The sequence below is a fragment of the Acomys minous genome (genome assembly GCF_964271855.1).
Source record: "Acomys minous genome assembly, chromosome: 2".
Taxonomy (NCBI): domain Eukaryota; kingdom Metazoa; phylum Chordata; class Mammalia; order Rodentia; family Muridae; genus Acomys; species Acomys minous.
Genome location: NC_140484.1, coordinates 26,447,793 through 27,006,590, shown reverse-complemented (window position 1 = coordinate 27,006,590; position 558,798 = coordinate 26,447,793). Strand labels below are relative to the sequence as shown.

The following is a 558,798-nucleotide window of genomic DNA, read 5'->3' as shown; positions in this document are numbered from 1 at the left end:
TGGAGAGCACTTCTGTGCAGAAATGTGGCTGCCTTGAGTTTGTGTAGATGCTGGGCAGGTAACCACAGCTGCTGTGAGATCAGGAGTGCAGTAGTCATGTCATGTCCAAAAGGCAGAATTCGACAACGTTCGTTCCCATCTTCTGGCTCTTACCTCCAGCTTCCTCCTCCTCTTCAAAGTTCCCTGAACCTTAGTGGGTGGGAAGGGGAGGAAATTGATAAAGCTGTCTTACTTAGGGATTAAAAACTTACAGACTATTATTCTCAGCACGTGGGCCAGTTATGTGTCTGTGCACTGACTGCCGCCCATTGGCTAAAAAAAGCTTCTCCAACGAAGGCTGAAAGCAGCCCAGGTATTTGGGTATAAACAGAAATGTTTAGAACGCAATTTGGAGGTGTGACCACTGAGCAAAATAACAACAGCAGGTTCTACACTGGAGTCTCTGACCTGCTTAGCCATGGCTTTGACCAGGATTTCAGTAGCAGGCGTAAAACTCCTTACTGTGGGACAGCCCTCATCTCAAATCAGAACAACCCCACAGAAAAGCCTCTGTGGCACATCTCGCTCTGCAGGTCAGCACTATAGCAGGCAGTATCCAGAGCTGGGTAGATATGACTATTGTTTTTTTTTTTTCTCCCCCAGGAGCTTGCATAGTGCCTTCCCGCAGTCAGCAGGGCAAAAGTTTCCTGGTTGCCTTGTGATTGATTTCCCTACATCCTGCAGCCAGAGTAGGTAGTGTCATCAGCAGTAAGTCTTACCGTGCTGTTATGGTGAATAACCAAGAGCCGTGGCAAAACCCTGGGTCGTTTTGGAGCACTCTTGGGCCTCGCTGACAGTAACTCAGAGGGAGGCATCCCATATCGGCACTGTGATTTTCACCTAATAACCCATTTGGACCCCGGTGTTGCTTATTCATCTTTCATGTCATATTTATTCTCCCATCTCTCTAATTGTATTTTGTAAGTGAGTTACAATAGGGCAGGTTTCCGTACACCTTGTTCACACACCCTTCCTTTCAGTTGGCTTTCTGTTATAGCAGAAGCAGCCAAGGCATTTTCCCATCGCCTTGACTTTTGGGGTCACCTCTGAACCTCAGGAAGATGCCACTTGAGCTGCTCTGTGGGCACCAGGCAGTGGGTTGCTTCCTGTGCCACCTCTTTTGGGGGTGACTCTCTTGCCACTCTGTCCATTCCCACCTGCCACCTGCCTGGAAGCTCTTTGTAGTACACAGAGACAGAGAAAGCCTTCAGGTTCTCACCGCGGCCAGTCACAAGAGAATCTGTCTTTGAGATTCTCTGGAGAGGTTTTGCTGGAGAGCCTCTGAAGTGACATGACAGGCAGGAAGTGACAGAGCAGTGTCACTCCAGGGCAGCTCCCAGCTCCCTGTGTTTCTCCACTCTCACAGCTGCTGTCTTTCCTCTCCGAGTGGATGAGGACATGACAATGATTAACGACTTTGCTCGTACTTCAGTGTCCTCTCCTTTTAGGTCTGGGTTGGGACAAAATAGGCACTTGAATGTGAGAGGGCTAGATTTTAACAGGATTTCTCGGGTGCTGCTCTCTGTCTACCCTTGCTGATGAAGTGCACGCCAGCAATTTGACAGGTTGTGAGAGAGGCTGTCTGGTGTAAAGGGGCGAGAGTTATCTGTGGTGTCATTTGTTTCCCCACTTCAGGAAGCGGTGAAGAAAGGGATAGAGAGGAGAAGACATGATGAGAGGCCTCTGGCTCTGTTAAGAGAGTGTCATGAGTCTTTTTGTCTGAACCCCAGCCCAGCCTGGGTTAGCTTCTACCTTTCTACAGTCAGTTTCCTCATTCTTTTTAAAAAATATATTTTATTAATTTATTCATATTACCTCTCAATTGTTATCCCATCCCTTGTATCCTCCCATTCCTCCCTCCCATTTCCCCTTACTCCCCTCCCCTATGACTGTGACTGAGGGGGACCTCCTCCCCCTGTATATGCTCATAGGTATCAAGTCTCTTTTTGGTAGCCTGCTATCCTTCCTCTGAGTGCCACCAGGCCTCCCCATCCAGGGGATGTGGTCAAATATGGGGCACCAGAGTTCATGTGAAAGTCAGACCCCACTCTCCACTCAACTGTGAAGAATGTCCTGTCCATTGGCTAGATCTGGGTAGGGGTTCAAAGTTTACTGTTTGTATTGTCCTTGGCTGGTGCCATAGTTTGAGCAGGACCCCTGGGCCTGTCATAATGTTCTTCTTGTAGGTTTCTAGGACCCTCTGGATCCTTCTGTTTCCCCATTCTCCCATGCTTCTCTCACCTAGAGTGCCAACAGGATGTCCTCCCCTCTGTCCCACTTTCCTGGTAAGTGAGGACTTTCATGGGACATGCCCCTTGGACTAGTGTCAAGATATAAGTGAATATATACCATTTGGCTCTTTCTGCTTCTGGGTTAACTCACTCATTATGATCATTTCTAGTTCAATCCATTTGTCCACAAATTTTGGGAATTCCTTGTTTTTAATAGCTGAGTAGTATTCCATAGTGTAAATGTACCACAGTTTCTTTATCTGTTCTTCTACTGAGGGACACTTAGGCTGTTTCCATGTTCTGGCTATTATGAATAAGGCTGCTATGAACATGGTTGAGCAAATGTTCTTGTTGTGTGCTGGAGCTTCTTCTGGGTATATTCCAAGGAGTGGAATAGCTGGGTCTTGAGGAAGCCTTATTCCCAGTTTTCTGAGATAGCGCCAAAGTGGCTGTGCTAGTTTGCATTCCCACCAGCAATGAAGGAGTGTTCCTCTCTCTCCACATCCTCGCCAGCATGTGGTGTCACTTGAATTTTTGATCTTAGCCATTCTGATGGGTGTAAGATGGAATCTCAGAGTTGTTTTGATTTGCATTTCCCTGATGACTAAGGAGGTTGAGCATTTCTTTAAGTGTTTCTCAGCCATTCAATATTCCTCTGTTGAGAATTCCCTGTTTAGTTCTGAGCTCCATTTCTCAGGGGGGTTATTTGGTTTGGTAGTTTCCTCATTCTTAAAAGGGAGGGCATTCCTTTCCCAAGGTTGTTTCTACAAGGAGGGAAAGCATCCCTCCCACAGTTGGGGTTCAGCAATACAAGCCTCCTCTTTTCTTCTCAGAATCCCTGCACCAAAGCAATAGAGTTATTACAACAACCTATTCCCCTTTGTCCACTCAATGAAGAGTCCCGGGGCTGTGAACTACAGAAGACGAACAGACTCGTTTGGAGCAGCTGAAAATCTTTATGAATCAGTGAGTGAAAAATTTGGGCACAGTGTTTACAAGGGAGGTTTTCTAGCTCTGGACAGGATGAGTTGAAAGTTCTTTGGCCTGCCTTCCAGTGTATAGATTCAGCCATGTGGTAGACTTGGTCTTATGTCATAGTCACAGCATCCCTATTATTGATAGGAAACTTCTGTGAATGAAAAGAAGTGCTATTCCATATTCAGGGGGAGGAGGTCCCCCACAGCCACCGTCATAGGGAAGGGGGATTGGGGTGAAAGTGGGAGGGAGGGAGGAATGGGAGGATGCATGGGATGGGATAGAAAATGAGATGTAATAGGAATTATTTTTAATTTTCAATAAAAATGTGTTATTATTAAAAATTAAAAATAAAAAAAAAAAAAAGAAAAGAAGTGCTATTAAAACCATACCTGGCACCAGCTATGGCAGCATCGGCCTGCAATCCCAGCACTCCACAGTCCGAAACAGGAGAATTAGGAGTTCAAAGCCTCCTGTGGTTTCAGAACAAGTTTAAGGCCAGTTTGGGTTTACCTGAGACTCTATCTCAAAACCCCAACATAAAGCAAACAAACAGACCCTAGCACCTGGCAGCAGAAGTAGGTTAGGATTGTCCCAGGGAAACTGGCTGTATTTTTACCCTGATCTCAATACACATATTTGACCAAAAGCTCTGCACAGCTTCTCAGGCTTTCTAAGTGCCCAGCTTCCTTGCTCTTTGAATTAGGTCAGTTCTTCTTACCTTCTTTGGTTAATAGTTTTTGTCCTGTGCAAGGGCCGTTTGGAAGGAAGGTTAAGATGTATAGCACACAGAACATGTGAGCATCCTGAAAGCCAGAGAGTGAGCCAATGTAGGACCCAGATCATCCTGCTGCATCCTATCCCGGTACACTCTATGCTCTCTCCACAGCTCTGCAGCCCCCCCCCCCCCCCCCCCCGTACCAGCTGTGCAGGGAAGAAACGGCCTGGGAAGAGGCCAAACAGATGCAATTCCCGGGAAACTCAGCCCAATTTTGACATCTGCTCCTGGTCTCAGTGGCTGGCTCTGATGTGCTAGACTTGTGAAGGTGGAGATTAAACGGACAACTTTCATGGCTGCTGTCTTTAGGAACCAAGGGAGCACTCCAGTTTTTTGTTTTTGTTTTTGTTTTTTTTTTTTCTGAAAGCTGGGATGCTACAGCTGGTAGCTTCGGCTTCACAAAGATGCTGCCCTAATAAGTGACAGACACCCAGGGACCTCTCAGAAGCACAAGCTATTATGTTTGAAAGGGCCCTCAGAGAAGCATTAGGCTGCTTCTGTCTCTCTGTCTTGCTCTGTGTCTCTGTGTCTATTGCATGTATGTATGTGCACATGTACATGCCTGGTGCCCGAGGGGGCTAGAAGAGGAGTTGGGTCCCCTGGAACTGTAGGTACAGACAGTTGTGAGCTGTTATGTGGTGCTGGGAACAAACCTAGGTCTTCTGCAAAAGCAGCAAGTATCCTTAACTGCTGAGTCGTCTTTTCAGCCGCACTCTTGCCTTCTAATCAATATACCAGGGCTTCCCTTTCAGTGGAGAAACAACAGCATCCTCACTTGGAAATTATAGATAGCCAGTGGTCCACAGAGAGGAAGTACTGGGGAGATGACGTGAGGGTGGACTTGATGTAGCTCATAAGCCCTGTGCAAATGCAAGGAAGCACCACTATTGGCAATTTTTCAGTTCCAACTCTAAATTTGAATATGGGAGCCCAGAGGAAGTCAGGCAGCCAGCTCAGGGTGCTTGAGTCGCTTTGGATGCCAATGTCCTGTGATTATGGGTACCTCTGGGTACCTTGGTCTGAACATTTTTATCTGGAGACTCCAGGCTAGTACTGATTACTCTGTTCATCCATCATTTTCTCCCTTGAAATGCTCCTTTGATTCCATTGTGGACTGCATGCTTATAACCTGGCAGCTGGAGATGCCAGGAGGCAGGAGGCAGGGAGCCAGGAGTCAGGAGTCAGGAGGCAGGGGACAGGAGGCAGGGGACAGGGGACAGGAGGCAAGAAGAGTAGTTCAAGGCTAGCCTGAACTACAAAGGGAGGAGTTCCATGTCATCTGGGATCTTGTGAGACCATTTCCAACAAAACAAAAGAAAACAAAGCAAAACAAAACAAAGCTCTTTTGGGCTGCCTAGCCTGATCTGTCACTGGCACAGGCAGTGTGGACGTGGCAAAATTGTAGCAAGGTTTGAGAATACCTATCTTAGGAAGAAGATATAGGCAGATCCAGGAATTGCACAGGATTGAGCCAGCTTTGGGAAGCATACCAGTGTGCTGTTATCAGCTCTGCATCTTGGCCCAGTAATTGAAGCTCTCTGCAGCCCAGTTTCTCATGAGTGGGCCTCATACAGTGTGAAGTTGAAACAGGCTAGTTGCATTCCTGTTGCTTAGAAAGGTGCTTGTGTTCAATGTGCCTCATTCTCAGCTGTGAGTCTGTAGCCGATACCACGGCTAAAGAAGCTGGGAGTTTGACCATTCTCCAATGAGTATACAGGCAAAACATACTGGATTTGGTCTTTTTTGAGGGGAGGGGGATGGAGCAAGGATGAGAAGGTGCACCTGGGAAAAATGGGAATGGAATGTAATCAGGGTTCACGGTATGGAATTTCCAAATAATTAATAAAAATATTATGTTGGGCTGGGGAGAAAGGTGCTTGTCACACATTCAACACAGTTGACTTGTTTATTAAATAAAAGCAAGTAGATGGATGAGTGAGAGGAAGTGGAAGCAGAAAAGGACATGAGTCTTGTCACTAGACATGGTTGCTTTGAACTTCTCAGCACTTTTCTATCAATATTTGTGCTTTTCTAATTATAAAAGTCACATATACTTACAGCAGAAAATAAGGAACATCAGCAGGATGTTTATAGTGATTCGGACTCTACCATGTAGAGATGGTTGCTTAGTCTGAACACCTCTTACAGTTTCTGTTCTTGACTTTCAGGAGCTCCGTGTTTCAGGGACCCAACATGCCAAGCATTTAGATAGAAATCCATCGCTTCCTCTCTACAATTACTTGGCTGCTCATAGTATTGTCCACTGCCAAGTGTGGCCACTGAATGACAGGTAGACAGATATCAGTGCCTGGTGTGGACCATCCTAGTGCTAGGTCTGTGGGTTTCTGTTGGATGCTTCAGGCTGTTGGTGGGGAGCAGGGTCTAAGTAATAGGAGAAGTCTACTGGGCGATAACTTGGCAGCTCAAGGAAAGCTATAAATGAAGCTGTCAGAAGGGAACTTTGTGGCCTTGTGTGTGAACAAACACAAGGTGTGAGGTGACCAGAACTTGGACTCAGCTCGCTTTCTCTCTTACTTGGTGGTTTCCTCCTGTTGGTTTTTCCACGAAGTGGTTAGATGTGCTAACTATCACCCAAACAGAATATGGATGGCTTTGGAATTGGGATGTAGTGACGGCCAACAGTCATAAAAGAGAGGGCTGCAAATGCACATATCTAAAAGCCACAATGTCTAGTAGGCTTGGAGAAGTGTTGACAACATAAATAAATTGATTTCTGGTCACAGTCCCCAACCAATGGCACAAAGCTAGCTTGTCTCTTTAGGAACTTTGTTGAGAATATCTCCATTTGCCCTTTTTCTCTCTGCTTTCAACTTCAGGGGAAGAGATGGACTGTAACATAAAGCCAGGCTGGGCCAGGTGGTGTTGGTGCTCATCTTTAATCTCAGCACTCAGGAGGCAGAGACAAGTGGATATCTGTGAGTTCAAGGCCAGCCTGGTTTACAGAATGATTTCCGGATAGCCAGGACTACATAGAGAAACCCTGTCCGTGCCATGCCATTCATGTAACAGACATTGAAGGCACAGTTGCTCTTTTCTTCCACATTGTGGATAAAACAGATGTGAGTTTGTGCAGTCAATTCAATTATATAAATTTATTTTTTCTATTTTCTTGTTAGTGAATTCCATAGCAATTTACATCGATGACAATGCTAAAAGCCCGGTTTTTTGCTTCTACTAAATGTCACGATAACAGAGCCAAGTGTCAGCTTTAATCAGAATGTCCATTCTGACTTGCTTCAGCCCATCACAGCTATGGCTCTTCCTCTAAGCAATAAATATTCTCTAAAATCCCATTTCATTAAAAAAAAAAAGTCCCAGTTAAAAGTAGAAGTTATACACGGGTCCAAAACAGAGCAAAAGCAGGGAGAATCACTTGAGCATGCAAGCCTACATTGCTCAGAAAAATGTGTAGTATCTCTTAAAGAACCTTGTCATGTGGGTTGTGGTTGGATCCTTTTCATGGCTTCAGCAATATGCTTTCCCATCTTGGGATTACTACCCTTTAAGGCATTGTTTTCCAAACTCCTTTCAGCAGCAGAATTTATTTTTGGAGACGAAGAGTCATACAGGTGATGGTGTTTAAAGCAGATGAGGTGGTGCTTCTCCTAGTTGAAATGGAGGTAGAGAGTTTAGGACCTTACACGGTTGGCCTTTCGTTTCTTTCCTAATGTCGTGGCCAAAGTCTACGGCACCATCATAGGGAAGCACTGTCACTTTATGTGCCAGGTGTATGTGTCTTCTAGCAAAGTTAAGTCATGAGTCGATAATAACAGGACTCAAAAGTGTTGGCCAGGCCTCAGCCTGCATGCTATGTTAGGCTACTCCTAAGGTCTTACTTTTATTTTTGACAATTTCCTATGTGTATGCAATGTGTTATGACCCTCATCATCCTGTTACACTTTCTTTCCCCCTCCCACTTCTGCTGACCCCATCCTGTTCCTAGTGTGTCTCTCTCTTTGATGTGTGTGTGTGTGTGTGTGTGTGTGTGTGCGTGCTCTGTGTGTTCACGATTCCAGTGAATGCGTCATTTCCAGAAGATGGTAACCCACAGTGCTCCTCTCCTTCCTCTGGCCCTTACAGTGTTCCCATTCCTTCTTCCATGGGCCTTGAGAACGGTGATAGAGATGTCCATTTTACAGTTTTGGGGCTCAAAATTCACTTATTCTCATCACCTTGGCCAGTGTGCATTAACCTTTGCCCTCTGCAAAAAGAAGCTTCTCTGGCCCATGCTGAGAACAGAACTGCTCTAGGTGTATAAACATAAATATTAGAAAGTAGTTTGCAGCTTTGCGCAGTGGCAGTATCATAGCCAATGAGGTTTATCTGAGGCGTGATTATTGCTAATAGAAAGTAGTTTGACTGTGTGTCCATTTAGTAGAGTATCCATAGTAAATTTTTCTCTGGAGCTAGAGACCTCTTTTTATTTATTTATTTATTTATTTATTTATTTATTTATTTATTTATTTATTATACAGTGCTCTGCCTGCATGTACACCCGCAGGCTGGAAGAGGGCATCAGATTACATTACAGCCGGTTGTGAGCCTCCATGTGGTTGCTGGTAATTGAACTCAGGACCTCTGGAGGAGCAGACAGTGCTCTTAACTTCTGAGCCATCCAAGACCTCTTTTGTTATAGGCTTTGACTATGTCTTAATTCTTGAAACCAGTGGGAATCTTCTTGCTTGCTTTGACTTCTCCATATAGCATGACTGAAGCATGATCATCCTAGGACTGAGGTTTTACCAGCCATTGGTCCACTGGACCAGTGGTTTTCAACTTGTTGGTCATGGCCCATTTGGTGGTGTCAAACGACCCCTTCACAGGTGTTGCATATCATATATTCTGCATATCGTATCTTTACATTATGATTCCTAGCAGCAGCAAAATAACTTTGATGAAGTAGCAATGAAAATAATTTTCTGGTTGGGTTCCCATACTATGAGGAGCTGTATTAAAGTTCACAGCATTAGGAAGGTTGAGAACCCCTGCTTCTGGAAATTCTCTCATCTCACTGGTTTTCTTTCTGGGCCAGTATTAGCCTAATCCTGGCCTTCTGACTGTGGTTTGAACTGCATCATTACCTCAAGTCTTGAGTAGACTATCCTGGGTCTCCTTTGTTGCCAAATTTCTTCAATTCCTAAGTCTTCCAAAATGTCCTCACTCAATGTACACACAAATCTGTGCACCGAGAGAGCCCATTCATGCCATCTTCCCCAGTGTCATCACTTGAGACCTGGCATCCGGATTTGGTCTTTCCTCAGGAACAGACACCTTTCAACCCCAGCTGACTCACCAGTCTGCGGACCCCCATCAGTTCTTGGTTCTGAGGATCAGTTGTTTTTCTTGGTACGAATCCAAAACTTTGAGGCTAGAATTGAGTATTAAGATGGATTCTCTAGGACACAGTTAAGGAGCTTTGATCACTGAGACAGCAGAGGATATTGTCACAATACAGCAGTTTCATTCAAAATGACCCTGCACCCAGCCCACTGTGGCTGCCACAACGTCCATCTGGAGTGCCTTGAGGTAGGGGGAGGTTCAACAAGAGTGAGTGTCTTTGCCAATTTGTTTGCTTACTTTCAAATGTTTGAAATGGAATGGGATTTTCTTGGCAGCTAATTTGACATACTAGTAATGACTTGTAGAGGTGTAGACATATTTAAACAAAGGTTTTCTTCAGTCAACTATTTCTTGCTTGGGACATTTGTGAACAAGCCGTTTACGCTTTGAATAAAGTAAACACTCATATACACTGCACACTGTATAAGAAAAGCTGGCTTGAGTTTTTATTTTTTATTTTTATTTTTAAAAAAAATATTTTATGGCTTGAGTTTTTAGAGGAGGATATTCTTTATGCATTTAAGAAACAAATTTTTGTTACACAGTTCCCAAGACTTTAACTGACAGACTCGTATAAGAGGGAGGAATCAATAAATATTTGAACTTAAACCAAAGATAGTGTTTCTTGGCCTTGGTGTTAATGGCATTGAATCCAACTACTATTTGCTACCGTGGGCTCTCCTGTGTGTCCTTACGTTTAACAGTCTCTGCTTTGTACACAGCTGATGCCAGTAACATCCTGTCACCATCATATTATTAAGCATCTTTTGATGGAAAAAGTCATGCCTGGTTGAGAATCTCAGTTGTAGAAGACAGAACATCTGTGGGAGGAAGATCTGGAGACAGGAGAGGCTAAAGAAGCATAGTGACATTAGCTCCTGTGACAATGAGGATTAAGCCTGTTTGCTGAATGAGACCTTCTCCCTTACGAACCCTGAATCTCTCCTAAGTTTCATCTTTTACACTTAATCTATATTTATTCTATCACTATGCTGTGCAGGCTAGTCTTGAACTTGCAGGCCTTCTGCCTCAGCTGCCCAATGCTGCGATTATAAGCTTAAACAACCGCACTTGACTCTAAAAAAAATGCATTAAAGAACCCTTTACCTTAAGAATTAGCCATATACAAAGATATACAGTGTTCTTAAATGCTGAGTAACTGATGTAAATTTTTTTTCCGTTAAAGTAAATAATTCCAGAATGTGCTCATACCACTGACTTATCTTTTGCTATTTAACAAACCAACCCAAAGCTTGGTGGCTACAGACAAAGTGTCACTGCTCAAATATTGTGTTGGTTGTGGGTCAGCTGACCTAGACTGGGCTGGCTGAGCAGCTCTACCGTCAAATGTAGGTCTCGAGCTAACTGGGGCTACAGTGGCTAACTGGGTTCTATTATGAGTTCTATTATGTCGCCGTCTATGGGACTAGTGGGCAACTCAGGTTGTGCTTGTCTTGTGGTGATGGCAGAAACGCAGCCACACTCTGAAACTGGGACTCTGAGCTAGCAGCAATGGCTTTTGAACTATCCAACTGGCCAAAGCGAGTCACATGATGGATGTTAACAGGAGACAGGTAGGTGTGCGTGTAATTCCTTAGTGGGAAGTACCACACCAGTGGTCTTCGTGACTTCTTTGGCAAAAGCCTATCTCAAATATTTACATTACAATTCATAGCAGTAGCAAAATTACAGTTATGAAGTAGCAATGAAGATAATTTTATGGTTGGGGGTCACCACAACATGAGGAACTGTATTAAAGGGTCATCGCGTTAGGAAGGTTGCAAACCACTGCTCTATACTGTCTAGTGACAGGTGATTTAACCGGGAAAGGGTAAGTAATTATACTCAGGGGCATGACCTGGGAAAACCTTTCCCTTTGCAGCATATTTTGCTTCCATATAATTAAACATTGGAGCTCCTTAATTTTTCTGGAGGCCTTAATAGTGAGGGCATATACTCACAGTGTCATTTCAAAAACAGAATCATCTGGAAAGGCAAAATGGACTGAGCAAATAAATCCCTGAAAAATATATCTTAACTCCAGTGAGCTCAGTCTTGTCAGAAGTAAACAGCATTATATGTCTGTGTTTTTACAAAATGGAGAAAGCTAGGTGTGTCTGCCAGGAAGGCAGAGAAAAACAGCATTTTCCTAAGGTGTTTGTGAGATTAAGATGTGAAAATACTGATATTAAAGGACCGTCAGGTTGCAGATATGTTGGCCAGAGGAATGTTGAATGAAAATCTCTGGTGTGTTGGAGCAAACTTTTTTCTGCATCCTTTGAAAAGGTCTCTTTATAAGGCCAGTCCGCCTGGTCCAGGTAGAGAGGCTTGGCACGAGTGATAAGTGGAAGGGTTCTCTGGAGCTGTGTTCAGCTTTAGCCAGACCAAACCCTGTTAATATGTAACTCGGAGTCTGACCACTTCTTGTACGCTTACCTTGGTTTCAGTATTATTTTTTAACTGCTGAAAGAGCAGTTCTAAGTACCCTGCTCCCAACTTGGCACTTACCGTAACTAGCCGAGTGATAACCAGTCATATTGTGGGGATTTGTACAGGGTAAAATTTAAAAACATCTCGAAGACAGGTAAAGTGGAGTGTATAAGGACAAAGCATCAGATCAGAAATCACCATTATTTATGCAGAGGCTCTGGGTTTAGAGGACAATGCTCGCCGTGTTGGCTACAATCCATCAAAAGTGGGTGTATGTCACAGGCCTATTAGAAGAACTCAAAAAACCAATGAAACAAAGCAAAACCAGAATGGGACAATGCCAAGTGCTGGGACGAGATCTTTCAGATACCATCAAGCCAGTTTGCCAAACAGTTTCTTCTTAAACATTGTGTGTGAGTGTGTGTGTGTGTGTGTGTGTGTGTGTGTGTGTGTGTGTCTGTTTTGTTGTGCATATGGTATACGCACTTATTTGTGTGGACGTGTGCACTTGTATGACTGGGTACGAGTGCATGTGTGTGCACATAAGTGTAGAGACTGGCTGACGATGAGTGTCTGTCCTCAAATCTGTCTACCCCCCCATTCCCCACTTTTTTCTTTTCTTTTGTTTTCTTTCTTTCTTTCTTTCTTTTCTTTTTTTTTTTAGACAAGCTCCTTGAACTTGAAGCACACTAACTGGCAGGCTGACTGGCCAATGAGCTTCAAATGCCAGCAGTCTCCCCTCCCCTCCCCTGCCCTAGTGCCGAGGTTACAAGCATGAGCTGCTTGGCTTTTTAGATGGGTGCTGGGCATTCGAGGTCTCTATGCTGGTGCTTCAGGCACTTTACTTGCTGAATCCCGACCCCCCTAGGCCCACACAACAGTTTCTTATTAAGTTCAGCATATGTTTACTATGAGACCCAGGGATCCGAGTTTTTGGTAGTATCTAAGAGAAATGAAGACTATAGTCACATACAAATATCTGTGTGAATGTTCATAGTGTCTAGGTCACAATGACCAAGTGCCCTTTCCTCTATGGGTAGATAAACTCCTGAATTTTCTGCAGAGTGGAAAGGTACTTCGCAACAGAAGAGGATGAAGGTAAATGAAAATATGACCCAACTTTAAATATTAAGTGAAAGAAGTCAGATTCAGGAAACTGTAAACTGTATGCTTCCACTTGTTCCATATTCTGAAGAAAGAAGAACCTATAGAGAAAAAGCTTGCCAGAGAGTGTGCGTGCAGCAGCTGGCCTATGAAGGGGAAATACAGGAATGCGTGTGTAGGGATTTCCTGTGTCTTAATTGTGGTAGTAGTCTTATATGACTGTATGGCACTATATGGTCAAAAACTCATACAGGTGTGCACACAGAGGGCAAACTTAAACCCAGATAATCCTAGCTTAAAAATATTTAGACGTTTTAGTGTTCCTCAGAATCTCCCATCTTCACATCTGTAAGCATAAAGTTTGGCCACCAACTTATACCCGTGTCCTCAGAGATGGTTCCTTGTTTCCCTAGCTCCTGTTGAAAGCCCAAGCTCAGCTTCTGCCCTTTCTGGCTGGTTCTTTATCCAGATCTTACTTGTTAGGGATCATTAAACACATTGACTTGAGACTCTTTCCTCCTCTCCACACCCATCTCTTCCCTTCCCCTCCCCTCTCCTCTCTTCCTTGCCCCTCCCCTCTCCTCCCCTCTCCTTTTCTCCCCTCCCCTCCCCTTCTCCCTCCTTTTCTTCCTCCTCCCCCTTCCCTCCCTCCCTTTTCTTTACCAGTGTCTCAAGTATCTTCAGCCTTGAATATGGTATATAGCTGAGGATGACCTTGAAGTTTTGATCATCCTGCCTCCACTTCCTGAAGGACCGATTGCCTGTGCCACCATGCACAGCTTGGTAAGCACTTACTAGAGCCTTAGCATGGAAATTAACCCTTAAGTTACTCTTCTGAGAGTCTGCTCTTAGGGATATTGAAAGCACACCCCAAAGGAGGTTGTAAAGATCTTGGCCTAAAGCTGTGTTTTTCTTGGCCTGCAGGATTGTTTAAAGAAATTCAATTACTTTCCAAGATTAAAAAAATGAGAAATTTCATATAAAAATCCAGATTTACAGCTTCTCTTTAAGAAACAGCAGGATCTGGACCTGAGGAGGTAAAATGGGCCAGAATTCTACATGGGGCAGGAGGCAGACACTCTGCCCTGGCTGCAGGCCTGTGCTTTCCACCCTTGGGCTGCTGCAGTTTTGCACAAAGGCCTGTGGTGTCCTGCTGGGCTCTTTGGGCTCTGCTGGGCACTACCCTTATAGTCGTGATAAAGGAATAAGAGCTTTCTTATTCTCTCTCTCTCTTTCTCTCTCTCTCTCTTTCTCACTCTCTCTCTTTCTCTCTTTCTCTCTTTCTCACTAGCTCATTTCTATAAAAACTGGGGATGCGTTGGGGTGGACCATACGTGCTGCATACTTTTTGTCAGCTGGACCCAAGCTAGAGTCATTTAGGAAGAGGAAACCACAGTTGAGAAAATGCTTTTATTAGACTGGACTGTAGGCAAGTCTTGGTTGATCATTGGTGTGGGAGGGCCCAGCCTACTGTAGGTGGCGTCACTCCTGGGCAGGTGGTCTGGAGTGGTAGATGAAATCAGACTATTGAGCAAACCATGGGGAGTGAGCCGATTAAGCAGTACTCCCCTGTTGCTTCTGCTTCGGTTCCTGCCTCCAGGTTCCTACTTGAGTTCCTGCCCCGACTTCCCACCGCGATGGCTGTAAGCTATAGGATGAAAATAAACTCTCTCTTCCTCTAGTTGCTTTTGTCCTGGTGTTTATTACATCAGCGGAAAGCGAGCCAGGACAGCATGTGATTTGAAATACTGCTTGAGGAAAGGAGTGAGTCGGCTGGTGGTGTGGGGGTGCTTGTGGCAGGTGTGTGTGTGTGTGTGTGTGTGTGCTGAAAAGATGCATATTCAGACTGCTTCCTGAAACAAATGCTTGCTCCACACTTAGCCAGGGCTTGTGTGAGCATATGTATGTGCTCAGCCCTCCCAGCCAAAAGGATTTTTGAATAATGGAGGGCTCAGTTTGCACAAGAAAGAGAGAGAGAGAGAGAGAGAGAGAGAGAGAGAGAGAGAGAGAGAGAGAGAGAGATAGAGAGAGAGAGAGAGAGAGAGAGAGAGAGAGAGAGAGAGAGAGAGAGAGAGAGTATGGTGGCCTGTGTCCACGTGTGAACTGTGTTACTAGAGAGCAGAAACTATAAACCTTACAGAGAGTGTGCATGAGAGAGAGAGGGAGGGAAGGAGGGAGGGAGGGGACACACACACACACACACACACACACACACACACACACACACACACACACACACAGAGAGAGAGGGGGGGAGGGAGGGAGGGAGAGGGAGAGAGAAGGGTACAGATGTTGAGAGTACAAGTGGACCTTTCCAAGTCATGGATAGCATTGCTTGTAATGGATGTAGGAATTGAGCATATACTCCCCAGTCAGTGATTTTAAAACTCTTGGGGTGGTGTAAAGGTAGGTATCCATCTCATTCACGGGGTCCTGGATACGCCCTCAGTGTTCCTGGGTCACTTGAACACATTTTGAGTGACAAGCCTGATCCACACCTTCTCCGAAGAACTGGATGAGGTTTTCCCAGCCCTATTTTAGCTTTTAAATGATCTGTTCTGTGAGGCAGAGTGTCTCAGTGAACCACGAGTTTTGGATCTCTCACCAACGAATGTCACCCTTGCTGGACCAGGGGATACTTAGGAGGTGACAGGGTTGGTACTTTGAGAAGAAAGTATAATTGTGTGTGTGTGTGTGTGTGTGTGTGTGTGTGTGTGTGTGTGTGTGACTGATTGGTATTTTCCCAGGATCATCTATGACAGGTCCTTCTTGCCTGTCTCTGTAGCCCTAGGCCGCTCGCCAAGGTTTCTTGCCTTTCTCACTGGCCAAGTGGAGGTGAATTCTTGGCCTTGCAGGCTATTGTGAAAGATTTAATTAGAACCCGTGAAAGCTGCAAGATCTACGCAGGAAAGTTTCTTCCAAAGCACCAGGTGATTTACAGGCTCTCTCATCGTTTCATCCTGAGTTCAGCTGACATGCCAGGCGACACATCTAAAAGTCAGTCTCCATAATCCACGACTCCCTCACGGTTGAAAAGTACCACGAGGGACATCAGAGCTCTCCGCGGAAGAAGATAAATTGTGCTTTTTTGTACAGCTTTTGGTATTTCTCCGGGTACTTACCACTTCTGCTTTTAGAATGGTAATTTCTGCACCTAAGGAAGAAAGTTTTTTCTTTAATTGTCCTTTCTGGATACAGATTGCTAAAGTGTCTGTTTAAAAATTAGTTGCCTCTGGTTGGAAAGGGATTTGCCGCAACAGTGGCTAATGCTCCTAATTGTGGAATCATCTCTTCAGCTCCTCCATACTCACACTTAAATTTTTCTCATAGCCCTAGTTTACAAAAACAAACAAACAAACAAACAAAAAAACCACCACCAACAACAACAAAAAAAAACTCGGAGGCTGGAGAGATGGCTCAGAGGTTAAGAGCACCATCTGCTCTTCCAGAGGTCCTGAGTTCAATTCCCAGCAACCACATGATGGCTCACAACCATCTATACTGTGATCTGGTGCCCTCTTCTGGCCTGCAGGTATGCGTGCAGACAGAGCACTGTATACATAATAAATAAATAAATATTAAAAAAAACAAAACAAACAAAAAACCACCCCCAAAAACCAAAACCAAAAAACCAAAAAAAAAAAAAAAATTCATTTCAACCAGCACTGGAGAGATGGTTCAACAAATAAGAGCATTGGCTGCTGTTCTAGAGGACCGGGCTTCAATTCCCAGCTCTCACACAGTAGCTCACAGCCATCTATAACTCCAGTTCCAGGACATGTGACATCTTTCCTGATCCCCATGGGCACTGCATGCATGTGCTGCACATACATGCATACAGGCCAAACACCCGCAGACATAAAGTAAAAATAAAATGAAAACAGTGAATTTCAGTTATGTATTTTCTTCTAGGTATTTCTAAAATACCCTTTTTGACATAATTGATGTTAGAATTACTTAATGAGATATTTTGCCTTTCTTGTTACTGTCTTTAAAATTTAGGGACTCTTAACAATTACAATGTGTTCCAAATTTTCACTAGGAAATATGTAGCCTGTCTTTGGTTGCAAAATTTACAGCTTTTACATATTTTCAATTTGGCCCAAATTTTCTTAAATTTTCTTTAAGCTGAATGATCAGTTTTTAAATTTAAATGTCAATTAGAGAATAAAACAACATTTAAGCATCTTTTCCTTGGCCACCTTGTAATTTTAGGCCCTGTGCCTATATTGTGATAGATAGGGCAGGGCTAGACCTAGGTGAAGGCTGCTGAGCTGTGGGATTTGCACATCCTATTCCCACACTCACCATTGGTAGCTTATGTGTATTCCCTGTTGAGGGAGTCCCAGCAGGAAGACAAAGCCTATGAATACGATGGAAGGCCCTTCTTCAATCAGCACACAGGATTTTCCTTTTACTCTCCAGGGTACTTCTTTATATAGTCCTCTGCCCCTCAGAACTGCTCATATTGTCTAGGAGGAACATGCACATATCCAATTGGGAGCCACTAGCCTGAAACAGCATCTATCCACCCATGACACCATGTATCCATTTGACAAATAGGTACAAAACAAGTTTCTATTACCAGCTTTGCTAAACTCTAGGGACTATTTATTTAGTCCCAGGGTTACTGTATACATGAAAGTCGATGTCTAGAAGGGGGGGGGCAGATATTAAATATAATTTTACGGGCGATGAATGACTAGCAGCATGCTAACCATAAAGTGCGGACCTTCCTGAGACCACGTGGTTAGGGTCTGAATTCTGTCTGGAGGTTTAGTGAGTCCTCTTTAAATATGTGAAATTTTTCTTGGGAACTGAAGGGTTTGGGGAGTGAGAAGTGGCAGAGATGGTTTTTTTTTTTTATCAGGGTTATGAGTATAATCAGGAGTCACTTGACTAGGGTGTGGTCAGCCAGGAGGGATAGAGAAGGATGGCAGGATGCAGGGCCCTTCAGTGCTTCCGGGAGGAATTCAGTCTTCAGCCCTACAGACCGGGAGGTCACCGAGAGCTTTTGAGAAACCATCCCGATTCCTGCTTTGGTTTTATGAGATGGCATGAGGCTGCAGATCTTCTGTGTGACTGCCACATTAGGTCCAGCCCCAGTGGAAAAGGACTGTTGGAAGCAAAATAATACCTTTGTTTTTATTGCTTATTCACCAGAAAGGCTCCAAAAAGTCATGAGAAAGAAGCAGTTCACCAGGACAGCAAGGACAGAAGCTGTCTCCAAGAGCTCAGAAGGAATGGGTCACAAGGCACAGAAATAACATCTGGATGGCCCAGCTCAAATTTTAATCAGGTCTGCAGGAACTACTGCTCATCGTTCTTACGTTGTCATTAGTGGTACTTGCTACGGCTTGGATGTCTCTACCGTAGCTCCTGTTGAAATTTAATCCCCGCTGTGCATTATTAAGAGGCTGGAAACTTAATCTAACTGTAGAACTTGGAGGTGGGGCCTTTGGGAGGTAATTAGAATTAGATGAGGTCATGGGCATGGGACCTCCATAGTTGCATTAGTGGTTGAATAAGAAAGGAGAGAGGCCCAAGCCAAGCAAGCTTGCTGTGTCCCAGTGTGTGATTTCCCTCTGCTGCAGTGTCCCCACCAACAAGAAGGGCCTCACAAGATGCAGCCCCTTCCTGGACTGTAGACCTTCAGAACTATGAGCTGAATAAACCTTTGCTCTCTGTAAATTACCTAGTCTGTGGTATTCACTTATAGCAGCAGAAACTGACGAAGATGGTGCTACCAGGAAGAATAGAGTACCACAGCTACTGTTGATCCAGGAACCATTGCTTTCTAACTATATATATAGACACATCTGTGTGATTAATTCACAGAAAACTGTGCCCAAAATGTAGATATTATTCCCATTTAAATATATATATATATATATATATATATATATATATATATATATATATATATAGAGAGAGAGAGAGAGAGAGAGAGAGAGAGAGAGAAAGAGAAAGAGAGAGACTGAGGTTAGATGCCTTGTCTGCAGCTGAGCAGCTAATATTGGAACACAGGTCTGTTTGATTTTAAATCACCATGTGTTCTTGCCATCATTAATACATGGTAAAGGGAGGCCCAATGAGTCGGGGCTTGACATTGGTAAAACAGTTTGGGTGGATGTAGATAAGAATAAATTCAGCACGCCTGTGGGAGAAGCTGAGAGTTGGTTTTGGGTAGGTGATACTTAGCTGAAACACCAGACAGCTTCATCCTCCATGTTCCCTTCATTGTGTGTTTTTCCCCCAAAGCCATGTGCATAATTCCACTTTTTTCTGGGTCCCCTTTCCCCCCTTTAGGTCGATAGCCTTTCTTTCTGCTTTACAGGCCCATTGGCGTCTCTGTTGGGATTGAGTTGGACTGGATCCCTTTCCGTAGACAACAGTGTAGTGGCCTCTGTAGCTGGGCACAGCCTCTGTTATCCATGAGGGACGTGATGTGCAAGTGGCTTCTCCTGGCCCAAGGAATATACATGTTCTGAGCAAGAAGACATCCTGGCTAAATGGAGCCTTTATCTTAGTAAGATGGACAGACAACTACCAAAGTAAAACTTAAAATTCACAGTGTGCTTAATGACAGCACAAAGTAAAGAGGAAAATAGAGAGTGGTTGAGGAAATCAGGATGGTGGCATCAGAGCTGCAGCCCCACAGGAAGTAGGGGAGAAAGTGGGGGAATTGAGGCCAGAGCATACTAAGCATCACAAGTAGTAAAAGCAGAGGACCTGAGGCAGGATTGTGGCCAGAGCATAAGACTAAGAGCAAATTGGTGTGGCTGGTACTGCGCACAGTTGGAGGTGGGGTAGGGGATATAACTGGGGCTTGCAGGACCCTGCAGCCACTGGGAGACCTTTGGCTTTCCTATGAGTGAAGTTTCACAGTACAGGGACAGCAATTTTTACATATGGATATAGGTGCAAATGCGGGCATACAGGCAGAAAAAAGAGTGAGCACACCCTGCAGTCCTGTGTGGGAGCAGTGATAAAAGACAGACATAGAAGATCAGGGCAAATGTCCCCTTGATGGGGAGGCCCTATGGCACTCAGAGGAAGGATAGCAGACTACCAAGAAGAGACTTGATACCCTAGCATCATATTCAGGGGGAGGAGGCCCCCCTCAGTCACAGTCATAGGGAAGGGGAATGGGGTGAAAGCTGGAGGGAGGGAGGAATGGGAGGACGCACGGGATGGGATAGCAAATGAGATGTAATATGAATTATTTTATTTTTCCATAAAAATAATTAAAAAAAAAAAAGAAGATCAGGGCAAGGTGTGAGAAGTAGCGGGATTCTCTCTGTAGATTCACGTGATACAAGGTCTCAGGAAGGCTAAGCTGGCCTAGAACTCACTGTGTAGCTGAGGTTGTCCCTGGATTTCTGATCCTTTCACCTCTACCTCCCAACTGCTGGAATCACAAGGATGGGTGGCCCAATGGCCAGCTGACTCTACAGACGTTCTGAGGAATAGAGAGTGTTTGAGGCTTGCTGATGGGCTAACAAAATTAGGTTATTTGGAGTAAATTTATTTTCCAGAAGTCATTTTAGCTATCCTGCTGGCACACGTAACAAGCCAACTCAGTCATTCATTGTCCTGGGTACTTCCTGTCTTCTTTTAAATGATATTTTAATTTTTCAAACTGTACAAGTAAGCCATTATGTAGCCCTATTGTACAATATCATGCAGAACAAAACGAAAACGCCTATTTGTGCCTCTGTAGTTCTTGTCCAATAGCGAGTTCCTCCATACTATGTTTTGATTTCTTTCTGTGCATTTACATAGCATTCAGATAGTCTAAAGCTGAAGGATTTGGATTTTTATATGAAAATGAAGGCATGCTCTCACACCAATTTTTTTTTTGTAATCCAATGTCTTGAAGATCTTTCCATATTGGAACACTGAGACCCACTTCCGTCTGCTAAATTCCCCAGGGAATCCTTCAAAAATGTATCTGACTCATTTCACTTCTCTCTCCTAATCACTCCCCGAACTAGGGAATCGAAGACAGACACCCACGCACATGCCCTAGGCAGAGCCTCTTTTTCCAGAGAACATCCACAGGGTGACATTTAAGGGTTCAGAGGATGAGCTTAGCATGTGCACTCATCTTCCTGAAGTGGTTTTTCTGTTCTGGTGGGGTCACGGCTTCCTTGATCATTTTTGCTTGAAAATGCCTCTGCTGTGTTATGCGCATGTCTCCCGTATCCCTATGCCCCACTAGCAAAAGTTAAAGAGCTCAGTGCATCAGGATGGCCTGGCCTTGCATGAGCACATTGACCAAACTGAAAGGGAGGCAGCTGCAGCAAGGAGAACAAGTGATGGGAATAGAACAGGGGTCACTCGGCATGCATCTCTCCCCCTGCTTATTAGATCACTGCATTATTTGTTGTAACTTCATATAAACAGGACATGCAATGACAGAGATCAGTTACGTAATATGGATTGTGTATTATATATTACGCAATTAACTCTTTTTGCATTATGTAATGCATTAACTTCTTTTCCTATTATTAGGTACAAAAAGAGTTAGCTGGTAGTCCCCAGAAAGCCCCCACCTCCAAGCACTGTTCTGGCGGTTCCAAGAGGGTTCAAGGTGTCTACAGAATGTCTATCTAGTTTACCCTGTCCCGAAGGTACAACCTGCTAACATTTACACGATTGCCATAGGGCAAGCTACTAACTTTGCTCACTTGCCTCCCCTCTCTTTCCGGAGTATACTACACCATAGGCAGGAGGAAGCAACAGACACAGCCTATTGGAAAACCACCCACAGGTTTGTGCTTTCCAGTGCCGGGGTTCCTGCTTGCAGGGAGTGCTGTTGCATTCTAGAGAACTCTAGTGAATGGAGGATATTTTCAGGCACTTTAGACAAGGCTTGGAATTTCCCAGCTTCAGTTTATGAGGTCTTACTGCACTCACTCGTGATGATTGTTCACCTACGGTCAGTGGAAGACAGGTAGCATGTCCCTCACTGGCCAGCGGACAGTGACTCAAAAGAGGGAGAGCAGTCTTCTCAGTTGGGTCCGTGTATTGGAGACACAGCTAACGTGTAGGCGGAACTGGACTGCATGCAGGCTAGAACTCAGATCTTCCCAGCAGAGCCATGCGTGGCGCTTGTCTTGGTACCTCATATGGCCCTCCCCGCACCTAGGGTTTGGTGTCATAGACACAGACCTGGAGGACAGGGGGAAGCCTTGTTGCATATTGTACCCACAGGGCAATGTGTGAGATGCTTTTTGCTGCTGTAGCCTTTGTTGAAGGAAAAAAAAAAAAAAGAAAACAGAAAAGAAAGACAATATTAGACTTAATATTGCTTTTGAGGTGGCAAAGAAGCCTGTTTCGGCCATTATGATCAGTAATATTTACAAATCATAATAATGCTATGAGATGGGAGATGGAAGAAATATTAGGCCAAGTACTTACCTTCCAGACAGAACCTATAATCCAGCAGCAAGGACAGACTGTGCAAGAAAACAAGCAGCAAGTGGTGTCTGCTGCATGAACATGAGGTAGTGTGTCACTCAAAAGGAGATAAAGTTAAAGGAAACCCAGAAAAGAGGAATAGAGGAAAAGGAGATGAGAGCGCCCGAGAGGTAGAGGGAGGGATGAAGGAAGGATGTTCTGAAGGAAGAAGAGAAAAACAAGAGGAAAGAGGAGGCAGCAGACACGGCTTACATGTGAAGATAGTTTTTGTGTGTGTGTGTGTGTGTGTGCGTGCGTGTGTGTGTGTGTGTGTGTGTGTGTGTGTGTGTGTGCGCATGCGTGGTGGTGGTGAAAGAGATGGCAATGGACTTAGTAGACATTTGTGGACGTGTTTGCGGACTCGCTAAATTGAAGACCAGGAGCACAGATGGGTTTGCCTAGTCTGAGGGCAGCTGAGGCCCGAGTAATGTATCTAAAGTCACTTGCAGGCCCATGAAGACAATGGGGCTGACTGAGCTCCTCAAAGAAACCGTAGTCTGACTGTGGCTCACACTCACATCCAGAAGCAGTTGGAGGAATTAGACGGCTGGCTTGTGTGGCCTTGGTTGGCTGAAAACAGAGACGTTTCACACAATGGAGTACTGTCTCTTTCAAGCCTGCCTCGGCAAAGCTAAGAATGAATAGGGAGAAGAGGCCACGGGGCACGGCAGCTGGAAGGGGCAACTAGAACACAGTTCAAGCGGCTGGGAGGAGGTAGCTGAGGAGAGTATAGGACCGAAGACTAGTAAAACATCACCGTGCATTCTAACCAGTTGTGGGGATTACACACACACACACACACACACACACACACACACACACACACACACACACACACACACACTCCTAGGTTCCCTATCATAAAGAAGAAGGAGGAGAAGGAAAGGGGGAAAAAGGAGGAGGAGGAGGAGGAAGAGGAGGAAGAGGAGGAAGAGGGGGAAGAGGAGGAAGAGGGGGAAGAGGGGGAAGAGGCAGTGATGAAGAAGATAAAGGGCACTGAAGTCAACTCAGGTATATGGAATAGCAGACGGCTGTCAGCCTGGCCAGGCACACAAAGAAGACCACCAGAGAGAGGCCAAGGTGGCAGGAGGCGGAGACTAAAGTGAGAATTTAAGAAAGGGAAGCCAGTCACACATCCTTCAACCAACTGTTCCCAGATGACGAACTGGGAGCTCTTTAAAACTGGGCCCAGGGCAAGAGAGATGGCTCAGTGGTTGAGAGTGCTACCTGCATGCAATTCCAGTTCCAGGAGACCTGACTCTCTTCTGGCCTCTGTAGACACTGAGTACCCGCCCCCCCACACCCTACATCTTTAAATTGCATTCTATTCACTTCAGAACCTTTCCGGTTCCTCCTTAGGATATTGTTGAGTAAGTCACCTCGCGTTGTCATCATTGCAGCCACCTGGGAACCTAAGTTATGAAAGTTTGGAATGATGACATGACACAAGTCGTGTGGTTTACACATGAGCTTATCTTTTGAAAGTGACTATTTCATAGTTTCCGCTGGGATGCACTCTGCCTGAGTCTTCAGAAGGCTGGGGTGAAGAGGAAGGAGTTTCAGCACCCTGAAAGTCATGCTGATAGTGGAGGGGGCCACCCCGGGGCCTGGGTGTTCCAACCACATGATACAGCAGGAAGTGCCAGGTCACAAATCACTCTTCACACTTCTCAACAACCACTTGTCTGGGTTCTGTCTGAGTTCTGGTCTGAAATCTCCTCCCTCTCCCTTCTGCCTGTAATCTGGGGACTGCACTGTCCTTTTGACATTGGCAGATTATCTGTGCATCTTGTGTGTTCTTGTAAGAGTAGCTATCTCAGTGGTCCAGGCCAAGGAGTTAACAGATGCTCCCTCTGAACTTTGTACTATGTGAAATATTTTATCTAATGTCTTTCTGTGGAATGTTCCTTTGTCAAATTTCTACTGAACCATCCCTTAAGTAATATGTTCTTGCTCTGAGACAATAAAAGCATCATTACTACTAATAGTGGACATTATGTGCTGGGCACTGTTATAAATATTTCACATATCTTATATACTTCAACCTTAGAACGACTCAATGATATAGTCATTATGATCCAATTTATCATCTCCCCTGTTCTGCTCCCATTTGAAACCTCCACTGTATGGGTCCTCGAAATCCTCTAAGAGCTGCCATGATCTCATAGAGTGTATTAGTCAGCTCTAGATGTCTGTGTCCCAGAGTCTGAGGTACAAGAAGACCATTCATCACTCATTAATCGGTCAGCTCAAATGTTGCATTCCTCTGTAGTCATGCCTGTGGTGTGTGTGTGTGTGTGTGTGTGTGTGTGTGTGTGTGTTGAAACCAGAGATGTGGGAGAACACAGTTCTAGGAGGGGACATTCCCAAGTAGATAAAGGGGAACATTTGGGGTGATCCACTCATGGCAGACAGCGTTTAAGAGGTGGTGCACCCTAACTCGGTGAGTTGGACAGGACATTACTACCTTTTAGCTAAGATTTATTCTGGGCTATAGGGTAGACGCCATAACTTCCAGACTCAGGGCAGGAGGAAGGAAAAGTTTCTGGTGCTAGGCCACAGGCACTGATGAGTACACTTCTACTTTTGTCAAGGAGAAACCTGTGCCAAGGGTGTGTCTCCAATGGCCGCCTAGCAAGACCCCCTTTCTTTCTTCCTGAGCAGGTGTAGAATGAAGTCCTGACAGACGAGCAGGCTGACCTTGGCTGGAGCCTCTCTCCCAACTTGTGACAGATTGAGCTGTGGACAGAGGTGACTTTAGGCAAGATACTTACTACTCTGTCTCTCAACTTCCTTGGTTTATAACGCTGGGAAGAAGAATATCTACTTAAATCGGATTCTTGGGATTATGAGCAAGTCATTTACTTCCAGCAAATGGTGGGGAGGTGCTGATGGGTGAGGCTTGGTCAGGGCCAGGGGCCACTGTCACATGAATGGTTTTCAGCTGGCAAGTGATCTTGAGTCCCCACTGGGAACACTGGGCAATATCTGGAGACACTTTTAGTTGTCAGTATTTGAAGAATTTACAGGCAGCATTGCATTGGGTAGAGGCCAGTGATGTTGCTGAACGTCCCACAACACACACTCATGCCCTCTACAACAAAGAATCATCTGACCCACTGCCCTTAAGTCTGCATTGTGACTTTTGTTTTATTAGTATATAAATGCAAAACCCCTTATGAAAACCTTCTGAGCTATTTACCTGTCACTGTTGACCTCTTTTAAGGCAGGGGATGCTAGAAATTAAACGACTTACAAGTTCACCCACTGAGGCACGGGTATGAGAAAACTCTGGGATCTGACCTCTGGCTGCTCTGCTAGGGCTCGTGTTTAATGCACGAGTCTGGGCGGACTTCTGTGGTTGAGAGTCAGTAGACAGTGCATGTGGAATATATTAAGAAGTCTGCCTCCCTTTGCCAGTGATTCGTAAAGTCCAGGCATCAGTATGACTCAAACAGAGAATTAGGCATGCAGCTTCCAGGACCCACTCCTAGTCTTTCTAGGGCACTATGATGGGAGCCAGGCTCTTCACCAGCCCTTGGGAAAGTATCTGTGCCTAGTTATAGTGTGATGCCACAATACAGTCTTCCAGATAACTTTCCGCATGTCAGATTTTCAACATGATAGGCTGCCAAAGAGGTCAGTGGTGCTGTTTCAGGTATAGAATTCTGACACACAAGCTTCTGAGGCTGGGCTCATTGCTCCCTGGACCCCCATGTCTGTTGGTTTGTTTGTAGACTCTCAGCTCTATGGGAAGAGGACGGGCACACCTGGTTACCAGCTTGGTAACTTCAAGGGCCAATACTGGACTAGTGGTACTTTGCTTTCCATATCTCATCCTTTCAGATAAAATGTGTGTGTGTGTGTTTTTTAATGAGATACTGAGAGAATAAAGAATGCTGTAAAATCTGAGTTCGTTGGTCAGCACACTGCTCAATGTACAGTATGGCTTAGGCACAGTTCTAGCACAACCACACAAAGAACCTATCAGGTCCCTCTAGTAGTCAGCGGTCTCCAATTCCTTGACCATCACAGCTTGTTTTCCTGGCCCGCCTACATGTTTCTCTGCTCGGTTCCTTGTGTAGAGCTCCCAATGTCCATTACGTTCTCTGAAGCTTTGTTAGGCTTTACTCAAAGCCTCTGGTGTCTTTCAACCACACATCTAACTTGATGTATTTATTTATTTATTTATTTATTTAATGTATGAGTGCTCTATGCGTATGTATACCTACATGCCAGAAGTGTGCATTAGATCATATTGTAGATGGTTGTGAGCCACAATGTGGTTGCTGGGAATTGAACTCAGGACCTCTGGAAGAGAAGACAGTGCTCTTAACCACTGAGCCATCTCTCCAGCCCATACCTAACTCTTCTTATTCCTTCTCTAAAACCCAGTCCAAATTTCATTTCCTCAGTGATTGCCTCCACAAACTCTCTGATCTAGAATGGCGTCTCCTGCCGTGTAGTCGTTGTTGTTGTTTTTCGAAGCAGGGTTTTCCTGTTACACAGAGCCCTGGCTGTCCTGGACTCTCTTTGTAGACCAGGCTGTTATCAAACTCATGGAGAGCTCCACTTGCCTCTGCCTCCCTAGTGCTGGGATTAAAGGCATGTACCATCACACCCAGTTCTGTCCTGTGGTCTTACAGTATCTAATGTCACTGCTATTTGTGCAGTTCTGGTTTACCATTACACATGGATTCATCTTTGTACATGTCTGGTGGAAGAATAGAAGTTGCAATCTTTGTGTGTGTGTGTGTGTGTGTGCACGCGCCCGCATGGGATACCTTTCCTGGGTAGGTGTGCTACACCCCTCATCAAAATTTCTCTTTGCAGCAAAGGAAGATCATCACAGGATCACAAAGATCCTGGGGACCCAGGTCCCTATGAATACATCTACATTATAGCCTCTGCATCTAGGGCTCAGGGGATATCATGGGAGAGCAGATAGAAAGACTGTAAAAGCCAGAGTACTAGGAAATCATTCTTGAAACAGTATCTTCTAGAAATGGTTGCATAAACAGGATGTGAACAATAGCAATATCAGTGGCACCATATAAATGTGAAAGGGTGAACATTTCCTGGGGTCCTACCCCTAGACAAAGAACCAGTGACTTCTAGAAGAGTGAGAATTAGCCTTTTCCAGAGATGAGCACCTTAATGGTTGTCCAGTGCAAACTAGTCAGTTCTGAAACCATATACACACAAATATCAAAAGCAGACTCAGGCAGATTGTATATATTTGTGTAAACACATACAGACACACAAACATATACACACATGTATGCATGGGACACTTATAATCAAAGTGAAAGAGGCTATCAACTTGAGAGTTGGGGCAAGCATGAGGACAGTTGGAAGACTGGTACCTGGGAGGGTCTGGAGAGAGCAGAGGGAGAGGAGGGTAAGTGATGAAATTCTATTTCAATTAAAAAGACAAATAAAAGCATGTCGTCACTCTGAGAGGCACGGTAGACACAGACAGGAAGCAGGCATCCCTCTGCTGGCTGTAGCTTTCAGTCCCTGTGCTCGGCCTCAGAGCCCAAACCCAGGCTTTGTGCCTGGCTTACCCACTTGGACCAAGTGTGGCTTCTCAGAATAGGCAGAACCCACAGAGGCTTTGCTTACTCTTTGTTTGGCAATAGTTCCAAGAATTTTTGAGTTTGGCCTTCAGTTATTCTTCCCAGAGTCCCGTCTGCTGGAGAGAAAGAGGAGGAGTGACAACAGCAAGGGCTTGCCGAGCGCCTCTGTGAGTTGAAATGTCTAAGTGTTGTTGCCCTTACATTTTGTCTAGCGCACATATGTCTATACCCACATATGGGCTGAAATGTGGCAGTAGGTCCGTTTGACGTGAAGAAATGGGGGCTGAGAGAAATTGATAACTTGTCCAAATTCCGTGTTCAGGGCAACCAGGGCTGCATGTTTCGACTACTCTTAACTTTGGATCCTTCTGTGCAAGGCTTGGTTATAAAAAAAATATGAAGGGTGGGATGGGAAAATGATTCCGTAAGTAAAATGCCGGCGGTGCAACGGCAAGAATCTGAATTAGAATCTCAGACAGAACCCATGTAAAGCTGGGCATGGTAGCACATGACTGTCATCCTAGTGCTCCTGTGCTAAGATAAGAGGCAGGAGAGTTCCCAGAAGTGCATGGGCCAACTATACTGCTATGCACAGTGGTCACCAAAGAGGAGACCCTGTCATAAACAAGATAGAAGGTGAGCTTGTTTTCTGACCCCCACATGCACACCATGCCATGCTTGTATCCACATTCATGCACACAATCTTATTTAAACACTTAAATCTGAAGGACAGTGAAGTCTTTCTGATATTCAAATGACCCCTGGTATTGATGTTTGCCATATGAAAAATTTTCAATTAAAGCGAGGATGGTTTTAGAAACCGCGTGGTTCCAACTGGGAAGATATTTAGCCATATTCAGATTTTAAAGATTTAAAATAAGGGCTCTTTGGTCCTAATAGTGTTCAGTCCTACAGGCCAGCTCAGGGCTGTTGATCAGAGGGGATGTGGAAGGCATGTTTGGGACAGCATTTTCTAGGAATTCTGGAATTCCTCTGAGAAATTTCACAGAGGCAATAAATAATCCTGTCAGCTGAGTTCCAAGGCAGATAATAAAATCTTTTCTTCTTGGAACACTATCTCTCCCCTGCGTTTGTCACTTTCACTTATTCAAAAGGTCTGATGTTGAGACTGTTTGCCATGTCTACTCCCAGGTCGGTCACGAGTGGTGAGGACCAGCCTCTTACAAGCAATGCCCACGTGATGCGGGGAGATGGAGTGTGTCCTTGGCTAGCGGTCCAGGCTGTCATGGTTTTAAAATGTGTCTGTTTGAAGAGCCAACATAGTAGGGTCAGTGTAGCTTTAAAACCTACCTTCTTCTCTTTTCATAGAAATTGAGACGTTGAGAAGCATGACCTGAGGTGTAGTGAGCCAACATTTTTTGGTCACAAAAAGAAACGCAAGCAAACCCCTACATGGCTTGGTGATTCCTAAAATTGCGTCTTTTCTTTGGAGGCAGTTGTAATTTTTTATATGTCAGTTCTCATTGAAATAAAAATAGACACATTGGTAATGAAGCTTTGTTAAAGGTGGATGACTGCCCATGGGAGAAAATGGGTGCTTCCGTGGAACTGAAGGACCGATTCTGTGTCTAAAGCCTCCTGGCTCTCGCGATGCAGATCTAGGAGGAGGGCGCTCCCCACTCAAAGCCTTTGCTAGTAACGCGAAAGATCAAGTCACTTCCAGTCTTTTCACTTGAGCTCCTCATGCCTTCGCAGCTATGATTCTTAGAATTATATTGGGGAAGTGTAATTTTGGTTACATTTTCTTGAGAATTTGCCAATGTTAAAAATGAACTAAAAAGAGATATCAGACTTTATGATAAATTGAGCTGTTCTTCAGTTCCTCAGAAGATTAACGCAGTAAAAGGATGTTATCCTCCCTAGTTTCGGTGTTACATAGTATTCCCTTTTCATTTTGTTTATCTTTTAGTTCAAAGACAATGTTGTGGATCATGTGATGTAAATTCTGCTTCAATGAAGAATTAAGTTGACTGGTTTATTCATGGTCTAAGATGGTCGCTGCAGCTCCATTTGTATTTTGAGTTCTGTTTAGGACAGAAAAACAACCTGGTGAAAGACCTATTACTAACCTCTTTTATCTCAATGCCTGTTGCTACCTGATACAAGATGTAATATAATGTTGTGCACAGCACAATGTAATAATTGTTTGAAACTTGGTATATTGCCGAAGACTTTTTTTTTCATGACTTTAAAAAATTAAAAAAAAAATTTATCAGATTACATCATGATTGTAATCCCCTCACTTGTATCTTCCCGTTCCCTCCTCCCTCCCTCTTTCACTCTATTCCTCTCCCCTAGACCTGGGACAGAAGGGGACCTCCCCCACCACCATATGATCACAGATTATCAGGTCTCATCTGGATAGTCTGCTTCCCCCCAAGACTCTTCTGATAGGAAATAAAGAAAGACAAGATTGGCAGCAACAGTCTTGGTCAGAAGGTGTGTGTTTTGGACTGACTAGCCTAGAATATGACGAAGAAACAAAGTAACCTTTAACCCCAAACATACTGTGTGTGTGTGTGTGTGTGTGTGTGTGTGTGTGTGTGTGAGAGAGAGAGAGAGAGAGAGAGAGAGAGAGAGAGAGAGAGAGAGAGAGGGAGAGAACCATTATGTACAAGAATTTGCAGAGGTCAGAAGAGAGCGTCAGATCCTCTGGAACAGGAGTTAAATGCTTGTGAATTGCCATATGTGTGCTGGGAACTGAACCCAGGCCTTCTGCAAGAGCAGCAAGCACTTTCAACTGTAGAGCCACCCCAAACCCCACCCCCCAACCCCTGTCACACACACACCACCATAACCTTCCTTGCTCATATGATGAAGCTTTCTTACAATGATGACCACTTCCTTTGACAATTCCAGCTCAGCCTGTGGCTTTGGGGACACTAATATGAGAGGGGATACCCAGAGAGGTTCCTAGGACATTTCCCTGCCCAGGTTGGCAGTAGCCTACAGTATTTCAAACGTACACCCTTCCCAACTGCCGCTGTCTAGGAGGCATAGTCTTGTGTAAAGGGAGGACCACATGGTGATGAGTTGAATTTCCAAAGTAGGGCAATTGGATTCAATACAATGATGCAATACGTTACAAATAACAGGGCCGGGTGCTGGAGGAGCCAACTTTAAGAATGGGCCCAGGGCAAGAGAGATGGCGGGCTCAGTATTTAAGAATGCTTCCAGTAATTCCACCTCCAGGACAACTGACACCCTCTTCTGACCTCTGTGGACACTGAATGTACATGTGCTTGCATGAGCAGGGAGGTGTGAGTGAAAACACATACACATATGGGGCGAGAGAGAAAAAGAGACAGAGAGAAACAGAGACACAGAGAAAGACAGACAGAGAGACAGACAGATAGACACACACACACACACACACACACACACACACACACAGAGAGAGAGAGAGAGAGAGAGAGAGAGAGAGAGAGAGAGAGAGAGAGAGAGAAAGATGAGTATTGCTGGGCAAAAAGGGATCTCTGATTTGCAATGGCCTCAGCAGTTTCTCCTCATGAAGTCTGCTCCTCCTGCCTCCAAAAATGCTTGTACATCATAATATGACACTACCTCCAAACCCAACAATAACAAAACAAACAAAAAACCGTATGTGTCTTAGAAAAATGAATTATGGCCAATTTTCAGATTATATCTTCCTTAGTCCCGTTATAAATTATGTGACTCCATTCTGGCAAAGTCTGCAGTCAAAGCTGGTTTTCCATCTTCCTCCTTAGTTAAGAAAATGAGTGGCACTCACTGAAGTTTGTGTCTGCAGATGAATTTGCCATCTAAAGGAGACAGCTAAATTCATAGGGGTGGGGGGTGGGGAAATCTCAATATTTCAACTAGTTCCAGGCATCTGAGCCGCAGCAAGGCATGAAAGATTTGATTTGTATTTATTTATTTTCCTGTCACTAAAACTGGGGCAGACCTTCACTTATGGCATTTGTAAGATTTATGGCCCTAGAGGAAACCATAACGGTTACCTTCATTGCATTAGGTTTCCCAATTTTCACTTAGCATAGCCCTTATGGCTTGGAAACAGCACTGTGGACCACATTCTGGCCGTAGATGATTGAAGAGGCCGTGGGAAAACATAACTGGAGATCCAGAAGCCTGGGTTCTCAGCCAAGGATGGCCCTGCTTTGCAGGGCTGTCTCGGACTGGCCCTTGGAGTCTCTGGCTCTCAAGCTCTCTCCTATAATCAAGGATTTTGGCCTATGTGGCTTGCTGAGAGCTGGGCACCATGTCCCAGCTCAAGCATCTGCTCCACAGACTTGCTGGACCCTTGGAAGGGTTCACTGAAATTGAGTCAGGCTCAGGTCAGATCTTCTCAATACTGTCTTTCCAGATCTTTCAGAAAATCTCTCTGAAAGTAGGTGAAGAAATACGAGAGGAGGGCATGGTTCTGCCTTCACGTGGGTGAATGCAATGGAATGAAATCAACTAAAGCTGGTGAATTTTGAGCCTTGTCCCAAGTGCCTGAAAATATCCTCCAGTCACTAGAGTTCTCTATGGCCTGATCAGCATTGTCTTTTTTTCTACCTAAACATTTTACCAAACATAGATTTACTTTAGCCATTTAAGGACATTTATTTAATTTTATTTTAACAACCTCTAAAAATATTTCAGGCTTTTCTTTGATACAAGTCAAGGAAGTAGTAAAGTGTGGGATTTTCTGGTTCCAATAATTCACCATCACACCCTAGTGTTTGGGTAATAGACTCCAGACTTGAGCGTTACCAGGGGCCCTTGTGTTTCCATGGACTCTGGCTGGACCCCTCTCTGCTCCTGTTGATTATGATTTTGGTAGTGAAGCCAGGCAGGCTTTCCTGCTGCTTCCCAAAGCTGTTTCTTTTAGAAGCAGATTTTGTCAGTTAGGAATCTAAATTTGGGATTTTTCATATGTATTCATCTATTGGGTATATACTATCTACTGGGAGCTCTTAATAAAGTTACTAATACAGACTGTATTTATTTTTATAACTTTATTAGTATTAAATACAAGATAATATATAATTTTACACATACAAAACAATGAGTTTTATTATTTTTATGTATGTATGTCATTACACTTGGCCCTAATTAGTCCCCTTTTTCTCTGCCCTCCCCTGTGCCTACTGCCTGCATCTGATTGGTTCCCTTTTGCCCCCTACACCCTAACCATCTTCTGCTTTCATGTCACTTGTATTTTATCATCTAGTCTCTTAGGATCCATTTCTCCCATCTCATGAAATTCTCTCTCCTCTCTCTCTATTTCCCTCATTTTCCTCTCTCTCTCACACACACTTCCTCTCACATACACTCTACCCCCTCCCATATATAATTTTAAGTCTAGTCTGTGCATATTAAAGAAAATATGTAGAATTTGTCTTTCCAAATCAGGCTTATTTTGCTTAACATAATGATTTCCAGAACCGTCCATTTCCTTGCATGTCATAATTTAATTTTTTAATGACTTAATATGGCTGTGGGATGTGGACTGTATGTATATATATATATACATACAGTGAGGAGTGGCGGAGCTTCAACACACGTTACTAAAGCTGGGCTGAAAGAGGCCTTCCACGTTAGAGCAGGAAATGGCAAATTAATTTCTTTAAGGTTGATTCCATAAAGTATAATCCCACCTGAGTGATTTGGTTTGGGGGAGACTCTGCTCCAACTTTCACTTAAGTTTTTACATTTAAACGTTAACATACATCACATCTAAAGCATAAACCTTAGCATTTAAAAGTATGTACTTCAATGAGTTTAATCTACTTGTTAGGCCCAAAACAACAGCCTAAAATGGCAGTGCTAGTGACAACATCCTAAGCAGAAGGACTTTGGCCTAGTAAACAGAGGGATTATTATTGGGTAAACACGTCTGGAGGTGGGTTTCTGTTTGCCTGGAGCCTCCCTTAAGCTACCAGGAACCTCCCTTAATCCTCCCAAAGGTCAACTACCGAGGGCAAGGACATCTAGCTCCTAGTCAAGCTTCAGAGCTTGTACCAGCTCAAAGACCCTACCCTGCTGACTGTCGTATACAAAATCTTCTCGCTTTTCTGCCATTTGCTCTTCTCTCTGCCCCTGCCCCACTCTAAGAATATAGTCTTGGCAATTTGGTCCCCCCAAAATACCATTCTTTCTATCCATGGGGAGGTCTGATTTACTGTACACTCAACTTACACTACTAAGTTCGTGTAATCATAACCATTTTCCAATTACAAAACATTTTGACCATCTCAGAAAGGATCTGAGGTGTAGCCAATAGATCCGTTCCAGTCATGTAGGTAAAGACGGGAACTCTAACCTACTTGCTGTGAGTTCGTAAGTTTGCCTATTCTGGGTACTTCATATAATGGTGTCCTTGATATTTTTAGAATTTCCCTCTTCTCATTGCTCAATACTATCCTACCACATGGATATATCATTTTGTCTATCTTTTCACCAGGTGACAGACATTTGGATTGCTCCCATCCCTTGTCTATTATGAACAATGTTGCTATGAACACTTATGTACAACTTTTTGTTTGCACGTATATTTTCAATTTTCAGGTAGATACCTAGGAGCTCAGTGGCTGAAATATGTGAGAATTCTATATTTGAGCTTTTTGAGCTGCCACAGTTCTTCCAAAGTACTTTACCATTTTTATAATTCCCCAAGAATATCTGCAACCTCAGAAAAACATTTTCACCACGTTAAGGCTTAGGTTAGTGGCTTTCCTAGCTTTTAGATGGAATGCTAAACTGATGAACAAGAAATGCTTTCCTAGGGCTGGCCAGGGCTGGGACCCTGGTTTGTTGATTGACACAGCGACGAAGGGTACGTATCTTTTGTGAAGCACAGAATCTTCAGGCCACTTTTACAATCTTTAATAATGGGACGTGGAATGCTACATGGGTGACTTGGCAAAGGTGGAGTCCGCCCAGAATGAAAGCCTGGACAGATCCAAACACCTCTCAGTGCTGGCTGAATCTTAGATGCCGATCCTTAAACTAGAACCGTCTCCTTGTCTTCAGCAACCAGCCATCGATTCAAGTTTTATTTTCTTACTGGGAAAAAAAAATGTGTGAATCTCCAGCATTTCCTGTCTCTGGAACAAACGATTTTCTAGGAAACCATCTAACCCCAGGAGTCTGGACATGTGTTTATAATGTACGCTGTGAGAGAAAAGCGTCCTAGGACTTTGTGTCATTCTTGGTCTGTGCTGGAGCCATCATGTCTATGTGGCTGTGTCTCCCTGACCACAGTCCTTTAAGGTGGGCCAGGCAAGCTCACGCCATCTCTACTTCATGCATGAGAGCTAATCCTCTGAGACATGGTCCCGCCAGCTCCAGGTCACACGAGTGAGTCAGAAGGGACTTTGCTCAAGCCAGTCATTCCCACGTGCTATTCACTGGTTTCACTGGGGCCAGCGTGGGACAATTTTCACTCCTATTCTCTCAGCTTTTGACTTTGGTTTCTGCACTGAATTAGTGTGCTCTGTGATCACTAAGCAGCAAGGTGACGTGGAGTGCTCAACATTTAACGTTTTCAATCAAGGAGTTGCCTATACCATCTAGGACGATTTTAAAAACAGGATTCAAAAGGAAACAAACTCATGACTCTGTCAACTTGAATTTTTATTTTATTTTTGTACACTGGATTTTAGTGTTTTCTTTCATATACAGATTATTTTTGAACAATTTCACTCATCGCATGCATGCTACTAGTTATTTAATAGGCCTGGATATGTGCGTCTATGCTCTTACAATTGTTTGTAGGTGCTTACATGACAAAAGTTGGTGTAGAACCCTCTTAGGAAAGAGTGAGAACAGCATCCAGGCAACAATTAGCATAATGTCACATCACTTACTGGACCATGTTCCCAACTGTGATTTTTACCAGTTTTATGTCATTGTAAATGATCCTGAAGAGCAACTAAAAAGTGCTTATAGCTACTAACCACAGAGACACAACTAGAATGTGTTACACACATGTACACTATACACACATACCACATATTATACCCACATCACACATGTACACACACACCATACATGTATACATACACACACTACACACTACATACTATACACACCACATAGCACACACATACTACAACCCACACCCCACACACACACCACACATACACACATACCACACACATGCTACACATATACATACACACCCCACACGCCACACACATACCATATAACACACACCACACACACACATCAGACACACCATACACTTCATATCACACACATACACTTGTGTTTCTCTCACACACACACTGCACACACACCACATATCACACACACACCACTCATAAACACACACACCACATACACATACACACCACACACACACACACCTCACACACACACCATGTCACATACACACACACACACACACACACACACACACATCACAAATACATCCATACCCCATAGGCTACACACATACCATATAACACCTACACCACACACACCACCATCACATACCACACACATACACACACACACATACACATACATACCTCACATGCCACATAACACATACACCACACACACACCCCTCACATACCACACACATACACATGTAACACACAAACCACATACTACATCCATGCCACTCCTATAACACACACACACACACACACACACACACACACACACACACACACACACAGCCTAAGGGCAGTTATGTATTGTACAGTGTATTGTGGTCTTCTTTTATTTGTATACTTTGCCATCTTTTATGCCTTGTTTTCATATTCAGAGTCACAGCATGGATGCTGGCACTCTAGGTTAAGTATCTGATTTCTAGCTAAGAAGCAGACAGATGCCCCCTATCTGTGCTCACTCTCACTGTCTTTACCCCTTAAAGACACTCCTTGGAAGTCTTTGTCAAAGTAGATTCTTAGCTACTTTTTCCCCTCTAAACACACCACAACAATTCTCAGCTCACCAAATGTGTGTGAATAAAAGCTGCAAACTCTAAAGTGCTATGCGAGTTCAAGAGTTTGAACCGCACTCGTGGTCCCATGTAGGCTGACTAGCTGAAATATTTTCTATTTCTGCATTCTTGCTGCAGGAAAACAAACAAACAAACAAAAAAAGAACTCACTACAATCACCTTCTTTCCTCACCCCAATGCATATTAAGGAAGGAAAGAAAACAGAAGCAGATTTAATTTTGTTAATGACACAGGGAAACGGGGAAGTTTGAAACTTCTATTCCTCATATGGGAATAGAAATGATCCACTGGACTCCAGACTCACGCCTCTGGTGCCTGGGAGAGTCTGAGAATGAGCTTAGAGGCTGCCCACACCTAAGCACAGAGGCAGAGAACCCCTGTCACAGCTTGTTCCCCGAGAACCTCAGGCCTCTTTCCAAGTAGGCAAACTTTCTTATAGGCAGAGTAATAAATCTCCCCTGTAGGTCTTAGTAATAAAAATTAAGCTACTTGAGGCAAAGACCCTACCCCCTCGTTCCTGCAGTCTAAACCTTGACATATAGAAGGCCTTCTGGGAAAATCTACTTAATACTAACTCTGGCCCTACCCTGAGAGTCAGCCTTGCCTGTCACTCAAGCTGTCAAGACACTCAACACACCATTGTTGACTGAAGCTAAGGGCAAGTGCTTTGGAATGATGTATGTATTGAAATAGAATAAAAATATTTATAATAATAGTAGGGGTAGGCTATCAATCATTTCCTACGTGCGTCTTCCACATTTTAACCCATGTAATCCTTTGGATTACTTTTCAGCAGGTATTTACTATACTTATTCTACAGCAGGAAAAGCAGGAGCTCAGAGAGAGAGAGCAGATGATTTGTCCAAAGTCATGAAGCTAAGAAAAGGAGAACGTAGCTCTCAGTTACTAAATCTGCACTGTGTTTTCTCAGGACAAGCCACTGTTACATTCCTCCCAAGCACTGAAGTAGCATTCAGTTGTAACCATCATCCCATCTAACTTAGTCACAAATTTGAAAAGATTTATTATTATTATTATTTTTATGAGTGTGTTATCTCTACATACATTAATCACACTGTGTGGGTACAGTGTCCTCAGAGGCCAGATAGGGCATCCAATCCCCAAAACTGGAGTTATGGAGAATTGTAAGATGCCAGGGGTGGCAGGAAACACTAGTAACCACGGAGCTATCTCTTTAGCCTCGTAAAAATTTGCTTTAAGTGGCATCCAGTGGCCTTCATTTCATCTATAATTCTTATAAAAGATTTAAGGCAAATATTTTTAGCGTTTTTAAGCTTGTACTTTCTAATTTGAAAAATGAGAGAGCAAAGCTCCCTACTATGCACTGTTCCCTGAGGACAGATGACATGAGGCACTCACAGTGCTTGGCCTACAAGCTTGCTGTTCAGTATATTTTAATTTTCGATTGTTAATTTGATAAGTGGTCCAGGCTGGCCTGGCACTCACTATGTATCTGAGGCCAGCCTTGAACTCACAACAACCATGCTCCCTCAGTCTCCCAAGTGCTGGGGTGTCAGACCTGCAGCACAATACATGGCCTTGAGGTTCACAGTGATGTGCGTTGGAATCTTCAGTGGGAACTTTTCAAAGTACTGAGATCTGGGTCCCCTGTGGGATAATTTGAAAAAGTTCCCCGAGTGATTCAGTTTCCCAGTGGCTGATGCCAACTGTGACACACATCCACTAAGGACATGCTTGCTCAACACATTGGACTGTGCACTATGAATAATGAAGTAAATGTCACACACAGTCAGATGGGAGGCTGTTCTTCCTGCTGGCTGATGGCCAGGGAGCTTCACTGAGGTGACCATAGCTGGACAGGGCTTGGAGGCTCCTCAGGACCACCTTTCTTAAAATGGTAGTAGAATAAACAGTGAAGGCAGGAAGCCTAGAACTGCAGAGAAGACCAGTGGGGATACTTTTGCTCGCAAAAGACTCTGTAGAGAGCAGTGAGAGAGAGGAAGTCCAAGGGAGCAGAGAGAGGAGGTCTAAGGGCAGGTTGGAGTCAGAGAAGGCTGGCCTTGGATTCCCAACCTTGTAGGCTTTTTTTTTCCCCTATTATAATAAGTATGGAGAATCATGACAAGACACTGAGACTTCTTGAGGCAGAATGAATTGGAAACTGCTTTTTCTCCGGGTGTGGTGGCACACGCCTTTAATCGCAGCACTCGGGAGGCAGAGGCGGGCAGATCGCTGTGAGTTCGAGGCCAGCCTGGTCTACAAAGTGAGTCCAGGACAGCCAAGGCTACACAGAGAAACCCTGTCTTGGAAAAACAACAACAATAACAACAACAACAGCAACAACAACAACAACAACAACAACAACAAAATCTCTGCTTTTTCAGCTGGTAAATCTTGTGCTCTGATGAGTTAGAAGAGGAAGAATGCAAAGGCAAGGCACAGCGACAAACTACAGCAGGCCAGGCCTCAGAATGAATAACAGCTTGGGCCAAGCAGGACACTGCCAGGTGCCAGGGCAAAGGGACGGTTATGTAAAACTGACTAGATATTGGGGGAGGGGCGGAGAGAGGAAGAAGAAGTGAAGATGACGTTGAGCCTGGCTGAGGGGAAGGACTGTGTTGCACAGAGAAGGGGAAGTTGGAGTGTGAGCTGGCTGGAGGGGGGGAAAGACGGGGGTGTCCTCGAGTGGGAGATGCTGGGGCTGGGTCCCCATATCCCAGGGCCATGTGGAGAGAGGTAGGCTACACACCTAAGCTACAGTATGAGCCATTGGCATTGAGGGGAGTTGCTTGGAGCTCTGGCTCTGGGTTGTGGGGCACACTAAGCAGATTACTATGTACTTTAAGAAGTCTATAGCCTCCTCAGATTATTTACCCTAAATAGAGTCACCTGTATAGAAGTGATGGCAATCTTGGAACAGCAGATAGGCACTGGTCAATGTGTTCCTCACTTCCACAGCTCAGGCTATGGATACCATGGGCTCGACTGTTGATAATATTTTACTCCATACAAAAATAATGAACATCAGGTTGGCCAAACACCTGAATGTGAGAGCTAAAATTAGGAACGCTTGAAAAAAACAACATAAACAATGTAAATCTTTGTATCAGCATCCTCTAAATTGAGTAATATTAGATACAGTACTTAAAGTAAAAACAACCAAAATATAAACTAAATTTCATCAAAACTTAAACTTTGTATCTCAGGGACTGTCAAGAAAGTACAAAGACAACTCACAGCATGGTAGAAAATATCTGCCCATCTCATTATCTAATGAAAATTTAGTACTCAGAATAAGCAAAGAAGCTTACAGCACAATACTGAAGGACAACGGTCCAATTCAAAATGGACAAACCATTACAGTAAATATTTCTGCAGATAAAAATGTACAAATGAAGCTCAGTATGGTGGCACAAGCCTATAATCCCAGCAGTCTGAGGAGGCTGAGGCAGGGGGACTACTGTGATTTCAAGAATATCCTGTGCAACATCATGAGACTCTGACTCAATCCCCTCACATGTATACACACAAAGAGCCAATGCTCAGTAGCTCAGTTAGGCTATCAGAGAAATGCAAGTCAAAGGCACAATGAGGTACCACTTCACATCCACAAGGGAGGCAATCATCACCCTGATCATTGTCAACCATCATGAGATCAGAGGCAAGTGGAGTGGTTCAAATAAAAGTGGCTCCCATAGGCACCTGGGGAATGACACTATTAGGGAGCGTGTCCTGGTTGGAGTAGGTGTCACCTTGTTCAAGGAAGTGTGTCACTAAGGGCTGCTTTGAGGGTTCAGATGCTGAAGCCAGGCCCAGTGTGTCTAATCCAGATATAGAACTCTCACCTGCCTCTCCAGCACCATGTCTGCCTGCATGCCGCCATGCTACCCACCATGATGACAGTGGGCTAAGCCTCTGAACTGTAAGCCAGCTACAATTAAATGCTTTCCTTTATAAGAGTTGGCGTGATCATGGTGTCTCATTACAGCAATAGAAACTCTAACTAAGGCAGTAAGAATAAAGAGAAATTGTATTCATTCTACATTCATGTGGGGACTGTAAATTAGGATAGCCACTTCTGAAGATCAGTTCCCTCTAAGCCCCCAAATCAAGTATACAGTTAATGCCCGACCCAACAATTCTTCTCTTAGGTGTATATCTGGAGAATTGAAAACCTACACTCACACAGATATTTATAAATAGAAATAACCACAATGTTGGTCAACTGATGAATGAGTAATTCAATGTGGATTAGCTGTGCAGTATAGGTATGCATACAGTCCCGTAAAGAGGAATAGAGTACCGGCACTTACTGTAACACACATGAACTTTGAAAACGTTATGTATGTCAAACAAACCAGCCGTGAAGGGGAGCGTATTGTATAATTCCTTTTAAATGAAGCATCAAGAGTAGACAAACCTATAGAAATGAAGAAAAGATTAGCCACCAATTGACAGATGAGGGCATAAAAAGGGCTAAGAATGACGACTTTGGAATGTCTTGTTCACCCCTGAGCTCATAAACATTTTCTGGAATGTAACAAGGGTAGTGGCCACCCAGTGCTGTGGATATGAATTCATGGTAGGGGAAAATGTAGTCAACACAATTTTGATTGTGTCATCTTAGCTTCTAAATGTCTTCCGGTGATATGGAAAGTCTATTACCCAAGAAAGACAATAAAAAAAGCCACAGAGATGGGAGGGTAAGGACAGACTCAGTCAGTGGCACATTTTCTTGAAACAGATGTAGCAAGAGGGAATCAGGAGATAAGGCTGGAGAGAGATGTTGGCTCTAGAACTTTCAGTCAGCCCGTGGGGCACTGAGTGAGTTTCTCATATCATGTAGGGCCAATGCTTTTCCGGGTGCTTGAACAAAGAGATGGGCTTGGCAGTATAAGGGCAAGTGACATTAAACAAATATTTACTTCAAATTCAGTTAGGCAATTATCTGACAGGAAGAGATTGAATTTCAGAGTACCGTGGAAATGACAGATACTCCTCGGTGTGAGGAGCATTTGGCGGAATGTGCAGGTATTTGGGGTACACTTACAGAAGTCATGCTTGAGGAGATGCGGCAAGAGCAATGTCATAGGAAGCCGTGAGTGGGCCTCAAAGACCCCCCCATGCAAGGTGCTGGCAGACCAAGGAAGAAACAAGGCTTCTCTCCATGGGGACAGCTGTGGGGTGAATTCCGAGGGCTCTCCTTCATGCTTCAACCTTCCAGATGCCGTTGGAGAAATGACACTCATGACCTTTCAGTAGGAGACGATGGAGTGGCCCAGCAGGTCTTGCCTCCCTCCATCACCAGAAGCAAGTATCCAAGGTCCTTCCTGCCTCTTTTCTCTCTGCTTAGAGAAGCGTTTGCTAAAGTCATCACCGAGTTCCTTGGGTTAGCGTCACTTCTTTGCCAGTGGGAGTTGTCAAAGTGGACTCGATCCTTGCAGAATTTGGATGGAGGGTGGATGCAGATGGGGAAGGACAGAGCACAGACAGCAATATCATTGAACACCACCCCTCACAGTGAACATTATATCCTTCATGGGAGGTGTATATTTGCCTTATGAATGGATTTAATGCTATTTTTAATATCCCTCTCCTTTCCCCGTATTTCTTCACTATTCACCCTTGCCCGGCCTGCAGCATAGTCCTGAAACTCTAGTCACAGCACGGCTAATGCGAGATGCTAACAAAAACATCAGAACAGCTTCTCTGACCCTGCGCTTTACTGAGTGTTCTTACTGCGCCCTAGCTGTAGAGACCAGCTCAGAGCAAGATTCAAGCTCTACTTCTGCTGAGCAAAGCTGTTGAAAAGGTTGCTGATCATGAGCCACAGCGCAGCTTTTCTCTTTCTTTCTTTCTTTGTTTCTTTGTTTCTTTGTTTCTTTCTTTCTTTTTTTGGAGACTGGGTTTCTCTGTGTAACCTTGGCTGTCCTGGTCTTTCTTTGTAGACCAGGCTGGCCTCGAACTCACAGAGATCTGCCTGCCTCTGCATCGCCGAGTGCTGGGATTACAGGAGCCCAGGGTTCTTAACCTTTCCATAGAGACAGATCTCTTCAAGCTCAGGTGTCAGAATCTGCCAAGGTTCCACCCACCGTTGGCTTCCTGTGAGCCGGTGTGCATGGAACTTTGGAACCTGTGTTTTGAAATTTGTAACTTGAGGCCCTCAGAGGCGACAGGCACAGTCTAGGAAAGGGGGAGGGTTTTGAGGCAAAAGGGATTACGTTTCTGAATTCGACCTCGTGAAAGGAAAGAACTTTAATGCAGGTCTTTAATGCAGTGTCTTTAATGCAGGATGAATGTGTGGGTGCTTGCCTAGGAAGAGGCAGCCCAGCGATCTCTCATTCATCCCTTTCTCATTGGCTTTCTCCCTGCACACACTGGACTCTGAGCTCCATGGCTGGGCTTCCTGTTTCCTGGTCAAACTTCAGTTCACTAAGCACTGAGGGCTGGCCAGATGCCAGGCTCAGTGGCTGGGATGCAGTAGGAGGTGGAGGGCATCAGGTGTGGATGACACTTGGGTCTGAGTTCAGGAAGTTCCCCTTTTCGTGAGCAACAAAGGACCAGACATGACTCTAATCTCTGTTTAGGATTTGAGTATTCAGGAGAACAGGTTAGTTCCAGCAAATGGAAAAGAGCTGGGGCAAGGATGCTCAAGGCCAACAAGAGCTTCAAATGCCTTGTAGATCAGGTATGACCGTTCCCCCTCTCACTGCAGGCTTCAAATGCCTTGTAGATCAGGTATGACCGTTCCCCCTCTCACTGCAGGAAGTGCTCCCAAAGTCTCAGTGCTCTGTGCGACACTGATAAACCTATCAGATGCACTGAGTGGTTCTGCCACCCTTGGCTTCTAATCCTGGGCAACCCCCTCCTTTTTAATCACACATTGTAGGCTGTGCTAGGCAGAAACAGTTCTTGCCTCTATTTAATGATGCTTAAATATAATAAGTGTAGTTCCTGTAAGACAGTCTTGGCCAAAATAGAAAATCTTGTTTTTCTTTTACTCCACTTCACACTCTCCCAGCCCCTACCTTCACAACACACCACCCTACAATTTTTTTTTTTTTGTTTGTTTGTTTTTTAAGTACTTAAAGCTATTGCTTCCTGGGTAAATGTGCTCCTTGAAGAGTTGGCATTTGGCCTGTGGTCTGGGCAACTACCCCGGATTGCCTAGCTGGAGAGGAGGGTGACCAGGGCAATCGGGCTGAGCACAGCCTTTACAGATGGGGGACGTGAGGGGCGGAGGGGTGAAGCGCCAGGGCCCCAGCTACATCTTCCGTCTGGGCTGCTCTATTGCGCTGTTTGCCATTGGTGCCTTTCCTTTCATTAAAGTACAGTGGTTGTTTGCAAAAGAAGCTTTTGTTCAGAGGGAAACAATGCTTCAAAGTTCCAACAGGAAAAGCGTCAGCAGTGGGAGGAGAAAGGGGGGTGGGTACCTCCCCACAGAGCCCTCTGGTGGACATTTTCAGTAAGCACAGCTTCTGCTTCTTGGAGGAATAGCTTCTTCCACATCCTGAAGACACTCTCCTGACCTTGCACCTGACGAAATCCAGCTGCTATATTTGAGGTACTTCAATTTTTGGACACTTCCAAATAGTCGACATAAAAGCATTGGATCCTCAACTGAAAGCCAGGCCTCACCAGCTGGAACACCCTTGGTCAATGTTCTTTACCACGGGCACATTTAAGGTCATCTGCACCCCTCCGTAGGCAGCAACTGTCTCTTGTGTTGACGGTAACAGTTCACAGGCAGTCAGAGGCCAAGATTCCATTTGGTCAGCTTTTATAGAGAGAGTCCCTCAGATTCCAGAGGCACCAGTCAAGTGCTAGCCAGGTATGGTCTGCGTCTGGTTCTGGGTTTGGCCAAATGTGTGTGTGTGTGTGTGTGTGTGTGTGTGTGTGTGTGTGTGTGTGTACATATGGGCACATACATGCATGCACACAAAAGTCTTCTTTCTTGTTGACAATTGGAGAGAAGAACTCGAACCATCAAGGCAGTAAGTACATCAGCAGTTCACTAAATTCTTCAACAGTTTTTTTTTAAATTTTAATAATCCTGACTTTTAACTCTTGCTTGCACCCCCCCCCCCTTTGTTGTTTTAGGCCATGTTGACTCATACCTGCAACCCAGTCTGTTCCTTGAGTTCCACCAACACAAGCCATAAAACCCAAAGCTGCTGCCTTTCTTTGTCTTCTATTTTTCTCCTCCCATCCTAGTTGGTTCCCCCTGTGCATCCTTTTCTGTTATTAGTTATCTAAAGCCATTCAACCCTCCCACGCTTCTCTGCCCACAATTATCTAAGGGGCATTTGCATATCCAAAGTCATCAAGGCTTTCAGCAAATCTGAGTTTCTTAAGAGTGACTCCCTTTAGAAGGCAATTATGGTTTACACAGAATTCCCTTTTTGACAAAGAAAGGCCAGTGGGATCCTGCAGTCCCCCAACCTTCTAAAAGCCACCCTGAAATAACAGAGCTGGGGGGTGCTGTGCATGCTCTCCTCAAAGCCTATAGACTGGCTCTCCTCCACAGAGCAGTTGAAAGCTCCAAAAGCCTGTCTGCCCTTCTGCTGGGGATGGCTTTCCATCTTGGGTGAATGAGAGGTTTTCCTGAAGTTCTCTCAATGTGGAACTTATGGAGAAAAAGAAAGAAAAAAGAAAAAGGCAAAGGACTCATTGCTACACCATTGGTACTGGCAAAGGTACAACCAACTGTGTTGGCTGACAGAAGATTGATCATGGCTGGAGTTGGTTCTGAAGCAGACTGTACAGTGGACAGAGGCCAGCCGCAAGGATATGAGAGTCAGAGGACCTGTGTGGGGAAAGGTGACCCTAGACCTAGGGCACTGACTCCAGATATTTGCAGAAAAATGTATCATTCCTTCCTCCCCCCTCCTCCCCCTTTCCACTTTAACTTGGGCAGTGTGGTGAGAGCCCCTGGGCTCCCAATGTTTCAGGAACAGGCTCACACATCAGATGCCTCCCATCCCCCCCGGCACTTTGAATCAAGGAAAAATGAGTCAATTGCTCCTCTTTTTCAGTTCTTGAACTTTAAAAATTTGACTGCGGTTCAGTGTTTGAGGTGGTGTGTGCGTTCAGTTGAGGGGGAGGAAGTTGACAGGCAGGATTCGGAAGGTGGTGATTAGGTTCTAAGATGTCTGGGGGTGGAGGAAGAGTAAGGAAGGAGGCAGGCTCTTCTGCAGAGGTGGAATAAGAAATGTAAATGGGTCAACTTGATTGGCTCTGGCCCTCCCAGATGGCAGTGAAATTACTTAGAAGTCAAGGCTTTCTCTGGCAGAATAACTGCTCTGTACTCAGGGATCAGGGGGAATAAAGGTTACATAGGATTGTTTGTGCCGGAGAATCTGCTTTAACCAATTTAATTTAGCTTGATGAGGAATTCTCAAGCAGCCATTATGTGCCTGTCACAAGGTCAGATGTATTATGGAAAGAAGAAGAAAGCCTTGACAACATCGATGTCCCCACACTCTGACAATCTCATAAGGGGATCACATGCATGGGACAGGTGAAAACTGAGATCAAACGACTTCAGTGTCTCAAGTCACGACACTGATGGTTCACATTCTAGGAACAAGGAAAGGGGTCAAGGAGGGGTTGTGAGGAAGTGGCCCCTGAAGTGAAGTGAAAGCTGCTTTGTCCTCCCCAGAGCCACCTTAACCCCAAGTCAACGCTAGACTGACACTTCTCCAGAGATGGAAGGGAGCTACTGGGCAAAAACCAGAGGTAATCTACAAGTTTGTAGCACTGTGAGCAAGGTAGAGAGAGTACAGGGTCAGTTTGAGAGGGCATCTGGGGTCGGAAGGCTGGAGAGGAAGAGTTTGTGTTTTCTCTGGCTGTAAAGAACACCATAGGAAAAGCAAGGCAGTGGGAGGCAGAAAGGTGTCACAGCCGATTTCTCTCTCTTGCAGCATAAGAGTTTCCTTGAAGGAAGGTATTTGCCATGGTGTAGATACTTGATGCGCCTCCAAACTTATGTGTTTAAAGGTCTGGCCTATGGCTGATACTACTAGGCAGTAAGGGACATTTAGAAGTTGGGGCCTTTAAGCCAAGAGACATATGCCCGGCGGGAGGCCCTACCCACCTTTCTGATCTTTGCTACTCTGGCTGAGAGCAAGTTGTGCAATATTGTGGGCTTCCACCATATTGAGTTGCTCCCACTCACACCAGAGGCGTAAAGGCAATGGGGTCTATTGAATCATGCCTGGAGGTGCTAAAGTTGTGAGCCAAAATGAGCCTCTGATCTGCGTCAGTTAACTGTGTCCTGTATTCAGCACAGTCCTGGAGACCTGATTAGCACAGCCGTATTTGGGTGTGACTGTCGTGTGGTTTAGAAGCAGCTTGAGATATTGGGTTAGAGGTTAGCTGGGCAAGGTGGGGTAGAAATGGGGCCCTGGAATCAGATGAAATGGTTTTGACTATCATATGGACCAGTTGTATGGCCGCAGACATGCGGTTGGAGCCCGGTAACCAACCCATCCAGTTTGCAAGGGGCTTTCCCAATGTTGGCACTAACAGTCTCATGCCCCGGGGAGTTTCCAAGTCCCAGGAAAACTGGGGCAGCTTGCCTGGGACTGTTCTGATTTTAAAACTTCCAGGTCCCAGTCCCGGGAACCACTTCAGTAGTGAGCAAACCGGGACAATTGGGGGAACCCATTTGGCCAGCTTTGACCTTGGTTCCCTCAGGTAAAAAGTAGGGATACTAATAGTCTCTTCCTCAGAGTCTTATGTGGATTAAATAAGACAGCACACAGAAAGCCTGCAGCACACAGCTTGTCATCAGGAAGTCTTAACACCAACACGAACTGGAAAGATGAGTGAGAAGAATCCAGGAAACAGAGATGGGGTGAGGGGGAACTGTGCCCTGGGACTCTACCTGTGCTTATAAAAGACGATTTGCCAGGAAAGTTAATGATGGTAACAAGGAAAATGCTGGCCACCAAAGAGGACAGGCTGCAGCAGCAGCACTGTTTCCTTTTAATAATGTCTGCTGATGTAATGGGTCTCCACCAGAGGATTCCCGGGATGGATGCCTCTGCTCTCTCATTCAGCAGATACTGTGGACACCTGGGCTCAAGTGAAATAAAGGGATGTTTTGTTTCCACATTCATCCATTTGTTGGTTGAGGCTTTTATAAGATTTTTGTTGTTGTTAGGCACAGTGCTAGCCTCTGGGAGGCTACCAAGAAAGAACACATAGTAGTCTGTATGCTCGGAAATTTTATGATAAAATGTTTTTTTTTTTAAATTCTGGGTCTTCTTACTAATTTATTTACATGTGAACCACCCTTTCTCTCTCCTTAGCTGAGCCTCCTGATAACTGCACATTAAACTGGACTCTACCTTCAGACCTGACAGAAACGAGAAGCAAGGAAATCAGGAAGTACATGTTGAGATGGGCTGGGATCAGGGCAGACAGACTAGACAAATGGAAGGAAAGGGGACAGAGAATACAGGGGATAGAGAGAAAGGGGCAGGGAAGAGAGAGGATGTCATAGTTTGTTTTCCATCACTGTGATAAAGATGCCCCAAGCAAAAGCAACTTGGCAGGAAAAGGTTTGCTTAGTTCCTAGATCCCTAATCCAGTGCGTCATTGAGGAAAGTCTGGGTAGGAACTCAGAAGTAAAGGCAGGAGCTATGGAAAACAGCTGTTTGCTGACTTGCTCCCCATCGCTCTCTCTTATACAACTCAGGATCACTTGCCCAGGGGTGACATCACCCCCAGTGAACATGCCCCTCTCTCATCAACCGCTAATCAGGAAAATGACCCACAGTCCTCTCTACAGGCCAATCTGATGGATTTTCTCCCTCTTCCCAGATGACCCTGGCTTGTGTCAAGTTGATAAAAACCTAGCCAGCACAGGGGAGCAGGGAGGTGGGGGAACAGGGAGGAAGAGGGAAGTAGGGAGGAGGAAGAGAGCAAGGAGGAAGTGAGGAAGAAAGGAAGTAGGGGAGGGGGCAGGGACCAGGGAGGAGAAGAGAAAGGAGGAAGGGGGGGGGGGAAGGGAGCAAGGATGAAGAAAGCAGGGACAAGGAGGGGAGCAGAGAGGGTGTGGTCCATGGAAGGAAGCGGGGAAAGTGGGCATCTGAATGAACGGGTCTGAGAGGCATGGGTGGCGAGAGAGCTGACGGAGGACAAAACCAGAAAAGAGGACAAGCAAGGGGGCAGGGAGGAGCTTGAGGCGGGGAGCAAAGCTCAGGCAGCCCCTGGTGGAGGCCCTTGTCTAATGGTGATGCTTTCTCTTTAACCACAGCTAAGAGGAAATGGGGTAGAGACCAGAGTATGAAGAGGAAGACGAGATTCAACTTTGGCTCTCCCTCCATTTTGCCTGGGGTTTTTCTCTTGGGCTCCAGACTGTGGCCCTAGATTCTTCCTCACATCAAAAATGTCTGCTGTAGAGGGCTGTTCATCTGAGGCCAACTGAAGTGAATATTTGACATGGGGTGGGGGGAAGGGGAGGAGGGCACCTCCCCCAGGAGCTGGCTACTCCACTGAACATTGCAGGCCACTGCTTCCTCAAATCGTTTCCTCCCCAGAGCCACTCTGGCGCAACCATGAACACACCCTTCCTTCTCCATCACCTGAGAGCGGGCCAGGGTCAGGGAGAACACAGTTTCCTCCTCTTTCATTTCATGTTTCTTCCACACCCATTCCTACCTTTCTGAGGCTTTGAAGTAAGAGATAGTCAATGAAAGCACCCAACACACTCTAGAACTAGAACTCAAGAGCCAAAGAAGGGAAAGTCTGTGTGAATAATCAGTTTTCTTTGTCTTGAAGAATGGCCAGCCTGGAGAGGCCTTCAGGGAACATACTATTTAGGGGGGTCATCAGGAGGATAAGTTCTATGACGTGATCCAAGTGGTCAGATCTCTGTCTGTCCCCGTGAGCTGAAGCCTCAGGTTAGGCAAGGCTAGCTCACGGTGGATTCCATTAGGGTACCATTCTTCATTAGGGTACCGTTCTTCAGCCCCAGATGGGTATCTCGTCTTGTCTCAGTCTGTTTTCTGTTGGTGCAGTGCAGTGGTTCTCAACCTTCCTATCGCTGACTATCCTGCCTCATGCTGTGGTGACCCCCCTAGCCACAAAATTATTTTTGTTGCTATTTCATAACTGTAATTTTGCTACTGTTATGAGTCGTCGTGTAAGCATTTGTATTTTCCGGTGGTCTTAAGCGACCCCTATCAAAGGGTCATTCAACCCACAGAAGGGTCTCGGCCCGCAGGTTGAAAGCCACTGCTTTAGCAGAATAGCTGAACTGGGGTAATTTATAAAGAAAAGATGTTCATTTTCTGGAAGCCCTTTGGCTTCGCTTGGCGTCTGATAAAGACCTTAGGTGGGAGGGATGGGCAATTAGCCCCATGCCAAAGAGATCACACAGTGAAAGGGACTAGGGAGCGCCTGGGCACGCAGAATACACTATGTAACTCACACTCCTAGTCTCTATGCCACTCTGTGGGAGCTACATTCATCTGTTCAAGAGGGCAGAGGCCCCGTGACACCAACCATCTCTTTAAGGCCTCACCATTGCTCGGCACTGTTACTTTGGCATTTAATCTCAGCATGGGTTTTTGCAGAGACAAACCATATTCAAGCCACAGTACTTAGGCTTACTTGAATAAGGACAAAACCATTATAGATCTTAGGCCAAAGGGAGCCAGGGCTGTTGAATGTCCATTAGATTAAAAAAAAAAAAATACAGCCAGTCTATTTGAAGGATGCTAAGCCAATGAGTAGCGTCACTCAGGCAGTTCCTTCAGAGAGATTGCCCTGACGCTGGCCTCACAGCCTCTTCAATCTGTGTTTCTATGCTTCTGGCTTGTTTTTCCTTGGTAGGCTCTAAGGCTGGTCTTCGGTTTTAATCCATTACCCAGATTATCAACTCCTGTCAACGGCTCTGTCTAGCATCTCCAGACGCTTGAGTGAGTTGGAGGATAATCACATTAGATTACATTGAGTATCATATAACAGTTTGCAAACATTTGCCGAGTACAGCAGCACCCTGAAGCCTTAGGCAGTTCTCAGACAGCTGGTCATCTCCAGTTTGTGGACAAGGAAGCATGAGGCCCAGAGATATGAACTGAGTAGCTCAGGAGGCAGATCCGTATTTCCTGACTTAAAGTGTATGCTTTCCTGAAAACCTGTTGCCTGGCCATGACATAAAATAACAACAATTACCTAATATAAATCATTCAAACAATACTTGCATTAATGTTCATTATCCCATTTAATTCTCTCACCAGGCACAGGAATAACTGCTATTTCCCTCATATTACAGACAAGAAAACTGAAGCCGAAGAGACAAAGGAACTAGCTGGCCATCACATAGAGAAGGAGGAAGCAAAGTCTAGCTAGTTTTACCCCAGAACAGGGGTTCTGAACTTTTGATCACTCTCCCAACAGGCTACAGGTGGGGGCATCCAAGCCAAATTGGCCCCTGGCTTTAAAATTGTTCATTGAATTTGGTGCTATAAAAGGGAGAATGGGAAAAATGAAGAGAGATGCTTTAACTAGGGAGCGGGAGAAAGGGTGAGACAGAGATAAAGGAAGAGAAGAGGGATAAATGACACCAGCGATATTTGAAAAGCCATAGGCAATCATTTGTCTTATGTTTACCTAAAACCACATACAGAGACACACAGAGAGACACAGACAGAGAATACGCCTGGGCGTGATCTATTGAAACGTCAAAGCCCACACCTCTAGTGGCACACTTCCTCCAACAAGGCCAAATCTACTCCCAAAATGCCACAACTCCTAATCCTTCTAAGACTTCCAAACAGTTCCACTCCCTGATGACTGAGCATTCAAACATATGAGCCTATGGGGGCCATCCACAAAGTACTATAACATACAGAACACACACACACACACACACACACACACACACACACACACACACACATAAATACAATGTACTGGCTGGTTGTGTGTCAACTTGACACAGGCTGGAATCATAAGAGAGGACATGACTTTGCAGGGGACCAAGCCACTGGGTTCCCAAGCCACAGAGGAGCTGAAATCTACTTTGCACAGTGCCATACATGGAGCTTTCCTAGTTAAATTGTTCATAATAATTGATCAGACTTGTGCCATTCTGTCAGCTCTGGCAAAACAAATTCTCCCATGTTTTGATATTAGAACTAAATATATGTTTGCCACCAGCCGAGGAGCCATAAAAGCGAGGTCACACTGCTCATAATGGAGTCTGCTCTCCACCCGCCAGCCCTGATCGTCCCACGTGCAGCAAATGAGCCGCAGCTAATGGGGGCCTGGAGACTCCTTCTCGTTCTCCTTCTCTAATTCATCACGTGGGGGTAGGAGGGCAAAGGAGAGGCTCCCAGGTCACCTTGATATGGTCCCCTGGATACCTCTGTCACCTGGGCTCTTCCCAGGTATCGGGCACGACTCTCTGGGCCAGCCTTGGCCTGTGGGGGCTTCGCAGCCTCGTGTTTACAGTGGTTATTTTCCAGGTGTCTTCTCTGAAACAGTCGTGGTGATGTTTGGCTGGGCTGGGTGAGCGGCTCTGTTCTTGAACATGCACACTGGTGTCCTTTCTGCACTTAACCTCTACGTGGCAGTGATGTGTGGAGGTGCGTGGCCTCTAAAAGGACCTCTAATTCCTGTTCAAACAGCCTTTGTCTCCAGCTCCCTAACCCTATCTTCTGAGTCTGACTCCTTGAGTGTTCACCACAGGCCCGCCTGCACGAAAATCCCGTCTCTGAGAAGGATCTGGCAGGCTGCAGTCTCAGAACACTGATGGACTTTGTATCTCTGGCCAAAGGGAACAAAGCATCTCCCTGGGCAGTGTGTGGAAGGGCCAATGGTGGGAAGATGGCTCCCTTTTTTTCTGTGTGTCCCAAGGAGCTCTGAACTATAAAGCAGACTTTGAGGTTTTTATGATGGAGGCTCAGACACGTATTGCTCGGTAGTTGGTAAGCTTGACTAGAAGCTATGTGACAAGGACTCTTTACTCTCCCCTATGACAATGTAAGCATGGACAGAGGGGGCCCAGAGCTGTATGTGATGGAATGAGTAGGCACTGGGTTTCTTTACCCATTCCCAAGATGGCGGCTGCATGGGCCCTCTTACCGAAGAAGTGGGGAGCCCAAGAACTCGGGTTCCCCATTTGGATTTGTGGTCGAGTGATGGGGTCTGTGAGAGACTTCCTTTCAGGACCTAGACTTTCCAGCATCAAAGAGAGGGAAGCAGGTGGGTAGCACTCCCCAGCCCTTTGCTCGACCGCTTGCTCTGTAAGAGGACTTGCGAGAAAGGTTTCATGGTTGATAGAGTTCTGGAAAGCAAATGGTTTCTTCCTTGAGAGTCATAATCTGTTTTTGCGCGGTAAAACCTCATAGAGTTTAAAAGGGGGATTCATCTGAATGCCTAGCTTCATACGCCAAAGCATATGGAGTGCATACTGTGTGTGCTAGGGACCATGCTGTGCACCTTATGGAATTTGGTCTGAGTGAGGAATAAAAAGTTCTGCCGCATGATTCTGGGACCACAGTTCATGGTTATCCCCAGTACACCCACCCCCTCATGTTGCACGGGCATTGTTCTCCAGGCCAAGGCAAAGGACTGCCACTGAGCACGGAGCTTGCTGGTCCCAGCTAGGCCAGCTCACCTGCTTGTTCTGGGGGATTTCCTGTCTCTGCCTCCTGACTGTTGGACTACAGGCGAATACCCTGCCGACCCAGTTTTTCTGTGGGTTTTTAGGATCCAAATTCCAGGCCTCACATGTGCGTGGCAAGTGCTTTATCCACTGAACCATCTCTCTAGCCATGGCCCATTATTTCTTTAGTCCCTTATAGTCACTAAGGTGTTTTTCCTGTACATTTTGCCTTTAATGTTTATTACCATAAACTGAAAGTGACATTAATGTTTTATATTTATTATAAATAAATTATTTTACACAATAAGCACTTTTATAAACAACAACAACAACAAAAACCATTTAAAAACAATGTGAAATATCCATTGCCAGTAAGTACATTGTCTACGTTAAAGGATGTTCCATGCCATTAGTCATGAGGAAATAAAATGAAAACTATACTACCGTTTATGCTGACGAGGTTGTAATAATTAAAGGGCCATGACAATAGTGTTAGCAAGTATGCCGAGGAATTAGATGCTCACACACTATTGGAGAAAGCGCAGACCTGCAGTTGCTGAGTTAAATAGAGTTCCTGTATGACCCACCACTTACACACCTAGGTTTAAATGCAGGATACATAACAACATTATGCCCATACAAAATTTATATATGAATATTGAAAACATCGTTGTTCATGAATAATACATGGGTAAGCAAAACATGATGTATGCATTCACTGGAATATTATTCAGTCAAAAGCAAGAATGAAGTACTGATGCATGATGGGTAAATCTTGATAATGTGCTGAGTGAAAGTAAGATACAAATGATCATGATAGATGATTTCCTCTAGAAAAAAGGTCCAGAATAAATAATCATGTAGAGGCATAAGACAGAGCAGTTGTTGCTTAAGGAGAGCAGATATGGGGTGAATGTTGGGGACAAAAACTAAAGGCTGAGGAGTGTCTTTTTGTGGCAATGAAAGTGCTCAGGAACTGATTGTGTCCACCATTTTCCAACTCTGCATAAAAGAAAGGCCTTTACACTTTAAAAGAATGACCTCGGTGGTTTGTGAATTCTTTGTATAAAGCTGTCATTCCTTCATTCATGCTTCAAACTCTCCACAGTAGTTACAACAAACTCAACAAAGAGATCAACCTTAATGCCACAGGCTTTCCTGCTTCTCCTTCCTTCTGGTCTCTGGTCATTTGTGCTGTAGAGAAGTGTAGTGACACTGTCACTCACTCACAGTGGAGAGGGGGGCCTATAGCAAGGATGTGCATTCAGAGGCATTCAATCAGTCATCTGTCAATCACGCTGTTAGCTCTTCATCGAGCCAATGCATATCCCTGGGCCCTGCACATGCCAGGCTCTATGCAAAGCTTTGGGACAAAGCAGTTAGAAAAGTGTACAAGATCTCCATTGAAAAGACCTGCACAGTCCTTTTGGGACAACTGAAAAGTGCACAAGCTCTTGTAATGCAACATGGGATGCTCTGCTGTGGAGTCTGGTGGGAAAGAATAGGGAAGCATCTAGAAGAAGTGATGTCTCAGTTTACTGCTGAAGGTGACATGGCGAGCCAACGTTTAAGATCACTAAACAGTGTGACCAAGGCAATTAGAGAATGTGGTGAGTGCCAGTAATGTCCAACCCAGGGAAAGAAAGGCCTAGTGACCTCCTTATGGACTCTGGGGCAAAAGGATGTTCCTGAAAAAATTTGTAGGCAGAGGAACTTTTGTCACTGAAACAGGCATTCCATTTTTGTTCTCCCAAACTGCACTTAAATTAATTTTTTTTTGCTTTCACATTTCATAAATATGGTTGTACACTTCATTACATAGATAGCTTTTCTACATTGTATTTTTAAAATTAAAATTGTTTTTATTTATTTGACAATGCCAACCCTGTGTATCATGTACTTTGATCATATTCACCCCAAATTACCCTTTTGTATTCCTTGAGAGCTTGTTTGGAGGTTCTAGCAGGAGAGCATAACTACTCATATACCCTTGACCAAAGACAGGCCTGCCTTTATTGGGCAAGGTTGTCCTCTTCTACCAAGCATGTGGCTCTGTGAGCAAGGAAGGAAGGGGACACTAGCCTAGCCAGCCAGGTCAATGGAATCAAACCTGGTGATGAGTGAGGTGTCAGGTGTCGCTGCCGTTTCACCCTCACATTCTAGTGCGCTGTATCTTTATTGTCAAACATGGAGGCTGCTATGTAGACTTTGTGCCTCCAATTCCTTGGCCTGCTTTAGTCAGCAGGATGATAGCTGTCTTCATTTTCTCATGTGCAGGTTCCCTGCTCCCCTCTTTGTCCACCATTGCAATGTGCCTTATGTGTGCGTTGTGCTTCAAAAGGTTTATCTAGGGTAGAGGGATTTTTAATCCAGCAACATGGCCGTTCTGGCAAGGGATCACATCTAAAGACCTCCTAGGTCTAGGTAACACAGCTGGAATTCAGACACACTCTGGATTACAGTATGAGCTGGCTGAAATACAGACACGCCTTTAGTAAGTATCTTTAATCACGATCAACGAAGGTGAAGCTAATTTACAGAATGAGGCAGCCATGTTTGAAAGTGTTGTCTAATTGAGGGACAGACAAGTGATGAATCAGAGAAATATCCGAATGAATGAGTAAGAGATGGGATATTCCCAATTCTCAGGAGAACAGGAAAGCAAAGAGGCTACTTAAGAACAGTGCAGGGAGAGAGAGAGGATTTCTCTTTACCGAGACAGTTTACAGAAGAGAAAAAGCTATCTACAGGTGAAGACAGAAGGATATAGAACACTAAAGCATATGGCCAGAGTTAGTTTGGGGCCAGGCAGAGCAATTCAGTCAGAAGCTGAGAGAAGCCAGTTTGAATCAGTCATCTTGGTAAGGAAGTTTGGGGGCAGAACAGCTGAGTTCAACCAGCCAGTGAGAGTTCAGAAAGAGCTAGAAAGGCCTGGGAATTGCCCCCATCTCATCCCCTCATCTGAGGAAGTAAAAATATTTACAATCTAGGAGTAAACATTAAAGAGACAGAAACTCTTTTGGCCTTAACCTGTTTCCTATCATGTTTTCTAGACAATTCTCTTTCCCAACACTAAGTAACATTTATCGCTATAAAGTAACTAGCATTTAGTTCTCAATTCTGTCTTTTCCTGTCTTAGGTAAAACCACCATTTCTTGAACATACTATTTGTCTAAATCCATTTCCTCACCTGTCTAGTGGCTGAACTGCTCATTATATTTTCAGCATATCCTAAAGAAAGGAAACCACATGGAAACTCAAGAGGCAGCTTTGGGATAGGAAGGCCTTGGAGCATGAACTACAGCAAAAGCAAGCTTAAATCACCGTGTTGGTAAGACAGCTTTGCCAAGCTTTCCTACCCTGTGCTGTCATGTCAGAATTTAACATTTTTACCGTGAAAGCTATAGCTGTGGGCTTGTTGTTATTGTTATTGTTTTTTGTGTTTTGTTAGGTGTGTGTGTGTGTGTGTGTGTGTGTGTGTGTGTGTGTGTGAGAGAGAGAGAGAGAGAGAGAGAGAGAGAGAGAGAGAGAGAGAGAGAGAGAGAGAGACACGGATAGACAGACAGACAGACAGACAGAGACAAAGAGAGACAGAGAGAGATAGAGATAGAGACAGAGACAGAGAGACAGAAGAGAGAGAGAGACCTTGGCATCATTTGACCCATTAAGAGACTCCAGTATGGAAAAGCACTGGCTTTTGGTTCATAGTAAAAATCCAAGCACAATGTGGCATTAATGCTCTGCTCTGAAATATTGCCAAAATCAACATGAAATTTAAACATCCTTGCCACCGTTGCATATTAAAGAAAGTGACCTCCCATTCTGTGCAGCCCTACAAGTAATACTACATATTTAGGACGCTGCATCACTTAGTGGAGCTAAGTTTGTGTTCATGCTTAGCATGAGAGTTGACACTAGGGAGATTTCAGCTGGAGAGACTGTCTTGCCCAAAGATAAATAATGAGATGGCATATAATATGCTATACTGGATTCAGTGCGATTGACTTAACACTTGAGTGTTGAAATCCAACATTTCTTTTTAAAGATTTCCTGGCAGGAATATTAAGGCACAGGAAACTTTAAGAGAATAGAAAGTCTTGTGAAGAAAGCCAAGAGAGTCATCAATTAGCTTCTAAACTTTGTTTCTAAATATTTCACTGTATGCTCTAAGGCTTTGGGAAAATAATGCTTTGAGTTTTGGGGGTAAATTCCGCATGAGTTGACTGATAGGAAAGTGACACTAGAAGGCATGATGTATGGACAGAAAAGGGCAAAGGGCATTCATTCTTCTTGAGTCACTAAAACATGTCACCAATGCCCAGGGCCACCAATGCCTGGCAAGCACACTCAAAAAGTGGACGTTTTCTCAATGGCCATGGATGGTAAGATCTCATGTGTTGCAGTGGAGCATGCCCAGTGTGGCTGCCAGACATTGATCTCTGACTCCACCCTGTCCTCTCTGACCTTTAATGACTGATGCTTAGCTTCCAAGTAAGTTGGTTGGTGTCTTGGTCCTTGAAAATTCTCTTCAGTCTGGGCTTTCAGTGGTTCTTTGATTTCTTCCTAAGGGAGTCTCTGCACTCTGTCTTGCGTGGTCTCTAATGAAGCAACTCCCAGAATATCATCACAAGCAATCACCTGTTGATTTGGCAGGGGATCCTTTGTGATGTTATATCACCCTCAAGTCATGGCTTATATTATCTTGGGTTGGCAATGAGAAAGCCGCTCATAAATTAGAAAGAAAAAGACAGTGTTCACATCCTTTTAGGCGTAGGATGTGGATGATGTAATGACTGAAGGAGAACTGGGGATAATTATGTAGTTGTCGAATGGGCCTTCTTGTTAAATAAACCACTATGGACAGGTTATTCAAGGACTGGGAACTTTGACTGAGTGACAGTTGCAGGTGGTCCTGGTGAAAAACCTATTTATCTCTGTGGTTAAGAGGCCATTTGGGCTGATTCTTAGTGAGAGACTTCATGAGATAGATGACAGGTAGTGCCTCCTTTTTGACAGGATACAAGAGATTTTGTATTGTGTGAGTATCTGCGGCTTTTCACACTCTATGCCTGGCATTCGTTAAGATGCTTTGTCTCAGAGGGCGTTTCTACCTTATGCGTGTTGTCATTCTCTCGGAGCAACAGGCTGCTCCTGGTTCCTGAACCGGTGCACAGCTAGGTGCTTTTTGCTTGCTGGTTGCACCGTTGAGTCAGTATAAGGAGAACTTTCCCCCTCACGCACTGATGCCATACAGCTTTCTTCTAAAGAGCACACCAGATCATATATGATGTCAATCAACTGTCTTCTCTCTTGCTATGACACTGGGACCGAAGACCAGAGATTCCACACAATAGAACCTGGGTGGTACTTGTTAAATTACGAAGTGATTGCCACTGTCATATGTAAGATCTTTAGATAGGGTTACAGTTTGGATCTTAAATGTCTCTCAGGGTCTATGTGCTCATGGCTTGCTCAGGAGGGGATGGAACCTTCTGGAAGCGGGTCCTAGAGGAAATTAGGTCCTTAAGGGGGAACTTGGAAGGGAATATTGGAACCCCGGCTTCTCTCTTTCTTTCTGCTTCTCCTTGCTTCCTGGCTGCAGTGAGGCGAGCATCTCTGCACTGCTTCGCATTTCTCTATTGTCTCACCATTCCATGTGTCCAAATGCAATACAGCCAAGGGACCATGGATTAAATCTCTGAAACCATGAGCCAAATAACACCTCTTACCTGGAGCCACTGCAACAGAAATAACACAGAAGCCTCCCCACATTATCCGTAAACAATACATATTAAACTTCTTAAAATGGCACAGAAGGCAGAGTTGGTTTCCTTCGTGGCTAAGTCTGTTTTCCCCTGCAGCTTCCTTGCCTGCCTCTTAGCCCGGCCCTTCTGATTTGCAAAAACGTGCATTCGACCTGTATTAGAGCCATCCTTTACTACCTGTGGGTTCACAAAAACTGTGACGTTTGATGCCTATGACTGTATTTACCTGAGTCTGCGTGTCATTTCTGGAGTCTCTTCCCTGTTGATGCCAGCAGGTCCTAAATTCAGACTGCTCAAGGCTGACTTTCTCCATGTGGTCTCTCTGATCCCCGTGAGTGAGAGTAGATCTTTTCTGCATCTACTACACTTCTGTGATCTCGGGTGTGCTCACTAATCCCCAGAGAGTGGAGAGCTTGAGGCAAGGGACCATGCATCATTTTGAACGCACCTTCAATGTCCAACCCATTTTAGGGATTCAGAAAAATAATGCCTGGTCATTAACAAAAGACCTTGATTTTTCCTCTGCAATGATGCTTCAAAGAGGCTTTCAAGTTATCCTCATTCCTATAAATCAGCAACACAAGTGTGTGTGTGTGTGTGTGTGTGTGTGTGTGTGTGTGTGTGTGTGTGTGAGCATGCTCATACTCATGTGCCCCATCCTTGTGTGTTATGGGCAGGGGTGAAGGGTCTTAGATAAGGTCTAAGTCCAGCTAAGAAATAAGACTCTTAGACTCTCATCTACCTCCTTTGAGACCCTTATTTTAGCACTCCCCAGAACAGAGCAGTGATTCTAACTTATCGTGAAAATGTAAAAAGACAAAACCCAAGCCAATATAACTCTGAAACTCCGTGACCTAGCTAAGAACTAAGAAGAAGTCAGATGAAAGATACTGATAGAAATAAAAGGTACAGTTTTTATTTCTTAATTTATTATTTAAAAAAAAAAAACCACCCATGAAAGACAGAGGAGGTTGTGAAGAGAGTTGAGGGAAGCGTAAGATGAGACAGGGAAGCCAGTTAGCACTATGGACAGTGGTGTCTGATCTCACTGGGGACCCCTGAGAGGAGGCCAGAATGCACCCCAGGCTTTTCTCTGAGAGGCCCCCGAGCTGGGTTATTATTGTCTCTCTGGTCTACTTCTGAGGGATACACTGCTTTGTGCTCATACTCACTGTACTTTTATGCCAGAGAGATGTAGATGCTTCTGGAAGTGCCCGTCAGTATATTTAGATGAACGCTGAAGGGGTACGGGGGCATGCAGTGAGAGAATATGTGATACCAATTAAGAATCCTCAAGTGCTTTCCTTGCATGTAACTCACAGGTCTCCAACTCTGGATTTACAAAAATATCTGCACAACTCAAACCTACAGGATTAAGTTAGGTAGCTGGTTCTCAGCTGGGTGTAATTTAGTCCCCGCCCCCCTCTCTGGGAATAGTTGCTTATGTCTGAAATTGGTTTTAGCTGTCACAAGTGGGAAGGTGAGAGTTCTACTGGCATCTAGTGGGCAGGGACCCAACTACCCCTAAACTAATAACCTAGTCTCCAATTTCAATAGCACTGAGGTTTTGAGTCTCTGGGCTGAGTTTATTAAAAATTTCAGCTAACACAGAGGTTTAGAGAAGTTGAGTAACTTCCTTAGACTTATAAAGCCAGTGCATGACCAGGATTGAACTAGACTTCATCCATTTCCAAAGCCTGTGCCGTCTAGAGACCAAGAAAGAACCTGAATCCTAGACAAACAGAACAACTCAAAGCAAACAAACAAATAAACACCCCCAGACCTGAACTGGCCATGCCTCCTGGCCCAGAGCTTCAAAGTCTCCTGGAACTAGCTGGAGCTGGCTGGAGCTGGCTGGAGCTGGCTGGAGCTGGCTGGAGCTGGAAGGAGGTGGGGAAGGAGAACCTTCTCCATCTTTCCCTGGCCTCATTCTCTCCTGGGCAAGTTGGGGCAGGTTCCCTGGGCGCAAATCCCAGAGTTGCATACCAGGGCTGGCCAGGTGCCCTTAGCTGGAAGCCCCAACTCCTTTGCAACGTACAAGGTTGCCCTTCTTCAGCCAAGGTTGGCTGGCAGTTCTTTGTGGCATGGCAGCTCCTCACACTCCCCCAGGCTTGGGGCGGCCTCTGGCAAGCAGGTGGAGTGAAGAGTTACAGGTGGTGCAGACACGGTTTGGAAGGAATCCCAGCTGGGGCAATACCAGGAGCCTTCTGATCACTAACCAGATAACTGTGTGGCTGCTTAAGAATCCCAGGAACCTTCCCTATGCCAGGAAACTAGCTTCAAGGGCGCCGAGGGCTTCTGAGAAGCTAGAATAAGCTCAGAAGTGGAAACTGCTCCGTCATTTTTGCCTTCTCAGCTTATAAATATTTTTGTAAAAGCAGAAGCACTCAGTTCTCCATTGCCACATCCCTTAAGATGGGGTGTCGGTCTAGCAATGAACAGAGAACTGGGCCTCGTGGTACAAAGAACAGACACAAATGGAAGACTTATTGCAAATACCGATGGGCCTCTGATCTTAGCACTTTGTTTTTTAGGGGGGTGAGGGACACCTTGTTTTTCTTTGGGCAGAAGCAAGGCATGGGCTCCTTTAGAGAGCTCTGTAGTGTCACGTCTTCTGGTTTCCAGACTCACATCTTGCCTCGGGGAAACTGACAGCCATTCCACATGCTGTCCCTGCTCTGTTTAATCAAACTTTCATTTGATGTTGGTTGGAATTTCACATGTGGACCAAATACAGAGAAATTAAGTGATTCCAGCAGCTGGAATCTAAGGGAAGCGTTAACCTTTGATATCAAATAATCCACTTCAAGGGGCACTGAGTAGAAGCTAGTTCATTTGTTCATTCATTACTTCATTTTTTTTTCACTAGTTCAGTGAGCAATTACTAAGCATTTACCTTACTGAAAGGTAAGGTGTTGTGAGGCTTATTAAGGGAAGTGTGGTGAAGCTTAAAATCCAATGAAGGAAAGAAATGAGGAGCTAGCCCACATTGCAGGGTATAAATATGACAACAGAAATTGGCAAACTGCAGAAACTCTTTCCCACTTCTGGACTATGAAATGGTTCTGGCATAGGGAAGAGGAAGCAAATATGTGATATATTTCTAAGAAATTGAACTACGGTAGAGGAAGAGAAAAATAGTATATTATCAAGGGTAGGTATGGGAAAGCGGATTAAGAGTAGTCTTGCTTCTTAAACAGTTTGCTCCTTTATAATCGTCTTGTCCTGTTTTTTTCCTGTCATCCCTGTTAGAAGAGCTAACTTTTTGTACTATATAATTTCAAGACCCAGCTTGTGGAACACTGAACTCCCGTAAACGGCGACTATTGCATATGTACAGAAACGATGGTGTATTTACTAACAAAGTGACTTGATAGTTTTTTCTTGACTTGTAATTATGAAAATGTGGGACCTTGATCTGTGTGTTGTTCCATCATTTTGTCCCCTTCCCCCTCTTTCTCTGTTTCTTTCATCACCCCCTTTTTTTCTCTACTGAGGCCCGAACCTGGGGTTTCAAGCATGTTAGGGAAGTGCTTTTCCTTTGAGCTACATTCCCAGCTAATAATTTCATTCTTTCCAATAGTTTATATTTACTCTTTCACAAAACCATCCTTCTGTGATACAAAGAGAGTGAGGTAATGCGATGTTTTTCTACCTACAGGTATTCTGAGAACATTTTGTGAAACCTTGCTGACCTTGCTTTCCACCATCATATAAGCTATGTTGGGGTAAAACTACTTTGGTCCTCATATCTCAGTCTCAAACCCATGAGTGAGTGACATCATTGTTTGCTGTAGTAGACTGAAACATAGAAAGAACTTAGGCCAACTATCGCTGAATATTTTTCAACTCTTGGGAGCTCATTTACAGTTCTCAACTTGAATTAGCACTTCGTCTCATACAGTCATTAACAAGAAAAGCAGTCCCGGATCTGCCTGTCCTAGAGAGTCTTCTATGGTGGGGGCCTCAGGCTCAACGTTCTGTGAATTTGTTGAAACCATATACCCATATTCTTTCTCTCTCATCCAACCAGATTTTGTATATGTGGACTCTTATAGTTTTAAATTTTTTTTCTAAAATTCACAAATAACTGTTATCCATACTGTAGTTTTAATAAGCCCATTGTTGCATGAACTATTTAGTTATTATTCATTCTTTCTTTGTCTACTTAGTCTTTAAATACTTAAGTGTCTGTGTTGATGTTGCCCTAGGTACCAGGGATGCAAAGATAAGATACGAGTTAGAAGCATAGTAGGACGGCTGGGGAGATGGCTCAGCGGTTATGAACATCGCTTGTTCTAGCAGAGAACCAGAGAACCCGAGTTCGATTCCCAGTGTCTGCATGGCTCCTCACAAGGATCTGTAACCCCGCTTTCAGTCGAGGCAATCTTTTAGAAAGCCAGGAAAAAAATACCAATGTACAGAAAAGGAACAACAACAACAACAACAACAATGAAACAAACAAACAAACAAAAAAACCACACACACACAAAAAAAGCCCTCACACAAAAAAAACTTTAAAGCTGGGCAATGGTGGTGCACACCTTTAATCCCAGCACTTGAGAGGCAGAGGCAGGTGGATCTCCATGAGTTCGAGGACAGCCTGGACTACAGAGCGAGTTACAGGACAGCCAGAGCGGTTACACAGAGAAACTCTGTAAAAAAAAAAAAAAAAAAAAAAAGAAAAAAAAGATACCTAGCAGGAGAGTTAGAAACATGAGAACATGAGTAGAAAAACATAGTAAGAAGTTACAGGAACTACACTGGATATTTGTTTTGGAAATATAAATACACGGAGACTTGGGATTTGAAGCCATTAGCTTCATGTCAGAGGCCAAAGAGTGTTCATAAAAGAGATCCTTTTAAAATTCAGGTGTACATATGAGAGGGGTTCTGTCCAGAAATGTTGCTGGCAGATACCACTCAGAGGACATGCATGACATCGTGGCTGAGAGTACGTCCCACCATCATCATCCTCATCATCATTTTAACCACAGTTGTTATGGTTACATTAACCTTTCATCATTGTGGCCAAATCACTCAGTGGGGAAAAATTTATCTCAGCTCTCAATTCCAGAGAGCTCGGGCCATGGTGGCTTACCTCCGTGTGTTTCGGAAGAACATCTTAGTGTAGGAACACAGGGTGAAGGAGCTTCTCATGATGGGCAGGATGCAGGACCCATGAAACAAAAGGGATAGGAAAAGTAGGCTCCATCCCTAGGGGGAAATTCTTCCAACTAGGTCTTACCTGTTAAAGTTTCTAGAAGCAACTAAAATGGTACCATCAGTTGGGCACCAAGCCCTCAAACACATAAGCCTGAGAGGAGAATATTTTTATTGAAATAATAACAGTGATCATCCTACCACCCTCATTACCACTCCTCATTATAAACATCATTGTCACCTCTGTCACCACTGTCATTATCATCGCCACCATTGCCACTTATGACCATCTTACTGCCAATGCCAGTAACACTCTTGTTGGCTGCCATGTGTCCATTACATGCTTTGTATAGGCATAATACTGAGGGCAAACTGCTTTGCATGACATCATGTAATCTTTTGAATCTATAAAAGCAGTCTCTCGTAGGGTTCTCAGCTTAAAAGTCAAGAAATAGAGGCACAGGGGCAAGAATAATTTGCCCTATTAATACCTTTGGGTAGTGACAGGATTCCACCTCAAGTCTGCTTAGCTCAAAAAGCAAACATTTTGTTGGGTCTCTCAAGAGTCTTAAACACAAGGCCAGATGTTTAGCTTTATCGCTGTACTAAGTATTTCACTGCCTAGAATTTCTTTCTGTTCTTGGCAAACACTAAAAAAAATTTTGGTTCCTAAGTTATTTATTAAAACGCTAAACAAGATTTGTCTTGGCTAGTTTTATGTCAACTTGACACAAGCTAGAGTCCTTTTAGAAGAGGGAACCTCAGCTGAGAAAAATGTCCCCACCAGACTGTCCTGTGGGCAAGCCTGTGGTGCCTGTGGGAGCCCAGAAAACTGTGGGTAGATGGTCCTGGGGATGTATAAGAAAGTAGGTTGAGCAAACCACGAGGAACATGAGGTACTTCTCCATAGCATCTGCGTTGGTCCCTGACTTCAGGTCCCTGCTCAGCTTGAGTTTCTTCCCTGACCTCCTTGATGATGGATGGTGTGATGGTCCCCGTAGGCTCATATATTCGAATGGCAAGACACCAGGGACTGGCACTATTTGAAAGGATTAAATAGTGTGGCCTTGTTGGAAGAAGTGTGTCACTGGGAGTGGGCTTTGAGGTTTCATAAGCCCTTGCCAGGCCCAGGCGCTCTTTGTCTCTGTCTCTCCCTCTCTTGTGGATCAGGATGCAACTCTTAGCTCCTGCTCCAGAGCCAACCGTGCTGCATGCTCCATGATGACAATGCATTGACCCTCTGAATTATAAGCCAGGCCCCAATTAAATGCTTTCTTCTATTAGAGTTGCCATGGTCATGGTGCCTCTTCAATCGAACAATGACTAAGGCAGACGATCATGTGGAACTATTAGCTGATATATAAACCCTTTCCTCTGTGAGGTGCTTTTGATCATGGTGTTTTATCACAGCAATAGAAACCCTCACCGAGGCAATATTATTTATTCAAGGACAGATCCCAAGATAACCCAGAGTAAGGAAATGAATTTTGACACAATGAAATGTATGGTTAGGTTTGCTGTTCAGGAACAACAGCAACTTCCAGGTTCTGTGATGACTCCAAACATGTCTTCATGTTTTTTTAGTGTGAAAAACTAAGCTACTCCTAAGGTTGCTAAAACTATTAAATATGATCATATTTGGAAAATGCTTAACATAGGGGATAGTCATAGATTCAGGGCCATACAAATGTTAGCTATTTTACTATTATTAATCTCTGTCTTGATCTACCTCATGAGCTCCTCTATTGGAACAGCTAATGAGCCTGCACTTGTCACCTGTACGCTCGTGGCTGCTTTCATGGAAAGCTGCCTAGTTGCTGACAAGGCATTTTCTTTTTTGCCCACTAAAGTGCTACCACTGTCTCCATGCAAACCATAGTCACACTGGCAGAACCAGGGCCTCACCCAATTGGCTGCCATGAGCCTGGCTCCCAGTGGCTGCTGCTCCTGATGCCAGTGGGCTTCCCTTTTGTTTGGACGAAAGATTCTGCTAAGTTTGTAAGGAACTCTGCCACTTGGCTGAGCAGGGCTCAGGTCCTTCTGGAAAGCTAGAAAGGAGAAGGAAAAGGAAAAAACACCTTCTCTGTTCTCTTTCCCCAGACTGGTCTTTACTTCATAGGCTTGAACACAGTCCCACTTAGTGGCCATGCTGGTTTAATGGCTCACCCAGCTGTTAGCTGGGGCATCTGTCCTGGTTACTCCTTACTTCTTTGCTGTAGGTCAAAGTGGCTAGACATTCTGGTTTTGCAAGGACTGTCCCCAGTGACATGGCTCCAAGCCTTTCTTTTGAGCCACCATGTGGTGTAATGTGAAGCTTCAGTTCTTCCTCAGCTTCACACAGACTGGAGGCATGAAGTCACGGCTCTTGAACATGCTGATCAGGGTTAAACATCCTCCCTCTCCCTCTCTCCCCTTCCCTTTTTTTTTGAATAGAGACTACAGTTAAAATGAAGAAGGTACACGGTAGCTGTCAGTTGTAATCCTAAATCTCAGGAGATTCTGAAAAACCAAGCTGTGACATAATTTCAATTGAAGGAGATCAGAATGGGTTGGAAAGGCCAGAGAGCCACTTATTTGAGCAAGCTGGGAATAGGGAATCCAGGAAGAGCCAGCTTAGGTCAGTGTGGGAAAAGAGTCAAGCAGGCAAAAGTACTGGGCCATGAACGAAGTATGAAATAGAAAGTTCCAGCTCTGACCTGCAACAAAGAATGTTGAGCAAATGCCAGAACAGACCTCTGTGATTATCTTCTATTGAACTTTCTATGTTTCGAAGTCTTGTGAATCAATGGAATGCTAGTACAGAATTCCTGGGTTAGAAAGGACTATCTATGTAAGCCACTTGGTTTGATCATTGCCAGATAAGAGTATTTTGGGGCCTGAGTGCAGGGGAGGGGCTCTGTCTCATTCTAGTCACTATAATGATATTCTTGAGGCTACAATGAAAACTATTCTAACTCTTTCTGGATTAAGTGTCTTTTCCACTATGATGGGTAGTTGTCAATGTCAATCCGATTGAATCTGGAATCAATTAAGAATCATGTCTCTGGGCATATCTGTGAGGGAATTTTCTGGAAGGATTGTCTGAGTGGGGGAGGAGCTTTCTTTAAAGTGGCAGCACTTCCTAACAGTGACTCACACATCAAGAGATCTGAAGGGAAAGCAGTGCTGCTTTGCCTGCCTGCCTTAGTTCCTTGTTGGTAGGTGCATCTGCGAATGTCACTGATGCTGCCACTGTTTGCTGACACCAGCTTTCTTTGGCCTACCAATGTGGTGTAAAGCTCTCCAGGAACCTTCTAGGCCTTCTGTGCCAGGTTATGACTGCTGAGAGAGCTAGCCTCTCCAGTGTCCTAAGAGCCATTGCTGAATGACTCAGCCCATACTGTGCAAGTCAATCTAGTAAATTCCCTTTGTGATACATATTCAGTCCATCAGTTGTTTCTCCAGAGCCCTTATTAACACATCAGCATGGCTTCATATAATTAGAATAAAATTAACTGGGGTGGGGAAGAAGTATTTGACTATTACCATTAAGTGATTTATCTACCTTTGAGATGGTATAGTTGAAATGGTTTAGTTGTAGGCAAAGTAAACAGCTAGCAATTTGGTGTATTTTTGTTTGTCTGTTTCTCTCTTTGTCTCTGTCTCCCTGTCTCTTTGTCTCTGTCTGTCTGTCTGTCGCTGTTTGTGATGGGGTGGGGTGGGGACATTGGCTTATCCCAGATATATATGATCATCCGATGCTAATAAAGTGTTGATTTAAGTGGTAAACATTCTATAACTTCTGATACCTTCTCTTGAGTTGGATTCCTTGCTTCCCATCTCACAAGGCAGAAAGAATCACAGCCTAATTATGATAGCAGTAACATGTTCATATCGAAGCTAATTGCATGAGTGAATTCTACATGGCAGATTAAGTCTCTTTGTTTTTTTCTCTCACAGTGTGTGTATATGTGTGAATACATTTATTTTATCCAACAGTTTTTAATGTTTAAATTCATAACATTCTTTGAAATTGAAATTATTATCTTTATTTTATAAATGAAGAAAGAAATTCATGGCAGTGCTGAATGACTTAGCTAGAGTTGTACAATCCCAAGTTAGTTTGGATTATATGTTTAAAACATTCAGACTTCAGTTCATCAGTAGATAAAGTGGGACTGCAAGAAGGCAGGACAGCTTTCTCCTGGCAGTGCTGAGACTGAGGTACATGTGTCAACTGTTTGTGTTGGATGGGAGTTAGAATGTGCGACATAAGTGTTTTTAGATGTATGTGTGTATGTGTTCATTTTGTGTTTGTGTATGTTCATGTGTGAGTGGCATGTACACGGAGGCCAGAGGTTGCTGCTTGATTCTTCAGTCTGTCTCTACATTAGTTTCTGAGATAGGGCCGCTCACCAGTTTGTTAGACTAACTAGCCAGTGAACACCAGGGATCTTGCTGTCCTTGCCTTTTCAGTGCTAGGATTACAGGGCGTGTTGCCACACCGGTATTTTTACCTTTGTGTACTCTGAACCGCAATCCTCATGCATGTGCAGCAAGCACTTTACAACTAGACCATCTCCCAGACCCCAGGGGGGAGATATCTATTCTCTGCGGGCCTCCTTTATTTGTGTAAGTCATGTAAACATAGACTTTAGGTGTTGTCTTAAATCTATTTAAATTCTATTTTTCAAGGAGGAAAGTCCTTTAAAACAGGAAGAAACTAAAACAGGCCATGAAGGATGGCTGCTTACTGCCTTGCTCTCTGGTTTGCTCAGTTTGCTTTCTTATATACCCCAGGACTACCTTCCCTAGGGGTGGCATAACCAACAATAGACCGGGCCCTCCCATGTCACTCTTTAATTAAGAAAATGCCCTACAATCTGCATGGAGCCATTTTTCAAATGTGGTTCCTCTTCCGTGATAACTCTAGGCTTGCATAAAGTTGATGAAAAAAGCAACCAGCACCACTGAGAACTATTCAATAGGTTGTTTTTGGTGCTTTATAGACATCTGTTTGTAGGAATCTTGACAACATCTGTCAGAGATTTCAAAGGCATTGTTTTTTGAGTTTTAAAAATTTATAACTTTCCATCCAATTAACTGACCGTCCTCCAACATCATGGATCATCAAACATATGCTACTTCTTTGATGATAATTTCTTTGTCTCAATTACTTCTTAAGGGCTTTGTCTTCACTTAAAAGTCTATGAAGTGATTGATTATTTTTGTTGTATATTGATGGCCCTGTTTCCATGACTACTCTGAAGGATCTTTTAAGTTAGGATGTTGCCTTTCAGTGTTGTTACTCTAATTGCCAGTAAAGATACCTAACTCATACTGTTTGCTGATTGTTGATTGATTCAATTAGTTTATGCTATTTCAGACTCATAGTCAAAGATGACCTTGAATTTCTGATTCCTTTGCCTTCACCTTCCAAGTGCTGAGATCACAAGCACACTTGGTTTGTGTCCTGTTGGGAACTTAACTCAAGGCCTTGTATATGGTAGACAAGCATTCTTGCAGTCGAGCCACAGCACCAACCCTCTTTCTACTCTCTGAGGGCTTGTGGACTGTGGGAGAATCTAAGCCTTTGGCCTACACCCACTCTGCACTGCGATGAACTTTCTGTTAGAGACGAACCATCTCCTTGCCCCAAGAAGAGCTGGATTTGACTTCCTGTTTTGACACCTATTACTACCACTTCCTGTAGAGAGTTAGTAAAAGAGTTGGTGCTGACAAGAGGGCACTCTTTAAATTTTCCCCAAAGCTCATTCAGCTGGTGTTTAGAGATGGACATTGTTAAGGCCTCGTCTCTGGTCTCTAGAAAGCTTAGAAAAAACTCATACATATTTGGGCTCCAAAGACTGAATTATCTTCCTGAGTGGAGCCTTAGGGACACTGTACAGTAGGGAGATTCCTTTTATTTTTAGGGTCAGAAACCTGTTAGCTTGAAGTGGTTAGGTAAGTGTTTGTGATTATTCACTGTGATGAACCAGAAGATCACGTGACATGGGCTCTCCTTTTCCCACTAAGTTCCCTAGAGACTAAATGAAATATACAAACTACAGAAAGATTCAATGTATCACCACAAAACATGGTATTATTTATTTATTTATTTTTTTATATAAACAGAGTCTTCTTTTATCTGTCCTTTCTTAAAGTAAGAAAATCCCCTCCATGTGTACTTTTTTAAAAGGAAACACACACCAATCAAAACAAACAGGCAAAAGCCTAATTTTATGAATGTATGCTGACTAACGAATCTTATCTCGATGAGATAATATAACTTAAAAACCTCTGAATAGGACAGGTAAAATTAATTTTCCAACATTAATCAAATGTTGAATTCTTAGACTAAACCCAACTTTATTGATATCTATTCTCCTTTCTATGTGTTTGCTGATAAACTGTGCATTCTTTCTTGAATCTTTATCCATCTGTTTCTCTAATGTCTGGGCCCAGCTTCTGCCTCCTCTGTATACAGTATTCATTTAGGCACCCTCTACGTCTTCTACTGACTCTCTGGTCAGGAACTGCCTTAGTTTATGCTTCCCTCGAAATGTCCTTACATCTCTGTCAACTTTAAAAGATAACTTTGCTGGGTATATCAGAGTCTTGGCTGGCAGTTATTTACTTACCTGCTTCAGGTTTATCCAGCTTTCTGGGTTGTGGATGAGGGATCCAGTGTTTTTCTGATGTGTTTGCCTCTGTGAATTAGTGTTTTCCCTTGACAACTTTATATGGTTTTTTTGCTTTGTATTTTTGGTATTTTGAGTATGTATTTGGAGAGGTTTTTATCTGGTCATGTGTATTTGGGGTCCTGGGCAGTTTTTTCTTTTGCTAACTTGTCACAAACGAGAGACACTGGGGAAGAGAAAACCTCAGTTGAGCAATTTCCATCATAAGATTGGTGGGCATATCTGTAGGGCATTTTCTTGATTGATAATTGGTAAAGGAGGGTCTGATCTACTGTGGGTGATGCCGCCCCTGGATGAGTGGTCCTGGGTTGTACACGAAAGGCAGCCATGTGTGATTCTATAAGCAAGCCAGTAAGAAATATCCCTCCACGGTCTCTGCTTTAGCTCCTTTATGCCTCTAGGTTGCTGCTGCCTTGAGCTCCCATCCTGGTTTCCCTTGATGGTGGACTGTAAAGCATAAGATAAAATAAACCTCCCCAAGTTGGTTTTGGTTAGTGTTTCATCACAGTAACAGAAAGCAAAGAAATAGGATAGAAATTGATATCAGCAACACAGGATATTACTGTGGTGGATCAGACCATGTTGTTTAATAGCTGGAACAGGCTGCATGTGCTCAGAGAAAGATGAGCTGCTGGGGGTGACTTGGACAGCAATGCTGAGAGCAATGTAGACATGGAAGGCCTTGCAAAATTTAGGAAGCTTGAGAAACCCCTCAAAGATTCTGTTGGGCCTGTTCCTGTGATGTGTTTTAGTTAAGAGATTTTGGAAGTGATATATCTACTTTATTGGGACTGAGAATTCAGCTGGGATTAAACAACAGACCAGCATCGTTGGGGTGAAATTGGGTGGGGGTTGGGGCCAAAAACAAGAGGGAAGAGACAAAGGGAAAGAGAAAGGGAGGGAGAGAGGAAGAGGAGGCAAGAATGTAAAGAGGTCTTCAACTTTCCTAACACTGTGAACCTTTTAATACAGTTCCTCATGTTGTGATGACCCCCTCCCCCCAACTGTAAAAGTATTCTCATTGCTACTTCATAACTGTAATTTTGCTATGCACAGGCTGAGAACTGCTGACGTAGAGGGAGGTAAGAGCCCCATGGCTGGGACATGTAAACATCCACCTTGCTGATGGCAGTGAGGAATTAAACAGGACAATAACTGTTATGGTGTATTTAAATTATTTAACAGAATAAATGTTTGTCAAAGTTGGTTTTTTCGTTTGTTTGTTTGTTTTTTGTTTTTTTTTTCAAAACAAAGGGCCTGGAGCTCTTACCAATTTACCTTGACTGATCCTACCTGAACTTTTGTTCACTTGCGACAGGCTTTTGCCTGTCCCTTACTTGTTATTTCTCCCTGTCACCCCCTTATTGACTTTTGCCATTCGTTCCATAAGCAGCTTGGGAATTACTGATGCCCTCTTGATCCTCAGAGGTTCTGTATAGAATACTCGATGGAGAAGATTTTTTTTTAAAGGTGACAAGCCCATTGAAACTCTTCCTTTGGTCACAAGGGCGGGTAGAGTGTGGCAAGTCAGTTCATGTGCATTGACTCCAGTGTGGCTAATGGAGGGGACCATCTCTTAATAGTGTGAAACTCGAGCTGGCTTTACCAGACGCTCACTTCATGGAGTGGGTGTGTCCAACGCTCAGCCTCCCTAGTTGAGTGGAATCCTGGTGGATGTGCAGCAGCAACCTTTGAGGACTCAGTAGAATATAATTTGTTGCAGTTTTACCCCCCAACTCCCTCTTTCTTTCCAGGTCATTTACGGAGAAGACCACATTGGTCTAATTTGCTAAGTTAAGAGAAGATGGAAATTTAACCAAATCAAACGCACATATGAAACCCAGTGGCTAAAGTGGTGCATGGATCTGAGAACTGGTCCTGAGGCTGAGGGGCGCCAGTGTGTGTCCACTGAACTGTGAGCAGGCTGGGTTTCTCAGAGTAAAACTTTTTTTCGTGTGAATGTCCTATTGTGTCAAGCTTTACTTGCACAGTCCACATTGTAAAAGTATTTCATTTGTAATGCAACAAGACTGTTCCCCACTCTGCCACTTACTGCTCCCTATTCCAAGTTTTAATCCTGAAAACCGTAATTCCGACCTCCCTACTCAGGACACAGAATCTACAGCGAATCATAACTAAGAATCTCAAGACATTTGCACAGAGAGGCCAGCACCAGGCTTTGTGGTTTTTCAGAACGGTTTGGTATTTCTTTAAAAATACAGTGTGCACCGGGTGGCTCAGACTTGCCAGCTCTTAGGGTCCTTGGTGGAGAGAGTAGTTCAGAGTAGGCTCCTTTTGGCCTAATTGCTCTTACACATTGAAGAGGCTTGAACAGGGTTCTCGTGTCACCCTGGCCACCCTTCGGGTCAGAAATGGAGCCCAACAGCTGGAACATGAGGCCCTGACTCTGCCGACTCAGGTTTCAATGTTGCTGCCTCTTACACCCTCCGCTCGGTGTCATAACAGTTTCAAAACAGCATTTTCAGCCTCGTTGCCACGTTTCCCCCTCTTCTCAGGACCACTAAATGCTGAAAAGTGGATACATGCCGAAATAAAGGCAATTCGTTGTGTTCCAAAAACAAGACAAAAATATAGTGCACATGAGGTGACTCAAGTGTCTTGAACAGACATTTTGAATTATCACATTGACAGGGTTTTTCTTAAGTGGGGCCTATGACATTCAAAGCTATTAGGAATACAGTTATATTTTTAAAAGTATTTATCTCCACCCTATAGCTCTGGGGGCGAGGGTAACCTGCTAATTTTTAGTGGCCCAAGAAAGAGATTATTGGAAAAAAGACTTTTTTTTCCTACCCAAGTTGAAGATGAAGCCAGACCCAGAATTCTTTGTTAGAATTCTTCAGTGCCTAATATAGTGTTGGGTATGTAGGTGGTAATTAGAAAATATGTTTAGAACATGAATTGAAAATGTCGATGTATCAGAGCTCTCAGGGTTTGTCTCACTGCCCCGAGGGAAAGTGGCTGAGGCAGCAGAGGCAGAGATGAGAGAGATCAGAAGAGCCTATGGCTGGCCAAGCCCTATGTTTGCCTTTTATTGAACCTTAGTAGACATTCTTAACCCCCATGCCCCAGTGTATCACTGTAAGGAGGAAATAAATCCCCTTTATTACTCACAAGAATTTATTAACACCACACGCAAAGTGGCCGTTACTTACCTCTTATGAAGTGGGAGCCTCTGTTATTATTGGATAACATTGGAATGACACTGTTAATTTCAGGACAGTTATTTGGGAAAAGTTGCCCTGAGCTAACTTCCCTTTAAATCCTTTTAGCAAGGTCTGGCTTTACCCCAAGTTTTTTGACAGTGCAGCCTGAGCTTATCCCTCTTCTGAAGTCCCCAAAGACCCCAAGTTCTGCTGACCCCAAAATGCCTTAGTCATAGGGGAATTAATGGGACTTTTGGCAAAAAAAGAAAAAAAAAAAAAAAAAAAAAAAGAAAGAAAGAAAGAAAGAAAGATCTTCCAAGGACAGAACATTCTGAAGCCCACAGTGTTTTGTATCTTGTTCTCACAGAGGCTGGGGGCAAATCCAAGCCAGAGGGCAAGTTGTCTAAGGATACCTAGACTCAAAGATATTTAAGAGCTTTAAAAAAACTTGTGTTTAATATAATACACGTTGGCATCAAATTCAGATTTCTTTTGGCAAACAGGCCAACCTTGCTAGCAATATAGTTAATTTGGGGGGATGAGAAGGAACAAATTCAGCAAGTTAAACTAGCCAAGCTTTTGAAATTTCACTTTAACGATTTTAGTATTTTTGTTATTATTATTATTTTTTTAATTATTAGGTATGGCTCCAGAGAGAATTGTTGTATCTTTTAAAGTTTGAAAGCTGTTCTTGTGAGCACAGTCATTGAAATACTGAGGGTCAAATACTGAGGGTAAAAACATTTTCTATTGAATTCCTTGGGGATGGGGTGGAATGCTTTCCTGAATTATTTTGGTTAGAGGGCAAGCCATCTATTTAATCCATCCTTGGATCAGCAGAACTTATTTAGCATAGTGTCTGATGAGACCAAAGGGATGAGTGACCGTCTCCTGAATAAAAACAGGAACAAAGCAACGGAGTGCAGATGAAGTTGAGGGACTCCCCATGCAAAGTCAGAAGTCCTCCTATTTGGCCTCAATCCTGTCACTAATTTGCTGTTTCACCTAGACAATCACTTAGCTGTTGAAGCAAGGTCCTGTCAGGGTGAGGCAGACAGTTTGGTAGACTCCCCTTATGGGGCTGGTCTGATTGCTTCAAAAGACATATATATGTGGAGCAAATGAGACAAGGAAGGTGTTTTACGTGTACACAGATGTTACGTGTACGTGTTTTACATGACACAGATGTTAAACACGGAGAACTCTTCATGGCTCTGTACATGTTTAGCTAGGGTATGTACTGATTTCTGAGAAGCCAGCCAGGCTGGAAGTAGTAAAGAACCCAATTGCCTTCTCTCTTATGCTGTACTGTGTGCTGACATAAATCATTCTGATAATAGCTATCATTTAACTGCGCAATTATTGTTAGCCAGCTTGTATGCAGACAGGTTACATTATTATCAGCATTATTATTTTTCTCGTAGTCCTATGGATTGAAATCAGTGCATTCACTGCTCACACACTACCACTCAGCTGCATTCCCAGTCTATCATAATGTACTAAATCTCCACAGAAACCATGTTAACAGGAAACCACCACCACCACCATCACTACTCTCATCATCAGCACCAGCACCAGCATCATCACCAGCATCACAACCACTACTACCGTCATTACCACTGTCACCACCAGCATCAGCACCAGCAACACCGCCATCACCACCACCACCACATCCATCACCACCACTGTCATCACCACCAACATCGGCACCACCAAAGTTACCCCCACCACCAGTACCACTGTTACCAACAGCACCAGCACCAGCATCACCACTGTCACCACTACCTCCAGCACCAGCACCTCTATCATCACCACCACCACCCACCATCACTACCACTGTCACCACCACCACCGTTACCACCATGACCACCACCATCATTCAACTGCACTTTTATTTGTTTGTCTTTCTAGGTGTGTGTGCATGCCTGTGTCTTTGTGTGGTGGGGGTGGTGGTGGTGGGCTGGGTGAGGATACGTGTTTCAGAGTACCCATGCACAGGTCAAAGGACAGCTTGCCAATTTGTGGGGAGTCAGTTCTTTCCTTCCACCAGGGGTAGGACTTAGGTTTGAGGCTTCGTGGCAAAAGCCTTTGTCTGCCGTGCCACTTTGCTAGCCCATAGTCTTTAGGGAAGACAAGGCAGAGGCGTGGCCATCACTGGACAGTATGGCTCTAGAGTTTACTGCCTTTCATTGCCAGACGGCCCTTCATAAAAAGTTTTTACAAGTTCTTCATTCCCACGGGATACAAGTTTCTTTTACCCAGAGTGTATTGAATCTTCATCACAACTGAATGAGGCAAAGCGTTATGAGTATGGCCTATTTTATAAGTGCCAAAACTGAGGTACAGAGAGGCTAGGCAAGTACGCCTGCCTGACTGGAAAGCATGGGTGTGCTCACCTAAGCCACTGCTGGAGTTGGTGGCAGTGATGTAAAACAGGGAAACAATGGGCAGAATGTGCAACACATTCCTCCCGTGGACGATGGCATTTTCTTTGCAGAAAGAAGTTAAGAAACAGCAAAGTCAGTCAGATGCTAGGGCCAACTTTTCTGTTAAGACAAGAGGAGGGGCTGAAGTGAATTCACACCACGTTTCATGAATAATGTTTGCCCTTGCTTTTCTGTCTGGAGAGTGTCTGTGTTATGAATCCCCTAACCCTGCCACAGAGCTGAAACCCAAACGTTCCTGCAGGGGTAGGAGGTGGGCATAGGACCCGCCCAGGCCCCTGAGGATCACACTTTCTGAGTGCCCAGTCATGTCTCCACAAGAAACCCCAGAACAAATGGGTTTTGTATAGAATGCCTTCCCTCTGTGCCTTTTTTCTCTTCCCCTTTCTTTCTGTTTTCTATGAGATGGGCCTTACCAGGTAGTCTAGGCTGGCCTATAACTTGCTTTATAAGCTGAGCCTAGCTCAGCTTCCTTTGTGTTGGGTCACAAGACTGTTCTATACTTCTGGTTTCCCTGGGGAGCTGTCATCTTTTTTTTTCCCCAGTGTCTGTATAAGTGGCCAAAGTGGGGCAAAGGTTGCTTTTGGGCAGACCCTGCTATGGGAAATCTAGTTCAGAGTCTGCCAGGCAGTACTGGTGCCGTGTGAATTTACTGATTTTGGTCCAGAACGTTGCTACCAGAGCCTTACCTTACTCTACCCATCACCCGGAAACTCCTGTGGACTAACTAGTATCTCATCTGAAAATAAAACTAAAAACATCCCCTCTTGATAAGTAAGAACAGACTGAAAGCCAGGTGTGATACTGCGAGCCTGCAATCCCAGCAGTCAGGAAGCTGAGGTTGGAGGATTACCAAATGTTTGAGGCCAGCCTAGGTTGCGTCGTAGTGAGACTATTATCTCGAAACATGAAAAAAAAATTAAAAGAAAAAAATAACATATAAGAAAGAAAAACCAACCTTCTGTCAAACTAGCCACCTCCTGTATCCTGTAAATAATCCAGTGCCTGTCTCAGGTTCCTGAAACTCAGGCCAGAGGAAGTCTCAATCACTCCAGAGTATTATCACCCACTGTGCAGCCTACGAGAGACTTTGGGTGACCCCTCTACCATCTCTTAGATACCATAATATGGGAAACCCAAGTTCTGTATTTCCCAGGGGGCTTCTAATGTCCCCTGAGGTAGTAGCTTTTGATTGTTAAATTTTTAGGAATTTTACAAGCCCACTAACATTGTTAGTATTTTAAAAATCAACTGTCCTGGCAATATTTATGTCCTAGAAATGAGTGAGCGCTAAGCATCAGGACTTGCCTCCCAGCTCATCGCTAAACGCATCTCCACATTCCTATCCCGACATGGTCTTATTCAGTGTGTTTTGCTTCACTCTCTGGTAGCGAAGCAGCAGAAAAGGACCTCAGTTTCTGCTGCTGTAAATGCCAGTGGCTTTGTGGCCTCAGTGACAGTGTTAAAGAGAAGGGTTGGGGGTTAGAAGCATAGAGAGAAAGTCAAAGTGGTGGCCAGCGTTAATTGTCAACTTGACATGACATAGGATCACCGTGGAGATGGGCCTCTGGGCATGCCTGTATGGGATTTTCTTGATGACATTCCGTGCTGTGGGGAGAGCTATCTTATTCCAGGGCGGTAGCATTTCCCAGCTGGGATCCTTCTGTGTAAGAACGCACCAGCCTGCTTTCCCCATTCTCTACTTTCTGATGTGAATGTGGCGTGAGCAGCTGCTTTAAGTTCCTGCCTGCCTTGATGCCTCTGCCCTGAGGACCTGTCCTCTTGAACTGTGAGCTGGAATCAACCCTCCCTGCCTTAAGTTGCTTCTGTCGTGGAATTTCATCATAGCAACAGGAAAAGTAACCAAGATAGCTATGGGATATCAAAGAGACCCTCCCTTCTAGGAAAACTGTTCACATCCACTGAAAGAGAGAGATGTCTTGGGATATTAGGGTGGGGAAATAGGAGACGGAGACGAGAGTTAGAGAGGAGGAGCCTCACTCACCATGTCTAATTGCTGGCTGCATGTGTAGCAAAGGTCTTGTGGGATGGGCTTCCTCAGCGGAGTCCCTAAACATACCTGCTTTTACCTGGGCTGACTGCTGTTGTGTCATGGGCAACCTGCTTATCATCCATGACCCCACCCAGGTCACTGTCTCTTCTTCCTCTATTCCACACTCACTGAGTGGATAGTCAGGACTTTGGAAGCCATTATGGTGATTGGCGATGCAGCCTCTTGTTGAACCTCTGAGAGTTGGGGGTGGGGTAGAAAGGAAGGGGTTGAGAAAACTTCCTGTGACTGTCTCAAAGAAACCACAGTCTTTACCAGTGTGACTGGCTTACTTCTCCATCTGGTTACAGCCTCGGGGACAGGCCACATGTCGGCTTTGAAGGTCTGCATCCATCTTCCATTGCTTCTTCTTCCTTCCCCCCCCCCCCCCCCAGTAAATGACTAGGATCACAGATGATGAAGTTATGCCTGAGCCCTACGATGGGTGTGCATCATGTGTGTAGTGCTGAGACGGGCTTGCTCATCACTCACTCTTTTCTTTGTTTGGGTACAGGCCTGAGGCAATGTAGAAAGCTTTTGAGAAGATTCCCTAACCCCAAACGCCCTAGCCTCCAGTGAAGCATGCCAAGCACCAGTGAAGTTCTGGCCAACTTAGGAAAAGTCCTTCCTTATGTTCACTTCTGGAAGGTTCTCTTGGAAATACTGTTTGCTCCCAGTAGTCATACCGAGATTGAAGCTCAGGATGGACACAAGCTGTATGGACTCATGTTCTGTTGTTTAGGCTAAGTAATAGCTACCGCACAGTTCCACAGAGGCCTTGCCTTGCCTGGAGGACTTGATCCCTACTTTTAAAACATGAGTTTCTGCTCTAGGCAGACTGACAGTGACATGGAATGCTTAGCAACCCTCAATTTACTTCTGTCGGATTATCTGGGTCAGAATTCATGGATGGGTTGTGATCTTAGCTCCTTCTATATCTTCCATGCACATGTTTCCTCCCGTTTAATTAGAGTGGGAGGAAGTCCTAGCCATGAGTGTATAAAAGGAATCTCTGGAGATGATCTGTGTGTACATGTGCATGTTATATAGTGTGTGTATGTGTGTGTGAGCATGTGAGGGAGGCCAGATGACATTCCTTCAGATGCATTGTCCCCCCGGGGCTTATCCATCTTGTTTTTCACAGAATCTCTTTTTGCCAGCCTCAAGCTCACTGATTCACTCAGCCTGGCCAGCCACCAAACCCCAGGGATTTGCCTCTCTCTCCCTCGCCAACACTTCAGTTAAAATAGAGCGTTGTGCTTAGGTGTGTGTGTGTGTGTGTGTGTGTGTGTGTGTGTGTGTGTGTGTGTGTGTTGGGGGGGGCTCAGGAGGGAGGGAGTTCTGGATATTGCACTCAGGGTTTCATGGTTGTACAGCAAGCAATTTCCCCACTAAGCCATCTCTCTGGCCCACAACTGTGGGTTTTGAAGAGAACCGTGGGTAACTACACAGGATGGATCTTTCTTTTAGGTCTCAGCACTTACCAGATCGGCCTGCAGCGTCTCTTCTCCTCCTCACCTACAGGGAGATGCCAGAGACACTGTCCACAGTACTATTTCACTCTCTGCAGCCTCTTGTGTCAAAGCACAGCTCCCTCCTCTGTCCTTTACTGATGGTGCCATTTCCCACCAACTTGACAATATTCTTTTCTTTCCTACATCTTACCATTCCTGCTTTGATGCCAGCTGGCCAGTATCCCTCACATATCTGGTTAGTTCCTCCACACAAGAGATGAAGTTATCCTTACTGGAAGACTTGTCTGTTTCACTGGGATCTTGAAAATTATTATTATCATGACCACCACCATGATGTTTCACTAGGACTTTGAAAGTTACCATATCGTCACCAGGACTGTTATCTCTTTAAGCACATTCTTTGTGTGAGGGGCTCTGCAAAGAGCTTCTTCTGAATCACTCCATTTCATTAACATTCGCTGTAACCTACAAAACAGATAGTCTTGTCCCCACTTTCCAGATGACAAGACTGAGGCTTAACAGATAAAATCACTTGTCAATGCCAAAAGAAGTCTTAGCTTTAGATTTGTCTGGTATCAAAACCAGAACTCTTAATCACCATCATATACAGTCTCCCTAATTCAAATCCCTAGTGCGTATCTTTCTCCACCCCCCCCCAACATAATGTTTTTATTATTTGGGAATTTCATGCAATGCACACCAATGACACTTGCTTCTCAATCCTCCCAGGTCTAGCCGCCTACCCTTGTGCTTCCCCCCCCCAAAAGAAAAAAAAAACTAAACCAAATCCAAATTGTGTTGCTCATGTACTCATTGGAGCATGGTTGGATTCCCAGTAGCCAGCCACTTAGAATAAATGGAGCCCCACCCCCACCCCCAGAAGCTATCAACTGTGAAGAGCTGCACCTCAGCATCTCTATCACAATTTTAAAAAACTCTCTTCAATGGCTTCCTGTCTAGAGTGTTTCCTTTTTTTTTTTTTTTTACAGTGGGGGGTTGGGAGGATGGGGGATTGGGGGGGGGTAGGGGGAAAGGAGATACAGAAGCCTTCAGTTGTCTCTTATTCTCAGTTTTGAGTCTGCAGTCACCAATACCATGGCAAAAGCAGCTTCCTTGCCCATAACAGCCAGTGGCACCGTGAGTCATGGACTTCCACAGGATTTCTGGTGGCAGCACAAATCACAGATAACAACATGGCCTCCAGCAGCAGCAACATGGCCTTCTGTGGCAGCACAGACCAGGGACAACAACAGGCAGCAGCATATTGTTTTTAATTCTGTATGGGGATGGGCTTGGGACCCATGGGTTTGTCACCCCTGGGGATTCTGAATTATCAAAGACTAGATAGGATTTTTAAACACATTATTATTATTAATATTATTAAATATTGAGGAAACTAAAGTCTAGAAAGACAATGAAATTTGTCTCGATTCCGAAGCGAGCCAGCAGACCCCGGTCGCAAGCACAGTTCATTGTGGATTTTAGTAAGCATTCATCTACTTCAAATTTCTAAATTTTGCCTTCTTAATTATAGTATTAGTTCTTTAAGGATTGAAGTCATCTATTTAAACACTGTTTCCAGTACAACGTAAGAAGCAGCAGCGACTAAGAGTTAGTAAGCAAGTTAGTAAGCCTATGTCGTGGAAGGGATGCAGTTGTTTGCGTGTTGGATAGTGACCGAGAAGTACAGGAGGTGCCAGGAGTCAATCACGGGACTAAGTGCGTGGACGACATGGTGTCTGGATCAGTAGAGTTGAGTATGAACTGGACGGTATTTACAAGAACACAGATGAAGTTTTGCAACACATGAAAAAGGCTCAGCTTTGGCTGCCACAGATGGGCTGTAATGACAACACGCGGCCCAGTTCTGCCAGTGGCTAGCGGGAGGCAGCTCTCAGTGGCCTCCTAGTTTGGCATCACTTACCTAAGGGCTCAGAGAGCTCGAGTCATCACTGCGGGTGAAGCTCCAGGTGCTTTGGATGTGCTGATGCACAATACTAGCTAGATCCGTGCTTTTCAAACTTTAATGAGCTTACGAATCACTCCAGAGTCTTGCTAAAAGGCTACTTCTAATTTCACAGATGCTGGGCGGAGCCTAAGGGTTCGTGCTTCTAATACATCCCCCAGGTGCTGCTGAGGCCCTAAGAAAGGGCACTGTGAGTTTAAGGTTCGACTGTGTCCATAGGAAAGTGCTAGAGAGTGCAACAGGGAGCTGTGTGCTTTGTTTTCGAGCTGCTATACCACAGGATAGCTTTCCAAAGATGGACTAAGGGTCATCAAGATATGATGAAAAAAAAAACATGTCAGGAAGCACAAAACCTCACCATTTCTAGTGATTTGTCTCTAAAACCCAACAGGGACTGATTTGCTCCTGAGTCACTTGGGGATTCATATTGGTTCCTAGGACCTAACACATCCCCAAATGACATATGAGTGAAAAGGATATGACAGGAGATGTGATCAAAGAATGTATGTGTAGACCACATCTCATTCAAATGCCTTTCACTTTCAGAATTAAGAACAAAGATGAGGAAGAAACCATGAAAATAAAAAAGATGTGGTGAAGAGCAAACAGTGGCTTTGAAGCATACTGCTCGTCTAGGGAATTCTAAGTCTTCTCAGAGCCTATTTGTGTTTCTCAATTTTTTACATAAAAGAGTAGAATAGTTTATTATCAATATAAATAGAGCAATGTGATACCTCACCTTTTGTAAGATTTTATAGTCTGCAATGCACTTTAAAAATAGTTTTATTGAGCCATAATTCACATATCATAAAATTCACCCTTTTAAAGTGTTATTTGTACTTGTTTTATAACCCACTCTACAAACCTTGGCTCCTATAGTAGGCGAGAAAAGGTCAGTTAAAGGGGCTTGGAGGGAACAAAAGACAGATTGGTAGTCAGGGGCAAGATGACACCCACAGTAAGTGAAGAGACAAAAACGAGAATAGAGGCACAGAGAGCAGCCAGAAGCTGTTCATTACACAGAAGGTTTTGATTTACTGGCAATCCTTTTCTAAGATGCTCCAGAACATCTCAGGAAGATGACCATTCACAACCCAGTACAATACCATCCAGGAGGATGCCCTTGAGTTTTCAGGGAGAGGCTGCGGTGCTCAAGGCTCTCTGATTTAAAAGGCAGGGATGCCTGTGGTCGATCCATTAACACAAGTTCTGCTCAGTGACAGCAGTAGTTTAAAAAAATTCTAGGTACTTTAAGGAGTGTGTCTTCAGCTCTCTCTCCACAGTCAGAGTCCAGGGAACTCCAGAACATCTATGTTTTATGGGGTGGGCTGTGACCCCCGGGGACAAGATGCTGTGACCCCGGGGACAGGATGTACACTTGGCTCTGGCATGAGTGAAGGTGTCCAGGCTTCTGGACCACGTCTGTCTCCTATGAACAGTGCCCACTTCTTATATTTTTAGACCTCTCTCAACCATAAAACCTGAATCTTTCTGGAAGGCACTCAGAGTGGTTCTGCCTCTGGGATACAAAACAAACACTGGAAGATTTTTTTTCCTTTGGGAGAAAACAAAAAAACAAAAACAAAACCCCTCTGAAACTCATTTGTTCCTCTGATCTCCATTTCTGATGGGGTGTAAACAAATGGACTCGGTTTACTGTTCGAAACTTTTGGGTTTGGATGGATAAAATATTTCCTGTTTCTTTTCTCTTCTTTTGAGACGAGGCCTCCCTGTGTAGCCCAGACTGACGTCACTCTGAGTTGTGGCTGTCCCCCCCTTAGTGTCTGGGGCAGGGATTGCAGGTACGCATGCCTACTATGCTTGGCGATACCTCTTCAGGTCTCAGTCTGGGAGGGGCTGCCCTCTCAGTGTTAGGCTGACTTCGTGCTTAGTTTCACTGTCCTCGCCTTAAGTTGGCACTTGGAAGTTACAACTTTGATGATCTCTATCTCACAGAGGATGAAGCTGCAATGCAGAGACATAACTAGGCAAGGATGGCTACGAGTAAGAGTTGGAGAAGGTGGAATCCGGAAGGAATAAAATGAGATGATACTTACAAAAGAACGTTGCAAGGCACACATCTCTAAAGACCTTTAAAATATATAACACAATGAGCAAATTCCATTGTAAAAATAGAATCTATTTCTAGGGTTTTTTTTTTTTTACAGGTCTACATTAGAGTCCACTTCTTACCTTCATCCCCCAGATCCAGTCAACCTGTTGTGTCCCCTTGTCAGGCCCTCGTTATCACCTGGGCAGACTCTTCCATTGCTTTCCCAACTAGGCTGGACCATGGGCAGTTCTGAACACAGGCTCCTGGAGACGGCATGCTGGACTTGTTTGTGAAAGCATTCATGACTTGCTTGATCATTTGTGCTGATCTGGACCTTCACCAGGGAAAATTCCTTCTCTTTTAATGTTTGGTTAAGGCGGGATACAATCACCCTCCCCACCCTCAAAATGCTGCTTTTCTGTTTGTGACATCAAAAACTATGCAAGTGACACCCCCTAGATTTTTAATGGCTGCTACTTCCCTGTCCCTGATTAATACACCTCTTTTCTGATCACCACCTCGGATTGACAACTGCGCCCTGCACAGGACACATGGCTCCAGCTCTGACCTGCCACGCTGGAAGCAACCGTGCTGATGCGGTCCTTTAAAAAAAATGGCTTGACTAGTTTCAGGATTTATGAATAATATATTTTATTGCCACATGGTCTCTTTAATGACTGTTTCTATTGGTCTGTTTACATAAGGGAAATAAAAATAAAAAGCTGAGGTTTCTCCTGGCTACTTCCTGCTTCCTCCTAATGGTTGGTTCTGGTTATCCTTGCCCCGCTTGCTTCTTGACTCAGTGTCAGAATGTCTCTGTGTTATCCAAGTTTATCCAGCTTGTAAACAGAGATGACTTTTTCCCTCACTGTATTTCCCACAGCAACCCAGACTCCCAGCATGGCTTTCTGTGCACTTTCTGAGCCAAAGCGTCTGTAGTCTGAGGCGAGCTTTCATGTCTTCTTTTACTCCTTCTTGACTTCCACCCATTAAAACTCTCTATATTAGCCCTTCACCAGCCACCACCCATAGATGCCTCTGCCTTGACAGATTGCTGTCTGACCACCATGGCCAATTTCTGAGGCAACACCATCTTGAAAGGATTCCACCAGCTCTCTAGTCTTTCAGTTTCCCTTCCACACACCCACTGGCTGCAAGCTCAGTCCTTTCCTTCCTTGGGTTACATTTGTTTTTCAGACAAAAACTAGAAAGGAGTAGTGATAAGCACACAGCTGGAACTGAGGAAGAAAACAAGATATCCAGGGCGATAGCATTTCATTCTCTCTAATCAATAATTCATTTTTAACCAGTGTTTGAGGAAATTGAGACTTGGCCTTAAATAGCTTCTTTGCAAGAAAAGAAAATGAGCAGAATTCTAAAGCAAAACACAACTTGGGATACAGGCCAAACAAAATGAAAGCATCTTACTGAGTGAAGACTGTGTCGACTTACTTGGGGATTCTGTGCAATTGCTTTTGCAAGAGGCAAGGCATGGCACATGTTTTGTTTTGAAATGTATCTACATTATATAAACATAGTCGCCGTGGCTTTTGACTTGCCTTTGCATGAATGGAAGTAAGCTAAAATTTTACATCATTTGGATGCTGTGGCTTAATGGAATGTAATGACTGAAAAGCCGTACGGCTCTTCTATCACAGCGAGTGAATCGCCAGCAACCAGCCACTAGTCCTCCCCCGACCCCCAGATGTCTCATGTTCCTGTGCAGAGGTTTGCAATAACCAGAATCTCTAACATACTTACCACTTTACATGTCCAAGGTACCCATAGGTGAGACTGACATGCTCGGCTCCACCCTTCAAACGCACCTTTTTCTGTCAAGGTTTTTTTTTTCCTTTTTCTTTTTCTTTTTCCCAATCCCCATTTTACTCTCATCCTGCCCAAAGGATGAGACATCATCCAAATTCTTCTTGCTTAAACCTTTTTCTTCTGGCCCCCCCAAACTTACCTTCTGGATCCTCAAACTTACCTTGCTCATTTTGCTTATGGAAACTAATTCCCTTCACTTAATACACACACACACACACACACACACACACACACATGCATGCACACACACATACACATGCACGCGTGCGCGCGCGCACACACACACACACACACACATACACACACACACATGCATGCACACACACATACACATGCACGCGTGCACACACACACACACACACACACACACACACACACACACGCAACTACATTCACATGTTAAGCATCCCTATCTGAAATCTGAAATACTTCCAAACCCCAAATTTCTTGAACATGAACATGGAGGCCCAAGTGGAAAATTGGGTACTTAACCTTGTGTCATGGACCCTAATAAAAACCCCCACACATTAAAATATTGTATATAGTCTCTGGAGACTGTGTGTGTGGGGGTGTGCACGCGCGCGCGTGCAAATGCATGCGTGGATACATCAATGAATTAAATTTGAACTCCAACTCTTAAGATATTTCATTTGGAATTTGAATATTCCAAATGCAAGAAAATATGACTCTTAAACACTTCAGGCCACAAGCATTTCAGATAAGGCACATTTAACTGACACATTTAATTTCATAAGGTTTTTTGCCAGATTCTGGTAGATTTACTGTGTTCTCTCTCTTTGGCCTTCTGTCTGTCTCCTTTTGTGCCTGATGATCCAGGAATCACACATGCACCTCATCTTAAACAAAACATCTGTTATGACTAGCCTTGTCACTTCACAGGAAATGAATTTTTTCTCCCTTGTGAATATACTGAGAAACCAGAGTTTGAAGTTCAAGTAACACCTAGAAAAGGATGTAATCCAAACGGGGACCTGAGGGAGGAGACACAGCTTAGACTTAGCTGTACCTTTCTTCCCAGAGTGCTACCTGTCAAGAACTGTTACTCCACCCTATAGTTTGGAAGGAGCAGATGCCCCGCCCCTCTGCTCAGAGCATGCGCCATTCCTCTTGTTCCCAGGAGCATTAAAAGTCTTCTTGAAAAAGCAAATGCAGATTAAATTTCATGGTAGGGAGAAGATTAATTAATCATGCTTCAGTTGACATTTCTGCCTTTGAGGATAAAGATTTCTTTAATTATGTCTTCTTCAGGAAGTATTTACTAAGCCTGGCTCCTATTTATGCAATAGAAGGTTTGGAGACCACAAAGACCAGTAATCTCCTTTGGTGACCATAAGAACAGCAAGAGAAGGGAAAAGTCAAGTTCGAGAGTAGAGACGTATGTCGCCATAGCCTGTTGATTGTTCTTCCCTGTCATACGTGTGCCACATGTAACCCATCAAAGTGGTTTACACACTTGCTTGCATGTAAACACTCAAGTGTCCCCCCCCCCCCATTTGTTGTCACAGCACTCATTAGCCTTGGTTTGCCTGTAGCATCTCTAGTTTAGAATTTCTTTTGAGGAAAGGAATTTCTCATATGGAGAAAGTATCTTATGTCACAAAGTTACAGGTTTTGAGTTTCAAGTAGTCTTTGCTATGGAGGACACATTTCTGATACGATGGATGACTTACCTTTTTCAAGGCTGATATAAAAGTATTTTAGGTCGCATCCACCACACATATTTCTATGCCTAGAAATAGGTTTGACACAAAGAAAGGTATTTTGTCATTTCAAGGGCACCCCCTCTTTCCTCTCTTGAGCAATTGAGAAAATTGGATCATCTCACATACAGGTGTTGTCCCTTCAGCTGCATCGTTTCTATATGTCTTGATTTAGCTATTTGCTCTGCAGATCTTTAAAAAATGACATCAATGTTTACCAAATTTATTTATTGTCTTTTAAGAATCCGCTAAGAATATGGGCCATTCACAGCAAAAGCTGAATACAAGAGTGTATGTATGCTTAGGTAGCATTTAATTCCCGACCTATTCGCTCCATATAAAGATATAACTGAGACTCTATAGCTCATTCCAGTTAACATATGTCTTTTAAAATCACAGTTTGATAAAGAAATATATATTTGAAATATAAAACCAACTGAAAACATTAAATCAACACCCCATATTTTCGTGTACAGTCATTTGGCGCTGATAGACAGAAACTGTTGAAGCTGTTTGATTTATTTCCTAAGATTTCTCATCCGTCATCACTGATTTTCTGTTTTGGTTTTATTTGGCATCATTCTATAGTCCATCAAAGAAAAGTAGATATACATGTACATATCTACACACACACACACACACACACACACACACACACACACACACACACACAGGATAGTAAAAGGATACTGTGAGTGGGAGAGAAGTCTAATAGAATGGGGTGACCTGAAAGTAATACAAAATATGCAGAATTTATGCTTAAATAAATATGTTTGGGTATGTACTTATACATGCGTGTGTGTGTGTGTGTGTGTGTGTGTGTGTGTGTGTGTGTGTGTACACGCACGTGTGTGTAGCAAGCAGAAAAGGGATTATTTTGCTGAAGAAATGAACCTACAAAATCTGAAAAAGCAGGATTGGGGAAGGCAGGAGTACAGTGATTTATACATATGAAAACCACATATTGAAACCGATTATTTTTATGTGAACTATTTTTTTTAAATAAAATTTTGTGATAAAAATGAATGATAATACAAAATGACTTTGGAATAATAAGAAATCAATAAAATAAAAATAAACAAAGGCGTGGTCCTACATGCCATCTGATTGCACAGGAATGTTCTTGAGTGTCGTTCTTAATTTCTCTGGAGAGATTCAGGGTATAGGACTTGGGGTCACAACCATAGAAAACACAAGCATAGTTGTTTAGTATGTCACCAATTCAGGTCGAGGGGATGAGCATGTATTTCAGAATTACCCATCTGTGAACCATTATATTGTCTTTAGATTATCTGTATTATCTGTATTACCCGTAGGCCTCTGCTAGCAACCAATTAAGACACAGGACACTTATTATATTTTAAAATATCCTTAGTTAACCTGGGGCAGGGCAGATATCAATCCTCTAAACTACTTTCCATAGTAGGGCCTCAGGCATGGGATCCCTGCCTCAATCCCATGCCATCTGCTTCTAATAACTTCTATCAAGCTACCTCCCATCCATAATCCCATATGCTTGCTCACGTTCTTTATCTGGGCCAGATTCTCTATCCATGCCGCCATGTGCTTCTCCTCCAGCTAACCCATGGCAGCCTTCCTCTCTTCGCTTCAGGTCTCTCTTCTTTCTCCTCGTGGTGGTCTCTCTTTTCTTCTTCCCTTGAGGGGCTCTCTCCTTTTCTGCTCCCCAGAATTCCTCTCTCTCCTAGGCCCACCTATCTCCTTTGCCTTGCCCCAGTGGGATGGCTTTTTATTAAGCAAAAGGTGGGACAGCAAGCAGTAATTAGCATAAAAATACATCAGACTACCCCCCCAACACCATTACTCCTTCAAGATGAATAAAAGCTTCCAAGGCCAAAGATATTTGTGACATAAATTCTTCAACACATTAGCAAATACTGTTTCAGGTTCTTCCTTCCCTTTACCAGATGTCTTAGTTACTGCTTTATGGCTGTGAGGAGACACCCTGATGATGACCCAGGTATAAAACATTTAACTGGGGACTTGCTTATAGTTTCAGAGGCTTGGTCCCATTGCCATCATGGTAGGAAGCTAAGAGGCATGGCACTGGAATAGTAGCTGAGAGCTTTATATCCTAATCCACAGGTAGCAGTGGGAAAGGTGGGGAGGGGGAGTGTCTCTAGGCATAGCATTTGAAACCTTAAAGCTCACCCCCAGCAACACATGTCCTCCAAAATGGCCACACCTCCTCCAAAAAGGCCACAGTCGCCAATCCTTCCTAAATAGTTCCACTAACAGGGGAGTATGCTTTCAAACGTATGAGCCTCTGGGGCCCATTCACACTCAAAGCAGAACTCTAGGGATACCAAAAAGCATGCCCTTTAAGAGTCCTGTTGCGATGGATTTGATCTTCTGTGAGATCTCCAGTAGCTTCCTAAGGATACCCGTGGCCTCATTCTGTTTTTGGAGAGCTGGAAGAAAACATTTTCTTGGAATTTCAGTCTGTTCTGCTCTGTCTTGACTGGAACTGAAGGCTCAGAGTTCCTTTCTGTGCTACAAAAGAGCTGCTTCCCACAGTCCACCAACTCAGATGCACTATCATCAGATGTCAAGGAGCATAGGCTTTCAGGTACCACTTGGGCTGGGATTCATTTTTCTTTTCTTTCATTTTTTTTGTTTTGGTTTTTTGTTTTATTAAAATATGATCCCAAATAATGGTCAACTTGATTTCAAATATATTATTTAAAGAGAGAGAGAGAGAGAGAGAGAGAGAGAGAGAGAGAGCACAGCAGCAACAGAAGGACCTACAATTTCACCACTCAAGGCAAACAACTCTGGCAGCTATCCTTTTCCAGAGTCTATCTCTTCTGTCACTGAGGGTAAAAGCCTATTTATCTTTCTTCATCTTTCTTGCTTAAAAAAGTACTCTATTGTATTTTAAAATTACACATATATGTGTATATCTGAAGGTGGGGATGTGTAGGCAAATGAAGGCGCCTAAGGAGGCCAGAGGAGGTCATCTGGTTATCAAGATAAAGCAGTTGTACCCACCACCTGATGTAGTAGGTGCTGGGTACTGAACTCAGATTTAGGTTTTGTTTTTGAGACAGGGTTTCTCTGTGTAGCCTTGGATATACTGGACTCACTTGTAGACCAGGCTGGTCTGGAACTCACAGAGCTTCACCTGCCTCTGGCTCCCGACTGCAGGGATTAAAAGTGTTTACCACCACTCTCAGCCCTGAACTCAGTTTCTTTGTAGAGTAGCATCCTAACTGCAGAACAATCTCTTTGATTCCTGATCTTTCTATGTTGAGGAAGAACCACCAATCCCAGGACTCCCAGCTCCTCATCCTTCTTTGGCTTGACTACTGTGTAGAAGGTTTCTAGACTGGCAAGTTTGGGTACAGAAGCAGATATGAGCTGCTCTTTGTTTCTTGGCATGTGCCTTTCCCCAAGACATCTGTCCCACCTGGCCTCTGTCACTCAGAAAGCTTGATGTTGGGTCGATGGGAGGTTGTGGAGTGGTGAGAAAGTTAAATATGGCGGAACAGGAGCTGAAGGGCTGAAAATGCACTTCCTCGTACATGGAAACCGTAGTACACCAGAGTTAGTTGTTGATCGGCCTTGTCAGTGATGAATATGGCAGTTCGAGTCTTGAATTTTCTCTGTCTTACTTCTAAAAGAAAAGAATATTATGTCCTCTTGGAACTTGTGTGTGTGTGTTCACATGAGTGTGAGTGTTCAGGTGTGCATGTCTGTGGGCACATATATAGAGGCCAGAAGTCCCTCACTGAGTCCTTTCTGCTAAGCTTGCTGGTCAGCCAGCGAGCTCTGGCGTTCTACCTGTTTCTGCTCGCCAATGCTGAACTTACTGGCAAGCACAGCCACGCTTGGGTTATTACATGGGTGGGGAATATTTGATCTCATCTCCGTAAGGCTTGCAGTGCTCTCACCCACTGAGCCAGCTCCTTAAATGCTCTTCCTACTGTACTCTTACAAGTCTCTTTCTCTAACTTCCTTTCTTACTGTCTGGTAATTTTGATGAGTGACGCCAAAGGGACCAAAGAGAAGGTTAGTGCTGAGAACATGCTTCAGTCTCTACTTTGCTTGGAAATGTCACATGTTTGCAGCAGAGAGAGAGAGGACTCTAGACTGATGGGGAGATCAGGAAAGCTGGTGTGAATAGCAGTGTGTCATCTCTGCCCAAGCTTTATACTGAATTTCAACTTTCACATAGAGCTGCCCAAGTAGGGTCGCCTGTCTCTGGGTGGAGCAGAGTTGCTTTGGGGCCCAGGGACACAGTGTGGCGCAGAACTTGAAAGGGAGACATTTTCCAACCTCAGAACCAAAGCCAGTGGTATTTTTGGCTCTCCAAGAGTTGCAAGTGAGTCACTGGCACAGGTGAGTGGGTTTTGACTATGAACAGCTGTGAGCCTGGCATTTCAGTTAGAGGATGTGCATAGGTGGTGTGTGACAAGAAGAACCAAGGTGTTGACCGCTGCAGGACTATCAAAGGCACATCTTGGAAACTTCCTAAAGGCTGGCTACTGGGAGAGGGAGAAGGCCCTGGCAACTCGACCAAACTGCAGTGGAAGGCCACACACCCAAACTGTACCCCAGGGTCTTAAAACCAGCTGGGTGCAGAATGAGATGGAGATGGATGTGGGGAGATGGGGTTGAGGAGGGATGGGTATGTATAAAATTCTCAAGGAACTAACTTGAAAAACAAAAATAATATCAAGACAAGCAAAGGGGTTAAGTTTTTATTAAAGAGCTTTAGCAGGGAAGCTAAGAAGAATGTGATGATGATTATTATTATGGTTATTATCTTATATTATCTTGGACACCTGTATAAATTTCTTTGTTTTATATATATATGGATCATATGCCTATAAATGTAGCATACATAGGATGTATACACATAGTGTTTTGATGTAAATATGTTACAAATTAATATGTCATCACATTTTTGTAGTTAAATATCATCCTTGAACAACATTTTAATATTTTTGTAATATCCTCTCAGGGATTTTTTCTTGTTGTTTTGGGATAAGGTCTCATTGTGTATCCCATGCTAGCCTTGAAAAGAACTGAATATGATCTTGCCTCAGCCTCCCAAGCATGTGGAGACTATAATATTCTGTCAGACAGCCACATCCTCCCTTCTATAAGTCACCTCTTATGTTGGACATTTGCTGTGGTATATTATAAACTATGATGTTTCCTTTCAGGGACCTGACTCTAGCCCATCCTTCATGGTCTCCCTGAGATTTTTGTTCTGGGTTTGTTTGTTTGTTTCCAGACAGGGTTTCTCTATGTAGCCCTGGAATCACTCTGTAGACCAGACCAGGCTGGCCTTGAACTCATGGAGATCTGCCTGCCTCTGCCTCCTGAGTGCTGGGATCAAAGGCATTGGCCACCACTGCCCAGCAGAGATTTTTTTTCTGTATCCCTGAAAGCTGATATGCTTGAGCTCAGGAACTCCTTCCTCATTTGTTGCTGCCTCAGCTTTAGCAACCTTTGTGTGCATTGGGCAGCACTGCAGTGTGCCACCCCAATGGCTCCAGCCTGGCTTCCATTGCTGGTGCTGACGAGGTTCTACATGGGTCAGAGTTATGTCGTCTACTGTCAAAATGAAACCAGTTCTTTCCTTCATATGGCTGGTCTTCTTGTAAGGGGTTCCCAGACTGTTGTAGAGTTCCCGAGACAAATTAGTTTCCCTGCCCATCTCTCCCTCTTCCTTATTCATTTCCCTGGGGTCGGGTTCTGACCGTTTCCAGATAATCAATCACCTTTGTTCTGCCCCCCAGCATCCTTCTACCTGCTCAAGGCTAACCTTGACATGCCTGGCCTCTCGGGACACCTTTGGTCCTCAGCCTGCTTCTCTCACAGCACTGACACAGACATGGTCATCTCTACCACCTTATCAGTTCCGCGCATACCCTACTCATTTTAGACCTCAGTTTTGAAAACAGCATAAGTTGTCTTGCAGCTGACGTCACTGCTGAAAATACCTCTGATCTTCCTGAATCCCTTGCAATCAATGTCACACGTCAACATGATGTCCAGGCTATGATGAACTGTCTAGTATTTTTTTTTGTTGTTTGCTTGTTTGTTTGTTTTGTTTTTTCAAGACAGAGTTTCCCTGTGTAGCCTTGGCTGCCCTGGACTCACTTTGTAAACCAGGCTGGCCTTGAACTCACAACGATTCACCGACCTTTGCGTCGTTGAGTGCTGGGATGAAAGGTGTGTGCCACCATACTCAGTTGAACTGCCTCATATTTTATTTATGTTATATATGTATGTATACGTAACCAGGCCATTTTTTTTTTGGTTTTTCGAGACAGGGTCTCTCTGTGTTAGCCTTGCCTGTCCTGGACTCACTTTGTAGACCAGGCTGGCCTCGAACTCACAGCGATCCGCCCACCTCTGCACCAGGCCATTCTTTTAAGATATAATCTCTTAAAATAAACATCTATGTTTAAAAGACATGCACATTCGTGATGGTTTTGATACAACATGGTCATGGCTGCAATGAGACACAGAAGTAGACTGGGTGGTCATTAACATCAACGGACAGACAGTAGAGGTCTGGATTGCTTCCGAGCTGAAGTGTTCTAGAGCACAGGAATTGTTGTGGGCCTCAAGACCAGCAGCAGCTCAACTCCTCTCTTCCTGTGTACTCTTTGGGGGAAGTTAACACTCCTGCTTCAGTTCTCTCTCATCTGTGAAACCCAGTGCGGACCTTCCCTGCCCACTTCACAGAAAGGTCGCAGGGATCAACTGTGCTGTTGCGTAAGAGCGTACTTTGAATGGGCCAAGAACCTGGTTAGCACCACGAGCTTTTTTATCATCACCGGGCAGCTGTGCTTTAGTGACACGCGCACGGGTATGAGTTACTCATTTCTCAGCAACACATTCAGCTGGGGATATTCACACATGCACACAATGCCCCCCATTGTGTCTCAGGCAGACTTTGAGAGGGGTGAGGGCAGGACTTGTGGGTAACAGAAGTGGAGCAGGGCCAGGGGCTGCTAGCACGCCATCCTGGCAGTGTAATTAAATACTAATAAAATTCTGGCATTGACAGGCACCCCCTCCCCGCCCCTACCATTTGTGGATCTTCCCCAGGCTGTGTCACGGAGAGAAGGTGCATTTGGTAAAGACTGACTGAAGACTGCTTCTATTCTGACAGCTGTGGAGCAGGTTTTCTCAAAGAGCAGTCAGGAGGTGGGCCAGGAAGAGTTGAGAAGATGGGTTGCCTCTTCTTTCTTTCTTTCTTTCTTTCTTTCTTTCTTTCTTTCTTTCTTTCTCTCTTTTCTTTCTTTCCTTCCTTCCTTCTTTCCTCCCTCCCTCCCTCTTTCCCTTCCTTCCCTCTTTTCTTCTTTCCTTCCTTTCCTCCCTATTTTGTAAGAGCCTAGTTTAGTGAAATGGAGCTTAGTGGCATGGTTTTAAATGAGACATTCTATGAAACATAAAACATGATGGATGATGTCTGTTGCTTGTTTCTGCTTCCCTTATTTGCCTCAGTCAAGCTGACTATGAGAGAGGGAGGGGAAAGCTGGGAGAGAGAGAGAGAGAGAGAGAGAGAGAGAGAGAGAGAGGGGAATAGAATGGAAAGTGCTGTAGGCACTACAGAGGGCCCATTATCTCAAAATAATTATTCCCTTTTAGAAAGTCCCTGCAGCGAGGCTGGGGACAGAGAACAGATGTGGCTCTTAGTCAAGAATACTTAGAACCCCAACCAAAAATTCAGCTATGGGAATAGCTGTCAGCCAGGACGAAAGGCCATGTTGACATGGTTGGTACTGAGCAACAGTGTCTAGCCCCTCGAAATGCAAATGCTGTTGTTTGCAGTACAAAGGCCCTGGTTTTCCCTTCAACAGAGCGTGTACTATTAAAATAGCACGTCCTGTGTGGAGTTGCTGCACATTCTTTCCATTTTTTTCCCTCTTGTGTGAGTCAGAGTGCAGATTCTCGACAAGGCCGAAAAGAAAGCCATCTAATTTACATGGGCACAGAGGACCCACATCTGGATGGAGTTAGAGCAAGTGGGGATTACTTGCAACATTTAAATATAGGCATGCAGAGCTTCCTTGTTTTGACCATATGAGGCATTCATGTATAATTCCATGAAAGCAAAACCTGAAACTCTACTTCTTATTAAAAGGAGCCATTGCTCCTTCTACCATTACAGGAAGTAACCCAAACCTAGAGACCGGCTGTGAGCGATAAGAGAGCATCAGACTTTTGTCATTCCCCCACCGGCCGGACTGAGACAGCACCATCAAAGGAACACTTCAGTCTGCCATGTTTGTGCCAAGATGCTGGTGGGATCTGCGATCTGTCCCATCTGGAAATCCCAAGAGTGGCAGTGAGCTGCAGATGCCGGGAAAGCTGCATGGAAACCACTGATAGTGTCAAGTCCACGCCAAATAGATCCTGCAGGCTCTAATGCTAGCACTGGTACACCTGTCCAATTTAAGTCAATGTAGGGAGATAACGTACGGATAGCAGATAGCAGCCATTGGGAAGGATAATACAGACAGCTGATGTACAGGAATGAAAAGACAAGGGGAAGGAGATGGCTGCCTTTTGAGGCTGGGGTTCATCAATACCCACTGCTGACATCTAAAATGAAACTGCACGGATCATCTAGCTGAGCAGATACCATCGCTGATGTGTGGATCAGGGCAACGTTATTACAGAGCTTAGTGTGGAGACTGGTAGACAAATACAGATGATGCTCTTAAAGGCTAAGAAGACAGAAAAAGTTACTTTGTGAGTCATTTACAAAGTGTCAGGACAGCATTCAGCTCTGGGCCTCTGTGGAGTTCTACCTTTTCCATGTCGTTTCTGCCAAGTGACATTTACTATGACTTTAGGTATTTGGCCTCAACTTCTGGGTCCTTCTCTGGGCTTCTGGACCGTGTTCTAAAGTAATATGATAACTTTATCTTTGCCATTGGCTCCATGAGGATTCCTTTGAGGGTGGGTATCTGTCTTTACTTAGGAGCCCCCTTGAGCATGGGCCAACAGGCAGGAGAGGGCAAACCTGCCTCACATTGAATGTAGGCTATGAGGGGATGGTGTGTGAGGGAGAAGAAAACAAGGTGGAGAGGGAAAGCTTGGGACAGATCTAGGAAAGGCCTCCAGAATGTGAGTGCTTGGACAGGGAAAGGCTCCCAGTAACACGTGTCCACTATTGAGTCTGAACTATCTCTCATGGCTGCAATGGGAATCTTGTCTCCCCACGGTCGTGGCTCCAGTAAAGTCCTTCGGTAGAGATGTGGACTTCCTTGGCTGAATGGGTTTATTGGGTCCTAGGAAATGATGGAGTTTCACTTTGGGTTTGAGGAAATTGTGACCCGGGAGATTGTGTATTAGCTAAAGGAATAGGAATTTTAACAGAAGATTGTTAATTGCCAACCATTAATTCTTTCCCACCCACAAAAGAAATGTTCAGTTCAACTCTTTATGGGAACATTTCCGTTCAGGTACGTGTGAACATGGGAGTTCAGATTACCCAAGGCATCGTAAAACATGACACCCTATTATTTTTGGATTGCCCCTTTAAGGTGCAGGAACGCGTATTTCCCTGCCAGTCTTCCCGTTTTCACTGGGCAGTAAATAGTGCAAATGATGGACTTAAACATGAACTTCTCATGCCGAGGAAGATAGAGCCTCCTTAACAGGTCTGGCTTGCCAACATTGTGACTATTAAAAGAGAGAAAAACAAAATTTAAGACACTACAAGTTTCAAAATCACATTTCTTGTAACCTCAGGAAGACAGACATACATAACTAATTACTGACGCAGCCCAGAAATGCCACTGATTATAAGACACACCCTCATCTCACAGTTGTCTAAAAAATGAAAGATCCGTGCCCTAAAATCAAGAAAATGTGACACATTGCCTTTTTTTTCTTTTTTAAAATTGAAAATAGATTTTTTCCCACACAATATATTCTGTTTACAGTTCCCGCTCCTCCAACTCCTCCCAGTCGCCCCTCCCCCATCCAGATCCGCATTCTCCCTGTTTCTTGTTAGAAAACAAAAAGGCATGTAAGGATTTTTTTTTTCCCATACAGGGTTTCTATGTGTAGCCTTGGCTGTCCTCCACTCACTTTGTAGACCAGACTGGCCTTGAACTCACAGCGATCTGCCTGCCTCTGCCTCCCAAGTGCTGGGATTAAAGGCGTCTTGGCTTGGAATTTGTCTTTTTAAAGAGACTGTTTATTGGGTTTTGTGCATATCTGTGTGCGTGTGCGTGTGCGTGTGCGTGTGCGTGTGTGTGTGTGTGTGTGTGTGTGTGAATGTATACATGTAGGCACTCAAATGCAGAGTCCAGAAGAGAGCATCAACTGTCTTCTTTTATCATTCACTGCCTACCACTTTGATGCCCTAAACCCCAGGCCCGTGTTCCCTTGGCTAGGATGATAGACAGCAAGCTCCACAGATCCTCCTGTCTTTGCCCAGCTTGGAGCTGGGCCACAGGTCTATGTCGAATGTCCAGTTTGATAACATGGTTGCTGGGTTCCAAACTCCAAATTCACGAGTGTTGTTTGGTTTTCTGTCAGTTTGACCCAAACTTGAGTTAATCTAGGAAGAGAACACTCAACTGAGAAAATGTCTTCACCATATCACTGCAGTCAAGTCTGTAGGGAATTTTCTGGCTTAATGATTGATGTGGGAGGGCCCAGCCCACTGTTCCTGGGGACACCCTTGGGCATGTATGTGGTCCTAGGTGGTATAAGAATGCAGGCTGACAAGGACAACACAGGCCGTAAACTTCAAACCCCTACCCAGATCTAGCCAATGGACAGGACATTCTCCACAGTTGAGTGGAGAGTCGGGTATGACTTTCACACTAACTCTGGTGCCTCATATTTGACCATGTCCCCTGGATGGGGAGACCTGGTGGCACTCAGAGGAAGGACAGCAGGTTACCAAGAAGAGACTTGACACCCTATGAACATATACAGGGGGAGGAGGTCCCCCTCACGCACAGTCATAGGGGAGGGGAGTAAGGGGAAAATGGGAGGGATGGAAGAATGGGAGGATACAAGGGACAGGATAACCATTGAGATGTAACAAGAATAAATTAATTTTTAAAAATGTGAAAAAAAAAAAAAAAGAATGCAGGCTGAGCAAGTCATGGAAAGCAAACCAGTAAGCAGCATCCCTCGGCTTCAGTTCCTGCTTGCAGGTCCCTGTACTGACTTCCTGCCCTGAGTTCTCTGCATGAACTCTGTAGGTTCTCGGTAAGCTATAAGATGAAATAAGGCCTTGTCTCCCTAAGTTGTCTTGCTCATGGTATTTATCACAGTAATGGACATTTAACCAAGACAGTTGTGAAGCAAGCACTCTTAATTGCTAAGCCTTTTCTCCAGACACATAAATTTATCTTGTTTAAGCCATTGCTCTTTGAGTCTTGTCATCACAGTAGCTGATGGTATTTCCTGATTAACAGAATATTCTTTAGGAATGGGGTCACACCACAATGAAATGCAAAATAAAATGGCATAGATGATTGCTTTTTATATTTATTTTTTTGAGACAGGGTTTCTCTGTGTAGCCCCGGCTTTACTGGACTTGCTTGGTAGACGTGGCTGACCTCAGACTCACAGAGTGTCCACCTGCCTCTGCTTCCCTGAGTGCTGGGATTAAAGGTGTGAGCCACGACACCTGGCTTGATTGGGTCTTAAGAAACATAGATGGATGTGGTGGGATAGGAAGCTCTGTTTTGCAAAGTAATCAGGAAAAAAAATGTTATTTATTAAAAATTTGAAAGATATGACACTGGATCTAGAAACTTTAGTGAAACTGCCTGGGAAAATTTAGAAGATTAATGTATCCTAAGTACTTCCTGCTACTCTTAGCTAGATGACCTTCAGCGTTTGTGAAAGGTTTATTCTGAAGTGTGTATGTATGTATGTATGTATGTATGTATGTATGTATGTATGTATGAAGTGTCTATGGTAGTGTAATAGCCCCAAGACCTCCCCATCACTTCTCCCAACGCCTGTGAGTTGAAATAATGAGAGCTGAACCAGGAGCTAAGATTAGATTAGGGATGTAACCGCTTCATACAAGCTTGCTGTTTCAGAAGGCACAAAGGATGTTGGCAATGATGATAAAGAAAAAGGAGAAGGAGGAGGATTGTGTGTGTGTGTGTGTGTGTGTGTGTGTGTGTGTGTGTGTGTGTGTGACCAACTAGGAAACAACTTTGGGCAATGGAGAGCTATGTTGGTGGTTAAGAGTACTTTCCACTCTTTCAGAAGACTTGAATTCTGTTCCTAGCACTCACCTTGGAAACTCACAACTGTTTACCACTTCAGCTTAGAGGATACCACGCCCTCTTCTGGCTCCTGAAGGCATCTGCACTCATGTGTACATACACACCTACACACATAAAAATAAAGGTTTAAGAAAAGACAAGATCAGGCACGTTCTGAGAGGTGTGGCTGTAGACAAAATGCAACTCTGGTCATGTGAGTTCTTTAGCTACGCTGTGTGTGCACAGATGGAAACAACTGGGACTCAATAGTTAAAAGCCAAAAAAAATTTTTTTTGAGAAATTTAATTGCCAATGAAACCACAATTCTTCTTCCTAAAAGCCTGTAATTCTTCCGCATCTAAAAATACCCCAACTCCCAAATGTGCCCCAAGCAGGAAGAAAGTTACAAAAGCCATGGCAGTTCCAGGAGGACATGTAAAGGGAAAGGAAGATCTTAGAGGGACTCAAGTCAAGGGGACTTGCCACTTCATAGCAGGGACCTTTGGTGACTGGTATGGACATGTTATTGCTATGCTTTTCCATTTTCCTTCCCCACCATGAGGCTTGTTTACTTAATTCCTCAAGTTGGCATTGAAAAGTAATAGGTTTTGTCAGGACATTTTCTTACATGTCTGCCATTATCTGTGTCCTTAACCATCCCATTCCTTCCTTCCTTCCTCTTTGTCTCTCTTTGGTTGCTGGTCCTTTTCTCAAAATGTTCCCCTTCAGCTGCCACTTATGTGGATCCCATTGTCCTCTTTTTCCTCTTCTCCTCATCTCTTAACCCTGCCCCCCACCAGTCTACAAAGAAACACACATTAATTTAAGTCTATATTTTGCATATGAGAAAAAAATGCAGTATTTGTTAGCCCAAATATAGTCTACTTCATTTACATGTAATGGTCATTGGTTATACCCACATTCTTGCAAATGTCATGATTTCATTCTTCTTTAGGGATTCCATTGGTGTAAATGTTACATATTTCTGTCTTGTCTTCTCCATTCATTTATCTGTTGATGGACATCTAGGCTGGTTCCATTTCATAGCCACTGTGACTACTTCAACAATAACCATGGATGTGCAAATGCTTCTGGGTTTTGTTGACTTTCCTATTTTGTGGAACAATTTGATACACATTTTAGCTCCTTTTTAAAGGTTTGTTGGAACTCAATGTGAAGAGAATGTAACCTTGCCTTAGTCTGGGCCCAAGGTGAAAATAATCTTGGGATGCTTGACCCCACTGAAGCTTTGTCTCTACAAACTGATAAACATCTTATATAGACTGGGAGGAGGAAGTATCAGCCCAAGACAAAAATGACTATGGATTGGGAGGAGGGAACTGGAGGAGAGAGATGGGAGTTTCAGGATTTGAGGGGGCTCCAGTCTCCGGGGATACCTCCAAGTTTGGTTCACGGATGGTGCGGCTTCTTCTGTGGGATAAATGATCTGCTAGACTCCTGAGAATTGTGCCAGGGAAATTGCCCCACAGAACTGACATCCAGAAGGTTTCATTCTTGTTCTCCTTAGTCTCCTTTCCCTTCTATTTAGGGTAGTCGGGTTGTAAGGGAGGAATATGCCTTTAATAAATCCCTAATAAAATAGAATCATTAAGGAATCAGAACCAACAACTCAACAGTGAGTATGTCTAATATTGAGACTTTCTTCATTGAAAGATTAAATTTTTTTGTTTTGTTTTGTTATTTGTGAATTGCATATAATGTATTTTGATCATATTCACCTTTCCCCTTCTCCCTCAGCTGTTTCTAGATCTATATCCTCCCCATTCACCCAACTTTCTACCTTTCTTAAACCTATCAAAAGCAATTTGTGACACCCAAATATTGTTGGTTATGTGGCCATCTACTTACCAGGGAGCATGACCCACCCATCAAGGGCTATACTTCTAGAGAAAACTGACTTTCCTTCATGAAGTAGCTATCAGTAGATTATCACTAGGGCCTATGATCTATGAAGCCATAAGTTCTTGGCCCAATAATGGTCCCAGATATGGCTTTCATCTTGTAGAGGAGGACTTACATCCAACCAGAAAGTGGTTCCATGAAAGTTCCATTTTTCTTCTTGCCAGGCCAGTCATTATTGTAGCTTTCAGGCTTCATAGTTGGGTAAAACTTGGGAAGATTTTTATTAAACCATTGGTTATTAAACCATTTAAATTATATCTTCTTGAAAGGATCATATATTTATAGGCAATTATTTATTTCTTCTCAATTTTCCTTTTTTTTTTTAAACATAAAGTTTCAAACTATCTCCCAGTGACTCTGTGTATTTTCTTAGAATATGATATAACATCCTTTTTTGGTCTTTATTAATTTTAGTCTTCTCTCTCTCTTTTTTGATTAGTTTGTCTGGGGATATGTGTCAATCTTATTTATTTTTCAAAGAACTTACTCTTGTTTGATTGATTGTACATATTGTTCTTTTAGTCTCACTTTCATTAATTTATACCCCAATATTTATTATTTCTTGCATTCCACTACCTTTGGTTTAGCTTGCAGTTGTTTTTCTAAGATTTGAGTTGCATTGTTAGATGATTTGAAATTTGGCTTTTTTTCTTTTTAGCATAAGTATTCATTATCATTTCCTCTTAGCAATGCTTTATTTGTATCCTAAAGGTTCTGATAAGTTGTGCTTTACTTTCATTTTATTCTTGGAATTTAAAAATTTCTTCAGACTTGTCATTTAAGAGTGTACTGTTAAACCTCTGTGTATTTGTATATTTTTCACAATGATCTCGTAAGACACAATAATTATTTTGATACTTTTATACTTTTAAAGAATTTTTTTGTAGTCTAAAATGTTTTAGGTTTTACAGAAAGTACAATGAACTGTTAAGAAGAAGGAGCATTCCATATTCTTGAATGGAATATTCTGTAGGAATCTCTTGAGGCCATTTGATCTAGGCTGTGGTTTTACTGTAACGTTTCTTTCTTATTTTTTACTTTTAGTTTGAATGACCTATCTAAAGACAAGAGTAGGATATTGAAGCTACCCATTGTTAACAGGAACTATGTGAACTTTTACAACCATTAGCTATATGGCCATAGTAATTGTCCATATATTTGGAGTCTCATGAACCATTCTTTCTGGAGCTTGGGGCTGGGAGGAAAAACCACTCATAGTATGCAATGGCTTTCTTTATCTTTTAATTCTGTTTTAGAGCCTGTCAACCTGTTTCTAGCTTCTATGTTTTGATAGACTGACTACTAGTCTATGACTCTGTCTGTGGTTATCTCCATCAGTGAGGTGTGTCTCTTAGAGACAATATATAGTTGGACCTTATTAGCTAATTTAATTAGCTGATCTGAATTTCTTTGTTGGTAAGTTGAGGCCACTTACATGTGAGATTATTATTGAAAGATGCTATTGAGTTCTTTTAAACTTGATAATTGTTATTTTTGGTTAGTTGGATTATTGTTTGTTCCTTCCTCCCTTTTCCATTAGCTTTGGAGAATTTGCTGATTTATTGTGATGGACACAATGAGTTCCTTCCTAGCTCTGTTCATGATTATGAATATCTTTCTTTCTCCCATACAGATAGCATTTCAGTATCTTCTGCAATGCTGACTTGGTGATCACAAACAGATGTAGTTTATGCTTGTTTTGATGTCCTTATATTCCCATCAAATTTAAAAGATAGTTTTGCTATGTATAACAATATTGGCTGGTAGTTATTTAGTTTCAGACTTAAAATATGCCTTTTTGGGCATGTAGAGATGGCTCAGCAGTTAAAAGCATTTGTTGGTCTTCCAAAAGACCCAGGTCTGGTTCCCAGCACCGTATGGAGACATAACTGCCTGAAACCCCAGTTCCAGGTCTCCAACACCTCATCTTCGTTCAGCCTCCAGAGGTGGGCACTAGGCATATACTTGGTGTATACATACATGTAGACAAAAGACACACATATATATATAAAATAAATACATTTGAAAGAATATATAAGTGTATATATGTATATATATGTGTGTGTATGTATACACACACACACACACACACACACACACACACACACACACACACACACATATATATATGTACAATTTTCATGGGTTTTAGGACTCTTGATTTTCTGAAATCTTTACCCTTGTAGATTAATTGGTGTTTTTCCTGATAGCTTTTAGCAATGTTCCTTTGTATACTTGATTTCTTGTCTCTGTTTTGTTATATGAAGCACCTTTTATGGTTGTTTCTATTTGAAACATTAAGTGTTTCTTGTGTTTGTATGTCCATTTCTTCCTTTGGAAAATGTCTGCTATATTCCAATGGCCATTTTTTCTATGCTCTTAGTCTTTCTTTAATCTCTTTTTTCTATCTCGTGGGTACTTATGTCTGGTCTTTTGATTGTACTCCAGGATCCTTGAATGTGGTACTCTTGTTTGTATATGTTTCTTTTATCATTTTATTATTAATTTATTTTTTATTTTTGGAGATTAAATGAAGTATTTCTTCAACTCTTTCTCCTATTTTTTTCTCCTGATTTATTGAGCTTATTAGCAATGATTTCCAGTGTGTTTTTCTACTTGATTTACTTGAGTTTTTAATTTCTAATGTTTTTCTGTTGTTATTGTTGTCTTATTTTATTTCATTTTGAAATCTCAATTTCTTTGCTTTATTTTTCTTCCACATTATTGACTCTGACTCTATTTTAAATCCATGTTGCTTTTATTCTCATACATTTTGCTGACATTTTTATGTTGTGGCCTTCTTCTCCAGGCCCTAGATTAAATTCTTCTGCTTGTTTCTACCTCTTTGAAGCCATTGATCATTTTCATTAGTAAACTTTTGAAACCTTCACCCAGCATTTCATGAATTTCAGCCTCTGAATTCAGTAGCTGAGGAGTTTCAACCTTTTGAAGGAGTCATGTTGCCTTTCTCTTTCTCTTCTCTTCTCTCCTCTCCTCTCCTTTCTTCTTCTTCTTCTTCTTCTTCTTCTTCTTCTTCTTCTTCTTCTTCTTCTTCTTCTTCTTCTTCTTCTTCTTCTTCTTCTTCTTCTTCTTCTTCTTCTTCTTCTTCTTCTTCTTCTTCCTCTCTCTCTGTATGTATGTACTATGACGTGTGTACCTGTTGACTGTGATATCTCTTCTGGTTTTATTTGTGGGTCTTCTCAGTGAGCTGCTCACTCAACCCCTCATTCCTCTTGGGCAAAGCAAACACCTTTTGGGTGAAGCTTTTGTTTCCCAACTCCCTACCAGGGGCTGCATAGCTGGAGCTGTGTTCATTCAGTTTGCTTTTAGATTCATGCCTGTGTTTTCTTCTCTGCTTGTTTTCCTTCTATCAGCACTGTTGTGAATATTCAAAGTTCTCTCTCCTGTCTTTGAAATTGTGCACATTCTTTGTCGTACTGACTCCTCTCCTTATCTGGGTCACAGAAGTGCAAGTTTTTCTCTGCCATCTCCCCAGAACTCCCAGTTTTCTCAATAGAAGTTTCAAACTGATTCCTCCTCTAGCATTATAGATCATGTGTATCCGCATGTGCTCCTGTGAGTCTGTGTATAGAAGTGGCAGATAACTCCGTGATAGATCATGAGGACTCACACTTGGGCTCTGGGAAGAGACAGTTTCTCTTGGGGACCTGGAGTCTGGATCGAGATGATACAGTAAGTACATGAGATGCTGTGCTGAATCCCCCAGGGACGAGGCGCATGCGCTTCGTTAGTCCCAAGTGTGTGAACGGATATTTGTGTGCCTAGAGCGGCGATCTGTGATGGAGGCTGTCGGATGTCCTTCAGCTGCCTTTTTCTCTCCCCTTTGATCAAAGAATTTCCTTTGAGGTTGGACTCACAGCAGCTGGGGGTGGGGGGGTGGGGGAGAGTCTGTCCTATTCCCAGCTTCTTTCACAGCTAGTTGTGCAGGGCAAGACTTTCTACGAGTAGGAGTACGGTCAGCAATGGTGATTGCCACATCTACGCTGTGACTCCACGGCACACGTGCTTCGCATCTTCTTTCTTCCTTCCTGCTGTCTGGAAGACAGATGTCATGGTAGGCAGTAGATCAGTCAGCTAGAAAACTCCGGCATGAAAGCTGTGTTGGGAGGAGTCGCCCCCACCTTCCTTGTTCTGGGAACCACAGAGAAAGACTGATCTGCCATCTTGTCCGAGCCATTTTATTTCAGCAGTTTATTACTGGAGCCTAGGAAATACGAGCGCTAACCTAAAGCATGCGCAGTCTGGGGGTTCACAGGAAACTTCAGGTAGGCTTCGGAATGAGAGACCAAAGCCAAACATTACATCTCGGGGAGCAGACGAGGAGATAAGATCTACATCTCCCAGGGGTTTTTCTGTTTCCCAGAAACCCAGACAGGAAGTGGAGATGCTAATATTGCCATAGCAGCTGTTGCCCTGAAAGCAGTCCAAAAAGCAATGGGAATCCCACTGTCCAAAAATGTGGATAGTTCTTCTATGTCAAAAGTCACAGGGCTCCTTTCTGACACTATTGCCTACAAGCTGATACCTTAGTGCTGCTAGCGAATGCCAACAGAGACCCAAAGACCTCTCACTCCCGAACAGAAAAATTCACCTAGTAGTTCTTAAATAAAAAGAGATGCAGAAACACAGCCTCTTGATATCTACACCATTGTTATGCCTATTTCTTTCTTTAGAACTTCTACTGAACCGTGCCAGGGTGGAGACACACATTCTCTAGGGTCCCCATGGGGAGTTCAGGCTGGAGCTTTACAGTGCCCACTGTTCTGCTACAGACAGATGCTTCACTCTTGAGGAGATTTATAGATTTATAGTGATCAACTACTAACCACATACTATTCACAGGCGTTGAGGATATATAAATAGATGAAAACAACTCTGCCTTTCTGTGATTTATATACAGGGAACATAATAGGTAATCTGCATTAAAATATAAGTTAAAATGCAATAGACAAATAGACAAGGGAGATGTGGTGTGCTTTAAATTGGCTGATGCAGGTGAGCTTCACTGAGAAGCTCTTATTATGCCCAAGTCCTGACTAAAGTAAGAAAATAGACCATGTGGATATTTTTGTGAAAGGGCATGTGACCTGCTCCAGGGCGGTGCAAGGCCCCAGAAGAGACTTGTCCCAGTCCCTCTCTCTTCCTTTTCCCCTGTCAGCCTGTCTTGGTCTCTCTCCCTCCCCTCCCCCCTCTCATAAAACTGTGTTATTGTCCGTCTTCCACAGTTCTTACAATTACGCTAGCCTTGTTCTATTACAAGCAGTGTCATGCCGTTTCCACAACACAGTCCAAGGACTCCATCTTGCAGTCCTCTCAACAGTTCTGCTATCTCCTTTTACAAGGAATTTAATGCCACCAATAGTCACAGAGATAGCAAGGGTGAGAGATAGACTTAGTACCTGAGGATTTTGCATTCCGGGACTTTGGTAGAGAACCCTACTGTTACACCACGGTGTTCTCAGGTGCTCCAGCAATCTGCACAGACAGGATGCAGCCTATAGTCTAGTCTCTGTGGCTTGAACTCTGTGCTGTGACTTGGAAGATACGTTTGGTAACTGGTCTTGAGAGTCATCTCCAGGGTGGAGGTGGATCTTCCATAAACAGTTGCTGAAGAGGGGAACCATTCCTTGTTTTCTTTAGAACAAAACATCCAAGTTACATGGGAATGCGCCACATGCTTTTTGTGAATTGAAGTCAATTTGGCACCAACAGAAATGACCTTAGGAACAAAGTTTGTATACAGCGCGTTCTTACGGAAACAGCAGTTAGAACACAGAGTAAACTGTCGAAGATAGCCTCTTCTGGAGTCCTGTGAGCTGCCTTTGGGTGGAGACAAGCAAATTGTTTCGTTTATAAGCTTTGGACATCAAAAGCTAGATCTGCTTACACTTTAAACCCAAAAGGAGGAGAAAGACTTATTTTTAGCTATGTGAAATTTAAACCAAGCCTAACACAGACATGTGGATGCTTCAGGCCACCCCATGTCAGAGACTTTCTCAGACATGACATTAAGCAATGGTATGGAAGAATCTTCTGCTATAATGTGGCTTAATAACAGGACACTGGACTTAAGAGAATGGATTTTTAGGCAGCACGGAAGACAGGCTGGGCGGGATTGGGTTGCTCATAGGAACTGGGCTCCATTCCATGATAATGAGTATGGCGCTGAGGACAGAAAAGGCATTTTTGGTGCTTACATTGGATCAGATGACCAAAGGATTGCCTGATGCATTCAATTTGCAAAAAGAAAGCTAATTGGAAATGTGTGTATATATTTTGTAAAATAAGAAATTTTAAATATGTGTGATGTAGATGCTATTCATACTCATTTTAGTTAAATTCAAAAATATTTGTTAATCTAAAAGTACTCACCAGAAGTTTCTTAACACAGAAATAACCACTAAACATTTTTGAGTAGACATTTGCAGTTAAATAGAAATGTGCATGTTAAATAATTGTAGACACAGATGTGCATATATAGATATAGAGCTTGTTCATTATTGAAAATGTGATGAAAACAAATATATTTGGGAGCCTACTTTTTGTTTTAAAAATTTTCAAAGTCATACATATAAATACACACACACACACACATTTTTTTTTTTGAGAAAATGTCTTGTTGTGGAGTGTAGGCTGGTCTCACTCAAGCTTGCAATCCTCAGCCTCCTGTCAATGTGATATTTTACTTAGCATTTTCCATGCTAGTCAATATTTTTAACATCATCACCAAAGCCCATTTACCCCCATGCAAATTCTGTGTCTAACTGATATCCCTCTGAGGTAGCCTTCCGGAGATGAGCATGTCCTAATCCCAGGACTCTGTAGATACACTAAATGATGACAGAGGATGGACTTACGGTCAGCAGCCTTCATTTCAGATTATTGGCAGGACCAACACCATCGTGTGGATGAGGTTGTGATAGGAGGACGAGTTAGCTGGCAGGGCAGAGAGATGTCACACAGCAAGGACCAGCCTCACTCTTGCAAACTTCACAGAGGGAGATGGGGGAAGCGTGAGAGATTCTAAAAGCTGGCAAAAGTCCACAGCTGAAAACCACCAAGAAAACAACGAATACATATCGTTGATTATCTATGTCATCAACATCCTTGTGACTATTTTTGGGTGTACATTTAATCATTTCTTAGGATAGGTTCAGTTAAGGTTTTCAACGTGAAAAAAAAAAGATAAATTTATGGAATTTATGACTGTGAATGGGACAAGAAGGCGGTGGGAGCCTGCTTTTCCTTCTAGCTGTTTGGTTGCCATGGTGTATGTCCTCTTCTCAGCTGTTCATAGGAGCCACTGTGTTTTCTCCGTAGACAGATTTAATTGATGCATTAGTGGAATAATAACCAAACCAAGAGCTGGCTGAGCATCTCTCTGTCATGCCACTGCTCCCTAAAGTTTGGAGCATAAGTCAAAGCACATCAGATCCAGCTTCAGACTGAAATGGGATTTACCTAGCTTCTCAAACACCAATTGTACTGGCATCAGGGAAATGGGGGGTGGGTCTCCATCATTGTGCACACAACAGGAAACATGTTTATTTTATGGGGTTTTTCTCCATGTATATCAGTCAGAGTTAGTGAGAGGCTAGCTGCCTTTTTTAAAAAAATGAACCTCAAGGGTCACTGTATACAAATACACTCAACCACATCAGAACGCAGAACTGTTGGCCCTGAGCTAATGGGAATGAGAGGGTTAGAAAAAAGGTATCATACCAGGTGGCCGGATATACAGAGCTATAGTCTCAGCTCTGAACCAACTCTCATCTCTCATGTTTAGAATAGTTTAAGTTTAAAACAACATGAGGTTTCAGATAACATATTCAACATTTGGGCTGTTTACTCTGTTCTAGAGCCCCGTCCAGAGTGCATGAGGATTAGGTTTTAAAACAACACAGCTGTGTCCCTAGTTGAAATTATGACTGATTAACTCAGAAAGTGGTCACATTAAAAAGTTGTTCATGAGTTGGGTGTGGTGACGCACGCCTGTAATCCCAGCACTTGGGGAGGCAGAGGCAGGTGGATCTCTGTGAGTTTGAGGCCAGCCTGGTCTACAAAGTGAGATCAGCACAGCCAAGGCTACACAGAGAAACTTTGTCTTAAAAATTAAAAAAAAAAGTTGCTCATGTTACAAAAAGATTCATTGCAGTATTTTTTAAGTGTTGGAAGTCTGGGGGATTTGACATCACATTTAATTTACAAAAATCAGAATTACACATAAGTAGTATGCAGTAAAGCTTGTCTGTCTCTGATTTTACCTATTATCTCACAATTACACACACACACACACACACACACACACACACACACACACAGACAGAAAGACAGAGAGACACACAGAGAGAGACACAGAGCGAGACAGAGAGAAAGAGAGAGACAGAGAGAAAGAGAGAGAGACAGAGAGAGAGAGCAACAGAGAGAGAGAGAAAGAGAGAGACAGAGAGAAAGAGAGAGAGACACAGACACACACACACACACACACACACACACACACACACACACACACACAGAGAGAGAGAGAGAGAGAGAGAGAGAGAGAGAGAGAGAGAGAGAGAGAGAGAGACCATTTTGCTAGAGCCTGCCTGGATATGTTCTGCTTGGTCCCCCACAGATGCTTTCTGCTTGTGCTCAGGGCCTTTGCACTGCCCGGACATTCTCTTTTCCTCTCTACCCAATAGTCAAACTATGGTACCAGCCAAGGACAATACATGCAGTAAACTTCGAACCCTAACTAATGGACAGGACATTCTCCACAGTTGAGTGGAGAGTGGGGTCTGACTTTCACACGAACTCTGGTGCCCCATTTTTGACCACGTCCCCTGGATGGGGAGACCCGGTGGCACTCAGAGGAAGGATAGCAGGCTACCAAGAAGAGACTTGATACCCTATGAGCATATACAGGGGGAGGAAGTCCCCCTCAGTCACAGTCATAGGGGAGGGGAATAAGGGGAAACTGGGAGGGAGAGAAGAATGGGAGGATACAAGGGACGGGATAACAATTGATATGTAATATGAATAAATTAATAAAATATATTTAAAAAGACAAAACAAAAAATAAAAAAGAAAGCTCTCTTTCCTTGAAGCCCTCATTCAAGTTCTGGCTCCTTGATGATGCCTAGCTCAACTCCCTTGGGTTGCTCACTCTGAGCACCTGTGGGCAATTCATGCAGATGTCTGCAAGTTATTTTATCTCCTCAAGCATGCTTTCTGTGTTCCCATTCCTCCAGGATCTTGTGTGTTCCTTGGTAATGGGTCCTTAGTGAGGAGATAGTAGAACTGGATAATCAGTATGCATCTTTTTTTTAAAAGGCTGATTTGAAGGAAAGTTCATTTCCTTTCTCTCTCACCCTTTCCTCTTTTTCCTTGCTTTCCCTTTCTAACTCTTTCCTCTCTTCCCCATTGTCCCTCTTTCATCTCTCCTTTTCCTTTCAAGTGGGAAATGTTCCTTTCCTTTTCTTTCACATCTTCATTTCCTTTAAAAATAATATTTTTATTTATTATTTGATAACCTCATATACTTTATTTGATCACAATCGCCCGCCTTCTCCACTTTCCCCACATCCTCCCTTTCTCTTTTCCTCCCTCCCTCTCTCCCTCTCTCCCTCTCTCCCCTCTTTCCTAATCATCTTTATGACTGCCTCCATCATAAAGCAGCACAAAACAAACCCTATGGAGTCCAGCTTGTTTTCGTCAACTGCTCTTGGGTATGGCGTCTGCCCTGGAATGTGGTCAATATACTAGGTGTCACTCTGTTGAAGAATATTTACTTTCCCTCACTTAACAATAATCAAATTCCAATAGTTCTCCAGTTAGGGGTGGGACTTCTTGCCCGACCTCCCTCCTCCATACTGGAATTTTGCCTAGTTTGAGCTCGTGCATGTTGTGACCGTCTCTATGAGTTCATATGTCCATCTGCCCTGCTGTGTTTCCTTGATGTCATGTACTACCATGGCTCTTGCCATCTTTCTGCTTCTTCCTCTGTGTAGATAACTGAGCCTAAAGTGTCAAATCTTTTCATATATTTACTAGAACTACTATTATGTATATGGCCTTGGTTTCCTGAGATAAGATAGCTCTGTGTGTGTGTGTATTGTATGTGTATGTGGGTTTTGTGTGTGTGTGTGTGTGTGTGTGTGTGTGTGTGTGTGTGTGTGTGTGTGTGTGGTGTTTAGAGTGTTATTTCAAGCTAATATAGTGGGAACCAAGTTTATCTCTAAAGCTTGATACTCTGGGATTCTTGGTTGCATCCATAATCTTCTCTGGGAAGTATTCTTTTGTGGTCCCGAGGTTTTCTGGGTCTAAAGTGATTGAGCACCTTCTTGGAGACTGAGGCATAGCTGCTCAGGATCCATGAAGAAAGGGCTAGAGTATTTTCAGCCATCCCATATTCCTAAAGCACTTGTCCTTTGCTTGTGTGTGTTTTTAAGGCAATGGAATAAAGGAGAAACTAGAGTTCAAATATCCCCTGATTAGCACCAGCTAATCAGATGTGTTGTTGCCCTACACCAAGACAAATTGTCATGTTTTGCCTAATTATGACACAAAAACCCAACACTGGAAAGTAAGATCTCAAAGCATTGTTTTTCTTTTGTCACTCACAGAGCCAATTTCAGTAAGGAATCACCTGTCTGTCATTTCACTATCAGGTTAGTCAGCTCCACCTCATTGCTCATCAAGGTTTGGTCACTTTAACTAGCACAGCTGAGATCACGTGTGACTGCTGCCCCAGGTTTGTCACTGTTCACTTAACACCTCCTGGACACCTCCCCATGGTCTTTGCCTCTTCATAGTAAGACCTCCAATGCACTAGTCATAGCTCCTTTGATCAACTGTGACCTAAGGCTTTTCTGTAAATTGAGTATTTTTAAAAAATCTGGTGGACATATTCTGTGACAAATCTCTATGGATCAACCAAATGTTTTGTTGTTAAAGTTATCGTAGATATCTCAAGACCTGTTATATCATGAGGCATTGAGAGAGAGAGAGAGAGAGAGAGAGAGAGAGAGAGAGAGAGAGAGAGAGAGAGAGAGAGAGGGCAAGTGTTAGTAAATGGAAAAGATAAAATACAGTGTTACTGAATCATTGACCTACAAAACCAATACAATTTCAATCAACATCTTTAAATAAAACTTTGCTAAGCACACTGACAAATATTTCACTGATCTTGGTTTGCCCAAGGAATTTTAGTGGAGATATAATTTCTTACCAATGGTCTGTTAATATTTCCAGGAAAGTGGTCTCTTCTGCTTTGGAAAGTATTACTGAACTGCATCTTGAAAGAAGCCCAGAGATCATTGGTGATGACCAGAGGAGACAAGGTAAATCAATAAGTAAGATTAAATCTGCTGTTAAAAAAATGGAGAACAATTTTCAATTTGACCAGCAAACATAAGCTGAAAATTTAAACGACTCAAACCAAACCATCACTTTCTAATAGAGGTACACAGACTAGAAATTAAGGAATGGAGCCCGAGTGATAAAAGGGAATATTAAATGAGTCTTTATTTTTATGATGAAAATTATTATTGGTCATTAATTGTACACATTGGTAGACTTCATTGTGACATTTGTAATACACACAGATGTCATGCTTTATCACATGTATGGTCCCTACCACTCTCTTTTACCCATCTCTCGACATCCTTTACCCTTCTCTAGTAGTCCTCTATTAAGAAGATCCATTGATTGATTATCAGAACAGTCAGGGCGAGATGCACATGTGCAACTTTGTTTTAGACATGTCTTGACTCATGTATCCCAGGCTGGCCCCTGTGATGGTTAATTTATCAGTATAGCCTAGTAATGTTTCTTATTAGCCTTATAATTATTATTACGGCAGTCTTTTCTAACCTGCTAGCAATCAATCAGGACACAGACACCTGCTATATTTTAAAATATCTTTGGTTAACCTGGGGCAGGGCAGATATTAATCCCTTAAACTACCTCCCATATCCCATACCCTCCTCCAAGCTCAGGCCATCTGCTTCTAATAATTTTTATCAAGCTACCTGCCCCATCCATAATCCCAAATATTTGTTAATGCTCTTCATCTGGGCCGAACCCTCCATCCACACTGGGCCATGTGCTTCTTCCTTTCTCTAACCCATGGTGTGACCTCCTCCTTCCTCTCTTCCCCTGCAGTCTGCCTCTTTCCCAAGATTCTCTCTGTCTCCCAAAGCCTGGGAACCTTAGCCACGCCCATCCCATTTGCCCTGCCCAGGTGTGATGGCCTTTTATTGATCAAATAGGAAGTTCCTTAGGCAAGGTTAAGTAGCAACCTTGGGGTACAGAGACAGAAAGCACCAATTAGCCTTGAAATATATCAGACCAACCTCCAACAGGCATTGAACTGGCTCTTTGGCAAGGGGACATTGAAGAGCTGGTCATCCTGCCCACAACTTGTGAGTTAAATGGGTGTAAGAATTAAAGTGTTAGAATTAAAGGTGTGTAAGACCACAATTGATTTGTGAGGTGCTGGAGATTGAATCCGGGGTTTCACGCATGCAAAGCCAGCATTCTACCAAGTGAGCTACGTTCTCAGTCCTACTTACACCTTTTTAAAAGCCATGAGAATGGAGTTAGCGTCCCCTACAAGTGATGGATCACGTAAATGCATCTCCAAACACTCACACCCACTGTTCAATACACATACTCCTACCTGGCTTTACTTCAAGAAAATGATTTCACATATGCCATCTTTGTTCATTTCTTCCATCTTTGTGGGGTGCAATCAAGGTTACTACATGAAAGTGCTTAGGAGATGCGAAAAACAAACAAACAAACAAACAAACAAACAAGCAAACAAAGCCAACAACGCGGAAACCTATCCGGGGCCCTGTGCACCAGTTTACACTGCTGCTGGAAGGACACTGTAACTGCTTGCATGTTTAAGTGATATATCAATGCTAAATGGCAACACATGTAACACTTCCTGTTTAGAATGTGCTTTTGGCTAACCCTTTTGAGATGTTATATAGAGAGTTCTGAGAGAGAGAGAGAGAGAGAGAGAGAGAGAGAGAGAGAGACAGAGACAGAGACAGAGACAGAGACAGAGACAGACAGATAGAGACAGAGACAGAGAGAGAGACAGACAGACAGACACAGACACACACAGAGAGAGACACAGAGAGAAACAGAGACAGAGACAGAGGCAGAGACTGACACACACACACACACACACACACACACACACACACAGACAGAGAGAGGGGGAGGGAGAGAGATTAAACAAAAAAGATCTAAAGCCCAGAATATTCCACCCCCACCCCTCGTCTTTCTGAGAATAGTAGGGGCTCCAGCAGCTTTACTTTACGGAAGCTGTTAAGAACGAAAGCAGCATTACACATTCCATGTGTTCTTTCTAGAGAGAATCATCAAATTAATGTAAGCACACCCATGTCCTAAAATAGAACGCAGTGACACAAAGCAAACTCTGTGTGGGAAAGAACAAAACTCCTTTGACCACACTGAGCACTCAAAACTGGTGGCTGCATAACCAGGTCCTCCCGGGGCTAAAAAAAAAAATGTGTCCACACAGAGCCAGGTCCTTCAGCAGGAGAAACACTGGTGTGTGCTCTTTATGGGGGCAAATCACCCCACAAATGGCCACAAGGCTCCAGAATCTTTTGTTGTGGGAAGGAACATTTATGTGGGAGTTGGAGTCTTGCCTAATAGAAGGAGCCTGGAGAAAGCTGCCTGAGAGTGACCAGGTCTAACATGGCGCTTCTGCCGTTGCTGATGATGGTAGATGCTCTAGCTTGGGAAAAGACAGATGATCCTGAGGTGGTTCCCGCAGCTCTGGCCGGCAGATGGCCAGCAGGATGAAACACTTAGGAGCCGGAGGAACACCCTGCTTTCTCTGAATTAAAGCACTGAGAATAAAGGCTGTTTTAACTACCAAAGTAACCTTGCTAACTTAGGCCAACACAAGCTGGGTTGAGATGACATTTTTCGTTTTGAGTGGCTCTGAGCAGTTCTGAGAGATCTTTTTTCCCAAAAGAAATTATTTTTCAGTTTCTCACTCTTAGACCCAGGATCAAGACTGCAGACTCTCAGCCAATTCTGCCACATGGCCATGGTGACATTTGTACAATAATGCATATTTTGTATTTATGGATGTTTAGGATTAAATGTACATAAAATCAAAGTTGTTTGCTTGCAATACTGGCCATTATGTGACATGCTATGTTCTTTACTCAAAAAAATCTTTGGGAAAGAATATGCTCGAAGTATTCTATACATGTGCATGAAAATGGCTTCAAGTAGCACTGTATTAAAAAGAAAGTAAAAATCAGGAAAACATTTCAGCTATATCTTAAAGTCTATAGAATTTCATTTCAATTTACTGAGAATTCAGTGGAACTCATTCTTTTTCATGTACACACACACACACACACACACACACACACACACACACACACACCTTCTTGATAGCAGGATACCAAGAAGAGACTTGATACCCTATGAGCATATACAGGGAGAGGAAGTCCCCCTCAGGAATAGTCATAGGGGAGGGGAATAAGGGGAAAATGGGAAGGAGGGAAGAATGGGAGGATACAAGGGATGGGATAGCCATTGAGATGTAACAAGAATAAATTAATAAAAATTAAAAAAAAAAGAGAGAATACCCTTTCTCATTATGATAGTGCTAGAGGTTTCCTTCTTTCCTAAGTTGTTAGCATTGCATTTCTGATATTAAATGTGTTATGTTATTACAGCAGTCATTTTGGAAAATGAGGGTTTCCACATGGACAGTTATATCACAGTGAAACAGAGACCATGGTTCTATAGCTCGCCCTTGCACTGGGCTCCAAGAACACTACACTGAGGGAGAGCCCTGTGTAAATGGTTCAGACAAAGCACCTGTGGGTGACATCACACACACTTCACCTAAATACTAATGGAGTGCCTTTGGGGGCTTATTGCAAAGTAAATTCTTTAACTTTATGAAAAGCCAGTTCCCACTTTCAGCAAAGGCACAATAGGCACCATGACTTTCGGGAGAGCAGAGTATTTTACCACCATCTGACCTTTATTTAAAACATCTGCACTTGTAGTCTTTCCTTAAGAATTCTTTGAAGGTTCTTTAGTTTTGTAGGTTCCAGGGTCTCATTTTTAATTTAGAGTAGGGTTTTAAAATGGTGTCCATGCAGCATTCCTTTTGGTGGCTCACAGATGTAAGGCCTAGCCCCTAATGTGATTGATTATGGCTGGATGTGTATCTGAATGACAATTTTCTTATAGAGCATGGATTTAGCTTGCTTTCTATTACTATGATAAAGACACCATGACCACCAGGCAGTGGTTGCACACACCTTTAATCCCAGCATCCAGGGAGGCACAGGCAGGTGAATTGCTTGTTATAAACTCGAGGCCAGCCTGGTGTACAAAGAGCCTCCAGGACAGCCAAGCCTATATAGAGAAGCCCTGTCTCAACACAACACAGCACAACACAACACAACACAACACAACACAACAAAACACCCCACAGGTTTGCTTACAGGCCAATCTAATGGGAGCATTTTCTCAGTTGAGGTTTCTTCTTCTTGGATGACTCTTAGTTTGTATTATGTTTATAAAAGAGTAACCAACACAAGCGTATAAAATTCTAACATCTTAAACTTTGCTGGCATTAATATACATTCTGTAGACATCAATGGATACGTGTATGTTTATGGATAAATATATGAAATATATATATTAATACATAATGCTATAGAGCTTAAGGGAAGTTAGCACTTGAATACCATTTTCATAAGTCAGTCATCTTACAACTATTGAGATTTCTCCTTGTAAATTTTGAAGCTTCCTTAGCTTGCTCTTTCATTGTACATGTTCTTTCCTTCATGTTGCACAAGGAAGAAGAGTAATGTTGTGGTCTGTACTGGGATGTAGCCGAACTTTGCTATATAGGAAACAGATGACACTGCCTGACGTTGCACCTCCTGGGACATTAATGGTCAGAATATTCTTTGGCTCATTCTCTGGACCCTTCAGCTTTCCCTGTCAAGGGTGATAGAAATATCTAAATATTGACTGTACCTCCACAGTACTCCTTTTCAAAACCTTGAAGCCCAAATCTGTTTTCTTTTGGGAGCTGGAGCCTACTGGATGAGAATGGGAAGCTCGGCTATTGTTGCAGAAACATTTGTATTTTCTGTTAAACGAAGCTGTCTCTTTAGAGGGAAGGGAGGGGCTTGTAAGATGCAAGAAGCAAACATTATACACAGGAACACATACGGATGTGAACAGAGATAAAGAAATAAAAGTAAATGAAATTTATAAGGCACAGGAAGTTATTGAAACAGCCAAGATTTAGAAGTGACACGCCTCCCTGCCCCCCTCACTGGTTATACAAGCAATAACAGTTGCTGGGAGAAGAGACCCAGCTGCCTGCAAGTCCTGCACAGAGCTCTAGGAATGTGGTGTGTAGTAGTTGTCATCCAAGCTGGGGTGGGCTTTCAGATGATGCACCTGCCCTTGGGTCATTCATGCTTCTATAAGTAACTCCTAATCCATATAGTGACCACAATAAGCTTAACTGGTTCCCAAAGATAGACTTGAGTAGAATTATTTCTTTGGTCAGTCACCGATGCCCTATCTGGGCTGAATAAATGCATCCTCGCATCTTCCAAGGAAAACTCACACAGCAAGCATAAGTAAATGAGGGCTAAGAGGCAAACATCCCTGCCCTGGCATTGGCCCTGTGTTTGGGGCTCCTGCTGTGCGGTTCTTTCTTTCTTCAGCTTCTCTGCTTTGTTGGAGTCTGAATCTGTCTCATCTTCCTCACACAACCCTATGGGACTCATATAGTCCTTGCTTTTCCAGGCTTTTGCCCCCTGTTTGCTCTGACTTAAAGGACCTGCTTTCATTCTTTCGACATCCCAGACCTGGACTTTTCACTCTTTTCTCTATTTTGCTGTTGGCAGCCCACCTGAGATCCTGAGTCACATCTGAACTTCTGGCTGTGGTCTTCTGGTGTACACCTTGGCCTGGCTCAAATTGCTTATATCCTGTTTGGAACACAAGTTAAGCACAGACAGAGCCAGCAGAATGGCTCAGTGCGTAAAGGTGTTTGCGGCCGAGCCTGATGACCAGACTCTGACACATGGAACCAACAAGATGGAGGAGAGTGGTCCTCTCACTTCTTTGTACCTGCACAGTGGCACCCGTGCATCATTACCTCCCCGCACCCCCCACAACCCCAAAGCAGATAGATAGGCAAAGAAACAGGCCAGAACATTCAAGAACATGACACATAAAGCAGAGTTCCATGTGAATTTAAAGAGGTTGGGGAGGGTTTCCTAATGGAAGAGGTGGGACTCGGATGTTTATTAACTCTATGTTCCCCTTTAGAATTCATCAAAAAAAAAAAAAATGGTTTGAGCCTACATGTAGCAAGGTAGAATTTCTTTAGCATGCTGTAATATTGAGGCTCGTTGTATTTTCTACACTACCCTTCTTAATCTCAGTGCTTTAGGAGCATCCTGTTTCCCTTGCTTTAAGCACGTCACTACTTCCTTGACCTGGTTGGGCGAATGATCCTTTCTGTGTTCCCCTCTGTCTTGTTTGCTCATGCATATCTGTATTTGCTTATTTTCCATCTCCTTAGATCACGGTTCATGATCTAGAAAGCTTAGCTCTTAGCTGAGTTTCCTTTTGGGGAGAAACAAGGTAGCTGTGTCTGCCATGTTGTGTGCAGCTGTGCAGAGTACATAGTAACCAGGAGCCTGGGAGCCATCAGGTCCATGGCTGGGGTGGACCAGGCTGGAGGAAAGTTCTCTGGGCCCCAGTGGCAGACCTGCTCCTTTCTGCCTGGCCTGATCCAGGGCTTGGAGGAGGACATACAAGACTGTGTCAGGAGCTTTCTCTAAGGTCTCCCTGTTCTTAGACCTAGCATGCCTGGTTCAGTGACAGTGACATGTGTGGGGGCAGGATTTGTGCTACTTTCCCAGGGACTTTGGCAGCTTCCGCAGCTGTGGGGTGGCTCCTTAGGCTTCCCTCCTACACGAACCTTCAAAGGGTGCTCATCTCTACCTCCCAGCAGCTTAGCAGCTCTGTTCTTCTGAAGAGCACGGTCTAGTGTGCATCTTCCTGGCGTGGCAAGCAGCAGCATTTTGGAGAAATTAAAGACTTAGAGTTTGTGCTTTGTTCTCTGCCTCCTCCTCCTCCTTTTCTTCTTTTCTTCTTCTCTTCTTCTTCTTCTTCTTCTTCTTCTTCTTCTTCTTCTTCTTCTTCCAAATACCTTCATTTACTTTGAATTATTTGGCAAATAAAAATTGGCTATATCTATCATGTAACAAACCATATTGGATTCACATGTAGATTAAGGATTGTTTAAGTAATGAAAATTAACTTAGAATTCAATAGAATGAAATGTACTTTGCTCCTTGAGGAAGTGACTGGCCTGAGGAAATGGCTCAGTGTTTAGAGCATTTGCTGCCCTAGACAGAGCTCAGGAGTTTGGTTCCCAGCACCCACATTATGTGGCTTACAACGTCTGTAATTCCATTTCCAGGGGGGGATTTGATGCCCTCTTCTGTCTTCCCAAGATACCCCCTGTGTTCGTTCTCTCTCTCTCTCTCTCTCTCTCTCTCTCTCTCTCTCTCTCTCTCTCTCTCTCTCTCTCTCAATAGATTTTTTTTTAAAGTATTAAATCTAACTTAAGAAAGCCAAATGCAGGGGTTGAAAAGTCAAGATGTCAGACAGCTGGGTGGAGCTTTCAGGGCCACTGGTGTCAATGAAGAGTGACTTTTGGTTGCCTCTCTTTCAGGGTAAGACAGTGTAAGTTGTTCAGCCTTCAGGATGAGCAATGATAGGGTCAGCAGTACACAGACATCTATATCAGGAAGAGAAAGGGGAGCCAGATACCTCTATGAGCTGTTAGGAAGACTTTCTTCTCAGAACCAATTTTCTCACTAGTGTGTAAAGTGAGAGACACGGCCATGCTAAATCCCCCTTAAGGCTCCAGGTCTTCACTGTGTCTGTAATACACATCAAGAGTACATGATGACTCTTGATAATATGTTCTGTTTTGGCAGTGTGTGTTGTGGCACGCTCAGCCCAGCATCCTCCTCTTCTTTTTTAATTTATTTTTCATTTTTTATTTATTTTTATTTTTATTTTTTTAAAATCATCCTCTTCTTACCTTTGCCTCCAGACCATTCTAACAAAAAAGATTTTATTGGAACAACAGCATGGAAATAAATGTCAGTGGGGATGCCTACAATAATCACAAGCAGATTAAGGGATTTTCCAAACAAAGCCTGGCTCCTGCCAGGTTCCCTCCCTAGACAGCCCATCTGGGGACTGTGTTTTCTATAGCATGCTCTAGATATCAGTTGCAAAACACACACTGTGAAACTTCACTGACAGAATGACATCGGCAGTCCTGTCGTGAATCTGTTTCTTTCATCTGTGAAATAGAGACGATAAGGATTGCAAGTTTGAGTGCAGCCTGGGTTGCATAGTAAGACACTGTTTCAAAAATAACATATACACACAGTAATATCTCCTTCACAGGTATGTTATGAGACTCAGGTGAATTAAAGTATGTTTCTGAAGTATTGAGGCTAGCCCCTGGCTCACAGGATGTGCTTGTAAAACATCTAAGTACAAGTTGGAACTTGAGAGGTGGCTCAGGAGGTAACATATGCTCTGTGAATGCACACAGATCCCCAGTGCCCAAGCAAGAGCCAGTGTGGTGGGGCATCTGTCACCCAGCAGTGAGGGCCAGATCCGAGAGGACCACTGGCTAGCCAGTCTAGCTGAGACTCTAAGCTCCAGATTCAATGACAAGTCCTGCTTCTAAAAGTAAGTTGGAAAGCCATAGAAAAAGAATCCCTGTGTGACCTCTGGACTGTCTACACACATGCATGGGTGAGTGTATCTACATACACAATGCACATGTGCATGGTAACTGGGTGCTAATGAAATGTTTGTAGGTAACCCAGACCCAGACCCAGAAAGACACTCATGGTATATACCCACTCCTAAGGAGACATTAGCTGCATAATAGAGGATAAACACACTACAATACAGAGACTGAATCACCAACCAAGGACCATGTATGATGTGAACTTAGACCCTCTGCTCAGATGTAGTAGATAGGTAACAGAGTCTCCTTGTGGGTTCCATAATATGGGGAGTAGGGACTACTTCTGACATGGACTCTGGTGCCCCAACATTGATCACTTCTCCCTGGCAGGGCAGTCGGGTCAAGCCACAGAAGAAGAGGACACAGGTAGTACAGATGAGACTTGATGAGCTGAGGTCAGAAATTAGGGGAGGAGGGGTCCCCTTTCTGAGGGCTAGGGGAGGGAGGGAGAGGGGATAAGAGAGGGAGGGTGTGATCAGGAGGTGATGAGGGAGGGGGCTACAATCGGGATTCAAACTGCAGAACAAGCAGGTAGTTTATACTCCTAATCCCACTACATAGGAATAGCTCTGAGACTGGCTGAGACATGGACAATGCTTCTTATTGGTTACAGAATCTCTGTGATTTAGGACTAGATGCCATTCTTTGTATGGCATGAAGGAAGATTTACAGATGTCTTTCTTCTGCTCATGTAAAGAGCAGAAAGCTAGCCTTACTTGTTATGTGCACCCTGCATACCTCATACACTTATAATTTTAGGACTGTATAATGCTTGTGAGAAATTATATGTTTTCAGAACAAAAGAACCAGACTTTCAAGCTGGATCAGACCCGACAGGATTCATTCCTCTCAGCATGCTGGATGCTGACATCCTGCATCCTTCATGTTCCAGCTCCAAGTGCTTCTGTTGCTGTTCTCCATCAGAATAGGAGAGCTCCCAGGACAACTTAGGAGAAAGCTTCCGTTTCCAATTGGACCAGCATTTCAGACTGTCACACACAGGACTTCTATTAAGTCTGGTATTTCTCAACATGTAGAAACTGGACCACAAATGCTATTCCTAGCTTGTTTAACCACTTCCCCCAATTTTATTTGGGCCCCTACGAAGGTATTAATCCTTCCAAATCAGCCAGAAGAAACCCTAAGAGAATGATGCCCCATCTCCCTTAATGAGTGTTGGGTAGGTTTCTTAATGGGGGTTGGTTGCTTTCTTGAGCTATAGATGTTTATTTTCATTGGGAGTTAGCTATAAATTAGTATTGGTCTTATCCAGAAAGAAAATGAGGTTGGACTCAGGGATGTCTCTCTTTTCCTTTATCTTTCTTTCTTAGGTTTGGAGATAGGGGCTGAAAAGAAAGAAGGGGGAATATAGAAGTATATAGGGCTGATAGGACAAAGAGTAAATTATTGAGTTGATTCCTTAACACAAGGCCTTAATTATGCTCACATGATTATTTTTAATTCATTGGTATAGAAATTTGTATATTGATGTAAAAAAGTTTAATTTCAATGCACCAGTATAGAATTCAAACTTAAGATTATTCCTCACATACATAATATATATTTCTACTCTAATATGAATTATTGTACCCATACCATTTAAGTAGAATACAAGATTTACCTCCAATGCCTTGAAAGTGCTATTGCAAGCTGTTTACGATAAATAAGTTAGACAAGTTAATTGTCAGTTGGTCAAATCATGGTCATGCCAATTACTAGTCTATTTATATCACAAGAATATACATCCTAGGTGTAACAGATAAATATGATTCTATAGACAGATAAGGTAAACTAGTTAGATAAGGTTTTCAAAAACCTCGGAGTCCTACAGAAGATGGCTTTTAAAGATGTTTTTATTTTTTAAAGGATTCTTTGACAATAAGACAGGTTAACTTCTGGCAACCCCCAGCCTACCTCAAAGAAGATGATCAACATCAAAGAACCTCTTTATAGAGATGGCTTCAAATGTGACAAACAAGCCACTGGACAAAATGTCCTCATTTTGGCTGCTGACAGAATTCTGCTTAAAAATAGGCAAGCTTGGATGCAGGTAGAGTCAATGGCCAAACTCTGCCAAAACAGGGTAAGAAGGTCTTCAGTAGTTCCCGCCTCACAAATATGTTATGTCAGATATATTGGGCCAGAAGGCTGAAGATGATGCTCCAATGTTATAGAGAGTTATGGGTGACTGTTCAGGCTCCAAACTGTTTCTATCATTTTTTCTATTTAGAAGCTGGTAACCTATACTTCCAGTTTACTCAGGTAATTAGTTTTATTCCTTCTCAAGTCTCTGATGAGGTTAAAGATCAAATAGTTTAGTTTTACAATTAAGCTTAGTTGTTTAGGGGTTAAGATGTTTTTAGGTCTAGATAGATGTTTTAAGTTAATAGAGATGAGACATGATAGATATTGATTTACATTCAGAATTTTAGACACACCAAGATAGGAAAGACGTTTTCTTCAAGGTTGCCAAATACAAATAGCCAAAACACTATAAATATAACATTTATATAATTCCTGATTGCTTCATGGTTCTTCTTGCTCTATTTAGCTTATTTTATATATGTATAATAATATTAAATGTATATGTAAAAATATTATTAAAAAGAAAATTTAAGGTGATATTCTACATGAGTATGTTGAGACTTGATGTCATTGAATCTTTATTGCAGTTTTCCAAGCTTATCTGATTGTAGAGTTTGTGTTAGTGAAACACTATGTCACCTCAGGGAACTCAAGTGAATCTCACAGTTGGGGGAGTGTGGCTTTGGAATCTTGCGCTTAGCCTCTCCAACCTTCAACAAAGACTTCTTTTGCCAAGTCATTTCCTAAGATGTCCTTATTCAAAGAAATATCTGCTAACTTTCCTACTGTTTGGCCCTTTCATATTTATATGAAAATCACCCTTTCTATTTATACATTTACTTGAGCCGTTACTTGCTAATTTTGTAGACAGAGGGAATCTTGCTAGAATTAGCAGCCCGGCAGTCTTGACTGCCATGGAGTTAGCATAAATGCTTACATCTCAGCATGTACAGCCAGTGTTCCTTTCTAATCCTGACCTGGTGACACAGTACATTTTCTGAGAAGATGGAGAGGGGGTTTGCATCTGGACTTAATGGCTCTGTGGTGCCTAGGATAGGTTGACGATGTCTTTGTATAAAGTAGAAATATTCCCCACACACTTGGCATGAATTGCCAATAACCCCATACTCTTCCTGGTCATCATTCAGCAGGCCTGCTAAAGAGGCGAGCCTGCCTTGGCAACCTGGAAACTGAGGGCATGGGAAAGGCAAAGCTAGACCTCCTGGGCAAGTATGAATGTTCACTCCTCATTGAGTCTATGGAAGAACTATTTAGATGTGTAGGGAGTACATTAGGAGTTAGGGCCTCCTGAGACCGAGGACTTAGGTGGTACCTATTTACCTAGTTCCATCTGCAGATAGTTAAAACAAAAACACCATCCTAGACATGGTACCCATATACTCAGTCATCCTGTTCTCTTCTCTACATAGCAATGAAATCTTCCCTACTCTTCACTGTAGAGATGATCATCACACACACATTGTTTTGTTTTGTTTTTCCTTTGAGTCTTTGCTCACATAGCCGTGTATTGATACCATACTAGTTTTTAAAGACCAAACTAAAAATGGTCACATGCACTGCCTTTGTCTGACCTTCTTCCCATTCCAGCCAGTCTTTCTCCCTCAAGGGATGCAGGGCTGTGTTTAAAGTAATCTCAACTGCTCTACTTTGGCTTCATCTCTTTTCACATCATGACCCTTGGGGTGGACGTGGTCTCTTCCAGGGAGACTAATCTTTTGAAGGCAGGGTCCACCCTGACTTAATCTTCTCAGCTACATATAAATAAATCTTCCCTAGAATAAACTTTTGTTAAAATGGATTCAACACATCGATCCACTGTGGTGGATCACTATGGTTTCTTAAGTGTCAAAATTGAAGCTGCAAACATCTAGTCTGGCTATTTGCTTTGCACCAGTCCTAAGCAGTCTCCTCTGGGATACATGCTTTATGTGAGCATGGGTGATGTTCTTTCCATAAGCTTTGCAAATAAATATAGAATAGTGTAAACACGTCTGCGAATGGCACCGGAGATCCTTCATCCTCAGAACTCATTGTATCTTTAGGGCATGTGGAGATGCTCAGAGACTGCCTGACTTCCCTTTGAAGTGCAGCAGGATCGATAGAAGGATTTCTCAGTCTCTTCATGCGTCACGCTGTATGCTGGGGAGTTCTTTGTTGTAGAGGCCTTTCCTGTGCATGGAAGCACGTGCAGGAGCACCTGCCATCTAGCTACCAGAGATAGCAGCACTCTTCCCCACTGTCCAACCACCGAGGCAGGGTGAGAACTCAAATGTCTGCAGACATTGTGAAACACAGATAGCCCAGCCACTCCTGGCTTAGAAGCACTAGTCTAGAGGTCTCTAGTGTATTTTTTTTTAAAGTGAATGCAGTAGCTCCAATGACTTTTTACTAACGTAGAAGCTGTCTGTTATTTAGGACCCACAGTAAAGGAAGGTCACAGGAAATGCTTCCTGAAAAGGAGGAGTAGTTAGTGGACTTCATTTACAGTACTGTTGGAAATAAACCATGGGGCATGTAACTTGAAGGGGCAACCAAAGGCTATTGGAGAGGTGATATTCAGTCACATGGGAGGTGGACTAAACATGGATATGGCTAGGCTACTCTTAAAGGGCACTCACTGTAGAGCCTGAGGACACTGCATTAGGCAGGAGAGCTTAATTATGCAAAGACGTTTATTGTCATATACCCATATAACCAGATGCTGTACTAACAAGCATAGAAAGGAATCAGGCCTTACTGTCATAAAATTACTGGACTTTAGCTTTTCTTTCTTTCTTTCTTTCTTTCTTTCTTTCTTTCTTTCTTTCTTAAACTAAAGGTTAACACAGTCCATATGTTCGTAGTGGGAAAATATCCCCAAAGAATGAGAGGTTGATCAGGCAGACTTGAGTAAGTCTTTAGGGCCTGCTGCTTATGAAACCCAGCCTCTCCTCTGTGCAATGTGGGCACAAGGATCACCCTTTCTTGTAGTATGCAAGGTGTGCGCTTGCTTGCTTTCCTGACTCGGGAGAAGATGTTTTTGAGACTTAAAAGGAAGACTAGAGAGGAGAGCAAGCTATGATAAAGCACCCTTTGGCAAAAGAATAAAGTGCGATGTAATTGCTTCTAAATTAGTTATCTGATTTAAGTCTGTGTTTTATAAGCAAAGCCCCAAAACGCTTAACTCCCAACTTTCCAGTTGTAGTGAGACTAAAAACCATAAGAGTTCTGAAGCCACCAGTGGTTGGCCAGTATTTTCTGTGGAGAGAATGCAATTTCTTTCTTTTCTATCTTCCATCACTTAGCAACAGTATAGAATGCACTTGCTGATAGAAATGGCTTGCAACCCAGACTGAGAAGAGATATGAATATAGGCCTATGCACCATGGCACATGAAAGATTTTCTTATTGCTTAAGGAAGTGGGAATAGGAAGGTACCCAGATGCTGCAAAGACCCCTGGAAAGAGTTTATTCCTTTCCTTCTTAGGAATTGCAGAAGTTGGCACAATGGAGCCTGTCTGAATAAGGAAAAACTGAAATGATACCAAGGGGATCACCACTGTGTACCCTCAATTAAAAAAACAAAGGACGAAGAGGGAGATGACAGGGATGAGCATAGGACGGCAGGCAGGCAAAGTATTGTTATTTGCAGACAATGTGCTTCTATATGTAAGAAATCCGGAGATCTCCAATCTCAAAGACACTTTACCAATGTGGCAGAATATAAAGTTAACATATGAAAAACCCATAGCCTTCTTATAAACAATAACAAATGTGCTGAGGAAGAAATCAGGGGAATAGTCCTAGTCATGACTGTCTAACAGAAGAAAACAAGACCTTGGAATAAACCTAACCAAGGAAGTGCTAAAACCTCTGCAATTGAAACTTTAAAACACTACACTAGAAGATAAAATGGAAAAAGAAGAAGAAGAAGAAGAAGAAGAAGAAGAAGAAGAAGAAGAAGAAGAAGAAGAAGAAGAAAAAGAAGAAGAAAAAGGTAAAATGACCTCCCATGTACATGGATCAGAAGAATTAAAAACTGTGAAAATGGCTATATTAACAAAAGCAATTTGCAGAGTTGTGGAAGTTTCCATCAAGACACTTCATCAAAATAGAAAAAAAAATCTTAAAATTCAGAAGGAAGCACAAAAGACCCTGATTAGCCAAAGCAACCCTGTGCAAAAAGGATAATGCTGGAGGCATCACAGAACCTAACTTCAAGTTACACTACGATTGTGATATAAAACAGCATGAAACTTGCATAAAACAGATACTATATTAGTGTAATAGATGAGAGGAAATAGATATAAACCCACACAGACAATGTTTGACAAAGAAGCCAAAAATATATACTGGGTAAAGATAATGTCCCCAACAACGGGTCCTGGCAACTGGTATCTACAGGTAGAAGAATGAAATCAGGGCTCTCTGTCTCTTAACTCTGTATACAGATCAAGTCCAAGTGGATCAGAGAGCTTAGCATAAGACCTGGCACTCTCATATAGAAAAAAATAAATAGGAAAAACCACATGATAACCGGCACAGGGCAAGGACTTTCTGAATAGGATTCCAGTTGGGAGGAAGGAAGGCCAATAATCGACATATGGCACTTCATAAAATTAAAAAGTTTCTGCGCAGCAAAGAAGCAATTATGAGAGTGAAGAGATGGTCTATAGGGTAGGAGAAAAACTCTGCTAGCCATCCATCTCATAGAGAATTAGTATTTAGAAGATACAAAGAACTAAAAAGACTAAACAAGAAATCAAACAACTCAACAAGGCTAGTAAAAAAAAGAGATAGTCCTCAAAAGATGAAATAGGAATGACCAATAAACATGTGGAAAAAAGTTCAACCTCACTAGCCATCAAAGAAATGTAAACTAAAACTGCATTGAGATTCCATCCCATCCTAGTTAGAGTGGTAGTCATGAAGAAAACAAATGATACCCAATGATTATGGGGATGTGGAATGACAGGAGTCAGTATTCACTGCTGGTGTGAAGGTAAACTATTCCTGTTACTATAAAGATCAGTTTAGTGGTCTCCCACCAAAAAAGTTCAAACCTGCCATGAGACCTATCTATGAGACTCTTGGACATTTACCCAAAAGACTACAAATTAACATATCACAGAGGAACCCGCAATTCAGTGTTGTATGCAACACAGTTCACAATGGTGAAGTTATGGAACTAATCTTGGTGCCTGTCAATGAAGGAAAAAAGTGTGTGTGTGCACGTGTGCATGTGTGTGTGTATGTGTGTGCGTGTGTGTTTGTGTGAAACCTTTTCAGCTCTAAAGATGAATGAGATTATGTCATTTGCAGAAAAATAGGTACACTGGAAATAATCATATTTTAAACAAATTAGGTCAGTCTCAGAAAGTCAAATACTATGTTTTATGTCATTTGTGGTCCTATATATATGACACAAATGCAGAAGTGAAACTCTTTAGGGGAACAAGGGGGACTGACAGGGAGGAGAGGGAAGGGCGGTGACAAAGAGAAGTAGGGGTAATGCTCAAAGTAATTATAGACTTGAATGAAAATGTGCTTATATAACCTAATTTAATAACGTAAAAATTAAAAGAAATTAAGTTTATACCTCTCCAATAAAAACAACTCCTCCATCACAATGGCTGAGCCAACAACCCAAGGAGAAGTAAATATAGCTATAGCCAGGGAATTCATGCCTCTGGAGGCCTCCTCCTGGCTTCCTGCAATAAAGTCCGGCCTCAGTGCTTTCTGATTTATGTTTCTAGAGACTTTCATTTCTGCTTGTTTAGGACATTCATTCCTATTGGGCAAGCAGTAAGGCTGGTGTCTTTGTTTATAAATCAGATGTGTAGATCAAATACCAAATATGGACGACTATGAGACACAAATGCAGAGGACACAGTTTGTAGAGACTTGCCAAATGCTGCTTGTGTAGATGGTTGAACTTTTGAGACCGAGGGAATCTCTTTATAGCCAGGCTTGCCTAATATTTTGGCATCCTACAATTTTGTATACTTTTTAAGGAAAAGGAAGGGGAAAGTGGGAGGGTGGGAGGGTTTGTCTTTCATTATCTCAGTTGGAAAATGAGAAAGTGTGGTGTTTTATTCCTAGACAAAGTCCTCCGTAGCAAATCTTTTGACAGTTAGTGGGATTTTATAGACTCTTTCTCCCCACTCCACCCGCTTTATGTAACCAGACTTCCAGGAGAAAATGTCTTTGGTAGACAGAATTATTGGCTTCAGTTTTTCAGTAGTTCCCTCATCCACACCCTTTCCATGCGCTAGTAGAGTCCTCAACAAACCAAAACAACACAGAACAACCCAGACTTCACTCCCTAGGGCCTTATGACTTGGTTTGGCCAACAGAGTGTGGGTAGCAGTGGCCACTTTCACTTTTTTGCACTCTGATCTTATTCTCCAGGTAGTTGTTTCCCCTTGCCAGAGCCCTAGATGACTCTGTAAGGAGCTCAGAGCCCCCAGATGTATAGCTGTAGACAGAGACACTCAGTTGCGCCCAGCTGTGATGAACTAATACCCAACTTACTTGTAGATTCATGAGAAAGAACAGATGTCTGTTGTTTTAACTCATCAAATTTTAGAGCTAATTGTTTGTTATGCAGTAATAGCTAGCTGACACAATGTCCTCACTTTTGTTGTCTCACTAATTTTATAGTAATTGTCAGCCTACAGTGTTTAGAGGGAAGTGGATGGTGGTTTTTTTTTTTTTTTAGCCCCCTAAGAATGCCAGGAAAGCCAACTCTGGACATCACTCTCCATAAAGCCTGTTGCTATGGAGGCCAGCTCTTCTTTCTAGCTAATGATGACTCTGGGGAATGGACACACACTCCAGTCTCTATGTTTACAGCACCAAACTTGTATGTGAGATGGAAGTTGGGATACAACTTAAAACTAAGTCAAGCTTCTGTCAACCATTGCGTAGCCTTGTCCAGACCATCTCATTTCTCAAAATCTCTATTCTCTCATATATTCATGTTGTTGGGAGAGCATTATTAGAGACTATACCAAAGACAATGAGCAGCCATGTTCACTGGCACTATTCACAATAGCTAGGAGAGTGAAACAACCTAAATGTCTTTCAACTGATGAGTGGATAAAGAAAATGTGTTGCACATACATACTGCAGTACTGCTCTTGGTAAAGAAAAAAATAAAATTACAAAACTTGTAAGTAAATGGATAAAACTAGAAAAGGCCATATCGAGTGGGGGTATTCCAGACCTAGGAAGAGAAATGTCACAAGTTCTCTCTGATCTGAGGTTCCTAGCTCTAAATCTTTAGATGGGGATATATAGCCTGGTGTAATTGCAGAAACCAGGACAGCAAAAGGCCAAAGATTTCTACCATATGAAGAGAAACCACCAGGACAGTGAAAAGAGACCATGGGGTGTGGGAGGAGGCACTAAAGAGCAGAGTAGCAGGGTACAACCAACTTGAAGAAGGAAATGGGAAAATGGAGGGCTGCGGTTAATTAGAGGGGGGTGTGTGTGAGATAAATACAGAAGGAGGAAGAAAAAAATAACAGTAAGAGTGTCTGGAAAAGTCATAAGAAAATCATATTTTAAGCCTGCTTACCTAAAATTACATATAATTCATACGAATCTGTTGGAGTAGGGTCTGGTTCTTTGTATTTACTAATTGCTTGCCCCCTGAGATTCTTCCTGCAGACTGTCAGGTACCCCAGGTACTGCCATTTAACTTAGCCTCCCTGTTTGACTAATAAAGAAAGTCGATACCTGGGCAGGGCTGGGGGAAGGTAGGCATGGGAAAGGTTCATGGGCTTTTGGGATAGACAACATCTTGGGAAGAGGAAGCAGTTGGGACCAGAGGAGGAAGAAAGGGAATTGCCATGTGGGCCCAGAGGAAGAACTCTAAAGTTCCACATAAAATCAACCGCCCAGATGAACAACTTTAGTAAGTATTTTGGGATTATGGATGGGAGGGAGCCCAGATAGAAATTGTTAGAACAGATGGCATGGAATAGAGGATGAGGGATATTGGAATTTAGTTTAGGGGGTTAGTATCTGCCCAGCCGCAGGTAAAATAAAGCTTATTCTAAAATACAACAGGTGTCTGTGTCTTTTTAATTATGATAGTGCATTAGATATTACTGCCATATAAGTATAGGACTAGTAATAAACATTTATTTGTCCATACATTAAATTAACAGCAATATAAGTCTGCATATAGATATACATATGCACACATAGTTTAAATGAAAATTTCCCGTATGAGCTATAGATTATCTAACAAAAATGTTACTACTAGGCAAGAGAGGCCTTCTTTTGAAACGTCGGTCAGTGTTGTCCAGCAGACTCTCCAAACATTCAAAGCTATTGTTGTTGCCCTTGGTAGTCTCCCAGAGGCTGAAGGCAAATCCCTCTTGCTGAAGACAGCATGCCCTTCAGACACAGGACCCAAAAATCAAAGTTGTATCTACCCTAAAGCTTTCATTGCTGAGCACTGTCATGGTAGGAGAAGGGGCTATGCAAGCTTCCAAGGGAGAGAATCAACCAGTTGTGCCATTCAGCTATGATGCCTATGAAACACAACAATGTCTAGCACGGCACTATATCCCTAAGGGTGCAGTAGTGGTGTGCATAGCTTGGTGGTAACCAACAGTTCTCTAATAGAACTTAAGACCGGTCCAACAAGAGGGAAATGATGCTTGGCATTGGAAATCTAGCCAACTAGCCAAGACTATTGAAGTCATGGATCTTGGAGAAGAACCTACAACTGTCACTTTACTAAGGCTGGGTACTGCCCAACGGCATTCTAAAATTTTGTCCTCATGCTCACAAATATGCATAGGTCTCACCTCTCATCAATATTTTCCTCTTTGCCACAGGTGGAGATCATTACAGAAAACCACAAAAGATCAAATCACAGAGCCGATGTGACCATGTGGTGCTCAGTCCCAAATGGCAGACATAGCTTCTGTACCTAAGGTTCAAGGATCATAGAGGAAGAGCAGGTGGAAAATTTGAAGGTAGAAAAACAGGAAATTTTCTGTGAGACTGTGTCTCCTAGAAATTTTAGGGAAGGTACACTTATGAAGTCTCTTTAACAAGACCAAATAAGACCTGAACAAAAATGACAGCAACAGGCACGCTAATACAGAGGGGGAAATATCATGAGGCCTCAACCCCAGACAAGAAACTATAGGTAATTAAGGAATACTGAGAGCAGGAGAAATAGTCTTTCCTGGGAGAGAGGCTCCCAACTGATGATTAATTCCTAAGTGGTCAGCTCTGAAATAATTTGGATAAGAATAAAATTACATGGGTTGAACTGTTAGTATTTATATTTAGGAATATACATACACATATGCACACACATTGTATCAACAACTAAAGAACCAGAGGACATAAATTTGAGAGAGCAACGTGGGAGAGAGGAAAGGGAGGGGGAAATGATGTAATTATTTTATAACATTAGGAAAAAAATTTAAAAAGAAAGTGTCCTACCCATACTAAGTCTTAAGTCAATGGGAGCTCTTCCTGCTATTTCCTGCAGTATAGGTGACCTGGTTTCCTTCACATGGTCATCTCTTCCTTACAGCCTAACATGGGGACTTTCTGGGGTCTGGCTGTATGGATCTGATACTGTGTTATTCTCCTATAGTTCTGTAGACTCAATTTTCTTAACCAATATATTTTATTATATCTTATTAACTGAGCGTGTGCCACTTATAACCCGACTAACCAAAACAATAGTAAAAGAGGATTAAGGAACACAATAACAAAACCGTAAGGATATCAGTTCCAAGGAACAATTCTCCTGGTGTAATCAGCAGGATTTCTTCTGCTGGAACCTGGTATAACCAGAACCCAGAACCTCAGCAGGAGCCAGAGCCCCAAGCAGTTCTCTCTAGGAGCGTCTCAAAGTGCAGCAATGAACAGCCAAAACTATCCAAAGTCTCCCAAAATAACTTTGCCTCCAGTTCTGGGCTCATTTATATATCTCCTCCCAGGGTCTGTTCACAGGATCTTTTCAGCTGGCAACAATCAAGCTCCTGCACGAGATGTTTGGTCTTCTAGTGGATTAACCTCACCTGTTCTCTCACAAGACCGTTCCGATCCCACACTTGTGATCCTAAAAAACTGGTTTATCTCTCCTTCATAGTTCAGTAAACTTCTTTCCCTTGGTAGATGTCAATCAATTAGCTGGCCTTCTTGGATAGATGATTCTTTGTACTCAAAACTAGCAGTGACCACAGTGATTAAGATAATCATATTTAATCACAGAGCGCTTTCTTGGTTCAAATACTTTATACGGGTGATCTCATTTGCAATTCATGACAAGGTCTTAACCCTTGATGTGATTTTATTTTGAGATACGGGCTTTAGGAGATAAGTAAGGAGGTTAAATTAATTCTTAAGTGTGTGGTCTGGTCCTAATTCATTGTGATTGATGGCCTTTCAGGGAGATTCTCTCTCTCTCTCTCTCTCTCTCTCTCTCTCTCTCTCTCTCTCTCTCTCTCTCACTCTCACTCTCTCTCTCCCTCCCTCTACTCCTCCCTCCCTCTCTCTCTCCCTCCTTCTCTTCCTCCTCCCTTCCTTCCTTTACCTGCCTGTCTCCTTGAGATTGCCCAGAGGAAAATCCTCCAATTAAGGGTACAATGAGGGGCTGGCCTTCAAGAAGTCAAGGAAGGAATGTCATCACCAGAAAGCTATCCTGTTAGCACCTTGATCATGGGTGCCTAAGCTCCAGACTGATGGGAAAATAAACTTCTGTTGTTTAAAGCATCAAGTCTGATGTTGTGTTAAGGCAACCCAAGTAACCAAATCATGCTATCTGGTTGATAAGATCACTAAGCCCATTTTACAGGGCAGGAAACTGAAGCTCAGAGAGACGAGATAACTAGCTGGTGTGCTACTTCCAGCAGATGATGATCATCTGAGCCTGTATTCTACTGGGGGTCACTCTTCTGTGGATGATCCTCATTGATTGAAGGCAGCTTTTAAGCCCAGAGCAGTCCACACCACCTCCACCCTATGGATGGCCTGAAGCTGAGAAAACACTCCTAGGAACAACAAATTAGCGCAGGAATAAGGCTTCTTCAGAGAGCGGCCCAACAACACAAGATATGCCACCTGGACAAAAAGAACCCAAACAATATACGGGTTATTCATTTTATCTTTGTGACAGTAATAAATTCTTTATAGTGCAAGTAGTTCCATTTGGTGCATATTTTATCACGCCCGACATAAGGAAAATGGCTAGTTATATAATAATTTTAATATTAATAAAAGCATTTCTGAAACATTTCTCAGTTTACCTTCCCTTGGTAATGCCATGCTTTGGGCAAATGGCACCTCTGCAAAGAGTAGGAAGAAATGATGTCTGGGAAAACTCTGACATAAAGGAAAGGCTGGGAAGGCCCGGTGTTTCTGTCCCAGTAAAGAGAGAGGCAGAGAGACAGGGATACTATGTCCTTGTTTGCCCTTTTCTCCAGTCTCAGGGATAGAACCGCAGTTATCAGGAGAAGGATGTAGTCTTGCATGCTAGAAACACTTCAGAGGCTTTAGGAAGATGGAGACTCTTGAGTCTTGTGGGTGGTATGCCTCCCTCAGGGTGGGCGTGATGAGCTTGTGGGCTCACAGCATCAGAATTTTTTTCAAGCCCAGTGCTATTGTAATATCCAGTACTCCTAAGCATCACTTTGCCCTGTAAGATGTTAAGTCATGCCTCTGGCTGAAAATATCTCCCTACTGTGACAATAAAAAAATGCCTCAGATGGTTCACTATCTCCTAGAAGCAAAGCTGTGCACTCTTCCTTCACGTAGTAATCAGTGTCTGGAGAGATCGTGAGCATTTGGCCCAGTGCTTGGAACTACAGTGAAGGGCGGTGACTGGGAGGGAGGACTCCTAGCTCCTTAGGGTCTTTCACTTGGCAAACAGAAAATGACAAAATTCCAGTATGTCCTGATGATGGAGAGCAGAGGTGCTGAGTGGAGGCAGAGAGCCGAAAGCCATGGCACTGCAGAGTCTGAAGCAGGCGTTTTGAGTCACAGATGTGGGGGAAGTCACTGTCAGGCCAGGAAGGCATAACCTGCTCCAGAGTTAAGAAGGACCCTGAGGAAGACACGGGGCATCCTGGCTCTTTACTTATACCTCACTTCCCTTCTGGTTAGAAACAGAGGGGGAATACAGATGACCCAAACAAGATGGAGTGACTCCCCAGAAACATTCAAGACAAGAACACATCATTTGGTCTATTTAAAATTCTTGCTTTCCCAGCCCCCAGTGTAGTAATAGACTCCTGAAGACTGTTATACCAATACTGGGCAAAGTAAAAGACGATATTTCGTTTGCACATTCAAAGAAAAATGTGAGTCCCTGTGTCCCATAATAGTAATAAGAGTGGCAGCTAGCTGGAATCAGATGCTTACTGGATGCTAAGAACTAGGCCAGGATCATGGCATTTAACCCTTCAGACAACAGCCCCACAGGGCAAATGTTTCCAGCTGTGGGCTGTTCCTCACCTACAAGAATCATTTTATGGGTCCAAGGGATGACCCTTGTGTACAAACCCAGGCAGAATGACTCCTGTCCCCACATCTCTCGTGCCTCTGCCACACTGCCTTCTTACAATGGGGTGCTTTGTGTCTGTACCCCAAACCTATTCACTTATCCCTTTCGTGGTCCTTGTAGGACAAATCGTGCCATTCCACTTCTTGTCTGCCTCAGTGTTTAAAGAGCCTTTCCAGCATTTAATTCCTACTGAGCACCGATTTCTTTTCTCTGGGGAGCTGAAACGCTCTCAACAACAGGGAAAGAACTAAAGGGAGCATTTGTTGTAGTAAATTATTCATGGTAAAGAATTCGCTACACTCGGGGCAACAAAGATGTGTTTGTGTGTGGACTACAAGGGTGGCATCTGGGTCATGGTGGATACCATAAGCAGATCACTGAACAAGGAACTTATCTCTCAGCCTCCCCAAGAGGCTGATGGAACAATGCTTTGTAGATTGAGTTACTGATCACTCAGCCTTCCCAGTACCACTGTCTTCTGAAACAGGAAGGACTGGGCATTTGCAGAGATAAAAATCAATTACATTAAAATGAGTCTTTTTTTTTTTTTTAATTTTTGTTCTCCTGCCATGCCCTTCTATTTGAAAACAGCTTTTGTTCTCTCCACAGTGTCCTCATATCCCTGACCAGCCTTAGGAATTCACTTCTGGTCTGAGTACATGAAACACAAGTTAGATATCTCAAGTGTTGTTGATGTTAGGTGGCCGAATCCTCAGACTTTCAGGGGCAACAACAACAACCACCCAGTTTTAAAGACATCACTGGTTCCATCCATTTGTTCAAAATTTTTGGGATTTCCTTGTTTTTAAAAGCTGAATAGTATTCCATAGTGTAAATGTACCAGAGTTTCTCTATCCATTCGGCTGGAACAAGAAATGATCATGATGAGTGAGTTAACCCAGAAGCAGAAAGATTCACATGGTATATACTCACTTATAATTGGGCACTAGCCCAAAAGGCATGCCCCATGAAAGTCTTCACTTACCAGGAGATTGGGATAGATGTGAGGACATCCTACTGGGACTCTAGGTAAGAGTAATATAGGAGATGGGGAAATCAAAGGACCCAGACGGTCCTAGAAACCTACAAGGAGAACATTGTGATGGGTGGATTGGGGCCCAGGGGAGTCTGCTCAAACTATTGCACTAACCAAGGACAATACAAGTAGTAAACATCGAATCCCTACTCTGATCTAGCCAATGGACAAGATATTCTCCTCAGTTCTGTAGACAGCGGGGACTGACTTTGACATGAACTCTGGTGCTCCATATTTGTCCACCTCCCCTTGGTGGGGAGGCCTGATGACACTCAAGGAAAAAATAAGCAGGCTACCAAGATGAGACTTGATAGCCTATGACCATCCAGTGGGGAAGGAGGTCCCCCTCGGGCTTAGACCTAGGGGAGGGGAATAGAGTGAAAGCAGGAGGGAGGGAGAAATGGGAGGATACAAGTGATAGGATAACAGTTTAGTTGTAATCTGAATAAATTAATTAAATAAAAAAAGACGTCACTGGTATTGATAGATTTAAGGAATTGGGAGAAAAGTTAATTTTCATCTTCTATAGGAAGTGTAGTTATATCGGCTTAAAAGTGGCTATGGAATTCTGACACTCCTTCTCCAAAGCAGTGGGCTTCCAGTTCTTCTGAATCTGGGTTGGCCTGTGATAGTCTGACCAAAAGAATACACAGTGAAAACGATGCTGTGCCAGCTATGAGTGGGCAAGGAGGAGCAGCTTCTTTCTATCTTGACCCAGCTGGACACTGACTTCCATGTTAGAAGCCCGAATACCTTGGCTGTGCTGTGAGGAAAAGGATCTATACCAGGGGTTGTATGACTGAGTGTGTGTGTGTGTGTGTGTGTGTGTGTGTGTGTGTGTGTGTGTGTGTGTGTAAGGGAGAGACAATGGGTAAGGGGAAAGAGCTATCCTCCAGTCTCAGAAGTAGATCCTCCAGACAGAGCTGTTGAACTGACACCTAAAAGACGTGGAGCTAAATCACCCAGCTAAGTCCTTTGAAAATTCTTGACCTACATTGTGAGCACAACAGGAGTGTTGTCTGTAGGTCTGGCTGTTGTAGAACACGATGTTGGGTGCTTTCCCCAACTGCTCTTCATCTTAACTTCTTGAGACAGGGTCTCCCACTGAACCTGGAGCTCATCAGCTTGGCTGCCTATACAGTGAGCATTAGGGATCTTCCTGTCTCCTGCTCCCCAATAGTGGGATTACATGTGCGTGCTGCACCCAGATTTCACATGAGTCCAGGGGTCCAAGTCACATCCTTACACGGCAAGAACTTGATAAACTAAGACAACAACTTAGCCTCGATCTTCACATTTTTAAAATGTGTGTTTTTATTTATTCTTTGAAAATTTCATACATATGTACAATATATAACTTGGTCATAGTCAGTCCTTACTACCTCTTCCCAACTGTCCCTAGGAGGCCACACCCATCTTTCTCACAACTTCGTGTCCTAGTTCTATATTTATTTGTTTGTTTGTTTAATAAGCGCTGCCTGCTCTCTCTTTGGCATGGGGAATGTAATGGTGGCTCCATCCCCAAAGAAGAGTGCCTCCCCTAGAAGCTCTCAACTGTCAGTAGTTCCTCAGGTAAGCGTGGGTTCTCAGGAGCTCTTCCCTAATCCATTCTAGAAAATCTAACTGGCTTCGTCTTACACAGATCTTGCGTCACCAACCTTAGCTGCTGTGAGTTCATATGTACAACAGCCATATACTGTGTAGAGGACAGAGTTTCACATTTCTCCCCGTCTTCTGGTTCTTACATTTCTTCTGTCCCTCTTCTGTGATGTCCCTTGTGCCTTGCAGGGGGCGGGGGGGCTGATGTAGATATCCATCTATGGATGAACACCTATCCCTGTTTATTCTCAGCGCTTTGAACAGTTATGTGTCTCTGCATTAGTAACTATTCACTGTAACAAAAAGCTTCTCTGACCAGGGTCAGAGGTGGCATAGATCTACAGATATAAACATATTTAGAATGGAGTTTAACAGTTGTGAACATTTAGAGGAACACCAATAGGTTTCCTTTTAGGGCTCATGACTTCCCTAGCCATAGATTTTGGCCCCGTTTATAGCACAAGCATAAATAAAACACAAAGGCCTCCAATCCAATCAAGAGAGGGGTTGGTTACCTCTTATAAACAGTCTAGTACCAGTGGACCACATCTTGCCTGGCAAGTCAGTATCATACCTTATAGGGTCTAGTGCTGGATAAAATCATTGATATTTCCCCCTCCTCAAAAGCAACCTGAATAACACCTTCCAGCACATGAAAGCTACACAACAAGCAGAGTTTCCTGGTCAGTTTAAAGCTTTTTTCTCTTTGTTTGCATCCAAGGAATTTGGTGTCATCAGCACTAGGGTCTTACTATTCAGTTATGATAGACAACAAAGAGTCTGTGCAATTTGAGTGTCTGGGGCCCCTCTGATGTTTTTCAAATTTATATGAAGATCTTTGTCACCTCTACTAAGTTCTCAGTGTGTGCCTCCATTCTCTCTGATTGCCTTCTCCTGAAGCTGCACTCCATGCAGGGTTCCTTCCCCCAGGACTCAGCTAGGGCCCAGAGTCCTTCCTTTGTCTTCCTGCTACCTTAACTACAGGCAGAATTTAGTCAGTGCCAAATGTGGAGAGAGGCCACGAAGGACATGGTGATTCTTGCCGTCAAGTCTCTTTCCTTCAGAATAGGTGCCTGGAATGTTCTACCAGGAGACAAGAAAGGGTGTAGCCCAAGAAAGCAAGATCAACTTGGGGCAGGCTCTTTATTACCTGGCTCATCACTGGGCATCTCTGGTCCTCTGCTTCACCTCACACCTGCACACAGCTGTACACAGCAGCCCTGGGCTCCTTGGCACATAAAGCTATGTTTCTGTGGACATGTGCTCTGTGCAGAACTTTTGACTTAACAGAATAAACTAAATTGCAGGACAGTTCAGCTCCATTCCTTCTTAGCGTAATTGGCTCGGATGAGGAAAACCTCAGGATGCAAGCTCCCTAGTTGAGCAACACGATAAAGTCATTCCCGACGCACCTGTCCCAATCCTATTCAAGAAAAAGCCCGTCACCACCCACAGACCATTCTCCCAAAATGGGGGGTGGGGGGGGGCGATGAAAATGATCCATCTGCATAAATGATGGCAACTTTACACATAGTGAGAAAATTGGTGAAAAGAGTTAAACGTTATCCCAAATGAATAGAAGGACAGGGGGGGAAGCTAGTGAATTTTAAATTCTAAACCCTTGACTGAAAACATGTGGGGAGGCCCAGAAGCCAGTGTTAAAGTAAGGGCCCAGGAGGCCTGTCCTGGACCTACCTCACAGAGCTGTCAGGTGAAAACGGGAAGCTTGAGAGGCTCCCACATGCCTCTTGTGCTCACTAACATCTGAGGATGACTGTTTTAGACTTATCTTACAAATACACTTCGTGAAGCATTTTTTGAGACATCAATACAAATATCAGCTCTGACTTACTGCCTTCTTACAGACAGACAGACAGACAGACAGACAGACACACACACACACACACACACACACACACACACACACACACACACACACACACACACCCTGCACCAAGTGCAGAGAGAGAAGAAAGAGTGGGGGAAGGGAGTTTTGTGAGCTTCTAATGGGGATGGGGGAAGGCTATGAAAAGGCTAATTTAAGTCTTTATGTGTGGTTTTTAGACCTCAAGAAAGCACCCCACACCCACTTCCCTGTCTTACCTTCTTCCTTTAAAATGTCTGTTCTGCATGACTCGTTCCTGCTTTCTCGCTTTGGGCTTTTGGGCCACAAGGGAAATTCCCAGGTGCAAGAACATTTGGTCTTCTGCCTCAGGAAAGACTCTGATGTGGATCTTTGAAGAGGGAGGAACTTAAATATTAAAGGATTCAGCAGGTGCCAATAGAGTTGAGCCAGCAGTCCCAAAGGGGAGTTGGTTTTCAACATAAATACTGATAATGCACTGATTGTGAGGCAAGCATCTCCAGTATGTCCAGGGTTCTGATCAGCTCCCGGGGGGGGAATCTCAGGTTGGGTGAGTCAATATGGGAAATATGGGAAAGCAGTGGGGAGGAGAGTTCATGCTGAGCCACAGGCCTCTGCCTCCACCCTGACAAGTGTTTGGTTTGGGGCCTCATTTCCATTTAACTCTTAGCTTCAGGGGGCTTCTGCGTTGGAGCTAAGACTTAGAACTGACTCGAAACCTGGAAAGGCATGAAATACAACGGCCTCAAATAAAACTGCCTGCTTTTATTCCTTAGATCCCCAGTAGCTTATGCTGCCCCAATGCTCTCTATTCTTTTTTTTTTTTTTTTTAGTATTTACTTTATGAGTAGGAGTATTTCGCCTGCATGTGTGCACGCACAGCCACATGTGTTGCTGGTACCTTCCAAGATCAGAAGAGGATGCTGAAGCCCCTGGGACTGGGGTTCTAGATGGCTGTGAACCACTAATCAGGCTCTGTGAACTGAACCTGGGTCCTCTTGAAAGAGCAGCAAGTGCTCTTAACCGTTGAGCCATCTCTTCAGTCCCGTTCTTCCCGTTCTTCAAGACTCAGCTCAAATGCCAGGTCTTCCATGAAACACATGCCATATTACAGTTATTAAAGTATACTAAATATAGTTAATATTACAATTACATAAACTATAGGAATGTACAGTTAAATACTAGTTTTAATACCCTAGTGGCTTACATTTTAGGACCCATGATAATATTATTATCTAGATAAAGCAACCCCAGATAGACCACAAGAGCAGCCACAATAATACCAGCCACCTCTTACTGAACACTTACAAGGGATTCTGTTTGGCCTCCCAAAAGTGTTATTTAGGGTTCACTTCCATCAGTAAGGCATATGCTTTCTATTGACTTATGAGGAAGTGAAGTCTCACCACACCAGTACATGGAAAGACAGTTGAACCCATTTTCCCCAATCAGCATGTCACTTCTCCTTATATGCTGGGGTACAGAACTTTGGCAAGAACAATTAATTATGCGTTCTGCCTTTTTAAAAAAAGTCATTTGCATATATAATGTGTATGCACACATGTTGGCACATGTGTGTGTATGGGTGTTGAAGCCAGATATTGACATCAGGTGTCTTCTTCAGTCAGTCTTTACTTCATTTCCTGAAGCAAGGTCTCTCATTGGACCCAGAGTTTGCCAATTTGGCTAGCCTCTTGCCATGGAGATCGCTTCTCCCTCCTGAGAGCTGGGATTACAGGTGGGCTGGTAGTCCCACAGGGCTTTTATGCGGCTGCTGGAGATCCTTTTCTCATGCTTGCATGGGAAATGCTACATCTACTAAGCCAGCCTCCCAGTGTTCTGCTTTTAAACAGAGAAGGAAGAAAACAACAAAAGAAGCAAGCATACAAACCTACAAAAACATCAGTGAGTGATGGGTTGCTGGCTCCTGGAGTTCAGGCTGGGGCTATTGCTAAAAGCCTTAGGACACAGATCCTTGTTTCTTGGACACAGAGACAAATGTCATTTCCAAGTTCATATAAATCAGAAAAGCTACCTCACTACTGACAGTGACAGACGTGTTCTCCACACTCTTCTCTGTGCAGGAGACAGGCTGCTGCTTTCCTATGAGAGTAAATGATAATTCCTGGGGTTTTCCTGCTTCTTTTATCTGCTAAGGAGCAAGACAGTGCCTGGACATTTTCAAAGCATTAAACAGTTTTCAGGTGCATTTCAATACAATGGTAGGTAATGAGAGTAAAGACTACTGAGTGCCCATCATGGGCCAAGCACTGCACCAAGGGCTCCCCCCTCCCCCGACAGGGGAGATCTTCTAACCCCTGTCATACCTGTGTGAAGGTATCTTCTATGTACTTGTTCAAATTCAAAGATTTGCCCAAAGCCACCCAGCTAGTGAGTAACAGGATTTGGATTTGAAATCTAGTTAGACTCCATCTGTGCTCTCCATGATTTTACTATATTTTGACAAATCAAGTTGATTTGTTTTTCTCTCTCCTTCTTCTGTCTTCCTTTACAAAAACATTTGTTTAGCGCTTGTCCTATCCTCGACGTGTGGCAGGTGAATCATGGACAAGTGAGGCGTGCTTGTTTTCTGGACTATTTGAAAGCCAGAAAGGAAATTAGGAAGTAATACAATGTAGCATCGGATACTCAGATGGAATAATAGGCTGGAAGGATAAATGAAGAAGAATTCAGGCTCCTGGGTACTCGTGAGAGCTGTAAGTACGGGTGAGCTCTCACAGCGATCCACTGAGCGGCATGCAGGGGCACATGCTGAGTTCTAGAGAAGATAAGATTTGCTAAAGGCATCCAGATGACAGGCGGTGGGTCTTTTGCTCAACCCTTGTGCATAAAACCCAAGGCTTGTGCTTTCCTTATTAAACCAAGTGATCCTGGGCTAACAGAGTGTAAACTAAAACGGAGCGGCTGATCTTCTCTGAGGAGGGCAGTATTTTAACTACCAAGTAAAGTGGGATTTATTTTCTTCTTTCATCTATCTATGTATCTATCTATCTATCATCTATCTATAGCATATCTATCTATCTATCCATCTATCTGCCAAACTATCATGTATCCACACACTTCAGAAACAAATAAGATCCCTAGTTCTGATATGCAAAGAGTCTCTGTGTGCCTTTACAGAGGACCACTCTGGAGCATGTAGTTTCAAGGGTGCACTCAGATCTCAGCTGTTCTACTGATGGAAGTTTGGAGCAGTTGGGTCTTGCCAATTCCCTGAACGAGTCCCCACTCCCCCTTTAAAACAGACAATGAATATGACAGCCTGCGGTGGCCTCACAGGAGGATGAGCAGTCCTTCTGCTTCGGTGATGCCACATACATTCTGGAAGAGGAGATTAAGGAGGTTCCGAAGTAGTATTCATTTAGGAAAGGAAGTAGAAAGCTTCCTTCCTACTTACAGGAGGTCAGAGTAGCTTTTGAAGCAGTGTCGCACCGTTAGCGGGTGAAGGAGTCTACAGCTAACTTCATACTCCAGGACGGAAACTGACCTCCCAGCTGTAGTGGAGGAGAAGCGAACGTGTTTTCAGTGTTCTGAGCTTGAGAAGGTCAGAGCCTGCTGTGTTTCTGAAGGTCAACTCTGCAAGGATCAGCCAAGATTTCCCCACTGTTGCTAATGAAGTCAGATCCTTCCTTGCCTGGGAAATGCATGCTGATCTTCCGTCTCTGCAGAACCCTCTAGACACAACATGCATTCCCAGTAGTGCTTTGAACTCAATTGGGGTTGGATTATATTTTTTAAAAGCGTTCCTATGAACAGCAGTTGAAGACAAGGCAGCTAATTTCTTGTGTCATGTCAGCGGCGCTCACAACATACATACTCTGTTTGTTGACTAACAAGAATGTTCTTTAAATTTGCCCAGGGCCAAAATTTTATCTTTAAATGTATAAAATGGTATTAACAGACAAATATTCACTCAGTGGTTGTTTTTGAAACTCTCTTTTTAAATTGGGGGATTAGCTTGAAGAAACCATAAGGAAAGTTCTGTCTGTATAACCTTGGGGTACACAAAGATTTCTCAAATGGAGCATGATCTAAAAGGGTAAGCTCTGTTTCAGCAAAATTACATTTACACACTGCATGTATTATATGATTTATATTTTATAAGGCATTCCTTTATCATGCTGAGGGCTGGACTCACGGCCTTGAATGTGCTAGCCACGCACTCTCCCACTGAACATAGTCCCCAGGTAAAATGTATTTTTTGCAAATATCGCTGAAAAAATGAAAAGGCAAATCGTAGATTGGGGCGGGGTATCTAAAAATCCATGTGTCTGACAAACATATTTTATATATTGTGTTAAGGACTGTCAAAGCAGTTATAGAGGCTGGGATACAGCTCGGTAAAGTGCTTGCTGTGCAAACATGAGGACCTGAGTGTAGGTCTCCACTTTATAAATTCTGGGTCTGGTGGCACACATCTGTAACCCCGTCACTGCAGGGAGGGAGCATTGGAGACAACGAGATTTTACGGGCTTGCTGGACAGACATTCTGGCTAAATCAGTGAGCTCCAGGCTCAATGAAAGAGAGAGAGAGACCTGTCACAAAAGATAAGGTGGAAAGTGACAGAGGGAGACACTTTACTGACATAGACATTTGACCTCTACAGGAACATACATACATGTGCACATGTGCCTGCACACAGATGTGCATGCGTGTATACTGCACAATACAGTCCTCAGTAATAAAAATAAACAACCCAATAAAGAGAGCAGAATATTTAAGTATTCTTGACTTATGAAGATATGCAAATGCATAGAGACATACAACTGAATTGGTCTCGAAGAACTGTGCGTTAAACACATCACTGAGGAACCATTACTCCACGATTCGAATGGTTGAGATTCCTAATGCTGCCCATCCCAAGTGTTACCAAGTCCATCAAACAAACAGAGCCCCTGTGTGCTGGCTCTGAGAAGGCAAAGTGGCACACAATTTTGGCACAGTCTGTCAATTTTCCAAAAAACTCTACACACAGCTAATGCACAATGCAACCACACCATTCATAGGTGTTTATTCAAGAGAGACTGAGCATATATCCAAAGACATTGCGGCCAGATTTTACAGCAGCAACATTAGTAGCCCCAAACTAGAAACAATACAAATGCCCTGTGCCTGATGTTAGATATACAAACCGTAGTGCATATATATGAGAGAGTGAGTAATCCTTGGCTATAAGAAAGGAATGAACTATTGGCCCACATAATCACACGACGAGTTTAAGAGTGGGAAAGATGGTTATATGAAGGAACATGAGGAAAGCTTTGGGAATGATAGATATATTTATTAACCTCATTCATAGTGCTGGCCAGTCACTATTTGTGTCTATCAAGTATACATTAAAATGTGTGTAATTTATTGAATGCCAATTATATCTCAATAAAGCTATTAAAATAGATCACATCCAATATTGGGGGAGGGGTTGTTTTTCCACTGTTGTTGTGAAAACAAATACACAGATATAAGTTCATTTTCTTGCAAGTTAGTAACAAACTGGCTCTGTGAGGCCACTGGTCTCTTTAGACTAGATATCTCCCTTCTGGTAACTGTTGTCTTCAACTAACTTCTTCATTAGTCAAGGCTACCTCCTTAACCCTTACAGGCATTTGACAAATATTTCAGTCTTCATGTGTTCTCCTTGCTTGCTAGAATAAGTTATCTTTAGGTAATTTTTCTAAGCTTAACTCTGGTATCAATGATCACCAGAGAAAGGCAGTTTGGGACCTTCATGGGGAAAATATTTCTTTTGGCTCCCAACTAGCAATCTGAGACAGCTGTTCTCCTGGCCTCTTTGGGAAGCCAATTTCAACCCTTCAGTTCAGCATAACCGGTCAGCATTAGTCAAAGGAATACTTTATAAGAGAAAAAAAATTAATGAAGTTTATAGAATTTCCCATGGCTGAAGATCATAGGGCTCAAAACTTAAGCAGCTCACTCTCCACATGACTTGCAGTTCTGACGGGAGGTTTTCTTTATGCTGGGACCTCCATTTGGCAGGATGTTGACCCACAGCCCACTGTTACTAATTTTAGAATACTTTTTTTTTAAGTCAGAGCCTTTGAAAAGTCTCCTTTAATTCTCTAGAGATTGGTAAAAGAAGTCCATGAATTTGAGGCTGATTTGGGAAACCCTTCAGCTAGCTACCCTGGGCAACTCTCATCTTTGCCTTCCATTTAGAAATGGTTGCCTAAAAAGACATGGAGGCTTGTTGTGGAGAGGGCCCTGTTGTCTTCTCTGGCTGTCATCGCCCATCCTTTAAGGATTAGGAATTGGCTTTTACCACTAGCAGCGTACCTAGTGATTCAAACCCCTACCACTCAGGTACCCTTCTGTACTAGCTGCCTTTCTGTAGCTGGGGTAACATATCCTGACTGGGACAAGACCAGCAAGTTCACCCTGGATTATCATTTCAAGGGGGGGGGGCTGGTTCATGGTCAGCTGTCTGTGCCCTTGAGTATGGCATCATGGCAGAAGTGGCATCCTGTGGCAGAGGAGAGCAGCTCACATTGTAACAGGAAATGGCCAGAGATAATATAGCTTCAAGGACTCACCTTACGGAATTACTTCCTCCTGTGTAAGTCTAGCTCCAAAAGTTTCCAGAGCCTCTGACAATAGGACAAAGTATTTAAACTGAGAGCCAATGGGAGACATTGCATATTCAAGCCAGGATAGCCTCCCACAACAGTGTGGGAGAATTCTTTCATCTTTTCTCAGAAGACACAGATTTTTAACTCACTCTTGTTTTCTCCTTCTGCAATGACCTCTGCAGTCTTGTGGCCCCTGCCTTTAAGTCCATATTACCTAGCTTTCCTTCCTTCTGAGTATCAGACAGGCAAGCACCCTGCCACTGAGCTCCAGCCGTAATCCTAAACTTATATTTTTAAGAGCTGGCTTTACAATGTTGGGTACAGGGAAAGTTCCCACCATTTTCAACATGAAAGCTGTGTAGCAATGTCAGTGTTCTCCAAGAAGACACCATCATCTACAATCTGCCTCCTTTGACGGCATGGTTTCACCTGAGATTGGAGAATGCCCTGCATTTTCGTTTGCTTCAAAATAAATGCTTTCTATAATTTTTTTTTATATTTCTGCAAATGCCCAAATAGAAATGGAAAGGGATAATTGAGCCTGACTCCTTTCTAGACAGAACACATTTAGAGAAAGACTATTTTCATTATTGTTGTTGTTAAGACTAAGTTCTTTGAGTCCCCTTGAGGTGAATGTCAGTTGGCAAGCATGGGGGAACCCTCCGTTCATGGTGGGACAAAAGAGTGATTTAACTAAAGTCTCAGAAGTCGTGAGATTTACACACAACATCAGATATGGTGAATTTAAATGCATCTTAATAATAGCTGAGCCACATTTTCCAACAAAGCTGCCAAGTGATGTTGCCTGAAACAAACATATCCAATCTCTCTCTCTCCTTCCCCCCTTCCTCCTTCATTCCCTTCCTCACTTTCCCCCTCCTCCCTCCCCCTCTCTTATTTTCTCTTTACTTTGGCTAGTTTTCATAAATTAGACCTGAATTATTTTTTAATGTCTTCCAACATGGAAATAAATCTTTGTTCTAGAATTTGATTTTGGATCAAGATGGGCTCCAAATCCGTGATGACTGGTGTCCTTCCAAAGAGAGAGAAGCCACAAAGATAGAGCTGTCTTCTGAAGATGCCAGGTGATGCTGAATGCACTTTCCTGGTGCATCTGCTGGCCAAGGAGCACCAGAGACTTCTGAAAGGAGGTAGGGAAAGTAGGAAAAGATTGTGTGTGTGTGTGTGTGTGTGTGTGTGTGTGTGTGTGTGTGTGTGAGAGAGAGAGAGAGGGGGGGGGGAGAGAGAGAGAGAGAGAGAGAGAGAGAGAGAGAGAGAGAGAGAGAGAGAGAGAGAACAAAGGCAGAGACACAGCTGCTTGCCCAAAATTTCTGTGACTATCTTAACAAGACCAATTTTATTCTGTAAATCAAAAATAAATGTAAATGACACTACTAATATATGATGATTATCTTTGGTGGCAAATACCTCTCAGGCTGCCATTCTCTCTCTCTCTCTCTCTCTCTCTCTCTCTCTCTCTCTCTCTCTCTCTGGGTGTGTGTGTGTGTGTGTGTGTGTGTGTGTGTGTGTGTGTGTTTCTTGCTTCAGGAGATTATAAAAACCAACTTGGAGAATAAATAAGAAAGTTGCCTGGTCATGCCGCTGTAATGTAATTTTTATGCTTGTTTCCCTCTTCCACATTGCTTCTCAGTGTCTGAAGGCAGCTTGAGCAATCCACATATCTCTGAACTAATTGTACCATGCCCCAGGGCCATGGACTTGCAGAACAGCTCTCTTGGACAGTAAGTTCTGGTATTTTTGTTTAAAAATTCCCTGTCATTACTTACAGCCACACCTTGTCTATAGTACACTGAACTCTTAGCCTGTTTAACATGTCATCCCTTCCCTGGGAACGGTTGGGGCTTCTTTTTCGTCTTGCAGGGAGTTGAAAAAACTACTTAGTAAGTAACCAGTATCAAGACAGCACAATCGGTTCCTAAGAACTATGACCTCCCCCACCGCCCCCCCACCCCCCACCCCTAGGGCTCCAAAGACAAAGAAGAGCTTCAGTTGTGCAATTTTCCACTCTTCTAATAACATTGGGTCGAGTTAGTCCTAGTTCAATGCTATAATCCAAACAATATTTCACTTTATGTGTGCGAAGCTTAGGAATCACCCAGGCCACTGTGTTTGCAGACAAGTCATGGTAACTCTGACTGTTTTGACCTTCGTTCCCAACATTTGTTTCCTGTCCTTCCTGTGCCTCGTGGCACATGGTGACAGAAGAATAGTAGCAATATTATGTTTTCCCTTTTCTTCTTGAGTCTTCTTAAGGAGGACCAGTTCAGCGTTCCAGGATAGGCCCACCCAAAGCCAGCTTGTTTGACACTGGCTCTGAGGCTCAAGTTGAGTTGAACCAAGCATGAAAGTGTCCGTCTCCTGTATTCAGCTGGGAATTGACATTATTTTCTGTTTCCAAATCAAAGCAATGTGGCCTATCTCATGCGGAAAGAGTTATTATCAAACTCTGTATGGAATTCTGCTTTTTTTTTTCATGAGTGAGACTCTGAGGGAACACAACAATGCTTGTTTCTGATGACCAAATTTGAATTTAACTTTTTTTTTTTACCCTCAGGAATTACTATAATATTTAATGTAAACACTACAAAGTATTTCTTATTTGTGTACTGTAGAATTCATGTATCCTTTAAAAAATATTTTTGGATATATATGTATATATCCATCATAAACATGTCTGGTGCCCATGGAAGCCGGAAGAGGGCACTGAATTCCCTGGAGCCGGAGACACAGGTGCCATATAGGTGCCACAAACCAAATCTGGGTCCTCTGCAAGAGCAGCAAGTACTCAACCATCTCAACACTGCTGTTCATGCTCCCTTAAAATAACAACAACAACAACAACAACAACAATAACAATACCCTGTGAACTTAGCTTTTTTATTTTGTACTTCCTCTAGATTCCCTTTAATATAAAATCAATTATATTTGTTCTTTTTTGAATATGTTTTATTATCTTATTTCATCATATTTTGTACTCAGGACAGTTTTATCATTAAATGCTTTCAAAGTAAAATTATAAAACTTTGGCTTATCAGTCCAAGTCTTCCACAGTTCTATTTCTTCCTATCTTATTGGTCCATCCATTTGTCCACCCTCCCACCTATTCATCCCATCCATTCATCCATCCAAATTGCATTCAATATCTAGCTGGTGCCAGGCACTATACTTTGTGCTAAGGAACTACTGTGGTCCAGACACGCCTAGTTTTTCTCCTCACAGAGTTTGCTGCTTGGTGATTGGTGGTCACATAGAGACCTCGTCACTATGACCTTGGAATAAGAAGTGCCCAGGTGAAAGGTTTCTTGGTGAGTGAGGTGACAGGTGAGTAAAGTGCTGGGGACAGATAGCATGCACCCTAGATTAGGAAAAGGTGACTATCTGGAGGGCAGAGAGAGGTAGGGATGGGGCAGGGAATGTGAGGAATAGAGGAAGAAACAGAGCCTAGTCCACTAGTGAGTTAGGGCTGCCAGTGAAATACCACAGTAGGGTTTTAAACAAGGTGTGTGTGTGTGGGGGGGGGAACTAAAAAGATTTGTATTAAAAACAAAAAAACATTGCTCTTGCTGTCTTAAGGGCAGTGATTAAAAGAGCGAAGGAAGCTAAAAATCCAGTGAGTTCTAATTTTACAAGAGATGGTGGCCCAGACCAGGACCATGGCAGAAGAGACACAAGCTCTAGACAGATTAGAGGGATTTAGAGGCCATCTGGGCCCTAATATGTCATATAACTTATTTTATTTGCAACCCCTATAACCCTGCTCAGCAAACGCAGCCCCTATTCATGGGTTGAAATTCTTCCTATGTTGATGTCAGCTCTACAGGAAGCCTTCTTTGACCCTCAGCCCCAAGAACCTGTCTGAACCCTTGCTTGCTCTGTGCCCTTTGTTTTGCCGAGAGAACTGATTTCCGACTGTCTTTGTTTTTGTGTCTACTTACCTTCATCACTGTCTGGTGAGTGAAATGAACAACTGAGTACTTCCCACCTTAGGTGTGGAACAAACTTTTAGAAATTTGTCCTATTTATGATCAACTGTGACCTTGGTGATCTTGTCTTGGTTTTGAAAAGTCTCCAGTTTTTGTTTGTTTGTTTTTGTTTTTGTTTGTTTATTTGGTTGGTTGGTTTTTGTTTATTTGTTTGCTTTGCCCCAGGTCTCATCTCACATTTTACAACCATTTAGCCACTTCGAGGATCCATTCCTTTCATTTGCTTATGCTTTTATTCATTTAGTCAATATATTTATGCAAAGCCTTCCATTTTATAGGCTTGATTTTTTTTTTTAAACTGGCTTTCCCATATCATTGTGGATCTCATGCTTTTCCACACGATAACTCAGAGTATCAGAAGGGGTTTTGTTGTTGTTGTTGTTTGTTTTGTTTTGTTTTTTCCTGGTATAAACACATGGTACTCAATCGAGTCACCCCAAGGCACAAGACGCCGCCAAGGGACAGAACAATTCCTCTGGCTCTCTGGCTGGAATGCGAGCCTTTGATAGTTGGCACATGCCTTGCACAAAAGACCTGAGTTTGGGTATTTGAGCGTCGGCTGGATCGTTTATCCTGTCCTGTGTTTTTAAGCAGTTCCTGCTGTTTACACAGTAGAAGCAGAACTAAACAGTACCAGATCCTCCAAAGGCACGCCTCAGAAAAACGAGAGACACACTAAAGAGCTCTTAACGTAAAGAAACACTTTGGCTTTGCCCTGTCATCTCCCTAGCTCTCAGCCTGCCATCACCCGAGACCCCACCCTGCTGGAACGGGCCCTGCACTAACCCTGCCTGGCAGGGATGCTTTTGAGTTTCAGGAGTCTTCTAAACTGTGCTTGCTGTAAATGATTTTTACGCTAACATTGCATTGAAGTCCTTTTTTTGGCAAATGCATCGCCATATAAGATTAAAAATAATTCGGAGGGCAGGATTTCTACCAGGAATTGATCAAACAATGAACTGGCGTGAGCTGGTTCCAAATTCCTAATGCATCTGCTTTGTACAGCCCCCGCTTTATAGAGCTACAATCCCCCGTTTGTCCGAGTTCAGTCTGCTTGTGTGCTGGAAGAATCACACCCCTTTATTTCTGGCCCTGAGGGCTTCTTTCCAAGTTTGGGGGAAAAAAATCTCTCAAAATAAGAAATCACAGAAGCTTTAAATAATACGCTTGTTGCAAGCATCCTTGTTGAACATTTAGCAAGCTACCCCGGTGCCTTTCTTGATCAAGGCAGATGTAAGACAGCCGCCTCCATGTTCCTGCCAGAGCAGCCATCTTGAGTTCAGACGCTTTTCTGAGTTTCTCTTGAAACTCCCCAATTGAATACATATGGTTCCCAGCAGAAACCGGATGTCTTGTTTGTTTGTTTAATTATTTTTATCTGAAGTTGCATCGTGGTCCAGTGGGTCATTTTGTAGAGATTTTTAGGCTCATCGGGATGCTGTGCTTGGTCTTTACGATTCTAGGTCTTTCTTTCTTTCTTTCTTTCTTTCTTTCTTTCTTTCTTTCTTTCTTTTTTCTGGATTGTCTCTGGCTAGTTTAAAGTTTGGTGTTTCTTTGTTTTGTTTATTTTTGATACTAGATTTTTATATTATTAGATCACTTTAATTTACAAGGAGCAAAATCTTAAGCAGAACTTGCTTAAAGAAAAGTGGGATTCCTTGGCTTTCACAAATTGAAAAGTAGAGGGGAGCACTGCTGAGCTCAAAATTGAAAGGGATTACTGGGGCTCGGTTTATCCAGACTCAGTTCCTGTTTCTTGGCCCCATTTCCTGGTGTTGGTAGCTTGGTCTCATACATCACACACAATAATGGTAGTATGGCCCTCTTTGTTTCAGGTCCTGGCAGCACAAAAACTCTGAGTCTTTTCCCCAAGATATTCAGTATGAAGTTGAACATCACCATCACTGGTTGGAATATTTTCACATCGCCTGTTTCTTAAGTGATCACTGTGGCTGCCTTGTGGAATCGAGGGCAACGAGTGCTAAGTACAACAAATGGAAACACACACCCGTCTCAGTCATCTTTTACTACACATCAACTGGGCAATTGTAATTCCCCTTACTCCTTCATTCACCCACACATCGTCAGACCCAGGCTTGGGTCGAAGGGAGATCTCACTTGTAAGGTCATTTAAACAGTTATCAGGGTCTAAATGAACAAATATCACAAAAATAGATGTGTGTAATATTTTTACACTAGTTGGTGCTATTTTTTTCTGTTTAGCTATATGATATTTGTTCTGCTCATTTGACATTTAAAAAAAATTTTTATGACATGAGTGTTTTGCCTGTGTGTATACCTTGCATCATGTACATGCCAGGTACCTGCTGAGGCCAAAAGAGGACACTGCATCTGATGGTTGTGATTCGCCACGTGGGTGCTGGGAAGTGAACGGCCGGTGCTCTTAACTTCTGAGCACTCTCTCCAGCCCTTCTCTTCAATTTTATTCTTTGCCTTTAATGTTGTTGTAAGGTTTTCCCACTTTATGCCATATGCAGCTCAGCAAACAAACAAGAAGCTAAATGTCTGGCATGCTTTCCTCAGGAACTCAAGGACTCTGTCATGAAGTATGTCTAGCTCCAGGGTACTGTGCTCCTGTTCATCCACTGCCATGGGGAAGCACCCGAGAGGATGACAGTACCAGAGCTACAATGCCAACATTGAGGGTTCCCAAGAAGGCTCCTGGGAATAATATAGCAGTGTGATCTGGAGGCTGCAGTACTTAGGATGAGAGGATGTGTGCTTTTCAAAAATCACTGGGGGTTGTTACGAAGTAAGACATTCAGAACACTTTCAAGGCCAGTGTTGTATTACGCTCTGCGGGCTGTCCCTCTCAAGATGTAATATTGAGAGCTAGCACATACTGCTACCAGAGCCTGGGAAATAAGAAGAAAGCAACAAACAACCTTAAACTATAATGGGCAGGCCAGAACAGACAGGAATGGTACAGGTGACACCGATGTCATTCAGGTCCTCCAGAAGGGCAGGGGTGGACACATGCTGCAGACATCACCCTTTTTATTAGGTAGACAAAAATATTGACAGTTTGTTTGTTTGTTTGTTTGTTCATGATTTTAAACTAAAAACAAAGACAGAAGCCAACAAACAAAAACAAACCCAAAACATCTTAGCTTCCCAGTGGTCAGAAGCAATCCTCTCCAAGGATTGAGTGTTATTCGAAACAAAAGGGCAAGAAAGCTTTGGTTCAGAGCAGGGACTCTCAGGGGCAGCTACCAGCTAGCAGGATAAATTAAGGCTCCTTAGCAAAGCCAGCCTCAGCTCAAAGGAGAAATGTGAGTTGTGAGTACAGTCTGGGAGTAGAATTCTCACAGAGCAAGCAAGAATTCATTGTAGCTTGTCTAAACTCAGAGAAGTAGCTCAGTCCAACACAAGCAAAATGCTTGTTGCCTTCAAATAAAGGAAGAAAAGAAAGGAGGGAGGAAAGGGGGGGGGGGAGAGGGGTTAGAGAATAAGCAGGGGGGAGATATAAAGAGATATAAAGACGCTCCGTTTTCTGGTTTCCAGCTGTGTGATTAGTGACTCAGAGCCGGACTCTGGCTCTGAGGGATGGGATCTGGAACTGTGCCCTGCCCAGCTATGGCAACCCAGCTTTAGCACACACTGGAGGCAGTCAGCCTTAGCCCAAGCAACCAGCCCTACGTCTGTCAAAATTTAAGCTAAGTATGGCATATGGGATTAGAGAGGGATCAGAGAACTTCAGACATTTCCAAGAAAAATGAATAATATAAGGTTAGGCCCTAGAAGGTCTGTATCTCATTAATCCCCTTTCCACAATGGTGGGCGGGTGGCTTGGGCTGTGGCCTGCAGATGCGAAGCACACTTTGCTGGGGTTTTGTTCTATTCTCCAGGCTCCTCTTAGGCACCATTTTCTGGCATGAGCAGGGATTTGGAGCTCTGGTATCCAATTTGCTCTTTTGATGGCTTGAACAGCTGGCTGAGCCCTTGACGAGTTGGAAGCAGCAAGGGAAACCTGCTATTACGATGGATTCTGGGGTGGTGGTGGTGGGGGGGAGAGCTTAGCTCCCCAGTGTTACATCTTTAGTTTTGCTTTTCTGGTAGAGCCACCCAGCTGACTTCTTCCTCAGTTCTCCTGTCTTCAACTGACCTGACGTGGTAGGCAGACACGGCTTCTCAAGTCCCCATTAAAATGGATGATCTCTGCCTCAGAGGCCAGGAAGATTTCCGCACTTTGTGGCCACTGAGCCTCCGAGCCTCCGAATACTTTCATCCTGATAGGCTGTGATACATCCCATTTCCATTGTGCAAACAGTGTCCCCATGCCTACCCCCAAATCCTTGCCATCTCAGTGTCCCCTGGCCTGGAATGTTGCTTTTGCACTACTTTCCATCCAACTGTCCTATCCAGGCATTTCCAGTTGTGGGATTTCTGTAACAGATTGCTCATCTCACATAAGTGTTCTGAACTCCTTGGGCAATTAGTTGTGTCATGTTCCTAACACATGTTTTTAATGCTTGCATTGATAAGGCTGTCGATTTCTTCCTTCCTTCCTCGTGTGTCTCAGAGGGATGCACACATAGTGGGTATTTAATAATTATTCATCGACTAAATGGTATTGAGTGGCACTGAGGCACAGGTTAGAAAATACCAGCCTATTTTCATCCTTGCTCGTTCCAAATCTGAATCTGATTTATGAGTAGGTCAGTGTGCCCTCGATACCACTTACTCTAAGCTGTGCTGATAAAAGACGCTAGAACCAGCTTACAGTGACAGGATTTTTCAAGTGCCCACCCTCTGCTTAGAAGTAGACAATGCCTTCCTCCTGGCCACATGTAACTTACATGTGGCCCCTTTTGTTTCTCTGGTCTTATGACTCTGCTCTCATCAGCTCCCACCAGAGCTGTACCTACCTGATTCCTGCCTCCCACTTCTTCATTCCTGCCTCATTCACGAGCAGGACCCAGCCACCTCTGCTCACCGGACTGCTTTCCCTGTTTTGTGGGCGTAGTGCCGGACTTCTGAGGAGTTTATGCCATGTAAAAGTGCCTCTCATAAAACGTCTCCTTTTGCGGCACCCCCATAAGGGGAAAACCAGAAATCTGACTTGCCGTTCAGTGCCTGTGACTTGTTGAGGTTAAATAAATAAATAAATAAACAAAAGCAAGCATATTTAAACCACTGGCGGCACATCAATTACTTCCAGCTTGTGCTATTTCCTCTTGAACTTTCATCCTATGACTGTTGGTGTCTCTGTTCTGGCTCTGAGGCCTGAGCCCACCCTTTAAGAAAGCCTCTTTGGGGTAAGAGAAAGCCAGGAAACATTGTGCCGCTCACTGAGCTGAATTAGCACCTTGACTCCCTTCTCCCGCTTCCTGCAAGCTGGGGGTCCTAGGAGTTGAAAGATGATGGGGAATTCTGACTCTTGTGGGAGACATAGCAAACTCCCTCTAGTTGGAAGACTGTGATGTGCAGTTGAGAGGTTGAAATCCCAGGCTAGAGCTTGTGGCACCATTCTCATGCACATGTTGGGAGAATTCTCTGGTTTCACTTCACTCTTGGGTCCCTCTTGTTAAAAGGAGCAGAGTGCTACGGTATTTCTGGGTGGGCAGGGTGAAGAGGTAGGGTGTGATTTGGCCCGGAAGCTGCAGAGGGTAAAGGCAGCAGCCTATGAGCATCCCTCTGTGTTAACGGCACATGTGGATAGCAGTTATGTGGGTGCCTCGGCTGTGGGAAATGCAGATGTCAAAAGAACATTAGCATTAGATGAGGTGGGAAAGACTAGTTTTCTTTAGATGAAAAAACAGAGGACTAATAAAGATGTGCTTCTTGTATTTTCTTATTTATGCATCCATCCAGTTGGTAAATATTTAACTGTTACTGTCCAAGTTCCCAGAATATTTATTTGTAAGAGAGCTGGGACCAGATGTCAGAGTTTCTCATTCATGGTCCAGTATTGTTTCCCCTGTGACATTTATTGAGCTAGCGTATTCATTGTGCATGGCCTATAGCCATTTCTTGAGTACCTACTAATAGCTGACTAAGACCAATGCATGCATGCCTCACATCAAGTTGCTTCTTGTACCATCCTGAAAGATGAATGTCATTGTCTCTTCTTTCTGATGAGACGCTGAGACCCAGAGAGGTCTAGGGAAAGCTCTCTGCTGGCATCCTGCAGTTAACAAGTGGCAGAGTTAGGATTCAGCTGAAGGTCTACAATGGGCAAAGTCCAGGCTCTTTGTTCTGGCTATTTGCTTCTAAATTCCTCCCAAGACTCCATAGGCCCCTTTGGCCAGCAAGCCTTAGAGTGTGCAATCCCAACCTGGAGTGCCTTTCTTCCTGCCTACTTCTGTTTTCCCGCTTGCCCTTCATGGCTCATCTGGCTTAGCTCACGCTTCAAGGATGAAGTGTGAGGAAGGATGCTGTCATCTGGCCATGGCTGTCCAATTTAGCTGAGCTTGCGGTTTTGAGAGCCATCATCCCTGTGGATGCCTTTTATTGTGTTTGCTTTTCACTGAGAGGCCCAGGTGAGACTCACAAACAGGACCACGACCAAAACCGTGTCCCTGGCCCAGCACAAATAGAATTTAGCCCTTGACCTGTATTCTTCTCTCTGGTCTTGAGTAAATTGCTGCTTGTCTGGGGTTGGGGGAGGGGGGTGGCTAGCTACTCTTATCTAGTCCAGTCCCGGAATACGTCCTCTGTAGAATCAGATACTCCAAGGAGCAAAGCTACATTACACGGATCAGTGCTTTTCAAGGAATTAGAATGAAATACATTTAACACAGACACAGTACTAAGCATAATGCAATTTTCCTGCTGGCATGTGCTGCTGGGTTTGTGAACAGTAATTATCACTTAACAGGAGCCAAGGCATTAAGGAAACAGAGATGGAAAGCAATGGTTCTGCCGCTCACCTGTCAGGTGATTTCAAGCACATAGCTGTCCACTTTGGAGTATTTTTTTCTTCTTCTTCTATAAAACAAATATGACGTGTCAGATTTGTCCCAGTATACATGGTATGTAAATGTCCCCCTCCCCAATGGCTGGGCCTGCGTCAGTCATCACTAATTAGTGTGGCACATTTTTCTTTGATCCATACCAATTTCAGGACTCCCCTTCAACTCAATGTTTCTGTGACTACCCCCTCGATGGATTGGAATAGCCATGTGAAATGCGACCCATTTTCTGTCACTGCACCGTGGTCTTGGGTTTTGTGGACTGCCAGTATTGGATGCATGCCAGGTAGAAAGCTAAGTGGTGGAGAGTTTGGGGGGTATTATCAAGTACTAAGTGCCTCACCACCACATGGAGATTTACCTCCCTTCTCCAAATTGACCGACACGATGGCTGGAGACAATGCAGGGGACTATATCTGAATCCTGACCGGAGTTCCAAGTGGATGGTGCCAAGGGAGGTCTGGCAAGTTCAGCTTTGTGTCTAAGGTTTACGCCACCCCATTAACTTCTCTTTCATGCTGATCTAATAGAAATTGTAAAAAGATAACCAAGCTTGCCCTCTAGTTTTCTCAGCTAGGCAATGGCTCAGGGCAGGGGTAGGGGCTGGAGGTTGGGGGTAGGGGACGAAAGGTGAAGGGCTGGGAGTGGAGACGAGCCAGAAAACTCCTGGTGGATATGGACTTCTTGGTGTCAAGCACAGGGCTATAGTGGTCTTTTAGGTCCACACCCCAACTCCATGCCTAAGAGGCTACTTAACCTCTGACACATCCAACTATGTTATTGATATAAATGCTTTAGTGATCACCTGGGATACTGTTGTTATTCTGATTATTGTAAAATCACTGTGTAGCACAATGTCTGATGGGCAATAGATACTAATATGTATTGGATTGGTTCTGTCTATTTTTGATTCATGGTTTATTTATTTATTTTTTAATATATTTATTTACTTTATGTATATATGAGAGCTCTATGAGCATGTACACCTGCAGGCCAGAAGAAGGTACCAGGTCACATCATAGATGGTTGTGAATCACCATGTGGTTGCTGGGAATTGAACTCGGGACCTCTGGAAGAGCAGACAGTGCTCTTAAACCCTGAGCCATCTCTCCAGCCTTCATGGTTTATTTTGATCCAAGGAATTGAACCCATGCTACTTAGGTTCTGCACCGCTCAGCTACACCTCAGCCCTGAATGATTTCAGTTACCAAGTGACTATTGGATATGAGTACTGTCTTTGGAGGGACTGATTCAGTGAACGGAGAGATAGGCACAGCAAGATCTGTCCACAAGGCTGTCAGGGATGAACAGGGCAGAGTTAGTACAAAGGCTCTGCAGCCACTCACCGCTCAAGCTGGAGTCACATGATTCAAGAGGAAGTGCTCCTCAGTTGGGTTAGAAGGGACCCTTCCACCCACCCATCCAAGGTTGAGTGTCTCTGTACCCCTGGCTGTCTTGGAACTTACTCTGTAGACCAGGCTGGGCTTGTACTCAGAGATCTGCCTGCCTATGCCAACCACCCACTCCACTCCTGACCAAGTGCTGAGGTTAAAGGCTTGTGCCACCACATGTGACTTTTGTTTGTATTTTTAAGATACTTATTTTTGTTTGTTTGTTTTGAGACAGGATCTCATCCTGCTCTACTCCAGCTGCCCTGGCATTTGTCATGTAGCTCAAGCTGGCCGTGGACTTCCGGCAATTTTCCTGCTTCAGTTTCCTGAGTGCTACAATAATAAGTGTGGGCTACCATGTCTGGACTCCTTAGCACAAACTAAAAAGAAAAACAAAAAGCAGCTTATAGTAAATTATTATAATTGTTCTACTAGTCTTAATTTCTTATTTTATCTAACATATAAATGAAATATTTTCACCTAAATATATATGCATAGGAAACATTATATATGTATATCTAACTAGATTTAGGTGCCATCTATAATTTCAGTCATCCATGGAGCATCTTGGGACAGTCCCCTTGAACATATGATTACTAGTAGAGGAAGGAGCTAGGATGAAAATAACCAACTTCATCTTTTCAAATTCCACACGTGATAGCAAGGTATATTTTCCTTAGGGTTAGTGACATTTTAATTTAGCTATGTGGCATGCAACTCTTTGTCAAAGATGGAGGTAACTCAGTACCTCCTGTCAGGCTGGACAATGTCTGGAGCAGATTTTTTTCTCTCCTTATATTATTAGTATACATACATATATATAATATATTAATTAGTATACAAAAAACTATACAAAATAATGAGTTTCATCATGGCTTACACAATGTACTTCAGTCACATTTATCATCATCCTCTATTACCTTCTCTTGTCCTCCTTCCATTCCCACTGACTCTCTTCCTTTTCCCCAACCTTTTTCAGCGCTTTCTCTCTCTCTCTCTCTCTCTCTCTCTCTCTCTCTCTCTCTCTCTCTCTCTCTCCCTCTCTCTCCCTCTCTCCCTCTCTCTCCCTCTCTCTCTCTCTCTGTCTCTCTCTCTCTTTCTCTCTCTCTCTCTGCGTGTGTGTGTGTGTGTGTGTGTGTGTGTGTGTGTGTGTGTGTGACTGAGTTTAATAAGGGTTGATATTCACTGGGGAAAACGTCTCTCCATGCCACATCATCCGATAAGTGCTCAAGGAGGGGTAGAGCATCATGAGTCCAACCTTGCTCTATGACATGACGCTGTTTGGCTCCATATTTGCAGATAATCACAGCTGTTGTAAGTTCAACAGTACATTGGCTGTGTCATGAAATTCAGTGCTCTACACTACTTTCCTCATTTTTCTCTGGCTTTCATGGTCTTTCCCCATTTCAGAGGTGTTTCCTGAGCCTCAAGGGAGGTTATATAGATGTCCCCTCTTCCCTGTGTCTTATTTAGTGCCGAGCACTTAACACTCACTTTCTTTGTCCTTTGACAAGTTATGTGTCTCTGCAGTAAATGCCACTCTCTCCACAAGGAAACTGTCTAAAGCTGACAGCAACACTAATCTATGGGTATGAACATAGATATTTAGAGGGCAGCTTGGTGGCCATAAGGAGTCCATTGAGGAAAACAATACAAGTGTCTTAAAGGGAACTTTACAGTTTCTCACTTTCTGAAGCATCTTCTCAAATCAGGAAAATATTTTTGTGTAAGTACTTCTTTTCTTCCTTCCTTCCTTCCTTCCTTCTTTCCTTCCTTCCTTCCATCCTTCCTTCCCTCCCCCTCTCCTTCCTTTCTTTATTCTGTCCATCCATCCTTCTTTCCCTCCCTCTCTTCCTCTCCTTCCTTCCTTCCTTCCTTCCTCCCCCCTCCCTCCTTCCCATTTTTTCTTTCTTTCTGGTAGAGTAACTATATAACCCTGACTATCCTAGAACTCACAGAGATCAACTTGCCTCTGCCTTCCTAGTACTGGGATCAAAGGTGTGAGCCTGGATAGAGGCACATTTTTTAAGCCACTGTGTCCAGATAGAGGCATATTTTATTTCATTGTTTCTTCAAACACTGTTAGCTCAAGCTTAATGTACTATCACCCTGGTGACCTAAGGGACACTGTTGGAGGTTGGTCTGTTGTATTTTGATGTTAATTACTGCTTGCTGTCTCTGTGGCCCACCTTGCCTAAAAGCCTAACCTGTTTGACCAATAAAAGGCCATCACACCTGGGCAGGGCAAATGGGATAGGCGTGGCTAAAGTTCCCAGGTTTGGGGAGACAGGGAGAGTCTTGGGAAGAGGAGAGACTGGAGGAGAAGAGGCAGAAGGAGGCCATCATGGGTTATGTAGAGAAACACATAGCTGGTGTGGATGGAGACTTGCCCCAGATGATGATAATTAGCAAGTATTTGGGATTATAGTTGGGAGGTAGCTTAATAGAAATTATTAGAACGGATGGCATGGGATTGGGGAAGGGTGTGTGATACCTTCCTCACTATGAGAAATAGTTTAGGGGATTAATATCTGCCCTGCCCCAGGTTAACTAAAGCTATTTTAAAATATAACTGGTGTCTGTGTCTTGATTGATTGCTAGCGGGTTAGAAAATACTGCTGTAATAATAATTATAGGCCTAATAATAAACATTAGGTCATACTGGTAAATTAATTGCAACAGGACACAGCTTGTGGGGACAGAGCTTGAACCAGACTTCTGGTTCACAGTGTCTCCTGCCTCTTCTCCTCTCCTTACACTGGTTCAAACTTCAGACTTTCCAGCAGTTTCTTTCTGAACAACATCAAGAAAAAGCAGTTTTACCACCTCAATAAGTTGTTAAGGAACTTTTATCTTCCACATATCCTCACACCCTATGTCAAAGATGTGACTTGTTCTGTGGCCACAAGAAAAAAAATGTGGAAATGAGAGCAAGAATATCTATTCCCACAAATGCTATCTGGGACGCATGTGGGGTGTGACTGTTGAGAGAGATGGAGGAGCAGCCTGAGATGCTTAGTAAAACACACAGGACAGAACTGGGCTTTTAGTTGAAGCACGATCTTCAATTTGCTGCCAACTAAAATAAACAAGACTGAAACAGGCCAAACCACTGTTAGACACGCTTCCCCCATGACTCGAACATAAAGTGAAATCAGGAATTTAGATATTGCTCTTAAAAAGCACATGTACAGGAAGATGTACCTTCCATGAGGATATGTCATTCAGTTTTCCTTTCTGAAATGAGGATAGTTTTGTGAGGGACCGTTATCAAATATTGTTGCAGTTCTCCTGGAGACTAGGGTATATGATAGACTTGTTTTCATGTCTGTATCCCACCAGGAGCATCTATTTCAGCATCATTGGCTGCCATATCTACATGTTTGAAAGCCCATGGCTTCTGTGGAAGTCTTGGCTTCTCTTTCTTAGTCAGAGAGAGCTACCTACACAGGAAAAAGTGTCTCCTGTTTGATGAGAGGTAGCATTTTAACAGAAGAGTAAAAACAACATCCCACCTGATATAGTTTCACATCTCAATTGAATAGTGTTTTTAAGATTTTAAGTTCATCAGCCTTTGCCATCACATACACACCACACCACACTACACACACACACACAGACACACACACAGACACACACACACACACACACACACACACACATACACACACACATGCTTGATGACAGATTTTCACATGGAAGGAAATGGTTTTCATCAACAGCTTTGTCCGTTGGCTTGGCATTAGCTGCTAGAAAACTGAGCTAATTTTATTGTCTATTTTAGCCTCACAATTTAGGAAAGCAATTCCATGAATAAAAGCATCCATTTTTATCTCTTTTTAACATGTCATTAAAATAATAACTGAAAACATTGATTGAGCAGTTACTTTGTGCCAAAAACCTAAGCTGGTATATTACAAGCATCATCTCCATCGAGCTCCCAGTGACTCCCATGAGATCAGACATAGCATTATCTTCATTTATAGAGTTAGAGGCCCTCCTGTTGGTAAAGATAAAGGACACCAAGGTCACCCAGAAGGTATCCTTTTGGAAACACCAATGGCTAAATTGCCCTTGATTTGCTCCTTTTTGAAAAAGGCACTGTGTGGGGTGGAGGGAAGTGCTCAGTGGATAAAAGACCTGGCCGAGTAAATGTGATGATTGGAGCTCATATCCCTCGAACCTGTGCACATACTGGGTGGGTAGAGAAACCTGCCTGTGATCCCAGCATTAGGAACAAAGAAACAACAGATCCTTGGAAGAAGCTTGGCTAGTCATGCAAGCTAGAATTTGTGACCTTCGGGTTCCGTGAGAGACCCTGCCTCAATAAATAAAGGACAGTTGAGAAAGTTTCCTGAAGTCAACTTTGGCCTACATGTGTGCGTGTGTGCACCCCTCCCAACCCCCCTCACCCCTTCCCCACCCCAACCGATTACCATGTGACCAAGATATTAATGGAATGATAAACATGAGAATATGTGGGTTTCATTGGTATTCCTGTCATTACTGTAGTTTCTGTACCCACCAGGGAGGAATGGCACCTCCTGCCTTCTTACTTCTCGGGTATACATCAACCCAACAAAAGACAAAACCCTGAGCTTTGTTTTCACATTGTAGAACCTTGGAAGTCTACAATTCTCACATACTCGCAGGAATCTGTAGAGATGAAATCTGGGTTGTTACTCCCTGGTTAGCTGGTGAATAGAAGAAAGAACAGTTTCAGCAATATTGCTCCCTATGCAATTTCTTACTCAACAGTAGAGTTGCGCTTTAAAACCACTATCTAGGGCTTCTACACTGCGCAATTTTACTACATAACTATTTGACTAAATAGAATGAGATGTAGTCATTTAACATAAACATGGAGAAGTTATATCAGACCTAAGGGCGGTCCTTTAAAACTAAACGCTTATACTGTTGTCCTGGTTTTTCATCTCAGTAAGACTTGGTGAGGCTTTGTCATGAAATACATTTTGTGACCCTTCGCTTTTGGAAGGTTTTTGTATAAGCCTACAAGTAAAGAGACAGAAACTTTGCTATATTTAAAAATGTGGGGGCGGGGAAGTGGCTCAGCGGTAAAGTGCTTGCTGTGCATCATGACGGCCTGAGTTTGGATCCTTAGCTCCCACCCAAAAGGCAAGTGTAATGTTGAAGATCTGTAACCCAGCAAAGGGATGGGGGCAGGGAAGGCAATGGCAGAGATAGGTGGACTCTGGGCAAACCTGCCTAGATAATCTGTAAGCCCAAGTTCAGTAAGAGATCCTGGCTCAAAAAGTAAGGTGAAGACCGGATGTTGGCTGCTGATCTCCATACATACATACATACACACACGGACACAGATACACACACACAGACATGCACACACACACACACGCACACATGTACACACACATACATGCACACACATACACGCATGTACATTGTTGAACCAAATTGTGTATAGTTTTTCTAACTTAAAAAAAATCTTACTTTCTCTCTCTCTCTCTCTCTCTCTCTCTCTCTCTCTCTCTCTCTCTCTCTGAGTGTGTGTATACCATGTAAGTACAGGAACCCACAGAGGTCAAAAGAGACATTGCATCTCCTGGATCTGGCATTGTAGGTTTGTACTTCTGGGTTCTAGGAGCCAAATCTAGGTTCTCTGCAAGAACAGTAAGTGCTCTTAACTGCTCAGCCGTCTCTTCAGCTCAATTTTCCTAACTTTTAAACTGTGAAGTTTCACTTTGAGACTTGCTTAGGGGCATAAAAATTGGGAACATTCACTCGTTGCAGACATCACTATCTAAGACATTTGTGCAACTCAATGCCAAGGACATCCAAGTAGACAATTTTAGCTCATTATCTACTTCTGGTTCATGAAAAATATGGTTATAAAATGTTAGCTTCAATCTTCAGTAAGTAATGAGACTTGGAGCTGTTAACCCTTGGAACTGATGCCTATCCCAACTCGTCACATGCAGTTGGAGAATTTCAGCTATCTAAGACTCAGGAAGTCTCCTCTCCAGCTGGGGCTTCAAGTCATGTTTTCAGAACACAAAGAACATTTGATAAAGATGGAGAGAAATATTTGTTCAAAAATATGTCACCAGACAGCTTGGGAACAATTTAACAGAGCCATCCTACAGGGTATGAATTTAACCTTTGGTCTCTGAGATGAAGGTCAGCAAATTTGTTTTTACTTGATGTATCTTATAATCAATTTGATGTCCTGGTGAATGAGTTTCTAAAGAAGAGGCTGTGTTTGCAGATAAGTGACACTCCCGCCCTGCAAGTTTTAGCCATTTAACCCTCTCATCACTGAATAAAAGTCCATTGCTCTTTTTAACTTTCTTTTTCTTTTGTGTGTGTCAGGGAAGAGGCATCTAACTTAAAACACATCATTTTAGGAAGAGAAAATACTGAACTAGCGTCTGAAGGATAAAACAAAAACAAAAACTGATGTTTTAGTTATTTTTCATTCTAAAAGACAAATATGCAAAAAGATGTTATTTATTAAATTTTAATTAAAAAAATTTTTTTAATCTGTCAGTATTCCTGAAGTCTTTCTGGTAGTCAACAATACTTAAGCCATGATTAGCAAAGAATAGACCATAAACTAAACAAAAACCATTGATTATATTTGTAAATAAAACTTTATTGGCACACAACTATGTACATCTTTTCAGGTATTATCCCTGACTGCTAGCTGCTAACTAGTTGCAACAGAATGTCCATTCTACAAAGCATAGCAATTACTCTTTGGCTCTTTACAGAAAATGCCCACTTAAGGTCTTAACCAAAGCAAAGAGCTTGAAGAGGTTTTGAAAATAAAGCCTTACCTATTATGCTGCAATGGCTTAGGGGTAAAGGAATGTATAGACTGATTTTAACCTAAATATTCACTTGTAAGGAAGAGCCTAGGAGTGGCATCAAGAGGATGAAAAGAATAATTATTTGGGAGGCATTGTAGGGATATAAATAACTACATTCATTCCTTGGATTTTGTAACAGCCAATCTAATAAAAATGTGCCCCAGTGAAGATGGACCCCAAACTCTCAGCTAATGTCAGCCATTGGTAATACAAGCTCCTTCTCTGCAACAGATATGTGGTTTGAAGTTCATCAGGAGTGGACCACAGAGACAGCATGGCACTCCTTGTCCTGTTGGGGGATCTACACTAGCCTATCAAGGACTTAGCAAGCTGTGGGAAGGAGAAGAGGGTTCGGACAGAAGAAAAGACTCATTTTACCCATTTCTGGGTAAGGGTCTACTTCGTAAGTAATGATTCTGTTTGAGAAATGTCTAGAAAATTTAAACCAGAAAAGTCAAATGCAGTTTGGATCAGTCTTTGCCAGTCATCCAAGATGGATAGCTGCCAGCAAGCCGACCTGCAAAGATGATCGTTACCAGTGTCTTTAATTTACACACAGATGCTCAACAACCCTTGGAACGTCCCCACATAAGGAACTCCAAGTTCTTCCCTTTCCTCATCTTAGGAATGAAATGCTTGCTCTGATGACGGCATACTCCCTCAGCCTCCCTCTCCAATTCAGATTTTTTAGCTTTCTTCCTAGATTTTTATTTCTCCCTTAAAGGAAGAAAAGCAGAGGGTTTTTTTGTTTGTTTGTTTGTTTTTTGTTTGTTTGTTTGTTTGTTTTGCCATGTATTCTACTTTCTGTGGAATGTTGCTTTATTGGGCCAGGGAGACAATTCAGTTGGTAAAGTGCTTGGTGTGCAAGCCTGAGGGCCTGTGTTCAACTCCCAACACTGACACAAAAAGCTGGTGTGGTGATGAGCGCTTGGGGTGCCAGTGTTGGGGAGGTAGAGGCAGCCATATCTTCAGGCTTGTTGACCGGCCAGTTTAGCCTAATGGGAGCCTCAGATCCTAATGAGAGCCCTTGTCTCAAGATCCAGGTGGTTGGCTTTTGAGAAATGACACTTGAGGCTGGCCTCTAGCCACCACACACATGTGCACATACAACTTACAAAAATACTATTATTGCCTTACAGATTTTCTTCCATACTGGCTCTTTCCATTTTGTAAAATCAACTGTAAAACTGAAGAAATATTCTTTCCTCTACTCTGCTACTATCTTTTGCCATGTTCCTAGCTTTAATGTTTATTAACAAGGATAAGACTAAGTTATGTTGTGTGGTAGTAAATGATTTTCAAATCTAGTGTTTGCCAAGGGTTCATTTGTTTCGCAGGCGATGATCGCAGGCCTAGTGACCCTCCTTGAGAGTAGTCATCTGTTCCGTGACTTGCCAATTGATTGTTTTTCAATCTTGGGGTTTTCTCATCTATACACAGGCTCTCTTTCTGGACCACTGTGGGGGGGGGGTATAAATAAGGAGGAGGAGAAGAGAAGTGGGGACAGGAAAAGAGGGCGGACAACAGGAGTCCAGAGGAAGGAGAAAGGGAGAGAAAGAAGAGATTAATGAGCCAAGCAAAGGCTTTTCACTGCTTTGGTCCAGTAAACTTCAAATTTACTACAGAACTGCAGTGTAGCCCCACCCCCTCAAAAGGCAAAAGCATCTGCCTCTTAAATAGAGGAATGCAGAACTAGCATAGGCGGATGGAGCCTTGCTTTCTTCAACTACCCAACTTTGAGCCATTTGCCACCACCCGTCCTCCCTTCAAGTCATGTGTTATAAAAAAAAAAAAAGATCACTTGTCACCACCATTCCACTGAAACTACCTTTGCCTTCCCTTTTGTCTTTTATCACAGTGTCCTGTTGGTTGGTTATCTAGCCATAGTTTCTCTGCTACTTCCCTTTTGGTTCCTTTGCAAAACCTGACACAGATGTTATCACTGTTGTCTCTGGTCGCCTTCTTGGTCTGTGCTGTGTTGACTAAGTATTACCTCAAGGTCTACGCATCAATGGCTTGGTAGCCAGCCTTTGCGCTATGAGAAGGTGGGGAAACCCGGTGGAGGTGGGTTGTAAGTGGAAGGCTTCAGGTCATTAAGGGGCATGCCCTCAGAAGGGCTCTCTTTTCCTGTTTGTGTTTTCTCTTTCTGGCCACGGGGTTAGTGGTTTTACTCCACTGTGACATAGTCGGCATGCTGTGGGATGGGGATGGACAGAGTCAACGGATCACACAGCCTGGCACCTCCTAAACCACGAGCCAAAGTAAACCATTCCGCCGAAAAGTGGGTCATCTCAGGTGCTTGTTACAGTGAGACGCTGACCAAAGCAACTTGAATGGCTACAAAGCTTTGTAAGTCTCCTTCCGTCCCTCAATGCTTCCCTTTCTTAACATTCTTCACTAGCTTCTCTTGCCCTTCTTCCTGCTAATATAGACACCCCGGTAAGCCCAGGCTGTTCTCTCACTCTGTCACAAGCTCTCCCTTTAGCCTCACCCTTCAGTTCTGAGTTTGTAACACGCCAGTGCTCAGCCAACTCACCCATCCACCGCTTTTCCCCAGATCTAGGATGAAACTTTCTCTTCCCGAGTTTATACTCGGGCTTTTAAAATTAAAATAAATTCATACTCTCAGAGAAGCAGACCTTCTTTTGACCTAGCAATTTCAGTTAATGGAACTGTGTGAGAACACTCTGGACAAAAGTGGAGAGTACTCCAGCTTAAGTGGACTGAAAACATAAATTCATTGCGTCTAGTGGTGAGAAGTGTGCATCAGTGCATCAGTTCTGTTCAGAAACGCATCTCTTTCAGCCCTGAGTTCACCTTTCTAGTTGTAGGAACCCTGCCCCTTCTTAGAGCACCAGCTGGTATGCACTCCGCCGTGCCTGTGTGTCAGCACCATTCTGATGCCCACTGGGGTTATTTCAAAAGCTCCTCATCAGAAATAAATGATAGCCTGGTGTTATTAGTAAAGGCTGAGACTCCTCTATCCAAAACAGTTAGGACTGGAAATGATTTGGACTCCATTTTTAAAAGCTGGCACTATGTGCACATATATGCAAATATCTTAGCTATAAATTTTATATCTACATATGAGGTATTTGGGGGATGAGATATAATTCTAAACAACAACAACAAAAAAAATCTCATGACCCTTGTCAGCTTTCTGTCCTGTGAAAATATTTGAGACAATACCCGTAAGGGAGGAAAGCTTTATTATGACTCCTAGTTCCAAAGATTTCCTTGGTTCTACTGTTTTTGGGTGTGTGGTATAACATCATGCTAAGGAGTAAGTGGTAAAGCCACTGGCTTCTCAGTAGCCAAGGAAGGAGAGAGAGAGAAAAGAAGAGGGAGAGAGAGAGAGAAAGAGGGATGAACATGGGGAGGACTGAGGAGGGAGGGAGGAAGATAAGGAAAAGGGGGAAGGAGAGATGGGGCACACCTTCTGACATTCACTCCCAGTAATTTACTTCATTCAAGGCACACCCTACATCTTTGTCACCTTGCAATAGCCCACTTAGCTCTGACTCCACCAATGGCTTAATTCACTGGTGTAAGTAGAGCCCTCCAGAGCCATCACCAAGAAAGGCTTGACCCCTGAAAATTGCCTTGGGGCCCACATTTCAACATAGAAGCTTTTTGGGGCAGGCTTTCCAGATCCAAACCATAACAAATGAGAACATATAGTCTGAAGGGAGCTTAATACAATATTATTTTTGTGTGACTGTTCTGACGGCAATGCGTCAAAATAAAATCAGGTGTTAAATTTTCCGCTGCGGCACCACGCCAGTACCCAAAGAGTTTCCAGATTTTGGATTTTAAGATTGGAGCTGCTCAACCTGTGCTTCTGATGAGCAGACTGAGGCAGCAGGGGGTTAGAGTTAGGAGGAGGTAAAGCCAGTGTTTCTGGTCCTGACAATCTGACTGGCTTCCAGAAGCCTTTTCTTTTGTTTTTGTCTTTTGTTTGTTTGTTTCTGGGTTTTGTTTTGTTTTTTTTTGGGGGGGGGGCGGGGGGAGGGATGTTGGTTTTTGGTTTTTGTTTCTCTGTGTAGCCTTGGCTGTGCTGGACTCACTTTGTAGACCAGGCTGGCCTTGCACTCTCAGAGATCCGCCTGCTTCTAACAGTGTACTACTGTACCAGCTTTGGAAGCCTTTTCTGATTCCTCCTACCTGATCCCATTCTCTTCCATAACCTTCAACCCCATCACACTGCAGCCGGCTGTGGTTTTGAAAACTACTGATACTTTTCACTGTTGGCTGTAGGGTCTTACAATCATTCTCTTCCTCAATTGTCCATTCTGGGTCACATACTAGGTGATAAACATGCATCTTCTGTTTCTTATCTCCCCGGGTACCACCCATCAGCTGTGGAGGAGCTGGTTAGCAGAATGGTTCCTGAGTGTCTGTTGGGATGAGGAACTTGAAAGCATGAATTAGAAAGAAAATTGGACTCGGAAGCCAGAGAGGCCTGAGCAGGAATTCCAGCTTCTTTGTGTGCCCACCTGAGTCAGCTGAGGGGCCTTACTTAACCTAGACAGTCATAAACTTTTCCCACTCATAATCTCTTTCCAGTTGAAGAAAATTTTATAGCATTTAGTATATAGGTATATAAAAGAAACACAAAATCAAGCATTTATTATGATAAGTCATAAAGAAATTTGTTTTAAAATAATTCCTTGGATACATGTAGCTTTATTATTTATTAAAGATGAAAACAAATTTGCATGCTAATGAGATAGGTTTGTTTATTTTTACATGAAAATTTAATCTTGGCTGACTAGTTGGTACTTTGGGATACAGAGGATCTACGGTGTGTTTTGGAATTGTTTGATATATTGATTTTGTAATTGACAGTGCTGAGAATATCACTTTGCATAAACACATAGCACAAAACAGCAGCAGTATATTCAGGGCCATGTTAGAAATTCTTGGAAATCCGGTCCTAGTCCAAAGCCAAATTTCATTTAAGGTGTGTGTGTGTGTGTGTGTGTGTGTGTGTGTGTGTGTGTGTAGCAAGCTATTAGCTCAAATTGCATTTTTCAAAACCAAACATTCTAATACAATACAAAGATACACTAATATGATGCTTACATCGTGAGGAAGGATGTTAAATATTAAAGAATTTTAAAAATATTCCTTATTTTAAATAATATTGAAAATAAATGAGAATGAGAACATTAAAAGTCTTTCCCTTTCTATACATCATGTTGCAGTAAGAACACACAGATTTGTAAGCACAGTACAAAACTCAGCAATTCATAAATGTGTATCAGTCTTGACACACTTGAGCCGAGGTGTGTCAGGCACCATTCCCTGTTGCTGTGTGGTGTCAGCATGCACAGTGAAAGAATTCACATCTGAGTCTGCCATGAAGTCACGTGATATATAGCATGAGTGAGCAATGCCAGGGATACCTCGGATTCATTATGCATTTGATTTTGAAATTTTAGTTGTTACTGGTTCAGAAAACTTTTTACTGTTCAGTTATGAGACCCCATACAGGGCCCACAATCCACAGTTTAAGATGCTGAAACTGGACCCATCCACAATGGGCTGAACTGTGTCCCCTCGAATTTCAGATGCAGAAGTCCTAGCAACCAGCAAGCACTTAACAACATGACTCTGTTTGGACATAAGGCCATAGAGGGAATTGGGTTTAAATGAGATCGCTAGGGCATGCACCTAATACTGCAGCTTAGCTCCTCCAAGAAAGTATGTGTGGGGGAAAGGCTGTGTGAAGGCCCCGTCCGCAAGGCAGGCAGATGGGATGCAGAAGATCCACTCCCACTAACAACGTAAGCTCCGATTTCCACCTTCAGAGACGTGAGAAAACAAAGTTCCTCTGCTTATAACATCCAGCCTATGGTATATTGTTATGGCAGCCTTCAGGAACGGAGCCCTGGTTCCCTCATCTGTGTAATGGGTGTGTTTAGTGATCTCACGGAGTAAACTTCTTCACAGAGTGGCAGGTACTTCCTAGTACAGTAATCATCAAGGAAGTATCCTCTTTCTATTTTCCCTAAGGAGACACACTAGGACAGCAGTGCCACCCTTGATAACAGCTTAATGCTAACACCTCCAACCACTGGTAAATGAGCAAGCCGAGACGAGCTTACAATGACAGAAGCTACAAGTGGCATATTCTAAGATCAAGGCGCTGGCCAGACACACCAAGTGACTGAGAGCCAGGGAGACATGTTGCACTGATCTGCAAATAGCAGGCCTGTGCAAACAACGAAGCTGAGGCTGGGATGCATGTGACCTGCCACCTGGCAGTGTTGGGACAGAAAGATGTTTTCTTCAAGGCTGTCAGATACAAATAGCCAAAACATTAAGAATGTAACAATTATATAATTCCTGATTGTGTATATTTGCGTATTTTTGTATATTTTATATATTTGTGTATATATATATTGTGTGTATTGTAATAATATAAATGTATATGTAAATAATAAACAAATTTTAATTTAAAAAAATCTAAAAAAAAAAAAGTAAAAATAAGCTCAAGGGACTTCAAACGACCTTACTTTGCCAGGTGTTTGAGCTCCTTTCACTATAATTCTGCTTTCGAATAGATTCATGTTTGTGTTTATAAGTTGCCTATAATGACTCCAAGACTTCCTCTTCCTTGCTCAGGTCAGGAGGGTTAAGTTCATAGTTTTCAATTTTTTTATTTTTTATTTTATTTTTATTTATGTATTTATTTTTAATCCCCTGAGTGAGGCCTGAAACTAGCTCTCCTGGGGTTTATCTCTGCTGATGTCACTTGTTCACATCTACAGCCATTTCTTCTCAGAGAGTCTGGTGATCTGATTGGCTTAGGCCTGGATCACTTGAGTGTCTACCAAATCTGAACCCGGAGAGGAAGTTTGAGGGAGAGGACCAGAGTGACTGCTTACAAGGATGATGTCCTAGTTAGCTTAAAACATTAACTTGACACAGCCTAGGGGTTGCTGAAAAGGGAATCTCAATTGAAGGATTTTCCAGATTAGATTGACAGGTGGTTTTGTCTCCAGGGGATCGTCTTGATTGTTAATTGGTGATGGCCCCTAATCCACTGTGGGCAGCACCATTCCCTTGAAAGGCAGTCCTGAGTTGTATAAGAAAGCTGGCTAAGTGTGAGCCTTTCTGAGCCAGCAAGCAGTGTTCCTACATAGTTTCTGCTTAGGATTCCTGCTTTATGCCCTTGCTCTGGCTTCCCTCAGTGATAGAGTGAAACCTGTAAGCTGAAACAAACTCTTTCCTTCCTGAGATTGCCTTTTGTCAGTACATTTTATCACAGCAGCAGAGATAAAATTAGAAAGGGTGGTGTAGATAGCAGGTCCACATAGATGGCCACCGCACCAATGTTGACACGCAGGCCATTATAGACAGGAACCCAAGAAGTCTTTCCTCCGATCTCTCTCCTTTTTACTATCTCTCTCTTCCTTTCACTGCTTCTTAATGTAGTCTTTGAGTTTTGGGGGGACCTTATTCAACTCTACTTAGTGATCTGTTCATTTGCTATAGAAGAAATTATCTTCAAAGTAGCTGAACTGGATAAAGGGCAGGATTCTTTTTTTTTTTTTAAGGACAGGATTCTTGAGGGAAAGATGGAGTCATTTTTCAACCAAGGGATCCCTACCTGGTGTGCATGGACTTAGTACCATCATAGAACCGAAGTTCCTACATGTGGTGGTTTGAATAAGATTGGCCCCCATAGGCTCATATACTTGAATGCTTGGTCATCAGGGAGCGGTGATAGTTGAGAGATTAGGGGGTGTGGCCTTGTTGTTGGAGTAGGTGTGGCTTTGTTGGAAGGAGGTGTGGCCTTATAGGAGGAAGTATGTCATTGGGGGTGGGCTTTCAGATTCCAGAAGGCCAAGCTAGGCCCAGTGTCTGTTTTTTCCTGATGCCTATGGATCTGGACATAGAACTTTCAGCTACTTCTCAAGCACCGTGTCTGCCTGCATGCTGCCATGCTCCCCACCGTGCCCCAGTTAAATGCTTGTCGTGGTCACGGTGTCTCTTCACAGCAATAGAAAAGTGACTAAGACATTGCAATTCCAAGTCACAGGCACAGAGAGACTCCAGGTGTGGAGTACTAAACACAGTAATAACACTGATTACTATAGGAAAGGGGTGACAATTATAGGTCAAGACATCTCCCACTCTCCAGATACTCTGCCCAGCTCACAAACATCCTCATTTTAGTGATGCAAATGCTGAGGGCCATTACACAACTTACCTAATGCTTCCTGGGCAGGAAGTGGCAGAGGCGGAAATCCAAACCGGTGCTTCAAGACCACTCGCTCTCTGCAGTTGGCAGGCCACACTGGAGGATGGCAGTCTACAAGCAGTTACCAGAAGCCTCTCTCTAGGGAATCGGAGAGACAATTCAGTGTGTCAAAGAGAGGGGAAAGCCATCCTGACAGGGCAAGTCTCTGCTGCAGCTGCTCCAGGGGCACAGTTTGCCACAGGCTGCAGAGGGCAGGAAAGGAACAGAACGGTCACCAGTGCTCATTCTCCAGTTGTTTTCCTATAGCACTGAGCTCACACTGCAGGGAAGATGTTGGTTTGAGGGAAAGGTCTTCTGAAACCACTCAGCCAGGGCTTCCAAGTGAGCACTGTCTGTTGGTGGAAATCTGTTCCTGATCTGCTTTCCCCTGGTGAAATAAAAGATCAGGGAAGCCTGGTTATGGCTTTATAAACTGTTAATGCTTTAGTGTAAGTATATCCCACACCACGTGTGGGACACACTTATGCTCTATGCTTTTCATTGCTTACCTGCAACTCAGATTCTACTGGGCATCGTGCGTGCATTTTTTGTTTTCCTGCCTGGCCTCTGAGAAGCCAATCAATTCCCTTCTTTCAGAATCACCGGCTGTACTATTACCATAACGAAGAGCAGAATTTGCATGTTCTACAAGCTATTCACTCTACCTTGTTCCTTTAAGAAATATTTTTTAAAGGTCATGGGCTTTGTACATAATAATAGCAGGGATAAAATAATGATGCTTTCAGGAGGATTTGGGAAATGTCTTGAGGGTTTGAGGGGAATCGGCTTTCCACTGAAATTCCTGGAAACTCATCAGTACAATTTGTATTCAATAAAAAAGCATCCAAGACTTGCTCCTGTGATATCCTTCGAGAGGTCCCGCAGAGGAAAGTGGGAGGCAGCAAGGAGGCTGCTCCATGGGGGCTAGGACAGAATTTCAACCTCTGTAGCTCCAATTACACTGGGGGGGGGGCAGGGGTTGGGTGCAGGGGAAGAGGCTGAAGAGGAACTGGGAAGGGAGGAAGAGGAGGAGGAGGCTTCAGTTCCTCATCACAGCCCCACGGCTTCCCTCTCATCGGTGTGTCGGAAAGTGCATTTGGCACGGAAACTCACCTACTTGCCCCTGTTTCTTCTCTTGGTCCCTGGCACAATAAATCTGGCCATTTGCTGAAGAGAATGATGGGTCTTTCTGGGCAGTGCCTGTATAAGCAGCAGCAGGCCAGTTGCCAGAGAAGCCTCCTCAAAATGAAGTCATTAAGTAGCTGCAATGTTTACAAGTGTCAAGTGTATGTCCGTGGGCCTGCAGGGCGGTGAATACAAGGACTTATTGTGTTATGGACCCTGAAGCTGGCCGAAGGCCTGGTAGCTAGGGAGGGTCAGGATTCCATTCACTGCAACTAAACACACTTCTAATGTCTGTATGTGCACATCTTTGTGTGTGTACAGGTGTAACTATGGGGGTGTATTTGCATGTGGGTGTACACCATCTACCCTTTAAAGCTTAAGACAGGGGCTCTCGCTGGCATAGAGCTTAAGGAGCCCACCTAATTTTACCTCCCAAACCTTGGGAGTCTAAGTACACATCACCACCTGGTTTATAGAGACTGAACTGAGGCCCCCATGCTTGCAAAGCAGGTGCCTTGCTGACTAAGCTAGCTCCTCAGTCTTCAACCTGTTCTTGTTGAGTTTGCTGGTTCGACACTCCCTTCTCCTGTCATCGAAGGACTTAAAATCTAACAGGATCAAGACAAACAGAGAGTAAAACAACAGGCAGGGCAGAACAGGTGACCTAGGGATGAGTAAACACTACAAGGTTTTAAGGTGCTTAAGACTGAGGTCAAACTGGCTCGAAGGGAAGTCAGTTAAGGAGCCAGGTGTGGTGGTGCAAACCTATAGCCCCAGCACGTAGCAGGCAGAGGCAATGTCAGCAGTTCACGGCCATCCTCTGCTATGTGGCTAGCCTGGGTTACATGAGAATCTAAAAAGAAAAAGAAACAGTTCAATTATATCATAGATGGCTGTATCAGGCGGGGCCTTCTAGAAACAAAATAGAATTGGTGACACGAATATTATTCCAAGAGCAGACTTATTAGATCGCAATATAGTGAGTAGTCCAATGACTGTCTGCATGCTGGAGAGAGTGGGGACCCTGTAGTTTCTCAGTCTTCGTTGAGGGGTGCCTCAGCAGTCCCAACATGCTGCTGAAGACCTGGAAGATTCCCGAAGATAACCCTGGTCTTTAGTCCACATTGGAAGGCCCAGGAAGCTGGGTCCTGATGGCTGGCACAGCAGCTACAGGACTGATGCATTTACCAGCAAGAGGGGAAGGCAAGGCACAAGAAACACTGCTATGTCTGCGGACCTCATTTAGACCTCAGTCACTGCTAGAAGGTGCTGCTCCCTCAGTGGGAGTTTCTTCCCTCTCAGTTAATTCTTCTAGAAGCACACCACCCTCTCTCGAGGGGTCTCTTAGTGGATTTCAGATTCAACCAAGTGAACAATCAAAATAAGCCATCGTAGAGACATTGAAAATGAACCGTGCAGTGTGAGCGACATTTCCCTAGGGTGGACATAGAACAAAAACATATTTGACAATTGTGCTTTACTGTAGCTCACATAAAATAAACTCAGCCTTCAAAGGCATCTAAAGTGAATTCCATGGTTGATAAGCAGATACACATGACCAGCTTCTGTCCCGAGTGATACCAGTACCTAACAGGGAAAGTAACGCCGAACACTAAAGCCATGTGCCAGACACAGGACTGTGTAATTTTCTCAATATGACTGAGTGTGAATTTTCTGAATTATATTATCATCTCTGCACTAGGAAGGCGGTCAGGACAGCTAGTATATGACCCCATCCCCCAACCCCACCAGACACAAGATTGCTTCTGTTTGTGTCATGGAGCCATCGGCACACTGCAACAACCTCTCCAGCTAGTCTCTGGGAGGCACTGTTTTTGTTATCACAAAGTATGACGGTTAGCTTGATTGTCAACTTGATTGGAGCTGGAGTTGTCTCTCAAATATACATCTGGGCAGGTCTGTGAGGGCATTTCCTTGGAGGACTGACTGTAGGAAGAGCCAGCTCTGGGTCCAGAAATGAAGATGTCTGAGGAAAAGGTGGTGCTGCGTTTCCCTTTTGCTTCTCCCTGGCTAGGGAGTCTTTATTGTCATGGTTGCTGTCATCCTTTGCTGGTAGCAGAGCCCGTCGGACTTTTATCCCTGCTTCTTCTGCCTTCCAGCGTGGACTGAAGACCAAGATCATCCAAGAACCATGTAGTGGAAGTTTTTTTGTTTTTGTTTTAAATCTCAGTTATGTTTTTGTTTTAGGCTGCTTTAGTTTGTCCACAGCAGATGATTGGCTTGTGAGGGGTGTGGTCTATGCCAGCTGTTAAAGCCTCTCGAGGCTTGGAGAGGGGCGTGGTCTTTGCCAGCTGGAGTTAGTGAAATTCTAAGGACTCTGGGAGAGTATAAATACCAAAGCTCAGAGAGAGGCGTAGGGGCTTCGAGGAGACTGGATGGAGAAAGGAGGCTGCTGGTTCTGCTGGACTGCTAGGTATTCTGACGACTGAGATTGGTGTTTTCCCAAAGAACCCGACCACCCTCGACCGCTGGAATTAAGTCTAACAAGGTCTACATCCTTTGTCCCTTCTAACCTTCTTTCTCTCTTACCTAGGGTTGGGATGGGGAGTAGGGAGGTGTGGGGGGGAGGGAGGGGTTGGTAGGGAGGCAGAGGCATTAAAAAACCAAAATAAAACAGAGTTAAAAAAAATAGTGCCTACAGAATCCTCTAGACCTTCAGCACCAGAGACGCACTGCTGAAGTACACAGCCTTAGTGACTGACTAGCTATAGGCACTCAGTCTCTCTGTCATGTGGATGGCCATTGTTGGACTACCCAGCTAGCATCTTGTAAGCCAACCTAGTAAATCCCATCTCCCTTTATCTACAGTTTTAGGCCTGTGTGCACTAACCCCTGTGTGGAGGGGGAGCAGCTAGTGAGGAGCCTTTCTCTCCATCTAAAAGGTGGAAGCCTGTTGGAGGTTGGTCTGATGTATTTTGATGCTAATTACTGGTTGCTATCTTTTAATATTGCCCCAAATATTGCTATGTGACCTTGCCTAAAAACTTATTCCTGTTTGACCAATAAAAAAGCTCATACACCTGGGCAGGCAAATAGGATAGGCACGGCTAAGGTTCACAGGCCTTTGGGACAGAGAGGTTCTTGGGAAAGGAAACAGTCGGAGACCAGAAGAGGATCATGGGAAATGAAGGAGACATGAGGGAAGAGAAGAAGAAAGGAGGCCGCCATGGGTTAGGTGGAGAAGAAGCACATGGCCAGCATGGATGGAGGATTAGGCCCAGATGATAAACATTAGCAAATATTTGGGATTATGGATGGGAGGTAGCTTGATAGAAATTATTAGAAGCAGATGGCATGGGATTGGGGCAGGGAATGGGATACCTGTGCCAATATGAGAGGTAGTTTAGTGAACCAAGGCTTTTAAAAAATATAACAGGTGTCTTGTGTTTTTATTGGTTCATAGCGGGTTATAAAATACTGCCCTAGTAATTATAGCCTAATAATAAACATTTATTAGGCCATACTTCTAAATTAACCAGAACAGGTGCCAAGGCTTAAAGTCAAATGGTCAGGTTTGGTGACAACACCATTACTCACCGACTCATCTCACTACCCCATAAATCCTCATTTTTAACATTTATTCATTCTATTGTTTCTGTTTGCCTACAGAACCCTAGCATATGAGGGTTGAGTGATATGGGCCAGTATGAACTAATTGTGACTAATTATTCCTTTCCTCTATTCCTATGGTTAAGTTTGCTTTTTCAAAAATAATTTATAAACAATGAAAGCCTATCATTGTAGATTGCACCATTATTCAGATTTTGGATCTGAGAGCTATGTGCCTTTGGGCATCTTGTTCTAACCACTGACTGATGTATATAGTCCAGGGTAACATCTACTCTACTGAAAAACCATTCATAACAGGATTTTCCCCTTTGGTGCTGTCTGATCATGTCTACCACGTCTTTGGGAAGTTTTGGTCTTTAGAACATTTAGGTGTTGGTTGATGATAAACATCTATATTGTGTTAAGTCCTTAATATATGGCACAAATTCGCCAATGCTCTGATTATTTGGAGTGTGTCACTGTTTGATAACGTATTTAATTGTGCCTTCAGGTTCTGGAGGGAAAAAGACTCTAGCTCCTTTAAGAAAGAGGTAGAGGTTTTGGCAGCCTGACTAAGTTCTCACAGAAAGGACTTCCCAAGCTGAGGAAGTCTTGATAAAGGGGGAGGGGATAGCTTCTGGAGGGGCCTAAGCGACTATTTCCTGATTCAGCAAAAAGGTTACAGGGAAACACTAGCCTCAGTGGCTTGGTTTTTTTTTTTTTTTTTTTCAGCTAATCCTCAAGGGATGGAAAATGTTTTCTTTAACCCACCAGTGAAAGAACAGCTGTGCTGCAGACACACTGAGGAGGCAGGCCACAGAACACACATATTAGTCAGGAGTGGCAGTTTCAGGTCTGAGCCTGAGTGTGCACTCACTCACACAGAACCTTCATCTCTTCTTGCTTCGGTTTCCTCATACCCTGCAAAATGAAATCCTGCTATTCATTCACAAGGCTGCTGTCGCTCACTTGCTTAGCAATTACCCTGTGCCAGCCTCGGTGCAGATACAATAGACAGGCCTGTGCTGCGATGGTTCAATACCACAGTGAGTCAATGCTTGCTGGGCCCCATGCCACTGGCCCAAGTGCAGTTGCTTGTGCACTAGTCCTTGGAGGAGCTGTGCCACTGAAGCACTATTGAGTAGCGAGCTACCTACAAGCTCTAACATTTAGAAAGGCCAAACTTCTTTAGGCTTGGAAGTGAGATGGAACTAGGCAAAGTGGTCATTGACAGTCAGTCACAAAGTCTTATAAAAGATGCTCAAATTATATTTGCTTCTTTGTTGTGCATAGACTTTATTGACGTTTGTCCCATGCCTGTGTTTGTAGTTAGCAAGTAGTTAAATCATGTATTTAGATATTTTAACAGATTTTTAAACTTTTTAGATTTTCCTCCCTCCCTCTCTCCTCCCCACAATTAGATGGGGGGGGGCCTAAAGCATGGCTAATAATAGATTCTATATACAGTCTTCCTCTATGTGTCCAGACCTAAATAAAGTGTTTTGTAAATTAAATACAATATGAAATTAATAATAACTAATAATAAAATAGGATAATTGTAGCAATATTTAGTAATGAAGTATTTGAATTCTTCTCTTCAAGGAGTTAGACCAAATATTAGTATTTTTAGATGGAAGAAATAGCTATACCAGCATCTACCACAGAAGTGGCCATCCCCAAGGTTGGCATCCACTATAGAAATGACAAAGTCCAAATCAATGAATCTACTACTGGAAACAGCCACACCCAAGGCCCCACATCTACTAGAGAAATGGCTTTTCTGTGGCCTACTGGGAATTAGCCAACATCTGTCAAGCAACAGAAAATGTCAGAGCAGCATTGCAGTAAGCGTAGCAGCAGCCTGTGTTACTTCTTCGCTGCAAAGAGCACACCATCATCTTGTAAATACTGAGGTCCACACTGCTTTCAAAGCAATTCTAAAACAATGACTGTTTCAAAGAATGTAGCCTTATTTAAAAAAAAAACAAAAACAAAAACAAAACGCAGAGTGATGCGTTTTTGTATTGCAAATGTAACCGACATGTGGTAAAAGACAGATTGTACTTTCAGTATTTGCCAATGAATAAATCAATTCGCCAACAGTCATTTAGTACCTGCTTTGTGCAAGAATGTGTGTTGGGACAAGGAGGCACCGCCTTCTTTTAAATGTAGGTTAATGAACAAAATAGCTTTCTCCTGGAGGGGCATGCATTTGGAGACAGGAGAAGGATGATGGGAGGGTTGGGGAGACGGCTTAGTCAGTAAAGTGCTTGTCCTCAAGTACAGGGACCTGAGTTCCATTCCCAGAAGCCACATGAAAATGGAGGGCCGAATAGCCCCAAGGTTGACCATCCCTAACGTGTGCACACATGTGTATTCCCACACAAGAAAATCTACAGATACTCAAACTGGCACACACAGGTGCACACACAATTGTTAGAAAACAAAAGAAAACAGAGTTGATGGGCAATTTTGACCCAAATGACATTTGCTTCCCTGAAAATAACAGGAGAATTTAACTTTGTGAGGAGAGTTGCCATTAGAATATAGGTGTGGAGTGAGTAGTTCATTTTCCAAAGCTTGTATGAGGGCAGGCAGGGACATCTTCCTAGCAAATCAGCTGTCCTGTGCTCCCAACCAGACTGTTTTTCTCATATTTATCAGCTAATGAATTCAACAGTCTACAAGCATTCCTTGAGGATCTGCACTGTCCATGAGCCATGCTGGATTTAAAAGTTATTTTATTTTTATTTTTGGAACTTAATACAATTCAGAACATATGTGTTGAGTATCTGAGGACAGATTTGCAGTCTCCCTTCAGGCTTTGGGAGAAGCTGAGACCATTTCTTAGGAGCCAGCCTCTTCCTCCTGACTGTCCTGAGCTTCAGTTAGGGTTTCGATTCCTCCCTCAGCACAGAGAAGCAATTGTTCTAATCTAGGGGTGGGGAGGGTGGAAGGGCGATGGCATTCCATTGAACCCTCCTCCGATCACTCATTTCACATCCGAGGATGGGGGATTGTTGAAGCCAGGATGTGGATACATTTTGCAAAGCTGCTTCCTTAAAGGCAGGTAGAGCTCCCATGGCAGCTGGTAGTATCAATCTGGTTTAGAAGATCAGTTCTCAACCTGTGGGTCTGAGACCCATTGCGAGGGTTGGGGTAGGACGGGGTGTTGAACAACCCTTACATAGGGATGACATCAGACATCCTGCATATCAGATACTTACATCACAGTTCATCACAGTAGCAATAGCACAGTTATGAAACAGCAATGAAAAGAGCTTCATGGTTGGGGATCACCACAGCACGGAGACCTGTTTTAAACGGTCACAACATTAGGAAGGGGTGAGAGGCACAGGTTCAAAAGGACTTCATTGCAATCACCTGCCAACCCCCCAGTGTGCCAAATGAACTTACTCCGCGTTCACTTCCAAGTTGTGAAATCAATAAAGACTTTTGGTTCCTTTAAGAAGGATTATGGGGTGTGCTTCAGAGCTACCCAGTTTTACAAGGCTGGAAGTGAGTTGTACGAAGTACCACATGGGGAGAAAAGAAGACAGTTGGAAATACTTTTTCTGGTTATGACCCTGAGATTGCAAGGGTTTTCTTGGTTCTATGGAAATTCTCCATCTGACCAGGCATTGCTGGGTTTTTAAGAAGCCTTAGGTGACTGTGAACCTAACACACAGGCTAAGGCAGCGCGCCCCCCCCCCCCCCCCCGCCGCCAGTTGTGTCATGGGAGGTCCTTTTAGAAGATTCTTTAACATCAGGCATCGTTTCTTGAACTAGGGACTCTGAAGCTGGGTCAGTGGCTCTCATCCTCATCTTCCTGTTGCTGGGTTGAAGTTCGGCATCCGCAAATAAATATCAACGAATGGCTTAATGGTTTTCATAAGGCTCCATATTTTCCAGGCAAGAGGCTCTCCTGAAATGTTTGATCTGCTTTGTATGAATCTGCTCTCCAAATGGCCAGCACATGCCGAGGCCTGCTGTCCTCTGGGTTACAGGGGCATGCCTTTGATGGGCTAACCGCAGAGGAACTGAACTCTTTTCAAGTGCCTTTCAAATGTTCCTTTGTCCTGGTGTGGATCTTGCTACTTGGATTGGATCAGCAAGAGATTGCTCCTGGCAGAGGGCTCTAGTATATTCCCCCCTCTGATCTGAGTTTGGCCTCTGGGTAATGCCATCTGACATCTGGTGTCCCCACAATTCTGAGGTATAAGCACCAGGCAGCTATGAAGTAGTTGCCCCAAACAAACTCTAGCTGAGCCATTTAGATTTTTTCCAGTACTCTCTTCACAGTTCCTTAAAGCCAAGTGACATCATAGTTTTCAGACTGGGGAAGGCTGGTCTTGTTACTAACAGAGCATCTCAAGGATGGATGCTGCCATCAGTGAATGCTTTGTTTTTTGTTTATATGCTATTCTGTGCTAGAGATTTGAGACAAGGTTGCTGCAGGCACATTTCGAGTAGTACTCCTCACTATATAATCATGGCGCGTTACTGAGCACTGACTACTATGTAGTCATGGTGAGTTACAGGGGACTAACCACGGTGCAGTCACGGTGAGTTATCAGGAGGCTTGTGCCGCACATGGAGCACAGAGCCTTATGCACGCTAGATCCTTCCCCACTACTCAGCACTGAGCAACACCCCCAGCACTTAAAAAAACATATTTTGAGACAGGGTATCAGTAAATTAACCAAACTGACCTTGACCTTGCATTTCTCTTGCTTCAGCTTCCCAAGGTGTTGGGATCACTTCAACTCCTATGTCAACACTTAAGTTTCAATGCAAAAATCGTAACAGCTGTCCAAAAATACATAAGAAATGTATTAAGGAATAGGATTTAAGAACATAAAATTATCTTTCCTTAATTTTCTGCTTTAAATATTAAAATATGTTTTTATCACTAATGATATTGTTATTGGGCACACATAAGCATAGATTTTTTTTTTTTTATTCTATATGGTACTTTAAGATACTTTTTCCCTTACCTCTGTGATCTGGACATGTCGAGCTCTCATCCCCTTACTGATTTGTTCAGTAAGTTGCCAATAGCTCTGGGCTAGTTCAGCAAACATTTATCAAGTGGTGACTCTGCCAGACAAGGGTTTAAAAGCCCATTTTGCTACCTGCTGCTGCTTTGAATCCCAGGGAAGGCAAAGCTGTATGTATGTACGTATGTATGTATGTATGTATGTATGTATGTATGTATGTATGTATGTGTGTATATGTATGTATGCATGTGTGTATGTATTATTTATTCTCTAGGTTACTGATGCTCAATTCCCCTCAACAGTTATTATGCTCCCCTGTAGGTGCCTTGCTAAGTTCAGACAAGTCTTTACACTGTGTTTCCTATTTTGTTTTATTGAATTAGCTAGCAGCCATCCAGCCACCTCATCCAGAAAGCTGCGCGTCCTGAGTCCTAATAGACTCCTTTCTCTTCATTACCATCTTCCTCCATCCAATCAACCTCGAGTCTCCCCTGATGATCCCTGCTCGCCCTCTACCATGGCCTTTCTCTGCTCGCCCTCCACCCGGTGCTCATACCTGGGATTGCCACAGTGATTTTTTTTTTCCAAATCACTCTCTTTGTTTCACTCATCCCTCTAATAACCTTGTCACCTCCCTTTTATAGACATCTTAAGTTTTAAAGTCTAAATTAAAATTTAGCAATTAATAAATTATAAGAACTGTGAATCACACCAGCTGGCAAAGTTTTTCGTTTCTTTATCTTTTTATTCGAAAGTTGGGGTAGAATTTTACCGACCGTTTCCATTATCTACGCAATATGTCACATAGTTGATTATTTATTTATTTTTAGTGCTGATCCATCCTCACATGCCACATAAAATTTATTGTATGATATTTTATGCATACTTTGGATTGCTTACTAATATTTAGTATTTTTGTATGTATGTTCATGTACAAGGGTGAATCTTACTCTATCCTTACCTGACTTTGACCACAGGACTATAATGGGTTTTCATATATTTGTAAAATATTCTTCCTGTAGTGGAAAACGCTATTCTCTCCTCTTTCAATTTTCAGAAAGAAAATTATCTGAGAAATCTCTGGATTTAATATTCCCTTTTAGCCTATTTCTGACTTTTGATTAGTTAACCCCGTCCTCCCCTCCTCCTTTTGATTAGTGTCCCCTTACAAGTTATGTGTTCCTGCAGGGTCATGTTCTTTTTTTAGTTATTTTCCATAATTTCTGCTTTCTAAAATCTGGAGAGTGGGACGGGGCATGGGTGGAGCACACTGTAATCCCAGAGGTCGGGAGGCTGAAGGGGGAGGAGGCTGAGAGAAGCCTGGGCTACATAGCAAGACACTGCCTCAAAATACAACAGCCGCACATTACACAGGGTAGCTAAGGTTCCAACTATATTGGCCTAAAGTTGTTGCCATGACTCTGTTATGGCTTTCAAATATTTACTTTATCTGTTTCAATGTCCCCTTTCATATCTAACGCTGTTTGTTTCTGCTTCATAACAAATCAGTCACACCAAGAATTTGTCTATTTGATTGTTTTTTTTTGGGGGGGGGGAGGAGAAACAACTAGCTTTTCACTTTCTTCATCAGATGACCAACCATTCATTCCTCACACCACCATGGCTGCCATCTTCAGAATCTCAACTTTAACCACCCACTGCTGGTCTCGTGTCCCATCCAAGCTTCCATGGGACTACAACCAGTCTCTTGCTCCGAGCTCAGTCCTTTCTGCTCTGCCCACAACATTGCCACCTTCCTCCCCAGCCCCCAAATGTCAGGTGATAGACCCTACGGGCCTTTGTGTAGATTTCCCTTTTTTTTTCCTTCCGTTTTCCACTCAATCCTGATGTTCTAGCTCAAGTTTTCCTTTTCTGTGGAAGTTTTCCTGGCCCTTTCCTCCTGCCTCTGTCTGTGGCAATTACTTCCTTCGCTGCACGTGTTTTTGTCTTGTGCATCCTTATGTTTTCCGTTGTTCATCATGTTTTGATTGTGGTGGCTCCCTCCCCCACACCCTCCCCAGTCCTGAGGGCCAGTGCAATCCATTTCTGTTAATTTCTGTATCCCTGGGACTTTAATCTTATTTCATCTACCTATCCCTTGTAACTTCTGTTTTTTTGAGAAAGCAATACACAAACTCGAGTGAAGGTTACACTATGCCTCTTTCTTCTATTTTAAGAAATGTTGGCAACTAACCCTAGCTAAGACACTTCCTTGTGTCTATCTTGTCAAGATGAACTTGAACCAGCACTGAATCAGGACTGTATGGTCCTATCTTTAACTTTAAAAAATTTCAAGCCCATATTCTTCTTATATGATCCAGATTATAGGCTGGGCTTGATGGAGCACACCTATAATACTAGTACATAATAATCCTAGCCAAGCCAGGAATATTATGAATTCTAGACCAAACTATGCTACATAGTGAATTCAAAGCCAGCACAGGCTGTAATGGGACTCTGTCTCAAACAGCATATTATTTTATGTCTAGACATTTCAGTGAACTTTATGTAACAGACCAGATTTAAGGGTTTACTTATAAACTTACACACTACTCAGAGGAAATAACAATGTGTTGGGACCAACACAAATACATTTTAAACCTTCATTTGTCTGAATGTTGTAGGTAAATGATTTAAAGAAACCACTGTCATAGATTATAGGTTTTCTCAACTGGGAATTTAAGTCGTAATAACATTGACCTACATATGAGGACATAACACAAGCCACTGTTTAAAGGAGGCAGTGTGTGGTTGTGAAACCTCCAACAGAATTGGGAAGAAAAAAAAAAAAGGTTTGAATTTCATCTCTAAAGGAGCCTCCAATAAGGCTTTAATCTGTGTAAGTCTCAGCGCAAAATAATGAGGCTAGCCAGTCTTCCAGGTTCTAGTAAGAACTGAATCACGTGCTGTGTGGAAAACTTCCTGGATTAATGTTAGAAATAGAACAAATACTTAGAAACAATGTGCATGATCGGAAGACACAAATACACCACCGATTTGGCAAATGATAAAGTCACATTTGCAAGACTCTTACTGAGGCCTCTGATGTTGACCTGATTAAAGGCAATCTCATTTTCCTCAAAGCTCTGCTTGCTAGCTGAGCTTTCCAGCCCAGCACAATACCTTCTACTAATCCATCCTAATTTCTTTCTTTTAGACAAAGGACAACAAGTCCCCTGCTGGGCTCCAGGAGTCTTGAGAAATGATTTGAACATACTCCATTCAGTGACCTTGAGTGACCAATGAAATATTCTTGGTGAGTTTATTTTACGCTTTCTCAAAGTTAAAACCTTAGACCAGAATGCCGTCCTGTCTGCTCAGTATTAATTCGACAATGCTTGTTACCTAAGGTCAGCGCGTTGATGTTTTAATTCATAAGAAAAATCTGATTTTCTTTAATATCTTTGTCCCTCTGTGAACTGTGGGAGAAAGGGAAATTGTGACACCTGTGTTCAACCCAAAGCATTTCCTAAAATCCTTCCACGGGGCCGGTAGCACTCTCTCGTCTTGCTTCACTGTTGGGGGGGAGAAACTATTTCCTGTGCTTTCTGCTTCCATCTGAAGTGTCCAGTAATTAAAAATCGTTTCATTACCCCTGTTATGCTCGGCAGCTACATGCATGTCACCCAGCTATTCAGCTATCTAAATCAGAGGTTGGGAAAAGTCCTCAAGGGAAGTGTGCCGAGCCAGCATCTGCATTTGGCCCAGGCAGCTGAACTTCAGCCTGAAGCTTGGCCCAAGCCCAGACTGATAAAGCCTTAGCTTAGCTCTAGATTTCTACAGAATTAGTGTGCAGTATGTAAAGATTGGCTCCATCTGCTGTGCTTGTCTCTAAGGGCTGTCGGCAGGGGTGGGGAGGTTGGGGGGGGTGGGGAGAGGGGCTGAGCTTGCTTTGGGCAAGAAGACAGCAGAGTGGGCTAGATCCCGGGGTCCTCTGCTTCTGGCCGGCTCAACCTAAGCCATCAAAACACTGACCTATATTCCAGTGACACATATCTGATCCGAGCAGGACAAACTGCCCAGGGTGTCACTCCCCCTCCCATTTAGTCAAGAGGGCAGCCACATCTGTGCTCAGAGTTCCTTCTTGTCAGGAATCATAATGTGATGGTGGGGCTTAAGGAGGCAAGCCCACTGCAGCATGAAGAACAACGCATTCTCTCTAGGAAAGCTGGAGTAACCAATGGGGTGAAAAAAAAAAAAGACAGGTTTTTGGATCTCCATCCCCCATCCCCTACCCCCACCCCTAGCTATTGTTTTTCAAATGCTTTCCTGTGTTTCTGTAGAGTGGGCAGATGGCAGGTTCCGGGAAGTGTAAAACAGCTACAAGAAACGAGATGATTCAGACAGAGGGAGTGTGTGTAAATCCCGGCTGGTCATCGCAATATTAATCAAGACTTCCCCACCCCCACCCCACCCCTGTAAGAGATTTAAAGCTTTAAAATTAAATAAGAGTTGTTTATTTAGTACCTTTGTGTACTTGTGTGTCTGTGTGTCTCTCTGTCAATGTCTGTCCGCCCGCCTGCCTGTCTCTCTCTGTTTCTCTCTCTGTCTCTGTCTGTCTGTCTCTCTCTCTCTCTGTCTCTCTGTCTCTCTCTGTGTGTGTGCATGCACCTCCCTCTATTGCTGTTCAGTTTATACCTTTGAAATAAGATGTCTCACTGAGCTTGGTGCTGGTTGGTTTTGTCTAGGCTGTCGACCAACAAGCTACAGAGATCCGCTCCCCTGTCTCTGCCTCTGCTGACCCAGTCTGGGAGTTCTAGGCCCGCTTGGCCAAATTCAGCTTTGTATGTATGTGTGCTGGGATCTGAACTCAGGTCCTCATGTTCATGACGTAAGTGCTCTTACCCAGCAAGCCATCTCCTCAGCCTATCTTTAACTTTTTGTGCACGGTTTCATTTTTAGAAGGATGCCATGTGCTAACAGAGCTCTTTTTTTGAGGCTTCGGACAGGAAAATTGCTGCCATTTTTGCACTTGACTTCTTTTGTGACCTGGCCCGGTTCGAAGACTTTGGGGTGAGACCACTCATGGTCAGTAGAGGAAGAAAGAGAAAATGGAACGCTTATGGAGGAAGCCAGAGCTGAGAGCCAGGGCCACAACAGAGCCAGAGATGGTGCCCTCCGTAGCACAGGAACCATGCCTAAGAGAGAGATTCTCAAGTGGGCTTGTGGTTTAACCACAGTGCCCTCGTGATCAGTACAGTGGTCAGCTGTCAGGCATAACTGAAAGTCAGTTCATTTTCCCACAGTAGAGAGAGAGAAGGAAAAAGAAGAAAAGTCTTGCTCATATGAAGCAAATGCTTTTCCATTTTAGCCCTGGGCTGGTGCAGGCTTGAAAATGTAGCAGCAGCCATGTGACTTTCCTGAAGAAGGCTGGAGAAGCAGCAACAGTGTTGCTTCTTTTAAAATTTCAAGACAGGGTTTCTCCATGTCTCCCTGGCTGTAGTGGAACTCACTGCACAGAGCAAGGCTGGCCTTGAACTCACAGAGATCCAGCTGTCTCTGACGGGATTAAAAATTTGCCCCACCCCGACCCCACACTTTTGATTAGCAGAACATTTTAACCCCCATCATTTTCTCCAAATTGTCTTTCACAGCGTGAGTGCTCAGCCTCACTGTTTGCTCAGTTCAGCAGACTGGGGGTGGGGTGGGGGGGGAGGAGGGGAGGGGACAAGCTTAGAGGCTTCTTGTTTCTCTGGGGCTGGTAGGGAGAAGGGATGGAGACCAGATCTCAGTCTTAGCTTCAGGATCATGGCTATCTACTCAGTGTCCCCAAAGTTTCCCAACTCAGCCTGCGATGCAGATTGTATAACCATCTCTTCATGCTCTGTGTGTATAGCAGGAACTCTGGGATCCAAAGAGTTAAATTGTCATCTGCAATGGACTAAATAGTTTAACCGCAAATTCATCTTGTGCTCAGTCTGCTTATGTGTTACTCTGTGTGTATGCAATTTTCCCCTTTCAGATATTATTGTCTTTTATGATATCATATCTTAAAATGGCTTCCTCTGTCATTTAGGAATAAGGTCTCCTTGGTTCACCACCAGAAATGGAACAGAGTGCTTTCTTTAGTCACATATGTCACGAAAGTCCTGGGAATACGAGGTGACAATGTAGAGCAGTGAAGCACTCACTGCCTGGAAGACAGGAAGCTGCACACTCCAGGCAGCCCCACATCCCACCTCAGATGCCTTTTCTTTTCATCCTAGTCCTTCTGATCCTTCAGAAAAATCAAGCATCCCAACCTGATCTATCCATCTCCCGGAGCAGGAAGCATGGTGAGTATCCAGTGTGAAATTCCCTGCTGACTTTGTTTTGGCTGGGATTGCTTAGCTACATGTGGGAGAATTCAGCTCAAACAGCACTAAGCTAATAGCATGCCTCCGTGCAGTCAAATGCAGATCAGTAGAAAAGGATGACATCATGGATATCCCAGGGACTTCAGGTCTGCTGTGCAAAGCGGCTTCGCTACACATAAGTCAGAACCTGGATTTGAGACAAAAACCAACTGTCCCTTCTCATAAATAGCTGCTCTGGGGCTTGAAATTATCTTAAATGGACCGGCTCAGAAATGGTCCCTTTCCCTTGGAGATCCATCTGATTTCTTAAATCCGATCACAACTTCTTAATAGCGTGGCAGAACCTCTCAGCTCATTTTTTTTTTCCAAAGCTCACCAGCTAGCCAGCGTTTAGCTTGTGAAGTGTCACCCGATGAAGGGCTGCATCATAAATAAGCATGCACAAGACACGCTAAAATCCACCCTTCGCTGCTCCTGGACTTTTCTCCAGGAGTCCTACTACCCTGCCAGGGCTGGGCGATTTACTGTGCTAGCTCTGAATAGAGGTTTTTGTTGTTGTAGTAGTAGTTGTTGTTGTTTTGTTTTTTATGTGAACGTGTCCGGTATATAATGTGGAGAATATAATGGAAATATCTTGGTTGTACAAATCACATTTTTGTCTTCAAGTCTTTCTTTCCACTGTCTCTCATAGCTATAGCTAGCATTGTGGTAATAAAGAGGGTACGTATAGAGAGAGAGATCCTTTCAAATTGGAATCACAGCTTTAACCATTCAGGACTACAGGAAATCAATGCATTAGATAATTTACCATGTCTCTAACACCAGTGCTCCGTCTGATGTCTTTAAGCTGTGAGCAGGCAACCATTTTATATGTGTAACCAGCCATGAAGGCTAGCCTAGAGAGTGCAGGTTACGGCTGCGATCCACACACTTCACATGAGATACGACGACATGTGTTTTGACTAGTTGTTGTTTTTTACTGTATGGTAATTAGGCACATGTGGTAAACATCGACTCAAATAACATAACTGTCCTTATTGTTTTGTTACAAACCATGGTAACTAACATGCGGACAGCTTGGGAGCCACTGAGATGGTTCAGAGGGTCAAGGGGCATGTTTCCAAGCCTGGCAATCTGAATTTCTGGAAACTACATGGTGAGAGGGGAGAGCTGACTCCCTTAAATTGTATTCTGACTTCTATATGAAAGCTCTTGGAGACACACACACACACACACACACAGACACACACACACAGACACACACATGCACACACACATACACGCACAGACAGACAGACAGACACACACACACACAGACACACACACAGACACACACATAGACACACACACAGACACACACACAGACACACACATACACACACATGCACATACACAGACACACAGACACGCACAGACAGACAGACACACACACATACACACACAGACACACATACACACACAGACACACACATACACATGCACACACACACACACACAGACACACACACAGACACAGACACACACATACACACACAGTCAGACACACACACACAGACACACACACATACACACACACAGACACAGACACACACATACACACACATGTACACACACATACACAGACACACACATATATACATACAGACACACACACACACACACATACACACACACACACACACAAACACACACACACACGCATGCACATGTAAAACAATGGCATGCAAAAGGACACTTTACTAACCCCTGAGGCCGTGAAGCACAGCCCAGTGTCTGACTTGAGTGGAGAGACTGCCTTCGCGAGGGCGTCCATTCTACCTAGAACTAGAGTCAAATGATTCCGTTCGTTCTGCTGAACGCAGTCTCTGGCCCAGCAGCAAAGGTATCACCTATAGAAACGCAGTCTTGTAACTCCTCACCACTAAGCCTGTCACAACACATTCCAGGACCCTTCATGTTTTCTATGACTATTCTGGTTTGAGAGACACAACGCACACTCGGCTTGCTCTCTTCTGCTTGTCTTGGGTGAGTGGCTCTTTGAGTGGTTCTGCAATTCTTGAGAACTTACTAGAAAGGCAGATTCTAAGGACTCAACATGACACCTTCTGAATGAGGAAGCAAGGGCAAACTCCCTCAGTCTGTGGCCTAAGAGGATCTGCTGGTCATCCCAATGTAATTATGTTGATTCCTGGCCTGGGTCAACAATATCTTCCCTGCTTTCCAAGATATTCAAATCACCTCAGAGTTTTAAACCTGTTTAGGCCTTACTCTTGAGCAATGAAGTCTCTCTCCTTAGGGGAGAGACAGAGCAGTGAATAGTTTTTTAAAACTCCCTAGGGAGTTCCGATGTGCAGCCAAATTTGAAAGCAGATGTTGTTGAAACTTTCGTGAGAATCAGTGGAAACACAGAGTTCCAGCACCTCCCCTATTTCAGTAACTGTGGGCTCCAGGCAACCGGGACCCAAGTTTCAGAGCCACTCATGGTGCAGTTCCAATTGCGATCCAGGGACCAGTGTTATTTGCCTCCCACTCGCTGATCCACTTCGGCACCGCTGACAGATGAAGCCCAGAACCGCCCCTCCCCCCCCTCAGTCTCTGGTGGAGGCTGAAGATTAAAACTGCCTTCTCCCATTCTTTTTTTGGGGAGCAGAGAAGTAAAAAGCTGAGCCCATCCGTGCCAGCCTTATAGAGTAAGAAACAAGGCACCAGGCTGGATAGGTTAATGTACGCCTGTAATCCCAACACTGTGGAGATTGAGGCCGGAGTACCATGAGTTTGAGATAACCCTGTACTTGAGGGGGAAAAACCAAACCCCACAAACAAACCACGGTGGCCACTAAAATGTAGACGTTTTCTTCTTTTACCCCTCTGGCTCATGTAGCTGTTCAGTGTCTCTGACTTGTCCATAAGGAGGCGAGAGGAGTTTGAATTTTTAAGTGTATACTAAAGGCAAAAATGCATCACAATGTTCCAGTAGCCCTAAATAGAATTTTTGATTTTTTTTTCATGTCTCCAAAGCCATACCCAGCACGAGCCCAAATTCTATCACTTAACTAATTGAACAATATCTATTGATACATATTATTAGGGCATACTATGGATTCAATACGGCACCAGAGATGTTAGTGCAGACAAACCATCTGTGATTTGAATCATGTCATGATGAGCACTACTAATGAACTCCATGATATACAAGAGGGTATTATGTGAGGCCCATATTACTCTTGAGTGACGAGTAAGCTGGGACCTGAAGTGTGAGGCTGATCAGGCAGAACACCAGTGAAGCCATGTTAGAGGAGAGATTTGTGTAGGCAGCAGAGTACTTAGTGAGCTCAAGTCACTCTGAGATGACGGGTAATGGACACCAAGGGAAATGAGGTTAGAGAGGGCAGAGGCTGGGTCATGCAGGAAACCGGTAAAGCAGAGGATGTTTCATTCTGAGCAAAGACCAAACTGCACACAAACGACAAAACACGGCCGTATTCTTGTAGCAGAGAGATGCCTGGCCTCATCAGTGACGTCAGAGCTTGCGTGGGTCTGGTACTGAAACTCTGGTGTGCAATTTTCTGCATGGTCTTCTAACCTCTCTGAGTCCTAATCTATAAAATGGGAGCAGTAATTGGAAGGTGATGCGCAGACAAATATAAGCATGTACGTGTCTGTGGTGGGTAGAATTATGTTCTCCCCAGAAGTTACCCACAAATGAATCTCTAGTACCTGAGAACACATTGTACTGCTTGGCAAGGAGGCATGGCCATTTTTGGTTGATGAGATGATTTTTAAAAAGATTATCTGGGTGTGGATTTGGGAGGAACTGGGGGAGGGGAAACCATAATCAGAATATATCCTATGGGACAAAAGCTCTTTTCAAAAAAAAAAAAAAAGATTATCATAATTATGTGGAAGGGCTTAAGATCATCCCAAGAAACCTTTTGAAGTGAAAGAGGGAGACCAAAGAGTCATTGCTGGAGTGATTCAATTGGAGATTGTAGTCTTTTCTATTTGACTGTCTTAGTTCCTTTTTTAAAATTATTATTATATTAATTTCTTTTTGTTGTTGTTGTTGTTGTTGTTGTTGTTGTTGTTGTTGTTGTTGCTGTGATAGCTCTGACAAAAGCAAATTAAGGGAAGAAGCTTATTCCAGTTCACAGGTTGAGGCTACAATATATCACAGGGCAGAAGCTTGAAGCTGCCGGACATGTATTCACAATCAAACCACTAACTTCAGATGGAAAGTTTTACTCAGCTGCCTTAACAAATGCGTTTTATAAATGTGTTAATGGATGTATGCCACATCATGAGTGTATGTTAACACATATATGTGTTACATGCACATCTAGTCTATATAGGTCCCAGAGGGCCAGGTTACAGATGAGCGACGTCGAACTGTGTAAGTTGCCGATATTGATGATTTTAACTAAGGAAATAGTTACAGGAGCAGAAGGAAGGGAGCCAGCATCAGAACTTGGAAGCTTTTGATCTCTGGGCCTTGAACATGCAGAGCGCTCAGGTTTCTGAAGCTTTGGCCATATATAGCTCTGCTGAAGATAAAAGCAGTCTTAAGGGAACATTTGGGCACTGTCTCACAGGGCAGCCAGCTTGAGCAATCTCAAAAACCACTACCCAAGATGGGACAGGGACCGTGATTACCCACTGGGTTTCAGAGTCCCATCCCCGTTCAGGCAAGAGTCTCAGGGGCTCTGTCTCTGGGGCAGGAGTTAAGTAGCACACTGCTCACAAAGTTGCTTCATAAGTCTCTGGCTTTAACAGGACAGTGACCATCTGTCCTACCCAACCCCCCAGGGGGACATTAGAGGAAGCAGCACATGGACACTGAGGCTAGGAGCCGCAGGGTGCCAAAGAGTTCATGGAAAGAGCTTTCCTGGCTTATTCTCCCTGGGCCCAGGGGTGGGAACTGGGGACAGAGTGCCAGATGGGCTCAGAGGCTACAAGAGTGGGCGTGGGATCATTTGTTTCCATAGAAACCTGTCTATAGGGCGTGTGTAGGCTTTTTGGAAGTTGGCAGCGGTCTTGCTCTGAAAACCACGCAGTTGCTCTTCACACTGTTTCTGATGCCTTTCTTCTACCCAGGGAGTTTTCTAGTAGCTGTCCTGTCTCTGGCTGGAATTTACAGACGTCCTGTGAAAATACGTTGAAGGCTTTAGGACTCTGAGCCAGGTTTCTGCCTTGCTGAGGAAGAGAAAGCCTTAGCCCCCGCACACACCGTGGAGAACGAGGAGCTTGGACTCCAGGACTTCAGAGGTTTTTTTTTTTTGCCTCCTGCTTCTTGCCTGAGACTGTACCCCCAGGAGGCCTGGCTCTCAGCCAGTTGTCAACTAATGCTTGCTAAGTGTTAGGTGGCAAAGGGTCAAGGGTTATTAATCCCTGTAAAAAGCTTTCCACATTCAACAAAGTTTTGTTATTAAATCAGAAAACATTAAAAAAAAATCACCACCATGGCATAAACCTCTCGGTGTTCCCTATAAATCTTTACCTTTATAAGTAAGTATAGTTCGTGACCATATATGAAATTTTGTTTACAAAGGACATTTTTACACCTTCTCACATTTAAAAGTACTGCACTTCCACCATTATACTGGTTGGAAAGTACCTTTTAAAACATCTGGCCATAATTTATCTCCCATTAATCTAGTGGCTCCCCATATCTGCCATTTCCCGGGAACCACAGTGCCACTTGACCTCTGCCTCAAGCATGCCCAGCCCTCTCCTGGTGAATAAATAGCTTACACGTAGAGTGAGTCCACCAGTCTGTGATATGAAGGGCAGGAGAAGAATTCCTCTTGATCTCTTTTGGAAAAGTCGAATCTGCACAACGGCAGCTTTGGAGGTGGGAGATAGCTTTTCCAAACCCCGAGGGTGGTGGAGCCCAGAAGCAGCTGAGGGAGAGCTGTGAAGCAGCTGAGCAGTGGAAGGCAATGGTGACAGAATTTCCCCGAGGCCAATGCACATTTCCACTTTTGATTTCTGTGAGACACACTTGTATTGCTGTTATTAATATTTTGCTTAAGCTAGCTTCACTTCATTCTTATCGCTTGCAAAGACCGAACCCACACTAATTACAGCAGCGACGACAATTTTGATCATACTGAGCATTCATTTAGTGTCAGAAACTTTGTTTCTTCTTGAGTTTAATCCCTTCAACTCAATGAGCTAGCACAGATGCTTGCTAAGTTTCCCAGGATAATTTGCCTCGGTGGCCTGGGGTTTGAATCCCGATCTGCCTGATGCTGCAGTCTCTGGTTTTAACTATTCCCTAATGTATCCACCCAAAGTAAATGAGTTGCCATAGAAGTGGAGTGAGGGGAAGGAAGAGCTGGCATGTCCCCCCCCAAGAGTATATGCTTTAAACACTAAGAGTGTCAGAAAGAAGACACTCTTCTAAGATGAAGCTTGCCTACTCAGTGCTCTGTGGCACCTTCCTTGTGTCCCAGCTCTTAATTGGTTCTAGCATCTCTGAGAGTCTCACCCTTTCTTCATCAGCAAGGAAAATCAGTGTTGAGTCTTGTTCCAGTCCACACATGTGTGAGGCATGTGTGTTTTAGCCAAGTATGATTTTTTGTGAGGTATCTCCTCTGGCCATCAGCTGGGTGCTGGGGCCACTGTCCCCCTGCCTTGAGACAGCATACACAGGACCAGTCACCAACCACAGTTGCTGCTATGTGTTTGAAGATTCTCCTTCATAGCATTACATATTAAGACACGTACCCCGCTGCCTCCAGATTTGAAAGGATGAGGTCACTAAGTCTGAAGACTTAGTGAGGCCTTCATGGGGCACTGGATCTTGGAAGCTGTGAGATTTTGTATGGATCTAATTGAAATAAATGCATGTTTGTCCCTTGTGATAAAACATCTATTGACAGTCATACTATTTTGCAAGGCTATTTCTCCCCATGTTTCCCTTTAAGGATGTCATGAGTTCAGGAATTGATGGGTCAGTTACACACTCCTAAATGAGCCTACCATCAGGTAGTCATTTGCCTCTACAAAGACATGGGTTCGCCATTTTCCATAGCTGTAGTACATCTTGTCAGAAGCATCCATGGTGCGGAGGGAAAGGAGCTGTGCTATGTGATGATCAGAGGTGGCCAGTGCCGACCATGCATCTGTAGAACTTCTGTTCCCTCAGAGTGGATATAGCAGCATGCCATTTTTGCTGCATCAGAAAGATGTCTCAGGATGGAGAACAGAATTTCAGGAAACCCAGATAAAACTACCCTCTAGGGATTAAAAACAAACAAAACCACACAGGCAGATGATGAGAGAGAGAGATGCAGAGTTCTCAGCAGAAAGCCTTTTGTAAGGAAATGGTCACAATTTCCCTTTTACATAATTGCCATAAAAGTACAGCCAAATTAAACGTGTCATAGATAAAATTACCAACGGGAGTACCACCGGCTGTCTCCTGTGAGCTGGGAGTTTATAGATGCAGTGTTCTCCAGCAAGCATCGCAAATCCACACGATGTTCTTGAGAGCTAAATTTGGAGCTCTGATTTAGCTGACAGATGTTTAAAATCACATTGAATTGGACAACTCCCTGAGGAGGACACGGCTGCAGATGTGAAAGAGAACAAGTTAAGGGCTTTGGGAACAGCCTGAAAGCTCTCATCTCTCTTAGCCTTCTTTGATGGGGTGATGTGGGTGGAGGACCATTTCTATGCTGAGACCACCAAACCCCAACCTCCTGTTGAATGTAGAGGTTGAATATTGGGCAAAGTTACATGTAGCTTTGCCTGGTGACATGGGGGCTACAGGCTTCTTGGAAACAGGTGGGAAGCCACCACACCTTGGAGCCTGCCTTGCCCCTCTAAGTAACGTCTCATGACCAGAAATGAAGATAATTCTGAAAATTTCAGCTTTAGCATCAGTATTTAACTGTCAGCTTCTGGAGGAAGGTGGAAATGCCGTTCCTCCACACCCAAGTCTCAAACATTCTTCCTTTGTTTTTGGAAAACAACAAAATTAAAATTATCCTAGAATTTTTTTTTTCTCTCTTTCAAAAGTACATATTTCAGGGCTGTGTTGAGACTCAGACTGAAATGGATTTGAGTTGGTTTTTTTTTTTTTGATGTTGTTCTTTTTTTTTTTTTTAAAGTCTGTGTATTTGATGTGGGAGACTAGTGACCTTTGGTATTTTGTATAAAAAACTGTTTGATGTCTCAAATTTCCCTACTGAGCTTGATAGTTGCTGGTCTGTTTGTTTTTTTTTTTTTTCTGTGATTTTTTTCCATGCTTTATCATCCACCACATTCAAAATAAGTTCTTTAATTACACAGCAGAGCTCAAACCAATGGCAACCTCAGATGAATGCCACTCACATTGTCAAGATTGACATGACATGAGTCTAAGTCAAACAATGGCCAAAAAAATTTTAAGGCAGAGCCCAAGAGACACTGTCAGTGTTAAGGGAATGACTCCTGGGAGAACTCTGCTCCATTTACATTGGGGTAACACCATGCACACCAAGACGTCATTCAAAATACGAATATCCAACGACATAACCCTAAGAAACTCCAGACTACCGTCAGAGGAAGCCGGTGGGCAGCGGCAAGGGGAGTAGGGTGGGCATGACTCATACTACTTCTTCAGATATGATGCCAAATGGGTGACAAGCTGAGGACACAGCAAGTCCAGCCAATGCCGAGGAATCCCTGGAGCTTTGTGTTCAGCCTGTGCAGCTAGGCACCCGGGGACAAATGTGGAACAAACAGAGAAAGAAGAAGCAGATTCTAACCATCCCTGAGGGAAGCTCACATGGGTTCTCATGATACAAGTTGCAAATGTCATACTTATTGACTTACCGAAGTGAGCAGCACCTTTTATCCCATGGTTTAATCTATGACACTATCTTTCAAACCACGAATCTGCACAATCTGTAGCAGAAAGTTAGACACTGATGTGTGGTTTCGCTGGAGTCTGAGTGGAAGGAGAAGGGGGAAGAGGTATCTTCATTAGCTCCTCTAACGAAGGGCCGTATTGTTTGCTTTAGTACAACAAATACTTATTCTTTCACTTGGGAAAAAAAAAGCTAGTAAAATAGTTGAGTCACGCAGGATAATGACAAAAGTAATTCTGTGGGCTAAGGAGTCCATGGAATTTATGACTCATTAGGCAGGACCTTTAACACCCAGAGTACAGGTTTCCCTGTCTAATAAATTAAAATAGTTCTATGAGAATAAAGCTCAGCAATATACATGAATAATATTTTGGGAAGGGGGGAGGAGGTTGGGATGGCAAGTGTTGTCCTTTTTCCTGACAGGGTATAAAGGGTGTTGTGGACTAGCTGTAGCCCATGGTAACGCCTGCCATAGAGTCCTTTATGCACTTTCAGAGGACTTTGCACAGTAAAGATAAAAGTACAGGACTATGAACTCTGGATCCACTAAGCGAAGTATAATGCAAGTGGTTGAAAGAGCCACATTTACAGTTGATTTAAACCTGACTCACTTACCCAGCTGCTCTAATACCTGTGGTCTAGTTACCTAATTTTTCTAAGCCTCAGTTTCCATGGCCGCATGAAGAAAGTATAGTACCTCTTGCTTCTAGCACTGCTGTCAGAGTGGTTGTACATGAGGTGGCACCCATGAAACATACAGCCTAGGTATCATTCATTAATCAGGGCTATGGCCATTATCTCGGAAATTTCCATATGAAATTCAACCGCGGCTTGATGATTGCAATTGCTTGTTCTTACCTTTTACCAATGAACAAACTGAAGAATTATGGAAAGTTATGCCTCATCTGCAGCTACCAGGTGAGGAAAGGTGTCCAAATGTATGTGGACTTATGCCAGGGTCCTCAGTTCTATTCCGTAGACAAATATGTGCTTTTATGTGAATACCATATTGTTTTTATTATTACAGTGCTGTGGTACAGCTTAAAGTCAGGAAAGAGGAATCTTCCAGTAGTTATTTAATTGTTCAGTCTTGTTTATCTCTCTCTGTGTGTTTCCATATTAAGGTTGTGTGTGTGTGTGTGTGTGTGTGTGTGTGTGTGTGTGTGTGTGTGTCTGTGTTTTTTAAACTTTAATGTATGCTTTTTAATTCTTGGTAGGTGTACACTTGAATCCATGTGAAGTTTAGGTTTTCTTTTTCCATTTCTATGAAGAATTGTATTTGAATTTTTGATGGCAATGTCATCAAATCTGTAGTTTTTCAGTAAGATGAGCATTTTTCAATTTGGGGAATAATTATCCTTCTTAGTAACAGCATTGGCAACAATCTCAGTGTCACAACCAAAAGTGAACACACACTCTGGCTAACAAAGAAGCCCGAGCTGACCCCATCACAGGCATCTCTCCGAGCCCCTGTGGTGTGGTGAACATTGTCTTCATAGTTTTCTATTTTCTTATTGAACGCATCTCGTGACTTCCTGTCACCTTGTACCTCTGACTCCAGAGACTTAAGGCTTCACCAAATCTAGGCCTGCCTTGAATACACCAATTGAAAATTATGGGGCTATGTTTAAAACTAGAGACGTTGGAGTCAGAACGACTCTCAGCTTAGCTATTTAATAGCTTGCTCAATTTCAGCAAAGTACATATCCTCCCTTCTCCATCCAAGGAGCAGAATGGGGTACAGCCTTTTTACCCTCACAGTCTGGGACCAGTCTGGACCCAGGTGTTCGTATATGTGGTCTCAGCGCTAGAGCACTAAGCCACATCCCAGCCTAGCAATGCTTTCTCAACAAGGTTGTCCTAAATATAATAGCAGATCACGCAGAAAGACACATTTAACACTGGTTATTATAACTGAGTTATCTTTCCATTTTTAGTAAAAGGAGTGTCTGAGTTTGTTGTAAGTGTTCTGGCAAGCGAATTAGTCAATCTTCTCCCTTAGGGCAAGGACTCTTTTCCTTTACATTTTGAGCCGCAACAGGATGCAGCTTGAGGAAGCTTAGTTTGTGGGTAGAAAGCTGTTGCATTAACCAGAACCAGGGCCAGTTGTGCGTGAGCCATTTCCTTCCTCTAGGGGGCGATATGATGCTCTCACTGGGCCAAGCTGAGGGCATTTCCTGTTTTTTTCTGTAATAGCTCTTCCTCCTTAGTCCTACTTCCTTCTTCCTCAACTAATGTAGGGGTCAGCTCCACTTGATTGTCTGAAGCCACCTCTGCCAACTCCTACCCCCTATGTCTTTTATCTTTCAGGGATGTTTTCTCTTCCACATCTGATTTGGTCTTGGTGTTTGCTTTCAGAGGCCCCAAGCTGATACACCAGACATTCTGTGTTTAATGATTCCTAAGTCTTTCAGGTCAAGGTGCTAGAGTTTGGCCGATATCTGAAGACGTGTTGCTGCAGACTTAATAAACCGTATATGTGAGCTACTACACAAGAGTACATGGACCACAGGAGGAAAATTCTGCCTAGACACACTTTAAAGTTATGCAAGGAAAGCATGACGTCTACAAATTGTGACAAACTAACAAGAAAGTCAGACTTTGGAGATGATTAAAACACAATTAGTGATGGGGGGGTCCTCAGAAAGAAGTCAGAGAGGCAAAAGAGGGGAAGAGGAACTCCGGGCAAGTGGTTGGAAAGGAATGTGTTATAGGGTCTTCTTAAGGGGCCATAATTATAAGGAACAGAAACCTGACAATACTGGGCTGCTCTTAGAGAAGTTCTGGTGACACATGTCACGAAAGAAACCGAATCACAGGCTTGTGGTCTTATAGGAGAACTGTGACATAAGAGTTGCTAGTAAGCAGAAATGGCCTTTGAATAGTCAGAGGTGGATCTGGGGTCAAACTACCTTCTATTATATATTCTTTCCCTAGACTTCTGAGCTTTCTTCTATCAAAACAACACTAATTGACACCTGCCACCAGTTCTGGGTTGGATTTCGGTATCACCCATCATACGCTGAGGGCTTGTTGATGGTGTCACTACTGGCATTTTGAGTGGGATTGTCCTTTATCATGCAGAATAGTCACACAGTTTTCAGACTGCCCATCATCTCTGGCCTGCGTACACTTAAGGTCAGCAGTCAGAGCTCCTTCAAGCCATTCTGATAAGAAGAAAGCTCCAGACACATTTCCAAATGCCCTCTCTACCATCATACATGTGGCATCCTGACTGAGTAAAAAAGGGAAGAAAGCCGGGTGTGGTGGTGCACGCCTTTAATCCCAGCACTCAGGAGGCAGAGGCAGGCGGATCTCTCTGAGTTCGAGGCCAGCCTGGTCTACAAAGCGAGTTCAGGACAGCCAAGGCTACACAGAGAAACCCTGCCTCAAAAAACCAAAAAAAAAAAAAAAAAAAAAAAAAAAAGGGAATAAACTTTGAAATCCTACCCAGATCTACCCAATGGACAGGACATTCTCCACAGTTGAGTGGAGAGTGGGGTCTGACTTTCACGTGAACTCTGGTGCCCCATATTTGACCACGTCCCCTGGAATGGGGAGCCCTGGTGGCACTCAGAGAAAGGATAGCAGGCTACCAAGAAGAGACTTGATACCCTATGAGCATATACACAAGGAGGAGGCCCCCCCTCAGTCCCAGTCATAGGGGAGAGGAGTAAGGGGAAAATAGGAGGGAGGGAGGAATGGGAGGATACAAGGGATGGGATAACCATTGAGATGTAATATGAATAAATTAACAAAGCATATTTTTTAAAAAAGGGAATTGAAAGTGACTAGACATAGCTGTATTGAGCAAGGGGAAGAGCTGGGAAGCATATGGGTTGACTACATGGGTCATCATTATTCTCTCTCTCTCTCTCTCTCTCTCTCTCTCTCTCTCTCTCTCTCTCTCTCTCTCATGAGGGTTACAAATTGAGCCAGGCTCACTTAATGCAGACAATTTACTGATTCATTCAGCTAAAACTGTCTGCTCAGGACTCAAACCTCAGATTGGATCTCAGTGAGTCGCCATCTCTCTCCTGGCCTTACTTTTCATTGTGCTGACTTTATTTACGACCTTTCAAACAATTCCAGGCTTGCTCCACATGATGGCCAGGCTCTAGCAAATCCCCCGCCCCTCTCAGGTCTTTTTTTCAAGTCCAGAGGGAGCTCTCATAAGATCTTCAGCAGTTCAAGTTTCTTTCATGAGTATTTTACTGATGAACCAGCTGTCATGACCAACCACAATTTTGGAAGCATCGATTAACTTTAGTCTAGAGCTTGTGCCTTGTCCCACCATTAACCACAGGAAATGGAAGTAATGAAAGGAAGGAGACTCAGAGAAATTCTCTGCAATGAAAGGCAGTAGGTATTACAACACTGAGCCAACATTTGCCATAGTCAGTAAAGTGTTGGAATTCATGATACAAAATCATTGAAACTCAGGGAGCTGCCACTCTTCTGGGAGGAGGAAGCAATAAAAAAATACTTCTGATCCATTTGGTCACTTTAAAAAGTTCTTTATTAACCAGAAGATTGAATGAAAGGCTTTCATATACAAGACACTAGTTTGGCATTCACAAAGAGTACATATGAACTGTCACTTCAAAGTCAAGGGTCTTTACAATGGGATTTCTAAAAATAGGTTGTCTATCTGTAAATTGGGTGTTGTAAATCAAAGTATTTTTTTATTTGTTCCTCCTCCCTAATATTTTTTTCACTGATTATTTGGTTCTTTGGCAGAAACACAAGGTGACAGTGAGATCATGTGCCCCCACGGCTAGGCTGGGGCCTCATCTCCTTCACATTTGGAGGGAATACATACTACAATATGAGGTCCTGGATTTACAGGATGGTTGCCCCACAATGGGCCAAGGACAGAAGTCCTGAATGTCGGAGGGACATTTGTACCAGGGTCATAGAGTTGGGGAGGAGGGCCTAAGAATTTCCTTTTATTTGTGATTTAAGAGACCCTCAGATGGTCCAATTGGAGTGTTACTTCAATGTGAAGAACTGCTCTTATATGTGATAACTCTGTGATAAAAAAATCTACTTGAATAATGACTATTTTTGTCTATGGCATAGTTTGATGCCTGCTCACCTCACTCAACTACTTCATATTTCCAAAGAAACCCTAAGAAGTGGAGATGTTTTTAAAAAAATCATTTGCAAACATAGATCTTCAAAATGTTTAGGTCATTTCAGTTTGAGAGAAGAGATATGTTACCTGTCTGAAAGAGGAAAAGGCCCAAAAAAGAATGCCACCTTGCATTGAAAGATGTTATTATTTTGAAGATTCATTGACAATGACACAGGTTAACTCCTGGCAGCACCCAGCCTACCTCAAAGATGATGAGCATCAAAGAACATCCTTATGGAGATGGCTTCAGTTGTGGCAAATAAGCCATTGGGCAAAATGTTCGTGTTTCTACCACAGACAGAATTCTGCCTAAAAAAGGGCAAGCTTGGATGCAGGCAGAGTTGATGGCCAAACTCTGCGAAGATAGGGTAAGCAAGTCCTCAATAGTTCCTGTCTTACAAATATGTCTGTCAGATATATTGGGCCATAAGGCTGAAGATGATGCTCCAAGTTAATAGAGAGTTTTGGGTGACTGTTCAAGCAGCAAACTGTCTCTGTCAGTTTTTTTTTTTTTTCATTTTGGAAGCTGCTAACCTGAACTCCTGTATACTCAGATAATTAAGTTTATTACTTCTTAAGTCTCTGATGGGGTTGAAGAACAAATAGTTTAGTTTCACAATTAAGCTTAGTTGTTTAGGGATTAAGATGTTTTAGGTCTAGAGAGATGTTTTAAGTTGATAGAGATGAGGTATGATAGATATTGATTTACATTCAGAATTTTAGACTTGCCAAGACAGGAAAGATGTTTTCTTCAAGGCTGTCAAATACAAACAGCCAAAACACTATGAATGTAGCATTTATATAATTCCTGATTGTTGCATTGTTCTTCTTGTTGTATGCAGTTTATTTATTATATATGTATATATGCAATAATATAAATATATATGTAAAAAAGAATTAATTTAAAAACCAAGTAATAATAATAAAAATTAATAATAATTGATTTTACTTTATTTTTTAAAAAGAATTCTTCCAGCATGAAGGGGTAGGATCATGGTACTTAGGGAAAAAAATAAGTGTCACATGTCTAGGAAAGCTGAAATGTGCACGGTTCTTGAAGGCTCTTCCCCTACTTCCTAGAAGCAACCAGGGACAAGGAGACTTAGGCCCAGGTGCAGAGAGATTTCATGGAGCTGTCAAACTGTCTGCAAGGCCTGCAGCGAGCTCCAGGGTTGCAGTTCCCATGAGTCATACTGGGTGGTGGGATGGGCCTTACAGCTGCTTCTCTGTAAGGAAGCTGTCACTCATACTCCTGTCAGGAACACCAATACAAATTCCTTGGTTCACCAAGGTGGATGTTGGTACAATTGTTAGTTTGGTCTGTTTTAAGTTCTCTTTCTTGAGTGAGTAGAGGTGTGTGTGTGTGTGTGTGTGTGTGTGTGTGTGTGTGTGTGTGTGTGTGTAGGTCAAAGAACAGACTGTGGGTGTTAGTTCTCTCCTTTTCCCATGTGGTTCACTGGGGGTGGAAATCAGGTCATCAGATGTAGCAACAAGTGTCCTTACTGCTGAGCTATCATGCAGGCCTGACTTCTGACTTCTGTGACACCATTCTGTGAAAGAACTCAAGCTCTCTCTGTGATCAATTGAATCTCCCTCCCCTCAGTATCCTCCGGAAACTCAGCTCCATATTACTGCATTGCAGACATGCTGTGACGTTTGCCGAGTCGATCCCATAACTGGAATTTAGCAGAGGACGAAGTCTGTGTGTTTCTAACTCATGCATCGCTTGTTGGAGGGAAACCACATTTTCCAAATGCGAACACCTTAACAGTGGACAGGAAACACAATTCCAACCACCCAGTGAACGGGAAGTACTTTCTGGATGATTTTATTCAGGAGGCGTTTTCTCATTTAAGGCACATTTCACAAATCCCTGTTTTAGAAGACAGAACAAGAAATTTCTTGGTGATTTCTCCCCTTATCCTCTGTAGAGTTGGACTCTGCACCTGAGGTGGCCTCTGTGCTATAAATGCATAAAGTACTCTCTGAGGCTGGTGACTTATGGGACATGTTGAGATCTAGCAAAGACTGAGCTGGGGTTGGAGAGTCACCATGAGGTTGTAGGGGTTCACAATGAGGTGACAGGGTCACTCTGATGTGATGGTCACTATGAGGTTGTGGTGGTCACTATGAGGTTGTGGGGGTCACTGAGAGATTATGGGGGTCACTATAGTGATCAGAATAATTTTCTTTCTTATTTATCTTTGACATGCAGTATTGGCTTGAGGTGGAAGGGGGCTTGGCTTCCAGTGCTATGAAAGCATCTGAGTCCATCTGGAGCTACCTTGGTCTGTTATGTGGTGAGCAGATTCCTGTGTGGGGCTCAGGGGTTGGCACATGCACGACTTGGGTCAGGGATGGAATCACTCGGTAAGGATGGCTTTTAGTTTGCAGAATCCCATTTTCAGTTCCTGGTGAGCCGCTCCTGCTGCTGTAAAACAGAGACAAATGCTGAGTGTCTATGGCTGGAGGGTGCCTCTCTACGTCTCCAGTTATGACTTACCTGCCACTGCCCCCTCCCCCCCACAAAGACCCAGAGGACCACGATGCTGAACCAAACAGTGGATTTTTCTTCTTAGTGGCAGAAAGTTTCTGTGCTAGCATCCCAGGAAACCACAGGAACATGTCTGCGTTGTTCGGCTCAGCAGGCTCTTGGATTCCCTGGGTGCCTAGGAGGACTGAGCTCGTCCCACATGGGGTTATTCATCCTATACCATTTCCTTTTGATTTATGGCAACTGAGATCTGTTCTCTGAGTCACACATGAGTTACATATGCTTTTGATCTGGCATTGGGAGCCTGAACCAAACACCCAGTATTCTGGCCTGAAAAGCAGGTTGTGTCGCAGCCTAAGTACCCGTTTCCTCAAAAAGCATCTGAGGAGCTGGGTACAGTGGCACCTGCCTGTAATCCTGGCACTCTGAAGGCCCTGAGAGTGGACCAAGAGTTCAAGGTCTGAGTTGGCGGCTTCCACACTAGCCTGGGCTACAGGAAATCCTGTCTTGAAAACCAAAAACCCAAAGTAGAAACATCCCACAAAGCAAAGTAAGCAAAAACGTTTTCTTAGCAAATGGAGCTATTTGGTCTCAGGAGATCCTGTGTGCTATCGGCCTTCTACTGCAGAGCTCTAGAACACGGCGGCCACTGTGCTTCCCAATGCCTTTCAGCGGATGTGATAGAGATGCGGGCTCTCTGTGGGAAATGCTGCTCCGGGCTTAGTTCAGGAGGAAAAGTGTTGTGGAAAATTGGTTATTAATATTTACTATTAATCACATATCATTAACACAGCAGTTATGTTTAATGCACTATCATATCAACAAAAGACATAGACACCTGTTAGATTTTTTTTTATTAATTTACTTACTCATTTTACATCCCAATCTTAGCCCCCTCCCTTCCTCCTCCTGGTCCTACTCTCCTTCCCTCTTCCCCCCTCCCCTCTACTTATTCCTCAGAAAAGGGGAGCCCCACCCACCCACCCTACCTCATCACGTGCATCGTGCATCGGGACTGAGCTCATCCTCTTCCCCTATGACCTGGTGAGGCAGCCCTTCCAGGGGAAGTGACCACAAAGCAGGCAGCAGATTCCATGTCAGAGACAGCACATGCCCCCCCCACCCGCGCCGCCTTACTAGGGGACCCACATGATGCCTGTGCTGCCCAGCTGCTACATCTGTGTAAGGGGCCTAGGTCCAATCTATTCATGGTCCTTGGTTAGTTCTTCAGTCTATGCAAGGCCCTCTGGGCTCTGGTTAGTTGGTTCTGCTTGACTTATTATGGAGCTTCTATTACCTCCAAGTCTTTCTACCCATCTCCCTCAACCTACCCCCCCCCCCATTTTTTCACAAGATTGCCTACACTTCGTCCAATGTTTGGCTATGAGTCTCTGCATCTGTTTGGATCTGCTGTTGGGTGGAGCCTCAGAAGACAGCTATGCTAGGTTCCTGTCTGTGAACATAGCAGAGTATTATTAATAGTGTCAGCGATTGGCTCTCTCCCATGGGGTGGGTCTCAGGTTGGGCTAGGCATTGGTTGGACGTTCCCTCAATCTCTGCTCTATCTTTATCCTTGCACATCTTGTAGGCAAGGAACACTTTGGGTTGTTTTTGTGGGTGCACCTCTTAGAATTTTAATATGACTTAAACTCTGGGGCTGGGCAGAAACTAACTCCCCTAAACTATGGTTTACCCCCCACATCCCATGCCAATTGCTCTAATAATTCCGAGCTGGGTTCCTTCCCATCAAATATCCCATAAATACTTGCACATATTTTTCTCTAGGCTGTTTATTCTCCATCACTGATCCTCAGAGCCATGTGCTATATATCATACTAACCCATGGCAGCTCTGCCTCCTTTCCTCATACCTCTCTCTCTTTCTCTCTCTCTCTCTCTCTCCCCTTGACCCTTCTGTCCTCCAAGTCCTTGAACCTTAGCTCTACCTAGCTCTCTTCTGCCTTGCCCATGTGTAGGCATTTTATTGGTTAATCACAGATTATTTGGAGGCAAAGTTATGTAGCAATATTTGGGGTATGTGATAGTCTGCTCATAAAAAAACAGCAAGCGGACCTCAGGAAGAAAAATAATTAACAATTAAATACAAAGCACCGGAGCATGCTGTTACAAAAAGGAGATAGCATTACAATAGGGGGATTTTCTGAGTCAGGTTTCCAAAAGCCCGTCCTTTGTACGGCTGCTCTGTCTCCGTGTCTTTTTGTCTCATTATCTGGGCCAAGGGAAAACTGTTGGGTGTGAGGTTGAAGAAGAACTGGATCCATGATGCATTTTATGTACATACTTTCTAGCAACCCTTTTCCAAAGAAACACTGGGGCAGAGGGCATGGGAATGAGATCTGTGAAATGACAGTTACTCCTTTTCTGTGTCATGAGTCTACATTTTTACTTTCTTTTCTATTTTACTTTTCTTTGCTATTTTAATTAAAAATGAAGAAGCATTTTGGATCACTAAACTGTTATAACAAAGTATGTGTGCTTCAAAGCCTTTATTTGAAAAAACAACAGAGCATTGGTGTGTAAGACACCTCTTAGAGTCATTTATTATAATGTGGCTTCCATGAACTTTCTCCTGGATCTTATTTTAATTCAAGTAGCACACAGATTACAGTTGTTTTTAACTTTTTTTTGGGGGGTGGTGGTGGTGGTGGTCAGAGTTATTTTCAACTTAGAGAAAAACAAAACAAAACAAAAACCCTGACAACAACAAACAAAATAACCCCAAATGTTTCCAGAAATTTTAATGAGTCCCACTTTGGATGCCACGTGAATTGGGCTTCCCCTTTCTGGGTTATCTGTCAGTCTTGTTGATAAAAGTATCTAAACCCAGACTCAGAAGGAGGTTTAGGGACAGGTTTGTTGGAGATGGAGAGGAAACAAGAGATATGGGCTGTAAATCTTGGCAGGAGCCAGGAGGAGGAATGTGGAGAAGAGGAGAGAGGAAGGCGTGGCTTTGAGTTAGGCCCGCCTGTTCAACAATGGTGGTCATCAGGCAGCTACAGGGCAGCAAGCAGCCTTAGCATCAGAGAAAGAGTGGGGGAAGCCCACAGTGCACGGGGAAATATGCTTAAACTTGTAACCAAGAGTCAGAAACAGAGAAGGCAGGCTCTTCTAAGCTGGGACTGAAAACAACCATGCTTAACAATGCCGCATGCCAGCAGCTCCTTACGTGACCAAGCTGAGGGTGGAGTTTCTGGGAAAGAAAAGTACATTATCTCCTTAAGGGGATAATTATTGCTTCTCCTACCTATAGCATGGCTTTGGGTGAATCAGCCTTCCTGTGGGGTGGTCTCTTAGCTAGGTGACTGACAGGCCTACTTGAATTACCTCTTAAGGGAGGAGACAGTGCACATAACGTTCTAATCTCTGGAGAGATCAGAACATCAGGTTTCTACTCAGGGCCAGAGGTGGATCCCATTAGTGAGCCATCCATCCTTAGTGGCTTTTAAGGCTCCTTTAACACAGGTGTCCCTGTTTATCTTTAATCTAAATGTCTAGTCACTTTTACATCTTTGGTCTCTCTCAATCTATCCATTTGTTTATCTGTCTTTCTCTATGTCTAATTGTTTATGGCTGAATCATCAGAGTTACCGCTGGACAAAATTTAACTTTCTCACTCATCTGTGGTATTTTAAAGAGAAGAGGATTTATAAATTTAGGCTACAGTGTGAAGCCCTGAGTTAGGAAATGGCGGGTAGACCTATTCTCCAGTGATTCTGTCTTCCTCTTTTAGCCAAACTCCTTGGCATCTGTGTTGCTGACTCTGATTTTTTATCACAAAGCGAGATCATTTCCAGACCTTCGAATGTCATGACCACTTGGAGCCTTTGCACCATCAGCAACCTTACTAGTCTGACCGAGGGATTCTCGCCGGCGGAAACTGTGTCTCAGGTTTCTGAATTCCATGGCAGAGTGGATTTGCATGCAAATATGAACCTCCACCTTTGGCCATGAGCATCTGTGCAGGCAGTGGCCTTCATAACCCAGGAGCCTCTATTCTGTCCTCCGCTCCCAATGCTGTGACCCAGCCAAGAACGGGAGCATAGTTGGAGTGGCCTTCCTTCGCTGGCTGGTGACCTCACACTTACACTGGGAGGTTTTGCCTGGAATTTCTTGTCTGTGTCCATGTCACCATGAATGCCCTTGATCTCACCAGAATACAGTATCAGCTTAAAAAACACTTTTCTCCTGCTTCCGGGCTTCATCCTGGCTTACAGGGCGTTTTAATCATGCATTAACATGCACTTTATAGTTTTAAGGTCTATTTTAATTGGAGTAGAATTAAATCATCCCCATATCTCCCGGCAACCTCTCCTAAGAGTCCCACTCTCTTATATTTTAGAGTGAAGAACATATAATAGTGTACTATGGATTACTCTTAATACCATAAGAAACAAACATGTTTTGAAAGTGCATTTTAAAATGATTGCCTTACATTTTGTTGTTTTCCTCTACCAGCACTTATTCAACTATTTCCTACTGATGTTGTTTAGGTGATTTCCAGTTTTTCTTTATTATGACTAGTTCTTAACTGTATCACAGATAAATCATTGTTTCTATCATTATTTGTCTTATTAATGTTTTAACTCTCATATATTAATCTCAACCACAGTTTCTCCTCCCTCCTTCCCCCTCCCCACCCTCCCCTCCATACCCCCTATCCACTACTTTATTTGTTTTTTTTAGAAAAGGGCAGGCCAAATATGGCATATCAAGTTGCAGTAAGACCAGGCACCCTCATTAAGGCTGGAAGAGGCAATCCAGTAGAAAGGAAAGGGTCCTCAAAGCAGGCAAAAGAGTTAGAGACAGACCCTACTCTCATTGTTAGGAATCTTACAAGAAGACCAAGCTATACAACTGTAAAATATATGCAGAGGACCCATGTTAGCCCCATGTAGGCTTCCAGGTTGTCAGTTCAGTCCCTGTAAGCCTCTTTGAACCCAGATTAGTTGATTCTGTGAGTTTTCTTGTGGTCTCCTTGACCCTTTGGCTCTTACAATCCTTCCTCCTCCTCTTCCACAGGGTTCCCCAAGCTCCACCTAATGTTTGTCTGTGGGTCTCTGCATTTGTTTCTACCAGTTGCTGGCCTGTCCTTCTATTTGAAAGAAAGATTTCTCTAGGTATAATAGTTTTGAATTAAAAGATATTCCTTTAAAGCATACATTACCAACTCAAGACACAGAAACATTGTATACACTTCTACTTCCATTAGTATTTACTTTAACTCATTTTAGCATTTCACCTTTAAAATAAGATGTCAATTTGGTATGTTGAAGCTGGCATAATATTGTGATTTCTTACTTGCATGTTTTGGCCATACTCATGATGTAGATCAGAATTTTAAAGACACACACACACACACACACACACACACACACACACACACACACACTTCACAAGATAAAATGTGTCTGTGTATTTGTGTGCCTGTATATTTGTTGCAATGTTTTAAATATTCTTCCTAAATGAAATACCAAGAGGAAAAGAAACAGATTGAGTGTAACTTTTCTTCCAGAGGGCCTTACTCTTGTTGATTTGTAATGGATCCTTCTCCTTTTTAATCACAATAACATGTTATTAGTATGAAAATTACAATAACAATGGTTTACAAATCTTCTTCAAATAATGCTATACAATTCGTCGCTTCTTGTGGGTTTTGGGCTGTCCACTTTAGCACAGGAGTGCTACATTAGGGAAATTGTTTTTGTGGATTTCTATAATGTTGGGGCATCATCTTCAGCCTTCTGGCCCAGTATATCTGACAGATATATTTGAGGCAGGAACTATTGTGGACTTGCTTACCCTGTCTTGGCCAAGCTCAGCCATTGAATCTGCCTGCATTCAAGCATGCCCTTTTTTAGGCAGAATTCTGTCTGTGGTAAAAATGAGGACATTCCCCCCAGTGGCTGGTTTGCCACATTTGAAGCCATCTCTATAAGGAGGTTCTTTGATGTTCATCATATTCTTGGAGGCAGGCTGAGTGTTGCCAGGAGTTAACCTGTCTTTTTTATTGTCAAAGAATCTTTAAAAGAATAAAAACATCTTTAAATGCCATATTCTGTAGGACTCTGAGGTTTTTGAAGGCCCTATCTAACTATTCTACCTTATCTATCTATAGAATCATATCTATCTGTTACACCCAGGATGTATATTCTTGTGATATAAATAGACTAGTAATTGACAGGACCAGGACTTGATCAACTGACAATTAACTTGTGTAGCTTACTATCCTAAATAGTCTGCAACAATGCTTTCAAAGTCTTGGAGGTAATCTTTGTATTCTACCTGAGTTGTATGGGTACAATATTTCATATTAAAGTAGAAATATATATAATGTGTGTGAAGAATATAATCTATTAAATTTGAATTTTATACCAGTGTATCAAAATTAAACTTATTTTGTATCAATATACAAAATTCTATACCAGTGAATTAAAAATAACCATATTTGTGAATTAAGGCATTACGTTGAGGGGTAGATCAATAATATAATTTTTGTCCTATCATCCCTATACATTTCTATATTCCCCCTTCTTTCTTTTCAACCCCTATCTCCAAACCTATGAAAGAAAGATAAATGAAAAGAAAGTCATCCCTGAGTCCAATATTGTTTTCTCTCTGAATAAGACCAATAATAAGTTAAAACCAACTCACAAAGAAAATAAACATCTATAGCCCAAGAAGGCAACCAAAAACCTACCCAACTCCCATTAAGGGAAATGCGGCATTGTTCTCTCAAGGTTTTTTTCTGGATGATTTGGGATGAATAATACCATTGTAGGGGCCCAAATAAAATGGGGGAAAATGGTTAAACAAGCTAGGAATCACATTTGTGGTCCAGTTTCTAAATTTTGAGAAATTCCAGGCTTAATTAAAGTCCTGTTTGGGATAGTCTGAAATACTGGTCCAATTGGGATCAGAAGCTTTCTTTGAAGCTGTCCTGCTCTGATGAGGTACAGAAACTGAAGCACTTGGAACTGGAACATGAAGGATGCAGGATGTCAAGTCTGATCCAGTGTCACTATCCAGTTCTTTTGTGCTGAAAACATATAATTTTTTTATTTCTTTTTTTTAAATTTTATTTTATTAATTTAGTCATATTACATCTCAATGGTTATCCCATCCCTTGTATCCTCCCATTCCTCCCTCCCTCTCATTTTTCCCTTATTCTCCTCCCCTATGACTGTGACTGAGGGGGACCTCCTCCCCCTTTATATGCTCATAGGGTATCAAGTCTCTTCTTGGTGGCCTGATATCCTTCCTCTGAGTGCCACCAGGTCTCCCCATCCAGGGGACGTGGTCAAACATATAATTTCTTACAAGCATTTCACAGTCCTAAAATTATAAATGTATTAGGTGTGCGGGATGCACAGAACAATTAAGGCTGGTTCTCTGTTCTTTGTATGCGCAAAAAGAAAGGCATCTATAAATCTTCACTGAGGCCATAGGAAGAATGGCATCTAATAATAAGTCACAGGGATTCTGAAATCAACAGGAAGCACTGACTATGCATAGACATTTATGTCTCAGTCAGTCACAGAGCTAGGAATGTAAATTACCTGCTTGTTCTGCATTTTGAATTCTTCACATCCCGATTGTAGCCCCCTCCCTCATCACCTCCTGATTCCCTCTCTCTCTCATCCCCTCTCCCTCCCTCCCCTAGTCCTCAAGGAGGAGAGCCCTTCTCCCCTAACATCTGCCCTCAGACTATCCAGTGTCATCTGTACTACTTGTATCCTCGTTCTCTGCAGCCTGGCAAGGCTGTCCTGCCAGGGGGAAGTGATCGATGTTGGGGAGGGGGGACCAGAATCTGTATCAGAAGTAGTCTCTCTTCCCCATATTGTGGAACACACAAGGAGACTGTGTTGCCCATCTACTACATGTGAGCAGAGGGTCTAGGTCCACATCATACATGGTTCTTGGTCATTGCATCAGTCTCTGTATTGTAGTGTGGTCATTCTATTATATTATGTGGCTAATATCTGGTTATGAATGATTATACACCATGCATGTCATTCTGGGTCTGGGTTACCTCACTCAGGATGACCTTTTCCAGTTCTGTCCATTTATCTGCAAATCTCAAGATTTCCTTGTTTTTAATAGCTGAGTAATGTTCCATTGTGTAAATGTACCACAGTTTCTTTATCCATTCTTCAGTTGAGGGACATCTAGGTTGTTTCCAGATTCTGGCTATTACAAATAAAGCTGCTATGAGCATAGTTGAGCAATGTCCTTGTTATATTGTGGAACATTTTGGGGTACATACTCAGGAGTGGTATGGGTGGGTCTTGAGGTGCCACTATTCACAGTTTCCTAAGAAAGTGCCAGTTTGATTTCCAAAGTGGTTGTACAAGTTTGCACTCTAACCAGCAATGGAGGAATGTTCTCTTTTCTCCACATCCTCGTCAGCATCTGCTGTCACTTGCGTTTGTGATCTTAGCCATTCTGATAGCTGTAAGATGGAATCTCAGTGTCATTTTGATTTGCATTTCCCTGATTACTAGGGATGTTGAACATTTCTTTAAGTGTTTCTCAGCCATTCAACAGTCTTCTGTTGAGAGTTCTCTGTTTAGCTCTGTACCACATTTTAAAAATTGGATTGTTTGGTTTGGTGGTGTTTAATTTTAAGTTCTTTATATATTGTGGATGTTAGTCCTTTGCCAGATGTAGGGTTGAAGATCTTTTCCTAGTCTGCTGGCTGTTGTTTTATTCTGCTGACAGTGTCCTTTGCCTTACAGAAGCTTTTCAGTTTCATGACGTCCCACTTATTAATTGTTGATCTTAGAGTCTGAGATGTTGGCATTTTGTTCAGGAAGTTGTCTCCTGTGCCAACGACAAAGCTTTCCCCCACTTTTTCTTCTAACAGGTTTAGTGTGTCTGGTTTTATGTTGAGGTCTTTAAGGTCTTTGAGGACTTTAGTTTTGTGCAAGGTGATAAATATGAATCTATTTGCATTTTATATGTAGATATCCAGTTAGACCAGCACCATTTATTGAAGACACTATGTTTTTTCCATTGTACGGATTTTTATTTATTTTTTGTCAAAAATCAAGTGTCCATAAGTTTGTGGGTTTATTTCTGGGTCTTCGATTCCACTGATCAACCAGCCTATTTTTATGCCAGTACCATGCTCTCTTTATTACTGTTGCTCTATAGTACTGCTTGAGACCCTGGATGGAGATTCCTCCAGAAAAAAGATCTTTTATTATACAGGATTGTTTTAACTAGTCTGGGTTTTTTGTCTTTCCATATGAAGTTGAGACTTGATCTTTCAAGGTTGGTAAAGAATTGTGTAGCTATTTTGATGAGAATTACATTAAATCTGTAGATTGCTTTTGGTAAGATGTCATTTTACCTTTTACATCTGTCCATTGTAAGTATTTTCCATGTCTCAGTCTAGGACAGTCAAATTTAGAGGCTCCCTACCTTCTCTGGGTTGCCCCTGAGCTACTCTTAGCTGTGATGTTCATTATTGTATATAACCATCTTTATCTTCTAAGGTGATTTCTCTTTTCTAAAATTTTTGCAAGTATTCATAAAGAACATAATTAAAATTTATAATTTCAGGACCCATTGAAATACTTATAAGCTTTTATAATCTCAACTATTAATATTTATTCCTCTAGCTCTTTCCTGTAATATTCAGTTAATTTGTTCATCTGGGATGGACAACCTGTCTCAGTTGAGTGACACTTTCTACTTCCCACCTCTGTAACACACTCACTAATTGGCTATTTTCTAACAGGCAATGGTCTGATCATTCATCCAAAGGGTAAGGAAAACATACTTTCTATATTGTGTAAAACACATGGTATAAAGCTGAATTGGCAGCTATCCCTCTCCAGGTCTAACCCTTGCCATATTTAGAACAACTTTTTAAGAGAAGGAATATGAAAAATAAAATGTTGTTCATTGAGCCTTGATTGCACACTGCTAGGTGAACCTCAGCAGCAGAATATGCCACCATGGAGCTATGCTGAGGGAAGCTGACTAAGGAGAGCCTGGTGCCCTGCCCTACTGCCACTCTGGCACACATATTGCAGACAAGGCCTGTTTGGAATATTCTGTGCCAAGGACAGCATCTAAGAATGAAATACATTCTCCACAGTTGAGTGGAGAGTGGGGTCTGACTTTCACACGTACTCTGGTGCCTCATATTTGGCCACGTCCCTTGGATGGGGAGGCCTGCTGGCACTCAGAGGAAAGATAGCAGGCTACCAAGAAGAGACTTGATACCCTATGAGCATATACAGGGGGAGGAAGTCCCCCTCAGTCACAGTCATAGGGGAGGGGAGGAAGGGGAAAATGGGAGGGAAGAAGGAATGGGAGGATACAAGGGATTGGATAACCATTGAGATGTAATATGAGTAAATTAATAAAATAAAATTTAAAAAAAGAAAAAAGAATGAAATGTGTTCATTTTCAATCATTTAGTCATTTAGCAAATATGTATTGAAGAGTCTGATGTGCTACAGGTGTGGTAATGTATGCCAGCTAAGTCACATGTGATATTTGTCTTTGTAGGGATTATATATTTACAAGTAAGTCTCATTTTTAAAATATTTAATTTACTTTTACCTCGCCATTTGTGTGTGTGATACATATGTGTGCAGTTGTACATATACCTCTGTGTGTGTGTGTGTGTGTGTGTGTGTGTGTGTGTGTGTGCCAGAAGGCAATGATAGTTTTTTTCCTCAATTACTTCATCTTATTTTCTTACTGAACTTGGAGCTCATCAATTGGCAAAACTGGTTAATCAGTAAGTACTAGGAATATTTCTGTTTTTGCCTCTGTAGGGCTAGGGCCATAGGCATTATTTATTTATTTTTAAATTATCACTTATGTATACTGTATTTTCAAAATTACCCCATTTCTTGTCCCTCTAACTGCTCCCATATCTCAAACTCATGGTCTCTTTCTTTACACACACACACACACACACACACACACACACACACACAAATAGATAGATAAATACAACCTGTCCATTTATAATTGCTCATATACATATGCTTTTATGGTTGACCACTTGGTATTGGATAACTAATTAGAGGGTACCTGATTTTTTTATGTAGATGCTGGGGTTTGAACTCAGGTCCTTGTCCTTGTATGGCAAGTGCTTTATTGATGGGGCCATCTCGCCAAACCCCTTGTCAATTTTTTAAAAAATTATTTCCTCATTTCTTTGCTGCTTCACTTGATTACAAAATACTCTGTACTATCCTCATTGCTGATGTCTCAATGTCTTTGAGCTATTCATTCAATGTGTCAGGTGCTTTTCTGGACACTGGCATTTTCAATGTGAAGATAAAAGGCAAATATATGTTTCTATGGAGTGTTCTACATTTGAACGAAGTCTTAATTCCTTATGTTTGCAAAACTCCCCTTGGTTTTACTATGCTATCTAAACTCATAAGTGGCAAAAAGAAAACATAAAAAAAAAAAAAAAAGAGCCAATCATTCTATAAAGATTCTAACTTAATAGGTAGGTACAGCACAGGCATTTCTAGTTAAGAGTTACTTAAATTGAAACTCACATACCCACTTTCTTCAGCTAACTCAATTATTTGTGTTTTAAATAAATATCAGTGTATATGACCTCGGATTTTCAAGTAGATCATAAAGCCGACTCAGCAGGTTTCTGTACCCAGGTGCATTTTTCTGCTCTATTTTCTTGCTTCTTCTGCAGAAAACTTCCACTAGTAAGCAGCATGGGACAGTATGAAGTACACATGCTTACTTTTTTCGGGGGTGGAACAGCTTTGTGCTCTCCCTTCCCAACCCCTCCCTACCCCAACACAAGGATGAGAATCAGCACTATGTAAGGCTTTCTGAACCAACACTTCACAAGGAGCATGTAGCTTGTTACAGTATATTGCATTGGTTCTACCTATGAAGCCAATACTGACACAGAGAGACTGAATCGTACTTTAAAGCTGCAAACACTACCACTGCGCCGAGCAGAATCTAAATTGATACAAATCTACTCGTAAACTTAAACAAACTACTCTAAACCTCATAACATACATATACCCCAAGTACTTGCGACTATGATCCTCGGACACTTCTCTCCTCCTTCCTTGTCAACTGTCAACCATCAACTCTCCCTCTCAACTGTCAATCTTTGCCTCCTTACCCTCTCCAGGAAGTCCCGCCTTCCACTTCCTGTCCTTCTGCCCAGCCCTGTATTGACAATTGTTACATCCACTCAAGACATTCCTCTATAGTAACTATTGAAGTGCTGTCCTTTATTTAGGATATGGTAGGTAAGCTTTTGTTCTGTGGGGTTCTTCAGTCACAGTGATGTTTCTTTTTGTGCCTTTAGACCTTAGAAGAGGAAATGGAGCCCAGTTGAACTCATTCATTCACTGGAGCAGTTGGATTCATCCCTTCATTACTGAACACCTTCTATGATCTGAGCACAACTTCTGTGGATCTTATAGTTTGGTTGACAAGTAAATACTGGCCAAGTGAGTGTGTGAGAACCACAGTAGGCAGGCTGGGTGAGCTGGGAGAACCAGGCCTTGCAAGGTTTGTCAAGCAGCCCAGAAAACATACCATAGCTTGCTTCCTTCCTTCTTCCTTCTCTCCCCTCCCAGGCCTTTCCCTTCTCCCTCCCTTTCTGTTCCTTTCCTCCTTCTCTCCCTCCCTCCCTCTCTCCCTCCCTCCCTCCCTCTCTTCCTTCTCCCTTGCTCCTCTCCCATTCCTTTAGCTTCTCCATTCTTTCTTGTCTCCTTCCTTCCTCCTCTGTTCCCTCCTTCACCCTCCCTCCTCTCTCCTTTATTTCCCTTCTCTCCTTTCCTCACACTTTCCCTTCTCCTTTCCCTTCCTGTATCTTTCCTTGTTGATAAGTATTTTTAAAGAAACACCACACAGCAGCTGGCCTTACAATGCTATGTGAATACAGCCACCAATGAGTTCTACAGATATTCAGCTGGCTCCTAGCTAAATCCTAGATAGGTGTGGATACAGTGATGCACATGAAAGGGACATGACTTTTCCTAAGTCACAGTTCACTAATTAGGATAGTAATAATAACAAGTGACATTTATTAAGGGTCTTCCACGTTTAGGTTATAATGTTAAGACTTTATAGCATATATCATAACCCCAGGACAATTCTAAGGTAGATATAATTAGTATCTGCATTTTAGAGATGAAGGCCTTAAGATCACACACCTCTAAAGCAGTGGAGCCACAGAGCCACTATGGATGAAGCTTTGAAGAATGAAAATTGGGGACAGTAGGCACATCTGCACACTGAGCAGCACACACTGATAAAGGGAACTAGCTCCCTCTTAGTTTTTGGTACTTCTAAAATCAAATAGAATTAGTAGAATTCTTCGTTAGAATTCAAGTGCATGGCATTTTGCATTTGATAAGGAAAAAGACCATTTACTACAGAGAAGGCTCCTACTTGTGTCATCCCTACTGGTATTGAGCTTTTCTTGTTCCTCTCCAAATACTGTGTTGGCACCTTATTGGCCAATTGGGCTGTCAACTTACAGGAGTCTAAAAGGAAAAGAGAAGGAAGCCTTAGCTCTTTCAGGCAGTCTACCATTCTGTCTAGTGAAAGTTTTTCCAAATTTAATTTTACTATTTTAAAAGATTATTCGTGTATGTGTGTGGTTTTGTGCATGCGAGTGCAGCGTCCTCAGAGGCCGCAAGATGGTGTTGGATCCCCTGGGACTGGGGTTAGAGATGATTATGAACCACCCAGTGTGAGTGCTGAGAATCAAACCCTGGGACCTTAACCCCTGAGCCATCTCTTCGGTTCTCATGAAGATTTTGATGTGGCCTGCCAGAATCATTTTAAGTTTCTGAATTCTACCATAGTTTGCTGTGCTGGTTTGTACGGAATGGCCCCCATAGTCTTAGGTATTTGAATGCTTGATCTCAGTGGTGCTGGTTGGGTAGGTTTAGAAGGTGTGGAGGAAGTATGCCACCGGGGCCAGCTATGAGGTTTTTTTTTTTTTTAAATCTTGATTACTGTTCTATTGCTGTGAAGAGACACCATGACCAAGGCAACTCATATGAGAAAGCATTTGGTTAGGCTTTGCTTACAGTTTCAGAGGGCGAGTCCATGATCATCCTGGTGGGGAGTATGGTGGCAGGCAGGTGGTTATGGTGCTGGCACAATAGTTAAGAGCTTACACTTGACCTGCAAGATGGTAGCAGAGAGGGGGGGGCGGGGAGAGAGAGAGACAGAGGGACAAATAGAGAGACAAAGATACAGACAGAGACAGAGATAGAGGAAGAGAGAGACAGAGACAGACAGAGATAGAGAGAGAGAGGAGAGAGAGAGAGAGAGAGAGAGAGAGAGAGAGAGAGAGAGAGAGAGAGAGAGAGACTGAGACTGGGTGTGGTTACCCGCAGTGGCACACTTCCTAATCCTTCTGAAACACTCCACCAAGAGGTAATCAGCCATTCAAATATATGAGCCTATGACGTCCATCATATTCAAACCACCATAGATTTCAAAATCCATATGCTAATCCCAGTCTGCCTTCTCCGCCATTTGCTTGTGGTTTGCGATGGAATGCCTCAGCTTCCAGCTCCTACCGTCATGCCTCCACTCAGCCATCATGGGTACTAACCCTCCGGAACTGTAACCCCCAACAACCTCTTTCTTGTGTAAATTGATCAATGGGTTTTATTGGAACAATATAGAAGTTAATAGTTAAAAGATTTGCTATTCATGCAGAAACTCCTAAACATCGCCTTTTCTATGTCCCAGGTGACTTGCCAAGGAGATTGACCTTTACAGCCTTTCAGGCATAGTGAAGACTGCTTGACTCTGCCTTCCTCTCTTACTCCTCCCCCAGCTATGTCCCACTGACTCAGACTTCAGAGGTAAAAGGAGTCTAGTTCGATCTAGTAGGCCTCAAGGTCACACAGTGAGGAACAAGATCCTTTCAATCATTAAAGTGTAGATTTTACTCCAGGGCATGTTCTAGGCTTTCTGTGTAGCATAGGTTCAAGGAAGAGTGGATCTATGTGTGGATCTGAGATAAATCTGGTCAGTCTGGCTCCCTGTGTGATTTTTTTTCACATTACTATCATTCCTTATGCCACAAGGTTTACTGAAGCTGATAACAAGCTTCCAGAGCTGTGGCCAAAAGCTTTCCTGTATAGAGCATCCAGCCTCGGGTATCTCAGAAAAACAACTAATGGAGTGTACCTTTGCCCTGAATCCTACTCCTTGGGTTTTGCTTTGCCCAGATAGACTCTTAGGGTGAGGACTGACATTATGTCCCAAGCATCTACTATAGACCTGGACCTGGCACTGCAATTCTGCACATATGTGACAGGAAAAGTAAACAGTGAGTGTAAAGAAATTACACAATTTTTTGAAGTCATTAGCACTGAGATCACTGAAAGCTACAGCCAGTTTTTAAAGTTTTGCATTAACTTTTTTTTTTTTTTTTTTTTTTTTTTTTTTTGCTTTTGGCTTTTGGCTTTTGGCTTTTGGCAATCAGAAACTAGAGTTGTTGAATAATAACATCAAATATTTAAAATTTTAGAAACAACAGTAACAGCCATCACAAAATCCTGACAAGCTAAAGCAAGGAAAAACAGATACTGCGGATCACATTGAAACTGGATTTACACATGGGAATAATCAGAAAGGAGCAGGAGGAACTACTAGAAAAGAAGAAAGTGGAAGAAAAGAGAATGAAGCAAGGGAGATAAATAGACAAAGAAACATAGACAGAAGGAAGGATGGATGGAGCAGAGGTGGAACACGTACTGCTGGGTGAACGTTCAGTGTCACTAGGATGCAGCTACACCCACAGCAAGTGGCCCTCAGATCATCACCAGAGACAGTGATAAACCAGCCGATGGAAATGAGAGGAGTAGAAATCACTTAGCCTGTACTTATGGGTTTATTCCATATCAGCCTCCCATACACATCACACCAGGATTAGTGTTAGCTCTCTACAATCAAGCAGCAGTAAGAAGACCACATGGTGTGGATTGTACCCCAGTGACTATTTCAGCCAGCCGTAATTACCATGTTCATCTGGAAGCTGAGTGGTTCCAGTAATAGAAATGGGTCACAGGCAGTGTGGGTTCTTGTCCTGCCATGTCATTATATGACCTTGGTTGGTCGAGGCTGTGGGCCTTGGTTTCTTTTTTCTTTAAATGTGGAGAAGAATTTCTTACCCTGATTATTTCATAGGCACGTTGGAAAGATGAAATGTGGAACGATATATACCCACATACTTTGATAAGAACAAAATGCCAGAAGAATGTAAAATCGACTTTGTGCTTTTTCACTTAACAAAGTGGTGGGTAGGTGGGGGTGGGGGTGGGGGTGGGCATGATGTTATTGTGTGCAGAAGGCTTGGTGACTCAAAGAATTGTCTTTTTTTTTTTTCTCTCCTCAGTAATATCTGGTCTGGGATTATTACTGCTTTACTGGTGATTTTAGGCATTCTTCAGAAATGCCAAAGGTGCAAACACTATTCCACTGCTATAATTTGTCACCCTTGCTGCCTAAGCAAGATGCACAGAGACAGTTCAGTAATTAAGCTTTTCAACGTGCATCATAAAGTTTTATTCTGGCAAAGGCTATATTTATCAGCTAACAAGTATTAAATCACCCCACTGCTTAAGTCGTTTCTCACTTGAATATGCACCTTTCAAAACACAGCAGCTTTCCTTGGCTGGCTTGACTAATAAAGTCCTTACTTGGAAATACAGTGGTGATCTTGTGGTCTTGTGAAGTTGAAACACACCCCAGTACTGTCCCTAAGCCTTGCTGACCCCCATCTTCTGAGGTGGGTACTGGTGGACTCCTTTGCCCTGCAGTCTTTTATTGCATCCTTCCAATAGCGAATAGGACATTCCTTAGCTATTTCTTTTCTAAAGGGAAGGAAGCAAGTGGAAATTCAAATGTAGCAAGGGTCTTCGGCATGATTGAAACAGTGAGGTGGCAATGATCTAGGGAGCGAGAAGGGAGGAGTCTCTGCTCACAATGTCAACGCCTTAACAAAATCTACAGGAGTAGAGGGATAGCACGCTTAGAATGAGTAGCTATGGAATGTCTTAGGAGTGGCTTGGAAGAATGTTTCTGTAACTAACCCATTTCCCTCTTTACCTGTTTTTTTTCCTCCCTTGTAAGACATAAGTGTGCCTTTGTTCTTAAAGGTTTAGGACACTTTCTTCCCAACGACTTCAAATGGATAGCTCTTTAAAACAAAATAGTAAAGACAGTTGAATGACTTTTTAGGAACTACAAAAAAAAAAAAAAAAAAAAAAGACAAATACTAGTTAAACATGGGCCAGTATCATGCGACAAACCACTTTTCATTACTTACATCAGAAACAACATTTTAGTTTTCCTTTCTGTGTTTTCAAATGAAGTGACATTAGCTACATTAGCTATATGCAGGCATTTTAGTGTTTTTTTTTTTTTTTTTTTAGTTTTGCCCATTTATTGCTAGAAGGCAAGCTACCCTCACAGGCCAGAGGAACAGACCCTTATTTGTTGATAAAGCAGAAACCCTGCCAGTGATCAGTAGGTATGCATGCAGCAAGAGCAAGCAGGTGAAAATAATTGAAACACTGTCAAGGGATAAACTCGTTGGATACATGTTTCCTAGTTTAGAAGTCTGAAACAATTATTTCTCTGCTTTCCAACTGAAGCAGGGGCTGGAGATGTAGCTCCAGAGGTAGAGTACTTGCCTAGCATACATAAAGCCCTGCGCTCAGTACTCAGCACTGCATGGCAGAGGGAAAGGTGGCTGTGGTGCTTTGAATGAGAATGGTCCCCAGAGAGCACACATTTGAGTGTTTGCTTCCCAGTGGGTGGAACTGCTTGGAAGGATTAGGGGGTGTGGCCATGTTGATGGAGGTGTGCCACTGCAGGTGGCTTTTGAGGTTTCAAAAACCCATGTCATTTCCAGTTAGCTCTCTCTACCTTGTGGTTGTGTCTCAAGATGTAAGCTCTCAGCTACTGCCCCAGTGCAATGTCTGCCTGCCTGCTGTCAAGCTCCCTGCCCTGATGGTCATGGACTCATCCTCTGAAACTATAGGCCCCTGTCTTCTACAAGTTGTCTTAGCCATACTGTTTCATTATAGCAACTGAAAAGTAAACAAGATGGTAGTTTATACATCTGAAATCCCAGCACTCAAGAGGTTAGATGTGTGTGCTGGGGGCAGGGGGGGTCATTAATTCAAGGCCATCTTTTATTAATAGCAGATTTGAGGGTATCCTTAAACCTATTTTTTAAAAAAAGATTTATTTATTATACATACAGTAGTCTGCCCACCACAAGAAAGCACCAGATCTCATTACAGATGGTCTGTGAGCCACCATGTGGTAGTTGGGAATTGAACTCAGGACCTTCCGAAGAGCAGATGGTGCACTTAACCTCTTGAGCCATCTCTCCAGCCCTCCCTTAAACCTATTTTTTAATTACTTAAAAATTAAAATGTAATTTCACCATTGCTCCCCTCCCCTTTCCTCCCCCAAACTCCTCCCATATCTAATCTCCACTCTCAAATTCATGGCCCCCTTTTAAATTATTGTTACATGTATGTATAAGTATATACATGCTGAGTCTGTTTAGTGTTGCTTTATGTATTGAACTCAGAGCTGACCTCTTGGTATGGGATAATCAATTAGGAGGCTTCTCCCTAGGAAAGGACAATTTTTCCTCTTCATCATTCCTTAGTTGCCCATAGTTCCTTGTTCAGGGGTAGGGTCCCCCGAGACTTCCCCTTTTCACCTTAACATGTCTATTGGTGGACTTGTTCAGGTTTTGTTTAGGCAGTCACACTGTGGCGATATCATGAGTGTAGCTTCCCTGTTATTTCTAGGAGACATAATTTGGCAGCAGATTTCCTGGTCCTTTGGTTCTTACAGTCTTTCTGCCCTCTCTTTCAAGATGTTCCCAGAGTTTTAGGTTAGTAGTTGTATTGTACATGTATCTACTGGGGCCAAGTACCTCATGGCCAGTTGTGGCTTTCAATGGTCTCCAATCTGCTACAAACAGAAACTTCTTTAGAAGAAGTCATGCTAATTAGGCAGACAATCCTACTACAAGAACCATAGCCTAACAAAAAAACCCACCACCAGGCATGAGAATCTCCCTTTGAGTTGTTGGCCAAGGAAATCCAAGAGCTATCCCTTTTCGTTGTATGCTATTATTGTTGCCCTTTGTGGCCTCCAGAGAGTGATGGTAAGACCCTATTGCTAGAGACACTATGCACTTTGGACACAGGACACGGGATAAGTGCTGGATCTGACCTGAAAGTCTCTGAAAGTCTCTTCCCTGAGACTAGTTCTCACAGTATTGGAAGGTGCTATGCAAGATGGCTAAGAAGGGAGGGAAGGAATCAATAGTCCTATTCAACTGTGATACCTATGAACACAACAATGACTGGGCAAGATGTCCCGAAAGCTGCAATAGTGGCATTTGTATCTTGGTAGTAACCAATAGCTGTCTAATAAGACAACCTGCTCAACAAAATGAAAAGCATGCCTAATGCTAGAAACCTAGCCAACTAGCAAGAGCTCACAAAGTTATAGATTTTAGAGAAGAATCTACTACTACCACTTTACTTAACCAGCGTGACTCCTAACTGCATTCTAAACATTTACTTTTACACCTACACACTTTAAAAAACAGACAAAATAGCATTAGTGTGCTTCCAAACTTAATAACAAATAGCTTGTTTGGAAACTTGAGGCTTAGCTTCTCTCAAGCCAGCAGACACAGAACTAAATAGTGAAGTTATGAGTTACACGCCAAAGCACTGAGTTAGGAAATATTGAGTGATTTTAAATGCATCTGTCTTCTGTTCTGTAGAATTGTTGTGGAACAACAGAAAGTTCATCAGCTGTGACACGGTCCAGGGCCTGTGATGGACAGCCCCAGACTCAGGAGATCTAGTGTTAAAGATGGATAAACTTCCTCTCAGCATCTAGTTAACTTTTACCTCACATACAAAGATGAGAATTTGCTTTAAGGCTAAGAAGTATTGTGTGACTTGGAAAATGAAGATGATTCATGTAATTTTTCTGCTAACTTTCTGGGGGTCCCTTTGTGGGTCAAGCAGTTCTTCAAACTGTAGTCTATGTGATCTACTGCCCAGAGCCTTAGTAACTAGGAAAGTAAATGGGACACAAAACTTACTCCATGTTTCAGAGACATCTTGCATTTCAGTCATTTGCAAAAACATCAGTTCAAGGATATGCATAAAGTTCTAAAATGAGACTTGGTAATGATTGTTATTTATTCAGAAGTGAAATTTTCAAAAGAATAATAAAGGTTTCCCATGAATGAGAACTTTGATTTAGTATAATTGTGGAGATGGGTTATTTGTGCCTCATAAGCACCATTTTCTTTCCACAAGGGTTGGTAATAGAAAACCAGAAAAATAGGCAAGAAGTGAAGTCTAAGAAATTATTATTTTACTATGGATGGTAGCTATCAAAATTATAACATTGTTTTTGTATTTCATATGAAAAATGACAGTAAGTGAAGACATTTTCCCAAGTAATTTCTCTCCCCAAAAGGGAAAATAGAATAATTTATAACAGAAGTCTGCAAAAACAAAAAATCCCTAAGTAAATGTAGAAACCAAGAACATAGACACTAAATACACTTCTTTAAAGCTTCCACGACACTCAGGGCAGAGGCGATGCACCCATCAAAGTTGGAGTGAGTAAATCCATCCCCTGCACACACCAAGAAAGGGTTGAGGTGAAGAGTCATCTGGCCAGGACTGTTGGCAGCTGAGCTTGTAACCTGAAAAGCAAAAATAAAGAAAAAAGTTGGAGTTGACCTTCAGTGTGCCACTGCACGGTCATGGCAATGTCCAGCAGGATTTTGCTACCTGGAGACATTACAATTTTATTTGTGAAAAAAGGAGACTATTCCAAAGGTTTTCCCTTGTCAAAATATTTGCATATACATCCTTAAATGGTTAAAGTTTCAAGTAACTTCTAGATTTGTAGATACTATGGTCTGAATGTTTATTTACTCACTCTAAATTCATATGTTGTGCTCCTGTGCTGGCTAGTTTTATGTCAACTTAACACAAGCTAAAGTTATCTGAGAGGAGGGAACCTCAATTAAGAAAATACCTTCCTAAGAGCAGGCCTCTAGTGCATTTTCTTAATTAGTGATTAATGAGAGACGGACCAGCTCATGGTGGGTGGTGCCATCCCCTGGGCTGGTGGTCCTTGGTTCTATAAGAAAGCAGGCTGAATAAGCCATAAGGAGCAGTATTCCAGTAAGCAGCAGCCCTCCATGGCCTCCAGGTTCCTGCCCTGATTGAGTTCCTGTCCGGACTTCCTTCAATGATAAACTGTGATGTGGACATGTAAGCCAAACAAACCCTTCCCTCCTCAAGTTGCCTTATGGTCTCAGTGCTTCTCACAGCAGTAGTAACCCCAGCTAAGACAGCTTCTAACCACAATGGTGACGGTATTAGAGGAAAGGACCTTTTGCAGTGTGAAAGATTAGTGCCTTATAATAGTCTGGGGAGCTTGTTGAGAGCTTCTAACATGGGAGCACACCGTTAAAATCCTCCAATGATGAAGAAAGAGGTCCTTACCGGACACTGAACCTACCAAGGCCTTGACCTTGGCCAGCCTCCAGGACTGTGGGAAACATGTTTCTTTTGCACATATGCCCTTCTGTGATGCTCTGTTAAGCAGACTGAATGGACCAAGACACCTACCTCTTCCCCTCCTTCCTCATGTACTTACTGACCACTGTTCTCAGAGGTTTTGTCTCAGGACTGGAGCAATTGAACTTTAAAGCATCACATCCCTGTCCTAGGCTAGAGAGTGACTTCCTTCAGTGCTTCCTACGTAGTGGAAGGTGTTTCAGCATCTGTAGACTGCACTGCACAGTTGGATTAGTACAGTGCTACCAATCCATGGAGGCGACTACAGGACTGATGGATGCATGGCTTTGACAGTCTAGGTTTCCAAGGAGAAGACACAGCATATATAAATTGCCTAGTCTCTCAGTCTCTCTCTCTCTCTCTCTCTCTCTCTCTCTCTCTCTCTCTCTCTCTCTCTCTGTTGTACATAAATGTTGGGGGTAGGGGTAGTGGAGAAGGGGCATGGCAGAAAGGACAGCTAGAAGGGATGCAGATGTTCACATATTAGAAATATAATAAATAATAAGTAAAAATAGCCATTGAATATGTAGAATTTTCTACTTAATGGGAGAAGAATGAGCTGAAGGTAGAGATTTATTCTACTTTTCATACCAAGGTCAATAATGTTAGAAATGATAGGGGCAGAGGTTGTTTCCAGGAAAAAGCATTCACAGTCTCAGGTGGATGATGTCATTAAGCCTTTACAGTCAAGAGAATAGGGGGGACTTAAGTTTAGTTATGTTGGACAGTTACATGGCTGTCTATTGAGGCATTCCAGACACCATAGAATACCACCATAGACATATCTATGACAGTAGAAAGTCACTTGGCCTTCATGGCACAGCTTTGTGACACAAAGCATCACATGGCGGCTCTTTGCTTCATAGAGAGTACGGCAGTAAGGTAAGGGCTAAATGGATTTGGGTCCTCTAATATCAGGGAAAGAATAAAGACAGGTAACTCATTCTATTTGGACTGTGGTGTGGCAATTTTAGACTCTAGAGTGAGGTGTCCATACCCTTAGAGTTTATTTCAGGTCTGTTACTGTGTGTGCATGTAGTGTGTGAATGTGCACATGTGGGTATGTGCATGTTCAGGTAAGAGGTCCGCAGAGGGTGTCTTCTTCCATCGCTCTCAACTTCTATCTGTTAAGACAGGGTCTTTCCCTGAACTTGTAGCTCACAAATTTCGTTAGGCTAGGTAGCCCATGAGCTTTGGATCCCCTATCTCCACTCAGCCAATACAAGGATTACAGGATACTCCTGGCTTCTTATGTGAGTGTTGGCTATGTCAACTCAGGCCCTTGTGTTTGCATAGCAAGCACACTTACCAACTAAACCATCTCTCCTAGTCATCTCTCAGAATCTTTTTAAAAAGTGGTTCCCAACCTGCTGCTGTGACCTTTAAATGCAGCTCCTCATGTTATAGTGACCCCCAACCATAAAACCATTGCCTTGCTACCTCATAACTATATTTTTGCTACCGTTACAAATGCAATCATAATGTAAATATCTGATATATGGGTGGTCTTAGGTGACCCCAGTGAGAGGGGCATTTGACTGCTCCCCCCCAACAGGGGTCATGACCTGCATGTTCAAAACCATTGTTTTGCAGAGATAGCCTTGCTTATGTGCTATGTTTTGTCTCTCCTGGCCCCTGAATACTGGAGATTGATCCTTCAGCATGCTAGGCAAGTAGTCTACCATGAAGCTGTTCTTAGCCCTTCTATTTTGTTTTAACAAGAGATAAAACATCTTGAGACACTCACATTACGCGGATACAAACATATTGCTGATAGCCTCATAGTCAAGCTTTTCAGGAGGCAACTTTATGGAAACATCTACACCCCCAGAAGATAAATGTGATGCTTTTGAGATAAAGACCCTCGGGTAGTAAAGTAGCACATATAAAGGACAGAGAAGCACAGACTGAGGGATTTAACTAGAGCTTTCAACTTCTGCTTAGGTAGGATGTTAGCAAATTGGAGTATTTGATTTGTCAGTGAAACATTAAGGAAGTAGAGATACTTCTAAGGTCTTAGATATTCAGGTGGCAACATATTCCAAGTCTGAGAGCAAGGGGGTCATAGTCTTCATGGAAACAGCATATGTGGTGAAGAGAACAAGGCAGGACCTGAGACTAGCCCCCGGGTAAGCTCTGGTGTGATGGCACTTCATTATGGGGAAGGCTTGAGAGTTTTCGCTTTATTCTTTAGGTGGATTTAAGTCACTTAGGAAAACAAAACAAAACAAAACAAAACAAACTCTTGTCTTTTCTGCCTTGAATTTATGAATCCAATCCCTCTAACTGTATAGGAGCATTACAGTAGCCACCCAGTGCAGGCAGGAGTCCTTTCTATACAGACATGCCACACATGTAAACCAGAGAAACCTGACTTTCCACAGGGCTGTTTCAGCCCTGACATGTATTGAGATGTGGTTCCTGGCTGTGGCTGGAACCATAGCCAAAGGCTGTATTATTGTGAGAGATTGTGGTTTCGACAATGACAAGATCCTCTCTTGCAGGACTTTCCATTTCACATGGCTGAAGATACTTGCCAACACACACTCCATGCTTTCACGTTTTCCTCACTGGGTAATTGCAGAATGGGTGATTCCACCTTCAGTGCAATGGGATTGATTTCATCCAAACTGCTGGCTGGCTCATCAGAGGCCCACTTCTTCAGCCACGTGATCAGGCATCTGGCATTTACTAGTCAGTAAATTAAATTATATGGCACTGACAAATTACCAGCTCACAACTGAGCAGAACATTTTTCCTAAAGCCCTCTCTGCTTATCATTTGTAAGGCTAAGAGTGCTTCCTCTGAGTACTGCGATACCAGGCATGCACCATTGTACCCAGCAAAGAAGAAATCTTTATAGAGAAAATGTCCCTATAAGACTGGCCTGTAGGAAAGGAAGTCTGTGAGGTATTTTCTTACTAGGCGATTGATGTGGGAGGGACTAGCACATTTGGGTGGTCCCATCCCTGGGCAGGTGATCCTGGGATGTATGACAAGGCAGGCTGAGCAAGCCAAGAAGCAGCCCTCCATCACCTCTGCTTCAGTTCCCTCCCTGCTTGAGTTCTTGCCCTGACTTCCCCAGCTATCAGCTATTACCTGGGAGTATAAGATGAGATAAATCCTTTCCTCTCAAAGTTGTTTCTAGTCATGGTGTTTTAACACACACACACACACACACACACATACACTTTTATCACAACTGTAAATACACCTTTTGTAAACATAAAAAAGTTAATAAATATACTGAGTAAGTCTTTCCCGAGACTCATTCACACTCAGGATTTAACTTCACCGAATACACAGGGCTGTTGACTTAACATGTCCATTTTCTTCCCTATACAATCCACCCCTCAGTACTGTCTAGAGCAGTGGTTCTCAGCTTGTGGGTTTGGGACAGTCCTTTCACAGGAGTGGCCTAAGACGAGCAGAAAACACAGATATTGCATTATGATTCATAACAGTAGAAAATTGCAGTTATGAAGTAGCAAAGAAAACAATTTTATGGTCGGGGTCACTACAACATGAGGAACTGTATTAAAGGGTCGCAGCTTTAGGAAGGCTGGGCACCACTGCTCTAGAGCAAGGGCAACATGGCTTTCTTATGGGAGTGCATTCCTGAGTTCTATTGGTGTTTTCCTTGGAGCCACAGATGTCTCCTATGCAAGTTCAGATCATACATTGTAGGAAAAGTGTTCAACTGGAGTTTCTTTTCAGTGGAAAAAGTTTCCTGACAGTGGCCAGACTGCTTAAATAATTAAATAATTTGTTGTGGGCTGACCACTTTAATGAGAAAAATAACCAACTTTACATGTATGAAAACTGTATCTTGACTGTCTCCTTGCCCCTGGAAGGCATCTTATAATGGGTGAAATAAGACAAATATTAAATAGATTAAGAGAGGAGATATGGTGACATACATAATAAGTAGCAAAAGCCGATGAATAAAAAAATAAGAGAGCGGCAGGACCCTTAATGCAGGACCTGTCATGTGTACAGCATACCATTTTCTGGACCTTAATGCATTTAGCCAATATAGTTCAATTTCTTCATTTTCTCAGCCTATCTAAATGAACAGCATCATGTTAGAACAGACAGGAATAGCTTCCGGTCAGAGCATCAACTTCTTCACCTACAAAGGTAAAATCCAGAACCATGTTTGGTTTTCTTCCAGACAATTCATCTTGTAAGGCAAATTTCTCCAACTGTGTCACAGGGTGTCAGGGTGACATGTATAGGAACTCCTGACAGACATCAATAATCAATTGTGGCATTCTTTCCCACTGAGCCCAGAAGTGGCTGCAACACCTTTGCTGCAGTGCTCCAGGCAGCCACAACCAGCTGACTGGAGCTGGCAGTGGTTAGGAATCCTATATACCAGGAGGCTAAAGAACAAATGTGTAATCAGAAATATAGGAATAAGTTACTTGCTTATTTCCCTTTCTTCCCACAGAAGCTAGGATAGCCTCATGCTTTGCCTTTCTCCAAATTAGAGACCTTTTAAAAATGTGAAGAAAAAAAGGATTGTAGCAGAGACACTTCTTGTATGTCAGATGCTCACTTACAATTCCTTCTAAAATTTTCTAAACTCCCCTACAGACTACCGCCCTCTCATAGACTGTCATAGCAGGACTCTGACTGCGTGTGGAAATAATGCTTTGTCTGCAGGTGTCATTTTGCAGAACTGCATATTTAAAAGATCAGAGACTGCGGGAAACTAGAGTTGGAGAAGATGACACCTGACCTAGGGAGCTCAGAGGCAGGAGCTAGCCACACAGTGAGCATCACTGGAATGCAGCTCTGCTGCCCCAGCCTCTGCTTTTAGCTGCTGTGATTCATTCTTTGCAGCCAAAGCCTTGGGCTTTGTGCTTCTGCTTTGAGGTGCTGGTCCAGGAAGGCAGCTGCTTTAAAAAGAGATGATTTTGATATAAATTAAAAAGATATGATCTGGGATGTGGGCCTTTTCATCAATCTACCATTTTGGTGTGTCTTTGTGCTTTCAATATCTGTGCTTGTACCTTTGTTGAAGACACTATTGTGGTGGAAATCCCTCACAATTCTTAAGGCCATTGGAAAATTATTTGTACCAAAGGAAAGCATTTCTGTACAATTTTCAGTTCCCCCCATAATACTTCACATTTTCAAAGCTGTTTTCATTGTGGAAAAGCATGTGCCAATTACCTCCAAACATAAACAACATATATGGAATCTGTATAGTTCCATCAATATGTTTCTGATGGCACCTAGTATTTCTCCTTATCCCATGGGGCTGTATTCCAAGATACCCAACAGAAATCAAGGATAACACTGCATAAAGATGAGTTCCTTCTACCACTTATGGCTTTGCTTCCATAGTTCGCTTACCATGGATAACTTAAGACAAAAAAAAAAATAACGGAAACATTCAGACATCCAAAGTAACAAGATATACCTCTCATCTGTCTGGAATGGGAGCCATCTCTATGCCCAATGTATCCATGCTATATGCAGTACCTGCCTCATGGAAGTTCTTCATATACATTTTATTATAATATATTATTTTAGTTGTCTTATTTTACTACTATTTATTATTAATATTTTGTTGGGTCTAAGTTATAAAAAAAACCTTAACACTAGTACATAGGTACAGGAAAAAACAGTATATTCACAGGTTGAACTGCTGTCTTCAATTTCAGGCATGCATTGGGGGGTCTAGGCATCAATCATTCATGGATAATGGAGGGAATATAGAATGAGTTAATTCATATAAAAATTAGCCTTGTAAGGGATTGGATATTCTTATCATATTCTTATATTCCAGAGAGTCACTTTAATTCTCCTGGGCATATATGTGTTTTGACAGCAGAGACGTCTACCTCACTTGTAATCTTAATAGTAATATTGTATCTTTGAAAAAAAACCCAAAAACTTAATGCATTCCGGTGGATCCATTAAGGGTGACTCTTAAATTTTATTTGAACCTAGGGAATCCTGTTGTCTCTTGCCTGAGGTGACTGACTATTAAGATCCTTGCCTTGCATTTCCCCTACCCTGTGTGTGTGTGGTGTGTGTGTGTGTGTGTGTGTGTGTGTGTGTGTGTGTGTGTGTGTGTGTGTGTGTGTGAGGCACTGGCCACATGGCAATAATGCAAAGCTAGAAAGGCTGAGATGGATAGAACTGACTCACACACGTCCACAGCTCCTTGGCTTCTCTAGCGCGCTGCACTGTAAGTGGAAACTCAGGCTGCGACACCTGAATAAGTTGTGCTGTAATGGCGTGCTCCTCGGCCTGTGGTGGAGCAACTATTACAGGATGGGCCTCTAGGAGAAGTTTAGATCACTGGGGATGCTTGAACTTCAACTTCTATTATACTTCTCGGTTGCTGTGAGGTGAGCAATTTATTTCCTCTATGGCTGCCTTATTTTGGGTCTTATTGCTGTGAAGAGACACCCTCACCACTATCATTCTGATAAAGGAAAACATCTCAGGTTCGGCTGTTTAGTCCATTATTACCACGGCGGGGAGCATGGCAGTGTGCAGGCAGACGTGGTGCTGGAGAAGCAGCTGTGTTCTGCATCTTGATCTGAAGGCAGCAGGAGGAGACCGTGTGTCACACTGGGTGTAGCTTGAGCATGTATGACATCAAAGCCTGCCTCCACAGTCATAACACGTCCTCCAACAAGGCCATGCTTCCTCATAGTGCCACACCTTATGGCCGAGCATTCAGTCACCCGCGTCTATGTGGTCCATTCCTATCCAGAGCACCACAATGGCCTTCCCATCATGAAGCATGACCTTGTCCAGATGACCATGGACTGAGGTTTCTCAAATCATGACGTAAATAGTTCCCCCAGAGAGCTTATTTTCTCAGGAATTTTGCCACAGGACCATAGAGCTAACTAACAGTCTAAATAAATATGTCTGTTTGGAAAGTAGACACATCCACTTTAACTTTGAAAGCTGGGGAACCTAATAGTTTACACCACTATTACCTCACTGTAGCTACATGAGGATTTCAAGTAGTGTTGTTGAGGGGCCACACACAATAAAGGCTTCTTTGAAAGCTTTAGGTATCAAAGAGTAATGAGATCACTTCTTCTGGGTTACTTTAGCCAGTCAACACCCATACCTTTAAAAATGCTTTCCTAAAGATTCTCTACATGCTCATGTTTTTGTGCTATGCCAGCAACAACACACACAGGGAGCATATCTGTTATATCTCTATATATTACTATATCCTTCAGGGTAGTGATAAAATTATGTGTCAACCACACAGTATTTTAAAAAATTTATTTATTTATCAATTCATTCATATTACATCTCAATTGTTGTCCCATCCCTTCTATCCTCCCATTCCTCCCTCCCTCCCACTTTTACCATATTCCCCTCCCCTATGACTGTGACTGAGGGGGACCTCCTCCCCCTGTATATGCTCATAGGGTATCAAGTCTCCTCTTGGTAGCCTGCTATCCTTCCTCTGAGTGCCACCGGGCCTCTCCATCAAGGGGATGTGGTCAAATATGGGGCACCAGAGTTCATGTGAAAGTCAGTCTCCACTCTTTCCTCATCTGTAACCACACAGTATTATTGAAAAAGTTACCCAGGACTGGAAATAATGACTTTTGGGGGGCATTCATTATATCTTTTTGCCCAGTTTAAAATCTATTTCTTTGAATGATTCACCACATCTGACTCCTGGCTAGTAAGGATCTCAGTGCCACCGCATCTCATGCTTAGAATTTAATATTCATAAAGAGCTTCATCAACACATGGGTACCTTCCTGCTGAGAAGGTGAATTTTAATTGGACTGTCTGTGTTCTGTTTATCAGCTCATCTTTCCTCTGGCTCACTCATGTCTCCAATGTTCTATTTATTTAATGGCGATTTCATAAGCCCATTTCTTTGTTGCACTTTAGGGAAAGTCTTACTTGTATTATGGATGCTTGGCTGCAAAGCTTTGGGTCTAGTATGACAGAGAGATGCTGTAAAATTACTACTAGCTACAATATATCCTCGGTGTGGGAGAAAATGGTGTGGTTTGGTCAATTCTCAGTGGGGCTGTTCACTTTATTGGTATTTGTCTATCCAATTTTAATAAACCATTGGGCAGATTCAGGAAGGATGTACCACAAATCAATGATATGATCCATGTGGTAGCATATTCAATGTCGCAAACAGCAAAGGACATACTTTTCTGGCCTTATGAGTTTGATTGCTGAGGTCTACACTGGGTCTCTTAAAATTCTGAAAGCACTGAAGCAGCCTATTTAGATAAACTTTAATCAGAAGACGCATACAATAAAGAACAACATATGGCTTCCCCCAGCACTGTCTCAGAACAGACGACACAATACTTACAACACACTTCCCTTTAGAATTTTTAATTTAGTGGAAAATTGCTCTGCCCTTCAGCAACTTTTAGTATATTAAGTCATTAATTATTCAAATATTCCTCTTGTTTCTAGGTGCTGCTGGGCACTATGGAAGGTGGGAAGGTACAACTACTGCCTTCTCCAGGGCGAGTTCATAGATTTTATTTTCATCTGGATATAAACACTCTGCAGCAGACCCCAAGCAAGCCTGATAGTTTGAGCTTGTAGGATGCAAATAGGCAAAAAAAAAAAAAAAAAAAAAAAAAATGCTTCCAGTGGAGAAGCCAGAGAGAAAATGGAAACTGTTGATCCTGACACATCAGTCTTATTTAACTTGATCAGTTAATTCTCCATTCAATCAACCCTTCCACATCCTTCTCCCCTTCCCCACCCACTCTTGCTGATGACCGTGAAGTCTGGCCTTTGACATTTCTTTCTGGTTCCCTGTATACTGAATGGACCCAGAAGATTTTTGTTTTTGTTTTTGTCCAAGATGTGAGATTAAGGTTAAAAAAAAAAAAAGACTTTGGGTTCTTGCAATGATTTTCTTTTAATACCATGAAATAAAACGGCTGGCTTTTGTGCTCTAAAGAGGGACAATGGTGGATCATAAAAATCAGAGGTAGTTTTAAAGTCAGCCTAGAGGTTAAAATTAAATACAGTAAAAACACTCTTGTTACATGGACTATCTTACACTTTCAAAAATGTCCACAGTCACATAACCGGCATTATGAATAGTATGGAGAATTTCAGTCTTTGTCCTACATTCTCTCATGCTCCTCTGTAGTTAATTCCCTCCCTGTGATCATTTGTCACTATATGTTTTCTTTACTAGAAAGTCATATAAGCAGACTTCAAATCTGACTCCATCCATCTATTAATGCTTCTGCAATTCACTTTTTTTTATTACTGAGTAACTTTTCATTTATCTATGAACAATAATGTTTTACCTACTTCTAGGTAATGAATATTTGGGTTATTTCTAGTTTGGGGAAATTATTAATAAAGCTAGGATTGTAATTGAAAAATGGTTTTGGTGTGAGTGTGCTCATTTCTAAGAGTGCATTCTTTGGTATACATGGTAAGCACATATTTAACTTTACAAGAAGGTGCAACTTATTTTTCAGGGAAGGTGTGACATCTTGCCTTTACGCAACAACACCCCAGTTTTCAGCTCCTTCACATCTGTTTCAGAATTTGCTGTGCTCAAAAAATTTAAATATGAGGCATTTTTTTCCAGTGAGTAATAGTCTTTTAATAAAGTTTTAAGTTGTGGGCCCCTAATGGCCAATGATTTTTAGTGTTTTGTGTGTGTGTGTGTGTGTGTGTGTGTGTGTGCGCGCACACATGCATGTGCACATGTGCTTACTTCTAATCATCCCTCTTTATATGTGGTAAACAACATAAAACTCACTCCCAGGTACAGCCATTGGGAAACACTAATCCACGTCCTTATCTCCTTTTTAAAACCCTTTTACTAACATTTAAAAATTATATTTTTGTTATTTAAAACAATTTTAAATATGTTTTGATTATATTCTTCCCCTACTCAAAGCCCTTTCAGATCTTCTTCCCTCCCTACTGATCCAACTTCACGTTCTTTCTCAAAAAACAAACAAAAACCGAAACAACAACGAACTACCCCAAACCAAGAAAAAAATAAAACAACACATAAACAAACGAAAATGAAAAAAAAAACCCCACCAAACTGTAACCAAAGAAAAACATGCACAAAAAACCCTGTGGAATCTATTTCTATGTGGATCAGCTATTTCTGAACATGTGGCCTCCCCCACAATGGTTGATAGACCCAATGTGGTGTCTGGGTCTTCCATAGTGGGGATGTCACTTAAATAGAACCATTTGAGATATACACTTTCTGACTGGTTTCTTCTCTTTATCATGATGCTTTTAGGGTTTGTCCATGAGGTTGATCTATCAGTAGTTTGTCAATTTGTATGTCTGAACTATATTCCAGTGTATGGATATGCTACATTCCATCATTTAAAGTTTAGCTGTTTTGAATACGACTGCCAAAAATACCTGCATACATTCAGTTGACTCTTGAGTTTGCAACTCACTTTGAGTAGAAGGACATGGTCACAATTTACATCTATGTTTAATTTATTAAAGTACCACACATCCGGCTTTTGTTTTGTTTTTGTTTTTCTCAAGACAGGATTTCCCTGTGTAGCCTTGGCTATCATGGACTGGCTTTGTAGACCAGGCTGGCCTTGAACTCACAGAGATTGCCTGCCTCTGCCTCTCCCAGTGCTGGGGATTACCAGCATGTGCTACCACACCGGGCTTGTTTCTTTAAGTAGTTGAGCCAGTGAATGTTTCTTACCAAAAAAGTACAAGCATTTAACTTCTCCATATCCTCCCAACTGTGCATTGTTTGTATTAAAATAAAATTATAGCCATTCTCAATGAAAATCATTATTTTATATAATAAATGTATGCTAATAAATTCATAGCACCAATGGTTGTAAATTCATTGCTTATCTCACTGTTGTCTTGCTATTTACTTGCCCATGTATCCATCAGTATTTCTTTGGCATCATGTCAATACAAATCCCAGCAACCTTTTCTCTCAGTTTATCTTTTTTCTTTTATTTTCCTTTACAGATTATTACAGTTTTATGTTATGAGTATTTTGCCTGCACGCACATGTGTGCACTGTGTGTGTGCCTGGTATGTGTAGAGGCCAGAAGAGTGTGTCAGAGCCCCTAGAACTGGAGCGTGGATGGTGATGAGCTGCCACAAGGGTGAAGGGAATTGAACCAGGGTCATCTGGAAGATCAACCTATCTATGCTCTTATCTGATGAGCCATCTCTCTAGTCCCTTTTCACTCTCTTGATAATCCTTGAATGTATAAAGGCTAGTTTCAATTCTTAAGGAGTTAAAATTATGTATATATATATATAGTGTGTATGTGTGTGTGTCTCTGTGTGTGTTATCTACAAAACAACTGCCAAATATAAGGCCATAAAGACTTACCCTGTGTTTTTTCTAGGAATTTTATGTTGTAGTTTGTGCTCTCTGTTTTGTGTTGACTTTGGTATGCTGTATGAAGTAGAAGCCAGCTTCACACTCTCATCCATGGAGGTGCAGTTGTTCTGGTGGCCATGCTGGTAAGGCTACTTTTTTCTCCATTTAATGGACTTTGGAACATTGTCAGAAATCAGCTGATCACATGTGGGTTTGCTTTGGGACTCTCCCTTGTGTTGTGTCAGTCACGCCCATCCTTATGTCAGCCCCACATTGAACTGATAACTACAACTTTGTAGTAGTTTCGAAACTGAAAAGTGCGAGTCTTCCAATTTAGCTCTTCTTTTAAAAGATTGCTTTGGGCTATTTAGGGAACACTTGGAATTGTGTATGAAAAAAATCTTGAATCAGTTTTCTAAATATAATATTATTTCATTTTCAGGTGTGTGTGTGTGTGTGTGTGTGTGTGTGTGTGTGTGTGTGTGTGTGTGTGTATAAATCTGTGGCTTCACACATGTAAGTACAATGCTGGTGGAGTCCAGAGGCATTAGATCCCCTGAAGTTGGAATTACAAGTGGTTGTGTGCTACCAGATTGGGGTCCTCTGCAAAAGCACCGCCCACTCTTCACCTCTGAACCATCCTTCCAGTCTCTTGAATTGGGTTTTTCATTTCTGCACTGGCAATTGGAATCTGGACAGAGAAAGCAGTGGGCATATAAGCATCACTTTGTGTAGTGTGTAGTGCCTCTTAGGGCACTTTTGGCATCTTTTGGTTTGCTTAGGCCATTGCTTCTTTTCAACAATGTATATAATTCTTTTGTAAAATTCTCTTGACCCCACGATTAAATGAGAATATCTTAGTTAGTGTTGTGTTCTTCAAGTCTTTTGTCTACTTTTAAGCAACTGAACCATTTGTGTTTTTTAAAATTATTATTGATTTGTGAGGATTCCATATACATTTGGGATACTAATCTTTTATCAGATATGTGATTTCCTAATATTTTCTTTTATTCTGCTGTTGTCTTTTAATTTTCATTATGGTGCCTTTCAAATATGTTGTTTTTAATGTTCATTAGATACAATTTATTAATTTCTTTTTAAATGGTTTGTGCTTTTTCCATTCTATCTACAAAAGCTTATGAAACCCAGGGTCATGTATATTTTCCCCTATGTTTTCAGTAAGAGATTTTATAGTTTAATGCTGTATGTTTAGGTCTCTGGTCCATTTTTGGCTCATCCTTGAGAGGATGTGAAACATGGGCTCTGAGCCTAAAGTGAAGTGCCCCAGTTTCTGTTTCACTGCTCACTGGTTACGTCACCACAGGCACAATCTGCATCAGGAACCTGAGCTTCCTCATTTAAAGCAGAGATAATATTTACTTCATGATATCAGGACTGATGCTAGCATCAGATGGGAACAGTATATGAGGGACTGTCTAAAGACAGAGTATAAATGCTAATGATCAGAACTCAAAAATCACTGGAAGTCAAAGAGGGTAAAAAAGGACTAGTTTTTAAGTAGAGATATATTTGAATTTCATTTTTTTCTGTTGTTTATTTATTTGTTTGTTTTGTTTTACTTCCTAACTATAATGGTCCTGAAGATCTCCAATCCTAGCCCACTTCTAGGGAAGACTATAAGCCTCTTAGAGCAGGTAGAGAACAGAGTGAGTTACAAACAGATCTCTGTTGAGTTAGATCAAGTATGGGATTAAAAAAATGGGAAGAGAGGGGAAGAGGAATGGAGGGGGGAGGGAGGAGAAAGGTATGGAAGAGAGAGAGAGAGAGAGAGAGAGAGAGAGAGAGAGAGAGAGAGAGAGAGAGAGAGAAGTATTGGACATGGTCTATCATGGTAGAAGAAGACCTATAACATATGATGATAGTAAGGAAAAGGTGAAATGAGGAGTTGGAAGGCTTTAATGCGACCTCTGCTTTAGACTCTGACTGTGGCAGTAGGTCACTGTGGCATAGCAGTAGCCTCGCCTGAGGACAGGGACAGACTGTACCTGAGCTGAACATCCACACAGCTCAGGACAACCAACCAGAGCACCGGATAAAGCATTTCTGTACAGTCTCGTCCCATCGGACTTTCCTGCCAAACAAAACAACTGACTCTTCCTCGAGCGCACCTTTAACTCTGGAGATGTCTGTGTAATTGTTGGAACCCTGTGCTACCACCATGGCCTCTAACACTCAGCTAAAATGGTATGTTTCAAGAAGCCGTTCTTATGGTTTCTTTCTCCAGTCTGCTCTGTGCTTCCAGACAGCACTCTCCCACAGCTTTTGCATCATACTGTATTTCACCATGACTATATCATAGTGGTCACCCTTTCTGATTGACTATATGGAAACTCCCTAAAGGATGAGAGATGTCTCAGAATCTAGGCCCATACCCATGTAATAGCATCCACTATCCAGCATTAATACTGGGTTCAGATGAATATGTATATATGTAATATATGACATTTTCTTCTCATTAGATATTTAAAACATTTCCTATCAAGTACTACCATTTAAAATAATTTAGTTATTTTGAGTAAGTGTGATGATGACTAAATGGCAGGGTGAGTCCCAGTAGTGCCGGAGAAAAAAAATGACTTCATTAAATGTACATGCGTTCAAACATTTAATAGTTCATACATTATGGAATTTTGTGAAAAGAGATATTTAACTGTATAAAATTCAATTAAACTGTGACTGTGTGTTTCTAAATCAAGGGTAAGAGTTCTCAGAATGTTACCACAGCACACTCTGTCCTAAGGAACTGAAGTAAGTGGCCAGTTACATGGAAGACGATGCAATGGAATGTTTAAAAATGACACTTGCCAGGCTTCCTGTTGCTGCTAGATTGGATCATGCCACAGTCCATCTCTCCCAATATACACTAAAAAAAAAAAATCTATGAACTTATGGTGAATACACAAGAGTGGTTTGTGGCAATATTTTCTATTAGGTAATGTTAATTCATGTCGCAAATGTGTTAAATTACAAACAGCAAGAAATGTACTAGTTAGTTTAGGAGAGTTCCAAAAAGCAGGGAAGTTTTCAAGCTTAAAAAAAAAAAGACAAGCTAATTATGACAGCAGTCTATTGCGATGTCCTAGTCAGATGCTGTCCAACAGTCCCTTATAGGCTGGGGCTAAATGGCAAAGCCTCTGGCACCAAGTCAGTTCTAAAACATCCCATTTTGCAACTACTTATGTATATGCAATGAGAAGAGAGAAATTCTCAAAAGAGAAAAGATTTTAAAAAATAAAAGGAGAAGTGGGATGTACTGAGAGGCAATCAAGAAGCTGTAGTAAAGGCTCCATTTCCAAAGCCTCTCCGTGGCACCTCCTTCTGCCCTCACTACCTGAAGTCAGTGGTGATGGAAAAGTTGCTCTGTGCAGTGTCTGCACTATACGTTCCATGGTGTTCCCCATGTTCAGTCTACCCATAGCTCTACAGGGTGGGTTGAGATGTTGTTTTCACCTATGAGGACTCTGATGTTTAGAGTTGCAATCTTGTTGCCGAAAGGCTCATACAGAACCCAGATAAGGACCTGTCACTGAGTTTGGAGTTTCAAGATTATAATTGTAACACATTATTAAGAATCCAGTAATCATAAAACACATTGTAGAAGAAAAGTTACAATACAGGTGACAGGATAATTAAAAGAATGTGATTTTATTATGAAGAGAAACACATACTATGCTTTGATAAATAAAACTGACAGCTATCATTCAAAGCACTTATACTAGGAAGCCACGTATTCACATCTGGGGTGTGCACTAGCTAGTGTGTCTTTCAGGGCAGAGAGATTTAAATTGCTTCCAGAACTAGCATATGAGTTACTCTAAAACAGCTGGGTAAAGATTAGTTATAAGTTTCACTTAAAAATTTAATAAAGTTAGCAAGTTGGCAATCTACTTCATTTAAAAAGATCAAATGACATTTTTTATTGTTTCTAAAATACCAAACACAATGTCTAATTTCAGAGACTTAACCCAACAGATGATAGGCTGAGCATTCACAGGCTTGGAATGTGTGATAGATTGGATCTTAAATGTCCTCCAAAGATCCAGGATCGAGCCTCAGGATGGAGGTGCTTAGGTGACCAGAGATGTGCTGTTGAAGAGGGCTATGGGTCCCCAGCACCTTCCTCCTTTTTCACTGTGCTCTCCTCGACTGAATGCTTATGTTCCGACACACACTTCCATCATGACATGCTGTTTGCCCTGGATCCAAGACAGTAAAGCTAAGCAATCCTGCACTGGACTCTCCACAGCTGTAAAAGGTAACCTTTTCTCCTTATAAGTTGACTATGTGTGGTATTGTTGTAAACATGAAAAGCTGACATACCGAAAAACCCAGTCTAGTTGAAAAGTGGATGTAGCTAGTCAAGGTAACTTACAACTCTGAAGGAAAACAGCCCTCATGAGATGAAACCACCTTGCATTTTTAACCTACTAAAAAGAAGAAAATGAAGATAACAATAGAAAATGCATATGAAAGAGAAAGAAAAAAAATCCCCACAACACCAATTGCTTTTTGCTAGTATAGTCTTGAAATTAGATGTGATCACCTACCAGAAATTATCTTCATGAGAGGATAAATGTAATTCTGTGCACTCAGCCTTGGCTTTTCCAAATGAAAATCTGTAAGGAAAATTCTAGCATTGCATTAGTTTAGATTTTCCTTTTTTTTTTTCTCCCCTGTACTTCTTCTAATACAGTGTTTTTCTTTTTTAAAAATTGAAACAGGTAAATACTTCCTTGTCTGAGGAGACAAAAGAACGGTGTCAAAATAAGGAATGCGAATGAAGGGTGAGGAAAAGACAAAAGAAGACAAAGCCTACTCAAGGGTACCAACAGGAAATCCAAGCGATCTTATACAAGTGATGTCTTAGTTAGAGTTTCTACTGCAGAGACGAAATGTCATGACCAAAAAGCAATTTGGGGAGAAGATGGTTATTTGTCTTTCTCTTCCAAATTTAGTCCATCATCGAAGGAAGCAGGGATTGGAACTCAAGCAGGGCAGGAATTTGGAGGCAGGAGGCCGTGGGGGATGCTGTTTACTGGCTTGCTCAGCCTGCTTCATTACAGAAACCAGGACCATCTACCCATGGGTGGTCCCTCCTAAATAGGCTGAGCCCACCCACGTAAATCATAATCGATAAAGTGCCCCACAGGCTTGCCTATATCTCGGTCTTATCGAAGCATTTTCTCAGCGGAAGCTCCCTCCTCTCTGATGACTCTAGCTTGTGTCAAGCTGACATAAAACTAGCCAGGACAAGTGGTATCTGCAAGAGCTGAAAGGATGCTTCTAAAGGTTTTGCTCACGTTGGATTATATGTGTCCTTCAAGGTTCTACCAGAGACTGGTGAAGTCCGGGCTTGTTTAGAACATCTTTTAATTGCTGGATTATATTTCTCTGACTGCAAGGTTATATTGAAGACTAAGTCTTGAAGACCTCTTGATTTATGCAGATAATAGTGGTGTATTTGCAGTAGTTGTTCCTAACACTGGTTTCAGGAAGATTTTAGGCTGTTTATAAAACCTCATAACTGTATACAGCATTTGTAGTCATGTGCATATACAATTTTTTACTTGTATACAAAGTAATAGGATTCATTATGTCATTTTAATATATATATGAAATGATATAATATATTTTCATATTTATCTATGTGCTTCAAGCATATAAACTTAGGGGCTATTCTCACTGAAACCACACAATTCCTTCCCCATTATCCTTCCTCATTTTATTTGCCACCTTTTGCTTGTTTCCTTAATTCCCTCAAATACTGAGTATTCTGCTACCATGTGTCCTTTAATATTTTTCTTTTTTTCCTCTCTCCTGCCTATAACTGAAGTTCTTTTCTTCTTTCACAGTTTCCTTCCTAATCTCTCCACCTTTCTCTCTCACTGACACACATATACTGTTAGATCCATAGTCCACATATGAGACAAAACATAATAGCCTTTCTAAGTCTGGATTCTTTCTTTTTCTGAATTATTTTTTTCCATTCTAGGATAAACTTCTGTTAGATTATAGCAACAGTGATTGCTTTGCTGTTACTTACATTTTTTTTGTTTTATTTCTTGAGATTATAATCATCACATCCCTCTCTTCCCTTTCTTCTCTCCAAAGCATTCATTTACCCTCTTTTCTTTGCTCTTTTTCAAATTCATGGTCTCATTTTCACTAATTGTTATTACATAATAAACATGTTTGCTTAAACATGAGCTGAACAAGGATGACACCAATAGACATGCTAATGTGGATGACGTAAAGCTCATGAGGCATCAATGCTATACAAGGAACTAGAGGCAACTAAGGAATTCTGAGAGCTGGAGAAACAGTTTTTGTCAGGTAAGAGAATTCCAGTTTGTTATTTAGCACTAAATGGTCATCCCTGAAGACATACACATGCAAGTAACATTATACATATTGAGCATATTGTATCAATATATTTTATTACATTTTAAAAATTATTATTTAAAATACCCATACAAGAGGTTTTAATCATACTCTTTCTTCTCCAAATAATCTCAGATTCTTTAATCTTACCCAACTTCATGTTCTTTTTCTCTCTCCCCCCAAAATTAAAAAGACAATACTCCTCAAACAAGGATAGTAACAGAAACCCAAAACAAAAACTAAAAATTCAAACAATGGCAAACCATAGCAAAAAGAAAGTACATAAAAACATGATGCCCATTTGTCAACTACTGGGCTTCAGGAAGAGTTGGTCGACTATTCTTGAAGATGAGGCCCTCAGTATGGTTGAGGTATCCATGTCACTCGACTGAATAAGAATTATTTTCCCTCCCCCAGCAGGAGTCAAATGTAAACTTCCTCTTGATTGGGGTGGGTCTTTGTGCCCACTTTCCCTTTTCCATGCTGGGATTCTGTCTGGCTGAAGTTTGTACAGGTCTTGCGCATACAGCCATGGTTTCCGTGGGCTCATATGTGCATCAATCCTTTAGTGTCTGGAAGATGTCTTCTTGGAGTCATCCACCCATCTGCTCTGGCACTTGCTAGCTTTCTGCCTCCTCTTCTCCTTGAGGAGAAAGGTGTGAAACAGACAATCAATCCATTTATGGCTTAGTGTTCCAAAGTCTTTCACTCATGCATACTGTCTAGTTATGGGTCTCTGTGGTAATTCCCATGGACTATAAGAAAAACTTCTCTGATGAGGGTTGAATGAGGCACTGATTCTCTCTGTGTATAGCAATATATCATTAGGAGCTGTTTTATTTTATGTTCTTTTAGAAGAATAGTAGTAGTTGGTTTTCCCTTAGGGCCTATCACCTACTTAGTCTCAGGTTCTTGATCTCATTTAAGTGTGCTTTTCATCTCATGGAATAGGCCTCAAATCCAATGAAAACATATGTTTGGTTACTGTTGTAACATTTGTGGCTCGATTGCTCCAGTGTATCTTGCAGGCAGGTCAGTATTGTAGGTCAAAGGCTGGGAGATACTGATGATTACCTTTCTCCTCTGACAGCATGCTGAGTACCTTCCAGTACCATGAATGCCTTCATTATGGGTGAAGGTTCCAGTTGGGCATCAGCTCAATATTTTTTGTGTTCAGTGATGGAGTTTGATGGTGGATTCAGCAATATGGTCTTCCTGTCATGTTGTAAAAGATAATCAATTATATTGACAGTAACTTGTGATGTTTGGGTGACCTATGGGACTCCTTTTGCCAACAAGTCAACAAGATGTAACCCATTCCTGGTATCAGCGATTTCACTTGGTAGTATATAATTCAGAGTTAAGTTACTGTCTCCGCTATTTTAAATTTCTTTCATATGATGTTAGCCTTTTGCCTTCTTTTCCTAAGAATGTCATGATTTCTCTTTATGACTGAACAAAATTACACGGTGTATATGTGTATATGTGTCAAATTTTTGTTATTCATTCAACTGTTGATAGACATCTATGCTCACTCTTTTTTTTTTTTTTAGCAGTATCAATAATGCAGCAGTAAACATGGTTGTGCGAGTATTTCTGTAGTATTCTGTCATTTTCCTTTTTTCCAGGAGCTTCCACACTGCCTTCCATAGTGGCTACACCGGTTTACATCTCCCCACCCCCAGCGGTGTATAGTGGTTCATCTTTCCCCACAATCTCACCAGGACCTGTCATTTGCTTCCTTAATGACAGCCATGCTGACTTGGGTGAAGCAATTGCCAGGCAGTTTTAATTTGTGTTTTCTTGATGGCTAAGGATGTTAAGACACTTTTTCAAATATTAGCTGCCATCTGCATTTCTTTTTTGGAGAACTGTCTGTTCAGTTAAGTTGCTCATTTGCTGATTGGTGTTTAATTTTGAGGTTCCTTGTAGATTATATCTATTAACTCTCTGTCAGATGTATAGCTAGAAAAAGATGTTTTCTCGATCCTGTCAGTCATCCCTTTGAGCTGGTGGTCACTTTCTCTTCTGTGCAGAGGTGGTGCCACCTCTGAGTAAGAAACTAAGTGACTAAAGACAGCTCTACTGAGAACTAATTTGACTGTGCAGACTTAACAGGCTAGTTCATTCATTTATTTTGCCAAAGGTGCTAGTGTGAAAAATAACTACCTTTCTCTGCTCTAAAACTCTTCGCCTGATTTTTTTGGTGCTTGAGGATTTTTAAAAACAAGTGGTGGTGCACACTTTTAATTTCAGCACTTGGGAGGCAGAGGCAGGCAGATCTCAGAGTTTGAAGTCATCCTGGTCTACAGAGTGAGTTCCAAGACAGTCAGGTCTGTACAGAGAAATCTTGTCGTGAAAAACCAAAATACCACTACTATCACTGCTACTATTACTCAACTTGTGAGTGCCCAAAGAAAAATGGCAGGAAAAGCCACTAATATATATTTTTTTAAAGCAAGGCAAGATGGAGAAAATTATAGTTACAACTCAACACCGATCAGTTAGCAGCAATAGCTTGGGGAGTCTCCAAGGCACACCCTGAAACAATGGAAGGCAGAGGACCACTGTGAACAGCAGGGTCAGCCATATTACTGCATGTCTTGTGTCAGGTTATGTGGAAAGCCATTGTCAGTGTGTCAATTGGAAGAACCAACTTGTTCCACAATCCTTATTGAAATGCTATATGGACCAAATTACATTAACTGGATAAACATTTAGATTATGGAGAGGAAATGGTTCTAAAATGGAAGAACTGAGAACCATTTAAAAAAAATCTGCTACTGCTTTCTTAAGTCAGACTCAGGCCCAACAATTGAGGAATTTTATCCAAACCCTCAATGAGAAGCATAGATGCAGCTGCCAAGTTGTTCACACACATTTTTCCCTCCATTTGCAGCACCCACAAAAATGTACCACTATGTTGTTTAAGACAAAATTCAATTTAGAGTCTTAGAGCCCTCAGCAGATATTAGTCTCTATGGTTTCAGAGCAGAAACTGGTGACATTGTAGGCATTCCTTGGGGCATAGGCGGGTGACAAGTTCACCCTCTTCCTGCCTTTGTGGATACGCAGGAGATGGCACCGGGCATGGAGAACAACAGAAAAATGAGAAACTGTGCTCCAAATACAAATAACCCCCAATTTCTTTAAGATAGTAGTTGGAGCATTAAAGTGTTGATGCTTTCCCTTGAGGTTTTATGTGGGATCGTAGAGGGATCGATCTGCAAGGGACTCAGAGGACAGAGGATGTGATGGACAGAGACAAAGCCCTTACCAAAGATGCTCACATCCTAATCTTTTGAATCTGTGAATGTTAGTTGCTCAGAAGGGAAGAATACTCACTAGATGAACCTACAGCCCACCGTGCCACCCATGGGAGGGTAAGGAAGTTACTTAATTTTCCTGTTTTATTAATAGCTGAGTAGTACTCCATTGTGTAAATATATCAGTTTCTTTATTCATTTTTCAGTTGAGGGACATCTAGGTTGTTTCCCAATTCTGGGTATTACAAATAAGGCTGCTATGAACATAGTTGAGCAAATGTCCTTGTTGGATGGTGGAGCATCTTTTGATTGTATGCCCAGGAGTGGTGCTATAGCTGGGTCATGAGGTAGAACTAGTCCCAGTTTTCTGAGACAGCGCCAGATTGATTTCCAAAGTGATTGTACAAGTTTGCACTCCCACTAGCAATAGAGGAGTGTTCCCTTTTCTCCACATCCTTGCCAGCATGTGCTGTCACTTGAGCTTTTTATCTTAGCCATTCTGATGGGTGTAAGATGGAATCTCAGAGTCGTTTTGATTTGCATTTCCTTGATGACTAAGGACACTGAGCATTTCTTTAAGTGTTTTTTGGCCATTTGATATTTCTCTGTTGAGAATTCTCTGTTTAATTCTGAGCCTCATTTTTTAATTGGCTTATTTGGTTTGGAGGTATTTAATTTCTTGAGTTCTTTATATATTTTGGATATTAGCCCTTTGTCAGATGTAGGGTTGGTGAAAATCATTTCCCAGTCTGTAGGCTGTCATTTTGTTCTGTTGACAGTGTCCTTTGTCTTTCAGTTTCATGAGGTCCCATTTATTAATTGTTGATCTTAGAGCCTGGGCTGTTGGCATTTTGTTCAGGAAGTTGTCTCCTGTGCCAATAAGCTCAAGGCTTTTCCCCACTTTATCTTCTAACAGATTTAGTGTGTCTGGTTTTATGTTGAGATCTTTAATCCACTTGGACTTTGGTTTTGTGCAGGGTGATAAATACGGGTCTATTTGCATATTCTTATGAGCACTTCTTAAAGTAAACGTGATGGAGTGGACATGGTTTGTGGATGTCTTCCAAGGGTTCATGTTGCTGGGAGCTAGGTTCTCTGTGTAGCAGCAGCTAGATGTTGAAAGATGGAGCCCAGTGGGAACTGCCTTGGTTGTTGGGGATAGTTGTAGTTATCAGACTCTGGACTGCTTCTTAAGAGTCAGTTGTCATAGCACAGCTCTTCCAACTCTGGCTTCGTGGTTCACCATGCAATTTGTCATGCTTGCCCTACCCTTGCTACTGTAAGGCACCATGAGGTGACCTAGCCAGTGGGGCTGTCACTGGTGCCAGTGCCATGCTGCTTGGACTTTTAGCTTTCAAATCCATGAGTTAATAAAATTGATGAATCTAAGTTGACACATCCTATCTCCCTATTATTATTGTTAATCTTCCATTGTCTTGATTTAGAATTGCCTAAGAGATGTGTCTTTGGGTATGCCTATGGAGGTTTTACCAGAGAGGTATAATTGAGCAGAGGAGACACATCTTAAATGTGGGTAGACCTTTTACAGGGGCTGAGGTTCTAGGCTGTATAGCAGGGGGTAAGGAGACACTGGTCTGAGCATCATTTTTCATCTCTTTTTGTGCTTCCTAACTTCAGGAACAATTTGACTACTTGCCTTACGATCCTGTAGCCATACCTACCGTGCCATGATGGACCATAATCCCCTAAAACATAATCCCATTCCCCACATTGCTGTTATTTACTTAGGCTGCTTTTATATTGGTATTTTGTCAGAGCAGCAAGGAAAACAAAACACCTCAAGTCTATAACTTATATTAGGATTCATTTTTAATGTTGTAAATCCTATGGATTAGGACAGATGTATAATGTAATTCACTATTATAGAGTCAAAATATTTTCAGCGCCGTAAAAATCTTTGCTAGCCTTGCCAGTCTTCTCTCCTTTCATTCTAGTTTTCTAACAACAACAACAACAACAACAACAACAACAACAACAACAACAACCACAACCACCACCACAACAACAACAACACCCTACTAAGCTGCCTACTTATGCCTCTACTTGTTTGGACTTCACCAGTCATTAGTGGGAGTTACAACGCTCTGTCCCTTACTAGAATTCCACGCTATATGCTTTTGCATTTGGGCTAGTCATCTACTTTTGACATTAAGTACGACCATGCCTTTGAGTTGCAGAGCTTTGAACCCATCTGCTCCACCTCTGTTTAGCACTTAGTGTCAAGACGCAGTTACAGTGCCATGAAAGAAGAGGAAGAAAAGAAACTAATGGAGAGAAAGTATTGATGTTTGGGGCAGAGATTCTAGCTCTATCTTCTATCAAATCTTTCATAATATAAAGGTGTGCAGGGCTCTAACTTTTTGTTTTTCAGAGAAAGAAGAGGAATGAGATGGTGTGTGAAGAACAGAAAGAAGAGAAGAGAGGAGAGACAAAGAAAAGGAAGCCAGGGTGGGCCCTGGTCTAGATGGAGCACTGCCTCTGCTTCTCTGTCTTTTGTGGCTTTCGTTCACATTATTCTTCTTATCAGTCTAAAGCTGTATTGTAGCCACGTTCACAAGGCCACTTGTACCAAGATGGCAAATCCTAGAGCGCACACTTCTCCACCAAATTCCAAAGGTTCAGATGGACCTTTGCAAAGCACTGTTTGAGAAGATTAGCTGAAAGCAGGTAAAGTGTCTTACATTGCTTTACCTTCATTGGCCATTCCTTTTTCTACTGTAGATAGATAGGTTCAAGGTTTACCACAAATGACCATGTTATTCTTCGTAGACTGGCGTTCATGACCCTAGAGAAGTATGCAAACAGTAGGCAACACAGGCCTTAAAGCCTGTCTCCTTTCAGGCTTTGCAGCCAATGTAGCGACTCTGTCTACAGAGTTATAAATGCAATGAAATGATTTCAACATCCACATAGCAACGAAACCATTGCTAGAGTTTGGATATACACTGGGTTCAACATAATCCTTTGATGACAATTTGTGATATTGTACAACTTTGAATAGGTTGTTTTATGATTGCAGCTAGGCTAATTTTATACTATATAAAATTGAAAAAATGAGTACATTTAAAAACTATTTTTTAGTCTATTAGTAAATTGTTTATGACAAAAGCACATACACAAACTTCACCATCTACAGTTCTTTTAAAGGAGTATTTTATATAGACAAAATGACTTATGTACGATACACCCAGTTTCAAATTATAACAAGATTCTTTTCCCTGACTTCTTTTTCAAGTCAAGGTAAAATTGAGACAAATATCATTTAGAGGCATTAGCTGTTGAGATTTTTCAATGCTTTTAAAAGGAAAGAGCAAAGTCTTTTAAAGTGACTACGACATGCTTAAGTAAATATTTCCTCCAGAGGTTCACTGTGTAATTTAACTTGAGAAGATATGGGTAAACACAGACCTGCTGTAATATTTTAGTGGGTAATTTACTATTTCCTCTGATTTGGAAAGCCCTTTAAAACATACAAGAATCTGCTGAGATTTCCCATAACAGCACTTTTCCTGAAGGCTTTACAGCTTGGATAACCCATACTGCTCACAAATGTGTTAATCAATAGGCTCAGCACCCTTAGGGGAGAAAACTCCCGTCTTTGGGGCTTTTCGTCTTCACTCTATCAGACCTTTTCTTCGCTGACCCCCAAGTGACTTCACAACTGAGTTTACACATCCAGAGATGTTTCCATGAACAGGATTCCAACTCTAGTAAAAGTGTGTGTGTGTGTGTTTAGGTCAAGATTTGCTCTGTATTAAGAGCTTTAAAGTAGCCTGGGAGAACCATAAGCAGGGTTATCTTCCCCGGGAAGGCAGCTCAGCTCAGTGTTCTAGAGTTACTCACGAAAGACCTCTGCTGTCACCACTCAAACTGAAGTAGAAACTCAATAAAAAGAAAACCACGGTAACTAAATACGCACACAGTGTTAACGAGATACACTGCAAAGCTCCGGGCAGTTGAAGTGGTTACCATACAGCCGCAGAGGGAAACAGCTGCCCTTGGATATGTCACTTGTCCTGCCTGTGTAAGAAGCCCCAGAATTTCAGGCTGTGTTGGGATGTGGACAAAACTGGTAAAAGTGACATGAACATCTCATTGAGGAATAGCATGACAATGACACCTATAGAAATTACACATGCGTGGGACGAGCCCATATGAGTTTCAAAGATTCCATCACTCATTTCTTCTAGAGAACAGCAGAGGGTACAGTGATGTCAGTGCTACCAGCCGACTCAGAAGATGCTATGTTTTGCCACTATGTCCTCTGGTTACCTGTGAATATCTCCACTTCTGGCATTTGGTAGCCACTGGCTGAGGCAAACCTGGCAGAATGTTTTCCAGTTGCTGGGTGATTAAGTCCTGCACATCCTCCTCACTGTGCTCCAAGTGTGTAATTCCAAATGGGACGGTGGTGTGGATCACCAGGGATGGACCGAATTTCGATGACTCTGCAGTGTGAGAGGAACAGGAAGCTACATCTTAAAGTGGGGAACCCAGGAACATAGCCCAGAGCTGAAATCCAAAGCTCAAGAGTGATCATAGTAATCAGGCAGTAATGGAGGAAAAACAGAGACTAATGTCTCCGATGTACCTTAGGCTGTTTCTGAGCCAGCTTCAGCTCTCCTGGAGAGGAAGGTGGCTGAAAATGTGCTTTAGAGGAACAAGTCATGTGTTCTTGTTAAGGAACTGAAAGGGACAATAAGGACCCTTAATAACTATTGTCCTGGGTACAGTTAAATTTCTTAGTATTTCTCTTATTATTAAGTTGTAAGCCTTTAATATTATATATATTTATCCTGTTTTGTTAAGTTCTGAGAATTAAATAGATGTTCAGAAAGATATTTATGTTAGAAAGGTTGCAAAATATTTTACTACAACTATAACAATTCTACACTATGCTTAGCACCTTGGAAAAATTATCTTGTTGAAATCAGAATATTCCTCTAATACTATTTCTTATGTCTTTTGTGTTTATGTGAGATAAGTCTTGTTATGTAGCCCAAGATAGCCTTAAACTTGAGATCATCTCCTTCACCCTCCTAAGTGGCAACAGTATAGTGTGCCTCTAGACTTCTTTATCTTTCAGTTGACAACAGAAATAAAAGTATGTTCTATCTGCAACTCCTCATTTTTATTTGTCACTGAATTTATTTTTTTCTGTTTTTTCATGATTACAAAAAATGAGTGCCAGGTTGTGTCTTTCATTATTTGGAAGAACATAAAGAAATCAATAAAGTATGATGTGGAAGGCATTTAGGCAACTAAGCCATTAGGAAATACAACCTTGGAAAAACATGAAAATATATTTGGTTTAAATAATATTGAAGAGAAAGCTATAAAGAATATAGTCATGTATATAGCAAGGCACTGATGAGTTGGCAGCTTAAATCTAAAATGTTTCTAATTTTGTATTATAAAATGTCATACTATATGAGGTATATTGATTCAATTCTACATACAAAATTAAATATTGGATGGCATTAGCATATTCCCAGTTAGCCTCTCTACATTTTAGAGATTTAAAAAAAATCACAATAAGCTTGTACCTACCTAGGCTTATAATATAGCTCAAATAAGATATAAAGTAGATGCTTTCTAGAACTAAATTCAGGATGAAGAGAATTAATAAATCAGCTAAAAGGACAACACTCCTAGGTGTTGCTCAAATTAAAGCTATGAGTTATTTTTAATGAAAGAACTATTGTACTTAGCTCAAGGAAGCCTGGTTTATGAATTTTAAAAATAAACACAACGGCATAGTCTCAAAATGCTACAAGCCTTTGAGAGCACAGTCAGTGTCTGCACATACCCTCACTTGTATCACACGTATGAAGTTGGGATAGGAATGGAAACACTGTGCCCGAAATGTCATGGTGAATCAGGTTGTCCACTGCTCACCTCACCATGAGAGGAACATCCTAGCTAAGGCACAGAGGCAACATCCCTGGGATGCTGAGTCTCTAACCTGTGAGTGCACACTTCACTGGCACTGGACAAAGATGCATTGGTGCGAAACTGCCAGTCCTTTCAGGGAATGCTTGCACAGCGAGACATCCTCTGCATCCTGCTGCCTTGCGGTGTGATGGAAGCCAGCTGCGAACCTCTAGTCACTGTTCTTTGCTTCCTGCTGCAGATGCAACGTGGCCAGCTGCTTACAGTCCTGCCGCCCAGAGTCTCCCACCATGATGGACTGCGCCCGGAACTGTGAGTCAAGATCACCCCTTCCTCACTTGAGATCATTTGCTAGGGTGTTTTATCACAGCAACAGGAAAAGTACCTATGATGGCAGGCATTATTTATGTGTCAGTTAATAAATTTATTATCTGTCCGTCACAGTGAAGGGGTGCAATGTCATCCTCCATCTATATGTGGTACCAGATCCTCCTAGAGACAGAAAGTTACCTCATCAGTTCTGTGAAGCAGGAGGCTAGAGCTCTGCTTGCCATCACTGGCAGGCTTTAAAGGGACATGGATGCTAGATATGTTCTGAGCATCAGGAGGCACTCTTTTCCAGTCACTAAGACTAGCAATGGTGCCTGACAAGTATCGCCCAGTTACAATAGCCATCTCCTCCTAAGACAGCAGTACAAAGAGGAGTCCTAAGACTGAACTGAAATGGCTCTTGCATAATCATGAGAAACAGAGAACAACCTGATTGCTTTTTATTCCTGGAATTGAACAAAATTTGAGAATTCATATTAAAATTTAGAGTAAAGAAGAAGTTTAAGAGAAAATGACTCCAACCTCAAAACTAAAAGCCCCTTTGCGAAGCTAAAGTGAAAAAGAAAATACGAAGAGTCAACTAGAGTTTAAACACAACCAAGATTTGGAAACAGAAAAGTTAAAAAAAAAGTCACAAATATGTTATTAGGGTTTAGGGTTAAAGAGGAGACAAGAGATGGCACTGGAGGAAATGACAAAATATTGCATGTTTTCTTTTTATGCAGATGGTAGACATGAGTATACACACATATATGTATAAGTTACTAGAATGCATAAAAGGAGTTTCATGGGGGTAAGAGAAAGGACTAGCAAGAATGGAGGAGAAAGGACAGGGGAAAGCAATGACATGGCATACATACATACATACATACATACATACATATATACATACATATATACATACATACACACATACATATATACATACATAAATACATACATACATATGTGTGTGTGTATGTATGTCTATGACACTATCATGATGAGACCTTTATTTTATTAATTAAACTAAAAAGTTAACAAAAGAAGCAAAGTTGGTCCTAAATTGTTTTGGGAAAAGGTGACCTAGATGATGTATTAAAATCTGTCAAGTGGCCGCATGTATTGTTTAGCCTCTCAAATGCTACACCTGATTTTTAATATAACTGTTTAGATGTTGAATTACCTTTTGTGTATGTATGTGTTTGTGCCCCTGAGGTCATACATGAACATGTGCGGTCAAAAGGCAATTTTGATTGTTGGTCTTCAGACGTCTTCTTTTTCTTTTTCTATTTTTTTAAGGTTTGGTAGACAGAAGCATTCAATATCAATAGGTAAGACTAAGAATAATACTAGAGAACTGAGAAAAAATATTTTTTGATAGCAAAATGTAGTTCTGCTTATAATTCTAATTGCTAATTCTGCACAAAAGAAAGAATTGTCTTGCAAAAGTGATAAAACAACCAACCAACCAACCAACCACCACCACCAACAACAACAACAAAAACCAAACAACCCACACCTTTAGTTTTTCAGTAGTAGGCTACTGTTACAGAGAGTTTGAACAAAGTGATCTCTGGGTTAAGTCTCCCGATGCTTCTAAAGGTACCTAGGAGCACTGGTGAGTGAGAGTGCCTCCAATTTCCTGTTTAGAAGGGTTTTAATTGAATGAGGGTTAGGAGATTTGAGTGTCTGGATATTTATAAAAACACATGAGAAAAAGACAGAGATCAGTGCCAGCCAGGAAGGCAGGAAAAACAACCAAAAACCCTCCCTGTATACAACTGTGTCACGGAATTTCAAGGTTGCCACCTTCAGCAGGACTTAGCTTGCCCAGGACTGAAGGCTGCTTGCCACCCGTGACCCACAATGACACAATTCAAGTTGTGAATCTGGTAAGGAGCCTGGGTCTGTTTAGCAAACCCCCTGTCAGAGTTGTAAGGGTAGCTGCTAGTGTCTTGTTCAAAGAAAACGACAGTCTCAACCACCGCACTGGAGTTCAGTGATCCAAGTCTCGCTCTAAGTAAGGTTTTTATCTCATAAGCAGTATCTGCCTTCTTGATTTTTAGAAGTCCTGCCATCCGCTAGATGACTGTAACTCCTTTTCTTCTCATAAAACACTGTATGTGTTACCTGCCTTCACCTTCCTGTCTCTGTCTCCCATCTTGTCAGTGATGGGACTACAGGCATGTGCCACAGCACTCAGATTTTAAGGAGGTCTTAGGCATCCAAAAGCAGTCCTTATGCTTGTACCACAAGTGGTTTGCCCGTAAGTCTTCTCCTTTGAATTAACATTTTACATTAGTATAATATCATTAACTTCGAGAGTCTCATCAACTAAATTCTGACAACAATTGACTGCTTGACCAATCTATGAGAGAAATGTGTAATGGTATATTTGCCAATTTCTCCTGTCATTAGAAATGTTTTTTTTCTTTGTATTGATGTTACACTACTAGTTTCCTGATATTTGAACATTTTAATAACATATTTTGAAACTTTTAAGTATCTAGAATTGTTTTTGTGTTGAAATCTTATTTTTTTTCTTTATATTTGATGTTTTTCAGTATTGGTTGCTTTTGAAAATCGTAAAAAGATGATCTTTTTGTTATACATATTTTACTTTTTGTGTGTGTGGTGTGAGGGTATGTGTTAGCATGGGCGCGGTGTGAACATGAGTGGGTGTGCGTGTGGAGACAAAATGGGTGACATCAGGAGTCTCCTTCAATCACTCTGCATCTTAGCTGTTGAGACAGGGCCTGCCTTTAAACCTGAAACTCATCAGGTGGTTAGCTGGACTAGGCAGCAAGCCCCCAGGATCCAGCTGTCCCCACCTCCCCAGCAATACAGATAATGGTGTCTGTGGATGTGCCCAGAACCTGATGTGGAGGCTGGGGCTGTGATCTCACCTCCTCCTATTTGTGTAGCAAGCTTCTTTTGTTCCCCAACTGAAGTGCTTTCTCTATCTCCTTTTATTCTATTTCCCCCAGTTTGGAAGTTTACATGTTTATTTATAACTGCAAAAGATATTTGTACACTTAAATATTCACATTATCTTTAATGTCAAAAGCAAGTTAACATCTTTATCCTTTCCTAATAATATCAAAATCTCAAAAATACTTCAGCTCAGCTCTGATGTATGCGTTCCTACCACTCAGGATTAATTCTACTCTGCACTGTTGGATCAGATACATCCAGGCTTCCTTCTTGGATATCAGCTCTCCCCACTGTGCCTGTTTCCTCTCTCCAAGCGTCTTATTTTAAGGCTTCTGAAATGATGGCACCCTGGAGGTGGTTACTCTCAGGTTTTGATTTCACAGAAGGATCATAGCCCTCATTTGTGACATATAAGTTTTGTTGTTACACTACAGTAAATTCAGAGTGTGGCCACTATGTTTTCAAAGATGTGATTTCAATGTAGGTTAGCATCTAGAAATCAATCCTTAATTTGACTTTGGGTCATTGCAGGTAATATGGCCTTGGTGTTTTGAAGTTTTATTTGGATCTCCTGAACTTTACATTTTGTTTACATTTTTTATAAACACACGCGTGATTTTCAGAATACAAGGACTCAGCTTTCTCAGTAGCCCTGGAAACTGTTCATTCTGCTTCTCCCAGTTTTCTCTCTCTGGGCTGCATATATGCCTCTCGTGGGAATCCAACTACACAGGATTGAGAGCCTCATCCCATTCTTATATCTTCATTCCATTTTAAACGTTTCCTATTTTGATCTCGCCATTGTAAAGTTCTAAACACATTCTGTTTCTCATTTGTTTATCAGTTCACCATTTCCCACATATCTCTGTTTAATTTCATGTTTCACTTGTCCTTCGGATTTCAAGCTCACATGATTTCTTATTGGAAAAAGTTTTATTTGGGTTCTCTTGAATTTCCATGATCAATTTGCCAGTCTTTTTTTCCTCAAGCATACTACCAGTGCTCTCTCATTTTTAAGGCATATTCTATAGGGTGGTAGATTATTATTACATTTCAGGCTTTATAAAATTGGCTATGATTTTTTTTAAAATTTAGAGTTACTAGTGATCAAGGTGGTATGAACTTTGTGTGTGTTTTTAATGTACATATATACATATATATTTCCCTATATATTTACATATTATACACACACATTCACACACACACACAAACACACACACACACACACACACACACACACACACACATACACACACACACACACACACATACACACACCATTTTGGAGAAGGTTCCTAGGAATTTTATCTTGCATTTTTTAAAAACCTGATTTTAAAGTGTTCCTCCCCAGATCTTCTTTTATTTCTGCTAGATACCTGTCGGTAATATAGCCTATGACCACTTTAACTAGATTTATGCAGTATTCTGGCAGAATGAATTCTGGCACCAAATCTACCTCAGGGTAGATCTGTGGTTTTGGCATCTCAGGGGAGATGTGTTCTTTTTTCTTTTTTCTTTTCCTGTTATTTTCCATTCTACTTGAAGACAGGCACACATCTCAGCTGTGTTTTTCTGACAGACAGGATATATCAGACATAGAGAAACTCTTAAAGGCATAAAAGTGGAGGACTTAAGCTAGATGCTTTTAAATCATAAAATAAAGAGTACAATTGTTCTTGAAAATAAAACATATCAAAGCCCATTCAAGCAAAAAGTAAATGAATGCCAACCAAGAAACACAAAGGAAACTGAAAACAGTCAATAAACTAATTGAAAGAAAACCCTGATGCCAACCTCAGGACCTGGTTGTTCTACTTGTGATTTCTTTCAAATGATCAAACTATTATAAGGTGATTTTACATACATACACACAGACACACAGACACACAGACACACAGACACACAGACACACAGATACAGGTACGTATACCAAAATACAGACCATTCCTCCATATAATTATAGAAAACATTCATGATCTTCAGCAACCGTACTTATTTTAAAAAGTCATCACTGGGCCAAAGGTGGCCCAGCACTCAGGGGGCTGAAGCAGAAAGACTGGAAGCCCAAGGCCAGCCCAAGCGACTCAATGAGACTTTGCTTCTCATTAAGAAAAAAGATGCTGACTGTACTGTGCAGTGACAGAGCACTTGCCTAGCATGAGTGAGCTCACCGATACTGAACAAATTCCATCAAGACCCACACAGATTTCCCAATGACTTATCTACTATATCATGTTAATAGGTACAATTAGGTAAAGTGCAATGATCTCAATTTATATTATAGATGTCTATTGTCACATAATATAAATTTATGGGAAATAAAAGATAGCATGTAAAAAGGAGATCTTCTCCCAATGAGGTAGAATTTTGTTTATTGTTTTAATTGAATTTTAAAATGAAATAATGTAGACTCTTCTAGCAACATTAAAAATAAAGATTCTTCACAATAGAATACTATTCAGTTATTAAAAATAGCTGAAATTTTGAAATCTGCAGGCAAGTGGATGGAACTGGAAAAGATCATCCTGAGTGAGATAACCCAGACCCAGAAAGACACACATGGTATATACTCACTCATAAGTGGATATTAGCCACACAATACAGGATAACTACACTACAACACAGAGACTGAACCATCAAACAAAGACCATGTATGATGTGGACCTAGACCCACTGCTCAGATGTAGTAGCACAGTGTCCTTGTGGATCCCACGCGTGGAGAGTAGGAACTACTTTGGACATGCTCTCTGGCCACCGAACTTTGATCATTTCCCTCTGGCAAGAAGGCCTTGCCAGGCTACAGAGGAAGAGGTTACAGGTACTACAGGTAAGACTTGATAGGCTGAGGTCAGATGTTAGGGGAAGAGGGCTCCTCTTTTTGATTACTAAGGGAGGGAGGGAGAGGAGGTAGAGGAGGGAGGGGGGATCGGGAGGGAATGAGGGAGAGGGATACAATTAGGATATGAAGAATTTAAACTGCAGAACAAGCAGGTAACTTATATTGCCAATCCCACTAAATGGCAATAGCTCTGAGGCTGGCTGAGACATGACTGTCTAGGCATAGACAATCCTTCTTGTTGGGTAGAGAACCCCTGTGAATTATTATTAGATGCCATTCTTCATATGGCATGAATGAAGATTTAGAGATGTCTCTTTTTCTGCTCATACAAAGGGCAGAAAACCAGCCTTAATTGTTCTGTGCATCATGCATACTTTATACACTTATAATTTTAGGACTGTATAAGGCTTCTGAGAAATTATATGTTTTCAGAACAAAAGAACCAGACACTGACATTGGATGAGACATGGCAGGATGCATTCCTCCCAGCATGCTGGACACCGGCATCCTATATTCTTCATGTTCCAGCACCAAGTGCTTCAGTTGCTGTTCCTCATGAGAATAAAACAGCTCCCAGGACACTTTCAAAAAGAGCTTCCAATACCAATTGGTCCAGAATTTCAGACTGGACTCTAATTAAGCCTGGACTTTTTCAACATTTAGAAACTGGACCACAAATGTGATTCCTAGCTTGTTTAACCATTTCCCCAATTTTATTTGGGCCCCTACTAGGTATTACTCATCCAAAATCAGCCAGAAGAGACCTTAAGAGAATGATGCCCCATTTTCTTTAAGGAGGGTCAGGTAGGTTTTTGGTTGCATTCTTGGGTTTTAGAAGGTTATTATCAATGGGAGTTGGTTGAAAGTATTATTGGTCTTATTTATAAAAAAAACCAATGTTAGATCCAGCAATGGCTCTCTTTGCTCTTATCTTACATTCTTAGATTTGGAGATAGGGGTTGAAAAGAAAGAAGGGGCAATATAGAAATATATAGGGAAGATAGAACAAAAAGTAGATTAGTGAATTTACTCTTCAACTTAATGCCTCAATTGTCACTCACAAGGTTATTTTTAATTCACTGGTATAGAATTTTGTATATAGATGCAAAATAAGTTTAATTCTAGATAGAATTCAAATGTAAGTTTATTCTTCACACACATACACATACTATATATATATGTATATGTATTTCTACTCAAATATGAGATATTGTACCCATATAACTCAATTATAATACAAGGTTTACTACCAATACTTTGAAAGTGCTATTGTAGGCTGTTTAGGATAAATAAGTTATACAAGTTAATTGTTAGCTGATCAAATCATGGTCATGTCAATCACTAGTCTACTTTTATCACAACAATATACATCTTAGGTGTGGCAGATAGATATGATTCTACAGAAAGATAAAGTAGGACAGTTAGATAAGGTCTTCAAAAACCTCAGACAGATACAGAATGTGGCATTTAAAAATGTTTTTATTATTTTAATGATTCACTAACAATGAGACAGATTAACTCCTGGCAACACCCAGCCTACCTCAAAAAAGATAATGAGCATCAAAGAACCTCCTTATGGAGATGGCTTCAAATGTGGCAAACAAGCCACTAGGAAAAATGTCCTCATTTCTACCACAGACAGAATTCTGCCTAAAAATGGGCAAGCTTAGATACAGGCAGAGTAGATGGCCAAACTCTGCCAAGACAGGGTAAGCAAGTCCTTAACAGTTCCTGCCTCACAAATATGTCTTTCAGATATACTGGGACAGAAGGCTAAAGAAGATGCTCCAAAATAATAGAGAGTTTTGAGTGACTATTCAGGTAGCAAACTGTCTCTGTCATCTTCTCATTTGGAAAGCTGCTAACCTGCACTGCAGGCATACTCAGATACTTAATTTATTCTTTCTCAAGTCTCTGATGGAGTTGAAGACCAGGTAGCTTAGTTTGACAATGAAGCTTAGTTGTTTAGGGGTTAAGATGTTTTTAGGTCTAGATAAATGTTTTAAGTTGATAATAATAAGATGTGATGGAGATTGATTTACATTCAGAATTTTGGACGTACCAAGATAGGAAAGATGCTTTCTTCAAGGCTGTCAAACACAAATAGCCAAAACACTAAGAATGTAACATTTATATAATTCCTGATTGTGTCATGGTTATTATTGCTATAGGTAGTTTACTGTATATATGTGGAATAATATAAATGTATATGTAAAAAATAAAAATTCTTTGTTTTTTTATTTAAATGATTTATTCGGTTTATATCTCAATTGTTATCCCCTCACTTATATCCTCCTGTTACCCCCTCTGTCCCTCTTTCACCCTATTCCCCTGCCCTAGGCCTATGACAGAATGGGACCTCCTCCACTAACATATGATCACAGCATACCAGGTCTCATCCTGGTGGCCTGCTTACCCTTCCTCTGAGTGTCACCAGGCCTCCTCACCGAGGGGAAGTGTTCAAATAGGGGGCACCATAGTTCATGTCTGAGTCAGTGCCCCCTCTCCATACAACTGTGGAGAATGTGTTTTCCACAGGCTAGATCTGAATAGGGAGTCTAGGTTTACTGCATGCATTGTCCTTGGTTGGTATAGTAGTCTGAGCAGACCATCCTGGGTCCAGATTGCTAGCCTTGATGTTCTTCTTGTAGGATTCCAGAACCCTTTGGGTCCTTCCATTTCCCCATTCTCCCATACCTCTCTCACCCGGAGTCCCAATAGGAAATCCCAGCATCTATCCCAGTCCCCTGCCAAATGAAGACTCTAATGAGGCTGAGAAGCTTCTGTAAGTCAGAAGACACTGTCAGCAGAACAAAATCACAGCCTACAGACTGGGAAAAGATCTTCATTAACCCTACATCTGACAAAGGGCTAATATCAAAAATATATAAAGATCTCAAGAAATTAAACACTACCAAATCAAATGACTCTATTAAGAAATGGGGCTTAGAAGTAAACAGAATTCTCAACATAGGACTATCGAATGGCTAAGAAACATTCAAAGAAATGCTTACCATCCTTAGTCATCAGAGAAATGCAAATCAAAATGACTCTGAGATTCCATCTTACACCCATCAGAATGGCTAAGATCAAAAACTCAAGTGACAGCACATGCTGGCGAGGATGTGGAGAAAGGAGAACACTCCTTCATTACTGGTGGGTGTGCAAATTTGTATTACTTTAGAAAGCAATCTGATGCTTTCTCAGAAAACTGGGAATAGGGCTACCTCAAGACCCAGCTATTTCACTCCTTGGACTATACCCAGAAGATGCTCCACCACACAACAAGGACATATGCTCAACCATGTTCATAGCAGCCTTATTCGTAATAGCCAGAACTTGGAAACAACCTAGATGTCCCTCAGTCAAAGAATGGATAAAGAGACTGTGGTACATTTACACTATGAAATACTACTCAACTATTAAAAACAAGAAAATCTTGAAATTTGCAGGCAAATGGATGGAACCAGAGATGATCATCCTGAGTGAGGTAACCCAGACCCACAAAGACACACATGGAATATACTCAGTTATAAAGATTCCTTGAAAAGCCAATAGTATTTAACACTTATATGGTCGTTGCAATAAGATAGATAGACAAGTGACTTACAAGTAAGAAGGGGGAATTACCTGATTAAAAACATTGAATTACATAAAAACTGATCAGGTTAAAACATTTTGATATTTAAGTAGATTTCTCTGTATTTAAGTTTAGTTACTAAGAAAACTAATGAATTAATTCTATAGTTCTATATTACCATTTGGATCTGACACTATGTCTAAAGGGAAAATTCAACAGTAACAGTATATGGGGTTATTTGATGGAAAAAAAGTCAAGTGAAGACTTTGTGATATTTAAATGCATAGTACAACCACAATAATGAAAATAGCTTGGCAATATTTGATAGTAATAGACAGTTGATGAAAATGATTGTCATCTACAAAATCCTAGACTATATTAGGCCTACAGTGTAGTCACAGGAACTCAGAGAGATGTGAAAGAGTCTAAAGCTGCCTGGAAACCTGGATGCATGGAAAATTAACATTCCAGTCTACTTCAACTTCCTGTCATTTTTGGTTTCCTATTTTGAAGTCTATGTGGATGTTCAGTCTTAGGTCACACAGAATTTCTGTCCCCAAATTTTCTCTCATTGCTTTGCACTAAAAGCCAAAATTCTTACTCACATGTAAATGCATCAGGGATTTTTCATCTGATAGATTTTATTTTTGTCAGTGGCAAGGGATAGCGGTTGGATTCCCCAAAAGCCAGCTCTAAATTTCATCTCTGAGAGAAAAGCAGAGGACTAAAGCACTTAAGGACACAGACACAGCTGTGGACTGAGAGGAACAGGAAGTGGGTGAACACGTTTCTTCTTCGCTGGCACGTCAGATGGGCATATGTGTGCTCAGTGCAGTGTCTGGCAGTACTAGACACATGAATGAGGTGTTTCAGACACATGGCATATTCAGCATGGAAGAGACGAAGCATGCACAGTGTTACTGCAGAAACATCACTCACTAAGTGGAATTACACTGGTGGCGTAAGTAATTGAGGCTCAAGTCACACATCCATGTGAACTTGTGTGAAGCACTACACAGCAAGCCGAGAGGCACATGGTTGTAATTTTCTCTCTCCACTTGAGTGAACTGTCAATTATCTTTGTCCTTTTGCTGGAAGGTCTGCTCTTAACAATGTAGCTCTCTTCTATTCAGCGCAGGGACCCAGCACCAATTCTGACAGGAAGGAAGCCAATCATATCTGTAAACTCCACATAAGCTCTACTTCCTCCTTGATGAGAGAATGACAGAGAGAGAGGGAGAAGACTAGGGCGGGGACAGAGACTCCAGCAGACTGACACATGCTTCTGGGCCTCCCTCTCTCCCTCCTCACTTTTCTAGCAGGCCAAATGTGCATATAGCATTCTGTCTTGGCATCCTGTATTCTTGGCAGCATGCTGCTGTTCTGTGCCTACTTGTTGGTCCAAAATCAGGAACAGAGGGAACACTTTCAGGGTTTATTTGCTTTAAAAAGTATCAACCAAATACTAAAATTTGGCTCTTTCTCCCCAAGTCATGTCCCAGACAAGTTCAGTACCTCCAACTTTGTCTACTGCAGGAATTTCTATGGCGTGTATATATATCAACCCAGCATAGGCTTATGGTTTTAATGAAAGTGCAAAGTTCAGGGAATAAGTGCTTCTCAAAAGAACTAGACCTTGAAAGAGGATGGCTTTATAGGTTTCTCCTTTACATGTTTAATTTTGTTCCACTATCTTTTGGGAGAAAATATCACTTTTTTCTTCCATATTACATTTCTGTAGGTAGAATCTATGCTCATTAATTGATAACAGCACCCAGTTTGAAAGTCCATTAGAACAGAAGAAGAAAGTGGCTGAGACAGCTTCATCTGGGAGGCAAACATAACACCTTCTAAAGAAGCGACAGGAGAAAGGGAACAGCCCAAAAAAGATTCTTAAAGATAAGTGAATAGGGAAATTTTGTTCTTGTCATCAGGCAATCATACACGAAGATTACCTGACAAGTCCTTACTTCTTTTAAAGATAAAATGCCTATCACAAAAGGGAAAAAGGCTGTGGCTTGGAATGGCAATCTTAAATTACAGGAAATACAGCTGAAGTTCAGTGTCATTTTCCACCCTTTCCTGCCAAAGATCGCATCTAACATTTATTAGGAAACTATGCTACACCATCTATGACTTACAGAAAATCCTGGACTATAACTTCCTATCTTAAGAAATAATATATAATTTATTAGCGTGGACACTTTGGCTCCTTCCTTCCATTTTATTAGCTGAAATTGCATCAAAAATACTATCTCCTCACTCACTGGCGGAATAACTCTCAGCTGCTCATGATGTGTCTGTTTCTCCAATGGAGTAGTCAGTATGATGTACTAATATTCATTACAAAAAAACAACAGCAAAATTGTTTTGGCCAACATATTTTTGAAATGCCATTTTTAAGCAAAGCCAAAAAGTGTCTAATATGATCGTGAGTGAGGGACGATAGGATGGAATCACCTTTGCTTTTATCTAAGTGATAACACTATGAAAAGCTATGCAAACTTGGCCAAAGCATAAAAGAGATAAATAACCTTTGGCCTTTGACCTTGCAACTCTATTATGCAAAGATAGTTGTGCTCAACAGTTCCTCAGGTTTCCACTCAGAAATATCCTACATGTGAGCCTGAACACTTCCTCACAATATGAAAGTAGAAATGTCAGCCAATGATAGCCATTGCTTTTCAACTGGATTTGTATACATAAAAAATATTACAGGGCTCTATATCCATTTATCGGCATCTATCTAGTTTAATAATATTGGGATTACCAGAGTTTGCTATTTAATCTTTTACAGCTGGACATTTTTTTCACAGCTTGCTACTATTACAAACAATTTTGCAACGAACATGTTTATTCTTCCAGAGACTGAATGTCTGTCCTTAAATTCATACATGGAAATTTAATCGCCAGTGTGACAGTACTGGGAGGTAGGACTTTAGGGGAGGTGATGAGGTCATAGAGCAGAGCCTGTGAGTGGCCTCAGTGCCCTTATAAAGGAGTTTGTTTCCCTTTTCCACAGTGTGAGAACGAGGAGAGAGGACAGTGTTTGAGTCAGAAGCTGAGTCCTTGCCACATAGTGTCTTGTGTCTCCATCTCGTACTTCTCAGCCCCCAGAACTGGAAGCAATTTGCTTTTAATAAAGTGTGTACAAGTCTAAGGCAGTTTGTCACAGGAGCCAAAACAGCCTAATTCCTATCTCATTGTTGCACTTGCGTTTAGCTGCCTGTAGGGCAAATTATTGCTGAGTCCAAGAGTAAGCACACTGCAGTTGGAGAGATGGCTCAGTGCTTTATGGACACTGGCTGCTTTTCCAGAGGACCCAGGTTCTACTCCCACCATCCACAAGGCAACAAACAACTCACACAATCCTGTGACTCAATTCTAGGGGACCCTGTGCCCTCTGCTGGCCTCTGAGGGCAGCAGGCACATGGATGGTGAACTGACATACATGCACGAAAAACACCTACACACATAAATAAAAATCAAGGGGCGTTAAAGAATAGTAAAGACATTAAAGCCCGTTTTAGACACAGCTGACTAACTTCTTCCAGTAGTACACTGGCGCTTTCCGTGTCCTCGTGTTCTCCCCAGTTCTGCTCCTCCCTGCTCCTGCTATGCCTATTTTAGTTTTAATTTAGCTGGTTACTTGCAAATAGTGTTTTCACATGCAAACTGAATTTTCATACTTTTTTTTTTCCCAGCGATCTATCTTTCCATTGTCTTATTGACAAAGCCCAAGATTACTATGCAGGTTAAAGCTGTGTAAAGTGAGAAGTTTGGGGTTTGGCACACCGTAAATGCTCAAAACAAACCAACAGCCTACCCTCCTCCCCTTGTCAATCAGGCCAGAGCCACTACATTTCAGAGAACTGGGATCACTGAGGCGTTACTGTCCCTTGCTTCATAGTGGACATTGATAGTATAGGGGGAGGTACTTTCAAACAACATTCAGTATTTTTCTTTCCTGTAGACTAAGAGGCATATGAATATACAGATTGAGACCTACGTGTGTTTTACGTTTTTCGTTGATGTTATAGCTGCAATCTGGATTTTACGGAGTTGGGCACATGTGAGAGCTGGGAATTAGTCCCAATGAATCTATGCTGTGCAACAATGTTCAAGGCTAATGAAGTCCAGCCTCTCAAAACACCTTGTGACTTCTTCTCTATAGTTTTACATTGGGGTCTTCATATTTCTTGTCCCAAAGGAATAAATTTTAACTCCTTTAAACCAAATCTTAGCACTTTAAGTTAACTAATCAGTTAACTGAGGTGCTGAATGAGTTTGTAAAAGCAAAGCTGTCTGATAGAGACAGGAAGGAGGTGGAACGCAGTGGGAACGCAGACTACAGCTGTCTCGGAGAACTTCGCCTGGGGCCCGTGGTAGAGTTTGCACAGTGTCCTTCACCATCACCCAAACCTCTCGAGTTGCTAACTTTCTGCATAAAATGGCCACCATACCCCCCTCCTAAGTATTTGCGGCCTGAAGACTGCTCCCCTACAGATTAACTTGTCTCCTCCATTTAGTTGTATATAACAACCCTACCTCCTGTTCAATCATAGATAAGCCCGCCAAGCTTCCTGGATGCTGTGGCCTCTCCATTGGAGAGCCCAGACCACCTAAGCCCAGCTCTTGTGTGCCTGTGTTTGGCTTTTTAAATTCTTTCATTCTTTCACCACTCCAATCTGGTCTGACCCTGGACCTAGGCAGGATGTAACAGACAAAAATCTATCTTCTGCCTTAGCAGACATCCCTAGAGGAGGCTGGGCCTGAGAGTTCTTCTTGTCTCATGGAGTATGGAGATGTGTGTAAAGGTGGTTTTACAGGGTTTCTGTAGGAATAAGAAAAAAATGGCTTCTCAGCCTTTTGTCTAAGATCAAGTGTAGGAATAAGAAAAAAAAAGTCTGTGGGCTTCAAATATATTTGTGTAAATATATAAGTGGAAACATTTGTAGATACAACTTATAAAGGAGTGTGATTTCCTTTAACTGTCCCACAACCCTCATAAAAGGCTTAGCTAGTGTGGAATTAATTCTTTTGAAATATCCTTTTAGGCCAATTTGCATTTGGAAGATTGGAGCATCAAGACTTGGGGAAGTTGTATAAATTTGTCTACATTGGTACCCACCTAGAAGACTATGCTTATTATTCTAATCTGTCATGAAAGAGGATTAATCTGACTTAGTAAAAAATGCTTCAATTGTGCTGAATTAAAAAATAAATAAGAAAATAAAAGCCAGCCAGGTGCAGTAGCACTTGTCTATAATCCCAGCACGCAGGGAGGCAGAGGCAGGCAGATCTCTATGAGTTCAAGGCCAGCTTCATCTACAAAGTGAGTCCAGGACAGCAAATGCTACACAGAGAAGCCCTATTTAAAAAACAAAAACAAAAACAAAAACAAAAAAAACCCAACAAACGAACAAACAAAACAAAAATTAAAAAGCCATAGCATTGAATGCTTGCAGCCAGTCACAGACCCATGTTACGTGTACCACAATGGAGCTTTTCCATCACCAAACAGGAAAGACTAGCTTTTTAAATTGATATGTAAATTACACCATTTTCTTCTTCCCTTTCCTCCTTCTAAACCTTCCCAAGTTTGCTCTTTTCAAATTCATGGCCTCTTTCTCTTTAACAGTTGTTATATGTATATATGTATACATCTTTTTAAAAGCTAACATACCTACTATTTTCTCTTCAGTAAAAATTTGTTGGGGATCTTTAACTTGTTTACTCTAGGTCAGCAAACACTAACAAATCTGTAGATGTATGCATTCGCCAATTTAAATAAAGGCTTCTAGGAAGGGAAGCTTTAAAACTAATGCACATCTATGTTTGTAATCCTTGTTATCCAAAGCTACATATGTTTGGATAGATTATGTTTAACAAGGCACACGGATGTCCTCTAAACAGCTCTGTGTAAGATGGCCATTCTGGTGGGCATTTAGTGAAATATAAACATGTCAGGAAACCCCACACGATGAAATGCCATAGAGTGCAGACTTCCAGTTTCAGATGAGGTTTTCCTGAAGGGCCCATGTAAGAAAATGTACACAAATTTGGGAAACAATTTTACAGTAAATAATGGAAAACTAATCACAGAGAGTGTAGCCAGCTAAGAAAGTAAATGAGAACATTCTCCAGCAATTCAGCCTCCTTGAATCATAAACAAGCTATCTCCACCACATCTGGGAGCACTGGAGAGAGGCGTGGCCAAGGAGCAGGAGGATGGACACAAGGCCTGGGCTAGAACACTGGGGGTGATTTTTACAGATAACTGAGCATCTGCAAGCCCTACTGTTGGGTAGTAATTTGTCTGAGACAAAACATTCTATCTGAGAGGAATCTCTTTAAAACCCAAGATGTTCTAAATGGGGCAGAGTATTTATTCATTCCATTCTGTAAGGATGCTTCTTAAAAATCAGATTGTCAACAATTCAAAAGCTTCAAGAAGTCCCTGAAATTGATCGGATACACCATGTTCCTCCATCCCCAGGCTTATATAGGCAGTAAGGACTGCTGAGAGACTCTCAAACCAGCTGAGTTGCCTGTCAGAGGCTCAAACCAACTGAGCTGACTGAAAAGGACACTCTCCAACCTGTTGAGCCACCTACAAGCTGTGAGCTACAGCATTTGTGAGCTGTCACATTTGCTGAGGTTGGCTTTCAGTGATACAGCTGTCTTTGAGCTATTTCTGCCCCTCAAGTAACCTTTACCCATTTTCTAAAGGTATTCCTAATAAAACTCATTGGTTCACCCAGTTGGACCTAAGTGGCATCCTTTGATTTGACAGTTTTTCCTACCTGTGGTGAGCAGACTTTTGGTGACAACTCCTCAGGAATAATGTCACATGACACTGAGGATATTAGATATAAGATCAAGGCATTCCATAGTTGCTTACAAAACTCACTGCTGAGCTTGTCCATTTTGTTTTTCTAATTCAGAAAGTGTCATTTACCCCCACCCCCCACTGCCACATTATATCTCACTTTTCAGACATGGCCAAAGTCCTAAGCCAAGTGCCCCCAGACATGCTAGGCTTCTTCCTCTCTGGAGAGCACTGTTCTCTGCACTGCCCAGACTTCCACCGTCTGCTTTCTCGGCTCTCAACTCTGGAAACACGGCTTTCTCCCTTCTGTCTGCCTACTCTTTCCACCCAGAAGCTGTTGTGGTCCCTCGTTTGCCCCATTGCTCTCTCTCTCTCATTCCAGTGAAGTTATCCTTGAGCTTCTTTATAAGCCTATTTTGAATTCTTTTGTCTATGAGACTAACGAGACCTTCAAGAGAGCCTGTAATCCCCAGTAACGTTCCCACGGTCCCTGAATTGCACTTTATATTTTTCACATATTGTAGAAAGTTAGATCTGACCATTTTCTTTAGGAAGGCCAAGAAATACTCTGCTGAGCTTCATTTTCTTCATGGGTAAAGTAAACAGATGAAAAAAAAAAAGATTCTCTTAAGATTCTTTCAGCTTTAACTTTCTAGAAGTCTCTTCACCCATCCCTCTACTGGCATGCATGTAGATTCTTTTCAGTAGTAAGGAAATATATGTAGGAAAATGGATGCAACCAGGGATAATCATATTAAGTAAATCAAGTCAGCCTCAGAAGGACAGATATTACATGCTTTCTCTTATTTGTGGGTCCTGGATTTTACATAGATTTACAAAACCATATATGTAGTATTACATGAAAGTAAAATTGAAACTGTTGAGGAAATAAGGGGGAGTATTGGGAGTGGATATTAAAAAGGGGGCGGGGACAAAAAGAGGAGGATATGACAATGTGTTATGTAACTCAGTATCATATAAAACTGATTTACACCAATGAAACCCAAACACACATATGCACACAGCAGCACACATTCGAATGTATAACGAGGCCATGTTGGTGACGGCAGTTTGAGTAGAGAAGGCCTCATCCTTCCTCTGACCGCTTTATGCTGCCATCAGTGTGCACGTTTCTGGTCCATGGAGCCAACATGGTGAAAATCCTTTCATCTGAGCTTCCTCAATCCTCAAGCTTTCCCTGTGATTTTTAATCTTATCCCCTAGACCATTTTTGAGGGCAAATGAGCTGTTTTTTTGAGTATGATGAGAAAAAGCACTACATTTCCAGTTGTTGATATACTGTAGATGCTTCACGTATGTTCTAAAATGGATAAAAAATTCACAAGTATCACAGTTATGTGGAAAGCCATGTGTAAGGGGCAGTAGCTTAATTAGTACACACAGGATTTGGAACCATTTAATTTTTAAAGATTTGTTCAGGCAAATTCAAATTTACTTTTAAAGTATTATTCTTGTGTGGATTCCTTTCTCCAAGAGGCTAGGCTGAGAATCTGGTCACAGAGTTTTCTTCAGCCTTCTGGAGGCTAGCTGAAGAAGGCTCTGTCCTGAGAACCAGTCACGAAGAAGGCCTTCTGGGCAGGGAGGGAGCGCTGGGCAGCCATGCTCAGCCGGGCTGAGAGTAAGAATCTGCATCCCTTCCAGAGGGTAAGGGAGCCTCTGGCTTGTGAAAGGCCAGACCGCACTTGATTAAAATAAAGACAGTTAAGAGTCAAAGAACTAGATTTTAATTCGCTAAGCTTAATGATTAAAAAAAAAAAAAAAAAAAAAAAAGACAAGGTGAGAGAGCTACTGGGGAGAAATGGGGAGTGTGTTCCAAACCTTCCAGTCTCTGGGTTTTTAAACTAAGCTTACTTAAATAGCAGGAGACCCTCCCAGGACACTTCTGGGGGCTTGTCTCCAGAGCCTGATGCTTACCAGGAGGGAGAATCTCCTCCGCCTGCAGACAAGGCCCACATTCTCGGTCACATATATTAAGGTTTAAATGGTCTTGTGTGAGGGAGTGCTGGATTTCCTAAGGGTCATAATAACAAGTTCTTGTCATGATTTGCACCGTGAATCTCAGTGTGATTCACAAGAGGGAGAGAAGCAGGCATCTAGAGTCCTTCATCATCCAAGACTTTGCATGCTGGGGTTGGTGATGCAATTGGAATAGGAGGGCAGCAACCGATGTGCGTCCTGAGGATTTAATGAACCCAAATCTGGGAGAAGGCTGGAGAGAGCAAGGGGAATTAGGACAAACAGTGGCGTGCACTGACCTTTTAGGGAACAGACTTTAAAATTCACAGTTTTCATTATGTAAATTATAGAAAATACATGTTAGAGAGGAATATTAAAGAGAAGGGTCCAGTTCCAGATTTCAGTCAATCTCAGTGTGCAGTAGGGAAGGTGAAGGGCACTAAGGCTCATGGGAGTTTTTATTAGGTCCTATGGGACCACAAATTTTCATTTTTTATCAGAAAAGTATGTACTAGAGGAAAAGCTCAGGTTGATGTCATGCTTTTACTTAATTTCTAAACTTTAGCTCTCTTATAATAATAATAATAATAATAATAATAATAATAATAATAATAATAATAACAATAATAACAATAATAATAATAAAGTACAAGTTGCTGTCGGGATTAAATAAAAATAGCTTAGAACACTGGTTCAGAGACTATTCTAGTTAAGATAATAAATATGGATGTTAAAAGAGTAAGCAACATCTCTGTCTGTCTGTCTCTCTGTATGTGTATGTTTGTGTTTTAGGCACATGTGTTTGTTTGCATGCAAACACATATCTCAGTATTAAGTCCAGGTGTCAGCATTGTTTTCCTAACACCTAACATTTCATTGCATAGAATTTAAAATGCAGATCCTCAAAATTTTGTCAAAATAGAGGTGAAAAATCATATGGGGTATTATTAAGATTTTGTTTATAAGGAATCTAAACTTTTAAATCTCTATATAGGAATATACTGACATAATCTTTGTTAAATATAAGCTCTGGTGGAGTAGAATATAGGTTGTCTCTTTCACCTAGGCACCCAGAACAATGTCTGGCCTACAGCAACAGTGTAATAAAGGCTCAATAAATTTATGTATGACTGATACATCCTTATAGAATCATAAATAATTTGGGAGCTATTCCTATACTTAGAAAGATACTTTCTCTAATGGTTTTTAGATTCTGATCTTTAAGTTTAAAAAGTGACATATAGTTCTTAAAAATAATTCTAATATTATAGACTACATAATAAAATCATGGTCATAACATGGAATCATTTTGAAAATGATCATTTTGCTCTATTATATTAAAGGTCTTTGTAGAAAAGGATCTGAGAGATTTGTGAGATTAAGACACTAATAATCTAATACATAATAATACTAAGTCAATAGATGGAGTTTATAGTACCTTCTAATAGCCAATTTTATTTAGGACTTGGAAATATCTTTGGACTGATATTTGTTTTTTTTTAAATTAATTTTTATTTTTTTAAATTAATTTATTCATATTACATCTCAGTTGTTAGCCCATCCCATGTATCCTCCCATTCCCCCCTTCCTCCCACTTCCCCCCTACTCCCCTCCCCTATGTCTGTGTCTGAGGGGGACCTCCTCCCCCTGTATATGCTCATAGGGTATCAAGTCTCTCCTTGGTGACCTATTATCTTTCCTCTGAGTGCCACCAGGCATCTCCATCCAAAGGACATGTTCAAATATGGGGCACCAGAGTTTGTGTGAAAGTTAGATCTCTTTCTCCACTCACCAGTGAAGAATGTCCTGTCCATCGGCTAGTCTGGGTAGGGGTTCGAGGTTTACTGCCTATTTTTTCCTTAGCTCTTGCCATAGTTTGCGGAGGACCCCAGGGCCCAGACTCGCCTGTAGTTTTCCAGGACCTGCTGGATCCTTCTATTTCCTCTTTCTTCCAGGCTTCTCACACCTAAAGTCTCAATAGGATGACCTCCCCTCTTACCTACTATCCTTGTAGGTACAGTTTTTCATGGGGACGTACACCTTGGACTAGTGTCTCGATATAAGTGAGTATATACCATTTAGCTCTTTTTGCTTCTGTGTGAACTCACTCATTATGACAATTTCTAGTTCAATCCATTTTGGACTGATATTTGTATTCCCTGGCAATGATAGTTCATACTTTACTGAGGATCCCACGATCTGTGAGTATCTCACTGCAATTGGCAGGAAGTTGGAATCATCTTTTGATTAGAGGACTATGAGGAGGAGAGAAGTGCTTTACACAGAGGCTAAGTCTAGTGAAAGTGGTTGGGCTTCCTGTGTTTCTTTTTCATTTTTTCACCCTAACTTTCTGGGCTTATGTTTCAGATGACAGATACCAGCTGTAGCAGATGTGCCACCCCCCACCCCCCCATCAGATTGCATTAAGCTCAGACTACAAACTCCCAAGGCTTCCATATACTCTTAAAATTTTGGGAAATATCCATTAATTACTTTGACTAGTATCCAAACACATGACTTTTGAAATGATCTAATACGTAATACTAAGCCTTTATTTTGAGGAAGAATGGACTTTGAAGAAGAATGGACTTTAAGGAAAGCCTCTTTTATTTCATATCTGAGATAACCAAGTTACATCCTTTTATTTTTTATCTCTCATTCTTTGATTCAATTTCATTAAGTAACTATTAATTGACTAGCTTGCAATTGAGAAAAATATATATTAAGCACCAACACAAGTGGTGGAGATACAAGGCTAAGGAGACAGGTCCATCTATGGGCCTTTAAAATTTGAAAATAAATTAGATATTAAACAAAGATCTTATGGATATATGTATAATTATAGTCTTAGCTACTTTTCCAGTAGCCATGATAAAATATCTCAACAAAAGAAACTTAAGGTACAAAGGCTTTATTTTGGCTCGTATTTCATGGGACAATGGCAGGGAAGTCAAGATGGCACGAGCTTAAAATAGCTGCTCACATTGTATCTACATGTCTCACCTCACATTCTCCTTTTATACAGTTAAGGATTTCAGCCCAGGGAATGGTGCCACCCACCATGGGCCAGTCATCTCACCTCAACTAACCTAATCAGGATAATGTTTTAAGGCATTCTCAGATGTCTCCCAGGTGAGTCTAGATATCATCAAGTTGGCAATTGACAACTGTCACAGTTACTGGAAATTAAAGTACAGGATGCTGGCTAAGAGTATGGTGGGATAACTTAATGAAATAGAGAATTTAGAAATGGCTTCTGGCCAGAAATGGCGATATATACCTAATGTTAGTACTGGGTAGCAGATGCAGTATGATTATTGAAAGTTAAAGGCCAGCCAAGATTACATAGGGAGTTCCAGTCCAGCTAAGACTATATAGTGACATCCTGTCTCAAAAACAAAAGAAAAGAAATAGGAACAAATAAAAAGAAATGGCCTCTATAGAAGGAGCAATTCAACTTTGACAGTCCACAGAGGAAATTATTGAAATGGGAAAATTCACAACTAGTTAAAAATGTGTGTGACAGGGCAGCTAGACTGGCTAAGGAGTGAACTGGTGAGGTAGGCACGTGCTGAGTCAGAGGCAGACAAACTACGGTCTTGATACCAAATTCTTTCCATACTGTGTTTATGGTAATTTTATTGAGGCATGGTCACACTCGTGCCATTACAAAGTACGTATAGCCGGAGTTACACCAGTGGATCTGAGTAGATGTTTCTTAGGTTGTACGGCTCACAAAATCTAAAGTCTTTATCATCTGGCTTTTGTAGGAAAGTTTTGTGACCCTGTACTAGATCATTTAATCCAGTGTAGGACACATTAAGGATCTGAGGGTTAATCTTATATGCCAAGCAAGGTATTAAAGAGCTTTGAATAGAAGTGAGAGAGTGGGTGGGTGGCATGGGCAGAAAGGGGCTTTGAGGAGACAATTGTGGCCACATGATGAAGGAACTGGAGAGGGTAAGTATCTAGAGGCTAGTTGAGAGAAAACAGTGGCATGGTCATGAAAGTGACGATGAGGAGAGCTGAACTCAAAGTCTACATATGGGTTAGTCACATATTGTTTGTTGACATAAAGGAGAGGAAGAACTCAAAAATGTTTCTTCCTGAGTTTTGCCTGAAAGAGTGAGAGGATTAGTAGTTTCATCTTTTAGATACACAGACGACCGGGAAGCTGCTAAGTATAGGGCTGTGAAGATACACAATTGACAGGTAGCACGGAAGGACAGCTGGGTGTCAGTGAAAATAAAAATGAAGAAAGCAATTGTCACAAATATTTCTGATTTCCACTTTTGTCCAGGTTGGAATTATTTCTTCCTAGCATCCAATTTCTTTGATATATTCTTAGATAAATTTCCACAGATCCTACTCATTTTTAAAAAAGCCACATTTAATGGGACTGCATATATTTCTGGATCCATTTAAGAGAATCTTTGTCCTTTGGCTAAGACCCCCTCAAGCTTTATGAAAACATCTATTTGTCCTGGGACATTGGGAGACTTTCAGCCTGTTACAGCTTTTGCTTGTGCTGCCAAGAGAAAGAAACAGAAGGTTTCAATGGTCTTTTAATTGGACCTTACTCAGGTCCCTAGGGCAGAGGGCTTAACCTAACTCACATTTGGATTTTAGGCTCTGGCTGGCGGCAGGTCTCTTTCCACAATACGCAAAAAAAAAAAAAAAAAAAAAAAAAAAAAAAGCCTCGGTTTTCTATGGTGACAGTCTACTAAAATGTTCCATTTTCCTCAATGCTGCCAATGCTATGAAGTCACCCTTCATTGTGCATTGCTATTTTGTGCTGCTCAGCACTGTGTCCTATGTGGAATTTTGTGTGTGAAGCGATACGATTGGCCTGTTTTTTTCCTCAATCCGGCAAGGTTTCCTCTTTGAGCCTGCGTACTAGTTTGCCTCTAAGAATATCATGTTGTCACTGGAGTTAATGCATGGCTGAGTTCAGCTTTCAATCTGTCAATGTTCAAAAAGATTCTGTGAAAAGATGAAATACATCTCTTGGTTGGATATGACCAAAAGCTTTGCTTTAGTTCATTTGATTCATTACAGTGAAGATTTTGTTTTGATATTATAAAAATTTTGAATTTTAAAATCTGAGGCCAATCAGCTGGTGAAGTTATTTAAGCTAGTGTTAAAGTATTCCTCCTCCTCTTTGTAGAGGAGGTCAGCCAGGCCACTGTGGACAGTATTATTCTTTCCTAATAAGATGAATGGAATTATCTTTCCTGTTATATTTTGACTTAAAATTAAAGATTATATCTGGGTATTTGGGCAAGACTCTTCAATTAAAGATGAAATTCTTCAATCCTGAGAAGCCATTATTATGAAAATAGAAGGAAACAAACAGGGATTTTGTTTTTAATGAAAAAGAGAATTAGGCTCACTCGGTTGAACTCAGGTTTCAGATGACCTTCCTGACCCTACTAAGTAGTGGAAGGACATATAGCAACAGCAATGAAGAGTTCATTAGTAATAGATAGAACAGAAACCCATCTCAGTGAGAACACTATATTTCAATTTCAAGGATGCTGCATTATTATAATAATGAATTTGAAATATTTTATACTAAAGATTTCCTCTAGTCCCACATATCAGTTATAAATATTAATGGAATTTCATCAGATTCTTTTCAGGTTTTGATGTTTAATATTCATTCATATAATGCAGGGAATTCAATGTCCTGGGTGGCACATGTGAATTCCTCTCATTATATAGGTGAGCACAGATATGAAGTCTACAGGGGCAATTATCATTAAAAATACCAAGGTCTGTATGTGATCTTAGAGAGTACATCAGCATCCTGTCAGCTCACCGAGTAACAAGAAAGTCACCAGTGATAATATAAAAGAGCTCTTCAGGCTGAGCTGAGTCAATAATGTCAAAAGTGACAAAAAGATGGGCTGGAGATTCTGCGCAGTTTAAAATGCTACCTGACCTAAGGTTTTTGTGAAATGTACTAAAGTGATTTCCTGTTCTTGAAACAGTCTTCATCGTTTGTGCCTGCTTTCAGCAGAGAGTATCCTATTCTGTGATCATCTATACATCATCTTAAAAGCACAAGCCTTATTGAAAAGGAATCTCAGATTCCACAAGCAGGAAGAATCCCACCTAACTTGTGATCTGAGCTTAACATTTGTTAACATTGAGGATTCAAAGCTCACCCCACCCCACTACCCCCACAACACACTTCCTCCAACAAGGCCACACTGTCTAATCCTTCCCCAACAGTTCATCAGCTGGGGACTAAACATTTAAATATTTGAGGCCACGGGTACCGTTCTCATTCGTTCATCACAGACAGTGATCTTTCACAAATGAGTTCATGTTTAATCCAATGTCAGTGGGTAATGAACACTTTATTGTGTAATTCACAGGTGGTCAAGCGTTATTCAGCATAGTACAGTGGACTTTGGAACACACACAATCCTACCTTTAAGTTGTAATTCAGCACTTAGAATTAGGTTGGCCCATGTGATGCTGCTCTTTGTAGATGAAAATCAGTTGAATGCCAGCATCTTCATGTGACCCAACTGACAGCTATGCAACTGTATTTCTTAGTCACTCTGAGTTTCCTAGCACTGTATGACAAATATATTGTCACTCTAAAGTGTTATAAGGGATGAATAAAATAGTATGTACAAAACCCCTAATACAGCACCAGAAATGTTTACAGTATATGCTATTTTTATAATTGTCACAAACATCATATTTTATGCTCTTGGTCTGTCATATAGATAAATTCATTCATTTTGAGAATGAGATAAAAATGCCAATAAGATGGGTGTTTCAGATATTATCTTTGTTAAAGTGATAGCTCTTACACAAAATTGTTAACGTAAAGCAGAGAAATGTCAACTTTATTGAGTGCATCACATATTTTCTAAGTTAACTATCTCAGCTGGGCCACACTTGCTTTTCAACTAAGTATTAAAAAGAAATATCTTCCACAAAGAGAACAGCAGGATTCTTTGAAGTGTAACTTCAGAAATTAAGGTCTACGTTATGGGGCACCATTGAAAGCAGATGTATATTCCCTAGGCACCTTGGAAAAATGGTTGATGAGAGTACGTCTTTGAGACAGAGTTTCAATAAAACTTGCACATCTCACTGATAACACCTCACAGTTGAGTAATCCCAATGTTCTAGTCACAGATCATCTAAAAGGAGGGTTCTACTCAGTGCCATTTGCAGAGATTCATATGTTTTCTCTCTGGCCCCCAGATCCAGCAATTAAATGGAGAGTTTGTTCATTTTCTATAATTTAGGGGTATCAGTAATAGGTCCCTAGTTTGCCTAAGGGATGAGCAATCCACTACCTACCCATTTCCTCTCCTGGCCAGCTAAGTGGATGGCTGGCACTACGTTACTAATTCTCAAATTCTATTTCAGGGTTAAGGAAGGGCTCTTCAGACTGGCATACGTGATATGACTGTCTCAGAAAGTATTTGTTAAGCATTGGATATGAACTCCTGTGACCCCATGATGATAATGTCTACCTCTTATTTTAAATATTGATCAAGATTTAAAAGTACCAGCAGATATACAACATATGTGATGAGTGATGAACATATATTTGCACTGAAGGCCAGAACCTCTAATTTTGGTGAGAGCAGCAGGCTCTGCAGTCAGGACTCATCAATTCTGTAGCCCAGGAGACATTTAGATTGATCTGAGGAGAGATTCTTGACAGTAAGGGAAGTGGGGAAATTGTTTTCTGAAGGGCCTCTAGGTAAAGGAATGATCCCATCTCTTCTGGATAGTGTTGTCATGGTCACAGATAAAAATGGACCACAATGAAGACTTGTCAAGCTTTCATCCAGCTCAAGCCTTTACTGTTTCCCAGGACCTGAGGCTCACAAGCTGTCTGAGTTTTACACAATTTCACAATACTGTTCTCAACTTGCAAAGGTTTTGAGATGCCTCCAGAATGATGAAAACCAGGCACTTGTCTGGGAAGCTGAGCAGCACACATTATTTTGAGCCCTGGCTTACAAGTCGGAGTGCTGACAGCCTCATTTCAGAGTGCAATAAGGACTTAACTTGAAGATCTTTCACAACAGCCCAGTCTTACAGACACAGCCTTTGTTCAGTTTCTATCTCTTCTAACAGCTGACATGGTCACAGGTATTATGGAAACATCATCCAGAGGATGAATTCTATCTTAATTCAAATAAGGTTCTTGTCCAGATGTGAGGGTTGCCATATTAACTCAGCTGGCAGGAAATTCTTCAAAGAAACCAATTTAAACATTCCTACCTAATTTTAGCCAAGACATTAAAAAAAAGCCTGGCCTTTAGTTCATGGCACCAGCACTCCACCCAGCAAAAAAAAAAAGAAGCAAGGATATAAAACAACTGCCCAGATCAGGATAATGTCGAGGCAGCAGGAAGTTATGGGGAAGCTGCAGAGTAACTTACATACAAACAACTTAAAAATCTATAAATATCTTAGGCTCATCCTTAATTTCCTCACCTGAAAGAATTACTTGGTATGTAATGACAAAAACTTCTAAATATTCTTTCAAAAGCCCATCATGTTTACACTCTATATTGTATAGACCCTCACATGAATTTAAACTTATTAAAAGTCTCTGCAAACCAGACACAAATGACTCCTTTTTCTTTCAGAATCTTCCATTTGATCAGAGTTCAAGAAATTCCATATTGGGGCTTTGTAATCTTCAGGTCTCTGTGCAGTGACTAGCACAAAGAACTAGTTCACAAGTCAATTATGCATATTTGTCCACTTGGATAATTTGAAAATGGAGAAAATAAAAGTGAAAAATTTGGGACTTTAACCTAGCTGAAAGAAATTGTCACTGTGTGTGTGTGTGTGTGTGTGTGTGTGTGTGTGTGTGTGCTGGTGTATGTGTGTGTTTGTGGCATAGTATAACATATAAAGACACAGACACACATCCCAGTAATATACTTCATATTTTAGACTATTTTGATGTAGACATTTAGATGATTTAGCTGATATTCTACTTCTTTGCAACCCTGGCACTTATCATCATACTGAAACAAACTGGGAAGCGGGTGGACAACTGTTATTGTAGATGTAATCTCCAGTTGAAGACAGATTGACAGGGAAACCAGAGGCTAAAAGGAGTCTGCTGTTTGGTCTGACTTTGTATGGAAATGTTCGTACAAAATGGGCTGAGTTATTTCATTCTCCATTGGAGATAGAGAAAATGAGGCTATTTTTACAACTTGTATTTATTACTTTAAAATACTAACATATATACAACATGCACTTTTATATAAGTGCTTATGTATGTTATATATGAGTATATGTATACGGATATTTTTACATGTTCAAGTATAAACCTTTTTTGTTAACTCATTACTCCAAGATTTGATATTACCAACTCTCTCTCTCTCTCTCTCTCTCTCTCTCTCTCTCTCTCTCTCTCTCTCTCCATCTATCTGTCTTTATGATATTCTATGTCATAACTATAATAATGCCTATTTGCAATTAGTCTTTGCCCTCTCTTAATTAAAATGTCTTACCTGGTTTATATGTGAAGTGTCAGTTTTATAATTGAACTAAAACCTGTTCTTTCTATAATACAGCTTTTGTAAGTTGCTAGTGCCCATTATTTTAGCAAGGTTGTTATTTACTCTGAGAAGTCAGATGTTAAGGCAGAAACTTCAACTATAAACGTGGCAGGTTTTTATGATTATGATTTTATTCTCTTTTTTCATTTCTGTCTTTCCCTTTTATTTTTGTATTCTCTTTATAAAATCTTTACTTCTCTAAATTGTATTTTCTGCAGATTCAAATCATTATCCATTACTCAAATCTCAAAGCAGGTCATTTATGCTGTCATATCACAGACTCTCCACTTAGTTGGAATAATCAAGAACAGTTCATAGCTGAGCACAAGGCAACTGGATTTAAGGGTAGAGCTATCACAATTATTTATTGTTTTTATATTATGCTCTTATCTTTCATAAAAAGTTTATGCAATAAACTGTCCATGAAGAGCATTTCTACATATTTTGAGAAATAGTAATTAAAGTAAGTATGTAGCTGGTATTTGTTATTAAATTATCCTAACAAAGATAAGTTCTATATGATAAAGATAGGTTTTTCAAATTTGTTTTTCTTTTTTCTAAATGAGTTAAATGGGTATCTTTGATCAGACATCGAAAACTATTCAATATTATATCCATTTGCCATAATATTTCTAGAGTTACAAATTGCATTAATTGCTTTAGATTGTTATACATGGTTCATTTAGTGATCATCTACAGTCTTGCAGATGTGAAAAGGAATGCAAGATAAAAATTTAAGTTGATGAAGATGAGATTATAATAGATATTGATATATATTCAGAATTTTAGATGCACCAAGATAGGGAAGATGTTTTCTTCAAGGTTGCCAAATACAAATAGCCAAAACACTATCAATATAACAGTTAAATAATTCCTGATTGTTTTGTGGTTCTTCTTGCTGTAGGTAGTTTATTGTATAAACATGTAATAACATAAATGTATGTGTAAAAATAATAAAAAGAAAAATATGATCAGTTATTTTCAATACCTCTAATATGTTTTATTTACTTAAGTTTCCCATAATCCTAAATGTACTGTAAACAGAGGACAGAATCTACTTGATTTTGACTTTTATGTTCATATCCTTTGCTTTGGAGAATATAATATCTAAGTTGAAGATTAGAATCTTAAAATAGTAGGTGCCAGAGATACTGACATTATTTTCTAAGTGCTATGTGAAGCTCTTGCTTGAGTATAGACTCAAATTGTTTACTCTTCATTAAGTCTTTGGGATTAATTTTTACCTCAGAGTACTGAGGTGGATACAGAGTGGTTAAGTAATTTATTGTTATACAATTAATAAGTAGTAGAGTAAGTTGAATACGGCCAACTTAACTCCTGGCTTAGTTTAACACCAAGTTCAAGATGTTTTTGGGGCCTCAGATGTCTCAGATGGTAAAGACATCACTGATGTGGCACATTCCTGTCGCCTGTACATGGACAACCTTGTTAAGCATTTTTGGAATCTTTGTCTCCTGAGTCTATAGGCCTTCCTTGGAATTACTCAGAATTTTCCCTGTGTGGTAAGTACATGTTAAAGGATTTGCACTTGTAGTTGAAACTAATTTATCATTCATAAATGTCCAATCAGGCTTCTATAGAATAATATATACTCCATATCAAAAAAGACCCAGCAATATGTTCACCAAAAGCAATTTCCTTCTTCCTACATGCATAGATAAAAGACAGGCCCAACTTACCTTCGAAATCAGTGTGCCCCACTAAGTTGTGCTCAAACTGTCAGAATGTGAGACTACCTGACGTGTGCTGTCTGTAGGCCTAGCTCTCCATTTTCCCCACAACTTATTTGGTGTCTGTGGACATAGCAAGTCAAAAGATAAAGGACTCTGGCTTCATTAACAATTTCACTTTTATTCTAATACTCTTTAAACATCTACAAATGTTTAAGAAGTTTTTTATTTGCTATGTATGAGTCCCTTTCCTGCCTGTATGTGTGTATGTTATGTACATGCAGTGCCCACAGAGGCCAGAAGAAGGTATCAAATCCCCTCGGACAAGATTTAATTTTTGTAAGCTGTTATATGGGTGCTGGGAATTGAACCCAGGTCCTCTGGGAGAGTAGGCAGTGCTTTTAACCACTGAGCCATCTTTCCATCACCTCTTTAAAATTTCCAATTGACATACACTAGTTGTATTTATTCATTGGGCACAGTGATAATTTGATATAGATGTACAACATATGAGGATCAAGCCAGATGACTGGCATTTCCATCTCCTGAAATGCTTCCTTCTCAAAAAACTTCTTCGAAGAAAACTACTTTCCAATCAACACCCATTTGGGCTGATCAAGAAGTAAACATCTGTCATTCTTAGGTCATAAAATTTTTGCATGGGTTTGTTATCTAAAAATAGTCTGACAAGTACAAGGGTCATGCAAGAAGACATTGGTAGACTTTTTGAGAACCAGAATTTTAATCCAGGCCTTAATTTTATATCCAAATACCCACATATTAACCTTAAAAACAATTTAGAAAATTATTCAAATGAGTTGGTGAGGTTTTCATTATAGCAATAAATACTGGAAATAATACAATAAAAATCAGAGGGTTGCATTGGCTAAGAGGTTTGGAGGTTTTTGGCCCATGCTTGCTTGACTTCATTGCTTTTAGGCTTGTGGTAGGGGAGTGCACCATAGTGTGTCTGTTGACCTCATGACTAGGAAACAAAATAGAGAGAAAAAGAGGTACTGTAACTAGGTCTCATTTCTTGAGTTTTCATCACTTACCAAGTGAGGATTAGGCCTCTCAGACACATTACCCTTTAGAGGTATTCAAGATCCAAACTATTAATATGATAAGAGCCTTTTTATTTAAACCTACAATATCTTAGATTCAAATTCCATAAAATTCGATGCCTCCAGGGCCAGACCCATATGGGTCTGTGGTTACATAGAAACCACAAAAGGTAACATCAACCCAGGATTAGTCACGTGTGTACTGGAGGATTTTCATGGGTTTGGTCTACTTTCAAATGATCCACGATCAAGTACATTTGAAAAATTCCTGAAGAAATGAAGGTGTCTTTTCTGTAGAAATTTCTTTTAATGAGCTATTTTGTAGAAGTATCTAAAACAGGTGTAAATCTGTCAACCACCTGGTTTGATAACAGAGTTCATTGGAAAAAAAAAAAAAAGAGCACCAAAGACCCAGCGTCCACAGAACACATTTTTGGGATCATGAACTAATACTGATTTATACTCAAATTGTTGGCACCTGACATTAGACCTGGTGCACATTGGAACTTCCTTCCTCTGCCTAAAGGGGAAGTTGGTTCTGGTGTGGCTTTCTGCGCTCACTGCTTGTTTCTGACATCTGACAAATGAGTGTGACCTGACCTTCATCTGATTTGGGCCACTGTATATTCTGTTCCTGAGGACTTATTAACAGACTGCACTGGAAAGTTAATTTCCATATACTCAACAAAAAAGGTAGGCATTTCTAGGCAGCCACAATGAGCATATAACAAAACATGATTATTTGGCTCCTCAGTTTTAAAATTGTGTGGTTGTTGATATTAAGAGAAATATAAGTATCTATTATTTAAAAATTTGACAACCATGAGAAATTCTTGATATTATGTTTTGCTTTTTCAGATCCATTCTGGTTTATAAATTGTTACTTCAGCATTGTGTGGGTGCTTACACACACCATCCCACCTCATTTGTAGAGAAAATTTAGTCTGTTCAGAGATATGACTACTTTTTCTTTCTTGTATGACTTTCCCAGGAGAAACATCACCCTGTCCTATACATGCAGTCCAACTATTTAATTTAATCTTACAGAAAAAAAACTGAAATCTATTCAAATGGTAAAAAATGGTTGTATCAAGTCTACAGATTTTTTTTGCCATTCTCAAAAGTAGTTTTATGGGTCTTAAAAGGTAACTTTGAATATATGTGATTTTCTAAAATGACAAATTTAGAATTTTACCTCCTAAATAAAATGTAACTCTGCAGCCAGGTGTGGTGGTGCATGCCTTTAATCCCAGCCCTCAGGGAGGCAGAGGATGGCAGATTTCTGTGAGTTGGAGGCCAGCCTGGTCTACATAGTACTGAGGGCCACACAGCCATCAGCGTGCCTTACTCCTTTCCTTTTAACAAAACTTTATTTTATTCAAGCAGTGCTCTATCTCATGGCTAACAGGACTGTGACACCAGCTCTAGGTATATATTTGATTTCCACCTGCCTCAGACTTACGATGCTCTCGCTTGGCTCACTAGTGGCTCATTTGAAGTTGATCCAGGTAGCAATTCTGGTCCAATATGCAAATGTGAGAGTGAGTACATTAAAGAGAATGGGCACAGTCCAGAGTCTCTGGAAGGAGCAAGGTCAGCGGAGGTTCCTGCTAAGCATGCTAGGCTTCACTGTGCAAGGCCTAGCTTTGATGTCTGGAACAGAGAGAGAGAGAGAGAGAGAGAGAGAGAGAGAGAGAGACAGACAGACAGACAGACAGACAGACAGACAGACAGACAGACAGACACCAACATAGACAGAGATGACAGACAGACAGAGACAGAGTGGGGAGTGAGACCTTAAGGAGGGTACGTTGTTCACATAAATGGAGGTTTTTCAGTTTTGGAGCCTAAGAACCCCACAATGCAGGCATTGGCTGACTAGGTTCCTGGGGAGGGCTTGCTTCCTGATATGCAGGTGCTTGCTACCTTGCTATATCCCTGCAATACATTTCTCGCTTGCTATATAAAATTAACAATAAAGCGTATTAGGGAGGGAGGGAGGAGGGTTGGATCAGAAGGTAATGACAGAGGGGGCTATAATCGGGATTTAAAATGAACAAAATTAAAAAATTAGCTGGGCGTGGTGGCGCACGCCTTTAATCCCAGCACTCGGGAGGCAGAGGCAGGCGGATCGCTGTGAGTTCGAGGCCAGCCTGGTCTACAAAGTGAGTCCAGGACAGTCAAGGCTACACAGAGAAACCCTGTCTCGAAAAACCAAAAAAAAAAAAAATTTAGAAATTAAAAACAAGAAAATAACTGAGGGGCCATTATTTCCTCTGCTCTTATAAGGCCGTTATCCTGTTGGCCTAGGGTGCTGCCCTCAGGACTCCATGTAATCATTATGATCTGAACTAAATCCCCAAACTGCATCTCATTGGGATCAGAACATTTGACAGGTAATACTGTTTGTCAGTTTCAAAGGATGAGAACTGTCTAGAATATTGGTGCAGAACACCTGTGCATGTTCCTGTGAGGAGGCTTCCAGAGATGAATGACTGAGTGGCAGGACACCTAATATGCTCAATAACCAGGGGAAGTGAAAGGATGAAGAAGCCAGGCCATGCTGGCACTCCCTATTCCAGCATCTTGCCCTCCATGATGAGGATAATTTGCTCTGCCATACATTCTTAAAACAAAACAAAACAACAACAACAACAACAACAACAACAACAACAACAACAACAAAACAAAGTACCAGACAAAGTAACAGTTATCAGTATGGCATTTTTCAGACATATTTTGTTTTGCTTGCTCCTCTGTCCCTGCTAGTTCCTTTCCCTGATTTCTTTTTTTCCACATTGCCATTTTGACCCTGGTAGTTTCCACTTTCATGTGTCATATTTTTTTATGACTCTTCCCATGTCTCCTCCTTAGATCCTGTTTTTCTTTTCTGTCTCATGATTCCTTTTCCAGTTTCATGTGCTATACTTATGTAAATTCGCATGTACAAAAAAAAAAAAAAAAAAGGAAGATAGGTTGGGTATGGTGGCACTGCCTTTAATCCCAGGACTCAGGAAGCAGAGGCATGCAGGTATCTATGGAGTTCCAGGTTAGCCTGGTCTACATAGTGAATTCTAGGCCATCCAGTATTATCTGTCTCACACAATTAGCAGCTAGGATTGTCACTTAAGAGAGAACATACACTATGATGTTCTGCCTTACTACAAGCCTAAAGCGGTGGCACATTAAGACCATGGACTGACCTTAGGACCCACCAGGCAGAGTCAAGCTTCCTTACTTTTAAGCTGATCTCACAGGCATTGCAATAGTGATAAAAAATACTGGTCAGCATAGGTTTCAATCTATGAATTATTTTTTCATTTTATTTTGTTCACAGGATTGGACCTAGGGGTTTGTATACATTAGGCACATGCTCTACCACTAAGAGATACTTTGTGTCTCCAAATTATCAATCTAGGAAATAAATCATTTTTCCATAGCAGACCATTAACTGACCTCATGTTGCCTAAATATATCTTTTCCCCTGTTATATACAGTTGAATACATTTTGTGATAAATATCTGATCTTATGAAGTAACACTTAAAAGATCATGTCTAATTCATGGTATAGAACTTGAGAAGACCAAGGATTATTTTCACTTCCTCAGAACAAAGTGGCATAGAGTCGAGATTGTCACAATGTAACAGCTAATGGCTGTTGCTGCCATAGGGCATCGCATGAGCTGCTGGCCACATACAGATGTGGTCTCATGTTAACATACATCACAGCCCTCAGGGAGTTTTAAGTTATAAAAGAAGCAGTTTTCTTAGATTGTGTGCTTTGATAGGAAGAAAACACTCCAGCCTAGGCCTATCATAAAATTCTGGCAAGCCATGAGACATTAGCTGGTGATTTTATCAGGCAAAGCTTCCAACTAACAGACTGGCGAAAGCATTGCTGCACAGAGAAGCACAGTCACAGATGCAACCATGGTTCCCATTGCGAGTTTTATCATCTTATATCATTGCAGTTTATTTACGAAAGGCATCACCTTCGACATCACCACCACCCTACAGATAGGAGTGCACACTCAGTTTTCTTTTCTGAAATGAATCAGTTACTTTTTTTCTTGTGATTCACTCTTCCTGCCTTCCTTTCTTCCTTCTTTCTTTTCTCCCTTTCTTTTTTCAATCTTGTTTATTTCTCTCTCTCCCCTTCCTTCTTTCCTCCATCTGTGAGTATGTGTGTGTGTGCATGCATGTGTGTGCGTGTATGTGTGTGTGTGTGTGTGTGTGTGTGTGTGTGTGTGTGTTGTATTTTCCTATATTACTCTGTAGTTCTGGCTAGTTTGGAACTTGCTGTGAAGGCCATGTTGACCTTAATTTCTCAGAGATCTTCCTGCCTCTGCCTATACAATTCATGGTCTTGTAAATCAAATTTAAGTTTTAGAACTACCTTTAACCAAAAGGTAAGGTGTAGAGTTTACTGAATCCTTGGAAGGTTCTTTTGGAACATTTGCTAGGCACTTTAGTTATATTGCATGTAAACCAATTTCACCCCATTTTAAGAAGATGAAATGTACAAAGACGTCAAAATAATATGGAAGTGATAGAACTCATAGCATGGCAAATTTTACTTTTTAATCTAGATGGGAAGTAAAGGGTCAGCAATTACCAAACTGAAAAAAGTCCAAACCAAATAACCAAAAGGAATCTTACCAAGAAGCAGAGAATGAGAGAAACATTTGCATATACACTGATCCAAATTAAAGCAATAGAACATGGGCCATTTTGAAACTTTAAACCGTCTGACACTATTTTTATGAACTCAATAATATGAACCATCTGACAAAAGATTTCCTAAGAAACTTTCTGGTTGCAGTGTGTGTTTCATGACTGGGCGAATGTGACATTAAGTTTTATCCTCTGTGGCTTGGAGTTAAACACTTGCTCTGCTCGGAATGGCAACACTCCATTAAACAGCATTTTCTCAGCCTACACCCACCACTGTTCCTGTGTTTAAGGGAGAGAATGGGAGTACTGACCTATATTGCGCTTCTTATTATCAATGGAGATGAAGCGTATGCAAGGATCACCGCTGATGTACCGGCCTGCCCAAGGCACGTCAATCTTCATGCCTGCTTCATAAAAGAGGCCCAGAGCGTAGCGAGAGGAGTAGCTCACAGATGCCAGTTGCTGCCTTTGGCATTCGCTAATTACTGTGGAAGAAAAAACAAAAACACAAAACTTAAAAATATCATTTTTCCTTTTAGTCATCAAATCCAAAGCTCTTTAAAACAAGTCCCAACTGTCTACAGCAGTCCCGTCTTACTCACCAGGCGTTCTGAAAGGTAATGTACAATGTCCTTTGTTCTGATTCCTTTCCAGAATGTTTACTGATGTAATGTTGCCACAACTGCTTTTAGTAAGCCCAAGATGCGAGCTCATTAGACTACCAATCGAGTCTCTCAAAACCCCAGTCTCAGTTGCTGCTCTAGCTTTGTGTCGGCTTTGCCAGCACAGACTGCCTGCCAGCATTAGAGGTTTGTATGCTTTCCCTGAACTACGTGCTGAGTCCTTTTGCTAATTATTGCCACACCATTTCACACAACAATAACCACAAGCTTGTAAGGTTGAGTGCTATTTCCATGTTATAGGTGAAGAGACTGATGCTTCCTTATGGCCCCTTCAATATTTCTGTGCCATTTAATTTGCCTGTCTGTCACCTTTTAGTGATTTCTTAGGCAGATGACCACACCCTAGTCATCAATACGATGAGACACCTCCTCAGCAAGGCCCAACAAAGTTTAGGGAACACAGTTAGGAATCATACTATGTGGAACATTCTCGTGTAGTGAGAAATATCCTGATCTAAGAGAGCATGTTTCAAGAATCTTAGGCCAAACCTAAGAGAAGTGGCTTAGGCGAACAAAGAAGTGGAAAGGATATCCAATAAGTTATGTATGTAAGCACAATAGTAACCCCGCACATTAGTAAAAACTACAGATATTGTTAGAGTCGTAATCGGTGAACATTTTTAGAACTCTGATGTTGAATTTCCCTAAAGCCTTGGTAATACATGTTATAGTTTTAAATATTCTTATTTAACATCTCCAGAAAGCTGCAAGTTGGAGAGATTAAATCATGTGGATTGGCCTCAATGAAGCCAGAACTCTCACTTTTAGACACAGACACACCTTTATCACCTTAACCCACACCCTGCTGAACATAGGTGCAGTGTGAACCCTGACACTGCTGTCTTCTCAGACATTAATGATTATTTTACACTCAGAAGTAAAAGTTATCATTTCCTTTAGACATCATTGTCTGCTTTATTAAAAACTTAACCTGCTTAATAAACAGACAATCAGACATTGGCCCCATTATATTCAAAGAATGAAGGGTCTTACTTTTATTAATTTAATTTGCTTTTTAAGCTATAACTTGATATCGAGTTTATGTTTACTGTTTTCTGAAAAAGAAGAGGTGAGAATGGTGAGTTCCAGAAATAAAGCTCATTTTCCCAAATTGTCCATTTGTGGAATTAAAAAACACAACCAAACAATCTTTTAATTAAGAAACTGAAAACAAAGCAATCAACCAAACACAGAGAATTGTGAGCTACTGAGTACATATGAAGACTTGAAGCATTGTTTTAAAACTAAGACTAAAGGGTCAAGTAGGTTGACAGCCAAATTGGATCTCACCTCCACCATATTTGTACATTTAGCTAAATTTTAAACAAACTGTCAAGTGGTAAATCCCATTGGATAGCCCTTTGAAAAGATAATTGGTATCTACAGAGAAAAAGCAACTAACTTTAAGTACCCATGTCTGATGGGGCGTGGGAGGTAAGATTTCTGACTGAAACAATCCAATTTTCAACAGACTCACTTATCAAAAATGGAATCTTTAGGATGTGAAGTTTCTGATTCTTGTAATTCAGGTCAGACCTAAAAAACAGTCCCATTTTGTTTGAAAATTTTTCTTCTGCTAAATGAACTAGCTTTAAAAGATCTCAATTATGTATGACATTGTCCATAAGTATGTGTGTATATATATATATATATATATATATATATATATATATATATATATATATATATATATCCCAGAAAGCAAAATAATGATTTATCAAGTATCATGATAAAGAAAAATGATATATGAGATCCAAGCATGGTGGTGCATATCTTTAATCCTAGAACCCAGGAGGCAGAGGTAGGCAGATCTCTGTGAGTTCGAGGCTAGCCTAATCTACATAACGAGCTCCAGGATATCTGGAACATAATAGACCCATTCTCAAAGAGAAATAAAAAAAGGCACATGATCACATAGCAAGGTTCAAATGAAAGAGCATAGTCTTTATATAATCAACCTTTATTTGAATGCAACTATCCACCATCTCATTTAACTGTGAATCAATGGGATTATATAATGTCTATAATTAATGCAATATGTATTTATATTTTACAAAATCGTCAAATCATCTACTGTCTTATATATGTACGCACAGTATATATGTGTGTATATATTACAAGACACATTTTATGATTGCAATGAGAACAAAAAGTCTAAAAGGTGGAGTGAAGAGGTCATTAATTAGGGACCTATTCTTACTGTATGACCCTGTCATGTGTGTCTCCATGCACATTTGCACATTTGTGCACATTGACAGGGAAGGAGAGGAGTAGAGGAGAGGAAGAGAAGACTTGGGCTGTGCTCCTGAGTAACATTAAGTAATTTAATTTTTTTTTAGTTTCCTGCTGTGACTCATTCCTTTGGTTTTGTACTCTATAAAAAGGTTAATAATATTCATCTTTTCTGCTTTCTGGTTTTGGTGGCAAAATACTCATCCATCAGCACTGCTTATCTTAGGCTGGGTTCTCATATTGGTGTGAGCGGTTTATAAAGGACAGGCCAGAGAGTAGGTTCTCATTTAACTTTGACGGTATTGTCAGATTCTAATGCAGACCCAGGTAAATGGAGAGTAAGCAATAAAGAAAAATAAAGCAGTTTAGGGAGAAAACTCACAGGCAAGAACAGTGTGGTTATTTTTATCCCACATGGCAAACATACATCTTCTTAGAGGATTTTACTTTGATTTCCATTGGAAGCTACTACTGCTTGGCCAGTCCAAGGCACATCACTTGCATTCTGTTATAATAACTGTAATTTTGAGTAAAGGAGAAGACTAGAGGCATGTTAGGATGAAACTGGGCTAAACGGCTACTGCAATAATCTTTGATTTGATATAACAACAGAGGAAACCAGAAGTAGTTCCTTTTTATATAGATTTGTCTATGCATATAATAAATAGGATGCCTGCATGGACGTCCATCCATGTAAGTGTATATGTATGCATACTGACATTAAAAACTACGAGTGTCCATCCGTTTGGACTGAGGTCTTCGAGTCGGCCCTTTTCCAGTTGGGCTCGTCTGACCCTTTCTTTACTGTGTAGTAGTTCTTTACAGTCGGACCTTGTAAGTGGGACGTGAAAGCATTCTCCTCTTCTACTCTTTAACAGTATGGTTTTATGTAAAGATTTTTAAAGTTTATTTATTTATTTTTTTGCTGATAGCACTTTTATGGCTCTGTTTATAAATGTTTATCTAGAAAAAAATTTTAAAAATTAATAAAAAAGTAAATATTTACCTAGTATCCCACTTCAAGGTCATGAAAACTCTGAGATTTTTTTTTTTTAAAGTTTTAGTGGGTTGCCTTTCATGGGTCTTAGGTATTATCTTGAAGCTAAGTCTGACGGAGTTCCTACTGGCTAGGGAAGTTGTTCCCAGCGACAGAGATCACTTGAAAAGTATGGAGAATGCTACTTCATTTCATATGTCCTAATTAAAGAAGCGTTTACTTTGTTATCGAATAGTCACAAGATAAAATTAAGAACTAGAGTATAAATAATGTCAGGCAGGGACTACACCTAACAACAGGCTTTGCTGTCCAGGTTCTGTGACTTGTTCTTATGTGGGCACTAACAGCTCGTAATGAAGACATCCTCATATTACGTTTGATAAGTTCATAAGAACATAATGTGAAAAAAATCAGTGCCCAGAGAAACAACAACTAATATTTTGATAATATGTTCCCTTCCTATCATCTTGGTTTTCCTCAAAGAGGACTGTGAACATATTAGAGAGAGGACTTTTACAGAACAAATCTTCATTTGCTGCATGGCAGAGGCCACTATGCAACTGTCGTTTGTAATGCTGAAGTGAATATTGTTTCATAATGGTCTCATTGCTTCCTCAATGTTGGGCCTTGTTTCTTTTTTCTTTTATCAAAGTGGTTATAAATATTTTTACATATAGATCTTTATCCATGTTTCTAATTATGCCCCTCAGACTTGAAGCAGAATGACTTAACTTTTAGAAAGATATACCAATTTATAGTTTCTATTATTGATGCATGAAAGACTCATTTTATTATACCCTTGATTGTATCTTAATTTTTCTACTATGAAAGGAAAAAGACATCTATTTTGCTTTCAATATAATAAGACTAAATATTTCTCACATACCTAGTAGCTAACAAGTATTTTCTGTTTTGGAAACTGTCTGTTAATGTCACTTTACTAGTTGAGCTATTTTATTTTTCATAGCACTAGCCTGAGTGTTAATGATACATAATATAGAGATTTTTCACTTACTGTATATTATATAACTTATTTTTAGATCTTATTGTTTCTTAGTATTATATGATGTTATAATATTCATGCAGGCTATCAGTGTTCTTTTTCCTTCTACCGTCTTGTATTTAAACAGTTTGAAACCAGAATGCCCCACAGCCACCTTTGCCTTCAGTGTAGCTCTGTAGCCAGGCCACTGGCCCTCTAGAATCTGAGTTGCCTCCATCTCTGGCTTCTGGAAGCCACTGGCCAGGTAGACACAGAGAGGAAATGGCAGTGTTGGATGAGACGGGGCTGTGGATGAAGTCAGACACCTCCCCCACCTGCCGTTTGGTCTATTTGCCAGCTGCTAGCTCTACTGAGACTTCCATAGCTCAGGTCCTTTCAGGTTACTCCCCTCCTGTTTCTAACCCTCCAGGATACTGGCCCTATCTTTCCTGCACCCATTTATGCTTACTGGAGATAATGGCTTATTGCTGTCTTGAGTCCCTGGATGCCACAATGTCTTCCACTGGTTGCTTTAACCCTTCCATGGCTTGGTAAATGGCCTTGCAGCAAACAACTGTAGTAAAATACTTTCAAAGAAAGTGTCTCTCTAGCTGGGACCTTGAGCGAAATTGTATGACGTATATACCTTTCTGGTTTCTTCTAGTAAAGCATCCACACAAAATCCAATAATATTCTACTCTCATGAATAGCAGGTATTAACATCCTTTAAAATTTTTTTTTGACGTCTACAGTGTCTTATAGGAATTGGTTCACCTAGCATTGACATGTTGGGCATGCTAATGATAATGTTGATAATAAAGCACCCATACTCACTACTACTGTGTGTTCATTCCCAACATTGTAGTCAATGGCAACACTGTTCTTGCCAACATTTTTTCAAAGACTCAGCTTTCTCCCACAGGTGTGTTGCTTGAAGATGATTTCAGAACAGTGCTAACGTCCTGGTTTGCCACCATATAGCTCACGGACAGCGAAAGTTAGGAGAGCAACTCGTATTGTAACTATTTAATCTCTGATCAAGGGAAACTGTTCTTGATTTGCTTATTGTTTTTTCTTTTATGTTGACTGCAAGCAAAAGTTCATGCACTGTACTGATTCAGCTCAAAGATTAGGCCTTCCAGCTCTGCAGATACATGAAGATAATGGTATCTTTACCAGGACAGTTGGTCTTTCTGTACTTAAAATGGATGCAGAAATAGAACCAAAAGGCCAAGTTTCCATAAATAGTTCCCACAGCAAGCCAGTACAGAGCTTGACAATTTTACCATTCACGAGTCATCCCTTTTGTGTAAAACCATCAGAGGAGCAGTCCTCCTTCACTTCACCTGGAATAAATTGAGTGTGCACTTGGACTCCATAGGCAGAGCAGTCATTAAGCCTGGAAGCACAGTTTCAGAAGTCCTTTTGGCAAGCAATAAATCTAGAGTTTATTGATGACAGACTTCAGCAGTTATAGCTATGTAGGAGTTCCCTGGGGAAATATTTCTTTTATCCTGAGAGGCACCTCTGGAGCCAGAAAAGTCTGGGTCTGAGTTTGGTTCTGACATCTGTGTGACCTTACTCAAGTTACTTAATCTCCCTCAGCATCTGCTTGCTTGTAAAATGAGAACAGTAATAGCCCCTGCCTTACAGCGCTGTTAAAACAAGAGATTAGATAATACAAAGTACTTGATACCAAGTATAAAAAGAGCTTTGCAAAAAACACAATGGAATTTGATTTTTAAAAGGCCTTTGGACTGTCTCTGAGCATATATCTTGTATTTGTGTGTAATTATATGTCTGTGTACGCACACGCACACGCACACACACACGTACACACACATACTCACACTGGAGAGCCAACCAAGAGAAGAAGATAAAAACAAAATAAGCAGATACTTAGTGGGTCATTTTGTATGCCAAAGTTTTTTCCTTGGGGGGGGTAATATTTCTGAAAACCTAATGTAAATTGTTATTTTTTTTTCAGAAAGAAATCTGATTTAGAAGGCTGAATGAAGATTTAGCCATTTGTCTTTGAAGATGAATATAAAACCTGCACTTTGAGCATTTTTTCTATTAAGGGTAGTCTCAACTAGTGATTCCCTTGACTCAGCATCCCAGGTGCTGGTGTTTTGGGTGTGTACCACACTTGGCTTCTTTTCTTAATGTTAATTCTGTTCCAGAATTAAGTATATATGTTATTAAGAATAAATGTCACTAAAAATGAATTTCTCTGTTTTGTAGCATGATCACTTGTTGTATTTTGTGAAAATTTTAGGATTAAGCTATTTTTATACTAACCTGGTTGGTAGGAATACTATTACCCAAATAAAAACATTCAGTACGTAAGTTATATCTAGCTGATATACATAATCTTTTAAGACTATAGGATGAGTTTCAGAAGCACTGGTGTTCAAGGGAAATAAAGTTCCCATGGAGCAGGATGAATTTATCTCCTTTCTAGACGTGGGATCCTAACAGCCAGTACCTTACATGCTATATGAATGTGAGGAGCAGAAACACAGAAGTACTTCTAGCTTATAGAGTACCACTTAATTGACCACAGCTCCATCTTAGTTTGCTCCTAGTGAAGATGCAGATTCTTAGAGGCAAGTTCTTAGGCTTTTCTGGTTGATCAAGTGATCTGTCTACACAGGACAGGTACCAGGAAGGCCCAAACTGAGCCTGCTGCCAAGGATGGGTGGTGAATTGAGTCCTCTGTTTTCTCCCTAAGATGTCAGTGAGAGGTGGTTTGTTTGTTTCTTTTTTTCTTTGTTTCTCTTTATGTTTTTTTTTTTCTGACTCCCTATCTCTGTAATTATAAAGAACAATCTGCTGGGATAAAAAAGACGTTTACTTTTCTGATTCCTGCTTCTATTATCTTTTTGCCTCTCTTCTCCTATTGCCCACTGACCAAGGTGAAAAGGTATTTAGCCATGCAGATGCACCTGGCTCACCATAAAACCTATGACTTACAATCACTGAATTGCAAACTCATTCCTCATTCTTTTCTTTCTGAAGGTTCCTTGAAGCTAAAAAGACATTCGATTGTTTCTATAGCAACAAGTTCTAACCACACCATTATAAAAAAAAGAAAGAAAGAAAGAAAGAAAGAAAGAAAGAAAGAAAGACCAAAAACCCCAAAGCCCAGCACTTTCAGCTGTAGAAACTGTTTTTTGATATAATGAAGGGGTTGGTTAATTTAAGCAATATTTGCTGTGAGCTCACTATGCATCTAGCACGATGTTGGCCACTATAAATACCTCCCTACCAAAAATTTACTAGAGTGGAGGTTGGATTTGGGACCAAGATATAAAATAGTTTCATCTTGGTTACTGACAACTTTATCCTTAGGAGTTTTCATTTGGGGGTTTCAGAAACTAAAAGTAGTTGGCTTTCTGGTTCTCCTTTTAGAACATACACTGTAAGTCAGCAAACCACAGTAAAATGATTGGAAAATGCTTTCCTTATTTCAGTGCATTCTAAGCTTTTTAGACCATTATACCATCATTCCTTCTCCAGGAAAAGTGCTGAGGTTCAGATAGGAAAGAATATGAAAACACAGCGTTGTGTATGTTATTATACAAAATGTCACAGAATATCATGCATATTTTACAGCCATTCTTCCTAGCCTAGCCACTTAATTACCTCAGGCCATGCCACTCATGAACAATATAGTTGTTCTAAAATTCGAAACAATAAAACTTTTATTTCACGTCACATCTGATTTTTATACAGATATTTTATATATATATATATATATATATACATATACATATATATATGCAGAGTCACTTCATACTGAGACTTAAGAGAATTAATATTCTAAATAAAAACTTTCATAGTTTTAGAAATCATAAAACAATGTTGCCAGGATTTGGAATCTGTGGTGTTGAGGCAAAATGTCAGAATCTGGTAGAATGAGCTACTAAAAAAATGTTCATTTTGTATTTTACAGGCCCACAAGCTGCTTTTCTGTTTATAAAATAACAACTACCCACAATGCTCATCTAAAGCCAAACTAAATAAACTGAAATAGGGAGCAAAAATTGTAAGTGGTACTTCTCTTCATTTAATGTAATCCCAAAGACTTTATGTTTAAATAATTATACTTTCATAAACAATTATTTTTGAGTTTCAGATCAGTTTTTTCTAGTCAATGTTTTAAAAGAACAATATTAATACACATTAGGGAATACTATTAATTTTTTTGTTAATTTGGCTTTGTTTCCATTTTATCCTTCATATTGAAGTATAAATATTTACTTCAGGGTTTTCATTACTTTCCTCAATTCATCATCTTAACTATCACTGCAAATGTTCAATGCCAACCATAGAGGTTAGCTGTACCTGCATTTCAAAGTCTAAGCAAAACATTGTGTATAATAAGCATGTAACAATGTAATGCACATATATGCATATATATGTACATATATCTCAATATCATCATCTCATTGAGCCCAGGTCCTATGCCTGCTAAACAGTGGTATGACCCAGATTAAAGGGCTATTGTGAAGATTAGCAATTTTTATTTACATAACTGGAAAAGAAGAAAGACAAGTACTAATAACAATGGCTGTCACTGGGAAAGAACTGAACGAGACAGCCATAGGGAGGACAACTGATGGAAGTTCACTGTTGAGAACCAACGAGGAAGAAAATGAAGAACTTGTCCTGCCTCTTCTCAGAAGGATGTGTAATACTGTAGCTTAAAGGTGTTTGATTCTTATTTATAAGTTCAGGAGTGTATTGTATCATCAAAAAACACTCCCAGGGACACTTGTTTCAAGTATTTGCTATTATCCACAGTTGTATATAATTTGATCTACTGCAACAGCAACTCTACACCCTGGAACACGGTGAGCAGTCTTCTATGGTGTAATCCAGATCAATGATTTATCATTTATAGAGACAGGAACATAAATTCTTCCCTCTGCTTTCCTGACTTAATGCATCCACACCAATACGGTTTACTCTGTGTATCAGCTCAGTCTGATCTCCAAGCTGGGAGGCCAAGTTATGAAGCCATTCCATTACTCAAATAGCAAATGCCATTGATGAAACTTCACACCTTGAGTACTAAATAGATCACACTAGGGACTTACCATGAGCTGGGGCCAGTCTCATGGATTACAAGAAAAATTACAATAAAATTGATTTACTGTCAAATCTTTTCTGACACAGCCATTTCCTCCCTTAGTTTGTGTGCTCTATACTGACTACTCCGGCACCCGTAGGTAGGATGGTGCTCACGTCCTATCTAAGCTGGTTGTCATCAAATGCCACACTCTTGCTCCCTCCTTTCCTCCTCTACAAATCCAAATCACCTCGCTCTTGCTTTCCTCAAAGTTTTCTCAGTTAACAACTCCCTTCAAACTTCCTTTACAAAGTGTCTAGAATTAAACAAAACCTCAGTGTTCTCTCTCTTTCTCCTTCCCTCTCTTCTCTTCCTTCTCATAGCCACAGGGAGATATTTTCTTAGCACACAGATTGCCCCCTTTCCCATTCTCTTTTATTCCATTTATGAACAGGACGTATGACAACAAAACAGACCCCTGCCTTGAAAATAGAAGAAAACATTCAAATTAAGTTGGAAATATCTTTCAATACTCAATGATGAAAAGATAAGAAAAGCCACAAGGTTCTGAAGTAAGAATTGAAGTCATGGGATTAGGGGCTGGAGACATGGATGGTTCAGAACTTAAGAGCTCTTTCTGTCTTCATGCAAGATTGGTGTTTGGTTCCCAGCACACCTGCAGCTCACAATGCTACAGTTCCAGGGATCTGATGCCCTCTTTTGGCCTCAGTGGGCACTACATCCATGTAGTATGCCAACATGTAAATACACCTTCTTTCTCCCATAAAACAGCAATTTATTGATATTTCCTGGAATACACTGATCTCTCCCCTAGGCCAATCTTCACTTCTATTTATTTAAAAGCTAAACACATTTATTTATTCACTTTACATCCTGATCATAGCCCCCTGCTCTCTCTTCTCCCAGTCCTACCCTCCCTCTCCCCTCCACTATCCCCCACCCCTTACTCCTCAGAAAAAGGGAGCTCCCCACCAACCCACCCTGGGACATCAAGCGGCATCAGGCCTGAGAGCATCCTCTTACTCACTTATCAAGAGAGAGAATAGATCTTAAGAATCACAAGTCAAAAAGGCCTACCAACTGTGTGCCCCCCAAGTCCTCTTTAGTATCCTACATCGACTTCTTTGCTTGGTAATGCCTCAGTAAACACTTTCCAAAATAAATAAACTTTTGCTGCCATCCAACTATACTGTTCTCTTTGATTTGTAAGAATCAGCAGTATTCTTATTTTATTAATGATAAATAACCTCTGATGTATATAAGCTTGAGAAAGATTAGGGCACTGTTTCTATAAAAATACACATTTGTAATTTGAGACAGACTGATTACCAATGAGTCCAGTAAGTGTATTCATTTAGCTCCAAAGCAAACGACAAGCTAGCAGAAAAAAATGTGGTCTGTATGTTCAATAGAATATATGTATTCAGGTTGTACAGTGAGTTAAATTAAGAACACAGAATTTCTGTTTCTGTTCATCTAAATGTGAAATTGGACTGCTATTTAAACAGAATGTGCAAAATTAGTAATTGTTTCATATTCTGAGTTCATGAGCTCAGAAATGCCTGGAGTGAAAACTGGTTTACACTCTGGCTTTTCACTCAGTAACAGCAAGCATCCCTTTTGCATAAAGATTCATGTGAAGAAGGAGAAAAAATCTGAACATGGATCCCAGAAAAACATTAATTTATTCCTGTCTCAAATAACTCATACTGAGAAATCGAATGATTTCTCATAGATAAGTCAATGTGTCCGTGAGAATTAAGATATAGTTGGCAAACCTAGTTTTATATGCCATTATCAATTCCAAGGTAGTCACCTTTCGTGAGTGTCAAAACGATGTGGTAGGAAGAACAGATCTGCCTTTTATTCAAGCACGGCTGGGGAAAACATGCATTTTGTGCTGTTTTATGCTAATGGTTCCATCCTTGGCTTTATTTCAGTAGTGTCAGGTACCAAACTAGAGTGAAATTATGAAACTCATGTAACAGAACATACAGCAACCCAACTGTGTGAAACATGCATATCTTCGGCTATGTACTATATCACTAACTATACAACTGACATTACATGAATATCATTTGGACAGTAAGTAAATCACTCACTCATATTTACAATATTATAAGATATGGAAGTGGCTTTGGTACATAAAATACTAAAATAGTAATTTTTTTGTATGTACATCTCATATAAACAATTTTCACTATCAACCTATCACTAAAATCACTCATGGAAGGAAATTTTGTATATTGGAAAATTCTGTTTAAGAAAAACATTGTTTGGCTTTTTAAGATCAGAGAAGGGTCACACCCCTTTCCACCCAATTCCCACACCTTTGTCAATCTCTTCTTCCTTTCTTGTCTAACTTCCAGTCAAAGGCAACATGAGTACAGAAAAAATGCTACTGTATCCTTGGTGTGCTCAGCAGCACATATGCCCTCATATCGAAGACAGGGGACTCGCTTGTGTTCATGTGGATGTGACACTGTGATGCTATTACGGCACAGTGAGCAAGGTCAATAATTGTTTCACATCCTAATGAATTGAATGTCTTTGTACCTAAATGATATTTGTTGTATAAGTCTAAGCATTACTTTAAAAATGTTTCCTTTCTCGCAGTATTTCCATTTATTTTTAATCATGTCCTATGTATATATGTATATATCTCATTTTAATATTCATGTCACATATAAACATATATGTGTATGTATATCTCATTTTAATATTCATGTCATATGTATTCATATATATGTGTGTATGTATGTGTATCTCATCTTAATATTCGTACATCATGTATACATACATACATATATGTATATATATGTGCGTGTGTGTGTGAGAGAGAGAGTGAGAGAGAGAGAGAGAGAGAGAGAGAGAGAGAAAGAGAGAGAGAGAGAACATGGAATATTTTTCTGAGTCTTATTTTACTTATAATGATTTCCAGTTGCACTCTATTACAGACAATATAATTTCATCTTTATTTATGACTAAATAAATGAGTATATATTTTTAAAATTTATTTGTCTATTAATTGTTTTGACAGACACTTAGACTGATGCTAGAACTCTGCAACTGTGAACTGTGCTGCAATAAACACAGATGTACAAGTTTCTGTTATGCTGATTTGGGATTCTTTGAATATAGACTCAGGAGTGGTGTAGACAAGCCATATAGTAATTCTATTTTTTGCTTACCGAGGAACTTACAGGCTGATTTTCAGAGTCACTGAATTAACTTACATTCCTACTAGCAGTGTAATACGTGATTCCACTCCCATACCCACATCCTTTCCAGCATTTACTGGATTCCTTTCTTAATGATGGTCATCATGACTGGGTTAAGTGGACTCTCAATGATATTTTAATTTTATTTCCCTGTTGGCTGAGGATGTTGATGATTTGTGTTCTTTTCAGAACTGTCCAGATATGGATTTTTTAAGTTCTTTATATATTGTAGTTTTTAACCCTCTGTCAGACACTTAGAAAGTATTTTCTCCCATTCTGTGTACTATCTTTTCACTGAATTAATTGTTTCTCAGTTGTGCAGAAAATTTCCAATTTCATGCATCCTATTAGTCAATGCATTGTTTCATTTGTGAGCTGTTGGAATCCTATTCAGAAAGTACTGGCCCACACCTGCATCTTCGGTGGGTGTTCAGCTCCTAGGACTATTTGTTGAAATGCCTGTCTTCTCTCCAACGTATTCCTTTGTCACAAATCAGGCAGCTTTGGTTGTGTGGGTTTATGTTCGAGTGCTCTGCTCTACACCAGAGACCCGTAGTTCGGTTTATTGCCTACACCACACTTTTTGAAGTTGTTACATGTTTAAGTCAGGCATGGAGATACTTCTGGCACTGGTGTTTGCTCAGGACTGTTTTAGCTATTCAGGGTTTTTATGCTTCCATGTGAAATTTATGACTTTTACACTATTTCTGTGAATACTGCCATTGGAATAAACTCAATCTGTAGATGCTTTTATTAAGGTAAACCATTTGTACAGTATGACTTCTTCTGATCCATGAGCAAGGAGCAAGGAAGGTCTTTGGATCTTCCAGTATCTTCTTACCTTCTTTCTTAAAAGTTTTAAATGACACTTATAGAACCTTTTACTTCCTTGCTTAGATTTATTTCAAGGAATTGTAATTATTAAATATTTGAAGCTATTCTGAATGGGGATTTTGGTAGGTTTGTTGGATATATCCTTTCTTACACTGAGGACTGTCCCTTCCATTCCTATTTATTCTTGGTCTTTATCATGAAAGGATGTTGGACTTTGCAAAGGTTCTCCTGTGCATTTGAGGCAGGGTCATGTGAATACCGTCTTTGACCCATTCTCTGTGATGCGCTGCATTCACTAATCTGCACGCACTGAACTGTTCTTGCAGTCCTGAAACTAAGCCAATGTGGTCATAATCTTTTAATGTAATGTTGAATTTGGTTTACCTGTCTTATTGCACACATTTTCATTTTAGTTCAATAACAAGATTGACTTGTCATTTTTATTTTGCTTGTTTCTTTACCTAGTTTTTCTTGTAGGGTAATACTGGTAAAAATGGGTTTGGCAGGCTCCCTTCCTGTTGTGTTTTATAAAACAATATGAGAAACAGTAGTGTTAGTTTGTTAAACATCTGACAGAACTTTGCAGTGAGCCCATCTCATCCTGAACTTATTTGCTTATTTATTTACTTCTGCTTTTGTTAATGCTTCAATTTCATCACTGGTTATAGACCTACTTGCACATATGATCTTGATTTGGTTTTGGTAGCTGGTATATATCTAAAAATGCATCTATCTTTTAGATATTAAAATCTATTGGAACATAGGTTTTCAAATAAGCCATAATGATCTTCTGAATTTCATCGGTATTTTTAGAATATCCTTTTTGTCTCTAACCTATCAATTTGGGCATTTTCTCCTTTTCTTTGGGCTTAGCTAAGGATTTGTTAATCTTGTTTATATTTTCAAAGAACCAATTCTTTGTTTCTCTGATTACTTGTATTGTTGTTGTTGTTTGTTTGATTTTGTCTCTGATTATTATTATTCCCTTCCATCTTTTGAGTCTGATTTGGCTTGGTCTTTTTTCATAAGACCTATTTGCAATCTCTCTGCTTTGCTAATGTTGATGTTTGCAGCTATGAATTTTTTCCTTAGAGCTTCCTTCAGGTTATCTCCTAGGCTCTGTTTCAGTACATTATTACTCACATTTAAGTCTAGAAATTTTAAAATGTCCCTCTTGATTTCTTTGAAGACTTATTCATTGTTCAGCAGGGTGCTGTTCACTCACCATGTGCATTTGCTCAATTATTTCTTGCCATCATTTTCTAATTTTAGTCCATTGTGATCAGATAAAGTTTAGAGTCTAGGCAACAATATTAGCTTTTGTTGTATTTGTTTAAGATCTGCTTTGTCCCCTAAAATATGCTCCATTTAGAAAATGTCCCAGGGGTTAAGGAAGAAAATGTGTGTCTATAGTCTTTGTATAGAATATTCTGTGATGCCTGCTAAGTATATTTGACTTATGTTACTTAACTCTGATGTTTCCCATGACATCTTTTGGTCTAGATGACATTTCCATTGGTGAGTATGAGGTGGTGGAATCACTCTTCATTAATGTGTTAATGATAATCTGTGCCTTTCCATTCAGTAGAATTTGTTGTATGAAATGGTTTTGTGTGAGCTGATGTGCAGTGTGTGTGTATGTGTGTGTGTGTGTGTGTGTGTGTGTGTGTGTGTGTGTGTGTGTTAGGGTTGTTATATTTTCGTGATAGATAGTTTGAAGTCTAATTTGTCATCTCTTAATATGACTGAATTTTAACATGCATCTGCCTGGTATGAAGTGTCTCAGTGCAAATGCACAGGCTGCCTGTGGGGTTGAGATCTGCCCTGGACTGAGCAATGGTCAGCACTCTCTTAGGAGTTTTCCAGCCCTAGGCATGCACGGTATGTCTCTTCAGGGTACTTGTAATAAGGTCAGCTCTGGGTTCCCAAGTATGCTGGATGGTCCCTCTTTCCTCCTGAGGATTTCAACTTTCAATGCTCTCTTCTAGCCCTTACCTGACTCATGTTTATCTTTGGAGCTGGATCTTTTCATCTTTCTAGAGCTCTGATAGCCTTAGCATGAGTATTCTTGCTCCAGCTAGTTTCTGCTTGGGGTAGTCCCCCATGGGTTTTCCTGGGTTTCCTGCTTTTAGAGGCCGAGGTGGCAGCTTTGGAGTTTGGAGACACAGTTGACAGTGTTCTTTACTTTTCACAGCAGAGCAATTTTAACTGTAGAGTTCCCCATGGGATTTTTTCCCTGCTTGCCCAGAGCAATAGGCAGTGCCACAGGATGGTGGCCCTGGGTAATTTCTCAGTGTCTGCCTCATGTAGCCTGTTGCTTCCTTATAAAAAATTTTATTTTTGCAGTTTTTGCTTCTGAAGGGGTTTCATTTTTGTTTAAGGACAGAGGTAGGGGCAGATTCTCTCCCTTCCTGTCTACGTGTGTTCAGTGTGGCAGGTTGGTGCCTGCTATGTCCCTTATAATCTCCTGTTTAGAATCTGTGTTTTGCCTCGTCTCTCACGGTGTTCTCTGTGATGCTCCATTGCTTCTCTATGCTTCTCACCTCCTTTTTGAAGTTGCAAATTGGATGTTTTTGTCTAGATCTGTGGAAACACATGAAGGTGCTGGCTGATACTATTCCATGGTTGTTAGCAATTATAACACCAAAGTTTAACAACATTTTGAGCAGAAAGAAGTTCTTTTCAGATCGTGGGTTTTTTTTCAGAACTAAAAATAATGCTATTTTTCATATTGTTCCTATTATTTTCAAATTCTTTCTTCCTCCTCTTTACCAAGGAATGAACAAATTAAAGAGAATTATGAGTCTTGTACATGATAAACATTTGTAGTTATTTAATTTCCCAAATATCTGCAACCATAACCCCTATCTACCTTCTTTTTTAAAGAGCGACTTTAAAATCCTCTCTGCCAAGAGGCACTGATGCATGTTTTGTATCTAGAAAGATTCATGATCAAGGCAAAACTGACAATATGTTTCTTTTAAGCTAGATCATAAACAATGATACAATGTAGGCCTGGTTCTCCTGATAGAATTGATTTTGGAACCCAGCCATGCTGTTCTGAAGACTCAAACAGCTCCAGCCTACACTGACACGAAACCACAACCTTGTGAGTGAGGATGCCTCAGGATGACTTCAGAGCTCTTTAAAGCTGTCATTCCGCTTTTGAGTCTTTCCAGCTGAGCTTTCAGACACTGTGGAGACGAACTGTCCATCGTGTACCTTATCCAGTTTCCTGAGCCACCGAACTCTTGACCTAGTGCAATGGCTGTTTTGGTGCCAAGGTAGGAGGATTACCACACGGCACGGGCCAGGGAGGCTGTGTGCTGACAAACAATTCTGATCTCTTCTGCATACTGCATGTGAATTAACTCTGCCCATTTGACTTGTGTTTGTCTTGCTCTCATGTGCCTTTGGTCCATATATTGTAAATATATCTGACCTGTTACTTGCTCGGTGATGTGTGGTATTCTGTAACATACTAACTGCCTAGGGAAATCAACATTTCATATCAATCCTATCAAAGAAGACAATGAACTCGGGTGGTGTGTATGTGTGATGTGAATGGCTGTATCATTTGAGATGTAAACAATTAAGTGATAGCTCTGTTAAAAATGAAGGATACATCTTTAGTACTAGTTTTAAAACATCACTCACATTATTCCCACTACACTGGCAAGCAATAGTCAAATAAATAAATAAATAAATAAATAAATAAATAATTAAAAAGTAATTTCAACCTGTCTTGAAGTAAAAAAAATAGAAAAATTATTTGTAAAAATTTATATAGTTTGTGAAAACATCTGGCTCTCTAACTTTGACTGACTGCTGTTGTTCATCAGCAGGTGTTCTGTGGAAATACTTGGACTGATCATATTTTACCAAAGTGATGGTGTTGATGGTAAAATCCTTTAACCTTTGATGCTTTAAACAGCATTAGATCCATGATAATTTTTTCAGAACAGAATCTTTTCTATCACATAGCAGGCTGATTGCGAAGCTATGGTAAAAAGTTATGGTTGCTTTTTTGTTTTTGTTTTTGTTTTTGTTTTTTTTTTAACTCAGGGCCAGGACTAAATTTGTTTTGAATGAGACAGACTACCACTCACTATTATAACTGTACACTAAATAGTTTTGAAACTGAACTTCCTTATAGACTTCCTAATGAACTCAACCAAAATTATAAGACAAAAATGGCATTTCACTCTAATTTATACTTTGGCAAAGTCATTTCAATGAGACTAATGTTGATTCTGACATGTAATGTCAAGCTGTTTTCTCTATTTCTTCTGCTGACAGAAGCTGAAACAAGAAGCAAGACCTCGGATTCCACACTAGTGTGCAGAGGCTCTGTTTTCTGAGCTGAAGTTACAGATCCAGCTGCACGTTCATGGGCCTTGCTGCCAGTCAAGTACAATCTTCATCTTTTATAACTGATTCAACTGCAGCCCAGCTCCTACCTCCTCTTTAGTTGGAAGTGGCAAATGTAAAGGCATGCCAAAGGCAAAGCAGAAGAACTGAATGGAATTCTTCAGGCACCTTCCAAGCAATGAGTGTACTCAATTAAAATCATATGCTCATGGACACACATTAGCACTTGGCAGTGCCTATCTGTGTGAAAAGACGTTTCAAAGATGAAATATGTAAAAATCTCATTATGAATCAGCATTAACAGATGGACACGTACAGTTGATTATGATGATAGAAAACACTGACTTTGAGTCCAATTAATTGAAACATTACCCCTTTCCCCAAGTGAAAGCTTTCTATTTTCATCAGTAGACCTACATTATGGACAATTACTAAGTCAATTATTCGTTTCTATTTTTTTCTGTCTTTTTTTTTAAAAAAAGATTTTATTATTTTATTTTATTGGCATATATAAGACCACTTACGTGATACACTTGATTTTTGCCTCTTTGACTGCAAAATCTAAATTAATTGTAACCGTTCTTTAGCCCAGAAAATTTTCTGATGATTCTCATTGTCAAAGGTGTTAGTTTTTTATTATTATGGCAAAGTACCGGAGACAAGGCAGGAGGAAAGGCTTGCTGTGGATCATTGTTTCCAGGGTTTCAGTCCAAGTCACTGGGCTTGCTGCTTTGGGGCCTTTGTGCACACGGTGAGTGTGGTGCAACAGGGCGCGCCACATAGCAGACAAGCATCAGAGAGGAAGCTGAAGGCAGAGTATGATGCAACCCTTAGAGCAGTGGTTCTCAACCTTCCTAACCTGCGACCTTTTAATACAGTTCCTCATGTTGTGGTGACCCTTGACCATATATATATATATATATATATATATATATATATATATATATATATATATATATATATATATTGCTATTTCCAAACTGTGGTTTTGCTACTGTTATGAATTATAATGTAAATATCTGATATGCAGGCTATCTGATATATGACCCCTGTGAAAGTGTCCTTCAGTTCCCAAAGGGGTCATGATCTCTCAGTATGGCCTCCTTCACAGTACCAATTTCCTAAAACTAGGGTGAGTCCGTTGGTTATGTTGGTACTTCGTGATCCAATCCCCCATCAAGGTAACACCAATGGTGACTAGGCCTTCATCAGAAAGGCATTTGAAAATAATTTATATCCAAACTATAACATTCAGTAGATGATCATTTCCAAAACCAGTTTCTCAGCCTGTATTTGTTGAGTGCTTACTGTGTGCGGAGCTCTTCCTCTATATGAGAGAAGCCCTACTATTTATGATTATTTAGTAGACAAATGGCTGCATACTTGATAAGTCAGTCAACTCTGGTTTAAATGTGGACTTCTTAGCTGCTAAGTTTAGGATGTATAGTTTTCAATAAATGGTTTGACACCTTGGAGCAATGACTTTTCCATCTGTCGGTGGGAACTTACAATCATAGTTATAGATACTATCGCAGCCTCAGTACCATTTAGAGACCACATGGCTTTTATCATACACAGTGACACATCATGTGGATCACAACATATAACATGCAGAGAGCACTTAGAGAGTCGCTCCAGGGAAGAGCAACCGGAAGTCGGTCGGAAGTTCCCTCACAGGAATGAGTTGAGGGAAAACAGTCCCCATCCAGGGTGCAGGTTGCACCTTTTACTTATGACCTGCGTGCCATTGCCATGCGTTAGGAAAGCAAACCTAATACGCATTAACCGCTAACGCCACATTAATCATGACTGATGGAGGGGACTAGGTAACGGAGGCAACGGCTTAGCATCGCTCTCACTTGGCTTTAGTGCTTGTTAGCTGTATGGCCTTGGTCAGGTCATTTACCCTTTCTGAGCCTCGAATGCTTATCTATAAAAAATGAGCTCAAAGTAGCCCATTTCAAAGAAGGATATGACGATTAAAAGGCCATTCTGCCTGGTGATGATGGTGGTGGTGGTGGTGGTGGTGGTGCATGCCTTAAATCTCAGAACTTGGGATGTAGATGAAGGTGGATCTCTGTGAGTTCAAGGCCAGCCTGGCAGGTTCCAGGACAGCCAAGGCTACACAGAGACCGACTCCCCCTGTTCCAGCTCCCTGCCCCCCAGAAAATTCACTGGCCAGGAGAGAAGGCGCAGCAGGTAAGGGCAATGGCTGCTGTTTCATAGGATCAAGGTTCTAATTCCAGCCCCCACAGGGTATCTCACAACCACCTAGGACTCCTGTTCCAGGGCGTCCGATACCCTCTTTTGGCCCCTGCAGGCACCAGGCACACACATGGTGCACAGGCATACACGCAGGCAAGGTACTCATACACATAAAACAAAATATTTTTTAGAAATCCCATGTATCAAAAGCACCTAGCATTGAGGCAAGAATGAGTCCAGCAGTTGCTACTTCATCTCCTTGTCCCCAGCTTTCTAAACTGACCCACGGCAGGGTAAAGCAGAACCGAAGAGACCCAGAACAAGCCAAAGCCTTAGACCTTAGGCAGAAAGGACGTGTCATCTGGGTATTGGAAGGTGAGAAGACTGTGAGGAAGAAAAGGACTGGATGCGTTTTACTAGAGCTGTCAGATAGAATTCATGACACCCAAATCTGAATTTCAGATGAACAATGAATTTCTTCAGTATAGCCCAAATATTGCACCAGACATTCTTTTGCTAAATAAATTATTCATTGTTTATCTGAAATTCTAGTTTAAGTGGGTGTCACTATTTTCATTTACCAACTCATGCAACCCAGACAGACTGAGCTTTGCAAGAAATCTCTTAACCCTATAAGGAGACTCCGTTTAGAAGAGCCCTATGGGGTAGCAGAAAACACATCCAGGGAAAGGTCACGCCCTCTACTACCCTTTGTCTCTGTCAAGGCAAGGGCCTCATGTGAAAAACATCAAGTGAGCATTTTGTCTTTCCTGCACCCTCTATATGAGCCTGGTGCAGAGGGTGCTGGGAAAACTGCTGCAGCCTCCTTGCCACCTTGTGTGTCTGTGACCCAGGTTTTTCCTTGGGTGAGGCCCTGTGGTCACGCTGTAGTGACTGTTTAAACTCCTGCCACACCCTGCTTGGTTGCCAGGGGGTGGGGGCAGAAGAAGTTGAAACAGGGAACGAATGCTTAGACATTTTGATTAGCTGGGTTGTGCTTTGCTGTACAGGCTCACAAAACTTTAATTACTGTTATGATGCGGAGGGGCCACGCACTGAAACTGTCCTTGCCACACTTGACTTAACAGGCTGCTTGCACGGAGCTGGACAGATCACTTTTGTTGCACTTTCACATACCTCATGACAGCGGCTGGCTCTTTTACGTTAAGGAGGAAACTCTGTGGTTAAACTGTAGCCTAGGTATTTTTAGAGCCGTTACCATGTTAACCAAATTTCATACATTTCACCTGCAGGATATGCAGTAACACCGAGGCCTTCCCTAAAAGCTAACCTTTAGTCCTAAGGATAGTATTACTTGCTTGAATTATAGTCTTTATATATATATAGTCTTTATATATATATATATATATATATAGTCTTTAGGACTAAGCCCATGTTGTATGGGAACATATTCCTGAGAACTGACACTTTTTCTTTCTTTCTTTCTTTCTTTCTTTCTTTCTCTCCCCCCCCCTCTCTCTCCCTTCCTTCCTTTCTTCCTTTCTTTCTTCCTTTTTAGATGGATGGGTGGTAATGTCTCTAGGGAGTATCTTTTTCCTTGATACCAGTGACTTGAAGGAATAGAACCAAAAGTGTAAAGCTGGTTAGTTCTAAAGGTCAGAGCCCCAAGGCAGTGACCTCTTTGTTAAGCATTAAGCTTTTCTAAGCTGCCTCTGACAGAATTCTGGCTTTGTGCCACTTGCCTTTGGTCATTTTACACTGCAAATCCTTACGCTGTTTCAGTTTTTAAGCATGTAGCAAAAGGTTATGAGAAAGACATAACTTGCATTGCTCTTTTCCTAATGAATTTGGCATTGCCCCTAAGTTTTTGAAAGGCACAGCCAGTTTGTGTTTAGGGCATCTTCATTCTCCCAGCGAGAGAGCATTTAAAGAGGGCCCATGGGTCCTGAGACGAGCCAGATGTGAGAGAGGGGATACTCAGCGATAAAGTGAGAGTCCTCATCACTGCTGACCAGTGGCTTTCTCCAGTAATCCCAGCACTGCAAGTTCAAGATAAACTATAACAACAGAGACACTGTCAGATGTTATCATCCGTCATCAGTTAAAACTGGAAGAGCTTTAAAATACTTAGAATTCATTCTGTTAAGCCCAATGAGGTTCAAGTGATAAGACAGTTCCTTGCAAAATTTAATGCTGGTTTATGTTGGAATAAAAGTCAGTCTGCACCAAAGAAAAAAAAATCCCTTAAACACGACTAAATTCTGTTTTATGGAGCCAAGGGACATTAAGCTGCTAAAACACATGCTTTAAAAATTGAACGTGGAATAGCTGTCCTCTGTTCCTCAAGGGAAAAAATACACAGTTAAACCTTGCTTATTCATAATAACCCAAACTTCCGGAAGGCTTAAGCATTTGGATTTGCTCCAAACCCAAAAGAGGGGAGGAGGGAAAGGGAACGGGTTTGGAGAGCAAGGAGGTGGGGACGGTAGAGAGGGAGAGAGGGACGGAATGAACCAGCAGCAGGCAAGCCAGCTTTTAGAAGTAGACCTGAAACCCTAGCAACACTGAAAGGAGACCTGGAGCTTGCATCTGATTGGCTTAGCAGCCAGAAGGAGTGCTGAGCTCTGATTGGATAGTGATGATGTCTCCAAATAATCAGCCTTTTGCGGGGAAGCAAATTTATCTGGCAGAAAGGACAGGAGGTAGAAGAAGCAGGCAAGAAGAAAAGGGAAGAGAACAGGGCACAACGGATAGCAGGCTATTTGTAACAAAGGTGGCAGCTGAGATAAAAATTAGAACAAAAATATTTATGTAACTGCTTACAGTTTACAAAATGAGTTACATATAACCACAGATACTGTCTTCAGAAAGACCTTCAAGGATGCCAGAAGTAAAATGACGTTCCCCAGGTTACTCAGGCAGCAAGAACAAAAGCTGAGGTCGCATGTCTCAAACCCAGGACTGTTGTCTCTACAGAGTCTCTGGAGACTGAGGAAGAGAGAGCCAAGACTGATCACAGAAAGGAACACCAGTACAGTTTAGTGGGAAATGCAGCAAGGGTGAAGGGCTGTTCCTTGCCCTTCGCTAGCTACACAGGGGTTGCAAACATCCACCAGGGAGCATCTCTGTGCACATTAGGAAGGGGGAACTAGTGTAGGAAGCCTGGATATTGAGAGCTCAGAGTGAATGTTTATCTGGGACGACTTACAGTGCCTTTATGTGTAAGTCGGAGCCACCCTGTTCGCAGGCTAAGCCAAAGGCACATCATTTACCCAGCTGTCCCAGCTAAAAACTGGCAAGTCATTTTGATCTCAACCCTCTCCTCACATGTGAACACCTCATTGAGGCCTGAGAACGCCATTTCTAACACATTAAAGTCAGGCTGCTTATGTCACACCCCTAGCCACCGTTTTCTCCTGTATTGGTGTTTCAGTGCATTTTTCCAGTTTTTTTTTTTTATACTCTCTTTTCCCTAACTTAATCTTCATGCTGCCAAATCAATTCTTTGGAGCATGTCAAGTGCTTTAAAGTTACACTAAGAATAAAATTCAAGGGTTTAATCATGGTCCAGCCTGAGTTTACTTTGAGTGCCTCTGCCCAGGGCACACTGCTCCACACACGGAGGCCTCCCGTGTCCACAGACACAGTGTAGGCGCCTTCAGCCACGCTGCTTCTTGTGTTCATGGCACCACACTGCAGATTCTTCCTCCTATAGCATGTCACCCACACAGGGCTTTTCTTACAAGCTGGTCTAAGTTCCCTGTTATTTTCTTTCATGAAAACTTTTTATTGTCTTCCTGTTAATTTCTCAATTAGAAAGTTGTCGTTATTTGAAGTCTTAGCCCTTCTTTTATATGTCTGTCTACTAGCCAAGTTCCATTAAGGGAAAACCTAGTGTTTAAGCTCACACTATTAGTACCTTAGAGCCCATGACAGCAGTGCATAGTGGGTGCCTAATAGCTGTACTGAGCACACGAATGAGCAAAAGAGTGGGTGAAGGAATGAACACACAAGCACCAGAGCTTTAGCATCCTTTGTGTTCCATGTGACCTACGCACCAACAGCTATGGAGGCTCCTGCATGGCACCCTGTCATCAGTTAATTAATTCCTTTAGAAGTTGTGATCGCTAACAACCTGCCATCATTTGGAAAGCCTTCCAGAATTTCTAACATAATTTCTGAAAAGGGGAAGAAAATCTTGCTTAGATCAGGGCTTGGGTTATGGTAACAACGTGTGGTTATTACCCACTGGTCATATTGTTATATTTTTTGATTTGCCAAAATTGCGTCTCTGAGAGATTGACACCTCCTTAGCAACACCTTACAGGGATTTTAAAGTCATAACTGAATCAATGTCTTAGTCAAGGTATTGTTGCTTTAATTATGCCCATTTATTTCAACATTCCAATTTTGGAAAAATTTTTAGCTGGCCTTTTGCTGTTTCTTTTGCAAGTGATAATTGTCATGGTGCCCTCTGGTGGAATAATAATTAAAAAAACTTTTCCTTCTTCCTTCCTTCCTTCCTTCCTTCCTTCCTTCCTTCCTCCCTCCCTCCCTCCCTCTCTTCCTCCTTATTTCCTTCCTTCCCCTCCCTCTTCCCTTCTTTTTAGGTAGAGATCAAATGATTGAATAGGGATATAAAAGGATCAGCTTTAATATAAACGATACAATTTCCAGGCAGCGTGTCCTTCTTGTTGGGGGACTACAAGAAATATATGTCTCAGAACATCTGCTTGCAGAGTTGGGGATACAGAGAGCATGTACTGCAGAGAAAGAGCTAGTGTGTAAAGGACTGTGGCCTGGTCTGAAATTCATTAGAATGAAATACAGGAGCCAGAGTATTTACATTACTTCGCACTGCTGACTAACAAGGTATTATATCTCAAAGGTCACATGAAGATGATGATAATTACAACATTCAGGGCTATATTTACAAACCGTCACGATCAGAACAGAGGAGTAGAATTTGGTTGTGGTTCACAGACAATAAGTAGGACTTTTGCCATTATAGTCGTCGATAAAGTTGATACAATCATGATGCTTCTAACAAAATGGCAAGGGTTTCAAAGCTGGTCCTGCACAGCAGTCGCCACTTCAGCATTTCTCTGTAGAGCCACCGTATCTTCACAAGGGGATAAGGTGAGGGTTTTTTTTGAGGCGATCTGGATCACACACCAAAGGGAATCTTGCTAAAAGAAGCTGAAGGGGGGGGGATGGGGGGGGGAGGCAGACAACCCCTGGAAGATGTCAGGGCTGTTCTTTAAGCACCCACGGTCTTAGGACACAGGGAAGTAATGATTATCTGAGTAGATAGGTTTTCATATTTGTTTATCATAATGAAGTAAAAATTTTATTTAAAAAAATTAAAAAGAAGATAAATGAGAATTTAAACATCTACCAACATTTCTTCAAATCATTTGGGAATTGTTTTTACATTTCCTAAAAGAGAGACTATGGACAGTAGAAATAAGCTATGGAAATAGCATTAGTTGTATTAAATCAGCTATTGTGTTTCGATTGAAGACCCATCTTTGAATTTGGTACATCTCAACTTAAACGACAAGAAAAACTGAAACAAAAAGACCAACAGCGCATCCAAAGCAGGTTCTCAAGGAGCAGTACTGCCCCCTAGCGGGCGTTTGCAACGCTTCCTAAGAGCCAGGTGTAAGGAGCTTGTCTCGGGAGGCTAATATTAAGGGGAGAATGGCATGAAGGGCAGGTCCACACCACGCTGCCTTTAATTGCTCTACCACGGATTCACATAGTCAAAACCTGTCTGCAACGCCTTGTTCCCAGGACCGAACTCAGTTTTAGATTAAGGCAAAACAGGAGAAACAAAAATCCAATTACTTTCCGACTCTTTTCAGAAATGTACAGCACACTGTTTCACTAGAATAAACATTCTGGGAACGTATCAGTATGTCTGCCCACAGATGGATCTGGAGGCTTCTGAACTGCACAACCCCTGTCACGTCATTTGTAAGGTCCCAGTTCAAGGTGAGCCAACAAATAGGTATGTCTGACATCTTTCCTTCTTTACAATTAGATAATCCCATCGATCATTTTGAAAATGTGTGTTTGCCTAGGTAATACTATCAATGACTTTCATTTTAGTAAAGTAAAGGTTGTTGTTAAAATGCTTGCTATAAAGGACACAAGAATGAATGGAAACAACAGAAACAAATGCTGGAAATGTTTCCTTCGTGGAGATATGTAGCTAATGTGAACAAACAACAAACAAGCATGGCCATAAGGGGCTTTTTAAAAGGAGCCTTACAGGGTATTGAAGGCTTGCGGCAATCAAATGAGCATCATGAGCATCGATCAAGGAACCCAGATGAACAGCCCCTAACACAGTGAGTGGTGTTAGGGTTCTGCTTTGTCTCACTTCCCTTCCAGCTTCATAATAACCTTGGCTACTACCTACCATCCTGTGGGCACAGCAGCCCAGAAGCTACAGGAAAGCAGAGCAGGGTGAGAGCTCCTTCTAAACTCCATTTCCATAGAGCTGTCAGCATCTGATCCGCTTGCCTGCTCTCTGAGAACACAGCGTACGCAGCACTGTTCATGTGTGACTTCACTCAGAACTCATCGAGTCTGAATGGTCCCCAATAGAAATGATTTACAAGCAGCTGTAGAAAGGACTCAGCAGAGATGAACGTCGCAGCCACCTGAAGTAGTTAGTGACGACTGAGGCGCATCGGGAGCTTCTCAAAGGGTAAGGGAAAAGTTGTCCGAAAGAGGATTTAAAAAGCATGAGCACATTATTGAAGTCTATAAGGCCACCCACTGATTTATAAGGAGGCGAGCAGACCTACTGTTGTATGAATACTCAGGAAGAATGAAAAATTTGGGATTTTGCTTGATGTTATGGCTCTATGAAAGCAGGAAATGATGGCTAAACCAGATTTTCGTACTGCCATGAGGTGTTGAGTGTGTGTCCCAAATGCACACAGAACTCCGTGGGAAGTACCGGGGTCTTAGTGAGTTTCTGGTCCAGCCATTAGCTGAATGCTAAGTTAAGCATCAGAGACTATGGTGACTGCCAATGACAAGGACAGCAATAATGAAGCAAATGTCAACAATAAATAGAATCATGAAGCGTGGTGGAGTGAGGGATTCAAATTAAGAGTTGCCGTGTGATACTATTTTAAATGTACTATTTCAACAACGTTAGTTATTATTCTCAGAAAATTAAAACGCAGCACACTATCAATATAAAAGCAACGAATACAAACTGACTTTAGGGATCAAGATGCAGGTACTAGAGGAATATTTACATCTACGATTTTCTATGTTCACAGAACTAAATAAGACCACATGTAAAGAGAATATAAGAAGTTTCTCAGCAAGTAGAGATCAGCTTTGAGAAAGTATTTAAAGGTCAAATATAAAGTCTTAAGCTGAGATGTGGAATGACAGGAGGGAAGCACTCACTGAAGGGCCTCAGCAGAAGATCTGAACAGTTACACAAACCACAAGCTCACTCCAGGAAAGGGGCACGACTGATACTAAGGATGAAGAAGAACAAACTAAGAGCACTGAACGGTGTGTGTCTCGAGAGTCAGGGAACACAGTCTGGTCTGTCTAAAGAGGAGTCTCAGAGGGGAGAAGGAGAATAGATGAAGAAATACCAGGGACTTGCTAAATTTAATGAAAACTGCTAGTTTGTGATTCCAACAAGCTCAAAAGAGTAAGGAGGATAAAAGCCCAGAGATTCACACTTAGACACACCATAATCCAACTACTAAAAGCTAGTGACCGAGAAAATCATGGAGGATCAAAGAGAAGTGATTCATGCTTAAAGCTCCTGAACTCATTTCTCATCAGAAGCTGTAGTGATAGATCACAGTGGCCTGTGATATTTAAACTTCTGAAATAAGAATAAAAAACTACAAACTAAAAACTCTATGTCATACTCATGGAGGCAGAGGCAGGCAGATATCTGTGAGTTTGAGGCCAGCCTGGTCTACAAAGAGAGTTCAGGAGAGCCAGAGCCACAGAGAAACTCTGTCTTGAAAAACCAAACCACACCAAACCAACCAACCAACCAAAATAACTCTATGTGCAGTAAAATTGTCTTTTGAGGTGAGGAAGAACCCAAGACATATTTAGATGACTAAAACTATGAGGCAGTTCATTGACAGGCTTGCAAACAATACTAAACAAATTCCTCAGGTACAAATGAAGGGCTGGTAGACAGTAACTTGAGCCTCGATGAGGAGACAAAGAGTTATCTTTACCACTAACCACTAGCAAAATATAAACTGTAGGGAAATGTTAAAAAAAAGTATAAATAGGAGGCTGAAAAGATAGCTCACGAATTAAGAGTGTGTACTGTTCTTTGGAGTCCTGAGTTTGATTCCCAGCACATGTCAGGAGGCTCAGAACTGCCTGGAATTCTATCACTCCAATTCCACAGAGATCATGCTTTTGTGTGCACCTGTACTCAGGGGCACTTAACACCTCCACACACATACAAATAGTTAAAAATGAAATAAATCTTGCAGGTGACTCCCTAGTGTAGCAGGCAACATGTCAGTCTCATAAAAATAAAACTTAAAAAGAAAGTATGAGTATATTTGTAATTATCTTGTTTAAAAGACAGATTTATAAAACAGCATAAACTTGCATTGATATGTACATAACATATTAAATATGTATGATCATAAAAGCACCAGGGAATGGGCATAGAATAAATAGGAACAACATTTGTATAATATTGAAGTTAATAAAAACAAAAGTAAAATGCTACACATTATACATAACATTAAGATGTTAACTATGAGCCAGGGAAACTACTAAAATAAAAGTAAAATGCATTACATTATTATTATTATTGCATATGATATATAGGTATGTGCATGTGCCATAGTACACATGCGGAGGTCAGATGACCACGAGCAGGAGTTGGCTCTCTCTTTCTACTAGGTGGACCTTTGGAATCAAACTTAGTTTAATTAGAATTAATTAAGTTAATTTACTGAAATTAAAAGATGGGGAAAACAGGACTCTAGCATTATGGGGCTAGTGTAAGGAGTATCACATTGCAAACATACATAGTAAACATGGACAACACAAGCATAGGAACCAGGTGTTTAGACAGTTGCAGCAAGGCATTCCCGAGGCAACCCAGCACTGCCCAAAGTCTACCGTGTCTAGTCTTTGGTAATTTATCCCTAATGCCATATACATGAGGAACATCTGAAAGACATATGCATGTTCTGAGTTGCAAAATAGGCAGCACTAAGGGAACTAAAATCACGTGGCCAACTGAATGCTAGAGCAGAGGGATGCTGTAATAACAATCTTCAAGTAGGCAAAGAAATATTGCCCCATGAAGCTAAGGAGCTGTTTCAGTCAGCTGGGTCCAGTCAGGGCTTACACCACAGAGGGAGAATTACAGTTAAGCTTAGAAAAAATTTCCTGACACCTGGAAAATTGAAAACGTTTTTTTTTTCCCTCTGAGGATCTCTAAGTACAGAGGAGATGACTACATTGAGATGGCTTTAGTGCAGCTCTCTGGAAGTTTTAAGGATAACTAAATGATGTGTGTCTAGTGATTTATGTTCAAATCTCATAGATGTGGGTAAAAATAATTGCTTTGTTGTGGACCACAGATACAAATCTGCCAGACAAAGATCAGGATTCATCTCTTCTCTGATTCTTTCAATTTCCCGCTCCCTTGAACCATCATAATTGTCAACATCAAAAATTCTTTTTAAGGTCTAGATGCATGTGTTCTCTGGGAGCCCACAGAATGACAGACACGACATCCGTCCTCTTGAGTGCAACAACTTTCTCCTCAAGAAGGCGGGAATGCAACATGGAAGGTCTGTTTATGTTTTAGGGTTGAGTTCACTTGACATTTACTTTTCTACAGATGAACTTTTGTGTTTATTATTTATTAATTATTATTTTTTAATGATGAGAGGATGAGAAACAGAGAGGTAGCAGTGTCATTCATGGGCAGCTTCTTGTAGAGACTACTAGCATAAAGGGGCAAAGGGAAGGAAAGTTAAAAAGGTAGAATTGCAAGGGGAAAAACCAGAGAGGAGGATAAGAATGGAAAAAAAGGCACCCTTACCTCCCTCAGCAGCCCGAGGGCTGAGGACTGAGCACTTGAGTACTGAGTCCTAGGAATACAGTGGTAAGAGAGAACAGCCATGTCCCCAGTGCCCACTGCTGTCCAACCACAGCTGCTGCCATTGGATCAATATGAGGGGGAAAGATAGCTGATCCTTCTTTGAAAGTATATTGTAAAAAGATAAATGTGATGGCCTTGTGAAAGTATTCATTATGATGTGAAACTTTGTTTTTGTCTCTTTGTTTAATGTATAAGCATCATTTTGGAATATGATGTGATAGTTTAAACATCTGGAGTCTTCTAAAAGGTCCTTCACATGTGAGATGAGTGCCCCTACTCAGAAAGCTGAATTAGTCTGTCAGAGCTTCTCAGACACAGAACTTAGTAGCTTCTTGATCTTGCAGGTCTTGGTCCTCAGATATCTATGCAATACATTTCTATTGCTTATAGAAAACACCTAGTCTAAAGTAGGATATTATAGCAGCAACATAGATGAAGCCAATTGTACTCACAATCTGTATTTATGCAGTGTAATATTTAATTTAGGGATAGGTTTGCTTCTGTTTATTTTTATTTTTATAATTCTTCTTACTCAAAAAAGGAGTCCATTGGGCTTACTAGTAAATTATATTTTTCTCTGAGAATTTATTTTAAGTCAAGGCTATATTTTCTCTTGAATAATGTGCTGAGAATAAAACTTTAATTTTGAGCCATTTAGTAAAATGGAGCTTAAATAAATAGGAAAACGTAATTCAGTTCACAAAAGTGTTACTTTATACAATATTGTTCAACTTTAGGAAACCATCTGTTGTGTAAAATTTTAACACACTGCTGATATGAGCAAATAATCATCTATACATAATAATACCCTTTAGTCATTTGTTGAATGTGCACTGATGTCCTGTCAATGATTTCTCACTTTCAGATATCATATGTGAATATCTTCAAAGTAAAGCCATTTGGAAGCTAATTTAACTAGCCTCGTTTTCCATTTGGGATCTCAGATCTGGAAGGGCACCTGTGCAAGAACATGCATGTCACGGCACTGGAAATACATTCCTCCTCTCTGTACAACAAGAACAAAGCACATGAACCAAGATTCATCACGACTCTTGCTTCTGCTAGAGCCATCGCACACATGAATCATTCATTTCCATTTCAAATGCTTTAAATAGAGGCCAGAAAGAGCCTCTGAGTCATCAGGGTTTCTGTCTTCAGATGGTAATAGCTCATATTCTCTACTTTTCTGTAAGAAATCAGTTACATATCACAGGCCATTCTCACTATATCACAAAATGTATGTTACTTCCTTAAGGGACTAAACAAAAAGAGCAAAATAATGTACTTTTATGGGCATAAATATCTGTCATATTAGGCTTTCAAACAGGGAAACCAAGTCATTTTCATAATTACTGTTGGATTTAAATTCATTCTTGATGACTGACATTTTTTCCTTACAAAAGTCATTTAACTTTTTCCTTTTTAAAAAGTAATTTATTCACTTTACATCCTGATTTTAGACCCTTCCCTTGTCTCCTCCAGCCCCACTCTCCCTCCCTCTTCCCTCCATCCCTGTCCCCTAGTCCCCAGAAAGGGGGAGCACTCCTCCTTTACCAGTTGATCCCAGACTATCAAGTCTCTTAAGGACCACCTGCATCCTCTCCCTCTGTGGCCTGGCAAGGTCACCTCCCTGGGGGAAGTGATTGGAGTGCAGGCAACAGAGTCCATGACATAGATATCCCCAGGTCCCCTTACTAGGTGACCTACATGGAGACTGAGCTGCCTTTCGATTACATCTGAGGGGGTAGGCGGCTGGGTCTTCTCTATGCCTAGTCCTTGGTTGGTACATCAGTCTCTGCAGGCCCCTTGTAACCAGATTTGTTGGCTAGGTTGGTTTCTTGTGGAGCTCCTGTCCCCTCTGAAGCCTTCTATCCCCTCACTCTTCCAAAAGACTTCCTGTTCTCTGCCCAAAATTTGGCTATGAATCTCAGCATCTGCTTCAATCCCCTGTCGGGTAGAGTTTTTCAGAGGACATCTATGAAAGGCTCCTGTCATGTTCTCTCTCTTCAACAGCTTCCAGTGTCTATTCTCTGCCCTTCTGAATGAGAATTCAGCATCCTCCCTGGGGTCCTCCTTGTTATTTGTCTTCTTTAGGTCTCTGGATTTTTATATGGCTATCCTGTATTTTATGGCAAATATCCACCAGAAGGATTCAGTGCAGAATTCTACCAGACCTTAAAAGAAGAGCTAATACCAATACTCTTCAAACTACTTCACAAAGTAGAAACAGAAGGAATATTACCAAACTCATTCTACGAGGCCACAGTTACCTTGATGCATAAACCACACAAAAACTCAACAAAAAAGGAGAATTTCAAATCAATTTCCCTTATGAACAGTGACATAAAAATACTCAATAAAATACTTGTAAACTGAATTCAAGAAAAACATCAAAAGTACCATTCACCATGACCAAGTGGACTTCATCCCAGGCATGCAGGGATGGTTCAAAATATGGAAATACATCAATGTAATCCGCCATATAAACAGATTGAAAGAAAAAAACCACCACATGATCATCTCCTTAGATGCCGAAAAAACAATCGACAAAATCCAACATGCATTCGTGTTGAAAATCTTGGAGAGCTCAGGAACACAAGGCCCATTTAACTTTTTAAAAGGAAAATCTATGCCAAAGTTGCCATCTCAGTAGTTTGGGATTCAGACTCTAAAGGTTTGATTTTGTTTGCAATTATATCCACTGTTAGAAGTGAACTTTAACAAGACTATTTTCTCTTTTAAGGATTAGATAGAAAATATCTTAGATCAAGGACAAAACAGTGTATGGTAACTACTAAGCTCAGCATTAAATTGAGAAAGCATTAACAGACAATATATAAATAATTATGCACCTATGCTTCAATAAAACTTTATAAAACTGGAAGATTGGCCTGGCCTATTAAACTGTGTACTTTATAACTTTTGATAGCAATATTCATAAAACAGTAAAGAACTCCAGAATTGGGGTGGAGAGATGGCTCAGCGTTTAGAAGCACTTGCTGCCCTCGCAGAACCTGAACTGGGTCCGCAGCACTCACATGGTGACTCACAATCACTGGTAACTCCAGTTGCAGGGGTTATAATGCCCTCATTTGGTCTCCGTGGGCACCAGGCCTATAAGCACTAACATAAACACATGCAGGGAAATATTCATTCACATAAAATAAAAGTAAATAACTTCAAAAAAGATAATGGTGTGTGTTTTCTATATTGCATACAGCAGCTAATGATTTTGTATATTCTTTTCATTATTAACTGTGAGGCTTTTCAATAAAAATTAAGTAACTTGCCTAGAAGCAAATAAAACAATTCAATAATGTTTTGTGCCAAGTTTGGTAAGGGAGAAAAATATATAATAGCTTTCTTGTTGTTTGTACTATAGGTGAGGTGGAAAAAGACATTTTAATGAATTCTCAAACAGATTTACAGTTATAGAAAGTCTGAATTTGACATTTTAATAATAATTTGACATAATATTTAATAATTATATTAAGTTAATTATTTCACTCCACTGCAGTGTTGTCATTTCTCACATAATGGGTCAAGGCTTCAGAAAATAAAAGTTGAGTTTTGAGCAAAGTACCACAAGCGCTCTAGAGAACTCCAGCTCTAGAATTATCACCGCCTCTCTACATCTTTGACTAAGTGCAAACAAAGAATCATCTGTGGTAACAGAAGCTTAAATGATCATTTCAATTCCATGATGTTACAAAGGAAACCAATCCCTGTAAAAATACCATGAGGTCTAAGCATTAAATTCAGCGATGTGTTTTAAAATGCAGCAGGTTGAGGCATCTAGAAGCACAGCACCACAGCCCTTTCTAATATGGCACAAGGGGGCTCTTCTCCTGAACTTAGCCAAGCACATAAGAACCAGTTCAAAGGGATCTTTCAGAAGAGATTAAAAATCATTAAAACACATATAAAGATACATGGTTTTCTTATTGTTCTCTTAGGGTTGATTCTGACATTCCATGATTCCAAAAGACAGTGCCATTTCCTGTAATGACCTCTGCTGGCTTTCATCCATCAGTGAATTGTATAGGAGTTGATCACTGCAGAGTCTATTAGCCAAGCTCATGTCAATCCCTGTAGCCTTGCCTCACTCTTCATGCTCCAACTAATTTCTATTTAATCATTCCACCATGTTTTAGAGCTTACATATACATTTACACTTTTCTTAGCTTTTCAAAAAGTAAAATATGTTTCTTTAATGGATCGTGAGAAAAATAAATGTACACATAATTGAGGTAAACTTTAATGATGTTTCACATTGAATTCATTATTGATTTTTTTCAATCTGCCCACCTAATTCTGTTTGTTTGCTTTCATATTCAGACCGACTCAAATTAGGCATCCTATTTTCTTCAAGCACTAAAATTCACTGCTTATCTAGCTAAACCAACACACATGTATTATGTGTACTATGGTTCAGTCCCCTAAAAAGAACTGAAGGCCAAAGACACATTCGCTCTTTAAGAAGAACCTTAATTGGGAATTAGTTAACTCCTAATTACAGGTCATATGATATTATCACTTCAGATGGAGAGTTGTCTTTGTTTTAGGAAGAATTTCAAACAATATACTGGAGATGTACAGAGAATTTCCAGGCATAATTATTGGAAAAATTTGTTACTAGTTAAACAAGAATTATGTGCAAAGAAATGGAGGTGTGTGAGTGCACAGAAAACTCTAGACTGTCATTCAACATGGCCAAAGAGAAGGGTGAAGAAAGTTGGTGTGAATAATGAGGCTGGGGAGATGAGACTATGTATATATTTATATACAACTATATACAGAGAAGTATACAGTTGTACATAGTTATATATGTGATATATATGCATATATATGTATACGTGTGTGTGTGTGTGTGTGTGTGTAGTTACATCATGTTTAGGTGTCTGGTCTCTGAATATTCTACAATTCACTGTGTTCCAAAGCATTTTAAGAAGGGTTATGATATGAACCCATTTATATTTGATTTTGATATTGATATTCCAGTAGAGAATGGAATCATGAGAGGCTGGAGGCAGGAGTTATAGATGGGATGGCCCCTGTAATAATTCAGAGAAGAAGTGAGGAGAGCTGAAAGCAAAGCAGTTTGGCTGGATGGAAGGGAACCACAATAACGATTTTTGTGTTCATCCTACTATTTACTGTGTGCCAAGTATTAGGCCTTTTCCTGATGAAATCCACAGTCTAGAAAGGGTTCTGCAAGTTCCAGATTGAATGGCTGAATGCTTATGGCTTTTAGTGAAAACCCCACTGGGTAGAGATTACATGGCACATATGGAAGCGAGAGAAGAAAAAGCAAAGGAAAACCAAGGCTGAGCTCTATTTCATAACAATCCATTCTTAATGTACATAGTTTAGCCATATGAGAGTGATAGGTCACTCCTATTTGAAAAGCATCAATCAACTAATGAAGTTCTGTCTTCATGACCCAAACACTTCCAATGATGCCCCCCTCCAAACACTGTTGATCAAACACCCAATAGCAATAAAAGTTTAACAGAGTTTAATACAATCCATCTTCTAACCATAACACCAGGGAAAGTGACAGTTTTTAATAGCATCAATAATAACAAGAGCAACAGCAAAAGTTTTGAAAAAAAAAAAAACAACAACCAATTAGGATGAGGCAGTCATGTGTAAGTTTAAGAAAGGTGTTTTGCAGAAAGCATATGATCAAAACCAGATGGCAAAGGCCAGAGAAATGAACGAGAGGTGGAAAGCCATTAGCAATACTGAAAACAAAGTGATCCTAAATTTTCACAGCTCTCCAATTGCTTTTCCTAGATTATGCCTCAAACAACTTCACTCACATATGGAAAATTTTACCCATGTCTACTATAATACATGTCAGAAAGTGGTGATTTCTAAATAATGGCTGAATGCATAATGTTTACCCTAGCAGCAATTTTGAAGAGAAACTGGAAATACTTAAAGCCCACGTATCTTTTGACAGGTCTTATTTTTTATTTTCAGCCGTCAAGTAGAAATATTACTATTTGTTTGATGAAGTTCTTATGTCCCTTAAGAAGTGAGAGAAAAATGTCAATAAGAAATAGTCAGACTTTCACACTGAGGCCACAAAATATGTCAAAGTTGGGGCCAGAATCACTTTCCTCATTCTCAGCTGCCTCCAGATGTCACACTCCCAACTCTCTGCTCCAGTGCTAAGTCTCCTTAAAAATTTTTATAAATTGTAATTTAATTACAAGATTTCTTCTTTCCCATTCCTCTCTCTAAACCTTTCCATATGCCACTTTTCTCTCTTTTAAATTCATGGCTGCTTCTTCTCCTCCTCCTCCTTCTCCTCCTTCTTCTTCTTTTTGTTCTTCTTCTTCTTCTCTTCTCTTCCTCTTCCTCCTTCTTCTCCTCTTCTTCCCCCTTCCTTTTTACTAATTGTTATTTAATGCATGCATTTATATGTACATATGTACATATACAACCTGTCCTGTCCATATAGTGTTACTTGCATGTATGTTTTCATGGCTGCCCATTTTGCACTGGACAACATTTCTGCTCTTGATTTTTTCTCTTTCCTGCTCCTCCGCTCTGTCCCAGATCCTACGTTCCAGCTTTTAGCTTGTGCTGACTCCTTCCTTCCTTCCTTCCACTGTTACCTGACATTCACTTATTCACTCCACAGATGTTTGCCATGTCTGTGACAGCACTGAGTCTGGCATGGTAATGAGCGGCAATGTCATGTTCCCTTCCCCGATAGAGCAAGTCTACTTTGAAGGACCCATCATAATATGACAGTATAAGAATTAGATTTTTTTTACATTAATTTAATCTTCAAATATTTTTAAGATTCTTAGAAGTGAATATTATTTACATCATTTACATGCCACCTTCCAACTCCTCTCAGATTCTCACAATTTTCTCTACTTCTTCTCAAAGCCATGATCTCATCTAATATATATATAATTGTTGTTTTACATTTATTATATATATATATATATAATATTGAGTCAATTTGAGTGTTGCCCATATGTACATGTTTTTAGGGCTGACCACTTGAGATTGGGAACCCTATAGGGAGCTCATCTCAGGAGAAAACTGATCTTCCCTCTCTCAGTAGCCATTGAATGACTGTAACTCTTTATCTAGGGGAGGGGTGAACTTTCCCCATTCACATTGGCATATCAGATTGTGTTGTTATTATGCCATTATGCAGATCTTGTCAATTTAAACTTTTTTAAATCATTAAAAGGTTTTATTTTAAAATTATTTCTTTCATTTTTTGAGTTTAAAATATAATAATTTCCCTCCCCTCCAAAATTTTCCATATACCATTCCTTGCTCTCTTTCAAATTTATGGCCTATTTTTCATTAATTATTGTTACATACATATATGCATATTTATATACATACATGTGTGTTTGTGTGTGTGTATTCTTAAACTTTGTCAGTTTATCTTACAATATTGCTGCTTTGTATTGATGGCTATTCTCCAAGATATTAACAAATGTTCTCTCTTTTATTTTTTAGTTTGGCCCAAACTATTTAAAGGTTCATTCTTTCTCTTCAGTTCCCATAATCAATTATGTTTTAGACAAGTTATTGGAAACACTCCTGTGTTCCTCTTGCACAGATGCTGATGAGGTTTCCTTCTGTCCGTACCTTTCACCCATCCTTTCAGTTTATTAGATACACCATTCTGAACCATCGCCTTAACTTGGTTACCTACTTTTATATTTCATATGAAAAAAAAGTCTTGCAAGTCTGTTGTAAGCATAATTTTCTTAACCAATATATTTTATTACAACTTACTAACTTAGCATTCATCACTTATAACTCGACTAACCAAAACAATAGGAAAAGAGGATTAAAGAACACAATAACAAAACCATAAAGATATCAGTTCCAAGGAATGATTCTCCTGGCATAGTCAGCAGAATTTCTTCTACTGGAACCTGGAGTAACCAGAACCCAGAACCTCAGCAGGAGCCAGAGCCCCGAAGCCTTCTCTCAAGCAGTTCTCTCTAGGAGGGCCTCTAAGTGCTGTGATGAACAGCCAAAACTATCCGAAGTCCCCAAAAGCTCTGACTCCAGTTCTTGGCTCATTTATATATCTCCTCCCAGAGTCTGGTCACGAGATCTTTTCAGCTGGCAACAATCAAGCTCCTGCACGAGATGGTTGGTCTTCTACTGGATTAACATCACCTGTTCTCTCACAAGACTGTTCCGATCCCACACTTGGGATCATATTGAAAACAGGTTTATCTCTCCTTCGGTCTGTATTAAAATTAAATAAATAGAAACCATTCCTGAAGTCATTAATACAAATATCATAAGCCATATTCTTACTTAGGCTGGTTCTATGGATATACATGTTCCATTTTAAAGGAACTATAAGGAGTTCTTTATTCATTTATTTTTGACATCTGAGCACTCTTAAATAAGTATTCCCAATTTACTCATAGAAACACACAGAAGTTTTATAGTTTGCTCTTTACTCAGTGAAGCTTGCCCCAAGAGATGCACATTAGCACATCAGGAAACCTTCCATGTGCATAAGACAAAGGTGGCCAACAATACCAACGCTGAAGGGAGAGCAGAAGTAAGGAAGTTCACATCGCTTAATTCTAGGGACGAGGAACCTGGAGCTCAAAGCCAAAAGGCTGTTGTTTACACTGTTTTAGGGCCTCGTTTCTGTTTCTTTTTTTCATTATTTGATGGCCTACATTATGATCTCATACTATCAATATGTGCGTTTGTACAAATCACTTTTCAACGTCCTCGTGTATGAGAACTCTCGGTTTCTGGTTATTCGTGTTCTGTCTTTATTGGTTCATCTCTGACTATAATTCCTCCTCACATGAAATTCTAAAATATATGTATATATTCTTGCATGGGAAAATAACAAAGCCGGAAAGAGTCTTTTAAAGTTTACACGTAAATTTTTTCACTAGCTGCCGTTTGGTCATAACTCTTCTTTTAAAAAATGTTATAAATATTTCCATGACTCGTTTGCACACAAATGACCCTGCCCATCAAGCTACCCATAAAGGATTCAGTCAGCTAACCAAACTTGGCTTTTAAATTGATTGTAATGACTTTACCAGATTGCCTCTGTATTCTCACATCTACTGCAATGAAAGAACAGAAGCCTGATCTTGAGCAGGGAGGAGTATTTCTTGAGACCAACAGGGAGAAAGTCAGGCTGTGGGTGTCTAGAGCAGTGGAAGAGACAAGTAGAGGGGAGGCTAACACGTACCCACACCTCCTAGGTTTGAACGCTTCCTTCAACCAATGTGCCATTCAGTTCGGATGGGAGGAAAACAGATGCTAGACGGAATGTGTGAGCTCGTAGGCAGGCTCTGGTTCTTCAGGTCCAATTTTTTCTTTTTTGACAGTGTCTCATTCTGTAGCCTAGGGACCCATGGTTATCCTCCTGTCTCAGAGTGAACAGCACTGGGATTATACATTTGAGCCACTAGACCTGTTTGGACAAAGACACCCTGCAAGGTTGGAAAAGTGGTTTCATCACTGAGCAGGGTGAAATTCTTTAGGCATATGGGCAAATGGGTCTAAAAATAGTTGAAACAGCTTACACCTCTTCCCAAATAAACCATCCATGCTGTAGTTGGATCTTGTGATGGAGCTCAGAAGGCATATGGCTCTGGAAAGAACTAGAGTTCAAGAGCACACTGAGGTTGTAGTTACAGCCAAAGATAGAGTACTAATTTTTATTTCATTGACTAAAATGAAATTTCAGATCTCAAACTTCAAACATACAATTTATTAGACTGTGCTGACTGGCACTTCCTCGGTTATTTTCTCAGTGGATCTATATAGTGACTACAGTGACATTGGTTTGTGTGTCTATAGAGTAAAAGTTGACTTCACATACATTTGTTAGTTATGTAACTAAGCAAGTTACTTGGGGCCTGGAGAGTAAATAGCACTGGTTACTCTTTTGGAGGACCGGAGTTTGATTCCTAGCACAAACATGGCACCTTGCAACCACTTGTAACTCCATTTCCAAGGGATCTGATGTCATCTTCTGGCCTCTGTGGACACTGCATGCACATGTTGCACAGACATACATGCAGGCAAAACACTCTCACACATGAAGTAAAAATAGATGTCTTAAAAAAAAAACAAGTTACTTGTTTTAACTGTCTGCTACTGTTACCATCTAATGGCCCACAGGAGTAGTCCTGTTCTTGTTAAGATGGGATTGGGTCCAATTTAAGGTAAGGCATATAAGCCTTAGTACCGTACAGCAGGCATAGCAGTATAGTCTTTAGATTAGAATCTTGGCACTCAGGGATGGCTCATGGAAAGCCATCACACTCCGAAAGGATGTTTGTTCTAGCTCCTAGACTAGAGGTAGTTATAGAGTTTTTGACAAAATGTCAAGAGGTAGGGGGAAGAGGAAGCATTAGGGGGGTTTCCAGCAGCTGTGGTCCCCTGGTGCCCTGCTCCTTGTGTTTAAGGCATACTGCTCCAGGAGTGACCTATGGGTGGCTTCTTGTGTGCCTTCTGGCCGCTTTGAGAAATGAGTATGACCAGACCTGCCTTGGAGCTTCTCAGATCCCTACTTTCGTTTTTCATCACCAGGAATCTGCCTTATCAGCTGAGGCATATTAAAAGCGTTCCCTCTCCTTTGCTTAGAGAAAATGATTCAGCGAATCATGAATAAGTGAAGGTTTCAAAAGTATTCAACCACTATCTGATAACTTGACCTATTTTTTTCCTCTTTCCCCTATGAAGGGAAATATGTGAATTGTGTTCATCAGAAAAGCCTATTAGCTGTCTTTTATGGACAATATTTTTTTCTTTTTTTTTTTAATAATAACACATTTTTATTGAAAATTAAAAATAATTCCTATTACATCTCATTTCCTATCCCATCCCATGCATCCTCCCAACCCTCCCTCCCACTTTCACCCCAATCCCCCTTCCCTATGACTGTGGCTGTGGGGGACCTCCTCCCCCTGAATATGGTGCTAAGGTATCAAATCTTTTCTTGGTAGACCGCTATCCTTCCTCCGAGTGCCATTGGGCCTCCCCAACAAAGGGACATGGCCAAATATGGGGCACCAGAGATCCTGTGAAAGTCAGTCCCCAGTCTCCACTTAGCTGTGGAGAATGTTCTGTCCCTTGGCTAGATCTGGGTAGGGGTTTGATGATGACTGCCCGTTTTGACAATATTTTTTTCAATTGTATTTTTTCAAATGTTTTACAACAAGCATATGCAATTTTTGTACATAGAATCACACTTATAAAATGATATTAGGATTCTGCTTAAAATTTGATTTTTCCTATGTATTCTAGCTCTGATCAAATTAGATAAAAAAGATGAAGCAATTTTATAAATATAGTTACACCCCTTGTTGGCAATGCAGTCAGTTGCTGAGTGGCCTACTAAGTTCTCGGAAACCCAGGAAACAAGGTTATTTGTACCCCAAGAGTATCTTCTCTCAACTAACATCTTGGGATTCATGGAGGGAAAGATTAAATCTTAAAGAATTTAATGTTTATTGTTCATAAACCAGATTCTCATCCTATGTAGCTTTATGAGAATTTCCACTAGGGACATTACTGAATTCTTTCGCAGACTTCCATATGGGAATTCTCAGTAATACAGGATGGGAATCTGGCCTTCCCAGACTTCATGAAATGATTGGAGAGGGGAGTGGGAGGTCAGCTAAGATATTTTTCTTTTCTTTTTTTGTATCCATCTGGGGGATGTTGTATTTTTTGTCAAAATTTTACATGTTTTAAAATTATAGATGCTCTTAAATAGCAGAGTCTAAAAACTACAGTATTGATATTTAGTCTAATGGATTCGCAAGCGGCATGAGAAGATAATTCACAAACCTTTTAAGCTTACCATACCCTTTTATGTGCTTCCAACAATCACAGGATCTTGATATCAAATGTCAGATGTAAGTTGGAGTTTAGATTTTAAAGACCTTTGACTAACTCAATGGATCTTGTATAACTGATAGAAATATACACGTATGAGGAATTTTCATCAACAATACGTTGCATAGGACAGCTGTAAAGAGCCCACTTTATTAGTTTCATACACAAATTTAAAAATGTGGTAATGAAGTGAAATACAGCATGTTTCCCCATAAGGCCAAAGTGTCAACAGTGCTGAATAAGATGGTACAGGCCAGCTCCTGAAATAGGAGCCTCGGCCCTTCAAACACACACGCTATTAAGACAACGACAAGATCTCAGCCTTCAGTCCACTGGCTAATGACAAAACCAGGTCATTGTAAGTGTCCTTCATTTTTACTTCATGTAATTGCAAGCTTAGGGTAGTGGCAGGATATTTTTTTCTGGGACTTTTATGACTTGGGTTTTTGGTTGGTCATGTATCATAATTTCCTATATTACAGAGACATTATTTAAAAAATTATTATTTTTATTTTATATTTGTGTCTTCCTGGATGTGTGTATGTGCATGCCTGGTGACAACAGGTGACAAAAGAGAGTGCCAGTTCCCTAGAACTGGAGTTACAGATGATTATGATCCACCAAGTGGGTTCTGTGACCAAAACTAGTTCCTCTGCAGTAACAGTTCTTAGCTGCTCAGCATCTCTACAACCTGCTGTCATAAAGAAGCAAAAACAGACACTACACTTTTGAGATTGTGTTGATCGTTCTAAACCACTATCTATAAAGCTATATGACTACTCTTAGGGAGTTAGTGCTCTGAAATGGATTCCCATGGTTTTTTTGTTTTGTTTTGTTTTGTTTTGTTTGTTTTTGTTTTTGTTTTTTTTTGTTTTTGTTTTTTTTGTTTTTTGTTTTGGTTTTTCGAGACAGGGTCTCTCTGTGTTAGCCTTGGCTGTTCTGGACTCACTTTGTAGACCAGGCTGGCCTCGAACTCACAGCGATCTGCCTGCCTCTGCCTCCCAAGTGCTGGGATTAAAGGCGTGCGCCATCACGCCCGGCTCTCCCATGGGTTTTAAAACTACACAAAATATTCTCTTTAAATTATGACAAGGTTATTAAAAATTCAGTAAATTTGGACTGTAAATAATGAAACCCTGTCTCCCAGATAATAATTTTTTGGTGAAGCCAGGCAGGGTGGTATACTCCTATAATCCCAGAATTCTGGGAGGCAGAAGCAGTGTATCTCTGTGAGTTTGAGGCCACCTTGGTCTACAAAGTGAGTCCAGGACAGCCAAGGCTACACAGGGAAACCCTGTCTCGGGGAAAAAAAAACTTTTCTTTTTTGTGAACATGCAATATTGAACAACCATGTTTGTCCCTGAGAATGCAGAAGAATTAACTAAACTTTTAAAAGTTACACACCTGTAGGTGGTAAATACTTTCTCCGGTTATTGCACTTGCTTCTCGCAACAGCTCTTATATGCAGAAATAATAAATTTTAATTTATAGTTGAGGAACTAAAAGCTCAGAGGTAGACTGACTTTTCTCAGGTCAATGTTTTGATATGTATGGGATCTTAAAACAGCCTTCCCAACATTGGCCTCTGCTCACTATAACACAATGAAACTTCATTTGGATCCTTTGGAAGATGTGCATTATTAGCATGTCATTGTATTGTATATTGCACAATATAATATGTATATTATATTCTTCTCGTGACCACATTGTATTGTGATATTATTAAAATTAGTGGTGTTTCTTCAATTTTGTCCACTCATGTGTTGGTGTTTATTTCATCAAAGGATTATATACTCTCACAGAGGGCAATCTTGACTTAATGTCTAAAAGGCACTCTTAGACAGAGATCAAATGTGCACCATCTATGCGTGTCTCAGTAAGGCTCTCAGGGAATTGCACAAGTGAATCAAGAAGGCCAGGTACTCAACGGTTCCATCTCTTAACACTGAGAACTTGGGACAAGCACTTATGATGTAGAATATAAACTACACACAGTGTTTATATTCCTGGGATAAGAAGCCTTTTCACATGCTACAGAGAACCTCAGGAGTAATGAATTAGGCCAAACCTGTGAGATCTGAGGAAAGAGTCTTTGTAGAAAGTACTGTGTTCTCAAGCATACTACAAATATTCCTTTAAAGCAATTTTCAAAATGACTTTACTCCTTACTGGTCAACCACTCCAATGGCTAATCTTTTTAAAAAACATTTATTTATTTTTATTTTATGTGCATAGGTGTTTTGCTTGCATGGATGTCTGTGTCAGATCATCGAGTTACAGACAGGTGTGAGCTGCCATGTGGGTGCTGGGAATTGAACCTAGGTCTTCTGGAAGAGCAGCCTGCACCTTAACTGCTAAATCATCTCTCCAGGCCAATGGCCAATCTCGAGGAAGAATATGGGTTAGGGAGGCCCAAAGTCCCCAGTACTCTCTCTAAGTGGACAATACCTTCATTTTCTTACCAAAGTTACAGCAGCTTCAACATGGCCCAAGGGAGGCTTTGAGGTCCTTCTCAAGTACAAAAGTGCCATGTAAGGACAAATAATGCCCTTGTCATGCAAATGTTACTTCTAGGATGTCTCCTAACTCTTTCTTGCAAAACCTCTAACTCTAGTCCTGACTTTGGCTTACGTACATAATGCAAGACCTGTGTCTGGGAGACACTCACATGGCCACTGTCAGAAGAAATGCTACTGGCAGTTAGAGGTCTCTCTCCTGGGCTATAAGCTTTCTTGTGTCAATACAGAACTCCCTCTCTCTGACTTCTTCATGGAAGGAAAGAGATGAGAAAAACAAAATAAAATAAGGCTGAGACCATGGTTTCTTTTATTCTCCTACCCGTTAGTCTATTTTTATAAATTCTTCTGCATTTTGTTTTTTTTCTCCTTCTTCTGCATTTTGAAAGATATAGTACAACAGAGAAAACAAAACATTTAAAAAGTCAAATGACTTTAAGTGAAATAAAAGAAATTCATTTTCATGTTTTTAGAACTGAAAGAATATTTTCTTTTTCATATTCTCTTTCTCTGATGCTACATAGTATTTAATAAAAACATTTGATTTATGATTAGAAGGCATCATTTTGGTTGTAGCCATATGTGTCATTTTAGTTTTTCTTGATTATTATTTCATAATTCATAAAATGCTATTGGAAATGATCTACTTGATATTTTGTGAGAATAAAATGAGAATATGCTTACAAAGGCCACTGAGAGAATGCCTATTGTATAGTAGGCTCTTAGTTTTAGACTCCTTATTATTATTGTTGTTGTTGTTGTTATTATTATTACTAAACATAGTATCCTATTTCCCCTTCCCGAGGAGGTTCATGCACCCCCATACTTTCCCTTCCTGATGAGGTCCATGCACCCCACTCCCTTAGGTGGTCATGGGCAGATGAGTGAATGGGGAGTAAGGAGTAGGGGAAATGGGAACCAGAGGGATCAGACCTGGGGAGGATAGAGTGAGAGATAACTGCAGTCAGCAGGCATCTCTTGGACGGGCTAGACACCTAGTGTGATGGAGTCTGTGATGGTGACCCTAATTAAGATTCCCAGCAGTGGGGGACATGGAGTCTGAACTGACCATCCCCTGTAACCAGGCAAAACTTCCAGTGGAGGGATTGGGATGCCAACCCAGCCACAAAACCTTCAACCTACAATTTGTCCTCCTATGAGATATGTTGGGGTAAAGAAATTGTGGAAGTGGCCAACCAATAGCTTGAGACCCATGCCATGAGAGGAATTCTACCCATGACACTGCCTGGAAGGCCAGAACCCAGAGACTGGATAGCTCAAAGACCTAGAATAGAACCAAACACGACTGGAAAGCAAAAGTCAATGGAATCCTTCCTAATGGTATTCTGCTAGACTCATATTGGATCCTAGCATAATTGTCATCAGAGCAGCTTCATCCTGCAAGTGATGGAAACAAATGCAAAGACCCATAGCCAAACATCAGGCGGAGCTTGGGGAATCCTGCAGAAGAGGATGAAGAAGGCTTGTAGAAGCCAGAGGAGTCAAGGAAACCACAAGAAAACCTACAGAATCAACTAACCAGGGATCCCGGGGCCTCACAGAGACTGAATTGACAACCATTGAGCCTACGTGGGACTGACCTGGGCCCTCTGCATTGCTTAGGTTTGTCTTCTTGTGGGATTTCTAACAGTGGAAGTAGGGGGCTGTCTCTTATTCTTGCCTGCTTTTGGAACCCTCTTCCTCCAACTGGGTTGCCTTTCCCAGTCTTAATACAAGGGGAGGTATCTAGTCTTACTGCAACTTGATATGCTGTGTTTGGAGGATATCCATGGGAGGTCTGCACTGTTCTGAATAAAGGAGTGTATGGAGGGGGCAGAAGGGAGGTTAGGGGGGCTGGAAGGAAAGGGGGGAGGGGAAACTGTTGTCAGGATGTAAAAACAATAGTAAGAAAAAACAATATAATGTAAATAGCAAAGCTCTCTTATTGGCTACACATTAGCTCCTTTTCTTATTGCTGTGACACAATGCTTGAAAGAAGGAAGGATTTATTTTGGCTCAGTTTGAGGATCCAATCCATCACAGTTAGAAAAAAGTGGATATGAGAGCATAAAGTAACCACACACAGGAAATAGAGCAAGACCTGCAATGACGGATTAGGCCCTCCTCGCAGAGAATCCACACACTGTCTGAACTTAATGGCTTTCTGGAAACTTGGTACATGACCACCTCACTCTTGCATGCTTTGTTCCTACAAAATCTCTACCACAGGGACGACAGTGCAATGTTCTGCTGCCATCACAAGATGCAGTCTGGCCCCTTGGATGGCAGTAGCAACAGTCTCTGTGTGCAACGGAGGGCAACTCTGGGGACACACTTTCCTCAGCAGCCATTTTTGAGTAGGGCACCTGCTGGTGGCAACCTCCGTTTGCAGCTCCAAACTGGTCCATTCCATATTCCTTGAAAAGGAATGTGTTTGTGTGTTCTCAGCTCATCACAGGCTAGAGTCATTCGGGAAGAAGGAAAAGAACTGAGAAAATACTCCCACTAGCTTGGTCTGGTGGCAAGCCTGTACGACATCTTCTTTATTAAAGATTGATGTGGCTGGGCCCATCCCACAGGCAATGGTGCTATAAGAAAGCTGGATAAGCAAGCCATGGGAGGCAAGCCAGGAAGTTGTGTTCCTCCATGGCCCCTGCATCAGCTCCTGCCTCTAGGCTCTTGGCTTGCCTTCTCACAGATGGACTATGATGTAGAACTGTAAACTAGTCAACCCTTTCCTCCGCAAGTTGCTGTGGGTTGTGGTGTTTTATCAGAGCAAAAGAAACTCTAAGGCAGGCCTCAAAATGTATGGCCAGATTTATCACAACTGTGGCTCCACACTTCATTACTAATTTTCTGTATTAGCTACTTTCATTGTTGCCATGACAAAATACTGGAAGCAACTTGAAGAAGGTAGTGTTGGCTTTGATCCACAGTTTGAAATGATAATCCTTTATGGTGTGGAAGGCATAGAGGTGGGAGTTTATGGTGGTGGTCTCTGGTCTCTGGGTGGATCTGTATCATGAAGTAGAGAGAGATAAATATTGGTACTCTCTCTGTGTCCTTCTCTCTCTACCTTTCCTCATATATATATATTCCTCATAAATATATTTATTTATTTATTTATTTATTTATTTATTTTAACAAGAAAGTCCTACCCATTCTGGGTGAGTCTTTCCTCAGCAGTATAGCCTTAAGAACTGCCCTTAGAGGAAAACTCTGGTGTTTTTTCCCTTAGGTGACTCCACATGCTATCAAGCTGACAGTCAAGATTAGCATCACAGGAAATGTGAGTACACACAAATTATTAGAACGTGCATACCATTAAATATAAAACTGTCCAATAATAATTGATTTTCAATATAGCTGTCTAAATTTCTTAGGTTTGCTATACAATCACCACAAAATTAATGGATTCACACAAGTGAAATATACTCTTCCACAGTTCCAAGAGTCAAACGTCCCGCTTGAAGGTGTTGGTAGATTCACACTCTATAGAGACTCTAGGGGGCCGTCTGTCCCATGCTTCTTCTTGTTCAATAACTCCTGTTTCCTAGCTTGTGGCCACCTTCCTTAAATTTCTGCTTGATTATATTTTCTTCTCCTCCTTATGACCATTTTATTAGGACGTATTTTAAGTGGATCTAGAACCCATCTAGATAATCTGAGTGTCCTTTCTCAAGACTCTTATTTTACCTTCCTTTGCAAAGACCAGTGTTCCAAATGATGCCATGGTTATGGGTTCCAGTGACTACCATGTAAATCTTTTGGAGCAAGGGGAACCACTCAGTCTATTAGAACAGCATTAAGCATTATCCCCATTTGAAATATAAGGGTAGGTCTGGTTTTGAAAAGTTGCTTGTCTGACTGGCCTTCTGTAATGAGACCAACTCTGTGCCAGCAACCAAAACAGAATGAGCCCACCCACACCTTCACAAAGTTTCTCACATATCAGTTCACTGCCATCTCTCTAGTCTGTGCTTTCTCCACACAGCTGGACTTCTGAATTTGTTCCTCAATGAGATCACCTTTCTTTAACCATTCATCTCTCAAGTCCATATTGCATTCTATTATTGGATTAATTGTCCCCAACTATCCCTCTGCCATTTACACATGTGATCAATTAAGTTCCTTGGATAGCTGCTTTATTGTATGCAAGGAAATAATGAGCCAATTTCATAACCTAGCATTGAAGGCTTTTTATAGCCCAGACACAATGTTCTGCCCCAGGCAGTCTGCTTTCTGCGATGTCCTTTATTTGTGCTGCTGACAATACATCTGCACAGTATATTTTTAATTTTCCATTTCTTTTCTTTTAAAAATCTCCCTGTAAGAGCCCACACATCATTGTTCTTGCTACCACTCAGTAAATAGGTCATTCTAGTTTGTAATATGTCTCTGATATGCTTCTTTTCTTATCTCATTTTGATGTGGAGCCTCAATGGCAGAATTTTATAAAATCTCTCTAGGACCAAAATTTCTACTATCAATATTCATAAGTAGGTAACTCTTGATGAGGCTCACATCTTTAAAGATAAATGTTCTTTCCTCTATTAACATGTGCTCTGTTTTGAAACAGTCACTTCAAATTTAAATGGCTGCTTCACAGATAATTGAGCACAGCTTTCCTGTAAGTATTTTCTTATACTTATGGCCTGTAGTTAGCATTGTTTTCTCAGTGTTTTACTTTGGATAGTTTTAAAATACAGAAGATTGGAGGATATAAATGGGAAGCCTTCAAGCAAAACTTAATCCCACAGGAATATAATTTTTATCTTGATAGTTACTATTTCAAAACCAAGCTATGGCACATAGGAAATCACCTAAAATTACATTTGGCCTTTCACTTCTTTTAAGAAATTAAAAATTGATTTTTAATGGCCTGAATTTCCTTCAGTGAATGCTGACTATTGGACTGTTATTTCTTTGAGAGACCTAGAGATTATAGGGCTGCTCTATTTAAGTTTATTTAGTTAGCTGTCTGCTAAGTGTTACCAATTCTGTGAACATATTTTGGAACAGTGCTCCAGTGACATGATCTGGTCTTCTTTTTTATTTATTTTTTATTTTTTTATTAATTTACTCTTGTTACATCTCAGTGGTTATCCCATCCCTGATCTGGTCTTCTTAGGTGTGAGGCTTGATAGATATCCCATAGAAGACAAGATCAGGAACAAAAAAAAGAAAGACAGTGGGGGAGGTCACTTTGTCATCCATTGTTTATACAGTTGTTGCTGCTTATTATTATGAGATTCTTTTTTAAAAATATATTTTTTAATTTTTTTACCTATACATTTATATTATTACACATATTTACAATAAACTACTTACCGCAAGAAGAACCATGACACAGTCGGGAATTATATAAATGTTACATTCTTAGTGTTTTGGCTAGTTGTATTTGGCAGCCTTTAAGACACTATCCTTCCTATCTTGGTGTATCTAAAATTCTGAATGTAAATCAATATCTATTATATTTCATCCTTATCAACTTAAAACATTTATCTAGACCTAAAAATATCTTAACTCCTAAACAACTAAGCTTAATTGTAAAACTGAACTGAAAATCTGATCTTCAACCTCATCAGAGACTTGAGAAGGAATAAACTTGATTACCTGAGTATACTGGGAGAGCAGGTTAGTAGCTTTTCAAATGAGAAGATGACAGAGACAGTTTGCTACCTGAATAGGCACCCAAAATTCTCTATAATGCTGGAGCATCCATCCTCTTCAGCCTTCTGGCCCAGGATATCTGACAGACATATTTGAGAGGCAGGAACTATTGAAGACTTAGCAAGTCAATAGTCTGGGCAGAGTTTATGCATTGACTCTGCCTGTGTCAAGCTTGCTCTTTTTAAAGGCAGAATTCTGTCTATGGTAGAAATGAGGACATTTTGCCCAGTGACTTGTTTGCCTCATTTGAAGCCATCTCCATAAGGAGGTTCTTTGACGCTCATCATCCTCTTAGAGGTAGGCTGGGTGTTCCTGGAGTTAACCTGTCTCATTGTTAGTGAATCTTTAAAATAATAAAAACATTTTAAAATGCCATATTCTGTATGTGTCTGAGGGTTTTGAAGACCTTATCTAACTATTTTACCTTATCTTTCTATAGAATAATATATATCTGTTGCACCTAAGATGTATATTCTTGTGATAAAAATAGACTAGTAATTGATATAACCATGATTTGCTCAACCAACAATTAACTTGTATAAACTTATTTATCCTAAACAGTCTGCAATAGCACTTTCATAAGTACTGGAAGTAAACCTTATATTATAATTGAGTTATATGGGTATAATAGCTCATATTAGAGTAGAAATATATATATATAATGAGTGTGAATAATCTTTATTATGAGATTCTTATGAGTGCTTTTAAAAACTGCAAAAGCCTTGGCGATGGATCTAAAATCATGTCATACCCTCTTATGTTAAGGCATTCTCGTATCCTCTCTTTCTAAACCAGGTTCTATGGAAGCTGATTTCTACTTTCCCTAGTAGTATTGTTCATAATCCTAAGTTCCAGTTAGCTTGCCTTGCATTTGCAGATATGCTGCACATCCATTGACATGTGGCCTGTCAACATTCCTCATCTCTTATATCATAAGGACATGTTAATCATTTCATCCCTGGAGTGTTATTAATGGACATCATGGTACAGTCAATGTTCTTAATACTTGTTTAGAAACTACTTTTATAAAAATAGACATAAGACTGATTTTGTTAAAGTATGTTTCTAAGGAGCTGCCACATCTGAAGGAACACTGACTTTGTTGAATATTAATTAATTAATTAATTAATTAATTTATAGAAAGCACTTTATTGAATAAAGAATGACGGTAGTTTATGGGCTTAAGAGTGTCCTGAAGCTAAAAATGTTTACAACAGATTTGAGTCCTCATTTGAGTCAAATACATACAATAGATTTGAGAATAATTTCAAAAGAGTAGATTTTTAGGTAAATGCTTAGAAATATTGTTGATTGAAGTTTTAAAAAAATTAGCCATTAATAATGGCCATCTTGGTATTTATGGGCTAAGCCTTGTTTGTTCTCAATGTCTAGGACTATAGATTGGTATTACACAGCCTCCTGGCTGTCCTGGGCTCTCTTATAGCACTGATTCTTAGGAACTGCAGTGATGCTGAGGGCAGGTGTGGGCGCCCGCCTATGGAAATGCTCCCAGCTCTCCAGTACGGGCTGGCATGGGGTAAAGAGCACAGCCTGGCACAGGGCTGAAGAGCATGCATGGGCTCTTGAAGTAGGCATCTGAGTTCTGAATCTGATTCAGCCACTAACTATGTGACTTGAGGCCAATTATTTGTCACCTTTTATCTCATCTTTTTCATCTGTCATGCAAAACTTTTTAAAAAATAATCACTTCTGTCCTTCTCCTTTTTCTTATATTTTCCTGAATAGTCTTACTATATCCCGGTATGGGGTATCTGCTGCTCATCTTTCCTCCATTCTCAACTAGAATTAAAAGTCCATGAGTCCTTGGATTGTGCCTTTGTTCTCTCTGTGCACATGGCAGTGCATGGCATATACTGAGCGCATCTATATAAGTTGGCAGAGAATGAATGAGTGAATAATGAATGGAAAACAGAGATGCAGGCTGACTTTGCAGGGTGTCAGCTCTATAGGACACTTCTGGAAGACGGATGAGATTAACAGAGAAAGTCTGGAAGCCTATCACTACAAAAAAGTAACCAAGCCAGGAACATCACATCCAGCAAAGGGCAGTAGTGTTCATAAAAGTTGATGGACTGTGACTCTCTGAGAAGTAGAATGTAGGAAAAGCAACCTGACAACATTCACTGAAGTAGGACCAGCTATTGGGGATGGCTCTGTGCTGGTGACTTCAGGTAGCCCTTACTGTCTTCAAGGACAGTGCTATCAATGATGTCCACCCATGTGGGGCATTATTCTCCCTTGTGGATATATAGCTACAGGCAGATGATTTATTCATAAGGTAATATTTCTAAGAAAGCTGTGGATCTAGCTTCCCAGAAATGTTGGCACATTACTCAGTTGCCTTATTTACACGTTGAACTAATGCAAAAGATTTTAATACATGAAAACTGGAACATGCATAGCACCAGATGCTCTGAGCCACTGGGGTGGAGGAGGGGCCTAGAATCAAAGACCACCTTGGTCTCTGGAATGAGCTCCACCATCATGCGGCTGTTGCAGACTTATTCACCAGAATTTATAATATGTGGCCTTCTAGAGTCTGCTCATTTACAACCTTTTAGACTGCATTGGGTTTGGCTACATCTGCTAATCAGGATGCTTAAGCATATTGCTGCACACTGTAAATATGGGTGATTTCCACACCACAGTCATTAGCACTATATTCCTGAAAAGCTTGAGGAGGAGGGAGAGACTTGTGCATGTAACACCTCACCCCCATCCACGCCTTCCCTACACTTCATCGGAACAGACGGCCCAGATGCAGTAGCTGTCTCTTGCTATGTTTTGAAATGCTCTTTGTAAAATAAACAATGCTGCAGGAAAGTTTTTGTTAGTGCATGGAATTAGACTAAAAGCTAAATGCTCTCATGTCAACTCCCTATACCCAAGGTATAGATTAAGCAAAAACTAAAAAGAAAGGACACGTCAAATCAATAAAAATAAAGTACACAAATTGAGCAGGAACTAATGAGTATCATTGAAACTCTGTGGGTAACTTCCCACTTTGCTCCACTGTACTGCAGGACCTGAACTTTCCCTCTGTATCCATAGGTTACTGCTTTCAGTGTGCTGCGTTTAGCTTTATGTTTAAGGTGGTTGGTAGCATGTCACCTCATTAAGCATTATTTCGGATTATTGTACCAAGCATAAGGTACATGTTGGATGTGGAAGTTTAAGGCATGGTTTACAATCTGGCTAAGTAAGTCTGTAACTAAAGGTACAGAACAGTATATGTTAGCTCACAGGTGTTTTAGACATTAGCCCCTATAGGAAATAAAAAATGATTTCTGAAGTCTGTGGATCAAACATTCAGATAAGTTAAGAGGAAGTAAATGTATGCCAAGGAAAAGATACGGCAAGAATAAAGAGGGAAGTGTTGATGGAGGGATGATGAACTCCAGCAGAAACGACGAAACCAGAGAAGGGAAGGAAGTCCCAGAAAAGGCTGCACGGAAACCCCTCCCCCAAATTTAAAAGTTTATGGAATATTACTAATTTGCAAGTTTATTTCTAAACATAAGGCTAGAAAAATAAACACACTAAATATCACTGAATTAATTTGCTTATGCTTTCTTTATGTTTTTCTCCCCTCAAGCAGAGAGTAGCCCAATGTAGAGCACAGAGAACACATGAATTAAAACATGGGGGGGAAGTCACAGCGATGTTCAAAATAAGAATTACTGTCTGGCCTGTGGTCCTGTTTCAAGAAAGCAGGGTCAGGCAAACAGTCATCACCCAGTAGAGACAACTGCATTGCCAACCATGGGGCTGTGTGCTGTATGCAAATAATACTCCACCTCTTTCTTATACTTTAGAAAAAAGAAATCACAGGTGAAAGTCTTCATGATAGGAAATGTCTAAGCTCTGAGGACCTTAAGAGTTGACCTGATAGGGGAAACAAGGGAATGAACAAAGAAGGAACATATAGAAAAGCTGGGATTGGGCGGGCTGTGTGCCATCCAAACTGAGGAGGCAGGTTTACTGTACACAGCTGAATGAGAAAGGGACTGCATTATAAGCAGTTGAGTGAGGACAAGTTAAGTAGTCTAGGTAGAGGAATCTCTGTAGGGGAGTGGTCTTGGCTGTACACATTTGGGAGGAGGAAGCCAAAATTGTCATTTTCTGTCATGTTACTGAGCCTAATGGGTGGTGATGACGGTGGGGAGCAGAGTGGGGCGGTTGCCATTCCTACAAGTCAGAGGCATTGGAGCACTTGGCTTGACTGTGTTTATGTAAAAAACACCTGTTCACTCAGGACTTCATCCTTTCCCCACAGGAAATTATAGTTCCGAACAAATAGGTAACTCCAGAGCATAGGTGAATACATTTTCCTAGCCATCACTGTGATAATGTAATCTGTCCAGCATTGAAGATGTTTGGTGTGTATTAGCTCAACTACCACAGCCGCATGCCTCAGAAATTATCATTGTGAACATCACAGGCACCAAATGGCTAGTGTGGATTCAAACTGGCCTCTGCTTTTAACTGGTATGCAACACAGATTTGTTATGTGTAGGATGATCCCATAGGATCATGCTGCTAGCAGGAGATGGGGAGAGCTTCAGAGACATATGAAATAAAGATGAGTTACATCTCAGAAAAATAAAAGCAGCCAGAGAGGAGTGACACAAAGAGGCCCTGATTTTTCATTTTATAGCACACTTGTTGGAATTAATTATAAGCAGGGAATGGTGTCTTTCATGCAGTTACTAAAACAGCATCTAAGTGCTTCCCACAGACACGCTCACAATACCCATTTTTAAAAAGGAAGCTCAAAGGAACTAGATCATATAGGTTTGCTTTGCCTTTATCACAACTATATGGGTGGCAAGGCTGGCATATCTAATCTATCTTTGTCACCACACGACGTATTAACTATATCTGTGATCACTGTGGAGTCTCTGGATTTAACCCCTTTCTACTATTCTGTCAGGAGACCAGAAGTACTATTGCAAGTTGAAATGGGATCAAGGTGGTACTGAAGACAAAAATCCATATTTCTCTGACAGAGTGGCTGGCTATTTATGATATTTCAAAGCCAGAATTACCTGATAATATATAAATGGAAACTTTTCATCATTACATCTGAAAAAATAATTTCATTGCAATAGCTAATATTAAACAACTTCCCACGATCTTGCATCTTGCATGGCAACTCCAGCAGGTCTCACAGAGGCCACGGATTATAACCTTACTTCATGCGTGAAGCCACCCATACCCCAGCCTGTATAAAGTTATTTATGGCAGGCCAAACCAGTGGTAAAGGCAGCTAGGTACACGGTGGTTTTGAACTCTTTTACCTCTGGTAGATGGCAGGAAATGAACTTTATTTTTGTTTGCAGAATTGTTTTAGGGCTAAAATACACCAAAAAACCCAGGGAGAGAACAGAGGTAATGTCAGAGATAGAGCAAACCACAAAGAGCAAAATCGTGTTACTCTTAGACCTCTCAACTCTATGCATCACTTGAAGTGAATCAGTTTGCTTCCTCTGCTTCTCAAACTTCACGTTCCATTTCTATGTCTTAGGCTAATGTGCACATATAATACTGAATTTATATTCCAAGCAAGGGGACTAGGACTATTACTAGCAAGAGAATAGAATTTGCATTTCTCTGGATAACTCTGTAAAGAATCTGTTTCCTTCATGTTAATTGGTTGGTGAGGGGTTCATTTTTATTCATTTGTTTTCCTCAGTGTCTTTTGCAATGCATATACTGACATAAATAAATGTGATGCCACTAAATGTACCATAAGCTTCTCGACAGCTTAACTGTGTGCACAGCTACCATGGGCAGGGACTGAGGAGGTGCTCCATGTGCAATTTGGTGCTTAGAGAAAACATTGGGAGGATGCTGCTGTCCTTTCTGCTTTGTGCCATTCTCAGGGACAGTCACAAACACATAAACACATGTGAAAGAGAAGTTACAGAACTGAGCCAAGTGCCCGTTCAAAGGAACGCTCCCTAAAGTGAGTCACTATTTACGTAGGGTCAGAGAAATAGCAAGTCAGTTCTTACTGGACAAAGAAGTTACACTATGGTCAGTGGGTACTCACTTTAGAAATTACATTAATTGATAGTAGCCTGAGTCCATAAGAGCAGAGTGTCACTGAAAGCTAAAGCACAATTTATATCTTGTCAAAATGAGGAAGCTAATGGGTTGTACATTTCCCCACTTTGGGAATACTTGCAAACATGCATGTTAGCCATGATGGATTGGACAGATGAGGGCTTACTAAGGACTATGTTGGTGTGATCAAAGAGTTAATTCTCTCCTCCTCCTCCTCCTCCTCCGCCTCCTCCTCCTCCTCCTTCTTTTGAAAAGAACTGGTTTTAAAAGATTCTCTTAAAAAACCAGGGATTAATGCACCAATCTGTATAGAGAGACAAAGTGAAACAGAGGAAATCAATCAGGGTTTGCCTGCAGTTCAAGAACATGTCCTGAAGCCAGGCACCACCCGTTTCTCATAGGGCAAGGTGGGGCAAGGAGCTGAAACTCACAGGGCATCACTTTACTCACATGGAAGATGGGAACCAAGCTGTTTTATTTAGAAAGCTAGTATAGAATTAAGATGGCATATAGAAAAATCTAACTGGCTTACATTTCAGTACAAATATTAGTTATTGCCAGATACATTGAAGGTCAAGAAGAGGAGGAGGAAAAGAAAGTCACTAGGCAATACACAAATCTTAGTTTCCTGAACAGAACTGATGAATGGGCTGGAATTCACCCTGGTCTGCCTTGAAGCACTGGGAAGGACAGGGTGGCTGGAACCATTTCCTGAGCCAAGTGCCATTCATCAATCCGTTATTTAAAGACTGCATTTTTGGTATTATAGCTGAGAAATCTTTGCTACTGCAGCCAGTTGGCTTTATTTTGATGATGTCAGCATGATAATCTCATCTTTTTTTAATTGTGATCAAGTTTTATCTTTATAATTGACATATGTTTTGTTTAGAAATATATAGTTATGTCTTATTTTTATTAGGCTTTTTGGTTTACATTTAATCTCATTATTTGTATGGTTGGGCATAAGTCTATAACTATTTGCTTTCTATTCCTTAGCTGCACTTCGCTCCAGTTTCCCTTATATCTGTTTTACTATATTTTTTGGTATTTATAACTTATATTATTATCTCCTGTTAATTTATGGACTACAGCTCTTCACTTAGTTATTTTAAGATTACAAAGCAGGTTCCAAAGTCAAAGTTTTCAAACAAAACATCAAAGAGTGATGGAGACATGGCTCCGTGGTTAAAGTGCACTAGTTGCTCTTCCCATAACTCAAGTTCAATTCCCACCATCCACGTCATAGCCCACAAACATCCGTAACTCCAGTTCCAGGGCATCTGACACCCTCTTCAGGCCTCCATGGACACTGTACACACACTGTACACAGAAACACATGCAGGCAAAATATACATACACATTAACAATACAAATAAAATATATGAAGGAGGCTATAAATCTGGCCTTCCTAAAGAACTCTGTGATTATATATTTTAGCTCTAATTTTTAGAGAAGCGGTAAAATGAATGACCTGGAAGAACAGGTAGAAATGAATATTTACAACCCACAATGTTTTTAATGGCAACCAAATACCAAAATATATCAAAATCAATCAGAAAAAGAAGAAAGTCCAGAAGCTCTCACATGCAGTGTGATTTTTTGGGTTAATATCTACTAAGTTGAGTTGGGAGGCAGAGAAGAAACACTGCAGGTTATTAGCAAACCCTAAGACACACATATCTGTATGCCCGAGGTCTCCATTTGGTAGACAGATATAGGACAGAAAAACCCAGTGGTCTAGTGGTTCTAAACACTGCTGGGCATGCAAGGCAGTATGGCGTAGCCATGGGGATCCTAAAAAAGCCAAATAAAGTTTCAGTTTGATTTTATCACGTTATCATTTTCAAGCTGTGCTGCCTAATAACCTTCCTTAACACTATGTTCCCTTATCACATTAATTATCATAATTTTGATGTAATAAGATATTTTCTAGAAACAGTAATATTTCTTTTATAATATTCTGAAGGGAGGGCTAAACCAGTTATAAAAATTACCTACAATAAATGAAATACATTGTAATTTTACTGCTCCTATTTACTTCCCTTTCTTTGTGTTAGTGTGACGATAAACATTAGGTAGTACACAAGGGACAGAGATTCCAGTTCTAGAGTCCAGATATTCGTCTCGGTAGCTTTGTGAACATTCAGTGATTATCATTGTTAGTGTTATTAACAATAATGCCCAATGAAGAGTAGCTAAGGATTCAAATCAAGCTTCTTTTACTCAGGAGAGGTGACAGAAATTTTCAGCCTCTCTTCTCATCACTGCCATTGAGGGACTGCTGACTTCGTCTTCTCCTACTCAGAGGGAAATGAACAAGGAAAGAGGAACAAGATCAGTACACCTGTCTCATCATAGGCTTGCTGTTTTGTTTCTGACACTGAAGTCTTCAGAAGCCTGAAGTTCAGTATGGCTGCTTAAGAAGAACTCAGCGTGGCTTAAATTGGATGACAAGGTTTTCATTTGTCAATGCTTCCTCGCAGACACATCTGTTTTGGTCTCTTTTATTTCCAATCATACTACACAGCTATCTTAAAAGCAGAGATGAATAATTTTTTGAACACTGAGGCTGTATGGGAAATCCTTTTTAAACCCAAGGGCCAATTCAGTGATGTATGTCTCTAAGACACAATGACGTATTAATGGATATATTCACATCAAAACTAAGCTAGACTTGCTACTTGAAATCTCTGAAAAAGAATAAGGATGTGTGAATGTTGTGGCAAAAAAGAAAGAAAGGACAACAGTAGGACCATGGCTTAGATTATAGACAGACTTAGAGTGGTGGCAGATAAGAAATTTGAATTTCCCTTCATGCCCTATGCAGTGAAGTCTTAAAGCACAGAGTATGGTGGGTTTTTTGGGGTAGTGGTGGTGGTAGTCTGGAATAGTCCCTGACCACCATTATTTATTGCATATGTTAAAATATTTTCTCTACAACATCATCAGTTATGCATTCCTTGGACAGTCATTTAACATTTCAAAGTCTGTTTCTTTTTCAGAACGTGGGCACAAAAGGAATAATCTCTATCAGATTATACTGTGTGGAACAAAGCGACCACAGCATGTGACTATGAAATATTCTGAAAAGGTATAATGCAAACACGGATCTAGAAACAAAGACTTGGTCAGAACGGCTAGAACACAGGTCTGTAGACACAGTTTTTAAGTTAACTATAGTAATTCACTCATTTGTGGTGCTAGTAAAGAACACTAGGAAACTACACGTGACCAGTTCTGGGGCCTGACACAGTAGGCAAGTACTCAGCATTCCAGAATCTAGTCTGAAGAATGGACCAAAATGACTGACTGGACACAAGAATTTCAACCCCTTCTCATAAAAATCTCTTGAAACTGTAGAAAAAAATTAAATGATTGTAAAACGTGTAGCAGTGAAAAACATATATTTATGCTGTTGATGAGTTACAGATTTTGAATCATTCTTGAAAATTAGAAGCCAGATGAAGACACAGGCTGGAGGAACTCAGACAGCTAAGTGCACACAGCAGTGCATGCTACGGTAGGCTGATCCTACACAGGAGCAGAAACATGTGTGCTAGATTGGAAGAAGACCTTATTTATGATCAGCTACTTTCTTGCTTCCCCATTTTGGGTCCTCACTGCTGAAACAATGAGGAAGACATAATGAGGCTACCAGGAGGAGCGAGCTCATTGTCCCCGTAACAATGGGGCAGGCATCCAGTACAGCACTGTGAGCGCACAGTGAGCCTTCCCCTTCTGTTCAGGAGCATCTGTAGCTAGACCTTGTATCTTGCTTTCTATCTTCGTTGCCCTCAATGTAAAAAAAAAAAAAAAGTCAAACACTAAATGCAGAGACAAATGAAGATCACATTACCCACTTTGGGGGTAAAACAAAATAACATGAAAAATTTAAATGTAAATCAACAATAAACTGTAAGAAAACATAATTTTCAGAACTAATAAAATACTTTAAACAATCACCATATTCTAAGAAAAATCTTGAAGATGTCAAAGGCATAAAATAAGTAAGGTATTATAACAATGAAATAATTAAGAATTTGAAATAAAAAAATTCCAGGCAACATAAAAAACAACACAACACCTGTTGTTGTATGTATGTTATATATATACACACCTGTATATGTATGTTATATACATATATATGTATTCATATACATATAAATATTTATATAACACATATAACACAATTATATAAATATATATCACAAAAGGGACTTAGCTCTAGTACAGAAAAGATTAAAAAATACTACTTGGTCCTTATAGTTTTTTGACGTAGGGTATTATATACCCCAACCTGGCTTCTAATTTGCTCTATAGCTGAAGATGAACTTGAACTCCTGATCCTTTTGCTTCTACCTTACAGAATCTAAGAGTTTAAGGGTAGGCTACCACATCAGCATTCTCATAGAGCCTCTTTTAGAGTATTAAACCAAATAACCTCATCAAGGGAGTGTGATCCAGAGTCTACCACACCAGGAAAAAATGTTAAAGAGACACTTTACTATTGTTACGACCATATCAGATAACTTTTAGTAAAGGGTGATGGGATATGTTCGCAGAGTGGTGTCTATAAGAAGAGTGTCCCAACAGGAAATATATATGAAATGTCCCAGGTCTAACACGAACCTGATGGCACTGAAGAGGGAAAGAAACAAGGAGGAGCCATGAGGGAAGTATGACAAGATCCTGGGGCAGGCTCATGACACTCACTAACTAGGAAAGATGGAAAAGGGCGCAGGATAGAAGTAATGAGAAAGTAAGAGGCATCTCTCACCTCCTTAGTGATCAGACAGGAACAGCTCCTAGATTGGTGGTGTGGTCTCTCTAACAGTTACATGGTCCCCTTCTACCTTCCTTGAGTAAAGTGTGACGTTACCAGAGACCTGTGCCGGCCATGCTTGTGTCAGCTGCCTCACCAGGTGCCTGCCAGTAGTAAACTTGTTCTGTGGCTTCTGGTTTCCTCCTGTCCTACAATTTTTTGCTATTGCTCTTCTGGATCTGACATCACTTTGGACCAGATGGGTCTCCAGATCACCTCCAAATTAAAAATAAAAATTACAGCAGTCTGCCTTGTAACATATAGTCTCCCCCCCACCCCCCCAAGACAGGGCTTCTCTGTGTAGCAGCCCTGGCTGTCCTAGACTCACTTTGTAGACCAGGATGGCCCTGAAGTCAGAGAGATCTGCTGGGATTAAAGGTGTGTGCCACTATGCTCGGCTAAATTTATAGGTTTTTGTTTTTTGTTTTTGTTTTTCTTTTTAGCAAATTTTATATTTATTTTAGTCAACTTTGACAAAACATTCCCAACTGTATTTATTAATTGACCCAAGCATCTCTTATTTGTTTTCAGTTTGTTAGTGAGAAACCTTGACAGTCTACAGAGTGTTGCACAGACCCAGAAAATCTAAAATGCAAACAAACCCCCTTGTGCCTTTTAGAGTTGTTTCTCTAAACCTATCCTTTGGACTTCAAGTTGGTCTTTTGCCCTCAGATTTTTGTCACTGGTCCCCATAACAGGCCTAAAGAGAAGAATTCAGTACATCTGAGGATCCATTTCTAGATTTAATAAAGAACTCATCCAACTAAATGTCACATTTCATTACCATTATGGGGTCAATAAGAAATCACTTTGCAGATACCATCTACATTTCCATGTATTATTTATACAAGGTAGAGATTTATAATTTTAAGACCAAAATGTTGATGAGATGAGTCTATTATTGAAAAGGCATGATTTATTGATGGAGTACACAAATAACAGAGGTGGTGCTGGCAGCAGATTTGAGGTTAATATATAATTTGCAACTCTAAGCAACTCTCCAAACAAGAGTAAGAACTGTGTATTAGGTCCTGCCTGAGAAACGCTTGCTTTTACTGAGATATTTAAGCATCTCCTTTATAACGAGAATCTCTTGCTGAGACGCTACTGTTAGCTGTCCCCGTGTGACCAGCCTGAAGAAGCACCAGTCTGCATGAGGAAGGCTGTCATGTCTTGTCTGCCTGCATCTCCAACTTTTTTGTAAAAAAATATCAATAAAAGATTGACTTTAAAACCCAAAACAGAAAAGCACCTAAGCTAAATTTATAGCTGAAATAATTTATATTAAAACCTAGGTGTTTATTTTATAATAAGAATTGTTATAATTATTGCTTCTAATGTTTGTATTTTATAAGAAAACACAACTCAGAAACCCAGTGGAGAAGTTTTCTGCAAAAGATTTCCAGATCCCAAGATAATGGACTGTCTTGGAGACTGTTGGAAGACTTGCCAATTATTCCCATATCCTACTTTCTAATAAAACTTGTATCCATTATGGCATCCCATTAACCCCCCTATGACTCATGCTTATATAAAGCGAACTTGTTCCTGGCTTTCAGGGAATGAGGGAAGATGTAATTAAATCCAAGTCAACTATGGAAATAATATTCCTGGTGTTCACAGATGCTCCTGAGGTCTAGTCTCAGCAATAAGATATTTGAGAACACCTTCTGAAATGTCTATGTGCATATATGTGCACCTTTGTGCATATGGGGGACAGAAGACGGCATAAGATCCCTTGGAGTTGGAGATATAGGTGGTGGTGAGCTACCCAATGTGGGCGATACAACTGGATCTGGTCTGTAGCAAAGGCTCTTAACTGCTAAGCCATCTCTCCAGTTCCTTATTTAAGTAATTTTAAATAGAACGGTGTGCTATTTATTAGCGGAGACTTCATTGCTTATTTATGAGCCATTTGTCAATTTTTCTGGAGCCTAACATCTGTTCTGTCATTCAAATGCTACCTGTGAGAATTTGTTTATTACTGATAACATAAGGTAATTGTGGTTGGTATATAGACTCAGGACGTGACCGAACCCCAGTATGTTTAGGGGAAAGGTTTTTAATGTAGATATGGGAGAGAGAACAGTTAGAAGCATCTGAAAGAGTCCAGAGCAGAGAGAGAAAGGAGTAGACTGAACATGGCCAGCAGAAACCTTGTCTCAAAAAACAACAAAACGAAACAACAGTAAGTTTGCAGTTTGGTGGTGCATGCCTTCAATCCCAGCACTCAGTGGATCTCTGTGAGTTCCATGCCATCCTGGTCTACATGGTGAGTTACATCCTAGCCAGGGCTACATAATGTCTCAAAACAGAACAACAAAATAAAAATAAAAAAAAACATTAACCAAGCAAACATAAAGTGAAATATAAAAATGCAAGGAGGGCATAGTATTGATATTTCCTGAAGCATTTACAGAATCAGGGCATATCAGAGTTGGAAGATCTCTTACAAAAGACGACCCATTCAAATTCTAAATTTACCACCATGGAAAGAAAGATCTAAAGGCATATGGAAAATTATAATGGTAGAGTTATGATTCAGACCTCCAGTTCTAAGTCCAGTGCAACATGACACATTACAGTTTTGCTCTACTGCTTCTTTCAAGTAGATATTTCAAATGTCTACAGTCTCTTCAAATGCGATTAATCTTAACTACTCTCTTTTAAAGAATCATAGTGACCAACATCTGACAAACAACAGTGGCTCATTGTCTGGAAGGATACTGTCATCATGGTGGGTAAGATAGGTCAGTGGCAGCTCCACTGTGCTGGTAGTATGTGGAAGCTTGGTCACTTCACTGGACCAGGACACACACAGAGAGATGAATGCTAACACATGGCTTGCTTTTGCTTTCTTCCCTTTTTGTTCCATCCAAGATTCTAGGCCAATGGCTGCTACCACTGACAGTCAGGGTAGGCCTTTCCTCCTCGTTAATCATCTACGATATGCTCTCACTGACCCACAAGGACGTGTTTAACGTCTCTAGTGCAGCCTGTGAGAAATAACCTAGTCTTCTCTCAAGGCTCTTTGTCAAACTATTGTTGCTGCTTATGTGATACTATTGCTGGCTCACAACTTTCATGAAGATAAGGACTGTCTTCTTTATCCTTAATTTTGTTCTACATAGATACCAGCAGCATGTGTGTGATAATGACAACACACGCACTGGAGCACATTCAATATTTTCTTCTCACAAATATTTGTGGCAATTCATAGTTTAAGAGATCAATTCTCTTGACAGCCCTACAAGTGTTACCTTGGACAATGCTTTAGCTGCAAACAGTTAGGAACTATTGGAACTTCAGGTCTGGACTTATAACTGGCAGGAGAGATAATCATGGCTGGTAGTATTCCAGCGTAAGCAGAAGGCAGCCATGACTTCATTTAGTTGGACTCTGACCAGATAGGATTATGAAACTCTCATAGTAATATATCATCCAGGATGTTCTCAGACACAAAGAAAGAGTCTGACTTGGCCATTCAGTATGAGAAAGTGGGTTCTCTGGCATAACTATAAGCACACAAGCATGACTGACTCACTGGCCATATCATGTTTATCTGCAACAATAATTTCCCTTTGTACTTTGTCTCTATAGCCATTGTTGTTGTGTTTTACCAGTGTTTGCCTTCCTTCCAAGTCACTGGGTATCGTCTGGTAGCAATGATGATGATATGTTCTTGTATTTGTCAAACTGGAAGAAAAAATCCATCATATTATACAATAATAATTCTTTCCCTTTATCTATTCCTATGCTGTATCACCAGCAGAAAACAATTTCAGTCACTGTAGGAAAGTCAGTGCACACCCTGGTAACCAGTCTGTGACTAGCACTGATTAGTAGCCCCCAACCCTGGCCTCCTACGATGCTTTTGGGAGGAGTGCGTTTTCGACCAAATACAAATTCTCTTCAGTGGGATGAAGTAGGGTGATTGCAGGGTAGGAATTCATAGGAGTACAATAAGCATGGCAATTATTCAAGTTGTAAATTTGCACAAACACACCCTTTATATAATTCTGACTTGACCCAAGAGAAAGAAAATCAGTTGTTATTTTTAAATAGTCAGATGCTATGAATAAGAATCAGTGCTCTCTTACTATTGGCCCCACAAGTTTTACACACACACACACACACACACACACACACACCACACCACACATTTTCTGATGATTTATGAATTGATAGATCAGGGGAAGTTTGTTCGAAATCATGTCTGTTCATGTACCCATACCTATTATGGGAATTGAAGACCATTTAAAAATTCCTAGATCTAACCATCTCTTTATTTTCCCTTCTAATTCTGCAGCATTCCTGCATGCATGAAGAGTGAACTTACCCTTCCCGTTAACACACACACCACACACACACACACACACACACACACACACACACTGGTGGCAATTAATTGAAATCATGTTGAAGGGACGTGGAGGATAAGAAAGGAAAAAAGCGTGTGTGTGTGCACGCGCGCACGCACGTGCATGTGCTTGGAACTTGAACTTGTGTCAAGATATTTAAAAATGAGAAGGAAAGACAAATTGGGTGTGGGTCTTAGCCCTCTCAGCATGTCTGTAGTGCTCAACACCGCCCCCCACTGAGGAGGGAGGCGCTAAGTCTGGACACCTGCTGCTTCACAATTTCCAGTATCTGAAAGTGACAGTTTCCTCAGGGAAGCAGGAGTATGCTCCCTTCCTTCCCATCGTGCTTGGCAGGCACAGAAGCGGGGGCTGCCTTTCTGTGCTGTGTGAAGTGATCAGGGCATGTTTTCTGAGAAACTGACCTTTGAAGCATTAAAATATCAAGCAAGCATCTACAATGGGCTCAAGATGTAGCAGGTACTTTCAAATGTTAGGGAGCTTATTCAGTGGCAAACATAGAAAGGGTACCTTACGAGACTTCTGAGAAGGACAGCTCCTCGCAGGAATGCATTTGCCTACCACCTCAGCCAACTCAGAGCTGCACGTGTGCAAGGAGAGACATGGCCTCTTGCAGAGGAGACATGCTAATATATTTTATGATGACACCTTCCTAAAGCACTGACAGCAGTAACAAGCTTGCTTACCATGACAAGAGGTGGGGGCATTTCTTTGGCTAGGGTCCTCAGGAACATGACATATAAGTTGATAAGGGATTAGTATGTTCTTATATGTAGAATTACACATTTCTGTGTAGAATTTTGTTGTTTAGCATTTTCAGAAAAAAAGAAGAAAAGCAATTAGTTTACTGATACAAAGTTTAAGTCCCATATATATGTATATATACACATATACATCACACACACATACTCATATATACAAACACATATACATGCCAGCATGACTCAGAAACTGTGTCTATGTATGTCCACAAATATTAGTTTCTCTTTAATTCATATTTCAGAATTGCATGTTCATCTGAATAAAACTTTATTTTAATACTCAGAATCTTGCTGGGACTTAAAAAATTCTATTGATTCAATCCTTCTACTTTTCTTTCCATACTGGGAACAATTAGAACTCATGACCTAGTTTTCCCTTACATTATCGTTCTGTGACCGTCCTCTTCACCTGTTTCTTTACGATTTTCTTAGTTTCCAGGGCTTTTCTTAGTACAGCCTCTCTCTGTTTTCCAGCGCTCTCTTTGTTTATGTTCTCTCATGAGCAGTTCCTTCTCTTGTGATGCTGGGGAGTTTCTTCAGGGCCAGCATCATCTTCCATGTGATCTGTGCTCTCCTTTTTCTTTCTCCATGTTTTTTTAGTCCCTTTTATCACGCCTGCTCTAAGCCACCACTTCGATGTTTGCTCACAGCAATACACCCAACTCCAACACTCAGCTAAGCTAAGGTTCTAACATCAGGTTCTCTCTTCTCTTTGTCTCTACATAGCTTAGGTATAAGTGGATATAGCCACAGTGCACTTGGCACTCGCCATAGGATTGCTGTTCTCTCACTTACTGGTTTGTTTCCAACACCAGACCCTTTCCCCAGATCTCCACTTCACACTGATTATTGTCTATAGCTGTAGTCTCTAGCAAATGCACAATGAGAAAGGAGTGCCAGTTGACTACAAAACATTCATTACTTAAATATCAACTGTTTTGAGGAATAAAATGGCACCAATAGTACTTATGCACTAGGATATTAGTTATTGAGGATATGAGTGGAAAACCATAAAGAGAAAAAAGTCATAGCAGGTTTGGTGAGCCCTATTGGGTTATCAGATAGGAAGTAGAAAAGTGGGACACACACAGCAGGAGGATTGGAAGCAGAGAAAAAAGGAGTGTGTGCACATGTGGGCCAAGATGTGAGAGTTGTAGTTAAAGGTAGACCAAGAAGATACTGGTAAAGATATGCACTCAAATAGTATGGAACAGTCTCATCTCTCTGGGGGTTGAGTCATAGAAATCTGTCACTATGGTAGTGTGTGTTATTAGGGAACAAGTAAAATGCAGAAGATAGATTATGGAAAAGAAGGGAAAAGGCAAGATGAAAAGCGGCTGGAACAGTGAAGGACCAAAGAAGACTGTTATGTTGCCCTTGGGTATTATATAAACAAGGAAGAACTGTGGAGAGGCTCAGGCCTTGAGTGGAGACAGGGTGTGAGGCCAGATTCTCTGCAGACTCCCTGACCTCTCAGGATGACCTGCGCTGGGTGGGAGCTGAAGTCTCAGTATGTTCTCAAACCTCAAATGGAGACCAGATGTTGGAACCAAAGCGTGGGGCATACTCCTTACCCTCAAATGGTGAACTGAAGCTGGGGTCAAAGTGTGGGAACATTCCCCAATCTCAAATGGTGAACTAGAACTGGGGCCCAAGTGTGGGCAGGTTTCCTAACCTAATGTGGTGGGCTAGAACAGGGCCAATGTATAGATATGGGATTGCTTCCTACTGCAGAAGACAAACCATAGCTGGGGCAGAATCAAGCTTTTTCTTAGTTCAGCTGAGCAACTTCCCAAAAACATAGTCACCTTCAAACTGCCTAAATACAAGGAGTCTCTTTTTTACAAAAATTATTTTTTTATGTCATTTTATCTTATTCATGTAAATATCTTACATTTTTGATGATTGAATAAGATTTTGTAGTTGGAAACCCGGTGACAGAACAGAAAGAGTCCAGTTTCAGAGGCAGGTATGAATGCTGAATATCAGTACATGTGACACTGGAAAACAAAGACTTTGGAGACTCAAACTCCATCAGTATAGATAAAGTATACTTTCCAAGTAACTGCCTTATAGTTATGGTTTAAAATTGGAATCTATGGTTATGTACCATAGCTAGCAAAATTCCCTTCACCTCATAGGCATGAATAAATTGGACCCACTAATGTTAGCTTGATTTTTTACATGCTCTAGGAGGTGCTAAACTATGTGATAAATCAGCCCGTTGACAGTATAATTGTGGTATGATTTTAGTGGGCATTTTCTGAAAGGAAAGGACGCCATATTCTAGCGTTACTCTACACTCTAAATGAGTATGAAATCAGGAGAACCAAGGGTTAGATGTGTAAGAAATGCCACCTCCATCCCTCCCAAGTTGTTCCTAAAATTCCAGGGTCTGTGATTTAGAAATCCCAGTTTGTGAACAGAACTGCTTTCTCTAAATGATACAGTAGAAGTCTCATGAAACCCTAATCCTGACTTCTGCTACTGAGCCTCTGGTGGAAGTGTCAGACAGTAATGACAAGGACTTTGTGGCAGAGCAAAATGTTTCCCATAGTCAGGAATCAAAATAAGGAACAGGTAGGAGTTGGGAGAGAGGGACAAATTTCCTGTTGCGCATGTTCAAAATAATCTAAAGTCCTTCTCTTAGGCCCCATCTACTAATAGTTCTTATACCTGGGGAACAAGTCTTCAACACAAGAGCCTTTGGGAGATATTAACTCTGCAAGCTACAGCAGAAATCTTTGTTGATTTTTTCTGTGACATTTGGGTGGCCTGGTGAGGAGAAACACACACTGAGTTGATTCTTAGGTGCAGGTTTTCTGTGGGTTGTTTCTTCAGTATGTGTGGAGAGGTAACAGAGAGTTCCAACATCATCTTCTCTCTGAAGCTATGCTCTCACACTGCAGTTCATCAGGGACGTTATTGTTTAGGAGGCTAGTGGGGTTCCATTAAGAATGCTGAAACAATTCCACGGCCCTTTGTATTTGTTTTGGGTGGTGAGAATGGAGAGAGGTCAGGTATATGATTAACCTGCAAACATTCCCCAAGGTCAACTCCTTAATGAAGTTATAAAACCCAACCCAGAATCACCCTGAGCTCAAATAAACAGAGGGGATTAGGTCGCTCCGGGAAAACATAACAAAGTCCATTACGTCTCAATATGGGTAGGTTTACCAATTTTCTCTCCCCCATAAACAGAGAATCATGGAGGGTGGGAATGACACTAGGGGATGTGCAGGAGAGTCAAGGAACAGAGACATTCTGTGCTAGTTTCTCTAAAAGTTACCCAAGTCTGCACACACTTCTAGCACTTGAATGATATTATCTATATAAATAGTCATTTTATTGCAGTTTAATAGATACATATTGTCTTAGTTAGGGTTTCTATTGCTGTGATAAGGCGTCATGCCCAAAAGGAACTTGGGAAGAAAGGGTTCATTACAGTTTACAACCCTCTGATCACAATCACTAAAGGAAGTCAGAGCAGGAACACGGAAGCAGGGACTCAAGCAGAAACCACTGGGCCACACTGCTCTCTGGATTGCTCCTCCTGACTTGCTATTTGGAAAGACAGTCCTATTTGTCTTGCCTTTGTAGACCTCTTTTCTGTTTCACACAAGCGAGTCACAAACAGTCCACAGTGTTTTTCCCCATGCTTGGCATGACAGCTAATGCAGAGCATTCCCATAAACACCTGAGGTCTAGCAGATTTGAGTGCTTAAGCTTTCTTGACATATACATACAGCTTGCTTTTTGCATCTCTCCTTGATAGTATAGTATATATTTACTTATATTTGATAATATATTTTCTCTTACAGTGTACTATATTGATAAAGGCTATGAAGTCTGAACCCAGAAGTTCTAATATGAAAATCAAAAAAAGGGTATATTTAAGAAAAAGCAACAGAAACCAAACACGCGGTAACTTTAGAAACTGAAGGGACCATGGGAATTATTTATAGATAAAGCAAAGCTGAGGTTTGTAAGTGCCCAAGGTCAAGTACAATTTAACTATTGAGCTGAGAATAGGAGCCAGAAGAGGGGACAAGCACTTCTGCCTCATAGGCAGGGCCACCCACCCCACAATTCAAAGGCAACATTCACTACAGAATGGGCAACACACCCTGAAAATACAGCAAGCACCAGGTTTGGATCAAACGCTAGTGGATATCTGATGACTGCTGTACTGCGGCCACTCCTGGGCCACTAGAAACCTATCAATTGTTTCATTGTTCTCAAGCTCAAAGTGGGAGGTATTCTACAGTTTTGGCTCCTCCAGCATGTTGGTTTCCTCAAGAGAACTGGGTAGCTTTGTGGTTTACCATTGAAATTCACCATAGTAATTCTTCGAATTTAAGACATTCTTTTCCTCCCTTCTTCCATACCATCAGTGGCTTTTGGAAGGAGACCATTAAGTCATACTTGCAGAATTTATGTAGCATAATCCTTCTAAATGATCTGGTAAAGGGAACAGGATATAAACACAGCCTGCTTCACATTTTAAAGCCTAGCTAAAGCCACACATTCAGGCATAGCTAAAATCCTCAGGTTTAACTCAGAGCAGCTCGCCCCATTTCTGCTAATGTTTGGGTGTCATGGTCGATAATACACGCTGCAGTTTCTGCATCCACAAAGCATGAACATATAATGGTTGTTCTTTGCAGAGTTTGGGGATTTATGTCTAACAAAATTATAATCCTTAGTGTGAGCTCATTATCTGAAGCATTGATCCACCCCAGTGAGAAAAACACCAGCAGGGGGCAGCAACAATGACGATGATGTTGCCAATCATTAAAGAAAGCCATTTGCTGCCACGAATGCTCAACAGAGCCTGTGTAGCTTCCTGGAGTCCCACCTTCACACAAGCCTAGTGGACCTCCTGCTGAAATGAGTGCAAGGAAATTCAAACCAAAGCACGGACTTATCTCTAGTGAGAGGTATATTATAAAGAAAAGACTAAGGGTCCCTGGTATATCTCCAGTATATCTGGTCCACTGATATACTGCAAGTTTTAGTAGTACATCTGCAACTTAACTTGGGCCCAGGAGGTACATTTTACTGGAATGTCTACTCTTCCTCAGAAAGTGTTGAGAAATCCCTCTCCCCCAACTGGCTCACTATTTAGATCAGTCCATGAGATAAATCTTCTGACCTCTCAAGTGGGCCTCTAACAGAAGACTTGACAGCCTTAAAACTAGATTTGACTTTTGAGGCAGTAGGATGATGGGGTGAGATAATTGTGAAACAAGTTTCCCACTATGCAGACCTTCCATCAGGTTGAGTTTGGGACCAAATAAGCTCCTTGAAAACAATGCTCACCCCCATATACACACATTCAAAGGGAAAGAGGGGGCAAGAGAGAGGGAGAAAAGAAGAGAGAGAACAAAAGAAAGAGGGAGAGGGGCAGAGAAGAAATAAAGATAAGAGTGGTAGGTATAAAGACATATTTGTCAACCTTTTTTTTTTTTTAACAGGATGTACACGTGTGCGCGAGTGCATGCAGATGTGCACAAGGGCAGGTGCCTCGACAGGCCCACAATGTCAGATCTTCTTCAGCATGAGTTATAGGAAGTTACAAATTGTCCATTATGAATGCTTGGAAGCAAATTTGGGTCCTCTGAAGGAACAGCATGCTCTCTTAACTACTGAGCGATGTCCAAAGCCCCTCACACAAGTTCATTACTCCACAACTATCAGAATATTCATCATGAAGTGGGTATAAAGGGCAGTGCAGCATCTTTGGGCCAGCCCTGACTTACAGCATGTTATGTTAGCCAAACGAGTATCAGTTTTTATTGGTCACTCATCATAAGCCTCTAACTGGGTGCCAGCATATCTATTCTAAAGATGTGGACACATGTGTAACAGAAGCATAAAAAGGCTACTAGGTGTCCAGATTCTATTCTATTGGGGAGATTCAAAATAAAGCATCCCTTCAGTGAGACAAAGACCAGTGACAATAGTTCTTTCCTCACTTGTTAAGGCATTGCCTCACTAGGATGCTCCCTTTTCAGGATTTTTTCCTGTTTTTCTCTAGCTGCACCATTCTGAGAAGTCCTTTCTGAACACTGAGGTTACTGGCTCTTCCTGCACAACTGTTATAAAATAAGGACCTACGACTTGGTGTGGTTAAGCTTTTCCATGTAAAAGTTTTGAGTTTACTGTACTATAATCTCTAAAAAAATAGGGCCTTATTTGTTATTTGCTTTCCGTATAAGGCTTATATCAGTGGTTCTCAACCTTCTTAATGCTGTGACCCTTTAATTCATCTCTTCATGTTGCAATGACCCTCAACCAAATTATTTTGTGCTACTTCATAACTGTAATGCTGTGGCTTTTATGAATTATAATATAAATATTTTATATACAGGATATCTGATATTTGACCCACAAAGGGTTTGCAACCCATAGGTTGAGAACTGCTGGTCTAGAAGAACACTGCTTACAAAGGTGATTGAAAGAATACTATTTGTGTATGGGTTATGAGAGAGAGAGAAAGAGAGAGAGAGGGAGGGAGGGAGGGAGAGAGAGAGAGAGAGAGAGAGAGAGAGAGAGAGAGAGAGAGAGAGAAAGAGAGAAGCAGTTCTCAACAAGGCTTGGAAAAAAACCAAATGTGTTCCTCAATTCTCATCTTACCCTGGTTGACAATTTAAACAAGAGCCTCAGGTGAGAAGCCAAAGGGCATATTTTCCCTAGGAAACACACAGAAACATCTTATAACAATGGATCCCCTAGGGATGAAGAGAAGGAAGAAATAAAGTAGGGCAGATACTGGTACCATAGACACAGCAAAAACAGACAATGCTTCCATTTAAAAAATAATTTAATTTTGCTTTGTAAATCAAAAATTTCCTGTTAAGTGGGAACACATGGTGTGAGGCTTGCTTTTATTTTTCTTTGGCTGCCAGAGAATCAGGGAGGAGTGATCTGGTAGTCAGAGGTGGGTGGGAAAAGAATAAGCCCACTTTTGCTTTTTTTTTTTCAAGACAGGGTTTCTCTGTGTAGCCTTGGTGCCAAACTCACGAGATCCACCTGCCTCTGCCTCCTGAGTGCTGGGATTAAAGGCTTACACCATCCACTTGCCCAGCTCACTTTTGCACTTTTATTTTGACATTAAGCTGAATTTTATAGTTCTTATATTTTATATTTTCCAGAAGTTATGATGAATAAGAGGAAAGTGTTTAGAAGTTTATAGTGACTAAATCTACTGCTAGGTATTCAGGATTGAACCTAGAGTCCATGCCACAGACCAAACCACTATATTTTACTGGAAGTGCCAGGTAGAGAAAGGGAGGCAAAAGGCAAGTCTATTTGAAGCAGTTAGCTCTTTATCTGTTTGGTATTTGCCATGGCAGTACTAAGTCCATGTACCCCTGACATCTTGCTAATCAATTTTGGATTGAGGCAACACAACTCCAGGCCACTCAGGAAATTCAAGGTTTTTAGTGAGAGGAAAACAAATGAGCAGGCTTGCTTCTCTCTGCCTTTCAGCCTTGACAAAGGATAAATATTGTCCATTGTTGATGGAGGATGCAAGCCCTGTTGACTTCTGTCCAGGATCACCTCACCTCAGTCAGGTTTGTCCTTGCTCAGTGAGAGACACTTGTGTTGCTGCACAACTATGCTGCTGATGAAAGGGCACTGGGTCTCTCTAGACCTTTAATAGCACTAAATGGACTATTAGGCAGAATTGGAATTGAGGTGACCTCTACAATTTACAGCTCAGAAACACACAGCTACCAAGTAATTACCTCATATCCCAGATACTCCATGTTGCCTTTCAGCCTGGCACTGAAAATGAAAACGTGAGGCAAGTGAGCTAACAGTGAAGAGAAGGTTACCAAATTGATCTTGGTGCTAAGCAGCTTACTAATTTATTTAATACCAGCAGATCCTTCTGGGAGATGGGTCTTTATGCTTCTGATATAGAAGGCAACTAAGGCTTAGACAGTTAAGATGATTTTTGTCAGTCTTGAGGAAGTGACGTGGTAAGGCAGATTAGAAAAGCTTACTTCTCTATGGGCTCCCTGGTTATTAGTACTCACATTAAAAGACATAATCATCTATACTTTTTCTTTTCCTACTTTCATATTCTTCCTACTTAAATGGTATCTAGATAACATTTGTTGTGAGATAGAAATAAAACAGTGTGAGGCCTGAAAGGATGGCTTATCAGTTAAGTGCACTTTCTGATCTTGCAGAGGACCCTGGTTTGGTTCCCAGCACCCACATTGGCTCAAAGTGTCTTTAACTCCAGTTCCGGGCGTGGTTATGAGGCCCTCTTCTGGATACCAGGGGCAATACACACACAGCGCAATATATACATGCAGGTGAACAGAGACCATAAAAATAAATAAATCTTTAAAGGTAGCTCTTGTTACCCTTACATCAGCTGATATTTGAAGGCTTCTGCTTAGCATTCATGCCCCAGCGTGCTTCTGGCCAGTCTTCCCAGATCTAGAGTCTTCTCAACTGAGCAACTTGCTGTCACTTCCCATTTATCACCTTTACAGCACCTAGCACAAGATACAGTCTTCTATTTATTATTCTTCCTCCCCCAAATGCAGCCCTTATCAAAAGGATTGCCTTTGTTTTGCTTGTATTCTGTGACTGCTGTCTAGCAGTGGGCCTGGCATGCAGTTTGCTACTCAAAGTAGTTCAGTAAATGTGATTATGTGGCTGAAGAGGAATGGTGGAAAGACACTACATTTATAACTTCAGAGATAATAAATACAAGCTTTTATCTTAACCTCTGACATTTGACCTCATCAGTGACCCTATATCCTGCTACACTGAACTTTGCTTGATACAGGGCATGGAAGCCAACTTTGCCTCTGCTCTGAAACACAAAGACCTGGGCTGTATTTCCATAGCCTCTGTCTATGTGGAGTCTGTGCTGAAGTTCAGAGGTAAACAAGTGGGCACAAAGAAAAGCCTTATGGTTCTCTGACTCATTATCTGACATGGTGGAGATGCTTAACGAGAAGGAAAAAGATGGCTTCTTGGGCACAGAGAATCTTGCCCTCCCCCAGTCTCCCAGGAAGCTCCTGAAAATGATCAAATTTTCTGCTTGAATTCTGAACTTACAGCACATTTTCTTGTCCCCTTTCTCAGTGGTGGGGATGGAACAGAATTTTGTGTACATTAAGCAAGTGCTCTATCCCTGAGCCCATCCCTATCCTTTCTTGTGCACTCTGAACTTCTAAAATCAGGTGTCACAATCAGTCTAGTCAGAGCCTAGGCAGGAAGTGAGGCTACAGCTCTTGGGTCCAGACGCTATAAGTTTTAGACTAGTTCCAGTTGGACTCTCTCCTTTTTGCATGATATAGTTGACCTTTCAGATGTCCGTTCAAAGGCAAGCGAAAGAGACAGTCTCACCACCCTCTTAGAGTCGTCCAAACTTAAGGCTAGCAGGCCTTTCCCACGGAAGTCAGCTGTTCTTTTGTCACCATTCAGTAGCCATAGCTCAAAGCCCAGAACAAATTCCTTGTGAAACTTTCTCTGGCTTCGTAAAGCACTCGCACAATCTTTGTGCCTCTATAGCTTACATAATACACATTCTCATGTGTCTTGGAACTGTGTACAGAGTCTAATCTTATAATACATAGCATCCTTTCTGAGTACACAGGTAAGACCAAGTATTTCATAAATGGTTAGGCAGATATCATATGCTCTATAGATCACCTTTGGATATATATTTGAGCATGTGATTTTGTAATTAAAAGAGACTTGAACTAGAGTTGCAGTATTTAGTAAATAGCAAAGAGTGACAAACTCATTGCCATTTGTTTCTGAAAAATAGCAGATAAAATATACTGAGATAAATATTGTTCATTATTTATTTCTTAGAATAATATTATCACAGTAAAGATTTCTCAGAGTGACTTATCTGATTATAATGCTTAAACTTATTTGAAGATATGTAATGATAATTATCTTATAAATACATTTTGGCTTTTCTATTATCCTTAAAATTATCTTCTCAACAAACACTATTTTGGGTTTATTGTTTATCACTTTATATTGGTGTAGATTAACAGATAATTGATGAACATGTAGTATTATGATAAATACATAAAATTTGATATGAGATTTGTTCTAATTTTAAAAGAATATGCCTCTGTGAACTCCTGTGTGCCAATTTCTACTTTAATGAACTTTCATTGTATATCCAAAATATCTAGAGCATTTTGTGTCGGTCACTGCACTGGGTACTGAGAAAACAAATAATATGTTGTCTTGTGAATAAGGTACAACAGTATCCATATTCTCCAGTTAGTCAGAAAAATCAGATATAAAGGCTGTTTCAATAAATGAAAATGCTACAGTAGAAGCATGTGTTTAATAGTTCTGAACCACAGCAAAGAGAATAATAACCTTTCCCCAGGAGATGGAATGCCACCTTTTAAATAAGAATGTGGTATGAGAATAAATTGCAAACAAGGTAACATTTCTATGTAACAATAGATGCTAAAGACAGTCAGCAAGCCACCCACAAGCTGTTAGGTATAAGTAGAAAAGAGCTCTCCTCAAAATTGTCAGTTGGAATCACCCTGCTGATTCCACCCTCTCAGCCACACTGCCTTCAAACTGTCAGTCAGTAAATTCTACTAGAAGACACACAGTTAGTGATACTTTGTTGAGGTAGCCTCAGTAAACTGATTATACTAAATTTTTCTTGGGGATACGATGAAAGATGAACAATTTTGCCTGAATTATACATAGCACTTAAATGTTAATTTCAGTAAGAAAAAGAAAAACCTGAAAGAATTATGAAGTTGCTAAAGTTTTAAAATTCCTTCGTAGAAGAATTCAAATACACACACTTTCATTCATCCCCAACTTTAAGCCAGTCTAGTGTTTGTCTAGAATATATAATTTTCATATCTGTTAATCTAAGTTCTTGGAAAATATTTGTGGCGTGTGTGCGTGCGCGCGCGCGCACACACACACACACACACACACACACACACACACACACACACACACGCCTGTGCTTGTATATTATACTTTGTGAACTTAAATCTGTGAGGACTTGGAGTTCTCAAAATAACTCTTTTACAGAGCACATTTTTCTTTGATCTCTCTTCCAAAATTTATATTTACCATCTCTCAAACAAATTTTGAGCGTGTGGAACAATACAAAATACTCTAAACTAGATGTGGGGAGACTAGTTTCACTCTGGAGGCTGACGGGCTATATGGCCTTGAACTTGTAAATAACTTCCACACAGCTATCAGTTCAAGAAAAAACAAAACAAACAAAACAGATTTCCGTACTGGCCATCAGCTACTGTTTGCAGAGTCTGCAGTTGCCCACACTTCAAGATGAGCAGTGCTTAGAGACAGCATATCAGCAACACTGCTATTCAATACCATCAGCAAGGGAAGGAAGGATGACAGAGAGAGAGCTTGTCTCCCTAGGTTTCACAGGGGATTGCCTGTTATCATTTTACCCTTTTCTCTATACAAAGACAGCCTTAAAACATAAGTTAACAAAAGTAATGACTCCAACGTAATATTTTGTTATTCTTAAAGCTCAATCAGCATCACATGACTTTCCAGCCATTGGAGTCAGAAAATCCCTTGGCAGAAGTACGTGTACCTATGTGAGCAATTTGTAGTTAATAAAGCAGACAATGATCTTAGGCAATTACAGAAATCTTTATGTCCTCATCAGTACCCTGGGGACAAGTGATAACGATCACATATTCTGCTAGAACTGTCAGCAGTAAGATGTGAGGAAAGCTCAAACCAGAACTTCTATCAAATTATGAGGTTCTAAAATGAAGCAGAAGTTTCTGTGGCAATAGTTTATAATCACAACACAACTGCCTCTTTATGATCCCCAAATCATAAAACACAAATAGTAAAGAACTGAAAAAACACAGGCACACTACCAGAAAATGGTCCTCAGGGAATATGGAGTCCACAAAGAGTGTGGTGGCTGGCAAATGTGACGATCCTGTGATGTGAGATCAGTCAGCCATGACACACATGGAGAAAGGAGGCACGAGTAGGGTGGGCAGTGTGTTTTCATTTATACGCATAGCATGGTGCCCAAGGCAGTTCAAGTGAGAATGATGGGCACAAAGCGCTGGGACTGGGACTTGGGCCAGCAGCTCCACGTCTGCATCTGTGAAATGCAACAGCAGCAGGGCCTTCATATTAGAGGAAGCACTGAACGTGACTTACTGCAGACAGTGCTTGGAGATTGATCACACAGTGAGTGCTAGCTGTCATCACTACTCCTACTTGCAAAGGAGACTTCTTTTACTTAAACCAAATCTTTTTTTTTTTCAAATTACTTAACCATAACTAGAGTTCATCATGGGATACTGATAAATGGATTAGAAAGTAGCTATTAGGCATAGCTACGTATATTTCTATATTGTTGATTAGTTCATTCATTTTTACAATAAATAATTATTGAGTATAGTGCTAGAACACTATTGTTCCAACAATGACATACATAGTCTCTGAACCAAAAAGCTAAGAGTCATGTTGATAGAGAACAGAGAAGATACCAATGAGCTATGTGTCAGCCATGTAGATCGTTTAGTGACAGTTCAGAGAGGAGGAGGGACCTCTTCTCCAGAGAAGAGGAGTATGTATCACTTCTTGGAAATTAAGTCTAAATTAAAATGCAGGTTAATAACTGTTTTAGGTTTAATAAGGATGGCCAAGCAAATTGACAGTAATAGTCAAAAAACCTTGACTCCCCTAGTATCTTTGACACAGGAAGAAAAAAAAGTATGCTTTCAAATTTAGTGGTCATCTTTCTATTATAGTTATTTAAAGAGAACATGTCTGCTTTTATTTTGTCATTTTTTAATTAAAAGAAAACAAAGCCATATCAAGTTTTATGGCTTCAATATATACTTACTTATTATAGTTTGCTTCAGCACCCATATAGACTATCTGTTGGACACACAAAGTCCTAGGACTTGACTCAACCACTATGAAACTAACACTAATGCTCTCTAGGCTGAAGCTCTGGGCAGACGTACTTGATGCAGCCAGTGCATACCTGGGTTGGATTAGGCTACACTCAGGGGAGGGAAAGTGAGGGGAAAAGGAAATGGGACATATACTATGAATAGATGCAATGTGGGAAGTGTGTGACCTCTCTTCTCTAGATGCTCATCACAAGAAAAAGGTAATAGTGCCTTTTTGGATACTGAGAGAGGGCTATCTCACAAAATGCCAATACTCAGAAATCAAGTTTCTGTCACAAAACTGGTTGATATTTATCTTAACATTGACATCCCTCAAATGTCAACAATTTTTAAAACTTTGTTTTTATAACAGGCAAACCCTTTGGGAATTTTGCAGTGACTAGGCTGCAATTGTTCAAGCCAGCTGTGTTTTTGTTTGTTTATTTCCTATAGCTCTTCCTTTTATAAAAACCAAGCAACAGACTCAATAACTTCAAAGACAAAAATCTCTTGACTCACCCTACTTTTGTACATGAAAAATAACAAAGAACACATTTTTCCTCTTCACAGAATTGTGACCCTCCAATTGCATTTAGTTAATTCAGACTCCCAAATATTTGACAAATTAAACATCTGGATTCAATATGTGCACAAACTAGGTTTTACTGGTTAAAAACTAAGACTTCTAGTGGCAAAATAGAGGAATAAGAATGTCTGAGTATTGTGGGCATTACATTGGCTTTGAAACCACTCTCCCTGCTCAATAAAAATTCTCCTTTTATTTTTAAAACATCTCTCTGCTGAAATTGTCTATAGCTAAGAAATATCCTAGAACATGATTTTATGTTAGATAACAAGTCTCTTAAAACTGAGATTTATAATGGAAAGGCCATCCTATTGTTAATTACAGTGGGCTCCAGTGGGTGTAAATTTTCCATGAGTTTGGACAGAGCCCTAGCATGATAGGAACTCAGGCTGTATTACTTTGTGTTGTTGGGCTGCCAGGCAAAGGCCAGTAAGCAGCTGGTCCTTTCTTGATTTTATGCCTCAGTTTGCCCAATGGTTTTGGAAAAAGAAAAGTTGTTACAAAACAAGGCAGTTTCAGTAACAGAATTTTTAAATTAGGAGAGCCTACGGGGAAGGATGAACTCCCACTTGCTTCTAGAGGAGAAATGCTCGTTAGCTCAGTACTAACAACATCTTTATGTTTTTAAAAAGTGATTATAGCTGTCTTTATATTTTTAGGAGTGTGACAGGACAGGGCTTATTCTTCCTACGAGGTCTATTTTCTAAAAGAGCACATGGTAGGGAATCCGTGACTAGACTTTAGCCCAGGACTAATAAACCAGAAGGACAATTTACTAATTTCTTCTCCTAAGACATCACGTCTCAAATAATGAGATCTCCTTGGGACACTTGAAAACTAGTGAGTCCCAACACTACCAACTCAGATTTAACCATGTTGGCATGCAGCCTGTCAATAGAATCAGATGGTGGGCTGAGGTCAGAGCTGGGGTTTGATGACCTTTTGCTGAATTGGGGACCATAGACATGTAGCAACAGGCATCCTCTGGAAGGTTTAGGCTAGAAATGCAGGCCCCACCCAAAACCTGCCAAACCAGAATCTGAATCTGTACTTAACAAGGTCTTCAGAGGCTCTGCATTCATGTTAAAGTTGGGAGAGCGCTGCCCTTTGCTACAGCCATTCTAAACAAACAATCTTCTGGCAGCTTTAGAGACATTCCAAGATAGCCACTAAAATTATGATTTACCTTACATTCCATGGAATAAAAGGAGAGCTGTTCTTGCATCTGATTAAGAGATGGAAAAGAAGAGTAAGACAGCATAGATATGACTGTTGCCCCTTAAGTTCTTTGTGCTCCTGGCCCTGGGCAGACTCAGAAATGAGAAATGGGTTGACTATGGGGGAGGGGGTAGAAATAAAGAGACAATGGCTGAAATGAGTTATAATTTATTAATGTTCGTATATCAATTAATTACTAAATGTGTTTGGAAATCATCTTCCTCTAGGTACACTATGGAGATTTTTTTTTCTTTTGGGTCTTTGGTGAGCCTTTGGAGATATCAACAACTACAGTATGAAATAGAAAGGGGCTGGGTTAAGCTCTTCTGAGTTTACCTGAAACACACCAGCCTCCATCCACCTCAATCTGCACTAGGTCTTACATGCACTATGGTCATCCTCACCTGTGGTTCTGCACTGCCCACTCCTGAGCATCCTGAGCTCAGCTTTCAAAATCTTTCTTGATCATCTCACTGAAAGTAGCCACCTAGCATTTTCTAAAATCAGCACTACTATATATCATTATACAACACATGATGCCTTTCTTATTGTTGTTGTTTTTTCTCTCCCTTCTTTAACATTTATAATTCAAGCACATGGATTTGCCTCATACAGTATTGTATCAGTATTCAGTCACTCATTCAACCAGTATACATTGGCCATAGCTTATATGCAAGAATAGTTTAAGATGTTCGTCTTAAGTATATTTAATAGTACCTACCACAGACCACTCAGAATGCTGAAATAGAGTCACAAATATCACCTCTAGCTTTAGATGGTCCATGTACCTAGCATGAAGAACAGACACATATTCGTCTAAGCAGGGATGCTCAGAACAGCACCGAAGCAGAGAGTAGAACACCATGCAAAAGGCATAGTAAGCAGTGAGTTAAAAACTTTAACTGCATCAGCATTAGGAAAAACTATGGCTGAAGATGATCTCAACATGATATAACATTTCTAGTGTACTCTCAGAGATAATGTAGGACACAGGGTCCTCTAAATCAACAGAGCAAGGTTCATATGAACCCATGGATAATGAAGCAGAAATCACAGGGCCGACAGGCGTATATATTATAGCTTTCAGCTTGGTATTTTTATGGGACTCCTAAGTGTAAGAACAAGTGGGTCTCTGATTCTTGTGAATTTTCCCAGCTTTTTCCCCCTTCTGTTGGTTTGCTCTGTCAAACCTTAATACGACGGCTTTTGTTTTATCTTATATTTTGTTATGTTTGCTTGTTGTCTCCTAGAAGCCTGTTCTTTTCTAAAGAGGGATGGAAAGGGAGTGGATCCAGACGGGAGGGGGTGGGGTAGGGAGGAAGTGGGAGGAGTAGAGGGAAGGAAAACTGTTATCTGATATATTTTATGAGAAAAGAATCTGTTTTTAATACACAGGAACAATTCAATTAAAATAATCCTATAGATGCATGGAGATTTGTCTTTAAGAATGTTTGTGAATAGCTACCCAAATAATCCACTTTTCTGACTAATACTTTTACTTCGAATCGTCTGGCTGTTTGATGAAGGACTATGTGGACTATGTTTCCAACAAGTCAGCATGGCATGGTGAAACTGACCGTGGATTGATAAACGGTACCTAGACTAGAAGAATTGAAAACACTAACTAGCAAAAACTGTAGCTTTGAGATTCCTTGAACACGGTACTCTCATAACATACATAACTCACATGTAACTGTGACAGGCACCTGGAAGTTGTTCATAGAAAACTGCTGAAAACACCACTTGCTTACTTAGAGGAAAAAAAACTTCTAATCTAAGGTAACTCACGCATATGTAATATGCATCTCATTTTGCCCACGAGTTTCCATAGACAAAGCAAGGGATTCTACGGTCTGCAGAAAGAAATGAGATGGTCACAAGAAAGGCTTGAGCACTGCTATCTTCCTGGAAGGCATACATGTTTGCATGTTCCAGAGCAGAATTATACAAAACGGGCCTGTGTATAAAAAACAGTTGCTACCATTGGTCTCAACAGAGAGAAAACAATATCCTTATGGGCTTCTCAGGGATAGGCAGTTGGGAGTCAGAGTTAAATATAGTTACATATTTAATTATGCAGTTAAACAACTTAAATATTGAATGAGAGAAGCTGTTTTATTTGAAGTCTTCAATATACATATCTGCACTACAATAATGAGGAGACAGAGAATTCAGTGTTAATCAAATTTACTTAAACATTGAGATCTCCTCTTTTTACTTCTTCTCCCTTCCTTTCTTCAAGAAAACTTGCTGGCTTATCTGCTCATAGCACTATTCTTGGAATACAGCAAGGAAAAGACGCTCTAAGGACTAATGGGTCATTATTTTCCTCTGTGATTTCTTCCACTTTCTAGTTTTCTGCAAGTGAGATTATGTACAATATATACTGAACTAGATCCATGCATATAGTCTTACGTATATTTAAAGCAGTGTTTCTGTGAAATAGATCTTTAACAGAACTCAAGCACCTTTTCCTCTCACAAATGTAGTAGAATGTATAATACATATTAACACATTCCTATTACCCTAAACTGCTTGAATCTTCCCTCCCCATTTACCTGACAATATATACAATATTTATTCTTAATTTAAGATCTATTTTTTCTGTTTCATATTTCTTTCATGAGACCAGACAAATTCATCACCTCATCACTATTTAATGTACTAGGAAGGAAAAAGTTACTTCTTACTAGTTTCATGAATTAATAAATATCTTTGTAGTGTATTTCCCTGTGTGTGTACATGTACTACAACATTTTAGAATTCTATAAAATGGTTTTAGGACTTAACTGTGATGTTTAAACTTAATAAGTCACGGCAACCTTTCCATGACAGCATACATATTCCTGCCATTCTTTATTCACTATTGTCTGCTGCTAATTATATGGATGGTGCCACATGGATTTTAACCATGTGATTAGTATTTATCCAAGAAAATGTAACCTACCAATACAGAAAATCTACTGAACACTTAAATTTAATATGTAAATAAAGCAATCAGTACAGAGCTAAATAGAATGTATTGAGTACTAATGATTTTTAAAATTTTTTTATTAATTTATTCTTGTTACATCTCAATGGTTATCCCATCCCTTGTATCCTCCCATTCTTCCCTCCCTCCCATTTTCCCCTTATTCCCCTCCCCTATGACTGTTCCTGAGGGGGATTTCCTCCCCCTGTATATGCTCATAGGGTATCAAGTCTCTTCTTGGTAACCTGCTATCCTTCCTCTGAGTGCCACCAAGTCTCCCCCTCCAGGGGACATGGTCAAATGATTTTTTTATTAAAGGATTATTGTATTAATATTGTTATTAGTGGATAATTAGATTTTTAATTTTTTCAACAAGGACAAGCTTCTATTTTTAGAAACTTTCCAGTAGGCACTCTTCCTAGAAGAGGGCTCTGCTTGCTGGCTCCCTTCGGAGAGAGCTACACAGAAAGGAAGGACTACAGTGGCCTTTGAAGAATGGACATCAGAGTCCCTCTTATGTGCAGGAGAGCCTCTCAAGACATACACTGGATGCCTGAACCCATGGGCAGGAGCTTAGCGTACTGTTGTGCTTCCTATACACACATCTTTACCAAAGTTTAATTGGGCACAAGAGATTAATAACTTTGAACACAATAGAACAATTATAGCAGTATATTGTAGTAAAAGTTATGGGAATGTTGCTTCTTTCTCTCATTAACCCTATCACTCTATCATGATAGTACAAGATGATACAACACCCACAGGATAAGATGCAGGAGGCAGATGACACAGCTGTTGTGACATAGTGCTAGGCTACTGCTGACCTTCTGATATGATTTATGTAGCACGAGGGTTATCAATCTGTGATGACGTCAGTTGGCCATGGGTAACTGAAGCCATGGTAAGAGATGGCTACTACAGTATGTGTTGTGAGTCAGAAAGGAGAGGCTGGTCCCACGGGGTCATGTTATGGGTTCCTATGCCATTTGTCAGGCTTGATGACTTGTGGAAAAACTCACAGACCTTAGAAAAGATATTATGCGCACAGGTTATGGTTTATAATAATGTACTGACACAAATTGCAGCCAATAAAGGGCAAGGGTACAGAAGCAGAAATCCAGAAGAAACCTGGCACAATCTTCTATGTACTTGCTGCCCATAGACTCATGGTACTATTAATATCAATATTTGTATAGTATTGCCAGCCAAAGAGCTTACCCGAGTCTCCATGTCCAAGGTTGCTTTGGGGAATCAGTCATACGGGTATGCAGAGCTTACAGGACTGATCCTGTCTAGCCAGACTCCAGTCATTTCTTTATGACCCCTGCCTCAAAGGCACCAAATTTCATTTTGTGTGTGCACATGCCATAGTACACATGTAGAAGTCAGAGGACATTTTTGGGCAGTTGGTGTTCTCTTTCCACCATTTCCACCATGTGAGTCCCAGGGTCAGCCTTGGGTCATCTCACTGGCCTTAACCTGGCTTTTACCATAAATCATATCGTCATGATTTTCTCATATTAAGATAGTACAGCCTGAGGCTATAGGCATACAAAAACACTAATCAGGAAGTACATTTCAAGAGTTCAGAGGTTATCTCTCAGGAGCTGACCAAAGGTTAGTCTTGAAGGCAGGCTTTCTTTGACATTTGCAAGCTTTGTAATAAATGAAGCCTTCTGAGTTAACTCTTACCTATCCAAGGGAGAGGGGAATTGCAGGAGCAAAGACAAAGGTGTAGGAATGCATAAAGCATAATTATGAACAAGAATGAGAATTAGTGTGTTTGCAGATAAGTCAAGAAAGGGTGAGTAAGTTGATGCTGTAGATACAAGCTGTCATCAAAAACGTTAAATGAACATAAGCATAGGCTTTAGGGAAGATGACTCTGGAGGCTGTTTTACAGATGAATTGAAGAGGCACATGGACCAGAGGGAAAGCGATAACAAGCCAGGAGACGAGGTGTCTTGGAAAAGCATGACGACCATGAACATGCAAAGTCACTGAAAATAGATGTTGGGAAGAAAGAGGTAAAAAAATGTCTTTCAGATTATGAGCTTCTGTGGACAGAAATAGACATGCCAGAACAGGCTCCAGGTATGTATGTATATATGTTTATTAAGGAGATTGAGTACCGAATACCTTGAGAGTGTGGTCCATGAGTGCATGTACTCCATTACTTGGAAACACTTGCTGAAAAAGCTCCCCCTATCACTAAGAGTGGTGATGTGTACAAGAGGGTTTGGAAATCCTAATTTTAAATAAGACCCCAAGATACTATAAATGTTCAAATTTGTGATTTCTGGCCTTTCTGTGTCCCATAAAATCACCCATGCTGGTATATATATATATCTCAAGTTATAAGAATAGGAAGGAAAATTGGCCTAAAGTTGTACCTTTTCTCCTGTAGGCAGTCCTGGGAGGCAGTTTCTCCCACATGCGTGTTTTTTCATGTGGTCCAGGCTGCACTTTCTCTGCATTTTCCTAGGAAGCAAAACAACGGCACTAGGCCTTACTGTTGGGAAAGATGACTACCTTCTGAGACATGAGTGGTAGATGACTGTGGAAACAATGACTTTGGCAAGTTCTATGGATGCTGCCAAAAGGTATGATACATATTTTGAAAGCAAGCACATAAAGGAGGCACCTTTTAAAAAAATTTTTATTATTTTTCTTAAGGAGGTGCCTTTATATATAGAATGTAGATTACATTGTTTAAATTTGGGCAGACCCTTACACTATGACATGTTTGTGATGGAATTTTTAAATTTTTTCTTATTTACTTACTTTTTAAATATATATATGTATAGATGTGTACATATATATGTATATATACACACATATATGTATATGTATATATATAAAACTACATACAGCAAGAAGAACCACAGATCAATCAGGAATTATATTCATGTTACATTCATAGTGTTTTGGCTGTTTGTATTTGGCAACCTTGAAGAAAACATTTTCCTATCTCAGTGAATTTTTTTTTAAATTGAAGTTTTAGAAGAAGTAAACACTGTAGTGGACACACAGATCTCACCATAAATGTTCATTAACTAAATAGCCAAGTAAAACTTTCCTTTCTCTCATTATTGTCTTCAATCATCTCTCTCTTGCACCCTTTTTCTTTCCTTTCCTTAATGAATCCCTTCCACTCCTGGTTAACAGTGAAGACTGCATGTCCCAAAATATGCTGCCTTCTTTATTTAATATAATTTTAATGGTTTCTTTCATTAGGTTTTAGCTTTCCCCTGAAAATCTGGCAAGTGCTCAGATACATGCTATCTCCATTAAACATATTAAAAGAACATTCAATCAGGAAATTAGTTAACTGTTCTCTAAACAAATTATGTTTCAGATGCTGCATGTAAAATATGATAATTCAGTGAGCAAATCAAATTATACATAATATTTTAATGTTCTGTTAGATGGAGTAGAATCAAGTGAAAAAGCACAAGCTTTGTAGTTAGGCAGCGCTCCGCATGATTTATGGCTCCGGATTCAGGGAAGTTATTTAGGCTTTCTGAATCCATTATTAGATTCTCATCCATTATCATTGTTTCTAAATGGGGCAGTATTGGCATTTGAGGCAGGGTAATTTTTTTTGTTGTGTGAGGCAGTTCTCAGAATGGCAAGACAGTTTTTTTTTTTTTTTACTGCTACATCTCTCTTACCTCTCACTACTAAATATGAGTACATTCCCAGTTCTAGTACTGCCACAGCAAAATGCCCCTAGAGAATTTAAATGCCTCACAGACGGTGGTGTCACTACTAGTTAACAAGAGCACTGATCGGATTATAACAATGCCTCTTCCAGCAGGGAAGTTCACATCAGAACATTTTCCTGGCAGTTCTGAGTAAACAAAGAGGTAGTTAAGAGAATGTGTTGAGGTCAGGCAGACCTGGGCTCTATCCCAGCTCTGTCAATAGTGTCTCTGTGTAGTAAACTGTTCTATCTCAGCCATTAGGATTTCATGTATAAAATCTCAATAGGAGTTATATTGGCTCAGAGAACTGTTTTAGGATTCTATGAAGTCACGAGTGCCAAGTTTAAAGACCAATCCCAAGGCAGAACAGCACTCAGACAGGCACAGTTGCTGCCATCATTGTAAGTGAAACCAGATCTGTGGGACTAGGAGGAAATAAGATGCCCTATCCAACAATTTTGGGAAAATATGAAAACAGGAAAGGCAAAAATAAAAAAGCAAAGGGAGTAGAGCTGTCAACTTAGCTACTTTGAAATAGCGGGCTATTATATATATCCTAAAGGCCGTGGAAGGGTAGAAATGGGCAACCAAGACATACAAGGATGGATCTAGGAGACTGATAAGAATGGCTGGGTCATACAGGACTGGAAAGCTATCACTGGCCTTCTACTACAGTGTCTGCAAGTAGGAAGCTGTGCTTATCTGTGTGCACTGTGCGCCCAATTTCACTGGGTTTTCATCTGCCGGTACACTTTATAAGCATTCCAGTCTGAAACAGTGGTGTGTGACCAATGAAGCTGGTTCAATGTTATCACACTTAAAAGGTGAAGTAAGTTTGTTATGCTGGAGAGATGGTTTAGCTGTTAAGAGCACTGACTGCTACCCCAGAAGTCCTAAGTTCAATTCCCAGCAACCACATGGTGGCTCACAACCATCTGTTATGTGATCTGATGCCCCCTTCTGGCCTGCAGGTGTACATGCAGGCAGAGTACCGTATACATAATAAAAAAAATACATAAATCTTTAAAACAAAGTAAGATTATTCTTCCTGGAAACTAAGCAATCTGCTTTATAGACCTTATCCCTAGGATTAATTAATCATGGCTTCAGAGGTATGCCATCTGAGAGCACTTCCAGGGCTACTTTTCATTTTACTTAAGTGTCGTTTGAGTGAAAAAAAATTTTTTTAAACAATCAGATTTTTCTTCTCTTCTATTTTCTATGAGGGGCACTATAAATAGCTCCTCAGTTCAGACTTACTGTGTTGTCTCTTCAGTTACTAACTGCACCTTCCTTTGTCAAGAACTTCAACACTTTTAATCTCAAGATATCCCTCATATAAACATCAAAGATTCCTTTTTTTTTATGAAGATTAAGAAATCATAGAATAACTGTAACCTTTGGCTCCTAAGGTGGGACCTTTCCTCTTCCTGTGCACTTACTTAATTGTTTTTGTTATCCCTAAAATAATTTAAAAAACTATGAAATTAGAAAATTGGTAGTAGCTGAGCTTGATCCCAGCACCCCGGGAGTCAGAGTCAGATGGATCTCTGTGAGTCCAAGGCTAGCCTGGTCTACAGAGTGAGTGTAGGATAGCCAAGGCTACACAGAGAAACTTTGTCTTGAAAAACAAAACAAAACAAAACAAAACAAAAAACAAAAAACAAACAAACAAACAAAAAAAAGAAAAATGGTAGCAGTGGTTACAGTAGTAACATTGTAGGTTGTGTTTATCCATTGAAAATTAAGGTTAAATTGGTAGCACAGTTCAGTGTGGAGGTTTCTGCTAATAATCCCAACATGGGGGAGGCAAAGGTGGCAGAGTCATTACCTTAATGACAGCTTTGACATCACTGTGAATTAGAAGCCAGTGCGAGACAATCAATCAAATAAACCAACAACCAAATCAATGTTGGTGTAAGACATAGCACTACTTTTTGTAGATATAGCACAGACTGTAGATGCTGCCCTTCAGTTACCTGTAAGTCATAAGGCACTCCTTGCAGAGTCCTGTGGCTAAGAACTTCTGATTTCTCAAAGGATGGCGTATGTTTGTTATAAAATATCTACTAATCTCCCGAAGAACTGGTATTCTTCTAAAGCAGTGTAGGAAAGGACCAGATTTTACTTATTTTCTTCAGTTTTTTTTAATTAAAAAAAATTCAAATAAATTGTCGTCTAATTTTTATTAAATATACAAATCATACACTTAGATGTCATGGCAATATCAAATTACCAAACCCTTTTGTAAACACTCATCTTCAGTATCTGATTGGTGGCATCACAGATGGCTAGCAGGTAGGCATGGGTCACAGGAACTGAAGAGCAGCTCTTTAATCCATTGTGCACTCCCCTTAACCTTAGAGGAAGGTTCAGCAATAGGAAGGGAACAATGAAGAACATAAATAAGGCCTTTTCCTTTCCCTAATATGGGTACATGACCCACTTGGAAGCAGACTTCCTTGAGTAATGTTCATCAAAGCTAGCCTTTAAACAAATAATCTTAGAACATTTCAATGTAGAATCACACAGAAGGCAAACTACTTCACTAAATTGTTTTAAAACGTATCTTCAATATAAAACTCTCTCCTTACAAATATAGGTACATAGCAATTATGAAGAGGTAGCCAAATTCTTTCACTTATCTATTACATAAAAACCTAGATGACCTTTGTGGAAACACATAGGCTCCTCATCTCGCGTCTCTGCTTCCTCTTCATGTCTCCTTCATTCTCCAACCCTATGTGTTGCCCATCTCTGTTTGCTAACCAGCAGTTCATAAGTTCAAAAGGGTTGACATCTCAGTTACAGTTTCCATGCTTCAAGGGAAAAGTCTTATTAGCTCAACTTTACCTCTGACACTGTTTATTCTAAGGAGGGGAAAGACTATCCTACTTTAAGAATGGTAAATTGAGTTCCATACTCAGAATATGAAGAGCCAAGCAGTTGTCATGGTTGTGTGGGCCTGGGCTGAGTGTATATTCTACGCACTCCTTCGTTGCTCATAAGCAAATCCTGAAAAACCTCATCTTAGGCCAGGTGATTGCATTTATACCTTTCACAGATAAAGTCAACTTATTCATTAGTGATGCTGTCTATCTAGCACAAACACAGAGTAATAAGTGGTACTTCTTAGTGCTGATGCTTTCGAGTCGCACTGTCAGCTTGCTTAAGTTTGATTCACATTTCAACATATTCATTGGAATACATTTACATTTTAATGCATAATTTTGACCTACATGAATGCTCTATTGGAAAATTAAAACTACATTTTCAAGCCTAAAACCATGAGAAGTAATGAGGCTGTGTGCCGTGCTAGTTATGAGGAGAACCTACCGAGAAATGGATAGAAGAGGTGGAAGAGACAGTTTTAGTTTACCAAAGTTTGAGCTTGCATGCTTCATTTTCATGACAGCAATCAGTTTTTCATCAATTTTGTCACAGTAATCTATTTTCCTAATATCAACAATATGAAATACAATTAGAGAACATTAAAAAATCCCTGGGGGACACTTCCAGCTCATTCTCTCTGCTTTCTGTGTGTGATTGAAGACATGGTTTCTTAGCTCCCTGACCTAGCCACCTGCTGCAGCCATTACTGACACACCTTCTTGAGCCCCTAAAGCCAAACTGAGTTGCCTTTGGTCATGGTAATTTTTGTTTTTTTAAACAACAGAATAGTAACCAATATAAAGATACAAACAAAAAGGAGGGGCTTCCTCTGTGACCCTCGTCCGAATGACTGGCCTCCTCCCATTTCTCTGCAATAGCATTCACTGCCCAGCATGTCACCTGTGCTTTTTGTGCTCTTTGCTGTTTTTTCATATGCTACCAATTCATGCAGTGAGGAGCTGACAAGAGGACCTTAATAAATTCCCACTGAATGAGAAAATTAATGAATAAACTGTTCACATAAAAGAAGCTGTGTGCATTCCTATACAGCCCATTTGTCACATACTCCACTCAACCCCACTTTAAGGACACTGGTATTACTTGTCACAACTGGCTCAGATGAACTTCTCCCCTTTCTGACTTCACACAGCCTTACCTGCATTGCCTTGTAGCATTGCTATAAGGCACACACCTGTCTATGTGTGCATACCGGCCTACCATTTATTTATTCATCTTGCCTCCAAACCCCATGAGAAACTAAGTGTGAATTCCAGTTAGGTAAAAAAAACTACTCTCCACAGTAGAGTGGAGAGTGGGATATTACTTTCTCACATACTCTGGTGCCTCACCTTTGACCATGTCCCCTGGAGGGGGAGACCTGATGGCACTCAGAGGAAGGACAGCAGGTTACCAAGAGGAGACTTGATACCCTATGAACATATAGAGGGGGAGGTAATCCCCCTCAGGAACAGTCATAGGGGAGGGGAGTAAGGGGAAAATGGGAGGGAGGGAAGAACGGGAGGATACAAGGGAGGGGATAACCATTGAGATGTAACAAGAATAAATTAATAAAAAAAAATAAAATTCTATTAAAAAAACTAGTTTCTGTTTCTTTGCTTGTAAAATGAAGATGACAGCAGCTATTTCTGAGACTTGTGAGTTTTAAATAAAAATGTAGTAAGTGCTTAATATGTTTCATTTACACTTATTTGAATATTAAGTGTATTTGATGCTTTCTTCCTTGTATGTCCTATCATTGCATCTAGAACCATATTAAGCATATATCAGATGTTCAACTTCTTTTGTCACCTTAAATTATCCTAAAAAAATAATTCAAGTTCAGTGTCAACTTATTTGCTTCCCCATATCATTCTGCAAAGAATTCCTATAATTAACAAACAATAACAACAAATTAACCTTGGAGGCTCAGCCCTGTGACTGCACTGCTACAGAGCATCTCAGTGTTTTGACCTAACGCTCTAAGTAGGAAATGTTTAACTATCTGGTTATCATCTGAGGAAGATATTTTAGATCTTTAATTTGAAAAACAGAGCTAATCTGGGCATTCACAACACAGCATGATATTATGTGGGTTAAGCAGAATATGCCATATAAACAGCAAGCATCAGACCTCCAGAAATGCTCACTAGTGATTTTAGAAATATCAGTGTCATCATTGTCACCACGAGACTAGTATGAGCAGGGAACTTGAGCCCAAAGTTCCAACTATGAATTAATAGTATAATTTATACTGCCATCTCTTGGCCTGTTTCGTTTTTAAAAAGTATCTCAAATTCCTTTTATTTGCCACAATGAAAGACACATTTTCTATTAACAATTTTTTTTCATACCAGCCACTCCTCTCTGCATATTCTTTTGGTTTCTACTTTTTAAAGTAAGCAGTGAGAGAAGTGTTGGCACAATATATAAATAAAAACTCCCCTCCACATGGTCACAAATGGCTCTATACTTAGTTCATGTATGTGACACCCTGTTAATAATAGCTCTCTGCATTCTTACAGATGGGGTCTTGTTGGGTTGAACTTACACATACTTACTCTTGGCATATTTTTATATTACTGAGTTTTTACATTGTATTTGCCATGCCAAAACTTCATTTTATTTGCATAGGACTACTTGCTTCTCCAGAGGAATATTGCAGATTTTGCTTCTACCTTTAAGAACAATAGAAACACAACATAGGTTGAGGATGTAGATTAGAAGCAGCCATTTGCCTGGTGTAATATACAAGGCTGAGTGGCTCCATCCCTAGTTTCAGGAAGTGACAAAAACGTTACCTCATGTGGGACTTTTAAATCTGTTAACCATACTCTGAGTTCTTTCATCTTAGTAACAATTTAAATTTTTTGGCATAACTTTGGGCTGAATATGGTTATTAATTTTAAGTTCATACTTAATTGCTAAAATTTATTCTTTGGGAAATCTTCAGCTAAACTTATTTTTTTTCTGAACTTCTTATGAAACATTACCAAATTCTTAGTTTTCCTCTTACCAAATATCTGATTCTACAAGACATAGGAGAAGCTTTAGGAAATTTATACACTGGTGTGCAGTTCTTGGACGGAAGCCAGTCCTGCTCCTTCCTGTGATTTGTTTCACATGTTCACATGGGGCATGAGTTTCTGTATATGGCATATATAGAAATGGAGCCTGCATTGGTTCGATATGATATTTACTGACATGAAGAGGACATTAAACTATTTTTACAATTGTTAAAAATTAATTTGAATGTATTCTGAATCTGTCAGTTTCATTTCGTGTAATTTTTTTGAGATTTCTTTTTGCTTTTTATTCATTTATCTCTCATACAAAATATCCCCTATAGTTTCCCTATCTCCATTCCTGCTAGTCCCTCACTACTTCCACTCTCCTCCTCTGTTTCCCCTCAGAAAAGATGAGGCCTCCCACAGCTATCAACCAAACACAGCATAACAAGATGCAGTAAGATGGCACAACTCATATTATGGCTGAATGAGGCAACCTAGTAGGAGGAAAATGGTCCCAAGAGCAGGCAGGGAAAAGGTCCAAGATAACCCTACAAAACCCCCAAGCCAAACAACCGTAACACACAGGCAGAGGGCACAGTGCAGATCCGCGCAAGTTCTGTAACTGCTGCTTCAGCCTCTGTGAGCCCCTACGAGTCCTGCTTTGTTGATTCTGTGGGCTTTGTTTTTGGTATCCTAGATGCCCCTGTCTCCTTTAATCCTCCCCCCTCCCCGCCTGTGGACTTCACCGAACTCTGCCTAATGTTTGACTGTGGGTCTGCATCTGCTCCCATCAGGTGTCTGAGGAAGTCTTCGTGCTGTTCTTAGGAGTATATGTATTTATGATTCCTATATCTGTCTGGGTTGGTGAGCCTTTATCACGACACATTCCACATTCTCTCTAACAGCTTTCTTGACTTAAATCTGTATTGCTTGACACTGATTTTGCCTGTACAGCTTTCTGTAGATATACTTACATGAGATACTTTCCCCCTTTTTTGTTCACTTTAAACTGATTCATCTTTGTAGGTAGCATGTTGCTTTGTTCGATCTAGTCTGCCGGACTCTGTTTTTGGACATTTTTCTCTTTTTTTTTTTGGTATACATTCTGCTTTTTCTGCTTTTCTAATCCTCCTCTTTTTCTTTTTTTGGATTATGTATACTTTTGTATGCCATTTAAATTTTTATGTTGAATTTACACAATCTTATTTGGAATTTGTTTTTTACTGAGTGGCTTAACAATATAAGATGCACTTTGACTCATCACAATCAAAAGAAGAAGAAGAGGAGGAAGAGGAGGACAGGAGGGGAGGAGGAGGAGTACAGAAAATTTACTTTTTAAGATACAATCCTACCTTCTCTATATTCTCTGCACTAATTAAATATAACACTATTACATGTGGTACACATATATAGGTGTAATAATAACTTCAGCAATTGTTGCAAAAGAAAATGGAGTCATATTTGCTTTTGTTATTAAAATTATTTGCATGATATATATATATTTGCATTATATATATATATATATATATATATATATATATATATATATATATATAGTGTGTCTGTGTGTGTGTGTGTCTGTGTGTGTGTGTGTACTACCTATAGCACCTGCTAACTGCCTTCCCTCCTTCCCGCCCTCCCTTCCCTCCTTCCTCATGAAAGTTTTAACTTCCCTCTGGTGCTACTCCCTTTTATCTTGAAGCCCTGTTTCAAATTCTCAGGGACCCAAACTGTTAGCATCAATCCTCTCAGTCATTTTATACAGAGACATCTTTACTTCACCTTCACATTTTGAAACCTAGTTTTAATAGATTTAAAATTCTTCGTTGGTACTGTTTATTTTTTTCAGTACTTGGACTTTTTCATTCAACTACTTTCTAGATGGTAGTCTTTCAATTAAGAAATCAGTTGTTAATTGCATACATTCATTTCAACATTTTTCTTTAGTTTTCAATAGTTTGATTTTTATGTGTCTAAATGTTTTGACTTCATGTTTATCCTATGTATATTTCACTGGGTTTCTCTGTAAAAATAATCTTGTTTTTCCAGTATGAGAAGGTCTTTTTTTCAGCGGCTTTTCCTCTTTTCTATGATTTTTATTTTTTAACTACTTAATTACTTAACCAACTAACTTTACATCTGAATTTTAGCCCAATACCTCCTCTACTCCCGTTCTCGCCCTCCCTTCCTCTTCCCCACTTCCCTACCTTTCAGGAAAGAGGAGCCACCCCTTCACCAACCTACCATAGCACATGAAGTCATATCAGGACTGAGTGCATCCTCTTCCTCAGTGTCCTGGCAAGGCAGCCCTGCTGGGGAAAAATGCTCAAAAAGCATGCAACAGAGTCCTTGTCAGGGACAACCTCTGCTCCCCTTCCAAGGGGACCCATGTGAAGACCAAGCTGCTGAACGAGTACATATATGTAGGGAGCCTAGGTCCAGTCCACGCATGGTCCTTGGTTAGTGCTTCAGCCTCTGCAAGCCTTCCCCCACCCCTGTGCCCTGCAAGCCCCCACCCCAGGCCAGCAATGGATCACAGATGCTGACTCACAGCCAAACTTTGGGTAGAGCAAAGGATCCTTGTAATAGAGTGTAGGGAAGGATAGAAGGGTCTGGAAGGTACATGAACTGCACAAAAAGACCAACAGAACAAACCAATCTTTTCTTCTTTTGAGACTTCTATTTAAGAGTAAGTTTTTAAAGAACCATAAGGGGACCAAGATTTCAATAGCCCTCTGAATATTTCTTCATTTTGTTCTTCATTAAAGTGGGTAATCTCTCTCTCTCTCTCTCTCTCTCTCTCTCTCTCTCTCTCTCTCTCTCTCTCTCTCTCTCTCTCACACACACACACACACACACAGACACACAGACACACCAATGTGCATACACTCTTGAATATGTGTGTCTGTAGTGTCATGCATGTATGTATACTTATTCCTATGTGTGTGGCTGCACATGCATATCTGTGGCCACGAGCATGAGAAGGCTTCGTACCAGCTAGTCTTATCTTTTTCACGCCTTCTAACCTCTGCAGGAAATTGAAAATTGTATGCAACAACTTTCATTCATACTTTTATCTATGATATCTGTTAATGTTACGTTTTGGCTTTATTGTTTAGTTCGTTCTTTATTTAGTAATGTTCTGATATACCTGTAAAATCTGTCTTCCTAGGGATGACTCATCCTCCTGTTTAGTTGAATGGTTATTCAGTGATGGAAGTGAAGGTGTACTCAAACATCTTAAGCTAGCAAACCTTCCATCTGCTGATGGATTTGAAGAGCAATAGGTCCTTAAGCATAAAGCTTCTTGTATTGACACATAGATTTATTTTGATCCACAGTATCTAAGTGGTTGCTTTTGTCAGCTTTGCTATGTTTTATACTTCCCTTTTTGGGAAGACATCCCAAGCCCTTCTTCAGGCATAACCAGGAGCCCTTGAGCTTAAGGTCTTGACATCCCTGTTGAATGGCAGAACTTAGTGTATAACAGACTCTCAAAATGTTGGAGGTTTTCATTTTATAATTCTTGTTTCCTGAGATGGATAAGTTTCCTAAGACTAATTGAAAAGGATTTCTACAGAGTTTTCAAACTGATGGCTTGTAGCATTGACTGACTTCCAAAAATGTCTAAGGATAAATACTCATAGCTCTTGCTGCTTGAATAAACTTTGTGCTTGTTGATACCTCTAATTATTTCTTGTTATGACAGTTTTTAAAATTTATTTTTGCCAAAGATCGAATACAGTTGTTCTTTTTATTTTGTGTTTTAAAAGTCAGCGTACATAGTACCAGGCTTTCTTACGCTATATTCATATCCACTTTTTTTTTTTTTTTTTGGTTGATTCTTCTCCCCTGTGCCTCTTCCCTACCTGGTTGCATCCTCCCATGTTCAGCATTACACTCTCCACTTTCTTCTGTCACTTACTTTATGTGCATGCTTCTTTATTAAAGCCATTTTCTCCTTCTTACGGTCTATTTTCTAATTTTATGACTTAAATTCACGACCACTGCCACATAGGAAAAACTCAGAAACTAGAATCTGTATAGAGAGAACATGAAGGTTTTGTATTTCTTAGTCTAGGTATTTGACTTAATACAACAATTTCCAGATCTGCCCACTTTACTCTGAAGTGCCTACCTGCTTTTTTTTAATATGGCTGAATACAATCCCATTATGTATATTTACCAAATTAAAAAAGGATTTATTTGTTTTTATTTTATATGAATGAGTGTTTTGCTTGCACGAATGTGTGTGCACTATGTATATTCCTGGTGCCACCAGAGGCCAGAAGAGGGCACCAGATCCTCTGGAGGTGGCGTGACAAATGGTTGGAAGCTGCCAAGTGGGTGCTGGAAGCTGAAACTGGGTTTTCTGCAAGAACAGCAAGTGTTCTTAATAACTTTTTATCCTCTATTTACTACACTTTTATTCTTTCCTCATCTGTTGATGGACATCTAGGGTGGTTCTATTTCCTTGCTTTTGTGAACATAAAAGCAATAAACATATGTGCATGTGTCTGTGTTGCACTGTCCAGGGCCATTTTGGAATATGAGAAAGAGCAGTGTGGCTGGTTTGTTCTGACGCCATAATGACCGCACTGCTTTACATCCCCAACAGCAGAGAATACGAGTTCCTCTTTCTTTACATCTTCCCTAGCATTTGTGTTATTTATTTTCCTGTTTTAACATTTTTATATTTATTTATTATTAATTTATGTTTGTGCATGGTATCTGTGTAGAACATGTATATCATAGCATGCATGTGGAGGTCAGAGGAAAACTTTGTGGAGTCTATTAGCTTTTTACCTTTACATCCATTACATGGGTTCAGGGAAAAACTGAAGCATCTAGGTTTCTGTAACATACAATGCTGAGCTGTCTCTCATCCCCTGCCATTTGTTTTCTTAATGACAGCCACTCTGACCTGGTTGAAATGGGATCTCAAAGCAGTTTTAACTTGTAGTTCTCTGATGGCTATGGATGTTGAACACTTTTAAAAATGTTCATTGGCCATTTGTATTTCTTCTTTTGAGAACTGTCAGTTCATTAACCCATTATCAACTGGCAGTTTTTTTGTTTGTTTTGTTCTGTTTTGTTTAAATTCTTGCTCTCTATCTGACATACAGCTAGTTAAGATCTCCCATTCTTCATGTTGTCTATTCACTCTGCCAATGTGTCCTTTGCTGTGCAGGAGACTTTTTAAATTTTATGCAACCTCATTTGTCAATTTTTGGGTTACAATTTTTCATAACAATTTGTTACCTTTGATTATTGCTAATTGTTCACAATACTTCCTCCCAGAAAATCAATAGCCTTATACCTCATATTATGGGGGGAAACCCTTTATATTCTGTACTGTGAAAGTAATTTTACATAAATTAATTTACATAAAAAGCTTAAAAATTGATAACAAAATCAATCTGAGACCATTGAAGATCACAGAAAAGTAAAACCTGGTAGCAAAAACTGGATATTTTACAAAGTACTCAATTTTTTAAAGTAATGAAGTAAATATAATTAGAAAAATTATATTACAGTGTATATTTCACTTGTTTCTTGTGTTCACAGTAACATTTACATAACTTAGGATACTGTTAGGAATAATTGTAACATGTCTTGTTATGATATAATGTTTCGGCTATATCTTATATTAAATTTGTGACAAAATAAGCAGATTAAAATTATATAGAAAGTTATAAACTAAGGATTAGGTATGAATAAAAGTTCATAAAGTTTCAGTAAAAGTTTATTTTAATCTCAATACTTAACACATCAACGTAATAATGCATCTAATTTTAAAAGTAAATCTTTATTGCTATAAATTCTTTTTGGAAAAGATAAGCTTCTCTCTTGAAAAATGTAGTTCAAATATGTTCTGAATGTTTACCGTTAAAGCACATGAATAGATTTAGAAAGTATCATTTGATGTTTAAATGTGCATATTTGTACTTTGCAGCTATCACCAACTGTCATCTGTCTACAGTCGAGGGGCATGGAATGGGGACAAGAAAGTTAAGTGAAATCTCTAAGGTGGCACTTAATTTAGTTTTCTAAAAAAGCCTTTAATGTTAAGTAGAGCAATATAAAATCAATTTCAGACCAGTTCTTCCCTCTACTTCTATGAACCACAGAACATGATCATGAGCAGTGGAAGTACCAAAGAAAGAAAGCGAGAGAATGAACAGACCACTAGACTACCCTAGAGAGTAGCTAATGAGTCCACGCATAGTTTATGTTCTAGCAATTGTGTTTTTATTTGTCATCAAAGTAAGAGGCTAAGAGAAAATCCTGAAGGTTATATTTTCTTTTTTTCCCCTGAGGTTGAAATTCTGAACAGAGAGGGTTAAAAAGAAAAGCCTAGCAAAATCTAAAAATGGTGTTGGAAGGATGAATCGCCATGTATTACATGTTTATTTTATCAACCATATTTTGTAAAGTCATTGTTTATGTCTCACATTTTATCATAAATATCTCTAAATATATAATATTATTTGAGGCTTGTTTCTGTAACATTTTTTCAATATTTAAAAAGATGTTAATCATTTCTAATCTATATATATATACACACTATATATTGTATTATTATTATTGTATGTTATTGTATATTACTGTATGTATGTATGTAAAATAGGTATATTATTGATAATATATATATACTGCAATATTATATATAGTATATATATTGTTTATGTATATATACTAAGATCTCATTTATCAGGTTGTCTTTCCTTGAGGATAACTGCACATAATGCATAGTAATACTAATTAATGAGGTAACCTAGACCCAGTAAGACAAATGCTCCTTGTTCTCTCTCATCTACAGTTCTAGCACCTATTTTTCAGATACAAAAAATATAAACACTGTTACCACACCTCAAGAAAGAAACTTGCCCTTACAACAGATAAAGACCATCATAGAAAACCACAACCAAACACAATGCCACTATCAGTGGATTTTGGCCCAGCTGCAGTGGATACATCTACACCACATCTCCTCCATTTATGTCACAAAGAACATTGTGGAAGAGGGGGTGGAAAGACTGTAAGAGCTAGAATACCTGAGCATCTTCTTGGAAACAGTTACCCTAGAAATGGCCGCCTAAACATGACTAGAACTATGTCAATGTCAGTAACCATGCTAACTTGAAGGGGGGAGATTTTCATATGGTCCCATCCCTAGTTGAAGAACTACAGGCAGCTAATGATTACATGGAGAGGAAGACTTAGCCTTTCCCAGGGATGAGGCCCCTTAGTGCTTATCTAATACAAAGCAATCAGCACTGGGACCACATACACACAAACATCAAAGATGGACTCAGCAGGATGTGTGTGTGTGTGTGTGTGTGTGTGTGTGTGTGTGTGTGTGTAATTATAAAGAAATAACTATACAGAAAATTATAAAGAAAAAGAGGCTTTCAATTTTAGAGTGGGAAGCATGGAATGGATTGAAGAGAGTGTACCTATGAGGGGCTTGAGGGGGGAAAAGGAAGAGGGAAAATGATGTAATTCTATTTTAAATTAAAAACATAAAAATAAGCATACTTCAGCAATGTAATAAAGCAAAATATAGACCCAGTAATTTTAAAATAACAGTGAGCAGAAATGTTGCCATTAATATTTTTCTAAAAATAATTATCTTTTGAAAATAATGGTACTACATAAAATGTTGCTGGAAATAACATCCATATCCAGTAAAATATTAATTGTGAAGAATATAAGAAGCTATTAAATTGGAAGTCCTCAAAGTCAAGAACTTCTAGTTCTTGATTCTCATGAAAGGAAAAGATAGCCATAAACTAAGGGAAAGTATTTGCAAAGAACATATCTAAGGAAGTACTTAGGGTCTCGAAGCCCTTGAATACAAAGTTCTCAATGGATACAAGTAGATACTTTACCAAAGAAAATAGATCAACAAATGGCAAACAATTTCTTTGAGGTAGGCTGGGTGTTGCCAAGGAGTTAACTTGTTTTGTTGTCAAAGAATCTTTAAACTAATAAAAACATTTTAAATGCCATATTCTGTAGGTCTCTGAGGTTTTTGAAGACTTTATCTAACTATTTTACCTTATCTATCTTTAGAATCCTGTTTATTTGTTAAACATAGGATGTATATTCTTGTGATAGAAATAGATAGTAATTGACAGAACTATGATTTGGGCAACTACCAATTAACTTGCATTACTTAATTATCCTAAGCAGTCTTCAATAGCACTTTTAAAGTATTAGGAGTAATCCTTGTATTATAGTTGAGTTGTATGGGTATAATACTTCGAATTAAACTAGAAATATATATATATATATATATATATATATATATATATATATATATACTGTGTGTGAAAAATAATCTTAAAAAATTCAATTCTAAACTAATATATCAAAATTAAACTTACTTTGAATCAATATACAAAGTTCTATACCAGTTAATTAAAAATAACCCTGTGTGTGTCAATTAAGGCATTAATTTGAGGAGTAGATCCAATAATCTACTTTTTGTCCTATCATTCCTATATATCCCTATATTTCCCCTTCTTTCTTTTTAACTCATAACTCCAAACCTAAGCAAGAAAGATAAGGAAATAGAGAGATATCCCTGAGTCCAACCTTGATTTCTATCTGGATAAGACCATTAATAACTTTTAACCAACTCCCATCGAAAATAAACATCTACTGACCAAAAAGCAACCAAAAATCTACCCAATCCCCCTTAAGGGAAATAGGGCATCATTCTCTTAAGGTTTCTTCTGGCTGATTTGGGACAAATAATACATTTGTAGAGGCCCAAATAAAGTAGGAGAATATGGTTAAACAAGCTAGGAATAGCATCTGTGGTTCAGCTTCTAAGTGTGGAGAATTCCAGGCTTAATTAAAGTCCGATGTGGGAAAGTATGAATTGCTGGAGCAATTGGGATTGGAAGCTTTGAATGTAACATTTATATAATTCCTGACTGTTTCATGGTTCTTCTTGCTGTAGGTAGTTTACTATATATGTGTGTAATAATATAAATGTACATGTAAAAAAAAAGAAAAATGGCAAACAAGTATATGAATCATGCTTGCATCATTACATCATTAGAAATTTAAACAGAATCCACAGTGAACAACCACTGCATACCTATTGGAATGGTGTATCGTGTGTTGGTACTTGTTGGTACATCTAAAGCAGTAAATCCACCTGTAGAACAATATGAATTTTCTTTAAATTAGTAAACATCTAACATAATCCAGACAGTAACTGTAAAGTGTTTACTTAAGGGAAAAGGAAATGCCTGTTCACACAGAGAGTGCACATAAATCGTCACAGGAATTTGTTATTATCTCATACTGAGAACATCTTTTAATCAATAGATGAATAAATAATAGTGTTCTGAATCTTATACAAAAAATATTAGTGATAAAAAGAACTGTATTACAATGAATGAAATATCATGGATAGGTCTCAAATTAATTATGACAAGTAAAAAGTAGGACATAAAAGGATGCATACCATGATCCATTTACATAAAGTTCTAGGAAATGCAAGCCTGTCTACAGAGAGAAAGCACAGTTTCCAGGTGTTGAAGGGTTTAAAGATGAAAGGAGGTACAGATCACAAGGAATCATGAGGAGATTTGTAGGCGGGAGAGCAGCATATACACACATAGTCTCAAATGAGTCTGTGAGAATCTACATATATAACATGTCAAAATGTACACTGTACGTATAGGTTATTATATGTCAAATATACTTTAATTTACCATGGAAAAAAGTGTGAGTGGTTGGATGCTATCTCTAAAATCTTCAGAGAGATATCTTCAAAGTGAAGATCACTGGATTAGAGAAACAATTATAATATCAAAATATGAGGAAGAATAATAAAATAGGTGGATCCAAGATGGCGGCGAGCAGTGTGGACCGTGTTTGAAAGCTCCAGTGAACAATTCAGGGAATTGCACAGATTTCTGAGCCAGGAACACCAAGGTCCCCACACCACGGCAGCAGAAGTGCTGCACACGGGAGGAGCGAGGACTTCCTCGGTTCAGAGCGGCAGTGGTGGGGACAGCAGTGCCATCAGCGGCTCCGGCAGCGCCAGCGGCTCCAGCGGCGCCAGCGGCGGTGGCTGAGGTTTGCAGCTCAGAGCCTTCCAGTGGAGGCGATTAGTGTGGTGGATGGTGGGAGTTGCTGCAGGAGAGAGGACTCTGGACAGGATTTGGGTCGCGTGGTGCCTTGAGACCCAGGCTGGACTCAGCGCACGGTTCGGCCCGGAGTCCTGGGTTTGCTCAGTGAGCTGTACTGTGGAGAGGCTGGCTCCGCTCGGCAGGCAATTCTGCCCAAGGCGCAGCTCCCCTGCTGTGACGCAGGCTAGGCGGAGTGCCCACTCCTACCCTGGGCTCCGGCTCAGTGCAGCCGCAGTTTTCCTGCTGTGACGCGAGCCGGGCAGAGCGCTCAGTTATACTCTGGGTGCTTGCCCAGCGCAGCCTTGGTTTTCCTGCTGCGATGCAAGTTGGGCGGAGCGCTCGCTTCTACCCTGGGTGCTTGCTCAGCGCGGTCTCAGTTTCCCTGCTGTGACACAAGCTTGGCGAAGCGCTCACTTCTACCCTAGGTGCTTGCTCAGCGCTGCTGCAGTTTTCCTGCTGTGACGTGGGCTGGGCGGAGTGCTCAGTTATACCCTGGGTGCTTGCTCAGCGCAGCCTTGGTTTTCCTGCTGTGACGCAAGCTGGGCGGAGCGTTCACTTCCACCAGGTGCTTGCTCAGTGCAGTCGCAGTTCTCCTGCTGTGGCAGACGGTTCAGGCCCTGAGAAACTAGCTGAGCTCGACGCGTGGCTCAGGCCCAGTATCCCTGGCTGGACTTGGCAGGGGACCCAAAAGGTTGTGGATACCTTGGCCTGACCCAACGATCATTCAGAGACCCAGAATGATTGCAGGACCCACAGCAAAGGGGAGCTGAGGATCACTGGCGGTTAGAGCCCAAAACTACAGGGCTAACCTCCTGCCATCCACACCAGTGAAGTATCAGGGCTTCCAGCCTACGGAAATCGTGAGAAAACAAGTGAATCTATCATCAGACTCCCTCCACTCAACTCTAGAAGTTACCCAACAAAAACAGGGACGGCAAGATGTCTAAGGGACAGCGTAAAAGCATGCGCAAAAAACCCCAAAACAATATGACGTCTCCAGTTCCCAGCTATCCCAAAGAAAACAACCCGGAGAACTCAAATACAATGGAAACACAAGAAAATGACCTCAAATCCTTGGTAATGAGGATGTTAATGGAGGAAACAAATAAAATTCGAAATCAGATGCAGGAAGAAGCAGCGAAGCAGGTGCGAGACCTAAAAGAAGCACATAGAGTGGAACTGGTAAATTTTCAGGAAAATATAAACAACCAGATGAAAGAAATTAAAAAATCTGTTCAAGATATGAAAATGAAAATGGATTCAATGATAAACTCACAGACAGAAGAAAAACGAGAACGTGAGGCCTCAGAGAAGAAGGTGAATCACACAGTGCTGAGCTTTTCTAACAGAATCCAAGAGATGGAAGAACGAATCTCAAGTCTAAAAGATACAATAACAGATCTTGAAGCAACCAATAAAGAAAATGCCAAATCTGGAAAACTCCTGACACAAAACATCCAAGAAATTAAGGACACCATGAAAAGAAGAAATCTGAGGATAATAGGCATTGAAGAAAGAGAAGATATCAGACTCCAAGGCCCAGAAACGCTTCTCAGCAAAATCATAGAAGAAAATTTCCCCAATCTAAAGAAAGAGATGCCTATAAACATACAAGAGGCATACAGAACACCAAATAGAATTGACCAGAAAAGAAAAACTGCCCGTCACATAATAATCAAAACACAAAACATACAGAACAAAGAAAAAATATTAAAAGCTGCAAGGGAAAAGGGCCAAATAACATTTAATGGCAAACCTATCAGAATTACACCTGACTTCTCAGCAGAGACCATCAAAGCCAGAAGGGCCTGGACAGAGATCCTGCAAACCCTAAGAGACCACAGATGCCAGGCCAGACTACTTTACCCAGCAAAACTATCAATAAACATTGATGGAGAAAACAAAATATTCCATGACAAAACCAAATTCAAATAGTACCTATCCACAAATCCAGCTTTACAGAAGGTACTAGAAGGAAAACTCCATCCCAAAGGGTCAAGCTACAATCAAAACTACTCAGGAAATAGATAACTATACCATGGCAAAAACACAACTACACAAACGCTCAACTGGAACCAACATCAAAATTAAGACTCTTAATAGTAACTGGTCGTTAATATCTCTCAAGATCAATGGTCTCAATTCTCCAATAAAAAGACACAGACTAACTGAATGGGTGCATAAACAGGATCCAACATTCTTCTGCATTCAAGAAACACATCTCACCCATAATGATAGGCATTACCTCAGGATAAAAGGTTGGAAAAAAATATTCCAAGCAAATGGACACAAGAAGCAAGCAGGCGTAGCCATTTTAATATCGAACAAAATAGATTTTCAACCAAAATTAATCAAAAGGATGAGGATGGACACTTCTTACTCATCAAAGGTAAAGTCAACCAAGATGACATCACAATTCTGAACATCTATGCTCCCAATACAAGGGCACCCACATTTGTAAAAGATCTGCTAAAAAGGCTTAAACCACACATCGATCCCCACACAATAATAGTGGGAGACTTCAACACCCCACTCTCACTGAAGGACAAGTCATCGAAACAGAAACTAAGCCGAGAAATAACATCATTAACCAATGCCATGGGTCAAATGGATCTAACAGATATCTATAGAACCTTTCACCCAAACAAGAAAGAATATACCTTCTTCTCTGCACCCCATGGAACCTTCTCCAAAATTGATCACATTGTAGTTCACAAAGAAAACCTCAACAGATACAAGAGGATTGAAATAATACCTTGTATCCTATCAGATCATCATGGGCTTAGGCTGCAATTCAACAACAACAGAAATAACAAAAAGCCTACACGTACGTGGAAACTAAACAACTCTCTGCTAAATGACACCAGGGTCAGGGAAGAAATAAAGAAAGAAATCAAGGAGTTTCTGAAATTCAATGAAAATGAAGGAACAACATACCCAAATTTGTGGGATACATTGAAAGCAGTGCTAAGAGGAAAATTCATAGCACTAACTGCCTTTAAAAAGAAATTGGAAGCACCGCACATAAACACCTTAACGACACAACTGGAAGCCCTAGAAAAAAAAGAAGCAGAAACACCCAAAAGGAGTAGACGTCTGGAAAAGAATAATGAAATACTAGGGAGTGTGAAGAGAGGTTGAAAGCTAATACAGTGAAAGAATGAGAAGCCAGATTCAAGGATTACTGACACAGCAAAGAATGTGCTACATTACTAGGTAAAAGCACAATGTAAAGTAATCTAATGCTAATTACAATGTTACAAGAAGAAAGTTAGGTCATAGTTCTGAATGGCAAAGCTGCCAACATTTAAAAGGAAATGTATGCAGTCAAAATCTGAAAGGACTTTAAAAACATACTTTATAGTCATTTTAGACAGCATGGCATCTTTTAAAGTACAACGAGCTCTTTTAGACAAACATGGAATTAAAGTGTGGGTAATTATTTGTGATAACATATACTGTACACAGTGGTCTTTTCTCAAAATTCAAGAGTTCTGAGTCCTATTTCCAATTTCTTTATGGATCTGAATTCAGCTGGAAACCAAATGCTTTGCCTGTTTCATGGCTTCTGATTTAAACAAAGGCAAGTGAGGGCTGAGTTCTGTTTCTGGAGAATTCAATTAGATCTTCTGATATTTTAGTTTCAGAGACAGTCTTTCTCAAGAAAAGTCATTAATTAAACGGCATCTCTACCTTTATCATTGCTGTTCTTATAAAGTAAATGGTAGATGTCCTCTATCCCCATTGCTTCTAAAAGAACTGCTTTTGTTTACTCAGAAAAGGAAAGAAAAAAAATCAATTCTCCAGCACACTGGCTGATTACCTATGTATTTCAGTAGCACTTTATCACCATGGTACCCAGGTACTCAGATCCTGGCAACGAACCATGAACATCAAAAGCACAGTTCTGTGAGATGAAGCCATAATGAATACCAGAGCATGAGGCATTTGAAGCTGCTCCATTTGTCTAAACACAGGCAAGGCCAAATGGATGTAGAGCCTGTTTCCTGAAACACGGAAATGCACTGAGATGGACTTCATCACCTTGGACCCACCATTTTCTCTATAAAGCAGGTATTGTTACAGAAAGGACTATGCATACACACCAGTCCCTACACAGAGATGTACACATCAGCTGTTTCCACCTAATAGCCATGTGTGCTGTATCTTTGATGCCCAATTCAACACGAGGTTTAAGCAGCTTTCAGCTATCAGTTTGTAACCAGAGAGCTTATTACATCAGAAGTAGACATTCTAAGAAATTCAGATGCAGAGAGTCGATGTGCCTATGCATTTATTAAAGATCTTTTATTTGAAAATATTTTTTGGTAAATAATGATTCACTATTTGGGGAGAGCTTTGAAGGGGGAAGTGGAACTGATAAATTTTAAGTCTGTTGATTCTGCATAAAGCTATTGTTACTGATTGGACACCTATTTTAGTACATGATCCAATTTTCATTTTACATTTCTTTTGTCCAAAATATTTAGGATTCTGGCATTTTCAACCAAAATTGCAAGTATATCCTTTGATGTTTATTTGTCACAATGTATACATTTCAGAGGCACACTGGATTTATAAAGTGAGTATACACATTTCATATAAGAAGACTGTTGATGGTGAGCAAGGTAGTATACACTCAATAGATTTTCCCGTATTTATACAGTATATTATACTTTGTAGCACTGAGATTATAAAAAGGTTTAGAGTTTTAATCATGCATCTGATGTGCATTCTTATATTTATAGTAATTAAAATATGTGGAAGTAAGTGTATTACATTTCCATCATAGAAATCTTTTTAAGTCAATGGTGCTATTAATATGCTTTGTATAATGCCAAATCAGAGCTGAAAAACTGAGGTTTAAAAGTATCAAACATATTTCCTATATGAAAACCAGAACTGTAATCACATTCTGGCTGTACTTTTTTTTTTTTTTTTGGTATAGCAAGAAGGAAAATTCAGTAGTCTGGTTTTGATGGAATCACTGTCTTTTTAAGAGTTCCTAGTTTTCTATGTCAACCAACAAGGGATGAGTAGATGGGAGAGCTATTATCCTCAGTTGTATTGGAAGCCTGTCTAGAATTACAGAAAAAGGATTTTAAAATTAAACTTTCTCTAGGGATTTCTGGTGAGGTTGTATAGTGAAAACATATTACAGAATTCTAATTTAATTTGTTTATATAAGTTACTCAAATGATATAATTTAGGTTGCTATCAGAGAAAACATAGCAAAACATTTATTCTTCAGAAAGTAAATTAATGAAGTTAATTTAATATATTCCAAGGTTAATTCTCTAATACCTGATCTGTACTTTTATAAAGTGACATAATTATCTAAAGAACACATTTAATGTGCAGTTACTTCAATTGTAGATGAATTTTCAGCTCCAGACATTTCAACTAGAAGGTTTTCTTTCTTTTCATATCTGAATCTTTTAAGTTCATGAGTGGAAGTTCCCATAACCCAAACACAAAGGAAATGTGCACACACAAGGTATTACTGCTAGCAATGCTGGCCATACAACACAGAGAGCAAGGTCAGTTAGTATAGAAAGCTGTTCATTTTCCAAAAAAATTCCTGCTAACTGTTAGCCAGTGTAAAACAATTTTTGAATAGAACATGAGTTTCAATAACCTGGTTTAAAGTTATAACTTACAGATGTGTCAACATTCATTCATTCAGTCAATCAGATTTCAGCATATCCAGATTTCTAGACTTTTGAGGTTGAACTAACCAAACACCGTTCTCTTCTTAATGAAATTTGGATTTTTAAATAAAATGCATTTTTTTGTGTGTGAAACTCCCTTACGTGGATGACTAAATTATAGAAAATACCATCTAGGTGTTGTAGCGTATTAAATCCTACAACAGAAGAACAATATGACACAAAACAAATCTTTGAAATGAGAACATTTCAGACCTCATAGAAATATTTGTTTTGCTTTTGTACCACAAATAGAATTAAATGCATTCTAATCGAGTATACAGATAAAACAATGACAAACAACCCAATACTTGTAATACTGTAACTTCATCCGAAAGAATGATACAGCTCTGTTTATGCACACAGCATCTTGTGCGATAAGACCCATGGTACATTAACTTTCTAACAACGCACAAAATGTCACCAGCACTGTAGGCAAAGAAGACTAGCTGGTACGGCAAGGGGGTGGCTGATGGCTCTCACTATCTCCGTGGTTTGACAAAACTGGTCTCCTTCCCATACTCCAGTGGGGTTTTCTTCTAGAATGTCCAGACCTTCTACCAGATGGTTTGCAAAACATAAGAGAAAAGTGGCACCAGGGATACAATGTCTAGGAATATACACCAATTTTAGCACAAGCTAGGTCTACATGCACCTGCTTTTCATTTGACTCTCTGAGCGTAGTGGCCCTGATACCTGGCCTGCACTGGGTAAGATTATGGTAATATTCCAGAAAGGAGACCTGAAATGCTGACATTTTAGGACACTGAAAAAACATAAACACTAAGCCTAAAAAAATAGAGAACTAATTCCAGGGTAACATTTCTCCTTCAGAATGTGGAACTGAGTTAAAAACTTCCATTATTGCTTGAATATGTAAGACCAAGCAAATAACCTAACTAAACAAGAAGTCTATTTAATACTGTGACTTATATTACAGAATGGTATCGAATATCTGTTGAATTAATGTCATGCTGTTGTTAATGTCTGTTATCATAGCAGTGCATTAAAAGTCTGTTACTATAGCCATATGTTGTCAAGGGTGCTCTAATCTACCCAGTTTATCTGTGAGGAATGTAGGGAGTGTTGAGTCTATACCTTCTCCTAACTCTCCTTGGCATGAGCCTGTGGAAGAGGTGGTCATGATGTAGAGAAGCTGCAAGCACGACCCCAGAAATGAAATTTTGAATGGCCCCAGCCCAGTGTTTTCCCAAGTGAGAATATGAGTTAAAGGATATTGGAATAAAAAGTCTGATTAAAGCAGGTGAAATAAGTCATATAAAAGGTTAAAACGGTGAGAGGTCGCTGTGAGAAGCTCTGGTGTAAGTGAAGGTGAATGAGGCACTGTGCCGTACAGCCTTTCACACAGGTGCACTCCCAGGGCAAAGGGCGATTTCTAGAACTTTTACCATATACTCGACGCCAAACGCTGTAGAATACAGAGCATCACCAGGGACACAATCTGGGAAATGATGCTCTGAAATATTCAGGTTAGTAATTAATCCTATGAAGAAACATCCGAACTCCTGTACTGGGGTAGCTCTGAGAAACAGAATGCAAACTGCTGATGTTTTATGGGGGAATGCAAATATAAATTACTGTTAGACATTTTAATTTCTCACAGACTTTTCTTCCCTACTTTTGTTCACTTGCAGTCACTAAATTCTTCTTCCTTTTGTATTATCCTCACATATTTACTAGAAGATGATCTGTAGATGCTCCTGACAATGGGGAAGTAGAATGATTCAACTTGAAGATACAGGGTTTCCTCTCTCCCACGATTTACAGAAGGCCACTTTACACTTTAGATAAAATTACAAGTACAGGCCTTTTAATGTTCAAAAATAAAGAAATGTGTGGAATTACTTGTGTCTGTTTTACAAGTTAAAACATCTATGAACAAGTGTGATCTGCATTTGCTAACTTTTGCTTGGCTCATTGACATAGTAGTCAACTTTTTCTTCTCTTTGAACAATTAAATCAATATGATGGACTCTTATTTTTAATTATCCTACCAGCAAGCCTCATCTCTGGATTGGCATGTGTTTAGTTGTAAACTGGTTTTAAGTGATCCATCATGAAAATCTGGTGTATAGTTAGAATAGATAATAAATGGATTTATAATAGGGGTTACATGCATCATAACATTATTCCATCACTGACGGATGTTATATACTGGCAAATCAGATAGTAAATGCAGCAAATGAATGTTTAATAGGGACTTAAGCAGGTCATAATCTTGTTCCCCATCTCATGTGGAACATCTTCTGATGTTATCAGGAATAAGAACAGTGGGTAGCACATAGGTCAAGCATGAGCTGTTGGTTAATAAGCATCAAGACCATGACACTGATCGCTCTATGATCATTGCTAAAACACCCAGTGAATTGTCCTCACTTAGATTTTTTAGTTAAATTTTTTCTCTTTATGAACACATTTTTATACAAATGGCCTGCCTGTTCCTGTCATTTTAACCAGTTCAAACTGTCGTCTCGTCCCAAAGATCCACATCTGAATTCAGACTGTTTATTGTGTGGTAGTGCCATTCCCTTTCTATACCTTCCTCTCTTTTGGCCTTTCCTTCTCCAGATTCTTCCTTTTCTTTTTTTAATTTGTATTTTATTTTGTTTTTATTAATTTATTCTTGTTACATCTCAATGGTTATCCCATCCCTTGTATCTTCCCATTCCTCCCTCCCTCCCATTTTCTCCTTACTCCCCTCCCCTATGATTGTGACTGAGGGGGACTTCCTCCCCTTTTATATGCTCATAGGGTATCAAGTCTCTTCTTGGTAGCCTGCTATCCTTCCTCTGAGTGCCACCAGGTCTCCTGCTCCAGGGGACATGGTCAAATATGAGGCACCAGAGTACGTGTGAGAGTCATACCCCACTCTCCACTCAACTGTGGAGAATGTCCTGTCCATTGGCTAGATCTGGGTAGGGGTTTGAAGTTTATGGCCTATATTGTCCTTGGCTAGTGCCATAGTTTGAGCAGGACCCCTGAGCCCAAATCTGCCTATCATAATGTTCTTCTTGTAGGTTTCTAGGACCCTCTGGATCCTTTTACTTTGCTATTCTCCCATGCTTCATGGAAACAGCCTAAGTGTCCCTCAGTAGAAGAATGGATAAAGAAACTGTGGTACATTTACACTATGGAATACTACTCAGCTATTAAAAACAAAAAATTCCCGAAATTTGTGGACAAATGGATTGAGCTAGAAATGATCATAATGAATGAGTTAACACAGAAGCAGAAAGAGTCAAATGGTGTATACTCACTTATATCTGCATACTAGCCCAAGGGGCATTTCCCATGAAAGTCTTCACTTATCAGGAAACTGGGACAGAGGGGAGGACATCATATTGGGATTCTTCCTTTTCTACTGTAAGGCCAACACCTTAGTATCAACTCTTTTTAGGTATAACAGTGGATGTGAAACAGCTCAGAGCTGTAGACAGTTTTTTTAAACCACTACTCATGACTAGGTAATAAACATCATTGAATGATTCTAACCTCACAAAATGAAAAATTATAGGCCATTTAAATGACAATGTCTTGATTTTTGACATTGAGATTAAACTGTCAAGACATAAGATGAAGGTCAAGAGCCAGTCATGATCCTCAGAGCATGGGGGAGGGCAGGGTTTGAAAGGAGCTGGCAAGGCAGGAGACTTTGCAAGCACTGTGCTTCGCTTCAGAGGCTACATGTACATGATGAAGGCATCCAGTAAAAAGGCGAAAACAGAAAATGTTTAGTGGTGTTTGCTTCATGGATAATCAATTTACAAGAGGAATAATTGTTCCTGTATCTATTCAGTAAAATGTTTTCTCTGTTATGCTGTATACAGGCTCTCTAGGATAAATAAGGAACTTATTGAGTAAATCAAATTAATAAAAGTTTATATTATAATGGAACAGACTGCTTTTTCTTTGCATTTAATTAAAATATTCAAAGTTCTACATAGTTTTATAAAATATTCCTCATATTGTTCCAGAGCTAACTCAAAATTTATGTTTCTAAATATGAGTGGTACATATGCAAAGACCAACTTGGTAGAGCAATTTTTCAAAAGAGAGATCTAACAAAAGAGCCCTCCGTCTGCACTAGAGATGTTGGCCCAGTGCTGGTCCAGTTGCTTTACTGAATCTCAGACAATTTTGATTTGTACTTGTCAAATAAAAGATGAATTCTGTCTCTAGGTCAAACCTAAGTTTTGATTCATTTTCATTAAAAATGTAATAGGAATTTGAATTCACTGAAAACCACCCAACAGCTTGCCTTGCTATCTTTATATCAAGAATATAATAAATAGCATTCAAATATTACTACATTCTATTTCTGAAAAAACACAGACACTATATATACCCAGCTTGTATAGGCTCAACACTTAGAGTTGCCTTCAATTTATTTACTTTGAAGGGGAAGGAATTCTATTCTTTTTTATTGTTGTTCCTACAATATCCAATTCCTAGTGATTTTAGTGATTATTATTTTTAAAAATCATATTCATCGCTCCTTCCATCCTCCCATACTCATTTTCCCTTACTTATCTAACTTTGTGTCCTATTTTTATTTTATTACTATTATTTATTATTGTTGTTGTTGTCATTGTTATTGTTGTTATTGTTGGTCTTTTTTGAGACAGTGCTTCTCTGTGTAATGCTAGCTGTCCTGGAACTCATTCTGTAGACCATTTGGTCTTGAACTCAGAGATCTGCCTGCCTCTGCCTCCTGAGTGCTGGGATTAAAGACATGCATCACCACTGCCTAGTTTATATTATTTGTGTATTTATGTATTTATTTACTTACTTATTTTTGTATTTTAGAGACACTGTAGCCCTAGCTGTCCTATCATTTTATAGACCATACTATCCTGGAACTCAGAAATCCAGTAAAGATTCATCAAGTATAGTTTGGGCTGCCTGTAAACTCAGAGGAGTACAATATTACTGAAGAATGGTCTACCATCAGGGAATACACTCTTAAAAAATCCTGACCCTTTCTCTCCCCACAGTATTTCCTAGCTAGGGTCAGGATTTCATGGCCATATGATAGAATTTAATCTCATTCAAATCTGTGCAGTCTTGTGAATGCTGTCTCAACTGCTGTGCATTCATGTGTGTAATGAGTCTATATTTATTATGTACAGAAGACATTTCCTTGTAGTTGTCTACTGCCTAATGCTCTTAAAAATCTTTCTGCTACCCCGTTGACCATAATCCCTTGGGAAGAGGGAGAGTGCTATACTTGTTCTATTTAGGCCATACTCTTTTATGTATTGCACCCATCAGTTGTGGCTCTCTATGTTTGTTGCCATCTACCACAAATATTGGGTTTTCTCTGATGAGGGATGGATGATGCAATAATCTATGAGTATAGTGATGTCATTAGGAGTTGGTCTAATTATAACCATTTAACAGATTGTGTGTGGTGAGAGACAGGGACAGACAAATGGATGGGTGAAAAGACAGACACAGAGATAGAGACAATCTGAGCATGGCATCACCTTGGAAACCCCAAAGCCAACTCCTAGTGACACTTCCTTCAATAAGGCCACACATACTTCTACAATGCCACATCTAGTCCTTCTAATCTGTTTTAAACAGTACCATCCTCTGGTGACTTAGCATACAAATAGATGATCCTTGGAGGACCATTCTTATTCAAACCTCCACAAATACACATCTGAAGATTCAGTGCTAACATCTGCAAATGAGACAGATAAAACTTATGATGTATATTTCTGGATATAGGTTACCTCATTTAGAATGACTGTTTCCAGCTCCATCAATTTACTTATGAATTTTATAATTCTATTTTCTTAGCAGCTCATTAATATTCCATGTGCTACATGTTCTTTTTTAATTAAATATTTTTTACTTTTTACATATATACAATAAACTACCTTTAGCAAGAAGAACCATGACACAATCAACACTTATATAAATGTTACATTCTTAGTATTTTGGCTATTTGTATTTGGCAGCATTGAAGAAAACCTCTTTTCTATCTTGATGTGACTAAAATTCTGAATGTAAATCAATATCTATCAAATCTCATCATTATCAACTTAAAACATCTATCTAGATCTAAAAACATCTTAACCCCTAAACAACTAAGCTTAATTGTAAAACTAAACTATGTGGTCTTCCACGCCATCAGTGACTTGAGAAGTAATAAAACTGATTACCTGAGTATACCCGGAGTGCAGGTTAGTAGCTTTCCAAATGAGAAGATGACAGAGACAGTTTGCTACCCGAGTTGTCACCCAACACTCTCTATAATGTTGGAACATCTTCTTTAGCCTTTTGGCCCAATATATCTGACAGAAATATTTGTGAGACAGGAACTACATGTATCACATTTTCATTACGCATTCATCAGTTTATGAACATTTAGGTCTTTTCCATTTTCTAGCTATTGTGAATAGAGCAGACAGGGGAGTGGAGGAAATCCTGAATATGTGAAGACCTGGATGATGTTTGCTGTTGACACGAGTTGGCCATGTCAAGGACCAAAGCCTCAGACCCATAGGGAATTATCAAATCTCCCTTTCCTTTGATGTTCAGATGGATGGGAAAGCTTTCCTCTGGTTCAAGTGCAAATGCTGATAATGTGTACAGAAAATGTCCACCATAGCTTTCAAGCCCTGGATATTTATGGCCCAGACTGCTTGCCTCCAGAGACTATTCTTACCCATATTAGTTAAATCTGCCTTCTTGATTGAGCTGTATATCAAACACCCCTCCTCCTTGTTCAGTTGTATGCAATAACCCTGACTCCCTGCTCACATGCGGCCTCTGGGGTGTTGAAGCTTCTCTAGTCTACTTGATCATAGCTTTTCTATGTATCTTGTGTTTATCTTTTCTTCATTCTCTTACTGCCCTAGTCACATCAATCAATGGAACCACACAGGACACAGCTGAGCAGGAATGAACATTGATATTCCTATAGTAGGATTCATGTCCAAGTCATGTGGTATATTTATTCTATCTTTTAAAGGAATCCTTCTGTTAATTTCTAGAGTGGCTGCCCCAGTTGGCACTTCCATCAGCAGTAGCTTTCCTCTATCCTTATATATACACCAGTCATTTGGTCATCATTTGTTTTTTACTATTAGATATTAGCTGTTCTAAAAATGGTCATGTAAAATCTCAAAATAGTTTTAATTTGAATTTCCTTGATAGTGAGGAATGTTGGACACTTTTAAAAATGTTTCTTAGCCAATTTTATTTTGAAAAACTCTGTTTAGTTCCATGCCCCATTTGCTTAAGTGGATTGCTTTGGGGATCTTTCATTGTCCTGGGGCAGCTGATTAGGCTGGGCCAGTTAATGCCAGAAAACCTCCCATTTGTATCCCTGCCACCTGCCGGCAGGCCTGGGTAGTACCAGCTTAGTTCATCATGCATGTCTTTACATTTTGGTTCTGGGGATCAAACTTAGTTCCTCATGCTTATATAGCAAACACTTCACCAACTAAATGATTTCCATATCGCCAAAGCCCGGTATGTTTTTATGAAGTAGTGTATATGATAAACTGGTACCAGCTTTTGGTCAGAGATTTTATACAATAGTTTCAAGAACAGTCTGTTTTATTGGTAACAAATAGTAAAGTTTATCTTTCTGAGAAAGATGCACACAAATGTTGAAGTGCCTTAAGAAAAATAGCCAATGGAGTCACTTTTTAATATCCATCTTTAATTCAACGATAAAAGGAAAATCATTGGATAAATAGCAAGACAGGGTGGCTTCATGCCTTTTATGGCAAATGACTGTTAGATTTCAAGTTGAGCTTTGCATATTTCTTTATTAACTTTGTATGATAATGTAAACATCTGATCTCACAACACTACAGTAGTTCTAACAAATAAACAATCTCCATTTAAGTGAATGAAGCATACTGAAAGAATAAAAGAGGGAGTTAAAGGGGGCTACCCATGTGAAGGATGGGGCAGGAGGAAAATTATAGGAGCAAAAGGCAATGTAGGAATGACATTAGAAATGGGAGTACTCTGATATATGAAGGGTAGTAGAAGGAGAGATGGAAGAAAATGGCTTGGATATAGCCAGGGCAACACCTAACCAACCAAGATTTCCAAGGTTAAGGTCTACAGGAGTAAAATGAGACCTTAGGTATGCAGATCTCAGAAGTTTCTCTGGTTCAAGATTTTGATGAGTGTCAAGTGTCAGCTTCAAGAAGAACTCTGAAAGGAAAGAGCACATTTGTAAAACTGGGGCAAGATAGAGGACGCTGGCTTAAAAAAGTTGTAGTGGGGGATGCCAAAGACAGAAAGGGAAAGAGGCAAGCATTTTTAACTCATCTGCTTGCCTTCCATATGGGTTGCAGAAGGCAAAGGGGACAGAATAGAGAGCTGGAAAGAACATTTATGCAGCTTCTGGAAAAAAGAGGTGGCCCAGAAGGACACTTGTAAGTGAAAAATCAGTTGATGCTCCAGTATTATGGAGAGTTTTGGGTGATTGTTCAGGCAGCAAAGTGTCTCTGTCACCTTCTCATTTTGGATGCTGCTAACTTACACTTCCTGTCTACTCAGGTAATTAAGTTTTATTCCTTCTCAAGTCTCTGATGGGGCTGAAGACCAGATAGTTTAGTCTTACAATTAATCTTAGTTGGTTAGGGGTTAAGATGTTTTTTAGGTCTAGATAGATGTTTAAGTTGATAAAGATGAGATATGATTGATATTGATTTACATTCAGAATTTTAGACTCACCAAGATAAGAAAGATGTTTTCTTCAATGCTGCCAAATACAAATAGCCAAGCCTTTAATAATGTAACATTTAAATAATTCCTGATTGTGTCATGGTTCTTCTTACTGTAGGTAGTTTATTGAATATTTGTGTAATAATATAAATGTATGTGTAAAAAATGATAAAAAGATTAAAAACAAACAAACAATAAAAGGGACACAATCTATAAAAGGAAGAGAACAACAGCCTAGAGAATTGTGAGCAGGAAAAGACCACAGGAATCCAAGGCATTTTAAAACACTGCAGCTGAGAAAGAGTTCCAGGAGAACTACTGCACCAACCAAGCAGAGGCATGCACTCCAGCACTGGAGTAACAGAAGGAAGGCTCAGGCACCTGGTGAGAATTCATTTCTTCAGACACTGAAATGCACAAAATGGAGCCTGCTTGGCCTCTGCACTGCAGAGTCTGCACTTACACCAGAACTGGATAGAAGGCAGGCAGACCACTTCAGAGAATTTGATGAGCCCAAATCTATCTCTCCAAGTGAATACTCAAAGCCCTCGTATGCAGTTTCAACAACTCTGATGCTCTGAGCAGGCATGCACTTTCTTCACAGACACACAAAGGAACGCTTGGAAGACAGATGACTTCATGGAGAAGGTCAAAGTTGGGATATATAATAAATGTGCTGTTGCTCAACAAGCAATAATAATAAAATCAAGAAAGAATCTACCTGTGATGTGAACTGGGAACTACAACTTAGTGTTTCATATGAGAGCAAGTTTGAGGAACGTTAATAGGTGCACAGACATAGCTATGGAGAGGGTCACAGGGAGGAAAAAACAGGATAGGCTCACTAAACTTTAAAAGCTCCAATAAATGCAATATTACTTTAAGGATTATATTAAGATGAAAATGTAGTAAAAGACAAAGGTGAACAAGTATGTCATGGGAACCAGTAAGACTCACCAGGACTCTGACAGCAATACATAGAGGTACAGGACATAAGATCTAGGGAAGATAGAAAATAAACTAAGTATCTTTGAAAATGGGCTTCAGTTGTTTGGGACAACCTGTAGTTATTAAGGATATCATAGAAACAAAACTAAAATAAAAGTAAGAAGAAAAGGTCCCAGTCATATCTTGGCAAGCACAGGGTACATAGGCAGGAACAGCGCAGAGTTAACTTGTTAGCTTTTTATGCTTTTTATGCCTGAGGATAGCTGCTGGGAAGCAGGCTTCAAACTCCCATAGCCTATTTGGAAAAACAGTTTAAAAGACTTGGTGAAGGTGAATTTCAGACATTCAAGTTGGAAATATAAAATGATGTGCTAAAGAAGACAGGAGATTTGGAGAGTAAAAACGATGCTTTTTAAATGACAAGAAGCTGGAGGTGGTGGTGAATGCCTTAGTGTCAGCTACTCCAGAAGCAAAGATTAGGATTGCTTAGGCCCAGGATTTTGAACCATGCAGGACAATGTAGAAAGACCCTCCATTTAGATAAAACAAAACTATTATTTAAAATGAAATAATATAAACAGATACGGGAAAGCCATGTTCAAAGAAATATACCAAAGGTCTATATTTAAACACAAATAGATGTATCTGAAATTGGGGGGTGAGAGGGTGACACACACAGAGAGACAGACAGACACAGAGAAAGAATACACTAGAAATAGACAGGGAAAACTAGGACAAAAGAAATGCCATGCAAACTATCTTACATAAGGAACTGATGGCTTGAGCCAATAGGAGTTCTGGGAAGGCAGAAGCACCTGTCCAAAGCGAAGGTGTGAGGAGGAAGAGACACAACAACACCTGGTCTCAGAATGTATTAGGGAACGGCTCTGTGAGCCAAGTAAAGTTCTGGAAGAAACTTTGAGCAAAGTGTATTTATAAAATAGTGATGGTGAGATCATTTAGGACAGGAAAAGCAGAAAGTCTTGGTAAAAAACACAGAATGTGTTTGGATAGGATTTGGGTAAGAACTGATGGATTTTGAGATGAGAAGCAGAATGATCACAGTCCGAAGGTTTCACCCTACTTACCAGGTGCAAAAGAGATATCGCATCAACAAAGGGAACAACTTGCTACTCAAGACCATCCCCAGTTAGCACCACTGAATGAACAGCATGATGGGACAAATAAAAACAATGCTCTCTCGCTCTCTCTGTCTCTCTGTCTCTCTCTTTGTGTCTCTCTATCTGTCTCTGTCTGCCTGTCTGTCTGTCTGTCTCTCTCTCAAAATCATAAAAACATACTAAAACAGCATATTTTCATACACAGCCAAACAATGCAACACCCAAATCTGCTGAGGAACATTCAGGCAAATCCAAGTTAGAGGACATTTTCCCTATAGAACATTTTTCATTATCATTGTCCAAATACTTTTAAAAAATGTGTTAGGGTCAGGAAAAAAAGAAACACAGCAACTATTCCAGATCAAGGACAATTTTATAAACAAGACAAAGAATAGTTAAGTGAGATCCCAACTAGAATCCTGTAGCAAAACAGAAATATTTATTAGTTTTTATTGCTTGGTACAGGCAATTGGTAAAGTCTGTTTTAAGGTCTGGTAAACATATTTATGATAATTTCTTAATTGAACTACAGTCATGTGGTGTATTTAAAGAAATTCACCATGGAGCATGAAGAAATGAGGCATTACTTCTAAAAATTACTTTCAAAAATTAGAAGAAACTATAAGGTGCATTTATGTAGAGAGGCTGATAAAAAGAATGGTAGGGATGCTGGGAAAGGCGAACCCTTTACATGACTGGTGGGAATGTAAATAGGGAGGCACTTTAAAAATCAGTCTGGAGGGTTCCTCAAAACCTGGAAATAGAACCACTGTATGATTCAGCCATACCCCTCCCCGGTATCCACATTACCTTAAGGAATTTATAATCTTACTCCAGAAAGACAGATGCCACAATACTCTCTCATATGCTCTCATATGATAATCCTAGATGTAACACTTTCGTGTGTGTGTGTGTGTGTGTGTGTGTGTGTGTGTGTGTGTGTGTGTGTGTGTTTAATTTGGATACTTTCAGAATCCAAGAAACAATAAAAGAGACAAGAAAAGAGGGGGTGCCCTAATGTAAGAAGGATATTAGTACATAGAAAATAAGGATTGAGAAGGGAAATTTGGGGTGAAAAGGCCAAAACAAAGGAGTATAAAAATCACTAGGAAACCTATTGCCTGGAAACTCAATTGAAAAACATAAAAGATAAAGGCCAACACTTCACAAGAGTGGGCAACCTCAGTCCTAGAAGCAATGGGCCATTAACAAAAAGCCCTGTGCTATGTGTAGGACTCTCCTATAGGATTTGTTTAGGCATGCCCTGATGGCCACCCAAACAATACAGGCTCTATTCTTCTTGTTTGCCTAACAGAACAGTGTTTTCAGGTCATGGATCTTAGGGAAAAATGTACTTCTACCATTTTCCTAAAGCGATTTAATTCATAACTCCATTCTAAATACCCCATACTCACAAAGAGGTGTACCTCCTCACATGCACCAAAGAAATTTCTTTTTGCAGCAGACAGAGACCACTACACAAAACAACAGTCAATAAAAGTACAGAGTTGTGGAGCCAATTCACAATGAATTATCTACAAAATGTAACACTCAAGACACATTTTGGAAGAAGGGGCAGAATGATCGTAGAAACCATAGGTTGGGGAGTTTTCTGTGAGATTGTGTCTCTAGTAATATCAGCTAAACCCATAAAGTCTCACCAACATACATGTCTAAATATGTGCTGAACAAAGACACCAATAATGGATATAGTAAAGGAGATGAAGGAAAGCCCACCAGGCCTCAACCCTACAGGCAACTCAGAAGTGGTGACAGTGGGAGACAGTCTTCCCCATACAATAACACATCAGCTGGATATCCAGTATCAAGTGGACGGCATTGAAAACACACATATAGGTACAGTTATACAGACTGATCAGGTTGTATTTCTGTTTTTAGGAAGACATGTATATGTATATAATATATGTCTTATTAAAATTAGAAATACAACCTGATCACACTATATAATGTTATATGATTATGTACATATAATGTTATATGTTAAGCATGTAAAAACAATGAATTAAAAAAAAGAGACTATTAATTTGAAAGAGAGCAAGAGAGGATAAATGAGAGGGTTTTCTGGGAGGAGAAGAAAGGGTATATGTGATGCAATTATGATCTCAAAACAAACAAACAAACAAAAGAACAACAAAAAAAAACCTAATAAAAGTAAAAAACAAGACTTCTAAGAGAGGCAAAATTAGTCTTCCCGGGAATAAGTGCTGAATATTTTTCCAATACCAAGCAATCACCCCTGAAATCATATATACAAGTCACACTAATAAACTCAGTAGGTTGTATTTATTATATATTTATTCTCACACATACATGTGTAAAAACAATAATTTAAAAACTAGACCATTAATTGAGAGGGAACAGAGGGTGGTATAGGAGGGCATGGAGGGAGGAAAAGGATGGGTGACATGATCATATTTTAATTACATTTTAAACAGAAAAATGAGAAGTACTAAAAACTGGGTGTGGCGGGTCATATCTTCAATCCTAACAGTCTGGACACTAAACAGAAGGATTTGTCTAAGCTAAGACATGTGAGCTACATAGTGAATTGTAAGCCAGCTTAGACTACAGAGGAACCTGCTTCAGAAAAGAACAAAAAGAACTGTACTTGTGGTTTGCCCTTACTACACAGTAGATGCAGACAGAGTTAATAGCACCATACGCCACATGCTTTTAAGGTTCAGCATGCTTGATGATGAATCTTGACTTATATTCTCAGCTGTTAAATTACCTCCATGAAAATCACTGCCAGTGGCCGAGTTCCATGAAAGAATAATTATATGTGTTTGCTGTTAACCATCAATCAGGTTTAAGATCTCTGAGGTGAAATATGAAATGCAATTAAATGTGAATGAATGCATACTCTGCAAGCCTATTTACCCCAAAGAAACACACACACACACACACACACACACACACACACACACACACACACACACACGCACACACACACATGCACTGTCACACATTAATTTTCTTGGATTATTGTTATTGGCAATTAAAATAATCAATTGGAAAATGCAAAACAGCTAGTCCCAAAAGATATCCCTAAAAGAGAATAATCATCAGGAAAACAATCCATAAGATAGTGTTGAAATAGGTTAATGTTAACGAAAGTCTTATGCCTAATCCTTTTACAACCATCTGTTGTTGAAAATTACCCTCTCCTATAAAGCACTCTTCCCATATTCAAAGCTCATGATTTATGGATGATTTATGGCTGACAATTTTCCACAGCTTTATCAGAAAGCATTTCTTAGTTGTCCCATGTTAGTTGCTAACATCTGCACCACGAAGGAATTGTAAAGAGCAAAATTCACAAAGGATTACTATTACCACATTTCTCAAAAGAGAAGCAATACATTATAATTTGATATACTGATAGTTTTTGAAGCACTTTCCAATGTAAACTTCAAAAGATCATAATGAATATTTAATTTCAATGTAGCACACACTAAGAGGTCAAAATTATCAGCTGCTAGGAAACTAAATCCACTGATAGAAGAATGTAACCACTTATTAAAGCCACAAGCATGATTTGGAGCTGTGATTATATGTAAATCTAATGCCACTACGATTGATAACTGTGGGATTTACTGGGTATTTCTGCAACTTTAAAATGTGGTAAACAGTCAATAGTGAGAGAGGTTAATCAGTTAATGGTTTAACTGTCGCAGCTGCAAAATGAATCATCGTCTTTTGAAACTCTAAATTTTAATCCTGAAAGCTCTCTATCCGATAAGTAAGCACTATTTTGAAGCCTTTTATTATTAGGTTTCTTATCCCATCTTCAGTTGCCAGCTGTGTGTGTGTTAAACTCTAAGAAAATAACAAATTCCAACTGATGAATAGTTTGAAACACACTGTTGAATAAGGCAAAAGGTCAGGAGAGGAATTGTAACTGTAATTATGATCAGGTTTCTATGCAGATATGAAGTCCTGAAACAGAATAATCACACCACTCACATAATATAGTCTAGTAAAAATTGCCTAGCTTTTTCATGCCTTTATTTCTTCTTCTGTAAAGTGGGAATTTTAATAGCTGTCTACATATGGGTGTGTTGTGAAAATTTCATGAGATAATTTTGATTAAAACTGTATTTGCCACAATCATGAAACACACTTAAAAGTGTGTGCCAAGTAACTGTGCCAAGAGTTACATTGTTGTTATTATTCAACACTATTGTTATTCAGGCTTTGCTGGTCCTGGTGGTCTTCTAAAATGTTTTCATTTACATTTATATTATTGCATATATATATATACATACATACATACATACTGTATAAATATATAATAAACTACATACAGCAAGAAGAGCCACAAAACTATATATATACATACATATTGTATAAATATATAATAAACTACAAAGAGCAAGAAGAACCACAAAACAATCAGGAATTATATAAATATTACATTCATGGTGTTTTGGCTATTTCTATTTGGCAACTTGAAGAAAACATCTTTCCTATGTTGGTGAGTCTAAAATTTTGAATGTAAATCAGTATCTATCATATCTCATCTCTATCAACCTAAAAAAATCTATCTAGATGTAAAAACATCTTTAGTTTTTAATAGTGTTCTACCATCTTTGTCTAGTGAGTTACTGTTGGTAAGGGTGCTAAAGTTGGTGCTAGTAGCTTTAGGTGCTAACAGTCGAGATATGACAGACACATCAGTTCCAACTTTAAAATAAAAATCTGTGTAGTTCAGTGGAGATTTAAAAACCTAGTGTCTTAGTTAGGATTTCTATTGCTGTGATAAAACACTATGACCAAAAGCAACTTATGGAAGAAAAGGTTTATTTCATCTTATCGCTTGTAGTTCATCATCCGGGGAAGTCAAGGCAGGAACTTCGAGAACGAAACTGAAACAGAGGTCATGGAGACGGTCTGCTTAGCGGCTTGCTCCTCATGGCCTGTTTAGCCTGCTCTGCTCTATCATACAGGACCCCCTCCCCTGGAGTGACAATGGCCCCTGTGAGTTGGCCCCTCCCATTCCCATCGCTAATCAAGACAACACCCCACAACTTGCCTATAGCCACTCAATCCTATGGAGGCCTTTTCTGAATTGAGTCTCCCCAAAGGACTTTAACTTGTGTTAAATTGACATAAGACTTTGTCTTTAGTGGAAATTTGTTTTCCATAATTCCTCTCACTTTCACAATGACCATGCTGATGTCAACCACTACCATTCTAAGCTTAACACTTAGATGCAATGACAATTTGTTGTCACTCCATCATCCTGAAAAGTGCCAAGCATGTCTTTATATGAAATAATTTTAGAATTACCATATTCCTTTGGGGAAAAAGTCTCAATTTTATTTACGTATTATCTGTCTATGTTCAGTTTTTAAACATTTTCAACTATTGCCCAAAGTCTTCCTCCTGCATTCATAAATGGAATCCCTCCAGCTGATAGTCAGTTCACAGTAAAGTGATTTGGAATGCAGTGCAGAATTCTGAAGCTCAGGGCTATGATACTAATGAGTTCCTTAATAGAATGTTTTTTTCTTCTTTTCTGTTTGCATGACCATAATTTTCTGATAAGCTAGTTTTGACAGTAGTCCAGACAGCCCACTATTCCCCATTATCCCAAATAAGTGGCAGAACTGAATACAGCTTAAAATCCATTAGGAAATGGGCAGCATGTGTCTTGTTCTTCAGTGTATTCCCGACTCCAATCATGGTAGCTGGTGTGGACAGGTTTTGGCAAAGTATTCACTGAACAGTAAAATGAATGGTGAAAAGAAGAAAGGCAGAGAAGAGAGAAAAAAGGACAGTTCTAAGCTCAGTTCCAAACTAGGAGTGAAACATAAAACACTTGATTACTATTTAAAAATTCAAACATATTTAAGCTAATTCCTAAGAATAGCTTAATTTGAAGTGATTATGGTTTACATGAGAAAAAGTTATTATATAGCAATCTATATTCTACAAGGATAGGATAAATGGGAGAAGGATTATGTAGAAACATACATGAAATAAGTCCACAAAATACAACAATTAATTTCTAAAATATCAAGTATTCAAATACTTTTTCTCATATATCTTTTAAAGCACTGGTAATGATACTCTTGTGCCTGGAACAACTTAAGAATACTGCTGCAAATATGGTCTATATAGCTGTATTCCAACTGTGATAACATTTTCATAGTTTCTTTCTCCATGTTCAAATACACACTATCAGTAATCTGTAGGTTATTCATATTTAGAATATCTGTGTCTACTGAGGCTTTTAATACAAATGAACAGTTAGAAAACAGTTTAGGTTTGGAAGTCTCAACCATTACATTTTCATGAAACCATGTTGTTTTTGTTGCTCATTTAAGTGGAAAACTATGGTTTCCTCAATAGAAAACTGGATGTATGTATACACATGGGATAACACACAACCAATTTCTGTAAGAGAAGGAAGATTCTACAGTACATATGGGCAGTTAGTTACTCCCAGTACCAACTAAACTTACTAAAAAGGAACATAGAAAAGGATTTTAAAAATGTTTTAATTTTTCTCAATTATATCAACTAGCAAGTAATTCTTTAGTAGTGTGAAGTTAAAAAAAACCCCACTGGTTCACATTATAAGCTGTTTTAGAATATAGCTTATGTCAAACTTTTTAAACTCCTAAACTGCTTCATTCAATAATGGTTAATGCATAGTAAAATTTGTATTATAATTAGTATATCTTTGTATTGCCTGAAATTAAAACAAAAGACAGATAGACAAGTCCTTATTAAAGGCGTACTATATGATTAAATCAATGTTAACCCTCTCATTAATTTTTAAACTGGATCCACATAAAAGAACTACATAATGTACAACTGATTATTAAGCCTATTTTGAAAATGAAAAAAAAACACAGGTTGTGAATGCAATCTATGGTAAACATAAGAATATGGATTCAGATGTAGACATCTACCTATTTTAAAACAGGGTTTCAATGGAGCATTATTTTCCTCCGTCAGTAATCTGGCAGGTTTGTTGCCACCTGTATCTGCAGTGAGATACTTGGGCCCTCACTCCTTAGGATAACCACTCTTAAGCCATACATAATTACAACAGTTCCCTCATTCCTGGGCAATGAAGATGCAGAGTATAAAAGAGTGAAGACTGACAGCTCATTCTCCACATGGGGAAGGGAGGGGAGAGCAGGGGACTACCTCTGACATGAACTCTGGTGCCTGCGATTTGATCACTGCCCCTTGGCTGAGAGGCCCTGTGGGAACACAGAGGAATGGGATGCAGGCTATCTGATAGGCTGTGGTCAGCCGGTGGGAGGAGGACTCCACCTGTTAGAGATCTAGGGGAGAGGAATAGTGCAGAAGAGAAAGGGTGGGAACGGGAAGATAAGAGCGAGGTGATCACAATCAAGATGTAATGTAAATAAATATAATAAATACATGTATTAAAAACAAGAGTTAGGACAAGAGAATACCAAAGTTTTGGCTCTGAGCAATCAGAGTTCAATTTGGCATTTTCTGAATTGGGGAATACTGTGGAAGAACACATTGTGCAGGCAAACACTGATGTTTATCAGGAAAAATCTCCTTACAGGTGCTTATTAGACAGGCAGGAAGAGGCTTGAATAAGGTGGAGGTCAGAGGAGAGACCCCTCCTGAAGTACACTGGAAACCTAAGGTCCTTCTAATGCATCAGGATAGGAAAGGGGGCGGGGAGAGGTAGAGGATACTGGCTGCAGTTCTGGGACATTCTAGCATTGAATGGCTTTAGAGGACAAACTTTCTGAGAAAAGCAATTAAGAGAAAAGAAGGATAAAAGAGAAATTATGCCATAGAAGCCAAATGAAGGTGGTGCTTGAAGAAAGAAGTGACAATGTGTGTATAAGGCCTCTGGTCAGCTAAGGGTGATCCACAGAGGTCCCTGATCAGCACCTAAGGGTGATCCACAGAGGTCCCTGGTCAGCTAAGGGTGATGCACAGGTTCCTGGTCAGCTAAGGGTGATGCACAGAGGTCCCTGATCAGCTAAGGGTAATCCACAGAAGTTCCTGGTCAGCTAAGGGTGAAGCACAGAGGTCCCCGGTCAGCTAAGGGTGATCCACAGAAGTTCCTGGTCATCTAAGGGTGATGCACAGAGGTCCCTGATCAGCAGCGAAGGGTGATCCACAGAGGTCCCTGATCAGCTAAGGGTGATCCACAGAGGTCCCTGATCAGTTAAGAGTGACTCACTAAGGTTCCTGATCACCTAGGACTGATCCACAGAGGCTCTGATCATCTAAGGGTGATGAGGGACAGGGATTGGGAGCTTTCAGGATTTAGAGAACTAAATCCTGAAAGAACTGATAATCTTGACAAACTGATGATAAATTTTCCTTTAAAAAGTTTTTGAAAACTTACTTTAATATACATATATGCAATCTTTTATGATAAAATATACAATAATTTACATAGCATATTAATATTGCAGATATTAAGACAATTTCCAGGTTTAAACTTCTATAAATAATAAACAAAATCATCACTGAATATAATTCAGTAAAATTGTATAAGATGAAAATAAATATTATATAGCATGCACTGGAGCTCAAGTGACACTCCATAAATATACACAATTTTATATGTTAAAAATCAAGATCAAAGATTAAAAAATAAAATTTATGAAAAATATGCTAAAGATATATATGTATGACATGCCAAATATGATAATAATCTGGGAAATTCTGGTATGTAGAATTTGTCATTAGTGTTGACTCCTTTTATTAGTTATTATTGCTTTCTTTTAAAAATTATTTATTTACTTATTTTGGCATATACATTTATATTATTACATGTAGGTAGAAAAATTACATACAGCAAGAAGAAGCACGAAACAATCAGGGATCACATGAATGTTACATTCAAGGTATTTTAGTTAATTGCATTTGATAACCTTGTAGAAAACATCTTTCCTATCTTGGTGAGTCTAAAATTCTGAATGAGATTCAATATTGAGATATTGATACTTTTTGCCTTCTTTATGAAAGGTCAAGACTTAGAGAAAAAAGTGGGCAGCTGTGTCATTGGTCACAATGTTTCTATAGTATGTTATTTGTGGATATTTCTATTGGTGAGATGTCTTTTATACATAAGAAGCAATGTCTGTCCTAACCCAAGACCTACCCCATGGGAGAGACCCAACCCCTGACACTATTAAGGATAATCTGCTATGCTTGCAGACAAGAGCCTAGCAGACTTGTCCTCTGAGAGGCTCCACCCAGCAGCGGGCTCGAAGTAGATGCTGAGACTCACGGCCAAACATTGGACAAAGTGCAGGGAGTCTTGTAGAAAAGTGGTGGGAAGAATGAAAGGACCTAGAGGTGACAAGAACCCCAAGGAAGATCAACAGAGCCAACTAACCAGGGCCCAGAGCGGCTTGTGAAGAGTGAAGCACCAACCAAGGACCATGCATGGACTGGGCCTAGGTCCTCTACATAGATGTAGCCAATGGGCAGCGCAGGCTTCATGTGGGTCTCCTAGTAAGGGGAGCGGGGGCTGTCTCTGACATGGCCTCTGTTACCTGCTCTTCAATCACTTCCTCCTGGTGGGACTGCCTTGCCAGGCTACAGGGAAAGAGGACATGTTCAGTCCTGATGAGACTTGGTGAAGGGGAGGGTAGATATGGGTTGTTCCCCTTTTCTGAGGAATTGGGTGTGGTGGGGAAGGGGATGGGAAGGTGAGACTGGGCAAAAAGTAAATGAATAAATAATTAATAGGAAGTTTGTCAGAAAAACATCTTCATAGGGCCTGATAAAATGTTAACATGACAACTTATAATGGACCATACTGTGTGATTTATAAAACATTTGCCATCCACTTACGCTCAAAAACAACATGGGTTCTCCAAATTCTGAACTGCTTAAACCTGTAATTTGAAAATATTTACCAAGAAGAGACTCGATACCCTATGAGCATATACAGGGGGTGGAGGTCCCCCTCAGTCACAGACATAGGGGAGGGGAGTAGGGGCAAGCGGGAGGGAGGGAGGAATGGGAGGATACAAGAGATGGGCTAACAATTCAGATGTAATATGAAAAAAATTAATAAAATATTTTTAAAAAGAAAATATTTACTAGCATTAAGGTTGGCTTCTAGTATCTGGTGGAGCAGAAACTTTTTAATGTGGTATTTAAATTTCCTCAAGTTTGGACTGTAGCTTCCATTTCCATTCTCCCAACACCTCTGCACATTGCATCTTGCACTTAGACACTGAGCTGTGCACAGTTGTCCAAAGCATGATTCACATTCCCGCCTATGTATCTTTCCATCTCACTGTTTCTTTTCCTTTGCCTAGAGCACAGTGCTTCTATTGCTTTTGGCAGTGCAAAGCCTCTGGAATAAGAGAGATCTTTGTTACAATTGTGCCTTTTGTTTCCTTCATTAGTTACACTGGTCTTTGAAAATTACTGAATTTTGCAGGACCTTTTTATTTGCTTGCCTTTACAAGGTAGTAATTACACCTGGCCTGAAAGCAGGCAGCAATAATGATATAATGTAAAACATTTCATGTATCTTGCCCAACAAATATCAAGTATGTATTTAAACTCTATTCTATTTTGAGTAAATAGTAAGTGCACATGATTAAAACGTAACATGTATAAAAGACTAGATTTCCAATTTTAATTCCCAGATGAAGTTCTTCCAGTTCAAGGCTACATTTTTTCCAATTTTAGCATGCTCCCTTAGAGATGTTATTTTAAAATAGTGTTAGTGGAAACAGCCTTATTTCACTTTGCAGTATATATTATAGAACCCACTCTATACACAAGTATTTGTCTACTTTTTGTTTGAAACAGCTATTGTGCTTTATGATAGGGATTAACCATGATATAAAAAGCCATTCCCTTATGCTAAGATTTAATTATAAGCAAGATTTTCCTGTTATATTAAAATGTTTTAAAATATATATTAAAGTTAAATAATTTTACATTATAAAGTCATACACTATGTAGTTTCTATATTTCCTTTAAAATTTTATTATATCTTTTTTTTCTTTTTTTCTCCTTTATTAATTTATTCTTGTTACATCTCAATGGTTATCCCATCCCTTGTATCCTCCCATTCTTCCCTCCCTCCCATTTTCCCCTTATTCCCCTCCCCTATGACTTCCTGAGGGGGATTACCTCCCCCTGTATATGTTCATAGGGTATCAAGTCTCTTCTTGGTAACCTGCTGTCCTTCCTCTGAGTGCCACCAGGCCTCCCCCTCCAGGGGACATGGTCAAAGGTGAGGCACCAGAGTATGTGAGAAAGTAATATCCCACTCTCCACTCTACTGTGGAGAGTGTTCTGTCCATTGGCTAGATCTGGGTAGGGGTTTAAGGTTTACCACCTGTATTGTCCTTGGCTGGTGCCTTAGTTTGAGCGGGACCCCTGGGCCCAAATCTGCCTATCATAATGTTCTACTTGTAGGCTTCTAGGATCCTCTGGATCCTTCTACTTTGCCTTTCTCCCATGATTCTCTCATCTAGAGTCCCACTAGAATGTCCTCTCCTCTGTCTCAGTTTCCTGGTAAGTGAAGGCTTTCGTGGGACATGCCCCTTGGGCTAATATGCAGATATAAGTGAGTATATACCATTTGAGTCTTTCTGCTTCTGGGTTAACTCACTCATTATGATCATTTCTAGCTCAATCCATTTATCCACAAATTTCGGGAATTCCTTGTTTTTAATAGCTGAATAGTATTCCATAGTGTATATGTACCACAGTTTCTTTATCCATTCTTCTATTGAGGGACACTTAGGCTGTTTCCATGTTCTGGCTATTATGAATAAGGCTGCTATGAACATGGTTGAGCAAATTTTCTTGCTGTGTGCTGGAGCATCTTCTGGGTATATTCCAAGGAGTGGAATAGCTGGGTCTTGAGGAAGCCCTATTCCCATTTTTTATTATATCTTTTTACCCCCACTGTTTTTCACTAAAAATAAATTGTAGCTATCATTATACCTCTTTGGAAATACTCAATCAATATTTATTATTTTATGCTGCAATGAAAACCTTTATAAAGACCATTGCACATGTGTATGGTGGCTCCTTTCTAAAACATGATTTCCTGAGACTGTGCAATTACTCTTTTGAGGGACAATGCCAAGCTTCTCTCTGTCAAGATTATAAACAATGGACATCCTTACCACCAAGAGAGACTAAGACCTATATTATCTTTATGATACATTATTATCAGATGTTAAAATAGCAAAAATGAAAATATAACATTTTGTATTTATGCATTCAAGTTTGTTCTTTTTATATGCTTATGAACCACTTGATTTTCATTTCTTGTTTTATACTAATTTTAAAATTCCAAATAGATTCATTATGTATATGTGAGATTTTATGCTATACACAAAAATTGTGAAATAAATACTATAGTGAAGCAGATTAATACACTTACTCTTTATGTGAGACAAAGCACCTAAAATATTGTTACTTAAGGAAAATCCATAAAAACACAATTTTTGGGTTTTTTTTTTACAGGGTTTTACCATGACATGGCGGGCCCGAAACTCATAATTCTCCTGCCTCAGTTTCTTAGGTTCTGGAATTCCAGATGTTCTTTAACATGTCCAACCCAAATATAAGTTAATGTTCTTTTTCATTTTTAGATGACTCTTGTTCATTATAGATACCTACTATTTTTTATCCTTTAAGCCATATCTGTCCATTTCTTCTTACATGCTACTCATGGTCATCAAAATTCCTTTCTCAATTTCTGTGTATTTGAAGGCTTTTAAAAATATATTTCATATATAAGTGTGTTGAACTCTTAAAAATTCCTCACAGAAATGAGAAAATGAAATATTCTTTCTTTCTGGCTTATTTCATTAAGAATTATGCTTTCCAGGTTTGTCCACACAATACAAAAAGCATAGTCTTGACTTTAAAATTTGAATATAAAATATTAAACCTCCATCTGCTTACATACATGTCATCTTAAAAAAAAAAAACCCATTCCACTCACGGAAACTTAGGTTGCTTCCATACCTTGGCTCTGGTGAATAACCTTGCAAACCTTGCAATGAACACAAGGGTACAGCTATCTAACTGCAATCCTGATTTCAGTACACACACATACACACACACACACACACACACACACACACACACACACACACACACACACGTACAGGCACACCAGGTTGTATGCTAGCTGGGCCACAGGGTAATCCCATTTTGAACTTTTTTAGGAACTTCTTCATTCATTTACATAGTTTGTTTACCATTTCACATTAATCATTCCTAATGATTTCTCTGTGCTTTTTGCCAACACTTATTTTTTTTTAAATAATAGCCACAGTTCTTTTTACTTCAACTTTATTTTATTGCTTATCTTCTTACTGGACTACTGGCCACTTTTATTGATTTGTAGAAATCTCTCTCTCTATATATAGCTTTTTGTAGTATTAGTTATTTTTCCAAGTTTCACTTCTATGTTGACATGACTTATTTTCTAAGCACAATTTTCATCTTATGTAAATTGACTTTCACATAGTATTAAATTCCAACTAAGCATTCTTCCATTCCTTACAGCACATTTCAGTTGTCATATGCGTCTCTAGAGTGTTGCCAGACTCAGGAGGCTGAGATCTCATGACCCCTCTTCAAACATGTGTAGGTTCCTACCTGCTCCTTCCCTGTAAACTCATCCAGCTTCTCCTCTCTCCCTGTGGTGGTGGCAACTGGTCTTTCAAGATTTGTCATAAAGTTGTTTCTATGACAAAGGTTTTCCTTACTTTCTCAAGGCTGGTTTCAGTGACTCTGCTCTGCTCTCGCAATATATTTTTCATGCATCCTGATCAAAACAGTATTCTAAAATGCAATTAATTGTTTATTTCCTTTGTCTTCCAGATCTCTGCTAGAAAGGACTGCATTTTCTTCCTTAATCATTGATTTTCAGCCTCTAGTCTATTATCTGTCATACTAGTAGACACAAAATAAATGTTTAGATGGAGGAAAATATAGTGAAAGTAATGCGTGGATAGCATTATAAACTGAATTATAACCCTCTCAAATTCGGATGCTAACGCCCGTATCCCCAGCACTTCAGATCTGACATTGTTTGGAGATAATGTCTTTAAAAAGGTAACTTGTGAAATGTAGCTACTTTGTGGGCTCTTAGGCAATATGAACAGAATCCTTACAAGAGAGGGAACTTTAGGATGCTAAAGTGCACACATGCAGAAAAGACCGCGCGAGTCCACAGAGACAAGGTAGCTACCTACAAGCATAAATAGAAAAGCATTAAAAAAGGCAAATTTTTGCCAACACCTCGATCTCGGACATTTAAGTCTAGAAATGTCAGAATATTTCTTCTGTTATGAGGGCATTGGGAAGTACAGAGGGCCTATGCCTGGTTATGGTCTTCCCAACCTTGGCTTACTAGAGGCCTATGGAGTAGTGGTGTGTACTGGCAAGCATGTTCGTACTAAGAAATAAAAGCTTCTTATTTTCCACTCAGGACAAAGCAATGAGGCTCACTTTCATCCCAAACTCTGTTCTCTAGATTATAATGTGAACATATAATTAAATTTGATTTTGATTAGGCAAGCCTCTCAGTTATAATTCTCATGGATTTAAGTCATAAATCACAATAGACTTACATGGAGTGAGGATTTAATCTGATTATAATAAGCTACTTAAGTTGATGAAGGCACATGCATTCACAGCAATACTTCATTGTTGGGACTCTTGAGCAATCCCTGTGATTCTTAGTCTGCCTAAAAGCTGGTGTTTTTCTGAGTTAACATTGCACTGTTTGCTACCATGGTGTTGGCTTCAAAGAGAAGGGACAATTAGAAAATGAAATTTGACACAATAACACACTCAATGATATTAGGAAAAAATTCATCATGAAACATGAAGTCCTTCCTTAACAGTGCTTTTGTGGTTATGTGTTTCATCTCAGATGGGAGCCATATTTTTATATATAAAATATAATGACTTTAACAATTAGTTTATTTCTAGTAAGATTTAAGAGAAGCCAAGAGATCTATGACACTACGTTATTCATTAAAGAATGAAGTAATTTCTAGGTTTCATTCTGAAATATTTTTGAAATATGTGAAATTACATTGTCTATAATATGATAGTTGTGATCTGGAAGTGACAGGGTTAATTCTCTGAATGACTATAAACCGCCCCCCCCCCCATCTCGGAATGGCAAAAGCTATTAATCAGGAAGATAACCTCTGAAAGCCTTACTCCTTTCACGAATGGTTGCTAGTTAAATATGAACATCTGGGAAAGCATTATAAATTCATTGCGCATAAACCGACTGCCCTATGCACAAAACTCCTTTTATTACATACAGACAGATTTTTACATAATAAGGAATGAATAAGTGTATCAATATTTTTACACTACACACAGATTTGATGGATTATTTATTAACAAAATTGGCATTGTCCTTGGATGTTCAGGCACTGGCTATAAAGTGGGGATAACAATATCTAGGGAAGACAGATGTAAAAGATGTGTGTTTTAGCAGTGCTTTGGAAGTCCAATGGCTGGAATGTATTGATTTTACGATGTTGTCTCAGAGCTTCACTCTGGTATTTATTTTTATGTGCTATGCTATGTAAACTGAGAGGAACTGCACCCGTTTTATACACATAAACATTCATAAATGCTGATAAATTTAAAAAGTAATTTCTGCAAGCCATTTTTATTCACATAATATTTTTAGTGGTGCTCTAAAAATCTTTTAACATAAACCCCTGGGCCATTCAGTTAATAGAATTTGTTCATATTTTCTATTGACACAAAATCCTGAAGTTTATGATACTTTGAAAAGCAAAAGAAAAAAAGAACAAATAAACAAGAACAAAATAAGAGTTATCTAATCTAAAAGAAAATAAAATAAAGAAGGAAGGAAGGAAGGAAGGAAGGAAGAAAGAAAGAAAGAAAGAAAGAAAAGCTCCAAGAGTCAATTCTTTTTTTTTAAAGTTTTAATTACATTTATTGATTCAATTGCTGGAGGCAGGAACACATGCTTCACTATGTACACATGGAGATTAAAGGACAACTTTTAGGTATCAGTTCTTTTCCTCTACCCTGAGGGCTCTGAGACTGGGACTCAGGTCTTCAAACTTGGAGGCAAGAGACTTTACCCTCTGAGTCATCTTGCTGGCTCAAGAGTCAGTTCTCATGCCATTTGAACAGGAACACTGTAGAACTGGGAGATGGTTCATCAATTAAGCGAGTGTACTGCTCTTTCAGAGGATCCAAGTTCAATTTCAGAACCCATGCCAGGTAGCTCACAACTGCCTATAACCAGTTCCGGGGGATCCAATGACTCTAGTCTCTACAGGCACCTGCATGTGCATTTCATACACTCACAGTCCCCCTCCTAGCCCCATGCACAGATAATTAAAAATAAAAGGAAAAGGAAAAGGAATACTGTGTTTATAAGCTGGAGAAAAGCAAATAAATTATAGCTCTGCCTAATGGAATTAAAAGAATGGATGGGGGCAAGGCGTGCATGAAGTCCAACTGCTAACTGAGAAGCTAAGGCCATTGATGGCTGCTGGGACAGGGAAAGCCCCCTGTCCTTAGGTACATGGCCCCTGTGGTAGACGGTCCTACACCCACACATAGAGGCAGGAACACATGAGGTTGGGAGAGAAAAGTGATGTGGGAGACAGGGGCGAATTGGAAGGAATGGATTTGATCAAAACATCTTCCATGTGTGCACAAAATTCTCAACAATAAAAATCCTAAAAAAGACCAGGGTTCTCTTACAAATCTAAATTTTCTGATTGGGTTACTAGAACAAATTTTAATCACAAATGAAATTCAACTAAAAATTGTTTTAAGAAACAAAGCAGAGTGATATTTCTCTTTTAAGTACTGCCAAATAGAACATAAAACTGGATGCCTTGTCATCGTTGCTTTATCCTAGTTGGATCATAGTGAAAGTAATCCCTTAATTTAATAGATTAGGTAATTTAAAAATTGTTATTATTATTATTATTATTATTATTATTATTATTATTATTATTATTATTATTATTATATGTAGGAGATGGACATGGTACATGTAGAGATCAGTGGACAACCATTGAGAGTTTGCTGTCCCCTAAGTTCACCTGGGTTCTGAGGATTGAACTCAAGAGACAAGGCTTGTAAAGCAAGCACATTTGAGCTGTCTCACCAACCTAAGCTTATGTAAAATTTAATACCAGGACTCTTTACTGAAGAACACAAAGGGCTTTTAAAGAGCCTGCAATTAAGAACAGATATTTATACATAATAGTAATGTGGGTATGTATAATACAATCACAGCTATCTTTACTTATACTATAGATAAAGGATTTTTCTGCCCTACTATAAGCTTTCCAACTTTAATATTGGGGAGAAACTATTCAATACATCAAAGTGAAAGTATGTAGCTAAAGTAGCACTAATAAGATCATGAACATTAGGTTTGACAATCTTACTGTAGAGCCTTATAGAACATAATTTACCTTCGTGACGTAACTACATTGTAAATGAATAAACAATGACAAAATGGTTGTTCATCTCAATTATCAGAACTGTAAAAAAAAGGGCACAGCAGAAAAGGGCATTGGCTGCCATCCTGATGGCTTGAGATAGATACTCAGACAGATAAATGCAGAAAGAGGGAACCACCTTCTCCAAGTTGTTCTCTGACCTTCTGTGACCTCTACCAAATATAGCCACATGTGTGTTAACACACACACACACACCTACCTCACTAAATAGATGTAAAGAAAACTGAAGCTGAGTACACAGGGATATGGTTAGCACATAGCTTATACTCAACAATAAATGTATGTAGACAGCTAAATTTCAGCAAAATCCTTGAATTCTCAACAGTTTATTTTAAGAAATTACTGTTCGCTAAAATGGGAAAATGAAGAACAAGTAGCATTTACTACCACCTGCTACTGATGAAGAACCCCTCTGCTACAGAAGCATCATTATGTCTAATAATAGATTCCATACAGTGCTCTCTCATCTGACCATGCAACATCCTATAGGAAGACATGACAGTCATGTGCCTTTGTTTGCAAAAGCAGAAATATCAATACTTTTCTATCATAGACATCAGTGACTCAAAACTTATCTGCTCTTCAGAATCATCTGAGGAGCATTATGAAGGTATCTGGGAAGTTGGCATTGTGGTGCTCATCCCTAATGTCAGCACCAGGAAGCCCAAGACAGGGTGATTATGAGTTGATGATTAGACCTTATCTGAAAAAAGGTACATCAGCCGCATAGGCACAGATCCTGACTCAGAAGGCCTGGGTCCCCTCCAGGCATCCTTGTATTTAAGTCTCCAGTTGGGCATGGCTGCACATGCCTGTAATCCTAAAACTAAGGTGAGGAAGGCAGGAGGGTTGTATATCAAGATTGGCCTGGCCTATATAACATGAAGATCTAGAAACATAGTTCAGGAGCAGAGTACTTGCTTAGCATGTACAGGTCACCAGATATGATCACCAGTGTCCTCATCCCTACAATAACAAGTCACTACAGGAGAATAAGGTGCTTACTTCGCCTTTACATCGTTATTTGGAAGGCCTAGCAAATGTCTCATATGTATCCTTCCTTAAATTACAAAACATCTTCCAGCTTAAAAGAGAAAGATGGAAACTGTATTGCACACCAATATTTAATGAACAGCAGGTATTTGATAAAATCCCACATGCAATTTCATTTAGAATACAGTGTGTCATTTGGGATATGAGCATATTTAACATTCCTTTAATCTTATGAAAATAATACATATAATTTCTAAAACCTAAGTTATGTCTCTCTTTAAAAGATCATCTATGACCATTGAGTTTGAGTCTTCCTCAACAAATAGGAAAGAATTTTTCTTCTAAGCCTTTGAAAAGAAGAATCCAGACTGCTGCCTTTTGACTCGATTAGAGCATCCTGCAGAGCTAGTCACAGGATCTCCGAGTGCCATCTTGTGTAGGATCTTGAACAAGCCTTGCAAGATATGATGCACACTTGATATTGACTTCTGCCTCAGAGAGTCCGCTCCATCCTTGTGCTGATGGACCCTTCTGAAACTCAGCCTCTGAACCCTTACATGGTATCTAGCTGTGTTCATCTGGGGCCTTTGGCTGACAGATCACTGATGTGCCACCATAACTGACACAATGCTGCTTCCCTTGCCAATCACACTCATTTCCTATGAATACCAGATTTCCGGTTGCTTTCTCGCTAATGGACCAGAATTCCTAAATAAACCCAGTGACTTTGCATCTCCTAAAATATGCAGAAGTTACAGTGGTTTGGTTACTAGGAATGCCTTATGCCTTGATTTGATGTTGCATTATTTCACACAGGTAACAAAGCAGCATCGCCTCAAAAGCTTCTGAGGCTTTAGAGAAAATGTCGTTATCTTTCTCTACAGACTCCATCTGCTTATATCTCTACATGATTCATATGATCTTTTAAGTAGGGGGCTGAAAAACCAAGCAATAGTCTCAGAAGTAATATTTTCCAAATAATTATTAGACAGTTGTCCAAGATGGCCTATCTTCACTTTCCCCGTGGGGGTGTTCTCTCTTCCCAGAAACGCTCCCTTGCCTCTCCTACGGACTATCTTCTGGTAGGCCAGTTCCAGTAATCCAAAAGATGTGCCTAACATATGGAAAATTTGAAGATGTGTCCATATAAGTGTGAACAGCTTCCTAAAGTACAAGGCAATGAAAGAAAAAGAGTGGTTGAAGTAAGAGGGGTGGAAGAGCCTACATCTGGCCTTCTTTTCAGCCACTTTTTATCTCCTACACATACAGCAGATGAGTCACATCTCTGAATATAAGTATTATACAACACATACAGAAAAGTCTTCACCTGGAGGAAAAAGTCTAAATTCACAATAATTCACAGTCAGAGTTATGTCTCCAGAATACTAAGCTACTGAACATAAACTTGGAGCAATTATGAAGGAGATGGGGTATCTTAGTTATCTTTCTATTGCTGTAACAAAACACCATGGCCAAGGCAACGTAAAGGAAAGCAAGCATTTAACTGGGCTAATGGTTTTAGATAGTTAGAATCCATGACAGCAGAGCAAGGCATGCTGGCAGAAATAGTTGAGAGCTCACATCTTGATTCACAAGTAGGAGGTAGAGAGTGAACTCAAATAGTGAGTCTTTTGAAATCGCAAAGCCCACCCTTGAGACATGCTTCCTGCAGTAAGCCCACACCTCCAAACACCCAGGAGCTGGAGATCAAGCATTCAAACACATGAACCTACGGGAGCCATTCTCTTTCAAACCACCACTGGGGGGCATAACTTATCAGGGGCTAAGATTCTATGCAAACATTATCGTGATTTGCCAGGTTCCTAGAAGGATCTATCCCTGTCTCTCCAACCATTATACTCTTGCTTTGGCTTCCTATGTTTCTTCACCATCTCCACCAACAGACACTTTACTCACTTGTTTTGTATCTTTCAGGTCCTTCATGCTTAAGACTTTCCAGTCATCCTACCCCTGAATCAGTTTTTCTAGTTCCTTTGTTCCAACTTGAAAAGACAATGTCTTTAGGGGAGTTCCTGAAAATCTGGTTGCCATAGAACTGCAAGTTCCCATCAAGATGAAATAAATAAAGATGTTGTCAGATCCTGTAATGCTGATACCTCTATCACCGTTTGTGCTACTTATCACACTTAAAAGTGTTCTGTTGTTCTGATAGCCTGTGGTTTGACAGAAATGACTGGATAACTTTGAAGGAGGCTGGAGCCAGAGGGAAAAGCAAAGCTCTAGAGTCTAGAGTAATTGTGTCAGCCAAAAACGGTGACAGTTTTGCTCCCAGCTTTGTATAGATTAAGATGATATTAGCCTGTAGATCAGTGGTTATCAACCTGTGGGTTGTGACCCATTTGGGGGAGTCAATCAACTCTTTCACAGGGGTTGCATATCAGATATTCTGCAAATCAGATATGTACATTACGATTCCTAAGAATAGCAAAATTACAATTATGAAGTAGCAGTGAAAATAATTTTATGGCTGGAGATCACCACAACATGAGAAGCTGTATTGAAGGGTCACAGCATTAGGATGGTTGAGAGGCACTACTGTAGATGACAGAAGTGACTGTGAGTTTTAGAGAGACTTGATGAAGCTCAGCCTACCCACAGTGGGCAACAGGAATGGAAACTGTGAGAGTTTGGGTTAATAAGATATAATGAAAGCATACTACCAAATAATTGTAAAAGTTTCAAAAAGCTAACAATTGAAGGATACAGAAAGTATATCCAAAAGGACAGAGAGAGAGAGAGAGAGAGAGAGAGAGAGAGAGAGAGAGAGAGAGAGAGAGAGAGAGAGATTAAAAACATGGCCAGGATCATCACAACAGGAAAGAAAAGCGCAGGGAGAAGAGAACATTCGAAACTACGCATACCCGAGGAACACTCACCAGGAAAAATGGAGTCTGAATATTAGACAATGTTTGGACTTACTTCCATCATAACTCTTGCTAAATGATATTGCTCAAGACACAGTAATATTACTCAAGACACAGTAACTCTTGCTTTACTTCCACCCTGGAGCAAATGCTTAAACAAGTGCTGGCAGGCTCAGCTTTCTGGCTAGCACTATACTAGAACATCACAGTAATACATTTTGAAGACTCAACTTCTGATGAGGATTTGTCTTGCTCATTAACTACACTTCCCTGAAATGGGAACAATTTATAGTTTAGCCTGAACCAAAAGTTACACTGTGATTTCAAATTATTTAATGACACATTATCAAATTATGTAATAGTGCCTGAAATACAGAGGTTCAGTAAATGTACACTGAAAGACCACATGACTGATCTAATGTGCAAAACTTTAACCCTAAACAAACTGGGTTAGAACTTGGAGTACTAACTGGGTGTGGTGGCCCAGGCATAATCCCAGCTCTAGGGAGGCAGGAGCAGGAGGTGCATGAGTTCCAAAGTTCTGAGCCAGTCTGAACAACACTGTAAAACCCTGACTCAAAAACCTAAGCAATGATGATGTATCTCAGTGGCAGAATGCCTACGTGCCATGCTGGATTGAACTGAACTCTAGATTCAATCCAGGATATCTAAAAAAAAAAGAAAAGAAAGGAAAAGAAAAGAAAAAAGAAAGAAAAGACTAAGCAAAATGATATGTTAAGAGATTTTTCTAAGTGAAACCATCCTGAGCTAGTAAGGGTTTAACAAGCTCAATTCTGAGCATCCATGCCATAAAACCACAGAATCCTATGAAAGCCATGGGCTAATTTTAAGTGGAAGGTGCTATTCTAGAAAAATCAAAGTGTTACACAAAAAATATTTTTGGTGTACTACTGATGGGAATTGCAATCCTTTGGTCCAACACAAGCCTTGTCTTTATTGAGGTAGTTCTTAGTTTCTATGTAGGCACAAAAGCTGAAGATATCTATAGATTAGTGAGGAATTTCGAGCAAATAAATAAAGCTAAAATAAAAAGATAAGGAAGGGAGACAAAGCAGGGCTGGATACAGAGCCAACTCTAGGGGAGAGAAGGAGAAAGAACCACATGACATAGGAAAGCCAAGCTGATAAGCAAACAACCATCTCAAGTATTTTTGCCCAGGTGGCCAGGAGCAGTTGTTTCACTGCAGGTAGGATAAGAGAAATGAGCTTTCAGGTCCGAGGTGGGGAGCTGGGACGTGGTGCAGGGACAGATTCTTGTCAAACACACAGAAGGGCCAGCTGTGGCAAAGCCAACAAACAGCAGGAGCAGAAGCAGCAGAGCCCTGGTATACAGCTTACTCTTCCCTAAGGAACTGCCTTGCTGCAGGGCGTGCGATGTACTCTACAGGATCCTGTGAGGCAATGGCATCCGGGAAGGGGAAATTATGCAACAAAAATGTAATTTGTCTTGTACAGTTGCAGTTGTCAAAATCATCACATCAAAAAGGACATGAGAAAGAACTTTTAAGCATCACTTTTTTTTTAAAGAGTCCTAAAAAATGGGGAATGTATTCTGAACCTTCCTCTTAACTAACAACAGCAAAAACTGATGCTGGCGTGGTGGCACACACCTTTAAACCCAGCACACAGGGGGCAGAGGCAGGAAAATCTCTGTAAGTTCAAGGCCAGCCTGGTCTACATAGCAACGTCCTGTTTAAAAATTTTCTTTTTCTTTCATATTAGAAATTAATGCTACTGAGTGTCTGTTGTTTATATGCTCCACTATGGTGTACAAAAAGTAAACTGATTCTGTTTTCTGTATTTATGGCCCATTGTACAAGTAATTTCTATTATTAAAAACTAAGCATTTAGATTCTTTATACAACGAATTTCAAATCATTCATTAAGAGATCAATACAAGCCCATATGACAAAGTGACACCATGGCAACATTGCCGTGATGGTCCCATTTCACTTCCTTTGCATCAGGTTCCAAACTTAGGACCATCTGGATACAATCCATCTTTCCATGAGGTTTACAAAGGATAATAATAAAAGACAAAACTCTCCCTTTTCCTTCTTTCCTTTTTTTTTTTTTTTTTTTTTGTTGTTGTTGCCAAACCTCTTTATTCACAGGACAGGGAAGAATCCTACTGATCATGACACACCATCTCTGTAATAGTCTCTTTTTTATTATTGTTATTACATATTTTTTATTTTTTACATATACATTTATATTATTACACATATGTACAATAAACTACGTACAGCAAGAAGAACCATGAAATAATCAGGAATTATATAAATGTTACATTCTTAGTGTTTTGGCTATTTGAATTTGTCAGCTTGAAGAGAACACCTTTCTATCTAAGTGTGTCTAAATTCTGAATGTAAATCAGTATCTATCATATCTCCTCATTATCAACTTAAAACATCTATCTAGACCTAAAAACATCTTAACTCCTAAACAACTAAGCTTAATTGTAAAACTAAACTATCTGGTCTTCAACCCCCTCAGAGAGTTGAGGAGGAATAAAATTAATTACCTGAGTATACAGGGGGTGCAGGTTAGCAGCTTCCCAAGTGAGAAAATGACAGAGATAGCTTGCTTCCTGAGTAGTCACCCAAAACCCTCTATAACGTTGGGGCATCATCTTCAAGTAAGCAAGTCCTCAATAGTTCCTGCTTCTCAAATACCTCAGTCAGATAGATTGGCTCCTTTTCTTTCTTGTATTCAAAATTTCCTTAGGATTCAAGAAAGAATCAATATAGCTTTTTAGTAAGAGATCAAGTTTTTTGTTTTTTGTTTTTGTTTTGTTTTGTTTTGTTTTGTTTTTAAAGAAGCCAAGCTAGGCCCTTTGGAGAAACCATAAATACAAAACCAACCTGACTCTCAGTCTGCTTGGCTTCAGAATCACCTACATATTACAATCATTGTTCAAACTCAAAACTCAGCCCCTCTCCCCTTCCTGCAAAGCCAAGTGGACACTTATTAGGTGGACTGAAGCCAGGCTCCTCCTACCGACGCACCCATTTATTTGCTGGGTGGACTTCACCTAGGGGCTGCTGTCACTCAGCTGCTTTGAAGAGCAGCACTTGTATCTCAGCTAACCATCTTGGGATGTGCCATTCACTCTGCCACACTGGAACAGCTCCAGCTGGCTTTCACCGTAGTTTTTAGAACTCCATGTTCTAGTAATTTCTAATTGTTTCATTCCTTTTATCTTATTAATTTTCAAAAAATATTTAGGCTGATGATTTTGGTTGTCTTTGCTGGCTTTAGTTACCTTTCCTAATGGCCTCTGGGTCATTGTTTTCATTCTGTTCTGATCTACAGCAGGGAAGGAATCATTTGCATACCAACCTAACTGGGTCAAGCACATTTACATGTTGTTAATTTAAAAGGTTTTCACTTTCTCAGACCTGAATTCAAAAGCAGAAGTTACTTCCTCTAGTGTTTAATATGATGCAATGAATGTAGTACAATGCATATAAATACTTAATATTTCTGGTAAAGATAAGTGAATAAATGAAAGAGATTCTGACCTGGGCCACTGTCATTGCTAACACAGCAATTTTCTGCTTTACAAATTATATCTTCTGCATAAAATAATTTAATTCTGTTGTTCACATTCCCAATTGTAAAATAACAGTGCATTTTCTTAGGTATTTAAATAAAACAAAATGAGATTCTCAGTTCCTCAGTTACACTAGGCACACCTCAAGTGCTCAAAAAACCGCACATCACTAATAATCATTTTATCAGAGTATATAGACAAGATACTTTCAGAATCATGCAAAAGTCCTACTGCACAGAACAGAAACACCTCTGCTCTTTTTTATCAACATAAGTATTGGCTCTGTGTATGGCATTGGGTGAAATGCTAACTATACCTAACCTTTCAGTACACTTCAAGTATTAAAGTACTTGCCTAGTTCCAAGAACAGAACATACTACAGCTTATTATCACAGTCGGCAACATAAAGACAAGGAATACACAGATCGCACATTCTAACTGCTACAATGAGAAAGTTTACATTCTCAAGTTACTAGGGAAGCACACATGGTGCTGTTGGTGTATGGAAGGGGGACTGGACCAAATACTTAATACTATAATTAATTATTTCCCTTATTCTCATTACAAAAAAATCCCAGTGATCATCCCAATATGAAATATAACCTACAAAACATAGGGACTGTATAGGTAATGGCTTGTAACAATAATATAAAGTTTCTTCATATTTATAAAGACTCTAGAGATTCGCACAATAATACATGCAGAACCCCTAGGTCACAAGAGTTGAGACAGCTGCAGCTACAGCAATGCAAAAGGACACTCAGGGCTAGGGATAGGCTGCTTTTCCCAAGCAGAGCTTTACCCCTGCTCCTTGGGCGTCAATGTTGATTAGGTATGCATTTACAGTACATGCCCACACATACTGGTATACAAACTTATCCAGTACAAAAGGAAGGGGTCCTCATATCTTCCAAATCACAAATCTTACAAAACTAGACATTCACACTTGTTATTAAGGTCTTGTAAACAAATTCACCCATGAAGAAGACTATATCAGGTCATATGGAATGGTGAAGAATATCACTTTTTGTTTATTTAATTAGAATATCACTGCAGGGCAAAATGAAGTTAGTGAAAACAGAGTGTGGTTCGTACTTTTCTGTATTCTTTGCAACACAAAGTCACAGCTTTTTAATAGACACTGGAGATTATTACCACCCAGTAATAACATAAGCAGAAATAATCAGCCCAGATCTCTTTGTCCTTATGAAATATATGATGTGATTCATGGAAAACACTGGCTCAGTGCCACAGGAACCCTTCAAGATTGTGTGATGACCCACAGAATGAGGGACTGTTTTTCCTAAATACCATAAAATCTTCAACTTTTAAATCCACATGCTTATGCTCGGGGTAGTTTTTCCTGGCTCCCACAATGTACTGGTAGGCTAACTGCAGCATTATCGAGAAGTGAGAAGTCCACTCTAAATGAGTTTGATCTTCCCTTAGTGTCTTCACTGAAGTGTACCAGCCCACAGAAACCTGTCTTCATGCTCATAGTTGATGACAGTTATTGTCGTAGCACACAGTCCAAAAAGGAAGTGATAGTTTCTCCAACATTTGAAGCCCAAGCCCAACACAACCAAAAAAGAAAGAATTAAAAGTAAAGATTCAATTTGAAGAATAAAAGATCTCTAGTTGCATCATGAGGTAATAGAGAAGTATCATACCTTTATCACAGGTGGTTAGTAAGAGGGCTGAGGATATGTAGCAAAGCTCCTGGTTCTAAGGGGTGACCCTGCCCTGACTACTACCACACTGAACTGATTTCTAACACCTTATTCGAGCTTATCCATTTCTTTCATTCTTTTTTTTTTATAATTTTTGATGCAGTATTTTCAAAATTCTAAGGATTTTTCTTTTTTGCTACTGTCACTTCAGAAGATGTAATTTATTTACCTGCTTTAGAACTCCAAAATAGTTACCTGTGAAACATAAGTATATATTTTATTTGGCACTTTAGTTTAAAAACCAGGAAAAAGCTATTTGTTTGTGGTTATTGATTAAATGTTTCTACAAATCTGACTGCACTCACCATTGCTTCTCGTGTCTGACTTCTTTTCTAAATGGCTTAGCTTCTCATAAGCCTTTCATAAATCTTATAGTGGATACATGCAGATGATAATAATCCTTCGGTCTTTGCATAACTAAAAATGCACTGCATTCTTATAACGAACGGCCTTGGTACTGGGTGAATATAATACCTTCTTCAGAAAACCCTTTTTCCTAATAAGTATGTAAATCCATAGGAGCAGAGTGGGAGCTCCAAGATAGGCTCATCAAAGAAGGTAGTGAAATGACACACAGCTGCCAGAGATGCATGGTAGCTGACTCCCTAATAAAGAAAAGAAAAGAAAAAAACCATAGGGAATTTGCTTTTAAAAATGTTTGATGAAATTTAAAATAAAAAAGCATCATTTAACAGAAGGCAAATTGAGGAAGTGTTTCTGGTCAGTGTTCCTAAAGCCACTGGTCCCCATGCTTGGTGAAAAATTTAAGAAATATTTATGAAAGTAGATAAGCCACTGACTGCAGTCCACTAGCGACCTGAGAACAATATCTGATTTCAGTTGTCATGATTACAAGAGAGACAGAAGTACATCAGAGGTCAGCCTTCTTTTATCAGTGTTCCTGAAGGTTAATAAGTATTGCGGGGCCACAAAGAGAACACGAAATTAGAAGGTCATCCAAGACTACAAGAGAGGAGAGCACAAATGCATGGTTTCTAAACTCATCCTTTGGATAAGTTGTTTGTATTTTATCTTGATGATGAATTAAATTCATCAGAGCATTTGAAAAACGCATGTTGCATTAGGTACACTATAATTCTATTTAGTCCAGATAAAAGCTGCCCAGAGATAGCAAGGACATTCCAAGTACAAAAACCAATGCTTTTTCCCCAAGGATGATTCCCCTTAGCAATACAGATGGTCTCCACACCTGGCCACATCACAGATTTCTGTGCTACTAAACAGTAGCTATATATTTCGTAGCAGTGTTGAATTTTTGTCATCTTTATTAATTTAAGTAAATTTCATTTAATCATACATAATAAGGCAGTGCACAGCTTTTGCCAAACATCTCCTTTACAAGCCTGTTCTAATGTGGTGATAATACTTTTCATGGCTCTCTAACGGTGTGTGAAGTATTTTCACAACTAGATGTTAAATAGAATGGAATAAATACATTTTGCTATTGTGTACAATCTATTTGTATTGCATGAGTTTATGGTGGAAAAATAAATGTTGAATGCAGAAAAATTCAAGTCAGCTCTTCAATGGCAGAAGCAAAATGAATTGTCTCCAAAGCCGAACACTGAGAATGACATGTAAGAAGATTTGGACATGCCTAAGCAACATGGGATTGATTTTGTCTCCCAACTGCTATCTCTCTTTAAGAATAACAGTAACAGTCTGACACTCAGTGGAGATATTTTAAAGGATCAAATTATAAAATTCACTCATCAAAGTCCCTTAAATTTTTAAGAGGGAAGAGAATTTGTTGCCAATTTAAATATATATAATATATATTATAAAATATATATGACTGCCTTAGCCTTTCTATTAACTACATAATCTAATTTACATCTTTACACTGTATGAATGCATTCTTATAACAAGACAGTCATTGAATATAATGTAACAACAAATACTTTATCAGACTTACAATATGATTGGATTAAAGTTATTGTAGAATATTTTAATTGCTATATATTTTATTTGATGATATACTATTAGTCATAGCTGAAAATAAATCTTTCATTATGAATCAAAGTACTTAATATATAGCACCTATGGGAATAATAAATCATTACTTTCTTCGTAATCTATTTTATGGTATTATTTTTTTAATAATTTGTTTTGGGGATATCAGAAGTAAATTTTAGCAATTATTTTACATGATTTTACTTCAAAGAAGTTATTTCCATGACCCTAAAGATGATACAAAAAGAACAAGATGTAATTACAACTTTGAGAAACTTCAAACCTAGTACAATAAATAAGTACTCCAATAAAGCATAGCAAACACTACAGAAAACCCAAGGGAAACGGTGCTCTGTTATCAGTTGGCCATCATAAGAATCTTTAAAATGATGAAGCTCCTGAAACACCAGCCGTTACTTGGTGAAGTCTTCACTCAGCTGTTCTGTAGGTTCAAACCTCCGGTCCCCACGATTAGGAAATATACTGATAGTCTCACTGAGAAAGAATACTTGCAGCCAGTCAATGATGACAACAATACCTACTGTTATTTTACTTAACCCTTCTAGAAGAGTGCCACAGGCTATATGTGCAAGTCAGAGGAGCTGATTCTCTCCTTCTGCTGAGCTATCTCAGCAGCCATGTCCCTCCTTGTTTAAAGCCAAGAGCACAGCTCAGACTAAAGCAAAACTTTGAGGGGCTGATGCATTTCAAGTCTGCAAATAGGACAATAACACCATTTACCCTAATTTAAGATTAGAGAAGTAAACTTCCATGCTGAGGGATGAATGCTACTATATTTAATCAAAAGACTGGCTACCCAATCAATAGCTGTTATCTGAGGCAGCACCCAGAATGCTGGCAATGTTTTGAGGGCACTCACATGTAATTTGCTATGAAAAACTACTTGTGTGTTTTATTTCCAATCATGTGAAAATGAAGAAAATAAAAAGATTTCTGTGCAAATAAAAATGAGCGAGTTCATTCTTTACCTATACCCAGTTGTGCTGCACCAGTCAGCCCAGACCATCAATTAAAGTTTTCAACAGTTGAAACTGTCCAGAGCTTTGTACAGTATGAGTTTCTAAAAAAGCATCATTCCTTGTTTCTCTTCTAAAGACCCTTGGGGACCCTGAATCTGAAAGATTGAACTATAAAATTATCAATAACATCTCTTCTCCTGATTCTTTTTTCCAAAGAAACAAGGGTTTCTCTGTGTAGCCTTGGCTGTCCTGGACTCACTTTGTAGACCAAGCTGGCCTCTAACTCACATAGATCTGCCTGCCTCTGTCTCCCTAAATGCTGGGGTTACAGGTATGTGCAACTGCACCTGGATGTTCCTTTGATTTTTAAACCTTTTGTTGAAACATGGTATTTATATAGAAAACTGCATGCTTAGTTAAATACACCTCATGATGGATCTGTTTACCAAAATGAGTTCCATAGGGGCTACCAACACTCCCAGTATCCGAATCAGAAAATAAAACTTACTAGGACTTGAAGAGACACCTGCCCGCCTCCCCTGTACTCTTCTAACTCACTAACTCTCTCATCTTCCCACATCAAGTTAACATTATCTTGACATCCAATAGCACACATTAGTTTCTGCATTTCACTTAGCCTATATGTAGTTAGAAGTTGTTCTTTCTGCTATATGGTATCATGTTGTACCAGTGTAGCATACGTTATCAACCCAACTGTCCTCGCTTCAGCTGCCTGGCCTTCTGGTTAGCAAGCTTTTGGGATCTACCTGTCTCTGCTTCCCAATAGTGGGCATACAGGCACACACAGCCATTTGACTTAGTGCTGAGGAGAGACACTCACATCCTCATTCTCGCAAAGCAAATATTCTTCTGTACCAGACCATCTCCCTAGTCCCTAAACCTATTTTCAAACAATTATCAGATTTTTTTGACAGTTGGTAGAATCCTGTAGACTTTCTGTGATTATAACGGCTGGTACAGAAAATTACATTATCACCGATAACTGTGTTCCAACTCAGAGAGCAAGGTGAATGTGCAAAACTGCTAAGAAGACCAGGGCATGGTCTAGAATCCAGGGCGTGATGTTCACATACAAATCCAGTTGTTCTGATATTTGAAGGTACTTTTTGAATTAGTCATCCAAATCTTCTCTGACACTAATGTTTTGAAATATAGACTTCAGTTTGGGGAGTTTCTCAAAACCACATCCTTCTCTACTTGGAGGCCTTGCTGGCTTCAGCATCCACACGTTGCTCTGTTGCACAAGTGTCTTGGGCAGTATCTTTGTAAAGAACTTCTGAAACACATCTGCCGTCTAGATCCTTGAAGATGGCCACCACTTGACTGGGGATGTCTTCTAGTTATGAATTGTTAGAACTTCGCTTCAACAAGTACTAGCAGCATCAAGAAGACAATCCAGGGGATTCTCGGTATGGCAGAGTCATTATGTTAACTGAATTATCATTATGAAGCAACCAAAAGCTTTATCAAGTGTAGAGGAATTTTAATCCAGCAACATGGCTGCTCTGATCACATCCAAAAACCTTCTAGGTCTGTGTGATCTGTCTGGAAGACAGATGTGACTTTAGTACACACGTTTAATCCCAAACAATGAAGGTAAAGTTAGTTGGTAGAAGGAAGTGATGTTTGAATGTGATGTCTGACTGAGGGGTAGATAAAGTGTCAAATCACAGAAAGATTTGACAGAATAGGATATGCCCAACTCTCATGAGAACAGAGAGGAAAGACAGGTGACTTAGAGCAGTCCAGAGGGGAGAGAAGGCAGTTTTACTTGGAGAGTTTTACAGAGACAGGCTGTAAAGAAAACAAGCTGGACACAGGTGCAGCCAGAACAAGCCAGAGAACGACGATGATCCAAAAGACTACAACAGATTGCTAGAGTTAGTCTGAGGCCAAGCAGAGCAATCCAGCCAAAAACTGAGAGAACCCAGTTTGAATCAGCCATCTTGGAGAGATGTTTGAGCCAGAACAGCTGAGTCGAACCAGCCAGCCACAGTTGAGAAAGAAGTATAAAGAGTGAGCTTATTCAGCAGTGTTAGACACTGAAAGCATTCTAGGCCTAGATAAGATTGTAGAAGGCTATAAGCTTCTAGGAGACTAGGCCTCGAATATGACAATTACTTCAGGCAAATAAAGTAACTTGTACAATTGAATTCAACCATAAAGCCAGAAGACACATATTTCTTTTTTCATGAATATTCAGTATATATATATATGTATGTATGTATATTTGGGTTATTTAAATGCAGATTCTTTATACTTATCAATCGATACACTATCCTGATTATGAATTTGTCTCCAGTAGTTTTTTTTTGGTTTTTTTTTTCTGAGATAGAGTTTCTCTGTGTAGCCTTTGCTGTCCTGGACTCACTTTGTCATACAGGCTGGCCTTGAAGTCACCAAGATCCATCTGCCTCTGCCTCCTGAGTGCTGGGATTACAGGCGTGCGCCACTGTTCCAGGCCTCATCGTCGTCGTTGTCATCGTCGTTGTTGTGTTTCTTTAAATTCTCTTAGGCCATCCTGAATGCTACACACAATATTTTACAAACGGCCAGAATCTACAGTCTTATTAGCACCTGATAAATTCTGAAATTTTCCAAATACATTTTGATGAGGATCTGCTCACATCCCAGGCTTGCTCATCTTGTGTGCTTTCCAGAAGGTAAACCTGTACTCTCTGCTGTTCCTCAGACAAGCTTCTGCCTTTTCCAAATATTTAGCAACTGGGATCTGGTACAGGTATCAGACCTTTCCCTTGTGTAAAATCTCTCCGTGTCAGCTAAAATTTGCAATTTACGGGATTCTTTCTACACTAAACGTTAAGGCTCTTTGCAAATGCATAATCTTCTTCCACTCCAGGCACTGGTATGATTATACAACACCACGAATCAGTCTGGTATTGTTAGCTTCACCATTTCTTGCTCTTCAAACAGTTTTTAAACAACATGTGTTACCAATGGCTTAAAAAGACAATCTGTCTAAGTCATCAATGCCAGTAAATGGGCTACACTTCTTTTGTCCTTTCACATTAATGATGAGCCCAAGGTGTTCTGAGGTGGGCACAGGTTACACTCAGCACTTTGCCAAAGAATTAGAAATCTTCCCATCACTGAGTATGGAAGTTTGATACATCAGCATCCATCTTTTCTTCCCGTATCTGTCTTGTTAATCTGCAAAATTTTTCTTAAGTTGTTTTTACAATTCCAAACTAGAAAACTGAGCTCCCCCAGGTGACCATCCTTATTTTCTCTTGTAACTTGGAAGGGAGCACTCCAGCTAGCTTCCAGTGCCCTGGGCTTAAGGAGAATGGGTACACTAGTCAAGTCGTTATAAACATGAGTGTAGGGTTTCATTCCTGAGGACTACACCACATTGCATCTAGTGTACACTTGTTGGATTCCTGCTCTGATGTCATCTCAGATATGGTCAAGACTGATCGGCTTCAGTCCGTGAGTATTCAGATGCTTGTCTGATGATGTATGAGTACTGTTCTGAAGTTCTCCACTGCAGCCATCCTTGGTCCAGACACACCTCAGTTTCTGGTAGTTGAAAATATACATATCACTTCAAATTTATTGACAGCAGTTTAGAAAGTATGTCATTTAGTGTAGAGAGTGACATGGCCTTGCTGGCCAACTAGCATTGGCATCTAGCACAGAGCAGCTCATCCTAGAAGTCTTGGTGAGGGTGGGGCCTGGAACTACCTACTGCCTTGTAGACCAACATTCACCACACACCATACAAATACGCACACACACACAGACACACACACACACATACACAGAGTCAAATAACTCAAGACATGCTGAGCAAGATGAGGCTTTTACTGGATCAGACATGAGTCTACAGGAAGTAATTTGTCTTTGGAGGCTACCATAACTCCCACAAATATATGAATGTGAAAGCAGACATATAAAAAGTTGATGCTTAGCTCCCAAATTTGCTGAGTTTTAAATGCTTATAACTAAGAAAGAGTTTTATTTAAAAGGAATGACGAGAAACAGCTGCAGCTAGTCATCTGAATGAAAATTTGCAAGACTTAAACACCAACAACACAAAACCTACAAAAATAACTCATTCCATTAACCCCCAAGAAGAGAAGACATTTCTACCATGGCTGGTTTTTATCAGCCTTTCCCTCTCTGCAAAAACAAAACAAAATAAAACAACAAAAATACCCCCCTCAAGATAACCAGTTGAACAATAAACAACAACAAACCCCAAAAGTTGTGCAATACGTGAAATAATCCCTTAAGAGTTTAACAAGCAAGCAAGACTTGAAGAAAAGCCATGTATCCATTTCTAGTGAAACAAAATAGTGGTTAACAGTGATTCAATTTTTTCCTTTCCTAGTGAGTTTTGAATATGTTCAGTTGTATTGAAATCTTCAAAGGCTTAGCTGTAGGTTGAAGCATTGAAAGAAAAGTAAAACAGCACCAAAATAATTATGGAAGACTTAGGAGAGAGTGTCAGATTTTACTCTCCTTTGCTGTGTTTCCACTTTCATACTCAGGGACCCATATCACGAGACTGTGGACTTGGATACTGACAGATGTTATACATTTCCTTTATAAAAAAATGTTCACAATGAACATTAACTGCATCTCTTAATTATTTGAAGTTACTTTTCCCAAAAGGAGGTAGCCAGACTGGTACAATGATTTCATAAACAATATTGAGTGTCTCTCTTTAATAAGGTGACATATTATGTGTCTATTACAAAATTCAAGCCTTAAACTACACCAACAGAAAGTATGGTTTCTACAAAGATTCATAAAGGTGGGCAAGTGATAGATCAACAACTTAAGTTGGGAAAAATATCGGACTTTTGGGAGGGAAGATAAAAGGCTTTCTGATTAGCTATTTTATTTTTTTAGGATAAGAATTATATTAAAAATTTTTGTATTCTGTGAAGGCAAATATTTCCCTAATATTGACAAAATTAAGCCTTTTTCTATTGTTAATTTTTAAAATATAATATAAAAATTTTATTTTTTACATATACATTTATATCTTACACATATATAAAATAAACTACCCACAGCCAGAAGAACCACAAAACTATCAGGAATTATATAAATATTACATTCATAGTGTTTTGGCTTTTTGTATTTGGCAACCTTGAAGAGAACATCTTTCCTATCTTGGTGCATCTACAATTCTGAATGTATATTAATATCGATTATATCTCATCTTTATCAACTTAAAACATCTATCTAGACCTAAAAACAACTCAATCCCTAAACAACTAAGGTTAATTTTAAGACTAAACTATCTGGTCTTCAACCCCATCAGAGACTGGAGGAGGAATAAAATTAATTATCTGAGTAGACAGGAAGTGCAGGTAAGCAGCTTTAACAATGAGAAAATGACAGGGACAGTTTGATGCCTGAACAGTCACCCAAGTCTCTTTATAATGTTGGAGCTTCATCTTCAGCCTTCTAGCCCAATATATCTGACAGACATATTTGTGAGGCAGGAACTATTGAGGACTTGCTTACCCTGTCTTGGCAGAGTTTGGCCATTGACTCTGCCTGCATCCAAGCTTGCATATTTTAGGCAGAATTCTGTCTGTGGTAGAAATGAGGACATTTTCCCCAGTGGCTTGTTTGCCACATTTGAAGCCATCTCCATAAGGAGGTTCATGGATGCTCATCATCTTCTTCATGTTAGGCTGGGTGTTGCTAGGAGTTAACTTGTCAAAGAATCTTTAAACTAATAAGAACATCTTTAGATGCCATATTCTGTAGGTTTTTGAAGACCTTATCTCTCTATAGAATACTATTTATCTGTTAAACCTAGGACAAATATTCTTGATACCCTATGAGCATATACAGGGGGAGGTAATCCCCCTCAGGAACAGTCATAGGGGAGGGGAATAAGGGGAAAATGGGAGGGAGGGAAGAATGGGAGGATACAAGGGATGGGATAATCATTGAGATGTAACAAGAATAAATTAATAAAAAAATAAATAAAATAAAATGAATGGCCAAATGAACAAAATTAAAAAAAAAAGAAATAGGTAGTAATTCTACCTCAAAACCAAGCTATATCACTCCTGAGCATATATTTAAAAGATGCTCCACCATTCTGCAAGGACATTTGCTCAACTATGTTCATAGCAGCTTTATTCGTAACAGCCAGAATTTGGAAACAACCTAGATATCCCTCAACTGTAGAACGGATAAAGAAACTGTGGTACATTTACACAATGGGACACTACTCATCTACTTAAAAAATTTCAGGAAAATAGCCAGAACTAGAAAAGATCATCCTGAGTGAGGTAACCCAGACCCAGAAAGACACGCATGGTATATATCCACTCATAAGCAATTAGCCACATAATACAGGATAACCACACTACAATACTGAGACTGATACATCAATGGAGGACCATGTATGAGGTGGAGCTAGATCTTCTGCTCAGAGGTAGAAGATAGGCAACACAGTCTCCTTGTGGGTCTCACAAAATGGGGGTAGGGACTACTTCTGACATGGACTCTGGCCCCCCAATGTTGATCACTTCCCTTCGACAGGGTGGCCTTGCCAGGCCACAGAGGAAGAGGATACAGGTAGTACACGTGAGAGTTGACAGTCTGAGGTCAGATGTTAGGGGAGGAGGGCTCCCTTTTCTGAGGACTAAGGAGGGGAGGGAGAGGGGGTGAGGGTGGGAGCAGGAGGCAAGAAGGGCGGGGCTGACTGGCTCTTGGCAGAAGGCCTAGATACAGACATAGAGACTTGGGACTGTTTCTCAGGTGACTTGCAGAGGTTCAGGCATGGACTCCAGCTCTGGCTATGCACCTGTCTGTCTTTTGACAAGTTACACTTCTCTTAAGAACATTTCTTGACAGACTGAAGCCAGATGTCAGGAGAAGAGGGCTCCCCTTTCTGAGGACTAGGGCAGGGAGATGCGATGAGGGAGGGAGGAGGATCAGGAGCAATAAGGGGGGGAGCTACAATCGGGATATGAAGAATTCAAACTTCAGAACAAGCAGGTAATTTATATTGCTAATCCCAGCTCTGAGACCTGCTGGGACATGAATATCTAGGCATAGACAAAGCTTCTTGTTGGTTACAGAATCCATGTGATTTATTATTAGATGCCATTCTTCATATGGCATGAATGAAGATTTATAGATGTCTTTCTTCTGCTCATACAAAGAGCAGAGGACCAGCCTTAAATGTTCTGTGCATCATGCATACCTCATATATTTATCATTTTAGGACTGAATAATGCTTGTGAAAAAATTATATGTTTTCAGAACAAAAGAACCGGACACTGACACTGGATCAGACCCGACAGGATTCATTCCTCTCAGCATGCTAGAGGCTCATGACATCTGCATCCTTCACATTCCAGCACCAAGTGCTTCAGTTGCTGTGCCTCATCAGAACAGAAGAGCTTCCAGGACAGCTTTGAAGAAAGCTTCTGATCCCAAAGTGGTCCAGCAATTCAGACTGTCCCACACAGGACTTTTTAAAAAATTTTAATTTATTATAATTTATTGAGATTATATCCCAACTGTTATCCCCTTGCTTGTATCTCCCCGTTCTCACCCTCCCTCCCTCTTCTGCCCTATTCCCCTGCCCTAGACCTCTGACAGCAGGGGACCTCCTCCCCCACCATAAGACGACAGCCTATCAGGTCTCATCTGGATAGTCTGCTTTCCCTTCCTCTGTGTGCCCACAGGGCCTCATTTTTTTTTTTTAAAGAGATGTGTGTTTTGGTTGCATGTGCTTCTGTGCATCTTGTGCATGCAGTGCCCACAAAGGCCAGAGAGTGCATCCCTGGAAGTAGAGTTGCAGGAGTTGGCTTATGTGGGTCCTCTGAAGAGCAGCCAGTGCTCTTAACACTCGAGCCACCTCTCCAGCCCCAGTTGTCTCCTTTCTTATTCTCTGCTCACCTATACACACCTATAATACTTTGTACTTTCTGTACATATAGACCTATGTTTTTCACACACCTATAATGCTTTGTACTTTCTGTACATATAGACCTATGTTTTTCACACACCTATAATGCTTTGTATTTTCTGTACATATAGACCTATGTTTTTCACACACATCTATAATGCTTTGTACTTTCTGTACATATAGACCTATGTTTTTCACACACCTATAATGCTTTGTATTTTCTGTACATATAGACCTATGTTTTTCACACACATCTATAATGCTTTGTACTTTCTGTACATATAGACCTATGTTTTTCACACACCTATAATGCTTTGTACTTTCTGTACATATAGACCTATGTTTTTCACATACCTATAATGCTTTGTACTTTCTGTACATATAGACCTATGTTTTTCACACACATCTATAATGCTTTGTACTTTCTGTACATATAGACCTATGTTTTTCTGAGTAACAACTATCTTCCAGTTAAAAATTCCTACAGCTTACAAGATACTTTACAATGACAGCACTAAGAATTTGAAGCCTAAGTCTATATCAATGAAGATGTAGTGAGATGACAATATAAATTCTGGTATAGAAGGATATTAGAGTCTCCAGGCCCACATTCACTATCTTTCAAGGGTGAGAGTGCCTTGGTGATTCACTCTGTGCCTTCTCTCTGCAGCCCCACAGGAACTGCAGTGCAGACTTGTAAGGCAGATGCCACCTCTTCTTCTGCCACAGCACCTTTAGCATCTAGTGAAGGCAACGTGGTACCCGAAAGCACAGAAACACTCAGCTCATAAAAACTATGAGTTAACCTTTGTAAATGCCAAACTTGCTTTTAATAAAGCAATAGCAAATATTTTTGTAAATCTGACTTCAGGTTCATGATTTTAAAGTTAATGCAATATACTAAAAAGTCAATTACAACTGAGATTCATAAAATTAAATCTGGATTTATTTTTAAATAAAGATCAAGACAACTTTTAAATAAGAAATCAAGCTCCAACCAATACATCTTCAACAACTGCTTCACCTGAGGCTCAGGGGACATTATATACAAGGAAGTGGAAGTCGAAAGATTCTAAGAGCCAGGGGACCAAGACACCTGATGCGAGGCTGTGCCTTGGAGACATCACAAGGAAGCTGCACTCATGGCACTTCAACACTACGGCTGTCTAAACAAGACTTGAGCCATGACAGCACCAGCAGACGGGCTAATGTGGAAGCAGAGCGCTCATGGGCCACCCCCACTAGACAAAGAACTACAGGCAATTAGTGACTATTGAGAGAAGGAGAATTAGTTATCCCCAGCAAGGAGGCTTCTAATTGGTTATCCAATACCAGTGATCAGCTCTGAAGCCATACACATACATGAAAAGCTAAACAGGCCCAACAAGATATATTTATGCATTTATGTATGTGTGAGTTTAGCTGTAATAGTAAAAGAAAAAGAGATTATGAATTTGAGAGGGAGTAAAGGGGGCATGGGAAAGGATGAACGGTGGTTACATAAGAGGGCTTGGAATATTTTAATCAACTAATAATTTAAAATTTTTACATGAAACTTTTTCATTTAATTCATCAAGACATTTAATAGTTTATAGATAACACACTGTGCTATAACTTTTGTAAGTTATAAACCATGAAGATACACTAAATTATTAATTTAGATGTCATTTTCACAAGAATAATGCCACTATAATTTCAAATATAGAAGGTGCTCTGATAAAAATGATTTAAAATAATTATCTGATTTTTAAGATTTAGGCTTTTTTCACATTTAGTGAAGTCTTACTTTGCTAACATGCTTTTACGACTAAAGAACCTATTTTTAAGGTCTGTGGAGAAACAATAAAAATGGATGTTATGGAATGGATCTTAAATATTCAACAAAGTTCCACATGCTAAAGGCTTGGCTGCTAGCCTATGGTACGACTGGGAGGTGGGAGGCTTAAGAGGTGGAACCTACTGGAAGGAAGTATCCTTGAAAAGGGTGGCGAACTCCTGGTACCTTTTGTCTCTTCTTACTTCCCAGCCACCAAAAGATGCACAACTCCACTTCAACACTGACTCTCTGTCATGTCATGATGTTTGGATCTGCCCAAGCCCAAAGTAACAGAGCTGTATAAGTACAGCCTGAAACCTGTGAGTCTGTGAACACAAAATTTTATTCCTCTAAGTTTATATTAAGAGGTAATTATCATAGAGATGGAAAGTGGACACTATGCTATGCTTTCCTGCAAAAAATCACAAGAACCCACATTCCCTCCAAAGATAACAACAAGTATGCTATAAACTAATTAGAGGTGATTAAAAAAGCAACTATGTTAGTATGCAAGCAAGTCACGTTTTCTAAAAATATGGTATCCTTTACCTTGGAAGTGTGACTATCAAAGTATTAAATGAATATATTTCAGCAAACTTGTTAACACTAAGGAATCCAGGTAACATCAGTTTTTCTACAGTAATGTTCCCCCAAAAAACTACTGTTCATATACTAGCAATTTAAGTATTTTTGAAAAGTACACTTCTAGAATTGCTTTTAGTGAATACAGTTTATTCTTTTGTATATCTGCAAGCAAATTAAAATATTTTCCCTTTTGGAAGTGGAAACAATCTCAATAGGATGGAAAAATATTTGGACCATTACTGAGATAGTAAGTGTGTATCTCAAAGTATGTGGAGAAATTTTACAGAGTGGCTCCAGATTCCTTAATCTGTCCTTATGTAGTCTAAAAAAATTGGACATGCCAGGACTGATGCACTCATGAACTCACAACAGCAGTGCTTTAAGACCTGCACAAGAGCAAGGTAGCTCACATTTATAATGGAGGGGCAAAGGGTTCATAAGCACTTGCCTCTAAGAAACTATTGCTAGGTGATGGCTCCTAGGGGAGGGGTTGTCAGTTTTCTTTAGGTGTGTGCTCTTTGGCAGATTGACCATGCTCCAGTGCATAGCTCTACAGCCACATGTTATAGGGCTAGTGTAACTTGGATTCAGTAGGTTATTAAAAAAGGAAACAAACAAACAAACAAAAACTCCAAAGTTGAGATGTGCGTGACATGCATCTGGGAGTAGAGGGTGAATGTAATGAAAAGTATCAAAATACATTATATGCATGTATGAAATTCTTTTAAAATATTTTATTTATTATAATTTATTCACATTACATCCTGATTGTTATCCCCTCGAACTTATCTCCCCGTTCCCACCCTCCTTCCCTCTTCTGCCCTATTCCCCTCCCTTAGACCTCTGACAGGGGTCTCTACATTGAGAATGAGCTGTCCATTGGCTACATCTGAACAGAGGTTCTAGGTTTTCTGCTTGCAATGTCCTTGGTTGGTGCATCAGTTTGTGCAGGCCACCCTGGGTCCACATATGTTGGCCTTGGTGGTCTCCTTGTGGAGCTCTTGACCCCTTTGGGACCTTCCATCCCCCAACTCTTCTTACAACTCTCAGCACATCGCCCAGGGTTCTGCTGAATGTCCCAGTGTCAGTCCCAATCCTTCACTGGGTCAAGTCTCTCAGTGGACATCTACGTTGGGCTAATATCCACTTATAAGTGAGTATATACCATGCATGTCTTTCTGGGTTTAGGTTACCTTGTTCAGGATGATTTTTTTCTAGTTTCATCCATTTGCCTGCAAATTTCAAGATCTCCTTGTTTTTGATAGCTAATTAGAAGAACACCAATAACTCAGGCACTAAGGTCAACAATTAATAAATGGGACCTCAAGAAACTCTAAAGCTTCTGTAAGGCAAAAGACACTGCAAACAGAACAAAATGACAGCCTATAGACTGGGAAAAGATCTTCACCAATCCTATATCTGACAAAGAGCTAATATCCAAAATATATAAAGAACTCAAAAAATTAAACACTATCAAACCAAATAACCCATTTAAAAATGGGGTACAGAGCTAAACAGAGAATTCTCAACAGAAGAATGCTGAATTAGTGAGAAACACTTAAAGAAATGCTCAACATTCTTAGTCATCAGGGAAGTGCTAATCAAAGCGATTCTGAGATTCTATCTTACATGTTTCAGATAAAAAACTCAAGTGACAGTACATGCTGGCAAGGATGTGGAGAAATGGGAATACTCCTCCATTGCTGGTGGGAGTGCAAACATGTACAACCACTTTGGAAATCAATCTGGTGCTTTCCCAGGTAATTGGGAATAATTCTACCTCAAGACTCAGCCATACCACTACTGGACATATACCTGAAAGATGCTCTATCATACAACAAAGACATTTGCTCAACTATGTTCATAGCAGCTTTGTTCATAATAGCCAGAATCTGGACACAACCTAGATGTTCCTCAACTGAATAATGAATAAAGAAACTGTGATACATTTATATAATGGAGTACTATTCAGAATATATGAAATTCTTGATGGATTAATAAAAATATTATATTTTTAAAATTAAAAAAGTATTTTTGAGAATTGCGGTATGAATTTGAATTCCCTGAGAATCACACATTTTGATAAACTAGTTATGAATTACAGAAAAGCCAAGTCTTTTTATTTTATAGATAGACCACATGTAATGTCTTCATACGTTGCAAACTTGATTAAGTGCCATGTGTGGTACTTGATTAGAAATAAGGGTAATTTGCTATCTTAAATCAGAAATTGAATTTGGATACCTAGGTTTCTTTTGTGTTTGGGACAAGGCCTAATGTATCCCAGGTGGCCTTGAGCTGGCTGAGGTTGATCATTCTCTTTGTTCTCTTCCACCTTTGGAGTGCTGATATTACAGGTCGATGTGCATCTATCATCCCAACTTAGGCCGAAGCCCAGCTGAAGATTAAACCCAGAGCAGCTGGCATGCTAGGCCAACACCCTGCCCACTAAGCTCCATCCATAGGGAAACCCTTGGCCTCTCACTCAGCATGGTAACATCTGATAAAATACAGTGATTGTGTATTTTCCCTTACTTCACAAAAAAGGTAATTTTCTTCAGTAGCTTGAAAGCAGTGAACTTAAATTTAAGAAATCCCAATTTTTCAGCTGTTTTCATGCATAATAAAACTGTTGACTATGATAAATACAGCCTGGACATTTCTATTATACATGAACAAAACAATTGAAACATTCCATGTTTCAGAATAGGATATAAAGCAATGCATAAATTGAATTCTTCAAGTTCTTTGTGTTTTGTTCTTTGTTTTGTTTTGTTATGATTTTGAGTTTTTTGAGACAGGGTTTCTCTGTGTAACAGTCCTGGCACTCAATTGGTAGATCACGCTAGCCGCGAACTTACAGACATCGGCCTGCCTCTGCCTCCTGAGTCCTGGGATTAAAGGTGTGACCTATTTAACAAAAAGTGCCTATGTCAGTTCCAAAGATACCCCGCCAGCATCCCATCCCTTGCCTTCAGTAATGACGGAACTATGTTTGCAACAGCATTGTCATATATGTATGAAATGGAGGGTTGTACAAATGTGCACTCCCACCAGCAATGGAACAGTGTTCCCACTTTCTCTGCATCCTCGCCAGCATGTACTGTCACTTGAGTTTTTTATCTTAGCCACTCTGATAGGTGTAAGATGGAGTCTCAGAGCCATTTTGATTTGCATTTCCCTGATGACTAGGATATTGAGCATTTCTTCAAGTGTTTCTCAGCCATTCGATACTCCTCTGTTGAGAACTCTCTGTTTAGTTCTGTACCCCATTTTTTAAATTGAGATATTTGGCTTGGTGGTGTTTACTTTTTTGAGTTCTTTATATATTTTGGATATTAGCCCTTTGTCAGATATAGGGTTGGTGAAGATTTTTTTCACAGTCTGTAGGATACTGTTTTCTTCTTCTGACTATTTCCTTTGCCTTACAGAGTTTTTCAGTTTCATGAGGTCCCATTTATTAATTGTTGATTTTAGAGCCTGGGCTGTTGGTGTTCGGTTCAGGAAGTTGTCTCCTGTGACAATGTGTTCAAGGCTCTTCTCTACCTTTTCTTCTAACAGATTTAGTGTGTCCAGTTTTAAGTTGAGGTCTTTAATCCATTTGGACTTTAGTTTTGTGCATCGTGTTAAATATGGGTCTATGTGCATTTTTCTACATGTAGCCATCCAGTTAGACCAGCACCATTTGTTGAAGATGCTATCTGTTTTCCATCATATGGATTTGGCTTCTTTGTCAAAAATCAAATGCCCATAGATGTGTGGGTTTATTTCTGGGCCTCTATTCAATTCCACTGTCAATTAGCCTATTTCCATGCCAGCACCATGTGTCTTTTTTTGTTTTGTTTTGTTTTTGTTGTTGTTGTTGTTCTATAGTAGAGCTTGAGATCCAGGATGGAGTTGGCTTCAAATGTGACAAACAAGCCACTGGGCAAAATGTCCTCACTTCTGCCACAGACAGAATTCTGCCTAAAATTTGGCAAGCTTAGATGCAAGTAGAGTCAACAGCTAAACTCTCCCAACACAGGGTAAGCAAGTCCTTAAGAGTTCCTGCTTTGCAAATATGTCTGTCAGATGTACTGGGGCAGGAGTCTGAAGGTGATGCTTCAAGGTTATAGAAAGTGTTGGGTGACTGTTCAGGTAGCAAACTGTCTCAATCATATTTTCATTTTGGAAGCTGCTAACATGCACTTCCAGTTCACTGAGGTATTTAAGTTTTATTCCTTCTCAAGACTCTGAGGGGATTGAAGACCAGATAGTTTAGTCTTATAATTAAGCTAAGTTGGTTAGGGGCTAAGATCATTTTAGATCAAGCAATAGGCTTGAGAATATATTGTACCACATTTCATTAAAACACTGAGAAGTCAAGGCTAGATGATTAGTGTTAAAAAGAAATATGTCTAACTTCCTTTAGCTTGAAGAAACCATTGGTTTTTTAACAGCCAGCTCGATTAGCCTTTAAAGTTAAGCTTCTGGATTCTTGTCAAGTCCAGGTCCCGGTCAAATTGACCCTTCAGACAAAGAAAAGTATTTTTGCTGTGCATTGAACAAATATAGGGGACAAACAAGGACTTCCTGCTCTTAGTGTTCATTTGAGGACTTTTAAAGAGCAAGAAGCCGCCCTCATAGTCTGGCATCCTTCTCGGGTACGTGAAGTCCAATGAGATGAGAGGAATGGAGGAAACAGTACCTTCCACTGCTCCCCCAAACGATATGCTACAGCATCTCGTGGAAGCAGGGGAAACTGAGGAACAGTCTGGTATTTTGCATGGAGGTTGCAGTTATAAACATATCAGACTTTGCTTCAGAGTAGTCCTGCTCAATGACATGGCTTGATTTAAAGCAGAACCCATGATTTAGAAATTCCCAGGTACAATGAATGGAAAACTGTCACTCACAGAGAAGGAGGATCCTAAGTCTTAGACCTAAGGTTTTGCAATCAATTCTTAGAGACTAAGCATGAGGCTAAGTGGAAGCATAAGGGGTGGGACCCATACAAAGTTTCAGTGACAAGACAAAGAAGCCAGGTGCTTAGACCACACTAGGAATAAGCACAGAATTCACTTTTGGGTTCTACTATGGATTCAGTAAGTACACTTGGAAAAATATTATTTGCATTTGTTTTATCTACCAAGACACTTAATTCACACATTCACAATTCTAGACCTAACTTTTCAGTTAAGACAAAGTGTCACTTGGTAAGACACTAATGACCCCACAATGGGGCCTGTGCATGGAGCAGAAAAGGTTAAATGATTAATTTGACAAATTCAATTGCTAGGAAAAGAAGGGACCTTTCCAGTCAGTATAAATCAGCAAAGCATTTAGAAACTATTTTCAGGGGCACTAGACAGCACTTCTGGAGTCTGCAAACCACAAGTGATAGCAAAGCTAGGAGGCTGCAGAGCTTCCAGGGGCCTGAGCACTGATAATAGATGCTAAAATTACTGCTGAAGAGGCATATTTAATTATGAAGGGCCCCGAGAGCAGTGAAGTCCTTGGAAAGCTTCCCTCGGAGTTTTACAAGAAATGAGATAGGCAGCATCTTCAAATGTAATCACAAAATACAATAAAAAACGCTCAGTCATCTCAAGGGACTTTCCAGTACATCTCTCTAGAATAATATAAAATCATTTCTTGTTGGCCTGGTGGCACAGGCCAATTTCAGCTACTAGGGATGTTGAGGCAGGAGGATTGCAAGTTCAAGGATAGGCTGGCAATTCAGGGAGACTTTACTTAAAACAAACAAAAACATCAAACAAACAAAAAAGTAGGGATATGTGTTGGCATAATGTTCTCTTTTTTTGCATAATGTTCTTGAATAATGACTGAATACAGTTTACCCTTGTTATTCAAATGCTGATTTCCCTAGGCACTATCTGGTTTCATTCTGGACATTGCACTGTGATGTTTATTCTAAGTATTCTAAGTATATCCTGTCTCAAGTTTGTGTAAACATGTCACCATTTGTTCCGTATGTTGCCAATAAAACCCAACTAGTCAATGCTGGGTAATAACAGAGAATAGGGTGGGACATCCTTGTCCAGTGAGGGGAGGAGAAAGAGCAGGAGGGAGGTAGCTCAGTGGAGAAGACCTAGGATATGAGAAAAGGCAAGTGTAATGTGCGGAATCTGAATGGGAGGAAGTTCTACTAGCTTGGAGGTTTAAGATGGAGTAGTTATTGCTCAGTATTATGCTCTAGGCAAATTAAATGGATCCTAGTCTCTTTGTGTGTTCATTTGGGTATAAAGCTGGTTAAGGAATAACTTAAAATAATATCCTAAAATAATAAATCAATATTAAATATTAATAATCATTGAACAGATATGGGTCAGTAGTTGAGAATTTGTTTACTATGAGTTAGGACCTAGGTTCAATGCCCAGTAAGAAAAAAAAATAAAGCAAAACAATCTATAGTAACCTTTCTTTGAAAATGGGTGTCTACAAAGAGGTAGGCTTTGCTCCTGGAACTTTTTTCCTCCTACTGAGTTGTCCAGCCTTTAGATGAGGGTTTGTGCCTAGTTTTATTATATCTTGTCTGGCTGATATCCCGGGAGGCCTGCTCTTTTCTAAAGGGAAACAGAAAAGGAGTGAATCTGGATAATGGAGTGGAGGGAGAGAAAACTTGTTGAGATGTATTAGAAACAAAAATAAATACAATAAAGAGGCATGCTAAATTTTGTTGATGGCAGTTCATGTATCCTCACTTGCTTCTGGATCCCTCTGTTCACATATATTATCATACAGCCATTTTGCTCAGTGTTTCCACCCAAATTCCTCACACTATTTGCTGACTTGATTATATACCGTCCTCTTCCTTGAGACACACCATCACTCCAACGTCTCCCCAACCCATTTTTATCTTCCCCAGATCCCATGATTCCAAGTTCTCACTGTTCTCATTTGTTAAGTACATCAGAGAGAAATGGGTAAATTTAAAAAATGAACACCTACATGTGAGAAAGTTCATCTAATAGCTAATTTGTAAGCCCTCATCTTTCTGAAATTTCTTAAATGCTACTTCATACTGTTCTTGCCTTTCTCATTGTATAATTTATGATACAAATAAGCATCTTTCCAACATCTTGACAAGTTTTCATACTCTGAAATGTGTGTGTCCTACCAGAAGATTTTTGCTTACATTTTTCTTTCTCTCTCTTTTTTAATTAAAATTTAGTTTATTAAAAAATTGGTTCATATTATTCCAATGAAGATCAGACACTGAAGCAAGGTAACACATGGATGGCTTACTACACAGACTATACAGCTTGTGATGCTGTCTTAGTTAGGTTTCTATTGCTTATTGCTGTGATAAAACACAGCAATGTGATTTTAATGTAATTATAATAACAGAAAGCTGTGTGCTCTCCCTTGACTATTAAAAACTAAGTTTTTCTTGTTGTTTGTTTTGATTTTTAAAACTATTTTGAATTAAAACAGAATTACATTATTTTCTTCCTTCCATTTACTCCTACCAGCCCCTCCCAGGCACTCACCCTCCAAACTCTCCCATGCCCGCACCAACTCTCAAATTGATAACATCTTTTTCTTTGATTATTATGGTTACATATGCATCTATATGTGTATACATCACAAATATGTAAATAAAATGTGCTGACTCCCTTTTTGTTATATGTGCGTATACGGTCTCAGAGCTGACCACTTTGTATTGAATAACTACTGATGGAGGTGGGGGTGACTCATCCCCGGAAGAGGCCAATCCTCCCTCTTCCACCAGTCCTTAGCGGGCTTTAGTTCTTTGTCTAGGGGTTGGACCCAGTGAAATTTTCCCCACTCCAACTTAGCATGTCCATTGATATTGGCATTGGTACATTCTAAATCTTATGTTTATAACCACAAGTAAATGCGGCTACCATCTATCATCAAAGAAGCTTCTCTTTACAGAAAATGGATACAATCACAGAAACCCACAAGTGAACACAGTGTAGAGATCAGTGGATGCTGTAGAGCCCAGAGCCAATGGCTTCATCTGCATCACAGTTCCTACATGCATGGCTCAGGTTATATTACAAAACAAGGAGTGGAGAGAGCCTAAGTCCAGAAAGTCTGATAGCAAACAGTCTCTCCTATAAATAGCTACAAATGGCTACAAGGCTTTGTACTTTCTTGTTATATGTTTTACAGTTTAGATGCATCAATGGGATACTCGGCAGTTGAATTCATAATAAAGAATACTTTTAAAAAAAAATGATTTGTTACAGAAAGCACACAAGAGAAGAACACGTTCAAATGTATGTTACGGGGAGAACAACCTAAAATAAATTTGTTCTGACTCTATATTATTATACCCCCTTTTTAAATAGCCTTTTATGCTTCATTAAAATTTTGGTCCATATTCTATCCAGTGAAAATCAAACATTTAGATAAGTGAACATATGAGTGAACATTTAGGTATGGCTTACTACATGGACTACACAACTTGTGGTGCTGTCTTAGTCGTTTCTATTGCTGAGATAAAACACAGTAGGCAAAAGCAACTCTGGTAAGAAAGGATTTACTTGACTTGCATATCCCAGGTCACAGTCCACTGAGAGAATCAAGGCAGGACTCAAGAGACTGGATGTAGTACACTGCTCGCTGGCTTGCTCCCTATGGCTTTCCAGCCTGCTTTTTTATACCTCAGGACATCAGCCCAGGAAAGGCACAGCCCACACTGGGCAAGTTTCTCTTACATCAGCCTTTAATCAAGAAAATACCCCATAGGCCTGCCCCAGGCCGATCTAGTGGGAATATTTCTTTCAGAATTAAGGTCCCTTCTTACCAAATGAGTCTAGTCAATGTCAGGCTGGCAAAAAGCTAACCAGGATGGTTGCTAAATACCTTAGAATCAATAAGCTCAAAATAACAGCCCCAACTAAGGCAAGGGCTTCAACAGTAAAACAGTATTGCAAAGGGACATTAAATTCAGACAAGATGCTAATGGCAAAGGTAGACTCTGGAATGTTACTCATTAATTAGGTACCAAATGAGATTGTTCCACAATTTCATGGGTGGAACACCAGTCTTGTTTGTATTCAATGCTTCATGACACAAATGGCACACCATCTTTCCAGCCTTTATTTTGAGATTGTCAACTCAAAACTTTGATTTCTGTTGACAGGATCCTTCTCATAGCTCTACCTCCAATATAAAGCATGAAAGAAGCCTGAGGTTCACTGTTCAGATGACTACACTGAAGAGTGAAAGTTCTGTCTCTGAGAGTAGTGTTATGTCAGTAATACACCCACACCTATTAGCTACCTATTAGCTATCTCAAAGTCCAGCAACACAAAGTGTCAGATATCCTCAGCTGCTTACTTGCCTACTAACACCTGACACTTAGGCTAAAAGAAATTCTGTGTTTTCAGAATGTAGAACTCCAGGAATTATCCCCATGACCCAGAACTTTTAGTTTGATAGGTAAATAATTAAATATAGCTTATTGGGTTTTCTCTGCCCAAATTTTACCAAATATCATCTACTTGTATCAGGAAGGTAATATACCTAAACACTGGACTGTGTGTGTGTGTGTGTGTGTGTGTGTGTGTGTGTGTGTGTGTGTGTGTACATGCATGCATAGCAGAAGAACAGGGCTAACAAAAGGGAAAACTGATAAATGTCAATTTTCCAAAGTGGTAATAATTGAAGAGAGAAACTATTTAAGATAAATGCATGATTCTTCAGTGTATCTAGATGAAGAATGGATTTCAGGTACACTCTGAAGTGTTTGTAATCTAACAGATACAATTCTATATTCATTTTCTATTATTTATTATTAATTTAATAATGAATAATATAGAATGAATAATAGAAAGTAGAACACTTCTATATTACAATGTTTCTATATTACAAATTAATAATAAAGTCATTTGTAACTTCATCAAAGTATTTTTTTAAACATTGTTGCTCATTTGGAAACTTTCCAACAACTGTCAATATTTTTAACTTTTGTTGACCTCTTCACTGAGTTGAACCGGAAATTAAAATCTAAGCTTCTAAACTTATGGCTGCTAAAATTTCTGCACAGTTAAAATAAAGGCAATTCAGATTTACATTGCAAGCAACAAAGTGAAGCATGAACTTCTGCCCTTTTCCCCATTAGAAATAGACACTGTTTTCTGACTTGCCTATGCAAAACAGTGGTCAAGCCAATGAAAACAACAGCACAGAGACACTGCTGTTATGATAATAGTAAAAAATAGCCCAAATTTCTGGCTTTGTGTGAGAAAAAGGAGAAAGTGTGTCGTCTAATTTATGTTTTATAAAATTCTGTGATGTCAGTGATAAATTAGGAATAATCTAAGTGAGAAATGTTGAAAATCTTTCTTAATTATGTCATGTTATTAAAGAGTATGTTAAATAAAGTTTCTAGATAGTAAGTGTATGAAAACCCAACAATACTACTTTAAACATCAAAGGCTTTAAGTCTTATTTAATTGACTTTTTCCAAAGAAACCAAAACAATGGTCAGATAAGAGACAGGATCATAAAAAGAAAAAAAAAAAGGATGTATGGCCAGCCTACTTGGTGCTGATGTGCAGAAAATGCTTATTGAACTGGGTGTATGACTGATATCTGTGGCCTTTATTGTGATGAAAATGAAAGAATAAGGAAAATAGAGCCTTGCTCTATTCACTTGACCGTTTCAAAGCAGTGCTTCTGGAAAGGATAACAAACCCTGACATGATGTTGAGAGAGGTCAAGTCTATGTCCAAGCTTCCTCTTATTTATTTTTAAAGTGCTTTCCTTCTTTCATGCTGATTTCTGATAATACAAATCCAATATCTAGCCCAGGAGTTCAAAGTGAGGGTAGATGTGAAATTCCCCTGCATGTTCTAGCGTGTGCACACTGGAGTGGGTATGCTACCCTCAATGCCTTTAACTGAGACAACCACCTAGTCAAATATCCTACATTAGTAAGGCTGTACAGCACCCAGAACATACAGGCTCTTGGAAGACACTAAGTGAAAGCACAAGCAAGACAGTTTATCTTGGCTTAAGTACAAACATTTATAAAACATCTGAAGTTTAAAACTTCAAAGTAATTTTGGTACCCCAATTATGGATAGGACACATATAAAAATTCTTTATGAAATAACAACCCCTTTTCCTTAGACAGGGAAGAGAGTTATCCCATTAAAGATTCTATGCTTACATAAGTTCCTAGCAATTGGTCAATGACTTGTTCAAAACTTTCTTTAGAGTGAGGTAGGCTATCATTTTTTGACTAAGCAAAACTATAACACAGTTAACTGGAAGAGAGTGACAACAGCAGTGAAAGATAGATACACACACACGCACACACACAGATATTCATAAAAAAGAATACCTTCATAGATAACTAAGAAAAGGTTATGATGCTTAATATTATTATCACAATCACATGAGAATGATCTAATGTTATTAAAATATCATTTACATAATATAAGTAACAATAAATGAACTCAGAAGGTTCTTTATAGATTTATTAATACATACACATTTACACATACATATATTAATGTATTAAATACATTTATTATTGATACATATCTAATATATGTTGTTACATATATATGTATGTAACAATAATTAAAGAAAAAGAGGCCACAAATTTGAGTCATGTGAGGTGTTTAAGGAAACAGAGGAGGGGAAGTGTAGTAATTATAATTTAATTTAAAATAAAATAAAACATTGATTCAATGGAACAACTGCTATATTAGTTTTCTATTACTGCTCTAACAAATTACCACAAATATTGAATGTACAAAACCACAAATTTATTACCTCAAAGTTATGCAATTCAGAAGTCTAAGTAGATCTTTTAAGAAGAAAATCTTTTAAGAACAAAGCCACAGTCTCACGGAGCTCTGCTTTTCTGATGCTCTTTGGAAGAACATGGACCTCACTTCATCTGGTTTCCAAAAGATGCCTTCATTTCCTGGATGGTGACCCCCTTTTCGCTTCAAGGCCAGGAAGCATATTACTATGAATTTTGCTCCTGTCATCACATTTCCTTCTTGGATTCTCACTCTTTTCCTTCCCTTTCCCTTTTTGTAAGATCACATTTGTTCCACAGGATAATCTTTCCATCTCAGAATCATTAGCAATTATATCTGCAAATGTAACATGATACAATCACAAGTTCCTAGAATTAGCCTATAGACATCTTTGAGAAGTGATTATCCTGGCTGGCACATTGGACTTCAAAAATACAGAAAATGAAAACTGTCATATTTTGCCTTTCTACCACAATTCTACAATAGCTGGAAAACCATGGTTTAGTTTATTTCTTTCTATCTATCTATCTATCTATCTATCTATCTATCTATCTGTCTATCTATCTACCATCTATCTCATAGGACAAGGAATATAAACACTAAAGAACAGTGTGATATAACATCTAAGACATGCTTCATGGATTCAGGTGGCCTGGATTCAAACCTCAGATCCCTCAGCTGTGTTATGTTAATCTACAATTTTTCATGTTTAAATTCTTACAAAGACTAAATTACTCACTGTATATAGAATAAATTATGTGCTTATTAGATTTATAGTGGTAAATATTTTACAAAGGAAATGTATGTTAAAACATGTTCTACATCTTAAGTCAGTGTAAATGCTACATCTCAACCATGCCTATCTTAATAAAATAGATGAAGAAAAAAAGAGTCCTAAAATTTTGAATCCAAAACAAAGAACCATTATCATATCAAAAGTATATATAGGCTGAGTATAATGTCACATGCTTGTCAGCTCGGCATTGAGGAGGCCAAAGCAGGTATATTATGAATTCAAGATCACCTTGCATTATATAATAAATTCCACTATACCGTGGGCTTCATGGCAAGATCTAATCACATACACACAAAAAACCATCTAGGTCATGTGTCACTTATAACACAGAGGTTGAGAGGACACACACATTCTGAGAAATGTGAATATACACACATTCCTAGATAATTTACCCTATGATAGAGCTAGGCGGTGCAATACATATATACATGATATACACATATATGTAATATATACATGCATATATGTATAATAAGCATACATATACATCTATACAGATAGATATAATTATTTTTGTAGAGCCCTGAAGGAGGCAAAGGCAGGATGATCAGCAGTTCAAGGCCACAGTGAAATATGCAGCAACAAAACTATTTTAAAAAGCTAGAGGAGAGAGTGAGAGGAAGAGGGTGGAGGAGAGCAGAGGGAGAACAGAGATAGGAAGGAAGGAAGAAAAGAAGGAAGGAAGGAAGGAAGAAAGGAAGGGAGGAAAAAGTTAAGAGAGTGAGACAAAGAGAATAAGAGAGAGAGAGATGCAGTTAACATAATGTTTAAGCTACTGAAAAAAAAAGAACAAAAACAAACCACAGCATTCTATTTATAGAAAAAAATTAATTAGTTGAAGTACTTTCTCAAACAGTCATGAAAGCATAGTTTATAAAAGAAATAAGACAGTCAGAGCTATTTATTATCATTACAAAAATTATTATTGTCCACAACTATATGTTCTGTACTGTCACATGACATAGATTTTTTTATAACAACTTCATCATCTACATAAGCATAACGTATTGTGCTATGTAGGTTAGCATGGCTACAACGCTAACTTATTACAGAGCCTGTTCAGCTACACTACAATCTTGTAGAGCCATCACTATATACGAAGGCAAGCATCAACCAAAGCACTGTACAACACAAGACTCTAATATGAAACTTAATATGTTATTCGTGGAGGAGCTGGGGATCCAACCATGTCTTTCACAGCTGCTAGGCCAGCTCTGTACTGAGCTATACCTTCTGGTATCTTTTACTATGAAACACTCCCAGCTCAGGAGGTGTTTAGCATTGCACATCAAAGTGGTTTCAGTACTGGGGAGTTTTGCTCAGTCTGAAGCAATAAAATCTCCTGAGAATTGCCTACATAGGACACCAGCAAAATCAAGAAGTTTCAGTCCAAATTCCCAAGAGTTATAGCCTATACATTCCAATAATGAAAAGGATAATGAAGATGTAAATGAAAATCAGCACAGCCATAGTCTTGGCACTCGGTAGACTCACTCAGGTAGATTTTTGTGAGTTTGAGGCCAGTCTTGTCTAATGAATTTAAGCCAGCCTACTGGGAAAAACTCTGTCAAAAGACTCTAAAAAATTATTATTAGTAGTAGTAGTAGTAGTGGTAGTGGTTGTGATTGTGATTGTGGTAGTGGCTGTGGTTATGGTAGTGAATAAAATTAAACGAGAAGCTTAGTTGGAGAGTGATAATTATGTTCTTACTTAAGTACTTCTAACACAGTACACCCAGAAACCCCTTCAAACTGGCCATGTTGATTCTTAGTCTTCTAACACCTTTGAGAGACAAGTGGCTGGGAGGAAGGGACTGGGCTGAGAGCCATTAGAGTCCACAGAGGTGTGATTGGTTACATTAGAGTCCACAGAGGTGTGATTGGTTACATTTTGTTCATCTAGTCTCATTTGTTCTGCCATTCTACACTGTTATGTTTTTAGGTCAGATACTGTATCTAAATAAATACTGTAAAGTGTGCTACTTCAGATGCAGGCTTTTAACAGATGCTAAACATCATATTGGTTTTCTACCTGCTGAGCATCTTATGCAGCGAAGCTCATGATAACTGTTAGAAATTCTTTCTGAACAAGCTATTATGGAATGTGGAAATGAAAATTAGATCATTCAAGGAATGTTTTCCAAAGTTAAAAAGTGTATTTCTTAATATTCTCCCTAATTCCAGCGGCCTCTAAACACTCCTGGAAATTCTTCACATGACTTCCACTTCAGCTCTAGAGGTATCAAGTAAAATTATCCATATTATTTTCTAATTATGTTTTAATTTCACTCATGGCCCCAGACCAGTTTCCTCTGGCTTTCTCTCCACTTTATTTCATCACTAGTCATATGTCTGAGTGAATTCCTCCTGATATCAAAAGGCGATTATATGCTATTTTGATCTGAGTAGGCCAATTTACAAATGTAGAACAAGGATTTGAGATGAAGAATTTTAGGAGCTGGTATCATTTAGTAAATATTAGCTATTTTAAAATTTTATCTAAAACAATTTTAAAACTTTGAGTAAACCTCATGAAATAACCAGTTGTGTTCACTTATAAGTAATTACACATGTAATATCTCTCTCTCTCTCTCTCTCTCTCTCTCTCTCTCTCTCTCTCTCTCTCTCTCACTCTCTCTCTCTCTCTCTCTCACACACACACACACACACACACACACATTGGGTTTGGAGGCAGTCTCCTATGTAGCCGAGGCTAGGCTTGAACTAATAATCCTCTTGCCTCAGCATCCTTAATGCTGATATAACAGGAATATGGTATCATGGCAGCTTATGCTTAGTTTCCTACTCCACACATTGAAAGAATGACAGGTCATAGAAGTACATTCATTTCATAAACATGCAGTAGCTATCATCCTGCTGGTGGCTGGAAATGAAGACATGGAGGCAGGCTCCCTGCTGTCAAAAGTCCCAACATAACTACTGGTCTCTCCACTATTAGTCCTTTTCCTGGACAGAAGCTTCTAAGACTGACTTAGGCTTACTAGTTGGGTTTTGCTTTTCCTATCTGTACTTTTGGAGTCCTATCCAAGAAACTATCCAAACTGATATCATGGGGCTTTACAGACTACACTTAAGTATTTTAACCATTTTGAATTGGTGTCTATCGACGGATGAAGACGAAGAAGCAAAAGCATCAACAAATCTATAGAACAGCCCTACCCTGAATCCTCCTATAATTTCTTGAGTGGCTTTATTCCACAATAGGAACTGTTGGTACAGAAACAAAGGTTGTGGTTGTAACACTTCAAAAATCATTCTGCCAGCCACCATAAAAAGCAAACAGAGCCATTTGTGTTTTTTAAAAGACACATTTCTATTTACGTATGTGTAGGCGTGTTTTCCCTGCATGTGTGTATGTGCACTCATTGCACATGTGCCTGCTGCCCTCAGAAGCCAATAGAGCATACTTAATCCCCTGAAACTGGAGTTACGGATGGTTGTAGGTGCTGGCACCAGAATTCAGATCCTCTGCAAGAGAATATGTGCTCTTAACTGCCGAGCCATCTCTCCAGCCGCCACTGAAAGGTTACTGAATGGACAGAACAAGAGACCTTCAACAATGTAAATAAATGTTGGGTATGGAGTAGTTGAAAACCAAGACTGAAAATGGAAGAAATACTACTTTATCTGATTTCTGGAAACGTGTAATATTAAGAATTTTGCTATTCAGTATAAAATTATCTAAGAAATATTTACTTGGGGCACTACCAGGTAACAGAAAATATCTCAAGAAGAAAATAACTCAAGAAACTCAAGAAAATTTAGTAAAGAGATAGATTAACAATTGTTTTAAAAATTTCAACAGAATTCTCATTTTGTTTCTTTCCTCCAAACTTAGTCTTATCAAAAAAAGGTATATATTTTTGGTTGTAAGCCTAGCCTTTAACAGCTGAGCCATCTCTCCAGCCCAAGTCAGAGTAGGCTCCTGGGCGTAGCGGGAGGAAGAAGAGGAACTCTAGCAGAGACTCTTAGTAGCAGGGGCCATAGAGACTGAAGAGGACACCCTCTAAGAACACAAGTAGTTAGTAGAGGAAGAACACCAACCCACCCACAGGGATAAACAGATATAGCAGAGAGTGAGGGAAGGTGGAACCAATGCCAGGCCCAACCCAAGACCCACTCCATGGAAGAGAACCAATCCTTGACACTGTTAAAGATACTCTGCTATGCTTGCAGTAACAAGTGTTTGTGATGACAGCAAACATAAAATAGAGAAAAGCAGAAAGAATGTTCACATATAGGGACAAAAAGATTCAGATAAGATATTGCTCTAAACATTGACTATCTTATAAGAGCTACTGTGTTCCTACAGTTTTCTGCAGTATGTCATTACATGAAATTTCAAATGCAGAATTATGCCACCTCAATACCAGATGGTCAATGATGAGAATATCATATGCACACAAACATAAAGTATTTACTCACAAACACACACATACACATGTGCATAAATAAATACACACATGAATATACAAACAAACACACACACACATAAACAACCATACACACAGAGACCCATAATATTTCTATGGCTTAAATTTCATTCTGTTGTACTTGATAGGTAGAGGAAACTACATGAAGAAGTTCCTCTCTAGAAGTTGTTAGACACTAAGTCATTTTATTCAAGTGATATGTACAGTAAAAACCATAGTAAAACCAACCCACAACTTATTGAGTTTTATATGTGTAATGCTATGTGTATTTTGGAACCTTGGTAACTTGATAGCTTACATCTTTGGGGGGATTATTATTAAAACAAATAGAGCCTTGATCTATGAGATTTTTAAAAATAACATTGGTCCAACTATTGTTCCCCATTGTAACAATCTATATAGACAATCTATTAACTAATTCTGTTTATGTTTCTTAAGCAATGAAGCTTATTTTGACGATCTGACTGCTAAGAAATGCATTAGTAAACTGCCTATTCACTCTGCAGAACTTGTTTTGCAAACAAAGGACGACAAATAGCAGTATAAAGGGAAACCAGAACCCCAGGATGCACCTGTAGTCTTTTCTAAGAACCACTGTAAAGTCTTAGGCCTGAGGTACTGGCTTCAAGAGTGTTCCCATGGTGCCACCTGCTGTTCAGCACTGTGTCATACAGTCTAATAGTACTGAGTCACTTTGGCCTGGGAAAGATGAATGAAGTATTGCTAGGTTTGTGGAGTTGTTCACATCTCCAGAGCATCAGTTGAACTTGCAAAAACAAAAGGCCAAACAATTGTAATAATATAATAATTACTTATAATCATCATTCTAAAAAATACACAATTATATCAATGACAGACTGTATGAGCAAAGTGTCTATTAAAGAAACAAATGCTCTGTTAGAAAGATTTTCATACATTTTATGCTGAATTTGTTATGTTTTAGTTCTTATTTCAAAACATTGTGTATTTTTTAGTGATAAGTTTATGTGATATCATATAGGAACCTAGTTTTTTAAAAAATACATTGAATATATCTTTATGTGTTCTAAGGAAAAGTATTACATGTCTCTTCTAAAAAGTCATGACTTCCAGATGACTACAACTCACTTGGAGGTAGAAGCCATTTTAATTTTGTCCCGTCTGTGACTGAAGAGATGGCAGACTAAGAGTAAGCTGAGCAAATACTCATGAGTGATTAAGTATAGCTCAGAATTTTAAAAATATATGAGGAATGAAAGTCACATTCTCTGAGAAATTAACATTTCTTTGCTTCATTTACATGAATAATATATATATTATGTATTCATGCATATATACATATGGAAATATTCAAAATCAGGTTTCAGTTTTATCTCATAATGAGCAATACCACCAAGTAAAAATAGCCCTCACAGCATTGTTGATTTTAGTGACTGATCACAAGAGCCACAAGAACGAACGCAGTGCTTGGTATAAAGCACTCCAATTAAAACTACCTAAGTAGTAAATTGAAAAACATCTCAAACTCAAGCAGCACAAACAATGCTGATTCGATTCTTGATTCTTTTATTTATTCACTCAAATATTTAAAGCATCTAAGGGCTAGAGAATAAAAACCGGACTGATGACTTAATCTTATCCTGAGCTCCAGAAACTCTCCAACAGGTCTGTCACTGCCCAGTTTTCCAGTCTCCACTCAGCACAGGGAGTGTGATGAGGGTGCAATGCCTCTCTTCTCTCTGTAAGCCTTCAGCATATGCAGGCTTTCTTCAAGCTCAGCTGATGCTTTTGGAAAACAATCAGTCCAGGCCTTACCCAGGTCTCAAGTCTCCTCCACACGTGCTTGTGTGCACTCCTTGGCTTCCTGTTACCTAGCTGCCAATGGGCCCATTCTCTGCTTCCTTGAGACCAGGGTGTCTGCAGCTCTTCAGGCTCGCTTCTACATTATAGCGTCCCCCCATCTAATAGATTGTCTCTATTGGTGTACAAGCATAATGCATCCATCTTTAAAAAAATACTAGACAAGGCAGAAAAGCCAGATCCTACTTTCTAATTACCGGTCCAATTCTTTGCCCCACCTTTGACAAAAATATGCCTCTAAAGCATCCCTTGTAACATGCCGTTCTCAGTAGGACTGGATATCTCCCACTAACAGAGCTGATTCACTTCTTGGTTCTATTTATTCACTCAAAGCCCCGAGGATTTAGTCCCTGCATCCTCTCTGCCCTCATTTCCCACCACTGCTCCTCTCTGCAGATTGCACATTGGTCTCAGTGGCCAGTTATTGGTACTTTTCTACTCTTAGCTCCTTGTTTTAGGACACCCCATCAAAAGGTCTCACTGGTCTCTTTTCCGCCACCTTCCCATAGCCCTGCTTAGATGGAATACAAAACCACCACTATGGTTTCCATAAGCTCTCATATGTTTTATTTCCTTTCAGCATTCACCATCCTTATAATCTGATCCCCACTTGCTTTTCCTCCTACTGTTATAACATAATATGAAATATTATTTCCATATTAGTATCATCTCACATAGATATTTAGTTCTTCCTGCACACTTGAATATGTCTCTTGACATTTTTGTTAACTTTTCTGCTGCACTTAAAGTTTCTAGCACACAGAAGACACTCAGTGTAATTTTTATAGTAAAAATAAATTTAAAATTTAAGTAAAAGTAAACCTATTTCAACAACCATTATTACAGGATTTTAACTTATTTTCCTAGAATAAACTCTCACATATGCTTGGCAAACAGAGTTTTATATATATATATTTTGAGGCATCTTGTAACTCACAGAAGTAGTGCAAACTCTGTTTTGAGTGCAGTGATTCCTTTTTGGCACCTTCATATAGCAGCCTTAGACCAGATAAGTATTTGAAAAGCTTCATCAACCCAACTGTGACGTATAGACCAGTTAAAATTACAGAAGGGCTACTTCCTGGCCACTCCAGTTATTTTAGAATTTACCTTTTACTCTTTTCAGAAGTTAACATCCAAGTCAGAATGGTAACACGAAAGGCTTAGGAGACAGGGCTTCAGAGGAAAGACAGATGGTATCCGCTTTGCAGAGAGCCATGTTTTACATTCTGAGGGGATATGACACAAAACTCTTAAGTAATGTTATGAAAAAACAGAGATGAACTTAGTCAAGGGTCCATGCGGTTAAAACGCTATGTTCCCCTTCCTTTAGTATTCTGTCTTTTTTAAGCCTAATGCTTAAAATCCCATAATTTAAGTTAGTAAATATAGCAATACTTTCTAATTTTGAGTTCAACACATTTTATTTGAATCATCAGAGACTTGTGCCAGAGAGACAACATCTTAGTTCTCAAATTTGTTCTATCTTTAAAATGTTTTTGCCAGTTCAGATAAGAAAAATGTTTAATTTGATTCAATGACTCAGTTGGTGGGAATGATGCAATTCAGTGAATTATAAAGCTCTCCCTTCTTTCTTCTCACATTAATTCTAGTTTGGATATCTTTTTAAAGTCTTCCTGTTATAAACAAACTCTGAATGAGAAATAGTGTCCCAAGTTTGAGGGAAGTGAGGTGGCACCAAGGGCCTCTTCTTCCATTAGGTAGTAATCAGGAAACCTAGTTCAAAACATCTTACACTATTAACAGCATGGGGTATTAAGAATGAAGATTTGAGCCTACGACGTCACAGATTCATACTTCTCAAGCAAGGGACACTCTCACTCATTAGTGCTGGATAAAAATGCACAGAGGTGAACTGATACAATTATTAAACTTTGGATCAAAACTGGAGCCATAATTGAACTTGAAACTGGTCAACAGCTGTTAATTCATCTCTTTCATCTTTTATAAGATAGGGAGAATCCTTCATATGAGGTAGTTATTAAGTGTGACACAATGGACACAAATGTTTACTTCATATTCACAAAATGTGTTTGATGTTGGAACAATTACAATCTCCCAGTTAGTCTCAGAGAGAACTTCTGTAAGGAATCTCCCTGTGTTCGACTGGGACCAGGGATGGGAAATGAGTATAAGCAATGGTATGCTAGTTCACAGACAACTCCAAAGTGAGGAGAGTGCTACTTACTGTGTGGCTGTGACCACATACCTGATAAGAGGTGAGCCTGAGAGGAAAGACATGCGGTGAGTGTATACTCCATTTTGGTGGGGAAGGCATGGTAACAGGGACTCCATGATGGCATCGGAGTGCAGAACACACTCAAATCTTTACATCTCAATGAAAAAGGAAAAGAGAGCAGACTGGAAACAACCTGTCTATAAATCCAAAGCCCTGCCTCTGTGAGGCTCTTCCCCAGAGAGGCTCTATCTCCTACTGGTGTGAACACCTTCTCATTAGCTCCACCAGCTGAGGACCGCCATATAAGATGCATGAGCATTTAGGGGCCATTTCACATTCCAGCCATGCTCAACCGCAGCAATGGACAACTCTTCTGTTTCTGTGGACTCCTGTGTTTGCTGAGTGTGGCAGAGAGGAAAAGCTGAACATCGGCTCCTGCACTAGCATTTAGAGATAGAAAAATAAGTAGAAATGTATCCAAATCTGCCATTTTACAAACATTTATGTTAAAAGACAAATAGATGAATTGAGTATAGATGGTAACAGTCAAGTAGGATTGCTGGCCAATGCTTGCTTCATCTAAAATTGAGACCTCGGGTCAGAAGCTCCTAGGCAGCTAAGCACAGTAAGAGAAACTGAGCTACTTCCTCTCCTACATATCGCCAGGTCAACAAAGAACTGTTTCCTGTGCTTCCAGTCACAGTGTTTATAGCAAAATGTCAAAGAGAAACAGAACATTTGAATTTCTTTAAACTATTTAATCTGATTTGTCGATTATAGAATGGACAGATCTAGAGGACCTAGAAAGGAGGATAAATGTACATGCAATGTAATATTTTATCATATTCCACAGTGCATGCTGAGTAGCTCTTTCCACCAAATGGAAGCATTTGTTTCTGGTGGGAAATGGGGAACAGAAGACTTATAGAACTAAGGAAACTGTGGAAACTTAGAATGACCAGGAAGCTCAGAAAAGTACAAGATTTACAAGACTCCTTGTTATGGTTATAATTGCAGCTAACCATGGCAAGGTGAAGACTTGACAGGGCTGCCTGTAGTTAGACAGGGAGATCCAGGAAAGCAGTGCTGGGGAACTAGCAGCCATGCTGGGCTGGGTCTGGTGATGGTGAGTCTGGTTTTCAGTCACTTGTGCTCAAGTAAATCAATGCAGGAAAGTCACTGGTTAACCAAGCTATGTTTGGGGCATTGTATTCATTTGGTGTCTTGTCAATGCTCATCTTCAGATAATAAACATCTGTCCATCTCTTTCCAGGAAAAGTCACACAACAGCACCTGGACACCAAGGTTATAGATTCTGCAGTGTACATTACTGATCTTTAAGTTAACCACCATCCAGTCTGCCCAACCAAGTTTGCAAAGACAGACTCAGTATTCTTGATGAACTAAGATCCCTGCTTTTTTCAACAAATGTTAAGATTCAAGCTCACCACAACTCCTCCAAACCCCTACCTACTTCCATCTCCTGAAATTCCCACTGCAAAGCCTTTCCTGCCAAGTGAATCTATTTTCAGTCCCCCAGATGTAAAAAGTATCTCTATTTCTAACTTTCCATTTTTCTTTCTTTCTTTCTTTCTTTCTTTCTTTCTTTCTTTCTTTCTTTCTTTTTTATTTGCTAACAACTAAGAACTGGCTCTCTCTAAAGCAGTCCTTCTCTCTGCTATTGAATGCCTTTCAAGTTGCAATTCCTAATTCTTTTTGCTTGCTTGTTTGTTTAGCCATTAAATAGAAACTGATAAGCTATGGTTTGTGTTACTCCCGAGGAGAATCCTAGGAAAATAGGAGTAGGAAAGACATAGAGAGCAACTATTTTTATGTTCTGTACACTCTACCAGCTAAGGGTCAGGTTCCACAGCACAGTAAGGCATTAACAAATCACAGTAGGATAGGTGTTTAAAATATTATACAGAGAAAATAAGGATAACACAGAATGTAGGAAAGTAGACTTTGGAATAGGGAGAATTTAGTGAGGAAATAGTTTTGAATTGAGTTTTGGGTACAGATAGGAACCTACAGTAAAGCAGAGAAGAACAATATGCCACATTCCTTTATAAGATCACAATTGTCACTAAATTCTGATATATTAATACATATATACTAGGAAAAATCCTTGCTTCCAAGACAGCTAAACTTACCTGAGCTGGGTATGACAGCATATGCCAGTATGTACAGCCATTTAGGAGACTGTACTAAATAAACTTGTGTTTATGAGTCCTTGACCAGTCTAGACAACACACTAACAAAAACAAACAAAAGAAAACAAATAACTTAATCCAACAATATTTAACCCTATTACCCCTCTGGCTATTAACTTGAGACAAGAAGCAATAATGATCTAACATTTGAAGTTTAAAAAGTCACTAGAAAAGGATCCTAGTCAACTGCTCACAGTGAGTTCAGAGCTGGCCTTACTTTCTACTCTGTTGTGAGAGCTCAGGCTTCCATGGGACACGGCATTAGTGGAAGTGTGCTGCATTCACAAAATCCTGAAAGTGGGTAAGGGCATTGCATCCCTCTGTGGAAGAGAGTGGGTCAGAAACAAGTCCTTGGAGGAAGCTTCCAAGATGCAGTATCTAAGCCTTCATTTCTGACTGGAGGTTCTTGCTGAACTGTAGAACTCTGGGGCTTTGGCAAAATTCTAGTTGTATTGCTGCCCAGGATGGAATACAGGGCTGCTTGTAGCAACAGAAAGGGTCTCGTGAACCTGAGCACTGGATTGTGAAAACAAATTACACATTGTCTACAAATAGATTATCAATAAGCAATTCAAGGGATATGAACAACAGTGGAGTCAAAGCCATGTCTTTACAATATTATCCAGAAGTGAACAGATATTCAAAGAGATATTGATGAGGTATTCCCATTAAGAAAAGGCCACTGAATCAGCTGTTACCAGCCCATGACATCACAGGCAGCTCCAAGTAAAATTAGGGGTAGAGAGACTGATATCTAAATTTTTACTAAAGTTTAAACCTAAACACAACTGAGTCCTAAAAAACCAAAGTGTCGCTGTTCAGTTAAAATAACTAGAAAGTTGTAGCAAATAACAATCAGACAATGATGCACCGCTTTCTAGAAAGCTACCGAGTCCAAACATGAATTGTGAAGGTAATTTTGGGTAATATCAAGCTGTCTCATTTCTATCCCCATCAGATTTAGACTCTAAAACTGAGTTACAGTCACCAAGTGACTATAAAGAAAACAACGAAGATATCAGAAAAGGGTCAAAAAAGTGGAACAGAATAGATGTGCAGAGGAAACAAGTGCACATGGGACCTAACATGGGTAGCAAAGGAGGAATCTCAGCCCTGAGCGAAGTGACTAACATTAAATGGTGCCAATATAGTTGGCTGTCATTCTCAAGTGAAACAAAGTCAGTAACCTGTTTTATGACTTACATAAACACATACTTTAGTGGAATAAATATTTAAATATAAAACATGAAAATTAAATTATTAGAATTAAGGATATGTATTTGACGTCATAGTAGGGGAGTGACTTCTCATTACAAAGTCAGGAAGTCTATAAGATACTAAGAAAAAGACACACCTGGCTAAATCAAGACCTCAAAAATTATCATGACAAGTGGCATAAACAAAAGTGGAGGGCAAGGGACAGTCTCCTAAACACATGTAATAACACATAAAAAACATCAGTGCCCTCATGTGCAAAGTGTCTTCAGAGCTCCTTGGAAACAAATCCCAGGGCCTGACCCAGTTACTCACAGAGGACAGAATCTAATGACTAATAATATTTTTATGAGAAAAGGCTGAATTTTATTTTAAGTAAAGGACACTGTAAATTAAAGCCAGGATTGTGAATCTTTTTATTCCTTTGGTGGAAGTTTAAAAGAATGATATGAAATTAAAAGTATTCAGTGCTGACACATGTACAGAAAAACGCGTGTTATCCAACATTAAGAAGACTAGCTACAAACATATGGCAAAGCCCCTTAAGACACACAGATACTTTGACCTACAAATTAGACTAGAGGAATTTTTATCATGGAATATAGTATTAAAAGCATAAGGACATAAGCATATGTAGGCAAGTATGTTTATTGATATATAGCATTTTGTAGAGAAAACAACAGGGACAAAAACTAACATATGGAGTTTACAAACTTTGCACCTGATCATGAAATATCTGAAGGAATGTTGCGTCTACTCTCAGAATGCTGCTAGAGATAATGCCTCCTGCCATGATCATGTAGGCTTAGGATTTAGCTAATGAGAAGCACATTCAATACAGAGGGAAGGAAAGACACTTCAATCCATTTGAATGCTGAGAGCATTTCAATAGAAAGAATATAGAAATTATAAGCAAAAATGTTTATCCAATGACCCCGAAGTGCAACCCTTAACTTCGAAATACAAGAAATATTAAAAAGAGAGAACAGCTCTGCCTCAAATAGCCAATTCCAGAGTGACAGCTTCCAATGAGAGTTAATTGGATATAATACCAATGATTCAAAGAATAAAATCAAATAGAACAAGAATAAACTTATGAATTTAAAAATAATGAAAATAGTTAAGTAAAAGGGCAAACTCAATACAGAATATAATAAAGGAATTAAAAAGAAACAGGATACTGAAAAAAATTTTGAGAGTGAAAATCTCAATTAAATATAAAAGGCTCAGTAAGAAACTCTATTTATAGAATAGATTAGGAGAAGGTGGAATGTTGAACTTGAAGAACAGACAATAAAGATAAAATTAAAAGAAAGTACAAACAGGGCATGCAAGATCTCTGACACAGCATTCAGTGATTGGTGATTTGAATAGAATTGGTCCTATAGGCTGACAGTTTGAATACTCGATTCCCAGTTGGTGGAACTGTTAGGAAAGGATTGGGAGGTATATTCTCGTTGAAGGAGGTGTGCAATTGGGGCAGGCTTTCATATTTCAAAAGAATCACATTATACCCAGTTTACTTTCTCTCTACCTCCTCCTTGCAGATCAAGATGTGCACTCTCAGCCATTCCTGCCACCATGCCTTTACTCCGCCATCATGGATCCTAACACTCTGAAACTCTATGCTCAGTGACGTTGCCTTGCTCATGGTGGTTTGTCACAGCAATCAAAAAGAAACTAAGACAGAAGTTGATACCTTATTGAAGGTGTGTCACAGAGGAGAACTTTGATGTTTCCAAAGACTCATGCCATTACTAGTATATTCTCTCTCTGTCTCTTTCTCCCTCTCTTTGTCTCTTTGACTATCTCTTTTTGTGTCTCTGTCCTCTCTCTCTCTCTCTCTCTCTCTCTCTCTCTCTCTCTCTCTCTCTCTGTCTCTCTCTCTCTCTCTCTTTGCTCTGCCACCACAGATCCTAACACTAAGAAACCAAGCTTTATTTAAAACTTTCTTCTATAATTTTCCTTGATCATGGTGTTTTGTCACAGCAAAAGAAAAGTAACTAAGACAAAGAGCAAATTAATAGATAGGCATAGAAGGAGGAGCACAAACCAAAGGCCTAGAAAGTATAATCAAGTTTCCCTTATGTAGAGAAAGAAATGTCCCAGAGATGAGCCATTTGAAACATCAGCAACAAAAGACCAGTAAAGAAATAATATAGAAATATAAAATGATAACTATATAATGTGATACATATATATTTATGCCATATTATATATATTACATTATAGTTCAAGAAAGGATATGAAAATCTGCAAGAGAGAAGACTCAAGTCACATATAAGGGAAAACCATCAGGAGAACAACAGATTTAGAAACAGAAGGAGGACAAGAATGGGGAATGGTATATTTTTAACTCTATAAGACAGTCATTTCCAACCCAGGTTACTACATACCATTCAATAATAACTCTAAATGTTAATGACCTCATGTCTCCAATTAAAAATGACAGATTAATTGACTGGAATCAAAACACAAGACCTACATATTTTATTGCCTGCAAGAAATATATCTTATGGAAGAAGGATGGAAAATTGCCATTGCAAGAAAACAGAATTTAAAAAGGAAAGTGTAACTATACTAATATTTGGCAAATTGTATTTCAAATGAAAGTTTCACATTGGTTATGGGTCTGGCGCCTGCGCCACTGCGGTACCAAGTCGAGGGTGAGGGACTGTAGATTTAACTCATGCACACACACACAATTACACAGTGGGTCCTTCGTGCTAAGAGAGCAGCAGCCGCAGCAGCAGCTGTAGCAGCGGCTTATTCTTCTTTTCCCAGAGTTCCAAAGAGCCGTCTTATAGGCAGCAAAACAGGAATCCTTCTCCCAGGTGAAATCCCTCAAGAGGTGATCGCACACAGGAGGAAAAAGTCTCGAGGAAGGGAGGGGTGCGTTCTCAGAGCAGTAAACACGACTAGCTAACCAAGATAAACACAGACGTGAAAGCTGCTAGAAACAGGACATGAAAAGCAAGACAGGCAGGTAGCCCAGTCGGGCCTGGTTCCTACAATGGGGGCACGTACTCTGTCATGAGGATATAACAACTTTAAACATATACCTATACTCATCATCAACATACTCATTAGGACATTCAATTTCATAAACAAATAAAACAACACCCCCCAAAACTACTTGCTATAGTGGCACAGATTAACATCACCACATTGGCATGGGTATCTTCAGTACTCCATTGCTACTGGCTTCGTAGCCACAATGCTAGGGGTTCACACTCAGTCTCCGTAACAAGAATGGAGAAGATAATAATGCTTAACTTTGTTTTGGGAATATAAATAATCTCAGCAATAGTAACATGTTAAAAGTAACACAGTCACAGAGCAGTAAGCCAGGAGAGGCTGATCATATGGTCCCCGAAGCTCCCCTATTATCCCAGCTGGGAGAAGAAATAAATATAATTGCCAGAAGAAAAAGAGTAGTTCTGTTTCTTACATAAAAGACAAAATAGAAAAGGAGATAAGCAAACATAAGTCACACTACACTGAAACAACATTCTCAAGTAAAATAAGGCATTATGTTGACTTTAGAGCCTAGACATGATTTAGAGAGAGACAATGAGAAAACAAAACAAAACAAAATGGAAAACCAGCCATGAGGCTGTCACAGTTAACACAACTGCAGGACTGCTAGGACAACCTAACATCTGTGAAAACTTTGCACATTTGGGGATAGTTAATTCATTTCCTTGTGATGTGTGGTTTATACCACAGTCAGTGTTTTTATCAGCTCTAGGCATTTTCTAGCCTCATCTGGGAAATTGCAATATATATTTGTGCCACTAGATGGTAATATATAACTTTGAAAGTACATGTCTCCTAGCCTTTAATATATCCAATAAAATCTCAGGTATCTAGTTGCCCCACCACACCCACAAAAGTGGATATCAGCTGCCAACTAGGAAAGGTATTTGCACTTAAAGTACATTCCTAAATGCTCATTTTTATATTAGAGTCTGGGAAGAATAGAGGAAATCCAATTCCATCACACATATGCTAGCTATTGCACATTTTATACTAAAAACAAATAAAACAAAGGTAGCTACCTAATGTCAACAATGCTAAACCAATTGCAACACGTAAATGCTGTTTCAAAAGAAAAAAAAAGTCTTGGGTATTAAAGACTTTTCAGTAATATGCAAAAAACTGAATGATATTATAATCAGAAATACACCAATGTACAGTTAAAGTTGGTGGTGATGTGTGTGTGTGCACATGTGTGCGTGTGCATTTGTGTAAGCAAGTACCTTGCTATGTGCCCCACACAGGCCTCAAATTTACAATACTCTTGACTCTACTTCCTGAGTGCTGAGATTAAGGAGATACTTCATGCTCAAGTGAAATTGACAATAATTTGTCAATAATAAATTGACAAAATTGCCAGGTAAAATGACAATTCTGTGTATACGAGCTAACTAATTACTTTTATCATTACTGAGGCAGAATACCCCCGACAACAGCAGCTTAATGAAGGAGGGCTTGTGTGGCTCCTACTTGCCACTATGGTGGCAGGAGCCTGAATCAGAGGGAGGGCCAGGAGTCAGAGTCCTCTTGGGTAACTTCCAGGCAATCTTTCTGGCTTCCTGACCCTCTTTCTGAACTCGCCTGCGTGGTCTGGAAAGACTGCATTTCCACAGCCTTCCCATCTTGGCTCTAGGAACAAGGAAACTCACAGTAAAGCCTCCCTAGGAAGCTGGAGAAAGAGGCTCCATGAGGACAAGCTCACACCCTCCAGAAAACCTTCCAGGGAAGACTGCCCGCTTCTCCTTTGTTAACACTTTCCAGGTTCACAAGGAATTTTTGCTTTCTTCAACAGGATCTTTATAATGTTTTAATAATTTTTCTTCATATGGAAACAGAATATAAAAATACTATTGGTTTTGTTTGTGAAGATAAGGTAGTCTGTTTATGGATGGCCCACCATATTCCTTCTTAAAATATGTTAATTTTAATAAGAAAATTCTTTTTTACACTTTTCTTATTCAAACAAAACAATTTTCTTACTTAAAAAAATACCACTTGGCTCTTTTATAATTTTAGCTCCATCAGGATAATTCTCCTCTCTCACACCCACCTAGCCATCAGCATAGCCAAGTAACTTCCCCAACAGTAGTGAACACTGAGCAGTAACCCAGACGGCGGTAACCCAGATTTTCTAGGAAAACAAAGATAGGAAATGAGAAACCCAGTAGGAAGCCATGATGAACAGCTTTGCTTCAGGATGGACACAAAGGCACCGCTCTTTTGGGCCACACTACTAGTAACAAACCATCCCATGAGCTTCGTTATGACTCAGTCTAACTTCAGAAAGTAGAGCATAACTGTTTTAAAACATAAACTCATCTTCTACAAAGAGAAAACTAATCTGTGTCCTCTCAATCCATTCCCTGAGTAGGTGAATAGTGTGGTGTACTCACTGTTCACAATGTCACCTTGAAGTCCCAGAATCTGAGGAGTTGGCATGGTGAGGATGACCAGGTCAAACTGCTCAGGGGAGCCTATGTCCCTGGAGACCTCCCACTTGCTATCTCTCAGGTTGATCTGCGTCACATGCTGTTTGAGGAGGACTTCTGCACCTGCTCCAAAGGCAAAAGAAGGTTCATGCTATCAGGATTTTGCAGGAAAATGAGGAAGAAATGAATAGTCAGATGGCATCCACTCAGATGAACAATCACTCCTCGGCCTTACCATCTGTAGCCACATCTCTCTGTACTCTCTAATTCAGGAACATCTCCTCCACCTATCACTTGTACTGAGGATCTCCACCCAATTACGTCATGAAGGAAACAATTATAAAATACTACTGTGGTCTCTATTTATTTATTTATTTATTTATTTATTTATTTATTTATTTATAGAAAGTGTTTCTCTGTGCAGCTCTGGCTGTCGCGAACTCACTCTGTAGACCAGGCTGTCCTCAAATTCAGAGGTTAGTCTGCCTCTGCCTCCCAAGTTCTGGGTTCAAAAGTGTGCACCATCACCACCCACCCTTAGACAAACTTAAAACATGTCTGTTGGGCAGATTAAGCATCAGAACTAAGAGAATCACTGACTATCTTTCCATCTTTCATCTTTTCTTAGAATATGCCCCCAAATTATTATAATGATTTTTCTAATTTTATCATGTTATATTCCTTTCAATTTTAGGGGTTAACTTTACAGCCATGAATACTTTTTTTTTTTTTCACATTGAATTACGTTCTTTTTTAAAAAAATTTATTCTTGTTATATCTCAATAGTTATCCCATCCCTTGTATCCTCCCATTCTTCCCTCCCTCCCATTTCCCCCTTATTCCCCTCCCCTATGACTGTTCCTGAGGAGGATTACCTGCCCCTGTATATGCTCATAGGGTATCAAGTCTCTTCTTGGTAACCTGCTGTCCTTCCTCTGAGTGCCACCAGGTCACCCCCTCCAGGGGACATGGTCAAAGGTGAGGCACCAGAGTACGTGAGAAGGTCATATCCCACTCTCCACTCAACTGTAGAGAATGTTCTGACCATTGGCTAGATCTGGGTAGGGGTTTAAAGTTTTACGGCCTGTATTGTCCTTGGCTGGTGCCTTAGTTTGAGCGGGACCCCTGGGCCCAAATCTGCCTATCATAATGTTCTACTTGTAGGTTTCTAGGACTCTCTGGATCCTTCTACTTTGCTATTCTCCCATGCTTCTCTCATCTAGAGGACATCCTAATGGGACTCTAGATGAGAGAAGCCATGAATACTTTTAATGACCACTTTGCTACTATGTAGAGCATATGCCATGGTTAGCACTGATTGTCAACTTGATAGTATCTTGAATTACAGAAGTTGTGAGACTCTGGGCACGTTCTGAGGAATTACCCAGATGAGAGGTGACTACCCTTAATGCAGCTGGTACCATTCCCTAGGCTGGGATGCCAAACATATGAACAGGAGGATGCTAGCTCAACACCAGCATTCACTATCTCTGTGTCCTGACTACAGATGCAGCCTGCTCAGCGGCACAGTCTCCTCCTGCCAGGACTTCCCCATCGTGATAGACTGCACTTCTGAACAGTGAGCCCAAGAAGCCCACTCCTGCTTAAGCTGCTTTGCCAGGGCATTTTTACCCAGAGTAAGTAAGACAGCTTATAACACACAAGTTACAGTGCCTGAAACATAATAAGTTTTAGGTTATTATTTGTTTAAGAGAATAAGTAACACACCATTAACTAAAAGAAATTCCAGTTGGATAATTAATTCTTTGTACACTGATATATCAAACTTTAGAATTTGTGAAGACTTTGATTTAGAACATATTTGGGGCTGGGAAGACAGCTCAGTATGATGACAGGGGTTTTGACCCCCTGAATCCAGATAAATGCAGTATGGGAATGGTGTCCTGCCTGTAATTTCAGTCCTCAGAAGGCAGAGACAGGAAATCCTGGGGAAAAGCTGGTCAGCCAGACTAACCATATGCCAATCCATATAATCTGGGTTCAACTGAAAGACACTGCCCCAATCAATATGTACAGAGTGGTTGAGGAAGAATCCTGATGTCAACCTCAATACATGCTAATATGTACATGGGCATTCCCTACATATACCACACACCTGCAAACATAAAGACATACACATATGTATACCATACACATACATCGGAAAAAAATACCTTTATCTAGTCTTCTATATGGGGAAAAGTGGAAGCACAGTGAAAGTCAGTGTTTATCATCACTGGAGATACTTCCTGTTCCTGGTCACTAAAACTCCAGGCTAAGTCCAGCTTCTTCTGTTCCACATTAGCCCCACCTCAATCTGGTCTTTCCTGTCTATAATGCCCTCCACCATCACTGCCTTTGACATCAATTCAAACTATCTTAACGCCTTGGCTGTGTCTTATGTACCTGCTACTACTTTTCCATCTCCATGCTAGGCATCCAATTCCAAATTCCTCATTTATTTCATTGCCCTGTGCAGAAATGTTAGAGGGGGCATGGTGCTAACTGGATCAAGGTGTTGATCTCTGCTTGAAGCAGTGAACATCATTCTGTGCAAACATGAAGGCAAAGGGGTGTCGACAGTGCACTAAGATGCCTGAGACCTTTCCAAGGCCTCTGCTTTGCGAAGATGCAAGTAGTTTTCACTTTTAACCCAGAGCCACCATTTCTGTTAGCCCAACAGAGAGAGCAATTGTGCTTAATTTTCTTACTTATTTGAAATGTCTTTCTCTGTTTACCGTAATTACTCCAGTCTATTCCAACCCTAATTAAAGCAATTTAATTCTAGTCTAATTTGATTCTGATTCTATTTTGCTTACATTTCCCCCTAAATACAGTCATTTGAAAAGAGAACTGTTACTGTTGGCGCTCTCTCTCTCTCTCTCTCTCTCTCTCTCTCTCTCTCTCTCTCTGTGTGTGTGTGTGTGTGTGTGTGTATGTGTGTGTGTGCACGTGTACACGAGTGGGAGGGAGGAAGAGAGGGAAGAAGGGAGGGAGAGAGAAAGAGAGAGAGAGAGAGAGAGATTAAAGGGATTTTAAAATCCACTAGCCTATAAAGTTCTCCCTGCTTCGGCTGACGTTCTTGAACATCAGTTTTGATGGTTTCAAGGTGTTCTGTATGTTCCACATCTAAGTGTTGTACGTGTGAACCCCAGGCAAGTATCACCAGCAGAAAACATGTACTTTCCAGGCTCCAGGCAAGTCTCAAAAACCAGAAACTCCAAGGATTAAGACCAGAAACCTTTGTCTTACAAGCTTTCTTATTGAATAGAATGGGTAAAGTATTAGACTGAAAACTAATATAACTCCTGGAAAATCTACTTCATAATTTAGACGAAATTGCCCTTTCCAGCTGCTAGGATTAAAGTTTCCAGGAAAGAGGAATTTCCTTGTGGAAGTAATTAATAACTTCCATAAGATAACACATATTAAAATTCTAATAATAACTTCCATAAGATACCACATATTAAAATTCTAAATGTCCTGGAAACTTCCACCTGAGAACAGGGAACAATACACATATTCTCACTAGGCACTCTGAGCTTAGGAAATTTGACCTTTCAGAAACTTCATGCAGAAACTCTTCAATGGCTTCCTACTGCACTTAAGATAACATGTAAACTCTTCTAACAGGGTTTACAAAGCCTATGCCTGAACCAAGTTCTTTCTTGCACTTCACCTCACCACCTTCTCTCTCATTCTAACCGCTTGCCAGTCAGAGTTAACTTTGAACTTCTTGGATGTGCTTAGTTGTCTCTACTTCCTGGCAGCTCCAGTCTCTGCTCTCTTGAACTCCAATCCCTTGGCTCCAGCCCTAGCTTACACTTGTTGAAATGTCATTTCTTCTGTGACACTTTCAATGACACACTTTTCTTTGCATTTATTTTATTTTTTATTTTAAAAACTTATTCAGATTACATCTCAACTGTTATCCCCTCACTTGTATCCTCTCATTCCTCCCTCCTTCCCTCTTTCACCCTATTCCCCTCCCCTAGGCTTGTGACAGAAGGAGACTTCCTCTTCCACCATATGATCACAGCCAAATAGAGGGCACCAGAGTTCATGTCCCTGACACATCTTTCAGCTCTCTGCTCTGAAATCTATGCCACAATACATGTTTTTACTAAATATTCCTTCATGGTGCTGTGTGTGTGTGTGTGTGTGTGTGCGCGCGCGTGTGTGTGTTTATGTATGTACAGATATACCTGCCTGTGATCCAGAACGCAGATGCCAGAAGAGAAATCTATCTCCCTATGTACTTTCCTCCATCTTAAGTAGGACAATCCATGCAATTTTCCCTTGTACCATCTCCCATCAGATTTAGTAAGCAGCCCTGGAAATTTTGGGATAAGACCCAAAGACTTAGGAAAGAACTTTAAATGTACTGGTTCAAGTAGACAAAGGAATAGACACCTACAGTTTGTGTGCTACTTCCTAGCATCCTTGAAAGAACACTGTCTTGGATATAAGCCATGATTACTCAGCAGGGAGGACTGTGAGCTACCCAGGCTCATTTCCCCCACATCAATTTTAGGAAAAAGAAAATAAATGAAAAGAAAGAGAATGATAACAATAATGATTACTGTGCAAAAGCAGTTAGAACTAATAGCATCTGCAAAGTAAATAAACTATCTCTTATAAAGAAATACATCCTGTTTGCCTTGATAAGTTATACTGCATATGCTGACTTTCCATATTGCTGACCAATGTCCTTTTGAAGGTTCATGATAAACTAAAGGCAAATTAATACAGCAGCATTCCCTCACATTGACAGGACAACACAAATAAAAGCTTGTCCAGTGACCCAGATGCTAAATTCGTCTTCTTATGAACTTTGTGAATATATAAGACACTTTCAAAACAAAGGAGTTGATCTAGCACCTTCTGTCTTAGTTAGGGTTACTATTTCTGTAATAAACACCATGATGAGGACAGTTTGGGGAGGAAAGGGTTTGTTTCAGCTTACACTTTTAGGTAACAGTCCATCACTGAGGGAAGTCAGGGAAGGAACTCAAACAAGCCAGGAACCTCGAGGTAGCAGCTGAAGCAGGGGCTATGGATGAGAGGCTTGCTCAGCATTTTTTCTTATAGACCACCAATCCAGGCATGGCACCCCCATAATATGCTATGTTCCTCTCCATCAATCACTAATTAAGAAAGTGTCTTAGAACTGGATCTAATGGAGGCATTTCTCAATTGAGGTTCCCTCATTTCAGCTAACTCTAGCTTGCGTCAAGTTGACAGAAAACTAACCAGCACACTCTACAATTATCATATTCAGGAACAAGCAGGTAGTTAATCTCCCAGATTAATTCCCACAAACAGGGAGGTATCATCCTTTAAAAGACTCTTGTCTAAAATGAAGAGCTGAATGATAAAAGGCAGTAGGTCAGGGCACTATGACGTTGTCCATTTGAGCTGGATGTTAACCAACATATGTGGCCAGACAGGATAAGACCTAGCTCTCATACTACAAGAAATAAATCAAGAGGAAAACAGAGTCCATAAACATTAAATGTTAAATGGGAAGGTATGAACACTCTTCACTGTCTCCCACAGGAAAGCTAATAGAAAAGAATAAAGTCAGTTTCCAGGAATTTCTGCTTCTGCTATTGGCCAGCATAGACATCTAAGCAAACTACTTAGTGCATGGGTGGCTCAGTTTTATTGCTAGTCATTAGGGATAATGACAGCTGCCTTAGCTTGTTGTCAAGGATTAGAAATGATATGTGTTAAATGGTTAATACTTATTAAGCCAGGCATAGTGGCACATACTTTTAATACCAGTACTCAGGAGACAGAGGCAGGTCGATCTCCATGAGTTCCAGGCCAACAATGGCTAAATAATGAAATACTGTCTTAAAAAAGAAAAAGAAAAATCTGATTCATATCTTATGCCAGGCATGGTTGGAGCAAGCATTTAATACCAGCACAAGGGAGAAAGAGACAGGACAAGCTCTGTGAGTTTAAGGCCAGCCTGGTCTACAAAGTTCAAAGACAGCCAAGACTCTGTTACTCAGAAAAACTTTGTCTTTGAAAAACAAAACAAAATAATAACAAAAATTACTTATTAGATGATAGTTACAGTCCTTTTGCTACTTCGAAACATCCCAGTCTAGTAAGTAACAATGACAACTAAAAAACCAGAACAGTAGAAAGGCAGAGCTGTGAGATTATCTTTTCAGTGTTTTCTGATCTGGAAAATTTGGGGCACAGACACAGCCGACTGTCTATGTTGACAATCTTATTGCTTTGTTGTGTGTATATACAAAACATATTAGTAATTATGAAACAGTTACACACTTTGAAAAATAAAGATGTTAAAACATCATCAACAACAACAATTAGCAAAAAGAAAATTCCTCCATAAGACCCAGCTATAGGGCATCTTCTTAATTAGTGACTGATGGGCAATGGTTCCGCCCATTGTAGGTGGTGCCATCCCTGGGTTGGTGGTCTTAAATTCTATTACAAAGCAGGCTGAGCAGAGCATAAGGGGCAAGCCAGTAAATAGCAACCTTCCATGGCCTCTGCAGAACCGCTGACTTCTGGTCCCGGCCCTGTTTACGTTCCTGCCCTCACTTTCTTCAATAATGAACAGTGATGTGGAAGCATAAGCCAAATAAGCCCTTTTCTCCCCAAGTTGCCTTTTGTCATGGTGTTTCCTCACAGCTATAATATCAACATATTTAGTCAAACAATATTCTGGAAATACTGTGAGAAATTTTCATGGATATTAAATTTAAATATGAGAAAAGTAGACTGTTCTTCCTATAGCAGTAAGCAATCAGCTGAAGGACTAATTAGGGCAACAGAATTAACCTGCCTCCAAGCAAAAAAGATATTTATGCCAGGTGGTCTTTCAACTGGGTCTTGGACTTTTCTTTTCTTGTCTTAAAACTCGAACTGAAACACTAGTCTTTCTTGAGCTTTGAGCTATTAATCTTTGGACTAAACCTACACAATCAGCTCTCGTGGGTATGAGGCTTGTTGACTCACCTGCCAGATCTTGGAGCTTGGTAGTCTCCATAATCATGTGAGCCAATTCTTCATTCTTTCTGTTTCTACACCTTCTTTTCTTCTCATGAGTGTTACACACACACACACACACACACACACACACACACACACACACACACACTTTCATACTCTAGTATGTGTTGAAAATTGATACCAATATATTATCCCTAAATTCACTGATGCTCAAGTCACTAACATAAAATGGCATAATATTTGTAGGTAACTAATATATGTCTTCCAATATGTCTTACAACTCTTCTAGATTATTCACAATATCTAGAACAGTATACCTGTTAAGCCAAAATATTTTATAATCTGTTGTTTAGAGAATTATGGAATGAAAAACTCTCTATATATTCTGTATATCAACACCAATTGTACATATAAGTACCCATGGATTAAAGACAAGGTGAACCACATTATTGACAGGTATTAGGGAAGACTTCCTTCTCATGAAGTATACTATAGGTGTGAGCTCACACCACTAGAGGGAGCCTACCGCAGACCCAAGATAGAACCAAACATGATTGCATTTAAAAAAAAGTCAATGAAAGGATTCATAATGATATTCTGCCCGTACTCATAGATCGGTGCTTAGCCCAATTGTCAGCAGAGGGTAGTCATTCAGCAACTGATGGGAGCAGATACATAGACCCACTGCCAACATTAGGCAGAGCCAAGGGAACCCCACAGAACAGGGGGAGGAAGGACTGTAGGAGGCAGAGGGCTCAAGGACACAAGAACATGGCCCACCAGATCAACTAACTAATCAGGACTCAGAGGAGCTCACAGAGACTGAAGCGACAAACAGAGACTCTGAGCTAGGTCCTCTGCTTATATCTTATGGTTGTGTAGCTTGGTATTCTCCTGGGACTCCTAACGGTGGGAGTGGGGGTGTCTCTGACTCCTTTGTTTGCACTTGGTACCCTTTCTACCTACTGGGTTGGGCCTTATTACTTGTTATGTCATGTTCTGTGTATATCCGTGGGAGGCCTGTTATTGTTTTGTTTTTTTAAAGAGAAACAGAGGAGGAGCGGTCTGGGCATGGGGGAAGGGCTGGGAAGAGTACAGGGGAAACTGCAGTAGGATGTAATGTATAAGAGACAGAGAGAGAGAGAGAGAGAGAGAGAGAGAGAGAGAGAGAGAGAGAGACAGAGAGAGAGACAGAGACAGAGACAGAGACAGAGAGACAGAGAAGGGGGAACATCAAATAAAAAAAAAGTTTCTGGAAAAATTTTTTGTCAGCTTCTTGAGACAGGATATCACAGTACAGCCCTTTCAGGCCTGGACCTTACTAGATGGCCCAAGTTGTCCTTGAACTTGTGATTTTCTTGCATCTGCCTCCTAAGTGCTAAGAAAACAGGTGTATGCCACCCTGCCTAGGCCCTTTTCAGTGTCTCAGTGGATATAAGTAGATACATCTGTGAATGAGGCAGGAGGCTAAAGTATACTCCACCTGTTCTGTTTCTCTGAAGAACTCAATTACACTTTCATGGTTTGAATCTCAAGAGGAGAAATGGCTAAGCCAGAACTGGATTGTTTAGGAATCCTGTTGTAGATCATCTTGTTGACCTTTCGCATGCTCAGATTTCTTGAGGTGGTTCAGTAAGTAATGTTTGATAAGAAAGACTAGAATAATAATACTTCTATAAATAGCTTGTGAAACAAAACAAATTTTTACCTTACACCTTTCTACAGTAATCTTGAATACAGTAATTAGCCAAATTACAACTTACTAAGACATCTTGCTCTATAATAGAAAAATAATGTATCACCTCCAAACCCCTCTATTTGTTCTTTTAACAAAATATCCAAATTCTAAAGTATTCATAAAATGCATACAAAATGAAAATCTCAATAGAATAAGATATTCACAGATAAATGAAAAGAGCTAGTTAACAAAGCAAGAAGATGTATAAATTTACTAATACCTTTGGAAACAAAAACAAAACTATATAAATATGCTTTTAAACATGTTACTGCTAAATATCTGTGAAAAACATTCTCATTTACTACTGAAGTCCTTAAGAGTAACACAGCCTGTTAGGATTCAATCCAACAGCTATGTCAAGGTTAGAGATGCAAAAATGTTTCTGTATGCCAAAAAACCAAGGTCCAATCCCCCAAATATACAATACACAAGAGAGAGAAATCAATGAATAAGTGATAACACACACATACTATAGTGTTTTGTATATCCTTAAAGGAAAGCAAAGCAAATTAAATTTCTTGATATGAAAAACAGGCTAAAGATATGGAACAAAAAAAAGTACTAAATAGTTTATGTAAAATAATTCCCCTCTTCATATTTTAAGGAAGTGAATACAAATGGATTAATAGGAAATAGAGACGCCATACAGATCAATAGGGAAACAAACATTTGTAAAAAAAAAAAAAAAAAAGCACACACTGTAGACCGAGACAAGCCTTTCTTTGGAGGAAGGAAAGACTGACTGACACTAAGGAAAAGACAAGAGTATAACCATTTTATAATCTTCCATAGGATGCTAACATTTCATTCATAACCTTTATCTTAAAGGGTAAAGAAGATCCAGTTCCCACCTGACTCTTTTAAGTAGTGCTTAAGAATTGAAGACATTCCTTGAGGTGCCACAAAGTTGCAATCCCCTTCCTTCACTTCCATTCCTTCAATAGGAGAGGTCAGAGGCTCCAAAATCCCACAGGCTAACAGCTCCTCGTAAAACCTGAAATAATCATTACATGTAAACAAGTTGTACGATTAGCTTTGCAACACTTGTCTTCTGAGAACGCTTAGAGATAAAAAAAAAAAAATCAAATCACACTATATTTAAATCCTCATATGATCAACTCAGTGTATACTGTGTTAAACAAAGTTGATGAACAGAAATGCTTCAAGAATTGGCTGACATTAGCCCAGTCCTATTTCTCTCCATAATGCCGAAGTCAAGAAAATACATGGGAAGATATTACATGCCCTACTTTATTTTTTTTTTAGCTTTCTATTTTTTAATTAATAGCACATTTTTATTGAAAATTAAAATAATTCATATTACATCTCATTTTCTATCCCATCCCATGCATCCTCCCATTCCTCCCTCCCTCCCACTTTCACCCCAATCCCCCTTCCCTATGACGGTGGCTGTGGGGGACCTCCTCCCCCTGAATATGGTGCTAGAGTATCAAGTCTCTTCTTGGTAGTCCGCTATCCTTCCTCTGAGTGCCATTGGGCCTCCCCAACAAAGGGACATGGCCAAATATGGGGCACCAGAGATCCTGTGAAAGTCAATCCCCAGTCTCCACTTAACTGTGGAGAATGTTCTGTCCCTTGGCTAGATCTGGGTAGGGGTTTGATGATGACTGCACGTTTTGTCCTTTGTTGGTGCCTTAGATCAAGCAGAACCCCTGGGCTCAGATCTACCCATCATAATGTTCTTCTTATAGGTTTCTAGGACCCTCTGGATCCCCCTACTTGCCTATCCCCTATATTTTTCTCACCTAGAGTCTCAATAGGATGTCCTCACCTCTATCCCCGTTTCCTGGTAGGTGCAGACTTTCATGGGACCTGTCCCTTGGGCTAGTGTCCAGTTATAAGTGAGTATATACTATTTGAGTCTTTCTGCTTCTGGGTTAGCTCACTCATTATGATCATTTCTAGTTCAATCCATTTGTCCACAAATTTTGGGAAATCCTTGTTTTTTATAGCTGAGTAGTATTCCATAGTGTATATGTACCACAGTTTCTTTATCCATTCTTCTACTGAGGGGCACTTAGGCTGTTTTCATGTTCTGGCGATTATGAATAAGGCTGCTATGAACATGGTTGAACAAATTTTCTTGTGTGCTGGAGCTTCTTCTGGGTATACTCCCAGGAGTGGAATAGCTGGGTCCTGAGGAAGCCCTATTCCCAATTTTCTGAGATAGCACCAGATAGATTTCCAAAGTGGCTGTACTAGTTTGCATTCCCACCAGCAATGAAGGAGTGTTCCTCTCTCTCCACATCCTCGCCAGCATGTGGTGTCACTTGAATTTTTGATCTTAGCCATTCTGATGGGTGTAAGATGGAATCTCAGAGTTGTTTTGATTTGCATTTCTCTGATGACTAGAGATGTTGAGCATTTCTTTAAGTGTGTCTCAGCCATTTGATATTCCTCTGTTGAGAATTCTCTGTTTAATTCTGAGCCCCATTTCTCAATTGGGTTATTTGGTTTGGTGGCATTTAATTTCTTGAGTTCTTTATAAAGTTTGGATATTAGACCTTTGTCCGATGCAGGGTTGGTGAAGATTATTTCCCAGTTTGTAGGCTTGTTGCTTTGTTCTTTTGACAGTGTCTCTTGCCTTACAGAAGCTTCTCAGCCTCATGAGGTCCCATTTATTAATAGTTGACCTTAAGGCCTGACATGCCCTACTTTAAACGTGCTTAGAAATACTTTCATTGCTATCCTCTCCCTTCAGCACTAACAATTATTACAATTTATTGAGCCCCATTTCTGTTCCATATACAATCCTATCCAGTCTTCACAAGGATCATAGGAACACTTCCCTGTTGTAAGAGGCAACGTTTAAGATGTGTTGGAATGGGTTATTTGTATCAGTTTACACCATACATGTCTGTCTACTAAGACTACTAATGACTAACTTACTTTTGATGCTTTTGGGAATAATGAGGAGTGCAGGTGATGTACTGAGCTCCCAGGTCGGCTGTGCATCCGGGGTTATGGGGACACTTGGCAGTAGTCATTCTTCCCCCTTAAAATGATTCATAAGCAATTGTCAGTGCATACAAGGAACCTTTTGAAATTATACAATTCACCCTTGATAGCCTGATAGGCTTATTGTCTTTGTCCAAATACATTAGAAAACATTATTAAGGTAAGTATATTTGGCCATTGATTTTTTTAAAAAAAAAAAATTTTTTTTAAAGAAATAAAAGACTCTCAGAGGAAGGGGAAGCAGGCTATCCAGATAAGACCTGACAGGCTGTGATCATATGGGGGGGAGGAGGTCCCCTTCTGTCACAGGCCGAGAGGAGGAAAATAGGGTGAAAGAGGGAGGGAGGGGGAAAACAGGAAGATACAAGTGAGGGAATAAAAATCGGGATGTAACCTGAATAAATTATTTAAAATTTTTAAAAAAGAAGAAAAAAGACAGTCATTTAAAAAAGAAATAAAATACTCATGAATAATATACCACTGCTTTACAGTGCTATTGGTATGTGATGTGTTAATCTGAACAAATAAAGGAAGGAATGGGTGAATAAAACAAAATGGAACGCAAGAATGACTAAGGAAGGCTGTTCAGTCAGGATGTAGTTAGAAGAAGGCTTCGTCTTCAGTCGAGACATCTGGAAAGTCTTGGTCAAGGTGGGTTCTCCAGAGAAAGCTGCAATGGCACAGAGCGACGCAGCCCACAGGGACCAGGTGGGCCGATGCTTGCCAGTCCCCAGCCTCCCCTGGGTAGTGCTCCCAGTTCAGCCAGCGTCTGCACCACCAGGCCCTGTGCTGTGGTGTGCCCTGGGCCTTCCGGCTGCAGCCGCCTCGGGTCACGTGACAGCGCGCGCGCGCTTAGCAAGCGAGTTGCCCAGGAGAAGTCACAGCTGGGCTGTTTTTCCTTGAGCGACACGGTGGCCGGCCTACGTCACCGAAGAGGCCTCTCCTCACACTCACCTGCGTCCTCAGCCTTGTCCCACAGGGCGAGGTACAGGGGCCCGGCTATCTCCTTCCTCAGCAGCGCGGCGCACAGGCTTCCGGTCAGCCCGGCGCCCACCACCAGCGCCCGGGTCATGGCGGCGGGCTCTCGGCTGGACAGGCGGCGGAGGCTCGGAGCGGCGCCGGCCCACACGCTGCCACAGTGTCCCCGCGGGGGTCAGAACTGTGCCCTGGGCGGGCCGCCTGCTCCCGAGAGGGCGGGGAACCCAGCAGCCGTGACCGAGGCCCAGACAGCTTGCCCAGGCCGCCTGCCTCGGGCCTTCACAGAGGAGCTGGCTTGGCCGGGTGAGTCCCCAATCCCATCGGCCCCTGGAGAAAAATCTGGAAGGCACAACCCGCCGGCCTCAGGAGGATGACTGCAGCGGTGGCACAGCTGCATTTCTTCAGGTGTTTCATAGGCTCTTTCAGGTGACAGAGGTTTTGAAATCAGGGGCAGGTTTTTGTTTGAGTTTTTTGTTTTGTTTTGTTTTGTCTTGTTTTTACAGTATCTCAGAGACTACAAAGTATGCTTCCAATCCTGACATTACCTCCTTGGCATCTATGAAATGTGGAAAATAATAAATCCTTATTAATGTTGTGAAGAATACAGATACTTGGCTCAACAGAAAAATTGACAGCAGTTACCACATCCCCAAATGATAACTTCTGTGTCCAAATGGGTTTATTATGTATCAAGAGATGTGATGTGAAATGGATTCTGCCACTACCATTGCTCTGCCTTCAGCTGTGTCCTAGAGGCTCACAAAGAAACGAGAAGCTATGAAAAATAGGAACCATTAAAAATAATCACCTGAAAAAAATAAATAAAAATAATCACCTGAAAAAATTAGTGGAACCTTGGCAATAGTAGCCAACAACAACAGCAACACACATTAGAAATCAAGTTTTGCTTAATGCCTCATGATGACAGAAATTCCCGTCTTCAATTTTTTATTTGATCAGTTTTGTTTGCCTAAGAAAAGAACTTGAAGAAAATGTTGATGAACATAGGTATCCTAAGAAGACATGTAAGCATGCTGGTAACAGAACAGGAAAAGCATTGAATGCATGGTTTGCAACTGCGTTTTACAAAGTATAAATAATAGATTTTATAATGCATAAAAACGAATTTCCACTACATAAAATCGCAAAAGACACAAATGACATAGCCAAAAAGTACTTGAATAGAATTCTAAACCTAAAAAATAAACTACAAAATTCAATAGGTATCTTTAACTGTTCTCCATTCAAAAATAAAACGTTTGTAATAAGCCACTGGGTTCAGGTTGAATTTCATCTGAGATAATTCTTTTAAAACATAAATAATGTGATATTTAATCCTAGAATGTTAGCCTCAAATTTGTCTAGTAGTAAAATGCATTTGTTTATTTGTTTGTTTGTTTTATTTTTGAGGTGGCTGATTCTGACTACTGTCTGGGAGACCATTGTGTGTGGTAAATATAGACACTTCACTTTAAGGAGGTTGGTCCAGGCTTATAAATCATGACAATAGTAAGCTGCACATGGACCTCATGATCTGTCCTTGGAACCTGCTTCTATACACTTTACCTTCTTTCTTCTTGCTCAGTTTCTGTTAATAGTCAAGTCATTGGACAATTAATCCTGAGACTTCACAGTCACCTTCCAGGACTACTGTTTTTTTCCTAGGTATCTATTAGCCTTTCTGACAATTTATTGTCTTTTGTATTTGATCTCCTAGAACCATAGAACAGAAACAGTATCTGAGTTACATGTCTATCAAGGAGGTGTTAAAGTGCCTAGGGGTGGGCTTCACCTTAGTCTTACAAACTAGACATTCCAAATTTTGAAAAGCAATTGCCTCAAAGCATTTAATTACTTGAACTCAAACTATCATTAATTCTTATGAGAATTAGCACAGTGCCTCTCTGTTTCCTTGCTCCCAGCTTCTGTTCTGGACCTAACTTGTAGAGCAAGCATTATTCCATAAACTTCCACAGCTCCAGGTGGCAGATAGAGTTAAATTCTACCCTAATTACATTAGTGTAAAAAAATACTCAATGGTATTTCTACAATATAACTTTACATCTTATTTTGCGTCTTCATATTCCCATGGTTTAGTTAATGGGAATTTCTGTTTCCTTAACTCATCCCCACATTTTCCACAATCTATAGTGGTAGAAAAACCCCACTTCCTGATTCTACCTTTGCATAGCACTTAAATTCCAGCTTTTTTTGTGTGTGTGTGAGCAGTTCTTGTTTTTCACATTTAATATCACAAAACACCTTTTTCCCCCTCTTGGTATAGGTCTCTTTCTGTCTTTCTTTGTGTTGTGGAATACTTTCAAGTCTGATAAGTAATGCTTTACTTTTAATTTTTTCTTTCTAATTTTAATGTTAAAAAACATAACCCAATTTTTCTCTTATAATAACTATTCCTTTTCTACTTCATGCTCTTTTTTTTTTCTAAAAGCTGCAAAATGCTGTGCTCACTTAGTTTTGCCAATAGTTGGATGGGTTTAGAGGCATCTGCTAGAGCACTGGGTACCAACCTTCCTAACGCTGCTGCACATACATGCAGTTCCTCATGTGCTGACCCCCAACCATAAAAGAATTGTCATTGCTACTTCATAACTGTAATTTTGCTATTCTTATGAATTATAATGTAAATGTCTGTTGTGTTTTCTGATGGTTTTAACCAACCCCTAAAGAGGTCATGACCCACAGGTTGAGAACTGCTGTAGTAAACCATGGGTAGCCTCTCAGAAGCCACATATCTCTCCCTCTTTTACTCAGCAGCCATAAGTTTCTAATATCTCATCAACTAGATTTTAAAAAATTAATATATTGTGATTGATTCAGATTACATCCCGATTGTTAACCCCTCACTTGTATCTTCCTGTTCTCACCCTCCCTCCCTCTTCCACCCTATTCCCCTCCCATAGACCTCTGACAGAAGGGGACCTCTTCCCCAACCATATGACAACAGCCTATCAGGTTTCACCCAGATAACATGCTTCCCTGTCCTCTGTGTCCCCTGGAAGCCTCCCCAGCAACGGGGTGATCAAATAGGGGCACCAGAGTTCATGTCAGAGGCAATGCCTGCTCCCCACACAACTATGGAGAGTGAGCTGTCCATTGGCTATATCTTAACAGGGGATCTAGATTTACTGCATACGTTGTCTTGGTTGGTGCAACAGTTTGTGCAGCCCCCCTCACCGGATCCAGTTCTGCCAGCCTTCGGGGTCTCCTAGTAGGGCTTCTGAACACTCTGCCTCCTTCTATCCCCCAATTCTTCCATACCACTCTCCACACTCCACCCAGAGCCCAGCATCAAGACCCAGCATCTGTCTGGATCTACAGCTGGGTGGAGTCTCTCAGAGGACATCTATGTTTAGCTAATATCCACTTATAAGTGAGTGTATGCTGTGGGGAGCCAAGACCATAGCCAGCAAGCATCTTGGATCTTGGCATAATACATCGAGTGGACCTGGGGCAGGCTGCCTTGTGACCTCTTTCCCTCCTTGCCTCATGGTACATTCCAGAAGGCTGCCTTGTAACCTCTTCCCCTCCCTTAAGGTACTCTCCAGCTGTTCTCAGTATCCCCGGAATTACAGAGGCCTTCAGAGGACGAGCGAAACAAAGTCTATAGATAACATCTTGTGGTTCCAGATGCCTAACAATTCCACCCAGCCCCAGAACCACAGGGACCCTCGCCCTGCCAAACTTCCTGACTTCCTGATATCTTGCATAAACCGCCCACCCAGATCACTGCACTCAGCCTCCTGCTTCAATGGTACATATTAGCCTGTGAGAAAATAAAATTTTGATCAGACTCCTTGACTTGCTGTCCGTTCTTCATGTCTCTTGTCCCCCATTCTCTCCCCCAAGAGTCTGAGGGTCCCAGCTGATAGTCCGGCAGGTCTGGACAGTATACCATGCGTGTCTTTCTGGGTCGAGGCTACCTCATTCAGGATGATCATTTCTAGTTCCATCCATTTGCCTGCAAATTTCAAGCTTTCCTTGTTTTTAATAACTTAATAATATTCCATTGTGCAAATGTACCACAGTTTCTTTATCCATTTTTTTTTTTGATTGAGGGACATCTAGGTTGTTTAAAGATTCTGGCTATTACGAATAAAGTGGCTATGAACATAGTTGTGCAAATGCCCTTAGTGTATGGTGGAGCATATTTCAGGTATATGCCCATGAGTGGTATAGCTGGGTCTTGAGGTAACACTCCTTCCAGTTATCTGAGAAAGCGCCAGATTGATTTCCAAAGTGCTTGTGACTGAATCCAAGAACACATTCACCATGACCAAGTAGGCTTTATACCAGACATGCAGGGATGGTTCAATATATGGAAATACATTAATATAATCTACCCTATAAACAAGCATATAATCATCTCCTTAGATGCCAAAAAAGCATTTGACAAAATCCAACACCCATTCATGTTTAAAGCCTTAGAAAGAGCCAGGATACAAGGCACATACCTAAACATAATAAAGGTTATATACAGCAAGCCAATAGCCAACATCAAATTAAATGGAAAGAAATTCCACTAAAATTAAGGACTAGATAAGGCTTCCCACTCTCTCCCTAGCTCTTCAATATAGTACTTGAAGGTCTAGCTAGAGCAATAAGAATATGAAAGGAGATCAAGGGTATCCACTCAGGAAAGGAGGAAGTCAAAGTATCACTATTTGCAGATGATATGATAGTGCACATAGATGACCCCAAAAATTCTACCAGAGAACTCCTACAGCTGATAAACACCTTCAGCAAAGTGGCTCAATACAACAATATTTTTTTAAAAAAATCAGTAGCCCTCCTGTCCACAAATGACAAATAGCTGAGAAATAAATTAGGCTAACACCCTTCACAATAGCCACAATAATATAAAGTATCTTGGTGTATCTCTAACTAAGCAAGCAAATGATTTGTCTGAAAAAAAAAAAACTTCAAGTCTCTGAAAAAAAGAAATTGATGAAAATTCAGAAGATGGAAAGATCTCCCATGCTAATGGATGGGGAGGATCAACATAGTAAAAATGGACATCTTACCAAAAGCAATCTACAGATTTAATGCAATCCCTATCAAAATATCTACACAATTCTTTAGAGACCTCGAAAGATCAATTCTCAACTTCATATGGAAAAACAAAACAAAACAAAACAAAAACCCAGAATAGCTAAAACAATCCTATACAATAAAAGATCTTCCAGAGAAATTTCCATCCCTGATCTCAAGCTGTGATATAGAGCAACAGTAATAAAAACAGCAAAGTACTGGCATAGAAATAGGCCAGTTGATGAATGGAATTAAAAGCAACCTAAAAATAAACCCACACACCTATGTACGCCTGATTTTTGACAAAGAAGCCAAATCCATACAATGAAAAAAAAAAGATAGCATCTTCAACAAATGGTGTTGGTTTAACTGGATGTCTATATGTAGAAAAATACAAATAAATCCATATTTATCACCCTGCACAAAACTAAAGTCCAAGTAGATTAAAGACTTCAACATAAAACCAGAGACACTAAATCTGTTAGAAGAAAAAGTGATAATGAGCCTTGAACTTATTGGCACAGGAGAGAACTTTCTGAACAGAACACCAACAGGTCAGGCTCTAACATCAATAATTAATAAATGGGACCTCATGAAACTGAAAACCTTCTGTAAGGCAAAGAAGACTGTCAACAGAACAAAACAATATCCTACATACTGGGGAAAGATCTTCACTAACCCTACATCCAATAAAGGGCTAATATCCAAAATACATTAAAAAAAAAACTCAGTAAATTAAACACCAAACAAAATAGTCCAATTTTAAAAATGGGGTACAGAGTTAAACAATTCTCAACTGATGAACATCAAATGGGGAGAAACGCCTAAAGAAATAGTCAATTTCCTTAGTTATCAGGGAAATGCAAATCAAAAGGACTTTACACCTACCAGTATGGCTAAGATAAAAAAACTCAAGTGACAGCATATGCTGATGAGGATGTGGAGAAAGGAGAACACTCTTCCATAGCTGGTGGGAGTGCAGACAGGGTACTTTGTCACTTCCTCCCACAACTGTGCAAAGATTTTGCCTGGTTTGATCTTGTGTTCGTCTTTTAAATTCAGGGACAACTAGTTTGTTTAATGTGTATAACAGCTGTCTCATGTCCAGAAAACAGTATTTTGCTGTGGTCACCCACTCTTTTTTGCTTTTACAGTCTTTACGTTTTCTATTCTGCAGAGAGCCTTGAGCATTTAGAACAGTGGTTCTCACCCTGTGGGTCGCCACTGTTTTAGGATTTGGATGACCCTTTCACAGTGGTCGTAAATCAGATATCTTAAATATCAGATATTTACATTGCAAGTCATAACAGATGCAAAATTAGAGCTTCTCTGAATGCTCCTTATTGTGTCATGAAAGTCTTTAAAGCAGATTAATGACTCTAAGGTACATTATTTAAAACGATGTAAAATGGCCTTCTGGTTTGGTTAGAATCATTAGTGGTAACCAATTTTATCAAAAGCTTTTGACATTCGTTGTAAATAGTGATAAAATAAGAAGTCTTGACTTGCAAATGTGAAAAGTCAAGTTTTAGAGCCATTTTTTTTTCTGTAAACAAACCAAGAACAGTGGTGGAGGACGTCTTTAAACTATTCAAATAACAAAGAATTAGGAACCAAAAATGTATGAAAACACCCAAGAATTAATTAGAAAGAAATATCAACAGGAAAACATGGCAACATCTTACAGCAAATTGTTAATATGTTTATTAACAGTAAAATGTTAATACTCATATTTACATATGAGTAATATGTAATACTCAGTACAACTTTGCAATATCCTTTGGGAAGCTGGTTGGCATGGGAATTATCTTATAACACTGAGACACATGCACACACTCCTACACTCACACTCATACACACTCATACACATACATACACACATACACACTCTACACACACACACACACACACACACACACACACACACACACACACACACACACACCATACCACTAACCAGGAAGTGTTTATACCCTTATTTGGATGCAGTCCATCCACAGTGGTTGATATGCTCTAGCTTGGCCTCCAGAGTAATAATTCTGAAGTGTTTCAATGAACTAAACATAACCTCATGTAGATTTCTTCCCTAAACTTCAGTGCACCCACCAAGTCACCAGAGATCAAACTGAATACAACTTTTGACAGCATATTCTAGGTGGGTTGGAAGGTTCTGGATTCCTAGGAATTCCTCACCTGCTTCTACCCTCTCATGACCCACACAGTGAAAACCCGGAGGAGCAACTTTCACAATTTATCATTGAAGTCAGATGACTTTGTGCAGGGAACCACGAGTTGGCCAGGCCTAGCTGCCTTGAGCGGCAGGTATCATAGGTTTTCCAGGTACATAAACACAGTATGTTTCAGCAGTAACAGGTGCAGCAGTAACAGACAGCATAGCAAAAACAGCAATTCTGCAGTCGTGCTCTTCCCCTAAGATCTCACCACATCTTTCCCCATAGTCACTGGGTTCTTCATCCAGTCTTCAGGGGCTCAGTTTGTCTTTTAGGTATCCACAACAGCCTTTCAGCGCCCTGAAGAAAAAAAAGACAAACACAACCTCTGTTCCAGTGAATGCTGGATCTAGACCATTCGATTGCCCAGACATAGTATCTCTCCAAAGGACAGTGTCCTTGATTTTTTTTCCCCTAGAGGGGCCAAGAAATGTTCTGCATCAGTAAGACACTTTTTTCCTCAAAATGAAAAAAAAATTTAAGTATACAAACAAGATAGAGTGAGGAGTAGCCATAGCATTCTACTTCCCCTCTTTTATTTTTCAAGTAAAATTTTAGCTGTCCATTGGCTCTTTCCACAAAGATCGGATGCCTGTGATGTGGGTTATGTCAAACTTTGGGCAAAATTCCCAAAAAGGCTTGGCATTGTATCTAGTAGCATTGTTAGTTTTTAAAAAAATATTTTACAAGGGCATAAAGGTAAAATCCAATGCTAAGCCATCCAGAATATTTAGCAAAAATTTAACCTTTTTAAAGGAATATAAATTTAAACTATTAACCCACTTTTTACTTCTGTAAATAAATCTTTCAGTATTTCATTGTTTTTTACTAAAAAGCAAAATTCCAATCATAGGTATAATAAAAGCTAAAGGAAAGAGAAAACAACTTTTTGGCTCTCTCTAAAGCAGTAGCGACAAACTTTTGACATAAAGTTGGGCTACTTATCATTTCTCATTTCATTTTCCTTGTTGAGTGACTACCAATAGTTGAGGCATTGTTAGCCCTTGGAGGGCCTCACCAGAGTTAACCCTTGAGTATATGAAGGTCCAATGTCAGCACAGAGATGGTTGTACTCATTAAAATACCCTTTTTTTCTAAAATGATAGAAGGCAGTCTGACATGCAGCATTAGCAGCAGCATTCTTATATGCCAGTTGTAACAGTAGTCAATACTGCCTCACCATCAACCATCACCTGGCCGCCTGCAAAAAAAAGGAAACAAAATCTTGGCATGGCTCGTTAGGACCCCGTCCAATTGTAGAAAGTTCATCGGTCTTTTTTCAAGACTCTGGTACCTTATGTCACGCTGATAAAGGCAAAGCATCAATTTGTCCATATGCCACAGGAGGATATGTTATCTGTCATTAAGCATCACTATACATGTCTTCTCCTACTAACATTTCAAAAGGTATGGGCAGATTATTTTGTTGATTTCTAACAGCTTGGTTTTCACATTTTTCTAAATAGTCAATCTTCCACAGTAAATAGTGACCCCCCAGTAAGACATGCTTTTGCTAAGATCCTCCAGTCCGAGGGAAGAAAAGCTTGCCCAGAAATAGAACCTAGGAGAGACAATGTAAAAAGAGCACTGATCCATCTTGAGCACAGCCTGCTTAAGAACCTAAAGAGTCTTGAAGGAAACATGTATATAGTTTCTAACTCTTTGTCCCGGATTGCTAGGATTGGGTAGTTCACTCACCAGAAAAAGGGAAAATCCTCTCCTGTCTTCTCCTGTCTCCCGGGCACTATGTAGAACAGCCTCATGCATTGGAGACCTGCACCTGACTTAGAAGTTAATTATTTTATTGAGGGATAAGAAACCTCGTTAATAACATCAGCAAGAAATGAAGTGAAGCAGTGAAAAAAAACATGTCCATTCTTTCAGAAACTACACTTGCTGGAGAGGTTTTAGGAGTGGAGGAAATTGGAGCTGGAGGTGGGGGAGCAAAGTCAACATGAACAGGGGGAAAACCCTCAACCTGGTCACAGAGAGACAAGTGCCCATACTTACTTATCAGGCCACAAGAATTAAAGCAGGAGGGTTGGAGGGACCACAGCACAACTGAGGCTGTGACAGTTTTAGTGAGAGCAATCAGACTTTTTATACCTTTATTAGAAACAGCATATAATGGCAATTTCCAGGATCAATACACTTTTACTCTCCAGGACACAATGATGTTGCAAGCTATACAGGGCACAGCAGATTACTATCTAAGACCAATTGTCCTATCAAGCTTCCATGCTTCCTTGACCTGACTGCTTCACTGCCTGAGTGAGTACATTGCTCTCTCAGGAACTGGAAGGCATGCGGTGCCTCAGGAGCCATAGACTCCAAACCTATGACGCATGCCTCAAGAGACAGCTAGGTTAAGCCAATCCCATGGTTCCCTGAGTGCACATCGCAGGGCTTTCTATTGCATAAACACCAGCATTTCCCTTCCAGCCACATTCTTGTGTCACTAGCTGAATGATTCAATTTCTAAGATGACAGTTTCTAAAACTTCAAAGAGAAGTTTCAGGATATTGAGATTCTCTTTTGGTGACCTCTGAGAAAAATCTCCAGTTGTTTAGAAAATGATATTCTGTGGTATACCCGCAGGTTCAGTCATCCGCTCACTTCAAGGGAAAGGTTGGAGGTTTAATCTCTTCATAGTCTGTATCCAAACTCTAAAATAAATATTATTTTTGTTGGATGTTAATGGGACATGACAGCTTTATACAGTTCTCAAGTGGATGGATAAGGCCTTTCCCTTTAGCTTCATTGGTCTCACTTTTCCCTGGCCAAGGCACTTGATAGCATTTCGCTGGTCACATGTTTGAGACAGTTTAGCACTTATCAGCTTCAAAAAGATAATTCTCCAATCCATATCCTAGTCCATTATTATTATATTTTAGAGTTGACAATGTATCAGTTTATGCGAATTCCAATGAGCCCTGTTGAGTTGATTCTGTGGGGCATGTTCTCATGGTTGTCCTCTACCCCTCTGATCCCTACCATCCTCTCCCGACTCCTGTGAGGTTCCCTGAGCTCGGCCTAATGTTTGGCTGTGGGTCTCTGATGATGATCGGTCTAGGCACCAATCAATGAGTATAGCAGAATATCATTAGGAATCATTTCAATTGTCTCCTTTTACTACCAGATGTGTTTGGTTTTATTTTAGGTCTCTTGGCTGTCCATCATCAGGGTTGTGGCCATCCAGGCAATGTCAGGCATGGATTCCCTCTCCTGGCATGGGCCTCAAGTTAGACCAATTACCAGTTGGCCACTCCCACAAGTTCTGTTCCGCCATTGTCCTGGCACATATTTCAGGCAGGACAAATTATAGGTTGATGGTTTTGTGGTTGTGTTGGTATCCCAGTTCCACCATTGGAACTCTTGACTGGTTACAGAAGATGGAAGGTTCTAGCTCAGTATCCCCCAATCTTAAGGGTCTTCACTACGGTTACCCTTGTAGATTCCAGTAGCTTTCCACTATATTATGTTTTTACCTCACTTTCTCAAATGCCCCCAATTCCAGTTGTGCCTACAACTACTCTGTCCCTCCACCCTCCCTGCACCTGACCCTTCCTCTTGTCATTCCCAACTCCTCCAAGTCCACCCACAAAAATCTATTTTATTTCCCCTTCTCAAGAAGATCATGTGCCCTCCCTTGAGCCCTCCTTGTTACTTAGCCTCTTTAGGTCTGGGGATCATAACATGATTTTCCTTTACTTAACAGCTAGTGTCACTTATAAGTGAGTGCATACTATGTTTGTCTTTCTGGCTCTGGGTTACCTCAGGATAACTTTTGTGACTAGTCTTACTGTAATTTGTCATGCCATTGGAGGCCTAGTTTTTTCTAAAGGGAAATGGAGGAGAATGGGTATGGGGGGAGGGCTGTGGGAGTGGGGAACTGGGAGGAGTGGAGGGAGTGGAAACTGCGGTCAGAATGTAATAAACAAAAGAAGAATTAAAAAAAAATACTTCCAAGAAACGAAAAAATCACTTATCATCAATAGGTCTGTTTTATTCCAGAAATAATACCGGGGTGGTTTGACATATTCCAAGCCAATAAATATAATACATGATTACCCAGATGGACAGAGAGACAGAATCATATGATCACCAATAGATGGAGAAAAAGCTTTTCACAAAATCCAATGTTTAATCAAGTGAAAGTCCTGTAGAAACTTGGAATAGGAGAAAATAATCTACACACACACACACACACACACACACACACACACACACATACACACACACACTGAATTTGTGATTAGCTTGTGTTGCATGAAGAGTTCCAGTACATCTATCTATCTATATCTATCTATCTATCTATCTATCTATCTATCTATCAATCTATTTATCTTATCTATCTTATCTATCTATCTACATAATTTTATTAATAGCACATTATTCAGGGGCTTCCATGAAAGACCAAGCCTGTGAATATTCTGTTAATAACTCAGATAATTTTAAATGTTTCTTCCTTCTCTCAAACTAGAGAATATTGACATAAGTGACTTGTTAAAAAACAGTTCCTGGTCCACACAAGTAGTGTGACAGGGGAAAGTTTCACCAAGTCTTGTGGATCAGACTTGTGGGAGCTATGCAACAAGACTAGTGCCCCCATGGAGTATGAAACATTTTACAGTCTGTTCTCCAGACAGCATAATATATGATATCAGACTATGAGCATGGCCTATGCCTTTATCAGTATTTTAGGATTTCTTTCTTCTTTTAAATTTTATTTTAGGATTTCATTACTGCAAATTAAAAGGAGGCCTTCTCTTCAGGAGCAATCCTCCCTCTCCACCCCCCACCTCTCTCTCTCTTATATATCTAATAATTAAGAAATAGTCATAAGATGAAGTATTTTTTTGATTACTGTAATTTTCACTAATGCAAATAACCTGAAAAGTGAAGAAGAAAAAAATGCTAAGCAAGAAAATATTTGCACTTATAAAACAAGAGACTTTCAGAAGGATTTAAAAAGCATGCAAAAAACTAGAGCAGAATTTCATGCTGACTTAATAATGTTTACAATTTTATCAGAAACTGAAGTCTTAGCATGTAATCCCGTTACAAAATCAATATGGCTATAACTAGGAATATTCATGTGAAACGTGAGGTTGGAGATTTTGGGTACCAAATTTGCGACATCTTTTGGATTAGCCAAAAAATCTTTGTCACCACTCCACATGGCTACTGGAACCTTCATGTTTTCCACAATGTATAATGGAGGAGTAGTCTAATGGAAAATGGTAAAAAAAACAATGCATTAACAAAATACTAAGAAAATTTAACAAAAATATCAAACCGTTAATGGCTTATTCTCATCTGTGACAAGATACTTATAATGATGTGGTTAACATGTCCATAGAAATTATTGATGATCTCAGCCTTTGTCAGGAAGAGATAATTTTTTATATATATTTATTATAGTTTGTGTCGCAACTACTTTCTGTGTAGCCTACACTTTCTTCCCTCCCCAGAGCATCCTTTATCCAGAGGTTACTGGAATGTGTGACCATGCCCAGATTTTTGTGGACTCTCGTCCAAGCTTGAACTCATACAAGTCCCAAATTCTCAGAACCTTGGCTATTTGCACGTGAAATGACTATCTCAATAAAAATCGGATAAATCCCACATAGTTTTGTGATATTTAAATGATGTGATAAATAGGATATTGTCATAGTATCATGATACAAAAGATGCTATTTGTTTTGAATCCACCCAAAGTTCCGTGCAGTCCCTCTTCCTAAAAAAGATAAAACGTTCCATAGTCTTATCTAACAAAGAGGGATTTGGTTAGATTTCTAAGACTGAATCCTTTTGTAAGGGCCAGATCAGATTTACCTGATTGTGGTGCAGCATATTTAGAGATGGGCTTCCCCAATCATAAGCCTGAAATACACCTTTCTTAATTGCCTTAAATAAAAACAAAACACACTATTAATTACAAAGCCTTATATTAATAGAAACAAAAGTTGTTGCATTTTATTGCCTCTTTTTACAATAATAACACATCGGCCCAGATAAACCCAGTGTATTTTATATCTCAATAACATGCACTGCTTGATTAGTAATGACCAAATTATAGTCCTACAAAGTTACACATAGCATGAATAGATCTAAAAGAATCTCAAAATATAAACTTACTATTGTAACACCTCAAACAAAAAATACTTCACAAACATTTGAATAATATTTAAAATGTATCAATTTATATGTACTCCATAGCAAGAGAAGTCAATAAAAAGCTGAGAAAATTTATGAAAAGTAAAAGCTTAGTTATTTAATTATGCAAAATCAGTTTATCAATTTATGCTATATTTAGTTTTAGCATAAATATTTAGCTTATAAATATTTTAATTATCAAATGTGTTTAGTTATAAGAATCTCAATGCTTATAAGAAGAATAAAATATAAAATCTCAAATTATTACTTATAAGAGTTGCTTTTCTACTCCATAATTCAAATGAACTCAGAACGTATTTCAGAATAAGTTGGTTGCTATTACATTAATATTTTATATATAATAAAATGTGTACCCTTAATATATAATTTTATTTACATAATTGTTCTGTAATATTACACAAGATTTTTCAGAAATGTTAAGATAGGTATGTTACATATTCTCTGTATCTAAAAATAGAAAAAATTAAGAAATTATATTGATCAGAAATAAGTAACAGAAACAAAATGGAAATGTTAAGAGAACTGCAGAATCCTTAATAGAATATTGTCAACAAAACAATATAAAGAGGCATCTCTTAGGATATGACATATACTGGCTTGTTGATCATGGGATAATAGTATCCCATGTATACCAGTATACCAGTAAAGACACATCATACTCATGTATAGAATTTAAATAGTATATGTTAAAACATATTTTTTAAAATCCCTTATGGGACACATAGGGACTTGCTCCCTATGTGTAGGTAGCAGTTTACCTCTTGTCAAATGACAGTAGGATGAGCTCATTCTGTCCACGGTGTCTTGGCTGACACATAGGGGATTCTTCTAAATAGGTAGGTATAAAACCCATCACAGTTTACTCATAGACCTTAAGGGCACCTACAGTTATCGTGTTGCACTTTGTGAAATTAATTATTAAAATTGGTGGTAATTGGACATAAACCTATGTATATAGATTTGCTGATTGGAATAGAAAGTCATTCTCTCTGAGAATAAAATAATGTCACCACTCTGCTTTTTATCACACTTTTCTACAAATGTTCTATGTATCCATAAGTTCCCTTTAATCTTTCAAATGGGGTGCAGTACCCTGACCACAAAGCCAACTGGGCAGAGACTTTCTGAAACTTATAAGGGGCTGGGGGAGAATATCAAAAGCAAAAGAAAAAACAAAAACAAAAACAAAAAAGAACAAGAGAGACATTTGAAAAATTGTACCTGAGAATAATGTACAAGAATTTGAACTGATGTTCCTGCTAGACTGTGCTTTATATACACATCAACGCGGCTCTAGAAGAGAGTCAGACACCACAGACATTTGTCAGTATTTAGTTTCTGTCCACAGAAACAAATCTTTCAAAACAGTGAGGCTGTCTTCCTCTCACACGAAAATAGACCTTCCAGAGCTGGAGGGTGGGCTAAGTGGTTACGAGCACTTGTTCTCGCCAAGGACCCAGATTCAACCCGAGCATCCACATGTGTAGCTCACAACCACCCAGAGCTCCAGTTCTTGGATATTCAGTGACCAATATGTGCATCAGATGGTGAACAGGCATACATGTAAATAAAACACCCAAGCATATAAAATAAAACAAAGATAAAAGAAGCACATCTCCAATCAGTTTTATAAGGAAAGGCTGGATTTTGATCACAGTAAGGAATCTAAATACTGTTTCGATATGGAAGTTTAAGTTTCTTTGAAATTTAAAATTCAGATACATTACTTTTCTTTCTCCATCCTCCAACTACTACTATATATAGATTCTCCTTCTCTCTCTTTCTCTCTCTCTCTCTCTCTCTCTCTCTCTCTCTCTCTCTCTCTCTCTCAGATTCATGACTTATAGATTATTTTTCTTTAATTGTTCTTACATACTCCTAAATATATAAATACAATCTTCTCAGGCCATATAACATTACTTGTGTGTCTATGATTTCCTGGCTTACCACTGCATTTCATTAAGTAGAATTAGTGCACACACCAATGGTTTTATGTGAGCTTCTCAAGACAGTTGACTCTAATTTTTTTAAATAATAACTATATACATACCTTTTGTGTGCTTTGATGTTAAATTGTTCTAAGGACATGATTTTCTATAAGGGTCAAAGATTAGGCAAACTTTAGATATTAACTGAAATTGACCCAGTTTATTTACTTTTCATGACTTAATGTATTTCTTTTTGCTAATGATTCATATTTTATGTGGTAGTCTATGTGGAGCTATCATTAATTCTGGAGCAGAAGTGCTGAACTGGATGATAATTACCAGATGAATGCAGAAGATGCATTAGACTGTAGTGAGTAGAAGAAAAAGATGAAAGCCATCCATACCTGATACTCAGATAGTCATTCATATGTGGTGCATATCAGATCTTTTATGTTGTCATGTTGATAACTTGGGAATTGAATGCAAAGCACATCTTCATTTTTAATATAGATTATACTAAATGAATTAAAGAGTAATTCACCAGGTAGATTCGTTATCTCAACAGCATGGGAAAACAATGAATTTGAAAGGAAATGACACATACTGTATTTAAGTGCTCCGGAGCGTATCCAGTCAGCGATGTCAGGACAGCAACACATCCAGTACTGACCACCTTGATGTCGCATATATACGGAGACAGCTTGCTGAAATATGCAGTAGGCAAAAATTCCTTTTCACCAAATAGGAGCTGGAATTGACAAATTTGAAGAGCAGCTCTTAGCCTGAGAAAGTGTTTTGTCTGAATGAAAGCACAATGTTTATAGGGAGTAAAAGACATAACACAGAACTATCCTGTGTTACTGAAGGGTGGGTTGGCTGGGTTCACAGTTACGGCATCTAGTCCACAATTTGAGAAAAGAGCCCCCCAAAATGTGCTGGAATTACTTTTAATCAGCTTAAAATGGAACAAAAGCTTATGAGAACCATGAACATTTTGGGATGACAGCAATCTTTCTGTGTCCTTATTGTGGAGGTGTTACTCAAGGTTAATGCCTAGCAGACTTGTTAAACTAAACAATGTGTAGAAATGGCTATATTTTGATGTATGTTTACCATGAATGGAAAACACATCCACACAAACACTTGTAAATGAGCAAAACCAGAAAACCACTGACAACTTCTGTCAGTAGTGCCTATACAGACTAAGTGAATGTGTTACATTTACCCAACAGAGTATTATTCTTTCACAGAAGAGGTTCCTGTACAGCACAGGCGAGCTAACAATATTTACCCTAACTGTGATAGCCAAACATGGAGGACACCATAGCGCTGTATTCCAGTTAGATGAAATGACTAAGATCGACAACTTTAATAGATACAGGTGATTGAAGATGCTGGAGGAAGGAGACAATGGCAGCTTCACTTTGAAAGGATATCAGGTAGGGTTAATTAAACACACACACACACACACACACACACACACACACACACACACAAAATACATACAAGATTTATCAGACACTGGATATTAGGCTGGGAGTACCCCCCCCCAAAAAAATAAATAAATCTAACTAACTGTTGTTCCATTGGCCATCTGTTGCCCAAAGAGGATCCCAGCTTGGTAATCTTTATAAACAAATGACATTTGCAGAAGACCAAAGCAGCTAAGGTTTCCATCATAGGAGAACGTGGGGTAAATTCAAAGATCTATAGAGATCTACTCAGCCTCTCTGCTTAGTATGGAGTACTCATCTATTTGAGGAAATAAACTCAAGGCCAGGGAATGAACCACTGGAAAGACTCACGAAAGAAGAAATGTCTGAGATAAGCCTCTCTCCAATGAGCACAGTAATTAAATGTTTTTGTAGTGATTAAACTGTGACTAGCCCATAGGCTAAAATTACACATCTCTAAACCTTATGTCCTGGCATTCTGTATCTAGGAGTAGCATAAAATGGGGGTACATTGTGGCAACAAAGCCAGAGACATAAAAAAGATAGGGCCATGGATTTTGGACAAATTATCTGTTTATTAATTTTAAAATGAAAAATATAAGTAGTTCTGTGTCTGTTTTATAATCATATTATAGTTAAGCTTCCAACTAGGAATAATATCATACCCACATGATTTTACATGTGAAATGGTCCAAACATTAATGTTATAAAAAAGGAAGAAATGGAATACTTACTACTTCTTTTACGAGGCTAGCATTACTCTAACATTAAACTTAGAAAGAGATTATAGAAAAAGAAAACATAGCCAGTACTTCTCAGAAATGAACATGGCAGCTGGGTGTGTGGCTCAGCTGATGTATTGCCCAGCATTGCATTAAAATCTACATAGTAATAAACATCTAAAATACCACTGCTTAAGAAGCCCAAGAAAGAAAATCAAGAACAGTTCAAAGTTGTCCTCAGCTACACAGCGGGTTCATAGCCAGCTTAGAATGTATAAAATTCTGGCTAAAATAAAATAGAGAATAAATGTAAATAATAATTTTAAAGGTGTGAATGCCAATTGTTCTTCCTGCTCTGGCAAAATTAGGAAGTGATATTGATGGAAAGAATAATATATTCAGAAAAACTGAGATTTGTCTCTGGAATGAAAGTTGCCTTAATTACCAGAAAATTGTTAATTAGCCATGTTAACAGACTATGAAGGATATAATGCATAATCTCGGTAGATATAGAGAAAGCATAGTACATCTGCCAGCCATTTCTTATGACAACTAGCAATAGAAGTTAATCTTCCCAGACTATGAAACCATAAGTACTTTGTACCTAAATGTATAATAGAACATTTTATCTTGATACATCAATGAACATTTATTCTGCAGCAGCTTGCCAATGAAATAAAACACAGGCAAAATTTAAATAGAAAAACACAACTAAATATTCTGTGGCCAGCAGAGGGATTGACATTTTCTTCATTGGTGAGCTGCTCATATCCACACAGCCCCTTCTCATGTTCATGCAAGAAACCCAAGTAGGCCCAGCGAATAGTAATAATAAAAACAGCTTATGAAAGTAGAAAGTGAGATGGAAAGAAGGTGTCATTCCGAGGGAGGAGGATGTGTAAGAGAGGATAATTGGGTGAATATAATTAATACATTCTACGCATGTATGACATGGTAAAAATGAAAAGGGGAAAAGAGAAAGCTGTAGTATATAAAATATAATCCTATTTATCAAAACTAAATGAATCTACAAGAGGACAAAAAAGAACTGGCTCAAATTAGTCATTGTACAGAGCAAAATTACTGGGTAAAGGGTCACACACATATGCATGCACACCCATGCATGCACACACATGCATGTGCACACATGTACATACACACACACACCCCATCTGATATATCAACAAACAACAGAAATCATTTTAAACCAAACTGTAAATGGAGTTACACTCTGGATTAGGGAGATAAATGTCAGAAAATGAACAAGCTACTTGTTTTTCATGTGTGTTTGGTGCAAATTAGGATGCTGATTTAAAGTATGATGTAAGGCTTAGAAATAAAACAAATCTAGGCAATTCAGAATAATTGGCATCCAGGAAGAAGCACAGAATGCCCAATTAGCCTTCTTAGAACCCTAAAAGACTAGGAGAGTTACACCTAAAAAAGGAAAGTAGTTGCTTCTAGTGTTAATAATATCACCAAGCACAGATTTACATTTTATTATGTAAAAGAGAATATGACAAGCACACAGCAATTTAACCTCTATATGGTTTTCTTGTTTGCTTGATGTTTATTCCAGATATTTTGCTGTGTATCCTAGGTCTGCCTGGTACTGCCTATGTAGCTCAGCCTGGCCAGAATTCACAATTTTTCTGCTTGTTCTGAATCTACAGGTATGAATTAACCTTCCTAAAATAAAATGAACATTTTCAAGATACTATGCAATTCTTTAAAATAGTTGGAAATATAAACAGGACATGAGTAAAGTACCTAATTTTAACACCAGTTTGGCAGACAGTCATAGGCATTTAAGAACCTTAAGGGATGGCAAGGATATGCAGGGATTTTGCCATCATACTTTGATGGTAGCAAATATCTTAGAGAATCTTGGGATCCTGATACTGCCTTAAGATGAAGCCTAGAGATGACTCAGAGGTTAAGACCACTGCCTGCTCTTCCAAAGGTCCTGAGTTCAGTTCCCAGGGACCACATGGTGGCTCACAACCATCTGTAATGAGAACTGGTGCCCTCTTCTGGTGCACAGGTGTACATGTAGGCAGAGCACTGTATACATAATAATGTTTTTTTTAAAAAAGATGAAGCCTATCCTGAGAAAGTGAAAATTGCCATCACCTTGAAGAGCGATGCTTGCAATGTTTTTACTTATCTTTTTAAAAGTTTCTTTTTTACATGTATATTTACATTATTACACATAAATATGATAAACTACATACAGCAAGAAGAACCATGAAATAATAGGAATTACATAAATATTACATTCATAGTGTTTTGGCTATTTGTATTTGGCAACTTTGAAGAAAACATCTTTCCTATCTTGGTGAGTCTAAAAGTCTGAATGTAAATCAATATCTATCATATCTCATCTCTATCAATTTAAAACATTTATTTAGACCTAAACATAACTTACCCCTAAACAACTAAGCTTAATGTAAAACTAAACTATCTGGTCTTCAACCCTATCAGAGACTTGAGGAGGAATAAAATTAATTACCTAAGTAAACAGGAAGTGCAGGTTAGCAGCTTCCAAAATGAAAAAAAAAAAAAAAAGACAGAGACAGAATGAGCACATATCCTAATGATTCTACAGTATTATCACAGTAGCTATATAACACAAATAACGATATCAAAAACCAGGACGAATACCTAGTGTATACACTTTCAAGGTGATGGCACGTATAAAGAAAAATTTACATCTAATGAAAGTGTATAAGATTTAAGAAGACAGTAATCGAAAACTTGAAATGAAACAGAAGGTGAATTAACTATATTAGGAAACATTTCAAAAGATTATTCAATACAAAGCGATCAGGCCTTGTGTGTACGTACAAACACACAGGCAACACTGAATGGACTTAGTAGGTATGTATATGTGTATATGATGATGATAATTAAAGAGAGGATCATGAAAGAGGGCGAGGGGGCGCAGAAGGAGGTGGAAGATCAGAGCGAGGGGCGGGAATGAGGTAGATATAGTACTAAGTATAAAACTCTTAAAAATAAAAAAAAATAAATTAATAAGAAGCCGATATAGATAAAAGAAAAATGCATTCGTGTTTGAGAAAAGTAAGTGCATAAGACAAAACACAGGCTGCCCAGATCTGAAGTGGGACTCACTGTTGCCATCAGGGGGCGCTGTGCAGGTTAATGAGCATTAGGTTGTACAGGTAGATCTCTTCTTTAGCAATCTTATTTAGAAAGTGTGTGCGTACCACTGCTTTGAGTTCACCACAAACCTTGAAAGACGTTGGAGTGAAGTAAGCTAGACTGCGCCCAGAACCTTTGACATGTTTAACAGTAGCAACTGGACCCAGAAAAAAACACATTTTAATCTTTTCAGCCAGTTGTTGATTTGTCGAAAATGCCCCCATAGCTGAAAGAAATAAGAAAAAAAGTATTTTGCTGCTGTTTCCTTCTTCTTAACATTTTCTGAGCGTTTAGGCTGTTGCAGGAGATTATGTCTGTTCTTTGCCAGACATTTAAAATAGGCCCTAGGGATTTCCCTTAGCTTATTCACTAGAGTGCTAAGACATTAAATTTTTTTAAGTTCTATCCAATTTGTTCCTCCTCCTCCTCTCACTTACTGTGAATGACTCTTTTTATAATGTTCCACTAGAAAAAAAAACATTCTGGAAGAGAGAGAAAATATTCTGCCTTTAAGTTCTCCCTCTAGTACATTTGGAATTTGGCATTTTCTTCTCTGGACTGTTCCAACTAGTTTCTGTTTGATTTCTCTTCTGGCCAGTGTGAAGCTTGTTTAACATTTAGTATGACTTGTAGACAGCTTTTGATGCTTTGACTGCTGGCTCACAGATTTGAGTAGCTAGACTGACCATATTTAAAAATAAGCTCCACACTTTTAAAAATTAAAATCTTCCTTGGGTCTTGGAAAAGACACCATACAAAAGGTCGCATATTGATTTGAATGATCTCTCGTCATTTCTACCTTCACAAGTGTCTCCTGACCACCTCCAGCCCACTCATGTAGGTGCACACATATGTACAAATCTATTCCTGAATCTAACTATAATCAATCTATCTGTCTGTCAGTCATCTACCTATCACACTACAAATTGGACAAATGCATGCATTGGCAGTCAGACAGTTGGAAAAATCTGTCCTTTGTCATGCTTTTTTCCTTTGAAAATATCTAATTTGTACAAGCCCATACAACACCGATTGAAGCTGTATGAAATGACCAAGACAAGATAACTTAATACCTCAGTAAAGCCAGATTCATAAAACTTTTCCTCAGCAGAATTGACACACTAATCCTCCACACATACGATATGATCTGAGGAATCTCTCTCTCTCTCTCTCTCTCTCTCTCTCTCTCACACACACACACACACACACACACACACACAATGAGTCATTACTCTCAGGAATTCTAGCTGTAGAGAATACTAGGAGTATCTCACACATGCACTTCATTTACATTTTTATGTGTTAGAAACTATGGTTTTAGCATTTGACATTTTAAAAGCAGGCTACAGTTGTTATCAGCTGTCAAAGAGCTTGTATGTGTTTTACAAACATGCAAATCACACACACACACACACACACACACACACACACACACACACACACACTTGGGTTCTTTAGGATAACATTTCAGAATTGTCCTTTTTTGGCCTACCGATAAGGGTGCCTTGAGAATGGCCAACATAGTAAATCTGCTTTTGTCCTGTTTTATTCAGAATGAAATTAATGGTGGCTGGAAGGTCATATTTTATCATCTCATCATAACTGTAAGAAAACAAAATGGACAGAGAATGATTTAATTATTAACCAATAAGTAGTAATTTCTGTTTTAAATGATGTCTTTATATAGTCTATATGAAGGGAGACATGGCTTACAAACTAGTACCAATAATCAATTACTCCCCACATGCTTCCTATGTTACCATCTTATAAACACCATTTCTATGTGATCACAACTTTCCCATGATATAGATCAACAATTATACATATTGCACAGAATTAAGCTAGCATCGCCTATGTCCACAGGGAACGAATAGTTAGATTTAGTTCAGAGCACCTTTACCCTAGAGCTGAATTTCTAAAAGTTCTCCATATGATCAGTATATGGTTTAAGATTGTGAAGTAGGTTGTAAAACCTTCCCCAAGACAAGAGAGAGAGAGGGGGGGGGGAGATTGCTAGAGGTACAAATTGATGAGAATAAACTCCAGATGATATTCTACTAGTCTGAGATGCCAAGTAATCCTATGAACTTTTAGCCTTCTCCTTTTTTCCCTTTTTGGCAGACCTTCTAGTCACAAAATATCAACAGGATAGACTAAGGATGTAGCTCACTGGAAAGCAATTGATAAGTTTGATTCCCAGGACCTACCTTAAAAATAAAACAAATCAAACCAACCAACCAAAGAAACAAAAACCCTTGTATGCTGGTGCATGACTGAAATCCCACCAATCCCAAGGCAGAAATAAACATGTCCTAGAATTTTGGCTGACCAGCCAGCCTATCCTACTTAGAGATTTCCAAGCCGGACAGTGTGTCTAAGGAGTGACACTTAAATTTGTGCTCTGATCCTCACATAAACACTTGTACATGAATATACCCATTTTACACACACCAGCATATTTATACATACATAAATCAGGATACACACTTAAGGTAAAAAGTAATGGAGAATGGCTGTCTGCAAATTTCTACATTTACCAAATCGTTGTTTTAAGTATATCAAATTTTCTTCAACGAAACAATTTTATACAGACATGGATGAGACTTGTGAGATGACTCAGTGAGCACAGGTGCTTGGTACCAAGCCAGTTGACCTGAGTTTGATGCCTAGGACCAACATGGTTAAAAGAGACAGCCAACTCCCTTAAGGTTTTTCCTGGCCTCCAGACATACCCTGAAGCGCAGGTGCACACACACACACACACACACACACACACACACACACACACACACACACCCCTATAATTTTACAAATAAGTGGGTTGATTAGAAAAGTAATTAGTATTTCAAGAGTAGGAAATTAAGTTATGAGAATTTTATTGTGATTATTAAGCATAATAACCTCAATACAATGTCCTAAAGTATGTCACCAAAATCGATCATCTAAAATATCACTCCAAGTGAAATACTTTCAATCCAGCTCCACAGATTTATTTAACAATTCTCTTAAGGCAAAACTCAAATGACATGGGATTTTCCCTACCTGAAAGCCCAGAATTCTTTAGAATCTGTACTTAGGTTCACATGTTCCTTTGCCCAGGTGCTTCCTCTGCTGTTCCCCATCCACACATCCAATCCAGAGTCAGCTAGAATGAAGGCCAGACTGTTGTTGGGAGGATTGGCAACCCACACACCAGCAGTTGAAAACAAGCCATGCTGTAAATATACCACTGTCTTTGGAGCTGCAAAAACAATGCCAAAAAAAAAAAAAAAGCTTCACAACATCAGCATCTACTGAAAATAGAAGCAGCAATTTCAAATGATCACAATGGAACAAAAATATTTTGAATCTAGAAAACAGGGACGAGCTAAAGCTTCACTTCACTTATGTTATGTCAGTCAATACTAATCGATATTCAACTGGACAAGAGAAGAGTCACTGCTACAGGGTCTTGGTCTTCCTCCTGCCTTACCCCCCTCAAGCATAAATTCCCTTAGTACATCTGTTTAAGTTTTAGATTTTATAGTTTGTAGTTACTTGAAAAGAATGGTTTGCACCTTATGAAACCCAAAAAGCAAATATACAGAAATACTAATCATTAAACACTCAAAGATTAATATGCAATTTCTTTTAGAACTCACTGGACTCAAAGAACAACGTGGGCTGCTAGATGAATATGAGGCATGAACCAGATCTCACATGTTACTCTCCAGAGCATAAACTATGAATATTCACAACAGTAAACTAAAAGGCCTCACAGATGCACTGTTCTTGAAAGTTCTGCCACTGGTAGATAGACACTCTTGTGCTCATAGTGACCAATGAAAGGCAGATTCCATTAATCCCCAACTTTATCCATTGAAGTCAGGGACCACCAATTGATCTCTTGAAATTACTCAATTTGAAGGTAGCTATTTAGTACTTCATTGCTTAGACTGTCATTGCCTCTGAATGCTAACGGCCTCAATATTTATCTCACTCGGATCTTACCTGAACTATTAGTGTTGTTTATCCCATGAGGAATTCGGTTAAGTGGAAGGATGTAGCCATCACTGGTCTTGACCTTATACTCTTCACTTGGGTAGTTCCAGAAGGTAATGATCTCACTCTAGCAGAGAAGACACGGAATCATGAGTTTCATGAATCTTCCTTTATACTCAGTCATTTTTCATGATTCTTAAAATATAATTTCTTCTTGGAATGAAGTCATCATTCATGGTACATGTTCAGATTGTAAGAGATGCAACAATTCAGAAAAGATTAAGAAACTACTAGAGGTAAAGTAAATGCATGTACTTTCATAAGTGATAAGAATAGCTTACAACATTCATGTGAGCTTCAGGATTGTCGGTTTTTATAAATAAACAAAATATTTTTCCAAATACATGGATAAGGCAGATTGTTCTCAGCAGCCACCACATCTTAAACCTGCAGGGAAATAGGTATTGTCATGACGTAGCTAATGGCACAGCACCAACTCAGTTTTTTGCATGTATGTTATATCCATATGTAACTTTCCATAACTGAAACTTTTCATATTATATAAGAACCTTACACAAACTGTATACCTTTCAAAGAACAGCTTAGATAAAATTAAAATTGTTTATAAAAGTCATCTCTCTTTTCCTTAGCTGTTCCCAAAAAATAAGGCAATTCTAACTCCTTTGCTGATAAAACATCACCGATGGCTACTAGGGATTTATCCTAAAAGACTAAAATTAGCACATACAATTTTTGATTAGTGGCTTCAAAGTAGTTAATTAACTCAAGACCCTTTATATCTTTGACAGCAGAGTGAGGACAGAGGAAAGACCAAGAAAAGACAGCACACATGGATAAGCAGCAAAACAAATGGACTTCCACATGTAGACACCGTGAGTACCAATGACTCTTGTCTGGTCACTATATCTATCCTGGCCTTCATTCATAGTTATGTACATAGGACATGTATTCCACCAATGTTCTTAGATTTTATAAAACACAAACATGAACAATAAACATCTCTTTTCTATTCACTGTAAGTATTATTTTAAAGTGCTATTCTAAGCACACAGTTTTAATAATCACATATTTGTCAATTCAGGTTGCTATAGAGATAGACCCCACATTTTGTGTTCCTGCTTCTGCCCAAGTACAGGCTATGGCTTCTGATCTTTCCTTGATTTTAATTTTTTGTTCAATTCCCCAGTATCAAGATGCCAAGTAAGCTAGAAAAAGGGAAAGATACACATTAGCAGAATAATCTTAGCAGTAAAATCAAGGTTGTAAATTCCAACAGTCATGTTGCACCCAACATCTAAATAACTTTATCTGTTGCCGTTTTTATACTGAGTCTATAGCAATGCCATACATAATGCACAGTTTTCGAGCATCGTACACTCTGTTACCCAATATCAATTCTTTTGACTTCTCGTAGTCTGAATGAAATCTTGGTTCTCCTTTTTCCATCTTGCTCACCATAAATATATCCATGAATGTATTTGTTGGATGACCTTTCCTGGAAAAGGGACAGTGCCTACTTTAGCCAGGAACTTGGCTGCTTGTCAAATCACAAGATAAATGTTGCAATGCTCTCAAGACTGACGTGGTTCCTTAGCTCTGTGCTCATCACCTGCCAGTACTCTTCTGCTTAATGTAAATGCTCATCCTTAGTGTAAATACTAAAGTGTTCTTTAGCTTTAACACTGGAGAACAACTCATCATGCTGTATTTTCCTCAAAACTCTATTTATGCGCATCTTTCCTTACTGAGTAAGTGTGAGAGTGCCTGTTTACAGAGTTGAAAAATGAGTCACGATAAAGATTGCAGTTGGGAGCAATGCCATTTTAAAGACATCTTGTCCTGTGACTAACCTAAGTGCAGCATGTGTATAAGTTTGGGAAGTGATGCCTTCAGAACATTAAAATGACAAAGCATTAATAGCAAGAATTGTCGAAAGACTGAAACTACCTGGAAGCATTACCTTCATTACATGAGAGTAAACTGGAATAATATCTTGGGAAAATAAATTTCATTGTCCAGCAAAATGAAGATATACATTCATTTCCTCAGAAATTTCAATCCCTATGTGCCCAGGGGAAAAACATCTGGCATATTGATAGCAGGAAATGCGTAAGCTACCGTTTGAATGTGACCCATGTGCTAATCTATGTGCTTGGAGGTTGATGTCCAGAGTGAGAGCGCTGACGTGGTGGATCCTTGTTAAATTTTTAGAGAAGGAGGACCTCACCATTAAATGAAGTGATGCTGTATCTCAGGAGTAGGTCAGCTAAGGTTGAAAGTGGTGTTTCCAAAAGAAACATTTCTATGTGATATATTAAAACCTCTATCTACAGGAACGTTTCTGTACGTTCAGTTCACAGCTCATCTCTTGGTTCATTTTCTCTTGCTCTCTAGTCTCTGACAATAATAAACTTTACTTTCCTGCTTGTATCCAGTGACTTTGGGATTTCAGCTTGCAGTGTCATTCTTCATAAGTTTCTCTTCCTTGTTTATTTGTGTTCTCCATTCTGAAGCTACTTCTTCATTGAGATTTTCACCAACTGTATAGATTTTTCAGAGTGTCTACTTCTACCGTTGCTGTGTAAGCTAATCAATATTTGTTGCAATATAAAGCATTCCAATCTATTTGTGAAGTGTATTTTGTATTTCATTTTATAATATATCATTTTATATGGTTTTATTTTCTCTTTCTTGTTTTTTAATACTTCCCTGTTGCATAGATGCTTTTCATCTGACAAAAAAATGGGAACACAATGCTGTCAGAATAGAAGCCTAGAGGAAGAGTGATGAGTATAAGTATGAATGAATATTTAATCACAGGGGAAATATACCATTTTTCTTAATTAATTGATTCAGGAAACTGCAAGTAAGATATTGGCCTAACCTCTTAATTTCTCTGTAGGAGAGAGCCAGCATCAGAAGTCCAATTTTTAGAGTTATGATTTTTTATGACAAATATATTTCTTTGGTATACATGCCATCAATAATTTCTCACATTATAAAGGCACTGTTATGACAATTGATCTTATTTTGTAACTGTTATTTCTACCTCTGGTATATCCTCTTTACACATATGTTGGCAAGAACCTGACCAGATATGGACTTCATCATGGAGAAAATTTATCTGGCTTGTAAAATGCTTTTCTGTCTTTTTTTCGGAACTTTGAGTTAATATTGAGCACATTCCATCCCATCCCACAAAGAAACTGATACTAATTGATTATTTTACTATCAAGATTTTAGGTTTAATTTAAATTTTTTCAACTAACCATAGATTCCAATTAAACTTAAAATGCAACTGAGTTAACTATGTGTTAAAATAATCTATGGAGAGATATTGGAGGACAAAAAATAGAGCTGATCATCGTAGTTCATACCAGCACTCAGGAGGCAAAGACAGGAGGCTCAGCCGTGGGTTCAGTGTGGGCTGCACTTTACAGTGAGTTCCTGTCCAACCAGAAACTTGGACACTCATTCCTGCAAATAGACTCAACCTTTACCTGGGCACAGGGTTCATTGAGCTTAGTGTTAAACATCAACCTTTCTTAAGAGTGTCTTCTAGTAGCTAGATTTTTTTCCAGTAGTATTTGGCCATGTCTATATGATTGTGCCCATATCTTATATACGGGTTTGTCTATAATTTGTATATATGTATATACACAGATATAAAATACCTAACCTCAGCAAACATTAGCTCTACATACATATGTTGTATTGATAGTTTGTCAAGGTAAAGAATAGCATGAAAGAACTACTATATAAGGTAAGATATGTCAAAATTTTTTCTTATGTTCTCATATTCTGGTTTATAAAAGAAATGTATGGAGAAAGTCAAAATAAGCCATGTGTGGGTTTATAAAATAACACAATCTGTGTCCCCTGGCAGAAAATCTAGTACTCTGGCCTATGAATGTGAAGATACATCTGGCCATTATATATGAAGTGAGTGCCAAGACTCTGACCCTCAGATCTCTGTGGCTGGCTATTCATGGACACGAGGTGTAGCAAAATCACTCTACAGAAGTGAAAAATGTCCTATTTATGTGCAGTTTGGATTTTAGACTTTCAGAACACATAAACTGGAATATTTTGCTGCTGTTTTTCGAGGCAAGGTTTTTTCTGTATAGCCTTGGCTATCATGGACTCACTTTGTAGACAAGTCTGGCCTCGAATTCACAGTGATCCACTTGCCTCTGCCTCCCTGAGTGCTGGGATTACGTGCCTGCACTATTGCACCCAGCAGAAACTGGAATTTTGTATTAAAGGGCAAAGACTTAGTAATGAAAAGGTATTAGTCTGGTCTCATTCACAAAGTAAAAAATTTTATTTCCTGCCATCAAATTTTTCATTTTGTTTTATGGGATTTGTTCTGTTTCTTTCCAAGATATGATGTTTACACCTCAAACATGAAACTACTCTTGATCACAGAACCAGCCATTTGTCTTCTTAGCAAACCTGTAAGATTTGCCTGTAAGTACTGTGGATTGTCACTAAGCAACTGACACATTTCAAATAAACTACTAGGGTTGTAATCCTGGAGCTCCTGTGCTGCAGCACCAGAACGCATGTCCACACAAACTCAGGTCTAAACATATAGCTGTCAGCAAACCGCTCAAAAGGAAACAAATGGGCCATGAGGGATGGGCATGCTAATTATTATAGGCAATAACAGACTAACCCCATCCAAAAATTTCAAGATTATTTCCAGGGTATTTACATAAGTAAAGATTCTAAAAACGTGTCTTTAATCTTCAATTAATGTATAGACAGAATAGAAAGAAATTGAAAATTTCAATAATGTAGCATAATTTTCATATCATCAGAAAATGCCAAGTTGGAAAGAATGTACGTTATAGAAGAGATAACTTGTCGTATCTTTATTAATACTGATAATTAAAAAATAGAATCATTGCAATATTAACAGTCTTTTATATTGTGCAGTTTTACCAACATTGTCTCCCAAAATCAAAAGTTAACATTCCCAAGAAGCTTATCAACTTGTAGGAGAATTTTATATATGTTCAAAAATCCCAGTGAGGAATGAAAGATCCTGGCAGCGATGCTCCTGTGGGTCTATGTATCAACCGAAGTGATGGCAGGAGCCTTGCACAACAGACGTAGGAACTTTGGGAAACGTGGGGAACACAGAGTATTGACATAAAGTTCCCCACGTACCTTCAGCCAGGGCCGGGCCTGGTGCCATGCGGTGCCCTGGGATAATGGAGTTAAAGGTAACTAAAAGCAGTGTGCAATACAGCATTGTGTCGCCACTCTTATAACTGCTGAGAAAAGTAGATTGGTATGTATCCAACTGCAGACAAAGTTTAATGTCCTCACAGTCACACGCAGGGTGTGGTGCACGAAGTTCTCACGCCTCCCCTACTGCATACTGGGATGAGAAGTGTGCATCATTGTTTTGGTTGCTTTTAGTTTGAATGTCACTGTTAAATGGAACTAATTTATTTATTGTCAAATGTATTTTATTTTCCAGGTATGCACAGGTAATCAAAATGAGTTTCAGGGGTGCATGAAACAGAGACCTCTATGCTTTCCTCTAAAGTTTGAGATGCCACTGTGCAATATGGATGGCACTGGAGCTAAGAATGCCAAGCACCGTTTTGCTAGTTTATGTATTTTATTGATATAGAATTACAATGTGAGGCATGGAGAGAGTCATGTGACAAGAGAAAACAGTGACTTTCCATTGAGAGGTTAAATTGAACGATGTTACTCATCATAATATGCATATTATCTTGGTTCTATTTTTTTAAGGAACTAAATAGGATTTCAATGTTAAGTAAGTTTGTTGTCATGAAATTATTTTCTTTCAATTACCCACAAAAATGAAACCAAGAAGTATGTGCTTTTTTAAAAATGCAAATAAACCACAAAACTTATCTTTGGAGAAGCCTAATGCCTCCTGTCTACTCAGTAACACTAGTTTTACTGTATACAGCTGTTTGTCTCCCTCCCTATCCTAAGAGGCAGTTGGGACAGAACTGCTAAAGGGTCTTTTTTTCCCCCCATCTCTTGACAAATGCTCTATGGAATCACACTTCTGACTCTTCTTTAAAAAATGATTACTATGTCTCAAGATGTTAACAGTTTTCAAGAGCTAGCATCTGCCTGTCTTTATTGTGTGAATGAAAGGTGAATTTCAAATAAAGGAACAAACATCATCACTTAAAACGTTAATAATTGGGGTTGGAAAGACTGGTCTGCAGTTAAGAATTCTCCAAAGAACCTGAGTCTGCGTCCTTTCATTTCCATGGTAGATCACAAGCACCTGTAATACCCATTCCAGGGTTCCCAATCCCTTCTTCTGGCCTTAGTGAGCACAAGGAATACATGTGGTGCACAAAGAAATATGTAGGCAAAATATTAATATACATAAAATAAAAATGAATACTTAAAATATTAATTCAGTGATTCTCATATGCTACGTGTAGTTATTTGTTATTTATAGGGATAAGTACATTTGTATCTGAGCAATTTTTGGGGATGGCTTGGGGTTTGAGACAGGTTTTCTCTGTGTAGTCTTGGCTGTCTTAGAGTTGCTTTGTAGACTACGCTGGCCTCAAACTCACAGAGAATCTTCTGTCTCTGCCTCCCTGAGTTTTGGGATTACAGGTGTGTGTGCCACTGCTTCCGGCTCTGTTAGGAAATTTTAATTGGATATGCTCCTTTCAAACATCCTTCTTATTTTGGGGTGTTTGTACTACCCCTGTTGCGAATTCTCACCACAAGAAGTAAATTCTGGTATATAAACTCCTGGCCTCTAAACCATGAAAGGATAAAACTTCTTACTTCATAAATCATTCAGCCTATGAGATCCAATTAATGAAAACACAAGCTTAGATAAAACTTTACCTTGAGGTACACAATTCCATTTTTCTCCCCTTTCTTCCTGCCTTGTCCCCTTTCTTCTTTTCCTATCTCTTTTCGAGCATCCTGCAGTCATTTCTACTGCGTCCCCAAATACAGTGGCTCATTGGAGGACTCTGATGAGTTCATCTCAGGAGAAGAGTGGTCTTTCCAAATATGTTCCTCTCAAGGCAAAATGTTGATGAGGCTGATTAGACAAATGACATTTGTCTACTACCTACCTGTGATCTAAATAAATACAGGTTTTGGTAGTGCAGTGCAATGGGAAAGAAGGCTCTGGGTCCCATGCCCCAGATGAGTATTTACTTCTCTGCTGACCACTCAGGAAAAACAGAGAGCACACCATGGGCTCATAGAGTGTCACAGTCTTCATGATGCCTGCATTTTTGTTTCATTAATCAAAGCCTAAAAATTTTATGATATTAAAAAAAATTAACACCATATTTATTTAACCCATTTTATTCAATATATCATTTCAATATTGATGGTTATAACATATTACAATATTTTACATCATTTTTCTATAAAATAAATTTAAAGACAAGTGTGCTATTTTTTAACTGTGTTACACATCTTAACATGACCCTGTCACATTTTTATTAGTGTCTACCAAAGATAACAATTTTTGAATTGTCAAAAGTGGTAATTGAGAGTCTTTGACTGCCAGAGAGAAGAACAGGAAATACAGGCTGACACATACAGTTTAAAAGGTCACAGGTGTGTTTGAAGGAAGCATTATGAGATTAAATAACCCATAATTTATTTCCATGTGCTAAAGTAAATATCAATTGTAGGGTGACATGGACCATTACCATTTTTCATAACTTGGAAGTTGATGCAACCAGTGTTCTTGAATGTTAGTTGTATCCTTTTTCCAGCAGCTACTGCTTAGTCTTAAATTTCTCCTGTGGCTGAATTGCTCATTTCCAAGTTATGCCAACTTGGAAGAGATTAACATCCATAACTTTCTCAAATACACATCCCAAAATCTCAAATTCACATATCAATATTAAATATTTGGACAGACAGTGTGGGAGAAGGATCCCACCTGTCAGAGATCTAGGAGAGGGAAATAGGGCCGAAGAGGAAGAGAGGGTAGGAACAGGAAGAGAAGAGTGAGGGGATTACAATCGGAGTGTAATGTGAATAAATTATAATAAAATAAAAAAGAATTCTATAATTGTCAGTAAATTGAATGAAAAAATGGTCAAAAACTTTAGTGTTATCAATTCTCAAACATTACAAAGCATGCTTTTTTTTTCCTCAGAAAAACTACCTAGTGGGGTATCACTGAATGTCTTGTTGAAAGCAAAGTCAGTACCTTCCTTATACTGTAATTACCTACCTCTATTCCATTTTCAGCTAGGCTCAACACAAACAACGTGAATGTTCCTCAGTATAAGTTCATGGCAATTATGAAAAAAAATCTTGTATCAACAAAACAGTTGATGCCCATGGTGTATTGTTGAAACACATGGTGAATTACATAGTATATTAATGAAATCAAATATTTCAAAAGACAGAAATATGGTTCTATATCCCTCTACCCACTGGTTTAATATATTCAAAATATTGAATTTTTACACATACTTATTCATCTACTTCTTTATGGTGTAAGATGCTTCTGAAATGGACAAAATACTTAAGTGTTTTCCACACAACGAAAGTATTTTCTCCATCACTACTGAAGGCATAATTTTCAAATTTGTAAGGTCTGATATACCTGAAATAGATTTGCAGGTGTTCCTATATATTTTAAATATACATATTTTAACATTAAGTATAAGGTACTATTTCAATATAATGTGGTGAACTATATCACTTAAAACTATGTCTTTGTTATAAAAGTTGTCACTTTAAAGAATTCTAAGTTTATACATACTGAAATAAGAGGTATTACATTCAATAAAGTGTTAAACAGAAACCTGGAACATTACCGAACTGTATGCAGTTTTCTTTAGTCTTAGGAATCATTTATATGGCCGTGAAGAAGAGATGGGTGGGGCAGAATGTCATTCTCAAACACTGCTCTGCTCACTAATTTTGATAATGGTGAAAAAGTCAGGTGAGGGAATCCATAGGAGGCTAACAAAAGGTTGTACCTTAAGGCATCAGTGAGAAATAATTTAGGGCAAATTTTCCAGTTTGTATTGTACATGTTCAATTAGTTTTGTAAAAAATTCAAGGGACTTAAATTATAATGAAGGTGCAGTAAATTTATTCCCTTCCATTCTTCCACAACCACGTCTACCACCAAGTACAAAAATGAAACACCATTATTTGTTTTAATATGGAATTATCTTGTTGCTACTCCTTTTTTTTTTGAATGGTCTTTTTAAACATCTCCTCTGCACTCATGTAGCATGTGAACCAAGCTACAGCTTTGCTTTACTCCTGATGTTCTTAATGGGCAGTGAAATATAAGCTAGAAAAGAGATTACTTGATTTTTTTTTTACATCATGTGATCCAAAGGACTCTGACATCATGGCCTTTTAGCTTTTTGTTTTCCTCCAGTCACATAAAAATATAAATATGGAAGATGATATTTTGCAATGCTTGGAATACATATAAAATGACTTTTAATAACCTGGAGTATAAAAATGCATTTCATGACTAGAATAAAAGCTATCAATCAAGATACCAGCTGTTTCAGAAAGGGTTCTCATATAGTATATTTGATAATTAAGAAATGTTTATCAAATAAGTGTATTTGATGCTATTATGAAATAGCTACATGATGGCAGGTTAATTCCTGGCTACACCCAGCCTACCTCAAAGAAGATGGAGATTCCTTGAAATGTGGCAAACAAGCCACTGGGCAAAATGTCCTGTTTCTACCACAGACAGAATTCTGCCTAAAAAAGAGCAAGCATGGATGCAGGCAGAGTTGATGGCCAAACTCTGCCAAGACAGGGTAAGCAAGTCCTCAATAGTTCCTGCCTCACAAATATGTCTGTCAGATATACTAGGCCAGAAGGCTGAAGATGATACTCCAACATTACAGTGTTTTGGGTGACTGTTCAGGCAGCAATCTGTCTCTGTCATTTTTTTTCACTTTGGAAGCTGCTAACTTGCACTTACTATTTACTCAGGTAATTAATTTTATTCCTTCTCAAATCTCTGATGAGATTGAAGACCAAATGTTTAGTTTTACAATTAAGCTTAGTTGTTTAGGGGTTAAAATGTTTTTAGGTATAAATAAGATGTTTTAACTTGATAGAGATAAGATATTATAGATATTGATTTACAACCAGAATTTTAGACTCACCAAGAAAAGAAAGATGTTTTCTTCAAGGCTGTCAGACACAAATAGCCAAAACACTGTGAATGCAACATTTATATAATTCCTGATTGTTTTATGGTTCTTCCTGCTATAGGTAGTTTATTTTATATGTGTGTATTAATATAAATGTAAATGTAAAAAATAAAAAAATATTTAAAAAGTTCTAAAAAAAGAGATAGCTACATGAAATAAAATTATAAGACAATGTAAAAAATAATATTGCTAAAATTTGGGGAAGGACATAAAAAAACGACAAGAAATATAATCAACAAAACTAAAATGCTTATTCCCACACACAACAAGGTAGTCAAAAGGGAGAGGCAGGAACAGATGATTTTAAAATATGAATCAATCTATTCTTTGGTTGAGGGACATCTCGGTTGTTTTCAAATTCTGGATATTATGAGTAAAGCTGCTATGAACATAGTTGAGCAAATGTCCTTGTCTACAGTGGAGCATCTTTTGGGTATATACCCAGGAGTGGTATGGCTGGGTCTGGAGGTAGATCTATTCCCAATTTTCTGAGATAGAGCCAGATTGACTTCCAAGGTGGTTGTACAAGTTTGCACTCCCACCAGCAAGGGAGGAGTGCTCCCCTTTCTCCACATCCTTGTCAGCATGTGCTGTCACTTGAGTGTGTTTTTTTTTTTTCTGAGACAGAGTCTCTCTGTTAGTCTTGGCTGTCCTGGACTTGCTTTGTAGACCAGGCTGGCCTTGAACTCACAGTGATCTGCCTGCCTCTGCCTCCCAAGTGCTAGGATTAAAGGCGTGCACTACCATGCCCAGCCACATGAGTTTTTTATCTTAGCCATTTGGCTCAGTGTAAGATGGAATCTCAGAGTCATTTTGTTTTTTTGTTTTTATTTTTTACATATACATTTATATTATTACACATATATACAATAAACTCCCTACAGCAAAAAGAACCACAAAACAATCAGGAATTATATAAATGTTACATTCTTAGTGTTTTGGCTATTTGTATTTGGCAGCCTTGAAGAAAACATCTTTCATATCTCAGTGTGTCTAAATTCTGAATGTAAATCAATATCTATCATAGCTTGTCATTACCAACTTAAAACATCTATCTAGTCCTAAAAACATCTTAACCCCTGAACAACTAAACTTAATTGTAAAACTGAACTACCTGCTCTTAAACCTCATCAGAGAGAGACTTGAGAAGGGACAAAATTCATTACCTGAGTATACAAGGAGTGCAGGTTAGCAGCTTCTCAAATGAGAAGACGACAGAGACAGTTTGTTGCATGAATAGTCACTCAAAACTCTTTATAATGTTGGAGCAACACCTTCAGTCTTCTGGCCCAATATATCTGACAGGCATATTTGTGAGGCAGGAACTATTGACACTCATTACCCTTAAGGGTATAGGGTAGGTTTTTGGTTGCTTTCTTAGGCGGTAGATGTTTATTTTTATTGGGAGTTGGTTATAAGTTATTATTGGTCTAATTTAGAGAGAAAACAAGATGGGACTCAGAGATATCTCTCTTTTTCCTTTATCTTTCATTTTTAGGTTTGGAGATAAGGGTTGAAAAGAAGAAGGGGGCATATAGAAATATATAGCGATGATAGGACATTTTGATTTTATTTCCCTGATGACTAGGGACATTGAGCAGTTCTCTAAATGTTTCTTTGTCATTCGATATTCCTTTTTGAGAATTCTCTGATTAGTTGTGTACTCCATTTTAAAATTGGATTATTAGGTTTGGTAGTGTTTAATTTCTTGAGTTTCTTATATATTTTGGATATTAGTCCTCTGTCAGATGGAGAGGTAGTAAAGATCTTTTCCCAGTCTGTAGGCTATCATTTTGTTCTGCTGACATTTTCCTTTGCCTTACAGAAGCTTTTCAGTTTCATGAGGTTCCATTCATTAATTGTTTATCTTAGATCCTGAGCTGTTGGTGTTCTGTTCAGGAAGTTGTCTCCTGCACCAATGAGCCCAAGGTTCTTCCCCACTTTTTATTTTAGGAGATTTAGTGTGTCTGGTTTTATGTTGACATCTTTAATCCACTTGGACTTTAGTTTTATGCAGATTGATAAATAAGAGTCTATTTACATTTTTCTACATGTAGCCCAGTTAGACCAACACCATTTGTTGAAGATGCTATCTTTTTTTCAATTGTATGGTTTTGGTTTCATTGTCAAAAATCAAGTGTCCATAGGTGTATGGATTTATTTCTGGGTTTTTGGTGAATTCGATCGATCCACCTGTCTTTCTATGCCAGTACCATGCAGTTTGTATTACTATTGCTCTATAGTACAGCTTGAGATCAGGGATGGAGATACCTCCAGATCTTTTGCTGTATAGATTGTCTTAGCTATTAATTTTTTTCATATGACGTTGAGAATTGCTCTTTCAAGGTCTATAAAGAATTGTGTTGGCATTTTTATGGGAATTACACTTACTCTATAGATTGCTTTTGGCAAGATGGCCATTTTTATTATGTTAATCCTACTGATCCATGAGCATGGATGATCTTTCCATCTTCTGACACCTTCTTAATTTCTTCCTCAGAGACTTGAAACAACCTAGGTGTCCCTAACTGAAGAATGGATAAAGAAACTGTTATACATTTACACAATGAAATACTACTCAGCTATCAACAACAAGGAAATATTGAAATTTGCAGGTGAATGGATGGAACTAGAAATGATTATCCTGAGTGAGGTAACCCAGAGACAGAAAGACATTCATAGTATATACTCATTTATAAGTGGATATTAGCCACATAATAAGGATCCCACAATACAATACACAGACCTAAAGAAGCTAAAAACAAGGAGGATCCTTGGGAGAATGCTTAACTCTCATTCAGAAGAACAAACAGAATAGACAGTGGAAGAAGCATTTGAAGAGAAGGAACAGGAAAGCAGCCTACCATAGTGGTCCTCTGAACGTGGTCCCCAGCGGGGGATTGAAGAAGATGCTGAGACTCACAGCCAAACTTCAGGGTGGAGTTTAGGGAGTCTTATGGAAGAGTTTGGGGATAGAAGGACCTTGAGGGGACAGGAGCTCTATGTGGAAGCCAGTGGAGCCAAAAATCAGGGAGAAGGAGGGGAACGCTGCAGAGACTGATGCACCAACCAAAGACCATGCATGGTGAGGACCTAGACCTCTCTGTCCAGATGTAAAAGATAGGCAGCACAGTCTCTTTGTGGGTCCCATAATACGGGGAAGGAACTGCTTCTGACATGGACTTTGGTGCCCACTCATGGATCACTTCCCCCTGCTGAGGCAGCCTTGCCAGGCTACAGAGCAAGAGGATACATACATACAGTTCAGATGAGACTTGACAGGCTAAAGTCAGATGTTAGGGGAGGAGGTCTCCCCCTTCCTTTCTCAGGACTATGGGAAGTGGGAGGGAAACAAGGGAGGAAAGATGAGGGAGGGGGCTACATTTGAAATGTAAAGTAAGCAATAAATAAATAAATAAATAAGATGAATCAAGAACTGAAACAGAGGAAAGGTTATTTAAGGGACCTAATGAATTTCCATTTATCAATTCAACTTATGTTATAGTACATATAAATTATTTATGCATATTGTAGTACAATACTTGAAAGCTATGTATGGTTAGTTTTAGCTAGTATTTCTTCTTTGTAGTCCTTAAATAGTACTGAATCTAATATTGTCTGCATGGCTTTTCTAACTTTTCTAGGTATTTTATGATGTTTTCTTAGCTTCAAGTTTTGGTAGATATTTTTTACAGCTCTACATCAAAATTAATGTTGAATTTTCTCTATGTTGCAATGTATTAATATGTAGGACATGCACAAATTAATTAAGTCATGAGAGTTCTGCCATCTTGAGTAAGATTTATGCCATTGTGAATTCATGAATGGTTTGGTGAGATTTTAACTATAAAATATGGCTGGCTTGTGTCTCTGGCATGTACCACTTTTTTAGAGGTATCTACCTTTCTGTAGAGTCCTGGTGAGAACTACCACCACCTGGGATTGCCTAGCAACATGAAAGTGACTCTTTGCTCAATTGCTTCCAGAATTTCAAAACAAAAGCCAAACAACAACATCTGTCTGTCTGCCTCTGTCTCTCTCTGTCTCTTCTCTCTCTCTTTCTGTGTGTGTCTGTGTGTGTGTGTGTGTGTGTGTGTGTGTGTGTGTGTAACAACAATTAATGAAACAGAGGCTATGAATTAGAGAAAGACAGAACAGAGTTATATGGGTGGATTTGGAGGTTGTAGAGGGAAGGAGGAAGTGATGCGTTTTATTTTAATCTCAAAAACAAAGAAAATACATAGAAAATAAAATATATAATAGGCCAAACTCTGTTGCATATTTTAGTGCCTTGTACAGAAACAGTACATTCTAGTCCTTTCATCATCTACAAAGAGAGCACTTGAGTGGAACACACTGGAGATTTTCAGCTCAGGAAACAACTTCTTTCCAGATGTTTCCCCTAGACTTCTATACGAAGATAGAATAAGAGAAAAGATAGTGGTATGTAGAGTAAACCCTTCTCAAATTTCAGTGCGCCCACAATTCACCAGGTTCTAAGCACAGATACAACAGAGGAGTCTCAGTTTCTAGTGAGCTGATCAGTTTGGTGCCATCCCTATTTACACAGCAAGCTAGACATAGCTTTCTCCAACAGAGCAGTGAAGTCAAATATTTTTCCAGGCATCATGGGGCTCTATGGTTACCAGAGCCCCAAATCTTTCCTCTAGTTGTATTCTTGTCTTTATTCTTGAACACTGAAACTTGGGAGAGGGAATTTTTTGAAATAAAACCATCAAGATTCTCTGAATAACTCAGATAGCATTTGCTCTGCTGCCCACAAACCAGATATCCTGAATGGCATGTGCAGTATCAGTCACATGCATGTTTAGATGTAATTTACAGGTAGATGTGTCCACATGTCCAATATCCAAACACTAGTGTAAGTCTTAATCTTGTTGAATGATGCAGTGTTTGGATTTACAGGATTTTCAAATGATAGGTTTTGTTTTTAATCCCTCCCCTTCTTTTGTTTCATGTTTATACTGGCAATAGCTCTGCCTATTACTACGTCAATAGCATCATGAGACAGTCTACCTTAGGTTGTCCTTAAAGAGCCAGTGGTCCAGTCCAGCCTTTTGGAATCCACATTCAATTTTTACAGATTGGCAGCACAAAATAAAAAATAGGCCCAACCATGCTAAATTTTTCTTTAAAAGAAACTACTCACCAGATAATCATCATCTATAGATACAAAACAAAAGTAAATGCCTTCCTCAAGGTTTAATTGGTTTGTTCTATTCCATTTTAAGATAAGTCCAGGGCAAACAAGGTCAGATGACTCTAATGTCCTGACATTTATAGAAAACTTCTATCTATAGAGCACTGTAACAAAGTCATTGATGGAGAGGACTGGAGCTTGCCCAATGTAACTTTTCTTATGTAACTCTCCATTTCCTTTTACAATGGAATTAAGTAACATAGTGAGTATGAATACATATGGACAATTGTCTTAAAACATAAGGGGTCAAAAATCATAAGAGGTTTTTAAAGCCTTTCAGTTAATAAGCTATGATAAGCTTTGTATAATGAAAAGGAGAAATACTTAAATGATTTCCACATGGAGAGTAATGCATCTCCCTGCAAGTCACCTATCTGGCGTACAAATTGTCAGTTTGTCTACATTTACTTCTTTTGTGCCATTCCTATATGGTCTCAAATAATGCATTTTAAAGCTATAAAATAGAATACACATAAATATTTTAAGTAGAATATAATGTCAAGTGAGATAACACAGGTGATAGCTTGTTATGAAAAACACATTCATAGTCTACACAAACACACACACATGCACGCACACACACACACACACACTCACACACACATGCACGCACACACATGTACATGCACACGCACAGACACACACACACACACACACACAGAGAGAGAGAGAGAGAGAGAGAGAGAGAGAGAGAGAGAGAGAGACTTTGCTGGTGAACTAAAGAAGGGCTAAGGATGCACTGAGCAAAAAGATGTGCTCAGTGCCTCTGCATGCTAGAAATGGTATCCTAGATACCAGAAGGCTGCAAGATCTCAGGGGTCCAGGGAAGGAGCGAGCCTTCAATCCAAGAAGCCAGAAAGTTACTCTCACAATCTAGAAACCTTCCTTCTGTGATCCATTGTAACCTTGGTGGTCCATAAGAAGAGTGAAATGACATATTATGGCAACATTGCTCCTTGGGCCCCTGTGGCCACTGGAAACAAGGCTGCAGTTTTTTCCAAACTACAAGCCCATGGTTCAGATCCCAAGAACTGCAAGCTGCCTTCATCAGAGTCTTCCCAGCTTCAGAGCCAAATGTATAAAGGATGCAAACTTCTTCTGCCACATCTTAAAATAGTTTATGTTAATAACATATTTAACTGCATTAGCTAAAATTGTACCCTCAGTAGAAAATTTTGCAATGATAGGACATTAAAAAAATATGTGTTTACTTAACTATTACAATAAAAAGGGTAAGAAATTTTAAGAGAGACACAGATGGAATTTTGGTGTTTGTTTGTTTGTTTGTTTGTTTGTTTGTTTTCATGTTAAGTTAACGCATTGAAAGGGAAGGCCTATGCAGCTTTCAGGCCAGCCATCTTACAGTTGTCATAATGCCAAAATCAACCCAAGTGCAGGAGCCATGGTTCCCTTCTCCTGGCACCCATACCAGCAATCGACTTTGTTTTCTTTTTTAAAGATTTTCAAAGAAGTTTAAGGAAATCTCACTTACTCTTTTCTTGAGATACATACAATATTACTCAGTTTTTTTGCATATCATCTCATTTAATAATTTTTCCTTAATTTTGTTGATTCTTAACATCTAAACAATTATTTCTCATCAGATATTACATTCTCTCCTTGGTGAAAGCCTTTCTGAAGGAGCAGGATGGAATCTTGGGTAATTCTGATTTACACATTTGAGGGTCAATGATATTGAATGTTATTTCATGTGAGTTTTGGATTTTGTGCTGCTTTTCTGTTCAGTTCGTTTGCCCCTGCACTGTTTGGGTCCCTTGGTCTGCTGAGGAGTTTTCTATGTTCTTTATATTCTGTAGCCTCATGAGGTACAGGGCTAGCAGCATCTTCCTCCACCCTCTAGGATGGCTTGTCCCTTGCTTCCTTGTCCCCCTCTCCTCCAACACCACCTAGAAACCCAGAATTCTTTAGAATCTGGGTCTAGGTACACCTGTTTCCTGGCATAGTTTTTATCTGCTGTTTCTCAGCCACACATCGAGACCAGCATCTGCCAGAAGGAAGCCCAGGCTGCTGCTGGGAGGCTTAAGAGTCCAAACAGAAGCAGATAGAGTCCACTCAGACTTGCGGTATTTTGGAAAAGAATTTGGATACTTACTGTATTGAAGCTAAACTGGAAAGAACTGGACTATTTTCCTTAGCAGAGGAGATTTCACAATAGCTCAGCCATACGTTTACTAGCGATCACTCTTACACAGACCTCCATACAAAGGAACAAATGGGACAAAAAGAAATACAAAGTGTCCAATTTGAAGAGAAAACAAGTACCAGGAAATTTAATGTTGGAGCCAAAGTTCGTGCTAAAAGACATGAAATTAAGAAAAGGCCTGGACCAAAACAATAAGGAAAAGGTCCCCTCAGAGAAAGACCCCATCCAGCTATGCTTCCAACTTACGGAAAAGAAAGGCCGGAGGAATTTTCTGCTCCTAAAAATCAACAAGCAATAGCTGCTGCAGATGTGATATAAGACAGCATCTTCTATCTCTGTGTCTGGCTTAGAGACATGAAGGATACAGGATTAAGGGGTTGTGGAATCTTTCTCTGTGGTTATGGAGAACCATCAAGAGCAGGCAATAATACATGGAAGGTCCTGAGGGGAAAAGTGGTGCTGAAAGGTCATTGTGTGAAGGCGTAAATATGAAGCCTTGTAGTGGGAGTTTTGGTGTCTTAAAAAACTTAGTTATATATGTAAACACGTGTTTTGTTTTAATCTCAGGTGTGGGATTTGGGGTTGCTTCAGATTGTCCACACCAGCAGACTATTTGCCTCATCTGGCCTCTGAGTCGGGCATGATGTTGGCCAGCTATGGATAGTTTAACTCTGGGGACTCAGAGAAGGAAGAAATGACAGATCCCAGAGAGGGATGGGGAGGGGGTGCTCTGAGGGAGAAAGCTTCTCCCCACCCCCATGCGGGAAGAAGCTGGAGATGCTTTGCCCTAGTGAATATAATCAGCAGGAAGTAGTCAAAAGAGAAGTAGTGTCCTCACTAACCTGCTTTCTCTCCTACCTGGTATTGGGGTGTTAGAAGGGATTGAGTTGAAGAAGAGAGGCAGAGGTATAAGATACCCCAATAAAATAGGTAAAATGTATGACTACAAAGCCTAAATTCTATTCAAAATCCCAAAGGACTGTAGGCTTGAAACTCACCTAGAGTTGTAATGCTGACTTGAATGTCTAAGAGGTGGACACTAGTGAAGGTCATTTGGTCAAGGTGATTGCTATTTTGTTTTGGTTGGAAGAAATCGTTTTCACAGAAGCATTTGTCTAATTTTTTATATTGTTTTATTTTTATAAATAAAACAGGGCTGCTAAGATGGCCCATTAGGTCACAGATCTTACAGCATAAGCCCAACAACTTGTTTCAGGGTTTCATCCCTGGAACATAAGGAATGTAGATTCTCAGCAAAGGTAACATGAAAGACAGAGACAGCTATATCTGTTGAGGCTTCTTGTTCAGCTACTAGAGCCCACAAGATGAAGTTCCAGGCTAGGCCACTGAAAGGCCTTGTCTTAATAGAAAGTAGAGAGGTATGCTAGTGATGACACTGGAGGTTATCCTCTGATATCTATAGGCATGTGTACACATGCGCATATGTAGCCTATGTATACAAATATGCAATATACACAAAACAGAGGCAGAGACAGAGGGGCAGAGAGGAACGGGGCCCTTTAGAAGACTACAACTGTGGCTCCTCATCTGGTAAAGTACCTGTCTTAGAAGCATGAGAAGGACTGGCATTCACATATACAAGCTCTGCACAAATGAGACAAATGAGTGTGCTCATGGTGGCCTGCCGCCACTTCAGTGGTCAGGAGGCAGAGACATAGGATCCCTGGAGCAAGGTGACTAGCTAGGCTACCTGAATCAGCAAGTTCTAGGATCAAGTAGGGTTCAGCTTCAACACACAGGACGGGGAAGTCAAGGAAGATACCTGATACTAATCTCTGGCCTCCACAGCGCATGTACAAACAGATATGCATATCCACACAAACATATGCACCCCACATACGTTGCGTCACACATATATACACACATGCTCACACTACACAGCATACACATAAGACTACAAAAGAGTTGGCTGCTTGCTGTCTCTCTGTCTCTGTCTCTGTCTCTGTCTCTGTCTCTGTCTCTGTCTCTGTCTCTGTCTCTCTCTCTCTCTCTCTCTCTCTCTCTCTCTCTCTCCCTCCCTCCCCCCTCCCTCCCTCCCTCTCTCTTTCCCTCTCCCTCTCCCCTGATGCCCCCCCATCTCTCATAAGCTTTCCCAAGGGACACAGAGTAGCCTGTTATAGAGTCACATTCAGCCTGTTGAATGCTTGGATTGTTTTGTGTTATGATTTTTGTAAACCTCTTTTCATTTTACCCATGACTAGAGCCACCAAAAATGCTCCCCTCTCTTTATTGTTTAACTCTTCTGTTTGCTTTTTCCATTTCTAACCTTTTACTATTGCTCTAAAATCAACCAGTAATTTTGTTCTGTTTAGTTTTTTCCAGCTACACCTTATACTGGATGGTTTTGTATATCACCTTCACACAAGCTAGAGTCCTCTGAGAGTAAGGAGCCTCAGCTGAGAAAATGCCAACTGTAAGGCGGTTTCTTAATTAGTAATCAATGGGGGAGGGCCCAGCTCGTGGTGGGTGGTACATTCCCTGGCTGGTGGTCCTGAGATCTATAAGAGACCAGGATGAGCAAACCATCAGAAACAAGCCAGTAAGGAGGACTCCTCCGTGGCCTCTGCATCAGCTCCTGCCTGTCTCCAGGTTTGAACTCTGCTTGAGTCCCTGTCCTGACTTCCTCCAATGATGAGGTAGGATCTGGAAGTATAAGACAAACAAACCCTTTTCTCCTCAACTTGCTTTCTGATCATGATGTTTAATTGCAGCAATAGAAACCCAAACTAACTGAGTTACCAGTACTGGTACATAATCCTACTGAGCATGGTCGAAGGGAAATTCTATTTTTACTTCCTATTAATGTATTTCCATAATGAGCTTTAAAACTTGTTGTGGTTGTTTGTATACACAGCACTGTAGGTGAAGTGGGGGTGACTTGAATATATAGCCTAAGGGAGTAGTTACTGATAAACACGGCAATAAGCAGAGTCCATGAAAGAGAAAAGATACTTTAACCCTAGTTCTGAACTTGAACATTGCAAACCTATCCTCTCATCCAATCAATCAAGGGTGTGCAAGACAAGATGAAGAAATAAATGATGGGGGAACATTTGCCTCATTAAAGTAAAAATTTTGTAATTTCACAATAGACATTAAGAAATAAGGATTCCTCTCAATGGTATTTTCATGGAAAATTTTTGTTTTTTCTACTTTGGGCATCTTTTTCTCTTATTGGCCTTTTGCTGGTTTGATTTTATTTCTATTTTCTGTTTTTTTTCCTTGCTCACTTTAAGATGGAGGGAGAGAGAGAGAGAAAGAATATAAAAGTGGTTGATAGGGAGGTAGTGAAAATCTGGGAGTAATTCAGGAAAAGTATATGTTAAAAATATATTGTATTAAAATCTTTAATAAGAAAAGAACAAAATGCCCCCACACATATACCTACAACCAATATAATGGAGGCAATCTAGCCCTCAAAGAAGTAGGGATAACTTTTGATCAACGCAGGGAGATTGTATTCAACCCTGAATAACGAGATGTGCTTTGAGACAGCTATAGCTTATGTCACAGGCAGCACATGCAGGGGAAACTTATGAATGCTTATTTCCTTGTGTGTATTGACAAAGACTAAAATAAATATCACTTCTGTTAAGTGATCCAGAACATTGTAGCTCACACAGCTTTCTGGTTGACAGGGTATGACCTCCTCTCTCATCTTCATTTCTTTTTTATCTATTATTTTTTTCAAGACTGCATTTCTGGGGGCTGGAGAGATGGAGCAGAGGTTAGGGGCACTGACTCTTCCTCCAGAGGTCCTTAGTTCAATTCCCAGCAACCACATGATGGCTCACAGGCATCTATAGTATGATCTGATGCCCTCTTCTGGCTTGCAGGTGTACATGTAGCCAGAGTACTGTATACATAATAAATAAATAAATCTTAAAAAAAAACTACTGGGTTTCTATGAGTAGCCTTGGCTGTCCTGGACTCACTTTGTAGACCAGGCTGGCCTCAAACTCACAGTGATCTGCCTGGCACTACTTCCCTGAGTGCTGGGATTACAAGTGTGCACCACCATACCTGCCTTCATTTCTTTTTCTTTTTTATTAAACATTTTTATATATACATTTATATTATTACACATATATACAATAAACTACATACAGCAAGAAGAACCACAAAACAATTAGAATTATATAAATGTTATATTCATAATGTTTTGTCTATTTGTATTTGGCAACCTTGAAGATGCATCTTTCCTATCTTAGTGAGTCTAAAATTCTGATTGTAAATCAATATCTATCATATCTCATCATTATCAACTTAAAACATCTATCTAGACCTAAAATTGTCTTAACCCCTAAACAACTAAGATTAATTGTAAGACTAAACTATGTGGCCTTCAACCTCATCAGAGACTTGATAAGGAATAAAATTAACTACCTGAGTATACAGGGAGTGCAGGTTGGCAGCTTCCCAAATGAGAAAATGACAGAGATTACTTCCTGAACAGTCACCCAAGATTCTCTATAATGTTGGAGCATCTTCTTCAGCCTTCTGGCTCAATATATCTGACAGACATACTTGTAAGGCAGAAACTATTGAGGACTTATTTACCCTGTCTTAGCTCAGTTTGGCCATTGACTCTGCCTGCATCTAAGCTTGCCCATTTTTAGGCAGAATTCTGTCTGTGGTAGAAACAAGGACATTTTCCTCAGTTGCTTGTTTGGCACATTTGAAGCCATCTCAATAAGGAGGTTCTTTGATGCTCATCATCTTCTTTGACATAGGCTGAGTATTGCCAGAAGTTAATCTGTCTCATCATAAATAAAACTTTAATAAAACATCTTTAAATGCCACATTCTGTATGTCTCTAAGGTTTTTGATTACCTTATCTATTTTACCTTATCTTTCTATATAATTATATCTATTAGTTACACCTAGGATGTATAATCTTATGATAAAAATTGACTAGTAAGTGATATGACCATGATTTGATCAACTAACAATTACCTTGTATAAATTACTTATCCTAAACAGCCTACAATTGCACTTTCAAAGTATTGGAAGTAAACCTTGTATTAAAATTGCCTCATATAGGTACAATACCACATATTAGAGTAGAAATATATATATAATTCTTAATTTGAATTCTATAATGATATATTTAAAATTAAACTTATTTTGCATCTATATATAAAATTAAATACCAGTGAATTAAAAATAACTTTGTGAATAAAAAGGTCTTAAGTTGAGGAGTAGATTCACTAATCTACTTTTTGTCCTATTAGCTCTCTATATTTCTATAGTCCTCTTCTTCCTTTTCAACCCCTATCTCCAAACCTAAGAATGAAAGATAAAGGAAAGGAGAGATATCCTTTAGCCCAAACTTGTTTTCTCTCTAAATAAGAGCAATAATAACTTATAACTAACTCCCAATGAAAATAAACATCTATAACCCAAGAAAGCAACCAAAAACCTTCCCAACCCCCTGTACGGGAAATGGGGCACCATTCTGAATGAAGATTTACAGATTTTTTTTCTCATACAAAAAACAGAGAACCATTGTTAATTGTTTTGTGCATCGCACACACACACACACACACACACACACACACACACTTATAATGCTTGTAAGAAATCATATGTTTTCAGAACAAAAGAGCTGGACACTGACATTGGATCAGACCTGACAGGATTCATTCCCCTCAGCATGCTGGACACTGACATCCTGCATCCTTCATGTTCCAGCAGCAAGTGCTTCAGTTGCTGTTCCTTATCAGAACAGGACAGTTTCCAGGACAGCTCTGAAGAAAGCTTCTGATCCCAATTGGTCAAGAAGGGGGGCACCTATGACAGAGAGGAAGAGAAAGAAAGTGACTGAGAAACCTAGAGAGAGCTGAGGGAGGAGCTGGAAGGGTCCTTTTATGTGGAAAACACCTGGCAGAAACAGGATGGTGGCAGCAGGTGATGACTTAAGAGGTTGCTAATACTCTGGAGGCAGGCTAGTGGATTAACCTGTATTCTAACATTAACAGCAGCACATGTTTGATAGAAAGATTGCATATAATTTAAGTAATAAATTGTTATGTATAAGTCAAGGATGAAAGTCTGAGCTTAGAATCTAGAAAATAATCACTTAATTGTGTGAAAATACATTGATTAACTTCCCACACTCTGAACTCATAATTCTTGTACTTTACTTGCTTTTCACTGATATTTTGAGATAAAAATATAATTTATTTTTCTGTGATTTCTCTACATACTTGCCATTAAATATAAAATATTTATAACTTACAGTTCATTTATGAGAAGTCTAGCAGTACTTACTAATAGTAAAGCCACAGAACTATCCTAGCTTATACAAAACCTGAATATCACCATCAAAAGTTCTTATCTTCAGTTAGAATTATTTATGTTCTCCTCTTTTGAATGCTCCTTGAAGGTGTAAGATGGAGGTGGATTCCAGATTTCACATGTCTAGTGATCTCTTGGTACTCCATCTTAATAGGGTTACTGAACTTCTCTATGGATGCCTTTCTGTACCATTTTGGTTTTCAAAATCTTCCTTATTTTTTCATCATCTCAAATCGATATTCAATCTAAAGGTAAAAGAATTTAACTAATTTTTAAATTTTGCTTAGAAAATACAGAACTGTCTAAGAAATTGCTTGTCTACGGAACCCCCAAAATTCAATTTTTTGTAGCAGTTTCCAGCCCTAGTATTTTTATAACATATACTACTATATTTCTGAATAGCATTCTACAATGTCTAAAAATCTGAAACAGTTTCTCACCATGAAACATTGTATTCAATTGTTGCTAATATTTAATTATCATAAAGAAATGCTCAAATCTAGAACAATTTCAAGTTTCATAAAATGTTTAAATCCAGAGCCATTTTAAGGTTCAGGATCCTCCTAACTATATGTTCTAAGTATCAGAAGCCTTGTAGCATTGCTAGGGCCTTCAGGACATGACATCACGATCCTCCCAAATTCTATAAGCCATATAGATAAATAAGTCATAGATTAAATATGTTGGGTGTTGACTTTTACAATCAGTATTATATTAAACAAAAAGATTTCTTTGTACATTCTTACATATCCCCAATGAGAATTTAATAAAATTAAAGTTTGTATACACTATTTTGGAAAAGTTTTCAACTTCTGAGTGGCAATCAGCACTTGAAGTTTGTCAGCAGTTCTAGAGTTTCACAGCTGGCATTATAAGACATTTGTTCTCTTTTTCCTTTTCTCACTGTCTCTGTCTGTCTGTCTCACATATGTGCATGGTCATGGAATGATCTACTATTATAAGTCTTTAATATGTCAAAATTCAAAGTTTTTCTTTTCTATCCAAAGTTACTCAAAGGTACATTTTTCAACATACAAATATTGTATATTTATGCTTTTCAGCAATATACCTAGTAGGTACACAAGTGGAGTGGAAATCTAGTAGACTCATTGTATCTAGGGTAAACATCAGAATGAAATAGTTATTTTTCACTACAAGGTAAAAATCAGAATGAAATAGTTCTTTGTCGGAGATACTTAGACCTTGAAGAAATCACTGTAGATAACTGTGACTGTTTGCTGTGCTTTATAGAGTTGTTTTTCGGATGGAGCTTTACATTCTTTGCATGACTTTGGTCACAAGATGATTCTGGCATACCTGGGATGTCTTGCATTATTTGGTACTGCAAACAGTGCGCAGCAGCGAGGACTAAAGTTGCAGGGGCATAATGGTTTCCTTCACAAAACATACAGATTAGATTGGGGCTTTGCTATGAAGAACTTGTTTTACCACAAAATAAAACCACTTCTGTTTAACAATCGATGAATATGCTTCTACATGGCTGTTCAATGTTCAGTTCATTTGGGGTTGGACTTCCCAGTAGGGAGAATTTTGATTTCTTTATGGGTGGTAGATATAAGAACTCAAATAAAATAGCTTTTAAAAATTCTACACGTCTCAGAAAAATGGGAATAAGGCTTCCTCAAGACCCAGCTATTCCACTCCTTGGAATATACCCAGAAGATGCTCCAGCACACAACAAGAAAATTTGCTCAACCATGTTCATAGCAGCCTTATTCATAATAGCCAGAACATGGAAACAGCCTAAGTGTCCCTCAATAGAAGAATGGATAAAGAAACTGTGGTACATATACACTATGGAATACTATTCAGCTATTAAAAACAAGGAATTCTCGAAATTTGTGGATAAATGGATTGAGCTAGAAATGATCATAATGAGTGAGTTAACCTAGAAACAGAAAGACTCAAATGGTATATACTCACTTATATCTGCATATTAGCCCAAGGGGCGTGTCCCACGAAAGCCTTCACTTACCAGGAAACTGAGACAGAGGGGAGGACATTCTAGTGGGACTCTAGATGAGAGAAGCATGGGAGAATGGCAAAGTAGAAGGATCCAGAGGGTCCTAGAAGGCAGATAGGCAGATTTGGGCACAGGGGTCCCGCTCAAACTAAGGCACCAGCCAAGGACAATACAGGCGGTAAACCTTAAACCCCTACCCAGATCTAGACAATCGACAGAACACTCTCCACAGTAGAGTGGAGAGTGGGATATTACTTTCTCACATACTCTGGTGCCTCACCTTTGACCATGTCCCCTGGAGGGGGAGACCTGGTGGCACTCAGAGAAAGGACAGCAGGTTACCAAGAAGAGACTTGATACCCTATGAACATATACAGGGGGAGGGGAATAAGGGGAAAATGGGAGGGAGGGAAGAATGGGAGGATACAAGGGATGGGATAACCATTGAGATGTAACAAGAATAAATTAATAAAGGAGAACAAAAGGCATTAAAAAAACAAAACAAAACAAAACAAAACAAAATTCTACACGTCCTTGCTTCCTCAGAACCTGATTACATCTTGGAGTGACCCTCTTTCCTTGACTGTCCTGCAAAACTCAGAACACCAACACATAAGTATACTAAGTACTGAGAAGCAATCTCCAGAACTTCACTCTTCTTCCTTTTCTTCAAACCCGGTTGCCCAGTGTCATCTGTAACAGACCACTTGCTGCACCCTCCTCTTCCTCTCTGACTCCATCTCCAGAGTATCACACAGATATTCCCCTACAGTCTTTTTAACAACCCCATCCCTCTGGTCTCAGCCACCAATGCACGAAGTCATCCCCTGGGAACACTCTGGACATACTGGCTAGGGAAGCAGTTAGGCCAGAGAAGCAGGTAGATGGCCTTCAAATAGTCATTCTCCTTTCCTTCAAATCCAACCTCACCGCCACCTCTGTACCCAGGCTCACCCCTACCTCTGGGGCAGACCACCTTCCTTGGCCTCTCCTCCCTCTCTGCCCCCTTCCCAGGGGACTAAGCAGATCCCAGTGGAACATCTTGCTTTCCTCATTCCTGTCGACCGACTCAGCCCCACCCATAGGCCATTCCCATTCCTGAGTGTCCAGCTTCCAGTATCTAGAAACAGATTTTACCTGGAATCCCAGTAGCCACATCTGGAAGGACCCCAGAATAATTCCCTACCAGGAAACCCACAGCTACCACACTCTCCTAAGAACCTGAGAGGGCAGCAGAAAGCAAGGAGCAAAACACCCACCCAATAAAGACAAGGTCATATGTTAACACCTAGAATTACAATCATCCCAAAACCAGATTCCTGGACTCTTTAGTAAAAGCAATAACAGGCTTGATAGTATGTCTCCAGTAGAGGTCAGCAATTCTACTGCAGCATACTCTGAGAAATGCAATGTAGCTGAAGCATAAGAAATGACTTTAAAACAGCCTTATGTTAGGGTTTTTAAAGCAGGAAATTATGAAATCCACAAGGAAATCTGTGAAAACACAAACAGTAGAATGAAGTGAAAATAGGTCAAGACTTGCACGTGGAAATAGAATCAATAAAGAAAACCCAAACCAAGGGAAACTTGGGCATTGAAAATTTAGGAACCTGAACAGGAACCTTAGAGGCAAGCCTCATTAACAAAAACAAGAGATGGAAGACCCTTTAATGCCAGCATTCATGAGGCAGAGGTAGGTGGATATCCATGAGTTTGAGGCCAGCCTGGTGTACAAAGAGAGTCCAGGACAGCCAAGGTTACACAGAGAGAACCTCTGTCTTAAAAATGAGAGAGAGAGAGAGAGAGAGAGAGAGAGAGAGAGAGAGAGAGAGAGAGAGAGAGAGAGAGAGAGAGAGAGAGAGAACATTGAAGACACATTAGAAGGAATGGACAGACAAGTGTAAGATGGAATCTCAAAGTAGATTTGGTTTACATTTCTTTGAAGGCTAAGGATGTTGAACATTTCTTTAAGTGTTTCCCAGACATTATAGATTTCTCTATGGAGACTACTCTGTTTAGATCTGTACCTCATTTTAAATGATATTATTTATTTTTCTGATATCTAATTTTTTATATTAGACTTATAGCAATATGGGGTTGTTAAAATTTTTTTTCTCCATTTTGTAAGCTGCCTTCTTTTTGTCTGATTGACAGTGTCCTTTGCCTTTTCTCATGAAATTGTTTTTAATGTTTTCATGAGATTTTCAGTTTCAAGAGGTTGCATTTACTAATTATTGATCTAAGTACCTGTACTAATGGTATTCTGTTCAGAAAGTCTCCTGTGCAAATGAGTTCAAGACTATTTTCTACTTTCTTTTTTACCAGGTCTGTGTGTCTGGCTTTATGTTGAGGTCTTTGATCTATTTGGACTTGAGTGTTCTTCAGGGTGATAAGTATGGATCCGTTTATTTCATAGCACTAAATGTCTTACATAAAAATTTGAAGAAATCTCATACTAGTAACTTAACAGCATACATGAAAGCTATATCAGGAAAGAAGAAATCACACACACCCCAAAGTAGAAAAACAAAAACAACAATATTTGAAGATGAAATCAATAAAATAGAATCAAGAACAACAAAAATCACAAAACCAATACAAAGAAGCAATGAAACATAAAGTTGGTTCTTTGAGACAAGCAATAAGACTGCCAAATTCTTATTGGAATTAACTAAAAGGCAGAGATAGATAGATAGATAGATAGATAGATAGATAGATAGATAGATAGGATCCAAATTAGCAAAATTAGAAATGACTGTTTTACATAGAGGAAAGGTGATTTTTAACAATTCTCTGAAAACAAGACAGGCTAACTCCTGGCAGCACCCAGCCTACCTCAAAGATGATGATAAGCATCAATGAATCTCTTTATGGAGATGACTTCAAATATGGCAAAGCAGCCACTGGGCAAAATGGCCTCGTTTCAAGCACTGACAGAATTCTGCACAAAAGGTGGCAAGCTTGGTTGCAAGCAAATTTGACGGCCAAACTCTGCCAACACAGAAAAAGCACGTCCTCAACAGTCCCTGCCTCACAAATATGTTGGTAAGATAATACTGGGCCAGAAAGCCGAAGATGATGCTCCAACATTTTAAAGAATTATGGGTGACTCTCCAAGCAGCAAACTGTCTCTGTAATTTTTTTTCTCACAGCAGTAAATCAGGAATTACAGAGTCAGTTCTTGGAAGTTCTTGAGCTTTCATGCAGGCATTCTGAGCTTTTATTCCATACAACATCTAAATTCATGAGACAGATGGCGCTTTCCCTTCTAATGATATCATCTCACATGGCAGGCGTCACCCAAACCCCTGGCTTTGCATGTGAAAGCCAGGGTGGTCCAAGGGCTCCTTAGTAGCAGTAACTGGGGGAAGGATTGGCACACACTGCATTTATCACCAAGTCCTCTTTGCCACTCACCATTACATGAATCTGTAGGCTCATTCTTCCTGCATGGAATCCAGTAGAGTGAGAGGAGGTAGCCATCCTTAGTCTCAACCTAATACATTTCACCTTTGTAGCCCCAGTGGGAAATTATCTCACTCTAAATTAGGAAGAGAAAATATTGACTTTCATTAGTTTAGTCACCTGAACAGTTTTGGGATTCTTCAGTAAATTTTCTTTATATAATATATTAACATGTTTGTGCGTGTAAAGAGAAATTTCAGATTATCATAAATGCAGTGTTTGGAAAGGGTTAATGCAACTGATAGTGATGAATCTTTGAAGGTACATTGATTAATGAGAATAACTTACAATGTTCATATCGGCTTCAGGATTCCTTGTTTTGGGTTTCAATAAACAAAATATATTTCCAACTACATGAACGAAACATGAAAGCATGTTGTTCTCAGTAGCCACCACATTTAAACCTGTTGGGAAATATTTATTAGCAAAATACAGTGCATCTTGCCATGTAAACTCATGTTCTTGGATATACTTTGTGTCCATCAGACACCTTCCATATGAGAATGTTGGTCACATTGTGTTATGACTCAGATGAAAGGCAGTGTAATTGCCTATGCTGCTCCTAAAACCATTTATTTCTGCACCACAGCTTCTCAGGAAACTTAAATAATTGTATCTTAATTCCTTTAAAGTATTATGGAATGGTGTTTGGAACTTGTCTTGACTTAATCAAGATCATTATTTGGCTTCTTCTTCTTTTTTTTTTTTTTTAGTTAGGTATGTATATATTTTATTACCTCTTATTGAACCCCTGATCAAGGAATTTGCTTCAGAGAATTGAAAAATTATAGAAGTGTTTATATTAGAAGCAGAACAAAAATCATAACTGCCCCCCCAATGCACCCAATGATTTTGAGTTAATTATGTCTGACATTTGTAGTAGCTAACTGCTCCAAGATTTAAATGACAGCAATGACTAAGATTTTTGTGGCTAAAAAATACAGTTCCTTGAGTATTAGAAAAATTATAGACATAAATGTTCTCGAAGAAGCGCCATCTTTTCTTCTTAGGTTCCCTCCACTGCCCACTCACCACTGACCCCCAGCATGAGGTCAGATGTCCCAGAAACCTCAGTTCTGTTCTTGAGCAACTCCTCAGTACTGAGTAATTAACTAACTCACCATCCTCCCATCTCAGTTTATATTTCTATGAAGATAATTTGGTTGGTTAAGAGATGAAATGAGTGAGAGGATATGAAATTACACTCAAAGATTCATCTCACAAAGCTTAGGAAAATATCAGGGCAAATGCTATATATAAAAGACTGTGATATAATACATGGAAGATAAAAAAATTCCTTTTTAAATAGTACCATTCCTTCAGTTGCTTGTCATTTGCAGTCTTCTGTGAATTCTTGTACTTCTTGGGAAGAGGATCTATTTATTCTCCTTGTGCCCAATAGGTCGAAGTGATTCAGTCAGGACCAAAACTAAATAATACTGGTAGTTTTAGTGGATCGATGATTTCTTCAAAATTTGAGTACTTTCCAGGTGGCAGTGGAGGTGGTGGACACCTCTAAGCCCAGCACATGGGGGGCAGAGACAGGTGGATCTCTGTGAGTTCTAGGACAGCCTAGTGTACATACTAAGCTCCAGTACAGCCAAGGCTACACAGAGAAACCCGAAAAATACAAACAAACAGAAAACTGAGTGCTTTGCATCAACTAACTAGATCCTTGAATGTGATTTCTTCTTTTCTATACTTCTTCATCTTTTCTTTCTGCTTTCTCTTTTCTTTTTACCTCCCTTTCACTTCTTTCTCTCTATTCCTTCCTTTCTTTTTTCCTCACATTTTTGACAAGGTCTCATTGTATATCTGGCTTCAAACTCATAGTTCTTTGCATAATCAAGATGCTCCAGATCTAATAATTATATGTTTCTATGCATGGCTTCTCAACTATCAACACTCAAGTTTCTTTTTTTTTTTTAAATACATTTTTATTAATTTATACATATTACATCTCAGTTGTTAGCCCAGCCCATGTATCCTCCCACTCCTCCCTTCCTCCCACTTCCCCCCTATTCCCCTCCCCTCCCCTAAGTCTGTGTCTGAGGGGGACCTCCTCCCCCTGAATATGCTCATACAGTATCAAGTCTCTCCTTGGTGACCTATTATCTTTCCTCTGAGTGCCACCAGGCATCTCCGTCCAAGGGACATGTTCAAATATGGGGCACCAGAGTTTGTGTGAAAGTTAGATCTCCTTCTCTACTCAACAGTGGAGAATGTCCATCGGCTAGTCCGGGTAGGGGTTCAAGGTTTTTACTGCCTATTTTTTCCTTGGCTGTTGCCACAGTTTGCGGAGGGCCCCAGGGCCCAGACTCGCCTGTAGTTTTCCAGGACCCACTGGGTCCTTCCATTTCCTCTTTCTCCCAGGCTTCTCACACCTAAAGTTTCAATAGGATGTCCTCCCCTCTTACCCACTATTCTGGTAGGTACAGTTTTTCATGGGGACGTACACCTTGGACTAGTGTCTCGATATAAGTGAGTATATACCATTTAGCTCTTTTTGCTTCTGTGTGAACTCACTCATTATGACAATTTCTAGTTCAATCCATTTGTCCACAAATTTTGGAAATTCCTTGTTTTTAATAGCTGAGTAGTATTCCATAGTGTAAATGTACCACAGTTTCTTTATCCATTCTTCTATAGAGGGACACATAGGTTGTTTCCAAGTTCTGGCTATTATGAATAAGGCAGCTATGAACATGGTTGAGCATATGTCCCTGTTGTGTAGTAGTACATCCTCTGGGTATATTCCAAGGAGTGGAATAGCTGGGTCTTGAGGAAGCCCTATTCCCATTTTTCTGAGAAAGCACCAGGAAACAAAAAGCCCAGAATAGCAAAATCAATCCTATACAATAAAAGATCCGCTGGAGGAATCTCCATACCTGATCTCAAGTTGTACTATAGAGCAACAGTAATTAAAACAGCATGGTACTGGCACAGCAATAGGCTAGTGGATCAATGGAATCGAACTGAAGACCCAGAGATGAATCCACACACGTTTCCTCACCTGATTTTCAACAAAGAAGCCAAATCCATTCAATGGAAAAACGACAGCATCTTCAACAAATGGTGCTGGTCTAACTGGATGTCTACATGTAGAAAAATGAAATTAGACCCATATTTGTCACCATGCACAAAACTCAAGTCCAAGTGGATTAAAGACCTCAACCTAAAACCACAGACATTAACCCAATTAGAGGAAAAAGTGGGGAAGAGTCTGGAACTCATAGGCACAGGAGACAACTTCCTGAACAGAACACCAACAGCCCAGGCCTTAACATCAACAATTAATAAATGGGACCTCATGAGGCTGAGAAGCTTCTGTAAGGCAGGTGACACTGTCAAGAGAACAAAGCGACAGCCTACAGACTGGGAAAAGATCTTCACCGACTCTTCATCTGACAAAGGTCTAATATCCAAAATATATAAAGAACTTAAGAAATTAAACACCACCAAACCAAATAACCCAATAGAGAAATGGGGCGCAGAGCTAAACAGAGAATTCTCAACAGAGGAATATCAAATGGCTGAGAAACACTTAAAGAAATGCTCGACCTCCTTAGTCATCAGAGAAATGCAAATCAAAACGACACTGAGATTCCATCTTACACCCATCAGAATGGCTAAGATCAATAACTCAACTGACACCTCATGCTGGCGAGGGTGTGGAGAAAGAGGAACACTCCTGCATTGCTGGTGGGAATGCAAACTAGTACAACCACTTTGGAAAGCTATTTGGCTTCTTCAATAAAGCTGTTAGATAGGTTTATCCGAAAGCTTTTGCAACTCCATTAGAAGGCTAATGGAAAGACTATGGCGTAGGGCTTGAGAGAGCCAAGTGGGACGAGTAGTCTCAGAACTAGAGCCTGTGGCTCTGAGGGGCCTTGGCTAGTCATTCCTGACAACACAGCCTTCTTTCAATGAATACTAACACATGACACATTCCACTAACGTTTTCAGATACAGGTAATGAAATATTTTCTGCAGAAAGTATTAACACTTCCATTGATGTAGAGCCCAGCCACTGTACACTCGGCTCTCAGGCTCTCTGCTGTGTTCTGTTCTACTGTTTCCCCCCATAATTAATTATTATCAAGGCACAATGGAGAAAAGAAGAAAGGTACACTATAGCCAAAAAAAAAAAAAAATCCAGCCATGATATGAGGGTTTGTGCTCAGTCTTGTTGTATCTTGTTAGGGTGTGTTTAGTGGAGATCCGTGGAAGGCCCTTTTTTATTGGAAATGAAACAGAGGAGGGAGTGATCTGGTGGGAGGGGCAGGAGGGGGTTGGGCTGAAATGTGGAGGGAGAGTAAACTCCAGAGATGTGCTATACAAGCAAAGAATAAAGGCTTAATAAAGGAAACAAAGAGAAAATGCTCCACAGACTTGTCTAAAGGCCAGTAGACAGATTTTCTCAGCTGAAGTTACACTTTCTGGATGATCTGAGCTTAAGACCTATCTCTGTAATCTATGTAAAGGATGAAAGAAAGAATTAACTGCACAAAGTTTTCCTCTGACACCACCCCTCATGAGTTTTCAGTGCTCATACACACATCATCATGCACTCAGACACAATCATAGTAAAACAAAAAATAAAAATAAATATTACTAAACTAAAGTCAGATTTGTCCCCACATTCGCTTCTTAAGTCATCACATTCTCTCTCTTCTGCATGTATCATCTCCTTTACAATTCCACTGCATATTAAGAATTAACAGCAACCAAGCACCTTCCATACTTTAAAATCTCCAGAATAAAAAAAGGAAAAGTCTAAAAATAAGATGAATCTCCTCCAATGAATACAGCTTTTCATGTCTTGTTATAACAACACACAAAAAGTATTATCCAAGTAGGTTCAATTGTAAAACTGATTCTGGTGTAATATGGCTGAAAACAGCCATACCAAAAACAACTGAGTCTCTGAGAAATATATTGGGGATGGCTGGAGAGCCATAATCCTAACAGGAGGATGATGGTGGAAGCACTGACAAAATAAAATAGGAAAGTTCATGAAGGGGAACAGAATGAAAGATTCCTAATTCGTTTTGTAGAAACGGGTCCTTATAGAGGAATGTTCTCAATCCACGAAGAGGCACTGGACATACAGAAGATGGGAGCCACAGCCATGACAAGGAAAGAGGTTTAGGATATCTGCACTGGATTTTCAGTAGTTTGTTTATTTACTTATCTATTTATTTCTGGATAGATTGATTGATTTTAAGACAGAGTCTCACTAGGTAGTCCTGGTGGATCTGGATCTTACTTGCCTTGTATATCAGACTGGCCTCAATCTCAAAGATATCCTCCTGCTTGTGCCCTCCCCCGCCCCCGACCGAGTGCTGAGATTAAAGGCATGTGCCACCATGTCCTGACATTTATTATTTGTTGTGTGTATAAAAATATCTGATTCCAGTTGTTTGTTTTGGTAAAGTTTAAGCAGCTTTGGCATTTTTTGAATCAGGCACATAATCTGAATATGTTCAGGAAGAATATATGCTAATTTAATTTCTAGTGTGAAGTATAGATAATGATTAGTGACAGAGTTAATGCATTCATGGTTTTATTGGTGAATGCACTGAATCATCCTTAGTCATAAAATATTGTACATACTGGTTTCATTTACTAGAAGCCAGTGCTGCTTCAAGGCTTTGTCTAGAGTCCACATGAGCAAAGCCACTGGACCTAGGAACACCAGACATCAGTGCCAAGATTCAAGCAAAGGTGTCAGGTTGATAACTGATTGTCTGTAGATTCTTTTTAACACAAATAGGTTCAAACACAAATTTATCTTGTACAAATTATTGGTTCTTTTCTCCTCTAAAGCGTCTCTTTCTCTGCACTCAATCCATTCTCTTTCATTTTTCAGAATGTTCTTTTCATCAATTGTCCTCCAGTCCTTTCTGCCTTCAGATATGCAGTGGTTCATAAAACTCAGGATCACATTAGACTAAGGATCAAAAGATTCTTCCATGAGATCCATTAGGGTTTTCTTAATGGATTATGCCATGGTGGATGAAAGTGGTGACTGAGATTAGTACTTCTTAAACTTTGATGTGTGAAAGTCACCAGGATGTAAGCAAATGCAGATTCTGTGTAGTGTGGACGAGGCATAAGGTTCTGGATTCTTAATACCCCTAACCACTCATGCTGAAGGGATTATATCCCTTTGCTGACTACACAGAGAAAAAGGGAGGGCAACTTTCTGCATTGGAGCAGAGAAAGCAGATGTGTTTGTGGGTGTCTCAGAACGCTCTCATGCCCAACCTGCCAAAGTCTTTCTTCCTGTGATGTACTTGCTTCACTACTTGGTAAGTTGACAATTGTTGAAGCTTCAAAAGAGGGGTTCAAAATACATAATCTTTCTTAATCACCTCAGAGAACATTTACTAGCTCTGGAGAACAGGGTACACTCTGAAGTACCTGCAACTCACGTCATAGACATGATTAGGGAACACTTAAGAATGCTTATTTGTTCATTGATTATTTCCACATGCTAGAATAAATAGACTTCTGTCAGAAGATGCAGAACTTTAGAGATCTAAATAAGTTCTGAGTGGATGGATGTGACCTTATCCCTCAGCTCCATTCATTTTATTTTTCCAGCGGTAAGAACTTTGACATGCAGTTCCACAACAGCAAGTGTAAGACAGCTTGGCTTATACTAACTTGAACGATTCAAATATCCATGGCATTTCCAAATTCACACACTACAACTTCACAAGATGTTGTAAAACTGATAAGTTATCATGAAATTAGACAAGCAATACAAGCCATGGTTTTCTCATTTGCCTTCACATAAATTGTTTACTACAACAGCATGACACATGGTCTGGAAAACAGAGCTCTTGTCTTCTGCATTACTTATGATTTTTACTGCTGTGATAAGACACCATGACAAAAAAAAATAACAACTTCAGGATAAAGGGGTTTATGTCATCCTGTATCTGATAGTCCATCATCCAGGGAATCAAGACAAAAACCTTGAGGCAGGAATCTAATGCAGAAAGGCCATGGTTTGCACCCCATGTCTTGCACAGCCTACTTTCTTATATACCAAAGGTCCACTTACTTGTCCAGGGGTTTCACCACACACTATTAAGAAAATAGGCTATAGTCTTGCCTACAGGCCAATATTATGGAGGTATTTTCTTGAGTCTGTCTTCCCAAACAACTCTTACGCATACCAAGTTGACATAAGACTAGCCAGGACATGTTCCTGAAACTTTTCCTATTCTAGTTCATGCTGAGCTGTGCCCAACATCAGACAAGACAGATGTAACTAAGTCTAATATAATAGCATCTATAATGCTCTTATACATATAGGGCCACACTGTTCTTAAAGAGCAATATGAATTATGAAAGGATACTAGCACGAGAAATAGGGTTTAACCCCCAACATGCTGGCTTGCAATAAAAATACATTGACTCCATACACATTAGATACAGAATTGCCATAAGCCAAATACTTCCTTTTCTTCCTCTGCCCCGTCACATTCTCAGGATCCCTTTTTTTTCTCTCTCTTTTTCCATCTTCTCATCAAGTGGATTACGGAGTTCTGTATGGGTATATTCCTTTGGACTATGAGATGCCATTTCTACCTAGGTTGCTTTGTATAGTGAAAGGGGAAATTGCTTAAGTGTCTTAGACACATAGTGAAATTGATTAATCCACCCTTACTGGAAGAGTAATTCACAAACTTTTAATGTTTCATACATATACATATTATATAAATATATACACCCATATACATATTATATATATATATATATATATATATATATATATATAATCATTTGAGATAATTCTCAGTTTGAAAAAATAAGTGAAAAATATTTTTTCAAGAGTATATTTTGGGTTAAGGACAGCACTAAGCAATACAAAGTATTACAGGAATGAAAATTTCAACCATAAATTGCTAAACAAAGCACATTTGGCATTTCTGTGTTTGTGTAAAACTGGTAAAATAGTGATTTGGGCTATTTCTCTATTTCAACTCTTTTGAATTTTTTGTGTTGTTTATTGCAAAGCGTTCAGGTGCATCATTAAATTATGATTTTGAGGTCTCTCCAATTTTTAAATGTATGTGTGTAGCACTATATATTTTCTTAATTTTATTAATGATAATTATTTTTGAGCGCTTTATAAAATGCTACTTTATTATTATGAACCCACAACTAAAAGCATCATTAAATTATATTAATACAGCCATAAAATCCTTTCCATGTACCAAATCTATACATCTCAACCAATTTTTTTGTAGTTCAAATAGTCATTTTGAAGATATAGTACCATCCTTAACATTACATTTGCCATCAATTATAGTTTAATGTACTTATACATTACATATGCACACAACACAAACACACATATGACAGAGTTAATACTTGAAAAACAGATTTATACTTTTTTGGTCACCATGTGTTCTTGTTCTTAGTGTGTCTATAGGTATTACTCAACTTTTCTGTGCTGCAGGGAATATGTCTCTTGCCTTGTGTTTCAGCTGCTTACACTGCTGCTACTAATTCTACTGAGCTGCTTGCTTTTTCTAACAACTCTTTGGGTGTTCTAACGTGTTTCCCTTACTAATCATTTACTGGATTTACAATACCATTCCCGAGGTACATACAGTGTAGCCTTTCCTAGTTTGCTCATTTGTCAAAAATTCTTTGTAAATTTCATCCTTAGTGAAAACTCCCCAAGGGCTCCTGTTTGTATTTTTGTTCCACAAGCTCTGCTACTATTATCTGGAGTCTGTAGAACACATTGAAGTAGGAGCCAACCTTATGTGGGGAGCATCCACCACCAGTGTAAGCTGCCATGAACCCGGCCCTGCGTTCCCCACCAAAATCTTCTGTACAGAACCCACACTCCAAGGGTGTGGTTTTGACATTAAGATTTATGGGCTGGAGAGATGGGTCAGCAGTTATGAGCACTGATTGTTCTTCCAGAGGTCATGAGTTCAATTCTCAGCAACCACATGGTGGCTCACAACCATCTATAATGTGATCTTATGCCCTCCTCTTGCCTGCAGATGTACATGTAGGCAGAACACTGTGTATGTAATAAATAAATAAATAAATCTTTAAAGATTTATGTAAATATGATCTTGTGAGAGGAATATATTAGTTCTCTATGTACTTATGCTTGTGGCATAAGTGTGCTCAGCCTGGAAGAGTATTGTCACAGGAATGACAGTAAATGTATATATTGGACCTTCTTCTTTCACGTTAGTCTACTTCATAGTTTTTTATATTACATTTCATTGTATATTTCACTTTTCTTTTTTATTCTCTTATACAATACATCCTAAGCACAGCCTCCTTTCACTCACCTCCCCATGAGTCCTTACCACCTTCCTACTCCTCTAGATTCATTTTTCTCCATTTCTTTCAGAAAACAACAGTTCTTTGAGTAACATCAACTGAACATGGTATAAGAGATGGAATAAGATTATACATAAACCTTCATATCAAGGCTGGGCAAGGCAACCCAGTAGAAGGAAAAAAGTCCATGAGCAGGCAGAGTCAGAGACACCCCTACTCCAACTGTTAGGAGCTCATAAAAACAAACAAACAAACAAACAAACAAACAAGCTAAACAATCACAGCATTATGCAGAAAGCCTGGCA

At 40.3% G+C, this 558,798-nt stretch overlaps 2 protein-coding genes and 2 long non-coding RNA genes across 5 annotated transcripts; 1 reads left to right on the top strand and 3 right to left on the bottom strand.

Annotated features, from left to right (window-relative positions):
• Positions 1–98,090: 98,090 nt before the first annotated feature.
• LOC311592195 lies at positions 98,091–141,456 on the bottom strand. Its single transcript, XR_014777333.1, has 6 exons — positions 141,274–141,456; positions 113,237–113,375; positions 108,882–109,071; positions 101,001–101,190; positions 100,111–100,205; positions 98,091–98,402 (listed from the first exon to the last, which is right to left on the bottom strand). It is a non-coding gene; the product is annotated as an uncharacterized lncRNA (long non-coding RNA).
• Positions 141,457–178,581: 37,125 nt separating this feature from the next.
• On the top strand, positions 178,582–254,498 carry LOC311592196. The gene is made up of 4 exons (XR_014777334.1): positions 178,582–178,703; positions 187,922–188,020; positions 190,971–191,039; positions 252,615–254,498. It is a non-coding gene; the product is annotated as an uncharacterized lncRNA (long non-coding RNA).
• On the bottom strand, positions 227,786–497,221 carry RNLS (renalase, FAD dependent amine oxidase). 2 transcript variants are annotated; one of them, XM_084772255.1, is made up of 8 exons: positions 495,052–497,221; positions 494,029–494,134; positions 491,970–492,112; positions 482,352–482,510; positions 291,916–292,089; positions 254,516–254,691; positions 245,123–245,191; positions 228,252–228,324 (listed from the first exon to the last, which is right to left on the bottom strand). In XM_084772255.1, the coding sequence occupies exons 1-7, from the start codon at positions 495,167–495,169 to the stop codon at positions 245,165–245,167; spliced, it is 903 nt and encodes a 300-aa protein (XP_084628381.1). In that variant the 5' UTR covers positions 495,170–497,221; the 3' UTR covers positions 228,252–228,324; positions 245,123–245,164. The 2 variants fall into 2 exon arrangements, with proteins under 2 accessions (XP_084628380.1, XP_084628381.1); XM_084772254.1 differs by lacking the exon at positions 245,123–245,191 and having other exon boundaries at positions 227,786–228,324; positions 495,052–497,192.
• A 10,133-nt stretch (positions 497,222–507,354) lies between these two features.
• On the bottom strand, positions 507,355–520,225 carry LOC311592703 (tear acid lipase-like protein; the record flags this gene model as incomplete). The annotated part of the gene is made up of 9 exons (XM_084773423.1): positions 507,355–507,585; positions 508,194–508,265; positions 509,757–509,828; positions 511,068–511,211; positions 515,894–516,030; positions 517,297–517,406; positions 518,847–519,045; positions 519,795–519,912; positions 520,127–520,225. 9 exons carry the CDS (start codon positions 520,223–520,225, stop codon positions 507,355–507,357), a joined length of 1,182 nt encoding a protein of 393 aa, XP_084629549.1.
• Positions 520,226–558,798: the final 38,573 nt, after the last annotated feature.

Excerpts from the sequence above, each read along its gene's own strand:
- RNLS (XM_084772254.1), bottom strand. The coding sequence starts at position 495,169 with ATGACCCGGGCGCTGGTGGTGGGCGCCGGGCTGACCGGAAGCCTGTGC. Across the intron at positions 492,113-494,028 it reads TATTCCCAAAAGCATCAAAA|GTTTTACGAGGAGCTGTTAG; the intron begins GTAAGTTAGTCA and ends TGATTATTTCAG. Across the intron at positions 292,090-482,351 it reads TCAAGGTGACATTGTGAACA|TAATTAGCGAATGCCAAAGG; the intron begins GTGAGTACACCA and ends TTTCTTCCACAG.